The 526,811-nt window shown below is 59.4% G+C and overlaps 42 protein-coding genes across 78 annotated transcripts in view; 20 read left to right on the plus strand and 22 right to left on the minus strand.

Moving 5' to 3' along the window:
* Positions 1–13,505: 13,505 nt before the first annotated feature.
* Positions 13,506–23,023, minus strand: COL9A2 (collagen type IX alpha 2 chain). Its single transcript, XM_065744716.1, has 32 exons — positions 22,935–23,023; positions 21,181–21,255; positions 20,927–20,962; positions 20,768–20,830; positions 20,470–20,523; positions 20,358–20,393; positions 20,231–20,254; positions 20,059–20,112; positions 19,834–19,887; positions 19,677–19,724; positions 19,358–19,414; positions 19,048–19,101; positions 18,139–18,192; positions 17,552–17,605; positions 17,392–17,445; positions 17,265–17,318; positions 17,092–17,145; positions 16,874–16,927; positions 16,744–16,797; positions 16,597–16,641; positions 16,464–16,517; positions 16,184–16,237; positions 16,062–16,115; positions 15,883–15,954; positions 15,611–15,646; positions 15,274–15,318; positions 15,055–15,087; positions 14,789–14,935; positions 14,360–14,414; positions 14,063–14,251; positions 13,894–13,971; positions 13,506–13,714 (listed from the first exon to the last, which is right to left on the minus strand). The coding sequence occupies exons 1-32, from the start codon at positions 23,001–23,003 to the stop codon at positions 13,509–13,511; spliced, it is 2,070 nt and encodes a 689-aa protein (XP_065600788.1). The 5' UTR covers positions 23,004–23,023; the 3' UTR covers positions 13,506–13,508.
* A 1,045-nt stretch (positions 23,024–24,068) lies between these two features.
* SMAP2 (small ArfGAP2) lies at positions 24,069–35,529 on the plus strand. Its single transcript, XM_065744666.1, has 10 exons — positions 24,069–24,226; positions 30,757–30,890; positions 31,277–31,362; positions 31,806–31,884; positions 32,236–32,322; positions 32,734–32,815; positions 32,922–33,022; positions 33,104–33,263; positions 33,483–33,805; positions 34,439–35,529. The coding sequence occupies exons 1-10, from the start codon at positions 24,124–24,126 to the stop codon at positions 34,562–34,564; spliced, it is 1,281 nt and encodes a 426-aa protein (XP_065600738.1). The 5' UTR covers positions 24,069–24,123; the 3' UTR covers positions 34,565–35,529.
* A 3,492-nt stretch (positions 35,530–39,021) lies between these two features.
* On the minus strand, positions 39,022–47,280 carry RIMS3 (regulating synaptic membrane exocytosis 3). Of its 3 annotated transcripts, none has more exons than XM_065744691.1 (7): positions 46,982–47,280; positions 40,878–41,118; positions 40,176–40,317; positions 39,981–40,093; positions 39,633–39,734; positions 39,418–39,557; positions 39,022–39,327 (listed from the first exon to the last, which is right to left on the minus strand). In XM_065744691.1, exons 2-7 carry the CDS (start codon positions 41,107–41,109, stop codon positions 39,115–39,117), a joined length of 942 nt encoding a protein of 313 aa, XP_065600763.1. In that variant the 5' UTR covers positions 41,110–41,118; positions 46,982–47,280; the 3' UTR covers positions 39,022–39,114. The 3 variants fall into 3 exon arrangements, with proteins under 3 accessions (XP_065600763.1, XP_065600761.1, XP_065600762.1); XM_065744689.1 differs by having other exon boundaries at positions 40,878–41,139; XM_065744690.1 differs by having other exon boundaries at positions 46,965–47,280.
* Positions 47,281–49,762: 2,482 nt separating this feature from the next.
* Positions 49,763–73,892, plus strand: NFYC (nuclear transcription factor Y subunit gamma). 6 transcript variants are annotated; one of them, XM_065744682.1, is made up of 10 exons: positions 49,763–49,927; positions 60,455–60,567; positions 63,672–63,743; positions 64,929–65,042; positions 66,577–66,672; positions 69,291–69,464; positions 70,243–70,401; positions 72,310–72,417; positions 73,065–73,124; positions 73,530–73,892. In XM_065744682.1, exons 2-10 carry the CDS (start codon positions 60,463–60,465, stop codon positions 73,647–73,649), a joined length of 1,008 nt encoding a protein of 335 aa, XP_065600754.1. In that variant the 5' UTR covers positions 49,763–49,927; positions 60,455–60,462; the 3' UTR covers positions 73,650–73,892. The 6 variants fall into 6 exon arrangements, with proteins under 6 accessions (XP_065600754.1, XP_065600755.1, XP_065600751.1 ...); XM_065744683.1 differs by having other exon boundaries at positions 49,765–49,927; positions 70,264–70,401; XM_065744679.1 differs by having other exon boundaries at positions 49,844–49,927; positions 73,533–73,892.
* An 8,204-nt stretch (positions 73,893–82,096) lies between these two features.
* KCNQ4 (potassium voltage-gated channel subfamily Q member 4) lies at positions 82,097–87,697 on the plus strand. Its single transcript, XM_065744794.1, has 14 exons — positions 82,097–82,287; positions 82,410–82,542; positions 83,060–83,186; positions 83,264–83,439; positions 83,509–83,634; positions 83,718–83,828; positions 83,974–84,069; positions 84,241–84,329; positions 84,749–84,907; positions 86,372–86,589; positions 86,676–86,778; positions 87,012–87,143; positions 87,279–87,414; positions 87,482–87,697. The coding sequence occupies exons 1-14, from the start codon at positions 82,097–82,099 to the stop codon at positions 87,695–87,697; spliced, it is 2,013 nt and encodes a 670-aa protein (XP_065600866.1).
* Positions 87,698–90,923: 3,226 nt separating this feature from the next.
* Positions 90,924–96,578, plus strand: TINAGL1 (tubulointerstitial nephritis antigen like 1). The gene is made up of 11 exons (XM_065744658.1): positions 90,924–91,262; positions 91,630–91,693; positions 92,558–92,650; positions 92,732–92,846; positions 93,539–93,662; positions 93,778–93,928; positions 94,344–94,527; positions 94,754–94,799; positions 95,167–95,290; positions 95,575–95,620; positions 95,753–96,578. Exons 1-11 carry the CDS (start codon positions 90,959–90,961, stop codon positions 95,891–95,893), a joined length of 1,392 nt encoding a protein of 463 aa, XP_065600730.1. The 5' UTR covers positions 90,924–90,958; the 3' UTR covers positions 95,894–96,578.
* Positions 96,579–98,147: 1,569 nt separating this feature from the next.
* On the minus strand, positions 98,148–99,557 carry PEF1 (penta-EF-hand domain containing 1). Its single transcript, XM_065744698.1, is given in 9 exon segments — positions 98,148–98,360; positions 98,363–98,410; positions 98,413–98,436; positions 98,953–98,985; positions 98,988–99,054; positions 99,056–99,096; positions 99,223–99,377; positions 99,379–99,428; positions 99,506–99,557. Coding segments are annotated over 9 exon segments (591 nt in total). The 5' UTR covers positions 99,527–99,557; the 3' UTR covers positions 98,148–98,208.
* Positions 99,558–100,138: 581 nt separating this feature from the next.
* COL16A1 (collagen type XVI alpha 1 chain) lies at positions 100,139–117,170 on the minus strand. The gene is made up of 72 exons (XM_065744715.1): positions 117,107–117,170; positions 116,207–116,319; positions 115,000–115,062; positions 114,794–114,911; positions 113,676–113,799; positions 113,321–113,596; positions 113,160–113,240; positions 112,903–113,034; positions 112,622–112,669; positions 112,169–112,195; positions 111,870–111,905; positions 111,764–111,790; positions 111,564–111,626; positions 111,420–111,461; positions 111,303–111,347; positions 111,137–111,172; positions 110,837–110,899; positions 110,706–110,750; positions 110,535–110,630; positions 110,400–110,438; positions 110,096–110,140; positions 109,850–109,885; positions 109,629–109,745; positions 109,506–109,541; positions 109,399–109,434; positions 109,200–109,289; positions 109,065–109,112; positions 108,908–108,943; positions 108,785–108,838; positions 108,565–108,672; positions 108,451–108,486; positions 108,237–108,344; positions 108,036–108,158; positions 107,918–107,971; positions 107,808–107,849; positions 107,690–107,725; positions 107,467–107,520; positions 107,268–107,336; positions 107,129–107,182; positions 107,027–107,053; positions 106,882–106,947; positions 106,749–106,802; positions 106,610–106,663; positions 106,445–106,498; positions 106,315–106,359; positions 106,105–106,221; positions 105,864–105,899; positions 105,682–105,762; positions 105,548–105,592; positions 105,242–105,286; positions 104,054–104,107; positions 103,900–103,953; positions 103,550–103,603; positions 103,387–103,431; positions 103,267–103,320; positions 103,122–103,157; positions 102,886–102,948; positions 102,744–102,815; positions 102,605–102,658; positions 102,467–102,511; positions 102,330–102,374; positions 102,180–102,233; positions 102,042–102,095; positions 101,878–101,928; positions 101,674–101,763; positions 101,550–101,585; positions 101,432–101,476; positions 101,161–101,349; positions 101,013–101,079; positions 100,769–100,945; positions 100,568–100,645; positions 100,139–100,484 (listed from the first exon to the last, which is right to left on the minus strand). The coding sequence occupies exons 2-72, from the start codon at positions 116,280–116,282 to the stop codon at positions 100,282–100,284; spliced, it is 4,863 nt and encodes a 1,620-aa protein (XP_065600787.1). The 5' UTR covers positions 116,283–116,319; positions 117,107–117,170; the 3' UTR covers positions 100,139–100,281.
* Positions 117,171–119,720: 2,550 nt separating this feature from the next.
* On the minus strand, positions 119,721–136,346 carry ADGRB2 (adhesion G protein-coupled receptor B2). The gene is made up of 29 exons (XM_065744633.1): positions 135,533–136,346; positions 132,574–132,657; positions 131,455–131,619; positions 129,517–129,681; positions 128,675–128,839; positions 128,506–128,607; positions 128,315–128,421; positions 127,788–127,982; positions 127,630–127,698; positions 127,149–127,257; positions 126,917–127,063; positions 126,591–126,666; positions 126,407–126,509; positions 126,275–126,318; positions 125,367–125,493; positions 124,826–124,929; positions 124,426–124,528; positions 124,158–124,308; positions 123,892–123,961; positions 123,727–123,793; positions 123,560–123,645; positions 122,220–122,391; positions 122,056–122,151; positions 121,875–121,914; positions 121,100–121,719; positions 120,863–120,898; positions 120,585–120,689; positions 120,445–120,498; positions 119,721–120,302 (listed from the first exon to the last, which is right to left on the minus strand). The coding sequence occupies exons 1-29, from the start codon at positions 136,335–136,337 to the stop codon at positions 120,114–120,116; spliced, it is 4,356 nt and encodes a 1,451-aa protein (XP_065600705.1). The 5' UTR covers positions 136,338–136,346; the 3' UTR covers positions 119,721–120,113.
* Positions 136,347–140,328: 3,982 nt separating this feature from the next.
* On the minus strand, positions 140,329–261,251 carry FAM167B (family with sequence similarity 167 member B). Of its 4 annotated transcripts, none has more exons than XR_010622673.1 (3): positions 260,587–261,251; positions 259,842–260,213; positions 140,329–140,347 (listed from the first exon to the last, which is right to left on the minus strand). XR_010622673.1 is itself a non-coding variant. In XM_065744702.1 (2 exons), the coding sequence occupies exons 1-2, from the start codon at positions 260,866–260,868 to the stop codon at positions 259,950–259,952; spliced, it is 543 nt and encodes a 180-aa protein (XP_065600774.1). In that variant the 5' UTR covers positions 260,869–261,251; the 3' UTR covers positions 259,601–259,949. The 4 variants fall into 4 exon arrangements, 2 of the variants coding, with proteins under 2 accessions (XP_065600774.1, XP_065600773.1); XR_010622674.1 differs by lacking the exon at positions 140,329–140,347 and adding an exon at positions 259,056–259,071; XM_065744702.1 differs by lacking the exon at positions 140,329–140,347 and having other exon boundaries at positions 259,601–260,210.
* Positions 180,687–197,891, minus strand: PTP4A2 (protein tyrosine phosphatase 4A2). Of its 3 annotated transcripts, none has more exons than XM_065744704.1 (7): positions 197,690–197,891; positions 189,497–190,004; positions 189,325–189,407; positions 187,779–187,871; positions 183,107–183,237; positions 182,248–182,322; positions 180,687–181,115 (listed from the first exon to the last, which is right to left on the minus strand). In XM_065744704.1, exons 2-7 carry the CDS (start codon positions 189,522–189,524, stop codon positions 181,007–181,009), a joined length of 519 nt encoding a protein of 172 aa, XP_065600776.1. In that variant the 5' UTR covers positions 189,525–190,004; positions 197,690–197,891; the 3' UTR covers positions 180,687–181,006. The 3 variants fall into 3 exon arrangements, with proteins under 3 accessions (XP_065600776.1, XP_065600777.1, XP_065600778.1); XM_065744705.1 differs by having other exon boundaries at positions 197,682–197,891; XM_065744706.1 differs by having other exon boundaries at positions 189,325–190,004; positions 197,690–197,890.
* On the plus strand, positions 200,393–216,129 carry KHDRBS1 (KH RNA binding domain containing, signal transduction associated 1). 3 transcript variants are annotated; one of them, XM_065744661.1, is made up of 9 exons: positions 200,393–200,783; positions 206,938–207,065; positions 207,589–207,705; positions 208,706–208,852; positions 210,487–210,689; positions 211,464–211,683; positions 212,308–212,375; positions 212,678–212,736; positions 214,853–216,129. In XM_065744661.1, exons 1-9 carry the CDS (start codon positions 200,456–200,458, stop codon positions 214,948–214,950), a joined length of 1,368 nt encoding a protein of 455 aa, XP_065600733.1. In that variant the 5' UTR covers positions 200,393–200,455; the 3' UTR covers positions 214,951–216,129. The 3 variants fall into 3 exon arrangements, with proteins under 3 accessions (XP_065600733.1, XP_065600735.1, XP_065600736.1); XM_065744663.1 differs by having other exon boundaries at positions 210,487–210,623; XM_065744664.1 differs by lacking the exon at positions 200,393–200,783 and adding an exon at positions 204,564–204,652.
* TMEM39B (transmembrane protein 39B) lies at positions 222,744–228,108 on the plus strand. Of its 2 annotated transcripts, XM_065744654.1 has the most exons (8): positions 222,744–222,871; positions 224,452–224,671; positions 224,947–225,030; positions 225,567–225,721; positions 226,286–226,622; positions 226,932–227,119; positions 227,479–227,599; positions 227,718–228,108. In XM_065744654.1, the coding sequence occupies exons 1-8, from the start codon at positions 222,744–222,746 to the stop codon at positions 227,952–227,954; spliced, it is 1,470 nt and encodes a 489-aa protein (XP_065600726.1). In that variant the 3' UTR covers positions 227,955–228,108. The 2 variants fall into 2 exon arrangements, with proteins under 2 accessions (XP_065600726.1, XP_065600727.1); XM_065744655.1 differs by lacking the exons at positions 222,744–222,871; positions 224,452–224,671 and having other exon boundaries at positions 224,973–225,030; positions 225,646–225,721.
* On the plus strand, positions 237,108–238,333 carry MARCKSL1 (MARCKS like 1). The gene is made up of 2 exons (XM_065744696.1): positions 237,108–237,242; positions 237,627–238,333. Exons 1-2 carry the CDS (start codon positions 237,147–237,149, stop codon positions 238,170–238,172), a joined length of 642 nt encoding a protein of 213 aa, XP_065600768.1. The 5' UTR covers positions 237,108–237,146; the 3' UTR covers positions 238,173–238,333.
* Positions 240,754–252,808, minus strand: HDAC1 (histone deacetylase 1). Its single transcript, XM_065744656.1, has 14 exons — positions 252,487–252,808; positions 249,141–249,253; positions 248,573–248,690; positions 246,882–246,956; positions 245,630–245,768; positions 244,918–245,059; positions 244,176–244,268; positions 243,781–243,889; positions 243,464–243,604; positions 242,872–242,980; positions 242,640–242,770; positions 241,795–241,941; positions 241,654–241,702; positions 240,754–241,256 (listed from the first exon to the last, which is right to left on the minus strand). The coding sequence occupies exons 1-14, from the start codon at positions 252,533–252,535 to the stop codon at positions 241,229–241,231; spliced, it is 1,443 nt and encodes a 480-aa protein (XP_065600728.1). The 5' UTR covers positions 252,536–252,808; the 3' UTR covers positions 240,754–241,228.
* On the minus strand, positions 253,249–258,723 carry LCK (LCK proto-oncogene, Src family tyrosine kinase). 3 transcript variants are annotated; one of them, XM_065744650.1, is made up of 13 exons: positions 258,201–258,721; positions 256,596–256,702; positions 256,405–256,486; positions 256,239–256,329; positions 256,048–256,146; positions 255,854–255,957; positions 255,623–255,772; positions 255,325–255,477; positions 254,875–255,054; positions 254,466–254,542; positions 254,228–254,381; positions 253,834–253,965; positions 253,249–253,522 (listed from the first exon to the last, which is right to left on the minus strand). In XM_065744650.1, exons 2-13 carry the CDS (start codon positions 256,695–256,697, stop codon positions 253,320–253,322), a joined length of 1,527 nt encoding a protein of 508 aa, XP_065600722.1. In that variant the 5' UTR covers positions 256,698–256,702; positions 258,201–258,721; the 3' UTR covers positions 253,249–253,319. The 3 variants fall into 3 exon arrangements, with proteins under 3 accessions (XP_065600722.1, XP_065600720.1, XP_065600721.1); XM_065744648.1 differs by having other exon boundaries at positions 256,239–256,486; positions 258,201–258,723; XM_065744649.1 differs by lacking the exon at positions 258,201–258,721 and adding an exon at positions 256,978–257,725 and having other exon boundaries at positions 256,239–256,486.
* Positions 261,252–261,912: 661 nt separating the features above from the next.
* Positions 261,913–265,257, plus strand: LOC136053748 (myotubularin-related protein 9-like). 3 transcript variants are annotated; one of them, XM_065744640.1, is made up of 12 exons: positions 261,913–262,036; positions 262,144–262,357; positions 262,519–262,578; positions 262,808–262,916; positions 263,127–263,252; positions 263,379–263,552; positions 263,631–263,848; positions 263,944–264,105; positions 264,187–264,328; positions 264,405–264,625; positions 264,771–264,922; positions 265,030–265,257. In XM_065744640.1, exons 2-12 carry the CDS (start codon positions 262,161–262,163, stop codon positions 265,191–265,193), a joined length of 1,725 nt encoding a protein of 574 aa, XP_065600712.1. In that variant the 5' UTR covers positions 261,913–262,036; positions 262,144–262,160; the 3' UTR covers positions 265,194–265,257. The 3 variants fall into 3 exon arrangements, with proteins under 3 accessions (XP_065600712.1, XP_065600713.1, XP_065600714.1); XM_065744641.1 differs by having other exon boundaries at positions 263,184–263,252; XM_065744642.1 differs by lacking the exons at positions 264,771–264,922; positions 265,030–265,257 and having other exon boundaries at positions 264,405–264,629.
* A 921-nt stretch (positions 265,258–266,178) lies between these two features.
* EIF3I (eukaryotic translation initiation factor 3 subunit I) lies at positions 266,179–270,039 on the minus strand. The gene is made up of 11 exons (XM_065744688.1): positions 270,036–270,039; positions 269,784–269,876; positions 269,543–269,630; positions 268,918–268,983; positions 268,442–268,591; positions 268,214–268,341; positions 267,834–267,944; positions 267,355–267,444; positions 267,040–267,113; positions 266,791–266,883; positions 266,179–266,498 (listed from the first exon to the last, which is right to left on the minus strand). Exons 1-11 carry the CDS (start codon positions 270,036–270,038, stop codon positions 266,417–266,419), a joined length of 978 nt encoding a protein of 325 aa, XP_065600760.1. The 5' UTR covers position 270,039; the 3' UTR covers positions 266,179–266,416.
* An 8-nt stretch (positions 270,040–270,047) lies between these two features.
* On the plus strand, positions 270,048–272,025 carry TMEM234 (transmembrane protein 234). The gene is made up of 5 exons (XM_065744714.1): positions 270,048–270,147; positions 270,409–270,560; positions 270,944–271,010; positions 271,183–271,275; positions 271,763–272,025. Exons 1-5 carry the CDS (start codon positions 270,135–270,137, stop codon positions 271,822–271,824), a joined length of 387 nt encoding a protein of 128 aa, XP_065600786.1. The 5' UTR covers positions 270,048–270,134; the 3' UTR covers positions 271,825–272,025.
* A 334-nt stretch (positions 272,026–272,359) lies between these two features.
* DCDC2B (doublecortin domain containing 2B) lies at positions 272,360–275,793 on the minus strand. The gene is made up of 5 exons (XM_065744718.1): positions 275,512–275,793; positions 274,597–274,651; positions 274,140–274,210; positions 273,475–273,606; positions 272,360–273,234 (listed from the first exon to the last, which is right to left on the minus strand). The coding sequence occupies exons 1-5, from the start codon at positions 275,787–275,789 to the stop codon at positions 272,982–272,984; spliced, it is 789 nt and encodes a 262-aa protein (XP_065600790.1). The 5' UTR covers positions 275,790–275,793; the 3' UTR covers positions 272,360–272,981.
* Positions 275,794–275,799: 6 nt separating this feature from the next.
* Positions 275,800–279,243, minus strand: LOC136053784 (coiled-coil domain-containing protein 28B-like). Of its 2 annotated transcripts, XM_065744709.1 has the most exons (7): positions 278,839–279,240; positions 278,595–278,743; positions 278,370–278,524; positions 277,598–277,741; positions 277,055–277,376; positions 276,744–276,862; positions 275,800–276,368 (listed from the first exon to the last, which is right to left on the minus strand). In XM_065744709.1, exons 1-7 carry the CDS (start codon positions 278,976–278,978, stop codon positions 276,327–276,329), a joined length of 1,071 nt encoding a protein of 356 aa, XP_065600781.1. In that variant the 5' UTR covers positions 278,979–279,240; the 3' UTR covers positions 275,800–276,326. The 2 variants fall into 2 exon arrangements, with proteins under 2 accessions (XP_065600781.1, XP_065600779.1); XM_065744707.1 differs by lacking the exons at positions 275,800–276,368; positions 276,744–276,862; positions 277,055–277,376; positions 277,598–277,741 and adding exons at positions 278,125–278,176; positions 278,264–278,286 and having other exon boundaries at positions 278,839–279,243.
* A 2,687-nt stretch (positions 279,244–281,930) lies between these two features.
* TXLNA (taxilin alpha) lies at positions 281,931–287,487 on the minus strand. The gene is made up of 11 exons (XM_065744647.1): positions 287,398–287,487; positions 287,002–287,144; positions 285,712–286,050; positions 285,144–285,235; positions 284,621–284,791; positions 284,141–284,335; positions 283,832–283,951; positions 283,474–283,548; positions 282,883–282,975; positions 282,427–282,522; positions 281,931–282,289 (listed from the first exon to the last, which is right to left on the minus strand). The coding sequence occupies exons 2-11, from the start codon at positions 287,108–287,110 to the stop codon at positions 281,939–281,941; spliced, it is 1,641 nt and encodes a 546-aa protein (XP_065600719.1). The 5' UTR covers positions 287,111–287,144; positions 287,398–287,487; the 3' UTR covers positions 281,931–281,938.
* Positions 287,488–288,451: 964 nt separating this feature from the next.
* On the minus strand, positions 288,452–301,503 carry KPNA6 (karyopherin subunit alpha 6). 2 transcript variants are annotated; one of them, XM_065744646.1, is made up of 14 exons: positions 301,401–301,503; positions 296,946–297,079; positions 296,192–296,287; positions 295,829–295,928; positions 295,503–295,597; positions 294,684–294,815; positions 294,388–294,476; positions 293,314–293,413; positions 292,489–292,652; positions 291,889–291,967; positions 291,379–291,504; positions 290,694–290,821; positions 290,165–290,343; positions 288,452–289,175 (listed from the first exon to the last, which is right to left on the minus strand). In XM_065744646.1, the coding sequence occupies exons 1-14, from the start codon at positions 301,402–301,404 to the stop codon at positions 288,991–288,993; spliced, it is 1,611 nt and encodes a 536-aa protein (XP_065600718.1). In that variant the 5' UTR covers positions 301,405–301,503; the 3' UTR covers positions 288,452–288,990. The 2 variants fall into 2 exon arrangements, with proteins under 2 accessions (XP_065600718.1, XP_065600717.1); XM_065744645.1 differs by lacking the exon at positions 301,401–301,503 and adding an exon at positions 299,618–299,666.
* A 75-nt stretch (positions 301,504–301,578) lies between these two features.
* FAM229A (family with sequence similarity 229 member A) lies at positions 301,579–302,021 on the minus strand. Its single transcript, XM_065744778.1, is given in 3 exon segments — positions 301,579–301,602; positions 301,709–301,970; positions 301,972–302,021. Coding segments are annotated over 3 exon segments (336 nt in total).
* A 525-nt stretch (positions 302,022–302,546) lies between these two features.
* On the plus strand, positions 302,547–303,843 carry TSSK3 (testis specific serine kinase 3). The gene is given in 3 exon segments (XM_065744692.1): positions 302,547–302,797; positions 303,148–303,190; positions 303,192–303,843. Coding segments are annotated over 3 exon segments (855 nt in total). The 5' UTR covers positions 302,547–302,586; the 3' UTR covers positions 303,793–303,843.
* Positions 303,844–304,501: 658 nt separating this feature from the next.
* On the minus strand, positions 304,502–310,207 carry BSDC1 (BSD domain containing 1). The gene is made up of 11 exons (XM_065744665.1): positions 310,188–310,207; positions 310,010–310,070; positions 309,503–309,619; positions 308,813–308,980; positions 308,645–308,699; positions 307,925–308,040; positions 307,555–307,623; positions 307,324–307,405; positions 306,617–307,156; positions 306,112–306,215; positions 304,502–305,811 (listed from the first exon to the last, which is right to left on the minus strand). The coding sequence occupies exons 1-11, from the start codon at positions 310,196–310,198 to the stop codon at positions 305,779–305,781; spliced, it is 1,356 nt and encodes a 451-aa protein (XP_065600737.1). The 5' UTR covers positions 310,199–310,207; the 3' UTR covers positions 304,502–305,778.
* A 243-nt stretch (positions 310,208–310,450) lies between these two features.
* ZBTB8B (zinc finger and BTB domain containing 8B) lies at positions 310,451–313,619 on the plus strand. Its single transcript, XM_065744717.1, has 3 exons — positions 310,451–311,390; positions 312,035–312,213; positions 312,498–313,619. Exons 1-3 carry the CDS (start codon positions 310,451–310,453, stop codon positions 312,807–312,809), a joined length of 1,431 nt encoding a protein of 476 aa, XP_065600789.1. The 3' UTR covers positions 312,810–313,619.
* Positions 313,620–318,458: 4,839 nt separating this feature from the next.
* LOC136053753 (zinc finger and BTB domain-containing protein 8A-like) lies at positions 318,459–322,643 on the plus strand. 2 transcript variants are annotated; one of them, XM_065744652.1, is made up of 4 exons: positions 318,459–318,732; positions 319,844–320,804; positions 321,269–321,438; positions 321,788–322,643. In XM_065744652.1, exons 2-4 carry the CDS (start codon positions 319,868–319,870, stop codon positions 322,118–322,120), a joined length of 1,440 nt encoding a protein of 479 aa, XP_065600724.1. In that variant the 5' UTR covers positions 318,459–318,732; positions 319,844–319,867; the 3' UTR covers positions 322,121–322,643. The 2 variants fall into 2 exon arrangements, with proteins under 2 accessions (XP_065600724.1, XP_065600723.1); XM_065744651.1 differs by lacking the exon at positions 318,459–318,732 and adding an exon at positions 319,654–319,712.
* Positions 322,644–325,277: 2,634 nt separating this feature from the next.
* On the plus strand, positions 325,278–328,709 carry LOC136053765 (zinc finger and BTB domain-containing protein 8A-like). 2 transcript variants are annotated; one of them, XM_065744671.1, is made up of 4 exons: positions 325,278–325,551; positions 326,550–327,531; positions 327,773–327,945; positions 328,261–328,709. In XM_065744671.1, exons 2-4 carry the CDS (start codon positions 326,580–326,582, stop codon positions 328,588–328,590), a joined length of 1,455 nt encoding a protein of 484 aa, XP_065600743.1. In that variant the 5' UTR covers positions 325,278–325,551; positions 326,550–326,579; the 3' UTR covers positions 328,591–328,709. The 2 variants fall into 2 exon arrangements, with proteins under 2 accessions (XP_065600743.1, XP_065600744.1); XM_065744672.1 differs by having other exon boundaries at positions 327,776–327,945.
* A 710-nt stretch (positions 328,710–329,419) lies between these two features.
* On the minus strand, positions 329,420–333,678 carry ZBTB8OS (zinc finger and BTB domain containing 8 opposite strand). Of its 3 annotated transcripts, none has more exons than XM_065744711.1 (7): positions 333,654–333,678; positions 332,089–332,113; positions 331,417–331,538; positions 331,091–331,173; positions 330,665–330,717; positions 330,406–330,442; positions 329,420–330,223 (listed from the first exon to the last, which is right to left on the minus strand). In XM_065744711.1, exons 3-7 carry the CDS (start codon positions 331,487–331,489, stop codon positions 330,137–330,139), a joined length of 333 nt encoding a protein of 110 aa, XP_065600783.1. In that variant the 5' UTR covers positions 331,490–331,538; positions 332,089–332,113; positions 333,654–333,678; the 3' UTR covers positions 329,420–330,136. The 3 variants fall into 3 exon arrangements, with proteins under 3 accessions (XP_065600783.1, XP_065600782.1, XP_065600784.1); XM_065744710.1 differs by lacking the exon at positions 333,654–333,678 and adding an exon at positions 332,980–333,090; XM_065744712.1 differs by lacking the exons at positions 330,665–330,717; positions 333,654–333,678 and adding an exon at positions 332,980–333,090.
* Positions 333,679–333,968: 290 nt separating this feature from the next.
* RBBP4 (RB binding protein 4, chromatin remodeling factor) lies at positions 333,969–339,666 on the plus strand. Of its 2 annotated transcripts, none has more exons than XM_065744668.1 (12): positions 333,969–334,049; positions 334,532–334,679; positions 335,279–335,424; positions 335,724–335,897; positions 336,068–336,183; positions 336,332–336,492; positions 336,617–336,743; positions 336,852–336,929; positions 338,039–338,115; positions 338,221–338,278; positions 338,385–338,495; positions 339,177–339,666. In XM_065744668.1, exons 1-12 carry the CDS (start codon positions 334,034–334,036, stop codon positions 339,240–339,242), a joined length of 1,278 nt encoding a protein of 425 aa, XP_065600740.1. In that variant the 5' UTR covers positions 333,969–334,033; the 3' UTR covers positions 339,243–339,666. The 2 variants fall into 2 exon arrangements, with proteins under 2 accessions (XP_065600740.1, XP_065600741.1); XM_065744669.1 differs by having other exon boundaries at positions 334,535–334,679.
* A 1,249-nt stretch (positions 339,667–340,915) lies between these two features.
* Positions 340,916–345,260, minus strand: SYNC (syncoilin, intermediate filament protein). Its single transcript, XM_065744643.1, has 4 exons — positions 345,116–345,260; positions 342,705–344,142; positions 341,649–341,773; positions 340,916–341,051 (listed from the first exon to the last, which is right to left on the minus strand). Exons 1-4 carry the CDS (start codon positions 345,157–345,159, stop codon positions 340,988–340,990), a joined length of 1,671 nt encoding a protein of 556 aa, XP_065600715.1. The 5' UTR covers positions 345,160–345,260; the 3' UTR covers positions 340,916–340,987.
* Positions 345,261–349,079: 3,819 nt separating this feature from the next.
* On the plus strand, positions 349,080–367,687 carry NHSL3 (NHS like 3). Of its 3 annotated transcripts, none has more exons than XM_065744636.1 (7): positions 349,080–349,381; positions 361,319–361,474; positions 361,713–361,768; positions 362,831–362,948; positions 363,290–363,406; positions 363,524–366,403; positions 366,645–367,687. In XM_065744636.1, the coding sequence occupies exons 1-7, from the start codon at positions 349,153–349,155 to the stop codon at positions 366,665–366,667; spliced, it is 3,579 nt and encodes a 1,192-aa protein (XP_065600708.1). In that variant the 5' UTR covers positions 349,080–349,152; the 3' UTR covers positions 366,668–367,687. The 3 variants fall into 3 exon arrangements, with proteins under 3 accessions (XP_065600708.1, XP_065600709.1, XP_065600710.1); XM_065744637.1 differs by lacking the exon at positions 349,080–349,381 and adding an exon at positions 354,216–354,463; XM_065744638.1 differs by lacking the exon at positions 349,080–349,381 and adding an exon at positions 360,021–360,078.
* Positions 367,681–372,232, minus strand: YARS1 (tyrosyl-tRNA synthetase 1). Its single transcript, XM_065744687.1, has 13 exons — positions 372,170–372,232; positions 371,897–372,043; positions 371,639–371,814; positions 371,289–371,418; positions 371,067–371,147; positions 370,656–370,748; positions 370,325–370,460; positions 370,021–370,106; positions 369,750–369,885; positions 369,338–369,432; positions 368,994–369,187; positions 368,731–368,872; positions 367,681–368,490 (listed from the first exon to the last, which is right to left on the minus strand). The coding sequence occupies exons 1-13, from the start codon at positions 372,224–372,226 to the stop codon at positions 368,380–368,382; spliced, it is 1,584 nt and encodes a 527-aa protein (XP_065600759.1). The 5' UTR covers positions 372,227–372,232; the 3' UTR covers positions 367,681–368,379.
* An 8,071-nt stretch (positions 372,233–380,303) lies between these two features.
* On the minus strand, positions 380,304–390,457 carry FNDC5 (fibronectin type III domain containing 5). Its single transcript, XM_065744695.1, has 6 exons — positions 390,203–390,457; positions 385,274–385,389; positions 384,787–384,985; positions 383,430–383,522; positions 381,494–381,627; positions 380,304–381,312 (listed from the first exon to the last, which is right to left on the minus strand). The coding sequence occupies exons 1-6, from the start codon at positions 390,279–390,281 to the stop codon at positions 381,271–381,273; spliced, it is 663 nt and encodes a 220-aa protein (XP_065600767.1). The 5' UTR covers positions 390,282–390,457; the 3' UTR covers positions 380,304–381,270.
* A 4,505-nt stretch (positions 390,458–394,962) lies between these two features.
* Positions 394,963–397,536, plus strand: HPCA (hippocalcin). Its single transcript, XM_065744699.1, has 4 exons — positions 394,963–394,990; positions 396,013–396,447; positions 396,772–396,877; positions 397,126–397,536. Exons 2-4 carry the CDS (start codon positions 396,070–396,072, stop codon positions 397,221–397,223), a joined length of 582 nt encoding a protein of 193 aa, XP_065600771.1. The 5' UTR covers positions 394,963–394,990; positions 396,013–396,069; the 3' UTR covers positions 397,224–397,536.
* A 688-nt stretch (positions 397,537–398,224) lies between these two features.
* On the minus strand, positions 398,225–407,824 carry RNF19B (ring finger protein 19B). The gene is made up of 9 exons (XM_065744639.1): positions 407,133–407,824; positions 403,463–403,668; positions 401,644–401,788; positions 401,141–401,303; positions 400,691–400,805; positions 400,435–400,575; positions 399,905–400,112; positions 399,199–399,330; positions 398,225–399,009 (listed from the first exon to the last, which is right to left on the minus strand). The coding sequence occupies exons 1-9, from the start codon at positions 407,729–407,731 to the stop codon at positions 398,514–398,516; spliced, it is 2,205 nt and encodes a 734-aa protein (XP_065600711.1). The 5' UTR covers positions 407,732–407,824; the 3' UTR covers positions 398,225–398,513.
* Positions 407,460–435,234, plus strand: NDUFS5 (NADH:ubiquinone oxidoreductase subunit S5). The gene is made up of 3 exons (XM_065744713.1): positions 407,460–407,471; positions 434,469–434,687; positions 434,919–435,234. The coding sequence occupies exons 2-3, from the start codon at positions 434,472–434,474 to the stop codon at positions 435,021–435,023; spliced, it is 321 nt and encodes a 106-aa protein (XP_065600785.1). The 5' UTR covers positions 407,460–407,471; positions 434,469–434,471; the 3' UTR covers positions 435,024–435,234.
* Positions 420,982–427,431, minus strand: AK2 (adenylate kinase 2). Of its 2 annotated transcripts, XM_065744694.1 has the most exons (7): positions 427,318–427,431; positions 426,888–427,013; positions 425,184–425,294; positions 424,996–425,090; positions 424,346–424,418; positions 423,587–423,782; positions 420,982–421,793 (listed from the first exon to the last, which is right to left on the minus strand). In XM_065744694.1, exons 1-7 carry the CDS (start codon positions 427,429–427,431, stop codon positions 421,786–421,788), a joined length of 723 nt encoding a protein of 240 aa, XP_065600766.1. In that variant the 3' UTR covers positions 420,982–421,785. The 2 variants fall into 2 exon arrangements, with proteins under 2 accessions (XP_065600766.1, XP_065600765.1); XM_065744693.1 differs by lacking the exon at positions 420,982–421,793 and having other exon boundaries at positions 423,373–423,782.
* Positions 429,934–433,605, plus strand: AZIN2 (antizyme inhibitor 2). 2 transcript variants are annotated; one of them, XM_065744659.1, is made up of 9 exons: positions 429,934–430,096; positions 430,192–430,365; positions 431,108–431,280; positions 431,394–431,525; positions 431,868–432,033; positions 432,150–432,312; positions 432,381–432,493; positions 433,077–433,291; positions 433,464–433,605. In XM_065744659.1, exons 1-9 carry the CDS (start codon positions 429,998–430,000, stop codon positions 433,603–433,605), a joined length of 1,377 nt encoding a protein of 458 aa, XP_065600731.1. In that variant the 5' UTR covers positions 429,934–429,997. The 2 variants fall into 2 exon arrangements, with proteins under 2 accessions (XP_065600731.1, XP_065600732.1); XM_065744660.1 differs by lacking the exons at positions 429,934–430,096; positions 430,192–430,365 and adding an exon at positions 430,768–430,826.
* Positions 435,235–439,466: 4,232 nt separating the features above from the next.
* Positions 439,467–526,811, plus strand: part of MACF1 (microtubule actin crosslinking factor 1) — a 106,777-nt gene continuing 19,432 nt past the window's right edge. For 2 of the 7 annotated variants that reach the window (XM_065744626.1, XM_065744629.1), the window contains exons 1-69: positions 457,970–458,106; positions 461,140–461,201; positions 462,094–462,183; positions 462,930–463,034; positions 463,873–463,950; positions 464,626–464,718; positions 469,914–470,080; positions 470,349–470,461; positions 470,547–470,653; positions 470,874–470,993; positions 471,076–471,171; positions 471,421–471,548; positions 471,644–471,737; positions 472,385–472,539; positions 472,662–472,938; positions 473,235–473,363; positions 473,609–473,686; positions 473,858–474,019; positions 474,605–474,709; positions 475,018–475,113; positions 475,475–475,600; positions 476,684–476,836; positions 477,282–477,436; positions 477,539–477,665; positions 478,061–478,244; positions 478,762–478,931; positions 479,126–479,304; positions 479,480–479,618; positions 480,112–480,305; positions 480,463–480,625; positions 480,893–480,976; positions 481,166–481,273; positions 481,852–481,950; positions 482,145–482,297; positions 482,517–482,605; positions 483,008–483,143; positions 485,580–490,718; positions 491,163–491,312; positions 491,582–491,797; positions 491,913–492,062; positions 492,556–492,789; positions 494,166–494,315; positions 494,404–494,637; positions 494,969–495,181; positions 495,505–496,014; positions 496,115–496,291; positions 496,719–496,842; positions 497,036–497,244; positions 497,489–497,806; positions 498,565–498,731; positions 499,384–499,540; positions 499,941–500,058; positions 501,239–501,301; positions 501,857–502,098; positions 502,381–502,510; positions 503,194–503,393; positions 504,143–504,638; positions 505,191–506,662; positions 519,289–519,450; positions 519,533–519,703; positions 520,475–520,641; positions 521,889–522,048; positions 522,422–522,748; positions 523,350–523,434; positions 524,232–524,473; positions 524,822–525,028; positions 525,197–525,316; positions 526,336–526,443; positions 526,739–526,811. The exon at positions 526,739–526,811 is cut by the window's right edge and continues 146 nt beyond it. In XM_065744626.1, the coding sequence (XP_065600698.1) occupies positions 458,004–458,106; positions 461,140–461,201; positions 462,094–462,183; positions 462,930–463,034; positions 463,873–463,950; positions 464,626–464,718; positions 469,914–470,080; positions 470,349–470,461; positions 470,547–470,653; positions 470,874–470,993; positions 471,076–471,171; positions 471,421–471,548; positions 471,644–471,737; positions 472,385–472,539; positions 472,662–472,938; positions 473,235–473,363; positions 473,609–473,686; positions 473,858–474,019; positions 474,605–474,709; positions 475,018–475,113; positions 475,475–475,600; positions 476,684–476,836; positions 477,282–477,436; positions 477,539–477,665; positions 478,061–478,244; positions 478,762–478,931; positions 479,126–479,304; positions 479,480–479,618; positions 480,112–480,305; positions 480,463–480,625; positions 480,893–480,976; positions 481,166–481,273; positions 481,852–481,950; positions 482,145–482,297; positions 482,517–482,605; positions 483,008–483,143; positions 485,580–490,718; positions 491,163–491,312; positions 491,582–491,797; positions 491,913–492,062; positions 492,556–492,789; positions 494,166–494,315; positions 494,404–494,637; positions 494,969–495,181; positions 495,505–496,014; positions 496,115–496,291; positions 496,719–496,842; positions 497,036–497,244; positions 497,489–497,806; positions 498,565–498,731; positions 499,384–499,540; positions 499,941–500,058; positions 501,239–501,301; positions 501,857–502,098; positions 502,381–502,510; positions 503,194–503,393; positions 504,143–504,638; positions 505,191–506,662; positions 519,289–519,450; positions 519,533–519,703; positions 520,475–520,641; positions 521,889–522,048; positions 522,422–522,748; positions 523,350–523,434; positions 524,232–524,473; positions 524,822–525,028; positions 525,197–525,316; positions 526,336–526,443; positions 526,739–526,811 (17,308 nt within the window). In that variant the 5' untranslated portion in view covers positions 457,970–458,003. Of the gene's footprint in view, positions 439,687–442,214; positions 442,350–457,969; positions 458,107–461,139; positions 461,202–462,093; positions 462,184–462,929; positions 463,035–463,872; positions 463,951–464,625; positions 464,719–469,913; positions 470,081–470,348; positions 470,462–470,546; positions 470,654–470,873; positions 470,994–471,075; positions 471,172–471,420; positions 471,549–471,643; positions 471,738–472,384; positions 472,540–472,661; positions 472,939–473,234; positions 473,364–473,608; positions 473,687–473,857; positions 474,020–474,604; positions 474,710–475,017; positions 475,114–475,474; positions 475,601–476,683; positions 476,837–477,281; positions 477,437–477,538; positions 477,666–478,060; positions 478,245–478,761; positions 478,932–479,125; positions 479,305–479,479; positions 479,619–480,111; positions 480,306–480,462; positions 480,626–480,892; positions 480,977–481,165; positions 481,274–481,851; positions 481,951–482,144; positions 482,298–482,516; positions 482,606–483,007; positions 483,144–485,579; positions 490,719–491,162; positions 491,313–491,581; positions 491,798–491,912; positions 492,063–492,555; positions 492,790–494,165; positions 494,316–494,403; positions 494,638–494,968; positions 495,182–495,504; positions 496,015–496,114; positions 496,292–496,718; positions 496,843–497,035; positions 497,245–497,488; positions 497,807–498,564; positions 498,732–499,383; positions 499,541–499,940; positions 500,059–501,238; positions 501,302–501,856; positions 502,099–502,380; positions 502,511–503,193; positions 503,394–504,142; positions 504,639–505,190; positions 506,663–519,288; positions 519,451–519,532; positions 519,704–520,474; positions 520,642–521,888; positions 522,049–522,421; positions 522,749–523,349; positions 523,435–524,231; positions 524,474–524,821; positions 525,029–525,196; positions 525,317–526,335; positions 526,444–526,738 lie in introns of those variants that run through there. The other 5 variants (XM_065744628.1, XM_065744630.1, XM_065744624.1 and 2 more) reach the window with 4 other exon arrangements.
* On the plus strand, positions 466,813–468,036 carry LOC136053824 (collagen alpha-1(III) chain-like). Its single transcript, XM_065744779.1, has one exon. The coding sequence runs from the start codon at positions 466,996–466,998 to the stop codon at positions 468,034–468,036; it is 1,041 nt and encodes a 346-aa protein (XP_065600851.1). The 5' UTR covers positions 466,813–466,995.

The following is a 526,811-nucleotide window of genomic DNA, read 5'->3' on the forward strand; positions in this document are numbered from 1 at the left end:
CCCTGCCCGTCCACTCTGTCCCCCAGCATAGCCCCACGCAGGGTGTTACTTATCATTATCTTTATTTACTCCTTTTATTGGCCCTCCATCTGGGGTTGGATGCTGCTGAGCCCCTTTCCCACGCCGTGGTTGGGGTCTGAGTTTTGGGGCGTGCAGCCATGAGCGTGAGGATGAGGGACGGGAGGAAGGTTCTTCCTCCTCGTGCTGTCTGTGGTGGGGAGCAGGGGGGGGGAGGCAGCTGTCCGAGCGAATTACGGCCACACAGCGGCTGTGCTGGTTACGCTCTACAGCACTCGACAGAGCACCTGGAAATGCATTTGTCACTGGAGGAGAAAGGAAGAAAGCAAGTGAGGTGAGTAATGAGATGCTGGAATAATTAACCACGGAGGGGAGCGGGGCTGGGACGAGGTCCATGTGCAAGAGATGAGAGAGCTCAGGCCAGTTTGATCACTCCCTGGCTGTTGGAGGTTCCCTTGGCCAGGCTGGTCTGGCCGTGGCCATGGCTCTGCTGGGCACTGCTCTGTGCAGCCTTCCAGGTGCTCAGGCATTGCTCTGCATCACCATCCTGCTCCACAGGGCAGCATCCCCTTCCCACCCCACATCTCCCCCCATCTGAGCCTCAGTTCAGGATGGGGGCGATGGCATTCATCTGCTTCACCACGTGCGTGGGGCTCAACTCATTAAACGTTCCCACTGAGGAGGGGTTCCCTCTTTCTCCCAGGATCTAATGGGGCTGAAATGTGCACACACCCCCCCCGCCCCCCCATGGATGGTAGCAACTGAGCATCACAGGTGTGTGTGCTTCAGGGCTCTGCACTGCTGTGCTCAGCATCTGCTTCTCCTTTGCTGGAGGGGAACAGAGCCCAGGAGCTGAGCATACAGACACGTGCACCTCTGGGCACCCCAGCCCCGGTGGCACAACCCAGGGGCACGCCTGTGAAACACTCAGAAGAGGCTGCTGCAGGAAAACTGCAAAGAGCCTCTGAAGCCGTGGTCTGGGGGACAGGTGAAGCCCCCTGGAAAGGCACTGGGGTGAGTTGGGGGGCTGGGAAAGTGAGGAGCAGGAGGGACTGCGTGAGAGCGTGCAGAGAGCAGAGCCAGAGGTTCCTCTGCTGCATCTCCTGGAGCTTTGCTGGGGCCTTGGGGTAAACACGCCTGGATTTATCTCCTAGGGAGATGCTGAGATGATACAAATTCTCACACCCTCATCCGAGCAGATGAGTGATATAAAATCCATCACGGGGGGCTGCGAGATGAGCAGCAGCCACGGTAAATCCACGCCTCAATGAAAAACCCAAATATGACACATTCTGGTGTTATTTAACTGAGATCTTTGCATGTGGGGGGAGGAGGGGAGGGGGAGCACGCAGCAGACGGGGGTGCTTTTTCTCTTCAGAAACATTCCCAGCTATAAGGAGAATTTATAGCTCTGCGCTGGGGGGAGGGGCAGGGGGGGGAAGCATTATTCATTTTTCAGGCTACACCAGAAGTGGCATTGCATTTGCTCTCACTGTGCGACTCCCAGCCCTGCTCTGCTCGGGTGGCAATGCGTGGCACAGCAGGCAGAGCCAGCCCTGGGCCCTGAAGGGTCTGAAGCGCTGCGATTTAAGATGCTGATAAAGTGTAGAAGAAAGTGGCGTTCCCTCTGTAGACAGGTGGGATGATTAATCATGATCATCTTCCCATTAGGGTTAACGAGGCAGGGCTGCTCGTGCACCCCGTTGGGGACCTGCTGCTCTGACAACAGCTGTAGCAGTGAGAGCTCTGCAAAGCCCCGAATTTGGGGTGTCTGTGGGTCAGCCCTGCCCCACCAGTGGCATCTGCCACCCCAGGGCTGTGATCCCCACGGGCACTGCTGCCTCCCTCTCACTTCCAGGTTTATCCCCTTAGCTCAGGCAGAGTGCTGAGCTGGAGGCGTGCTTTCCTTTCCCCTCTTCACCAAGCTCTCTGTGCTTACTGCTGTATTTACACATCCTTCCCCCCACTCCAATCTAGCCTTAATTTTCAACTGTTAATCAGGGAAAGTGCCGTGGCACGCTCTTCTGTAATTAAAGAATTAAAGCCATACCTGAAGAATGCAGATGTGATGGCAAAATTAAATTATTTAAGGAAATCCAGGCCATTAATTATGCACGTCCTTCAATCTTTCATCTCCTGATAAGCTCCGGCAGCTCTTGGAAGGGGGGAAGATAAAGAAGTGAGGAAGTTGTATGAATTAAGGAGGCGTGGGAAGGGGCACGGGGAAGTGCAGCAGCTGGGAGATGGTTTTGGGGGGAGAAGATCCCTTTGTGTTCAGACCCAGAGCAGCAGCAGCTGGTGGCTGTGACAGGAGGGGTGGGGGAGGTGTGGGGTGCTGTGGTCTTGTTAAAATGAGTCCTCCCCCACGTCTGGGGGTGCCAGTGCCTGCCCACCCTTCATCCCAGCCAGCCCAGGGCTGTCCCTGTGGCCATGGTCGGTGCAGATGAAGCAGCCGCAGCCACAATGAATCTGAGCTGATGAGATAAAGCAGCAGGGGAAGCTACTGGAATTCTTGCTTACTGCATTTCGTATTAATTAGCGCTAATTATGCCCTGTTATTAAGAATGAAAAATCTGGCAAGGGAAATATTGCAGCTGAGATTACTGATATCACTATGGGAAGCTTTGGCACTCGAGAGTCAGAATGAGGCAGCACTACGGGATGGGATGGGATGGGATGGGATGGGATGGGATGGGATGGGATGGGATGGGATGGGATGGGATGGGATGGGATGGGATGGGATCCCAGCCAGGCCCATTCCCGGCATGGGGCACCATGCAGGATGATGGGATGGAATGAAGTCACTCAGACCACCAAGGCCATCTAGCCCAACCATCCACCTGTCACTCCCATGCCCATTAACCCACACCTAGCTGTCTCTTACAAACACCCAGATGCCATCTCATGCTGCCCATGGACCAGAATCGTAGTGTTGCACCAGGAGCGTCATCAGTACAACCACAGCAGTGCACTGCAGCTTCCAGGCACCGGAGCAGCAGAGTGCAGCCCTCCCTCCCTCTCTGCATCCTCGCTGATGCGCTGCCCAGCACGCTGCCAGCTCAGTGGCCTCCAATAAATACATCAATAACAATCTGAAACCACCAGGTCGTGATGGCCTTGGCTTTATTGAGTGAGATGGTTTGAAATATTTATATACGATGGCTGTGCTGGTGGGAAAAGAGCCATAGAGTGGAAGGCTATCAGTGTTTGACAAGCAGATTTACCTGGGTGTAATCAAATTGCAGCATAGGTTTGCGGGGGGGGGAGGGGAATCTACAACATTAACGAATGGCAGTGCGGGTGTGTTTTGCCATAGTCAGTCCATAACTGCATCTGGTAGCAATCCCCATTGGAAGATAACATTTATAGCTATCACATTATTGCTCACGAAATGGAGCGACGCACTCTGTTGCGCTGTGTTTGTTTTCTGTAAGGGGTGCAGTCGCTGTCCCTGCTTTGCTCAGCCGGGTGCTGTGGGTTGGCTGGAGCATGGGCTGCTCCGTGGGCTGGCACAGGCTCAGCTCTGCACTCTGCGTGTGTCAGTGCACGAGTGTGGCTGGGGAGGTGCAAAGGATGCTGAGTTCCCTACCCTCAATGTGAGCACAGGCTGATTTTTTCCACCAGCTTTCAAGAAAAGCCGTTTCTGGGAGAACCTCACAAGTTTTCTCCACGCTGAACCTCTGCCTCGTTCCCCACAGGACAATATTTCCTCCCAAAATAACGCTTCAGGTTCTGCTGAGCACTCAGGGAAGCGCTCCTTCCCCTCCCGGCACCAACACAGCTGCTGACTTTGGGGCAGGTCCTGCTCACAACCCCAGACGAGAGAATTTGGGCCAAGGAGAGGATACAATTCCATGTGAGCGTTAGAAGTGCATCTCACCGTCACCGAGCGAGCCGTGCCCGGCTGCACCCTGCCCTTCTCCATAATGGATGACAGGTGGCAATGCGGCAGAATTATTTAAGCAGTTGCTCTCTTCCCTTCCCTGCCTTGTAATATCTATCTTATTTTCTGTTTCCATGTGTTATTCATAATGCTTTTCATGTCACCTTGTTTGCCAGCTGATGGGGAAGCCTGTGGAGGCAGGCAGGTTTGTTCTGCATAAAGGGCCGTAAATAATCGGAGAGCTGCCGAGCGGTGGCACGTCTCAGGGCCTCACACTTAATGCTGGGGGGCTTCCTGCAGCATCCTCTGCTTGCAGCCTGGCAGCAAATCTGGGGTCTTTTCAGCTGATTTTCCCCTCCATTACTCCTCTCTGTAATTTAAAGGGCAGGGAAGGGGATGCTCTAACAGCGTCGGGGCATCCTTTGGTTGCCCCCCTGGGTGAAGTTTGTTTCTGATCAGAGGTTTCAGCATAAAAGGCCCTGGGAGGGGGCAAGCAGGAGCTGTGCGGGGAGCGGAGAGTTCCTTCTGCTGCCATCCAGCTGCACAGAGCCCTTCAGAACAGAAAATCGTGCGATGCTTTGATCTGCTGCTGGAGGAGTCCCGCATTTAGCTCTTGACAAGGAAATCTGACTTGTTCCTAGCACAGGAAGGCTGTTACACCCTGCAGGGGGTGGGCAGCAGGGGCGGGGAGGACCATCCGTGCTATGGGACATGGAGGGGACAGCGGAGCTGGAGTGTGAGCTGGGCATCCTCCAGCTGGAATGGAGATGGAGGGGCTGCTGTGTTTAGTACAGGGGTCTGTGGATGGGTACGGTGTGACAGAATCAGGCGCAGCCAGCAGCTCTGCCCCTCCTGCTGGGAGCAGGCTGCCACCAAGAATTAACAAATGACACCAAACTGAGGAATAGCTGCACTCGCTTGCGGTGTAGAGAGAAAGAAATGGGTGTGTTAATACACAAAATGAAAGGACAAAATAGAAGCTTCTTGCAAAGGAGAACACCTATTTCTAGTCAGGTAATTTAATGAGAATTTTACCCTTGACTTCATCCAAATTAGATGAGAATCACCACTATATTAAGTGATCACAATTTAACACGCACAATTAGGTTATGCAACTTTATATTTTAGGCCAAATCGTGTCTCTGTAGCTAACTCCTGTTAGAAGAAGTCCTGCACACACAGCCACGCTGCGAGCAGCCTTGCACAGGCACAGGCAGAGCCCTGGTCCTGCAGGAGCAGCTGTGTTGGTGTTGAAGATGAATTTCTCTGCTGTGCTGTGGGGGGGATGTTGGTCCTCCCATGGGACGTTGGCTCTGCCATGGGATGTTGGTGTTGCCCCACGATATAGGAGCAGCCACCAGGTCCCAGCAGGTTCCTGGGGACATCTCCAGCTCCCACCAGGTCCCCGAGTCCCCTGCAGGGGAGGTCACCAGTGCTGTCACAACGAATGCCAAAGCTCTGCGTGGTGAAAGAGGCAGCTGAAAGCGTTAGCCCTGCTGCTGCCTCTGTTCCTCAGTGATTTCCTTTCTTGTCTCCCACTGCCGTGTGCCATAATGCTCCTTACGTTCCCCGAGCATCCCAGAAATGCCTCAACCCATCTCTTTCACAGCAGTGTAATTAGGACACACGCCTTCTGCTTTTCTATCTGCCCAAGGACCACGTAGTCATCGTGGCTCCTTATCAGGTTCATCAGGAGCGTGGCTGCGGGGTCCTGGACTGAGGGCTGACATCCTCAATGGGTGAGAGCAGTGTGGGCACAGCTGAGCTGTGGCTGTGGGCCCCAGGAGCTGCTTAAGTGCAAAATCACCTTGCAAATCCAGATCTCCTATTCAGAGCATTAATCACTAGAGCTCATCCCCTTATCTGCAGCTCATAGGTGTGTGCGTGCATGCGTCCGTACGTGCCTTCAAAGGAGAAGTAATTATCACACAGATAAAGCTTTCATTATTTTTAATAGCATCAGGTCCACCCATTGAGTTACTACAGTAATAAAAACTAATTAGATCCCTGATGATGCGTTCCCCCCACGCACACGGCTCTGCCTCCCTCCCTGGAAATACACACAGCCACCAGTCCGACTGCTGGCAGCGAGGGGATGGACGGGTGTAAAAAAGCACACGTGTGTGTCACAGGAAGGAATTGCCCCGCTCGTGGGGCAGCTGTCCATCTGTCTGTCTGTCCATCTGTCTGTCTGTCTGTCCACCCATCTGTCTGCTCCACACTGTGAGGTCGGGCTCTGGTTTCTCACTTTGTCACTGACGGATGCTCTTTGGTTTTGCTTTCCTTTCTTTTTCTTTCCTTCCTTTTTTCCTCCGAAGCAAAGTAATGAAATTGCCTTTGAAATGAAGAAGTCTCCCTCGTCCTCCCCCTCTCTCCAAGACACCTCTGATGCTCCAGCGTTGTGCTGCTTGCCTGGACTGAAACAAGGACGAGCACTTCTGTGCAACTAGTGCCTGGAATGGAGGCATGGAAAGTCAGAAAACCTGCTTTCATGAGAAGCTGCCTCTTTCTGCTCCAGAACGCCGAGGCTTTAATTATCCCGCAGCGCTGACGAGCAGCCGGGGCGGTAATTACACCCGTTGTCTCTCTGGTGGAGGAGAACCGCAATCTTCGAGCGCAGCGCTTCTGCGCATCCTCCAAGGGAACGCAGTCGTTCAGAGATGGGAAGTTTGGCAGGATGCTGGCTCCAATACACCCACTGAGATGTCCTCTTGTCAGCAGCGGTGCAGCCACGTGTCCGTCGGGAGAATTTCCCTCTGCTAATTTTGTAGGTTGGGCATTCAGAAAATGAAAGGAACAGACGGGAGTTCCCTCTCTGCTTTGGGTTTGCACCGAGCTTTCTGCGATCGGTTTGGGGACGGGGGCTGAGGAGAGGGAGGTGCCTCTTCTGGATGCATTAATGGTTTGTGGATGAGGAGGGGAATTAAGGAGCTGCTATCTATCCCCTGGCTGCTCCATCTCCCCCTGTGCCCCTGTGCTCTGGAAGCTGGTGACCACAGGAGCCGTGTGTTTCCCAGAGCAGCACATGGAGCTGTGGTTGGGGCTCCCCACGCTTTGGGAATCCTTCCAGCAGGAACAGGGGCATTGATTTCATGCTGATTGCCCTGATTTTCTCTGGTGAGTTATCCTAATGGCATCTCTCTGCTCTGCTCAGTTCAGTTTTGCTGCTTGCAGGCTTTAATGGCCAGCAAAGCTGGGCAGAGCATCCCAAGAGGTCTCCATGCCCAGGACCCTCCTCCTGGAGGGAGCAGGGGGGCCCTGGGGTGCTGCTGCCCCATTGCTGCCTTCAGGCCCAGGCTGTACAGTGAGGGCACGAGGCAGCCCCACACCTCAGTGCATGGCATTACAGTGAGAAACCAAGCTGCCTCCAGCAGCAGCATCAGGATTCATTTATGTTTACACAAAGCCCGGCGATCCCAGGTGATAAAGCAGCAGGTGACTGCAAAGAAATGACTCAAAGACAAAAATCACCGCTCAGGTTTTGTAATCAGCACTTCCTGGTATTGCCCAGAGACTGCAGAACCCCAGAGCAGAGCAGCAGGCGACGTCTGTCGTTCCCTCCCCAAAACCAATGTTCCTGTGAACAGAAGAGCAGCCCCCCAGCCTTGCCCCCAGCCCCCCGTGCAGCTGTGGGCCCCCAGTCCCTCCCAGTGACCCCAGTCCCTCCTGGAGGTGTGGGGCACTGCTTCACATTGGGGTCATTCTTCCCCAGATGAAGCGATGGCTCCGAAACATGCATTATGCAAACTCATTAGCTAGGGAGAGGAAGACCTGCATGCGCAATTAAAAGCAAGAGAAGGGAAAAGTCATTTTGAATACGGGTTGGTTAATTGCTTATGTCTTCCCCCCCCCCCCCCTTGCAGTGTTTCCTTCAGAAAACGGGACGGAGGGCCTTGAAGATTTCTGTGCTTCCTCTTAGGTGCGATGGGATCAGTGCAGCACAGAGCTGGTGCTGTCCCCACTCGTCACCCCCTGCCCGCTCTGTGGGGACAGCCCTGCAAAGTGCTGCCGTGCTGACCCGAAGCACGACGCTGGGATGGGCTCAGGGCTCTTTTTTTTCCAGCCCTCTGTTCCCTGTTTCTATCATTTACATTTATGTCACCCGCGGTGTTCGTTGCTCTTTTACGGCTCCTGCCATGGGCTGGGAGCACTGAGCCTGGAGTGGGGCTGAGAGGAGGAGGAGGAGGAGGAAGATGGAGCTGCGTGGGCAGCACATGGCTGTGGGGAGCCTGGTGCTGAGCCCTGGGGAGGGCAGATTTCAGAGAGCATTTTATGGAGGCCACTAAAAGTAAATGTGCCATTGCCCTCCCTGGGAAAGAGAACATTAAAAACAAAACCAAAAAAGAAGAGCAGAACAGCAGGGCTTTTTTTTCCCATTTTGTTTTCCATGGGGGCAGTGGGAATGAATTATTCAAGAGGCACACAGCCACGATCCTGGCACTGTGTGAACCACAGCAGCACGGGGCTGCGGCCGTCCCACTGCTCCGTCCCCATCGCAGCCCACGTCCCACGCTGCACTCAGGGGCTCAGAGCCAGCAGCACTTCCAGTTCTCATGCTCTGCTTTGCCCACTGTCAGAAGGAGAGCATGGAAGAGCTCTGCATATCCAGTCACTCGTGGTTTGGTGTCCAGCTGCCCGGCATCAGAGCACCCACACCTCCTCTCCTTAATTTTCACACATTAACACCTCACTCAGTCCATAGCTCAGTCATCGTTAGGCCAATGCAAAACGTGTTTCCCAACCCCACTGTGCTGGGACATCTCCCCTAATGCTTTCTTGGGCACTGGGTGTTGAACAGCCCCGGGAAGGAGCGCATCACATCCCCCGCTGCCCCACGGTGGGCTCAGCCCCACTGCCATCATGAGATGGTTTCAATTGGAATTTTTGTGCTATAAATCAAACCCCCGTTAGGGAACTGCTGAATCACGGCCTGAACCACTGATGGGTCACCTGGGGCGAGCACTGAGGCAGCCATGGGAGCACAGGTGAAGGCAATGCAGCTGTGAGACCAGAAGGGGTGGAGCTCCACCTCTCCCAGCCCCCATTTAAGGGCTGACCCCCGGAGGGAATGGTTTCTTTCTAGAGATCCCTCCTTTGCAGTTTTGTACTGTGAATCCGGGATACAGGGGAGCACTTTCCTCTATTTTGGTTGTTGCTTTCCATCACGATAATCTTTCTAGCTACGCCATCTGTAAGACATCTCAGCTACCATGCTACGTCATTCATTCTGTTAACCATACACCACACAGTCCCCCGAAGCTCCTCGGGAGGCGCCCAAGAATTACCCTCAGGAAATATTGCTCTCTTTGCCCCTGTAGATGTCCATCTCAGCTCAGCACCAACCACAGTGCTGGGGCTCCTTGGAAATCCTTCACCTTTGCAGCGCTCCTTGGCCTCTCCCTCCTGAGGATGGATTTCAGCTCACGTCAGCAGGGTTATTAAATTAAGGCTGGAAATTGGAGGGGTGTGTGAGCACCTTCCCGAGGGCAGCAGGTCAGTGGGAGGGGAAGTGGCTGTGGCAGAGCTCCAAGCACTGCAGTGCTGCTGTCCTGCTGTGGGTTGGATCCTTTCCCTCTGTCTGCTGCTGAGTTGGGTGCTCTGTGTCCCAGGCTGGGGGTGCCGCAGCCCATCTGGGTGGGTCAGGGACACCCAACGCTCTCCCCATGGCCGCCCATCCCCACCTCTTGTTGCTGGAAAAGGAGCAGTGACGGCGGAGGTGTGTGATGTTTCCACCTCCTGCTGCCTCAGCCCTCAGCACGCACGGCACCGTCGTGGTCAGAAATGTAATTCAGGTGATGGATGAGCTCTGCACAGTTGCTGTAATATCCTCGTGCAGTTGTTAAGCAGCACACGTTACCCTGTGATAAACAGCTGCCTGTTTGGGGCACCCCATGCAACACAGGGGGAGGATGGGGAGGGAAATGGGGTGCTCTGCTGGGGACACAAAATGCAGTGGGAATTTCCCCATCGCAGAACCCCCAAAGCACGAGGTCGGGCACGTGCATGGTCCTGGCGTCCACTGCCCCAGCAGCAGCAGTGCTGGAGCTCACAGGAGAGCATTGCTGCCAGCGAAGCAGAGGACATCCTCGAGGCACCTCCTGGCCCCCCAGAATCCAACCCCGGAGGTTTGGAGACCCTCTGTGGGGAGCTCCTCGGGCAGATAAGCTGGGAGCAGGGTCGGAGGAGCTTTGTCCTCCGTTCGTTGGCGTCTGAAAGAGATCTCTCCCGCCGTGCGCTGGGCACCACCTGCAGGAAGGATGGAGCAGGGCGGGCAGAGCATCCCTGCATCCCGGCGGTGCTCCGGGTTCATCAGGGCCCTTCAGGACGCGCTTCGTGCTCACTCCCTCCTTCGTGAGTTTTGAAACCCCTTCGCTTTTCCTCCCCCAGAAGGGGCTCTCCTTTAAGCCTTTGCTACCACCCAAACCCCGCACCCCACTCCCTGTGGTGGCCACTGGGACCGAGGCATCATCACACCAGAGCCACCCAATCGCCAGTAATTAACACAGGGGCTTTAATGAAGGCTCAGAGCTCGGGGCCATGAGTGGAAATCCACGAGTGTGGGGAGCCGTGGGGATATGCGTGGCAGGAGCTGTGCTCAGCCCCACACCCACTGGGATTTGCCCTACGGACCCCCATCTCTCTTTGCTCTGACATCAGTGGGGAATGGGGAAGCACAGAGAGCCACGAGACCCCCCAGGAACACGCAGTGATTGATGGGTTAACTCTCACTCCGAAAACAGACGTTTATCCCCCCAAATGCAAAACATTTTAACGACGTTTCCACGAAGAAGGATCAGGGGCTCTTTGGTGGGGATTATTTTTCCAAGTTCCATTAATTCTTTGTTCGATCGATGCATATTCGAGCGGTGTAAGTGGGGCCCTCTCTGCTTCAATTAGCATCAATGCACGGTTATTTTCTCCACCCTTACTCCGCTCTCACAGGGCACGGTTTGGGGTTGTTCTTATTCATTATTTTTCAGGATTTGTATGTGAATTCGGCGTTTAAAAGTTCCTCCTTCCCCCAGACTGCTCTGCACGGTCGTAAAGCAAAATGAAGAGGGGAGAGATGTGCGGCTGAAACAGCGGAGGACAAAGGCTGTCCATCAAAGCAGGAGATAAATCCTGGCGTCTGCCACACCCGAAGATATCACCACTGCTGGGAACAGAGCACAGAGCCCAGCGCTGGGAACGGCTCAGTCCCGTGGTACCACGGCCCCATCAGCCCCGGCCCCACGCGGTGCCCCTCTCTCCCCCACACCTCCCAAAGCAGCCGGGTGTGTGCGAGCAGAGCTGGAAATGGGGCACAGTCTGCGCAGTGGCTTTGCCTGGAGGAGATGCTAAACGTCGCGGTGCCGGCAGCCGCCTCCTCCCCACGCAGTGGGGCGAGAGAGAGAGGGGGCAGCGAGCTCTCCCCATCCCCTCGTCATTAGGGACGCACAGACCTCAATTCTTGAGCATTTCTTTGCTTATTTTTTCTTTTTCTTTCCGTTTTAAAACAGCGTTTGTGTTCTTTTTCTTTCCAAAGCGCATCTTATCTCTATCGATCTTTCTCAGCGTCCCGGTCTGGGGGCAACACCGACTGCGGTCCCCGTAGGCGCGCTGCCGGCTCCTGCTGCCGGACGATTCCCTAAACCGAGCCCCGGAATAAAAGAAAAAAGAAAGAAAGGAGAAAAAAAGGGGATGCAGAAGGATGGGAATGGGGTCTGCGCATCTCCCGGGGGTCCCGCGGAGCCCCGCAGCGCTGCGACCGCGGAGCTCTGGCGCCCTCTGGCGGCGGAACGGGGAACGGCGGCGGGGAGCGGGACCCCGCAGCGGCCGGAGCCGAAGGGCGGTGCGGGGTCGTCCGCGATGGAAACTTCGAGAACTGAGGCGTGGGGAGAGAAAAGAGAGCGAACTAAGAGGTGCCCGCAAGCTGCGAGCGGTCTAAAAACGTCTTCCTCCCGTTCCCACGCGGCTCCAGGAGTTAAGGAGGTGGATTTTCCTGCAGCGGGGATGTGGTCGTGGATGCGCGTGGAAAAGCGGGGACGGAGGGGTTCCCCCAGGACCCGGAGTGGGGGGGTCACGGCGTCACAGTCGCTGGGGTTGGACGGGCTGAGGTTGCTGCAGAGGGAGCACTGCTTTTAGCGGTGCTCTCGGAGCCGCTGCTGCAGAAAGGCGCGGGGAATCAATAATGAGGGTCGTAATTACCCTCATTAAACCCATCTCTGCGGGAATGGGATTAATGGGACACAGGGAACGATCTCAGGGCTGAAAGCTTCGGGGTTTTTCCTGTAAGGAGACAGAGAGCTCCTGTGCCTCCTTCCCACCGGCGCATCCCGCACAGTGAGTGCATCCCAGCCGCTGCTCTTTGCCGATGGGAGGCTCTGGGATGAAGCTGAGGAGCCCTGTGCTCGTGTGCTCAGCTCAGCTGCCCCCCCACAGGGCAGGGGGAGGCCCTGGGAGGGGGCTGAGGGTCCCCGGGCTCTGTCCTCGTGCTCCATCCTTCCCCTCGCTTCGTGCCAGCGTGAAGTAATTAAGTTCATAAGGCATCAGACAATCAGCCAGCAGCCCACAAGACGTTGTGTTTAATCATGTACTAATGGCATGTTCTTGGCAATAATTACAAGATAACAGTGTTTGCAGGCTGTAATCAGAACAATTCCAGTAATTAAATCAGCCTTTTGTCAGCGCCTTCCTTCCCCTCCGCCGTGTGACGCTGCAGGACCCCACGCCAGAGGGCTCTGTGCCCCGTGGGATGCACTCGGTGTCCGTGGGGCTGCGGTGTCCGTGGGGCTGCGGTGTCTGCTGCCCCCGACCCCCACTGAGGTCCCACGGGCATCAGAGCCCCCCAGGAAGGGGCTGCCTTCCTCTGGAGGGAATGGGGAAAGGAGCGCAGAGATTTGAGGGTGTGAAGCTCGGGCAGGAGCAGGCGGGGAAGAAAAGAGCAAGAGATCAGGCAGCTGCTTCCTCGGTGCTGTAATTAAAACCTTAATCATCTTAACCCCCCCCAGGGCTGGCCTTGGCAGCTCGCGAGGCCACGCAGAGCCGGGTGCAGCTCTCTGCTGCCCGGTGGGACGGAGCTCATGGGGCCCACGTTCCCCCTCCCCACGCACACAGAGCCGAGCATCGTCTGCTCAGCTCCGTCCCTCCGTCCCACAGCGATGGGGCTCCCGTGGGAAGCTGAGCCCTCCCCCACGTCTGAGCATGGGAGGGGAGGGGGCTCCACGAGGACACGCGGGATCTGTTTGGAAACAATCCCTCTCGGATTTATTGTCTGTGGGTTTGTTTGTCTGCTTTGGGAGCTGGCAATTTTCGAGGTGCGGTTTTGAACAACAAATCCCATCTTACAAAGATCCACAGCTGTGCCCGGCAGCCCACAGAGCACCCGCGTGTCTCCAGCAGTCCGAACAACACTTCCTCATCAGAATACAGATAAAACAGGGGCAGGAAATCAGCGGCCCCAGAAGGACGGAGCAGCGCCGGAGGGTTGGGATCAGAGCCGCTTTATTTCTGTGGGACGGGCACGGGGAGGGGGTGGAGGTCCGTCCGTCCTTCCCCACGCCGCGGGTCCCTCCCGTGGGTCGCGGAGGTGCCGTCCCGTGGGGCTGCAGTGCTGGTGGTGGTGTGCTCAGTACAGAGGTCCTTTGACAGCTCCTGGCTCTGTCAGCCGTGCAGAGGCGTAGGCTGAAGCCCCCAGGCAGGCGGCGGGGTCGCAGAAACCCGGCAGCCCCACGGGGCCGGGGGACCCCGGGCGCCCAGCGTCCCCTGGGACACCTGGTGGGCCCCGCTCCCCGTCCTTGCCGTCCAGTGCGTGGCCGGGGATGCCGGGGAGACCTGCAGGGGATGCGGGGTGTTGTGAGCATCCGGCCCTGGGCTGATGGAGGTAATAGGGAGGGAGGGGGGGATGCGCCCGTGGGACCACAGCGGGGGGGAAGAGGGGTGCAGGGTGAGCCCGGTCGTGGTGTGGGGAAGGGGGGGATGGGTGGGAGGGCAGTGTGATGGTGAGGGCTTACCTGGGATCCCCGGCGGCCCCGGCATCCCCAGGTGCCCTCGGCCGGTGTCACCCCGCTCACCCTTCTCCCCGCGTTTCCCTGTGGGGAATGAAACGAGGGAGGGGCTCATGAGAGCCTCTGGAGGAGTCTGTTTTCAGCCCCATGAGATGGACCCCCACGCTGCCCCCACCTTTGGGTCCGATGTTGCCGATCTGCCCGGTGGCACCCAGCAGGCCGGGGACACCACGAGGTCCCATGGGTCCGTGGGGGCCCTGCTCCCCAGGTGGCCCCGGAGGTCCTGGGGGTCCGGGGGGGCCCATGGCACCGACCCCCCCCAGGGCGGCTCTCTTGGCGCTGACAGCCACCTCCGCCAGCTGCTCTGTAGGGCAGAGAGGGGGGCCGGTGTGGGACGGGATGGGGCAGCACGGCCAGCAGGGTCCCACACACTGCGTGCTCACACAGTGGGTGCTGATCACCCCCCCCTCACCTTGCAGCATCTTCAGCACCACATCAACGATGTGCTGGTCCCCTGCATCCCGGCCCTGTGGGCAATAAGAAAAGGGATCCCACCTTCCTCCCCCTGCTCTGCTCCAGTCCCAGCCCCAAGCACATCCCTGCACCCACGCCATTCCCCACCCTTCTTTTTCTCTCTTTTCTCTCTGGTCACTTCGCGACCCGCTCACCTCAGCATCTTTCTGCAGTCCTAAAATCAGGCTCACATGGAAAAATCCCATTCCCCAGCAGGTCAGGGGACCTGCTCAACCCGCAGCTCTACTTGGCAAGGAAAAGAGCTGCTCCTTTCCGCACCGGTGGGGTCCCACACCAAAACAGTGGAAGCAGTCAATAGGAAAAGCTCAGCTAAGGACCGAGGCACGAGCATCACCCCACAGATGGGTGTGGTGTTGATGGTACTCACTGCGACGCCGCGCTGCCCCGGCATCCCCGGCACACCACGCTCCCCCAGCAGCCCCCGTGGGCCGGGGGGACCTGGGTAGCCCCTCACACCGGGTGAGCCCGCATCCCCTGAGGGCCCGGGGAAGCCGAGCTCGCCCTGGATGCCTTGCTGTGGGGGAAGGAGAGAGGCATTGGGGGGGGGGTGAGCTCGTGTAGGGTTCCAGGTGGGGGTCCTGCAGAGCAGCAGTGGGGGTTGGGGGGACACGCTGCTAGCACCCCGTCACTCACCTGTCCCTTTGGTCCTGGCTCTCCTGATTCACCCTGGGGATGGAGGACATGAGAAAGGTGATGGGGAAGTAGAACAAATACAACAATGCTGGGGGGGGGGGGGGGAGCAGCTGCACTCCTTCTCAGATGGGGAGGTGCAATGCAGCAGTGTCCAGAGCGTGGGGACCCAAATCCAGCCCACCTCCCCCCCAGGAACACACCCCCACTGCAGGGCCCTACCTTCTCACCCTTCACCCCTGCGAGGCCGTAGACACCGGGGTCTCCCTAAAGGAAAGAGGATGGGAGCAGTGAGATTCCTGACCGTGTTCCAGCTGCTGCTCCTCTGCACAACTCAGGGGTGCCCACGGGGCTGGGGGTGCCCACGGGGCTGGGGGTGCCCACGGGGCGGGGAAGGAGCATCTGCCGTCCCCATCAGGTCTTCATGGTGGGAGAGGGAGTGCATGGGGACAAAGCCATCCTGCAGCTCCGACCCAGCCCAGGTGCTGCAGGGTATTGTGGGGGGCGGGGGGTGTTGGACACGGGTGGCAGCCCCCGCCCAGCACACAGGGATACTCACGATGCCGCCTTTGGGGCCGGTCTTTCCTGGGGAGCCCTGGAGAAAGGGGAGGAGGGGGTCAGCCAGCCATGGGCACAGCTGATGTGCAGCGAAACTTCTGCTCACAACTGCCCCCGGACCCCCGCCCTGACCCCCTCTGCACTCCAAAGGACACTTCTGCCCATCCACCCGAGCCCACCCCCCCACGGCAGCGGCACGGATCTCCCACTGCGTTCCCCTCGTGTCTGTGGGGATGTGCGTCTGCTCCCTCTGCTTCCCGCAGCACTTCTCACCTTGTCTCCTTTGACTCCCGGCAAGCCTTGGGGTCCTGGGATCCCTGGGGGGCCCTGTTCCCCTTTGGGCCCCTGGAAATCAAAACAGCGAATGGGAAGAGCCCATAGGAACATCCTCTGTCCCCAGCGTGGTCCCCAAAGCAAGGAGACGGGGGTCAGGGGGTCCCCCGTGCACTCACCGCTCTGCCCTGCTCACCGGGGGCTCCCACGGGGCCACGTTCCCCCCGGTCACCCTGGGGAGGAAGCGCAGTCAGGGGCAGTTCCCAGCACAGCCACAGCCCCCCCTGTGCCCCCCACTCACCTTCAGCCCGGGGACGCCCTGCGGTCCCTGCTCGCCCCGGGGGCCGGGCTCACCCTAAAGGGGGAAACATCCCGAGCAGTGTTAGCAGTGCTGGGGAGGGAGCTGCAGAGGGGAACACGGCCGGGCTGGCACCCAGGGAGGGGTGGGTGCAGGCTGCAGAGCACAGGCACGAGGGGGGGGGGGGGGGGGTCCGAGAGTGGGGGTGCTGCAGTGTGAGCTGCATCGTGGAGGTGACGGAGGGGTTTATGGTCAGGAAATGGGGATGGGGTGCTGCACTCACCGTCAGCCCCGGGGCACCGGTGATGCCTTGCTGCCCCCGAGCTCCCACCTCGCCCTGTGAAAGGAGACAGAGGCACTCAGGGTGCCCCACAGGGACTGGTATGGACAGGGGGCCGGGGGGGTCCCACACCCACCTTGTCTCCTGGGCCACCTTTGCTTCCCGGCTGTCCCGGCAAGCCCTGCAGGATCAGAGCTGGGTCAGACCCCGTGTGTGGGGCAGGAGGCAGCCCCCTGCCCGGGGGTCACATCCACAATGGGGCTCTTTGCCCCCCCATACTCACAGCCTGTCCCCGGTGTCCCGGGGGCCCCGGGCGGCCAGGCTGTCCTGCAATGCCCTGCAGGGAAAAAGGGCACATCAGGAGAACCAGCGGAGGTGTGGGAAGGATACGGCCACACGTGTCTGCTCCTCACCTTCACTCCCGGGATGCCCGGCGTGCCATCCTTGCCATCAATGCCAGGCAGACCCTGCAGGAGGGGAACAGTGGTTGGGGCGAGGGTGAGGAAGGGAGGGGAAGGAGCCCCCAGCCCCAGAGCAGCCAGGAGCTGTGCCCGCTGCTCTATGGGGGGGGCTGCTCCCCGTGCTGTGCTCGGGGTGGGACGTGGCTGTGGGCAATGAGCAGTGCACTCACATTTTCTCCTTTGGGGCCGATGTCTCCCTGGGGTCCCCTGATGCCACGGCCACCCTGCAGCAGGACGGACGGACGGGGGGGGTTTGTTTGGTGCTCCCTATGCATGGGATGGGGCACAGGGAGGGGGGCAGCGCTCAGGGAGCTGCTGGGACAAGGGGCTGCGGGTCACCTACCAGCTCTCCCTTCTCACCCGGATCCCCTGGAGGTCCCTTAGGGCCTTCCCTGCCCTGCGGGAGAGAAACGTGGTGCTGAGCGGGGGCACACAGGGACACCCACCTGGGGCAGCCCGGGGACACTCACCGGCCGCCCGGCCGCGCCGATGGACCCCACCATCCCCTTGTAGCCAGCAGGACCCTGCAGAGAGAGAGCGGGGGGTGATTCCCCCCGTCCCAGCCCCACCAGTGGGACCCCACTCGGGGCTGCCCACCCGGTGATGCTGCCACATCCCACCGGCACTTACCGTCTCTCCTTTGGGTCCCGCCATGCCCGGGTACCCCCGCTGACCCTGCGGCCCCTGGGGAAGGAAGCAAAGCCACTGAGGTCGGGTACGGACCGGGGGGGGGTGCCCACAATGAAAGCAAAGCTGCCGTTGCAGATCAGCCATGGCGAGGCTCCTAGCCCCCGAGCCCAGCAGGTCCCTTTCCAGCTGTCGGTTCAATAACAACAACGGCCCCAAACGGGCACCGCTTCCCCCACCCCTTCCTGCACCCGACGGGCTCAGCCCGGTAATTGCTCCTCATCTTCAAAGCACTCGGGGAGCTCACGCAGATTAATCCCCGCAGCCCCACTGTGAGCAGAGCCCCACGGCCCCATCCACAGCAGCGGGGGCTCAGCGGGGGCTGGGGGCTTCTCCGGGGCAGCAAGTCACCCGGCCACCACGCGGTGCCCCAGCCAGGCTGTGCTCTGTGACCCCCCCACGGTGGTGGCTCCACGGTGACGTGGAGGAGACGGAGGGGACAATGGTGCCTCCCCCCCACCCGCATTTTGTGGCCATGCACACCCCCAGCAGTTGGAGAGAAGAGCGGCAAAGAGATATAAATACGTTACTGGAGGGCCTGGGACACCTTGCTCTCCGGAGACACCAATGTCACCCTTGGGGCCCTGGGGAACAGAGAGGTGAGAGGTAGGGATGGGAATGGGGATGGGATGGGGATGGGATGGGAATGGGGATGGGATGGGGATGGGGATGGGAATGGGGATGGGATGGGGATGGGGATGGGAATGGGGATGGGAATGGGGATGGGAATGGGGATGGGAATGGGGATGGGAATGGGGATGGGAATGGGGATGGGAATGGGGATGGGAATGGGGATGGGAATGGGGATGGGAATGGGGATGGGAATGGGGATGGGAATGGGGATGGGAATGGGGATGGGAATGGGGATGGGAATGGGGATGGGAATGGGGATGGGAATGGGGATGGGAATGGGGATGGGAATGGGGATGGGAATGGGGATGGGAATGGGGATGGGAATGGGGATGGGAATGGGGATGGGGATGGGAATGGGGATGGGAATGGGGATGGGAATGGGGATGGGATGGGGATGGGATGGGGATGGGATGGGGATGGGATGGGAATGGGGATGGGATGGGAATGGGGATGGGATGGGAATGGGGATGGGATGGGAATGGGGATGGGATGGGAATGGGGATGGGAATGGGGATGGGGATGGGAATGGGGATGGGGATGGGAATGGGGATGGGAACAGGAACAGCAACAGGGATGGGAATGGTGACTGTGGCAGGAATAGCGATGGGGATGGGGCCGTGTTCCTGGGGGAGCACAGAGCTCCATCCTCCACAGGAATACCACCTCCCCACCCTTCTCCAAGCACTGATCTGCTTTCCCTCCGCTCGACCTTTTCCTTGCCCTCTCCCTCTCTCTCCCCACTGCCCCCACCCTCAGACCCAGTTCCCCAGGCCCACCCCTGTCCCAGCAGGGCTGACCCCACTCACCTGCCTGCCCTGCTGGCCAGGCTCCCCCAGGGCACCGGGCCGACCTCTGTGTCCCTAAGGGAGAGGAGGAAGAGGTGAGATCCTGCAGCACAGCATCACTGTGCCACGTCCCCCAGTGCCAGCGGTGCACAGGGGCTCAGCACCCCATAGCCAGCCCCACATATGTGCACCTCCCCCAGTGCTGGGCAGCAATCCAGAGCTGCCTGCACCTCCAGACCAGGAGAGATCCCGTCTCCCATCACCTGCAGCAACACAAGGGACAGAACCACAGAATGATGGGGGGGGGGGAGGGTGTGAATGGGAACCTCACCTTCAGTCCCTGCAGTCCCTGGGGGCCCTTGGGACCCGGTGGGCAGTTGGTTGGGCACTGGTGGGGAAGAACAAGTGCAGAATGAGCTGGGGAAGGATGCAGGCGTGCAGAAAAGCCATGCCTGCTCCATGAAGGACAAGCTCACATGTGCAGCATCCAGGCTGGGCTACGTGGGAACCTACCATCACATTTTGGGATCCTGCTCCCCCAACCCCATTTACCAAACTATAGCGCTCACTGCACTTCAGGCCAGCACAGCACTGGCTCTCCCAGCTGCCCCTAAAGCCTGAAGGGGGGGGAAGGGAACAGCCGCTCTCACCAAGAAATCTGCACTCCCCTCCACTCCTTGGATGTGTCCTGGGGGGCCCTGTGGGGAAGGAGCCCATCAGCATCCACGGCACTGATACGTACACGGGGTATAACTGCAGCACCCACACCTGCAGAGAGGCTGCAGCTCCCCCTGGGCAAATACTCACGGGTTTCCCTGGGGGGCCTGGGGGGCCCCGTGGGCCATCAGGTCCAGGATCACCCTAGGAGAGAACAACCCCGAGGGGGGTGGGATTTAGGAGCTGCTGGAGCTGGCATGGAGAGGGGCAGAGAGGCACAGGGTCACAATGGGAATGGAGGCATCCCCTGGCCATGGGATGGGAGGCAGCACAAAGGGATGCTGGGGCTGGGGGTGCTCCTTCCTGCCCCCTCACCTTGGGTCCCAGCACTCCCATCTCCCCGGGCACTCCGACCTGGCCTGGCAGCCCCTTACAGAGAGGAGAAACACTGAGTGAGGGAGAGGGGCTGAGCCCCAAGCCCCCCCATCAGGGGGGCAGAGATCCAAGCTCTGGCAGTGTGCCCCAGCCCCACGGGTACAGCACTTACGGGCGGTCCTGGCAGCGAGGGGCCCTGCAGCAAGGAGAGAGACACTGTGAGCCCCCGGGCTGCAGCCCCCCACACCTCCCAGCATCACTGCAGGGCGATGCCATGCCACCCTAAGACACATACTCACCGGGAGCCCCGGCGGCCCTGGCAGTCCGGGCTGACCCTGGGGGACAGAGGGGACAGTCAGGGGTGAAACACAGCAAGAGGGGGGGGCGGGGGGTGGCTGTCCCCACACTCACCTTCAGTCCTGCCCCCCCCAAGGGCCCCGGCTCCCCTTTGGCTCCTGTAAGGCCCTGTAAGAGGAGAGAGCGGGGGGTCAGCACATGCTGTGCCCATCTCCTCTGCCCCTGAGTGCTTCTTCAGCCACCGAATGATCACTGCTTCCATCAGGAGGGGCCGAGGAGGGGTTCCTCCTTGTGCCAGTGGCTCACCACGAAGGGCTTCACCCCCGGAGCTGAGATGTTGGGGGTGGAGCTGTGGGGTCACGGTGGGTTTGTGCTGTGACACAGTGGGACGAGGGCTCGGTGTGATACTCACGTCTAAGCCCGGCTTCCCTGGGGGCCCATCCGGACCTGGGGCTCCGGGCTCCCCCTTGGCACCCTTTAAAAGAGAAGAGCCGGTTGTGGGGGGGGGGATTAAAAGGAGCTCCTCCCGCACAGGGGGGATATGGGGGAGTGCAAAGGGGCACATACTCACCGGGGAGCCGGGGGCTCCGGGAGAGCCTTTGTCACCCTGCGGGGGAGGGAGGAAGGTTACAGGTGTTCAGTGGGTCCCCGAGCTGCGCCCACCGCTGCCACACACAGAGCTGGGGATGCTCTGCAGGGGCCGTGCCCCCCTCCCCTGAGCAGTGCAGGGCAGGAACCACGCAGCATCGCACCTCTGCCCCACACAATGTCCCCTTTGTGCTGCAGCACCCCCTCCCCGCTGCTTCCCCGCTGCCACGCACTCACATCAATGCCATCCGCTCCCGGCACTCCTGGCGGACCGGGGGGCCCTCGTGGGCCGGGCTCTCCTGGTGGCCCCCGCTATGGGGAGAGAGAGAGGGGGGGGGGGTGGGCATCAGTATGGAGCAGCCAGACCCCAGGAGATGTTGGGGGTTGGGGTACATTTCAGGGGACACAGCTCTGGAGCGCCTCAAGAGAGCACCCCCTAGTGCCCCCCAGCAAAGGTATGGATGGACAAACACGGCAAACTGGGACATCACAACCCCCCCCCAGTGCCACAACCACCCCCACCCCATTGCTGGTGCCAGGGGGAATCCAGCCCCGAGTGGGGCTCAGCAGGGTGAAGGCAGCACACGTAGGGTCCCCCAACCCCCAAATTTGGGGTGCAGTGGCACTTCCAGAAGCAGCGCAGGGATGGAGGTGCCCCATTCAGGGGTGGGCTGTGCTGGCACGCTGCCGGGCCGCGGCGTCGTGCTGCTGCTTCGCACAAAAGCCCCATTGAGGCACTGCCGGGGGAGCCCCCACTCTGCCCGCCCTCCTCCAGCTCTGAGGTTTCCACAGGAGCGACTTTGCAAAGAAATCTCTGTGGTCGGATCCGGGCACCGCGGGGAAGAGGCGCTGCCCCCGGAGCCGTTCCTGGCGGGGGGAGCAGCCCGACGTGGGGCTGCCAGCACACCCCAGCTGCCTCCGAGGATTCTTCACTTTGAAATGAGACATCCGAGCTCGGGAGCTTTGCAGGTCACCGAACAGCTCGGCTTCACCCCACGGTCCGGGATGGGACTGAGCGTGTGCCCCCCCCCGTGTGCCCCATGGATGCCCCTTTGCTCTGCCCCACAAAACGCCACCGATGAGTCCCAAATGCCCCCTTGATCCAAGGGCTCCCGCATCCCCTGCCCCCCCAGGGCAGACCCCATGGGCACCACGGGGCTCTTCTGGTGGATCTGCCCCCCCGCCCCCCCCCCCCAGGCATGGGGATATTCCCAAGTGCCACAGATCTGATGTGGGTCACTGTGGGGCAGCGAGAGCCCTTCTCCGTTCAGTCTCACCCCAAGCAGCCAAGGGACACAACCCCAGCACTTCTCTCCAATTCATGCTCCGAGTAAGTTTGCCCCCCCCAGTCCCCTGCCCCCCTCGGGCAGCCCCCTTGGGTGGGCTGAGCCCCCACAGCCCGGCTCTGCAGCACGTCCCAGCAGAGTGAAGTCATTCCCCTTTTACCCAGGTGATGGGAAGCAAAGGTCCGGAGGCTGCAGGGAGGGGGAGCGTGGAGAAGTCCCCCTCTTCTGCCCCAGTGGGAAGATGAAGAGGTGGGCTAACAAGTCCCAGAGTCAGAGATATGACCCTAAAACCTGAGCCCCGAAGTTAGATTTGTGATCCGAAAGTCAGAGGACCCAAATTGGAGCTGCAGCTCCAACGTTTGAGCCCCGGAGCCAGAGCTATAATCCCACAGTTGGAGCTCCAAAGTCAAAACCGGGATCCCGAAGTCAGAGATGTAAATTCAGAGCTGCGATCCCAATCCCAATGGTGGAGCCCCAGAATCAGAGCTGGGACTCCAAAGTCAGAACCCCACTGCCCATTTCAATCCCCATCCCATGGACCAGAGCAGCATCGGGTGCGGAGCTGGGAGTGGGGCTGGGGTTGTCGGGGGAGGGGGTCGGAGGGGGAGGAAGGGCATGGGGAGCAGACAGCTCGCAGACTGGAGCTGTCGGGGGCAAATCAGCACCAGGGGGCACCGGGACCCCCCCTCCCTCCACAGCACTCACGAGCTGGGCCAGGCAGAGGCAGGCAGCGTGCAGGAGCAGCAGGCAGAGCGCGGGGCCGCGGCGGACCATGGTCGGGAGCGGAGCTGTGCACGTCGGACTGCGGAGGGACCGGGAGGAGGAGGAGGAGGAGGTGGTGGAGGAGGCGACTGATTAATATGGAGCAGCGGGGGATGAGGGCAGGCACTGGCTGCCATCCCCCCCCCGCAGGTGAGTGTGCTGCTATTCTGGGGCCGGATGGTGGCGGGCGGTGTCACAAAGGGGCTTTGATGGGGACGGGGAGGGTGGGGGGATGGCGGACCCGCTGCTGCACTGCGAGGTCCTGCGCTGGGCTCAGCCCCCAGCAGGTCTTCAGCGTGGAAGTGGGAGGGGTGGGTGGTTCAGGACCCTGGGCCGCACCCGCCGGGTCCCAGCCCACGGCCGCCCCCCCGGACCCGCTGCCTCCCGGAGGTGCGCGGATGATTCAGCTCCGTCACATCTCCTCCTCCTCCTCCTCCTCCTCCTCCTCACGGAGCGCTCCGCTGAGAGCCGCTGGAGGCTGAATCACTGCTGAGGGGGGGAGGAGAGGGGAGGGAGGGGGGGGGGGGTTGGGATTGCTACTCTGGGACACGGAGGGGCACGTTGGAAGCGCTGAGAAACTCCGGATTACTCCACATTGACACACAGCGACCACCTGCGCTCTTCCATCCCCTCCCCCCCCGCACCCCCAGCCCCTCTGCACCCCATACACCCCCACAACCGACCACTCCTGGGCTCCTTTGCACCCCCATCAATCCCCAGACCTCCTGAACCACGCATCCCCCCCACAAACCCCCAAGCGACCACCTCCGTGTGACGGGTCCCATCACAGCCCCCCACGCGCTCCCCCTACCACCGCCCTGCCCCCATAAATCCACCAGCAAACCCCACACGCACCCACGACACCCCCACCGCACCACGTGACTGCCCATTCATTCCTCCCCCGCCTCCGCCCCGCCTCTCTCCCATTGGCTGCCGCGGGCTCTGACGCATTTCAGCGAATCAACGCCTGCGGTGCGTGTGACGTCACGAGGGGCGGCCTTAACGCTCCTCCGCCGCTTCCCATTGGCTTCTCTCCTCATCGCCCCGCCCACGGCGCCGACCGGAAGCAGGAAGTGGCGGGTGCCTGGGACGGCGGCGCCGTGACCCGCGGGCGGGCGGCGGCGGCCGCGCCATGACGGGGAAGTCGGTGCGCGACGTGGAGCGGTACCAGGCGGTGCTGGGCGGCCTGCTGAGCGAGGAGGACAACAAGTACTGCGCCGACTGCCAAGCCAAAGGTACCGCTACCGGCGGCCGCGCTGCTGCCGGGCCGCGGGGATCGGAGCGGCAGTGGTGGGGGGGGAAGTGGGGTTAAGGAAAGGAAAAAGAAAAACGCGGATAAGAGAGAGAAGGGTAAACGATCTATGGAGTAATCAGCCCCCCAGAAATGAAAGGGGGGAAGAGGAGGAGGAAAAAAAGGAGGGAAGAAGGAAAAAGGGGAAAATCCTCCCCCTCCCCCCCATGCACAGACACAGAAAGAAAACCCCGAGAGCGGAGCGTTGGGGCCCCCACAGCCGCGTTGCACGGGGGATGGGGCGGAATCCCGCCGGCTCTGTGCGGTTTGAGAGCGAGAGCTCCCCCGGGGTGGGGGGGCACTGCCCTGCTCCTCGCTGTGCGCAGTGCTGTGCTTCCGCTGGAGGTGGTGCCTGCTGGAAATCCTCCTCGGTGAGCTGCTCGGAGGGACTGGGGGGGCTGCGGGCTCCTCCTCGCAGTGAGGAGCTCGAGGTGCGTGTGTGTCAGCTCGCTGCAGTGCCCTCTAACAGCTGCAGGTCCCCGCAGGAAGGTGAGCTGCCCGCTCCAGCCTCCCTTCTGCTTCCCCCGAGGCTCTGTGGGCTGCCTAGGGGAGAAGCCCAGAGCTCTGTGCCCCCGCGGGCTGTGGTGTGGGTTGGCAGCCTTACACCTGGCTTTGCTGCACCATGACGTTTGGATGTGGGACTGCTGGCAGCGAGCAGCGTGCCCCTTGCTGTGAACCTCTTATCTCTTGGCTCCCGTGCTGCTCCAAGGACACACACTGCTGTCTTATCGCAGCTCATGAGGCATGCGACAAAGTACACCCTGTGGGAGCAGATCCTCTTATCGACCCCTGCCTGGCTTTGCTGCGGAGGTGCAGCCTGCCCTGGATGTGCACCGTGTCAGTGTACAGTTAAACGTTACCACCAAAGCTGGGAGCTGCTCGTGGGATCCGCGTGGGGGAACGGGGTCTGCTGCACTGAGGTGTTCCTGGCAAGGTCACTTCCCAGCACCCTGCTGGACCTCCTGCAGCTCGGAGCCCCTGCCCTCTGCCGCTGCTGCCTGTGGGGGTGCCCTGCTGGTTGCCCTTTGTGTAGGGAAATGAGCACCAGGTGTTTGATGCACAGTGATGAGCCCACGTGGCCCTCTCTGGCTCCAGATGGATTCCTTCAGTGCTTCCAGCACCGCCTGAGATGAAGGCTGCTCCTCTGGGCAGTGCAGCTCTGCCTGTGCTACCTGAGGTGTGAGAGCAATGGCTCTGTGCGTGTGCAGCACACAGTAACTCTGGCAAGGAGGAGTGGAGATAAACTTCTCACGTCCGAGCTGTTGTCCTTTGCTCAGTGTTGGGCTTTTTGCATCCGAGGTCGCTGAAATGAGGTCACTTGTTGAAGTGCTGGGGTTGGCTGGAGGCAGGTGAGCACTGCTGAGCTTCTGCACCTCGTGGTGATGTGCTGCCTGATCTCAGAGCTCGCATGACACACAGCAGAGCTGTTCAGATGCCACCCACACTTCCATTATGCGTGTTCCTGATGACCTCACTGCTTGCTGGGTTTCATTACTGTGCTTTTTTTCCTGTTTCTATGTACAGAACCAAATGAGGTCTCAGTACCTGCAGTGGCAGCTGCAGGAGCTGTGTGCAGCCCCACAGACCCTCTGTGTGTTGCTGTCCGAGTTTGGCTCTCGGGAGCATCGCTCTGGGTGTGAGCTGTTGGAGGTGAAATAAAGACAGAGAAAGTGGGAAATGAGCACATGGAGGTTCTGGTTCTGCAGCTGCAAACAGCGGTGCTCAGAGGCTCCTGGTTTGGAGCAGGGTGTGCTGCATGCCACTTCCTCTCTGCATTGCAAAGCTTCTGCTGGTGCTGACTGTGGGAACAGAGGGTGATCCGACCAGAAGAGGATGGGCACGTGTGCTTTCATGTGCTGCTCCTCAGGATCCCCATAGCCCTGATCAGAAGCGTGGAGTCCCAGCACAGCACAGGCAGGTGCCTGACTGAAAGCTGGAGGGGCTGAGCCACCGTCGTCCTCATAATCTGAAGGCTTTTGCTCTGCGGTGCTCGAGTAGAGCACCATACAGGAGGGCCATGCTGTCAGAGAGGGGGATCTGTTCTGTCGGTACGTTGGTGCCTTCTGAGGGCTGTTGTGCCACGTGTGTGAGATGTCAGCTGCTCTGACTGTAAGGGTGAGCATGAGGGTGACCTGGGGCCGGGCGGTGACGCGGCCGTGGACGGATGTGGTGCAATCTGGAAACTGGACGTGACCTGAGTGTCTTCTGGGAACTGCCCTGCGTTGAGTAACGCTTCAGGGAACTGGCTTCTTGTCCGTGTTTCTGACTCTGAAGAAGTGTGCTGGAGCTGTGCGACACAGAGCTGGTGCTGTTTGATTCTCACCTTCTCCCAAACCGTTCCTCTCCCCATCCCCTCACCCAGCAGGCTGCTCACACCCAGGGCAGTCTGTTCCTACACAGGGAGCACCAGCAGGGACCTGTTGCTGCCCTGCACGTCTGCTCTGCCTCCTCCCCCCCTCCGCCCTCGTGCTGTAGCAGAGCTGTGGTCCCATGTGGGATCGCCCCCTCCTCACAACTGCAGCTGATGGAAAACTCTTCGATGCTGAACACAACCTGAGCCCCGATCTGCCTGGGAGAGCAGTGGGGCTTTGCTGAGGCCCACAAGGAGGTGGTTAAATATGGAATGGGGATGGAGTCTGTGGGGAAAACAGGAAGAGCAGGATGAGGAGCTGTGCTGGATCCCAAGGGGAGCAGGGGCCTCCAGCAAAGGGCACTTAATGGCAGTGGGGTTAATCCAAGTGGGTATTTGTATAAAACAGGTTGTGAACACCAGTAGAAGCCTGCTGTGACTCAGGTCCTCCGCCAGCACAGGACTGCTGGATCCCAGATGCTCTCTTCTGATGGCTCTTACCAAGGAGCACCTCTGGATAACTGAAAAGAGCACGCGATGAAAAGGATCACCATGGAATGGGATGCTGATGAGTTCAGTTGGCTTCAGAAGCACAGATTGTCACTGGTCTGTGATTAGGAACGAGGTCCTGGAAGTTATCCTTTAAGAGAAGATGGGCAGAGCTGAGTCACACAGATAATCCTCCAAGCAGAGGGCATCCTGGCAGACTGTGTCTATTTTGATGCCGTTGTTCTCCACCAGCTGGGACTGTGGTGAGTGGCTGTATAGCAACGGGTGGAAATCGAAGGTCCAAAAATGCCATGTGATTTTTTTTTTCCCCATCATAGCTGCAACTTTAGGAGTTTGTTCCTATAGTAACTGCTGGCTGAGTTACATAAGGCAGCAGGCCTCCAGGAGCTCGTGCCTCTGCAGTTGTAGGGTAACAAGTAGGTTATCAAAACCAGCTCGAGTCGAGAATAGCTTTGCTCCCCTTCAGGTCGGTCTGGAGCAGCGATGGCTCTGCGTGCCCCAGGAAATCTGGGGCAGAGATGGAGCTGTGTGAGCTCTGCAGCTGCAGAGCTGGGTTCAGCTGTGCTGCCCCATCACACAGCTCTGCTCGAAGGTGCTTTCCATCCTTGGTTTGCTCATCACAGCTCCAGGTGCCATCACATCCTGCCTTCAGGCCCCGTTGCCATCGGTGCTGGTAACATCAGCCAGGATTCTCGAGGCTGTGGCTTTCACAGTGCATCCTGAAGGGATGAACACTGCTCCCCAGGGCTGCAGGAAGAGCCCACCCTGCAGCCCACATCACCATCCCCGCTCCCTCCTCTCTCTGCCCGCTGTGTGTCACAGCAGGAAGGCTTCAGGTGGTGTCTGCAGCACTGCTCTCAGCTGCTGCGTGCTCAGGTTGTCCATGCTGCTCGCTTGCTGGCAGGACTCACCTTGTTTTGGGCTGCAGAACAGACAGCAGCACCCCGGAGAGGAGGAAGCTGTTTTGCAACGTGGCTTTGGTCACAGCTTTCCTATGAATGCAACCTCCTCCCAGAATGAGGAAGGCCACGGGCGGAAGGAGCTGCTGGACACTCCCATGTGGAGGCACTGAGAGGTTCCCAGGTGCTGAGGAAGGCTCACGGGGAAGGATGGCACAGTGCTGAGCTCTGCCCTCAGCGAGGGGTGTTCCCACGGCCCCTGCTCAGCACACACAGTTAGCTGGGCTCTGTGGTGGGCTGCCCCACGCCGGGACCCCGTGACTCAGACCCTGCACTGAGACTTCATCAGGCTCTGAGCAGCCCTGTGCTCTCCTTCCTGCCTGTGAAAGCATCTATTTTCCCCGGCCCTCCCCGTTCTCAGCAGCTTTGCAGCCAATTTCTGTTTTATTTTTAAATGCCTTCTGGAGGGTTGTTGCTGGAGAAGCTTTGCAGGAGCAGCTCGAGCCAAGATGGGATGCCTGAGTTACGAGCGAGCTGCAGATCCAACGGAGATTCCTCAGGGTGGCTTTAACATCCCCCCTCCAGCAAGGGGATGTGTGCAGCAGGCTGACCAGGCTCGGGGTCAAGGGGACCCGGGGGCCTTTGCAGCAGGGACAGGTGGAGGAGTCGGTCCCTGCAGAGTTACTGCTCGGGGGGGTGCAGCCTGGAGCTGGTGTGGGCAGCTCACTGCACAGTGCTTGTTTGGACGTGCTGGAGATAAAGCAGGCCGTGCACCAGCTCCTGGGGGCACTGCCTGCATGGCAGAGCTGCTCGTGCATCGCTTCCCCATCTGCTCTGGCACGTGGGGTGTCCTCACGGAGGATGGGGGGACGGTCTTTCATTCAGTTCTGCCCTCTGAAATAGAGCTGTGGATGGAGGTGTGCCCGGGGGTGGTCCCACCTCACCCCGCTGCTGTGCTGCACACAGCTGCCCTGCTGGGCTCTTTTTGGGAGCCCCTTCTAACTCCACACTGCTTTCTTTAATCCTTCATTCACCTGCAGATGGTTTTCCTGCTCCAGGAAGGATTTGTGGTATTGGAGGCACTGCACAGGGCACGAGGTGATGAACCAGAGCTGGACAGGCGATGCCCAGCGCTGGTTGGTGCTGGGGACTTGCTTTGCTTCCCAGATACAATACTGAAACAAAAGGGGCTGCTGGCTGTGAGTGCAGCCAACTCAGTTTTGCATACAGAAGGTGAGTTTCATGTGGGACTTGAGCTCTGACACCATCTGGGAGCTGCGAGGATGTCCACCCGGAGGGAATTGCTTTTATAATGGTGAGTGTGTTCCTGCCAGGACCCGTTCCTCCCCGTGGTCCCGTCCAGGTGTGTGCCTTGAGCTCGGGCTGCTCTCAGCAGTGCCGTGAGTCCAGCTGCAGTGCAGCCCTGGGTTTGGTTTCTGGAGCTTTGACACCGTAGCACGTGGCTGAAGTCTCTCCTCTAAATGCTTTCACCTGCAGCCACGTTGGAAATAGGATGTGAAACTGGGGGGGGCGGCTGAACCGAGCCCTCCCCCCGCACAGCTGCTGGGCACGTCCCCATGGGCTTTCCAGGGCAGGTTCCTCTGCTGCGGCCTCACCAGGGGAAGTGGGAGACCTGCTGGCATCAGCTCAGCCTGCGCCCTGCCCGCGTGGGGAGCATGCTGAGCGTGGTGCAAAGGCTGCAGTGTGGCACCGCTGCGTGTTGGTGAGCGCGCTGCCCAGCTCCTGGGGCTGCCTGCCCTCCTGGTGGCCCCACGGCCCCAAACTTCTGGCTGTTCTGGGTCTGGCACGGGGTGCACCGTGGTGGGAGGTGCAGTGGCCTGGGCCGACCCACGTGACAGAGCTGAGCTGATTACCGCAGCCCTGGTGGGGTATCTGGCTGACTATTAATCCTTTTAGCCCTGTCCAAGCTAAATATATCTGGAGTTAAATCTAACCTCGAATCTCATGCTTAATCCTGCTGCCCATCCCTCACGTCGTGGTGTTCGGGAGCGGGGTCTGTCTGGGGGTGGGTGACACAGCTGTACCTGGTGGTGGCACTGAGCCCTATTTCCATTGATTTCTGGGCCCATACTCTGTTTTAGGTGCATTCCCTTTGTGTTTAATCGTTCCTGGAGTGGTGCAGGTGAAGCTGCTGTGCAGAGCAGTGACTTTGCTCAGCCCCATCACACCCGTGGTCCTCTGGAGCTGATGGCTGTGAAACGCAGCGCTGCTTTTTTAGGGCTTTGAAATGACACTTCCCCCTCCTCCCCCCACAGCATCGCTCCCTTCGAGGCTTGCTATTTTAACTCTGGCAAGGAAGGGTGAACTCGCCCCTCTGCAGCCACGCCTGGAGTCCCCACAGAGCATGGATGCTTTGTGCTGGTCAGTGCAGCAGCAAGGGGGCACGAGGAGCAGCTCCTGGGCACGTGGGGGGGATGGGGGGCTCTTCACCTCCTCTCACATCTGCTCTGGTTACAGCACTTGTGCTCAGTGTGTATAGAGAGCATCGTTCACCTTCTCCTTGGGGACCTTTCCCTGATCCCCATCGCTCTGAGCCTCAGGGCTCCGCTGAGCTGGAGCTGTGTGCAGTGTGTGCTCTGGGTTGCGACCCAGAGCCGTGGGGTGGGAGGGTTTTCTGTTGCTGGAGCATGGGCCCACCGTGCCACGGAGATGTAAGCAGCTCCTCAGCCATCACGGGGTGCCATCTCTTTGCAGGGCCGCGATGGGCGTCCTGGAACATCGGCATCTTCATCTGCATTCGCTGTGCTGGCATCCACAGGAACCTGGGCGTCCACATTTCCAGGGTGAAGTCTGTCAACCTCGACCAGTGGACACAGGAACAAATACAGGTGAGGCAGGCGGGAGCTGGGAGCAAGCGGTGAGGCCTCGAGAGGTCGAGGAGGAGGGAAGGGGGTCGCGTTGTCAGGCCAGGTTAGGTGGGAAGGGAGCAAACGTGGGAGAGGGAACACAAACACTGCGGGTCTGTGTGCGTCCACCAGAGGCAGGTGCTGCACGCCTTTCCTTGAGGTTTCCCGAGGACCGGTCCCGAGCTTTGGGTGCTGTGTTTATTTTGCCTTAGTGGTGCTCGGGGTGGGTGGGCTCCAGGTGGGTGACGTGCAGCCGTGTGCACAGCAGGCTCAAGGAGCTTGCACACCCGTGGTGAACGCGGGTGGATCCTCAGGGCACGGCCTGGAGCAATGCTGCAAAACGGCTCAAGGACTCTTCTGAATTGCAGTGCATGCAGGAGATGGGGAACGGGAAAGCAAACCGTCTGTACGAAGCATTCCTGCCCGAGAACTTCAGGCGGCCGCAGACGGATCAGCATCCTTTCCTTGCTGGGGGGAGGGGTGGGGGGATCCATCCCATTGTTTCCCCCCTGCGTGGGGGCTCTGCTGCTCGTGTCTGGGCGTGGGTGTGAGGAGGGTCTCCTGGATGACGTGGGTGGGATGCGCTTTCTGAGCGCTGCCTCGTGACACACGTGCTCTTAAGTGATGGTCAGATGTACATCAGAGGGAAGGAAGGGCGGTGGGGACGAAGCCCTTATGTGACGATCCCTCCTCCTGTCACGTCTGGAATAGCCCAGAGGGGCAAAAATTGAGCGTGTGAAGCAGCTGGAACTGTGACTCGATTCCTGAGCTCCTGCTGGGAGTGCTCCTCCTGCCGCGGTCAGTTTGCTTGCAGCCCGTGCCGTGCGTCCACGCGTCAGACAGTGCTGTGCTCATCCTTCCATCCCTGAGTGTTTGTCTTTAACGAGGTTCCTGCAGAGCTGTGGAGGGATTCATTCGGGACAAGTACGAGAAGAAGAAATACATGGACCGAAGCATCGACATCGGCGCGTTCAGGGTCAGTCCCTCCTCGTGTGTGTGAGGCTGAGGGCAGGTTTGTCTCTGGCGTGAGTGCTGAGTGTGTGAAAACTGCTTTCACCGTTCCCTGTGTCGGGGCTGATGGGGTTCAGTTGGTCCGTGGAGAAGAGCTGAAGTTGGGAGGGACCTCTGAAGGTCGACTGGGACTCCTTGCTGAGAGCAGGGCTGATTTCAGGTGTCAGTCCTCGGTGCTGCCCACCCGTGGCTCTGCAGGAGTTGGAGCCGTGGGTGAAAGATGGAGGCCCCGTGGGTCAGTGCCAGCCCTTAAAGCTCAGTTTTCACTGCGTGGTGCTGTGAGCTTTGACCCTCACGTCGGTGTTTTCCTTTACAGAAAGAAAAGGATGACAAATGGAAGAAGAGCAATGAGCCAGCATCAGAAAGAAAGCTGGAACCTGTCATCTTTGAGAAGGTGAAGATGGTAAGCCCGGAGGGCTGCAGCCTGCTCCGGAGCAGAGGCAATCCAGCTCCATATGGGAGCATTTTTCCAGGCCTCAGTCATAGCAGTGGATGCTTTGAGTCACACGAGTGGTGGTAGCTTGTTTTCCACTGCTCAGGCAGATACTGAACAGATGTGCTGTGCTCTGCAGCACGGGGCAGCCTGGAATCCAGCTACTCCTGCTCAGCACTCAGACTTGAGCTGTTGTTTCTCTCTGGTTTAGAGCACATCTATGGGTTTTGATGTAATGGGACAAAAAACCCCAACCTTGCAGTACTCGCTGTGCCCAGGGGGGAGGGGGGAAGGATGTTTAAGGGTTTAATCTCAACGAAGCCTATGATAAATCAGAGTAAAAAGATGATTTGAAACAAAATTCTGCCGTTCCTTCCCCAGCCTCAAAAGAAAGAAGAAACGCAGCAATCCAGGAAGAGCTCTCCCAAGTCCACGGAGCCCGTGATAGACTTGCTAGGACTCGGTGAGAGCCCCCAGCCCCGCTGTGCTCGTGGCACCGAGGCTCAGTGCCATCTCTGGCCTCCTGCAGCAGCTCACTCCCCTGTCCACCCCTGCTGTGTCTCTCCCAGACGCTCCTGTGCCGAGTGCCCTTACGAACGGCCGGCCCAGCAGCCTGGAGAAGGACCTCGACCTCTTTGCATCAGTGGGATTGAACTGCGACTCCAGGAAGGTAAGCAGGGAACGTGAGCACTCAGTGCAGGCGTCGATGCGGCAGCGGAGGGGTCGCTGTGCAGTGCTGTCTCCCTCCCAGGTCTCTATGCCTATGTCCGGAAGCGCCGGTTCTGTCCCTGAAAACCTGAACCTCTTCCCTGAGCCGGGAGGCAAAGGGGAGGAAGTGGGGAAGAAGCAGCTCTCTAAGGACTCCATCCTCTCCCTGTACGGCGCTCAGACTCCTCAGCTGCCTGCACAAGGTAACAGCTCAGAAGAGAGCAGCACGCTAGCGCTGAGTGGGTGGGCCGTCCTGACGGCTGACAGGCAGAGGTGTGGGAGCGTGGGTGGTCCTGAGTGCGAGCTGCTGAGGAGCGCGATGAGCTGCTCAGCCCAGCGGGCGCTGCAGTGGGATTTGAAGGTCAGCGTTTCCTCGTGGCAGCAGCAGTTGTTCCCTTCATGGTTCCTCCACGTGTTTCCAGGAGCGATGTTCGTGGCCCCGGCTCAGATGGCGTATCCCGCAGCGGCGTACACGGCCTTCCCCGGAGTGCCCCCCTCCAGCAGCATGGTGGGAGGCATGATGGCCCCCACGGTGGGCGTGATGGCGCAGCCTGGGGCTGCGGGGATGGTGACCCCCGTGGCCATCCCCGCTGGGTACGTGGGCAACGTGCAGGCAGCCGTCATCGGCGTCCCCAACGGGATGATGGCTGCGCAGCAGGCCGGCTACGTAGCTGGCATGGCAGCCGTGCCCCAGCCCGTGTACGGCGTGCAGCCAGCACAGCAGCTGCAGTGGAACATTGCTCAGGTGAGGTGTGGATCCTGCCGACCCGAGGGTGGAGGGAGGAGGCGTGTGGTTGAACCCTGCCTGCGCTTCTGTGGGCTGGGTGAGGCTCAGTGGGTTCGGGGTGGGGAACAGAAATCAGCTGAGATGAGAGAGAAACGTCTCAGCTGCAGAGGTGGGCAGGTGCCCAAGGGAGCTGGTGACTGCAAGGAGATATCCTCGTGCGTCCAGGGATAGGTGGGGAAGCAACACCTCAGCGGGGGGGTGTGCAGGGAGAGGTGGCACTGTCCCTGTGGCTGCTGGGGATGACGGGCTGTGGGCAGGAGGAGTCCCCTGTTAAAACTCCACGTGGGGTGGAGCTCTGTGTCCGTGCAGCAGTGTGCTCCGAGCTGGAGGAGGGGGCTGGGGGTCAGGGGCAGGTGGTGCTGCAGGGCACTGCTCAGAGTGGAGGGGAGTGGTGCTGCTGGAAGGTGGGATAACAGCATGCCACGACCGCGAGGCTCCGGGTCTGCACGGGATGAGGTGTGCGTGCTCGGGAACGGGGCAGTGGCTTCCACAGCTCTCAGTGTCGGCGGTGGAGCTGCCCTGTGTCGTGTAAGGCTCCTTACACGGCCTCGATGCAGACGGACCCCCACCTGTGTGTCCTCCCCTTTGCAGATGACCCAGCAGATGGCCGGGATGAACTTGTACGGAGCCAGCGGTGTGCTGGGCTACGGGCAGAGCTCGGGCGGAGGAGGAGCGCAGGGGAGCGGTCAGTCCGTCAGCACTCAGCTGTGGAAGTGACCCCGCACCTCGTGACCATTTTTGCCTTCCGTTCCGTTCTTCAAAACTGCTCCATGAGACATTCAGGGTTTTTCTTTGTGGCTGGCTGCCCAGCCCAGGCCTTTCCATAACTGAGACCCGCCACCTCTGCCTCGTCACTGTCACACGCGGTGCGACCTCGGTGACCAGAACATGAGCTCCCCTCTATTTAGCACAGTCAATGCACACTTTGGGGTGGACCCCCTCCTTGCACAAACCTCCACTAACGCTTCTGGGTAGCACTTAACGTCCTGGGATCTTAGCAGAGGTGTGACCGAGGGATGGGGGCACCGATCCTCCTTACTGCCCGTGATTTCGGGCCCTTTAAGAACCACTTCAGCTCCAGTATCAGTCGGGGTTTCGGTTGGCAGAGGGCGGGTGGGAACCTTGTTTGGTGCTGGGAAACTGGATCTTAGCCCAAGCCCAGGGCCAAGCGAGCCTTGCTACCTCTTCCCTCGAGTGGAGCTTGGAGCTGTGCTTGGCTCACCGACCCTCGTTGGAACCAAAGTCATTTGGAGACCCCTCTCCCTCCCCCCGTGAGCAAGCAGGATTCTCAGTGTGGGGGCGAGCTGTCAGAATGTGGAACTTGCACTTCAGAGTGGCTTTTCTGTCTGATCTGTGGTGTCGATGTATTTAACTTTTAACCAACGGAGAGTTAACTTATCCAGGGCTGAGAGCCCGCTGCGAGTTTTCTTACACTTTTAAAAAATGACTGTGACATCCTAATTTATACTTTTTTCATGGTTGTTTTTGTTCCTGTGCAACCCCATCCCAGCGAGCTTCAGCCGTTTTACTCCAGGCACAAGAGTGGGTGGATCAGATTTCTTTGTGCATCTTCGGTACAACACCACTGCTTCAGCTCAGCAGCGCGAGCCCGAGCTCTGCGGGCTGCTCCTCCTTCCTGTGTGTATGTAAACTCCCCAATAAAACATTGCGGTGAAACCTCACTGCCCACTCGGGGTCCTGAAGGAGGAGGGGGGGGGGAGGGATGCCTGTGGGCAGCGGGGGCTCTTCCAAACTGGACCGCCTCCATCTGCTGGGAGCTGCATCCCAATGTTGGGCGCTGAGAGCAGCGGGGAGGGAGCACCAGGGTGAGCTCGGGTGGGTTGACAGCTCTGTATACAACAGAAACCCGCAGCCCTGGGCTGGGTGCTGCAGCGTTCCTGCTGCGGGGGCAGCGGGTGCTGAGGGCTGGTAGCAGCGGGGCTGGAAGCTTTGGGGTCCCCCCCCATCACCCATCAAAGCTGAGCGCGACCTGAGCTGTGCCCCCACGTTGTGGCTGAGTGCTCTGTGACGCTCAACTGAAGCTCAGAGGGGTTTTCAAGCTGGCTTTAATCATCCCCGCTTGCTGCCCCGTACTGTGCATGCAGGTACAAGCCGATGGAGGCGTGGATACTTCAGTCCGTTCCTCCCTGGGGAAGAGTGGCTAGGAGTGCTTTACAAAACAGCGTGCACAGTCCTGCTGCATATAAACCACGAGAGTTGCACATTAAGAAAGACCACGCACATATAAAACATTACAGAACGTGGGTTAAAAAAAAAAAACCAAAACCAAACAAGAAACCACCGTTTGCTTTTTGTTTTTGCGTTTTAACTCTCACCGTTCTCCCGTCCTCAGTGTGGGCCCGGGGCTCCGTGTGCCACCGTTGGGAGGTGGACGTGCTGAGCTCAGCGAGGGGCAGTCCGTGCGCTGTGCCCGGGGAGCTCCGTGCCGTGGGACGCACACGGGTGGCTGTGTGCTGCGGGGGCTGGAAGCGACGCCTGCACCGACGAGCTCAGCTCATCCCCGCTGTCCTTTGCTCTCGGCTCGGTTTGCTCCGGTCCCAGAGCTGCTCTGTGCCGCTGGGAGCAGCAGTGTGGGTGCCCCTGTGCCCCCCAGGCCCACGGTGCTGACTGCTCCGCTCCTTCGGGGGGGGGGCAGAGTCTCAAAGGCATTGGCCGTGTGCGAGGAGTCCAAGGTGAAGTCCTTCGTGTGTTCACATTGGGGAGTCCAAATTCAGAGCTTTTTTTTTTGCCGAGTGAGCACTTCGTGTGCTCCTCCATCCGCGCTGGAGTGCGGCTGCTCCCGCGTGGCTCTGCGAGCAGGACAGCTCTGCTGTGCCACCTGAGGTCCGAACTGAGCTCGATGAGCCGGGCGCTCATCTGTCGGATTTGGAGGTGGGGGAAGTGCAGTGGGGGGGGGGTTAGGGGGGGGTCAGGTTTAACTGCACGGAAAGATCGAGCCCTTTTCAGAAAACAAGGCCACCAACTTCAAAGTGCGAGCAGACATTCCCGGGGTCTGGACAGCAGGAGGGGGCTGCAGAGCTCCCCACCCCGGGCAGCACTGCTCCTGCAGCTCCCAAAGCCTCAGTGGGCACTGACAGTGCCCTGAGCCGGCCCTCCTGGAGCTGAGGGCTGTGCCAGCCCCGGGTCGGGGTATGGGGCTGCCCCGTGTGCCATCATCCCTCCACTTCTCCTCTTTGGCCGACGGGGGAAGCGCACCCCCCCAAGGAATTGCTCTTCATTGAACAATTACAATGAGAAAACAACCCGAATGTGGCAGAGTGCACGAAGGTCTGGTCCCTAAAAAAGGGAGGGGGGGGGGAAACAAAAGAATGAGGTATACCCATCACCAGAGCTGCATCCTGACCCAGCTCCTGGGCACCTGCTGACACTGCCATCGCCTCGGGGGGGCTCCAGGCTTCCCTGCGGTGTAAGCAGTGCCCCCCACCCTGTGCACATCGATGAGGAGGAGGATTTCCCATTGGAGCAGCACCGCTGAGGCTGCATGGGAAGGGCCATCATTGCACCACAGGATGCGAACGCAGAGCTCCGGCTGCAGGGCAGCAGGGAGAGCTGCTCGGAGCCACCAGCAAAGCTCTGTGACGCCTGGCAGGATGGAGCCACGGAGAACGGTGCAGCCACGCGTCCTCAGGGAGCTCTGTGCTCCTCTCAATGTGGGGAGAGGCATCCGAGTCCACGGGAAGGAAAGGGAGCACACGGCCAGGCATGGAGCTCAGCGCTGAGCCCCCTCTGTTTGGTGCTGATTTCTTCTCTAGAGGAAAATATCCAGGTAGGAGAAGGGCCCGGATCTGCTTCCTGCAGGAGGGAGGAGGCAGAGACCTCACATGTCATCCTGGGTCCGAAGAGTCCTCCTCTGCTCCTCGCAGCATGCAAGGAATGCCCTTTGCAATAAGCATTCCCCAGCGGGCAGCTGCAGCGCGGGGCCGCGGCTGCGTGAGCAGTGGGATGGGTGCTGGGTGCTGCTGGGTGCTGCAGGGCTGGGTGCTGCTGGGTGCTGCAGGGCTGGGTGCTGCAGAGCTGGGTGCTGCAGGGCTGGGTGCTGCAGAGCTGGGTGCTGCAGGGCTGGGTGCTGCAGGGCTGGGTGCTGCAGAGCTGGGTGCTGCAGGGCTGGGTGCTGCAGGGATGGGTGCTGCTGGGTGCTGCAGGGCTGGGTGCTGCAGGGCTGGGTGCAGCCCCACTGCTGACAGCGCTTCTCCTCTTTTTTTCCCCGTTGGAGTTGAGTTGGTAAAGCAAATCACATTGAATTGAGGGTCTGCTCTGCCTGCACCCGCAGCTGCTGTGTGCCAGGGCCCATGGGGCAGAGCTGTGGGGCAGTGGGATCCCCCCTTTCCATTCCTCCTCTCTGGGTGTCACAGTTCGTTTGTTTTTTTTTTTTCTCTTTTTGTTTTTTTCTCTTTTTTTTTCTCTTTTTCTCTTTTTCTCTTTCTCTCTTTTTGTTTTTCCTCCTCTCTGTCGGACACTGATCCTTCGGGACCGCCCTCGCGCTCAGAGTACTCGGCGAGGAAAGCAGAGTTGCTAGTGGTGTCTCCCCTGAGTATTGTCAGCAAATTTCATTTAGGCACCTTCAAAAACAAAACAGAACAGGACAGGACAGGACAAGAAAGCTTCCGCCATTCTCGGTGTTGCTACAAGAACCGGTCCCCGTGGGGGGGGCAGGGGGGCACCGGAATGCTGCCTGAAAGACGAACAACCAAACACACACACACAGACCACGAACACCCAAATGCTCCTCGGCGTCGGGTGCCCCTCCATCTCACCCCTCCTCCAGCACAGCGGGAGCTGCTGTTGAGATGTTCCCCACGGAGGGGAGGTTGGGGGGGGGGGGGGGGAGGGTGGGAAGCGGGGTGGGGGTGGGGGGCACCGCGGTTCGCTGTGGCTTTGGCAATGTCAGTGGAAACAAAGAGGAAATGGGGCACCGGGGAAGCAGCGCTCGGCCCGGAGCCGCCCGGGTATTGCAGTGTTGTGTCGTCAGCTCGTGGCAAGCTACATAAGAGAAGATGCTACATTCCTTGGGACGAAAAATAGTGCTGAGTCGGATTCTTCTGCTGAGTGTCTTTTTGCTCCCCGTTCCTCCCGAGGAGAGAGATGGGAGGAAGGGGACGGCGTCTCCGTGCTCCCAGCGCGGGGTCGCGTCGGGAAGGAGAACTTTCAAATTCACCAAAAAAAGAAAAAATAAAATAAAAAGGCTGGGGATATTTACAGCCATCCACGCACAGTCCTGGGGGGCGGGACGGCTCTCCCCCCCCCCGCTATGGGCAGGAGGGGCTGGTGGAGCTCTCCAGTGAGGACTGGGAGAGGCGGCGTGCCAGCGGCCCGATGCTGGAGTCGGCCAGCGAGGAGGTGGGGAAGAGTTTGTACCAGCCCGCCACCGTGCTGGAGAGGTCGAGCTCCTCCAGGACGATCTGCGCCATGCCCATGAAGCACTTGTGGTCCATGCGCCCGTAGTCGCCCCACACGATCACCTGTGGGGCAGAGGTGGCATCAGCGGGGCCACCCGCACCCCCCCCCCCCCGCTCCATCCCCACCCCAGGGACTGCCGGGGGGGGGTTCACCTGCAGGACTTTGCCCTGGGGGCTCTCCTCGAAGAGCAGTGCCTGCTGGTACGAGGGGTCGCAGGTTTTCTTCACGGCTTTGGTCTTCTTCTTGGCCAGGCAGACGCCGTTCTCCAGCAGGTACACCTTCACGTAGGTGGCTGTGGGGGGAGAAGTGGTGGCTCAGGGCAGCTCGTGGCAGCGCCCAGCACGGCCCCGGCCCCTCCCCCCCCTACCTGGGATGGATTTGGAGCCCATCTTCGGGATGAGGCCCCGTGCTTGGATCACCTCCACCTCCAGCTGCCCGCTGCGGTCCGCCATGCCCACGTGGACGTCTCCTGGGCAGGGGAAGGGGTGCACTCAGCATCCTCCCAGTGCCCTCCTCCCGCTGCGAGTGAGCCGGGCTGGGATGGACCCCGGGCACCCAGAGAAACCACTTCTGGGGTTGGCAGCCTCGGTCGCAGCTCATTAAGGTCAGAAAAGACCTCTAAGATCACCAGGTGAAACCATCAGCCCCTCCCCTCCGTTCCCACTGCAGCCCTCAGAGACGTCCCCTTCCTCCAGCACGGACCCCCAGCACTCACCCATCGGGGGGGTGGCCAACGTCTGCCGCCCCACGAGCTGCCCCGGGCCCAGCCCGTCCAGGAAGTCGCTGAACTGGCTCTCGGCTCCCAGCCGCGTGGTGGGGAAGATGAACCTGGGCAGGACGGAGCAAGAGACACTAACGGGGCCCCGGGTGCCCCCACCCGGCGCGGCGGGCACACGGCAGCAGCCCTTACGTGCCGTCGGAGCTGTTGCTGTTGGTGCTGCCGTCCGTGGACTCGCGGCTGCCCTGCCTGGTCACCCTGGTCCTCAGCTCCACCGCGATGCCGGTCTCGGTGCTCCGGCGGATGTTGCTGCGCAGCTTTTTGGGACCGCCCTCTGGAAGGCAAAGGGTGGGGTGAGCCGAGGTGTGGGGTGAGGTCGGGGGTGCCGACACCTCCAGGTCCCACGGACACGCACGGACCCCACTCTGCCTTCGGCCAAGCCGTCCCAGGAGGTGCTGAGCAGTGTGTGCTCGGTGTGCTGCTGCCCCAGCGCTGCCGCGTGTCCCCAGCGGTGGCAGAAGCGCAGGGAGGAGCGTGCCCCCAGCCATCCTGGCACTGTGCAGACCCCCCCCAGCCCCCACTGGTGCCCGGTGCCACGGGCACTGTGTGTGCCTCTGCTGGAGCGGGCAGCACGCCACGATCACTGCTGTCATTGTTTGTAGGAACCTGCCAGCTCGTCGGGGTCCTTTAAGGTGAGCAGGGAAGGCTGTAGCAGCGCCGCGAGAGCCCTGAGAGCGAACCGTGCACGCTCTGCTGCAGCCACGGAGGATGAGGGACGGGCTGGGGAGGATGACCACATCCCCGTGGGATAACCACGTCCCGCCCGGGGCATCTGGGACCCGTCGCAAAGCAGGGGGCCCGAGGCACACGGCGGAGGGGTGCGGCTGTGCTCACCGCTCTGGTTGAGCTGCAGAGTGCTCCTGCTCCACTGGGACAGCCCCACGATGGCCACCATCTTGGCGCCCAGGCTGGAGCGCCGCTTCTTGCTGGCCGTGATGCTGACGGAGTCGGCGCTGCCCCGCGCGCTCTTCTCCACGCCGTACATCTCTCCGCTGATGCTGGAGCTGCGCACCACATTCCTGCCCGACGACGACGACGACGACGAGCCGGCGTCCCCGTTGAACATGGTGGGGCACTGCGGGGGGGGGGGGATCAGCTGGGGGACAGCGGGGCTGGGTCAGGGGGTGCTCAGCCAGGCAGGACCGCGGGGCCGTGCGGTGCGTGCCCTGAGGACGCACCACCCCCAGCCCCACTCCACGTGGCCCCAACGGCGCAGGGTCCAGAGGAGAGCCTGGACTCCCCAGACCCCACCGTGGCCGTGGGCCCACCCCCGTGCCCACCCCCAGCACCACGCTGGCTCCCGGCCCTCACTGCTTCCCTTCCCCATGAATATTTAAAGCGCGGCGGGATGGGAGCATCCATCTTCCAGGCAGAGGTGAATGATGAACTGCGGGCCAAGTGAAGCCACTTTAGGATAATGGATGGAGGCAGCGCCCAGAAAAATGTTTCTCTTTCAAGAGACGAAGCCACAAACGCAGAGGAGAAGTGGCAGCCACCGATGGGGCAGCGCAGGGGGACAGCACAGCACGGCCCACGCTGCACGGGGGGGGACACGGACCCCCATCTCACCAACGCCACGCAGCAGCACCCCGGCACAGCACTCGCTTTCTTTGGGACACGCCAGCCCCCCGCCCCGACGAAGGGATCCCAAACGTCTCCCCCAGCACGGCCTGTGCGCTGCTCCCAGCACTGTGCCTCAGTTTCCCCCCCAGCTGCCCCACAGCACCCACTCAGCACAGAGCTCCGCAGGGAGCAAATGAGACGACGACAGTGCAGTGGTAATAGGATCATTTCAGTGCGAAACGCAAAGGGTCCCCACCCCACAGGGAGGAGGGATTCGCTGCACCCCTCGGCGCTCCCGCCCTGGGGTCGGGCTGCCACCCCACAGCCCCGTGTGGCAAAGCACGGCGATGCCGACCCACGGCCCCACGGCCCCAGTGGGCCCGGAGCGATGCGACGCCGTGACATCCCCACACTGATCCACGATGGCCCCGACACGGGCCCCGTGCCCCCCCCCTGCAAATTGGAAGAGGTCCCTTACCTGCATTGGGCAGCACCCCCCGGCCCCCCCGCCCACTACACGGCCCCCCGGCCCCACTGCGGGAGGAGTGGGGCAGCCCGGGCACGCCGTGTGGGTTTCTGGAGAGCAGAGCTGTGCCGGCGCTGCTTCAGCATCTCCATGGTGACACGGCTGACCCAGTTCTCCTCCCAGCCCCGAGCGAGCGGGGGCACGCGGCGGTGGTCCAGCGGGGGGGGGTCTTGGGGGGAGAGGGGGCGGTGCTGAGGAGAGGGGCGGTGGGAGATGCGGTGGGGTGAGGTGGGATTCAGTGGGATGCAATGGGGTGAGCTGGGATGCAGAGGAACGCAGTGGGCGCCCCAGAACTGCCGGGGACACTGGAAAGGGGGAAACAAGGAAGGCTGGAGGATCGGGGACATCCGGGGGACCCCCGGGTGGCAACGGTGCCCCAGTGCATCCCGGTGACCCCTACACAGTGCTACCCCGGGGCTGCGAGGGAGCCCTGCCCCAAACACCCTGCACGACACAAACAGTAATTATAACAACAAGAAAAATGGGATGACGCTTTGTCGAGGGCTCTGGGGGAGGGAGGAGGAGGATGGTGCCCCCGTGCAGGTGGGGAACAGCCCCTGATGGTGGGCAGGGGGAGCAGGAGGGGGGGGGGAGGTGATAAACGAGCAGCCCATGGCAGCCGTCCCCTGGAGGGAGGGCACAGAGGGGGCTGGGGGCCCGGGCCGGGGTCCCTGTGTTCTGGGGCTGCGGGGAGGGGTACCTGCAGCAGGAGGGGGGCACTGAGGCCGTGCTTTTAGGGCAAAGCCCACCTGCTGGGGGGGCTGCTGCGAGGGCACTGCGTGTGGCTCAGCAGCACGCGCCGGGGAGAAATCAAGGCTTCATTTCCCCTAAAAGTACTTAATTGTAATTAAACGCTTCAGGTTTGATAGGTGTTTGCTCAGCCCGGCTTAACTGCCCGATGGGGGTTATCCTTCAGCGCATGCAGCCCACGCGAGGACAGCGGGAGCCTGGGGGTGACGGTCCCACGCGGGGGCACACGTCCCCCTGGTCCTACTGCACACACACCACACTTTGGCCATGGGGTTTTCTTCCCTAACGCACAGCTCACCCACAGCCTGGGTGCACCCAGCAGGGCCTGGCAGCGGTACTGGGATGGGAAACTGGGAGGGCTGGGAGGGAGCACAGCACCCCGACACACACACACACACACAGCTGGTCTGTCAGCGGGTGGGGGCACCCGCGTCTGCCCCACACTCAGCCCCCCCAGGCGCCGGCCCTCTCCCGTGTCCCTGTGTGACGTCTGCCACGCAGTTAAATCAGATCTGCGCTGAATCCCGTCGTTTCCACGGCAACGTGGAGGAATCAGAGGACCCAAAGCCGCCCGGCAGGGCTGCGGTGGGGGGCAGCGGTGCTGCATGGACCACATCGGGCAGCCCCACTGCTCCGGGCTCGGCCCCCATCCCCTCTGCCCCTCGCGGGGCCGTGCTCCCCATAGGGCCGCTGCTTATGGGGCTGCTCCGCTTACAGAGCGCTGCCCCCACGGGGTCCGCAGTGGGGTCGGTATTGGGGTGCACGGGGTGGGGGGGGGCCGTGTGCTGACGGCGTTTCCCATCCCCATCAGTTTCTGCCTTGGCGGCCCGGAGCTCTGCAATGCAGCTCACACCGCTCAGCGCCGCGCGGATCCCATCAATATTTCATGGAGCTGCTTCCTCCAGGGGAAGGGCTGAGCTCGCTCTGCTGCTGCTGCTCCCAGCAGCGCTCCTGCACTCGTGGAGAACATCCCCTTCCCTCCCCCTGGCAGCCAGCCCCCAGCCCCCCCCACACACACTCTTCCCCTTCCTTTCCCAAACCAGGAACCACGGCTGCGCCTTTTGGGGCCGCGCACCTACGTGGGCTGCGAAGACCCCTCAGGTGGGAATCGCCGATATCAGCCCTGGGATGCTCGAGTGCAATGTGTTGGGGTCACAGGGGCAGCCCCACGGCCGTGGGCTCCGGGATGGGCACCTGGACCCCCCCAGCTCCGTGAGCGTGGCAGCGTGGGGTCCCCCCCGGCTCTGCCCGGAGCCCAGCAGGTCAGGTGCAACGCTTGCAGAAAAGTTGTTGGGTATTTTTTTTTAATGCTAAGGGCTGCACAATTCCAGCACCGTTTCTTAAGGGGTCAGCAGAAAACTTGCTTGCTTTGGGAAGACTTGTGCGAGCCGGAGCGATGCCAGGAGCACAGCACTGCCCACGGCAGCACCCAGCCCCCCCCCCCCCCCCCCACCACACGAGAGCCACAGCGGGGACAGTGCGCTGGGGGGGCAGCCCCACATCCCCTCCTCACTCCGTCACCCCACAGCCAACACGAGCAAGCGACACCTCCACCTCCTGGGATCCCCCTGCCAAAGGTGGGGGGCTCTCGGTCACCCCCTGATCCCACATATCCCCATGGCACAGGGACCTGACACAGGTGGGAGCCCTGAACAGGGAAGGAGCCACAGAGCACGTCGACCCCGCACTAAATCACTGCAGGAGTGACAACGTGAGCCTGCTCCCCTGCTACCAGGGATGCTGTGACACAACATCTTTGAGCGTGTGGAAATGGATGCGAGGAGACGGTGCTGCGCTGCTCTCAGGGAGGAGAATCTGGTGCTCTGTAACCTGGAATTGTGCAGCACTGTGGTGCTCCCACACGGCTGTGGCACAGCAGGAGCGTGTTCAGCTCAGGTGGGACCAGAAGTGACAGCACAGGGATGGAGGGGGGAGGACTGTCCCCGATTTGGGACGCGGTCTCACCCCTCTCTGCGTAGTGCAGGCAGTGCTTCAAGGGATGGGCCTGAAATGGGGCCAGAGGGAGCTGAGAGTTGGGGTGTGAGCAGCAAATGGATGGCAGAGAGGGCACAGAGCATGGGGAGATGGGCGGGAGCAGCAGGAGGGCTGGTTTGAGAGGGGGGCTGGGGATGGAGGGGAGAAGCTCGGGGCAGCAGCCCGGCCTGTGCACCAAACCACAGCCACGTCCCCAGCGTGTGGGGAGCTGCAGGACCCCACGGCCACCGTGCCCTAAGGAAACACCCAGCACAGCCCCACGGCTCGTGTCCCGCTGTGCCCTTTGGATTGGGGCAGGGGGCTCCGCTCACTCTTCGTGCTCCCCCACAGCCCCGTGTGCAGCAGCACCGTGGGGATGGACACTGGCCCACCCCATAGCAATGGGTCCTGGTGTGTGGGGTGAGGAACCCAGCAGGGATGGCTGCAGAACAACACAGGCACCCACCCCACGACTCCACACCACCACAACTGGGGACTGTGCTGAGACGTGAGAGCAACCACCGCTCCTGATCAACACCGCCCGGCTCCGGTCCGTGCTGCGGGGCCGGAGTGACACCCATAGCTTCCTCCTAACACGAAGCCCCAGCGGGGCCTCTGCCCACCCTGCAGCACCGTTTCACTCCTCCTCAGCAAGCCTGTAAGGGGCTTCCCTGCACGACCACCCTCAGCACCTGGCTGTGTGTGCACGGAGAGCACTGTGGGACCAACAGACACGGCGCAGAGGGACCGACGGACAGAGCAGAGCAGCACTGACGGACACAGCACCAGCGAGAGGTGAGCTGAGCGCCGGCATTCCGCGGGGCTGGGGGCTGCGATGTGACACCCCTCTTCGGGAAGGACCCCCACCCCCCCGCCCCCCCCGGCCTCGGCCGATCGCTGCCCCCGTGTCCCCCCACGGCGGGGCCAGGCGGGCACGGGACGGGGTTGACGTCAACGGGCTTTCAGCGGGGATGATGGATGGCACAGGGACAGCGCTGCCGGTCCCGAGCCGCGCTGGGGAGCGCTGCCCCCGCCGGTTCAATGCTCCGATCCTCGATTCCGGCAGCGCCCGACCCGGAGCCCCCGGTCCGGGCAGACCCACGCTTCGGGGGTCCCTCTCTTTCCCGAGCATCCCCCAATCTCGCCGCTCTCCCCCCCCGCCCCTCTCCGGCCCCGCTGCCGCCCGCGATGCTCGGGGCAGGTGCGGCCCCGCCGGGTCCCGTTGCACCGCGCCCCGCGGGCACTCACCCACCGCCGCCGCCGCCGCCGCCTCCGCCGCCCGTGCCCGCTCCTCCCCTCGGCCCCGGCGGGTGCTGGGAGCGGCGGGCGGGGGAGCCCCGACGGAGCGGGCGGCGGCGGAGAGGGGCTGGAGGAGCCGCGAGGAGCGGGGCCGGTGGGGGCAGCCCGAGGGCGGCGGGGGATCCCGCTGTGCCCGCGGCTGTGGGTCGCCCGCGGCTGGGTGGGGCTTGTGGTCGTCGGCCAGACCCAAAGGGGGTCGGGGCAGACCCTGCAGCCCCCGCGCAGAGCCTGGGATCTGCTGTGCTGACCTTCCTTCCACCATCCGGACCTCAAGAGGTCCCAGCTGAACCTGCGCCCCAAAAAGCACCAGCCCGACCCCGTACCCAACAATTGGAGTCCCCAGGAGGTGCCAGCAGGATTCTGTACTTGGCCATAAACCCCGAGAGCCACCAGGCAGACCCCGTGCCTGCTGGCTGGACCCCCAAGCTGTCCCTCTGACCCTCCTTCCATCATCCAGACCCCTGGAACCAGCACCGAGACCTCGAGACCCCCCAGCTGCACCTCGCTCCCCATCACCCAGAGCCCCCCAGCAGGCCCCACACCCACCGAGCACCCCCACAGCCTCCGGCCGTGCCCGCAGCCGTCAGCCTGTGCTGGCTGTGGTGGATGCTGCAGGGGCAGAGGGAACACACGACCCTCTGGGATGGGGTGTCCCCAACACCATCAGCCGCCGTCCCGTGGGCAGGGACCGTTCTGGGGCTGTGGCTGGTGCCCGAGCGCAGCCCTCCCAGGGAATGGGGTACATTCTGTGCCCCAATTCCTTCTGAAGGAGGGAGACAGTTGGAGCAGAGGGGCTGCGGTGGTCCCACGCTGCCCTTGGACTCACCTTGGCTCCCCGAAGGCAAACACTAACGTCCCCCGGAGCCGCTTCTCCTTTCGCTCATGGTGCATTCCTCCAGTGCTCTCCCTGCGTTCCCTCTCCGGGCTGCGCACCCTTTGACATGGCAGCCACGTGCCACGAGGAAACCCTCCTTCACCGACTTTAACTCTGTCTCTCCCTCAAATAACAGCGGGCTGAGATCGCCCTGCACTCCCCACCCCACGGCGTGGGGGTCCCGGAGCAGGTGGGCAAAAGCGCGACGGTGTCCAGGGGGTGATCCGGGGTGTGCAGGTGGCAAAGTGCAACGGGCATTTGTGGGTGCAGAGAGGATGGGGAGGAAATCCCTTCGGGGTGCTGTACGGGAAGGGGACAGCGGGGGCACGGCAGGGACACGGCAGGGACACGGCAGGGACACGGCAGGGACATGGCAGGGACACGGCAGGTCCCGGCGCTGGGCACGGGAAGGCTGGGGAAGGAGCAGGAATAGCTGAAAGAACTAAATATGGAAACTTGGATAAAACAGAGCTGAAGTAGGGAGACGGTTTCCTAACAGAATTCAAAGCATATAAACAAAGTCGGGGAGGGAGAGAGGTTGTCTGGAGGGGGCCTTTATGAGTAATATTTAGAAGAAGTGGCTGGAAATATCTCTTCGGGAAAGGCAATTTCATCAAAGCGGATCTGCAGCTTTGTGGGGACGGCGTAGCGGTGGGAACACATTGCTTCTGGGGCAGAGGTGCTGAAAACACCTCGGTGGTGGAGTGCCGCTCCTTCCAGAGCTTGGGGCTTTTTTGGCTGCTGCGTTTCGATGATAAAGCACCGAGTTTCGTGGCAACACTTAGCTGGAATCCTTGCTGTTCTTTGGGTTGGCCCAGAGCTCCCTGAGCACCCCTCTGTCCCCTGCTCCCCGGGCAAGGCTCAGCCCCTTGCTGCCGGCCCTTCATTCACTAAGGAGCTCAGCTTTGTCGGCTTCCCACCACCTTCTCCTTTGCGTTTTGCTGTTGTGCTGGTGGAAGGAGTTGTTTAATGTGATTACTCCTAAGAAGATTAGTGGGGCTCAGCTTTACGGCGCCGCAGGGGCTGTGGGCAGCGGGCTCAGGTCCTGCACCCACGGGGAGCTCAGCTGCTCACTGCAGGGACTCTCTGCACCCAAAGGAGGCAACCTGCTGGAACAAAGAGCCCCCAGACCTGACCCGAAATGGCTTCTTCTTTTCGTCCCAGCTCTACGAGGCAGCGTGTCTGTGTCCAGGCAGATTCTTTACATCCAGATTTTTCTTTTCCACGCGTTTCTTTGCTCGGGGATGCTTGCCCCAAAGCAACAGCTGGTTTGGGATTAGCGCAGAGGACTGCTGTAACGGGAGCCAGGTGGGATGGGAGAGGGCTGACTGATGGGAGAAAGGCCAGGAGTGCAACCTCTGCTGTAGCATCCAGTTTTCCTAAGTGCTTAACAAACCCAGCCCTCCTGCAAGCCGGCTCGGGGCTGCAGTCAGTGCTGAACAGCTCCTCTGGGTCTCATTGCTGGCGCAGGAGGCCCCAGCTGAGCAGGTAGCAGATGTCAGCGAGAGCGAAATCAACAAGCCACCAAAAGAAATGACACAAGCACCAATAAACCAGAGAGTGGAAAAAAAGCTGTTGTGGTTTTTTGTTTTTGTTTTTGTTTTTCTGGTGGTTTGGTGGTTTGAGGGTTTTTTTTCATTCTTCTTGGCTCTGCCGTGTTTCGGGCGGTCTGACGCAGGCATCTTTGTGTCTGCAGATGGTTGTGATCCTTGGGGAAGCCAAACCGCCCCAGACAATGCACGCATTGCTGCCCAGAGCAGGTGGGAAGGAAATGGAGCATCACAGGCACAGGGTAACAGCACACAAAGGGATTGAGCAGGAGAAGGGGTGGGTGCTGTGCAGAATCCCCTCCTTCAGCAGGGAAACAGCTGGCTGGTTGGGCAGCTGGGCCCGGCAGCAGTCAGCAGCAGTTCTGGCTAATTGATTTATAAATGAGTCATTTCAGCAGGGGCTGGATAGCGTTGCAGATCACCGCTCCTAATCGTTGCGATGAAAGGAGACTAGCTTAGAAACAGCGAGAACTGGGAGGGCAAAATGTATTTTAAGTAAAACCGTGGCACGTCTCTTATTTCTCTTGGCTGCTATGCCTCGTGAGCATCCCAAAATCTCCAAGTCGCAAGACTTGCAATAGAACTGTGGGGATTTGCTGTGCTTTGGTGCCAGCACTCGGTCTGAAGGGCAACCTAGCCCTGAAACGCCAGCAAATGCAGCCAAGGAGACCTGTCCTATTTCCTACAGACGTCGTGCACCTGTCTGCTCGCTGCAGGCTGCACTGCTCCTCCTCCTCCCATGCAGGGTGCACAGCAGGAGCCAGAGCTGCCGCACCTCTCTAGTTGGGAACTGGACACAAACAATTTGGGCACCGGAGGGCGGCAACGACGTTATCTAGTCGGGATGCGCTTTCTGACAGCACAAACGGCGCAGCTGTGCGAGTCACTCATCCTGGGCAGCAGGGCAGGCCGCTCTGCTCCACGTGAGCAGCACGAAGGACGGATCAGGGGCCCACGGTGCATGTCAGACAGCTCAGAGCGGCCTCAGTGGGACAGAGCCGCGCACGGTGCCCGCAGCGCTGGAGATGCGTGAGCTGCGGAGGAGCGGCTGCGCGGGCCGGGCCGAGCACAAGGCCGCGCCGAGGCCAAGAGCCCGCAGGCCGCGCCGCCGAGATCTCGCGAGATCAGCCCCGGGTCATGCGCCTGCGCGGTGAAGCGGCCCAAGGGGAAGGGGCGTGGCCTCCGCCCCGCCGCCTCACGGGTCCGCCGCCATCTTGTTTCTCGTCCGCCGGGCGCGCGCTCCGCTCCAGCCGCACCCCTCCCCCTCCCGCCCGCCTCCAGCCAGCCGGGCCGAGGGCAGCGCGGCCGCCGGGCGGAGGAGGCGGAGGTCGCGGCGCCGACCGGCCCGGTGAGTGTGTGGGGGGCGAGTTGAAAGGCGGCGGGGGGGAGGCGGCGGCCTAGCGACAGCCGTGGGGCGGGGGCGGCGCGAGTGGTTCCCCCCTCTCCCCCTCTATGGCGGCGCCGCTCCGATTGGCACAGACGCGCCGCGCGCGCTGATTGGCCCATGTTGGGGGAGGCGGGCGGAAGAAGCCGCGCGCTGATTGGCTGCTGAGATGCGGACCGGGGAGAAGACGGGGAGCCCGACCGTTTCCCCGCGCAGCGTGGGGGCTGGGGGGGGGGAGGTGAGGCCTGGACGGGCCGTGCTGCGGGCAGCCCGGTCCCGCGTCCCGTTCTGTTGTTTTATTTCGGTTGAGCGCCTCAGGAGGAGTGCACGAGGGGGTGGCCGGACCGGGCCGTGAGGCGGAGCTGTTCTGTGGCGCGTACCTGAGGGCTGCGTGACTCTGTGCTCGAGGTCCTGAACGTGACCGCGGGCCCTGTGCGTGCTGCCCGTTCCTGAGAGGAGGATGGGAGCACGGCCCGGGGCGAACGGCTGCTGGCTGTGGTGGGGCTGCCCACGGTCTTTCAGAGCACTTCCAGGTGGAGGCCCCGTGTCCTGGAATCCGCCTCCTCGGGGTGCTTTGTGTGCAGGAATGGTGGGCCCCAGCTGTCTCCATTGCAGCACAGAACATACTGTAAGCGTGTGGCCCTGCACGCAGCACACACACCTGTCTCACCCGGCGCTGCTGTTGTCCTTGGCAACACTGTGCACCTTCTGATAGGCATATCCATGCTCTCCTTAAATTAGGTTCTGTTTTTGGACAGGGCTGCTGTTAGCGGGGCTGTGTTGAGCCTCATTGCATTGCTGGCCTAAAACTGCGTGCAGCTTACTGTCCTTTGTGCACTGGTGACAATCGGACACAGCCCTTTGTGACCACTGGGTTTGGTGCTGCTGTTCCAGCTCAGGGGGCAGATCCCACACCATGACCTTGAGCCTGTTCAGTTCCCTTGGATATCAGTGCATCACAAGGGTCGGCTTCAGGAGTGTAACATTAAGGAGTGATCCTGAGCAGTGCCACGAGATGTGGGCTGGGTTGTTCTGGGGGGAAGAGCAGCACGCCTTCTTCCCCCGTTCCCCCCCCCCCCCCCCCCGTTGGTTTTTAGTTAAATCACATGTGATTTGGGCAGTTCTGAAGGCCAGCTCAGCCGCACTGTGCTTCCATCTGCAACGATGGAAAGGAACCTTTCATCGCACGGCTTCCCAAGCGGAAGCTGTCGGTTCATTTTTACTGACAGCAAGAACCGTGGCGCTGCGGCAGCACTTCCAAGCAGCGCTCTGTACGCAGCGGGTGCCGCCGACCGCGGGATGCAGAGGTCAGGCGGAGCCCACGCTTTCGTTCTATTTATGTTTTCCCGGCATCGCCTCCGAGCGGTGGGCGGTGCCCCGGAGGAGCGGCCCCGCAGCGCTGCCCGCCGGTCCCGTGACGCGCCGCCGGGGGAGGGGGCGGGCGTTGCTGGGAGCGACAGCCGCGCTGGCCAATTGGCAGCGCCGCGCTACCCCTCCGCGTGCCAGCCGGCCAATCCGCGCCGCCGAGCGGGAGAGGAGGGCGCAGGGCCGCGTCGCCGTGGGGGCCGCGGGCGGGCGCCGCTCTGACCCCTGCGCTGCCTCTCAAGGTAACTTTAAAGCAGGAAGCGGACGGCCGGGGCGAGCCGCCGGCGACAGCCAATGAGCGCGCGGGGCCTCGGCTCCCCCCGGCGGCGCTCAGCCAATGGGTGCGGCGGGGCGGGCGTAGCAGGGTAGGCTGAGCGGCGGCTGTTAAAGGGGCCGGGGCCCCGGTCCGGCGGGGACGCGGAGTCCCGGCAGACAGGGGTCAGCTCAAAGACAAAGGAATGGCGGACCGGCCCGGGACGCCCGGGGGCCACCGCCCCGCGGCACCATCCCGTCCCGCCCCGCAGGCAGCCCCCGCGGCCCGGTGAGTTGGTGGTGCTGGTGGGGGCCGCGCGGGTTGGTCGGGGGGCGGCCGCGGCCCGGTGACAGCGCAGCGGTGGCACCGCCCGGCTCCGCTCGGGGCCTCTCCAACGCGCGGATGGAGGGAGCTGCGGGCGCGGCTCCGAGCCCTGGGCTGGGCCCGCGGGTTGAGGAGGAGGAGGAGGAGGAGGAGGAGGAGGGAGGATGAGCGGGCGGGCGAACGGAGGGGGCACCCCGGGCTGAACAGTGTGCGGGGCCGCGCAGCCACGGGGCCGCTAACCGGGAGCTTGGAGGAGGGGGGGGCACAAAATGGCAGCGCCTCCCCCGATGCCTGCCGAGCCGTGTGGCTGGGGGAGGATGGAGGAGGGAGGTAAAGGGGGATGCAGGAGCTGGCTCCTGGCCTCTAAGGCCCAGCGGCACCGGGGGCAGCGGGCCCCCGGGCTCCTGCCTGCTGCCCGCAGCCCTTTGTTTTCTCTCCAGTTTGCTACTGAACACTGAAGGTCACTGAGAGGCCGGGCACTGCTGGGTGCACACTGGGGCCAGAGGGCTGAGGGCAGCAGGGGCGAGCAGGCAGCACTGGGGGGAGCCAGGCCTGGGCCTGGAGCCGGTGCTGAGCTGCAGCTGAGTGCCCGAGTGAGGCCTCCCCTCATCAGCAGCAGTGACCTTGAGATGCCGCGGCTCCCGGCCTCCAGAATGAAGGACAAAGTTTGTTTACGGCACTTTAGCCAGGAAAGAACAAGAATGCGAGTTGAAAAATGAAGCTGCTCCCCTCGCCCAGGGCTCTGAGGGCATGGGGAATGGTGTGCAGCTCGGAATTAAGTGCACATTGCAGGCATTCCTCTCCCTGCGCCGCTGCGGGATGCTGGGTGCTGCTGGCACGTCCTTGCTGTGCTGGTGGGGCTGCAGGACACAGCCTGGTGCTCTGGACCCACTCTGGGGCTTTTTGTTCTCCAGCTGCAAATTGTTGGCCCCAGAACTGGAGGTAATTACATTGTGCATCCCGTGCCTGTGGGATGTCAGAGCTGGGGAGGTTCCCTGAGCCCAGCCCTCTTGGTGATGCCACCTGTAACTGAGGGACCACACTGTGGGCTCCAGCTGCAACCTGAGTGCTCTTTGAATTCTTACAGCCTCCAGGCATCCCTGAGTATTTTAATTTCCATTACGACTGGTGAGAAGCATTGCCCTTCCTCGGGCTCAGCTTTCTGTGGCTTCATGTGGTTTCGTCTGAGAAAGGGCAGAGGGAAAACCATCCCCTGTTGGGATCAGTGGCAGCTCCAGGTCATTGGCGGGGCTGAGTGGCAGCTGCTGGGCATCTGGGCGTTGCTGCCAGCGGGAAGGTCACTGCTGGCCTCTGCGTGTAGAGATGAGCCATTTTAAGCTGATTTTTCTCTGCATTTTGGATGCATTCAGTTGCTCCATGCTTTTGAGAGGTAGCCAGAGTCTTCATTACACCCAGCATTCATCGTATCTCAGAGCCTGAGCTTGCCAGAGGCTGTGGCTGTGCTGAAGTAGGTGCTGCTTGATCTTCCTGGGTAAAGAACAGCAGAAAAAGCCGTAAAGCTTCCAGCCCTGAAAAGGGATTTGTGTGCATTCTGCCAGCTCTGACCTTCTGGTGCCCATGGAGAGGGGGGAAGGTCCCCGCATCCCAGTTCTGCTGCTCCGTGGGGTTGGGGTGTGTTCTCTGTGCCTCAGAGGTCCCTGTTTCGAGCAGGCACACGGAGCAGGCCTTAGGTTTTGTGGGGGGGACTTTTCCACGGTTATTTCTTGTACTAACACAGCTGGCAGCTCAAGCAAGGGGGGCTCAGCGGGCGCAGGGCTGCTGTGGGAAGTTGGCGCCGATGGGTTGAGACGCTCAGAGCCTGGTGGATGCCTGCCTGCAGGAGGTCACCTTCAGAGCCAGCGTCGGTGTTTGTTTTGTTGGTTCCTTGAATCGGCCTGGGATCTGGTATTTATATAATGCAGCGTGACATCTGTATTCCAGTGCTGTGGGTACAGGAAGCAGCTCACCAGGCTGCCTGTGCTGGAGGTGAATCAGGTTTGTACGGTTAGCTTCAACTCTTTCTTGTTTTGCTGTCGTGCTTCAGAGTGGCCAAAGAACTGTTACAGGGACGGTGTGTGTGAGAGCAAACGTCGGGTACCTGCCGAGCTGCCCGGAGCTCTGGAAGTCCTGCTGTGTTCTGCTCAGAACACAAGAAGTCCTGCGTGCTGAGATTTCACCGTGGGGATTTTCTGCTGTTGTCTATGGTTTGCTGTCCTGTTTGGTCACTGCCTCATGAATCAGTGTGGGTCACTCTCATTACCTTCTGTATTCATTGGAGGCGACCCATGAGTGTGCAGATCTGTGTGTTTGTAGTGCAAGACTACAAAAAGAGAAAATAAAGGCCTCGTGGCAGCGTTCTGCCTGCCCATTGAGCACTATAGGCTGTGCCTCATTTAAGTGAAGTTTTCTGACCTTGGGATGCAAAAAGCTTATGCTCGTGTTATGGAAATGATTGTTTGTAACTTCTGCAGGATGCCATTTGTTAATTTAATTTATGAAATGGAGTAAAGAAGGAAATAGGAGCGTCGAGTATCCTAATCCCTATAGGAGAAAGAGGCTGCAGGGCTCTCAAAGCCATGTGTCGTTTCATTTCTCCACCAAGAGCAGCAACGTTCTCAGGAGCAGTGCTTGGAGCTGGCGCAGCCTTTCCCTCTGCTTAAAGCTCACAGTCTGTGATCAGCTCCCATCTGCCATTCATGCATCTGCTGCTGTTTAGGTGTGCTTTTAATCCTTCTTTCTGCCTTCCTCTCTTTAGGACAGTGGTGACTGAGCCTAAAACTGCAGCAGAAGAGCAAAGAAACACACGGCGCTTAAGACAGCATTAGAAGTGGAGCATAACTGCCCTAAATGCTGTGCAGTCCCACAGCTGCCCGGCTCCTGCTGGCAGCCTGCACACGCTCTGAGCCCCTCCAGAGGATCAGAGGTGCTTGCAGAACTCCATATAGAAGCTTGCAGTGTCACGCAGCATTGTTTATAAGTAACTCAAAATCCATAAGGACTGACATCTGAAAAGAAAGCGACTTTTCTGTGTCTGCTGGATGTTTGATGGAGGAGCTGGGGAGCCGTCGGGGTTCCTTGCAGACACTTGTTAGCTGTTTTTCTTCCTCTGCTTCTCGCTCCCTGTGCTCTCCTGCCTGTACTGCCCTGCAGAGAGCAGCTATTTAATAATGTTTAACTGTCGAAACACCAAAGATCAAGTCTGACCCTTGTGCTCTTTCATTCAGAGAGGAAAGGGAAGTAAAATAACCACTGCAAACAGCAATTGAGATTATTTTGTTTGCTTTACCTTTCAAAAGAAAACTGTGCTGGTGTTATTTTTCACGTGGTGGTTTAAGGTTTGCAGCCTGCTTCTTGACTCGGTGCAGCGCTGTGGGGCTGCAGCTCTCAAGCTGGATTGCAGTTCTGTGCCACGCGCTGCTGCCAGGGTCTGTGGTACAAGCCCTGTGTGTGGGGTTCAGGGTGGGCTTTTAGCAGGGCTCATGGAGCTCATGTGTTGCAGTGTCCTCAAGTTTCTGTGAGTGTCATTGCTGTTGCTCTTCAACTCCTGAAGGAGTGAAGCCAGCTGACAGCAGCCTGCCCAAGACTGCCGCGTCCCACCGCCTGTGGCAGTAATTGCCTTTCCCTGCTGGGTCACACTGACTCCTGGATGAAAGTAAGCAAAGTGCCGTGGTTCCTCTGGTCTGTGTGCAGGGCAGTGCCTGTGCTGTGGCTGTTCCTGCACGGCGTGGTGGCTCTCCTCCTGCATGGAAGGTGCCAGCTCTGCATCCAGCAGGGATCTGGGGCTCCTTAGTGCTTCTGTGTAGCTCTGTGGGACCTGGGCTGTAATTTCATATCAGGAGAAGCTCTCTGGTCAGTTTGTGCTAGGCAAAAACTGGTAGCTCTCTGGTAGGATACTCTGTTCTGCCTCCCCTCTGCAGGAGCCGCAGCAGCCACCGGCACCTCGAGTCCAGCATGCTCCTCCAGCCCCAGCCTGCCCAGAGCAGGTGGCACGGGGTTATTGCAGGACAGAAGGGGCATGTGGGCAGCGTGCCTGGTGGGCAGAGCCCAGCTTTGGTCCCTCTGGAGCTGGGGTTGAGGAGCTGGGTGCTGGTGGAGGCAGAGATCAGACCCTGTCTCCTTGGCATTGCGGTGATTTGGGCTTAAATCAAACGCTGTGCCTTGCAGGAACGAAAACAGGTGATGTGTTAGAGGTATGAGGGAGTTAATGTTCAAACAGCGCTTTGAAGATAAAATACATACTGCTAAATAGTTGAAGAAGGAAGGGCTGGAAGGCACCTGAAGAGGTCATCTTGTTTGTTTTTCTGCCCCAAGGCGAGAGCAACTGCAGCTCAGCCCTTTCTTACTTGTTTGTGCAGCCTTCCCTACAAACCTGCAGCAGGATGTGCTGTGTCCTCCGCAGGTAACGGCACGGTGTGCAGCTGCCCCGTCCTCCGTGTTCAATATTCGTCTGACTGAACAAGAGAAATCTGCGCATACACACCTTATCCAGCCCGGGGTGATCCTCCTGTGCCGACGTCACGGGGTGACAGCACGGCTGTGTGCGATGCCGCAGGAAGGAAAGGTTAAAAATAAACCAGGGGGTTGCAGGAGCTTTTATAATGGCACTCTGGAAGGAAGTGCCTGTTTTGAGCTATGGTGGTTAGGCAGAAACCTCTGGAATTTGCTCGTGAGAGGTTGAAAACTTGAGAACCTTTGTAGGTTTGTGAGCTTTGCCCACTGCCTGCAGAGTGTTATGGGACTGTTGGACAGGAGCGGGGAGGAGTTCCCACATCTTGGGATAAATGATTTTGGCCGTGACTTCATGTGTAATCTGTTGCCCTTAAAGGTGGCCTTTTGAATGCTCACACTCCTGGGATGCTGTGTGCAGAGCGGCCTGGCTGTGCCTCCTGTTATTTGTGGTTCCTGCTTTGTTTTTGTTGTGTTGTATTTGCTCAAGGCTGATCTCAATTCCAAAAACAGTTGTGTGTAAACACGCCGTGTCCTTAGGCTTGCAGTAAACGTGACCTTATTTCAGGAAAGGAGGTTCAGATAGGAATTAGAAGGTTACGTGTGTTGTCTCGAGTGGCTCTCAGGGCAGAGTTGTGTGGTGAGCTGAGGCATGGCATCTCAGTGGCAGCGCTTTCAGCCCATTGGCATGACTTCCAAAGTGCTCCTCACGGCATGGAGAGCCCCCAGCTCAGCATCAGCCATCACTAAGGCTGCTTGGGGCAGTGTGCCCCATTGCAGATGGGACTGATGCTCTGTGTGGGGGTTCTGCTGCTCCCTCGGGTGCCCTAATGGCTGTAACGAGAGCAGGGTCTTGCAGGGGGTGCTGGCACGTGGCTGTCAGACGTTGAAGACTCCTCCACTGCCATTTACAGAAGTGTGTCACCGGACTCGTGTAAACCTGTATGTGCCTCTCTTGTGAAACTAGTTCATCGTCGCTAGATTGTTCCTCCTGATTTGGGCAGGATCAGGTGTCTGGCACTTCTTGCTATGCAGAGCTCATTCTTTAGATATGCAAGTGGGCTGTGCACATCTTACTTTTTAATCAAGGGCCAGGCTCCCAAAACGGAGCGCTGCAGTGAGAGCAGCACGCCCAAAGCAGTGCTGAGTGTCAGGAGCAGCCTTTGTTCCAGGTACTCGCTTTTCAGCTCTGTGGATCAGCTCTTCCAACTTGCAGGGCTCTGCTGGGTGCCCCTCATGGTGGTGCCCCAGCCCCTGCCCCATATGGCCGCTGAGGGGCTCCAGGTACTGCTCCAGGTGGAGGTGTGAGACCAGAGCTCTCAGTTTAGTTTGCAGTTGTTCTGCAGCTCGTGTTTCCAATAGCAACTTCTTGCTCGAGTGTGCACCAGGGTGTCCAGGGGGGATGGCTTCGTTTGGCTTCTTCCCCTTCCCAGGCATTAAAGAAAGATCCTTGCTGGGGCTCTATTTAACAACAACTGCAGACAGCAGCAGTGTCTTCATGGCTGCTTTGTGCTCCTACAGAGTGAGGTCCTCAAGCATTTGTCAGCTGGCACAGGGCTTTGTAAGTTTAACGTCTGTAAAAGGTGTTCTGCTCTGGTGAGCAGAAAAGCTCTTAATTGCAAAGTGTTGCTGCCTTAGTTCTTGAAATGTGCTGGCTAATCTGCTCCGTAATCACCTCCAGGCATTTTATGCCCAGGCCTCAGCGTTTTGGCCTCCCTTCCTTTTTTCCTGAGTCTGGAAGGTGCGCAGAGGGGATGTGCGGTGTCGGGGCGGGTGCAGCCCACTCTGCTGCTGTGGACCCTTCTTACCTGGCACGTGCTTTGGGGGCCTTGGGCTCTGGGGTTTGTCTGCTTGTGTCTTGTGTGATGCGGTGAGATGGGCTTGAGCCTCTGTTCAGCAGCAGGATGGGGTGGGAGAGCCTGGAGCTGTCAGGGATCCACAGGAGGAAGACCTGGGCGCAGTGGAAGGGAGCTGTGGAAGTTCCCAGAGCAGATAGGGTGAGACACTGCTCCCGTGGGCCCGCAGGAGCTGCCTCCCCATTGGCTCCAGGGGCTCATCCCCAGCCCTGTGCTGCAGTATTTCTTTTGGTGGTGCTGCTTCTGGTAGGAGGCACTCCTCAAAATACAGGAATGCAGTTCCCTGGTGAAGGAGCTTACCCAGTGGTGCAGGAGTGGTTCTGTTGTTGGAGTTGGTGTCACGGAGCCAGTGCTGAGGGCTTGCATGAAGTTTGGGTTTTTGGTTTTGTTTCGCTCTTCGTCTGTGCTTGCAGCCGTGTTTGAAGCCTTTATGTATCTGTCCTAGTGGGAACTCATTACTAGAATAATTTCTTAGTAGTTTTAACCTGCTTAGGCTTTTATTTTAGAGTCTGTCATTATTTCCCTCTGTACGTTTTCCATAGTAACCAGTCTATGGGCAATTCCTTTGCCTGCTGTAGGCAGTTTCCTGTCAGCCACTCGCAGCAGCAGGTGCCCCTCACTGCTGGGTCACACATCAGGCACTTCTCCCTGAGCCCTGAAACCAGCCCTGGGTGTGCTGTGCAGGGGGGGACTCTGCGTTCATCAGGAGGATGCCTTAACTTCTGGGTGACTGAACTAAGCCCCTTCCAGCTCCTCCTTCCAAGTTTGGATGCACATGGCACACATCTAATGCGCGTGTTTCATTTGCCCTTGTGTGTAATGCTGCTGTGATGCCAGAGCTCTCCTCCCCTTTGCTCTGTTTATAACCTGTTGATTCCTAGAGTTTCAGTGCAGGCTGAAAGCAAGACATCTGCGTTTTTGAACCAGGCCCTGAGAGCTGATTCAGCTTGTCACCGGGATGGATGGCACCTCCAGCTGCAGCAGAGACCCTGTGCTTTTATTTGTGTGCCTAAACCATTTTGTGTCTGTATTTGACAGTGCAGATCACAGGGGGGAATCGGGTGCCAATTTTAAATCTTCATTAGAATATTTATCTCTGTATTTTCTCACAAATACTTGAAATATCTTCATTTGTAGGCGGGTGGCATTATAATGCAAATAACTGCTGAAGAGCCGTGGAGCAGCTTGTCAGTCACTGCTTTCCACCCGTGCCCTGCCTGCAGCTCTTCCTGCCTTCCATTGAGCTCTCGTGCCCTCCTCCTTGTGCTCCGTCAGAGTTCCCCACAGCTCTTCCTTCCTTCCTTCCCAGGGTCCGCCGTCCCTCCCCGATGTGCTCGGGGTTTTCATGGTGTGTGCTGGCTACTGTTGTGCTGCCCTGGGCCTGGGGAAGGGCTGAGGCTCAGCAGCACCCTGAGCTGTGCTGCTCATGTCCTGCTGCCGTTCTGCAGTAACACACAGTGCCTCTGGAGCTCTGTCCCTGTGGAAGCTGTAACACCACTGCTCCCTTCGCAGCAGCTGTATATGAGGAGAGGCTCAGAGTTGGCTTCTTCATACGTCTGTGTCATCCAGAGCTGCTTGGTGTGGCCCCAGGAGCATTTAGCATCACTAACTCGGGGCTGGTGCTCGCTCAAGAGGTGCTCAGCGACTGCGTTGGCATCCACCACAACACTTCTGTGCTGGGAACAGCAGGTCCTGTGCCCGCTGGGCATGGCTGCCCGCTGCATGGCCCTGCTGTGCTGCCACACAGCGAGTCCGCAGACACTGACACCTTCAAACAGGCACAGGAGAATCTGTTTAATTATGCTTTTTAGAAATAATACCAGGCTGCCCTTGACACTGTCTGTTCACCTTGAGGGGATGTGCTGCTGTACTCTGCACTGCTGTTGGCCGTAAGAAGCCCTAGAATAAACGACTTCACCGCGGAGCACGCTGCAGTGTGGGCTGTGACCGGCACCACTCGTGTTCTGAGTCCCTGTGAAAAGCCAGAACCCTAACAAGGGAATAAGGAGTGCTTTTGTTTTCAATTCCCTCTCTTGTTTTATATATTCTTTTACGATCTTTGTAGAAATAAATGGAACAGCAACAAAAAGCACTTTCAGAGGTTATGAGTATCTTTACGTGGCATACCTTGATGATCGCCCCAGTGATCAGCCAGGCTGACCCCTTCCTGCAGTGCTGGGATTGGAGTGCATCTCTGTGCACCCACGTCCCTCTCTCGTTGCTGATGCTCGTTCTGGTCTCTCGCAGTTACCAGCATGTCTACGGATGGCAGCTTTGGCACTGGTAGCAGCAGCGATGCCCAGCAGAGCCTGCAATCCTTCTGGCCCCGCGTCATGGAGGAGATCCGCAACCTGACAGTGGTGAGTGCCCAGTGGGTCGTGTTGCTTCTAAACCCACGGGTGGTGCCCCACTGCCTCCCTGGAATGCCATGTCGTCCTGGCACATTCAGCCTTTTCTCAGCTCAACTGGACGACCAAGTTGATTCAGCGTTTAGCAAGCGAAGTGATGAGCTTGGCTGCCTCTAGAAAGTTGCAGGGGTATCGTGGTCTGCGTGGAGCAAAGAGGAGGGGAGATGGTATTAGAATGTCCACAGGTGAAAGCATAGCTGCCTTCAGTGGTTTTAGGTAACAGAAGGTTGAGGGATTTGAGGCTGTAACTCACGCTGTACTGCTTCTCAACTTCAGTAATACAAAATGTGTGGCAAAAGTTCCTTCCGTGCGCAGGTACCCTTATCGAAGTGTGACTCTTAACCCCCCCTCCTCCCTTGGAAGTTCAGGCATCTAGCTATGGGCAGATGGTAGCAATTTTGTGAATGAATTTTTGGGTTTTAGTCTTCTGTAGGAGCAGTTATGCCCTTTCAGAACCGCCCCCTTTGACAAGCCTGAAGTCCTGAAAATCACTTCAATGCCGAGAGCATCATTATCTCACACCTTATTAATTGAAAGGCATGTCATTAAAAAGAATCACACAGAGGCTGAGAATAGGAATTGGACTAAGTAGCTTCTATTTTTCCATCCCCAGAAGAGATGTGCCTGAGAATGAGGGCATACAATAAAAACAACTTTTCAGTAGAGCTGGGAAGATGCCTGTGATGCAGCAGTCCTGCAGCACGCCGCTCTTCCAAGGCACGTGAAAACAAAAGAGCTCCGGCAGAAGATGGGCAGTTCAAAGTGAAAACCCCAATCCAGTGGTTGGAAGATAAGCTGCTTTTTTCAGCCTTCATGCAGATACTTGATTAAAGAAACAGATGTAGAATTTTGTATGCACAATTAGAATTAATTACTTTCTTCTACTGCGGTGAGCTCTTGTGTTCGAGAGCTGTAGTTTGTCTTCATCCCCATGTGAAAGAGGTTTATGTTCACCAAGTATGGGCAGCTCAGTTTTTAACTGCCATGCGAATGTACTTATTGCATGGCAAGGTAGGAAGTCACTGGAAATGAACTGGGGACACTGGAGGGGAGATAGCAAGGAAAAGGGCTAAGTGGAAAACATTTGCATGTGGCTGCTCCCAGTACAGTGAGATCCTGAAGTTTGTGTGCATCTCGTGCTCCTGTATATGTGGATGGAAGTAACCTCAGAGCTCATCTGCACGTACAGTGTCATGCAGGTGAGAGCACTGTGAGATGGAAAGCCTGCTTTGCACAGCTCTCTCTGGTTTGGGCTGCTTGCAGCGTGCCACCACTAACTGGAATGCAGGGAATTAAAAAGGGAGCTGCTCTGCAAGAGCTGGGCTCTGCTTCGTCTGTGTCCTGCAGGATGGAGGGGCTGTAGCACGCTCCCAGGGAAGCAGCAAGCAGAGTTGGGCTGAAAGGAGCATTGCAGCTCCACGGGGCTAGAAGTGGCCTGTGAAAGCAGTGAGACCTAATTTGGAAAAAAGAAAAGATGAAGAATTGGTGTCTACAGTTAGTTCTGCTGGGCAGTGGCCAGTCGTGGCCACGCTTCCCTCCACCATGGTGCTTGCATATTGATTTTGATTTATGTGACATTTGCCTGTCAGCCTTAAAGGGATAACAGCACTTCGAATTACTCCAGTTTCTCCCATCTCTGTCCTCTGAGGGCTTTCACAGCGTTGCACCCCGTGCTGTGCACTTGCAGCTGCAACTGTCTGCTTGCACTTTGCTGCTCGTGGAAGTAAAATAATTAACACCATGACGAGTTTCACAGATCAGGAGTTTAGTCGTCATCTTTCCTCGAGGCCCAGAGCTCCCGGGGTGCTTTAAAAAGGAACAAGCTTAGCTAGCAAAATAAACTCTTAGGGCTATTTTTTCATGTCCTAGCAACCTGCTGGCTTGTTTGTGTGATGGTTACTGGTGGAAGTGCCACCCCGAGCATGCTGTGTGCTCACACACAGGTCCTGCCTGGCTGCTCTCTCCCATTGCTCCCAGTCCTTCCCCAGCACTGTGCTGCCCAGAGCAGGTGCCACGTCCACATTTCTCTCCAGAGTGAGAACACAAAGATTTTGTGGGATTTTTGAATATATATATACACATACCTATCATCAGTTAATAACACCCCCCGTGCTGCAGTGCTGGCTGTACCACGTGCAGCTCCTATATATTTTTTTTCAGTAGAAAATGACGTTTTGGGTATTCTTTTCCCTTTTTGTTTCACTGATGTGTCTTGCAGAGCTCTCCTCCCAACAGAGATGAGTTTCCTCTTACTCCTTGTGGCGTTTTGGTTGAGAAGACATTTTGTAGCAGCCCTCTGTGCATGAGAGAGAAAGCCTCAGTGAGGCTCAGCAGCTTCCCTCACCCCTCGGATCTTCCCAGGGGTTTGTGTCCCCGTGCACAGAGTCTGAGTGCATCTGTGCTGCTGTGAGCTGAGCAGCTGGGCAGGGCGGGCTGACGCGCTGCAGCGACGGCCTCCTCTGCTCACTGTCTCCTAAACCATCAGTACACTGCTCTGAGTCAGCAGTTCCCTTTGCTGGAAAATTGCAAGAAATCTGTTTAAGAAGAGGAGTAGACGAGATTATCGAGCAAGGTTTTGCAGGGCTCTCATCGCTAAAACTGGTACTGGGAGCAGCAAAGTGAAAGTAAAGCAAAGATTTGGTCCTGTGGCAACGCAGCTCTGATTCGCCTTCATTTTCTCTAGCGAGTCCTTGCAAATTCCATTGCTTTCTCAGTCCTAAGACACCTAATTGAATTAGTTGCTTCAAATACATATTTCTGGATCTATTTATAACGTTAGAAACATTCTGTTCTGCAGAAGGACTTCAACTTCGAGGTGAAACTGTAAATGCAAAAGTCTGACAGAAGGCTGAAGTGCTGCTGTGCTGTCTTAGATACAGCAGGGCGTGTGGGAATACTCTGATCTGAGGAGAAGTGCCATTCCTCAAACACAGTGGGTTATTTCTATCGAGTTTTAGCCAGTTCAGTTTCAGACAACACCGATTTGTTTTCATGTTTCTTACCTCTGCTTCCAGTTAAGCATCACTAAAGAGTCTCAAATGTGAATCTCTCTGCAGAAGGACTTCAGGGTTCAAGAGCTGCCCTTGGCTCGGATTAAGAAGATAATGAAACTGGATGAAGATGTGAAGGTACTCTCATGGCTTTTGTCTCAAGTGCTCACGACCCTTTTGGTGGCAGTTGTAGCCATAGTTCCTTGCACTCCAGTACTTGTTACTGTCGTTTATCGTTACGTTTAAGGGACATGACAGAACAGTTACCAGAATGCACTGTTGGCTGCCCTGCTGTGATTAAACTGAACTGGGAAAGCAGAATCACTTGGGATCTTTGCTTAAGACTTCTTCAGTTTTGCTTTCTTCTGTTAGATACCAGTCTGCTGCATAATCCTGTGTTTCCTGGTTTCTTGGCCTTTGTTTCCCAGTGCTCAACCTTTTCTCACGTTTCCATGTTCCTTTTGACTCTTCCTTTCACAAAGCTGGAGGAGGTTCAAAGAATGCTTTTGCGCTGTCTTATTCCCAGTGTGGCACCATCCTTATCCCAGGACAACCTTTAAATGCTAAATGAGAGTGAGAAAAAGGTGTGTGCTGTCTCCCTGCACAGGAGAGCTGTTCTTTCAGCCCGCAGCCACAAGGAACCCAACCCTCCCAGGTCCCCGTTTACTGTCATAAGTGAGTGAGTGCCAGGTTTTTGATAACGAAGGGGAAGATGAGGTTTAAGGGGGAGAAGACTTTGGCATTCCTTCTGGCGTTACTTCAGGAGAAGCCTGCCCTGGGGATTCAGCACTAATGCCAAACCAGCTAATAACAAAACTGCTTAACGTGAGCAAAACTGGAGCGAGATACTTTTTAAGGGAAAGGAATTTGGTGAGGCACATGGTCTTTATCTGTGTCTCCAAACCTCCTTTGCAATTTCTGCATTCATTTCAGATTATATTAATGTCACAGCTTTAAAATGAGGGCCAGGCTCTCTTCAGCTTCTGCCCGTGTGTGCCCAGCACTGCCAGGAGGAGCTGTTGGGCGATGCCCACAGCTGCATGTTGTGGCTCACCATAACCCAGTGTGAGCAGGTAGCAGCTGATAGGTGTGTGTGAAGCAGGCTTTGAGGGCAGACTGGATGTGGTCAGTGCTTTTGGCACTGCATCTGGCGGGAGGCTCCGTGCACTGCGAGACCACGGGTCCACAGCCACAGAGCTTCCCCAAACTTCACTGTTAAGCTCAGCCGTTCAGATTTGAGTTACGTGGTGTGGTTACCTTGACTACTGCTTTGCTGCACTGGACTCTTGATAGCAGCCTCAAAAAATGTATGTTTAATTACAGATGATTAGTGCTGAGGCTCCTGTGTTGTTCGCCAAAGCAGCTCAGATATTCATAACGGAACTGACTTTGCGAGCCTGGATCCACACAGAAGACAACAAGCGCAGGACTCTGCAGGTACCGGGCAGCTCCTTCCTACCCTTCAGCAGCTTCACAAACTGCTTCCAACTCTTTGTTTTCATAACATGAGGTATGTTTCGTAAGCAGTGGCTTTTATCACTGCAAACCTGGCTGCAGAGCACATTGCCCACTACAGCTGTGCTGCTTAAATGCTTTTTGCTTAACTGCATAAACGTGCAGGGGTGAAAACAAAAATGGTCCTCCCACACACTGATCAGGGATTGCCATTGTGGCAGGCAGACAGGACTGACTGCGGCCCGACGCTGAGCCACATCTTCACTGTCTGAGGCTGCTGCAACCTCCTTAACCCAGGTTTGTGTGGGAAGGATGTATTTGATACAGACACCAAGGACAAGGAGCTTCATAAGCAGCAAGTGTTAACTCAGGCATGTCCTGCTGACTACTTTCAAGCTATTATTTCAGAACTGTGCTTGTATCCTGATCCTAATGAGTAAGACCTTTCACTGACCCAGGTTTTAATTTATGAGTGCTTTGCCTTTCCCAGCAGCTGCCATCCTAGAGCAGCTGCTCTCTGCATGGGCAGTGCAGCTGGAGGAATTGTGCTTATCAAGTATTGGGGGAAGAATTTAGAGTGGAGAGGTCTGAGTTATGGGAGTGTATTCCTGAGGAAATTGGATTGAACCCAGTCCTCAGCACAGAGAATGAAATAGGAGAGACATCCGTTCAGTGAAGTTTCCTTCCTGGTGAAGATGCAGTTGTAATGTATGCTGCCCTCAGAACAGGAGGAATGGCTCTCCTGTGCTTTCTGCGTGATCATTGTTTGGCACCGAAATGCCAACGCAGCACAGGGTTTGGAAATGTCAGCTGGGCTGAGGCGTGTGGATTGATGTGCCCTTAAAGTTACGCACGTGTCAGGCAGCGGGGGCATCACCTGTTCGTGGATCTGCTCCTGTTCGTGGATCTGCTTTACAAGAGTACCTTCAGTTAATAGCTCCCGGAGTGGGCCCTGCTCTTTAAGGTGCCTTGTTAGGATGTCACAACGATGGAGTACTCTTTTTTTCTTTTTAAGAAATTCAGGTTTTTTGTTTGTTTTAAATCTTGGGGTTGTTTGAGATCTCGAGCGAATCCGCGGCAGCGGTGACGTGTGCTGGCTGGTTGTTCAGGACGTCTTCTGGTTAAAACATGAAATAAAAGTTTATCCAGATAAGCTTTTTATTCCTGTATATATGAAAGCAGTTTTGAGAAGCTGTTTGCCTTGCCAGTGTTTCCTAGAAGCTCACTGGCTCTTGCGCGTCCTTTCTCTGACACGTTTGGCCACTTTGCTGTGTACGTGTTGTCATCTTCCTGCTTTCTTTTAAGCATCTTGCTCCTCCACGTGCTGCATCTTGTTCTCCCAGCATCTCTTGGGATTCCCCCGCCCCGAATAAGATCCTGTGATACTGTTTCTTTTTTGTAGATCCTACCTAAGGGAGGTTCTGTAATAAACACCTTTGATTAAAGAGCTCTGATTTATCTCGTGACCATACACGCTTCTAAAGCTGCAAACTGCTTTTTCCTTTCTCTGTTGTAGAGGAATGACATTGCCATGGCCATTACAAAGTTTGATCAGTTTGACTTCCTCATTGACATCGTTCCAAGGGATGAACTGAAGCCTCCAAAGCGACAGGTGAGCTGGAGCTGGTGCCCTTTCCTTGCGGAGGAGTCACTCTAATTGCTAGGGAGTTGATTAAGAAGTTTAAATCTCAGACTCTGTACACGTTTGTGCCCTTTTCATGCATGTTTATTTGCAGCAATTTTCAGATTCTTCTTTTTTTTCTGGTGGACATAGAGGGGTGCTGACAGAAGCCCAACTTGGGCACTCACTGAAGCCACAGAAATGTGCTGAGCCTGCATCCTTTGTCTGCCAGAGGGAAGAGCCAGGCAGGTGCCACCTCCCACATCCCGGGGGCAGTCATCGCTGCTGTAAACATCCTTGACTGGAAGCTGTGAGGTGTCAGCAGGAGCTTTCAGTCGGATGTTTACAGCGGCAGGCTGCTGCGGTCTCCTGGGCACTGCTCTGCCGTGGAAGCCAGCAGGCCTGTGCTGCAGAAATGGGAGGTGAGATGGTGCCCAAGCTGCGTCAGGTGGGGCTGGAGCTCGGTCCTACTGCTTCACACGCGTTGTGGAAACAAACCCAGCTCCCGTGGGCTGTGTTTGAGTGCTTTCTTCAGCTGGTCTTCAGGTTCTTGTGGACAGTTGCAGTGCCTTAGTCTTTGACAGGTCCAACGTGGTCCTTAAAATGTCTTCTCCCGAGTGCTACTGGAAGGAGTGGAGAGCTGTAAAACAGCTTTCTGGCAAGCTCTTTACTTGGAAGCTTTGCTTTGACGTGTTTCTTGTATCCCAGCATAAATCAAGCATGCAAAAAATACCTCTGTGAGCAGAGACGGTGGTCCCACTGCAGAGCTGGAGTTTAGAAGCTGCTCTTTCACTTTTTGTCTTGAAATCCTGGAATTGTTTGGGTCGGAAGGGACCTTTAAAGGCCGTCTGCCCCATCTCCCCTGCAGTGACAGGGGTCCTCTCACAGCTGTGTCAGTGCTCGGAGCCCCTCCAGCCTGACCCTGGGAGTCTCCTTATATCCAATCTGCTCTCTCCTATTTTAGTTAGAAACCATTTCCCATTCTCCAATCACAACAAACCCTACGAAGTCCACACTGTTCTGCCAAAGCAGTGGGAGCTTGTCTGATTCTGTTTGGAACAGAGATACCAAAATGTTCACTCTGAGCTCAGCTGAATGATGAGAGACACTGCTGATGGCAGGAGAAGTTTGATGGAGAAATCCAACATAGGTTAGGACTTTTCAGTGGAAAGTATTCCTCTTATTCCACGGTGCTGAAAAGTAGCTGCCCATAGGCTGTCAGCCTCTGCTTTTTGGCTGGGGGTGCAGTCTGTGCTTTACCACGGAGAGGACTGTTTGACAACTTAGTGTTGGTTACGAGGAAGAGCTGAGAGGGGAACCATGACTGTTATGTTGCTCTGGTAACTGAAGCTGTGGATGGAAATAAAGGATGTCAGACGATGGGATATAGCCTACTTTGTGCAGGTTTGTGCTTGAAGTCATTTTTGCATGTAGTAAGGAAAACTTGAACCTGGAATAGATACTGATGCCCTTAATTGAGGGTCCCTAAGGACTGGGCTTTGCAGGAACAGCCACTTCAGTGCTTGTGGTTCTGTGACTAGCTGGAGACATGTCCTGTTGAATATATACCTTAAAATTATTATGAATCCCTCCTCGGGTGGATTTGATGGAGCGAATAGGAATTAATCAGTGTTACTGTGTGTGGGAAGTACTGTGAGTGAGTGCAGTGTCCACAGTTGTGCGGGGTGGTGCTGAGGGCCAGGCTCAGGAGTCACAGCCAGCTGCCAGCAGCAGGGCCATGGGGCTGCCACCTCCTGGTGTGAGCTGTCCCTGTGAGAGCTGAGCATCCGAGGGGAAGGGCTCTCCGACCCAAACCTGACACCCGTTTTTGTTTAATGGGAGTTCTTTTCCTGCCCAGTTGGGGGCAATGAAGGTCAGCCACGAGCAAAGCTCTTCCGACACGAGGGAGCGGAGCAGGCGTGCGTGACGCGGGCCCTACCATGCTGTAGCACGTGTAAACATCCTACACTCTCAGCTGTGAACTCGAGGTGGCTGGGAGAGGATTGTTTACGCCTTCTGCCATGGAGTGACCATCTGGGCAGCTGTGTCTGCTGGGTGCAGGGCCTGGAGCTCCTCCGGGAGCTTGAGATGTGATTCTTGAGTGTTAACCACCTGCCACTTTTTGCTTTGCGTGATGTATCTGTAATCATAAGGCACTTTTCCAAAGGCATCCATCGTTGGAACAAAATGGCAGTGCTGTTCTTCTGGCAGCGAGCTGGAGCAGGGGCTGTGGCTCCTTTATGCTCGTGAGATATCCCTGCTTCCTGCAGAATGAGGCTGTCGAGCCATGACACAAGATGAAGTTATTATTGGATTGAAATAACTAAAGCAAGGCCCTGCAGTGTGCACTGAGAGCACGGCTCCTGTTCCCGGGGGTTTGACATCAGAGCTAGGCTAAGATCTGTGGTGGGCACGAGGAGAAGGCTTTGCTGACAGATGAGGCTTTGCACGTCTTCGTGGTGCGTTTGCAATGCGTTCCGTGTCACGATAACAGGTGATGATGACGTTTGCTGAGGAGGATTACACGTGAAATCCGTGATTCCATCATGCGTGGCGGGGGTGGGCAGCTGCGGTTCCCTCCCCGTTTACTGTGCTGTCCTGTGCTGCAGGAGGAGGTGCGTCAGGCTGTGACCCCGGCCGAACCCGTGCAGTATTATTTCACACTTGCTCAGCAGCCTGCTGCCGTGCAGGTGCAGGGGCAGCAGCAGGGCCAGCAGACCACGACGTCTACAACCACCATCCAGCCGGGGCAGATCATCATCGCGCAGCCGCAGCAGGGGCAGGTGAGCGGGGCAGAGCTCGGGGCTGGGCTCCCCCACGTGCCACACACTGCAGTGTCCTGTTCTCACTGCTCCACAGACAGCTTTCCCTCTGGCAGACCGTTAAAGCACTGCACTGTGCTGAGCCGCTGAGCGAAGTGGAAATATCCTTTAATTTCTGTGCTCTAGGCTGCGTTGTGTTGTGGGAGTGCAGTGTGCTGTTACTCCACAGCGAGTGACAGATTCTGTCTTTTCCACGTGTGAGTGAAGCTGTGATGAGTTTTGAGCTCTATTTCCACGCAGTCCATCGTGTTACTGTTACAGTGTGGTTTTGTTGTTGTTTTTTCTCCTCCTCCCCCTGCCTTTATGAATAGCATGTTGAGGATAGAGAACACAACAAATAGATGCTCTGAGAGGCACAGTGTTGGTAAGAAAATGGGGCCTGCTTTGTTTTTCTTCAATCCATTTTCCTTTTCTGCCCAGTACCACGGTGTGGCTCCCTTTGCTGTTCTCGATGCTGTTCTGGCAGGCAGCATGCTCCAATTCCTGGGCCACTGCTACCTCCAGAGCTCTGAAATCTCAAACGTGAGATGCACGCGTTTTCCTGATGCCATTTGGCACGTCTCTTTGGTAGCTGTGCCAAGGAGCAGCTCTCGGTAAAGCCACAAAGTGTGCTCCCTCTTCATAGCGTTGTTCTGAACTAAGCATGCAGGGTGCCTTAAGGCATCTGTTGGGTCTTTTGGGGTGCTGGAAGCAGCAGCAAGGAGCAGTGTGCTCGGTGGCAGCCCTGTGCTGAATGCAGACCATCCCTGTGACAATGCAGGTGGGAGAAGGCCAGCAAGTGCAGATCGTGCAGGCCCAGCCACAAGGACAGAGCCAGCCGGCGCAGAGCGGGACCGGGCAGACCATGCAGGTCATGCAGCAGATCATCACCAACACGGGGGAGATCCAGCAGATCCCGGTAAGCACACGCGTGACACACTGCCCAGGGGGGTTGTGGGGTCTCCTTCTCTGGAGAGAGATTCAGGACCCTCCTGGACTCCTACCTGTGCAGCCTGGTGTAGGGAGCTGCCTTGGCAGGCGGGTTGGACTCGATGATCTCTTGAGGTCCCCTCCAGCCCCTACAGTTCTGTGATTCTGAGCCACGTGGTGCCCTCCACCGCTGCTCCTGCACAGGTGAAGCAGTGTTGTTAGGAAGCAGTGCCTGTCTGTCTGGGAGATGTTTGTGCTTTGTCAGAGCATCTCGAGGAAGCTCAGGCTGTGCACGTTGCCACGTTCTCCCAGTCCACCCCTGCCCAGGTGAACCCGTGGTAGCAGCACGGCAGTGAAGGAGTTTCAGGCTCGTTTCCCTCTTGTCTCCACCAAAGTCTGTGCAGGGAGGGGACTTGGAAATCTGCAGAGGGAAAGAATTCTTTATAATGCAGCTTGTGAAGGGGCCGTAGTGTTCTGCAGAAAGTGCTGTTCACCACATAGGTGATCCTGTCTTAATTGCTGGTGTGCTTTATGAGGAGGCCACTGGAGGCTTTTTAATTAGCACCTGGTTTTGGGCAGCAGAATTCTTCCAGCCCCATCTCACCTGGCAGCCTGGAGGGGGGTGCTGGTGGCTGCTGCTCAGGCACTGCTTGTACTGCAGCTTGGGGTGGGAGCTGTGTGCCGCCCCAGTGGGCATCTGTCATCTTCAGGGGCACTTGGGTTCCTAATAAGTGTACGACCGTAAAACAGAGCCCCTTAGAAGGGGAGTTTTAATGAAGCACTCTCACTTTGGTATCCAGGAGAAGTTGTGCTTTGGCAGTAATTAATGCCATCCCTCTTAGTGGCAGCACGTTGAAGAGCCGCAGTCTGTGCTGGAGGAAGCTCCTTTCCCTTCATTGCCTCCTGCAAGTGAGGCACAGCAGAACACAGCCGCGTGGCTTTCAGTCCGTGGTCTCTTCGCTGCTCTCTTTCTGCTCCGCTTTTACTGTTTCCCCCCTCAGTTCCCTTCCTCTCTTGGTGGTGGTGGCTCTCCCCACTGTGCCGTGTTAGGGTTCAGCTCAGAATCTTCCTTAACACAAATGCAGAAGTGTGAAACTGGTGCTCGCTGAGCTGTCCTGCATGTCTTCTCCTCCTTAGAAAGGAAAAAAGCTCAGAACGTTTTTGTGCATAGCGCACCTGAAGTGAAGGCAGCGGGTGGAAATGTTCTCAAGGTCAATAGCACTACACGGGAAACTCGATGGCAGTATCAGTCATTGCTTCTCGGCTGTGTCCGAGTCCCGTTAGCTGTTCCTGTCACAAAACCCAAACTGGGAGCTGGGCTACTGTGCTGACTGCTCAGACCCCTCTCCCCAGGCTGTAGGAAACAAATAAACCTGCATTTGTGTGTCACGCAGCGCTGACACAGAAGCTGTTGGCCTTTGCCAGGTGAAGAAGAGTTGCACTTCAGGTATTATCTCGCAGTGTCCCTGGGTTTGCCATCCCTGCTGTCCTCAGTCATGTGAAGATTTGCTGTGTTTTCTCTTGCGTTTTTGGCACTGTAGGAGTGGTGGTACGTGCAGCTCCTAAGAGCTCTTCGTGTGTGAAGTGGTGGAGCCGAGCAGTAACTGCACTCTGGTGACTAAAAGGGAAAAGAAGTGCTCTTGGTGCTCTGAAACACAGCAGTTATGTGCTTTAGCTGCTCACTGGCTGCCCCCATCCCAAGCTGTCCTTCAGAGCCTGCAGGAGCTCTGTGCTCTGGCAGTGCCTGTGCCAGTTCCTCACCTCCACCGGCGATCAGCACCCCAGTGTCATCTATTACTCTGGCTTCTGTTGTGGAAACAAGAAGACAAGTTTGTGTGTTTCAGGTTACACAGTTACCTGTTTCATTTTCTCTCCCTGCCCCCCTGCTTGTCTCCAGGTTCAGCTGAATGCTGGCCAGCTGCAGTATATCCGCTTGGCCCAACCTGTGTCAGGCACCCAGGTAGTCCAGGGGCAGATCCAGACGCTTGCAACCAATGCTCAGCAGGTATGCACTGTCCAGGGCTGGCATGCACTGTCACAGCGTTGCTCCTTAGCTCCTGGAACTGCTGACTGCAGTGAATTCCCAGCTCTTGGGCTAGGGCTCCGGAGTTCTCTTTTCTTCCTGTTCCCTTCATCAGAATGAGAAAGCGAGGAGCGTGGTGTGCGTTCCCTTTGCCTGTATGTGAAAGCTGTGTGCGTGTGTGTGCCTTGCTGCGTGCAGCCCTTGCTCTCTGTGAGCTGGCTGCGGGCTCATCAGCCTCCTCTGTACTTCTTCTGGCTGGGGGAGGGAGCAGCAGCAGCACAGCTCTCAGGAAAGCTTTGCAGCGGTGACACCACGGCCAGCACTGCTGCCGGCAGGATGGCTCGTGGTCTTGGAGCTGCTCATTAAGGGATCGTGCTCTGCCTTCAGAGGACAGGAGGGCTGCTGCTTCTCCGAGGTCCTGGAGGCCGCGTCCTCCTCGTGAGATCTGGGGGATGTGCTCTGTGAGGTCTGAGCCCCGCGGGCTGCTGGCCTGGGTGGGGCACCGCACCGAGGGGCAGTGAGGTTTGGAAGAGTGGAAGAGCTCTTAAAGGCCACGGCAGAACAATGTCTGTGGGGTTGTGACCCCCTCCAAAGCTCTGTCACTGACTGTCCTTCTCTTGTCCCCGTAGATAACGCAGACAGAAGTCCAGCAAGGGCAGCAGCAGTTCAGCCAGTTCACAGACGGGCAGGTAAGAGCTCCGTGCTGCTCCCTTCAGAAGCAAAGCTGGGAGGACTGTCTTTAGGTTTGTGTGTTCTGGATCCACACCCCGGGCAGAGGCAGTGGATCTCGTGCTGCTCTTAATTCAGCAGGATTCTTCTGTGCTCTGTTTGCTCTGAAGTAATGCACCGAGTGGGTTTCAGTCCCTCAGTCCTAACCAGCTTAGGGTAGAGGTCCTCACATTCAGCTGTTGGCTGCTGCTGGGCATCCTGAAGGGGCACCATTCCTTTATGGTTTAATGACAGATGCGTGCTGGCAGTGCTTGGGGATGGATCCTGCACAGCCCCCAGAGCCGTGCTGAGCACCGGGGTTGGGGCGCAGCCCCGTGCAGTGTGTGCTCAGGACTCACCGCCCTCTCCCCATTTCTGTCTCCCAGCAGCTGTACCAGATCCAGCAGGTGACCATGCCTGCGGGCCAGGACATCGCACAGCCCATGTTCATCCAGTCCACCAACCAGAGCTCGGACGGCCCAACCACGCAGGTGACAGGGGACTGAGGGCCCTGCTCTGAGCAGCACACCCAGCTCCGTGTCCCTGTGCTCGGAGCTCAGCCTGCGCGGGCTCTGCCGGCTCTGGGATGCTGACGGGATCACGAGGTTTTTCCTTCTGGAAGTCCACATTTCGGTGTTTTCGTGCACCCGTCAGACTGAGGAGAGCTGATGGGATCTGTAGCATCTCACTGAGCAGCATAAAACCTTTGTATCTGGTGATGTTATTAAAGGGTACTGCGCCTGCTTTGGTGGAGAGCTTCATTCCCGGCTGTTTCCCCGAGTAGAGAGCTGGGCTCGGTCCTCACGGTGGTCGATGATGGGGGGGAGGGGGGGTACGTGTGTTAGGTTGCCCTCTCCCACCTCCTTTTTTGGTAAGCTGGAGCGCTGCATGTGCGCAGCCAGGGGGCAGGGAGCGGGGGAAGAGTAATTAAAGTGCAAACAAAAACGTTCCTCTGTATCACGGCTGTGTTTTCCGAAGGCAAAAACGGTTCTTTACTTTGACCCGCTCCGTTCCAGTCCACGCACATAACAAAAGCTTCCTCGGCTCAGATCGATCCCCTTTGTGAGATAACGCTGCCCTCTCATTGAGCAGAGCCCGCCCCCAGCACGCGGAGCCGGAGCGGAGCGGAGCGGAGCGGAGAGGAGGAGCGCGGAGCTCGGGATGCTGCGCTGCGGCGCCGGGCTCGGCCGAGGTGACAGCTCACGGTCTGTGTCTCGCACCGGGCGACGGACGGAGCCGGGACGGTGGGGGCTGTGCTGCCCGGGGGGGCGTGGAGGGGGGGGGAGCGGCCACGAGAGGGCGCCCACGGGCGGCTGGGCTGGGTGCTGCGAGACCCCCCCCCCCATCTCAGCCCTCCGTCTCAGCCCCCCGATCTCGGCCCCCAGCAGAGCCGCCCTCTGGTGCTGAGCGCTGTGTGCTGTGCAGAAGCAGAGCTCGTTCCCCGGAGCTGTGTGTGCTGGGGACGGCTGGAGCTGGGACTGGAGGTGGAGGAGGAGTGGGAGCCCCCGTGGGCACTGCTTCCACTCGGGGCGGCGGCGGGAGCAGTGCTCTGCTGCCCGGGAGGGGTTCTGTGTTTCCTCGTGGGGATGAGCCCCACGCAGCCGGGCACCGCCCCAATGGGGACCCACCCTCCGCAGTGGGAAAGCAGACCCCGAGGATCAGGAGTCCCACCCCCTGCCACGCGCAGGGACACCGAGCTCCCGTGGCACACCAGGCTGCCCCACGCGATCCGGCCGTGAACCCCTCCACGGACGGGGCACCCGCAGCCTCTGCAGCACCTCGCTGCTCTCATGGCGAAGGACGTCCCCCTGACATCCAACCTAAATCTCCCCTCCCTCAAAACCGTTTCCCCTCGTGCTGCTGCTCTCTGCCCCTTCCCCTCCGACTCCTCTCCTGTTTATGGGCTCCTTCAGCTTTGCCACCTCTCAGTCTGCTGAGGTCCCCGTGCACGCCATCCCTTCACCATGAAGGCTCACGTGCCCCGAGTGTGGCTGAGGCCTTTGGGATCTCCTGAGCCTGGCCCCTGGAACTGGCTTCGTGGGACTGGCACACAGCCCTGGGACCCCCCCCCCCCCCGATCCGGGGTGGCAGCCCCATGGCTTTGCTCCATCCCCATCACGGTTCCCCCGCCGCAGTCAGTGGCTCTGCGGCCGCATACCAGGGCTGCAAAACTTACTGGAAATCCTGTGGATGCAAATCCCGTCCTCCCATCCGTGCCAGGAATTGGAGCTGCAATCCCAAGAGGGCCCCCCCGCTCCTCCCCCTGCCTGGCACCGGCAGTGCTCCGTAGGGTCAGAGCTGAGGGGGCTCACGGCCAGGGATAACCCCCCCGGGGCCAGGCCAGCTCCCCACAGTGCCCCACTGCCCTATGGGCCCAGCCCTGCGCAGACCTCCATCCACTGCTCCGGCAGAGATGGAGCACAGCACAGATCCACCCCCTGTGCGTGTGGCTCAGACGCACCCACAGTGCTGTGAAGCCCCACTCAGCCCCACTCAGCCCTACTCAGCCCTACTCAGCCCCACTCAGCCCTACTCAGCCCTACTCAGCCCTGTTCATCCCCACTCAGCCCCACTCAGCCCCACTCAGCCCCACTCAGCCCTATTCAGCCCTATTCAGCCCCACTCAGCCCCGTTCATCCCCACTCAGCCCCACTCAGCCCCACTCAGCCCTACTCAGCCCTACTCAGCCCCACTCAGCCCTACTCAGCCCCACTCAGCCCTACTCAGCCCTGTTCATCCCCACTCAGCCCCATTCATCCCCACTCAGCCCTACTCAGCCCTATTCATCCCCACTCAGCCCCACTTCAGCCCCACTCAGCCCCGTTCATCCCCACTCAGCCCTACTCAGCCCTACTCAGCCCCACTCAGCCCTACTCAGCCCCACTCAGCCCCATTCATCCCCACTCAGCCCCACTCAGCCCCGCTGGGCCCAATTTGTGACAAACTATGGTGAGTGGCCGCGTGGCGGAGGGCAGCGTGGGCCACGGCGGTGCTCCCTCCCTCTAATTTATTATCAGCTCTCAGTGTCCAACAAACAGCTTTGGGGAGTGACGTCTGTGCTTAAAAAAAGAAAATCAGCGCTTCTTCTTCGCTTCCAAACTGAGCTCTCCCGATGCTCCCCCACAGAGAGCAGCTCCCCCCTCCCACCGGGACGCAGCCGTCCCCGTTCCCCAGACCCCTCTCGAGGGACCCTCCGCGGTGCTCAGAGTCCTTTGGGGTCACCTTAGCTCTGCCCCACACGGCCCCGAGGTTTCGATCTGTCCCCAGGTGAAACCCAACCCCTGCCAGCGCTGCGCGATGGAGGCAGTGAAGGTCGGAGTGCTCCCACAGCTCTGGGGGGCACGGGGTCCTCGTGGGGGGCACCGGGTGGGGGGGGGGGGGGGGGCTGCAGGGATCCGGAGAGCGCTGCTTTGGGTTCGTGCCGTTTGAGCCCCTGAGGACACAGCTCTCGGTGCTGTGCTGGGCTCTGTGCTGGACGGACGGCTCCTGGGGGTGTGTGTGTGGGGGGGGAAGGGGGGGATGTCGGCCAGGACCGTTCCCCCCCCCGTGCCCAAATGAACAGAAGTTTCTGTTTGTTGTGTGTGCGCTTCCCAAATACCGCAGTGCTCGCAGGGGCCCACGCCGCTGCCGGGATCTCCAGCCACGTGAAATAATTCACCGCCCCGCGCCGTAACCGCTCCGCCGCGCTCTGCAGGATGGGGTGCGGGGAAACGGCCTCCGTGGGGCGTGGGGTGCAGAGGGCGGGGGGCGTCCGTGGGTCCGCAGCACAGCGGGGGACGGATGGGGCAGAGCGGCTCCGCGGGGTCGGGGCGCTCCGTACCTGCTGCTGTCCGGGATGCTCCGCTCAACGCGGGGACGCGGTGCTCTCTGCGGGAGCCCCCCCCCCCCCATTCCGACCCCACGGAGCGCCGTCCCCCCGCGGGGGATCCCCCAACCCTCCGCCCCCCCATCGCGGCGGTGCCGGGGGCGGGGGCCAGGTGCTGCGGGGCGGGCCGAGGGGGAGCGGCGGGGGAGGGCCCGCAGGGGCGGCTAAAGGCAGGTGGCGGCGGGCGGCGGCCGCGGGAGGGCGGGCCGGGCCGGGCCGAGCGCTCCGCAGCGCGGGGCCATGCGGCGGGCGGCGGCGGGGCGGTGAGCGGGGCGGGCGCGCCATGGCCGGGGCGGTGCGGAGCGGCGGGGGGCGGCGGGGGACAGCGCTGACGGCGGTGCGCAGCGAGGACGGGACCCCCCCTCCCACCGCTCCTCTCAGCCGTCGGGGGGGGGGACCGACGGCTCCGCGCCCCGCGGCCGCCGCCCGCCCCGCCGGGAGCGCGCGCTGCTGCCGCCGCCGATTGCAGAACTGCCTGTACAACGTGCTGGAGCGGCCCCGCGGGTGGGCCTTCGTGTACCACGCCTTCATGTGAGTGCCGGCGGTGCGGGACCCCCCCACCCCCCAAACTTTGCTCCCGGGGACGGCGGGCGGGCGGAGGGCCCCGATGCTTTTACCGAAGTTTTCCCGGCGGGGGGGGGTCCGGGCCGTGGGCTCGGGAGGGTCCGCTGAGCCCCGGTTGCTCCTCTGAACGCGGTGCCCGTCGGTCCCCGTCCCGCTCCCTCCCCTCCCTGGTTCCCGGCGCGGGGGCAGAGCCGAAGACGATAGGAGCGGACCCCAGAGGGGTCGGGGCACGGAGTGGGGCGGGGGAAGCGCAGCGCCGGGATGGCGGCCCCGGGTACCGCCGTGGGGTGCGGTGCTCGGAGCTGTCCGTCCGGGGCTGCGCGTGGAGGATGGACGGCAGCGGGCACCGCACCGCGGAGCTGTGTACCGGCGCTCCGGCGTTGCCCCGCGCGCGGGGCCGCTCCGGGCTCACGGCCGCTGCCGTCGGGGCCGCTCCGGGTGAGCTGAGTGCGCCCCGAGGGCCGCTTTGCTCGAGGACCCCAAATGTTCCGGGCGGCTGCGGGGGGGGGGGGGGGATGACAACGGGGCGACCCTGGGGAGCGGGGAGGATGCTGCCGGGGTTCTGCCCCCCCCCGCCCGGCCGTGCCATGCGGAAGGTGCGGAGCTGCTTCGGAAAGTGGGTCTCGCCGAAGTGCTGCGGGGCGGACCGTCACCTGATCGCCGCGCACCTGAGCTCCCCGGGGAGCGGGGCCGCTCCTCACACCCCCGCCGTGCGCGTCGGAAATAATACCTCCGAAAGAGCTTTAATTAAGGACGGCAGCTGAAACCCCGTGGAAAGAGAAACGGGGGGGGGGGGGGGGGGGGGGAGTTCGGGCAGAGAGATCCTCCTCAGCGTGTGCTCCCACCCGACCCGTGTGTGCCATCCCCAGAAACAACCGCTCAGCCCCGGCTGTGGGGCGGCACCGTGGGGCTCCCGTGGGTGCACCCTCTGGAGCTGCGCGTGGCTCCGAGCACCCCTCCCCTGCCATCCCATCGCCACGACCCGTGCCCCCACGGGGCCCACGTTGGACGGAGCCCTTCTGGAGCGGTGCTCAGCTCTGCCCCGTTTCCCTCTCCCTCGGACGCGGTCCGAGGACCCCCCCCCCCGCAGCGCGGCTCTGACACCGAGATGCGCTAACGCAGAAATCCCACTGCGAAGCGCTTCCCCCCCCCGGGCGGCTCAGCAGGGCCGAGCTGGCACCGCTTATTGCAGCAGTTCAGTCTCATTGCCACCAAATTGATCCCAAATAGCTCCGTCTGAGCCGCTGCCGGTGCGCACCGGGGGGGGAAGGGGGGGGGGAGGATTGTGGCCGCTCCATCTCTGCAGCCCCCGGCGCTGTCCGGTGTGAAGCCGGCCTGGTGCTGGGCCATGGGGCCGCTGCCATCCCTCTGTCCCCTCGCTATGGGGCCGCGCCGTGCCTGGGCTCCTGGCGCAGCTCTATGGGAGCTTCTGGCCCCGGAGCTTACAGAGAAAATCTGGGAGCGTGACTGGAGCCTTAACCTAAAGCTTTACAGCCGGAGCCAAGCGCAGACTTCCTTTTTCAGCGTCCTCTTTCGCGCGTGCAGCACTGCATCGGGGGCAGCGCCCACGGGGACGGGGCGAGGAGCTGTGGGGGGCAGCAGGACCGCCCCGGCCCCTCTGGAGCGGCACTTTGGGGACGGCGGCACCGATCGCATCCCACGGCCCAGAGCCCAAACGCGGTCCCCGGAGCCGAGCGTGGCCCCGGGACAGCGCAGAGCCGAGGCCGTGGGCGCAGGCGGTGCTCCGTGCCCGGAGCCGATGGGGACGGCACCGGGACGGGCGGTTTCCCGGTGCCGTCGGGGACCGCCGCTGTGCTCAGCGCCTTTGGGCGCTCCCCCGATGTCGGTCCCGGCCGGGTCTGCTCGGTGGGGCCGCAGCCCGGGGGCCGTGCGGGGAAATCTCTTCATCCCCCCCCCCCCGGCGCTGCGTTCCGGGCTCAGATCCTCTCCCGTCGGAGCTCCGGGGTCATCCCCGACCGCGGCCGTCTCACGCGGGGCTCCGGCGGGAGGAAATCTTTCCCATCCTGGTGGCAGTGGGACGGGCGCTGGGGCCGGGGGGGTCGGGGGGGTCCGTCCCCGGGGTGCGCTCACCTTGCCCGGCCGTGAAACGGGAGCTGCCCGGGGCAGTGCCCGCACGGAGCCGCCGCCGCAGCACTTCCCGCACCCGACGGGGGCATAAAATTAAGCGACGACGGCGCAACATGAAACTCCGCATTGATTGCCGCTCGGGTTGGGGCGGGTTTGGGTTTCTTTTTTCCTCCCCGAATTTCCCCTTTCGCCGCTCCTGAAGCTGCCGTCTTCAGCGCTATTTCGGCCCCGGTGCCACTCGTGTCCCCGTGCCCCAGAGGTCGTCAGCAAAGCCCCAAACCCCCGTCCGTTCCCCCCCCGCCCCGTGCCGGGGTGCACGGCCGCTCCCAGTGGGAAAGAAGTGGGGCACAGCCACGGGGCAAAGAGCAGAGGTGCCCCCACCCCGGCGGGGGACACCGAGGGGGGTTGCGGGGCTGCGCTCGGCCACGGACCCCCACGTGCCGGGGTTGTGGGGGGGAGCGTCGGCTGCATCCCCCGTCCCACTGCGGTGCGCGGGGCACACGGGGCGGGCGGCCCTGCCATGGTTACGCTGCAAACAGCGCGGTTATTTATATCCCGGGGCCGGCAGGCCGCCTGCCCGGCTCTGCTGAAGGCTCCGGGCCGGATTTATAGGACACGCTGTTTATACAGCCCGCTCTGAGCTCACGGGGCCGTGCGGAGCGCCGACCCCATCCCCGACCCCATCCCCACCGGGCGGGCTCGCCCCACGCTGACCCCTTCCCCACAGAGTGGCATTGCTCCGTGGGTCAGCCCGTGTGGGGCCGTGTGCCCCCCCGTCCCCACGCGGAGCTGTCGGCACTGCGTGCTGTTTTCCTGCCCAGCACCGGGGGCCGCAGCGCAGCCGTTTGCCCCCTCCCTTCGCCCGTGGGTCCCTCCCCCCCCCGCCCCACACCGCCCTTTGCCAACCGGGACTGCCCCATCGCCGCTTTCCCCGACCTCAGCATCTTTCCCGGCTCACCTGCTCCATCCCCTCCCGTGCAGCCGGCAGCATATGGCCGGGCCGCTCTAATGAAGATTAATGCGAGGAGATTCTCCATCTCCAAGCAGCACTCCCCCCCCCTCCCCCCCCCGCGATGGGTTTTAATTAATATCTGGGGGCACAGAGGGAGAAGCGTTCCTGCAGGGAGTGCGAGCTGCCCGCATCCTGCCCGCTCCGCATCGCTGCGACGCCGTGCGGTGCTGCTGGGTGCACCCCCCCCCGGGGGCCGCGGGGACCCCCTTCCTTCCCGGCCCCCCCTCCTCCCGTGCCCTAAGCCGCTTAGGAGCTGCCGGGACGGGGCGGCTTTGCGAGTTAATTCCCGGCAGGTGATGCGTTCCCAGCAGGACTGGGAAACCGTGTCCTACACCACGGCTGGGGGGGGGGCTGTCCCCCCAAAACAGCGTTCCCCGGGCACTGCCGGCTGTGGGCTGTCCCCCGGCATCCCTCCCCGGGGCCGGGTTGAGTGCATCCCGAGCCCGCGTGGTCCCATTGCTGCTGGGAACGGCGCTCGGGGAGGAAGGGACCCCCGGTCCCCGTGTCCCGGGGGGGGGGGGGGAGGGGGTCTGGGGGGGGCAGCCCTCGCAGCCGGGGCGATTTCTGCATTCCCTTCTGCTCTGTGCTCCGCTGCCCGTGGAATTGCCGGCTAAATCCCGCTCGGGTGATCCTCGTTGCTGATGGGGCACGAAGGCGCTGCCCTGGGCCGCCCCTCCGGACCTCGATCCGCTCCTCGGGCGCAGCGGGGAGCGGTGCCACAATGGGGGGGGGGGGGGGCACAGCGCTGGGGGGAACCCCGGGGGGGGCAGAGCTGGAGGGGGGGGCAGAGCTGCCCTCCCATCCCCTCGGACATCTCCCCCCCCCCCCCCGCCCCCGACGTATCTCCGCTCCTCCAGCACCGCGCGGTGCCCCCCCCCCCCGCGGTGGTCACAGTGCCCGCTCGGGGGGGCTGTCACGCACAGCGGCTCTGTCCCCCTCGCCACGTGTCCCGGCGGCAGCAGCCCTCTGCTTTCCATTTTTAGAACCGCTGGATCAGGGAAAGAAAAAAAAAAAAAGAAAAATAATGTATTTTTGGAGAGTTTCGTTCGCTTCGGCTCCAGGATCTATTCCCCCCCCCTCACACACATCCCCCTCTCCTTCCCTAATTTATAAATGGCCCAAAGCCCCTTTCCCCTCCAGGCGGCTCTGGGGGCGGCTCCCCCCGCACCGCCCCACGCGGTGTCCCCGCGGTGGCCGTGGGACGTTCCCCCCCCCCCCGTCCCGCGCTGCAGCAGCAGCCATCACGGGCTCCGTGCCTGCCTTCGTTAGCGGCTGTTCTGCGGGGGGGGCTGCAGGGCTGCGGCACAGCTTGGCACTGAGCCGCGCGGCGGCTGGAGCCCGGCCTTCCTCCTCCTCCTCCTCCTCCTCCTCCTCCTCCTCTGAGTGCTGCGGGGTGGCCCGGGGACACGGCCCCGCGGCAGGGGATGGGACCCCCCCGGGCACAGCTGCCCCGTGGCACACGGAGGGGTTCGTTCCTGTGCTTCTACAGCCCCCCGGATGCGGGGGTGAAGGGGGCAGCTGTGGGTCTCAGCACGGCCTCAGTCCGCCCCATAGCAGGGCTGCTCCCACCCCCAGCGTCCCCACACCGGAGCCCAGAGCTGAAAGCAGCGCTCAGGTGGGGGCTGATGTCACCCGGGGCGGCGGGGGGGGGCGTGAGAGCTCACAATAAATCCTGAAGCGATTCCCACTCCTTTGGGTCGGGGTCAGCCCCACATAGCGCTCCCTGCCACCCCATAGGGGCAGTGCCTCCGGCCCCGACCCCGTGCTCTCTGCTTCCAGATTCCTGCTCGTCTTCAGCTGCCTGGTGCTCTCCGTCTTCTCCACCATCCAGGAGCACCAGAAGTTGGCCAACCAGTGCCTCTTCATCCTGGTAAGCGGGGGGGGGGGATGCTCAGGGCCCCCCTCCCCACGCGACACGCGCTGTCACCCCACAGCCCTTCCCCACCCCTCCGCCGTTCTCCCCCCGGTGTGTGTGTGCGTGCGTGGGGGGGGGTCAGGCCGCTGGAGGAAGCAGGGCAGAGGAGGGGGGGGGTGCTAAAAAAAGGCCGACTTTCCCCCCAAACCGTCGGAAAGGGCTGACGCCGGAGTTCTCCCGAGTGACGGAGACTAAATCGGGAAGGTCCTTGTGACTTTCCCGCAAGTAAGCAGAACGGGGCCGGCTGGGGCCGGGACAATGCTGACGGAGGAGGAACCGGACCCGGCTCTGCTCGAGGAGGAGGAGGAGGAGGAGGAGGAGGAGGAGGAGCGGCCGTGCCGGGACGTCCCGTGGGGTGGAGGGTGGGGGGGGGACGCGGTGCTCCCCATGCACCGCCGTTCAGTTCGCCCCATCCCAAAGCGCCCACCCCAGTGCCACCCCGCCCTGCCCCACCGCGTGCTTTTCCCCACAGGAGTTTGTCATGATCGTGGTGTTCGGGATGGAGTACGTGGTGCGGGTGTGGGCGGCCGGCTGCTGCTGCCGCTACCGGGGCTGGCGGGGCCGCCTGCGCTTCGCCCGGAAACCCTTCTGCGTCATAGGTATGAGCAGCGGGCTCACGGGGATGGGGGGGGAACGGGGTTTTAGCTCCCAGCTGCTCACCGGCCTTCCTCCCCAGATTTCATCGTCTTCATCGCCTCGGTGGCCGTCATCGCCGCGGGCACTCAGGGCAACATCTTCGCCACGTCGGCGCTGCGCAGCATGCGCTTCCTGCAGATCCTGCGCATGGTGCGCATGGACCGGCGCGGCGGCACCTGGAAGCTGCTGGGCTCCGTGGTGTACGCGCACAGCAAGGTGTGGGGAGCCCCCCGACCCCCCCGACCCCCGACCCCCAACCCCCCCCGCTGAGCCCGCTGCCCGCAGGAGCTGATCACCGCTTGGTACATCGGTTTCCTGGTGCTCATCTTCGCCTCCTTCCTCGTCTACCTGGCTGAGAAGGACAGCAACGGGGAGTTCGCCACCTACGCCGATTCCCTGTGGTGGGGCACGGTAAGCTCGGCGGCACGGAGGGCGGGAGGGGGCCGTGGGGGGGGAGCTCCCTGCAGGGCCCCCCGTGCTCTGTCCCCCCGCAGGTGACGCTCACCACCATCGGTTACGGGGACAAGACGCCGCAGACGTGGCTGGGCCGGATGCTGGCGGCCGCTTTTGCTCTGCTCGGCATCTCCTTCTTCGCGCTGCCCGCGGTGAGAGGGGCTGGGGGGTCCCTGCTGGGGGGGGGGGTGTCTCTGCTCTCTGTGCACCGTTGCAGGGCAGGAATTGGGGAGAAAGGGGCAAAACCGGGCCCTGCGATGGTGACCCCTGTGTGCCCCATCCCGTGCCCATCTCCAGGGTATCCTGGGCTCGGGCTTTGCGCTCAAGGTGCAGGAGCAGCACCGGCAGAAGCACTTCGAGAAGAGGAGGACCCCAGCAGCAAACCTGATCCAGGTACCCCATCCCTCCCTTCTCCTCCCGCACTGTCACCGTCCCTCCGTGACCCATGGCTGGATCCTGACCTGGGGGCTGGGGGGGGGATGGGGCGGCTCTGCCCCTCCTCCATGGGATGGGGGTCCTCGGGGGGGCTCGGGCTGACCCACGGGCTCTCCCCCCCCCCCGCAGGCAGCATGGCGGTTGTACTCAACAGACGCCAGCCGCGGGTACCTGACAGCCACGTGGTGCTACTACGACAGCCTGCTGCCCTCCTTCAGGTAGGGGTGGGGGCACGGGGGGGGGCGGGGGGCCGGGCTCATCGAGGGTCTCCGTAGGGCTGACGGGTGAGCACCGCAGCGAGCAAACACACGGGGACACAGAGCCCCCCACCCCAGCACCGCCCCCAGCGCCCATCCCACCGCCACCTCTCCCGCATCGCATGGGGCACAGCCGTGGGGCCGCACCCCCCTGCTCTCCTCCAGCGGCGGATGGACAGTTCCGTTTCAGCTTTTTGCCGTCCCGGCGGCGGGGGCAGCGCGGAGGAGCCGGATTTCGCTCCGCTTTCGCTTCTTGTTTGGCTCCGTTTGTGCTCGGTTCGGCACGGAGGACCCGGCTCTGCCCCGCCGTGGTTTTGCTCATCTCGTTTGCTTTGGGAAGTTTTAATTTCTCCGTGTTTTTATTTAACCCCCAACCTCAGAGAGCTGCTCCTAATGTTTGAGCACTTGCACCGAGCCCGCAACGGAGGATTTAGGAATTCAGAGGTGAAAAAATGGCCTGATGGAGCCCCGCCGCCGTATCAGCCCTTCTTCACCTCTGGCCAGAAAAGCCCCATCCCCGCCGCGTGTGCCGGGGACAGGTAGGGAGCAGCCGGCTCTGCCCCCGCGTGTGTGTGTCTGTGCGTGGTGCCAGCGGCAGAGCAGCCCCCCGCCCACCAGGGGACGCTGCGTGGGGGGACCGAGCGTGGTCCCCGGCTCCAGGGGCTGAGGGGCACCCGGCGTCCCCCGGTGCAGAGCTCTTTGGGTCAGGGTCCGTCGGGGCCGGCAGCTCTGCCGTGCCTCAGTTTCCCCCGCGGTGCCGGAGCTGCGGCTCCGGTGCGGCACAGGGATGTGCTGAGCTGTGGGGCTGCCCCACTGCAGGGCCGAGGGCACCCCGAGGTGAGTACGGGCCGGGGGCTCCCAGTCCCAGCCCCGGCTTCCCCGCCAGCATCACCTCTCATAACATCTCATCTTCTCTCTCCCTTCCCCTCTCCTGCTCGCCTTCCGCTCTCCATCCCCCCCCCCCACACCCTCCCTGCCCCACTCACCCCGAAGCTGGAAGGAGGAGGACGCGCAGCCCCACAAGTGCTTGAGCCTCAGGTAACGTTGGCCCCAAACGTGGCCGCGCTCCGGCACCGTGCTGCCGCCGTTTATGCAGGACCTACACAAACACGCTCACGCTTCTCACCTCCGCGCTGCGGGAGGAGGTGCTCGGGGCTCTGTGCCCCCACCCCGTGGGGCCGCTCCGCTCCGGCCCAGCTCACTGATGCTCTCTCTCTCTGTGTCCCTGCCCTGCCCCCAGCCAGGCGGGCGGTGGCAAGCGGAGGCTTTTGCGAACGTGGGCCACGTGGAGACGGAGGTACCGCGGCCCAGGAGCTGGAGGGGGGGGGGGGGGGCATGGGGCGGCTGTGGGGCAGGGGATGGGGCGCTGGGGGCTGCGCATGGCTTGGGGTGGGAGCCGGCTTGGGCGCAGCGGGCCGTGCCTCGGATTGTCCCCGTGCAGTGTGGGTGAGCCTCCTCGCATGCCCCAACGCGCGCCCGCGGTCCCCCATCACCCCACAGGCAGCAGCACCCGGAGGTGTTTTTGTGTCGGTCCTACATAAATGATGTCTGCTGTCCCCCCCCCCCCCCACCACCCCCAGCCCCCGAGCCAGCAGAGCAGTTGGCGTTGGGGGCAGTTTGCACCTGGGGCTGCAGGAGCAGAGCAGAATGGTGGTGCAGCCTGCAGGAGGATGGCAGGGCCCGGCCCCACGTGTCTGGGGCAGGAATGGGGCAGGAATGGGGCAGGAATGGGGCTGCTCCGTGCGCTGCTCTGCCGCGTGCCCCCCCCCCCCCCCCCCCCCCGCCCGTCCCTCCTTCTGTTTCCTCTTTCTGCTCTCAGGAAGAGCCGCGTTTGAGGCCGCTGTGCACGGGCATGCAGTGACGCCTGCTGCCAGCCTGAGCTCGTGCCCGGTTCCTGTGCTGGGGGCTGCCCGTCCCCTCCCCCCCTCCCCGCTCCCCCTCCCACTCCCCGGGCACCCATCGGGTGCTGATTCTGCCTCCCACCCCCCCCCCCCTCCCCGCAGCACCAAGATGGGCATCAAGGAGCGCATCCGCCTGGGCTCCCCGCAGCGCCCGGGCAGCCGTGGCCGCCTGCACCTGGGCCCCCCCCTGCACCGCTCCCCCAGCACCGAGGCCGTCCCCGAAGCCCCCAGCCCCAGCAAGGTGCACAAGAGCTGGAGCTTCAACGACCGCACGCGCTTCCGCGCATCGCTGCGGCTCAAACCACGGCTGCAACCGGAGGGTGAGCGCTGGGGGGGGGGGAGGCACTGGGTGGGGGGGGGGCTCGATGCTGGGGCTGAGAGCTGTGCTGCACGCCCACCCTTACAGCAGAGTGCCCACCGGAGGACAGCGGGGAGGAGAAGGGATCCCACTGCGACCTGACCTTTGAGGACATCATGCCGGCGGTGAAGACGCTGATCCGTGCTGTGCGGTGAGAGCATCCCCTCCCCCCACGACCCCACGCACAGGGGGGGCTGGGTCCCCCCCACGACCCCATCGTGTCTAACAGACCCCCAGCATTGGCTACAGACCATGACCCCGTAGTTTCGAACAGCCCCCCGGCGTTGTGTCCCCACCGCGACCCCACAGGGCCAAGCAGCCCCCCCAGCTGCTGCCCACCCTGCCCACCCCCCCCCTGCATCCAGCCCCCCCCCCCATCTGCAGGATCCTCAAGTTCCTGGTGGCCAAGAGGAAGTTCAAGGAGACGCTGCGGCCCTACGACGTGAAGGACGTCATCGAGCAGTACTCAGCGGGGCACCTGGACATGCTGGGCAGGATCAAGAGCCTGCAGACACGGTGAGATGGCCCCGGGGGGGGCGGGGGGGGGCTCTGGGGTCCCGCGGGTCCCCTGCGATGAGGGTGTGCCCCGCCAGGCTCCGTGGATGGGTCCCACGCATTTGGGAATGACGCCCTGCGTCCCCGTCCCCGCAGCGTGGACCAGATCGTGGGCAGGGGGGGGCCCACGGCCGACAAGAGGATCCGGGAGAGGGGGGAGAAGGCGGTGCTGGACGCGGAGCTGGTGGACGAGCTGAGCATGATGGGCCGCGTGGTCAAGGTGGAGAGGCAGGTACGGGGGGGGGGGGCACAGCCGCTGGGATGTGTCACCGTGTCGTCACCGCGTCACCGCCCCCCAGGTGCAGTCCATCGAGCACAAGCTGGACCTGCTGCTCGGCCTGTACTCGCAGTGCCTGCGCAAGGGCTCGGCCAACTCGCTGAGCCTGGCGGGCGCCGCGCTGCCCCGCGAGCCCGACATCACCTCGGACTATCACAGCCCCGCGGAGCACGACGACGTGTCGGCGTCCGCTCACACACTGAGCATCTCCACGTCGGGCAGCACCAACATGGACTGAGCGCGGAGCCCCACCCGCCGGGGGGGGGGAGGGGGTGTGGGACCCCGCCCCCCAACCCCGGCATCGCTCGGCCCCTCTGAGCCGCGTCCCTCGCTGTGTTACTTGAAGCCTTGGGGGTGATGAGGTGGAGGGGGGGAGGGAGCAGGCTGTGCTCCCTGGGGGGGGTGGGGGAGGGTGGGGGGGTCGGGAGCCCCCCGTGTCTGCCTCTCTATGGGGGACCCACACGTCCTGGGACCAGCACAGCTATGCAAGGCTCCGGCTCCGGAGCTGAGCCTGTGGGCACGACCCCGTGGGGTTTTATTGGGGTGGGGGGTTCACCCCACTGCCCTCCTGCCTGCCCCCCCACGCCCCCATCCCCCGCATGCTCCCAGGGCAGGATCTATCTATACACATAGGAGACAGATATGCAATAATGTCTTAATATGCAACACCCCCGGGAAGAGCCCCCCGGGGGGAACGTACATAGGCAATAAGCACCCCCCCCCCCCGCCAGCACACGGGGCTGCATCCTGCTCCCCGGGGGGGTCAGACCCAGGTCCCAGGGCTGTGGGGTCTGGCACGAAGTTGGGGGGGGGTGGTGGTCCACAAGGAGCATCCCTCCCATCCCCCACGGGAGGACTCCTTCCCTGCTCGGCCCTGCCCCCTGGGGGTCACTGCGGGTGGGGGCAGCGTGGAGGTGGCGGTGCCGTTTGCACGCTGCTTGCACCAGGCCTGCTTTCCAGTCCCCCCCCCTCGCAGCAGTGCCAAAATTTACGGGTACCTTCCCCCGGGAGGGGCCTCGTGGGGACCCCCTTTTTGCCTTTGGATCGTGGGGACCCCAACCCCACCGTGCTGCTGCTCCCGGGGGTGCCCCCCGCCCCTCCTTTGCCCTCCGTAGTGCATGTGAACAGCATGGGCTGTGCTCGCAGCCCCCCCCGGCTGTGCCGTGGTTGTCCAGGGGGTGATGCGTGGCCGTGCCGTGGGAACGAGGGTGCATGTGACAGCTTCACCCCCTGCCCCGTTCAGTCCTTAACCCATAGTGCCCCTCCCCGGGGCTGGCTGGGCCCCACAGCCCCCCTGCCCCCCCCCCAGCCGCCCGTAGTTACCTCACTTTATTAACTTATTAACTTATTTCTTTCATTAAACTTTGAATTAGATGCCGCCTGGTTTCTGTCCCCGCTCTCCCGGGAGGGGGCACTCCATCCCCACCGCAGCACCCAGCGCCCACCCCACCCCCCCACCCCCCGCAGCCACCGCCCCAGCTCCCGCCCCGTCTGACTGCGATACCCCCCAGGAGTGTTCCCGGAGAGATATGGGGGCGAGCCCCCACCCCGCAAAGCCGCAGCCCCCCCCGGGGGGGCGGCAAAGCCTCCTCCCCCGCCCCACTCGTCGGGACCCGTCGGGGCCGCGTCCCCCCAGCACCGCCCTTCTCCGGGAGGATGCCGGACCCCGGGCCGCGTTTCGTGGCTGCGACCCCACAGCCGCCCCACAGCGACGGGGCGGCCGCCGCAGCCCTTCTCCTGCTTCCCCCCCCCTCCGGCTGCTGGGGGGGGGCTGTGTCGGGGTCCTTGGGTCGCCCCGCTCAGCGCTCGGGGTGCAATCTCCGGGGAACCCCCATCTGCCGGCGGTGCAGCTCCGCCTGCGGTACCTCCGGGGCTGCTTTGAAGGGAGAGCCAGGCCGGGGCGAGCTGGAAACCCCGTGCCGTGCCGTGCCGTGCCGTGCCGTGCCGTGCCGTGCCGTGCCGTGCCGTGCCGTGCCGTGCCCTGCCCTGCCCGCAGCACCAATGGGTGGGGGGGGGTTGGGGGTCCGCGGTCACGCCTCGTACCCGCAGCGGGGTCTGTGCATCACCGCCGGTGAGCTGCCGCCCCTAACGCTGGGGGGCACGGGGTGGGTTTGGGGTGGGGGCAGGCGGATGCAGAGCGGAACAGAGGGTGTGGTGATGTCGCGCTGTCGCGATGTCCCCGTCGCGGTGGTTCTCGGAGGGTTTCGTGACGCCCTCGGTGTCAGACATTCGGGCTCCGGGACGGACGCAGTTCCTCTCCTTTCCTTCCTGACGCTCTCGGCGGCCCCGAGGACGCGTGCTCAGGAAAAAGCACCGGACGGAGCCGCCCGCGGGGGGGGGGCTCCCGTAGGACCCCTCCTTTGTGCGCCCGGAGAACCCCCCCGGGAGTGCCGCCGTCTCCGTCGGACACCGGGAGCAGCTTCGGGAGATCCCTCGGCTGTGCCGGGGCCGCTCCTCGGGGCCGAACCCCCCCGGGATGAACCGGAGTGCAGCGGGACCTGAGGGGGAGGGGGGGGGCATGGAGCTGCCTCAGGTGATCCCCAGCAGTGGGACAGCCGCGTCCCCCCCCCCCGGCAGATGCAGCTCTGGGCACAGAGACGCACACACGGACCCCTCCTCCCCTCCCCTCGTGCTGCAGGGTCCGGGGACCCCCACCCCGCGAAGGACGGGGCGGGGGGGGGTGCGCAGAGCTCCGAGAGGGCGCTCTCTTTGGCCCCAGTGCTCGGAAGGTCCCCCCCACCCCCGGCAGATCTCGGGACCCCTGCAGAGTAAGGGGAAGGGGGCTCCGGGGACGGCGGTACCGCACTCATTCGACGCGGGGTGGGGCGGCGCGGCCCGGTCCCCCCCCCCGAGATACCCCCGGCACCTCCCCGTGCCCCCTCCCCCCCCGGGGCGCGGCTATAAGGGAGCGGCGGGGCCGGAGGAGGCGCTCGGAGGCGGCGGGGAGCGGTGCTCGGCGGGGCGGCAGGTACGGGGGTCCGGGCGTGCTCCGGGCTGTGCCCTTTCGGTTCCGTTCGGGTCACTTTGGGCCCCCGTGGGTTCTCTTTGGGTTCCCGGGGCCGCGTCCCTTTCCCTGACGGCCGTGGGCTGAGCCCGGAGAACTCATCGCACCGCCGAACCCCTCCCGGTCCGGTTCCCTTATGGGGCACGGCGCGGGTTCGGCACGGGGGTCCCACGCGATCCCTCCGCCGTGGGCTGGGGCCGCCCCGTCCCGCGTGGGCTCTGCTTGGGGGGTGGGGGGAGGAGGGGTTGGGGCTGTCACGGCGCGGCTGAGACCTTCGCCCCGGAGCTGCGTGGGCGCTCGGTGAAAGAGTTGGGCGGGAGATGCGGAATGCGAAGGATTTGCGTCACCTGCAGCAGCGGACGTCCCGGACCCTCCGCCCACCCCGAAGCGCTCCCGCGGACACGAGACGGCCCCGGGGTCTCCACGCACAACCCCTCCCCCCCCACCACCACCACCCTCTCCGCCGTCCCACGCAGCGGCTGCGGCTCCGGGGACATGGCCGGCACCGCGTGGGCTCTGCTCTGCCTCTGTCTGCTGCCCTCCGTGGGCTCTGCCGGCCGCGTACGGACGCGCCGCGAGTTATCCCCGGGTTTGTACGAGCACGGGGTGTACGACGCCGGCGGTTCGTACTGCCAGCGCGGGGACGTGTGCTGCCGCGGCCGCGACGACGGCTGCACCGTGCCCTACCTCGACACCATCTGCTACTGCGACCTCTTCTGCAACCGCACCGTCTCCGACTGCTGCCCCGACTTCTGGGAGTACTGCCTGGGCATCCCGGCCCCCTTCCCCAAAGCGCAAGGTGAGGAGGACCCCACCCGCCCCCTCTCCCCCCCCCCCCTCCTTCCTCCCCCGACGGCGGCTGCGGGATGCGCGTGTCCGGACGGCGGCGGAGCGCGCAGCCGCAGGAACGCACGCGAACTCCGTGTGTGGGGCAGAGCGGGGTCGGCTGCCGCCCCGGTCGTGTCTGGGGCACGGGCACCCCGTCCCCGACTTCACCCCGTGGGCGGTGGGGGAGGGAGGGAGGGAACCGGCCCCCCCCCCCGTGCGACACAAGGCTCTCTCAGAAGTCCCCGCAGAGCAGAGCCAGCCCCGGGTACCCGTGCCGCTTTATCCCGTGCCAGCACTGCCGTTAACCCTCCCCGTGCCCACCTCTCTCCCCCCCCCAGGCTGCGCTCGCTCGGGTCGCACCTATCCCAGCGGGGCCACGTACCGGGACAACTGCAACCTGTGGTGAGTGCCCCCAGCCCCATAACGCGGCCACCCCGACCCCGATCCCGGAGTGGGGCAGCGCTGGGTGGCGGGTGCTGGGGCCGGCTTACTTTCCTACGGCGTATTTGGGGTTTCAGTGCCCACACTCGGCTTGCCTCAGCTTGATGGGATGCGCGTGCCCCATCCTGCTCCAGGTGGGGATCCGGCCCCACACAGCTCAGCGCTGCGGGCACATAGGAGTGGGGGGGGGAATGAATGCCCCCCCCGTACTCATCAGAGCTGTCTCCGTGCCATTAAGGCGTCCCCACACTGCGCCCCGAATCTTCCCTTTCTTCAGTGCCGAGAGCAATACGGTGGTATGGGGTGGGAGGCACGGAGGGGGTGTGGGGGGTGCAGCCCGGCTGCGCCCCATATGTGCCCCCACAGCTCAGTGCCCGCAGCCAAGGAGTTAACAGCAAGCAGCGGGGTCACGGAGCTGCAGCCAAGCAGGGCAGCGAGGGGTGAAGGGCTCGGGAAGCGTCTTACGGGGTTTTTCCATTGCCTCACAGCGCGTGGGGAGGGAGAGACAGCAGATACCGGGGGATGTGTGCTCCGAGCGGGATCCCTGCGTGGGGATGGGGGGCTGGATGCCAAGCATCGCTGGGAACGTGGGGGGAGCGCGGCTGGAGGATCCCCGTGGGGACCCCCCCCCTCTCCCACTCGGGTCCCCCGTGGGCTGTGCGGTGCTCCCTGCTCGGGGCAGTGCAGCTCTGTCCAAACCCCACTGGTGGCTGCGGCCCCGGTGTTCTTCACCTGATTTCTGTCCCACGTCCCCAGGGCCGCTGTGGGGGTCCCAGTTCCGGGGTTTCTGTGTCCCCCCCCCCAATAACTGTGTCCTCCCCACAGCACCTGCAGCCCTGGAGGGCGGTGGCAGTGTGAGGAGCACGCGTGCCTCGTGGACGGGGACCTCATCGACGCCATCAATAGGGGAAATTACGGGTAAGGGCTGTGAGCGCCCTAAGGGGTGGGGGCGGGGCAGGGGTGCTTCGCCCCCCCGTGCACCGTCCGCGCTCTGTGCAGGTGGAGAGCAGCCAACTACAGCCAGTTCTGGGGGATGACGCTGGAGGACGGGATGCGCTACCGCCTGGGCACCTTCCGCCCGCCCCCCACCGTCATGAACATGAACGAGATGCACGTGAGTGGGACCCCACGCGCCCCATAGCCCCCGAGCCCGAAGCCGCCGTGCCGGTCGGGTGCCGTGGGGCTGCCCCCGCTCTTTGGAGACAGCGACTTCAGCACATTCCCCCCCGCGATCCCTGCGCTGCCGGTGTTGTTTTTGCCCCGTCCCTCCTTGCTGGGTTCCCATCGGAAAGCCGGCCCCGGCGCTGCTGAGTCGGCAGAGCCGCGCGGGCGGGATGCCCCCGGGCTGCGGGCGGAGCCGGCCCCACGGGGCACCTCCCACCCACCCCATAGCGGTCCCTGTGGGGCGTCCGTGGTGGGACCCCGTGGCTCTGTCCCGTTGCCCGGAACTTGGGGTCCTCCAGCGCTGGGTGTCCCCTAAGGATGCTCCGTGGGGACGGGCTGAGCTGAGCTGGTGGCACACGCCCGTCGCCGTGGCCTTGACTCCCAGCGAGGTTTAATTTTAGCAGTTTCCTGCTCTCAGTGCCGTGACCTCCCCAGAAGGGCGTGAGCTGCCCCGGGAGCCGGGGACACAATGAGGGCACCGGGGCCGGATGCTCAGCACTGGAGGTGCTGCTGCTGAGCCTGGATTTGGCAGAGGTTGAGGGACAGGCAGACAGCCCCTCGGAGCAGCTCCCGCAGCCCGGGGGTGGGCTGTACTGCTGGGGTGCCCTGGAGTGGGGGTGCCATGAGGCCGTGCCCCCGCAGATGGCCATGGACTCCAACGAGGTGCTGCCCCCCCACTTCGACGCGGCCTCCAAGTGGCCCGGGATGATCCACGAGCCCCTGGACCAGGGCAACTGCGCCGGCTCCTGGGCTTTCTCCACAGCGGGTGAGACACGGTGGGATGGGGACGGGGGCTGGATCGGGGACCCGGGGGGGTGGGGTGGGGTGGGGTGGGACACCCGGGGGCTGCTGCTGTCCATGACTGCTGTGCTCGTCCCCAGCCGTCGCCTCCGACCGCATCTCCATCCATTCCATGGGGCACATGACTCCCTCCCTGTCGCCCCAAAACCTCCTGTCCTGTGACACACGCAACCAGCGGGGCTGCAGTGGGGGGCGGCTGGACGGAGCCTGGTGGTACCTGCGCAGGAGGGGGTGAGCAGGGATGGGGTGGCAGTGGCTGCGGGGTGGCAGTGGGGTTGAGATGGTGACGATGGCACTGGGAGTGGGATGGCAATGGGGATGGCATAGGACGGTGATGGCAGTCAGGTGGTGTATGGCAGCTGCTGATCCCTTTCCAACCCCTGTGATTCTGATCGGACCCCATCAGCCCTGGGAGCACAGGTGAAGGCGACCCCCCCAGTGTGAGCAGCAGGGGTGGAGCCATCCTCGACCTGCCCCAGGCCTCACTTTAGGGCTGACTGCCACGAGGAAGGGTCTCTTGTTGGAGATCCCACCGTTGTGCGGCTTTTCCTGTGAGCTTCGGTCCTCAGAGATGGGGGAGCTGGGTGCCGATGGGGGCAGGGCTGCGGCCAGGTTTCCCCTCCTCTCATCCCCATCCCTTGCTCAGGGTGGTGACAGACGAGTGCTACCCCTTCACCAGCCAGGACAGCCGGCCGTCCTCGCCGCCCTGCATGATGCACAGCCGCTCCACGGGACGGGGCAAGCGCCAAGCCACGGCTCGCTGCCCCAACCCCCACACCCACGCCAACGACATCTACCAGTCCACCCCTGCGTACCGCCTGGCCCCCAGCGTGAGCGGCCGGGGGGGTCGGGGTGGGGGGGTCGGGGGGTTCTGCCTGCAAAAGCCATGCTTGAGGGGTGGAGTGGGGGGGAAAAATAGGGGAGGGATGAAATAGGGGGGGTGGGATGTGGAGCTGCCCCTCCAGGGGGTGGGGGGGTGTCTCTGTGGGGGCAGCAGTGGGGGGGGGGGGGGGGGGGGGGCCGTGCCCATGGTACCGGATGGTTCTGTGCTTGCAGGAGAAGGAGATCATGAAGGAGCTGATGGAGAACGGCCCCGTGCAAGGTAGGGAGCTGCCAGGGACCCACGCCGTGAAACCCCGAGCTGAGAGGGGATGGGAGGGGGACAGGCGCCTCGGGACAGCTCAGGACCTGCCCCCCCCTCCCCCCCAGTGGTAGTGCTGCTTAATGCTTAACACAGCCCCAGGGAGCTGCCTGCTGGCACCTGTTGCTCATTAACTTCTCAGAGTTAATCTCTGTCTCGGCAGTTGGTTTTATTTGATTTTATTTTCTTAATCCAACCCCCCCCCCCCGTGTGGCTGAGCCTTGTCCCGTGTCCCCAGCGCAGCCCCGTGTCCTCTGTGCTCACACCCTCTGCTCTCGGGGACACGGAGCTCAGCCCCTGTCCCCAACCCCTGTCCCCAACCCTGCAGCCATTCTGGAGGTGCACGAGGATTTCTTCCTGTACAAGAGCGGGGTCTATCGGCACACGCCGGTGGCGGAGGGGAAGGGTCCGAAGCAGCAGCAGCACGGCACACACTCAGTGAAAATCACGGGGTAGGTGGGGGGAGGTGGGGGGGGGGGGGTGCAGAGCAGCACTCGGAGCTGGAGAAATGCTTCATCCAGGGGAGGAAAGGCGTCCACCTTCCTCCGGGAAGGGAGAGGAAGCGGGGAGGGAAGGAGCAGTGCGCACTGAGTGCAGTGAGTTCAGTGCTCAGCAGTGGGGCTGGGATGGGGGGGGTCCTGGCCCTTGGGGAGGTGCAGGAGCTGGGGTTGGAACGGGTGCTCTGAGCCCCCCCGTGGGGTGCCCATAGTCCCTGCTCACTGCCCTCCTCCTGCAGGTGGGGCGAGGAGCAGCTGCCCGACGGCCAGGTCCAGAAATACTGGGTGAGTAACGGTGCGATGAGCTCATCGGGGCTCAGCCTCCTGCTCGGGGGGGGGGGGGGGCTGAACCCTTGGGAGGGTACAGGTTGGGGAGTGGGGGGGGGGGAGACTTTGTGCTGAGTGTCCCTTCTCCAGACTGCAGCCAACTCGTGGGGCAGAGCGTGGGGCGAGGACGGGCACTTCCGCATCGCACGTGGAGTCAATGAGTGTGAGGTGGAGAGCTTCGTGGTGGGCGTGTGGGGCCGCGTCAGCGTGGAGGACATGCCCCACAAGTGAGCCCCACGGAGCTGTCCTTGTCCCTGCTCGGCACTGCGCTTCTCCCCTCCCCCTCCTCTCCGACCCCATCCCAGTGGGGGCACCCCGGGTCGACCCCTCACGCCGCCGGGGTGCTGACGCAGCAGCCGGGTGCAGTTGGGCCGTGTGTGGGGCCGGGGTGGGGGCACCGTGCTGCCTTTGGGATGGAGGATTTACTCACTAATCCAGCCCGGGCTCAGTCGGCTTTGTTGGCAGCCGGGGGCTCTCCAGAGGCGGTCACCCCTGCCCCGGCTGTCTGAGTTTCCCCCCCCCCCCCACACCATGTAAATAGGGCAGGAGGTGCAGTGGGACCCCCACCCCCACCCCCAGGCATGGCACAGCTCCTCCCTTGGAGCTGGAGGGGATAAAACACCACAGCACCTGGGTCGGGGGGGGGAGGGGGGGTCAGTCTGAGCCCCCAGGAATGGAGAAGCCCAGGGCTGGTTGCTGCCAGCTGGGGTGGGGTCCCTGCAGCCCCCCCCTCCTCCCCCCATCCCTATGGTGCTAAGGCCCCAGTGCAAGAAGGCAGCCCCTGCTGCCAGCCCTGGGGTCTCCAGAGCCCCCCGTGTCCCCCCCCACCCCCCCCCGTGCCGTGGGGATGCAGGAGGGACTGGAGCTGCTGCTCAGCCTCCCATGACCTGAACCCCCCCCCCCCCAAGCTGTACTTTTAAGACCTTGTTTTTGTTTTGTATTTATTTTGCTTTTTATTATTTGTAAATAAAACTCCTGGAAGTCTCCTCCTTCCCCTGCAGCATCTCCCCCCCACCCCCCTTCACACCCGGAGCGGGGTCAGCACCTGGAAGGGCTGTGCAGGGCCCGATAAGGGCTGCATTGTCTGCTTTCCTGTTTTGCTGTGACCTCGGCCCCCCACGGCATCCCCCACACCGGGAAAGGAGCGCAGGGCTGCGAGAGGGCGGCCCAGGATGGGGGGAGCAGCCCTGGGGTGGGGGGGGGGGCTGGCCCCATGTGTGCTAAGCCATACTGTGCCTGCCAGCACACTCACAGAACTGGGGGGGGGGGGGGGTGCAGCACCGACCCTTTATTTTAAAAACACATCTTATTTTTCTTATAACCGTTTGCAATGCAGAAATGCCCGAGGTGCTCCGTGCACCAATAAGCTGGAAACCAAAGCTTGCTTCCTCGTCTCTGATGGCACAGCTTCGGCCTTCTGTGTTCCCTCGGGGGGGTGGGGAGGGGGGTACCCAAACGTGCCCCCCCCCCCCCCCCCCCCCCCCCCGCAGCACAGAGGAGCAGAGCAGCCCCAGCACAGCTCTGTTTCCTCGGCTGAACTCTCTCCCGGTTTTATTTTCGGCCCTTTTGGCTCCGGGAGCTCTGGCGGTGCCCCCAACGCGGAGTGGGGCGGCACCTGGTGGCTGCAGCCCGCCCTGCACACGCACACGCACACGCACACGCACACGAGGCAGAGACGTTTGTTTCTGCAGGCAGGAGGTGCGGAGCGGACACACGCCCTGCAGCACTCGCTGCCAGCTGGCCGAGCTGCAGCCCGACCCAGCACCAAAATCAGCTCCAAAAATAGGGCAGGAAGGGCTTTACTCACCGCACTGCAACGCAAATATTCTCGGAATTGTTATTGCTGCACAGAAAGTTTCACCTGGGGCCAAAGTGGACCGAAACAGCACAGCTGTGATAAGGCTTGTGAGCTGCCCTGAAGCTCCTCGACCCACACAAAAATAACTGTCACAAGACCCGCTCCTGCGGGAGGAATGACCACACAGACGGCTGTGGGAGCACGGGGAAGAATAAAAACCAAACCTTTTTTCTTCTTTACCTTGGCCTTCACTTTTGTGGGCTGTGTCTCGGGGGCACTACAGCATTTGATTCCCTGAGCAGCACAGAGCAGCCAGGAAATGGTGCCAGGGGGCTTTTATAGAGCTACAAAATTAAGCTGTAAACTATTTCCAAGCTTGGCTTCCACGGCAGAAAGAAATCAACGCAGACATTGGCAATGAGGGAACCTAATCCTGACTGAGCAGCACGAGGCGGCCCCACGTTTTGGTACGGTGCTGTGGCTGAGAGGGGAAGACCCGCGTGCTGCCCGGAGGTATGGCACAGCCCCGGGGCACAGCACAGCCCTGGGGACGTGGCACAGCCCCCTTCCCAGTCTGCTTGTCACACGCTGTGGCACGGCACTGGGGGGCAGAGGCACCCACTGCTGTCCAGTGGGGGTGAGGAACTGGAGCAGGGCCCTGTGCCCCTGTTCCTGCAGCATGGGGCCCCGGGGGGCACAGCAAAGGGCCAGGACAGCCAGCACCCCCCCCAGCCCTCTGCCTCAGGAGTCACAGCATGCGTGTCATGACCATGGTGAGGAAGTCCTCGTAGCCGAGCCTCACGTTGCCCACCATGCCCGTGTCCTTCTCACGGAAGGCATCTGTGAGGCTCTGCAGCTGCATGCAGATGTGGATGAAGCGGTCGAGCTGGATGCTGGGGGCGGGGACCTCTGGGCGTAGCGGGACAGCAGCAGCTGGCTGAACTGGGGCTGAGGTTATAGCCCATCTGGGAGAACGCTGGGAGTGAGAAACACACAGATGAAACCCTTCTGAAAAGGGCAGCAGCGCCCTCTCCCCCCCCAGCATGATCCAGAAGGGCCTCTGCTCAGTGGCCGAATGGGGCGGGGCTGTGGAGAGGGAAGAACCAAATCCAGCAGGAATTCCAGACATTCCTCCCCTCCCGCGGGCACATGCACCCAAGGGCTCCTCCGGAATAGTCACATGGCACTGGAAGGGCAACAGGAGGGGGGTTTCCCTACGGAAGCTCACACCTGCGGTGGCTCAGTGCGATGCAGGGACACCCGGGAGCTCAGACAGCTACCAGCAAAACGGGGCTGGCCGGGGAAGTGGGGGAGTCACCACTCCTGGGGGGTGGCCACGAATGCACTGAGGGACGCGGTTTAGAGGCGTGGTGGTGACGGGCTGGCAGCTGAACGAGGACATCTCAGAGGTCTTTTTTCTACGCTGGGCTGCAAATGAGCACCAAGCAGGCGGTGCTCCCTGGGGAACTCAGCCCTGGTGCCCCTCACCCACCTTGCTGGAGCTCATCGAAGCTGATGGAGCCGACTGGTCCCTGTCGTACTGCTGGAAGAGGTTCTTCCACTGCTGGATGAAACGCAGCAGCGCTGAGAAGCCCGTGCACGTCCATGCGGCCCGACCTGCTCCTGTCAAACATGTCTGGGGGAAGGGAGAAGAGCACGCGCGTGGCAGCGAGGGGCGCAGACCCCCCCGGAGAGCTGTCCCGGTGCGCCCGCGCTCTCCGCGACCCCCGGGGGCTGCGGGGAGCGGCCCCCCCCCACTCACTGATCATCAGCAGGCAGGTCTCGTCGTTTGAACGCCGACCAGTGGAGTTGAGCAGCGCCTGCTTGAGCTCCTTCACCGAGATGTAACCGCTGCGGTCAGCGTCCACCGCCTGGAACACGACAGGGCCTCGGGGTCCACGCCGGGGAGCACCGCTCGCCGTAGGGGCCTCCGGAGTAGGGCCCGGCCTGCCCCGCGCCGGGGTAGCCCTGCGGGGGGAGCAGAGCTCCGTGACCGAGGGAATGGAGCCGCGCCCCCCCCCCCTCCCCCCCCCCCCGGACCAAACCTGCCCCGGGAACCCCGCCATGCCGCCGCCGCTTCCGGCTCCGTTTCCGCCCCGGTTCGCCCACCCCCCCCGTCTTCCGGTCGTCCCGGGCCACTCCTATTGGTCGAGCTCCGCGGATGAGACCGGAGGTCCCGCCCCCCGGGATGTGTGGGTCACGTGGTGTATGTGGGCCACGTGATGTGGAGGCTTAAAGCGGCGATGGTGGTGGGGCCCACAGAGCGGGGACGGCGGGGCGCCCCAGGACCGGGAGCGTCCGAGGACCCCCCCCCATCAGCCTATGGTCATCATCGTCATCATCAACACCGCATCAGAGTCATCACTGCTGTCACCACTACCACAGCCATCATCATCATCACCATCTTCATCACATCAGTGCCACCGCAGCCATCATCATCACCACCACCGCCACCATCCGTGTCACCGTCACCATCGCCACCCCCGGAGTTGGTCCATATGGGTCCCTTCTATTGGGATATTCTCTGATCTCCATTGTCAGCATCCCATCACTGCCATCACCACCATCATCATCCTCAGCAGCCCCTTCCTCAGGGCAGGAGCCCCATGCGCAGAGCGGGGCGTGGGCACAGGGACGGGTTCAGCTGAGACACCACACAGAGGAGGCGAGGCGTGGGGCAGCAGCACGGCTGTATTTGGGCTGGGCAGGATCCACCTGCCCTACAACAACCACCCACCCGCGGAGCCGGACAACACCCGCAGCCCCCTGGAAAACGGGGGCAAGAATAAGAGCAGCAGTGGGGAGGGGGGGGGGGGGCGGCTCAGCCGAAGGGGCCCTTGGTGTTCTTGGGCTGGAAGAGTGGCTGCTCCACGGGCAGAGCGCCCATGCACTCGGCCGGGCTGCAGTGCCCCGTTTTGCCCGGCGGCCCCGTGGCACCGGGGGGACCAGGGATGCCGGGGATGCCCTGCTGCCCCACGGGGCCTGGAGGGCCCATCTTCCCATAGCCTGGTGGCCCTTGGGGACCTGGAAGGCAAAGAGAGGGATGGAGGAAGGCGGCACCGAGCTGCTGGCATCACCAGGAACGTGGAGAGGGAATGGGAACTCACCAGGGGGTCCTGGTGGGCCACTGTCCCCCATCAGCCCCAGGCCCTTCTCCCCTTTCTCTCCTTTGGCACCCGGCTCCCCTGGAAAAGAGGGGTGAACGGTGAAACCCCATCACCGGGGATACCCCACACTTGGGGACAGCGGTGACACCACGGGTGTGAAAGACAAAACCCCACCACGGGGACATGGGGGGCAGCACCTACCCCGCATGCCCGGCACGCCCTGCCGCCCCTCCCTGCCGATCTGCCCCGGCATCCCCGGGGATCCTGGGGGTCCCGGGCGGCCGGGCAGCCCATCCTTGCCCGGGGGACCCGGTCTGCCCGGGGCTGCCACCATCTCCACTGGGAAGTGCATCCGGGAGGTGTAGTACGCCATGCGCTCTGTGGGGACAGGCGACTCAGGGGGGGCAGGGGGAGCACCAGCCCTCGCCCCTCTTCACCCCGTTACCATCAAACATCTTGCTCATCTCCTGCTGGATGAACCTTTTGATCTCATCGTAATTCACCACGTCACCCTGGAGGGGACACAGAAAACACGTGGCCCCGACTCTGTGTCTCAGAGCTGGGCTCCCGTCCCTCGGCTGTCCCCCACTCACCATCATCCCGGGGGGGCCTGGCAGCCCAGGGCTGCCCGCGGGTCCTGGGGAGCCGGGGGGACCCCTCTCTCCTGCAGGGCCCCGCAGCCCTATGGGGCCCATGGAGCCGCTCTTCCCCGGCCCCCCAGGCGTGCCGGCACGGCCCTTCTCCCCGGGGTACCCCCTCATTCCAGGGGACCCGGCTTCACCCTGCAGGAACACGGACAGGCACAGCTCCCACCACGGCACTGTGGGGCTGGGGGCACCGTGGGGGAAGTGGGGCAGCCCTCACCTTCTGGCCAGCGGGTCCTGCAGTGCCAGGCTTTCCCGGGGGGCCCTGGGGAGACAGAGAGGAGTGGGGCGGTGGGGCCGTCCCAGGGGCACTGCAGCACGCACTGCCCATCCCATACCTCTTTACCAACGGGTCCGTCTGGTCCTTGCTCCCCCTGTGGGATGAAAGTGGGGCGATATGAGGCGGGCTCGGCACGGTGCTCGCTGTCCCCTGCTCAGTGGGGACGCCCACCCGCTGCTCACCGGTGGCCCTGGGTGTCCCGGTGGTCCCGGCTGTCCCGGCATCCCCGGCAGACCTCGGTCCCCCGCCGAGCCGCGCTCACCCTTCAGCCCCTGCGGTGCAGACGCAGCGTGAGATGGGGACGGCCACCGCTCTTTGTCCCGCCCCTGTCCCCGCTCTGCCCCTGGGCTGCAGGGGGACCGTGGGGCAGCCCCACAGGTACTCACCACTCCGGCGAGGCCGGCAGGACCTGGCTGCCCCGGGCTGCCTGGAGGGCCCTGGGGGCAGATAGAGGGGTTTAATAGGGGACAGTGCCCCTCGGTTTGGGGACACAGCTGCACAGCACTCCCTGCACCGCCCCGGTGCGCCCCGAAGGAAAAGTGCCACTTACAACGAGTCCCGGGGGTCCCTGCCGGCCCTGGGGTCCCATGGGGCCGGGGTCACCCTGTAGAAGGCAGTAGGATGAAGGGGAGAGTGTGGGTCCCATCACTCAGCACAGGGCTCCTTCGCCCCCTCCCCACTCGCTCACCTCTGCCCCGGGACGTCCCGTGCTCCCCGGGGGACCGGGTTTGCCGCAGTCACCCTGCAGGGACAAAGGGACGTGGTGGGCAGTGCATGGACCCCTCATGTGGGGCTGTCACCACCGCTCTGGGGACACCGGGGACCCCCAACCTCTCACCTTTGGTCCCGGGAGCCCTGGGTGCCCGGTTTTGCCCTTGAAGCCCTGGAGGGAGAGAGGTGGGTTGGGGTCAGGACGTGCACGTGACACCGGTGCAGCCTGGGGGTACTCTGGGCACCAGGAAAGCCACCGCTCACCGGAGGACCCATCATCCCTGGGGGTCCGGGGGGGCCGGGGTCACCCTGGCGAGAAAGAGACAGACGTGGGCTGGGGACATCCAGGGGCTGTGGGGTGGTGCTGCCCCCCTCAGAGCCTGGCACACCCCAGTGCCTCACCCGCAGCCCCGGCTTGCCGTCCTTGCCATCCAGTCCTTCCAAGCCAGCGGGGCCCTGCAGTGACAAGGAGGGGACTTGGGGGGTGACAAGGCCAGAGCACAGGGACAGGAGCTCTGTGACGGGCAGGGGGAGCCCTTACCTGGATGCCTGGAGGTCCGGGGGGTCCGGGGGGTCCTGGCATCCCCGTGGGGCCCCGCATGCCCTCGCTGCCCTATGAGAGCAACACCAGGGTCAGGGTGCCCCCTGGTGCCGCCACCCACCCCCGTCCCCGTGGCACTCACCTTCTCTGCTGCAGGACCTGGGGGCCCAGCAGGGCCAACCTTCCCTGGGAAGCCGGGGGGGCCCTGAAGAGGAGAGCAATGATCCCAGGGATGAATGAGATCCCCCCGCACCTCGTGCGTCCCTTCATCCCCAAACTCATTGCAATGGGTTTGCTGCAGGGACGCTCTCCTTGCGCTGTCCCGTAGCATGTGCCCAGGGAGAGGATCCCATCCCCTGCCCCATGGGATGTACTCACAGGCGGCCCCGGGAAGCCGGGCTGGCCCTGGAAACCCTACAGGGAAACAGAGAGGAGCTGAATCCTGCCTGACCCACAGGGAGCAAGGCCAGCGGGACAGAGGTGTGGGGATGGGGTTGTAGGGGCAGGGCTGGAGGGATCTCACCTGGTCGCCCTTCTCACCAGCGCTGCCCGGGAGCCCACGCTCACCCCTCGGTCCCTGCAGACAGCCAAGAGTGAGCCCCTCCCCGGGACCGCCGCTCCCTCCCCACAGCCCCACACCTACCGCTGGCCCCGTGGCACCGGGGAGTCCATCCAAGCCGGGGGGGCCCTGGGGAAGGGGGGACAGGGCTCAAATGGGGGTGGTTGCGAGGACCCCACAACGAGGGGGCAGCTGGACGAGCCCCCAGCCCTCTGCCCCACAGTGCTGGGCACAGTGCTGGACTCACCAGTTCCCCCTTCTCTCCGGGGGGGCCCACGTAGCCTCGTTCACCTTTGATGCCCTGGAGGAGGAAGGAGATGGAGCGGGGACACGAGGAGTGGATGGGACACGGGGCACGGGTGGGACATGGGGTGTGGGCGGGTCATGAGTGCGGCACAGGGATGGATGGAGGGAGAGGATGGGGCACAGTGAACAAAGGGAATCGATAGGGCACTGGGGACATGTGGGGCAGAGGTGAGCTCAGGGCCCACTTCTCCTGGCAGTGTGGGGGCCCAAGTGAGCATCAGGAGGGGGAATGGGGACAGAGGAGATGGGGTGGGGGCCGGCACGTACTGCAGGGCTCCCCCTATTACTCACAGGAAGACCAGGGGGGCCCGTGGCACCGGGATAGCCGGGCTGTCCTGGGGGTCCCTGTGCAGGGGGAGGGCGGTGCTGAGCCATCTGCACCCCGGGCAGGTGCCCAGGGACAGTGCTGTCCCCCATTCCCCCCTTCCCCCCCCATAGCACTCACTGGTTCCCCTTTGGCTCCAGCCAGCCCAGCGGGGCCTCGCTCCCCTTGGAGACCCTTTGGAGGGGGAGAAAAAGGAGCTGTAGGGGGGGATGCACCCCCGGGGGCTGCACTCTGCCCCACAGCTTTACTGTGCACATCTCGGGTGCACAATGGGTGTAGGGACACCGCTGCCTGTGTCGCCCCCCGTGCCAGGGCAGACCCTGGGGGGCTGCAGGGAGCCCGGCCGGGGGGGGCACAATACAGGGGTGCCCGGGGCCAGGACACGTTTTGACCCACTGCTGCATGTCCTCCTGCAGCACGCGAGGCGTGGGTGACGCGGGTGACATAGGTGACAAGAGACACAGGTGACAGCCAGCAGCCCCTGGGCTCGGCAGCACTGACTGCTGGGGGGGGTTAGTGGGGGTTATGTGGTGCTGACACAGTGGAGTCTGGACGGGACACGCTGACACAGACCCACACAGACCCACACAGACCCACACAGACCCACACAGACTGTGATGTTACGGAGACGTTAGCGGGCGAGGGGACGGGAGGACGAGGGGAGGGCAGGATCCTCCCAGAGCCACTGGAGCAGGACCACCACCGACCCCACAGCCGCCTCCTGAGAGTGGGGATGGGAGGAGGATGAGGATGAAGATGAGGATGAAGATGCAGATGGATGCAGGCTGTCCCTGGAGGAGCTGGGGAGCAGGGGAGGGTGAGGATGAGCGCACTGCCTGCGTGGCAGCATCCCCCTGCCCTGGGAGGGGTGGCTGGGGGCTGCCAGCTGCACCCGGTGCACACGTGGAGCTACACTGTGATGGGACAGGCAGCAGCTGGCACATCCTCCTGGCACGGCCGGGCCCCTCCTGGCACGGCCGGGTCCCTCCTGGCACGGCCGGGCCCCTCCTGGCACAGCCGGGTCCCTCCTGGCACGGCCGGGTCCCTCCTGGCACGGCCGGGCCCCGCTGCAGTGAGGACCCACCATGGATGGCAGAAGGGAGCTGCACCCTGAGCTCAGGGCGATGCTCCCGAGCCTGAGCCCACCGAGAGCTCCCGGATGGAGATGGAAGGAATGAATGGATGGAGACGTGGGGGATGGAGAGGGGCAGAGCCGGGCTGTGTGCTCCCGGGGAGCTGGGACAGGGACACGGCCAAACCAAGCGGCAGCGACAGACGGCACAGAGCGGAGCCCTGCTGGGTCCTTACGGGCAGTCCGGGTGCTCCGGGCGTGCCAGGAAAGCCTGGGGGGCCCTGAGGGGAGAAATGGGGAGGTCACAGCCTGGAAGCGCCCACCGGGGCCTGGGCTGAGCCCTGGGGGTGCCACGCAGTGGGCGGTGTGGGGCGGCTCAGCCCCAGCCCGGCTCTGTGGGGTCCTGCTCCATCCCGGTGCTGCCGCTCCGTGCTCCCCATCACCGTGGCCTCGTGGCAGAGCACCAGGTCCCTCCTTGGGGACTCAAAGTGCTGTGACATGATGTCCACACAGCCCCCCCGCCCCCAAGCATGGCTACTTACGATGGGGCCGGGTGGCCCCGGGGGTCCCCGCTGTCCTGGTAAGCCCTGGGGGGGGGGGGGGATGGGTGCCATCAGATGGGGCCACAGCATGGGGACGCAGTGCGGGGACACAGCCCCGCTCCGGCAGCACCCACCTGCTCGCCTCTCTCACCCGGGACACCCGGGGCACCAGGGAGCCCGGGGTCACCTGCACAGTCCGTGTCCGGGCTGTCACCCTGCGGGAACAGCAGCACATCAGCACCCGGACCAGGAGCCCGAGGGCGGCGAGCAGCCCCCAAGCACCCGAGGGAGCGGGGCCGCATCCTGCACCACTCACCCGAGCCTCCTCAGCCCTCGGGAACTGAGCAAAGCACTGCAAGAAAACCCACAGTCAGCCGAGGCTGCATGGGGAGCAGAGCTCAGCACCCCCCGCTCCCACGCGGAGCAGGATCAGCCCACGTCCTCACCGGGCTGCGCGTGGAAGCGTGCCCAGCCCTGCAAGCTGCTGTGCACAACTGCTGCCCCTGCACTTGGGGCCAGGCCCAGCAGCCCCACGCAGGAGCTGTGTCAGTACTCACGCGTGCACAGCCCTCGTTGCCGGGGGCTCCTGGCATGCCCTGCTCCCCCTGTTCCCCCTCGGAGCTTCTGGGTGCTCCGAAGGCTGCCTGCAGTTGGGCACAGTCCCCGCAGATGTTCTGGGGGGGGGGGGGGGGGGAGCAGAGGGGGTCAGCGGATCCCTGAGGGGCTCAGGGGGCGGCGTGGCCCCAGGTCCCACCCCAGGCTCTCACCTTCAGCACCTCGATGTTCCTCTCGGCCATCACAGCCAACGGACCCTGAGAGATACGGGGGAGTGGTGCAGGATGTGAGGGATGCCCAGGGATGCCCACAGGGCACTGTGCCACCACTGCCACCACCTACCAGGTCTCCTGCAGGTCCGGGCAGCCCCGGCAATCCATTGTGTCCTGGGACCCCCTAAAGCCAAACAGAGACCTTTGGAGATCTACTGAGACTATTGAAACCCTTCCGCTTAATGAGGGGCAGGATCTGTCCCGCGGGGCGCTCCGTTGTTTTCCCGTTGCTCACCTGGCGGCCCGGAGCACCGGGAGGACCGGGGGGACCGGGTGCTCCAGGGGGACCCTACAACACCACCAAACAGAACGGGGAGGTGAGCGGGGAGGCGGTGTGAGCTGGAAGCTGCGCCTTACGTGGGGACAGCACCCACCTGGGGACCCGGCTGCGGCTGCCAGGATGTCCCAGTCCAGAGTCCTGGGGCTCCCTGGGGCCGAGAGAAAGGAGGGATGCTCGGTGGGATGGCACCGAGCTGTGGGGGGTGGCACGGGACCTGCGGCACTCACCGGCATCCCGGAGTGATTGGGGTCCTGGCGTGGGCTGGGGGGGCACGCGCATTCCCCAGGGTCCCCCTGCAGAAAGAGGGGGTGAGGGCAGAGGGGTGGAGGGCGGCAGAGGGGCAGCCCCATCCTCAGCGCAGCACCCGCTCACCTTCTCGCCCCGGGCGCCCTTCTCTCCCTGCAGGAAGGCACAGGTGGATGTCAGCAGGTGACCCCAGCCCCACTGTGCCCCCCCACCACGTCCCACACCTACCGGCATCCCGCTGGAGCCGGGCACCCCGGGGAGCCCCCGCTGCCCTGCGGGGCCCTGCGAGGAAGAGGAGCGTGAGGAAGCTCAGAGCCCAGCACCAAGAGGGCAGCGATGGCGATGTCCTCCCCAGGACTGCACTTACTGGTGGCCCAGTGACGCTGGTCCCCGGGGGCCCGGGGGGGCCCGTGGCACCTTTAATCCCTGGGGATCCCTGCAGAGAAAGGACAGCAGGAGCAGGGGGCACGGGTGGGCAGAGAGAGCTGGGGGGCAGCAGGGCACAGTGGCAGACCACTGCCAGAGCACGGGGACACGAGGCAGCACAGGGGGACACAGCTCCATACCTTGGCTCCTTTCTCTGCTGCCATTCCTGGGGGTCCCGGGGGTCCGGGTCGTCCCTGGGTGCAGGAGATGCTGTTAGCTCTCCCCACCCACCCCACCCGGCAGCGGTGACAGCACTGTCCCCGAGGCCACTCCAGAGCCAGGACCACACTGCCGCCATTCACACGGGAGCTGAGTGGGGGAGCTGTTGGCACCGTGGGGTGGGGAGCCCAGAACAACACTCACAGGGGTCCCGGGTGGTCCAGTGCTCCCGGGCTCTCCCTGGGAAAACAGAGAGGGAGAAAAGTGGCAGAGTTGCCTGGCACGGCACGGCACGGCACGGCACGGCACGGCGGGCACCCACCTGTGGTCCCGGCTTGCCAATGCCTGGTGGTCCCGGCTCGCCCTGCAGACACAAGGGGCAGTGAGCAGCATTGAGACCCCCCCGGTGCCCACCCCCACAGCCCCACTGACCTGCAGCCCCTTGAGCCCGGCGGGACCTCGGATCCCCGGCAGCCCCGGCTTCCCCTATAACACAGCAGGGTCAGCCCGGGCCCGGCGCGGGTGGGCTGCTGTGGGTGGGGGCACTCACGGCTCTGCCCGGCTGCCCGATGCCCGGAGCTCCCGGCTCCCCTTTGGCTCCGGGTTTTCCTGGGATGCCGATCACATCCGAGAAGTGTCCCTGCGGCGTGGGGCAGGACTCACAGGCATCTCCCTGCGGAGGAGGGGGGTGATGGGGTGGGGCGATGGGATGAGGGTCTCCTCCTGAGCCCCTCCAGCGAAGGGTCCTCACCTTCTCCCCTTTGGGGCCGGCCGGCCCCCTGACGCCCGGCTCACCCGACAGCCCTGGCAGTCCGTCCGTGCCCGGTGTGCCCGGGTCCCCGGGGCTGCCCATGTCCCCCTGGCAAAGAGAGAACAACGACTGGCACAGGGCGGGGAGCGCTGCCCGGCCCCACGGCCTGAGGGGTCCGCAGCCCCTGCTGCATCCCCACCCCACACCCTCTCACCTTCTGCCCTTTCTGGCCGGCATCACCGGGCTTGCCCTGTGGGAACGGAGGAACCGATGAGGACAGAGCAGCCCTGGGCCCCCAGTGGGTGTCCCTCACACGGGGGGCACTCACCGCTCTGCCGGGGGGACCGTCCCTGCCCGGCAGTCCAGGTACAGCCACCACTGTCGCTGCCCCTTCCAGTGCCTGTGGGGCTGGGGGACACTGCCCACACGGCTCACCCTGCAGGGGACAGGGCGCTCAGAGCCGGGGGGGGGAACTGACCCCCATTCCCAACCCAGGGCCCACCTGCATGGGGACACTCCGGGGACGTTGGGGACGCCGCAGCACTCACCTTCTCTCCTTTGAGCCCCCGCACACCCGGCTCACCCTTGCTCCCAGGGACCCCCTGCGATGGCAGAGATGAGCCCACAGAACTCATGGACCCCCACGAGCCCCCCACCTGCACCACACTCACAGGTCTGCCCGCGGGTCCCTCCTGGCCACCAGCTCCCTGCAACACAGCGGGGCCAGGGTCAGGGTCGGGTCAGGGTCAGGGTTGGGGTCAGGGTTGGGGTCAGGCAGTCACCCTGAGCCCATGGGATGGGCAGAAAGGGGGCTGTGGGGTCACCCACCTTCTCGCCCTTGATGCCAGCCAGCCCAGGGAGGATTGCTCTGTCCTGCTGAGCAGCACATGTGGTCACACACAGCCACGCCAGCGCAGGGATGGGGTCTCAGTGGGGCCGGGGGTCCCAGCCCCACGTACTCACCAGTGACCCCAGCTCGCCCTCGCGCCCCTCGGGGGGGTCCCGCAGCAGAGCAGCGAGGACACGGCTGTCACAGGACAGGCAGGAGTCCCCCTGCGAGGGGCACAGGGGGCTGTGGGGCTGCCTGTGGGGTGGGGAGAGGGCTGGCCCCACAGCAGGTCAAAGGGACGGTGGGACGGGGGGCAGCAGGATGGACACTCACCTTCTCCCCTTTGATCCCATTGATCCCGGGGTCTCCCTGGGAAGGAAAGAGATGAACTGCTGCTCAGCATCAGCACAGCCCAGCGCGCTCAGTCCTGCACCACCTACCCTGTCCCCTTTGGGTCCTGCAGGGCCGGGTCTGTCCTGGAGATGGAGAGAGGAGGAGGCAGCGTTAGAGCTGCAGACACGACCCCCCCTCATGCCGTCCCGGCAGCCCCCAGCCCAACTCACCGACACCCCGTCCTTGCCGGGTGCCCCGGGCTCCCCCCTGGGCCCGGGCTGCCCGGGGAGCCCCTCAGTGCTGAGCATCGCTGCGGGCAGAGCGGGGCACGGCTGGCACGGCTCCCCCTGCAAACAGGGACAGTGAGGCACAGCCCTGGGGTGGGGGGTCCCCAAGGGGCCTCGAGCAGCCCAGGAGAGGCACAGCCCCGTGCCCTGCACCCTGCGCCCACCTTGTCTCCTTTGGGTCCCAGGACACCACGTGGTCCCTGCGGGAGGAAGGCAGGGATGGCAATGGGGCACTGTGTTCCTGCAGCTCTGCCTGCACTCCAGGCAAGGCTGCAAGAGGGCACCATCCCGAACCCTCCTCGTGCCAGGGCTCGGATCCCAGCGTGGCTCCAGCCAAGCAGCCCCAGCCCCGCGCCAAGGAGCCCATCTGTGACCCCAGTTTGGCTCCACGTGCAGCGTTTGGTACTCACGGGCGTCCCAGGAGATCCGCCGGGTCCAGGAGCTCCCGAGCTGCCCTGGAGCCAGAGGTGGCAGAGCATGAGCCCGGCACGGTGGGAGCTGCAGCCCCTCAGCCCCATGCCCCCGACCCAGCATCCTACCCCCACCCTCTAGCTCCATAAATCAGGAGCTGGAACCCAGGTGAGGGGTTCTCACTCCCCAGAATGAGCCCGCAATGGGGCTACAGCACCACAACACAGCAGGAGAGGGTCCTGAGCCCCGCACCGACCCTCCAGGCAGGAGGAGGGGGTGGGCACCCCCATGCTCCCCACTCACCTTCTCTCCCTTTGCACCTGGGGGGCCACCAGGATCGCCCTGAAAAGCAGAGGATGGCATCAGCGACGTGGCAGCCGTGGGGCAGCATCCCCTCGCTGCCCCCCTGCAGCAGTGCCCGTGGCACGGTGTCCATACCGGTTTCCCCGGGAAGCCGATGCCCGGTGTGCCCGGTTTGCCCGGCGGCCCCGGCTCTCCCGCCAGCCCCTCGGGTCCCACGACGCCTGGGTCCCCCTGGAAGGGAAGGGGGGGTGTCCACGCTGGCATCGCTCCTGGCTGCCCCCCAGATGCCCCTGAGCCCACGTTTACCTTCTGGCCCTTGGGACCCACCACACAGATCTCCCCGGGTCGACCCTATGGGATGGGAGTGCATGGCGCAGGGTGGGCAGGTCCAGGGGTGCTGGTGCCCCACAGCCTGCCCCACAGCTGGCACTACTCACATCACGACCTGGGCGGCCTGGCTTGCCCTGGAGTCCACCGTCTCCCTTCTCACCCTTCTGGCCCTGTGGGACAGACAGACAGATGTCACCAGCGTCACCCCCCCCGGGCAGAGTTTTGTCCCCTGGGGCTCTGTCCCCACATCTGCAACGCCATTTCCTCACCTCCCCCAGCACCACCGCCCCACATCCCCCCAAGCAAAACCCTCGGGGTCCCTGCGTGCTCCCAGCCCCACAGTGGCACCCTCAGCTCCCAGCACCCATCCCCATGCCGTGCCCACCCGTCCCCGACCCCATCCTCACCTTCTGCCCATCAGCACCAGCCACTCCTGGCAGCCCCTGTGGGACACAGAGGGCAGTGTCAGCGGGACCCCCGGGCACACATCTCACAGAGGATGTGTGTGCAAATATTGACATCCCGCAGTGCAAACCCACCCGGGGCCCCGGCAGGAGCCACTGCCCCACTCACCCGCTCCCCGCGCTGCCCCTGCTCGCCCCGCGGCCCCTCTGCACACTGGGGACAGAAGGGATGAGGATGAGATGGGGTTGGAGATGGGGAAAAAGGGGTGTGTGGGGTGGGTCTCACCTGCACAGGGCCGCTGGGGTCCGTGCGCACACAGTCAGCGCCCTGCAGAGGGGAGGAGGTGGCTCAGAGCGGGACACAGCCCCTCAGCCCCATGGCAGCCCCATGGCATGGGGGGACAGTGGGGTCCCCACTGGGGACACTCACGCGGTCGCCTTTCTCCCCCTTGGTGCCGTGGGTGCCGGGCAGACCGCGCTCTCCCTTCAAACCCTGAGAGAGAGTGGGTGACGAGAGGTGACAGCGCTGCCCCGTGTGAGCCCCACATCGCTGTGTCTGGGGCACAGCCGGGGGATCCGCAGCCAAACCTGACAGGAGCTGTCCCGGGGGGGGCAAAGCTCCCAACCCACCTGGGGTCCTGGGGGACCGAGCGTCACCTACACAGAGGAGACAGAGGTGTCACAGTGCCCGGCACAGCCACCCGTGACACTGAACCCACAGCTCTGGGACACTCACGTTCGTTGGAGCCGTCTGCGGGGGACAGGGCGGGCACTGCAAGAGATGGAGAGGGCACCTGTACCCACAGCACCACGGGGACGTGTGGGGTGGGAAACGGGAAACCGAGGAAAGCACTGCAGCCCAGGGAGGGGGGGGAGGCAAGCACGTGGCCTGGCACAGGCTGTCCCCACGGCTTTGTGGCTGACCACAGCCCCTTAGAGCCGAAGCAACCACTTAAGCGCGATGCCATGGGGTGAGGAATACGTGGCTGAGGGCACCCAGGGTCCCCCCCCCGCCCCGGCGTCCCCCAGCCTCACCTCCTCGCTGGGCATCCCCTCGTAGCCCTGTGGGATGCAACACAGAGCAGAGGTGAGAAGGAGCGCCGTGCAGGCTCGGACCCCCCCGTGCCCCCCTGCCCACACCACGGGGCCCCCGTGCCCCCAGGGACGTGCAGTGGGATCCCACTGAGCCGGACAGGGCGGTGTGGGGATGGGGCACGGGCTGTGCTGGAGATGTTTCCCAGTTCTGCGGCCGCATGGAGGGAACAAAGAGGCCCTGAGCTGCGGTTGGGATCGCTCCAGCGGCCGCAGAGAGCAAATGGGGCCTCCGTTCCTGCTCGGGGGAGCAGACACGCCGCTTCCTGACAGCAGCTCTGGCAGAACCGCCCGAAGGAGGAGGAGGAGGAGGAGGAAGAGGAGCACGGGATGTGTGGGAGCGGGGCGGGGGGGCTGGGGGGGGCTGGGGGGGGCTCCCGCCCACACTCATCTCACCTTCCCCCCAAGGTCTCCCTTCAGGCTGCTCCTCTCCCTCGTTGGCTCCTGGGGAGAGAGCAGAGCACCCCGGGGTGACACCTCCACGTGCCCCTCCGGGGTACCACCCCACACACGCACCCTCCCCGCCCCACTCCGCTCAGGGTCGGCAGCCAGCAGCCCCCCCCACGCCCATCCCCCCACCCTCCCCAGCACTCCGTGCTCCCTCCCAGCTCTGCGTGCAGCGGAAAAAGTGATGCAGGGCTTTTCCAGGGCCCGGGTCCACGTGGCCGCGCGCTCACCGAGCCCGGCAGCTCCTCCACGCAGAAGCAGCGCGTGTACACGCGGCCCCGCGGCTGCGGGGACAGCTCGATGAGGTTACTGCTCTGCAGCAGCTCCGCCTGGCGCCGCGTTTTGGGCGCTTCGGGTTGGCACTGGGGGGAGAGAAGGGGACGCGGGGGGCTGTGAGCTGCCGCAGATGGGGGTCGGTGCACCGTGCTGCTGGCGGGGAGACGCTGGGGCATCCCCGACCCGGTGAGCCCCCGCGCGCAGCGCTCACCCCTCTGGCTGAGATCTCGCAGCAGCCCTCGTGCCGGGCCAGCTCTGCGTCGCAGTAGATGTGTGCCTGCTGCAGGTCAAACTGCAACACCACGGGACAGTGGGGTCGGCCACGGCGTCCCCGCCGCCAGACCCCACACCCGCAGCCCCGCGGGGACTCACCCGCACCGGGGTCCCACGCACGGCATCCAGCCCCAGGAAGGCGTTGCCCTCGGGGCTCAGCGCCCGCCGCGGTGCCAGCGGTTTGGAGGAGATGGAGCTGCAGTCCACGTGCAGGGACACGGCGCTGCTCTGCACGGCCACCGCCACTTTGTGCCACCGTCCGTCGAAGAGCGACGAGACGGAGCTCCCCGCAAAGACCGCGCTGAGCAGCGTGGCTCCCGGAGCCCTGGCCTGCAGCTCCAGGCTCTTCTCGGGGCCGTGCACGGACAGGGAGAGCTGGGACAGAGGGGGTACAGTGCTCGGGGACAGCACCTGGTGGAGCCCCGGCCCCACAGCCCACGGCCCCACACCGTACCTGGGGGTAGCCGTGGCGGTCGGTGACCTGGAAGAGGTACCACTGCTCCCCGGTGCTGTTCTTCTTCAGCAGCAAAGTGAGGATGAGGGTGAACTCGGGGGGCAGCCCGTGGGGGAACAGCTGCCTGCGGGAATGGGCATCAGTGGGGTCCGCGTGAGCTCTGTCCCCACCAGCACCGCATCCCCAGTGGCCCCCCGGGGCTGTCCCCACCGGGATGGGAGCGGCCCTGGGGGTCCCCACGCATCCTAGTGGGGCAGCACCCAGCAGCATTTATTGCTGCAGCATCTGGCTGCGTCCCTGTGCAGCCAGGAGCCCATCCCCGCCACCGAGAGCTGCGTGGGACGGACGCTCCCACGGAGGCGGTGCCCCACGCCGTCACTGCAGCTATTTGCTTTGGGCTGTGCTCAGATCCCAACCTCCACCACCACAGCAGCGATTTTCCAAACCACCGCTCTGGAGCGGGACCAGGGTGGCCGTGTGGGAGCGGGCTGTCCCCGCTGGGGGTGCGGGGCTGTCCTCGTTGGGCACCACGGAGCAGGGCCAGGGCAGGGGAGCACCCATGTGTACCCGGTGCTGGTGCCACCCCCCTGTCCTGACCATCCCCAGGAGCCATCTCCGGGCTGCAACAGACACCCAGCCAAGAGCAACACCAGCCTGCAGCCTCCAAAAGCCATCTAAGGACTCAGCAGCCCCGGCCGGGAGCTGGCTCTCCCTCACCCTAAAGCACCACTGAACCCCGAGCCCCCTCCCCACTGCCAACCTCAGGGAGCACAAAGCTCACCCCCTCCCTACGCTGCTCCCCGGGACTCCCACCCCATGGAGACGGGGCTTCTGGCCCCAGTGCCAGGGTGAGTTGGCACAGCTGGAGCCGGGATGCAGTGCAGACAGCGGGGCCGGGCTCTGCGAACCCACAGCCACCGCTCAGAGCCCGGGCAGTGCCTGCCAACTTCAGGACAGCGAACACAGAGCGTCCGCAGCGCAGCGGTTGTGTAAGGGCTGGCAGCATCCGAGCTGCCCACAGCGATGTACTTTCGAGGAGCGCGGGAGGGGCCGGGCACACTGCTGCGGGGCGTGGGGGAGCACCGTGGGGGGAGGGGAGGGGAGGGGGCCGCACTCACCGCGTGGGCTGCACCAGCGGCACCGCCCCCAGCCGCAGCAGCACCGTGCCCCGCGGGCCGCGCACTTTCTTGACGGAGGAGATCTTCAGCAGGTCGAAGCGCTTGATGAGGTTAAAGCCTGGGGAGGGGAGGTGGGGGGGGGAGGGCACCGCTGTGGGCACACAGCCCATCCCCACGGAGCCAGGCCCCCCTCACCGTGTCCTTACCCGTCACATTCTCGTACTTGTTCCCAACCAGGTCCTCGTCCCAGAGCCGTGGGCACGGTGTCCCTGCTCGGGCGCAGCAGCGTGTCAGCTCCACGCTCCCAAGGAGGGGCACCCACAGCCCCACACCCGGAGCCCCCACGGCAGCTCAGCCCCGGCTCCCCGTGGTGAGGTCACCGCGTGCGATGCCTTTCCCAGCCGCGCTTCGTCTCGCCCGTCCCCACGCCTGGAATCTCCATCAGGAGCTGGGCCCGGAGCCGCGGCCACCCAGCGTGGGGAGACGGCGTGCCGCGCGTCCCACTGCGGCCCCACAGCTGGAGGAGCGTGGGGTGGGTGCGAGGGCTGAGCAGCACCGAGGGGACGGGCAGGAAACGCCAGCGCTGAGACATCGCAGCATCACCCGCCGCCTCCGCGGGACGCATCCGGACGTCGGGAGGCACGGGATGGAGGCGGAGGGGCCATTGAAAGAGGGATTTGTTGCGTCCCCCACCTCCACCCCACAGCTTCTCCCCGACGCTGCCCACTCGCTCGCGCTGTGGGGCCGCTGCTGGTGCACGTTGTGCCGCGTGGCCCCGGCTGTGCCATGGGGTGCAGCCCCCGTGCCCCCCACCAGGACGAGCACCGCTCCACCCCCACAGGGACTGATGTACCCACGGCCTCGCTGCCAGCAGCTCCTCCCCCCATCCGCCCCACGCGCAGCGGGGGACACCACAGGGGACCCCCAGTGCTCCCCAGCACACGGGGACAGCCTCGTGCCCCCCTTCTTTCCGCACCCCGGGACCAAACCCTCTCCCACTTTGCCCCCAGAGCCGTGCAGCCCCACTCGGATGGAGCGTCCAGCTGGCAGCCAGCGCCCACAGCCTGCTCCCCCTGCGGGGTGTCCCCAGTGCTGCGGGGTGACGTGGGTGGGACGGGGTGTCCCCGGCCTGCTGGCACTGCTCTCGTTGGCCCCGGGCCCTCCTGGGATGCTGAGCAAAGCCCCACATCCCGCGCAGTCAGCACGGGGAGCACACAGCCCGCCCTGCTGCCAGCGGCACCGGCACGTGGGGGCCTGGCATGGTTCATGGTGACCCCCAGCTGCCTCTGCCCCACACTTCGTGGCTCTGGCATTGCTCTCTCATCCCCTCCTTGAGGACCCAGGGACAGCTGAGGAGGGATGGGAGCGTCCTGGGGGTGCAGACCCCATGTCCCCGCTCCCTGTGCCCCTTACCTTCCTTTGCTGGCTTCTCCGTCCCATCGCAGGCGCTGATGAGCCCCACCAGGACGAGGGCCCAGAGAACCCTCATGGTGCCCACGGCAGCAGCTCGGGGCCGACTGGGCCGCCTGCAGGTGGGAGATGGGGGGTCAGGAGGGCGGGCGTTGGGCCCTGGCTGTGCCCCACGCTGGGAAGCTGCCTGCGTGCCACCAGCACAGCCCCACACGGCCACAGCTCCCGCAGCCTTTGGGGTTGCACTGAGACCCCCATCCACTGCTGGACCCCCCCACCCAGACTTCACATTCAGGCTTGTGACCCAACCCATCAACCCCAGCATCCAGACACACCCCAAAGTCAGAGTGAGGACCCCCCCGAGCCCCACGTGCTTCCTGCTGAGGACCCCAGAGGAGCTCTCAGTTCATCCTCTGCCACTTCCCGGACCCACGTGGATCCCTGGAGCGGTCCAAAGCCCCTCGGGTCACCACGACCTGACCCCCCCGCCCGCTTCCTGCCACGAAGCAACGCAGCGAAGCAGAGCAAGTCTGCAGCCCCACTCCCCACTGCCGGGTGGGACACACACTGCCGCACACGGGACCCCCCAGACCCCACCCCCCCTTCATACCGCTTCGCTGCTGCTCCCCCCCCCGGGCTCTGCTGTAGCCGCACTCTCCCTCGTAGCCCTGCACTCCAACCTCAGCGCGACCCTCCACCGCCGCCGCACCCCGGCTCTGCCGCCCTCAGACCCCAACTCCGTAACACCACATCCCAACTTCATGACGCTGCACCCCGACCCCGGACCCCCGCACCCCGACTGCACACCCCAGCAGCCCGGTCCCGCTCCCCGTTCCCGGGACACGGGCTCTGTACGGACAGGTCCCGGTTCCCCCCCCCCCCCGCCCGCTGTCCGGAGCTCACCTGCCGGGCTCGGTGCGGCTCGGGCCGGGCGCTGAGCTCCGGGTGCTGCGCTCCGTCCGTCCGTCCGTCCCCGCCTTCCCCGCCTCCCTCCGGGGGGGCCCGAGCCACCCCCGGCCGCTGCCCGCCCTCCTCCTCCCCTGCACGGGGTGGGGGTGGGACAGAGCTGCCGCCCTCCTTCGCCTCTCTTCCTCCTCCTCTTCCTCCTCTCCTTCCCGTCCGGGCCGCCCCCACTTGGGGGTCCCGCCCTCCGTCCCCTTCCCATCCCCCCGAGGTGTCCTGGGGGAGCGAGACCCTCGCCCTGCTCCTGGGGAGCGGCTCCTCGTTCCCGCGGGGGCACAGAGGGGACACTGTGCCGTGGGAGGGCACTGGAGCACAGAGTGGGCACTGGGACAGCGGGGACGTGGGGACACTGGGGCGCAGAGGGTGACCCCGCTGCAGGCACCGGTGGCAGCTGTCACAGCCCCGCAAAGCGGCGGTGCGGGGAGCAGGGACCCTCCGGGGACGCCCCTCTCTGCTCACGGGACGGAGCACGCAGCGGCCAACCCCACGAGGCAGCCACCGCCCCACGCGGGATGGATCCCCACGGGGCAAATCAGCGCCGGGATCCCCCGCGTCCCCCCCTGCTCGACCGCCTTCCTCCCAAACGAGGATGAATCTATTTACACTGAAGCTTTACAAACTCGCGTTAGGGACGCATGCATCTCAATAAACGCGCTCTAATTAACAACTGATCTTTATTCGGCCCGCACTCAATAATCCGTCCGGGGCAGCGCTGCTGCCGGAGCCGTCCCCCCCCCCCCCGACCCCCCCGAGCTGCAGCGACAGAGCGCTGCTCCGTCCATCTGCCCACCGCAGCAATTAAGGCTAATTAAAGCGAGCGGCTGCGAAACTTTCATCATAGCGGGCGATCATTCACCCCGAGCTGCTCGCTTCGCGGAGCCGCGGCCCTTCCTCCCGTGGTGCTGACACGGCTGTGGGTCGTGGGGGTCGCAGCCGTCCCCACGCTGCTCCCACCCGTGCCTCAGTTTCCCCGCTCCGTTTGGTTGCTGAGCGCGGTGCGTTGGGAGCGTGGGCACACCGCAGGGGCAGGGGGCTGCGTCCTGCCCCCCAGCTATGGGGCGGGCTCCGGGCCGGCTTTTTGCCCCCCTCCGTGGGGCCGGCAGCCTCGAGCTCCGCCGAGAGAGCTGAATATCCCCCCCAGCTCCGGAGTGAGGATGGGGAGAGCCGGGACAGCAAACAGCGGCGGCCAAGAAAGCCGAGCCGGGATGGAGAACTTCGGCTCCGACGGAGCTCCGCGCGGCGCTGCGTCGTCCCCGCGGGGTCCCCGCCTCCACGCCCACTCGTGCCAGCGCGGAATTCCTGCGGCGCGGATCCCGGCCCCGGGAGCTGCAGCTTTGTCTCTTCTGTTGGAAACGCTTCGCCAGCGACAGAGAGAGAAAGGGGGGGGGGGGGGGGGGGGGGAAGCATCCCGTGCCGTCCGCTCGGCGTCTCAGCGCTTTCCCCATCGTTTCCGCCCCCCCAAAACCCAACGCTTTTTGGCACACATCGTTGTGGGGGCTCTCCAGCGCTGTGCCCCCCAAGCACCGCTCCCACACTGCGCGTCCATCGCGGCCGGAGACCCCCACGCCCCACCCCTACACAACCACAAACCACCAACCCATCCCCCCCCCCCCCCCCCCGCGATCCCGCTCCGTTCCCTCACCCATATGGCGTCTCCATGAGTAATCAGAGCTGCTAATTGCCACCAGCTGCCCAGGAGTGCTGCTGCGTGGGGCTGGGAAGGGAAAGACGGGACCCGGAGCTGGCCCCAAAGTTTGGGCCGGGCTGGATGTGGGGACGCGGTGACGGCAGTCAGCGATGAGCAGCGTGCCCTGGGGAGCAGCGAGCAGTGCCCCCATCCCGCGGCACTGCCCTGGGAAGCGCGGCTGCAGTCCCCGCGCGTGGTCCCCATGTGTTGCACAACTGGGGCTGGCCCCGCTCCCAGCACGCAACCTGCGGCCCCCACCCCGAACCGGTCCGCGCTGGGCCGAGCTGGGCCGTGCCGTGCTCAGTGGGACGGCCAAGGGATGGGGACAGGGCTGTGCTCCGGGGTCACATCCTGCCCGCGTGCCTCTGTCCCCATGGGGGTGCGTCTCCAGGAGCAGTGAGCTGCGTGGGGTCAAAGTGAGGGTCTGTCCGTGCCAGCTCCAGCGCAGGGTCACCCCCTCCCGTGGGCGCAGACGCTGTGAGGTCACTGAGGGGACCAATCCCTCCCCACCGTGCCATGTGGGTGGCAGCCGGCAGCACCCAAAGGGTCCATTCCTCCGGCACAGCCACGAGTGTGGGTCCCACCTCTGCTCCCCCCCCCCCAAATCCGCGCCCTGGGCACCAACTAACTCCAAAGTTACTCATTTGCTTGTGGACTAATTACCGTGCCGTTCACCCCTCCCAGCTCCTGCACTCATCAGGGCGAGCTCAGCCCCACTCAGGATCCGTGCATAGGGCACAGCCCGAGGTGTGGGGGACAGCAGTGCTGGGACAGGCACGTCCCCCCCCCGGGTGCCACCTCCGTCCCTTTGGTGGCACTCGAAGCACCACGTGGCGGCCCCACGGCACCACAGAGAGTGAACTTTTATTTCCAACAACGACAGCACCTGCCCCGTGGGGTGGGGACGGTGGGGACGGCTTGGAAGGGGGGGGGGGGGGGGGCGGCCACGGGGCGAGGGCGCCCGGCCACGGGACCACCACCCGGCGTGGGGGGGGGGGGCGTGGGGTGCCCGGGGCCGCCGCGCGCGTGCACACGGTGCACTGCGTGAAGAAACATCCCGGTAGAAAAGAACGGAGATGCCAGGGCCTGGGCGGCCGGTCCTGCCCGGGGGGGGGGGGGCAGGGAGGGTGCGCGCGTGATCGGTGGGTGAGCGTGGGGTGCGCGGTCCTCCCGCAGGGATGGCTCCGACGGATGGGACCCCCCCCCCGGGCACGGAGGAGGACGGAGTAACGCAGCGTCCGAGCTGGTGCTGCGCGGGGCTCACACCTCCGTCTGGAAGTCCCCGTCGGCCGCATCCAGACCGGCGCAGGGCCCCTCCCAGTCCGCGCAGCGCAGCTCCAGGCGGTCCCGGTGTGCGCTGGGCAGCGAGCCCAGGGTCATCGCCTTGAACGTGCTCCAGGGCTTGGGCGGTGCGGCCGGCGGCTGCGGGTCCTCGGGGCCGGCCGTGTCCTGTGGGGCGAGCGGGGCTGCAGCGCGTGGCACTGCACAGCTCCGGCCCCACGGCGGGCGCAGCCGCCCCGCTCCATGCGGCCCCGACATCCCCACGCAGCCCCGTCCCCACGCAGCCCCCCCACGCAGTCCCCGCACTTACAGCGGCCGCGCTCTTCTCCCCACCCCCTGATGAGACGCTCCATCGCTTTTCTCGCTGCACAAAGAGGCGGTGCTCAGCTCCGCAGCCCCGGGCCCCACATCCCCCACAGTGCCCCGTCCCACCGGAGCCCGGGGGCTCACCTTGACGGTGCCGGCAGCCGGCGCCCGGTACCGGTCCAGCGTGTGGAACTTCTGGTTGAGCTCGTGGTAGAGCTCGGAGTGACGCTTCCGCGTGTGCATCACCTTCTGCGGGGCAGAGCGGAGCCCTCAGCACCCCCACACCCACGGGGGGGGGCGGGGGCACAGCCACGTGGGGACAGCCGCGAGCACCGCCCCCTCCCACCCATTGCTGCGGACCCCCTGCCCCATCGGCCCCACACGGCACAGCCGAGGGTCCCCACCCCACAGCCACCGCTCACCTCGAAATCCAGGTCGGAGTACCGCAGCCTCTTCCTCTGGCGGGGGATGCGCGGAGCAGCGGGGAACAGAGGGATGAGAACAGGGGGAGGTTTTTGCAGGACAAGGCAGAGCCCTGGGGGCCACGCAGCCACCCCCCCCCAGCAGGGAGCACGGGAACAGGGCAGCACCGCAGCCCTCGGCACACACAGACAACCCTCTCCCCAGCCCCCCCGGCCCCTCCCTCGCCCCCCGCTCACCTCCAGGGACCCCACTTTCATGGCGGAGCCGGGCACGGTGCGCGGCATAGTGCGGCTGCGCTCCGACAGCTCCGACGCCAGGATCTGCCGCACCGTGGGGTGCTGCTTGAACTGCAGCCCGTACGGATGCTTCACCGCCCCGTAGGGCTGGCTCAGGTTCACGCTGACGTGCTCCACCGAGACGAAGCCGGGGTAGGAATCCCCCTCCCCCGCCCCGGTGGGACGGGGGGTCCCTTCCTCGGTGCTGGGACCCTCCTCGCGCTGGAAGGGCTGCAGGCTGCGGCGCGGCAGCACCATATAATCGCTCTCCCTCGGCGGCTCCCGCAGCCAGCCGTACTCCAGGGGCCGCAGGCTGCTCTCGGTGCACAGGTACACGGGACCCTGTGTCTCCAGCTGCGCTGGTGGCTCCCCCAGCTCCAAACCCGCCACCACGTTGGGCGTCATCTTGGGCACCTGCACCAGGATGCTGGCGGTGGGGATGTTGCCCGGCAGGCTGGAGAAGCCCAGGTTGCCCTCTGAGCTGGTGTTGAGTTTGGGGTCTTCGTCGCCGTCCAGAGAGATGCGAGACAAAGTGCCGGTGATGGTGGCGGGGTTGCAGGTGTTCACCTCTTTGAAGAGCACTGCGGGCAGGCAGAGGGTCGGAGGGGGTCCTCTCAGAGGGGGGGACAAGGAGCAAGCCCCCAGACCCCGTGCGCTGGCGTCGTGAGGGCACCACGCCCACCCCATGGCACAGCAATGTCCCCCGCCCCAGCGCACGGCACAGGGGAGCCCTCACCTGTCTGACACGCCAGGTCAACATCCTTTTCAAAATCTGTCTATAAAAACACAGAAAGAGGGGGAAAGGGAAAGGGAAAGAGAGAGGAGGGAGAGAGGTGGGGGAGTGAATGCATCTTGGGGACCCGTGGGGCACACGGGGGTCCCTGCCCGCCCCACACCGCTCACCCCTCCGCGCTCACCAGGATCTGCACCTGCCCGTTCTTGCAGGAGTCGGGTGAGTTTTCATTCTCCTCGCTCCTGCACACCCCTATCTGACACTTCACCACGTCCTGGACCTGCAGGGACACAGCCGGTGATGGGGGTCCCCTGCGGGCGGCGGGGTGCCCCCGCGCCCCCGGCCCACCTCTCGGCGCAGGAAGCCGTGCACGGTGATGATGACGAAGCCCTGGACGGAGTTGAAGACGGCGAAGAGGACCTGGAAGAGGATGGAGCGCCGGTCGGTCATGGCGAGCACGGCCGACATCCAGGTCAGCGCCAGCAGGGGAAGGACCACGCAGGAGCTCCACAGCGATGCCCTGGGGCAGGGAGAGAGGGCGGGGGGTGAGCCCACCGGTGGGGTGCACCCACGCAGCCCCGAGCCCCCCCACTGCTCCCCAGGGCTGCCCACGTGTGCAGCATCTGAGCACTCCCCCGGGGTCCCCTCCTGGCCCGTTGTCCCCAGTCCGGTGCTGGGTGAGTGCTGGTGGCATCACCCACGTGAGGGTGAGGGTCCCAGGGTTCTCCCCCAGAACAAAGGGCAGTTTTGGGTACCGCCTTTTGGGGCGGCATCCCCTGCAGCAGGGACGTCAGCTGGAGGGGAGTCCCACCAGCACCCGGGGGGGGGGCTCAGCACCAGAAAAGGGCTCCCGTGCTGCCCACCCCGATGCCCCCACCCCGAGCAGGAGGAGCAGAGCCCCTGTGCCCCGACCCCGGCGATGAGGTGACGGCAGAAGCCATGCCATGCGGGGGGATGGCTGCGGGGGGCACGCGACCCCGCGCCCGGGGCCGCCCCGAGCACACAGCCTGGTCCCACACCCCATCCCTGACCCCACGGGGGTGCCCAGTGCCCACCCCACGTACGGACCCCCCCCCCTCCTCCCACCCCGGTACAGGCTGTGCTCGGGGTGGGGGCGCAGCGGGCGCGTGGCGGGCACTAACATGGCACTGCTGGCGGTGGCGGAGGTCATGGCCGCGCTGGACACCACGCCGCACTTGGTGCATTTCAGCAGCAGGCTGCCACAGGGGGGGGGCTTCGAGCTACGTGCCCACCACCCCCCGGGCACCCCGCGGCCAGGACAGGGCCACGCGGGGCGGGCAGGCGGGGGCAGCAAGGGGGGGGGGACAGCGGGAGGGACGGACGGATGGATGGATGGACATGGGCAGAAAGCAAATGGAAGGAGAAAGAGAAAGAGAAAGAGGGTTAGTTGGGGCAGCAGAGCCATTAATGGTTTGCAGCGGTGGCCGAGCGGCAGCGGGGGGGGGTCCACAGCCCCTCTCCTTGGGGTGACAGCCCCCTCCCCATGCGCTGCCCCCCACAGCCTCCAGCGAAAGAGCTGCCCCAGCTTCTGTCCCCCTTCCCGCTGGTGTGATGAGCTCTGTCCCATGCTCAGCCCACGCCCGTGAGCCCCCACAGCCCCCACCCCACAGCGGGGCAGGGGGCTCCGCACCGGCCCCACACGGCCCCACCAGGCTCAGGGCACTCACCCAGCTCGCTGCTTTTTGGACTTATCTGAAATGCCATCGCGGGACATGAGCTTGTTGAAGACGATGATGCCCACCAGCATGTTCACCTTGGGGGGAGCGGAGCTGGGGTTAGGGCACCGCGGCCCCCACAACACGGAGGGTCTGGGGTCCGAGGGGGTCCGTCCTACCAGCACAATGACGGCTGCAGGTCCCACGAAGGCGTAGAGCAAACCGCCCTCCAGCGAGAGCCAGCAGCTGCGGGGACCGGGGGGTCAGGGGCGTGGGGAGGGGACGCCCCCCCACCCGCTCCCCATCCCCACCCCCAGCTTGGCGTGCCCCCCATCCCCACGTACTAGCTCGATGTCCCGTAGCCTTTGGTCCGTGTGAAGCCAACAGAGACAGCGACCACGAGGGCTGGCAAACCTGGGGTGGGAGGGAGGGCCGAGCTGGGGGGGGGGGGCAGCGCTGCACTCCCTGGCGCCTCCACGACAGCCCCGACGGGTGCGGACGGGGACCGGGGCCACAGCTATGGGACCGCACCCCGGGGCGGGGGCCACGCTGCTCTCCGCCAATCCCGCAGGGACCCCGGTGCCCACCCTCCGTCCCCAGCAGCCCTTACCCCATCCCAGGCACAGGAAGCGTTTCCTGACCAGGCGCGTCCGGATGCGGCCGATCACCGCCAGGTACGACTGCCAGGCCTCGGTCAGCACCCAGCAGAAGGACGAGAGGAAGAAGAAGTGGAGGAAGGCGGCCGTCATGGTGCACACCCCCTGCGGGGACACGGGGACGCTGAGGGCGGTGAACGTCCCCCAGAGCGTTTAATCCTGAGATTGAGTTCATCCCAACGCGGTGTGGGAGCCGGGGGTGGGACGCGGCGCGGTGCCCACCTTGCTCAGCATCTGGGACTGCCCCACCAGGATGAGGACGTTGGAGGCCAGGATGGAGACGCAGAAGTTGAGCAGGATGATGGAGCGCTCCGATTTGATGAACCTGGGGGGCAGAGAGGCTGGGGGGGTTGGACTGCCCCCTCCCTGCCCCCTCCCTGCCCCCTCCCTGCCCCCTCCCTGCCCCCTCCCTGCCCCATCCCATGTCCCTAAAGCACTGCTGGCGCTGCCCTGACCCCACAGGGCCCACCCTAACCCAATCTCACCACAGTCAACCCCTTCCCCGCGTGGTATCCCATTGAGCCGACCCCACAGCTCACACTGTGCCCCCTTTTCCAGCCCCACTCCCCACCCCTCTCACGCTTCGGGTGCCCCCCGCTGCCCCCACCCCCTGCACTCTCACCTCCAGAACGCAGCGTAGATCACCAGCAGGGTCAGCAGGGCCACGCAGGACACGGCGCAGCCGATCATCAGCGGCACCGACGGGCTGCCCGAGGGGTCCATGGCCTGGCGGGGAAAGGGGGCGAAGCTGAGTGCAGCCCCCCTGTGGCAGCTCCCTGCTTGGACCCCTCTGCCCCCACTGGGGACCCCCCGTGTGGGTGGGCGGTGGCAATGATGCAGCCAGGGCACCTTCCCGGGGACCCGTGCCCATCTCCATGCCAACGAGGGATGTGGGCAGAATAGCAATGGGGCGGGGGCCCTACACCAGGGGGGCTGAGACCCCTCCCCTACACAGAGCCCTGCAGCACCCTGCACCCAAGCGCATCCTCGGGGCTCCGGGACCCCAAACAGGGAGGACCCCCCCCGGCTCTGACATCCCCCAGTGCACACCCGCTCGGATCCACGGCCACAACCCCTCCCCATCCCCCCCCCCAGGACCCCCACTCCACCCCACAGCGCTCCCGTTGCCACCCGCTGCCCCCACCCCACCCGCTGCCCCCTACCAGGTCTCTGGGCAGCTGCGCGAGGATGGCGAAGGTGGCGAGCCGGCGGCACTGGCACTTGGTGTGCGCCGGGAGGGTCTCCAGGGTTTGGCAGCTCTCCGTGTCCCAGTTTCCCAAGCCAGCATCGCTGATTAATGGGACAGCGTGAGAGGGAGAGAGCAATTTGAAGCGATCAGACCTCCAGCCCCTCGCAGCTCCGCGTTAACCCTTCGCTCGGCCCCGCAGAGTGGCACCAAGTGCTGATACCCCAAAAGACGGCGGGGGGGGGCAGCCAGGCAGAGGGGTTCAGGCCTGGGGGGTGGGCATGGGCAGTCCTGGGGGTCCCCAGTGCCCTGTGCAGGAACGTGCCCTCTGCAAACCCAAATTCTGGGGGGGAAAAGCTCCCCCTCTGCGACTGCGGGGCCACCCCCTGCGAGGGGCAGTGCTGGGACGGGGAGCCCACGCTTATAGGGCACAAGGGACCGAGCCGTGGGGCTGCAGCACAGCTGGGAACACGCATCCCCACACCGAGCTGAGACCTGCCACACTCATCACAGCCACAGCCGTCACCGCAGGGCACCTCCGGGCAGCACCAGTCCCCAGCACCAGTCCCCCCAGTGGGGCTGTCCCGGCCCCAGGGACACGGAGGCGCAGAGCACCCAGGGGTGCTGTCCCTGACCCCCCGGCGCAGCCCCCCCTCGCCGTGCCCTACTTTCCCTCTGTGCTGTCACGGCAGTGAGCGCGGCGCTCACAGATTGCATCTGGCAGGCTGCGGGCATCTGTCTGCAGAAACAAACCGATACCCACACCCGCAAAATGATCCCACAGCCGAGGGGGGTGGCACCGACCCCAACCCCACGGAGCCACCACGGCCACGGGGACAGCACCTCCCCCCCCGCACCCCACCCCCACCCCCACGCCCCACTCACGTCCTCGAGTAGTCCCAGGTGACGCACTGCGGGTGGGACGTGCCCTGTGGGATGATGGATGGACGGGTGGGTCCCGGCCCCACATCGGAGCGATGGGGCAGGAGTGGGGCGGGGGGGGGGGGGGACACTCACATTGATGATGTGGGAGAGCTCCACCAGCACGAGGGGCTCCGAGGGCCTGGTGGGTGGGCGCACCGTCACCATCAGCACTTTGGAGGTGACGGCCAGCGGGGTCCTGCGGGGAGGAGGCAGCTGTGGTGGGGACACGGGGGGACACGGGGGGACACGGGGGGACACGGGGGGCAGCCCCACTCACCTGGGGGGGGGCAGGATGAGTCCCAGCGTGCGGTACAGCACGGCCCCGATGACAAAGTGGGACGACTCGTCCAGCTCTGCAGAGGGGACAGAGAGCAGTGCTGCAGCGCAGAGCCGCTGCCTGGCACACGCGTGTGCACTCCTGCACGTGTACACACACACACACACAGAGCCAGGGATGCACGTTCTCACACGTGCACACACACACATGTCCACGCACAAAGAGCCAAGTGCACGCTCACATGTGCACGCTCATACCCCCAGGCCCGCACACGGATGCGTGTGCTCACCCCCGTGCACACGCGTGCACACTCGCGTGCCCCGTACCGGCGGAGGCGAGGCTCAGCACCTCCCTGGGGATGAACAGCTTGTCCTCGGAGCTGCGTGCCCAGTCCTTCATGCCCCGGCGGCCCTTCATGGGGAAGTTGATGTCGCTGGACACGGCGGACACGGGCTCACGCTGGATGCTGATCACTGCGGGCACAGCGGGGTCACCCCGGGACCCCCACCCCCACCCCCCCCCACCCCCGCCCCCCCACCCCCGCCCCCTGCTGCTCACCCAGGTTGTCAGTGACGATCAGGGAGCTCTGGAACGCCTTCAGCGCGTCCCCCACCAGGTGGATGAAGTCCTCCACCACCTTCATGAGGTGCACGGAGCCGGGGGAGACCTGCGGGCAGCGGGCAGCTCCGGGAGCGGCCCCCCCGCGGGACAACACGGGGGCACCGTGGGGACAACGTGGGGCATTGTGGGGATATCGTCAGGACATGGTGAGGGCACCGTGGGGACACTGTGAGGACATCAGTGGGACATTGCGGGGACACCGCGGGGTCGCCATGGGGATACTGTGGGGAGATCGTGGAGACACCGCTGGGAAAATGTTGGTACATCATAGGGACACCGTGGGAACACCATGGGAATACCGCAGGGGGCACTGTGGGGACACCACTGGGACATCATGGAGACATTGTGGGGACACTGTAGGAATACCTTAGGATGCTCTATGGGGACACCGTGGGGACACCGTGGCCACGCTGCTCACCTGCTGCGCGTCCTCCCACTTGTCCCTGTTCTCCGCATCCACCATGTAGCTCACCACCTGGAAGAAGCGCTGCGGGGACGGGGCTCAGCGGCGCCGGGGACCACCACCACCACCACCACCCCCTCCCCACGGTGTCCCACGCGTCCCCGTCCCGCTACCTGCACGTCCTCGGAGGACGGGATGTACGTGGCCCTCTTGAAGGTGTCGGTGACGTTGCGCAGGATCTCGACGGAGAAGAGCAGGTCCCCGCTGTAGTAGCTCTTGCGGGCCATGAGCTCCAGCAGGCTGCGCACCACCTGCGACATGCCCTCGCCCGCCAGCACCCGCTGCCCCTTGGCCAGGTGCTCCCGCAGCTGGATCAGGGAGAGGGCGGGGACAGCGGCGTCACACCGGGCCGGAGCTAATCAGATTAATTAGGAGAGCAGCAGGAAAAGGGGGCGGGGGGGTCTTCCCCGTGCCAAGAGCCGCTTTGTGAGGACACGGCGAGCGCGGGGTCCCCTTCTGGATGCAGGATGGTGCTCTCCTTCCCCACCCGCCTCGGTTTCCCCACCCGGTTACCCACGGGGCAGTGAAATAACCGCCCTGAGCAGCGGGAAGAGCACTAACGGGACCCCCACCCCACACAGGGACAGCAGGGGACAGGGGCTGGGGACCCACGGGGGCAGGGGACGGAGCGTGCACCTACTGAGAGATGCAAGTATCGGTACTCGTGGGAGATGCAGCGGGCGAAGCTGGGCACGCCCCAGTACGCGACCCCGTGGGGGTTCAGCAGGCAGCGGCGGCTGGCGGACCCTGCGTGGAAAACGAGGGCGGGGGGCTCAACAGCAGCACCCCCAGGGATGGGGGGTGGGGGGCTGCCCACCCCGCGCCCCTCACCTGTGGCGTTGGGGGGACACCTGTTGTAGATGACGTCCCCGGCAGCGGTTTTCTTCCAGGTCATCAGCATGACGTTCTCGTCCTTGCACATCTCGTGGTACGCTGTGGGGCACGAAGGGGGTCAGCCGCAGCCCCGGCCCCGGGGTGGGCGCTGGGGGCTGCCCCATACCTGGGCACTTCTTCTCATTGCAGGTCTTCACCTCCTCGCCCGTGCCCTCGCAGGGGTAGCCCTGCACGCCGATGCCCTCGCACATGCGGAAGCGGCGCTGCCAGCCCGTGTCACACGTCTTGGAGCAGAGGCTCCAGTGGTTCCAGGGGCCCCATTTGCTGTCGGCTGTGGGGACAGGGACACCGTGGGGGCCCCGGGGTGCTGAGCACGGCAAGCGACGCAGTGCCGCGTGGGGACGGGGACGGGGATGGGGCAGGGCTGCTGTGCTGCGGATCGAGAGCTCCGTGGGGCATTTGATCCCCAGAATCCATAACTTAAATCTCTTTCCAATGAGAGAATCGTCCCCGATCTGCACAGCTGCCGTCACTGCCGGCAGCACAAGGGCGCCCTGCAGAGCTGCCCCCACCCTACAGCCCCTCCCTCCACACCTGCAGCTGGTGCAAGGGGAGATGAAGGACGGGAGGAGGGCGGGAGGGACGGGACGAGGCCTTCAGCCCCACGTCCCCATTCCTGATCCCGAGGACCCTGTGGGGCATTGGGATGGGGGCGGATCTCGGTCCCACCGTAGTGCGCTGTGCACCGGGTACCGATGGGTACCCAGCACGGTGCAAGGAGCAGCAGGGACATGAGCACGGAGACATCTCCTCCAGGAGGGAGCAACCTGTGTGAGGTGGGCAGCTGCTGCCCCCCAGCATCGCTCTCTGCTCCTGCTCCCCATGAACCCACACCCACATCAGCGGCCCCACAAGCGTGCCAGCGCATCACCAACAGCGACACCGCAGAAGCATGAAGGCAGAATCACACCCTCCCTCCCAGACCCCCCCAAACACACGGAGCCTTACTGGGACACACGGGGTTGGAGCACTCGCGGGCATCGGCGTGGGCCCCCCGGCACTCCCCCCATCCGTGGGCCGACACGCTGCACTTGCGCGTGCGCTGCTGAGTGCCATTGGCGCAGGTGACGGAGCAGCGGCTCCAGGCGCCCCATTCCAACCACTGCCCTTCCACTGCGGGGACAAAGTGACAGAGCCGGGTCAGTCCCTGCACACCAGCAGCCCCTGCTGCCCACCGCCCGCCCCGCGCCCCGCGTGCAACGGCTCCGACCTCGCCACACCGAGCTGGCATCACCGGGCTGCGCTCTGTCCGGGGTACGGCCACCGGGAACCCCAAACCCCACAGCACCGCTCCTCCAGCACAGCAGTGCCCCTGCACCACGAGCCCTGACAGACTCCTGCACTCCGGGTGACAAAAGCCACCGCGAGCAGCGGGGACGCAGCCCCGTGGGGTGAGGCTGGGTGCACACTGTGCACCCCGTGCTCCCCCTGCGTCACTGCAGCGCACGTGGAGTGTCCCCGCAGCCCACGGCCCCGACACAGTGGGGAACGCACACAGCCAGAGCGTCTGCTGCCTCCTGCACCTCCCTGCTGCCCCACGTTGTCCCCGTGCCACCCCAGGTGCCAGCACGCCCCGGGGATGGCTCCTTGTGCCCGCGGGGGCTCCGGGCCCTGCAGCGCGGCTGGCTCTCCGTGGGGACCCCTGCGTGGGTGCATCTCTGTGTCCCCACGCTGCCCCACGTCCCCGTGGCTGCCATGCCTGAACCTCACACCACTGCAGCCCCTGCACCGGGAGCACAGCCCTCACCCACAGCTCTTTTCCTGGCTGTCCCAGGGCTGGGGACACGGAGCAGGGGGAGAGGGGAGGGGTACTGACCCGGGCAGGTCGCGATACTGCAGGGCTTGGCCTGCAGCTCGGGGCCCTCGCAGGCTTTCCCTCCGCGCTGCGGGGCCACACACCGCCGCGTCCTGGTCCTGGCCCCTCGCCCGCAGGTCACCGAGCACAGACTCCACGGGGACCACTCCTCCCATGCGCCGTGAACTGCAACACAGCACAGGGCCATCACGGCACGCCCGACCCGCAGGCTGCAGCCTCCCTGCGTGCCCTCCTCCCGGCGCCGAGGGGTCCTGGCCGTCACAGACCCCTCGTGCCCGGGGGCACTGCTGGGCACGGCCCCGCGGCGTCAGCCGCACCTTCCCTGCCTCCGTGCCCTATCAGCCCGAGCAGGCAGCAGCGATGCCCCGCGGCTCCCTGCCCTGCTCCAGCCTCCCTGCTGGGATCCCGTCGGTGTGTGCACCCCGCGCCCGCTCAGCCTGGCACCGCGACTTGTGTGCAGCCCCTTCCCCACGCTAATCACACGAGCTCAGCTCATCTGGAAACAGCCCGGGACCACGCAGCTCCCCAGGCGTCCTCAGGGATGCGCTGTGAGCTGAGATGTCCCCATCAGCCCCCGCACCCACGGGAGCACCCACGTGTCACGGAGCGCACAGCCTGCGTGCTGCAGCCACGCTGCTCCCCACGGCCCCACGGGAGACACACAGTGCTCAGCAGGCATCCATCCTGCTGCTCCTGCCCACAGCCCATAGCACAGCTCGCTGCCTCCTGCCCTGCACAGATGGGGATCGGCCCCATCCCCACACCGTGGGGCACACACACACACCGTGGGGCACACACACACCGTGGGGCACACACACACACCGTGGGGCACACACACACACCGTGGGGCACACACACACACCGTGGGGCACACACACACCGTGGGGCACACACACACACCGCACTGCTCCTCCAGCACAGCGCTCCCCGGGAGCCGGTGCTGCTGGGAAGGTGAGGCGATGGGGAAGCCTCTGCACGGAGCCCCCTCCTCACTTCCCCCCATTTCCACAAACGCACAAGGCCGCTGTCCCCACCCCCCGGTGCCCCTCTGCCCCCCCCGTGCCCCATACCTGGGCAGGTGGCCGTGTTGTTGCAGGTGCGTGTCTCCCTCAGCAGCCCGCTGCACAGCGTCCCGTAGGGAGAGGAGACGCAGGAGCGCGTCCGCACCTGGGAGCCCTGCCCGCACGTCAGAGAGCACACACTCCACTGCGACCACTCCTCCGCCGCGGGGTCCCCTGGGGGCAGACGGGGAGTGAGGGATGGGGACCGCCCAGGGAGCGCCGCGTGGTCCCCTTGGGGACGGGGATAGGGGTGGGGTTGGGGATGGGGGTTGGGATGCAGGTGGGCAGCAGCCATGGGCACAGTGGGCACGAGCACGCCAAGGATGTGAGCTGGGTGAAGGAGCCCCCATCGTGGCAATGCTGCTCCAAAACCTGGAAAATAGGGTCAGGGCAAAGATGTGACCCTGTGTGGGGGTCCCAGCACTGCACGAGCTCTGGGTGCCCGGGGGGGGGGGGATGTGACACACTCTGCACCGCCCGCCCTCCCCCCACCGCTGACATTTGTGAGCACCCGGCTCTGATGAAGCTTGATGATCCATCTGAAGCTATTGGACAGGCCAGAAGAAAAGGCCATCAGTTTAAATTAAAAAGGAATACACGGGGGGAGGGCTCTGAAGGGGGCAGTTGGTCCTGCAGGCGGGCTCTGCTCCCACCGAGATGCCTGCAGCATGGGGGGATGGGGCCGCCCCCACCCCCACGGGGTCCCACTCGGGGCTGGGTGCCCCCACAGTGGGCGTTCCCGTGCCCCACGCTGTGCCCAGCAGCTCCGGGGGGGAGGAGCAGGCTGTGGGAGATCTGCATGCCAGGCACACACAGTGGTGCAGGGGCCCATCCATCTCTGCTCGCCTCCAGGCCCATCAATCAGGAGGAGCTCGGGGGGGGGGGAGCACCACGCTGCAATTACCCAGATGAATTTGCCAAATAAATACATTTGAACGAAACAATTAATAGATTTTTTTTTTCTTCCCTTTCCTTTTCTTTTTTTTTTTTTTTCCTTTTTGCTTTACAACCCTCGGAGGAAAATCGTATAAACGGAGCAAATGAAGTCGGTCCGTGGGCTGGAAGCAAAGGAAGTCACTCCGCCTGCAGCACACGCGGCCCAGCTCAGTGCTGCCCCCCCCGCCCTACCTGTCTGGGCCATGTACACCCCCGGCTCATCCGCCGACCGCGGCCACTGCGTCTTCACCTTCTGGTTCTCCTCAGCAGCATTGCCTGGAAGAGAGAAGGGCTGCGGTGAGAGGGGGCAGGGCACGGGGATGGGGTGGTGTGGGGACAGCACAACGTGGGGACAGCGTGGGGATGGGGGACAGCGTGGGGCTGGGCACCCTCATCCCACCTCACAGTGTCCCCCCAGAGTGCCACCCCTGAGCACACCTGCGGCCCCAAAACGCATCGCACTTCTGCCAGCGCTGTGTTTTGGTCGTGTGAGCGGAAATCAAGCCCTGCACCCCGGGGCATCGCTGTCCCCCGGGCACCCCGGCAGCGGCGAGCAGCAGTGCTCTCCCTTCCCCACTGAACAGATTGCTGCAGTGAGGTGGCACAAATTTATGGCTCAGCTCACCAAAAATAACAAGAGATCCATCAGGAGCATTTGGCGTGAAATTAACTGGCACGCAGAGAGGCACAGGGGCTGCCCTACCCCATCCCCCCACCCAGACCCTCCTGGGGTCCCCCGTGTCCCCCGACACCGCACCCAGGTGCCATCGGGATGGAGGTGGTGCCCCCGTCCCCTGGCAGAGTGGGCTGCAGTGGGCGCACAGATCCTGGAGCCCCGTGGCACCCCACTGCCATGCCAGCTGGGGTGGTGTGACTGCCTTGGCACGGTGACATCCCCATGGGATGGATGGGAAGCGACACGGGGACATGGAGCACAGAGCTGTGCTCCCCCTGCAGGCTCAGATGGACCTCCCCACAGCTCAGCCTGACCCTGCCCGGCCGTGGTCCTGAGCTGGGGCGCAGCCGCTCTCTGCTCGCACGGGGATGTGAGACCTCCAGGTGCTGCTCAGCATCACGCAGCCCTGCGAGCAGCACGGCACGGCCACACGCCTCCCCGGGAGAGCCCAGGGAAGCCATAAATCCAGAGGATATACGAGGGTGCTCTGCCCAGCTGTGTTCGACAGAGACACCAAATTCAATTTCCTTTGGAGAGCACTAAATCCCGGTCCTCCCCGCAGGGCTCTGCCCGCAGCAGTGCCCCAACCCTGCTGCCCCTGTAGCATCTGACCTGAGGGCTGCCAGGAGGGGGCCCTTCAGTTTGCCCCCCACCCGTGACGGCCGTGTCCCTACAGTGTGGGGGCCCACAGCCCCATCCCGGCATCACCGCTGCGGTGGTGGCAGTTGTGGGGCACTGTGGCCCCATGAGCTGAGCACGGAGGGCTGAGACAGCGCTGGCAGAGACGTGGATGGCACAGCTGTGACACACGCAGCCACCCCACGGTGCCCTGACCCTCCACCCCCCACCAGTGGGGGATTAACACCCACGTGGGGCTGCACTCCGGGCACTGCATCGCTTTGGGCACTGTGCTGGGGGTGGCACCGCCGCGGATGGGGATGAGGCCGCATCCCTTCGGCTCCCACGGTGTAAAGGGGAAAACGTCGAGGATGGGGACCCCGTGGCACCACCGTGGCTGGGAACGGGGAGGCCCCGGGAGCTGCTGGGCTGATGCCAACCCGAGCGGCTGCGGCTCTCGGCGGAGGAGAGCCGGTGAGATCAGCGCTGGGCACCCGCCAAGCTCTGCTCACAGGCGCCATTCAGCCCCAGCCCCGCTGCCGCCCTGAAAGGAGCCCATTCTCCCCCCGGGGGGCACGGGGGAGGCCAGGTGGGAGCACCCCTCGCTGCCATGAAGGATGCTCTGTGCTCCGGGAGCAGTGACGCACGTGAGCGCCCGGTGTGCACGGGGACACAGCGCGATGGGATGGCGCCTGGACCCCACGCTGAGCTCCTAATCCTGCCATATAAAAGGGGGGGGGGGGGGAGGAGAAGAAAAAAATCAGCTCAAGGAGCTCCCCTCGGGATGAGGAGGTTTATAGCCACGCAGCTGAAACGGACCGGGGATTTATTTGGGGGATCTGCCCGTAATGACATTTAGCTCCTGAAATAAATGCTAAAGCCCAATGAAATTATATATGTACACAGAACCCATCGCCACCACCAGATCTGCTGCCCTGGATAAAGAGCGCGAGGGGATAAGCTCCTCATCGCATCGCCTGGGGCTGGCACGGGGGAACATCTGGCCAGATGTGCTCCCAAAGCACCAGGGACGGCCCCACGTGCGCAGGGAGCGTTGGGATGGGCAGCCCCCCACCAGCCCGGCCCCATCGCTCGGGGCATGGGGGGGCGGGGGGTGGGGGGAGGGGCACATCTGCTTTGCTTGCAATTTGCTCCCGCAATTCCGTCCTGAGCAAATGGCTTCGCTGCGCCTGGTTAACAGCCATCCTGCCTGGAATAACAAGAGCACGGGCTGCAGCAGTCAAGGGTAATTTGCCGTGGGAAAGGGTCATTTTACCTGCAAATTGTTTTCCACGTCGGCACCGATGCAGAGTGACAGCGCTCCTGCTCCGGGCCCGCGCTCAGGAGAGCAGCAGCGTGGCCGCGCAGGAGGCGAGCGGGGCCCTGGGGCTGCGCAGCCCGTGCTCAAAGAGCCGTGCAGAGCGCGGGGGATGTGCAGGGCAGAGCGAGCTGCGGCTCGGAGAGCTCAGGGTGTTGCTCAGAGAGCTGCGGCAGAGCCGGGAGCGGGAGGGGTTTAGCCCTTCCGTGGGCTCCGTGCACGGCACACACCGTGCACACCCTCCTTCGCGGCCCCGGGGAGCGCGCACGGAAGGATTTGACCCTTGCGTGGTGCTCCTGCTCGGTGCACAGCGCCCGGATTGCACCGTCCTATCCCGAGGAGCACACACATCCTTAGGATTCGTCGTTTGCTCCGAGCACAGCACCATCTGGGACGGCAGTGTGCATGAGCGAGGCCCATCTTTTGCACGTTCCCCCTCCCCACGTTACCCAGCAGCAGATTTGCACCTCCACCCCCAGGGACCACACCACTCCCATCCCCCAACCCCATCCCACTGCCCCCCATCCCGCCCCACTCACCGTGCGGGGCCTCGGGCAGCTCCAACTCGTTGCCCGTGGCGGAGTGCAGCTCAGTTTGGGGGCAGCAGCGTGGGGTGGCAGCGGGGGGGGGGGCTGTGCGGGCAGCGGGGTGCCGCGTGCCGTTGTGCCGCGGTGCCGGGGCACTCTCTGCTTGGCAGCTGCAACCCGCGTGGCTGAGGCCGCAGCGCCGGGCGCCGGGGGCTTGCAGGCACTCCTCCAGCCAGCGGCACAGCACGCTGCAGGTGAACTGGCTGGAGTTGTTGTTGTTGATGAGCAGCACCTCCACGAAGCGGAACTCCAGCGCTTGCGGGGCCAGCAGGCGCGGGGCAGCCTCGGGTTCGGCCGCCAGGCACAGCTGCACGAAGTTCTTGTCGAAGTGAAGGAAGGTGAAGGGCCCCGCTGCTTCGCACAGCTCCAGCTCGGCTTCCTCCCCCTCCTCCTCCTCCTCCTCCTCCTCCTCTTCCTCGGGGTGTGGGGAGGGCGGGGGGCTGGCGGGCTCTGTGCGTGGCTCGCAGGTGTAGTTGGCCAGGTAGTGGTCGAGCGGCAGCACCATGGGCGAGAAGTGGGTGCACACCTGCTCCTCACGGTTGAAGCGGAGGTACAGAGAGTATTTGGTGGGGTCGGGGTTCTCCAGGGTCCAGGAGCAGCCGGAGGAGATGGTGGGGAAGAGGTCCTTGAGAGAGAAGGAGCCGTAGAGGACGCCAGAGGCCAGAGCAGAGCAGGCGCTGGGAGCCGGGTCGAAGCCCCGCGTGAGCCACAGGACAGACGATATCACAGCCAGTAAGAGGGGACCAGCAGCGGTCATCCTATGGCATTTGCCCTGTGGGAGACACGGACGGACTGAGGAGCAGAAGGACAAACGGGCAGGCACAGGGGGCAGCGCTCCCTGGGAGCTGCAGCAGGGTGCCGGGCAGGGGGTGGGCAGCACGCAGCTGTCCTGGCATCCCCACCCCCACCCTGAGACCCCAGCATGGGCCGAGCGATCACTCCAGCACCGGTTTCTTGGGAAGCACACGGGGTGTGCAGAGCATTGCTGCTGATAGCTTTGTAATAACTCATTAATAAAATAATGCACGTGGTGGCCTTATAAAGCAGGACCGGAGCGCGGCCTTACAGCGGCCAAGGGCACCGAGCACACATCAGCACTGCTCTGTGGGGGAGGGGAACAACCGGGGAGGGCCGGGGGGCAGCCCCCCGTCCTCAGGCTCTTCCACGTCCCAAATCCTGCCCTGACTGCTGGCAGCCGGGCACCCCCTGCACCGGGCAGGAGCTGAGCCGCGGCTGAGGCTGCGCTGAAGCGGTGCAGGGCACATTAGGGAGCTAAAAATAATCCAGCTCACATGCAACAGGCACAGGGGCTCAGTGCTGGCAGCACGTGCACGGGGAGGGAGGCACGGCGGGCAGCTGGGAGGCGCAGCTGGGACCCCCAGGTGTAAGATGTGGGGGGAGCACATGGAAGCACTCCTGCCCTGCTCAGTAGGGGACCCCACGAGCTGTGAGCTGCGCCGTGTCCCCACCGGAGCTCCCCAGGCATCACAGACACCATCAGGGACACGGGGCACCCCGGAGGATCCCACCGTGTGCGGCTTTGAGGAGAAGGAGGAGGAGGAGGAGGAGAAGGAGGAGGAGGAGGAGGAGGTCAGACGGGGACACGCTCCGCTCTGCAGCGAGCTGAGCAGGGGCTCCCGCAGCCTGGCAGGGACACAAGATGGTGCTTGCTTCGCTTCCCTCACCCGGCAGCAGCAGCAGGGAACGCTCCATCCCCACTGGCAGCACGGCTCCCTGCATCCCGACCGCACTGCCGAGAGGGAGCACCCCACACCCCGACCCCACAGCACCGCACGGCCGCTGCCCACGGCCTCGCTCAGCACCGGCCCCGCTCCCGCAGCGAGTGCTGCCGCTGCAGTGGAAATATTTCACTGGGCCGCACGCTGAGCCCGAGCAGATATTGAACATCCAAAGCGCCGAGCGACCCGCGGGGGACGCGGAGCTGCAGGGCTGGCAGCTGCCCTACCCCGCACCGCCGCGGGGACATCGCACCGCGCAGCACCGCCCCAAAACCGCCCCACACCTCGAGCTGGGGAGCACGCACCTCGCCATGCTGGGAGCCGTGGGGGTCCCCGCTGCTCCCCGAGCCCTGCTGCTTCCCAGCACCCCGCAGGGCTCAGGGAGACGCTGCTGGCACCGCTGGCACAATGCGCACTGCTCCAGCCCCTCTCGTCTCCCTTTGTTCCCCGCCCGGGCTGAGGGGAGGGCTGGGTTTTTAATTAAAGCTTTTTAAAGAGCCATTACAGAGCTGGGAAACGACTGCGTGGAAATGACAGCGCGGAGCCACAGCGGGAGGAGCGGCGGCTCCGTCGGGGAGTGGGCATCCGTCACCACCGGGATCCCTCCAGCCCAGCGCGATGCCTGCAGGCTCCAGCAGCAGGAGGGGGCACTGCCCCACAGCACTGCCCCACATATCGACTTCATGGGGGATCCCACCCAGCCCTGCACGTGGCCCCGCTGCTGGGAGCAAAGGTTCCTCTGTGCAGTGGCGGAGGGGAACACATCGCCCCAGCAGTGATGAGCGGGCGTCACTGAGCCCCGCCGGCATTAATAATCTGAGGAACGATTAATAGCAAAGTAAAGGAGATTTGGGGTTTAAGTGACACGCTTTTTAAGCAGGCAGTGTTGCGTTAATGAGCTGAATGAGTCGCACGGTCCGGGTGACGTCGGGAGGAGAGGGACAAAGGGAGAGAGCGGGGCTCGGGCAGCGCTGCAGCACCGGGCAGAGGAGCACCGGGCTGGAAAGCAATGTGGGGGGGGAGAGGGGGGCGGTGGGTGGCTCGGCACGGCTCGGTACAGCTCGGTACAGCTTGGCACGGCTCGGCACGGCTCGGCTCCATCCCATCCCCGCGCATCGCTGCTGCCCAGCGGTGACCACCGGCGAACAAAGCGCAGTAACGAGCTCCTCCCGCGAGGTGAGCTGCCCGCCCGCTTCCCACTCCCGGGATCTCCGCCGCCGCTTCAAAGGCCGCGGGGATCCGCAGAGCCGCCCCCCCGCGCTCACCTCCCGCTGCCGCCCCCCCCTCCGTCCCTCCTTAACGCTCTGAGCTCCTCCAGATGAAAGAGCGGAGCGGACCCGAGAGCGCAGCCCTCCTTCCCCCCACCCCCCCCAGCCCCGACCCCCGGGACCGCGGCACCCCCCTGCAAAGCACGCACGTGCACACGTGTGCACCCCGGCGTGTGCGCGCTCGTGATGCCGCGGACGCGCACGTGTGCGCTCAGAGCGGGGTCGGCTTCGCAGCGCGGCCCTCCGCCCCCAATGCCGCCCCCTCCCCCGCCCCCCCCCGGGGCACACGGGCTGACAGCGGCGCGGAGCCGTCATTGTCGGGGCCGCTTTGGCTGCCAAGCGCGGCCGCGTTATTTATTTCACTTAACTGCTGTTGGTAAAACTCCTCTCCAGAAGCAAGGCCCGGATTGGGGACTGCGCTGCGCTGAGGGGCGGCTGCGGTGCTGCTCCCTCCTGCACCCCCCCCAACACACACACACACACACCGTGCAAAGGGGCGGGGGGCTCCAGGATGTCTCCAAATTGGGGTGCCGGCCCCCTCAGGCAGCAGCAGTACGTGGATGTGTGCCCGCGGGGGGGGGTCGGTAGCCCCTGGTCTCGGCGGGATGTGTCGGCAGCCTCCGAGGTGCTGCTCCCTGGGGAGGAGAAGGGTTGGATCCATCCTGCTCTCATCAGACGTGGGAATGAACTGATGGGCTGAGAGCGGAGGGACGCGGTGGCCCCCGCGAGCACGGGGGAGCGGCGGAGCCTCGATGTTTGGCAGCAGAGCCGGTGGCTCCGGGCCAACCTCGTCCCCATTAGTGGATGGCAGCACGGTAGGAAGTGAGTTTGCAGGGCCCCGGTCCAAATTCCCTCGGAGAAGCATCGAGGCGTCAAAGCAGGCGGATCCCAAAAGGTCCGTGCGTCCGTCTGAGCGCGGGGCTGCAGCATCTCCCCCCCCCACGGGGCAGGGAAAGCACGGGAAGCCCGTGGGGACGGGGCTGTCCTGCCCCACATCCGTCACTCAGCAGCGATGGGGACAGCCCAGGTGAAGGAAAGCCCATCTCTTCCCACTGCTCGGGGCAGAGCCGGCCCCCATGCAGGCGCTGCCGGCAGCGCCCACGGCGCCGGGTCCATTTTCTCTCCGGTTCAGACCGAGGTTTGTAGCATCCCAGCTCCCGGCGAGCTCCTTGGATCAAAAGCGGAGTGTGGGAAGGAGAGGCCTCGAGGAGGAACTGCCGCCAGGCTCCGGCACACGGCCGCCTCCAGCATCCCCGGCAGTGCCAAACCCCGCTGGGAAACGGGGCACTGAGCAACCCGAGGGCGGCCCGGGGCAGCCGAGCCAGAGCCGCGGTGACAGTGACGACGACAGCCGCGCTCCTCCCCACCGCCTCCGTGCTGGGACCACACGAGCACCAACTCCTCCAGCCCGGCTCCAAACCGAGCCGCCGTGGGGCACAGATGAGCCCCCGCTGCCCCCAGAGACCCCCAGCGCCGGTCCCACACCGCGTGCCCCATCCATCAGCATCGCCCGTCCCAAAACCGCACACGCGCTCAGCACAGCACAGCTCGGCCACCCCGGGGCCGCCCCCTCGGGGCCGCGGCCCCACGGGAGCAGTGCTGCCATCCAGCGCGGCCAGCCGTGCCGTGACCTAGAAACGCGAAGGGCTGCTCGCACAGCGCGAGCCGCGGCAGCACCGCCGGACCGGGGCTGCACGGAACAGCCCGGGCTTCAACAAGTGACACGGGGACACGCGTGGCATCGCTCCATCGGCACAGCCCTGCGCCCGTGGGGAGGGGAGGGAGGGGAGGGGAGGGGAAGGGAGGGGAAGGGAGGGGAAGGGAGGGGAAGGGAGGGGAAGGGAGGGGAAGGGAGGGGAAGGGAGGGGAAGGGAAGGGAAGGGAAGGGAAGGGAAGGGAAGGGAAGGAAGGGAAGGGAAGGGAAGGGAAGGGAAGGGAAGGGAAGGGAAGGGAAGGGAAGGGAAGGGAAGGGAAGGGAAGGGAAGGGAAGGGAAGGGAAGGGAAGGGAAGGGAAGGAAGGGAAGGAAGGGAAGGGAAGGGAAGGGAAGGGAAGGGAAGGGAAGGGAAGGGAAGGAAGGGAAGGGAAGGGAAGGGAAGGGAAGGGAAGGGAAGGGAAGGGAAGGGAAGGGAAGGGAAGGGAAGGGAAGGGAAGGGAAGGGAAGGGAAGGAAGGGAAGGGAAGGGAAGCCCCCATTCTCCCCCAGATCCCTGCACATGCTGCACGTGCCCATGCCAGCACACGCTCAGTGCCCACATGTGTGCCCTCACCGCATGCCCACGCTCCCCAGGTGCCTCTCACCCCATAGCGCTGCACTGGGGGCTCTGCGTACCCCCCCGACCCAGCGAAGCCCCGCGCAGGGAGGGCCGCACGCTGCCCTGGTGCGGTGCCAGCGCCGTGCCCACGCTGCCCATTCACCGCGGTGCCGGCGTGGGGACGGGCACACGCCGCACGCCCACGGGTGCCAGGCTGGCAGCACGCGCGTGCCCACACCGAGGCTGCCGAGGACACCGCTCAGGCAACCGAGCCCCCACGGATCCGATGCCACAGTACCACGCGGTGCCCACCCACGCGTGGGCACCCTCTGTGCTGTAGGGGCAGCGCTTGGGACCCCCGCCCCGGGCATGCCCGGTGCGAACCGAGCGCCGCAGCCGCGCAACTTCCAGCAGGGCCGGGGCCGCCGCGGGGGCACCGCATCCCGGTGCCGGTGCGGGAAAGTTCCCCGGGGCCGGAGCTCCCGCAGCGCGGCGGAGCGGGGGCTGTGCCAAGCGGCAGAACGGGAACCGCAGCCCGCAGAGCTGCCGCCCCCGCCGAGCGCACCGCACCCCGCGGCCGGGCACAGCGGGACGGAGAAAACGGCTTCGGTGCACCGGGAAGGGAGGGAAAGGGGGGGGGGGGCAGCAGCGGGAGGAGGGGGGCAGCGCACCGGGGAAGGGGTTGGGGTCGGTGCAGCGGGAGGGGGACGCTCGGAGCACCGCGCGGGGATGCTCGGTGCCGCCCTTACCTGCGCTCCGTCAGCAGCGCGTGGAGCCCCGGCGCGGCGCGGCGTGGAGCGGGATGGCCATCCCCGAGCGGCGGCGGCGGCTGCCGGTGCCCGGGAGCGCCCGGGGGAGCGCGGCGGAGGAAGCGGCGGCGCGCAGGGCCGGCAGCGGGCACGCGGAGCGCCGGGCCCCGGCGGTGGCGGCGGAGGAACGCGGCGGCGCGCGCGGCTCGGGCACTTGCTGCATGCGGGGCGGCGTGACAGCAGCGGGCATGGCGGAGTGCGCGGCCCCGCCGCCGCCTTAAGGAGAACGCGGGCGGTGGGAGGAGGGGAGGGGGAGGGGGAGGGGGGGAGGAGGGGGTGTCCCCCCCTATCGGTGCTGGAAGGGAGGGGGAGGACGATGGGATGGTGCAGGGAAGTGGGGGGGGGGGGGACCGGCTGCGCGTGCACGCGGGGTGAGGGGGGAGGGGGTGCCGTGCACATGTGCAAATGGCTGTTGTGCACATCAGGAGTGTGCGTGTGCAGATGAGCAGTGTGCACGCGCGTGGATTGGGTTGGTGAACACGCCGGCGTGGGTTGTGTGCATGAGTGTGCACGGCTGGGTGCTCAGCACGCTGCTGCGTGGGTGCTGAGCGTGCACAGCGCGGCCCCGTGCAGGGTGCGTGTGCAGCAGACGCGTTGCACGTGTGTGCAGAGCTCAGCACGAGCACGATCCGCAGGGAGTGGGTCACGGGGAGACCCAGGGCACCACGTCGGGTGAGAAGTGTGCCTGGCACACGCGGGTTTGCATTCATGTGGCACGAGTGTGTGTGACACGATGATGTCCTGCAGGAGGATGGCAGGGAGCCGCAGCTGAGAGCGGCACTGTGCCCACCGAGCACTGCCCCAGCACTGCCCCACTGCTGCTGGCAGCATCCAGCCCAGCAGCGCGGGGCCGTGCCCTCGCGGTGCTCAGCTGCTCCCTCCGTCCCTCCCTCGGCCCTTCCCTGCTGGTGCCCGACCCCGCGTCCCCAGACAGACGCTCACCGCCTCTGGCTCGAGGCAGGAGGGCAGCGCAGCAGCTCGAGGGCAGCAGTGTTGGCTCAGACATCACTGGAGGATATTCCGCGCCCGTCTCTGTAAACACAGATCAGCGCAGATCAGAAGGGCGATCCTGAGCCCGCAGCTCTCCGCGCCGCACAGTGCTCCCGGGTGTGTGCTCCCGCAGCTGGCTGGGGCTGCACGCTTGGTGTGCTTCCAGAGTTGCTCGTCTCCAGCTCCAGGCGCCCTGCGAGCGCTGTGGGTCTCTGGGTGCCATCGCCGTGGCCCGGCCCAGCTCCCAGCACCCATCCTGCAGAGCCCCGTGTGCAGCGGGGGGGGGGGCCCAAGCTGCAGGAGCTGGAGGCACCCACTGTTACCAGGACAACTGGGTGCTCTCTCCGTAGCTGCTTTTTGCTGCTGCATCCCTACAAACTCCCCCTGGCACAGCACCGCCGGCTGTGCCCCCAGCAAAGCACGGGGCTGCGCAGACCCCCTGACCTCCTCGCTCCCCCCCCTCCCCAGGACCACGCGGTGCTCGGGGAAGTGCAGGAGAAGCCCACCTGGGGTTTCACAGCACGGAGCGCAGCTCTGAGCACCGGGCAGGGCCCGGCCCTCCCCCCCCCGGCTCCTGCACCGCTGTGCTTCCAGCTCCACGTGCCCCCAGCATGCCCTGCCCCCCCCGGCGCCGTGCTCCTGCCCGGGGGATGTCTGAGCTCAGCGTCATCACTGCTTTCACATCCAAGCGCTGTGTGCTAAGGTTGGAGCTGGACCAGCAGCGTGTCTGTGTCACCGGGGCAGGGCACAGGGCTGGGCACAGCACAGAGCATGTCACGGGGAAACTGGGAGAAATGGGGCAGAATGGGGGGAAACAGGGGAACCCCCACCCCTGGACTGAGCACAGCGCGGCCGTCGGAGCCACTTGGGCCCCAAACAGCACTGCACGCGAGCAACAGCTCCCGAGCAGAAAACTTCGCATCAATATTCATCTCGATTAATAAACATGAGGCTGCAGAAAGCCCGGCTTCAGCCTCCAGCACGGAGGGCAGCGCCGAGCTCAGCACCGCCACGGCCTGAACGCCGGCACGCCATGGGTCTCCACAGCAGGACAAGCCGAAGGTTGGACCCTGGGATCCTTTATCAGCAGGGCAGCATCTCCTGGGGCACAGGAGGCAGCAGGGCCACCCTGGTGCACGGCAGCCCTACCGCCCTGGGGGTGTGCGGGGGGTGCAGTGGGGTATCCCCATCCCAGACCCGGGTCTGGGGGCTGTGGGGTCAGGCAGCGCGTGGCTCCGGCACAGGGCAGCCCCGCAGGACCCTGCTCCTGTCATGGCTCCAGCAACCCGGGGCATAAACAAGCGGCTGACATTTCAGCACCGCCGCCAGGCCCCCGGATAAAAGCAGAACATAATTAGCAAATTAATCAGGAGACAATAGCCGGGGATGTCACGCTGCCGAGCTGTCACTCGCTCCGTCTGGAGCTGACCCCGCACCACTGGGCACGTCCAGGGTCAGGAGAGCTGGGAAGGTGGCTGTCCCCACGTCCCCACGTCCCCACGTCCCCACGTCCCCACATCCCCATATCTCCATGTCCCCACGTCCTCATGTCCCCACATCCCCATATCCCCGTGTCCCTATATCCCCACAACTTCATACCCCATATTTCCACGTCCCCATGTCCCACAGGGCGGGGGGTGCCACATTTCCCGCAGATGGAGCCCCCCGAGGGGCAGCCCCTCCCCCTCTCCACCCTTCCCCCCCTCCCCCTCTCCACCCTTCCCCCCCCTCCCCCCCCCCCCACGAACAACATTTAAAACCGTGAATCGGAGCGAATTTGCGCTCGGCTTATTAGACACCCTGCAAATACGGCAAACCTCGTTCAAACACATTTCGGTGATAAAACGATATTGACTCTGAGTAATTAAAAATCATTTCCATATTCAAATACGGCTGATTGAGGAGCAATGGCTGCCTTTTAATTGCCTGAAGGGGAACGATCAACTTCGGGAGCACGCAGCTCCGCTCGGTGGGCTGCGGAGGAGGAGGGGGAGGAGGTGTGGGAAGAGAAGGAAAAAAGGAGGAGGAGGTGTAGGGAGAGGAGGAGGAGGAGGAAGGGGCGGAGGAGGGCTGGCACGCCGGCAGCGCGCAGGGTGAGGCCGAGGAGCCGTGCTCTTCCTTTGCACGGTGGGGCAGCAGCAGCCGGGGCACCCCCAGCACCAAATGGGGCTCTGCTCCATTTCCTGGGGAAACCAGCCCCAGGAGCTCGGCTCTGCCAATGCACACGTGGGTGTGCACAGGGGACGTGGGTGTGCGTGCAGGGATGTGGGCACGCAGGGCCCGTGTGTGCCCCCGCTGCTAGCACAGCCCCCTCGGGCAGAGCTCCACAGCTGGGGTGTGTGGGGCAGCACGTGGGGGGCACGGCATGCACACAGCCTCACCCCGGCGAGCGCTGCAGGATTGGTCCCGATGTGCTCCAACCGTGCACGGCTGCTGGAAGCTTCCCAAAGCCCCTCCCGTTTATTCCCACCCCATCCATCCTCGGGTGCCTCGTTGCCCTCGCCCTCCCCACGCTGCCCACCCGCTGACGCTGTGCCACGGCGCTCCCACGGGGGGTGCTCAGCACAGGGCACGGCCCCCCGCGCTCCACCGCCCTCGGAGCGGATTCACACATTGGGTCCGTGCATTCTCTCCTGCCCTGGGCTGTCGCTCACAGCGAGCAAAGCCCTCCCAGTGCCACTCCACTTGGGGATCCCAAGAACCAGGCTGAGCCGGACCCATAGGTCCCCCCCAGGGGTCCCACGGGGTGTGGGGTGCGCTCCTTCTCACCCTGCCCCACCCGCTGCTCTCAAGGGGAAGATGTTGAGGCTAAAGCCGGAGGGATGAGAGCGCCGTAAGGAGAGGGAATGCTGCGGCGTGCTGGAGGCAGAGCGGGCTCGGTGCCTCCCACAGCCCACATGGATGCACGAGGGCTGCAGTCAGCGCCGGAGTGTGCGGAGAAGAGGAGAGGAAGGGAGCGAGAGCAGGACGTGTGTGAGCAGAAATTGAATTTTTATCAGTTTCTATGTAGATGGTGTTTATTCATCTGTCTCCCATCCATCTCTCCCTGCATCTCCCTATTTCTTTTGCAAAATTACTTTCCTCCTTTGGCCTAATTTTGTTTGTACAGATAGCGGCTGCTTTCTTCCATTTCAGCATAAAAAATATCATTGTCAATGAGGTGCTCTATATCCCCGGCAGAAGTTGGAGCAGCACCCGGAGCACTTCAGCCCTCCGCTCCCGCGGGGCTGCATTTCCATCACAAAGAGCCAATGCCGCCGCGTGCTCCCGTAGAAGAGGCCGATGCCATCTCTGGCAGCGTGAGGCAGCAGCAACCTAATACTAACCCTAACCTTAAACCTAACCATAACCATACCCATACCCACAACCTGAACCTGAATCTTAACCCTAAACATAACCATAACCTTAACCATGACCATACCCATAACCTGAATCTGAAACTTAACCCTAACCCTAACCCTAACCCTAACCCTAACCCTAACCCTAACCCTAACCCTATCCCTATCCCTAACCATAACCATAACCTGAACTATAACCATAACCATAACCCTATCCTTGACCACAACCATCCCCATCACCATAACCCTGACCCACGTCCCTGGATCATTGGTGTCACAGAGGAGGATGAGCTGTCCCCCGGTATGTACCCCCACACCGTGTCCCCACGCAGCCCCCAGCCCCAGCACCCATGGGTGCTGCTGCCTGCGCTCCCTCCGCTCGTGGTGGGGGGGACACACCGGTCTTTATGGAGCATCCTGGCCCTGGAGACGAATGGTGCCGTGTGGTCCTGAATGCCAATGAGGGCGTTTTTCCCTGGAGCCATCCCGACCCATCCCTGCCACCCAGCCCCCCCTGCACGGTCAGGGAGCGACGTGGGGCACCAGAACTCCTGAGCCCGAAATCCAGGAGCCCCCACACAGCGCACAGCCCACGAGCAGCAGCAGGGAGAGCACACCGAGGTGTCAGTGCTGAGCTGAGCACCGCTCCCATGCACGGCCCATGGCAGCAGGCGGTGCTGCCCAACCTCGCTGTGCACAGGGGGCTCTGCCGAGGGGTGCTCCCACGGGGGGGGGGGGGGGGGGCAGGGACACGGCTGCCGCAGCTCTGCCCCCCACCCCTCGGCGCTCCCACGTTGTGCTTTGCACGAGGGAAACTCAAACGCGGCTGTGATTGATTGTCCCCGAGGGCCCGCCATGAAAAATGCATGGAATTACTCATGCAAAGTCCCACTTACACACGGGGCTTTGGAGGGGACATTAGCACACCGGCGCTCTCAGCTGCTTGCCCACTGTTTGCAATTTGCTCCCATTTATTATCCTGAACAAACAAGAGCTGATTCTGTTTTCCAGTCCCAGAGCACCACGCTGAGCTCCCGGGCTGGCACCGTCCCGGGGACAGCGGGGATGGGGACACGGGGGTGGGGTAAGGCAGGGGACATCCAGCCCTGCTCCTGCAGCGGGGGCTGCTGGAGGGCACGGGGATGTGGGTGTATTTGTAAGCACAGCACCGAGAGGTGAAGGGATGGGAGGAATACTGTTTGCTGTATTCTTCAGGCTCGTTGCACTGGGAGGAACGGGGCTCCCATCGCATCACATTTCCCCTCTGCTCTCAGAGCATTTCCCACTCCACGCGAGCACTTCGTGGGGTCAGAAAGACAAATTCCCCAATGCATCTGAAGCTGCTGAGAGCCACAGCCCGGGCTCCCACCCACACCTCCGCCCCACGGGCAGTACGGGGTGGGGGATCCGACCACGGCCCCCAAGGGCGGCCCCAGAATGGTCACCATCAGCACTGAGAGGTTCCACCGCAGCACACAGTGACTGCACCCCGAAAAGCCATCACCACGTAAGGGGGTGACAAGCTGTTGTGTATCTGTGGGGTGAGGACGTGGGAGGAACCTGGCAGTGGGGCCGTGGGAGACCCTCATCCCGTGAGCACCCCACGGCCATGGCACTATTGTGATGATTTGGGGCAGTTCTGATCTGAAGTGGCCCCTGAACCACTTCATCCTCCACACATCGTCAGTTCCTACGGGAGAGTGAAGGAAATCCATCCCGGTGCCCCTCACCGGTGCGTGGTGAGCACGGGGCCCGGCCAGGCCCTGCACGGCACTGCACACAGACCCCATACGGAGATGAGGGAGGAGGAGGTTTCGAAATGCACCGTTTAGGGCTGGAGACATCAAAGGGAAGGGGAAAAAAAACCACAACAAAATGAAGCAAAACGCACCGCTCCCTGCAGAAACCAAAGGAGCTGCGGTGGCAGGGTGAGAGATGCTGCTTCCTCACGTCGGCTCCAAAAGGCTTTGTTCGTTTTGATTCCTGCAATCAGGGAAAATCAAAACACTTCACAGCAGCAGAAATCCCCGTGCAGGAAACACCGACTTCGCGGAGCCCCGGCACGGGGCGGTGGGCACAGACGGGCAACGCACTCACACGGCCCTCGAGTTGAGTTAAAAACTCATCGGCAGGAGGAGGGATAGCCGCTCCTCCCCCTCCGTCAGCCCTCCTTTGCACTCCGGGCTCCGGGGTTTTGGCGTGGGGAGGTCACGGTGCGGCCGCTGCGCGCTCGGGGCGATGCAGTGATGGGTTCGGGGACAAAACAATGCTGAATGCACCTCCCGCCCACTGCAGGATGAGAGGGCAGCAGCAGGACCCCGAGGGGACGGAGCACTCAGGATCCGTCCGTCGAAACGCCGCGCCGAGATGGGAACAACCTGATGGGATGCACGAGGACGCAGGCAGCCGCCTTCATGCATCAGAGCACAGCCAGGGGTGGAGGGCAACGCACCAGGGCAGAAAGGCTTTCCCACCCCCATCCCCACCCCACCCCCACCCCACCCCCACCCCCCACCCCCACCCCCATCCCACCTCAGCCCATCCCCACCGCGCCCCGTGTCCCTCCCCGCTGGCACAGACCCCCATGCCCCCCCGTGCTGGCAGCACGGGGTCAGGATGGCACGGCCAACCACGGGGCTGGCTCCGAGCCGCGTGGAGAGGCAGCACACGCAATTAGTAAATTAATTATCGAGCGGTAACGGAGATTTCATAGCTCGGAGCTGTCACATCAACAGTGTTTTGTCAACCAAGATGACGACTGGTAGAATTATTACTGCAGTGCTGGGACTGAAAACAGAGGAGAGAGAGACTTGCAGGGAAAGGGAAGGATAAAAATATAAAGGGAAGAGATAGGAAGGAACAAGATAAGTGGGTTTTGTTGCTAATGGAAGCTGGCACGGGGACAGAATCTCAACCGTTATAAGACAACACACTACATTACTAGTGGCTCTGAATGATCCACTTAATTAACAACCGGCGCAGAAGGAGCCCCTGCTCCGCCACCAGGAGCACGCGTGCGTGGGGACCCACGAGCAGCGCCGTGAGGGCGATGCCCCACAGCCGAGGGGACACGCGGGGCGGGGATCCCACGGAGGAGCATCAGACGCCGGCCCCGCCGGGGGGAGCGGCCGCAGCCAGGCGCGGAAGAGCGGCTTATGTAAATCATTAATAACAACGCTTCGCACTTCTAATAGTGCCTTTCAGCCAAGGATCCCGGAGCTTTACAAACACTAATTAATTAAGTACAGGAGACAGCTCAGGAGTAGCGAGAGCGCGAGTCCCCGGCTGCCCGCTCCTCTGGGGGGGGCAGGAAGGATGGAGCAGGACCGGCCGCTCTGCTGCCCCATGGCACCGCAGCATCCCGGTGGGGCCGCATCCATCCCCCGCCCTCCCACTGCCCCGGGCAGCGCCCACGGAGCCGCGTGACAACGCCAGGACGCGATTTCCCCTCCCCCCCCGCTCTCCTTCACTTCCCAGGGCCAGATTTAAGCGGCACATCCAATCGTATGTATAAATAACAGCCCGCCCTCCTGCCTGGGAAATGCATTCCTTTGCTTCCCACCCGGCCGGGCTTTAAATATCCCCACGTAAATGTTCGCTGCTGCGCGTGGGTGCTCCGTCGGGTGCAGCTCCTCCCAGAGACCCCACGGGGGACAGCTGGCACCAGCAGGGCTCGGTGCTCCGGGCCCACAGTGCTCAGAGCCATCCAGAGAGCTGAGAGCCGTGAGCACATTGCACTGCCAGCGATGGCACTCACTGGCCTGGGGCCAGACACTGGCATTTAGGGGGGCTGCCAGGGAGAGGTCCACCAGAGCGTATCCTCACCCCTCCGTCCTGCTCCTCGCCCCTCTATTCTGCTCCTCATCCTCATCCAGAGCAGCCCCCGGGGCGGGGACGGCAGGGACCGCATCCTTCTTGCTGAAGGTGTAAGGAGGCGGTGGGGCGGTCGCATGTGGCATTTGCATGTTGAAGTGCTTTAATGCTATTTTAACACCTCTTCGGCTATTTTTACCGCAGCAGAAACACAACGGGAGGACAAGGCCGGAGAAAGGGCGAGGGCTGAGCTCAAAATATGGGGCAGAGGCAAAAAAAGGAATTAAAATAAAACTCCAAATGGGCACAGCACCAAGAGGAGCATGAGCAGCCAAAGGGGGGTCCATGGGAAATCCTGGACCCCCCTGAGCCATCCAATGCCCACTGGACTATGGTGGCCCCTGCCACCCCATTGCAGGGCTCTCCCAGCCCCATTTTCCAGACCCCAAGAAGAAAAGACAACATCCATGCTTGGAAACCCCTCCTGAATCGTCTCTTCCAGTGCGGCTGTTGAGTTAGTGCTGAATTCCTGCGCAGCAGTGGGGGTGGGTGAGCAGCGCAGCCCTCCCCCCAAGCACGGGGTTGGGTCGGGTGAAGGTGGACCCCTACAGCCACCGGGGACAGCCCGGGGCTCGGCAGCATCCCTGCCCGTTGCCAGGACAACAGGATGTGATGGAGCCGGCTCCATGCGGGACAGCAGGTACAGGGCGAAGTGTGTCCCACCCAGCACGGCAGACATGGGGAGCGGGTGGGGGCAAATGGAGGAGACCCCCCCCCCAGCACTGCAGCACCCCTGGCAGAGCAGCTCACAGCACCCGGAGGCTCTGGAGCAGCATAAAGGTGCAGCTTCATTTCTTCGCCGTCGGTACCATGGCAACCTTTCCCACTTGGTTTAATTACGGGCGGTTGCTGCCTTGGAGGGGGGGCCGTTCCCAGAGCCACGCCGCAGGGCAGGGGCTGCAGGAGCGCTCCCGTGGGCTGATCCACCCTTGCAGACCTGCAGCCGAGCTGAGCACCCCACGCACGGGGACGGCATCCACCCAGCCCCCCGAGCCCACCCGCGGAATGGGTGTTCCCCTCCTCCCCTGGCACATCCCCAGGCGGGGGCGCGCCCTGCAGCCCCCGGCCCTGCTCACTCATACATCTCCGCTCCTCAAACACAACGTCCTCCCTCCAAAGGAGGACCAGAATAACGGGCCCAGGCTTCCTGGGCACCTCCCGCCCCACTGGGACGGCGTCTGGAGCCGGGGGCAACAGAGGGGGGGCTTCCAAGGAGCAGTGCGGATGTCTGCAGCGCTGCGGGACGCGGTGAAGGCAGCGTCGGTGCCGCCGGAGGATCCTCGTTAACAATTAGCACCAATTACCCTCCGCGGTGCTGACCTCGAGCTGCCACGCGGCCGAACAGAGCCACGCACGTGGGCAGAGGGCACCCACGAGCAGTGTGCTGGCACCGGGATGTGGGGCAGGATGGGGCCCGGGAGCAGGAAGGGCATCTCTGCGGGAACAGCACTTCGTGCAGTTAAGGAAAGGGAGGAGGGGAGGTGTAAATAACTCCCTCTGAAGGGGCAGGGAACACCTGAGCCGGTGCAGCAGCGGTGAGCACCGGGCTTCAAAGGTCACCTCTGGGCATAAATTTTAATTTCACACAGGAGTTTTGCTCATTTGTTAATTATTTTCAGATGAAAAGGGAGATATTCCTGGAACGGGCGAAGAAAGGGCTAAAGCAGCATTTGAATTTCAAAGGCAAGCTGTTTGCAAGGGAAACAGGAGATGAGCTGAGGGGTGGGGGGGAATCTCAGCGAGCAGAGAGCAGCCGGGGGGGGGAGGGGGGTCCCCGTGCTGCGGGTCAGCACGTGGAGATGGTGGGGAATGGCATCACATGGGGCACGGGGGGGGGGGGGGGATTGAGTCCTGAGGTGCGGCACAGGGATGCTCGGGATGTCCCTGCCATCCCAAGGCCTCTGCAGGGGGAATGTAAAGAGTCTGACCCTGGGGAAGGGGGAGATGAGAGTGGAAATGCGGAGCCAGAGAGGAGAGAGCGCAGCAGGGGGAAGATCAGACAGCTTTTTCCTCCTGCTTTTATTTTTTAAGGCAATCGTTTGCTTTTTATGGAGCCTGAGGCCCGCGGAGGATCGCAGTGCATTGCACATGAAGTGCGGTGAGTTATCACAGCACTGCACCCCGCATCCCAGCACCCCAATGCCCACAGCACCCCGGGAACCCATCCAGGATGGGCCCAGCAGCCCTGTGATGTCAGCATGGGGAGAAGTGAGATTGGACTGAGGGTTCGTTATGATGGCTTTGCTCCCCTTGATCCCCCACCGGAGCTCATGGGGATTTTGCTCTCAGCTCAGCACAGCGGTTCTGCCCTGCAAAGCCACGGGAAGTCCAACTCCAACAGCTCTGAGCCCGTTCTAATCTTGTAAAACCGAATGCATTCACACCTAATGCAGAATTAAACCACCCCGCAGAGAGGTAAATCCCTCCAGATGAGCTTAAACATCGCTGCAGCGCTGCGCAGAGCTGGGACAGGAGCTGGAGCCTGAGATGGAAACAAACCCTGCCCCCATAGGACACTGTGACAATCAGCAGCACCCCTGCAACACCCAACACCACCACCACGACACCCAACAGCACCCAACAGCAACCAACAGCACCCAACAACACCCAACGGCACCCAGCAACACCACTCTGACACCCAACAGCGCCATGACACCCAGCTCCATCACAACACCCAACACTCCCATCAAGACCCAGCACTACTCCAACACTCAACATCACTCCAACACCCATTGCCACCCCAGCACCCAACAGCTCCACCCCAACACCCAACAACACCACTGTGACACCCAGTGTCACCCCAACACCCAACAACACCACTGTGACACCCAGTGTCACCCCAGCACCCACCATCTCCACCCCACCCCACAGCCCCACGTCCCTGTGCCACCTGTGCCCCATCCCAACCAACATGCAGCGGCGCCCGTTATTTTGTGTGTCTACAAGAAATACCAAGTGGAGTTTGCAAAGATTAGGCACATTTAAATGCAAATTGCGTTATTTCTGTCTTGAAAAGTGTCATTAATACATTTTCTGCAATTTGGAAAAATCAGTGGCAATTATTTTTTTTTCGAAATGAACCATTAGCCAACTTTCATTTGAAGGGGGAAAGATATCAAGAAAATCATTACATGACTGACACGTTTCCTCCCAGGTCCTGGAGCTGCTGAGCGGCCTTCTCATACCAAGAATAATTAGCAGCAGAAGGGATGAAGAAACCCTTCCATGAGGTGTGCGGGCACGAGAGCCCCGAGCTGCGACCTCTGGGGAGGGCTCAAAGACCCCACGGAACCTTTGTGCGTTTTGCAGGGCTTAAAACCAAGCATGAGCCCACGTGCTGCCCGCAGTGGGGCCCTTCCTCTTTATGAGCGGAGGAAAAGCCACAAAAAGGAAAATGTTGGGGAAGGGCTGAGGCACTGCTGGCACCCGGGCGGCCGCCGCCCTCGGGATCTGTGCTGTGCTTCAGCTCCAGCACCGTGCCCCCACTGCTGTGCTCCGTGAAAGGGAAAGAGAGAAAAAAGGGAAGAGGGCAGGGAAGAGGGCAGGGCAGGGCAGAGAGAAGAGAAGAGGAGAGGAGAGGAGAGGAGAGGAGAGGAGAGGAGAGGAGAGGAGAGGAGAGGAGAGGAGAGGAGAGGAGAGGAGAGGAGAGGAGAGGAGAGGAGAGGAGAGGAGAGGAGAGGAGAGGAGAGGAGAGGAGAGGAGAGGAGAGGAGAGGAGAGGAGAGGAGAGGAGAGGAGAGGAGAGGAGAGGAGAGGAGAGGAGAGGAGAGGAGAGGAGAGGAGAGGAGAGGAGAGGAGAAGAGAAGAGAAGAGAAGAGAAGAGAAGAGAAGAGAAGAGAAGAGAAGAGAAGAGAAGAGAAGAGAAGAGAAGAGGATCTGTGCTGAGATTGAAAGGGTAAAAAGAAAAAATAAATAAATAAAATAAAGGGCACCTGATCTCCTTTGATTCATCGGAGTGAAAGAGAAGAGCAAATTTACATAACATTGGAAGCGCTCATTAACTGATGCTCGGTGACAGCCCGGCACCTCTCCCTGCTCCAAGGCCCCGGCATCCCCTTCGCTGCCCGGAGGGGCTCTGGGCTGCACCTCCCCTGCCCGGGGCGGGGGCTGAGCCCTGGCACTGTGTCTGCGGTCCCCAAGCAGGGTGGGATGGGGCTGCCACCTGCAGCTCTCTGGACACAGGGATCCTTGGGAGGGAAGGAATGCCCTAATGCGTCATCCCTGCCCCTCAGTTGCTCTCCATCCCCTTTGTAAATCCCAATTCTGGACAAGGGGAGCGCATCAGGGACAGTTTGTTGATTGCTTTCCCTCCAAACGAGAGCGGACAGGTTGGAGTCACCATGCTTCTCCCAGATGCCATGGCCACCAGCTCTAAGTGCTGCTTGTAGCAGAGCCCTGAGGTCCCTCAGTGGTGGCATCTATGGGATGCATCCCAAAATCACCCACAGGCTGCAGCACGGCAGCAGCAATGCGGGCACCGTGGGGACACAGAGACCCCTATCCCCACCCATCCCATCCCTCGGCCTCTCCTGTGTGCCCTAAACCCCACACCCCCACTGCTGAGCGCTGCAGAGCACACGGAACCAACCCATCCCCCACCAGCCAGCCCTGCTGCTGCATGATGGATGGGCGCTGTCACTCCCCCCGGCCCTTTCCTATCGACGTTCGTTTTCATACACACCACAATCCCCAGCTCAGAGACCATCACCCACAGGGACGCGGGCAGCAATGGGACGGGGACTTAAAGCCCTCGTAGCAGTGAGCAGTGCCAGGGGCCCCCACCCCACCGACAGCTCCCACCCTTGGCTGGGCCATCACCTCCCCCAGCAGATCCATCCCTGCTCTCTTTGCAGCCGCCCATGGGCAGCACAGCAGAGCCCCCTCCCCTGGAGCTGCCCACAGATCCCAGCAGCAGCTCCAGAGCTGCGCAATGTGTTCGGGATAACCCACAGAACGCTTCATCACAAGAGCATATTTCACCCGGCGGCGTGACAGATTCCCTCTCTGCTTTTAGTAGCTTTTTTCATGTCCTCTTTTGCTCTGATATGGATCCAATATCTCCCGCAGCGTCGAAGGCCATAAAGATAAAAAATGGGGTAACGGTGGCAGAAGTTTATGGGTGGGAAAATACGCGCGCGCGCAACGCGGCGCTCACAGCCATTGCTGGGGCAGATCGGGGGCGTGGAGAGACCCGTGGGCATCCGTCACAGCAGTCCCCACCCGCAGCCGCATCCAGGGCCGACGCTGCGGCTCCGGTAGCGGTGGGAGGCGGCGGAGATCATCAGAGACAGCGCCGAGTGCTGAATCCTACGGAGACCCAACGGGGAAACCGCGGCGGGGCAAGACGGCCCCAGGGGCTGCGGCGGGACCGGGCATGCCAGCAGCACCCCGTGTGCAACAGGGACCTCGTGGCACCCTGCGGGCAACCGGCACCCTGCGCGGAAAGCACTGGCAGCAGGCGGGCTGGATGCTCACTCGGTGGTGCTCCACGTCTGGAAGGAGGAGCGGCACCGCCGATGTCCCCGGTGCTGCGCCGCGGTGGTGCGAGGTCGGAGTTGGTGCATCCCATGGGAGTACAGCGATGGCAGCAAGGATGTCTCGGAGCAGCTCGCAGGGGTGGCAAAGCTTGCAACGAGGCGTGCTGTCCTACAGCTCGGAGGGTCGGGGCAGGGCACGGCGCTCCCGGGGGAGCAGCGCGTCCCCCCCACGCCGCTCTCCGCTCTGCGCATCGCTGAGGGAAGCTGCCAACGGAGCACCAGCGCCCGGATCCTCAGCACTGTGCTGATGCATGAGGCAGAGAGAGCCCCGGAGGCGGCGGGAGGGGCTGCACGCTGATTTGTACACAGCTGATTTGTTACGGCCGACCCAGCGATGGGAAATGGAGGGGAAGCCCCGAATGGGCTCTTTGGAGAGCTGCTCCTCCGCTGCGCTTTGAAGGGTGCTGAGAAAAGCGGCACGATGGATTGAGGCCTGGGAGGTGCCCCAAATCCCTCCTGCCGCTGCTGCGTGCTGGCAGAGCCTGGGGGAACCCCAACCCCAAAAAGGACCCCCACTCTCCCACTCCCATCCCAGGGATGACCCCCACGGACTCTGACTGGAAGCCGCGTGGCACGTCCCCATCCCTCCCTTGGCACCCAGCGCTGGAGCACAGCGTGGCCCTCACTTATCTTTCCTCTTTCCATTTCCAAGCACCCACCCCCCCAGTCCTGAACCCCCAGCTCAGCTCTGCTCACCCTGCTGCTGCACCCCAGCCCCAGGAGGCAGAGCCGGGGCCGGCACAGATCCCACTCCATCCCCATCCCCGTCCCCAGGAGCGCATCCCTCAGCGTGGGGCAGAGGTCCCCGCGCTGCAGCACTCAGATGACTGAGGCTTCTGAAGTTCACACATTTGCATTCTCCTCTTCTCCTGAATAAAGAAGAAATCCCACGAGCTCCTCCGCCATCCACGATTACCAACAGTTTATCAAAACCCACAGCGCGCCCGCCCCGCTCCCCACGTCACTGGGAGCACTGGGAGCACTGGGACACGGCACTGGGGTGACGCGGTGACACGGGGTGACAGGCGGCCCTGGGGACACTGCCAACCTCAGCAGGGGGAGGAAGCCGGGCTGAGGGGCCGTCCCGGGTACCCGGACCTCAGTGCAGTGAGTGAACGCATTCGCGGGGATCCCGCTGGGGCTGTAGTGCTGTTTTATTTGATGGCTTTAATTAATTGATTTCCCTGCGCACAACCACTTCCCGACCGGTGGCAAACGCTCCCTCGGCCACGTCCTTCGAAGTGGGGGCTCTGCAGCCACGGGGAGGGCTCGGTGACCTCGGTGACAGCCCCCAGCTGCACCCAGCTGCCCCCTTCCTCTGCTGCCCCCTTCCTCTGCCCCCCCCGGCCTGAGGTGTGGGGTCCAGTGATGGATGCACGCTGTGGCCGCCATCCTCCCATTCCCTCCTGGCACACGCAGTCTGCAGAGGCGGATAAATCTCTTCTTCCAAGGCAGCAGCTTGGGGAAGTGGGCAAGAAATGGGGTGCAACAGCCCCAGCCCCATATCTGCAGCCCTGTGCACACCCACCTGCCTGCATGCAGCCCCCGGCCCACCCCACAGCCCCAGCCCACGTGCAAACCCACACGGCTTGGCCTCCAAGGAGCCCCATCACCCAACCGCGCATGGAGATGCGGGCATCCCCCCAGCTGCACGCACACCCATCTGCATGCAAGTGTGCAAACGCACGTGCAAACCCACACGGGGATGCACACAGCACCCAGCACAGCTCCAGGGCCCCCTCTGCTTTGTCCCACCACGTCCCCCTCCAGCCGCAGTGCTCCCTGAACAGGAGCAGGCAGATGTTTGCACCGCGACGGTGCTGCTGGATCCCATCGTAATATCAATTACCCCGAGCACTCATCCACGGAGCTCAGCAAATCGGGACGGATGGAGCCGCCCCCCCGCCAGCAGAGGGCCAGGGGGAGCACGCAGCGGTGCCGGGCGCTGCCAGATGGGACATCACAGGGAATGGGCAGCAGAAGGGACGGGCAGAGCCGGGGGTGAGCTCCTACAGAGGCACATGGAAACGCCGCACAGCTCCCCGTCCTGGGGAGCCCCGCAGGAGGGAGCCCAGCGGGGGGGGGGTGATGCCCCCCAGGCCGGGGGTGCAGTTTTGTGCGTGTGTTATTATTTTGGCAGCGCTGGAGTCAAGTAGCTCAATTAAGCAATAACTGCCTCTGCTCGGCCGCCCACACAGCCCGCGGTAAATAATTAAATGCTGAAATAATACGGCAGATGGGAAGCAGTGCAGAGAGAGACCACGGGGCAGAGAGGAACCCAAAGGGCCCCTGGCACTGCAGCAGCTGCACGGGGCCGGGGCGGCACCGCAGAGCCACGCACCGCTCCAACGGAGGGAGGGGGGATGATCCCTACAGCCGCTGTGCATCGGGAACGGTGACTGCCAGGACTGCCATACCCCAGGGATGGAGGGATGGGGGTAAATGGGGATGGGATGGAGGTGGAGTTGATGGAGATGTCCTTCCCCAGCTGGCACTGCCACGATGCTGGTGGGAACAAGGCACGGCTCACTGGGGTCAAGGCACTGGGAGAAGGCATGGTTTGTGGAGGGTGAGGCACAGCTGCATCCATAGGACCTGCTGCAGCAGCCCCACGCTCCCTGCTCCCTGGGGCCACCTCATTCCCACCACAGAGGGACACCGTGCCCCAGAAAGGTGGGAACACACAGGACAGAATCCCTGGAGGGGGAACGCCATGAAAAACATCGGGGAAGATGTTTAGCACTGCGCTATCGATCCGGACACGAAGCACATACCAGGCAAACCTGCCACCCCACTCACAGATCATCTGTATTTATCTCCTTCAACCAGCTCCAGGAGCAGCACTGAAAGGCCTAATTACAAGCTGCTGATAGATAAATATTAATGCCAAAACTCTGGGAATAAAAATACAGCTCTGTGCTCGGAGGGCTCAGTGCTCTGTGCCGCCCCAACGCCAGGGAGTGAGGAGCGGTGGGGGCTGCAGGGGGCTGCTCTCACCCAGATCTCGGGGGCTGTGGAAGCTGAAGCATCCTCTCCATATTCACATTTCTATCACATCCTCCTCAGACATCCGCGGCTGCACCGCCGGCTCCGCTCCTCCATCTGTTTAAATGCCACCTCCAGAAGGGATGGGCTCCGGGCGTCCTCTCCCCTCGCCACTTGTGTCCCATCTCCCTTAAGCGCTCACCCATCAGAGAAGATTTGGGCTTTGCAGAGCCCGGGAATGGGGCAGAGCTCAGCTCCCAGGGCCCGGACCACCACGGGCAGGGGGTGGGCTCGGAGCCCCCGCGGGCAGCAGCACGGTCAGACCCACGGGCACAGCTGCCCCGCGTGGAGCACGGCCCTGCCCACGGCCAGCACTGCTCGTTTCTGAGTGCAAACTGAATCTCAGCGGCCAAAGGCTTTTCTGCACGATCCACCTGCCCAGCGCCTGGCAAATCAGATCTGTAAAACAGCCCCGGAGACATCTCCAGATCCTCATCTCCTTCATGATCAGCTCCTGGCACAGCCCAGAGCCACACTTACAGCCGCATCTCCTGCTCCAGCAAAGCCCTGCGGGTGGGATGCCACCGTGCGACGGGCGGGGTGCGCACACACACACACACACACACACCCTCAGCACTCGGTGTGTGCACAGCCACGTGCCCGATGCACATCTGGAGCTGCCCAGCTGCGGCCCCCAGCTGCCTGCAGGGGCGGTGGTGGCAGCGGGGACACTGTGCAGCTGTCCCCGGGGGGGGGGGGGAGGGGACGGGACGTGGCCGGGTGCTGCAGCCCAGCCCCCCCCCCCCCCCCCCCCCCGCGGTGTCGGCAGCGTTTCCCCGGAGCTGCTGAATAATTTGCATCCACTGAGACGCAGCTCCCGGGCTGTGTTTGTCAAAGTCAATCTGCAGCTCGCTGCCTCTGGAGACCGGAGCGCGATGGCGGCACGCGGGCTGCGCGGGGACCGCAGTGTGGTGCCCCCCCCCCAATGCCAGCGGTGACACCCATGGCCACGAGCTGCGGGATGGCACAGAGCCCTGGAGCTGAGCTCAGCACCCAGGCCGTGCCCTGCTCCCCGCGTTCCCAGCGCCGGGGGGGTGGGGGCCGTTCTTTTATGCACTATCTTTAGCCCCCTCTATGCCTCTATATATAAAGGATGCATCTCCAAACTGATCTCCTTGCAATCACAAAACCATTAAATTAATTAACCGAGGGGAAGGGAGGGAAGGCGGGATGGTCCCCGAAGAGCAGACGACGGTTTCACGTTTATTTATACCGAAGGAAAGGATCGCCCACCCCCAGCACTTCCCGCTGCCGACCCCCACATCCCCGGGCAGAGCAGAGCCACGAGGCCACCACCCCGGGCACGGCCACCACCCCGGGCACGGCCACCACCAGCAGCACCAGCACGATGCCCCACGGCGGCACCCACGGCTCAGTGCCCCCCAGCCCCCCCCCTCCAGCCACGCGGTGATTGATCGCCTGTCTGCCCACAATCCCTGCGTGTCACTCAGCCTCTAATCCTCAGCCCTGCTGCATTCTCCTCGCTGACAACCGGCTGACACGGTTTTCATTGCACTTAATCAGCTCTTTAAATGTAATGCCCCAATCGGCAGCATCTGCATTCCGGGCCGGTGGAGCTGGAGGTGGGAGGCAGCCGGAAGGGTGGGGGGGGGTCCATACCTGCCGTGGGGCTTCCCCCCTCCCCAGCACCCGAAATCCTGCCAGCCCCACACCCCATCCGGCAGCTCGGGCCCCCACGGCTCGCTGTGCTGCGGGGGAATCGGGACGGGAAGGACTTTTCCCTCTTCACCTTTCTTTGTACTTTTATGCTAATGGCAATAAGAAGAATTAAACATCTCCTGCGCGGCGGAACAAAGGCTTCTATTGAGAGAGATCAGTGTGACCGCTGACAGCCGCCGGCGCGGCACCCAGACAAAGAGCTCCGGCTGTGTGTTGGGGTGGGGAGCACCCCTGCCCCCCCAGCACGGCCACAGCATCACCAGGACTGGGGCTCATTGGCCACGAGAGCCACGTGTCCCCCCAGAAAACGCCTTTGGAGGAAATTTCCCGAGCTCTAATGCAGCCGAACGGAGCTGAGAGCACCGCTACCCCCGCAGCCCCCCCCAGCAGCCTGAGCCCGAGGGCAGCGCTCGCCCCACGTGCCGTGCTCCGTGCAGGATGAGAGCGGGATGGTGATCGCCTCAGATGCTCCGGGCTGCCCTACATTCCTCCTAAATATAGCCGGGCAGGTGCTGCCGCTTCACCCGGTGGGGAGAGGTGGGGGAGCATCACCAGGTCCTGCTCGCCTGCCCCATCCCATCCCATTCAATCCCATTCCTGCATCCCAATCGAGGGGAGGGAGGTGCTGGGGGTGTCAGGACCCTGAACTGCCCATCCCGCCCCCCCTCCAGGCGCTCCCCCCACGCAGCCCCACACTGATGCTCCATTTCACGGGTCCATTTCCCTCACTCGAGATTTTTCACTGCCTGGAAGCAGTTCCCCACTCTGCACAAAGCCCAAATCCCCCTCAGAGCAGCTCTGTGCTCACCCCCTCTTCCAGCTCTGCCCGGGGCCCCACATCCACGGGCAGCAGAGCTGGGGGGGGGGGCTCAGGGGCTCCTCTACACGAACCCAGTGCACAAGCACACACTCAGCACCCCGGGATGCCCATGCAGAAACACATTGGGCGCTCGTGCATGAGCCGAGCAGCGCTCCAGCATCAATTATTCAGGTGCTCACGCGTGAGCTCGCTGCGCTCCAGCACGGCCTCCCCGTGCCAGTGCAACACAGGGCACGGCAACGTGGGATGGCACGGCACAGGATGGCACGGCAATGTGGGATGGCACGGCACAGGATGGCACGGCACAGGGTGGCACGGCACAGGATGGCACGGCACAGCTCAGCATGGCACACAGCACGGCCCGGCCCTGTGCCTGCTCCCCCCGCCTCGTTTCACTCCACGTGCTCCTGCCCAAAGTTCCCCTCCCCGGGAGTTTGTGTGTGTGTGTGGGGGGGGGGGGGGTCGTGGCACGGAGCCCTGATCCCATTTAGGGCCCCCGGACGCTGCTGCCGAATAAAAGATGCTCTTTTAAAAGCTCCCCCACGCCCCAGCTCCGGCAGAAAGCTGCTGTTCACCTTGAAAAAGCCATTTGCTGAAGGCCAGAGCCGCGATCCGCACCGCACTCCAAAGCCGCTCCGGTAATGGGTTCACAGACAAAAGCACCGAGCTGGCAGCTGATGGCATCCGGGGCCGCGTCCCCACTGCACGCCCCACACCCCCACCCCACTGCGTGCCGACCCCAGAGCACGGCGCTCACGGGCACACGTGGAGGGTGAGGAGGGGTGGGGGACGCAGGATTGGGGACGAGGACGGGAAGGATGCAGGATGTGGGGTGCAGGATGGGGGATAAGGGATGGGGGAAGGGGGTGCACGTTGCATTAGCACTCAGGGAGCAGCTCGGCAGCTGCAGCACGAGGGGCTGCGCACCGCTCTGTGCCAAAAATGCACTTTCTCCCCCTCCTCCCCCGCCAGCACTGCAGGGCAGCGCTCCTGGCACCCGCCCCACTGCTCACCCCATACTTTTCCCATCGGCCCTCCGCACAGCCCCGTCCCAAAGGCTCCCAGCAGCACCCAGCCCCCGGTGTTTGGAGGCGGGGAGGAACAAAACCCTTTAAAACCGGGAAGCGACTCATAAATCCCAATACTTCAGATCGCAATTGCCTTTTTTCCCCAAACCGCCCGTCCTCATAAATATGCATTTCCCTCTTTTCGCTTTCTACAAATCTATTATTGTTTTTAACGACGACGGGAGACCGCAGTTTGCATTAGGAGCGCGTAATTTATCATTAAATTGTAATTTATAACGTATAGAGCGGAGCATAATAAAGTCCCGATGCGGTGATGGATGGCGGGGAAGCACGCGTCCGCAGGGGACGTGGACCGCCCCGCTGTGGGTCTGCGAGGAGGGGAAACGCAATTGTTGTCACTGAATTATCTCCGTGCAACGCCCCGCGGCAGCCGGGGCTCCCAGCGCGGCCCCCTCCCCTCATTAGGGCCGACGAGCAGCCGCTAATTAGCTACGCAGGAAAACGGTGGGGAAAAGACCCCGGGAGCGCTGCGGGGCCCACGGTCCCGGGAGCGGAGCGCGGCCCCGAGAGCGGAGCGCGGCCCCGTTGTTTCCGACGCGTCTGCTTCCAAATTGCCGCTAAATAACACAGTTTATCTTTGGCTGATTGAAGCGAAGAATTCCGCAATTACCGACAAATGAGGACGATCGGCGCCGCGCCTCATTTGCATTTTTAAGGGTTTTTTTTTTTCCCCCACGCGGCCGCCGCCGCTCCCCGGCCCCACGCAGCGCACCGAGCTCCGCTGCCCGCACCGTGGGGGCCCCGACGGTGCCCCCCCACATCGCTCCGCAGCCGCGTGGCTGCGGTGGGGCCGTGGGAAGGAGGGCCGGGCGCAGTCCGCAGCCCACGGGCGGTCCCCGCTGTGCCCACGCGGTGCTGTGCCGCGGCTCTCCGCCCCTTCTCCCACGGGCACGGCCCAGCCCGCTCCATTAGGGAGGGCCGCATCCTCCAGGCCCCTTTTTCTGCTCTAATTCCTCCTTTCCCCGCGCGGCCCCCCCCGCCCGCATTGACCAACTTGTCCAAACTTTGCTCTCCGCCGGGTCGGGGCTGCGAGGAAGAGGAGAGCGAGAGGTGTAATTACTCCCCGCGAGCGGTGCCGGGGGTCCCCGAGCCGCATGAATGATGCATTGCCTGGCAGGAGAAGGCCGCTAATGCACTAAGTGCTTCCCCCGCGCGATCCCTGCCCTCCGCCCGCACGGCCCCAGTGGGAGCGGGGCAACCGCGGAGCGTCACGGGTGGGCGGTGCGGGGCTGAGTGCTCCCCCGGCCCCACAGCCCCGGCCCCACAGCCCCCAGCCCCTCCCCCCGCTCCAGCTCCTGGAAGTTCACAGTCGGGCGTTTCGGCGTTGCGATGGAAGGAGGACCTAATTAAAAAGGGTCGTAAAAGATGTCCAATTACGTTCATTTCGTCGCGGTTCGCATTAAAGGGGAACTCTGCGCTGCTCAGATTTTACTCTAAAATCCGGCGCTGGCGGTACCAAAGCAGCGCTGAAATCGCGGCCTTTAGGGCACAGGGAGGGGGGATGGGAGGAATTTAATTAAACGCACACCTCGTTAACGCTCAGGGGACTGATGAGACCTTTTGATGATGTGCTGAGCGGGCACGGGGTCACGTGGCCGCGGAACTCCCCCAGCTTTACCCCCCCCGTGTCCCCCTGCCCCACCGCTCACCCCACTGCCATCAGTTGGGGCTGCAGCTGTGCTCGCGCTCCCACTCAGCGAATGGCAGCGAGGGAACAAAGCCGCCGAGACGCTCGGATCCAATTAGCCGTAATTTATTGCGCGCTCATCAGCAGCGCCCGCGGGGGGGGGGGCTTGGCGGCTTCCCTGGGACACACAGCTCCTCTGTGCCCCCGGGGCAGCGCTGGGAAACCCACCCGGATCCGCGGAACGGGCACAGCCCACGCGGAGAATGAGACCTCACCCCGTGCGTGGGTACAGCCCACTCGACAAAGGGAATGGGCGAAGTGGGGCTGAGCAGCCTCGCCCCCCCCCACACTGAACCGTCACATTTCGGTTTCACAGGGGAAAAAGACGCGTTTGTTTCTGGGACGGGCAATGGGAATCGCCCCCAATACCCCAAGTACGGCCCCAGACCCATCCCGCGGGCAGCCCTGGGGGGCGCGATGTGGGGGCGCGATGTGGGGGCACCGGGGGTGGGCGGACGGGCGCTTCCCCCCCTCCTCTCAGAGCTGCGCGGCTGAGGAGGGGAAGCAGATGTTGTTTTCTTCACAGAGGCTCTAATTTACGTCTGTGCCCACACACGAGGGGAAAGGAAGAAGAGGAAGAGGAGGAAGGAAAGGGGTTCCCCCCCCCCCAAATAACAATAACCCATAGTTATTATCTCCACGGAGCACCGCGGCTGTCACAGACGGATTCATTTCCGCGCAGCGAGGGATGAACGCTCCCCATTTTTCAGTGGAGCCCGCGCGGAGCGACCGAATGAAAAAATCACTTCAACGCGATTTAAAAAGATCCCCGTTTTATTAAAGATGAGTCCAATTGGTCTCTCCGCGCGGAACAATCCGCGCTCGGCCCCGGACCGGGGAACGCGGCACCGACGGCGGCAGAGACACCGCGCTCCGCGACGTGGGGACGGGGACCGCTGGCGGCTCCTCCTGCTCCCGTGGCCCCGCTGGGGGTCTGCAGCGTGGGAGCCACGCGGCCGCGTGCCCCCCAAGCACCAGCTGGACCCCGAACGTGGGGAAACTGAGGCACAGAGCGGGACAGAGCCGGCAGCAGCCGCGGCACGCCGCTCAGTGCCATAACCACGGCTCACGCTGCCATTAACGAGAGCGGCTGCGATAATTAGAGGCCTGATAGCGATATAGTCATTACCGAGGGCAATAAAAGCCGCCTCCGGGCTCCCTGCCGCCCGCCTCTGCCCTCGGCACCGCTCAGTGCGCTGCGGGACCGAGCCCGGAGCGGGGCAGCACCTCCGCTCCGCCTCGTGGTGTCGGTAGCGATGATTGTAGTGTAATTGCAGCTTAATCGTCTGCACAGCCGGCTCCGGAGGACAGGAGCAGGGCCCACGCGTGTGCCACGTGGGGCTCGGGCTCCCACGGCCGCTGCTCCAACTGCTCCCCGAGCTCTAAAGTCCTCGGGGGGATCTGGCAGGGACACATCCCCCCCTCCAGCCCCACAGCATCCCCTGCCCCAGTGCCACCCCGGGGCTCAGCACCAGAGGGAAACTGAGGCACGAAGCGCTCCGGACTCACCGCCGCGAGCTGCTGGTGCTGGGCGGGGGCTGAGCCCCACAGGAGGGGGAAACGTCCCCTGCAGCCAAGCGTCCCCGTCCCCACGAGCGGGACACGGGGCTGCGGGAGCCAGCGCGTCCCCGCTCACCTTCCCGGGATGTTTGATCTCTGCGAAGCTTCGCACCGCTGCTGCTCCCTCCTCCTCCTCCTCCTCCCCTCCGGCTTTTATTAGTTTAAACACATGGACGCATGAAAAATAAATGTTGCTCGGGAAAGACAGCGGCAGAGGGCTGGGAAGCAATTAGCATCCAAAGAGGCGTAATTAGTGCTCAGAATGCAAGCGGCAGAGAAGAAATAAAGTAGCATTCGGATGCAATCAGGGTCGTGCCTGAATTACAAACCGTTAACTGAATTGCTAATTAAGCGCCGTGTGTGAATCACGTCCTGGTTAAGGGCCCGCACCCAGGGCTGGGACACCGCACCACGCGGGGAGGGGACACCGCACCACGCGGGGAGGGGCTCGGGGCTCCCCGGCTGTAATTAGGAGGATTTGCTCCCTTCTGGGCAAATATTTGTCCAGAGAGCGGTGGCGATGGAGGTGGGATGGGGGCGGGCGGGAGGCCGGTGCAGCCCCGCACCCCCACGGCCGTGTCCCCCGGGTTATCCCCACCCCGCATCCGTCCACCCCCCCCCCCGTCCCCGCAGCGGATCTCCCCGCATCGCTCCACACCCACGGAAAGCCGCCGAGCTTTGCGTTCACGCAGAGCCCAATCCGCGCGGGGGGGGAGGATTAATTATTCACGTTTTATCAAATTCAGACACGTCGTTCTAGAGGTCTGACAAGCTCTCTTTGCCCGGGGGGGGCAGCTCCCCTCGCTTCCTCTTTTTTTTTCTCCCCGCCGCCGTTGTGCCATCCCGCAGCGGTCCTGCGAGCCCACGTCCCCGCGGGACCGTTCCCACGGCGCAGCCCCGCTCTGCCGGCCCCGGGACCCACCCCCCCACGCCGGGACCGGGCCGGCAGCTCCACGCGGTGCGGGGATGAAAGGCGGACGGCTCCGCTTGAAGCGTCGCAGCCGGGAAAGGTCTTCGGAGCGGCGCGGCGGATCAAAGGCGGCTCCTCATCTATTTTAATAAGGCTCCGCGCCGCTCGGTGCGGGGAGGAAGGGGCTTTGCGGAGATCAAAGCGCAGGAACGGGAGCGGAGGGCTCAGGGCTGAGGAAGAGGAGGGAGGAAGGAGGCAGCGGTCGGGCATCGCCCGGAGCTCTGCAGGGAACTCCTCCCGGCCGCCCCCCCATCCCGAGCAGCGACGCGGGGGACAGAGGGGCGGGAGGGGGTGCTCCCACGGCACAGCCGCGCCCCGTGGGGACGGCTCCCGCTCCTCAGCTCATCCCCACCCGGAGGAGCCCCGGCCACGCGACGGATTCACGCCCCGAGTGGGGAGCGCGACGGCGGCACACGGAGGCACGGCGCCAGGGATTCCTTTCGCTCCAAAGGAGGGAAACCCAGCGGAGCACACCAGCGCTGCGTGGCACACACCGGGCTCGGTGCAGCTTCCCGGCCCACGGGCCCTCCGCGAGTGGGGCGGCCCCACGGCCCCGCGCATCCCCGAAGGGAAAGGGAGGAGCGGGCGGTCCCCACGGGCACGCGGCTCTGCTGCGCGGTTCCTCCGTTTCTGGGGCCGTGGCATCGCCCCACGCGCGGAGCTCCTCCCCGCTGATGGCTCAATTATCAGCATTCAGCTCCCGCCCGCCCGCAGATCCTGTAATCAACGTCTGCGTGTGTATTCTGGCGAAATTAATCATAATTGCTGAAAGCAAGACACATCGCACTTGTAACTTTGGTCCGTTAATTAGGATTCTGTAATTGGATACAGCGCTGCCTGTAAATCCAATTACCCGGGATTAGGGCGGCGGTGGCCGGGCAGAGGGCCGGGACCCCGCACAGCCCCGCACGGCCCCGGGAGCTGCTCCCCCCCCGCTGCCATCCCGAGCTGCTCGGTTCGGCCGCTCGGAGCAGCCGGGACAGCATCACACATCTGCACCGGGGCCGATCCGGCGCGGTCCGGGCGGGGCTGAGTCCCCCAGGGATGTGCGTGGATCCCCCGCGGCAGCGCACCCGCATCCGCACTGCGAGCAGCCCTATTAACGTAATTAATTATATCAGGGGCTGCTGGATTATCTAATTATAAGTGTGCCTAGCTTTGATTTTCCTGCTAATTGATTTGTATTATTTACACACAGCAACAGCTGCCCGGGCAGGGGTCGGAGCAAACATCTCCTGACTGCACGGCCCCGGGGCGGGGGGCAACGCGGGGTGAACCCCGCAGGGCGGGGCGGGGGCACCCGGTGCGGGGTCCCACCGCATCGTGGGCAACGCCGGCCGCTTTGCGGTAAGCCTGAGGAGGATGCGGGGCAGCAAATCCCACCGCACGGCTGCAAGGGGACGTGCGCTGCCCTATTGATGCCACGGGACGCCGAGGGGCTCCAAAGGGGCGCGGCGGTGCCACGCGGCCCCCAGGGGGAGGCGGGCGGTCGGGGCTTCACTAGAGGGCAGCAAACTGCTGCCGTTCCCAGGGCCGGTGACACGGGGCACCGGGAGCGGACGGCCGCTTCTCCCCCGGGTTCCCCCCCTCCCCCCCGCCCCGTTCCCGGGGTGCAGGATCCCGGCAGCATCCCTCCATCCGCCCCACCTGCACCAGCAGCCACGCGAGGGCTCCGAGCCCAGCGCTCTGCATGGGAACACTCCTTCCCGAGCAACGGGGTGGCACTGCTGGGGTAACCCACCCAAAACGCGTGGATGCAGTCAGTGCTGCTCGAAGTGCAGCTCTGTGCTGCGGGCGGGTGGCAGCTCACACTCATCACAGCCAGCGTCTGCACTGCAGCACTGTGCCCCTCCATTCCCCGGGCACCCCCAGCCTCCAACACCCCTGCACACACCCAGAGCATCTCCTGAGTTCCTGCTTGGAAAGGCAGAGGAGCAATGCTACACGAGATATCGCTATTATTTATGTGGTGCCCTTCAGATTTACCCAAGGCCGATGCGTGCAGCACAGCACCAAGGTTGTTATTGCTATTAATCTCTATTATTTGGTTCTGACGTTTATTAAGTGGCCTTCCTGCGGGCTGGGCCACGCGCTTCGCATTGCTCAGACCTGAAACAAACAGTGGGATGCAGAACGCCCACAACCTGCACAGCCCCACCCAGGGGTCCCCATCAGAGCTCCATCCCAGGGCCGGACGCAGCTGGGAGGGCACTGAGGCTCCGGGTTTGTTCCAGGCACACCAACGTGCCCTGGGTTTGCTGTGTGCACCGCAGAACGGCAGTCACAGCCCACACCAGGTCTCACCGCCTTCATGTTCAAGGGGAGCATCATCACATGTGAGGCTCTGCCTGCTAACTGCACACAGCTCCCGCGAAAGCCACCAGCACACTCCGCACCATCACCACCCATGAGCTGCAGTGCCCTCCCCGGCGCAGCACACGGCTCCAGCTCTGCCCTGCCCTGCCCTGGGGCTCCCTTTGAAGGTTCTCCCCCTCCACCCCAACAAAGCACAGAGCTGCAGAGCTCAGCCCCACATACTGAAGGCATTTCAGAGCGTGAGCATCCAATTAAAACCTTCACCTCCCCAAACCTGCCTTCCACATCGGTGTGGGCAGCAGAGGAAAATCATCACTGCCGGAGAGGCGCGGCCGCAGCTCACCCCGACCGCTCATCGGAGGCACAGAGGCAGAGCAGTGCACAGGGAGGCTGTGAGCTCTCTGTAAGCAGGGCTGGGACCACCACCTGCTGCCCCCACCCTGGGAGCTGCGGTGGGTGAGCTCCTCCCTTCCCCAGGCTGAAGAATTGCCCCCAACGTCCCTCTGGTGCTGCTTTATCTTTTTAGGATTAAGGTCTAATCTGCTCAGAGCGAGCACGGGGCCTGAGCTACAGAACAGGACTGCTGCTCATCCACAGCCCCGGGAATTAGGGGCAGCGCAGGCACCGGTCACCTCCCCGCTGGTGGGGCAGGGTGATGTGGGGCTGGCTGAGCCCCCAAGCAGCAGAGAAGTCCCCTCCCCAACCCCCACACTGCAGCAGAGCTGCACGGAGCAGCAGCCCCGGGCTCAGAGCAGCAGCCTGTGCTGTGACAGACCTGGAGCCCGGCAGCCCCGCTGCACTCACACCAGCACGGCAGTGCTAACGAGGCCCTGCTAATTGGGAGGGACAGGAGCAGCGGGCAGAGGTCGACAGCTGCCTGAGGATGCTCCATGATTTGCTGCAGCGGAGGACCGCTGCCAGGAAGGCACTTCTGGGCCGGGGCTGCAGACCTCAGCCACAACCCGAAGTGACGGCCGCTGCTGCTCAGCACAGGGCTGGGAACGAGCAGGAGAACGGCACAGGGCATCCCTGCCCACAGCAGGCCGAGCCCGGCTAACCCACGGCCCCACGGGGACGAGGAGGAGGGTCAGCAGCAGAGGGCTGAACCGCAGTGCCGCTCCAACATCCGCACGGCGGAATCCGCCACAGCGCGGCCCCTCTGGGGATTGCCGTAAATTGCCTCCTCCTTCCCCGTGAGCATCCATCAGAGGATGGATCAGCGGAGGATGCCGGCAGCCTGCCCAAACAAAGCCGTCACACAGAAGGCAGCTCCGCGCTGCTGCCCAATTCACGGCCATTTCGCGGCCTGAAAGCTCAGCACCAAGCACCCGACGAGAGGAGAGGGCCAGGATGCTCAGAGGGAAGGGCATCGCCCGCAGCACCCCTTTGTGCCACAGCACATGGTAACGAGAAGAAAATATGGGATGGGATGTGAAGGGACAGGGCCACCCCCAGCCCTGAGCCCAAAGCCCCCGGGGTGCCCAGCCACTGCTGTGCCCCCCACGGCACTGAGCCCAAATCCCCATTAAACCAAGAGCCATTTCTCCAAGGTCAGTGCCCTGCGAAGTTCCCCTTTCAAGGTGCCTCCTCGAGCTGCTGAAATCCAGCATCCGCAGGATTTTCCCTTATAATAATAATAATCCCGAGGAGATTTACCTAATCTCCGGGTGACTCACTCTGCTGCTTGCATCCCGTCCTAATTACTGCAACACTCCTCAGCCTCTCACACATCCCAGCCCGCCTCACAGCTTCTCCAGCCCGCAAAGAGCCCCTCCCTCTGGAAACACTCCCAAACCCAACGTGTGTAGGGCACCCCCTGCCCCTGTGATACTGCCCTCCTCCAGGCAGCACCTCCTGCTGTACACAGCACCTGGGACAGATGTCCATCCATCAACCCTCTGCCTTTGGTGCAGGGGATGAGTGCTGAGCGAGCTCCACCCGCGCTCAGAGCACCACGCGCAGCGCTCGCTCACTCGACGCGAACCAAGCGTGGCCAAACTCCCAGAAGAAGCTGCTGAAGCCAAGAAATTAGCAACACTCCAAGAAGAAGCATATGCTGATATGCCTAACAGTGAATCATCTCACAATAGTTAACAGCACACAGCAAAACAAGGGGATGACACTTCACCCCCACCCCCTGCTTTGGGCAAACCCCTCCTGGGGACGGGGCTGAGATGCGGCCCACCCGGGGCAGCTTGCTGCTCCTGGGGCTCTCGGTGTGGGTTCCCAGAGATGCACAATGGACACGTCCTCCCCATCCCACCACGTGCACAGAAAACACCATCGTGGGTTAAAATGGAGGACCACGGAGATCTGTCCTCCACCGGCTCCTCGTGGTGGGACACCTTCCTCCCGGGGTGGGCAGAGCCTCGTGCTGAGCACAGCTAAGACGAAGCCTCGTTTACCCGTAGCACTGCCAGGCCTCTTCCCCGTGTCCTCTCTTCCACAGTGCCTTCCCATCCTCATTCTTTCACTGGCAAAAGCAGGTCACCATCTGCTCTCCCTCCTGACTCTGGCTGGATGACAGCGTCTGCCGCTGCAGGAGACAAAGGATCCGCTCTGCAGAGCGCTTTCCCAGCACTGCCCGACGAGGACAGCGATGCCGGCTGTCACAGGAGGCCCGCGGGCTACGAAATAATGACCGGGAAAGTCCGCCTCCATCAGCACGGCCCCAGGAGAAGGGAGAGCTGCCGCGTCCCCGCGAGGCAGCCATCCAACCTGCTCCACAGCTTTAATTTCGTGTCCCATGTCCACGCTGAGCACGCAGCATGAAGAGCTGCATCGGGTGATGGGTAAAGACAGCACCGCTGCCCTCCCGGCCCCTGGAGGAGGAACCAGGAGGTACACAAACAAGCACCCTCCTGTCCGGGGGGGGAACACAGAGACAAAACCAGCAAGCAACAGCACCAGCGGGGGCTGGCTCCGCTTTCAGCCAGGTGATGGGCAGCAGCGGGCGAGCCCACCTGCAGCACGCAGCTCAGCACTGCCCACTCCTCCCCTTCCCTGTGCAGAGCTGACCCCGGGCTGACCCAGGGGTGAACCCATCCACGTGTCCCCCTCTTACACCCCATAGTCATCCCAGGTGGCTCCGCATCCATCCCCGCATCCCAGCACGTCGGTTGCCGCGGCAACGCCGGTTCGGAAGCTGGAAGGTTTATTATCAGTTTCTCTATTGAATAAAACCTTGGATGAAATTCTGTTTTCTCCCTGCTGATGCAAAGTGTCACGGATCTGCTTCTGACCCCGCTGAAGCTCCCTCTTTATTAACAGATTATTGAGGCCGACCTCCGGAGCACACACGTCCCACTGCTACCACAGGAGTGATGCGCAGGGATACAGGGCAGCACCCGAGCCCTGGGACACAGCTCATCTGGACACCTCCCAACTGCTGAACAAACACTGCCTGCTGTTAATTAAAAGGCAATCAGCTGCCTCCAAGTGAAAATAAATAAATAAATAACAAGCCCGCCTTTCCTGCAGCGCAGGGATCGATGCTGAGGGGCACTCTGTGGGGAGCTGCCCCCATCCCTCAGCAGAGGATGGAGCTCTGTGAGTCCGCCCCAGGGGTCGGGGAGAGCCAGGTAGGAACGGCTCCACACACGGAGGTTTCCATCTCAGCAGAGCTCACCATCCAGTGCCAGGGACCCTCCCCACGTGGGCCGACGGCCCGGGCTCTGAAGCTCTCCAGAACGCGTCCCCAGCATCCCTGAAGGTGTGCACCCCCTCAGCACTGTGCTCCCCTGGAGCACAACATGAGAAGCACTGCGGGTACTGAGGAAGATGGAGGGAGAAGGAGAGCAGCACCGGGGCAGCTCTGTGCCGCCCCGCTCCCACCTGGCCCCTCCCAGCACAGCCATCCCAAAGCGACATCCCCCCAGCTCAGTGGGGGCTGCACATATCAGAGACACTACAGCAAAGATTTACAGGCCGCTGTCCTCAGCATCAGTGTTATCCTTAGAAACTCCTCATCGAGGGAATAAGAACCATTTCCTGCCTGACTTGTGCCAAGGTGTCCATCTGGAGTCCCTCCTTCGTGTCACACCTCGGTGCACTGACCTGCCCCCCCCCCCGGTGCTTTGTGGGCCCCTTCTCACTGCAGAGCAGCACTGGGTCCCATGGAGCAGGAACTCCCTCAGCCTCCAGCCCCAACCACCACTCTCATTTGCTTTCTGCCTCAGCCACACAGCAGACACGAGGGAGACTCCAGTCCACGACACAAGCTTTATGAAGCATGGAGACACGGACGGCACTCAGAGCTCAGTGCAGGGGCACTGCCCAGCTGGGAAATCCCTTCCCAGCCCCGCAGACACTCCTCCCACTTGTCGCAGGTTTAAGCCTGCCCCATTTGCAGCATGTATTGATCCACTATTGGTGTTCACTATCAGTGCTCCGGAGCAGCAGTGCTGCCATCAATTAGGAGATGCTCCGTGCTGCACTGAGCCCAGAGGACAGCAGGCAGAAGCCCTCAAAGGCCGACTCCAAGCACAATTGCTTTCTGTGGTATCGCACCTCCAATATGAGGCCCATCTCCATTTATCCTCCTTGCCAAAACTTGCAAACTGGAGGGAGGACAGCGAGGGCACTGCAGACAGCCGGGCTCCACGCGCTGAGTGGACGGGGCGGGGGGAAGGCAGCGTGGTGGAGCGGACTGCAGGCAGCAAAGCAACGCCGTGCTGCCTGGCTGAGGCATTCCCTTCATGCTGCACAACTGCTTCCTTAACCAGCTCACCGCCGAGGGCTCCAGACAACAGAACATGTTTTCTCCTCCAAACAAAGAGCTGATCGCAATTGATCCGGAGGTGGAAGCAGTCCCAAGTTATCCCCAACGAGGACAGGGAACTGCCTCGGGGCCCCTCTGTGCCCCACAGCCACAGAGCCCCAGCCAGGCTGCACCAGCTGCACTGCAGCCCAGGCCCCCCTGTGCCACACAGCCGAGCTCCTGCACAGCACAGTGCCCCTCGGGATGAAGGCTGAGGCGATGCTCAGTACGTGCTGTGCTCCGCAGAAAGCTGCTCCCATCCCAGCTCCTGTAGCTGTGCCTGCTGCGAGCGGGTGCTGCAGTGCTGGTTTGCTGGGTGCTTCTCCCAGGGTTCAGCACGGAGCGGAGCAGGGCAGCAGGAGGCTGACAGCTGTCCTGCCACGGTATGACACTGCAGCAGGGACGGGCAGGCTTTGTTTTGTTTTGTTTTTTAAACATAAAAGCACGAGGAAATTGCTTTTTAAATCTCAGGGACCGGAGCCGGTCTGGTATTTAAAGCCTGTCACAGCTCTGTCACACAGGACTGCTAATTTCTTCTTCAATTTCTCAGCAATCCCTCCAGAACGGCGCACAGCACATTTCCCTAATTCACATTATCAGCACCATTTGCCTCATGAAAGACAGAAGGACCACCCGAGACCGAAAGCAAAGCTGTTGCCCTTCAGGTCTCCCCTCTCGTGGGCTGCGCCGTGTCTCTGCATTCAGGGCCCCGTCTCAGAGCCACGCAGTTTGAAACCACTGCCCAACAAATGAGCAGCACACGCAAAACCCCCTGGAAGAGCAGAAAATCCGTTCCCTCCCCAGGCTTTTAGACGCCGTGGATAATTGATGCATGACTCCACGAGACAAAGAAGTAACCCGCTCTTCCTTCTGAAGGCCCCTCCTGCCTCTCCAAGCCGGGCAGCCTTTGACCTTGAGTTCTCACATTAATGCCTGCACACAGGCAGGCAGGATATCACACACACACTCCGCTCATCTCCTGGGGTTTCTCTTTCTTCTGGCCCTGAATAATGGCAGCTTTGTCCTCCAGTAAATGAAGGAGCAGCCCCGTTATTGCAGGCCCAGCTTGTTGGTGAAGATAAACCCGGTGAAAAATGTCACCTGCTGATGTGATCCGCCCCGCGTGCCACTTTAGCAGCTGCTCTATCCCAAACACACATTATCATCAAACAGGTGGAGTAATGGCAACGCATACAGTACATATTCATAAACACGAGAGCTGGAGGAAAGGTGGCATTTCATCTCTCGGTGCCGCAGCCCTGGAGACCAGCTTGGTTTAGCAGTGACAGCCAGGCCAAAGGAAAGCCCCTCTTTGCCCCATCGGCACCGCAGTGCCCAGGAGCAGAGCTGCTGGGGGTGGGCAGCAGGTCCCCTGCAGACAGCTGAGCTCAGGCAGGATCCTCAGCAGCAATGGGGGCAGGAGGGGTGCAGCCCAGAGCTGCAGAGCTGGCTGGGGCTTCAGCAGCTTACTGCACGGCTGCACTCGGAGGCACTGGGGCTGCCAGTTCTCACTGTGCCACAGGGCAGAAGGCAGAGAGACACAAGTGCTGCATGCAGAGCAGCTGCCCAGAAGTGCCTCCCAGCTCTCACTAGAAGTCTCAGTGCTGTGAGCATCACTGAAAGCCATTTCCAAGCGAAAAACAGTTGAACTCCGCCGCCCTTTGGCAACCTTGCTTTGATTTCTTACTGAGGTCCTGAAATAAATGCGAGGCTGGGATTCGGCAGAACACAAACACGAAAACCGTGTGACAAATTACCTTTGCAGGCACGGAGGATTCACCTGGGACAGCACTATTACCCAGTAACCAGGAAGCAACCGTGGGTAATCGGCGTCACAGCCAGCGCTGCGGGAGCGGCCTCCCCCTCTGATGAGAGCGTGTGGGGGACACCAGCTCTGTCCCTGCTCCTGGCAAGGCAGCTCTGGCAGTCGCGGCCGTGGGGCGATGCTCCCACCACGCTGGGGGCTGGCAGCTCTGAGCCCTCCTGGGGTGCTTAGATTTACTGCCATCATTAAGGACAAAGACGCACATGTGAGGCGCGAGGCATCCCGTCCTGGATTTAATGGAGGCTGGAGAGGAGTTAACTGAAACGCAGAGCATTCGTCTTGCTTCAAGTAATTATCCTTGCAGGAAGAACACTGCTACCAGACGCAAAGCTGCAGTAATTTCTGACACCTTCCCCCTGACCTCTCTCCTACTTCAAATTTCTGGGTAGCTTTACAGAAAGGAAAGCAAGGCTGGCTCATTAACGGAGGCACAAAGAACAACTACAGTAGGTTGGGATGGAGTCCACACGGTAATCAAAACAAGGCTTTGTAGTTAGCACTGAATTCCTGCTGTCTCAATTACGTTTGTGGAGCCTAGCCCGTGCTGCACGCAGCTCTGCGTGGTGAGACTTCTCTTTGTGCCTTATTGGCTGTGCGGAGTGGGACTGTGAAAGCAGTTTCCTTGACAACACTTTTTTTTAATGGAATCTTTCTCTTTTCCCCTCCCTTCCCCACTCTGTGGCTGCACGGCCTGGCCCACACTCCTTGCAAAGACACCACGAATATGAATGAGCATCACACAAAGAGCAGCGGCCCCCAGGTCGCTGTCCCAGGCAGGGCAGGCAGGCAGGGCAGCAGCTGTCAGGACAGGCTGCCATCAGCACTGTGTTCTGCAGCTCTTCCTCTGGGCTTTTCTCCCTATTAGCCTGACCACATCTCACCACCACTCACTTTGTTTTCAATGCCTGAGGAGGAGAGAAGGGAAGAAACCTGCAGCGTACACACACAGCCCAGCAGCCATCCCAACCCATCACACGCGGGGTGCCCTGCCATGCTGCATGCTCCAGCCCACCGCTCACCCCTGCAGGCAGCCCCCCACTGATCCCAGGAGCCAAGAAACTGCAGCCCAGCTCCCTGCTCCTGACAGCAGGAGCCCTACAACTGGCTCGCTGCCCCCAAGGAACACAAAAGCACGTGTCAGGACTGCTGAAATATCTTCCAGCAAAACAGATGCTCCCCTCCCTGCCAAATGCTGAAAGGATGGGATTGAAGTGTTCTGCAGGAACATATCGATCCCTGCGTCACTCTCAGGAGCACGAGGCTGCTGCTCTCCCAGCTCCTCTACCTGAGCTCACAGGCAGCAGTGAGGTCAGAAGCCCCCACGTGCTGCATGAACATCCCCCCAGCCCCGCTCAGGGCCACACTGATGGCTTCTCCTGTCCTTTTCTCTAGGAAAATGGTCTTATTTCAGTCCTAAAACTGTTTATATTTCACGCAAGAGCATCCTCTCTCCTTCTACTGCTGTAAATTGAAATTTGAAATGGCAATAAATCACAAAGTGGCACAGGACTCAGGCTGCACGGAGAACTACTGCAGCAAAAACACAGCCCGAAGCACTAAGTCTGGTCAGCAGGAACAGCCAGCTGAGCAGGACCAGGCACAGCAAGCCCATGAGACAACAGCCCCTCGGACAGCGAGGACAACACAAGGCAGAGACAAAACAGAGGCCAGGAAGGTCAGCAGCTCAGCACCCCGGCCTTGCCAAAGATAATGCAAGGGCACCAAGAACCACAGGACGATGGCCTGGGATCCGCTTTGTCCCCATTGTTGACTCACTGCTCAGCCCTGAAGGAGTCACTGCATTACTCAGTGCTTTTGGTTTCCCTCACCACGCAGACAAGAAGCAGCTCCTTACCTGTTTCTTTTCTCCCTGCAGCTCTTCTTTGTCCCCCACAGGTTTGGATCAGGGATTTTCCTCCGGTGTCGGCTCTTGGTGTCCCTCAATTGTGTCCATCTACAAAGTCAAGCCCTGTAAGAAAGGGCACAGTCACAGCCACCTCAAATTCTGGCTGCCGTGCCAGTATCACTGCAGCCACTGCCAAATAAAGCCCCTCGAGCTCCGTGTCTCACCCTCAGCCTTCTCTCAGGAGATGAGCCCCGTGCCCCCCAGCACCACCCCCAAACCAGGCCCTGCTCCGTGCTCCCAGCACAGGCAGTGCTCAGACCTGCACCGACTGCCAGGTGAGCAGCAGCTCTGCAAGACTGCTTCCTTAGTTTTGTCCCACCACCAGCTCTATCCATGCTAAGAACACGGCATGGAGAGCAATTAAGAGTTCACCTATGTCACTCCATTCATCGAGGGCTGTGATTTAAGCCCTGGTGCAGCAGGCAGACAGAAGGAAGGTCCCAGGATGTGGCTCTGTGCCTCTGTTTTGGAGTGGGGTTTTTGTTGTTTTAATACAGAACTACCAGGGAAAACACAGCTCTCAGACACCCAAAATGAAAGGCACTCCAGACACTCCTGTGAAAAGCATTACCTATGGTGCCCCTCCGGGAAAACCCACCGACAGAGCTCAGCACACACTACAGAGCACAGAGTCAAATGCCTGTGCACTCTGAGCACCTGAGCTGAAGCTGTCCTTCTGTGCTGGTTAGGGACGCCACAACACAAAGCCACGCTCTCTTGAGAGCCCTGGAATGGATTTGTGAGCACTGAGACGAAATGAAATGATTTATCATTTGTTAGTTAGAGGAATCTGCACTATAACAGAACCACCAGTCCGACAGTCCCCTGACCCCACACTCCACTTCTGCTGCTTCTTGAAGGACCACCCTCACCAATATTAACATGCACATGAGAGCTGTCCCTGGTTAAAAGGACGTGTCAGGAACCGAAGTTACCCAGATCTGAGTGCAGAGCATTACCAATAGAAATGAGTTTCCCCCATCTCACAGAAACACCTCCATTTCAAATAAGCATTTGGCACTTCTACACCGAGGAGCCTTTGGTGAAGGAAACGTTCCTTTGGTGCACAGCACCCGAAGAGGTAAAGAAGTCAACAAAGCAGAGCAGGATCCTGGTGTTACAGAATCCCAAGGGAACGGCAGCGAGACCCCGGCACGCTGTACAAAGCCATCCTCACGGGAAGGGGAGACACAGCCTGGCAGCCGCTGCTTCCAGCCCCGTGCTCAAAGCACTCTATTATCTCCTTGCCAACAGGGACCACAAATTTGTTCCAGTACACTGGTGGGAAAATCTGATAAATCCTAGGAAGGCGATACCGACCTGCTAGTAACATATTTCTTTGATGGCAGCAAAGCAAAGCTGATTGGATTGATATGTACGAAGACAGAAAATAGCACCTCCACGTCACTGCCATAAATAATGCATTGCAGCTGAGTGGCACTGCACCGAAGGGGCCCTGGATGGGACGCAGGGCTGCCACCCCGAGACAATGCCCCATCCACACTGCTGGGCAGCACGGGCTGCGGGTCTGTCCAGGGCACAACAGGAAGCTCTGCACCCAAAATCCGTCAGTTCCTCGGCACACTACCAAAGATCATTATTATTATTATGATTAACGTGACTTTAAAGAAGTAATTTGGAAGAAAGAAATCAGTTATCTTCTGCAGCACTGCTCCCTCTTCTCCAGGGCAGCACAGCATTTCCCAATAGCTACAGCCATGCAGCACTGACCGAGGACCAGGAACACACGGGGCACTGACAGCCACGTCCAAAGGCCTTTACAGACGAGACCAAAGAAGAGCATTTAACGTTAATGAGCTGCAATAAATTTAATAAGAGCCAGAGGGAAGAGACGTTTTACTGCAAGAACTTTATTGCACTACGTTCCAGTGCTGCACCAGACACCGAGCCCGCCGGACATCGGTCACAATTACATTCCCCCGTTCATCTGTGTCTACACTGTCACTATTTTTCCCTCGATTAAGGCTGCAGAGTCATAGTATATGATAATCAGTACATTATAAATCAGAGTAAAAACTAAGGGGAAGAATGCAAAGTTATACACACAGCATGTAGGATATATATAATTGCAGTGTTCCTCAGGAGGGCTCGGGTTTGTTACTAACCCAGCCCAGTGCCTTCCCCTCCAACCAAACTTCATTGCACTAACAACACCACTTTCCATTTGCAGCAGCAGTTACAGCATTAGCTTCTAGCTTGCAAGGGAAGGCAAAAGCCAGAGATACTGTCAGCACCATCTGCCTTCCACACGACTCAAACACGAGCAAATACGTTATCCCCTGCTGCAGGCACTGACATCACAAACACTTGAGTGTCTCTCACCTATTAAAGAAATCAGGACCATTGCACATCTCTAAGGGAGGAAGGAGCTGAGGACCACACAGCTGAGCAGCCACGGCCCGAGCTCTGTGGAGCACAGTCTTCAACCTCAAAGGTCTGCTGGCACACCTGTAAAAGGAGAGCCCTGACAAGGACCATTATTCTTTGTTAAATGTACAAACCCCTTTGAGGAACAGAACTGTAAGAGAACAGCACTTGCTGTCTGAGCAGTTAAGCTGCAAATTAAGAAGAGAACTCTTGAAGAGGTGCTGTGAAGGCAGGTCAGGGACGGGTACCAGCCTACATGGAAAAGAGCACAGGAGAGAACCGCCCTCAGCCTGCTCCCAAAGCCTTTGAGTGCTGAATGCTACAGACAACATCAAGGTGGAAGCACAGTGTCCCTGCCAGGGCAGGGCACCGAGGTAACGGATGTTTGGTAGAAGTAGCCTGGGTGGAACTGCTTCTCAGTCTGCAAAATGACTTGCCTTGATTAATTCAGACATCATCCATGGCCTTACAGACAACGCTGTGCCAGTACACACTCCAAAACCAGTGTGTTTGTGGTCTGCCAGTGGTAAATGCACGATGGGCATGTTGGGGTGTAACTAGAGACTCTCCCTCCAAAAGAGCCTAATAAAAATAACAAGGCAATCAGTGGTTACACTGAACTGTAGGCGAGGGCTCATCCGGGCAAACCCCCCGGGCATTTCCTCGTGGACATTTCTTTGTGCATGCTGTCTTTCCACCTCATATACAACACAGTCGAGACCCTCCCACAAGCCCTGAATCACAGCAAGGCAGAGAACCCAGACAGCAGCAAAGAGCCTTTTCCTCCTCCTTAGGACAGGTTAAGCTAACCTCATCCGAACGCCTCCTGCTCACCCACGACACTTCTGACCATTGGTCTTCAGCCACCATAGAGCTTTTACCTCTAACAACAGAAAGACAACTCACAGCTCAGCCAAACTCTTTGGAGAAGCAAGGTTTGGACAGACACACACGCACACACACAGAGCCAATATCTCCCACCAATCACAAAAGCCCTCTGGGACACTGATCACAGCACTGTGCAGGTCTCTGCTGAAGCCCACCGGGGAGCTGCTCACACCTGCAGAGCCTGAACGCCACGCAGACACCCAACACAGCCAGCACAGCATCCCTACGGTGCCCAGATGGGGCTGAGGGCCCCACCACATCTGTCTGCTGGCTGCTAAAGGAGCCAGCTCTGTTCAGAAGAGCCCTACTGGAACCAACACATCAGGCCCTAATTGTGGGGGACATTTCCTCAGATCAAGAAAATCGTGTCTGCACAAGCCAATGCTCCGCTGGTTTTCCTTAGACATAAAATTTACTTTATTTCTTTTCTTAAAAAGTTAAAAATACAGAGGGTTCAGAAACTGATTTTCTCCTTGCAGATGTTCAAACTGCAGCTTAAGGAGAAAATAATCCTTCACTGAAATGTTTCTCTTAATTTTTTATTTTATTTTTTCCAATCATCACCATCATTAGGACAGAGGTTGAGGAGCACTAACTCCACCACTAATTTGATGACGCAGTTTGATTCCAGATTCACATTTCCAGGTGCCAAGAGTCCAGAAAACAGTGCCATCTTCGTCTGAGATTTTCTATTGAACACAGCAGTGACTGTTGGCATCTTTGAAGCGTAATCGCATCTTAGGTCGGTATTTCTCAAGGTAAAGCAGCTGTTTGGAATTGAAAGCTCCCCTCCTTTTCCTAAAACAGACAGAACGAAGGCCAGTATCAATGGCAGAAGTACTGCTTCAATCACTGTTCTACACATATGGACTCAAATTCATTTATTTCAAAGCGTTTCTGTATCCACAAAGCAGCGTTTGGGCTGAGCTGTGCATCCACTGGCACTCCGAGGAAAGGAGCTGGACCAGCACAGGCAGTTCATCACCTACATGCCAATATTAAAATCAAAATCCCATTAGCAAGTTTCAGGATATTTTCTTGCATTGAGAGAGTTTATTTCCATCAGCAGTAGCAGTCACTGAGTACCACAAGGTCACCCTTTCCCTGCAGATACATGTGCTACTTCTATTAGCTAGGCAAGCTCGTGACAGCCAGATAGAAATATGTAAGAGATGCTCAGAAAAGAACTTCTCAATGTGAAGGGTACTGTATCTAGGAAGAGGAAAAAAAAGGAATTTAAGAAAGGGCAAAGTTCAGAAAAATCTGTTGACAGCAATATAGTTTACAAAGATAACCAAAGACCCTGGGAATCCATAAAGAGACAAATTGCTTTCTGGGCAAAGCTCATTCAACATCATCATACCCGCTGGGCTTCATTTCAAGATCCGATGTTATCAGCCAGCCAGCAGAGCTCTGTGGGCTCGTCCTTTACCAGGTTTGCTATTTTCCAGATAAGGTGGCTGCTGACATTTCCTGAGTGGATATTGCACTCATACACAACACCTGCAGGAGTGCCAGCACTCACCCGCCCGCTGGGAAAACCCTACAGCTCTGGGGCCCAAACCCAGCCCCATTTTTTGAGCAAGGAGCACTCAGTCCACGTCCAGCTCCAACCACGGTGCTTAAAATCCCAGCCCAGGCTTCCCCACAGCTTCATGAGCTTTGGAGTCTTAGTACAACGACTTAATGTATAAGCCAAGATTCAAAATAAAGAAAAAATAATAAAACAAAGGTGGGGGGATATCAATTCTAAACCTCATCCTCCAACAGACAGAAAGCCTCAGCAATCACATCAGTGCCATGTCTGTCACTGTTAGTTTATAGCAACAAGAAAACGAGTCAGGAATCAAACAAACTTTGTTGAAGATGCATATGGTTTGAGTACGACATACACTGAGCGTTTTGTTTGAGAAAAGCAAGTTTAACTTACTGCCTTATAAACTGAACTGCATCTTCGTACTTCATCCCACATTCTAGGAGAGCAAGTGCAACCAGGACAGGAGCCCTGCAGGAGAGATGGGTGCGTGAGGAATAACTGGAGAAACAACACGTGGGGCCCCACCAAACACACCACGTTTATCCATAAACACATAGCTTACACGTCTTCTCTTTGAATGTTATCTACAGAAAGACATTTGCCTGCTGAGCAGCTAACGTGGGACTTCTGTTAGCAGACAGCTCTGTTTGCAGTGTGCACACAAATCCACAGCTGCTCACGCGTTTGGGGCATGAAACAGTAATTCTAGGTTTTATGGTCTCCCATTTCACTATGACCTCATTTTCTCTTTGAAAGAGGAGCCTGCAGTATCTCTCGGATGCACTTTGCTCCTTACGACACTGCAGGTTTAGCTGTGCATGAGACAGATGCACGAAGCACTCAGCAGATGACTCCCAGAGATAAATCCTCAATATATGCTGCACACGTAGCTGGGTGTGCCAGCAGAAATAAAGTAAAGCTTCCTGCTTTGGGATCCTCATTTTGGGTGTCAGTTAAGAGCAAAGAGCCAGCTTCTCAAACACAGCGACTCACTCCTGGGTGGATTTCCCTGTGCTGAGCACATGCAGTTGCAGCAGGCACCCCGAAGGGAGAGAAGGATTAAGCAGCTGTTAGCAATGGGACAACTTGTACTCACAGCTAAACAACAAAGCAGCCCAGGAGAACACTCACTATCGCTGCCACCTCGTGCACACACAGATAGTGACCTGCTCTGCGAGGGGAACAACCTGAAGTCTCTGAAGTCACCTTAAAAACACAGACTGTCAACTTCCCACTGCTGCTGGGTACCGACCTTCCCAACCCTGCCACACAGTGAACAGCGACGCAGCACCCGCTCTCCTCGCGGAATTTGATTTTCAGCAGGTTCAGCCAGTCGTCCACTATCTCACTGGGGGGCGGCGCTCCATCGTCGAACGGCCAGTCCTGCAAGGAGACGAGACAGCAGTCACACACAGCACGAGCCCAGCAGCAAGGCCACGGGGACTCCGTGCCACAGCAGCGGCTCTGGGGGTATTCTCCTAGTTGGAAGTTTGCCACTCGAGATCGTTAACGTGCTGCTAATTGGACTTCTCCATAAAATTCCAATCAATCCCTACTTTAACATCCTCGGGGCGGAGAAGTTTTAGAAGAATAGCTGCCTTTGAAACCTCACCGTATTATCAGTGTGTGAAAATCAATAGGCATTTCAAATAAATATCTGAAAGATGAGAACTCTGAAGACTTCTGCCAGTGGTTGCATCAACCTTTTGTAGCACTATTTGTAGTACAGACTCTGTACAGAGGAGAAGGTCCCCCACAACCCCCCCCCCCAGCACCCACCAGCCAGGCTTACAGCTGCCCAGCCACTATCAAAGCAAAAAAACCCACCCAAACATTTCACAAGTAGAAAAAAAAAGAAGTGCTTAGAGAACGGCAGAGGCAACAGCTCAGCAGCACCTAAAATTTCAGCTCTGTCCTTCAAAGGAGCTGCCAACGCTGAGAGCACCTAGGCCGTGTTTAATGTCAACACAGCTGTGCTAAGCAGAGCTGTTCACGTGCTGCATCTCAAGACAAGCAGGACACCACGTGCCAGCATCTTCTCAGACACAGGAGGTGCTGTAAGAACAGCACTCCTAGGCACAGGGGGAAAGTAAGGCTTCAGAGTTGTTCAGCACTTTCAGGAGCAGACTGCAAGGCAATCTTACAGGAGAGGCTCATAACAGAGCTTCATAATACTCAAAGAACTCTTCAGATGGAACGGAAATGGCTCTGAAAGGAGCTCTCTTCTTCCTCATTGTCCAGAACCAAGCTTTTCATGTAGATCCTCAAGAACAGGTTAACACTGAGGCACGTTCTGAAGCCTGCGGGAACACGGAGAAACTGAACACGCACGAGGGAAGGTTTAAAAACGTGATGTTTTCCAGCTTGAAATGCACTTATTGCTACACTAATACCTCCTGAGGAGCAGACACAGCTGTGCAGTACCGAGCATCTCAGCCCAGGAGTACTGCACAGCAGCAATGAGGAGCTGCCAGGAGCAGCTCTGCCTCTTCGAGCTACAAAAACAGAAGCTTCAAGTTACTGAATTAACTTCATATGCAATTAATTCTGAAAGATACAGAGTCTGAGGAGCACTGCAAACTCCTTTATGAAGGAAGCGAGGAAATAAAAAAAAAAGCTGGGACATCACAGCAAAGCAAAAGGTCACAGAAACAAGAGAAGTAAATCTTGTTTGTCCCTATAAAAGGCTCTTAGGACAAGTTCCACTCCATCACACTGAGAGCAGTGTTATTTCATGCCTGGTGTCACCCACTGCCCCAGGAAGAGGTGTCCATGCAGCCACGGGATGGGGCACTGCCCACTGTGAGGTGCTTCCTTTTGAAACTGACTGCAGAGAACAGGGTTACATGTCACTAGTTCTGGGCTGAACTGAAACCCCTTCCTGCAGACCACATACAGGATGTGATCATTTTGCTTTTGTTTACGTGTTAATCCTCACACCCCCACACGTCTTGTGCTGCTCTGAATTAATGACAGCCCTGGTTTCTTCTCAGAGCATCGCCTCTGCAGTAGTAGCACAGCACCAACATCAAATTAGTGCTGAAGAGACGCTGCCCAGAATGAGAAACATGAATAATTCTGGGACCAGAGGAGTAACAGCAACCAAGTTTTGCAAGTTTTTCTCTGCTAATTATGAGTTCTGCCAGCAATCCTTTGAATTCCCGTCAGCCAGCACAGAAAACAAATTGCTAGGCTCCACGACCAAAACAATCATTAGTAACCAGGATGATGCACCAGGTTTGCACAAACAGAAAACCCAGCTCGTCTGTGCCACCGTGCAGCAGCTGGGAAGGGGGAGAGGCAGGAACGGGGTGCCTTCATCCACCCTCTGTCTGGAGCACCCTGCTCCTGGGTCTGCCAGCCCACAGTGACTGCCAGTATAGAATGGAGATCCCCGAGGGGCTGCAGCAGATTTAAGTGACAAAGATCCCTTTCCTCAAATGCTCCTAGAACAGGACGTGACCATGACACCAGTGGGAACCTTCCCAGCTCCAACAGCAGCCCCACAGCTGCTGGACAGGAGCCCCATCCCCGGAGCCCTCTGCGGGGGCAGTGCTGGGGTGCAGGAGCTGTGCTCCACGTGCAGACAGGCAGTGAAGGACTGGCAGGAGCACAACGAGACGTGCTCTAGATCCTGAAGATGAGCAGAACTATGGCAGCTAATGGTTGCTGCTCAGTAAGAACACTTCCAGGGGAAAAAAACAACCAAACTCCACCACCAAGCTTTTCTTGACATACCATTTCCACACTACCAAGGCCCTACACACAAACATATCCACACAGAAACCCCCAGGAACCAAACCCACCCCCACCTCCTGCCCCGTGGATGTAATCTGTCAACAAACACGTGTGTGACAGTACTACACCAAACACAGAGCCTCTGTCCTCTGGTTCCTCACTATGCCATCTGCCAGAGCATCTATCTGCTGCACCCCTGCTGCCAGCACACAGCACGACCAGGCTCCAGCACAGGCTTTGCTGCCATGCTCTCAGTTTCAGGGGTTCCACTGTGCTTCTGACCTCAATGGTTTTAAAGCAGGCTCTAAGCTCCCCCAGGCTGTGTTTCTAATCTCTTATTTTTATTTCATAGCTGCATTAGCTCTAAGCAGTGACGTGTTATTTTTTCAGCTGGTTGGTAATTCAGCGCTGTCTCTGAGCAGTGACAGCGCTCAGTTTTGGAGAAGCAGGCATTAATAGGAAGGAAAAGCAGGAGGTGGCTGTGTCCACAGCCAGCTAAACTCATCCCACACCGCAGAACACCACTGCAGGACAGTGAATTACTAACACAGCATCGTGACTGGGACCATCAGCACGACACGCAGCACACCTTCCCATCACCTCCTGCTGCACACAACACACGCCTGCTGGATTTACACTCTCCCTTTTCGCCTTCTGCAGCAGTGAAACACTCTGAAGAGCTGCGATGCACTGAGCGTGGGAAGGCAGACACGTGCAGGCACATGACAACGTGTGTGCTACTCCAAGAGAAAGGCTCTTCAAGAGAACTGTGCTCAGCAGAACTGGTGGAAACACCACTTCCAGTTTTTGAAAAGCTTCCTCAAAAAAAAAAAAACCCACAAAAATCAGCTTTCGGTTCAAAGCCAGCCAACAAGTTGGGTTTTGTCTTGTTTATCTCTCGAGAGCCACAACGCCCCGCTCGTTTCAGCACAGGCTCCAGAGCTGCCCAGGCACACAGCAAGGTGGGATTCACACTGGCTGAGCAGCCAAGGGCAGCAGGACGCCGGGGAACGGCCCTCGGGAGGAACACAGATCTCTGCTCTCCCGCAGGAACACAGACACTTAAGCCCCAGCTTAGGGCAGGGCTCTGCTGGCTTACACACCACACACTTAATCCTTCCATTCTCGGGCAACCCCAGGAGAATCACAGCTGGAGTGCCTGAACACACAGTGCTGCTGAAGCCCAGGGCAGCTCTGAAGTGAGCAGGAATGCTATTCCAGAGTACACCCACTGCAGCCTGATTTTTCCAACAACACAGGCACACGTGGCTGCCTGGAACTGGACTAAATGCACACTAGGACCTGGAGCCAAGAAACTTGACTGACCTGTATGTGGAGCTTCCAGCTTCTGCAGCTGTGCCAGGGTACACGTTTTTCTCCTAATGGAAAACCCTGAAAGTTTTCCTCCAATTGAGCCATCAAAAACAAAAAAAAGCAAAACATCAGGACACCCAACCAATAGGAGTACCTGCAGGTTACTGCAAGAAGGTTCGGTGCTTTTCTGTCCTCACAACAGCGTCACTCCAATAAAATAAATTGATTATATCCAACACCCTGTAACAATTCAGAAGTATTGCCTAAAAATACCACCTGTAAGCACAAAAAACCCTGCCCTGTACACTCAGCAGCAGCAGACAGCACAGTCACAGCACTGCACAACGCTCCCTGCGAGAGCAGCAGCTCAGGGCTGCGCGTGGAGGTGAGCAGGGAAGCACTCCCATCAGCACCCTGCTCCAGCTCCACAAACAGCAGCCTCTCAGTGTGCCAGCTGTGGTCTCACAGGGCAGCAGTCCAAATGTGTGACAGCAGGGAGTTTTACCTCCACCCCAAGAAGGCCAACAGTAAAGCCAAGTGCTGTATCAGGGGAAAAGAACTGAGCTGAACAGCGTGAAACACAAGGCTGAACACACCACAAGCTCTGTGAGCTCACATTGGATTAGTATCAACCCAGTCACTAAAATGCAACCCAAAATATCTCAGCAAACCCAGGAATAGACACTTTTATTCCAAATGAAGCTGTAGGAATGAATCAGCACGTACATTTCAGAGAGGCACAACAAGTACCTCAAAGCCAGCTCAGTGTGGTGCAGGGGATCATACAGCTTTTGGCCAACCCGAGACAGTCAGTTCTTCCCCACCCCTCACCTACAAGAGATTTTCAACCTTAGTTTTAAAAGGCAACTCACTAGAAATTGGATTCCTTCTTTCTCGATTGGAGCTTTATTATAAGTGGCATCACAGACTCGCACCAGAGTTGTTACTCCGTACTTCTTCAGCTCCTTTAAGAGGAAGGAAAAACAAATGAGAAACAGAAGAACAGCTACAAAACCAAACATTTTTGACCTACTCAGCAGTGCTACACACATGGATCCGAGGTGATGGCACAGCAAAGGAGTGAGGGCCACCTCGGACAGGAACAGCTGTGGCCTGCTGAAGGACAAGGGCTACAAGTGACGGGAAGAAGTGTGAAACACCTCAGAATATTCCTCTCCAGGGAAAAGTCAGGGTGAAAACAAAGAACACACGTAAGAACAAAATTAAAATAGCTGCTCATCCCTTCCACACAGCTCCTTTTCCTCTTTAAATGGAAGCCTGGGACTGCTGGCTTCAGCCAGCACTGACATTTTCAGGCAGGGAGGAGCTGAACACACACCACCACAACCCAGCTTCCTTGAAACATTCTGCAAGCTGCACACTGTGCCAGAAAAACAATCAGAACATAAAACAATAGCTGTTCCAGTTCACTCTGAAGGTCTGTACAGCAAGCAGAATTTCCTCTCGTGTTTGGACCGAGCCCCTGTAACTTTGAACAATCAGCAATAATCTCTGCTCCAGACACAAACCTCCTCGTGGAGGATGGCAACACAACAATACGACCACAACCACGTGGTATTCAGGCAAAGTTACCCACCAATACCTGCGTGCCTCATGCTGAGGAGCACGCCGCTGCAGTCAGACATCAGCACCCGATGGCAGCATCTCTTTGGAATGAAAGTGACCTACACATGCAAGGTAGAAGTCCTCCAGCTACAAAGGGCACAAAGATATGGCAGATTTGGAGCAACCCAGACTGTAGAAATATTCTGCTCCATTATTTTTCCCATGATAGCACCTCTTAATTTTCCAGACAGCTGAGTATTACATTTTGTATTATTATTGACTTTTGTGTCAGTAACGGTGTGATGTCCATCAAGAACTGCTGTCCCCACATTCAGCCCAGGCAGATGTCACCTTCCAGGGTGAAATTCTGGTACCTGAAGTATCTGACAACTCTGGGATTGGAAGGGATTGGAGAGAACACCCTATGAAACAAAACATCCGTGCAAGTGCTGCGTTGAATCCTATTTCAGGGACAAGAAAGATCATAAATCACTTATAATTCCATCAACTACTCCTTTACAAGCCAGAAGATCAGCAATACATTAGAGGCAATGTATTATTTAATGAAAAATAACGTTTAGAGTCACAGAACACACAGTCCTTTCCAAGCCTGGACAACAGCAATGGCAGAGCTGCAGGTTTGAGTTCCAAAAATGGAAGCAACTCCGATCTCTCCATTACTGATCCTTTTTTTTCCCCCAGATCCTGCATTCGTGTGAATTCACGTGGATACAAACTCTATACTAAGGAAGAAATGCCTGCAGGTAACGTAGAGCACAGCTTTGTGAGCACGAGGTGTGGATGCAGTGCTCCTGTGCTGGGAGGGAGGACGACGTGGGCTGAACACCTTACCTCAATGAACCTGCTGAGGGTCGCGTTGGTCGGGTTGTGAGTGATGAGGAAACGCATACCATCGTAGCTGATCTCCACGGGGGCTGGACGGTTCATAATGGCAAACAAAATGCGTGAGGGGCCAAAAAATTTGAAGAAAAAAAAAGAAAATTAAAAAAAAAAAATCAATAACCTCGGAAACGTTTCACAGCAGAAAACATTAAAAGACCACTAAGATGGCTGGGATCGATCAGAGCTTGTGTCAACGAGCTTGCTCCTTTAAGATCCTGCTTCTAGGAAAGCAGGTTTGCTTCAGAATCCGCTTGAATTCAACTTGGGCCTCGATTACTGCAGGTGGTATCCTTCAGACTCCACAACTCTGACTATGTGCAAGACTAGGCAGCCTGTTCTACATTTAGGCACTGGTGAGGCAAAAAAGTAAGGGCAGGTTTTCTCTCCACTTTGTCTTCTTGACGCTTAGTTTTGCTAGAGTCAGTAAAAGGAATACGTTTCCAATGTGCAGGAGATATCCCATATATTTGAGTGCGTTCACTGTGTCCGGAGTCCTCAAGGCAAAGTCAGTATGGCACACGAAGGCCCTGCGCTCACTTGGCAGCCAGGGCACTGTGCTGGGCCTGGCAGAAGTCTGCCCTGACGCTCAGAATCGCCATAAATGTGCGACGTATATTCCACCAGAACACCTGGGGAGAAGAAGAAGAGCACATGAGAGCACTGCCACAGCACCCAGCACTGCCACAGCACCCAGCACTGCCACAGCACCCAGCACTGCCACAGCACCCAGCACTGCCACAGCACCCAGCACTGCCACAGCTTCGGGTGGGGAGGAGCGGTGTAACGTCACCATTCCTTTGAGCACGGCACAGAGCAGCCATCCTTCCCCTTTGGAGGGTTCTGATCAAATGCAATTTCAGCCTTTGATCAAACGTTGCCCAAAGAGCCCCAAAAGTAAACAGTTCAGGAGGAGCCTCTGTGCATATGATGCTCATAAACATTTCATAAGAGAAAACAGCAGACCAACCCTAAACAAACAAACTGTACCTTTGAATCAAGCTTGCATCATTTGTAACTATTTATGAAAGCAAATATGACTAAAACTGCCCAGAAAAAAAACCCAAAAATATGTTGCCAGTGACTGCCTCCTTTAGCAAGCACGGTAATAATGAGCAGAAAGCAAACAGGAACAAACACTGTAAGCCATTACATTCAGAGCACTGGGAATGATAGGAAACAAAAACTGAGGATGTCCCAGGGCACGTGGCAAAGCAGAGCAGCAGAGATGCAGCCACGGAGGCAGAAGCAGCAGCTGCTGCCACTGATGGTCCCCAATCACTTCTATCACTGATGTGGTGACAGCTGCAGGTTGCTCCTTCCCAGCCCTCCGCTCCGTAGTGTTAGCACAGCATGTGCCAGGAAACACGCTGCAGCTTCGTTTTTGGAATGAGGAAAGGAAGGAGAGTGTGACTGCCACGTGTTTGAGCTGCTGCTGGCACAGCAGCTCCAACCTCGTACCGCCAGCCTGCCTGCAGCAGTGGATACACCCTCAGAATCTGTCATCCGAAAAGCAACCGAGGGCTCATTTAACACCAACAACTTTCAGATATTCTCAGTCCTACCCGTGTTCACAGCCCGGGGCGTTCAGGCAGCAGCTCCCAGTGTGAACGCAGAGGACTCAGAGCACAGCTGGTTTAACACCAGCGAGAAGAGCCACAACAGCACAGCTCTACCACAGCCTTTGGGGGAATGGAAACGGAGCGAACCGACACTGACCCTACCCGAGCCAGGGCTGCTGCAGCACAGCACGCTCTGCTGCATGGGTGAGCAAAAGCTCAGCTGTTTCAGAGCACTGAATGCAGCACAGCTCAGGAGGCACTGGCAGGAGCTCCGACTGCGACATCCCAGCAGGTTGAAGTTTAACTTCGGGCAGCAATGCTCCACGTCTCACTTCCTGCCTTTCGCAAGACGTCCCCTCCTGGATCTGGTGACGCTCTCTAGCAAACTGAAGTAGGTCAGTAATGTGTCACATCCACAGTCAGAACAAAGGAGCTGCATCACCTCCCGGGGGCACCACGCGTTTGTACTCAGAGAAAGAAAACAGCTTTGCAGTTTGTGCAGGAAAACTTTACCAAATGGCATCAGCTATTTCGGAACACCAAAACTCAAAGAAATAAACGGTGCAGTGATTCTTTGGCTTTACACTTCTCCTACAGACAGAAGCAACAGCTGAATGCACAGAGCTGCGCCCAGAAGTCACAGTGTGACTCGAGCAGAGGTCAGCGTGGCACACAGCAATGAGTGCAATTAGGAACGTGCCTGCAAGTTCCCACCCCGAACCTCCGGAGCACTCCGTGTTTTAATGAGACCCTCATTCCACAGCAGTCAAATTAAGGACAACAAAATTACCTTTTTCGCTGACACCAAGTCAAAAATCACCCGAAGAACAGCAATTATTTCCTTAAAGAACAGCTTTCAATGCCAAAAAAAAAAATGCATTAATTAGACTGCCAGAGGCAAGAACAAAGACTTATTGAATAACCTCCCCCAATCTCAAAGCAGTTCTTCTCCGAGTGACTCAAACACAAATTTCAGAGAGGAACCCTGGCATGGTTAAGCAGCACAGTGGCTGCAGGGTTAGGTCTCACCCCAGCTGGAAGAGTCCCTCTGAACATGTTTAACATCTGAGTCCCTACACCTGCACCTTCATCACACCTTTCTCACGGGTACCACCAAACCCCAGACCTCCTGAAGCTCAGCACTCAGCCACAGCCGTGGCACACCGGGAGCAGCCACGTGTGCCCATGCACTGCAGAGCACCATGCAAGAAAGTCTTTTTGATAGATACTGCAGTGCATCCCCCATCCAAATACACCCCCACGTCACCTGACGCATCCTGGGCAGCAGCCTGAAGCCTTACATTAAGGGAACAGTTCCAAAGCCAACTCCAGCAGGGTCACTTAAAGCACCATCAGCCGTCAGCAGACCGTGGCATGGGAGATGGGCACCTGCACCGGAGGACCAGAGGCTTACAGCGTTACAAAGCACACTGTCTCGAGGTGAAGAGCTATTGTACCGTGTTCAAATGAATCCTTTGGATGTTTTTCTCTGCAGCACCGATCGTTTTGGCAGAAGAGCCTCACCCAGCACTACCAGAGCTGTGCAGCGCAGATCAGCTGGCTGCAGTTACACTTCTCCTCCCTTGAGCAAATCAACAAGGGAATTTCAACACAATTACTTGAAAGGTGTTTTAGAAATGCTATTTGCCAAGCGATGGAGGACAGCCCTGTACCCTCAGCACACACGGGATGCCAGCAGCCCCAGCACACACTGCCCTGACCCCAGCGAGCAGCCGGACCCACCTGCCCAGCAGTGCCAGCACCACACCTTCCCCAGAGGCACACTATGAGAGTGTTTAATTAGCTAACAGCTCAGGAGTGATTAACAACGTAAAGCACTGTATTTAAGTCTTAAAAATGACTTCCAGAAGGATGAGTAGTTTATGCAGCACCCAATGCTATTTTTAAAACACATCCCTGCCTCCAGTGCCTTCCAACTGCAAACCACTCCACTGAAGTTCAGTAAGAAAGGTTGGGCTTCTAATTAGGAAATCCATGAAAACCCTGTGTCTAAACCTTCTGAACTCTCCGGGTAAATGCTGTCAGGTTTCTCCCTCCTCGTGTCAGCAATCTGCACTTCAAAGAGTACCATCGAAGTGATGACAATAAATAGCAACAAAGACCACCTACAACACAAAAAACAAGAACAGGTTTGCAGCCAATTAACCTTCAGCTTGTCATACCTGGAAAGTGAGACAGAACAGGGATGGAAACCAAAGAATGATGACGTGGCTGCTCCGACAGGGAGCAGGAGCACTGAGAATGGGGTCCAACAGCCCCAGCACGACCTGGGGAGGATGAGCACAGGCAGCAGCAGTTTGTGCATGTGAAAGGCAGCAGGGCTGGCAGTTAGTTCCTGGTGTCCTTCAACTTAATTACCAGCGAGTAACAATCCATCAAGATGCCTACGTGCACAGCCGGGTGGAGTGAGCTCTCACAGCCTCTGCACTTACACGTATGGGCAATGTGAGTTACAACCCAGGCACCGTGAGCTCCCACCACTCACGCTCAGCTCCACACACTGACAAAGCTTCAGAAAACCGAACGAGGCCAAATTGAGAGGGACATCCTTCAAAATACTACAAACACAAACAAATGTGATTAAAATGTAAGCAAGGGCCAGGCCCACTCACCACCTCTGCTTGTTTATTTACCCTAGTTAACTAATTGAGAAAGAACACTTAAATGGATTCCTGACTTGAAAGGCCTTGCATTCGAGATTGCCTTAAGTAAAAGCCAAGGCACCTATAACATCAGCCCCAGCAGCTGCCCTGCCCAGCAGCACAGCCACTCCTGGACCAGCAAGCAGCCTGCTCCTCTGTACTGCACACCGAGTGCAGGGAGACAGAGCTAACGAAAACCAAGGGACAGCACCAGGAATTCCTCACTCCTAAGGACGCAGTTGGAAGTGCTTCCTCCTCTGCACAGACAGCTCAACAGCTTGCAACAGCTGCAGCTCCCAGCCATGGCAAAACACAGGCATCTCCCAAAAGGTCACTGGGATCACCTTTCAAAATAACATGGAGCACAGGATGCAGCACGGAGCTGCTGCTTCATCGCTCCGCATCACAGCAACACCTGGCATGCTGAGGACCTGCACTCTGAAGCCGCCCTGTCCCTGCAAGTGGGGACTCACATTAGTGTTATGAGTAGGTAACTGCTGCTGAATTTCTTTCCCCTCTGCCAAACCTCCTTCTAGTGCTTACACATGTGAAATCAGCACCCAGAGTGCTGCCAGCACAGAGCTCAACCCCATGACATGTCCATTCTGAGCCCCACTCAGCCATCCCTCCCATCCTGCTTGGCACACTGCACTTCCTCCCCCCACACCGCCCCTCTGAGCAGCCCCCATCCCACCCGGACACTCTGAAGATTGGTTTCTTGACAGCACAACGTGCTTTCAATGCGAGACTCCACCGAGACCCCCACATTCACCGGCCTTCACACAGCAGAAGGGCACATTAGTGAGGCAGCACAGCTCCTCTCCTCACACACAGAGAGCTCCAGCAGCAGCACTCTTGGAGGAGGTCCCGGTGCTGGAGGAGCTGGCTCGGGCGGACACGTGCCCGCGGGTGAGGGCCGACGTGTGGCTGTGCCCTGCCCACCCACAGCTCCATCCCGGCCCCACTCTGCAGTGACTCATGCGTTTCCTCTGCTGCAGCACAGGCACAGCAGCAGCAGGCAGCAATCTGCCCCAGCAAGACTTCAAAAAACCAAAAAAAACCCCACTCAGTGTAGAAGTGACGCACCAGGAAACAGCAAGAACTGTCAAACACACCACGTCTACATGGACCTCAGCAGAAGGACTTCTCAAAGCAGAGCCCCAGGCTGCAGGACACCCCTTCCACGGCTTAAACAGCAGCTCTGACACTTGGGATTTTTTGGGCACCTCCCCCACCCACTACCTAGCCTAAAAAAAAAAAAATCTCCTAAGACATTTGAATATTATTTGCATAATGTATCCAGAAAGATTGTTCCTGAACGAGAAGTGAAAACCAGAAGTGCCCGCCCCATAAAAAGGAATTCAAGCTGATTGCTTTAACCTTCAAGTCATACAATCCCATTTAACCTGAAATACACAATCCAAAGTAACCTCAGACAGCACCCCACGATTACATGACACTACGCTCATCCCTAAAATTCAGCACGGTGAGCTCAGGTGCACCACCATGGGGGTCTGAAAGCAGGTCCCACCACAACAACGGCAGCAGAGGAAATATCCTCACGCTTTGGGATGAACAATCTTCAAAAGAAAAGAAAAAATAGCATTACCACGTCGAGCAGGACTTGAAAGAACTTCAAACCTCACAGCAGGAGGGGTGCGATCCTGCGAAGCTACAGAGCTGAGCTACGTGCACCTGAGTGCACTCCTGCGAGCTGGCCGTGCACCTCTGCAGGCAGTGACAGCAGAGCGGGCTGTGCTCCCGCAGCAGTTACGTTCAACTCACAGCTGAAACTTAAGCGGATGAGTTTCGCCGCTGTACACAAAGTTGCAATTGTTAAAAGCCAGGGCCCATTATTTCAAACTGCGCCGGACTACGAGAAGGAACTGTGTAGCACAGAAAGGAGGGGCAACAAAACAAAGGCACAGCTAAAAGTGACCTGAATACAGACGGCAGCTCGGCATCTCAAGTGTTAGCACAGAAAAGGGATCACGAGATCCAAGACTCCTTTCAGCCTTCACCATTTGCAAAGGACCTCGGGACATGCAGGAGTCACACAGCCGCCAGATCTGCCCTCTGTGGGCCCCACGCAGCTCTGACACTGCAGCCCAGCTGGGCCACGAGGGGCCAGCCCACACCTCAGCCCTGGGGTCTGTTTCTCAGCACTCAGAGCCACCCTACATCTCCAGGTCTTTCTTTAACAGGCAAACACGCTGCCTCGCTAACCCCAGCACCGCAGACGCTGCCGGCTCAGCGCGGCTGTACTGCTGACAAGTTTTCTCCAAAGACATTATCAGAGTTCACAATCTGTCCTGCTCACAACAGCTCCCCACTTGCTCTGAAGTGTCCCAGGAGCCAGCTTCAGCTGTGCATTGTCTCCCTGGAGCCAAGGGCAGGCAGGGCTCAGCCGGCTCCGGGCCAAGGCCGCCCAGCACCACGTTCCTCACGGGGCAAAGTGCGGTGTCACAGCTGCACCCACAGCTCAGCCCCACAGCGGTCACTGCACGCAGAGCCAGGTGTGTGTGTGCAGGTATCTGAGCCTGAGATCTGAGCTGAACCTACAAGTGTCACAATCAGAGCTACGCTCCCGTGCACACGCAGACACCGCCTCCTACTTGAACTCAGAGTAAGGCTGATCTTTTCTTTCCAATAATTGAGATCACTAAACCTAAGTACTTCTATACGTTGAGTCATAAGAAGATAGAGCTCTCAGGCTGCTGCCAGAGGCGGTTTTATCATTTTTTTTTCTCCTTTAAATACTAACTGCAGTTCTGAGTCAGAACCTGACTGGCTCATTTGGGGAGTTTCAAAGCCGGTTTCCATTTATACAGCAGCCTTTAAAAGCCAACTTTCTGCCTCCTCATGCTGCAAGCAATGAGCAGCACGCAGCTGCCCCAGGAGGACACAGCTCATGGACAACCACGCCAAGGAGCCATGGCCACCGCCCAGCAGGGGCCACCCCGTGCTGTCCCCTCTTGGTGACTCCCCCACACTGGCCATCTCCACCCTCCATGAGCATGTTTCCTCATCCCAGAGTGTGCCCCAAGCAGCAGACCCCCCAGGACAGCACTCCCTGCTTCAGAGCACCCCACGGTCGCCCTCACCACTCTCTGCAGCCCCTGCCCTATCCCCCCACCCGGCTCCCCGGGCCTCGCAGGGCTCTCCTTCTATTACACAAAAGGTCCTGCCCCCTGCCGAGCCCCAGGAAAGCCAGCACATCCCGGACACCCTTCCTTTCCAGCTCCACCCCCGGCCAGAAGAGAGCCCCCCCAGCACCGCTCCCACCTTTCCCCTCTCCCCCTCTTCCAACCCGGATCCCGGAAAATCTCCTCATCCTTTACACCCCACCTCCACACCAAGCACAGGGCAGCCCCTTCCGCCACAGTCCAGGGGCCTCCCACCACTCCCAAACAAATCCTCGTCCATCCGTGCATAAACACAACAATACACACAGACCCCCACACCCCCAAACACCCCTATCCCGTGCCAAGACCTTATTCACTAACCCTCCTCCCATCTTCCTGCTAACTGCTGTCCCACAGGCAGCGAGCACCCCTCCCAGCCCAGGTCGGGATACCCTCACCCAGACCCTACAAGTGAAGCAGGACCCCCCAGCACTCCCACAACAAGCGATATCCCCCCCGGCCCTACAGCCCTCGCAGAGCGGGGCACCGGGAGGGGACGCTGCAGAGGGCCGACCCTCCCCAGCCGGGACGCACATCTCACAGCCCGGCCCACCCCGCGGGCCCCACGCACCTCACGCGGTGGGGAGCCCCGGAAGCACCGCGAGGAGCGGCCGCACGGGGCGGTGGGACGGCCTGGGCCGGGCCGGGCCGGGCCGGGCCGCGCAACTCCGCGTGCACAGGAGGACCTCGGAACGACGAACTCCCCCCCCCAGGCCGGGCGGGGTCCCACAGCGCACAAAGGACGCTCCACGCGGCGCCCCGGGAGCCCCCCCCTCGGCCGAGGGCGCCCTGCACCCCCCGGCCCGGCCCGGCCCGGCCCGGCCCGGGGCAGGTCTCGGACCGCGCGCAGTCTTCCCCCTCCCCGGAGCCCCCCGGCCCCTCCCCGCCGCGGCCCTCACCCCCTCACCCCGGGCATTGAGCGCGGCGCCGTTCTTCCGAGCGGGCCCGGCGCCTCCCACACCGCGGGCCGGGGAACGCGAGGGGGCAGGAAGGGGCGGCCCGGAGCGGCGGGGCCCGTGACGGGGATGGACTGAGGCGCGATCCGCTCCGGTCCGACCGGCGGAGACAGCCGAGAGCCCGCGCGCCGCCACACGGCTCCCCGCGCACAGGCCGCTCCCCCCCCGCCCGCGCCCTGTGGTACGGCCCGCCCGGCGCTGATTGGCACGGCTCGCCGCACACCCACGGCCGACATTGGTACGGTCGGCCCCCTCTCCTCCCTCTCCCCCCCACCCTGGGCTCGGGAGCCGGGAGCGCTCACTCAGTGCCGCCGCGGGGGCGTCCCGAGCCCGATGGTGCTGTGAGAGAAGCGCCGCCGCGGGGCCGCTCTCCGCCGCCGCGGATCCACGGGCGGGGGGAGAGCGCTGGGCCCCTTCTCCGCGCCGTACGGAACCGCTGCCTCCATCCGAACGCTCCGCGCCCTCCCCGCGCGGCAGCCGGCGTTGGTACGGCCACCTCTCCCCATGGGGCGTCGGGACGGCCCCTCCAGGGCGGCCGAGCCGCGCGGGGCCGCCTTTGCGACGCCCCCCCCCGCCGCACTTGGTCCGGTCCTCCTGCCCCACGTGCTGCGCGGCGGTCCACGCCAGCGCACCCCCCCGCGCGCAGAGGCGGTGGAACGGCGCTCCTCCCCCCGCCCCGCGCGGTGGTTCGGTCCGCACGGCGGTTCCGCTGCTGCTGCGCCCGGTAACGGCAACGTTAACAGCTAAAAGGACTGGGAGCGTGTCAGCCTCGTGTAGCAGCGCGACCCGGCAGCGTGGGCCTCGTGTCGGCAGGCGGGACAGAAGCCACGCCGCGAGCCCCGTGATCGGCCTCGGCCGGGATGTGGTCCGCAGCCGCGTGCCCCGTTGGGATGGCTGTGACCGCCCTGCGCTGACGGCGGAGGTGCTCAAGGCCACGGATGGGGCTCTGGGTGAGGCAGCCAGTCCACAGCAGGGGTTGGTGAAAATCACAGGCTCGTAAAGATCCCTCGGAATAGCGGAGTGAGCGTGTCAGAGGTTAGCACTTAGTAATGCCCTGTAGCAAGTACCTTCACTTGGAGCCACAGGCTGACAGCCCACTCCCTGCCAGCTGGGATGAAGTTACTGGAGCAGAGGACAGGGGCAGAGTGGCCACACGGAAGCAGCACAGAACTGGAACAAGAGTGCCTCTGTGCTCCTGCCCGCAGGAAGCTCCAGCAGGGCCCCTCACTGCCCTGCTGCCGCTGCACGGCCGCTTGCACAGCACACAGCGTTCAGCTCTCCATCCGACCAGGCCATTTCTGCAGCTAAACAAAAGCATTTTATCAGAGAGCTCGCTGATAAACACTCCACTGTCTTAGTAGCAGAGAGCAACTGGGGAAGTTCTCCAGTTGTGCCCTACACAAGCTGCTCCTGTAAGAGGAGCAAACACTGGAAACGGGGACGGCAGCACGCCCAGCCCCAAAGCAGTCCAGCTCCTATTTTCAGCCAGTAAAAAGCCTATATCTCCTCTGCTTGTCACCCAGCACTACCTAGAAGGGCACCACATCCATTTTAACACCCAGGGTTATGAGGCAGGCAGGCAGCAGGTCAGCAATGGGGTAATGACAGTGCTGCCAGGAGCAGAGGTCACACTGCTCAGCTCCAGGATAGTGCCACACATTTTCTGCTGATATGGCTGTGACAAAGGACAGGAAAAACCTCCAGGAAAATTCTGTAATTACAAAATTCTGAGACAGCATAAGAATGAGGAACTGACAGTGAAGGGACAGACGAGGCGCACCCATCAGAGAACCACACAGCTCTGGAGCTGGCAGTAACAGGAGCCCTCTCACAAAGGCCAGGCTTTATGTGCACTAACACTCATCATGCAGGCTGACAGGTTTGCACAGGTTCAGTGAAGGGGCTCAGAGATGGAAACGGGTCAGGTTGGGACGCAGAAAACAGACCCAACGAGACCCACACGCTTCCTTAGCGGGAAGGAGTGTGGGTGAGACTTCATAATGACAAAAGCCGCCACCTTCCCAGGTTCTTGCGCTGCGAATGCAAAATCAACAATAAAGGCCACGCCAGTGAAGGAGCCGCAGTGCTGACACGTACCCTGTGTGCTGCTTAGACAGCTGAGGCCTCAACCAGCACGAAGGCATCGGGACGGCGACCAAGACCCGCTTCCACAGCGCAGGGCCACGCACAGACGCGGATCAGGCCGAGCTGACCCCACGCACCGCATCGCACCGCGCACACCGAGGCGGGGCCAGGCCGAGCTGACCCCACGCACCGCATCGCACCGCGCACACCGAGGCGGGGCCAGGCCGCGCTTCACACTGCCGCTCCCCTCGACGCACGCGCACAACCGCCGAAGCGCGGCGCCGCAGCTCTGAGCGCGGGCAGTCACGACGGAGGGCGGAAGCCCCTCCCACACACGTGCCCGTCTCCCTATCGCAGGCCCAGCGCTGCGCATGCACTCAAGCGGATCGTTCTCTCTCAGCCCGCCCACGGCGCTCCGCGCATGCGTACCGCGGGACGAAGGGGAGGCGTGCGGCGAAGAGCGGGGCGGCGTGTCGGCGCAGGCGCAGAAGCGCGTGGAGTGGTCGCGCGGGAACCGCTGTGGGGGGCGCTGTGAGGGAGGGGGCGGTCCTTCCGGACCCTCACTTCCGGCGGTAGCGCCGCGGCGGTCGGTGTGGCAGCGCCGCTCGGGCCCGCTCCGCCCCGCTCCCCGCATGCAGCGCCGCGACGACCCCTCCGCCCGCATGGGCCGGGGGCCGGGGGGTCCTGGAGGCGCCCGCCAAGGGGCTCCCAATCCGCGGCGGTCTCCCCGAGGCGGGGGGGGCCGTGGGGCCGGGGCCCAGCCGCCGCCGCCGCTGCTGACCGGTGGGGCGGCCGCCGGCTCCTCGGGCGCGCAGGGCCCCGCCGCCGCCACCCCCGCCCCGCTGCTGCCCGGGGGCGCCGTTAAGATGGAGCCCGAGAACAAGTACCTGCCCGAGCTGATGGCCGAGAAGGACAGCCTGGACCCGTCCTTCACGCACGCCATGCAGCTCCTCAGCGCAGGTACCGCGCGGCCCGCGGGGCGGGGCGGCTCCGGGGGGGAACGGGAGCGGCCCCCGCCCGACTGCGGGGTGCCGAGGGCTGGGGATGGCTCTCATTCCAGCGGCGGCTCAGTGCGAGGCCCAGGGTTCATTGTAAAGCGGGGTGTGGTAAGGTTGGCCCCTGTCATCCCCGGGGAGAGGGGGGAGCGGAGGGGGCGGTCCGAGCTGAGGTTTCCATGTAGCGGCCGCTCGAGTCCCCGTGAGGTACTGTGTCGGGGTTTGCGATCTCTGATTTTTCACTCTGGTAATCTGTGGAGAGTTTGTTTCGTGCTGCTGGTGAACCTCAATAGGGAATGGAAATGGCAGTCTTTGTTCTGTGCCCGGAGCAGCCTTCTCCTTCCCCGTCGCCGCTGTCCAATCGCCGGGCGGCTCTGATTCCTCCCCATCTCCCTGTGCAGCTGCTGCTCCGCACTCTGTGTGGTGGGCTCAGCTGCCTCCGGTACCTGGCAATAAAATCTGAGCCTTCAGCAATTAATTCAGACTTTAGCAAACTGACCTTCTATCTGGGAAGGGTGTTTTTCTCAGATAAGCAGCACAGCTGAAGCCTAAAAGCAGAGTCTGAATATTCCTTGAGCTGAGGAGAGATACACTGTGCCCTTCTGAGGCTGAGAGTATAGGCAGTGTAATAAGGTTGATGTACTAATTAGGAAAGCGGTCAACAGCCGTGTTTTTTGTTAAAAAAAAAAAGTCTTGATGGGATATGGGATATGGGACCTGGGCTGTGTCACACTCAAGCTCTTGCCATGATAGCATCTCGCAGCAGAACCCCACGGCCACCACAGCCCCCCCTTGTGAGAGTGTCATGTTAACAGCACATGTATAACGTAAGTACAGCGATTCTGGGAATAGATGGTCTCTTTGTGGCAAGAATAGTTACACACCTAAAATACATAAATTGGGTGCTTTAGCTGCTGGATGTGCAGGCTGGAGGTGCTGTCCTCCTTGTGCCCAGCACTGCCCTGAAGCAGTGTCAGCTTTCTGACCTGTCACTGGGGCTGGTGAGTTTCATTCCCAACTTTCGGTGACACCTGCACGCCCGCAGTCAGCTTTAAACAGGAAGAACTTAAAATACCAGCTGCCACTTCGAGCTGAACACGTGTGCAGTGCTGAGCAGGTGGTACAGCACAGGGATAGCAGCAGTCTGATCCGGCACAGCTCCGGCGTTTGTCATTCTGCTTAGAAATGATTTCTGTAAGGACTTTATACTGCTGAGTATTGCCACAGTTGTCGCAGTGCTTGAGGCTGTTTTAGTTCCTCCTTTAATGCGGGAAATAATTCTTAAGAATTGCTGTCTCCTGTTATGCAAATAGCTGAGGTACACCGTCATGGGTAACTTGGCATCACTTGTGGACGTCTCGATCTAAATAAATCACTTTTATAATCCGATTTGCCATCAATTTAATGTTTTTCATTAATAAAACCATTTAGCCAGCTGATGCTCACAGCTCTGCGATAATGCCTTCCAGTGACACGAAACCAGAGGAGTTTGCTAATTCCCAAAGAAAGAGCAGCATCTCACCCCACGTAGCACAGCTTTGTTTGCAGAGCAATGGAGGATTTATGAGTTTTTCCATTAATTTAAAATTTGCTGCAGCTTTGAGGGATATCAGGTTGGAAGAATGCCAGATGCTTCCTGCTCTGCTTTGGGTATTTTGAAATTTGGGGTTTCGGGGGAGCAAATTCACTGCAAGCAGAGCAGGAAGCCAATGGAGGAGTATCTGAAATGAAGCACCTGAAAGCACGGCGTTGCACAGATGGCCGACTGTTCCCAGCTCATCTGGATCGCTCAGAATTCCCCATTGCCATGGCAGCCCCTGGGGTGTCACACTGGAGGAGCTGCTCTAGGGCTGGCTTGGGAATTTGGGTCCGGGCCAAAGGCTGCAGTGCATCCACACAGCACACCTTAAGCAAAGTGGTTTTTCAGATTAAAAAAGAAAAAAAGAAGTGGTGATTGAATGTCAGCCAGATTCCTCCTCCTCTTTTCAGGAGTGCAGGTTGCCCCTCCTGACTCCTCACAACAGGGAGGGTTTTTGCATTGTAACTGACACTGCTGGTTTAAAATAGTGCCTAAAAGTGGCCTTAAAGTACCTTTGTGAACCTCGAGCTCCTTAGTGTTTCTGAAGAATAATCTGTGTTGTTTGGGACTGAGATGAAAGGCCACACAGTGACGTAATGCTGATGCTCAAACAGCATGCTGTGTGATAAATGGCACTGAAGTGGGTAGATGGGTTACGTTACGCAGCACCCCGAGCAGAGACAGAGAACTGGGATTTCTGCACCTTGGAATACGAGGTTCGCCGCTCCCATGGTTAGGATCTGCATGACTTTCCTTTTCCTTTTCCTGGCTTTGATTGAAGCTCTGTTGCTGTGGGTGCAGGGGTGGAGGTGCTGATGACCCATGAGGCTTAGTCCTCTGCCTCCATGCACTGGGAAGTCAGGAGGCATCCACTACCCTGTCAGTTAGGTGGAGGTGTTTTCTAAGTTCTTGCATTAATCGTAGCTGTCAGAGCTGGCATTTAATCTCTGAGCTTCCTGTTCTACTTAAGTGAGCCACCTCTCTGCTCTGCTTACACAATATCTATGGCATCTAGAAGGTCCTTTATGTTCCCAGGACTGTGGCACGGTGAGGAGGAGTGAGTTGGGCAGTGAGGAGATCGGAGCCATGGATCTGGGAGCAGAGGGGGAGCGCTGGATGGAATGAAAACGTGCAAGGCAGGAGCCTTGTCCAGGAGTCAGCTAGTGGGGCTAGAGGTGGGCTGGACTCACGGGGGGATGGGAAACTGTGTGGAGCCCGAAGCACTATGTCCATAAGCTCTCTTAGCACAGAGGAGGTAGGGCTGTCCTGAAGTGGAGAAGGTACCAAAAGTTCTGCGTTTCCAGGTGTATGTCCTAGTCTGCAGAGGTGCTGTGTTGCCTTAAACCTGTGCTCAGCACAAACTGAGTGATGTGCTAATCCTGATGTGTTTTTATATGTGTATATCGCTGAGCCATGCCAGCCTCACTAGATGCTGATGTCACTGCCTGTCGCTGCCTCTTGCCCTGCAGTCCCCAGTCTCTGTCCCCTGTGCCATTTCTCAGTGCTCATCTCCAGCCTTCCTTCTCCTGTCTCATGCTCCTGCAATTTCTTCTCTTCCCCATCCCTTTCTGCTGTGCCACTGTCAGCCCTGTCCCCACCCAGCAGAAGCTGAGCTGCCTGCATATGAATCCAGCAGATGGGCTGGAGGGGGACAGGGGAGAGCTGTGCTGGGGTGAACCAGGCCGGTTCTGCAGCTGCTTGCTGCTGCCTGGGTCCATCCAGGAGCAGGACCCTGAAACCAGTCTGGTTGGGGAGCAGCATCCTAGGAGATGGAGCTTTGTTCCCTTTCAGAGATTCCCATCCCTATGTACCTTTTGGTTTTATTTATTTTCTTTAAGTCACGGGGTCAGCATTGCCATACTGTTAGAGGACGCTGTCGCTGTTATGAATGAGCAGAATGAATCTGCTCCCAGAGCACAGGTGTGCTGCAGGACCGTGTTCAGTATGGTTTTGCAAGGGAAGAGCTTGGGCTTAGATCAGGAGTGGCACTGTGGCTGCAGAGCCTCCTTCTTGTGACACAGCAGCATTACCAACCCCCCCCTTTACCTGCCCCATAGGATTTCTTCTGAGACAAAGCAATCACTGCCCCACATGAAGTCCGGGAAGCCTCTGCCATGCATGCCGCCAGCCTGCTGACATTCCCCGTGGCAAGAAGGTAACCTTCTGCTGCACCTCTGACACGGCCTTAAAAAATCAGCACTGAAATGAGGCATGCTTAATCCCTCGAGGTATACGTATGCTTCTCCTGCGTATCAGTAAGTGGTCTGACAAACTGCTACCGCTCATCGGCTCGTTCAGTACTGCTTCGTGTTGCATAGCTAATGGGACAGGATGCACCCAGAGCAGAGGGACACGTCCTGGGTGGCGTGGGTCTGGGCCTTCCTCACGCCTGCTGGAGCCCGGGGTTCCTTCTGTGCTGGGAGGACCGTGAGGCCACCTGCACTGACCCAGAAAATGAAAGCTGGGGAGCTGTGCGGGTCGCTCTCTGGGTCAGAGCTTCTTTTCCCTCTGGGCTTGGGTTTCACTTGCAGAATTAGAGGTGCTGGACCTGAGGCTTTTCTCAGCAAGGCTTTAACCGTTTGTTGCTCCCCCAGCCTCGTTCTGAAGTGTTGCTGCTGGTGCATCAGGCACAGCAGGTGTTGCTGTGTGCTTGCTGTGAAGTGTGGTTCACTGCATTTCAGAGGCTTACGTCTGTCCTCGTTGTTCTGGCATGGCAGTCAGAGGGTGCTTTATTTTTGTGTGTGTGTGTAGAAGGTCTTTTTTGTTTATACACAGAATGCTTTTACAAATATTCTTACTGGTTTTGGAGAACCAAAGTATTGGCAAGATAATCCCACTGTACCGTAGTGTTTAAAGCTGCACTCAACCAGAGCTGAGCCCTCCAGTGCAGTGCTCTCTTTAGGTCCCACGTCCTGATTCTCTGATGTGTTCTTATAGCTAAAGCTAAGTGTGTATGTAAAGCTGACTGAGGCGTCCTCTTGGGCTGTTTTATAGATTTGACAGTGCCTGCACTGCATTTGCATGCTGTCCTCAGATCATTTCTTTGCAAAGCAAAAATCAACCCATCTTCCTCAAAGCCAACTGTATCCAGTAATCCTCAGTTTTTTAAGTGAGGAGCCATGGCAACGCTCCTCTCAGTGATCCAAAGCTGTTGCAAGTAGAAATGTGAAAAATCAGGCTTTATTTGGAATGATGCAACATAATGTCCAAGTTATGTGGTTAAGTCTCTAAACTAAGGGTATATATATTTAATTCTGTACATTTAGTGCAAAGCATGGGCAGAGATGGCAGGGAACGTGGGATAGGCGCATGCTGGGAGTCACGGCCACGCTAGGCAGGCTGTCCCGCAGCTCTAATCCAGTTATGCGTGTGATCTTGTGAAAGTGTCTCTCTCTCCCCCCTGAGATGTGAGAAGTTGTATCTGGAGCACTTTGGACTCGGAAGAGATATTTATAGCCCCCGGGTTTGCTGGTGAAATGGCACAGTTAAGGAAGGGTCCTCGCTCAGCATCTGCAGACAATGACTGGGGGTGGCAGAGCTCGGTGTGAGCATCGGGGGCAGGGCTGAGCAAGGAGTGCCCGGTGCTCCGGCAGTACGTGGGCTTAACGTTGGTGCACCGCCTCTCAGTGTGGGGACGCTGGAGATCTAGTTGTTGGCCATTAAATACCACTGGGACGTGACCAGACAGCTCGGAAGAGAAAAAGCTCCGCTGCGGAGTGGCGGCTTTTGCAAAACACGGAGGGTTTTCCTCCCTCGAGAGCAGGTGTGCTGCAGCAGGGATGGCCGTGGGAGCCCTGCAAGGAGCACTGCCTTCAGGGGTCCTGGGGGGCCGCCTCCTCCTGTCTCTCGATGCAAGTTTGATTTCCAGCCAGATCAGAAAAGGTGTTGCTTGCTGCCTCCTAATTACTGTCCCTTAGTGACCCACTTCCAGAAGGTGATGAGGCCTTTCCCCAGACCCCCCAGGCTGCCCTGTGCCTCCAGCCCTGTGCTTTTCCCTTTCTGAGCCCCACAACTCCTATTGCACAATTAAATCTCAGAATCTTACTTTGACAGCCAACATCTGTGGTTACGTTGGCTGAATGAAGTCAGGGGCGTCTCTAGGGCTCATGTGCCTGAGGCTCACAGCTCGAGGCCATGAGCTGTTGGTGAGATATGGGCCTGATCCTGGGGGGAGGGAGGGAGGGCTGCCAGAGCTGCAGAACCCCTAAGTGGGACTTCTGCTCATTAAGAGTGTTGTCAACACAACTGGAATTCACAGTGTTGGTATGTGCTGATGCCACCAGATACGTGAAAGGCTCAGACTCAGATTCAGACTCAGTGCATCAGCTTCAGAAGTCTGTGAAATATTTGCCTGCTTTGCTGAAGAGGCAAGCTGGGCTAGCACCGAGGGTGTCCTTTCTGTCCAGATCCCACTCCTGCAAATCAACCCAACAAATGTTCATATGTTGACAGAACGAGGGTGGTACGTCCTGTTACGATTCCAATGCTAAGATGATGCTTGTCTGAGGAATATAAGCAGCCCTATTTTTATCTTGTTTAGAAATTGAAAAAATTCAGAAGGGTGAGACAACAAAGAAGGATGAGGAAGAGAACTACCTGGATTTATTTTCTCACAAGAATATGAAACTGAAAGAACGAGTTCTGATACCTGTCAAACAGTACCCCAAGGTGAGGGCCAGAACATAGCTTCCTGCATCTCTGTCGTTTGCTTGTGTGCTGTGGATGCTGAATGTTAGAGATCGTGGCTGCCAGCGTGTCAGCAGGAGTTATGCCAGTGTGCTGCTATCACTGTGGAACTTTTCCTGTGCAAGCCTGCAGGATCTTGTTTCTAATGTGTTACATACGTTACGTTGAGGGATAAAGCTAAATGGTGATGTGTAGTTGTGATGCTTCGTTATGCAGGTAGACTTCCACGTGCAGAGCTCTGCTTTACAGTTAAGACCACATTTAACTCTTAAGACTGACTATAAACCTGCCAGAGAGGAGAAGTTAGAATTAAGCTCGTTTTCCCTGAGTTAATTTAGCTTGATTTTCTGGTGGAGCATCTTGATTTGGAATTTAAGTTTTCCTGTGCATTTTTCTGGTCTGGTTCTTTTTGATGGGACTAAATTTGTAATCCAGCTTAATGTTAAGAGAAGTTTTCGTGAAGGTTGCTGAGTTTTGGAGCTGAATAATTCTTTTCTATTTACAGTTCAACTTTGTTGGAAAGATTTTGGGGCCTCAAGGCAACACCATCAAGAGGCTTCAGGAAGAAACTGGTGCTAAGATCTCTGTGCTTGGGAAAGGTTCGATGCGAGATAAAGCAAAGGTAATGCCCCCCCTTGGAAGCTGTACACGTTGTGCTTTTCACTCTGATGTGAAAAACAGATGTTCTCAAAGCTTCTTATAAATCAGAATTGAAAAGCGAAGGCAGTAGGAAGTCTGTGCTTGTTGGGAGCATTGTCGACTGGGCGAGGAGTGTGATGGATGTGTTCTCCATCAGCGATACTTGCGGAAACCCGTCGTCTTTTGATGTACTGTACCTCAGGTGTAGAGAGCTGATGTGAGAGGTGATATACAAGGTCCTTAAAGTAAGAACCAATTCTAGCTACTTGTTGAGAAGTCATTTGCTGGAGTAATACGTTTCCCCTTCAGAAGAAACCCAAACATTTCACATTTCCTGCAGTCCCCTCTGAAGTCTGTGAATTGTTAAGGCTTATGGAAGACGTTGGAGCGATGCGTTGCTGGTAATCTTCAGTGCATCACAAAGAGCCAGAAAGCTTTCTGAGCAGAGAAAAATGGAAATTTTTATTTCCTTGCTCCTGAAACTGAGCTCACCATCAGTCAGTGGAGCTGTAACTTCGCTCTGCTTTTACTTCAGCAGCCTGAGAAGTTTTTACACTCTAGTGTGTTTATAGCTTCTTAAAGCCAGCTGAATAATGCAGGTATCTGAGAGCAGAGTCAGAGCATGAGTGTTTGAGGTATCAGACTTTACTTCCACTGTGAAGAGCACCTCAGGCAGTAGGAGGGGTGTAGGGCAGGCAGAATGTCGCTTCCATGTGCTGAGTGGAAGAAGTTGCTGGCATCATTGCATTTACCACTGATGTCACCGTCACCTGCAGAGGCAGCTGTGAAAAGCTGGAGGGTATAGGCTTGCAGGTTATGCTTGTGGCTTTTTGTAAAACTGTGAGCTCATGCATGGGGTGTTAACATGATCTGTGATCAGACACAGCTAAAATGCTTTTGAAGCCTGTTAAGGCTTAGGAATCAGGAAAAGAAAAGCAGTTTTGCTGTTCTTGTTTTAGGACTCTCTGTATGCCTTTTTTCAGGAGGAAGAGCTGCGTAAAGGGGGAGATCCTAAATATGCTCATCTAAATATGGACTTGCATGTCTTCATTGAAGTGTTCGGACCCCCTTGTGAAGCATATGCTCTGATGGCTCACGCCATGGAAGAAGTCAAGAAGTTCCTTGTCCCAGTATGTATACTGATGCTCTTTCCTTATTTAAGGAGGTAGATGTGCAGTGTTAATCTCAAAGCAGTACACTTCCAAGGCAGTAGCACTGCAAATTCGGAGGAGGTATTTCTTCCCAGTATTAGCTGTGGATAGCAGGGGAATAATTGTGTGTGTGGCTGGCATCCAGTTGGTCGGATGAGAAACTGTACACAGAGGGTGAGGAGCTGTCTGCCAGGAGCGTGGCAGTGCACTACCTTGTATTGTGGGTAGTTCCTGAGACACATCTGTTAAACCAATATTTCTGTGGCTTTAAACTGGTAAGATGAGAAGGGATCTCTTTTTGCTACTGAAGCGTTTATACAACTGATATTTGTTGTCTTTTGGGGGATTTCTTCTGTTGGTGAAGTTTCTGAGACCTTTGTGTTCAGCTTGATGTTTGTCTTACCTTATGTAATGTAACAACGCTAGAGTGTCGCCCCTAAGAGATGCAGAACCTGGGGGAGTCCCTCCTGCTTTACTGAAATGGTGGTACTGCTCACCAAACTGGGAAGAAAACAAAATGGAGATGAAGCACACAGTGCCCTAGCAGGCAGGGAGCTGAGTGCAGCCCGGTGCCGTGCTGTGCTGAGCTTGGCTGAGATGGGAGAGCTCAGATGTGCTGTCTGGAACAGAAAGGGCGGGTGGAATCCAGGAGCTGTAGGTAATGGGGAAGTGTGGCAGAGCTTCTGGTGTTTGGGTGGTTTCTGTGAGTCTGACACAGAGAGATGACTGTGTGAAGAGCCTTTGAAGGAAAGAGGTCATCTTCAAGGAGACCTTTGGATGTACAGATCTCTGGCTCACTAAGGCAAGCGTGCAGCCTTGCTATTTAAAGTGTCTTATCTATCAGTGCCTTCAAACAATGTGTTAAACTTGTGAAAACTGACAGAGCAGTCACTATGGAAGCCAGCAGTGCTGTGAAGACGCAGCTGGTAGGAGACTCCTTGCTTTGTGGAGTTGCCATGGCAGCACAGAGATCCCCTGTGTGCTCAGGGAGGGGTGGGCTGCAAGGACCTCTGATGGCTCACCGGGGACTCATGCTAATTCGTGAAGCTGGATCCCCTGGGGTGATAAAAACGCACAGAGCAGGAGCACAGTGCGTTCGTGAGACTGCAAGGAGACAGCCTGCATTTGCAAATTGGTATTTACTCTTCGTCAGGCTGCATCCTCTCCTGTTCTCAGTGTGTCAGGAGCACAGCAGTATGCTGTTACATTATGTGGGCTCGTTGCCACCTGCCTGCCTTTAAATGGGAGTGTAAGGTGCTTGAGGGGCAATATATCTTGCCTGACTTAACCTCTGAACTCTCCAACGTTTGCAAATAAATCTTGCCAGTGCCCCCGGGGTGCTGAATATCGGATGCCTCCAGAGCTCCCATGAACAGATCCTCTTTTCAGGGCCCAGCTGCAGCACACACACAGAGTGCTGCACCCTCCTCAGCCTTTGGAGCAAGCTGGCATTTGTGTGCTGCTGCGTGCTGAGAGGATCCCAGGGCAACTAACCAGTGGGTTTTCATTTAGGACTGTTAGGTCATTTGTATTATAGCATGGGGGCTTACGGTACCCTGGAGCAGAGACTCTCTAGTTAGCTGCTCTTTGGAAATGACTCTCTCCCTCTTTAGGATATGATGGATGATATCTGTCAGGAGCAGTTCTTGGAGCTCTCCTATCTGAACGGTGTACCAGAGCCAAGTCGTGGCCGAGGAGGCCCTGTGCGGGGAAGGGGAGCAGCTCCACCGCCGCCTCCACCTGTTCCAAGGTACCTGTCCCAAAAGCATGGACCTGGAAATGCTGCATCTTGCTCAGAGTGGTGCTGCGAGATCAGGTTAAGCTGCTTATTCTTGTACATCAGCTGTTGACTTTGACCTTGGCTTTTGGCCAAAGCTTTCTGGCCTTGTTTTGCAGGCTTGCTTTAGCAAGCTGACGTCAAATATTCTGTATGTTTTGAGTTATAATAGCTTAAAATCTAGCTCAATGATGTCTTCTTTATTACTTTTGCTGCCTGAAATCATTAGCATCAAGAAATAACGGTTAAAAATTTGAAGGAATAGCTAGAAATTTGTTTTTTAAAATGAAAGTTGGCCTGCAAAATGATGTGCAGATGTGTCGTCTTTGCTTCTACAACCTCCTGCAGAATACACATTTTCAGCTTAAACTGACCTTCCTTTGAAAGTCACAGGGTAGCGTTGTTCTGTCGCTGCTGTCGAGGCCCCGAGATAAATCGGTGCTAACGCTCCGTTGCTGTAGCTGCTCCAGCCCAGATTTCACGGGGGTGGAGTCCTTACTTCTGTGTGAAGTCTCCCAGAAGTGTCCCCGCTCATCCCAGCGAGGGTCTTCAGTGACGGAGCTCTGAGGAATGCCTCAGCTGTTCTGTGTGGGCTCTACCCCTGCGCAGCGTGTAACGCAGCAGTGTTCCCATCCCGGAAGAGGTTTTTTTTGTGTTAAGTGATGCAATACAACGTTAACAATTAATTCTTGACAGATAATCCATAACTTAATGAGCGGTAACCAAACGTATCTGTCCGTTGATGGCGTTGTAGTGTTGCTGTAAGCAGCTGCACAGCGTCAGCTGCTCACGGCCGTTCTCCTCTCCTTCCAGGGGCCGTGGGGTCGGTCCTCCCCCTCCGCCGCCCCCTCCCCGGGGAGCCCTGGTGCGAGGAGCCCCGGTGCGGGGTGCCATTGCCAGGGGAGCTGCTGTATCCCGCGGGGTGCCTCCCCCCCCAGCAGTGAGGGGTGCTCCTGCACCCAGAGCTCGCGCAGCCGGCATCCAGCGGATACCGCTCCCTCCTCCTCCCGCGCCTGAAACCTACGAGGAATACGTAAGGAGCCGTGTACCTGCGGGTTTGGGGGTTTTGTCCCAGCCAGCTGCTCGTGTGTCCGACACCGAGCACCGTGGCAGCGAAGGCTGCAGCCACGAGTACTGCTCTGAAGAAGTGGGCAGCAGTGCACGGTGCTGGGAGGCCGGCTCTGCCTGCTTCAAAGAAAGCAGCTGCCGTTGTATAGAGCACAAAGCTGAAGTGTGCCTGAGTGTTTGATGCGCAGCAGCGTTCTGGGGAGCCATCGCAAGTAAGGCAACCTTAAAAATCCTGTTCTTCACCCCAGCAAAACTTCTGGTGCTGAGACTATTTTTGTCTATCTGTAAATCTGTGTATGGATATCATAGTTATGGACTTCTGAACGCATGGATTTGGGCTGTAGGCAGGCTGTAGCCTTCCACGTGTACGTGACTTTCTGGTCTGTTCATTTTAAGATCAGCGTGGGTTGTTCCTTGCCAGCCACAGCACAGCTTTTAGCTGCCCACTCGTGTTTTCTGCTCAGTCCTCTTCCCTGTGGCAGGCAAGGATTCGCTTCTCCAAAACCTGTAACCCGAATTCACTTCTGCTGCTACCTTTGGTCAGTCGTTAGCCTTCCACCTTTCCATTAACAGCACTTATCCGTTTCAGGGCTATGATGATGCATATGCAGACCAGAGCTATGAGGGCTATGAAGGCTACTACAGCCAGGGCCAGGGGTAAGTCTCCCACCCCTTACTGGGAAAACTGTGCATGATCTTTTTTCTTTTAAGAGAATAGAAACAAGAATTTCTGAGTGTGAGCTGTAGGGAAAGTGCCCTCTTCTGCTGTAATCCTGGAGTCCCAGGAAATAACTTCTGGGAGTGTCCCAGTGTTGCTGATGGATCTGTCAGAGCAGTGAACGCACACCACAGCCACGAAGAGCAAAGGTGCCATGTATTGCTGAGATATTTGTGCAGGTTGTGTCAGCCCAGGAGTACCATTTCAGCACTGTATGTAACCAGCATAATTACTCTTCCAGGGACACAGAATACTATGATTATGGACACGGGGAGGCACAGGAAACCTATGAAGCTTATGGTATGTCTGGGAGTGGTGTTCTTTTTGGAGGGAAGGGGCTGCACGTGGCTGGGAGTTGCCTGCACATAGCAGCTGTACATAGCTGGGAATTGCTCGTAGTCACTCAGCTGTTCTTCAGTGCTGCTCCACACTCTGAGCAGAAACTTCTGACACTGAGGAGGACCTCAAATAGTTTTCATGATAGAATATTTTTACTCTACAGATTACCCAGCTCAGAGCAACTGAAGGCGTTATGTGGTTTTCTAGATCCTTATCTAGCTCGATTGTCTCAAAGGTGATGAAAAATTCCATTTTTAACCATGGAAATATCTTTCGATTTCCTTGTTGCTTTGGAGTATTTTAAGAGCTGTGGATTTCCACCCACAGCACTACTTCTGCTGCAGTCTGGTTTCATGAATTATGTTTTGTTGAGCTGCATGAATGCACGGCTCCATCTGCTTCCTTATCCTCAAAACCCTTCCAGCTGACACTGACTGCATTACACAGTTGCTTTAAAAATGCTTTTAAATGTCATATTAAGGCCTCTCCCTTAACTAGGTGGAAAGATGTTGTTCAGTATGACTTGCAGGTAGCCTCTGAAGTTTGGCTAATGTGCATTACCTAAGGCCATCAACTTAGGCTAGACTGTGGAGTGTGGGAGGCCAATTTAAGCACAGCTATGTAAATCACAGACTGTTGAAAGCCATAGGCCTCCATTGGAGGTGTTGGCCACAAAGGATTAGGTGACTGCGTTGTTGTTTTTTAAGCTAGTTGAGATATCTGAGCGTGTGAGTGGCATCTGCACATGGCAATAAGAAAGGGAAAGGAAAATGAGTCTGCAAGCAGTGAAAGGCTCACAGCGAGCTGCTTAGTGGTGTGGAAATACACTGCATTGAAGGCAGTGCCTGCAGCAGAGCTTCTGTCAGTCGCCTGAGGGTGTGAGCAAACTGAGCTGGCTATGGTATGACCAGCACAGAGAGGCTTCTGGTACTCTCAGAGACAGGGAATCCCTCTGCCCTGCTGCTGCTGGGAGCTGTGAGCAGAGCCAGACCTGCCTCTGGGTGTGCCCTGGGCGTGAGCTGTGAGAAGGGCAAATTCGGGTCCTTATCAGGGCTGCCTTTCCAGTCTGAGATGGGTGTGCATAGACAGCTGCTGTCAGCAGTGCTGGGTGTCTCCGTGCCTCTGCAGCATGGCTCTGGGATGGCTTGGGTTGCTGTCTGTGTCAGTCACGCAGCACAAAGAGGCTTCTGTGCCTCCTGCTTGGTAGGAGAGCAGTGTTGTGTGAGGTATGAAGGCCAAGTGCTCGTCGTGCACTTGGCATGAAGTTGCCACAGTTAATCTGTTTATCCACAGTGATTTCCTTTGGTCTCTGCTTTCATGAAAACAAAATCAGAAGAATAAATTGTTGAGCCAGGCTGGAGACTTTGGGAGAATCAGAGCACGTTCCAGGGCAGCAGGAACAGCGGCCTCGGGGTCCGGGAGCCTGCATCTGAGGAGTGGGGACTGCAGAGAGCAGCAGGTGCAGCAGTGTGAATACTGCAGGAGCTGAACTGAAAGCTGAGCTCAGCTGCTTGGAGCTGGGGCAGCTCGGGAGCAGAGGGGTGCGGACTCTGGTTGCTCCAGCGGGAGTTGTGCGTGGCAGAGGTTTGTGGCTGTCCTGCCCAGCACGTTGTGCCAGCAGTGCTGGCTCAGGACAGCAGATTGCAGCCGAGCAGATGCTGCACTCCCCGTGGCTGCAGATGGTCTCTTTGGGGCACGTTTTGGCACGGGAGCAGCCCGGCCTGGAGCTGTGGGAGGAGCAGCACTACCTGCAGCCATGTGGGGCGTGGAGGTGCTGAGAGGCTGTGACTGCCGGGCCTGCGTGGGGCTGGCTGCCAGGGCTGCCCTGAGAGCTGGCTGCAGCCCTGCTGAAATTAATTACTCCTAAAAGGCACTGGCTTCGTCCAAGCCTAGGCTGAGCGGGGAATCCTGGCCCAGCAGCTTTTCCCAAAAAGACGTTCTGCAAAAGGGATTTCTGTAGGGCTGGGGGCAGCAAGGGGTACATCACATCTGCAGGTCCCTGTCAGGAGGAGCCTGCTCAGCCACGCCGAGCCCTGAGCTCACTGCTGCTGTTGATTTATCACTCTCTTTTCTGCAGGCCAAGATGACTGGAATGGTAGCAGGCCCTCCCTGAAGGCCCCGCCAGCCCGGCCAGTGAAGGGCGCCTACAGAGAGCACCCATACGGACGTTACTAAAAACAAAATGAGGGGAAAATAGCAGTTATGAGCAAACAGTTGTTACTGATTCTTGTATCTCCCAGGATTCCTGTTGCTTTGCCCACACCAGACAAGTAATTGTCTAACTGTTTTTCTTTGTGGCCCTTTTTCTCCCACTCCATCCTCACCCTGCATTCTGGCTTCTGTACGTAGTATTTTAAAATGAGTTAAATAGACGTAGAGCACCAATTTTAATTTTTTTTTTGAGTGTGTAGATTGCTTTTCTTTCTTTGTTGTTTAGATAAATAAAACTGTACCTTTTTCATAAAAAAAAAAAAGTTTAAAATGTTAGTTTCAAAAGTGACATGCTTGCTTAGCAGATATGAAAGTAAGGTTTTGTTAACCTTTAAGTTCGGTTTTAAGGAACCCATAAAAGTTGTAGTTGCAGAATCCCAAAGTAGGCTACATTTCAAAATTCAGGGCTGTTTTTAACAATTAAAATCACAACGTAACGGTAGTGCTTGCCACCGTTTAGAAGTAACCTCAGATGTCAAACTTTCCTTAAAAGCAGATTGCTGGTGAATCTTCAGTTTAAATTTAAACGTGAAGGATCCTCAAGCAAATTAAATAGCATTGTTTTAAAAGGTGATTGACCTAAAAGAAAAAGAAAAACAAAAATTAGGTTTGTAACGTTGACTGTCATTCTGTGGGTTTTGAAATCTAGCCCCAAACATGCGGTGTTGAGAGATGCTTGGGAAGTGGATGTTCCACTGTGAAGGGGTTTGTAGTTCGGTCCTGGATGGAGAACTTACAAGAGGGAATCAAATTAAAGCATGGCTCTAATTGCCCGATGTCTGATATTAGAAAAGTGAGTAGGTCTGGATTCTATAAAATTGCAGTCTCGTTTTCATAGCATTGGGGGCATATAATACAGTGCAAGCTTAAAACTGACAAAACGAGCAGTACTAGCAATCCCATTGACTTGTTCAAGTGCATCTCAACACTAGCTCTGCATAAAAAGGGACGCTGCAGCTGGAAACATGAGCAAAACTTTGTACATAGGTTAAAGTCCTAATGGGATTTGTACACGGTCCTCCCACTTTGTTCTTGAAGATTAAATGCTACATGTGTAAGTCTGCCTAAATAGGTAGCTAAAACTTGTCAACATGTCTGCCGCAGTTTGTCAATAAAGTTTAGTCCTTTTTTAATCAAAGTAAATGTGATGAATTGTCATTTTTTTTTGTTGAGCAGTAAAATAGCTGTTCTTTTTTTTTCAAATCATTTTAAATTAATGCTAAAGCTAATTGTCTTTTTAAAATATGGAGACATTCTAAAAGTGGTGGGGTTTTTTTTGCAATTCATACCAAAAGTTTATCGAGTTTATTGAACAAGCTTAATTTTAAGGGGAAAAAAAAAAAAAGGGAAAGAAATCTTGTTTTTCACCCCCTGGAAGTTCTTGAAAGCAGTTTGATCATGGACTGTGGCAGCAAGCTGATTTCTGTCTGCTGGAAAGTGCTCGTGGTGCTCCACTGAGTTACTGATCCAGATTGCAGGCGGCCTCAGAGCGAGGCAGGCTGCAGGCTCCAGGCTGAGTCTGAAATGGCTGCTTTAAAAATAACGAGACAAAGCGAATGCTGAGAGATCCGAGGAGGAGGGAGCCTGCTTTCCGTGCATGTAAACTCCCCTGACCCACTCGGCTGAGGTGGTGCCCTCCCTCCTCGAAGGCGGCCTTTACTCGGGCAGCCACCAAACGTGTCCCTGTTTGAGGAGGGCACAGCCTCACATCCCTCCGAAGGGTGTGTGTGTATTTCTGTATATGAACATCTAAACCTTCCCAGAGAGACGTGACAAACTGTTCGTGTTTCCCAGTGCAAAGCGATCTGGCATCCTAAGGGGAGAGAATAAAACTGCTCGGGGGTGAAAAATAGAGCGCCAGGGAGCAGGCTGCGCGTAGCAGTGCATGACTGAGGGGAGTACTTCAACACAACAGTTGTATTTGTAGATTGTTATGAAAGTGCAAATAACTGAATTTTCAACAATGGTTTGGAGTCAGCTTTCAGGGCATAATGTCTTGCTTGATGAAAAGATCACCCTATGCCCCCTTTTAAAGGAAAATTATCGCAGGAGAATCAGGATGTGTAAAGCTAACATGCATCGCAAAACCCAAAAGGTAACCTAAATGTCTGATTTTAATAGCACATTTCTCTTTTACATAAACCGTGACGGCAACTTGCATAAACTTTATTGAATCAGTTCTTCAAGTGTTAATTTAATGTAAAAATATGCAAAAAAAAAATTTGTTTAAAATAAACATTAAAAAAAACCAACCAACCAACCGACCAATCACTGCTGCTGCATAATTAGTGATAACTTTAATACTGTGCCCTTTGGAAATGCACCGTAATGTAATGTGGGCAAAAAGGAATCGGCAAGCTTAAAGACCAACAGACGTAAAATGCCAGCGAACGTAGCGAGTCCTGCTGCTGCCAAAACCTCCAGACCCCAGTACCGATACCCACTGTGCAATGCTCAAAGCTCAGCTTAAGTTGCATGCTTTCCTCCCTGTGTAATTGCATGCAGCAGTCTGCTGTGTGGGCTGTGTGTTGAGGACACTGATGGCTGTGTTGGTTTGCAGGGCGCGGAGCGGCGGATGCCGGGCTGAGCACGGGAGGGCAGCGCACACCGGGTGAGTCCAGACGTTTCTTTTTGCCTCTCTGGGTGAGCTGTGAACACGTTTGTGTGGGCAGAGAGGGCGGCACCATCTGAGCTGTTAAATTGGAGTTGTTCTTTATGCACCCGGACTGCTGGGGAAGGGCAGTGACGCTGCTGCAGGGGTGATGGTTCGGAGGAGGCTTGGCTGTGCTTACAGCCCTCCCACCGGGGTCCCGTGGAGAAGGAGCTTGAGTGGGTGTGAAAGGGGACTGGGATAAGATCTGTTTCTTGGAGCTGGTTGCTGGCTGAGATGCTGCTTTTGTGTGAGCGCTCGCAGCTGTGTTAGCACCGAAGTGTTGTGTACCCTGAGCTCTAGAAACAGCAGCCCAAGGAGGAATCCATAGAAATCCAATACTGTCGTAGAATCACGGAGTGGTTGGCTTGGGAAGGGACCTCACAGCCCATGCAGTCCCAGCCCTTGCAGTGGGCTGGCTGCCCCCCAGCTCAGGCTGCCCAGGGCCCCTCCAGGGATGGGGCTCCACAGCTTTGGGCACTGCCAGGGTCTCACTGCCCTCCTCCTCGCATCACCTAAACCTCCCCTTCTTAAAGCCTTTCCTCCTTCTCCTGTTGATATCAGACCATGCAGAAAGCTCTCCCTCCAGTTTATAAGCTCCCCAGGTACCGGGGATGGGGCGGTGGGGTCCAGCAGGACCTCAGTTCCTTGGGACTGCAGTGCACGAGGGTCGGTGCTGCAGGTAGCCCGGGCAGACCTTGCTCCTTCCACACCGGTCCTCGGTACGGCTTTTTGTCCCACGAGCTGTCACACTGCTCAGCCGCTGCTCCCGGGTGGGGACAAGCCCTGCTCGGAGCCCTGGGGGTGAGGAGCACCGGCACCCGTGGGTCGCCGCGGGGGGCTCCGCACCGGTGGTGGTGGGGCTCCCTCTCGTGGCTGCTGTGGCCGCAGTGATCTGTCCTGCCTCCGTGAGCGCAGCACGTGCTTGCAAACCGTGCAGCGCTGCGGTTGGGGATGCTGATGCTCCAGCATCACGCGGCGGTGACCTGTTCACGCAGCAAGGACGCATCTCCCCTCCGGGCCCCAGAGGCAGCAGCCCTGAGCACGTCCTCTGGGGACGGCTAATTGGTTTCTCTCACATCTTGAGATCACTGAAAGCCTGAGCTCCAGAAACCAAAGAACAAAGAAATAAACCTTTGTGCTGCTGGAGGAGTATAATGGCTTCAAAAGACTGCGGTGCAAAGCCCCGCGAGCAGGACGTCGAAGGACATAAGACTGATTTTATATGGAAATGCAAAGCTACCCAATGAGCTCTTAAGAGCATTAGGAACAAGAAAATGGTTATATGTGGAAAGGGTGCAGCAGAATGAGATTAGCCTCAATTCTTTGCCTTTAACCTGAGAATTGGAGCCATAATTTTGTTAGGGAAAGACCACATCTGGAATTCAGTGGCCTGTTTGTGTAATGCATCTCCATTTACAACTTAACCGAAACATCAGTTTATGGGGCGGTGTTCCAGTCTTTCCCTTTTCTTCCTTAATAAGCACAACTTTGATATCAAGTGGGAAAGATTTGATAGACATCATCTATTATGATGCAGTTTTTTACCGGTGGAAGTGGATCTTGTGGCACTGCCTTTGGAGTTGTACAGCTTGCTTGTGTATCACATTTATTGCATGCTTATGTGAAAGTGTTGAACGTTATGGGGGAATGTAAATCTTCATATATTGAAAATAACTGTGAATGCTAAAAATATTTCAAAAACATGTTCCACGTCAGATATCTTCCACCCTCTCTAAGCATCGCTTCGTGCAGCTCTTAGCCTGGAGTCTGCAGAAGCTAATTGCAGATCCCAAAATAGCCATCAGCATCAGATGTGTCTGTGAGATGCTGTAATGAGCCAGTGCTGTGGGTGATGCAGGGCTCACCAAAGTGCGAGGGCAGAGGTTCCTGGGAGTGCAAGGACTGAGTCACCAATAACCTTTCCTTCTGTGCTGACACTCAGCCTCTGGAGGTGGTACTTATTCTGCTGCCTGTTAGCAAACAAGTGCAGGTGACGTTTCACCTCCGGACTTGCCCACATCGCATCATTTTAGGGTGGTGGTAAAGCCCGGACACAAGCTGGAAGCCCCCTCCCCCGTGGTGCTGCACAGCGTGATGTACAGCAGCAGTCACGTGTCCCCTGCAGAAGCACTTCCCAGCAGCACTGCTCTCAGGAGTGGCTTCAGGAGCAGCTTCTGCTACAGAGCCCTCCCTGCTCAGCAGCCCATCCTCTCTGGCTCCTGCTCTGAGGGGCTGCTGCTGCTTCAGCCTCCTGTCCAGCATTTGGCACTGCTGCTCAGGCTGCCTCGTGTGGAGCTGCTACACAGCTGGACTTTGTGCTCCTGCAGGGGGTGTCACCACAGTGCAGTGGTTCCCAGCTGGGATTGCAGAGCTGTCCCAGCAGTTTTTCCTGAAAGGGAACTACTGTACTGTGTGTATTCTTTACCCCTGGTTTCACGTTGCTGTTTTGATTATTAGATAAAGCAAATGACTGCAAGCTTTACTTTATGACTTATTGATGATAATTTTAACTTAGTATGGCCCTCTAAAACCCTGTGTTTGGCAACGAGGCTCCAGCTGCAGTTTAGGAGCATAGCTGGGTTTCCTGCTCAGCTCTTAGAGCAGATGATTCCTTTTGTACGGAATGAGTGTCAAATTTGTATGAGAGCATCTGTCATGGACAGAGCCAAGAAAAACAGTTGAGATGTGCAGCTCTTCCTTCCTTGCCCCACGCTGCTGCTCCTGGAGAGCCTGGGCGGGCAGGGGCAGCTGGCACAGACCCCGGAGCAGCCCCAGGGGGAGGGCAGCAGCTGTGCCCATCTGCTGGGAGCTGAGCAGAGCAGGAGGTGCTGCCAGCGCAGCCCTTCCATGGCTGCGAGTGCAGATGGTGCTTCTGGGGCGTAAGGCACAGCTCAGGGAAATCCCACCTTAATTGAGAAACCTTCAGCATCTCGGGTGAGGTGTTGGACACGAGCCCCGTCGGTAAGCGATGAGGGGGAGGAATCTGTGCAGACAGACAGGGCCCGTGGGGAACCACCGTCTCCACTGTGGATATTATTCCTTTTCTCTGCCACTCAGGAAGCTCAGTTCCCAAGAGCTCAGAGCACAGCCCTTCGCTGTCGCTGCTCATCTGAGCCTTCCATTGCTGCCATATGTTCAATAGAAATGTTTGTTTCCACGCTCACTTTGCTCCTTTTGCGACGCAGGATGGAGCTTGGATGCGTTGCTTTAGAGACCATGAAGGAACACGGTCCAGGAGCCCTTTGCTTTACTGCGAGTGGGAATGTGAACAGCAGAGCTCCTTCAGCTGCCCCAGAGCTGGAGAGAGGCAGCGCCGGAGCACAGCCTTCCCCGGGGAGCTGCCATGCTGGCTCTGCAGCCAAGCACGAGCAGAGGTGTGAGTGCAGCCTTACTCCACACCTGCTCCTGTGGAGGACGAGGTGGTGCCGGTGCCGGGATGCTGCTGGGCTTCGCTGGCTCTGCACCAGTTCCAAAACCGATATGGGATGGAAGATGGTTAATTTCAGCAGGGGCTTTGCCTGCAGCCTGGGCAGGGGTTGCAGGTAGGATTGCATCCTGCTCCATCTGAGCCGCAGCGTGGCTGGTAATGGCGGCAGGGCGCGGAGTTGCATGATTTGTATGGGAAACTGGCACACCCCGCACAGCTGGTGGTCAGCAGATGTTGGAAATGATTTGTCATTCCTTAATAAAGATTGAACACGGATCTTTTGGCTTCCCTACATGTGAGGCGCTGTTGTTTCTTTTCCCATTGCGGGGTTGCTGCTTGTGCGGGATGTTTTCTGGGGCAGAAGGGAGGACACACACCGAGGGGTGGGGGGAAGAGGTGGGGGGCTCAGGGCAGCACTGAGGTTGGGTGCGGGTTTCACAGCGCCCTGACCGCGCAGTGCCACTGAGGGCGGCTGAGGAGCGGCCCCGCCCCGAACGAACGCAGAGCGGCGCTAGAGGGGGCGGGGCCAGAACGAATGGGGCGGGGTTAGAATAAATGGGGGCGTGGCCAGAACGGAGGGGGGCGGGGTAGAACAAAGGGGGCGGAGCGTGCGGCGGTATTGTCCTTTGACGGCCGCCGTCCGCCTCCGGCCCCGCCCGCCATATTGTGGCCCGGTGCAGGCTGAGCGGCGGCCGGAGATGGGTGAGGGCGGCGGGACGGGGCGGGACGGGGCAGGGCGGCGGAGACCGGGGCCGGGACCGGGACCGGGACCGGGACCGGAGGCCGAGCGGGAGCGGGAGCGGCGGCCGAGCTGGGAGCGAGGAAGGGACGGAGGGCGAGCGGGACCCGTGAGGCGCTGCTGTCTCCGCCCCCACGCGCCGAGGGGCGGCTCCGCGCCGGGCCTGGGCCGCTCCGCGCTCCGCTGCGGCTCTGCGGCCCTTCGGCCTCTGCCCGGCACAGCCCCGAGCTCCGCGTCCCCGCCGCCTCTGCCGCCCGCGGAGCCCCCGGCCCCGCTCCGTCGGGGCGATGGGCGCCGTGCCCCTCCCGGGTGAGCACCGTCCGGAGCTGTAACCGCGCCCCGGGGCGGTTCGCGGAGCCCCAGCGCTGCCCCACGCAGCGTGCTGCGGCTGTTTCCTTTAACACCTTAAAAAAGGAGAAAACGATTTCGGCGTTATTGCGGTACCGCTTTAGAGAGGTGGAAGTGTCCCACGCGAGCGCTGCTCCGGGAGAATGGGGACCGGTGCCCCCGTGCCCCGAAACCTTTGGGCGCTGCGTTTAACAGCGCAGTGCTGTGCCGGGGGAGTGGGGGTAGCGCCGCAGCAGTGCGGGCTGTGTTCCTCGGGCTGAGCCGTGCGTTGGGGAGCAGGGAGCTGCTCCTGCTGCTCACGTTGAGCTCACGCAGCATTCACAGCAGGGGAGCGTGGCCCCAGGACCGTCGCAGCTGTCTGGGCTGCATCTATAGCCAGAGATGAGCTGGGCAGTGAAAAGGGCTGAGCAGAGCTGTTTCCCTGCTCCGTGCTGCAGGCTGGCAGTGCGAGCTGCTCCGCGGGGCACGGTGAGCGGGTGAGCCGTGCTCATAAACTTTCTCTTTCCAGTTTTAAGGACTGAAGGCGTAACCGTGCAGTGAGCAGCCAAGAAGCCGCCCCAAAGGCGCAGCCCTCTCTGCACCGTGTTGTTATGGCAGGGGGAAGGCGGGGCCCCAACCGCACGTCCTACTGCCGAAATCCTCTCTGTGAACCCGGGGCTGCTGGCGGCTCCGGGCACTCCACGAGTTCCTCCGTCACGGGTGTGCGCTCCCGCACCAGGTACAGCCAGGTCTGCACAGCCATGCCCTCTGCCAGGCAGACATGAGGCTGCCTGTGTCCCTGTCCCAAGCACTGCTGGCTTCCCTGGAGCTCGGGGCTTTGTTAACTCCTGCGTGTGTCTGTGCTGCGTGCTCTGTTGGGTGGGCTCTGATTCCCACCATTCCTGAAGTTTGCCAGGTGAGGTATTTCTAGGGTAGAGATCAGCTCGGTCAGATGCTGTGTAGGCTGCATTTCAGGTTCAAGCCTGACTGGTTTGTTGCCTTTCTGCTTCTGAGGTACAGAGTTGGAAAGAGAAGTTCTGTGCCAACCGAAATACATAAGCAGGAGATACCTTATGAACTGTCTGCTTAGCAAATGGTAGACCCGTTGTGACACACTCCCTGCTTATGACCTGAGGCCAAGGAATGCATGTGGATACAGTTATTCAAACAAGTTATTGCAAGGTGGAGCGATGGCCGTGTACCTACACTGCTGCGAGAGCGTGCAGAGGTCCTTATCACTGCGTGGGCAGTGCAGTACAGAGCCACAGCCCAACTGGTTGCTCTGTGCAGGTTATGCTCTGCCTGTGAGAGCTGCTCTGTATGTGTGCGGTGCTGCTGCTCTCATAGAATCAGCCCTGAATTTTGTGCAGCTGTCCCATGTGGAAAAGGCCTCGTGTCTGCAGTCAGAGAGGAATCAGAACAGGAGCACTTGCTCTGAGTTTGGCAGCAGAGGTTATTGGCAGATTCCTCAGTCCTGAGGAGCTGAGTCAGCATTGTTGAGCTGGGAATCCAGGGCTCTCAGAGACACCACTTGGGTTCCTGAGGTTATCCTCGCACTGTTTCTGTGCTGTCAGCCTTCTGTCTCAAACAGCATGGGCTGGTAACCGTGTTCACCCTGGGCTGGAAATCGTTCTGCAGTCACACTGAGACTACCAGGGTTTCCTCCTGGGGCTTTCAGTAGGAGATGGGCACCGTGTGCTCTGCGGTTGCTTTGAAACCCACGCGCAGATTCCTCTGACTGTGGTTATTTAGAGATAGCAAATCAGGATAGTGTACATTAATTCCCTTCCCTTTGATTGCAAGGGTTGGTGTCTGGAGCTGTGTGCGTGCTCACACAGGAGTAAGCACTTCTGACTGAACTTGTTTTTCTTCCATAGTTAGTTGATAGGAGTTGAAGAATGAGAAAGGGCTCGTGTTTAATTGCTCTGTATTTCGTGTTCAAGCACTCTCAGAATTGTAAATAGCAACTCAGAGTCTAAACACTTGTAATTAATTAAGATGGTCACTGCTTGCCCCTTGAACAGCACAGCCACGGCTTTTCAACCTGACTCTCAGCAAGGGGTTTCATACTGGATGAGCTGGGGCTGTAGGCTGGCCTGGCTCCCAATATTGCTTCCCCTGGGGAAATTGCTGCTCTCCCCAGGCTGCAAGGGTCTAGAAATCCTCGGGGTGCTGACACCTCTGTTTTGTGGCAGCTGTTGACTCTGCCAGTCCGCTCAGCTTCCTCTGTCAGCGTTAGACCCAGCTGCTCCTGCAGCGTGGCTGTGGGGTGGGAGGGCAGTGCTGTGTGGGTCCTGACTTTCTGCTTTCCCTCGGTAGGAGTGGTTCAGGTACGGGGCTTTCCAGCCCTCCTCTGGCAACTCAGGCGGTCGTTCCCCTCCGGCACTGTAAGATCCCAGAGCTGCCTGTGGAGAGGAGCGTGCTGTTCGAGCTGCAGCTCTTCTTCTGTCACCTGGTTGCTCTGTTTGTCCACTACATCAACATCTACAAAACCGTGTGGTGGTACCCCCCGTCCCACCCGCCGTCACACACGTCTCTGGTAAGCACGAGGGGCAGCTGCTGTCTGCTGATGGCTGCGGGTCCCTGGGGTTGTGAGACAGGAGTTTTTCTGCCTCTGCTGTGTGACTCTGCAGCCCTGGAGGTTTGGCTCACGTGGCTTTCGTCTGGCACATTTTGGGCTGTCTGCTTGGCACCTTCTTCCTGATCTTGGAAGACAGAGCCCAAGGAGAAAAGAGTACCGTGGAAGCTTCTCTTTTTAAAGCAGGTTTCTGCTGCCTGGTGGGAAGTGAAACCATTTTCTTCTTGTTGCTGCAGAACTTCCATCTCATTGACTTCAACGTGCTGACGGTGACAGCGATCGTCCTGGCGCGCCGCCTGATCGTCGCTATTGTGAAGGAGGTAAAGTGCACGCAGACCTCAGGGCCATTTTCCCTCCTGGGTGAAGAACGAGGCTCTGTGTCCCTTTGGCAGCTCTGCACTCTTTCCTCCTTTTCCAAAGAGCTTCAGGCTGTGTCTAAGCCAGGAACTTAGGCATGTTTTCTAAGCGGGAGAACAGAAGTGAGCATCTCACGTCGCTGCTCGTGGCTCTCACTGCCCTTCTGTGCTCGTTTCTGAGTTGCTCTCTCAACCAGGCTGCTCAGCTGCTTTATTCCTTGCAGACAACAGGCTCTGGCTCTTTTCCTGCTCTCTTAATTACTTTGCTTTCTGCAAGGAGCAGCCGGTGCAGTTTGGTTTCTGCTGACTGCAGATGTGTTCTGTGCTGAGTGGGACAGCGGTGCAGATGAGGACTTCCTGGTGGCACTCTCCTGCTGCCGTTCCCTTCGCTCTCCCTTCGTGCACGTGATGCTGACTCCACAGAGCTGCCCGTTTCCGTGTGCTTCTGGAGGAGGGGTGGATGCCTTCCTGCTGCCCTGCTCTCTCTGCTCTCCCTGCAGGCTTCCCAGAGCAGCAAAGTCTCCCTGCCACGCTCTGTTTTCTTGGTGGTCACTCGGTTTGCTGTTCTCACTGGCACAGGCTGGAGTTTGTGTCGATCAATCATTCACCTCTTCAGAACGTACTCTTTCCTCAATCTCCTGTTCCTGTGTTACCCGTAAGTATCTCTTCTGACATCTGTGTGTGGTGTGCAGTGTTGCTTCAGTGCAGTGGGTGTTGCTCAGGTGACATGGAGCCTGAGTGCAAGTCAGCCCTTGATGACACGATAACAGAACTTGAAGTGCCCTTTTCCCTCTTGCTGTGTCGCAGTTCTGCTTGGTTCCAGGGCTTGTCTTTCCCACTCAGGCTTATTTCAGCTTTAATGCAAGCATTAATTACAGTTCTTAGATTGCTTGTGTCACACTCCTTCAGTTTACCTCAGTCCTTAGGTGCTGTGCCAGGTGTGGGGGTCAGGCATCCTCCCTGCTTCATGTTAGCCAACAGAAGGAAGCCAGTTGCGTTACCTTGCAGTTGTGAAATTGCTGCCTCCCCTCTGGCAGATGCTAGAGGATTTCATGCAGCTCTGTGGTTTGCTGTCCCTCCTGGTACAGCTGCTTGGGGTCATAGTGGGGAAGCTCCCTTCTGCAGTGTGTGGTTTGGGCTGGGGGTTGTGGTGCTGCTGGCTGTGTGTAGCACACAGGAGCTGCTGGGAAATAACCGCCCCTCTGCTTTGCTGCCGCAGGTTTGGCATGTACATTCCCTTCCTCCAGCTGAACTGTGACCTCCGGAAGACAAACCTCTTCTCCCAGGTGGCCAACATCGGCCCCAGAGAGACCAGCGAGGTGAACTTCAGGGGCAGGGACTACTTGACTGTCCTGAAGGAGACCTGGAAGCAGCACACTCGCCAGATGTACGGCATGGAGGCGATGCCCACTCACGCCTGCTGCCTCTCCCCAGATCTCATCCGAAATGAGGTGGAATACCTGAAAATGGACTTTAACTGGCGCATGAAAGAGGTGCTGGTGAGCTCCATGCTCAGTGCCTACTACGTGGCCTTCGTGCCAGTGTGGTTTGTGAAGGTGAGCCGGGGCCTCAGCCCACCCCTCACAGCGTGGGAGCAGCTGGGGGGGGCACGGGGTTAGGGAGGAGGATGTGTGGCTCATTGTGGTGGGGTCGTGGGAAGGTTGGAGGGCTGATCTGTGTGTGCTGAGCATCAATCCCCATCTCTGGGCACTGGTGCTGTGATGTGTGCAGGAGCTGCCCAGCAGCCACGTGGTGTGGATGCCTCTTTTAGAAGCAGAGCTCATGGCAGCGTGAGGAGCACTCCGTGTTTGGATGGCTGTGTGAGCTGAGCCCAAACACACACACGGTCACTCCTCCCCCCGCAGAACACGCAGTACTACGACAAGCGTTGGTCCTGTGAGCTCTTCCTCCTGGTTTCCATCAGCACATCTGTGATTCTGATGCAGTACCTCTTACCTGCACGCTACTGCGACCTGCTGCACAAAGCTGCAGCACACCTGGGCTGCTGGCAGAAGGTGGACCCCGCGCTCTGCTCCAACGTGCTGCAGCATCAGTAAGGAGCTCTCCTGGGCCTCGTTTCTCCCCTCCTGTCCAGGGGCTGGGTGGGGAGCTCAGCATTCTGGTCACGTTTTTTCTCCTTTTTGGCTTAAAAAGAATTGAGAGAAATGAAAGCCGGGGTTGTGGCTGGCGCGCTGTCTGTGCTTCTGCTTTTGGCAAGGTGTTGGCTGCTCCTGCTCGCAGGCAGCTGCATTGCTCACTGCCATTCGTTCCCTGCCCTGGAGGACCAAGCTGTGCCCGCACAGATGGCTGCAGCTCAAATGCTGCCCCTGCTGAAGTGGGAGGGCAGCAGATCCCCCTCGGCCGCGTCCTCCTCTGGCAGCCGATGTGAGATCCCTCTGCTGTGCTCTGCAGGTGGACGGAGGAGTGCATGTGGCCGCAGGGAGTGCTGGTGAAGCACAGCAAGAATGTGTACAAGGCCGTGGGTCACTACAACGTGGCCGTGCCCTCGGACGTCTCACACTTCCGCTTCCACGTAAGGCCACGTTCCCTTTGGGAGCGGGGGGGCAGCACACGCACCTCACACGTCCCACCCCGAGCGCGGAGCCGGGGGGGCTGCGCTGCTCCGTGCCTCACTGCAGCCTCTCCTGCAGTTCTTTTTCAGCAAACCACTGCGGATCCTCAACATCCTGATCCTGCTGGAAGGAGCTGTCATCTTCTACCAGCTGTACTCGCTGATCTCTTCAGAAAAGTGGCACCAGACCATCTCGCTGGCTCTGATCCTCTTCAGCAATTACTACGCCTTCTTCAAGCTGCTGCGTGACCGCCTGGTGCTGGGCAAAGCCTACGCGTACTCCGCCAGCAGGGACTCAGAGCAGAAGTTAAATTAAGACAATTGCACTGATGCCAACGTGTTACACAACAAACAGAACGAGGAACCCTCAGAGCTTTGTATTTTTGTTACCACTGCTTTTGTTTTGTTTTGTTTTTCTTTGATAACTGATGTAATTAAAAGGAAAAAAAAAGATATTTTTTTACTCCCAACAGTCGTCCGTGTGTTCGTTGTCGCGCGTGGCCGCAGGGGAAGGGCTCCTCCTGCCCGGGTGGGGGGAGCTGCAGCCGCTCTGAGTGGTGGGGACGGGGACGGGGACGGGGACGGGGATGGGGAGGAAGGAGCGGTGCCGGACGGGGCTGCCCGTCCCGGAGTTGTTCCGCGGAGCCGCCGCCAGAGGGCGCCCGCAGAGTGCGGGACTCCGGCGGTGCGTGCGGGGCGGAGGAGCGGCGGGAGGAGGAGGAGGAGGAGGAGGAGGGAGGGACGAGGAAAGGAAGGCGTGGGGTTGGGCCCGGCTCGGCGCAGCTCTCCGCGCCCGCCCGCAGCCCCCTCCCCACGGCCCGGGAGGAAGCGACCGCGCTCAGCCTTTCCCGAGGATGAGGATTTCCTTCCTCCCATTGAGCGGGGCCCTGGGGTTAGCACGCAGCCGTGGGGCTCTCGGCGTGCAGGACGCGGCCCCACCCGGACCCCCCCCGTCCCCGTGCCCCGCCACGACCCCCGGAGCCGCCCTGCGGGTGGGGGACGAGGACACGGTCCGGGACGGGGACGGCCGCTGCCCTCTGCTCGGCCGGAGTGCACTCAGCCCGGGGGATGCTCAGAGCTCCGCTGTGCCGCACCCTCCAAAGCCGATTTGGGATCGCGACCTCCGCACCCCGACCCCCACGGGCAGTTACGCTGCGTCCCGGCCCCGTTCCCCTACGGGAGCGGTGCGGCCGAATGCGTCCCCAGCGCTGTCCACGGAGCCGGGAACGGGGAGCGTGGGGAGCACTTCTCCTTTATTCTGAATCGCTGAGGGCAGTGGGGTTTTCCCTACGACGTCCCCGGGGAGATCCCGGGTGGGAATTCCCCTGGGAGAAGCCAGAGTGCTCCTCCCGAGGAGATACTGCCTGCCCAGAGCGGGGACTTTGTCCCCTCTGTCCCAGTGACCCCGGGGTCCAGGCCCCATCTGCCGCCCCCTAATCCCGGGATTAGGGCCAGCTGCCCGGAGCAGGTTTGCTGCAGGTAACGAGGATCCCTTGGGAAGAAGCTGTGGCAATTAGGGCTAATCTTGCACCTGTACCTAACGAACTCAGGAACTGGGGAGCCCACAGGCACTGCAGATCTGTTCTGGGGTAGCCCAGGGGTGGAACCCTGGCACTGCTTTGGTCATGGGGACAACAGCCGTTATGGGATCACAGAGCTGCCCCTCATACAGACCAGGATGTGGCACACATGCAGTGACAGATCACTGCCCACCAGGAACCCCTCCTCGCCACAGCCACATTCCCACAGAGCCCACCCAACGTGGGGGGAACAGCTGCTGCCCCCATCCCATCCCATCCCATCCCATTCCCAGGCCCCGTCCTGCCCTTCCCTGCTCAGGGTTCCCAGGAGCAGCTCTGACACAGAGATAACATCAGTGCCTGGGAGTGCTGCAGGGATGCACGGAGGTGGGGTATGGGGGCTGCGGGGGTCCCAGGCACCCAGCGGTGCTGAGCGGTGCTGGGCTGTGCCGACCACCGCTGCCCTCACACCCGACCTTACCCAGGGCTCAACCCGGCCAAAACCGGGGCAGGACACGGCCCACGAGGCCCCGTCCTGGGCCAGCGGGACCTGCCTTAATTGGCAGCCCTGAATTAGCGTGTGGGTCCTCGTTAGCAATTATGCACACGCGCACATACGCCCTCATTTTCAGATCTGAACGAGTTCACTGCCGGCAGCGGTGAGCGTGGGGAGGAGCAGGGACGGATGCTGTGCCCCCCGAGCCCGGCAGCACCGCCCCATCGCTGCACGGTGGGATGGGGCCGAGCGCGGTGCGGGGCCGCCCCGGGAGCAGATGGTGATTCGCAGCGCTGCGAGGACAGATGGGCATCAGGGAGAGCAGTGACGCGACCCCCCCTTCCCTCCCCACCCCGTTACGCTGCCATTTTACCCAAGCACCTATAAATATTTAACAGCTCCCTCCTCTGCGCTGCTGCTGAGCCCACAGCCGGGTGGGTGACATCTCCTTCACCCCCAGATCCCACTCCACTCCTGGGGACATCCCATTCAGCCTTCTCTGCAGCCACGTTCCCCATTGCGGGCTGTCCCCGATGTGCTGGTGCCCTCCATCCTCTGTCCTGAGGAGCTGTGGGCTCCTGGACCTTGTGCCACTGTCAGCCCCGTGGTGGCATCCCCACACCCCTCCACGGACGGGGGGAGAAGCAGAGAGGTTCGTGGATGGGCTGAAGAATGAATGGAAGGAAGGTTGGAGCGATGGATGAGTTCATGGAAGCATGGATGTGTACAGACAGAGGAGTAGAGAGAGACGGATGTGGTGGTGGAAGGTCGGAGGGGTCGAGGGGTGAGGGTGGATGAAATGGAGGTTGGATGGACACGGGGATGGTCGGTCCCCGCCCGGACCACAGGAGCACACAGCCCAGCTCAGCTCGGCCGGGCGGTGCTGGGTCCCCACAGCAGTGATCCACTGCTTCCCTCCAGATCAGCGATAAACACATCGACCTCGCACCCCCCCGGGGCGCGGGGCAGCTCCTGACTGCAATCACTTCTGGGGATCTCCTGCCGACCCAGCTGTTAATCCACCGAGCAGGGATGGATGCAGGGAGCTGTGAGTGGGGGGGGGGCACCAGCACGGCCCCACCCATCCCCCGATCCCGACAGCCCCGCGTAGCACCGCCGCCCCACGAGGCCGTTCCCATAAAGCGGTCGGACGCAGTGCTGTGATTCAGCCGTCGGGAAGCGGTGTGGGGGGGCCGGGGGGGCCGGGGTACTGCTCTGCGGTGCAGGATGGGACCTGCCCGGGGCCCCATTTCCCGGGCAGCCAAAACCCGGAGCGAGGAGGGAAGCGCAGGACTTCCTTTTCCTTCCCTGCAGAGCCGGGGGGGGGGGGGGTCAGCGCGGCACAGACCCCCCCCGCACCAGCTCTGCTCGGGGCACCGCTCCTTATCGCGCTGTGCTGACGCAGGCTGTGCTCCCCGGGGCCGCCCATCGCAGTGCAGGTGACGTTGGCAGTGTCACTGGCGGTGTCATTTGCGGCTCCCATTGCGGCTCAGCCCCCCCAGGGGTCGCAGCGCTGAGCTCCCGGGAGGGGTGCAGTGCTCCATCAGCCCACGGCCCGTGAGTGGGTCACCCTTACGCCAATCCAAAGCACAACCCCACCTGAGAACAGCCAGGGATAAAGGGAACCGTGCTGAGCTGTTACTGCCGCCCCGGTGAGGGCTGTGGGATGGGGCTGCAGAGCTTTGAGGGATGGGGGGGGATGCCCAGCGCAGGGTGCAGCCTGCACCCACCCCCACGGCAGCGAGGGCTCGGCTGCTCCCAGCGCCGCAGCAGTGCAGGCTCTAATGAGCTGGGATGGTTAATTAGTCAGTGTCAATTTATGTTAATTAGCTGGAGGAGTCGAGAGACTGATTCCTCTGCCACCTGGCTGGCACTGGAGCACTGCGCTGCTGCAAAACAAAATCAGGGCTAAGGAGGAGGATGCAGCACTGCTCCCGGGGCCGAGGAGAGGCCGTGCTGGAAATGCAGACGTCTCACTCCCACCCACCCGCGCACGCACAGCTGCAGTAACGCCGTGAGCCTTTGGGGGGGGAGGAGGTGAGAGGGGTGACCAGGACGGGGGCACGGTGCGGGGCAGCCACGCTGGACTGCAGCCACGAGGTTTCCTGCGGATGATTCACGCTCTTCCTCCACTTTGCTGCCCCACAACTGCTGCACCGCACAGGAAGCCGCAGGGATTTCCAAAAGGGCTCAGAAGCGCTCTGGCCCCACCGCTGCTTCCTCTCCCCGTCCCCGCACCCAACGGGACCCTCTCCGGCCCCCCCGGCGCCGCAGGATCCGGCCGCAGCCCCCCCCACGCCGCCTCTCCGCACCTCAGCCGCGTTCCCACGGCCCCACCCGGCCCCACCACATCAGCAAACGCACCAAAATCAAACCGGCCGAGCGAAGCACGAACCCGCACACCCCCTGCGCTGCCCCCCACCCCCCGGATCCCGCACGCTGGGGCCCGCAGCCATCTGTCTGCGATGCGTTAACGCAGCGGAGAAGAAACGAGGTCACGGCCGCGCGGTGGGAGCGGCGCTCCGTGATCCGCACTGCTCCGCTCCGGGCACCGCTGCACCGCTGCTGGGAACGGCAGCGTGAGATTCGGGTACCGCTCCCAGATTGGGGGGGGGGGGCTCAGGGCAGCGAAGGGACGGCGAGCGGAGCCCCCCCGGGCACCCGGAGTGCGGAGCTCAGCGATGCTGCGATGCCGCGAACGCGCCCCAGCGCACGTGAGCGCGTGCGCGCGTCCCCGGAGGCAGCAGGCCGCGCTTCATGCATTTTTCAGGAGAACAGGGTTAGTGGGTCACTCCAGCGCTGGAGGCTTTCCTGCAGCCGAGCGGGGAGCAGCGCGAGGGGCCGACCCCGCAACGTCCCCTCCGTCCCAGCGGCTCCGGGAACGCGCTGCGGCTGAAGGCGGCGGAGTGCGGGCAGACCCACCCCACCCCCACCCGTGCACCGCCCCACGCGCGGCCCCGAGCTGCGGGGTGCGGCTGCGGGAGGGCCGGCGCGGTTAAAGGTTAACGCGGGGACAAAGGCGGGCGGGGACGGCTGCGGGACCGCGGTCGGTCCGGGCTGATAAAGGGGGGAGTGGGGCCGCTCCCCGCCGCGCCGATGGGGCGCGCAGCTGCACGGCTGTGCCACGGGACGCGCACACGCGTGGTTTGCGCTGAGACGCGTGTCCGCAGCGCGGCCGGGATGGGGCGAACCCACGCGTAGGGCGAATCCAACCGCGGGGAGAGTTCAGCCGTGGGGGGAACTACGCCGTGTAAATCGCAGCGGCTCTGACCCCCCGCTCCCGTCCCGGCGGTGCCCCCCAGGACCGCCCGCCCCGCAGCAGCGGACGCGTCTCAGCACCACAACCCCGTCCCCATTTCCCCCCCTACCCCCCCCCGTCCCCGCTCAGCCCTCCGCCCCCAGCCCCGTTGGGATGCCGCCGTCGAGCAGCGGTTGCCATGGTTACGGCCATGCAAGTCTGGGCGAAATGCATCTGCGGTGCAGCGCGCGGGTGGGGGCGGGGAGGGCCCCGCAGCCCCCGGCACCGCCGCGGCCCCCGCCCATCACCCGACCCCCGACCCGCGGCTGCCGACCCCATCCCGGCAGCATTGTCCGGAGCCACGGCAGCGATGGGGGGAGCGGATGGGCTCCGAGCCCCCCCCCCCCCCGGCCCCAGCCCGGGGTCTCCGGGCTCCGCGGGCGCGCAGGCAGAGCCCGATCCGCGGCCCCGGGAACGCTCTCGGTTCTGCTCTGCGGCGGAGGGGAATTCTGCTCCCGGCAGTGAAGCAATCCAGGCGGGGACAGCGGGGGATCGGGGAAGGAGGGGATTTCTGATGGAAAGTTGAGGACAATCCCAGCGCTGCCCGTGTGATTTCCCACCGCAGCTGCTCCCGTCCGACCCCGCCGCGCTGCGAATTGCGCCCTGGGCTGCGCCGAGAAATGCGCCGAGAAATGCGCCGAGAAATGCGCCGAGCTGCATGGCAGCACTGCTGCCCATCCCTCTCTTCAAGCCGCCCCTCAGCCCCGCAGCTCTCAGCCCATCCCCCACGCCTCGCTGGCCTCACTCTGCCCGGCCGTCAGATGTTGCTGAAAGGGAACAATGCGACTTATTGTCTGTCCCTGCTCGCAGGCATCAAAACCCAGCAGCGCAACAAAAAGACACATTGACTGCCCGGGAGAAAGGGGCCCATACATCGGCAGCGCTGGGGGCAGGGACCGCAGCATCCCAGCGCCGCTTTCCTGTCCCCGGTCCGCTCACCACCGCCCATCTCCGGGGGTGCAGCAGTCACCCACCGGGGTGGGGACCGAGGGTCGTCCTCGGGGTCCGCACTGGCGGCGGCCGGATGGGCTGTGGGGCTGCGTTAGTGTGGGATGCTCAGGGCTCGTGCTGCCGCGCCTGTGCTGGGTCGATGGTGGCACTGTGGGCATCGCGACGCCTCTCCACGGTCCCTTTGGGCACAGGTGGCTCCGGGATGGGGGGAGCTCAGCACAGCCCCTCTCTGGTCCCCATTGGGGTCGGATCCGGAGCACCGTCATGCTTCCTCGCCGTGCCGCCGGCTGTGGGCACGCTCCCCTGGCACCTCCGGAGGAAACGGGATGGGGAAAGCTGCGTTTGGACGGAGAGATGCTTTTGTTTCCATTCTAAACTTCCCTTCCAGTGAGGATGGAGCTCCGAAGAGCTCTCTCTGCACCCAGACCCCCTCCGGAGGGACGTGGGCCCTTCCCCTCCGCACAAACACACGGCCCAAATGGGCACACGTAGCTCAGGGTCAGGCGGCCCTGAATCGGCCCTAAATGTCTGAGGACCGGGGGGGGGGGGGAAGGACGACAGCACAGGGGATGTGCATCACGATGGGCACATCTGTGCTGCCCGTCCTGCGGCCCCGGGACATGGGGGAGTGGGAAATGGGATGTGGGAAATGGGGTATGGGCAGCACGGGGGGATGTGAGGAGGATGTTAGCAAAGTGAAAAGCAGCCCCAGAAATAGAAGACGCAGTTACACAAGGCACCGGTTGCCATGGGATCTTCACAACCAAAAATGACGGGCCTCTGGCAAATACAAGAACGGGCCCTTTTATGTGTTTCTATGGGAAGTCAGCACCTCGCTGCAGCCTCCCGGGCTGGAGCCTTTCCCAGGGCAGGACAGATTCGGAACCAGCTCTGGGCGAGGAGCAGGGACCCCACAGCAGTGCCCCAGCACAGAACAAGGGGACAGGGTAACCCAGGGAGGGACGAGAGCAATGGGAAGGCCCTAAGCAGACCCCCACTGGGGCCCAGGACCCCTCTTCCCAGTGCAGGCAGCAGGGGGGGCTCGGCAGTGACCCAGCAGTGGGTTTGGAGGTGGCAGACATCAGCTCTCACCAGGGATGGGAAAAGCCCTCCATCACCACCTCCCCCCCTCCTATGCCCGCTGCCCTCTTCCTCCTAAGTCCCCTGGTATGACACCACGCAGCTTTTTCCTCCTGTATGTGGATATACAGCCCTCTGGGCACAGCTCTGTGTGCCAGGCAGTCTGAGCTGGGGAGTACACAGACACGATGGCATGCGGTGGCACACGGTGACACGGTGCAGCAGCCCCCAGCCCACCCCATGGATTCCTCCCAGCCATGGGATGCACAGCTCTGCCAGCAGCCATCCCTCCGTGCTCTCCCTGCTGGAATCCTCTCCCCAGAAGAGCTCTAATTAGCTAATTCCTTCACTATTTATAAATCAATATGGAAATCCCTCTGCTTGATTCCCAGCACCTTTGGCTGTCCCTGCTGGGGGGGTCCCACTAAGAACCTGCAGTGGGTGAGCAGGGGCTGCTGAGTGCTCCCTGATCCCATCAGTCCGTGGCAGTTGGGGGTGAGTGGAGTGGGGGCACCCCGTGGGGTGGGGGTACCCCCTCCTGCCCCACTCCAGCGCAGCCGTGTCCTGTGGGCTGCCAGTGCCTGGCACCTAATAAATTAATAATCAGCAAGAGGTTTAAGTAGGTCTGGAAAGTGGAAAATAACATCAGCGAAGATCTCTCCTCCCCGAGGCCCTCCGGGTCGGAGCAGACAGATTTGGCCTCCTGTCCATCTGCTGGGGAGCAAACAGCCCCATAATCCGCAAATCCCCACTGCTTCCCGGAGCCTGCGAGGCAGCACGGGGCCCTCGGGGGCTCCGGGCTGAGGTTGGTGCCACAGCTTTGCAGGAGAAGGAGGATTTCAAGGGGAGATGGGGCTGAGATGTGCTGCTGAGATGTGCTGCTGAGATGAAAGCACACGTGGGATTTTCTGCGTTGCTTCTGATGCCGAAGGAGCACTGCACTGCGACCTGCACTCACACTGATGGTCACCTCCCGCCCCTCCAGCGCTGCGCTCTGACTGCAGAGGAGCATTTCCCCCCCCACCAAAACACAGCAGGGACATCCAGCAGTCCCCACCCCACGGCCCCATCCCTGTAACCCCCAGAACGGCCCCACCCCAGCCCAGCTCTGAGGGCAGCGTCAGTGGTGGGAGCAGATGGGCCAGGACCGGGGTGCTGCATTTGAGCGACTGAGCACCCACGTGCCCCTTCACACCCCCCCTGCATCCCCCGCAGCCCCGGGATGGCTCCAGCAGCAGCTGCCCCCCCATGAGCGGCCGAGGGCTTCATCAACTGGCACCCAAAAGTCAATCAGGAAGATGCGGCCTGCTTTAATGAACAGAGAAATTTTGCTCCAGCGGGGGTGAGATGATGTGCGCGGGGGGAGGAGGGAGGCTGGAGACAAAACATGACCTTGTTGGCGGAGCACACAGAGCGGGGCATTGTTTTTATTCCCCCCCCTGGAGATGGTGGCCTTGATGCCTCGGGATGCAGCTGGGGCTGGGGGGGCTCCCCACTCTCTGTCTCTCGGGACCCAGCGGTGTCTCCAACCAGCACTCCCTGGGGACCCTTTGTCAGAACCGTGGTACCTGGGAGCCAAGCGAGCCCAACACCCCGGGGTGCACTGCCCAAGGCCACCGCGGTCCCCACTCTGCGATGGCGCTCCTCGCACTGACCCTCAGTGCTGACATCACTATTAAAACCCTTCTCCTAAATTCCCCCTTTCTGGGAAACTGGAGAAGAGAAAGAAAGCAAAAATAAAACCACCGGGCGGCTCAGGGGGAGCGGGGCTGTAACTCACGGTGCCGTCCCCGAGGGAACTTCCGGGGGCAGATGGGGCCGGGGGGGAGCGGCGACCCGGGGCGGTGGGGCCGCCAGAAGAGGGTGATGGGGCCGTCCTGGGGGGCGACGGAGCTGGGACAAGAAGGGACGCTCCCGGAGCCCCCCCCACCGCTCCCCTTCCCCACCGCCTCCCCGCCGTCGGGGGCGGCTGGCGGCCGTCACACATCCCCGACCCCAGCGGGGCGTTGGCTCAGCCCCGTCCCCCGCCCCCGGGGCGGTCTCGGCACAGCGTCCCGCCCCCTCCCCGCTCCTTATTACGGTGGCGGCGGGGGGCTCTGCCCACTGCCTCTCGGCGCCGCTCGCACCGCCGCGGCGGGGGGTGGGGGGGGTCCGCGCCGCACCATGGGCAGCCAGGGCTCCAAGGCGGCCAAGACGGAGGGCAGCGACCCGCCGGGGGGGCACGCAGCCGTCGCTGAGCCCTCCAAAGCCAACGGGCAGGTAGGGAGCGGCGGGGGCCCCGTGGGGGAGGGCGGGCGGGCGGACAAAGACGGCGGTGGGGAGTGGGGGAGGGAGAAGATGGAGAGAAGAGGAGGGGGCGGCTGTGGGCCTGGGGGGCGGTGGGGGGCAATGAGCGATGCGGCACCGCCCGCCGCCCCCGGACCGCGCCCCGGTACCGCGCGGGGCCCCGTCCACGGCCGCGCCCCGGGGGTGGGATGGAGCGATGGAGCGCGGACGGAGCGCGGGCGCCGCCCGGTGGTAGCACGGGGACCCCGTCCCGGTGGGACCCCCCCCATCCCCCGCGCGTCGGTTCGGAGCTCCCGAGGCTGTGGGACGCGGACGGGGGGCGTCTCGGCCGTGGGTAACGCCGCGCTGCTCCCGCAGGAGAACGGCCACGTGCGGCTCAACGGGGACATGACGCCCAAAGCGGGGGGTGACGCCGCGCCCCTCAACGGCACCGGCACTGCCGAACCCCCCCGGGAAGACGGCACGGGCGGGGCGGGCGGTGAGGACACCATCGAGTCGGCCCCCCCCGCCGACGGTGGGGAGGCGAAGCCCGAAGGCGCCGCGGCCCCCAAAGACACCCCCAAAAAGAAGAAGAAGTTCTCGTTCAAGAAATCCTTCAAGCTGAGCGGGATCTCCTTTCGGAAGAACAAGAGAGACAACGGGGACTCCGCCGCGTCCTCACCCACGGAGGAGCAGAGCAAAGCGGAGCCCAAAGCGGAGGAGGACCCCGCGAGTGGGACCGCCCCCCAGGAGGAGCGGAGCAGCGAGGGGCAGAGCGGGGCCGAGCCCAAAGGGGCCGACGGAGGGCACAGTGCGGAGGAGGAGAAACCGCCCGCGGAGAGTCAGGGGGAGGCGGCCGCTGCCCCACAGCCCCCCAAGGCCACGGGGGCTGAGCCCGCGGCGGCGGAGCAGGAGGAGGAGTAGAGCCCCATGTGCTGCGCTCACCTGAGACTCGTCCCTGAGACCCCTCCCCCCACACACGGACTCTGCTGTTCCCATACACTGCCCCATCCGACGCAGAACTGACGGTGCTCCCCGAGCCCACCCCCACCTTTAGGACTCCCTTCCCCCCCACGCTCTGCTCTGGGTCCCCACGTCACCACTGCTCGGAGCTGCTGCACTCCGACCCCAACTCCAGCCCACGTCACCACCACCACCCACAGCCAGAACTGGAATTTACAGTTTGTGGGACCCCGGAGCCCCACACCACGGACTGCTCGGATCCTTTCTCTGCGTTTACATCCCCGGTTCTGACTTCATTTAAAGTATTCTGCGCTTTTTATATAGAAACCGAATGGTTTAAGAGCTAATCTGGTTAGGTTTGGTTTTGTTTTTGTTTTTTTTTTTTAATAGGGTCTTTTCTTTTGGCTTAAAAACCGTAATGCTTGTAAGTCCGCTGTGTTTAATTCTGCTTCTCTGGGGGAACTGTGGGGTCGGGGTGGAGGGGGGGTCCTGCTGCCTGTATAATGTGAAGCGACGCCGATTCCTCTGTAAATAATTTTTTTAATGGCCCAAACACTCCATTTGCAATTTTCTAACTCCTAAAGGAAGGAAAAAAAAAAAGAAAAAAATAATAATGCTGTATGGGTTCTACTGTAACGTGGGAAAGGAATAAATGGTGTCCCCTTCACGGGTGGGCTCGAGTCCTTCTTGGCGTGGCCGTGGAGGGCGGCAGATCCTTCGGAGCACAGCAGCTGCTGCACTGATTGCCCCGAGCATCGCGCTAATTGAGCCTCAGCGGATGCGGAGCTGCGGCCACAAAGGGCGCCCGAAACCCCCGACGGGGTGGGCTGCGCTGGGGGGGGGGGCATCTCCTCGGGGCCCCTTCACACATCGAGGTGAACTCATCGCAGCCCGAGGGGCCGTGGGTGCCGCTGTGGGGTCGCAGCTCCTCGTGCTCAGCATCCCACGGCCGCTCCTGCGCCCACTGCTGCGTGGGGTGCGGGGGAGGCCGTGCTCGGATCCGGCGGAGATGTTGGGGCAAAACGCGCAGAAACCGCGTGCAGGAGGGACCCGTCCCCGCGGACGGACGGACACCCACAGCACCTCCGTCCGTGCGCCATCTTAAGGCGGCGGGCGGGGGAGGGGGCCGCGGGGGCGCGCAGCGCGGGGGCGCGCACGGAGGCGGCTCCCGGAGCTCCGTGCGGTGCGGGCGCGGCCCCGCGCAGCGCTGCGGTGGTGGATCCCGGCGCTGTCCCCGCGCTCCTCGCAGCCGATGCGGTTCGTGAGCCCCGTGCGAAACAAAGCCGCTCGTTTCATTATTGCTTCTAATTAACCGAGCACCGGAGCGAAGGAGAAAGCCCCCAGTGAGCGCTTGGGCTCCTGGAAGGAGAAAGAGCAGCGACTCCTTCCCGTTATTCCCTGTCCAGGTTGATGTCACCTTCAGAGCAGCACACGACCCTGAGGGGGGTGTGGGGGGGGGACTGAAGGCTGCCCTACCCCCCCATTGCTGCCCATTCCTGCCCCCCACTGTGACCCCCCCCAATATTGCAGAGGAATGGACCCCCCCACCCGCGTGCTTCCTCACAGCAGAAAGCAGGGCAGGCTCAGACCAGCTGTAGAAATGTACGTTTTATTACAAAGGTTCTCCAAATTTAAAATAAAAGCATCTTTAAAAAACCACAATATATTCCCCCCCCCTCCCCCAGACACAAAGATAACACCGATCTCTCTCGCTTCACATACAAACACTGAAGAGCAGGAGTGAGACGTCACTCGGGTTCCAAGACTAAAAAACCAACGGTGGAAAAAGGGAAAAGAAGCACTTAAAAAAATAAAACATTTAAAAAATAACCTGCGTTAAGTTAGCAGCATCATTGGAGTTGGAACCACCAGCAGCACTCCGAGGAGGAGCAGATCCTCCGATGGACAGAGAGGAGAGGGAGTGCTCAGCTCATGCTCAGCTGTGCAAAACAAGGTGTGAGAGGAAGGCCAGCTCTGATCACAAAGAGCTTCGGGTGTGAGATAACGTGTGGGAGGAGGAAGAGGAGGAGGTACAAAAACACAGAGCCCCATCTGCTGTTCCCTTGTACAGATAACAGCTCAGAGCGCTGATAGAAAGGTTCTCTGTGTTCACTGGCCTTGAGAGCAAAGAGAGGAAAGGTTCCACTCGAAAACGTGTGTAGTTCAGAGAAAGAGAAGCTATTTCTGCACGTGGAGCTGAGGGCAGAAGCACAGGAGGGAACAGGCGGGCAGGAGCAGGCTGCCCCCTGCACAGAGGGGCTCAGGTGGAGAAAACAAGCATATAAAAATCCCACCCCTTCTCCTACTCACGATGCAGTGCTGCCACACTGACCACAACACCTCAGAAAATGTCCACACCACATCGGGGGATTTCCTGGGCAGATTCACTCAAGCAATTTTCTGATGGGTCTGTAAGCTGCTCCATCTCTTTCCACGAGTTTGCTGCAGGGAGAGGTAGCCAACTCTGTTCAAGAACTGCACTATTTGACCCTGAGAAGTGGCACCAGCTTGCAGTTACTCGCTGTGGTGGAACCAGACTGAACACTCAGTCTCTCACAGGCTTCGTTTGGGAATTCATATCTCCCATTAAAAAAAAAATAGAAGAGAAAGGAAAAGAATAAAAACCAAAATGTTTCATGGCCATCTTTCCACCTAACCTGAAATGCACATACTACTTCTACTTAAGTTATTCATTTTCAAGGGTGGTTACTTCAGAGGAGAGCAAAGAAAGGAAGTGATTCGTTTTCAGAGACACACTAAGGAGTGGAAGGCAAGAGTGAAACTCCCCAGTCAGCAATGCTGGGCAGTGTGGGTCTCTCTACTCTGCAGAGTCCTCCCTGTCTGCTCCCAGCAGAGTGCAGCAAGGAATAATTTACAGTTCTCAAGTCATTTATATATTTATATAGAAATATATACAGAGACATATATAAAATATAAATCCTGTGGAATGGGAGGCAACCAGGGAAGCTAACCTACAATAACTACGCACTGACAGGTGCTGTGCAGCTGCAGCCATCTTAGGTGGATTTTGTCTCTTCCTTCACCCTGTGGAAGGAAGCAGTGAGAATGTGGTTGAAACAAGAAACTCAGGCTGCACCCAGGCTCCAGTAACAAGCTACAGCTGCAGCCATAAGAATGCCACTGGCACACTCCACCCTAAAAGCATTTATCGTGCTCTGATGTCGGTCTCCCTTCAGAACCAGTGACACGCTGCAGAATACACAGTATTTTTTGGCCCTTTAAGGGCTCTCGGAGCTTTATCAGGTGTGCTGTTCCACCCATGCTAACGTCTCCTGTTAAGAGCCTGTGACAGAGCCATCCAAACCACTGCATCTCTACTCCAACCCCAGAAGCTGAGCAGCATCCCACCAGGGGCACGGATAAAAGCACAGGGAAATGCAAACTCAGGCAGTTAACTGGCAACCCAAGAGTCAGGGCTCACCCTTTGGGTTCTGCTTTCTCCTCTTTTGCTTTTTCCTCTTCTTTCTCATCTAAGAAAAGGAAAAAAAAAAAGACATGGAAGGGCAATAGGAAAACATCCATCAGGCAAGTTCTACAGGGCTGGGAGAGCTCTTGCACTTACCCTTCTTCTCCTCCTCCTCCTTTTCCTCTTCTGTTTTCACACGCTTGGCCTTCTTAAAGTTGGCAACATTTTTGCGCCCTCCTTCCCCTTCATCTTCAGAGTCAGAGAATTCTTCATCACAGGATATTCTCTTATCAGAATTGCGGACTGAGAGTGAAGGGGAGAGGAGGTTGTGTCAGCATATAAGGCACACTAATAATGCTCAGAGATGTACCTCCCTATGTACAAATACACACACAGGAAAGAACTAATAACCCCACATAACTCACACTGAGGCCCTAATAAACACTTCACCTACCTGCTGTGCCTTTTAGCTGACTGCTCGTGCTTCATGTAAGACCACGTGTGGGACGTGGATTAGACACAGTCCATACAGGTGTAGACCTGACAGTGTAGGCAGGTTAACCAACCTCACACAGGGAAAATCTGACCGCCAGATCTAAAGGCCCTCGGCCAATCTGGATAAAAATTTCACTGAGGGACACAACTTCTGGGACAACGTGGCAGCCCCAGAAGTAATCCATCACAGCACCTGTTTAAATTCTCACACGAATGCCTCGTGTTCCTCCCTTGTGGAAACTGTCTGGCAAAAGTGCTGTGGGGGAGAAGAGCTCTACCAGTCCTGCAGCTCAGCATCACTGCTTTACCCCACATCGACGGGCATAGACTCAAACTGAAGGACCCCTCAGTGAGGTCAACCTAAATCACACATCCTCCTCTCTTTAATAAGGTAATCAGTTTAGTGCCCTCATGCTTCTCCAGCACTGTGCTCCCGTGCAGCTCTGGCACCCTCAGGCTCTGAGCAGCTTCCCAGCGTGACAGTGCAGCCACAGGAAAGAGCGTACTTGAAATGCGCTTCTCGGGGTCTTCTTCCTCTTCATCTCCACTGTCTTCCTGAACAGCATCCTCAGGAATTGGCTGCATCTGGACACCAGGGGCATGAGGCAGCATGCGCAGATTCTCAAAGAGACGTTGCCTAGAGCCAGCCAGGACAGGAATATGTTTGTCAGCAGGAAGCCACACAGCACAGAGCCCCCAGAAAAGGTGTCAGCCTTGTGAAGGACAGCAAACACTTACTTGATCTTCTCGAGATACTCATTGGTATTCTGGTTAGTCATGTTTGAGGGACTGATGTGAAGCTTAAAGTCTGGTCCAAAGTACTCAAAATAGTCATTATATGGGAGTTCTGCAGTTTGAACAGAATAGAAATCAAATCACCTCTGTAACAACCAGTAACAAATAGCTCATACACTGCAGATTTCAGTGCTAAGTAAGAGCTCAACTGCATTTTCCTTGGGGTAGGAGCGGACCATTTCATAGCCCAAACTCAGATCAAAACAGACGACTTAGCAACAGGGCAGCCTAAGCTTACTTGGCAGCTAAACGCTATCAGTGTGCACAGAATTTTGCAGCAGAAGGTCATCTCGTTTCAGCACAACAGCAAGACTGCAGGGTATCTCCTGATGGAGGGGAAAGCTACAGGGCTGTACCACAAACAGAGCAGCTACTGCAAATCACGGACTCAGAAAGCTCTTCCCCAGTAACAATCAGGAGCTCATGAAACATTTTAGGGTTCCTGACTCTCTGCACAACCCTTTCTCCCTAAGCTCTGTCTCTAGGTAGTCACCGTCCCTTAGTTCTTGCCTCAAAGGTTCCCAGGGAGAATTACCATTTGGGATCTCAGTGTCCAAAGCCACAGCAGTCTCATAAGTCCAGCACCTAGCCACGTTGCGGATCGTGTAGCCACCTCCTCCCAGCATCAGCATAGGCAAGTTAAAACTTTTGACAAACTCCACACACTTGGCATGACCTGCAGCAAAGGCAGTGGGGAAAAAGGTCACAGCCCCATGGCGCAAGGACAAATCCCTCAGTGAAAGTAAGGAGATTATTTATGCCAATTTAACACAGGCACTGTGCTGTACAGTTCTGGATTCTCAGCACCGTGGACCCAGCCTTGCTATTTGGATGGGAACACTGTACTCTTACCTTTGATGGTCAGATTAAAACAACCCAGCCTGTCCCCGGACAGAGAATCCGAGCCACACTGCAGGACAACTGCACTAGGCTGGAACGTCTCCATCACTTTAGATATCACCTAAACAAGAAAGCCATTGTTACACTTTCTCCACAAGACCGTGTCGCAGCAACACAGCAATGCCCATGTCAGTGACACGAAGACATCCCTAGTGTTCCCACAGCTGCTGACTCCCACATACTGGTAACACTGGGGCTCTCACCAAGAAACCCTTACTGACAACAGGCCACAATTGTTAAGAGGAACACAGAAACTGAGGAATCTCACAACTGCAGTCTGAATCTCCCTAAAGAATGGCTCCATGGGCTCATGGATACACAAAGAGTCACTCAGCAAGGACACCTACCGGCTTGAATATTGCCTCATAGGACTCATCATCAATTCCATCCCGGAGGGGATAGTTGACAGCATAGTACTTGCCTTTGCCTGCACCAATGTCCTGTCAGAGGGGAAAACAGGACAGAGCACAAGGTCAGCACAACACACAAACTGCACTGCAAACTGTGAATGGAAGTCTGCGAGTCTATCAGTGCAATCTGAACGTAAGCATAAGCTCTCATGGTTGGATACTGTCCTGGTGTGAGAAGGCAAGAGCCAGCTGAGTCCAACAGCAATGCACCTGGCAGAAGTGGAAGCATCTGGCTTTCTGCTCAGGGAAGAAGGACTCACTGCCATCACTGTGATGCTGTGCTGAGGACACATCAACAAGATGCACCACACACACAAAAGCAATCCCTGGTAACTTTCATCAGAAAGCCTGCGTACACTGACGTAGGTGAAGTGCCCGAGGTGCCATCAGAAGGCTGCTCAATGACTGATGTCAAAGCCTTGATTTTATTACTACACATCTATTATGTTTTATTGCTGCACAGGTCAAGATCACAGGAACAAAGTACCCTCTCTAAGAGCCAAGCCAGCTGCCACATTATATATATACTTACACCCTCGCTAAAAGGATGCTACATTTGGGGCATACATTTAAAGCAGGAAAACCTAGGAGAGAGTGGTTTTAGCTAAACTGGTATGACTGTGAATAGCAAAAGGTGACCACACTTTAGAGGGATTTTCTGCTAAGCCTTCATTCTCACCCGGAGGTCCCCTGTTCCTGGGAAGTACTCTCCGTACTTATGAAAGGACACGGTCATCACACGGTCTGTGGTATAGAAGGCTTCCTCCACACCATCTCCATGGTGAATATCAATGTCAATATACAGGACTCTCTGGTGATACCTAGGATCAGAAAGGAGTCAGAATGCTGCATTTTTCCAGAGCAGAAACTGCCTTCAGCCACAAATGGGAAGAGGGCACAGATCCGTGCACTGCTCCCAGGCTGCACAGCTCCCAGCTGGACGTCTTTCTGGAGTCTACATGCAAAAGAAGTGTAGACATGTGCTTTGCTCAGCAGTGGAACAGAATCACTGAGCCACAGAGCAGCTTTTACTGCTGCAGCTGATCTCTGAAGGTAGACCTGACTCAGTTTATTCAGATCCAGCCAATGGATTTTATGCCCAAGCCTCCCACTGAGGTCTGCCACGAGCCAATCATCAGCAGGGTGGAAGCAGCAGACAGACACATCTTACAGCCGTGCATCCTCACTTGAGGGAGAAGAGCCTAAGAGCAACTACACAATGCTCCAAGCCTCTGTTTCCTGCACAGTGTCACAGTTAGAGATGCCCCATCTGCACAGAGGGTACCACAACCCAAAAATACATCTGATCAAGACCTCCCAAGAAAACACAGCTAAAAACAGCAACAAAACCAGCAGACTGAAGTGGTCAAGACTCAGAGGACTGCACCTACTTTAAGAGCTCCAAGATAGCCAGGACAATGTCGTTGACATAACAGAAGCCAGAAGCCTCTGACTTTTTAGCATGGTGAAGGCCTCCTGCCCAGTTCACAGCAATATCTGTCTGCTGCTTGTTCAGCTTCACAGCACTGGCTGTTGGGAGAAGAATTACAAAATGTTAGCACAAGGGCAAAGGGTCAATGGCAGAGCCTCAGGGGTGAAGCACAGGTCTCTTGCCATCACATCATTGTTTGTGTGTGCTTTTGGGCACGAGCCCAAGTCCAAGGGTTTGAACACTGGATGTCTCAAAAAAAAAACAAAGGAAAGGGAAGAGAAACATAGCCTCTATTTCGCATGCACACACTTCTGATGCTTCCCACACTCACGCCTCAGAGCATGAAATCTGCACAAACAAGTGCACAGCTTTCTGGCCTGGGTCACACCTGAAGGCAGCCGACAATTCCCAGTGTGCCAACAGACATTAAGGAAAGGTTTAACCCAAGGTATATTTAGGTCAGTCACTGAATATGCTTTTAGACAAAGAACATTCCCTTCCCCAACTCCTTCATAAACTTTCTGCAATTCTGCAAGTCTCCAAGGATTGAAACAAGTGATACATTCTGTGGATGTACAATCTCGGGACTGCAGAGCACAGCTTCTCCAAGAAACAAAACGAGAACTCTGCAGTCAGCACTCAGAGGTACTGCTGAACTCTCAAACAGGAAACAAAGATTTCTGCATGTCACTGTGGGAGCAGTAGCCACAGAGCTCTAAGGACTGTGCACAGTACCATGTCTTCCTGCAACTAAGTACTTCGAATGTTCCAGCTTTCAGGGAACATAACACCTTCCCAAACCTCTTTTGCCTCAGGGCCAGAGATGGTGGCTTTCTGTGAAAAACCTTTTAGTGACCTTTTTTTGCTTTTTAGTTTGCACCTGCACAAAGCTCCACTTTTTGCACCTTTTTTTCTGTGCAGCTCGCATCATTTCTTTAATTATTAGTGGTAAAACCCCGCTGCTGCTGGGAGTTTATCACCTTCATAGAGTCACTGAAGCAGCTCAGAGCAGGGAAGATGTGCTTAACAAACACAGAGGGATCTGTCAATGTGCAAAGCTGGAGTTCCAGCACGGGGAGAAATCACGATCAGTGGAAGTCAGAAATAGGTCCACAGGTCCCCCCACCCCCACCTACAACAAATCACTTTCTCAGACAGAATGTATTTCTATGCAGCTGCTCGGGAGAAGGCTGTACGACGGGTGAGCTTACCAACTGAGCCTCCAGCAGAGAGCTGACAGAACTCAAACAGCCCATCGAACACAGGGCAGTCCTCCCCGACGTTAACTTGAAGAGAATACACAAGAATGAGTAAGACAAGTCACAAAGAAACGGTGCATGCCTGTTTAAAAAAAGAATAAACAAAACCGAACCAGGTAAGCATTTTAATGAATGCAAACGACAGGATATGACAGGTCACACTGAGACTGCCCACACAGCACAAAGGTTGCTGCTACGGGAAGGATGCTCCCGTGCTCCCCGGGCAGGAAGCAGCACAGCAGCTGCCAGGAGCAGCAGGACAGGCACGCCACCTACTGACATGGCTCAGGGGGATGTGGGAACCGGTCAGTCATCTTGAGAAAGGAGCACAGGGAGAGATGCTGCCCGTGAGAGCTGCACAGAGCCAGCCCAGGCCCTTAGCTTGGTGCATTTACGGTTGCTTGGCTCCATTCCAGCAGCTGGTGCTGCTCTGCACCGCTGACCTCCCTGCTCTGAACCTCTCGTGCTAGTTTTTCAGTTCTTTGTAAGAAAACATAGGCAGAGGCTCATTTTCCCTGCTGAATAAAAGATCTGCCCTCTGCGTGTTTGAGATTAATTTTCATATTTTGCCTCCTTCAGTTATAAATAGTTCTGTGGAAATACAGTAGAGAAAACGTTGGCTACCAGAGAGCAGAGTGGGTGTTCATGAGCCATAGCAGCTTCAGGGGTAAACAGTTCAGCTTGTGTAAATATATACTTTGGTATATTAAGTCAAATTATTTACCGTAGGAGGTCTTTCAATGCACACTACTTGTGAACCATACTATTCATTCCTGTTACGTGCTTGTGCCTAAACATGTGTCCCTTTCAGCTAATACCAGGTTTTCAAGTGCCCTTACTTCAGGCTCAAGACTCGTATTTCTTTTAATCTGGAAATTACCCTTGACAGAAATGAATCCTGTGGGATTTCTCTTTTTTTTCCCGCTCTCAAGGAATGTGTACACAATCAAAATAATGTCGGAAAGAACCTTGAGCCTTCCTCCTCTATTTGCCTTTATGACCTGACAAAGAACATCACCTCAGAGTTTCAGACAGACAAAAAAAAAATAAAGGTTTCTGTATCATTAAAGCTGCCAAGAGATCCTCAGCACTTTCATGGACTGCAGAGGTCACAGGAAGAGATTACCTCACAAAAAAAAAAAAGAAGAAAACATTCTAACACAAAGCAGACAGGCATCACCACGCACCCCAAACCTCCCCCACTCCCAAGCCACTGTATCTCTGAAAATCCTTCAGAGTTCCTGAAGATCCTGACGGGCCCTTTTTTAAAAAGTAAATTTAAAAACATACGATCTTTTCCCACCCTGAGACCTTTGGTTAAAAGATAAGGAATTACAGCAAATACGAGCAGCTCACAGAAGGAGCAGTTCAATCATCTCTGAGCCAGGAAGATCATTGTGGAGAACTTCCTCTGAAGCACAAGATCAAAGGAGAGCGTTGGGTTCTCCTCAGCTCTTCTGGCACGCTGGCTCGAGAGGGACTCGTGTTTAAAATCCTTGATTCACCAGGTAAATAAAACACAAAGTCAGGAGAAAGAGAGGTCCAGAGGACTTCTGCTCTTTTCATCCTAAACTCCTAAAGCTGGCCTAGGATCCCCGGGAGCACAACACTCAGCTCTGACAGGAACCACACACACTGCTTACATCTCTGCATCTGCTTGCTGTACTCAGACATGTTGTCTGGGCGGATGGATCTCAGGAATTTGATGTAGTCATCGCTGTGGTACTTGGTCATCTCCTCGGCGTTGGCCTTGTGAGGGCGCTGCGAGGACAGAGGGAGCAGGGTTTGGTTGGGAACACTGCCCTCCCCAGCTCCCACTGCCAGTCTCAGATTTTCTCCCAGCAACAGCAAAAATAATAATAATAATAAAATAATAATAGCAATCCAAGTAGCAGCATCAGACAAGGGAAACTTATTTTCAAAGGCAAAAAAGCCATTACCATGGACTGGAACATATAACCTATCTAGCCAAGGATCATATTTAAGCTACAGAGAGAAAACCAATTTCCCAGACTCCAAAGCTTATCTGAAGCAAAGAACATCTCACTGCAAGAAATCAGAACGCAGCAGAAATATCTCAACACAACCATTTAATCCTTCTTTACTTTCCCCTTTGGCTTGTCAGCACAGAACTTACACGCTTGAAGCATCAAAATTAAACTGACAAGTACACTGCGGTCTTTCATACCTACTGCTCTTCATCACACTTACATATATCTCCATCTTCCTGTAAAGGCCATAGTTCAGCAGTAGGTTGTGGGTCATCCGGATCCTGTGGGGCTTCATGGGATGTCCCTGGCCATAATAATAGTTTCCAACATCACCTGGGAACAGAAAGGCCTTTGTTATAGCAGGACAAAACATGAGTTGCTTCAAACAGAAGCGCAGTCAAAGCACATCTGTCACTCCATGTGCCCACCAGCAGCCCATCTGCTCTCAGGGGAAGGGTCTCCTGGCTCTCCTTTATCCCAGACCCAAACAGGATGGACTTATGGACAACAGGGTATGGCCAAGCACGGAGGATTTCAATGGCAGTTCTGGGGAAGGCAACCCAGCTAAACACTGAGCAATGCTGTCAAGTTGGAGGAGCTCCAGCCTTCCTGGCAGGAGGAGTTTGGGCACCACGTCTGCAAAGCCTCACTCAAGAGCTCTCCAACGTCCTCCCCCAGGGTTCAGCTCCACGATGGGACCTCCCATACACAGAGCTTCTGGGCTTCCCTGAGAAATTCAGAGCTCTCTGAGCAGAAACCTGCACACCAACAGGCACACGGGTTTAATCCCAGCTCAGGCAGTGCACACGTAGCCACTTCGCCTCCCTTTACTACTGTTTACCCAGCAGACCCGAGATACAAAGCTGCTAATTCTGTCCATAAGCAAACCACAGCACAGCTGTAGCTTTACAGCTCCCATTATTCCCATCCCCTCACTCTGCCTGAAGCCCTTTGGAAATCCTTCACCCTATGGGCACCAGGTTAATTTTCAGGAAGTTAGTACCTCGCAAACACGTCCCACAGCTCAGCTCCCCATGCAGGTATTCTTCCACCTGGGAAAAGCTGCTCCTGCTGCTCCCTCCCACTGTTTTTTCCCTCCTCTCCCAGGGTACAAATTTCCGCGGCATTTTCCACAGGATTTAACTTTCAGATTTGTGTCCCCTGCCTGCCTGGGTGATGAGACATGCTGCCAAAACGAGGACTGCACAGAGCCACACACAGCAGTGCCACACCAGCCTCATTCTGTTGAGAAATCTAACCAAGTCAGCCACGTAGTTTTACAGCTCCCCATCAGTTTAGGAAGCAAGAGACCCAACCCGGTCTGGCCGGTGACTCAGCTGGGAGTATTAATATTTCATCACCAATCTTAACATACAAGAGAAACTGCTACTTCCTCACGGCACACAGCTGTAATGCCTCCTCCAGTGGGCATGACCCTACCTCCATTCAGAGGAGATGCAAACCCCACACCCAAACTCTGCTGCTGCAGTTTACCTGCGTGATGCCACAGTGAAAGTAGGTGGGTTACGCCTGTGCCAAAACACATCCTACAGCAAAACCAGGTCATGTTAAGCTTCGGGGAACTATAAAAGATGCTCAAAACTCCAGCTAGGAAATACAAACACAAAACTACACAAAGGTTGGAAAAATTATCGCCTCTGTTCTCCACCTCGGGCTGCCAGAAAGACCCCAAACGTGTCTCACCACAAGTCCTGCTGCACAGCAGCGAGCCCAGGCGTGCTAATGGCTGCATGTTAAGTGTGAGAATTCAACTGAGACCTCTTCCTGTCTGCTGGGGTTAAGCACAGCCCCACAATGGAGTAAAGGCCCCATTCTTGCAGTTCAAACCCTCGCACACAACCCCAGCACGTCCACAAAGGACCCCGGCCATACCCGATTTCTTTTTCCCAATCTCCCCACCCTTTTCAGACCCCTCCCTGAAGCTCAGGCAATGACTTCCACTGCAGTTTCCTTCTGAAATTTATGCCAAGGACCTCCCTTCAGGAACTTCTGCACCAGACTGCTCCACTCTCACCTCTCTAAGTGACAAAGACCCTAACAAACCACCCTCCCACAACTGCACATTATTCCTTCTCTGACAAATAAAGCACACTTTCCCCCCTGTGAATGTTTGCCAGCCCCTCGTAAAAGAGCAATGGAAACAAAGCACTAAAACCTCACCACAGAGTAAATGGGTGAGGGCAGCTACAGACAAGGGGGAATAACACCAGCTTCATTTTGTTACCATGCAATAAAGACCATGAGGATATCATTCTGCTTAGCATTCACAGCAAGATGATTACTTATTTTGTGATTCAGACATCATCTCGTGCCTTGAAGGACATTAGCTTGTTCACAGACTGGGAAGTTTCCTTGTGAACACGTTAGATTTGTGGGAGAGGGAGAAGTTTGGACAGTGAGTTCTTTCCACACCCGGGTTGCTTGTGCGTATACAGCACCCTGCCACTTCCTGCAAGCACTGTGTGTGTTTAAACTCAGCCTGACCGAGCCCAGGGCTCCAGCACCCCCTGCACTTCAAGATGATGAGTGTTCCAGAGGCTGTGTGCTGAATGCAGGCAGCTCTGCTGCTCTGATCCCCTCTTCCTCGCCCTGTCTGCATGAAGACACAGGGCCATCACCACAGGATGCAATCCAAAGCTCACGTTTGCTTCTCAGAAGAAACGAGAGCCCTCACTCCCTGCCCAACACAGAAGGAAGTCTAGAAGAGCTCACTATTGCTTGAGCATGGAGCACATCCACTTACCAGGAAGAAAAAAAAAAAAAGAAACAGCAATAAAGTTTTTATTTGACTTCATAGACTGAAAACCACGATGGAACAGAGAACCGCATATACCTTTCGCACAGAGCAATCCCAGAGCCTAACAAAAACCCACCCACCACTGAGGTCACCCTCCAAAGGAGAGGGAGCCGTGAAGGTGCCCAGAGGGATGAGCTGTGCTTTCTGCCACCGTGCCAGCAGGGAAAGTGCCCAAGGCAGCTGGCTGGGGTGGGAAGATTAAAGAGCAGAAAGCAGCGCTCCCAGCCTCCTGAGGGGCAGAGAACAGCACAGCAGCCCCCAGCCCAGCACCAGGACCACACAATGCCCCACACCACCGCTCTGCCCCCACTGCCCCCATTCTGTCCCGCTCTCCATTTGGACACCACCGACCCCAACCAGATTTCCAGAACAGCCTCTTCCCCCCCTCTCAGCCCCCAACCCCCCCGCACCTCAGAGCCACCCCTACTCCCTTCCCAGCCCCAAAGCCCCCAGATCTCTCCCCTGCCCACTCCCCGCCCCCAGCATCCCTCATCCCAATGCCCCCCTCACCCCGCAAACCCCCCAGGCTCCGCCCCCTCCCCCCACCCCCCATCGCTGTCCCGACCCACCCATCCTCCCACTCCCACGGCCCAGCACAGCCCCCAGACCTCCACGTCCCCCAGCCCCCTCTGCCCCCATACAGCCCCCCTCCCCCAGCCCCCATCTCTCACAAACCATTACCTCGAGCTCCTCCCCCTCCCCCCCGCGGTCCCGCCGCTCCCCCATCCCGCTCCCCCCCGCCCCGCACCGTCGTAGTAGTAGCAGACTTTCCGCTTGGTCCCCTGCGTCAGCGCCATTTTCCTGCCTCCCCACGGCCACAGACCCCACCGCCGCGCAGCGCAACGCAACCCGCCCCACCGGCCGGGGCCCCACGGCCCCGCCCCACCACGACCCGACGGCCAATCGAAGAGCAGCTCCCCGCCCCTTCCAGCCCGTTGACCAATGAGGAGTCGAGGCGGCGGCGCGGAGGAGCCAGCAGGCTAGGCGGAGCGGCGGGCTGCACCACCGCCGGGCGCGCGGCCAGGTGGGCGGGGCGGAACCATTCTGCGGGGATGGGGGGGGAGAACAGGTGGGGCCGAACCATTCCCAAAGGGACGGGGGTGAGGCGCGGGGCTCCCTGGGTCAGCAGGGCCTGGCGTGGCGGAGTGCGGCCCCACGCGTGGCAGCAGCGGGGCCTGGTCCCCATGGGGCTGGGAGGCCCTGACTGGTAGCAAGTAGAGCCGGGGCTGCTTGGCAGCGACCCCGACCCCGGCTCCGACCCCGGCCCCGTGGGCCTCAGGCCTTGGCCTCCTCCCGAGTGCACCACGTGCTCTGCCCGTAGGGGTCCATGGTCTCTGCTGCAGCCCGTGAGGGGCTGCCCCACGCTGGGAGCTCCGCGCTGTGTGGGGCTGTGGGGCGAGGTGATGTGACATCACGGGCACAGCGGTGCGTGGCACATCCCCACTGTGCGGCACTTCCATCACAACGTGGCTGTTCAGGGGCAGCGCTCCTCGGGGAGCACAGAGTGTTCACTGCCGGGCGGTGCTCGTGGGATGCTCGTGGTCCGTGGGGGCCCAGCGTGGCCCCGGTGCCGTGTGGGGCTCACGGCTGCTGCTGGTATTGCCCCTCGGTGGCGGTGAAGAAGTCCTCCAGCACACTCTTCATGTACTCGAAGGTGGGCCGCTCCTCGGGCTGCTCCTTCCAGCACTGCATCATCAGTTCGTAGAGCTCCCGCGGGCAGTTGTCTGGCTGCGGCATGCGGTAGCCGCGCTCCAGGTTCTGGATCACCTCGGGGTTGGTCATCCCTGCGAGGGGACCACACGAGCGGCACTGAATTTGCATCAGCCCACCTTGCAGGGAGCACCGTACCGTTGTGAAGCCCAGAGGAAACCTTCCCCCACCCCCCCCGGCCTCAGCCTCTGGAACCCCCCCACCCGCCGTGGGTTTTGGGCCCGGCTGGCCACGTGCAATGAGAGGAGGTCAGAAGCATCGCGGGCTGGCAGGCAGCGGGGCCAGGCGGAGCGTGTGTGCGTGCAGGAGTGCATGCACGCACGGGTGGGTGTGCGCCTGCGTGTGTGCGAGCCGTGCTGCCGTGCAGCTGCTGGGAAATCCTGACCTGGATACGGGATCCGGCCGTAGGTGACGATCTCGGTGAGCAGGATGCCGAAGGACCAGACGTCGGACTTGATGGTGAACGTGCCGTAATTAATAGCCTCCGGTGCCGTCCACTTGATGGGGAATTTAGCCCCTGAAAAACAGCAGCAGGGGCGGAATGAGCGTTACGGGCCATCGCTGCGTTGGACCTGATGTGACAGCGCAGCGAGCCTTTGTCCTTGCAGCACCGTGCGAAGGAGCCGGGTCCGGCTCAGCGCGCCTGTTCCTGCCGCAGCCACCAGGTAGGGCTGTGACCCCACCAGCAGCAGCACCGGGTGGGCTCCGGCAGCCCCCCCGCGGCTGGGGCAGTGTTAGGGGCGGCTGGGGCACGCGGGCTGCCGGCAGGATGGACGCACCTTCACGTGCTGTGTACTCATTGTCCTCAATGAGGCGCGCCAGCCCAAAGTCGGCGATTTTGCAGCACAGAGACTCGGAGACGAGGATGTTGGCAGCACGCAGGTCACGGTGGATGTAGTTCTTGGCTTCAATGAAGGCCATGCCTTCGGCAATCTGCAGATCAAAATAATCGTAGTGATCGCAATAGGTGGAGCAGGAAAGCCCCAGCAGCCCCCACCCTGGCCCTGCGGCCCTCACCTGTGCAGCCATGTCCAGCAGTTTGTTGATGCTGAGCTTGATGCCCTCTGAGGTCTTGAGGAAGTCCACCAGGCTGCCTGCAGTGAAGGGAGCAGGTTTCAGTGAGCCCCAGGGTTACCCCGGCATGGGGCTGGGGGCTCATGGACCCTGGTGGGCATGAGATCATGCTGCCTGCCGGGTCCCTGCCCCACTAGGGATGGCCCCGGGGTCTCAGTGCCATGGTGCAGGCATTGGCACGCGTCAATGGAAGCGGTGGGGTCACCATCCCCGGAGGTGCTCAAGAACCATGGAGATGAGGCAGCAATGGACGTGGTAGTGGGCATGATGGGGATGGGTTGGGGTTGGACTTGGTGATCTTAGAGGTCTTCTCTAGCCTGAATGGTTCAACGATCTACCCGGGTGCCCTCACCCTTCTCCATGTACTCGGTGATGATGTAAATGGGCTCCTTGGTCACCACGGCGTAGAGCCGCACCAGCCGTGGGTGCTGCAGGTTCTTCATCAGGTTGGCCTCTGCCAGGAAGGCGCTGGGGGACATGCTGCCCTGCTTCAGGTTCTTGATGGCTACCTTGGTGTGGCCGTTGTAGAAACCTGCGGGGAGATGGGGCAGTGCATAATGGAGGAGTGGGACTTATGGGGCAGGTGGCAGTAACGCGGTGGGGTGGCAGAGGAGGAGGGGAAGGGCGCTGCATCTGTCTGCCTCGAGCATCCCAACCTAAAGCTGCACAAGGAAGATCCTTGCAAAAAGCTGGATGTGCGTGGGGCTCGTGCTGGCCTGGCTGCTCTTTGCTGCGTGGGCTGACGCTGTACACAGCGGTGCCCTCATCCGGGAGGAAGCACCCTGCTTTCACCCTGACTCACCCATCCACACTTCTCCAAACTGCCCGGCTCCCAGCTTCTCCACCAGCTTCAGCGACTCTCGTGGCACCTCCCACTCGTCCTGCCACCACGGCTTCTGCGGCTTCTGCGTGCGGCAGGGCTTGCCGAGGCGGGTGCACAGCCCGTCCGAGCTGCCTGCAGCACGGGGAGGCAGAGCCAGCGTCAGTGTGCACGGGGAGCCCGGCATGAACAGGAGCAGGGTGTCCTCCTCCGGCCCCACCCCATCCCACCCCATCCCCGCGCCCATCCTGCAGGCAGGACCGGCTGCTGAGGTGCGTACGCGTGTAATACTCCACCAGCTCGTGCAGGCTGCTGAAGGTGACCCGGGGGGAGATGTAGTACCCCCCGTTGTCCATGTTGCGAATCTTGTAGTGCTTCACGGTCTCGCCCTGGTTCTGGTCGAAGTCCCTCACTGACAGTGAGTAGGAGCCTGGGGGAGGGGCGTGGGGTTGGTGGGGCCCCCGTGCACACTTCGCAGTGCAGGAGCAGCCATTGGGGCTGGTGGTGGTACCTTTGGAGGTCTCACTCTCCCGGATGAGGAAGGAGCCGTGCGTGTTTCCTGATGCCAGCAGCTGCCGCTCCGCGTCCTTGCGGCTGAGGTTCTTGAAGAACCACCTGAGGACGAGGGGCAGGGTGAGGGCTGGGGGCTCTCACACCTCCCTGCTGCTCTGGCACGGCTCCGTGCAGCCCCGCGGCCCTACTCACGGCTCTGGCTCCAGGCTGTTCACCATGGCCACGAAGTTGTAGGGGATCAAACCCTCCTGGCCCGTGGTGAGCGACTGCGCCTTCCACCACTCCCCGCTCCTGTAAGGACACGGCCCTGTGAGCCCCCTCCGAGCTGGGCCCCCTCCCTGGGGGGACATGGGGACATGGGGACACTGTCAGCGCTCACTCACTCTTCCAGGACGCGCAGCTTCTCGCCCTTCTGAAGCCCCAGGTCCCCGTCATGAGTGGGTTCATAGTCATACAGGGCCACCACGAGCTTGTCTGGGGGGAGCGCAGGGTCGGGGTGGAGGTGGCCATGGAGCAGCCCCAGGTGCCCCCCCCGTGGCTGTGCTGTACCTTGCAGTGGGGAGCACGGCGGAGACGTGGCCTCGTAGGACACCAGGGGATCCCGCACCTCAGAGCCATTGCGGATCAGCGGCTGTGAGGGAGCAGGGGGGTCCCATCAGGGCAGTCCCCATGCCCCCTCATGCCACCGAGGGCTTGGCCACCCCATACCACCCCCGGCTGTCCTGTGGCTGCCCCCTCACCTGGCGCTTGCTGTCGGGGTCGATGGGGTAATTGCAGTGCTCACAGATGTCGATGTTCTCAATCCAGTCCTCATCATAGTCTGAGCTGCAGCAGCAGCCCATGGTGGCTATGGAGGGCAGTGAGAGAAGCCTTCATCCCCCCGGCCCCATCATCCCCATCCCCACATCCGTCCATTCTATCCCATCTCTGCAGCCAGCCAGCCATCCATCCATCCAGCCATCCATCCCATGCATCCATCTCTCTTACTTCCCCCATCACACAGCTCTTCCTGCACGCCCTGAAGGGCATCCCCTGACTCCACCATCAGCCTTATTTCCTCCTGGCTCTGTCCGGGCTGCGCTGATGAAAAGCACGGAAGGTGAGGAGTGCCATGTCACCCACCTCAAGCACCAGCCCCAGTGCCATAAGTGGGCAGAAGGAGCCTTCTTCCCATTGCGTGGCTCTCACCTTCTCACAAAAGCTGATGGAGCCCCGGTGATGTGACACACGCAAACAGTGGCCCACAGCCCTGGAAAATGCTTTTCTGCAGAATCCCCACACCCACGCCACCAGGATCCGTCTCCACGCAGCCGTGGCCACAATCTGCATCCCCAGGCTGAGCTCAGTGTGCCCCACACAGTGACTGCCTCACTGGCAGTGATTATCCCCTCTGTCACCTTCGTCTCCGAGGAGAGTGGTGCCCCTGGGTGCCATCAGATCCTTCAGCCACTGAGCACAGACCCAGCCCTGCGGACCCAGTGCTCCCAGCATGCCTGTGGCACTTCAAATGCACATCCACCACAGCAGAGGGACCAGGAGGTGTTTTTTCCTCTCTGCAAGAAGCCGGGGTGCGGAGGGAGGTGCTGCTATTGTGTTTTTTTTTCTGATGTACTCAAGCCACAGCGTAATTTCCACTGAGCAACCGTTCCACCTGCTCGGTGCGAGGGCCGCGCTGCGTCGGGGCGTTTGAAGTCAGTTTTTGTGACTGCATCTGTACAAACGAATTTCTGCACCAAGGCTGCGTGCGACGTGCACACACATCACGGTGTCCCAGCACGGGGCTGCATTGCACGCTTGGCATGCTTACTCTGCTGTCCTGCCCGTGCTTTGCCCTTCCACATCAGCGCCTCGGGCCCATGGTTGGTCAGTGTGTGAGTGGGGCTGAGGTCGGGCTGTCCCCATCCCTGTCCCATGTGGCACCGTGCAGAGGCAGCGGGGCAGAGCCGCCCGCGCCCATCACAGCACGGAGATGTTTGCACCAAAACAGCTCCGAAACCGGACGCATCTCGGTGCTTGAAACCATCTGTGCTGGGATGCCAATGGACCAGCGCTGAATGCTGCTCTCACCCACAGATGGCTGAGGGCCTGGCACAAATCTCCCACTCTGCCCTGCAAACAGGAGCAGGCTGCCCTCCCACCACAGCAGCTGCTATCCCCCAAGCATGAGCTTGGAGGGATGGAGCTCCATGGAGTTCCCATCCGTGCCTCTCAGCAGCCCAAGCACCATCACTCCCAGCCCCGCTGCAGTGAGCCCCCACTCCCACTCATCTGTAGGGCACCATCAGCGAGCGCAACGTGCACCTGGCAGCAGTGCTGGCTGCAGAGCTCCATCCCGACCCCATTACCTGTGGGCAGCGCAACGAGGACCGCCGCTCTCAGACTCCCATGGCCGCTCAGCAGTGGTGGTCCCACTCACGTCCTCCCCATGGCTGCACGCTGACCCCCGCGGTGCAGCCCAGTCCCCCGCACACAGGCGCGCTCCCCACCGCCGCCGCTCGCTCTCGCTCGCTGCCTGCCCCGGTTTCCTGCCTCCTGAGCAAACTCTAGAGGAGCTGGTTCGCAGCTCGAGCACAACCGCAAGCGCTGGTGACAAACCCCGAGGCTTCCTGCCATCCCCAGCTGGGCTGCGCGTCGGGGTCCTGCTCCAGGTGCCCCCTGGGATCGGGTGGGTTTGGGGGCACTGATCCCCTTGGTTGGGGTGGAGCGGGGGCATGCAAGTGGGCCGTGTGCTGCACGGGGGCAGCGATGGGTGCGATGCTGTCAGAGATCCCACAGCACTGAGCTTTGGGAAGGGGCTGCAAGGGGAATGGGGGGCTTTGCATCCCCCGTCCCAGAGCTCAGTGCTGTGATCGCAGTGGCAGCTCTGGCAGTGCCGTATCCTGCTGGGGGTCTGCTGGGTTGTGTGACACCTCCTGCACCCACAGCCCCACTTTGGTCATCACCACCACACCCTCAGGCCTCAGTCCCCTGAGAGCTGCAGTGATGACCAAAATGGGGACAGACCAGAGGGGATGCTCTGTGCCCAGGCCGTGCCATGCCACCAGCCCTGGGTTTTTGGAGACAGCCCTGAGCAGAGCAACCACAGCACTATTGTCTTGGCTTTCATGATCAAAGGCAAAGCCGCAGGTTCCCACCAGCTGCTCTGCAGCAGCGCGGGCAGGACGCCCAGCTGTGCTGGGGGGCACTGAGCGCTGCACCCACTCCATGGGGACGTTTCTCAGCCCCACACTCACTGCGTTCCCCAGCACTGCGGGTACCCCTGGGCAAGGGCTCTCTGCCAGCCCCTGCCATGTGCCGCAGCCTCGGGGGCTTGTGCAGCATTCCCCACTCCTTCCTGGTACCCCAGAAACCAAAATGGTCCCTTGAGCCATCCCACAGCTTCCTGGGTCACCCCATATCTCCCTGGGCAGTGCTTGCAAAATGTGCTCTGTCATGTGCTAAGAGTGGCAGCTCCTTTGGCAAAGGGTTTGGTGCAAATGAAGGAAGGGGAGAAGAAGAAAAAGCAAAGCCCTCCAGCAAGGACTGCCACAGGTTGAGCCCCCAGCCCTCCTGCACCAGGGGTGGGAGTGGGGCAGAGCGGGGGCTGCCGAGCACAGCCCCCAGCACCTCCAGGCCCCACGACCCACGCAGCCGTTGGCAGTGAGCACTTCCTGCAGCAGCGCAGCCCGGCACCCAGCGTGGCAGGGTGCGTGGGGAGGGGCTGCAGCGGGGTCCTCAAAGCAGAGGGAGACCCTTTTTCCCCAAAGCAGAAAACGGTGAGAAAACCAGCCCATGGGACAGAACAGGGAGCAGGTCCCCTCCGGGCACCCCAAGGGGTTGGGACCACCGCTGGAGGCGCGGGTGGGCACCTGGGTGTGCACAGCAGGAAGAGCCCCTTCTCACCATCGCCTGCTTTTATTCCTCCTCCGGGTGCTGCTCCCCACATCCTCCCCTGTGGCCGACCCCCACCGCGCGCAGGTGCTCCATGGGGATGGTAGCTTAAACACGAGGGAGCTCAGCCCTGAGCCCGATGCCCACGCAGCACTTTGGGGGCACCCTTGAGCCCCTCCCGACCCCTGGGAGCACCCTTGGGTGCCCACGGGGCCCCGCCGCACTCAGCAGAGGGAGAAGCGCCGGGAGTTGATGTTCATGCGGGTGACGCCGATGTGCTTGAGCGGCATGGAGAGCAGGAAGGCGGCCTTGGGGGGGATGGTGCACAGCAGGTCCGAGTCCTCCTCGCAGCCCTCGAGGCCGAAGGTGGCATCGTCCAACATCTCCTTGTGCTGATGGCAGGCCTGCTCCACCTTCAGCCGGTGCAGCTGTGCCCGCAGGCGCATCAGCTGCTGTGCCAGGCGCTGGTCTGCAGCCTGCAGCTCCTGCTGCGGGGAACGGGATGTCAGCAGCTGGAGGGGCTCAGCACCAGCAGGGGGACAAACCTCAGCGAATCGGGAATCCACGGTGCTGGGGCAGCACGGAGCCCACGCGCGCGGCCCCAGGCCGGCACAGGGACTGTGCACACACGTGGGATCTGCTCAGGTAGGTCTGCACCCACGAGGCTGCTGCTGCCTGCGCAGAGCAGCAGGAAGGGGTGACAAGTGCAGAGCCACAACCCGCAGCACTGGGCAGGGCAGAAGGGCAGAGCTGCAGCACTGGGCAAAACCCCACAACCAGCAGCAGTGGGAGCAGCCCCAGTGGGTCCCTGTGGGGTCAGACACCATCCCTCCGTGCCCCTCGCTCCTCAGCATTACTCACCAGCTCTGTCTTGAGCCACTCCAGAGCCTCCTCCATACTGGGGAACCCACAGATGCTGCCGTCCTGCTCAGCCCTGGGGTGCCCCGAGGTCCCCTCCACTGCCGTGGGGGTCCTCCTGCCCCAGGGCTGCCCCCGCACCCGCGCCTCCCACTCCAGGTAGGAAGGGCGCCGGGTCTGCAGCTTCAGTTTGGCCGTCAGCGCCTTGACCCCGGCCAGGCTCTCCTCGCCCGCAGCCGGCTCCTCTGCCCCCAGCTCAGCAAACTTCAGCTGGTCCAGGGGCATGGCCAGATCCCAAACCCCCGACCTCAGACCCCAAATCTCTAATTTCAGGTCCCAGGTCGCAGACCTCGGATCCCAAGCCCCAAATCTCAGTCTCCAGACCTCGAACCCCAGATCTCATGTCCCAGCTCCCGGACCCCACACCTCACGTCCCAAATCCCAGCACACCCAGCAGGATGAGGAACACCCACCGCGGCTGCGCCGCGTGCCGCCTATTTATCTCCCCCAGAACAATAAAGGTTGGGGATAATTATAACGGGCAGGAACTTGGCTTATCCAGAGCAGTGCAAAGAAGTTGTCTGTTGTTTGTTTTGGGTTTTTTTTTTTGTCTCTTTCCTTTCCTTTCCGAGCACTGCTGCCTCCGGTTGGGAGGCGGCCCCGCGTGGTCCCGGAGGAAGCGCGGCGAGGTCGCGGTGCTGTAGGGTCGGGCAGCGCTCTCCCGCTCCGCTATCGGCCCTGCGTGACACCGACTTCCCGTCCGGGCCCGGGCTGCTAAAAGAAGGGCGGAGGAGGGGAAGCGAAGCGCTCTGCGTGCCGGCGGGCGGAGTGCGGGGCCGCGCGGGGCCGGTGGGCGCCCGACAGCTGCGGGACAGCTGTGAGCTGCGGGGCCTTAAGGTGGAACCCGGGGGTGCGGCCCCACGGGCAGGTACGGCCCGGACCCCCCCCCGCTGCCGCCTCCTGACCCCCACGGCCCCGCGTGCTTCCCCAGTGTGACTCCTCCCTGTGTCCCCTTGCTCTCCCCCCCCTTCTCTGCATCCGCTGACGGAGCCACCTTAACCCGCCCCCTTCCCCCCCCCCCCGTTCCTGCTCAGCCCCGATCCCCGCGTGCCCCCGTTTGCACCCCGCTGGTCACCCCCCAGAGCCGCGGATCCAGTGGGGAGGGGGACAGTACGAGCCGCTCACCGCCCCCTCCTCCTCCCTGCTTCCTCCTCCTCCTCTTTCTCCCCTCTTCCTCCTCCTCCTCCCGCCTCGCAGAGTGGAGCCGTTGCGAGGCGGCAGCCTCCCCAGACCCCCCCCCCCGTTGCCCCCAGGCCACCCCGGGCCCGGCGTCCCGGCACCCACAGCCCCCCGAGCCCCGCGGGTCTCTGCCTCAGTTTCCCCAGTGCGGTGACAGCAGTGCCGGGGAGGAAACCAGCACAGCTCTGCACGGAGGAAGCGGCGTATGCTTTAGGTGACGACGCAAACGGGACGGGGGAGGCTGCACGGTGGGGAGGGACGGGGGGGCGGGGGGTTCCCAGCCGGGCTGCGCCGCTCAGGATTTCCCCTTTCTCCGTCCAGCCCGGCCCAGCACCGCCATGGAGTTCTCCGAGCTGATCAAAACGGCGACGGTGGAGAGCGTGCTGCTGTCGTGCGCGGGGCAGCCGGCGGTGAAGGGCACTCTGTGCATCACCAGCCACCACCTGCTGCTCTCCTCCTGCCCCGGCGGTGACGGGCAGCCCAGCGCCGTGGAGCTCTGGCTGCTCATCCGCAACGTGGACGCCGTGGAGAAGAGGTGGGTCCCTCCCCACCGCCCTATGCCCCCTCTTCGTCCTGTCCTCGATGGGGGGGGGGGGGATTCCCCTCTGTTCTCCCACCGCTGCAAAGCCTCTCCCCTCCTCTTCCCCGTGGCCCGTGGCAGTGGGCATTGACCTCCTCTTCTCCTCCGTGCCCCAGAGTGCAGAATGTAGGCTGGTACCAGCCCCCCCGGAGCAGCGGCTCCCCACGGGACACCAGGTTTGGCTTTAGGTGCTCTCAGCTCCTCCAGCTTGCCCGGCAGTGCCCGACCTCACGCAGCTCTGTGGGGCGAGGACGGGCAGCTGGTGGCAGTCACAGCTTCAGGCACACCGAGAGCCACCGGGAGCCCCGCGCAGCACTGTGCCCTGCTCACCCCCCAGGACAGAGGGCAGCTCCGTGCTGTCTGCATGCACGGCCCCTCCTGCCCTGACCCCGCTGCCCTCCCCAGGCTGGCCGGCTCCTCCGGCACCATCACGTTGCGCTGCAAGGACCTGAAGGTGCTGCAGCTGGAGATCCCGGGCATGGAGGAGTGCCTGAACATCGCCAGCTCCATCGAGGTGAGCTGTGCCAGGCTGCAAAGGGTTAGCAGGAGCAGGTGCTGCCCAGGTGTTTGCTCTGGGTCTGCCATTGACGTGGGTAAACACTCAGCTGCTGGGCTGTGTTTGCATGGGGCACCGGCGCTGCCGAGTCTTGGATGAAGGAGCAGGGATGGGGTTTGCAGAGGGGACGTTCCCAGCCTTCCCCAGCTCTGCTTTGCTCTGCTGCAGGCCCTCTCCTCAGTGGACTCTGTGATGATGATGTACCCCTTCTTCCACCGTCCGCAGAGCCTGCGGCTGGAGGAGGGGTGGCCACTAACCCCCCTGGAGCAGTACTTCCAGCAGATCGCCACGCAGGTGGGCCTGGAGGGGGGGCCCGGTGTCACATCCCACCCGTGAGCAGAGGGAAGGGGTGACCGGATTGGTCCTTTACACCTGGGAGGGGGAGCCAGCTCCCTCCTCCCACCCTCACATCTCCCCCAGACCACCCAGTGGCGGCTGAGTGATGTGAACCAGGACTTCACCACCTGCCCCACGTACCCCCCGGCTGTCATCGTGCCGGCGGCCGTGAGCGAAGAGACCCTGCGGAGGGCAGCCCGGTTCCGGCAGGGCGGGCGCTTCCCCGTCCTCAGCTACTACCACGCCAAGAACGGCACCGTGAGTCCGCACCCCGTCCCATCCCCGTGCTCCCACCCCGAATCCTCGCAGGCGATGCCCGCAGCCCTCTCCCCGCAGGTGATGCTCCGCAGCGGGCAGCCGCTGACCGGCCCCAACCGCAAGCGCTGCCCCGAGGACGAGATGCTGCTGGGGTCAGTGCTGGACGAGGGCGAGCGGGGCTTCATCATCGACACGCGCTCAGCACAGGCAGCCAAGCAGGCACGGATGATGGGAGGGGGCACGGAGCCCAAATCCTCGTACCCGCAGTGGAAAAGGCTGCACCGGCCGCTGGAGCGGTGAGGGCTGTGCTGAAGTTCTCAGCTCCGGTCCTCAAAATCAGACCCGCAGTTCCTCACCCACCCGTCCTTCCCTTCTCCCCCTCCCTCCCCAGCGGCCGCCCGCTGCAGGAGAGCTTCATCAAGCTGGTGGAGGCCTGCAACGACGCCTCGCTGGGCATGGACCGCTGGCTGGGCCGGCTGGAGAGCTGCCGCTGGCTGAGCCACGTCAAGGCGGCCCTCAGCACGGCCTGCCTGGCTGCGCAGTGCCTGGACAGGTAGGGGGCTGCCACCCCACATCCCTCCCCCCGGGACCTATGCACATGGCACAGCTGGCAGTGCCTTGACTTTGCCCGCAGGGAGGAGAGCAGTGTGCTGGTGCACGGAGCAGAGGGCACAGACACCACGCTGCTGGTGACAGCGCTGGCACAGGTGATCCTGGAGCCGAGCTGCCGCACGCTGAAAGGCTTCCAGGGACTGCTGGAGAGGGAGTGGATCCAGGTGAGGGCAGAAGGAGCTGAGGTGGGGGTCCTCTGGTCCCCTCCAGCCCGATTACCACCACCATGGGGTCCTGCAGGCTGGCCACCCCTTCCACCTGCGCTGTGCCCGCTCTGCATACTCACACGCACGGCTGAAGCAGGAGGCACCACTCTTCCTCCTCTTCCTCGACTGCGTGTGGCAGCTGAGCCGGCAGTTCCCCTTCTCACTGGAGTTCAGTGAGGGGCTGCTCCTCACCCTCTTTGACAACGCCTATGCCTCTGACTACGGCACTTTCCTCTGCAACAATGAGAAGGAGAGGTAAGCAGCAGGGACATGGGGACAGCACTGCCCCATCAGCAATGCCACTGTGCCCCAGAGCAGACCCTCAGTCCCAGGTGCAGACCCCTGGGTCACCACCCCAGCTGAGTCCCAGGGACCGAAGCACATCTCTGCTCTCCTGTAGGTGTCTGTGCAAAGTGAAGGAGAGCACACACTCCCTCTGGGCCTGGCTGGACCAGCCCGAGGAGAGGAAGAAGTACCTGAACCCCCTCTACTCGTACAACCCACTGGTCATCTGGCCCTCGGTGGAGCCCCAGAGCATCCAGCTGTGGCAGGGTAAGGAGGGGTGGGTTTTCCCAGCTCATCTGGGTTGCACGCAGCAGCTCTGCTCGTCCCTCCTGCAGCAGGACACAGCTGAAGTGACACAGCCCCTCGTCCCCTAGGCTTGTTCTTTCGCTGGATCCGCTCATCCCAGTACCTGGATGAGGCGTGGGCAGAGATATGGCAGTTGGTGGAGGGCAGCAACACACCTGTCAAGGAAGGCACAGAGAACAGACTGAGCCACTCGCTCTCCGACCCCGCTGCCCAGACAGAGAATGAAAGATGAGCAGCAGCACGAGCACCTCATCCCCCAGCACCAGGGACTGATGCACTGAGGCAATGCTGCAGCTGTGCAGAGCCCAGAGGAGCCTGCACGTACCAGAACTGGAGGGACATCCCTGGGAGAGGGGGACAGACTCCACTGAGCAGCCTGTCAGCCACGCAGCCTGAGCACGTCGCAGTAAAGTGGTCTCTCTGCTCCTGCTTTCTGTGTGTGTTCTCTGGCCAGAGCTGAGCAGTGCTGGGCTGTTCCTGCTCTGCTGCCCAGCAGGATTTCAGCAGCTCTCGATACCTGGATCTGGCAGCAGTTTTCCCACGTGTCCAGCAGCTCCTGCTGCAGTGTATCTGGCTCGTGAGCCCTGCCCTGTGACCAAGGCATGGTTGACACTGCAAAATCTAAGCAGCAGAACACGCTAAGCTCACAGCAGCCTCTCCACAAAGGGCACACTGACTGCAGGCTGTGTTACATTAGTCACTCCAAACTGAAAGCCAGCCTGGGACATCTGCCCTTGAACCTAGTTTCAAGGAAGGAAAGAGATAGAATCCCTCCAGCCAACAAGACAGAGGGACGGGGGCTGGAAGGATGAGGATTTGCAACACAGCCCTCCTAGTGCAGGAAATAACTGTTCCATGAGCAAAGTTGGCTTGGGGTCAACCCAGCAAATAAACAAAGCACTTGAACTGGGTCCGTGTTATCTGGAAAACAATGACTGGCAACTGCATTTCCAGGCTGTCTGCAGACCCAGCACTGCGAGGTGTGGACTTCCAAGAGCTGCAGCTCATCACTGGGAAAGCGTTAACCTGTGCCTGGGTGAGGACAGAGGCACAGGGAGCAGCTCTGCTGCTGGGCAGAGAGCAAGACACTGCCAACAGAGCAGGGAAAGCAAAGCAGACACGTTCACTTCATCCCAGACCAAAAAAACAAAGGCACTCTTCCTTGCGTTCAGAAAAGATTTCTATTTATTTCCTGGTGGTTTTTTTTCCCTTCCCGCAGGTCAGGAAGTCACCATCCTCAGGGGCAGGCAGGCAGCTCAGCTCCTTTCTGGCCATTCATGCCATTCTGAGCTGGCTGTGTTTCCAAATTCCCACCTTCATACCGCCCCTGAGTTTGGTGCTGCCTCCTGCTGCCTCCCGTGGAGCAGATTAACTTCAGGCCTTACAACAGTGCTGCACTGGAGCCAATGGGCTGAGCAACGGGTTGGAAGAGGAAAGAAGAGAATTCATCCTCCTTTAAGCTTCAAACTCAAACTCGAAGTACTGGGGATCAAAGTAATGGATGCGAACGTAGCCATCTTCACCACCACTGCTGTAACTGTAAGGGAGAAGAGAAAAAAAGTCACTGATCCTGTGAGGAGCTCACCGTGAACAGGTTTAAATCAGCAAGAGATGGAATCCAAAAGCTAATGAAAATATTAGCCAAAATGTGCAGCCAGGCACCACTGACCCACGCAGGCAGTGTGATGGGAGGCAAACGGGGTGGAATGGCACAATAAGGGAAGGTGCTGGCTCCATTCCCACTGCACTGTGTGTGAATGCAGCCACATCCTAACCAAACACAGGCCACACCTTATGGGGCATGCTGGAAGACCCACAAAGATCCTCACCTCTTCCCATCGGGGTGAAAAGCAACACTATTTATTGGACCAAAGTGACCCTTCACTCTGCCAAACTCTTCTTCAAAAGCCAAGTGGAAGAACCTTGGAGAAGAAAGAAGGGGGGAGCCTGGTTAGGGACACGGTCAGAGATTCCTCAGAGAAGCTCTGCAATTTTAATAACTCTCCAAACACTGCCAAGAGTAAGATGCTCTGCAAACAGCAGAGTGCAACTCAGCCCTGCCAGAGGATTGCACCAACCTTGCCTCAAATTTGCCAATCCTGGTGGAGGTCGTGGTCACATCCATGGCCTCCTGCCCACCACCAAGCACGACCTGGAATGAAGAAAAGCCACAACACTGCAGTGCTGCTTACACCAAACATGGAACAACAGCCAGGGAAGGAGGGAGCCCAGCCCTGAGGAAGCCTCCCACTAACCCAGCAGAGCCTGTGACAGCACTGATGTCCCCTAGGCCCCATCCCAGTCACTGTTTAGCACAGGCTGAACTGGTGACACTGTGCCTTCTAACACAGGAGCTGCAGTAAGACTGCTAGAACAAGTGGGCTCATTCTTACGTGATCAAAAATGGGGGAGAGTGCAGCAGAGTTCACTGGTCGCTCTGTCCGGAATGTCTTCAGGTGTTCTAGTGTTGTGCAGTCAAATAGCTAAAATGCAAAAGGAAGAGAGTAGCAGTCCAAGTAACTCAAGCAGATCCCAGCCCTTGACTTCCAGTCCTCACAGGAGCAGATGTTGGCTCTAAAGTCATTCCTGGGCATCCAAATTACAAAGAAATTTCTCCGGAATCCCAAAATATAAACCCAAGGTAATCCTCACCTCTAGCACCTTCTGGAGGTGCTAATATGAAGCTTTTGTTTTTGCAATATGCTAATTTAACATGGTGATGCTTCCCCATTCCCTATGAACCCTCCCACTAAGCTTTGGCTTTACACCTGCTCACATTCCCAAAGAGCAAACCTCTGAGGCAGACACGTCTGAGCACAGGTCCTGTAAGCAGATGTCAGCAATGCACTGTGCTCCCAACAGGAGCCCTCACCTTGGCGGTGTTATCCTTGGAGGCAGTGATGAACATGGTCATGTCCCTGGAGGTCTGAATGTCGTTAATTTGCTTGGTGTGCTCCTTGATGTTTGAAAGCTGCTCCCCTGACTGAAGGGTAAACAAGGAAGTTTCGTGAGCTGGCAAGCCAAGTGAGCATATATACAACTTCTCCACTAAAAACGATTTTAGATGTTGCTGTCAGCAGAAAGATGGGCATCGGGATGTTTAGTTAGCTGAAGAGAGACTTCACCTTCCACGAGGCCACTGGTTTGAGCCAAAAAAAACCACATTCTACCCCATGATCACATCAGAAACACTGCAACATCCTCTCCCAAGTGCTTCTGCCTGAGGGTGATGCTGCTCCGTATCACACTGACCTTGGCACTGAACTGGTTCAGCTCTCCATTCTCGTGTCCTGCAATGATGAATTCTCCCAAAGGGCCCCACACAGCACTAGTGATTTTAGAGTCACTGCAGGGGATTTTCATGTAAGGCTCGTTGTTCTCTGCAGGAAGGAAAGATGGAGACAGACAGAATGGCACCAGCTCTTGGCAGCCAACACTTCCCCTTGTTCCTGGTTGCAGGCACAGGCCCAGACTCCTCACCAATCTGGCTGGAGTCACGCAGGTCGTAGAAGCTCACAAAACACTGATAGCCCATCTGCTTGTCTGTGGAAAACATGATGATGTTTCCTCCAAAATCAAAGCCACACGTCCTGACTGCTGAGCTGGTCTTCACCAGAGCAAGCTGCTTTCCTGGACACAGAGCAGAATCCATCACTTCACCTGGTCTTGCATTGCAAAATTAATGAAAGCGATCAAATAAAAGTCCAGTCACAGCAAAGACAGGAGATTCAGACAGAGCTGACAAACAGGTTGGGTGACTGGAAGGCACTAAATGTGTGCCTGGGCTACCTGAGCAGAGAGGTGAGTGAACTGACTGAGAGCCAGGCAAATACACAAACACCCAAGTAAGGACTCAGACCTCTTTTGGGGGGCAAACAGGCACACACTGTACACAGACTCCAGAACAGGACAGAGCCATGAGTCAGGCACAGCCATGTGGAAGGGGAGAGCCATACCTGTTTCACAGTCCCAGAGCCGACAGCTGTTATCTGCAGAGCCAGTGAGCACATGTCGTGTGTCCCCTTGGTCAGCAGTTAGGGAATATCAGCACATTTGCAGCCCCAAAAGCCAATTATCTCGTATTTATACACAGGATGAAAAAGCTGAAAAACTGTAGGGCTTGGGCAACTTCCATTACAGGAGTGGCAATAATCCTGTACAGGCAGTGAGTTCAAGTGCTCCCATTACAAAACCCACAACCTTCCTTTTGGGATGACAGAGAAGAAGACTACTGCTCTTTCCTTGGCACAACTTTGCATACTTTCATATCTACTACCCCCTGTCCATGTTGGAAAGGGAAAACCTTGTGCTACTCAGCCACCTTTTTTGTGCTCCCAGGGCCACCTTTGGCCAAAGCAATGAGGCACAAACGACAGCAGGTGGATGTGCAGCACACACTGCTCCAAACAACACCCCAGGAAGAAAGAAGAGCACAAATACCCAAGGGATGGCATAAGGGAACATTAAATGCACCGTGGCTGCTGTGTGCTCACCACACTACAGCAGCTGAGAGAAACCACCTGTGCTGAATCACCCCCATGAACGAGAGAGGACAAACTGGTTTCACTGTTCAAAGGATACAGTCTGCATCCACGCACCACACAGCTCCTGTGTGGCCATTGTAGGTGCCCAACCTCTCTCCATTTACCGAATACCAAACGTTGACGATCTAAGAGAAGATACAACAGCTCAAGCACCCCTCTCACGGCGCTGACCAATTAATTTGGCTCGTTAATTAACCACACTCCTCTATCTCTCCACCCTCTCCCCCCACCCCACGCATAGGGGGGGTGGTTTCCACCACAGGCTCGGCCATACTCACGGGATCCTTGGCCACAGTGAAGAGCAGATCTCCCTCGCGGTTGTATTTGATCTGCGTGATGGAACGCTCGTGGCCCTGCAGCAGGATCGGCTTCTGCACGGGGAGCGAGGGAAGACGCCATTTAACGCTCAGACCAAGCAAGGCCTCGGCCCCGCCCGGGGCTCTCGGGGAGCTGTGGGGGCGGCACGCTGCCGGCAGCCATCAGCCCAGGACCCCCGAGCGGGGCCCCGCATCGCCCAACCTCCCCCTCACCATGGCGGCGCCGCCGACGGAACCGATGCGCGAGGAGAGGCGCCCGGAACCGCTTCCGGGTCAGAGGGTGCGGGAAGGCGGAAGTCCGTCGCTGTCGCTATGGCGACCGCGGGTGAGCTTCCTGCTTCGGGGCGGGCGCGCGGCCCTGAGCGGGGACCTTCCCCAAGGGTGGGGGCTCTGTCCTGAGCATTGCGGCCACGCAGGCCCCGGGGGGAGCATGGGGGGTGGGAGGGGCTGCTTAAAGGGGGGACGTGGCCGTGGTTTTGTGCTGCTGTGGGAAAACTTGGGCACAGCTCGGGCCTTCCTGGCATGGGGCCCTTCGTGATGGGACACCCAGTGTGTGCCGAAGGACTGAGCTGAGGTTGTGCCGCAGGAGAGGCAGCGGCGCTGGTGCTGGTGGCTGTGCTGTGGGGCAGCACCGGGCCATTCCTGCGGACGGGTGCAGCCGGGCTGGAGGATGTGCAGCGCCGGGGCCACTTACAGCAGCTGCTGGCAGAGATCAGCTTCCTGGGCCTCAACTACAAGGTGCGACCCCGGCTGGGTTCCTGGGCAGGGAGGTGTCACGGGACCCTTCCTTTCCACTTGATACTTTCCATCTATCAGGAAATGTATTTATGCTCTGTAGTGTTTCATTTACTCACCTGTAGCACTGCTCTTCCTATGCAGAACTTAGACTATTTTGTAGAAAGGAGGTCATTCGCCCTCAAATTTTACATGAAGACCTGTCTGCCTTCTGCAGACTGGGGATCCAAGGCATGAAGAGGTCACGAATAGCAGCTGAATCACCAGTGAGCTGCATTTCTGCTACCAAACACAGCACTGAGCATGGATCAGGGCTCCTTTGGTGCCTGCTTGCTAGAGGCAGTGTGATGGTTTTCCATGCAAACAGACCTGTCTTTTTCCTGCAGTACATGGTACCGTTTCTGCTCAACCAGTGTGGATCGCTCCTCTTCTACCTCACCTTGGCATCTGCAGGTTAGCTTTCATTGCTTTGTGGACTGGGTTGATCAGGATTTTGGGAGGAGCTGTACTACTGATTAGCTTGGTGTTCTGGCTAACCATCAAATAAATGTCTTATAATAACACATATCTTACAGTTTTTACAAGATCATCCATTTCAAACTGTATTACAATTGTTCAATTTCAGAACTGTCCCTGGCAGTGCCACTCTGTAACTCTCTGGCTCTGATAGTCACACTGATAACTGGAAGGATTCTGGGAGAGGATATCGGTGGTAAAAGTGAGTTACACTTGAAACATTTTGCCACACTGTCTTCTGCATCTTTTTGCTATCTTAATGTTGTGTGCTTCCTTCTGGTGTCCCAAAGAACAGTGAATGCTGATACAAGCACTGTAACTAGTTAGACAGTTTTTGGAAACTGAAAAGGAAGTGGAACTGACTTGTAAGGGAGGATGGATAGTGAAGTTAAATTGGCTGGAACTTGCTCTTGTAAGCTAGCAGAACTTACAGACCTAAGCCTTCACTTAATGATGTATTTAGCCATAACAGCATAAAACCATGACAAACAGAAATGTCCCATAAGCCCCAGAATGTCACCACCCATCCTTCTTTGTGCCCCTTACTCCATACACTAACATCATCCTTGAAATAAACTTGAACACTGAAGAACACCAGGCATAGAGCATTAGCAATAAGTACCAGTTTGGCTCACGTCCACTTAGACTATCTGTGTATGTTCCCAACATAGGATTCTGTATTTCTGCAGGGGCTGTGGCAGGGATGCTGCTCACCCTCCTGGGAGTCACACTCTGTGTAGCTGGTTCTTGATCAAGGCACGGTGAGCAGAGGAAACCTGTTCAGAGGTAATCCATGGCTGAAGAGGGGAGCATCTGGCTCAGCAGCAGCACATGTGGCTCAGCTGCCCCAAGGAAGCTCTCTGAAAGCATGGGTCATATTCTCTGAGTACTAGAGTGGAACAAGGCATGTTGCAAGGATTTTTTTTTCTGTGGGTGTTCAAGACAGGGTTTGTTCAGTGCTGGAAGGGTAATAATGGGTTAATAAATCAATGAAATTGACCTTATAAGAACATCTGATCTTTTACAGAAGAAATCTATGTAGGAACCTTCCCTTTCATGGCCAAGCATATGAAAGTTCCTGACTACTGTCAGCTGCAGTGTGCCAGCCCTTTACACCAGGGTGTACTACACAGCTTTTGTCCACAGGGATCTTGTAAAGTGCCTCTCACTTGTGGAATAACAACAGTGCAGTTTGTTGCTAAGGAGATCTTTTTCTTTTCAGTGAAATAATCAATCCAAAATACCAAATAGATCACAGGAAGAAAAAATCTGTTACACTTGTAATTATTCAGCAACAGTGGGGAGGGAAATAGAGAGAACCTTGTGCTTACGCATTTCACAGAACCGTTAAGTGGGATAAATACTGTGGTGCATCATTTTGGCTTTTGGTATAAGATGTTCTGCAGTCTCTGCAACTCTCTGGAAATGGAATAAGGATAGAAGTGAGAACCCCTCCAGAAAAAAAAAATACCAGGGAAGTCTTACATGTTTACTGTGGTGGGGAGCTGTTATTCTCACAGTCCAGAAGAAGGGAAGTGTTCATGACCCAGAAAACAACCTCTTGACTTTCTAAAATGCAGAGCTCTGCAGTTACACCCTGTCCTTTGGTTTCTCAAGTTCCCCCTGGTGGTTACTTTCATCTTTACACACTCTAGGGGGAAGCACAGAGATTTCTAAACTGTGAGAAAGCTAAAAGACTTCCCCAAGCAATTGCTATAAACTATTGTTTGATGTGTTCTGTAGTCCCTGTAGCAGTGAGAGACTGAGCAGGGCAGAAAATTATATCTCACAGCAGATCAATGGGTGCCTCTACCTTTGTGTTTATCTGCTTTTACCTCCCAGGCACTTATACTGAAAGCTTTGAAGCCACATTCTCTCTTCCTAAACTGCCATCTCATTGAACAGAATTCAACCCTTGATGCAGACAGCATTGAATGGGAAGGCTATGGGAAAGATGGCTTCAGCTGAAAGCCACTGAGGTGATTCTTTAAACCTCTCAGCCATACCCACGTACCAGAGTGTCCTCCACACAGAGTCCTGGGGCACCAGCAGCTCCAAGTAAGGCAGCTTTCTGTACTCCTCAGTTCCCACTGCCACATAGTAGTTGCCATTCACCAGTTCCTCCCCACTGGACACCTGCACACCATCCAGCGTGCACAGCCTCACAAAAGAGACAGCAAAAGGTTCAGAGCAATACCAGGGGAAGTCACAAGACAGAGAACAAAACCTCAGAGTGGAAGCAAGTAAGTGCAAAGTGATAAATGGGACCGAGATGAGGGCTAAGGACACTGGTGTTATCCTTGATTTAAAGATGGGAAAGCTGAAAAGCAAATGAAATTTGCCAAAGCATGCTGGAAGCATCTCAACTCACGACCCAGTAATGCCATGCTCAGAGACCCACCTGTTAACAGCTCCACTGCACAGATCAACTTTCTCTGTCAGCATGGCCAGGAGTGCATCCCACTGCAATAGAGTGCTCTTGGAGATCTTCAGTTGGAAAGGAGGGCTCAGCAAATCCCCATTCCGAAAAACACTACAGCAGAAACAATCCAGAGCATGCCATGAGACAGCGAGAGCAGAAATGCAGTAGTAACAGTTATGAAGACATAACTCTCTGATCCTGGCAGCTTTTCAGTGTCACTAGACACCTTGAGATCCGTAACTGAGCCATAGGTGTTTCTGTTCAATTTCCCCAGTTGAGGTGGTGTGTGTTCACAGTGTTTACAACAAAGAGCTCTGGCAGAAGGAGGGATCTGTCCCTGTGGGGCAGCATTAAAGTTGGACATTAGGGAAAACTTCACCGAGAGAGTGGTCAGGCACTGGAACGGGCTGCACACAGAGGTGGCTGAGTCACTGTCCCTGAAGTGTTCATGGATCGTGCAGATGTGGCACTAAGCTTAGCAGGGAAATACTGGTGGTGGGTGCACAGTTGGACTGGATGTTCTTAGGAGTCCTTTCCAACCTTAATGATTCTATGATTCTCAGGATCTCACACAGAAATTCCCTACTTCAGCCTCCAGAAGTGTTCCCAGATACCTCCCCAGGAGGGCACACTGAGGCACTTACTGCACTGTGAGCTGGGTGGGCTTCCGCCGCTGCGCTGCAGGGTTTGGCTTCCAGGAAGCTGTGGTGCAGGCCTAGAGACAAGTTCAGTGCACAAAAACAGACAGCTCTGGCACGAACCTTCCTGGGGCTCTCCATTTTCTCCACCAGGAGGTGCCTGTGCTGCCTTCACACTTGCTGCTGCTAGGTGGGGTTTGTTGTCAGCAACGTGAAGGCCTGGGGAGCTTCTTCACATCCTTGAGTGCATTCCAGAACCCCTGAGCAGATCTTTCTTCCCTTCACCGTTAAGCAGCCCCTGCATCGTCTCACATCATCCTACGGACTCCTGTGTCATTTTCACAGGCTCTCTGCTGGACACACTGAAGCCTTAAATCTCAACTTTTGTTAGAGCAGTGGCAGCTCCCAGCCAGACCTCCTCGCTCGGTCTGCTCCTGCCTGTCCACGCTCAGCTCAGACTCACCTGCACACCACTGCTGTTTGTCCCACGGAGCTCCTTCCTTCCAGGATTTAAATAGCTGTGAGAACAAGAGACGATGCTGCCCTGTACCAACCAGGCAGTGACTAACGAGCAGTGAGAAAACGACCAACTGTTTTGTCTTGATTCATTGCCAGTTTGTGTGTTTATTATTTGGGTCACGTTTGGAAAAAAATCCTTCCGTACTTCATCTCATGAGCTTCCACAATTTCAGATTAAGTTCTATTTAAGAAACTCCCAGTCAAACACAAACCATTTCAAATATGCATAGTAAAGACATCCAGAACATTTTATTCCTTTGAGCTAAGCTCTGATGAAGGCCCCAGGAACTGAATGCTGCTAAATCCAGCCTGGATCACCTCCTCAACAGAATGCAATATGTAGTCATGGAGCCAAAGTCACCCAGCACACACATATCTCACACATCCCCTCAAGAGTGCAGTAATGCCATGAATCTCTCAGCCCTCTGTATTTCGGGATGAACCAGAACAGCTCTGCTTCACACAGGATTAGAAAACAAAAGAAACCTCCACTAAACCAAAACAACAGTACTTATCAGAGCGGAAACTGTGGCTGGCAACTCTGCTAGAACCTCCCACACCCCACAAAACAAGGTGCACGTGAGGCAAAGCAGCACCAATCACACACAGCCAGCTGGAGGCTGCACATCTCCCCCAGCATTTTTTCTTCTGAGGGTCGCCGACCTTATCAGGAATACATGCATTTTCCAAGCAACTTGAAATACACCCAGTAAATTCCACGAGGGAAAGAAACTCATCTCTTTATACATTTTTCTTTGGGTTTGCACCCCTTCTACCTATTCCCCCCTCCCCCCATTTACATCTCAAAGTATCTAGAGCTGCTTACCAAACCCAGACACCAAAGGCACCATCTACTCACTCAAGCCTTTGGAACTTTTCAAAGCCTGCAGCCACATACTGGCATCCATCCTGCAGGTCAGCCAGCTCAGCAACACGATGGCCGTGCTTGGGTGTGTAGAGATTCCTCACAGCCAAAGGTGCACAAATGCTTTTGGTCACCTCATTCAGAAACGCCTCAAAGGTCAGGAACTGCCGCTGGCTCACTACAAACTTCCTCCCATGGAAGAAGGGGTCACCATTGCGATACACCACCACGTTTTTGGCTGGATGAGCCACAGCTAAGCCACGGGAGCTCATTCCTCACGGGTCAGGCAAGCCTCACTGAGGAGAGAGGCAGACAGACCAACAGAGGAGAGCTCCTACAGGTTCTCCCACTGAGTCCACGCCCTTCTGACCAGCTGCCTTTGTGTCCCTCCTCAGCAGTCCCCTGAGCAACTGTCCGTCACCACGGCTGCCCCAGGAGGAAGTTGTGGGCCAGGCTGGAAGCCATATCAAATAACCTGCAAACACTTTGCCCTCTAAGAACCAGGAACTACATGGCTCTTTAAACCTCACCCAACGCTAACTATTGTGGCCAAGAGGCTCAAACGAAGTTCAGAAGTGCAGTGCCAGTACCTTTGGAGGCAGCTCACATCTCATCCCGAGTACCAATAACCAATATTCACATTTAAAATAAATAAAAGCCTTTTGCCACATGAATCGGATGAGTAGGACATCAGCTCACAGGGTTGGAGCTCCCTCAGGGTGTTGCTGTCTGCGAAATCATGTTGTGACTTTGGTGCTGCAGCTCCTCCACAACACTACAAAATGTCCCACATGCTCAGGAATGCCTTCCTAGCTGTCAGGAGACTGCAGCCTCTGTTTCAGCTTCAGGTACTACAAGAGAAAGAAAATCAATTGTTAACAAACCCAGAAGCAGGAAAGTACCTGCAGATTAGCCAAAGTGAACACACAGCCAGAAGATTCACAGGAACGTCACAGAATCACAGAATTGTAGGGGCTGGAAGGGACCTCCAGAGATCACAGAGTCCAACCCCTCCTGCCAAAGCAGCTCCCTGCACCGGGTCGCACAGGTAGGAGTCCAGGAGGGTCCTGAATATCTCCAGAGAAGGAGACCCCACAACCCCCCTGGGCAGTGTGTCACGTGTGCGTCACACGATCCAACCCTGAGGAAACCGGACTATCACCACCCAACCTGACACCCCACAGTGGACTGCACCCCTTGACAAAGAGGCAGAGATGAGCTCCTACATTTTTCCGGCTGTTAATAGCTTGTTGCAACCACAGCAGCTCCATGATCAAGTGATTCCTGAAGGACTGGAGGCCAGACCGAGTTCGGGGAAGGTCCTTAACATCCACAAGTGGAATTTCTGCAAAGAATTGGGAGAAACAGCTATTGCAAGAATATTTAATTGCATCTCTCTCTTCTGCAGTGAGCTATTCTGTCCTCTCCAGTACATTCTCAAGGGTTTGATTCTCCAAAGATGCACTCTGCAGCCTGCACCTGGTTATTCAAACCTCGTGGCAGAATACCATGCCATGCAGGGACTGCTGTCTCTTACCCAGGCAGGCTTTGAGGGACCCTGGTTCCAGGTCAGCGCTGTCCCATACAGATGAAATGCTGCTGGTGTTCTGCCACTCCTTGCTCTGTGCTGGGGCACTGCACCTTTTCTCAGAGCTTTTGCCTGCAATAGGCCTTAGATCTGGGGAGCTGGATACATTGCATTCTTTCTTGTTTTGCAGTTGGGCTGTAGGTTTCATGCTACTGCTGCAGCCCCAGTCCTTTTCTGGCTTGGAAACATCCAGCTCCTGCTGCGTTTTCTCTGTGCTATCCTTGTCACTTGATACAGCTCCTTGCAGAGCTGAGCACTTCCCATTCGTTGGCTTCTAGGAGGCAAGATGTGAAAATCTGAACGAACAGACATAAAAAGCCATGGACAGATCTGAAAGGTGGCTGTGCTGCGGGGCAGTGCTTTGTCCCAGCCAGAGATCTGCCACTTCCAGCAGCAATCCTCCACTTCACTTCCACGGAACCCAGCATCCCCCCACAGAGCTGCACCCCCAGCCCACCCCACGGCCCCGGGGGGAGCAGTGCCAGCACGAACCTTGGGGACGAAGACGGGCATGGGCAGATAGAGGCCCCTCCACCGCAGCTCACTCAGGTCCCCTTCAATCTCCCTCACCACGTCCTCGTACTCCGCTCGCGCACTCCGCAGCCGCCTCCGCAGCAGGAAGCCCCGCACGCAGGCCTGCGGGCAGAGCAGCGGGCGGACCCTCAGCCCCGGCCCCGCGCGGCCCCACGCCCCCGCGAGAATGAAGAAACACGGCCACGTGCGGGGCGAGTTGCGGCTTTAATAACGCGCGGCGCGGCCCCACCTGCAGCCGCGTCACAGCGCGGAGCGACCGCCGCCGCCGCTCCGCCTCCTCCCGCGGGGCCGCCGCCATCGCCTCCGCGGCAACGGGGCGCCAAGCGATGACGTCACGGCGCCAAGCGATGACGTCACGGTCCCCACTGCGAGCGGCCCGCCAAAATGGCGGCGGGAGGGGGGGGCCGGTGACCCCCGCCCGGTGATCGCCGTGTCACCGCCATCGGTCCCGCGGGGCCGTCTCCCGCAGCGCGGCCGGCAGTGCGTCAGGCCGCGGCCTCCTCAGGGCTGGGGCTCTCCGCCAGGTGCAGCTTCTGACTGCGCTGGTGTCAAGGCAAAGCTCGGCGGGACCCCGTGTGCACCACCACCACCACCGCCACCACCACACCGCCCCGCGCAGGATACATGGAGCTGCTGAGCTCCTCCAGCTGTGGGAGGCAAAGGCAGAGGTTGAGGCGCTGCTGGGGAGGCTGAGGAGCGGGGCCGGGCACGTCGAGGAGCTGCCACTCACGTGCGCCAGCAGCTGGTCCAGGTTCCTGTCAGCCACCGCCTTCTTCTGCTCCTCGGGGAGCTCCTCCACGCACACGTCCAGGCCGAAGTGCAGCCGTGCCAGCTTCTCCTGCATCTCCCGCACGTGCTCCAGCTGCTCGAAGGAGCACTCCTTCCCTGCGCCCGCACGTGGAGCTGTCACCACCCACCAGCGTGGCCCCCCCACCCCCGGCTCCCGGCCCCTCACCAAAGGCCTGCAGCTTGCCCGAGTGGAAGTCGCTGAGCAGCCCGAGCAGTCCTCCCTCCATCTCACAGACGTCGGACACCTCGGTGAGGAAGCTGTGCTGCAGTGGGGCTCCCCGTGCTGCCCCTGCCCTCACCCTCTCCTTGCTTGCCCTGCACGGAGGACACGGACAATGTGACACCACCGCACCACCCCCCAGCACCGGAGGGGCCACAAGGGATGGTCTCTCCCCCCCTTCAGCACTGACCGCCGGGGCCTGGCGTGCTGTGAGGGCAGGGTGGGCAGTGGCAGTGCAAAGGATGTGCTCTTGCTGGTGGGCAGAAGCTGTGATGCCCTGCCGGGTGCTGGCTGACCCCTGGGGCTCCGCTTCTTCCTCCGCTCCTCCATCCCAGAAAGAATCCCAGAGCTGCAGGGGATGCACCTGAACGGGACAGGATGGACACAGAGCTCTCGGCAGGCCCAGGCTGCGTTATCCCGGTCTGCACGGGGACATCATGGCACGGAGCAGAGCCTGGGATCTGAAAAACACCCGGGAAACTCCCAGCTGGGGATTACTCCTCAGCGTCTTCTCCCAGAGCTGCAGAAAAGAGGATTTCAACCCCCGTAGGGCAGGGAAGAACTCCAGATGCTGTAACCCAGAGCCAGAGCAGAGACCCAACACCTCTGAACCCTCCCCAGCGTATTTCAGCCCCCACCGAGCTCCTTTGCCCCCCCCCCCGACCCTTGGCGGTGGCAGGATGGGGCTACGTAGTGGGTGCACAGCAGCATAGAGACACTGACCTGCGCCTGATCCTGCTCGGCCTTCGGTGCCAGCCCGCTGCGTCCCCGGGACCGCCGGGCTGAGTGTTCCCGGAGTCCTGGGGCTGTGATTTGCATTTAAAGGGAAAGGGAACTTCCTCTGTCCTCAGCGCAGCCCCGAGCCCTGCAGCGTGGACACTGCTGGATGCTGCCCACTGGAGTGACCGCAGCACCAGCATCACGTGGGGGAGGCAGGATCCGACCCTCCGTTCTGCACAGCTGGGGCAGATGCAGCAGCTGTGTGCACAGTGAGGGTTTGGGGTCGGCAGTGGGGTCTGCACTCAGACACCTTCCCTGTGAGCATGTGGTAGAAATGGGGGGGATGTCGCTGCCTGCCACCTCCTTAAGCCATCCAGGGTTTATCTTAAGTCTCCCCAGTATCACCAGATATGTGACCATAGGATTTGCCCTTGCAAGAACAAGGCTCCAGTCCTCTGGCACGTAGGACCACAGGGCTGGGGTCAGCGTGGGCCCTTGATGGGGCCCCCAGATCACAGGGTGGGAAGAGCAACAAACTGCCAGTGCTGGGTGTCCTGGGCACAGACCCCCGCTGTCCGTAGGCGCAAATGTGCCATCACCCTTGCAACTGGTTCCCCCCAGTGCCCCAGTTTCACTCCCAGACATGATCCTTAATGAATGAGAAACAACACAGACAGCAGCAGTGAGTTTTAGGGCGTTTCTATTGGATACGAAGATACACACACCAGCCCCCCGCAGCAGTTACCTGTACCATAACAGAAAAAAAGAAAAACGTGAGGGTGTTGATGACTTCCTAAGAGATTTTTCTTTGACTGAAAGGGTAGGAAAGAGAAATCCAGAGCCAGGCTGCAGCCCTCTCCCCCACATTTGTTGCTCCAAAAGGCTCCTGCCCAAGTCAGGTGCAGCCCGTGCAGGAGGAGGCAACGCTGGCGGTGCAGGGCCAGAAGCAGCCCAGAAAGCCCCAAGGAGTGCACCCCAGTGGATGTTCGGGACTGTGGCTTCAGTGGAGGTGTATTAGACTCCGTTTCCAGCCCCTTCCATTACTCTCCGGGATCCCCACGGAACGGGGGGGATGCAGAAGCGCCTCCTGCAGGCGCCCGTGGCAGGTGGGCACTGTACAGTTGCAGAGATGCAGGAGCAGCCGTCGCCAGAAAAGAAACCGAAACTGTTCCACCGGATGCATTCACTGAGAGGAACAGCTCAGGGCGGCTCAATTCAGCTTCAAGCAAAAGGAAGGCAATGCTGAAAACAGTCTGTTGTAAAGAGGAGCTGCAGCAAGAGGTTTCAAGCAAGTAGATGTCTCCCAAAAAGAGCAGTGAAAAAAGGAAGTCTTGAGAAACTAAGGAGAAATCCCGAGCCCTGTGCCAGATTGCCTCATGTGCCCATCAACACCCTCCCAGACACAGCAGCAGCAGCTCAGACTCGGTGGCTGCCAGCACCTGGGAGATGCTGTTCTGAAAAAGCAGAGAGGGAAAGGAGAGCTGGGCAGCACCAGCACAGCCTGTCTGCGGGGTCTGACGCTGCAGAAGGATCCAGCCCACAGCACCAACCTCGCTCTGGTCCCAGAGATTCAGCTTCAGCAGCAGGTCAGGAGCAGCCACGAGTTTGATCCACGAATGCCTTCGAGACCACCCCACTCACCAGCAAGGGATGGTCTGAGGCAGGGCAGAGGGGTTCAGTTAGGACGTCCCTATCCCCCTGCACAACTAATCACACGTGCTTGTGCAAAACACTTCGGAATTAGACCTTTGGATTAACTGTTTAATATACTTGTGCACATGTGCGTATAGCAAAGAGGCAACTGTGAATCATAAGGCTATTGAAACATTGGCAGGTTGTAGGAAGAGCAAAGGCCCTGCAGGAGGCCTGGCAAACCAGGAGTCCCCAGGTCCTCTGCTTTTCTGTCCCCGTTCAATACATAAAACCCATACAAGAGGGGAACCGGATTGTTTTGCTCAGGAGAGCTGCCAGCCAGAGCATGAGAAAGCAACAGCAAGCCCAGGAGCTACCTCCTGCCTGATGCAGAGCAGGGAGGGAGAATCAGCACCAGGAAATGCTTCTGTTCTCCCTTGCTCAGCTCTTTGTCTCACTCGGTGTGAGTGCATCGCTGTGAAGGTGGAGGAAGCGATGTCCCTCTGTCCCAGTGCCAGGACCCAATCCATGCCCTTGCTTTCCTGTGCTGCACTACATCTTAGGGGAGTTGCAGCCTGCCAATGACAAGGTCTTTCAGTGACAGGGACAATCAGTTGAGTCTCCATATATTAGTTATTCACGCACACGCAGGGAGGTGGGTCATTCTAGGTTTCATATATATTCATATATAAAGTGTATGTTGCCCTGCACATATTTTATATATCATATATATATATACACACACACACACACATACACATCACCTATGTGTGTGTATATATATATATATAATTAAAAAAACCCTCCCAAAACCTAAGCTAGGAAATTTCATAGCCCAAGGAGGGCTGTCCTCTTGCACCCGTCCAAGGACCAGGAGAGGGGCTTCAGATCGAGCCTGGAAACATTCATGCTCCCCTCCCTCGCCCTACGTCGCAGGCTCAGTCAGCGCCCTGAGTGCCCTCCTCAGTCCCACTCTGCCCCAGGGCTCCTATGCTCAGTTCTCCAAGGCTTTCTGCAGGATCTGTGCTGTGTGTTGGCTTTCCCGAGTGAAGGCAATCCTCAGCCAGACGCCGCTGTGCCGGGGCAGCTCCGGCTGCTGCCTCGGAGCCCTCCCGGGATGGGTCCTTCAGAGGCTCTGCCAGGTCCACGTCTGCCCGGGGTGTGTGGGCACACAGGTCCTGCACCTTCTTGTTGAGGTCATTGCGCTCGGTTTGCAGGGCTCGGCACAGCTTCTCCAAGCGCTGGATCTTCACCTGGAGCCCCTCCAGCTCTTTATCCCGGAGGGTTTTCTGCAAATAGAGAAGCAGTTGAGATCCATCACGCTGAGGACAAAGGCAGAAAGGAAGAGAGATGAAACTGCAGAGGGAAGCTCAAGTGGAAAGACTCGGTTGCTTGCCCCAGCACAGAACTGCCAGAGCCTCCTCACCTCTTCAGCCATTTCCAGGAGAGCTTTGTTGCTGCTCTCCCAGCGAGAACGGTACATTGTGGTCTCCTTCTCCAGCTTCTTAATTTTCTTTGTCATCTAGAAAACAGTGACAAAAAGGCAACAGATAAGCCAGAATAATGCAATCAGGCACATCTCGTGTATACTCAAATGGACACACACTTTCCCAGGGGAGACAGCAAGATCCTGTTGTCCTGAGAAATGTCTCCTTGCCCTACTGCAGCCAGCTACACTGGTGGGCAACACCAACAATAAACCAGGAGATAACCACAGCACTGCTTTTTCTGATCCAGGAGGGGTACAGCCACCACCCCCCAAGTCCAGCATCCACCTTCTATCAGCAATCAGTTTGTGGCTGATGTTAATGCCAAGCAAACAATGCAGCTACTGCTTATCCAGCTCAGAATAAACGAGGAAGGCAGTGACAGCAGTACCTACCTTCTCCATCTCCTGCTTGAATGTTGTGAACACTTCACTGCTTTTGGAAAGGGTGTTCTGGAATTCTTCAAACTTCTCTGTGTAGAGAGCCAGCTGCAGGGAGAGACAGGGTTACAGCTCCTCACCGTGGCACCTCCTGATGGCCTTTCCCAGGAGCAGGGAGATGTCAGCCAGGAAGTGAGCTAGTCATCTTGTGACTGGACTTCGTGACTAACAAACTCTGCCAGCATTAGGTACTGGAGAACGTGGAACAACATTTCTTCTTTCTTAGGGAAACACCCTTAGAAAGTAATGTGTTCTCCAAACATCTCCTGGCCTTGGCAGAAAGCAATTGCTGGGTCTGTTTCAGCAAAGTGTGATCACAACTGCTCTCAGCACTAGGAAACACACTGGTAAATCCAGGGCTCCTTTCTCTCACAAGGATGAAAAGCTGAAGAAGGTTTCACCTCACACTGTGCTTCATGCAGGCACACAAGTGTCATACTCAAGAGCCTCTGTGTTTCTCACATGAAGGAAACTCATGTTCTTTCTTGCTGAAGGAGGAAGGGAAAAATATGATGAGGCTGAGCACATGCAGACCAGGTAACTCACCTGCTGCTTGAGATGAGTCTCCTGCTGCTTCATCAGCTCACACATCCTCTGTGATTCCACAGCTTCCTTCAGCAGCTAGAGAAGAGCAAAAGCAGTTACCTCTCTTCCACTAGAGAAAGCTCTCAATATTCCATACACTGCTGGTGCTTGGCCTGGAGACAGCAGAGGGCTGGGAGAAACACCACTAACAGCACAGGGCTCCAGCCTTGCTTCTGAGGCAGCTGGGGGAACAGTCACTGCTGCATACACAGCTGGGATGGGCTGATCCAAGGAGGGCTCTGCACTCAGAAGCCCCTCCACAAAGAAACAAGGCAAACAGCTAAGTGCTCGCACCCAGTAGGCAATCACTAAGACTTACAAAGTCCTTTTCCCGTTGATGTCTCTCCTCTGCTTCCTTCAGCATTTCCTGTGCCTGCTGGAGCTTGGCATCCACGAGCTGCTGCTGCAGGTCCTTGTGTTTGAACACCTTATCAATGTGCTGCCAAGGGAAACACCCCCAGTCACTGACATGCTAGCCAGGGCCCCGTACCCACGTGGCAGAGATCCCAAGGAATGACCTCCAAGCCCAGGGGTTCTGTCTCCCCTCCAGCAGCAGTTTCTGCCCTGGAAACACGTTCCATAGGGCAGACTGGGTGCACTGCAGCAGGCTGTGCCAGGCCTGACCCACCTCTTCCCGCAGCTCGTACTGCTCAATGAGCTTCTTGAGCCGCTCTGCCAGCTCCATGTTCTCCTGGCGCAGCTTGGAGTTCCTCTCGTTGTGCTGTTCCATCTGGAGCTGGATGTCATTCAGTGTCACCTGGAAGTGGGATGTCACCTCCTTCCGTTTCTCCTCTTCCTCCCGTGCTCGCTGGACACCCTCCTCCTGCGTCAGGAGGGCAGACAGCAAAGCCACATCAGCCTCTGTGCTGGGCAGGCAGGAGAGCAAACCTCCCTGGGTTGAGATGTTCTGAACCCACCCAACTTCCCACTGCTCCAGGAATCCATCAGGAAGGCACAGCGAGCCACTGCTTGGCAGCTCCTTCACCCCAAGAGATGAGCAAGCCCACAAAACACCGCTTCCCTCAAAGTAAGACCACATGGGTCAGTCCTCCCCCTGAGAGCAGGCGACCCAAATGCTCGGGACGGAGCAGTGCCAGCAGACACTTGCCTTGAGGGTGCGGTTGTGTCTCTGGAGCTCACGACACAGGCTCTCCAGCTTGCTGCGGGCCAGGATGGCCTTGCTGTGCTCACTCTGCAGGTGGTCCTTCTCTTGCACCAGCTGTGTCTGCTTCTTCTGCAAAATCTTCATCTGTTTCTGGGAGTTACGGTGCTCCTCCAGCTAGGGCAGGAGAGAAGAGGGCACAGATGCAGGAGAACAGACCAGGGCAATGCTGTGCCCATATAAGGGCACACAGGGAACAAATAGGTGTCCTGAGCACTCTGAGAGGAGGACAAGAGCTTTATAATAAAAAAGCACAGTAGATCCAATACAGAACCCAAGGTTTCCCTGCACACGGCCTTTCTCCTTTCTGAAATAGCACCCTACTGGAATCTGTTAGAAGTGCACATTCCTTCAGGACCTCCACTGCTTAAACAGAGCAGAGCTGTGAGCACGTGGCCAGCTGTCCCAGTGCTCACTGCAGCAGTGTCCTCCCACTGCCCCAGTCTGGAATGAAGAAGCAAGGACTCACCAGCTCAGCGTATTTCTTGCACAGCGCTGCCAGTTTCTCCTCTGGCGTGCTCAGAGTGTTCAGCGTCTGCATCAGCAAAGTGATTTCTTTGCCTGGAGACAGACATAGAATTAAACAGAAAGATAACATCACTTTCACAGAGTCTGGCTTATAAAGGTAAGGACAGGAGAGACAAACCAGGTCTCACATCTATGAGTGCTCTGGCCCAGAGCTCCCATCTCCAGTGCCTATTTGGAGGTCTGCCCCCCAGATTTCAGGGCATACAGCGGGTGAACAATTGAAGCAGCTGAAGAGAGACCTGGTTCTCAGAGTAGGGAACCACCAATGGAGTAACCAGACAAACCAGAGGGGAAATCTGCACAGTTCAGAGGCTGTGGCAGCACCCAGGGCTGGTCAGTCATTGCAACACTCCATGTATCCTTCCATGCCACAAGAATAAGAAGCTGTGCTGTTTCCAAACACGTATCTAAGGCATCTGTTTCTCTAACAGCACTTAGTGCAGTATAAAATCCTCATCTGCACCAAAGTTCTCAGGCTGGCAGCACAACCACAGCAGGACACCTCTTACCTAGGCCCTTGGCTTTCTTTTTTTCCTGAACCTTCTTCTGATCCCGGTCCCCACACTCCTCTCCAGGCCGAAACTCCTCAGTCCCCTTCGTGCCTTCCTTCTCCCCATTCATCTCGGGGCTGCCCAACTCCTGATCGCCGTTCCTCGGGGACTCACTGCGACACTTCTCCACTTCCTCCGGCTCCACGGGCTCACTCTGCCCGCCGTCCTCGCCCGGACCCTCCTGGCTGGCATCCACACAGTACGTGTTCAAGATGTCCTCAAGCTGCCTGCTCAGCTCTTCAGAGACATCACGCACGGCAGGCCGGGAGGACTTTGCGTCCTCCTGTGCGAGAGGAGCTGTGGGAGATACAAGCACAGAAGAGTGATACTTCCCCACACTGTCTATTCTCTGCTCTCAGCAAACACGCAACAAAGGGGAGGTATCCCCGAGCACCTCACGGCGCCAGGGCAGGCTAAACCCCCAGCACACAAGCTGCTTTGTTTCAGGCTGTGCCTCCAGCCAGCTGCCCTGACAATGGAGGTGCATTCCTAACAACCTCTTTTGATCAGGAGCATGACCAAGCCCCTGACATCTGTCAAGAGCAAGAACAGCCCCCTCCCCACCGTCCTCTATGGAAAGCAGGTTGCGTGTGAGCTTTCCCTCGCAGGAGCAGCCTGCTAATATCCCTAGAGCCATGCCTGTTTGCACAATAATAGATTTTACAATCTGAGTTAGCCCCTCTCCTCACGTATAAGAGCAGCTGTGCTGGCTCAGACCAAGCACGTCTCACCCCAGCAGCAGACATTGGGGCAAGAGTCGGGCACACATCCTTCAGCACTTCTCTGCATCCATTGTTCCCCCCCAGCGGAGCTGTACAGCACTCAGTTACTGAACTGCTAACTCCACTTGCTGTGAGTTTTCTACATTCCACGTTGACTAGAACACAAGGTTAACTCCACTGATTACCCATTCCTTGTCTCACAGAGAATTAAGCTCACAAAGCACCGACGGCAGAACCCGCCGCTGAGGGCTGCGCCAGGGACAGCTTTCTAGGAGGGACAGAAGGCCGAAGCGACGCCAAACCCATCACTTCCACGCCGGAACCAAGCCCGCGTTGGGGAAAGAAGCGGTAACGACTTTAGAAGCGCACGTGTGGAATCAGTAAGAAACCACGGCCTTCTGCTCCTGGAATCACACACACGGCTCAAACAGCTGCAGCGAACAGAGCACCCCGGTTCAGGAGCAGCGCGGGCCTGGCTGCCCCATTCCCCCTGCCCCACTGCCGGGCCGTGCCCCGCCGCCCCCACCTTCCAGCGGCGCGGTGCGCTCGGCCGGGTCTCCCTCCTCCAGCCCGCCCGTTTTGGAGGAGGCTGCGGGCCGCGGGGCCGCCTTGGTCTCGCCGCTCTGGTTCTTCATCGCCGCGGCCCTTCCCGCTCAGCCCGAGCGAGCTCTGCCGAGAGAGAAACCGCAGCTGGAGCCGGGGCGGCAGCCGCGCCCCGCAGGGCCGCCCCGGGCGCGGGCAAAGCGCGGAGCTGGGGGAGCCGTACCCGCCGCGCCCCGCGGCTCTGCCCCGCGGACGGCATCGCTGAGCCGCCCCTCCCCCGGAGCCCCCGGGCCGCTCCGACACCGCCACGTGACCCCCCCCGTGACGTCAGCAGCGCCTCCCTTCCTCCCGCGGCACCGCGATGACGTCACGCGCGTACCCCCGTGGCGTCAGCGGCGGCGCTCTGACGTGGGCGCGCGGCTCTGCTCCACCAATGAGCGCGGGGCGCCGCGGTGCAGCGGTGTGGGGGGGGGGGGACGGCAGAGCTCCGCGCCCCGCACCGCCCCGCGCCCAACGAAGCGGCTCCGGCCCGGGCCTCGCAGCGGGAGCGCATCGCGCAGGCGCCGCCCCGCGCCGCCAACCAATCAGCGACGAGGAACCGCGGGGGCCGCCGGGAAACCGCGGCGGGAAGCGGCCCACGCCGCGGGACTGCAGCTCCCGGCGCGCCCCGCGCGGGAACGCCCTCCCCTCCCCCACCCCCGCCCCCACCCCCCGCAGCCCACAGACGGCTCCGGCACGCTGCGCTCATCTGCACAGAAGTAGTTTTTATTCGTTCAACAGTCACGGAGTCGGCAAACCCAACGCGGGGCGGGGGCACGCAGGCCCGGCCCCCATCCCGCGGCGCCCAGCAGAGCAGTTTAAGACAGACCTACGTTATACAGTACGTGAGTAAACGGGAGAAGCAGCGGGACAGCGAGCGAGCTCGGGGCCGCCGTTCCCAGGTACGCCTGCCTCACAGTGCTCTATTTACATAAATTACAGAAATTTAATATATACTTTTCTCTGGAGCCAATTAGACAAATAGCTACCTATATATAATATAAAAAATACAGAGCTTTGATTCTTTTCTCGAAGGAAAATGTACATGTTCTGACTGTGAGCAGAGGTAAACCTGGAAACGCCGGCGCTGCTGAGCCAACACCGCACACAGCCGCGCTGCGCCCCGCCCCCCTCCTGGAAAGGCTTCAAGTAAAGGTGAAGATGGGTTTCACCACTTCAGCAGTCCCGCAGCCTCCATCAGTAGCAATGCAAAGCTGTGCTTCCTGCTCCAGAGCCACCCCAGCATCCCGCCCTCGGCGGCGTGCACAGCTCTGGGCTCCTGGTGCTTTTTTTCCTTGTAAATACCACTAGCAGTTCTTCAGGAAAAAAAAATAAATCTAGACATGGGGAAGGGCCATCACTTCCTTGTCCACTTACAGTGTGCTGTGGGGAGCTCAGCCCTGCTCTGACAGGACTGTCTGCTGAAAGAGGAGCGCAGAAAGGCCAGGGCTCAACTTTGCTCTTGGCAAATTAGAGTCTTTAATAAGAGTAACATGTGCAAAAAAATTAAATAGATCAACCCAGGTTTCCAGAATTATTCTTGTCAGAATACTCAACTTTCTCTATTTCTGTTCTTACCCAACCCATTGCTGAAATCTCAATTAAGTACCCGAGGTAAGAAGTGACATTTGGGAGAGATCACCACAAAGAAAAAAAACAAACAAACCCAAGAGGTGCAGTGTTACCTCAGTGTCCTTCCTCCACCCAGATGCCTGCTTTAAAGACACGTATGCAGCAGCAAAAAGAAAAAACGTGCAAGACATCCCATTTTCTTCACGAGGATAAAGCACTCTTCCTAGTTGTTGGAAGGAAGAACTGTTTCCCAACCGGTGGAGTGGGTGTGCAGCCTTCCACTTGCAAGGAGGAATGGGACAGTCAGCTGCTCCCAGTTGCTTTCTGGCAAGTTTGTGGTGGTCTTTTTGCCTGGGGCACATTATAGCTGGAAGCCTTCCATAGGGGCTTCAGGTTGCTGGAAGATGAATTGCTGCTGGTTCTCATCCACCTGGGGAGCTAAAGCAGAGTCATCCTCCACTCCAAAGTAGTGCTCGATCAGGTCGAAGGCTTTCTGGTAGATCTCTTGGTTCTCGTGGCTCTGCAGGAACTCTATCTTATCCAAGCCTTAGAAAAGACAAAAGCAGAACGTGAAGAAACAGGAGATCCTGACATTCAAGCCGTCCCAAATCCACCCTCCACCCTTCCCCCATTCATTGCTTGATGTGTTACATGAGCACTCTGTGAGCAGCACTGACAGCTACAGCTAACTATTCCCGTTTCTCCAGAGTTGCTTGTGGATTTAGTCACTATCAGCAACCATTAATTTTTCCAATTGTAGGTTCAGCTGATGCAGCTAAGCAGGAAGTCTCCAGCAAAGAACTGTGAGCACAGAACTGATCAGAGAAATCCGTATCATGAGCTGTGAGCAGCTGGGCAGCTGCAGGGGAAGGAAGCAGGGCCTGTCCCAGCAGCCTCCAGCAGAAGGGCAGCAACAGCTTTAGCTGTCCTAATTAAATCCACTGCCCAACAGGAAGAATCCAAGCACTGCATACTCAGGAATTTCAAGAATTATTCTTACTGGGAGAACCAGGACACACAGTGTAACAGTGAGAGGGGGAAAAAAAAGACACTAACAGTATACAGGGCATTTCAGACCAAAATAGGAACTGTTCCTCAAAGCATCGGGAACAGGACAAAGCCTCCAAATTAGGTCTCCTCAGGGAAAGCTAAGTCTCCCTGGATTTCCATCATGTGTTTGCAGTGTACAGCTGGGGACAATGAGACCAATCAAAGACCCAAGAAGTGGGTCTGCCTTAGCTCAGCTTACATTGATTAATATTCCCAACTGTGTGAGCCACAATTACCAGGTTGGCCTCCAGGTCTAGGAAACCTGGATCACAAGTACAATAGTATTTGCTTCCTGACATTATCCTATGCTGTATCATCACATTCTAAAAAGACAGTGTGATCTATTATTGGAGCAAATACCACCTCATTTGGAGCATACCCAACCCTTTAACTCACCAGAAAAGCAAACAAAACCAGTAGACACTTTCCAAAATACTCTACTGTTTTCCCAGTGGGCAGCACTGAGGACACCAGCCACAACCTACCGTAGGCCTCCTCTATCATGCTGCAGTACGGGTTGATGCCCGTCCCACTCTGGTTGGCCTCCTGCTCTCCAAGCCTCAGAATGTTCTCCAGCCCATTCAACGCCACCTGAACGATCTTGGAGTCCATGACAGTGAGGAGGTCACACAGGGGCTTGATGCAACCCAGGTTTACCAGGTATCTAAAAGAGATGACCAAGAGCATGCATTCGCCTTGCAGGAGAGGCAGCACCACCTTTGCTCAGTTACAAAGAACAGCACAAGTGATTCAAGCTAGAACACATTTCTTTAAGCTAATTTTTATAGTTTGCTGTTTTGCAAGGTTGTTTCTGTCTACTTTGTAGCACACACACTTCCCAACCCATTTTTTTCCACTCATTTCCAAATAGCTCTTTCTGGTACCCAGGTGGCAGTGCAATCATGGCAGTGAGGATCTGGCTTGGCACGTGTCTTAGGGCTTTCCCAGATCAGTTCCTTTGAAGGAAAGGGAAACGTCTGAATGCGTGGTAGCTTTCAGAGCCTCCAGCAGTACCTGATCTGTTCTGGAGTTCCTCCTGACGTCGCGTTTGTGATAGCCCACGCTGCCTCCTTCCTCGTACGGAACTCTGCTTTCTGCAAGATTTCTATCAGCACGGGGAAGATGTTTGCATCTATGACTGCCTGAGGAGAGAGAACAGCAGCGAGTCTGAATGGGCAACGTGGTTTTAAAAAGGCCATCAAGCACCTGAAGGAAACCTCTACTTCCATCTTCCAATTCAGAAAGCACTTCCCGAGCTATTACCTTCAGCATTTCATCCCTCAGCCAAATCCCATTAATGATAATCACGTCCGTAACCAGCACAGAAGATGATCCCTATTACTGCATCAATACTGTAGGAATGCTTTCATCATTTATCTGCCTTTGTACATCGGTCATTAAAAGGATCATTAAAACTCAACGAGCTGAAGCCTTTCAAAGGGATATTTCCAATTGAGGATGGAGAAATTGGGGCTCTCGTTACTCCAATGATCCAACCCAGGCCTTGCAGGTACAATCTGCTTTTTTTGGCAGATGGATAGAAGCAGCAAGTCTGCAATAACTTCAGAGTAAGGAATGCTTAGGAAACCGCCACAAAGCATCAGATAAGGGAAAGAGTAACTGAAAAGATCAGATTATTAATGCAGAGCTTGGAAGCTAGGACTGTTATAGGTGAGCTAGAGAAGACTCAACACTGTACCTGTATTTGTGCTCTGTTTCCTGCTGTGATGTTAGATATGGTCCAGCAGGCTTCTTTCCTGATTGACTCCTTGGGACTACTTAATAAATGAAGGAGGCAAGGCAGGGCTGAACAGTTCAGAATCACCTTTTCAGAAGGAAAACGGGAGTTAGGTCACCAGGATCAGGTAGAGAGCTGAATACTTTGCTTTCTCACAGCGGATATGCTGTATGGGCACTGCGTTTCCCTCCCTGACCTTTTAGGGAAGAGGGAAGGAAAGGCACATTGTGCAATGCAGACATTTATTCTGCTCCATCTCCTGTACTATCTCAAAACCACACTTTTCTTTGCACCACAATGGTACTGTTTAGAGTAGCAAAGAACCAAGATGAGTGAGTGTTCTGGAAATCCTCGGTTTTAAGAAAAAATTGTTGCAGATCTGTAAGAGGGACACACTGCCCCACTCCCACAAAATCATTATCAGGAGCTGTACCCCCCTGAGCTGCATCTGTAGGACCGTCCTCCCCTCACCTGGGTCTGGATGTCATCTCCTGTCACGATGTTGCCGACCGCTCGCAGCGCTGGGGAGGCCACTTTGTAGTCATTGTGCCTGCAGGAAAGATGGCATAAGAACAAGTACATCAGATCACACGCACCTGGATGCTCACAAGGTCTGTTCTCCAGGCTCCTATCTACATTATTTACTTTAGATTCCACCTAGCTTAAAACTAAGTTACAACACACAGGCAGCATAGTCTTTTACATCCCAACTTATCTTCAGCATAATTACAGATCTCAGTGTTTACATTCCACTCCTGAACAAAGATTGTGCTAATTGGCACAGTGCTCAGTCCTCCCTCTTCTTACAGTCTAATCCAGGTGTCATCCTGAGCCTCAGTTTGGTACTTTCTTCCTAGAGAAGATAGATCTGCGTGCTCAGGTCAACGACCACAGCTCTCAACCCACTTCAGACCCTCTTAGGTAACTGCTCCAGCAGTCAGTTAAGGCTTCCAGGACCTGGATCTCACACCCACGAGGCAGGGAATGCTCTGATGAGTTCTGATATGAACTCAGGCTCAGTCACCTGCTGCCCAGTCCCACTGGGCTGAGGCAGTAAGACATGATACTTACATTAACAGCTCAACCAGTCGCCGACACACCCCCGAGTCAATAACTGCTTGGATTTTCTCATTGGGGCCATCAGATAAATAGGAAAGAGCCCAGCACGCATCTGCCAGCAAGTCAGAGTCACTGTTGAATAACAGCCGGGACAACACTGGCAGGCAGGGAGATACCTGCAACAGTCACCAGCACAGGTTAGCCACACTGTACACGACCACCACATTTACACACAAACACCACATGGCAGTGCTGACTGGCAACGTAACAACACTGAATGCCCACACTTTCCTTCCCTTAATTCAGCAGCTTTGCTGGTAACCTGCCACCTTGCTGAACAAAAATTACATCCCATCCTCTCAAACTGAGCCTAGACTCCTGATGAAGTGCTACTACATGTGCAGCAGTTCACAAGCTCCTCTGAACAGCCAACAATGCTGTGTTAGTGCCACTGGCACACCATGAAGGGGAAGGCTGCTACACAGGTCCTGTCCTGTAGCATCTAGATGTCTCAGAATTGAGTTTTCAGTCACCGTTTGGGCAGAGCTGCAAGTTTCCAGAGTTCTCACAGTATGTGCTACCTGCATGGAAGTCTGATTCTGCCCCTCACCTGGGATAAGCTGATGGGCTGCCAGCAGAGCCATGCATGGAGGCTGGCAGAATATTAAACAGGCACTCAAACATCTGCTGAACAGCGAGATCAACCTCAGCAGGAAGAACCTCACCCCACTCCCTCCCAGAATGTCTTACAGAAGTCCAACGGCCAAAACTAATTTAGACAAACATCTTGACTGGGTGTCTCCCCACCACATCAGCCAACAAGGCATTTACTCTCACCTTGTCAAATTCAGGTGGTGGACTCTTTCCTCTGCACAAGTTTGACAAGGCCCAAACAGCATTTCGTGTCATTGTCAACCTGGTGGACTTCGTAAGGAGCCTGAAGAGACAATTACCATGGATTATATCCTCAGTGCAGAGCATAAGTTGCTGGAAATCAGCAAAGGAAACCAAACAGGAGAAAAAACACTAACAACTGTAAGGAAGTCAAACCACTACTCCATTGCCACACTGTACGTCACCTGAGGTTCTCAATATGCACAAAGAGAAGCGAAATGCAACTGCTCCTAAGAAAATAGCTCACTTCCTAGCACTCAGTGACACGGAACAGGAAGGCCAACCTCGTTAGATAAATTGCAGAAGGAAATGCAAGACAATCAAGTGCAGTTCCACACTCAAATTCAGCCCAGACACTCTCACCCCGATCTGAGGTCAGATGGTTCTCTGTGACCAACTGACACAGACCACTGTCCCTCTGCTCTGCAATGAAGACAGCACATCCTGTGGGCTGAGAAAGGCTCAGGCAATTATTGCCAAAAAGGGATGGATGGAAGTACAAGGCAGCAAACCAAATCATTTGTGACAAAGCATCAGTTTGCCAAGGATGAGATAAAATAAGCAATTATTTCCAGAGCAGTGAGAGCGTGCTGTTAGCAGCCATACCTTCTGACCGTGGTGAGGATGTACCACACCTGAGAGCTCAGTGATGTGCAGAGACCTGCTCCCTTTCCTCAGTCCTAGAGAAGCCCACTCAGACCAGCACGTGAAATCCACAGCACAAGCACAAAGAGCAGGCAGTTTGAGGCACACAGGGAGGCAAGCCCCGTGACTTGAGAGAGAAAAGCACACTGCAACAGCACCCACTTCAGATTCAGAGCAGTGTAAAGGTTTGTGAGAAGGCATGTTATCTACCAAGTCCCACTATTAATCAGATACTTGTCTGAGCTGCCAGTTTATCATCTGGTACCAATAGTTTGATTCCCATCATCACATTGCTAGGGAATCTTAGCCCAGCTCTGCTGCAATACAACGGGACTTCAAGAACTGTATTGGCAAGTATTCATGGCTACTCACATTAACAAGGGAGGAAGAATAGCGCAGTTAAGGACATAATCTCTACACACAGAGCTGTCTCCAGCAATGTTCCCCAATGCCCAGACAGCCTGAAAGGAAATAGCAACAGTTTTAGCATTCACACAGTTCCTGAACAGAGGAAGAAAAAGGTAGTATGCTAAGAAAGCACTTCCCTGTAACTCCAAGAAACATGCTCTTCAGTTTGTGGTCTGCAGCTGTCTGATCACTCATGTTAAACAGTGCCTTTCACTCACGTGAGGTTCCTCCCCAGCCCCAAAGTAAGAAGTGAACCTTACCTGTTCCTGAACATCCTCAAAGTCAGAGTTTAACAGCTCTATAAAGATAGGAACTGCCCCGGCCTCGATTACTATTTTTGTCTGCTGGGAAGTTCCTGATGCAATGTTCGTCAGTGCCCATGCAGCTTCAAACTGAAAGAAGCAGAAATGAGAGGAGATGAAGTAACCCAGACATAGCAGGATATCTGCCATTAAATTTCAACATGATTTCTTTCATCTCCTATTAAAAAGCTTGAGAATGAAAGCATTCCCCAAATAAAATACCTCAGTACTTAAAAATCTTCTTGAACAATAAGGAAACAAGCATCTCTGCCTGATGCCTTCTTAGATACAACAGTTTCTCAAAGGATTAAAAGCAAAGCTACCACTTGTTAAATATCACTCACACCACTCTATTTCATTCATATGACCATTTTCTAGTATGAAGAGTGAAGTTGTACAGCTCAGAAATGCACAGAGTAGAAGTTTTATCTTCTCAGTGCAACCAGCTCCAGCACACCCTCATCCTGCTACCAGCAGAAAGATGCCTTGAGAGCAGCTCCTGCACATTTACTCCATGGCTCCACTGCCTCCCATAAGAAACATCAGACACAGAAAAGCTGCATTTCCCTGTGCTACAGCTGGAATTTAACTTCTCATTATTTTTGCCAGGATTCTTCCAAGAGCTGAATTTAGGCTAAATTGTAACTCCTTTTTTGCCCACTTCCAAGCATTCAGCACAGCTTTACCATACATCTTCTGGGTTCCACACATCACCAGTCCCCTCAGCACCCCCACGTTCACACTGCCTAGCTGTCATTGTTTAACAGTCTCCTTTACCTGTAGTGTGCAATTCTCACTTCTCTTCAGGAACTCAACAAATCTGTCCACCACTCCTTGAGTGTTGATCACTTCATCTATTGGAGGATTTGGCTCTGAAATAGCAACGCAGCGTCAGAACAGCATACAGCCTCACAGAGGTGAGCAGCAAGCACGAGCTGCTCTCGACCTGAGAGGTCCCAGCTGTACTCATCCAAACTTCAAAGATGATCAAGTTCCCAGGTTACAGCCTTCCTCAAACACATCGCTTCTGTACAACACCACAAGCACACGAACACTCAGATAAAAGGCCACGTCAGACCCCATGGGGGGGCTGTTATCTTTACCTTTGGAAAGTAACTTCCTGAATTTCTGTGTGGTTGCTAGCTGTAGGTCCGGGTCATCTGAGAAAAGCATCTCTACCATCTCTCTCGTGATCACTCCCTCCTGAAAGGATGGAAGGGAAACAAGTGAAGCTTATTTCAGGTATCACAACCAGCACAGCTGAGCACAGTTTTGTTCTTAGCCAGTAACCAAGGGTTCATATATTAGATTAACACACACTATTTGGTTCCTGGCACATTTCTCCAATTTGCTGTAGTAACATTTGCATCATATTCAACAGCAGGGAAAACAGACAGGTGGAGGTTTGTCAGTCCTACGCAGCCCTCAGCATGAAGTCAGGATCACAAGAGGGAAAGGCACCTTACCCCACACGTCGTGGAGCTGACGTAGGAATCCATGAGGAGGCTATCAAACATGGAGGCATCTTCATTGATTAATTCCACGTTTCTTCTTTTAAAGAGCTGGCAGAGAACACAGCACAAGAGTTATTAGAAAGCAGCGTTTATCAGTCTTCATAACTAGCCATTCTTGCTCCTCAAACACGGCCCTGTCAGCTACAGACTAAGTGCAACCAAATTAAAAAAGTACTCATTAAGAACAGCTCTGCACTCTGAAGACCAGCTTGGCACACACACCCCAACAATAAAACATGCTAAGTCTTGCCCTCAGATATGCAAATGCCCAATGCAAGTGCAGAATTTGGCCTAACAAGTTGGGGAAAGCAGGGAGAAGGCAGCTTGTAGGTAACACCATCTGAGCCACGTGTGTCACCTGGGGATCACTTCTCACTTTCACAGACTTCCAAGCAAAGAAAACAAACAAAAAACAGCTGAGTCCAGAAACACATGCAGTCCATACTTCCACTTACTTGTCTTGCTTCTTGGAGCAAGAACCCCTGTGAACAAAAACCTTTACTACCCCAAAGACACAGTGCTCAGAGAGCTCCCGACGCGAGCTACGCTCTGTGCTATGTACAGAGGAAGAGAGATCTCAGGACAGACAAAAACAAAAAGGATCCCCAACAAACCTTCGTGCACAGGTCCCTGCAGACCCCCATTGGGCAGCAGCACAGCTCTGATGGTGTTGAGGCAGTGCACAACTACTCGAGGTGACAGTTACCTGTTGCTCTCGTTTCTGTTTGCGCAGTTGAATCCCTTCCTCTTCTCTCCTCCGACGCATCTCCTCAGGATTCAGGGCTTTGTTCTTGTAGCACTTCATTCGATAGTTGTCCTTCGCAGGACTCGCCATGCTGTCTGTGGAGAGGAAAAAGAGGCCTCAGGTTTTGGTCCCTCCACTCCTCCACTCACGTGTCCTCTTCAAGCAGAGGAGCTGGCACAGCCAGGGGAAGCAGTCCCTGAGTGTAGGAATCACTGCTCAAGTACAGAGCTCCACACTGGAGTGGGATCCTGACATCAGCTCACGTGATGTGCTGTTATGACAAAAATGCTGTGGAGTTTACAGGAAGCAGATTCGCTGTTCTGAAAGGAATCTGGATCCAACTTCACAACGCTGAAGCACATTACCAAGATGAAAAGCTCCTACTCAAACGGCTTTGCTGTCCCCAGGAGGCACACAGCCAAGTTCCAGTTCAGTTTGCAGCAGAACTCATTTCCCTCATACCCTCACATGTAACCCACACCCTGACATCTCTTCCCCACACTCAGACCCCACCATGGGCTGTTCTGAACACAGCTGGATTGCCACTTGGTAACTGCATTAGCTGCAGTGTTTTAGAGCAGGCTGGGAGCACCAAATACGTACGCAGGAATCCAACAGAGTGCACAGTACACAGAGGTCTTCGTCTTAAAAACCACTGCAGGGAGATGAGCAGTTCACATCCCAGCCCATGTTTGTCCTGCCAGACCACTGCAAGTGCTCAGCACCCGACCTGCCCCAGCACAGCACCCACTGCTCAGCTGTGTGCTGTTCTGAGCACACCTCCTCCCCAGCACTCCCTTCCTCCCATCCACGAGAAAGGCAGTTTGACTTCGGTTCCACGCCCTTCCCAGGACAGCAGTGATAAGGAAGCAATGACAACCCACACCAAACTGCCAATTAACGCGGAGACCAAATTACTCCTCTCTGACAGTCAGCTGGACTCCAGTATCTTTATTTTCTTCCACCTGCCCTCAGCTGCTGCAAGGAGTATTCTGTGAAAGTTCGTGCTGCTATCTCATTATTATCTCCCCCTTCAAGTTTTAAGCACCCGAGCCACATTGCTTACAGAAAGTCCAAGTCTGACTTATCAGCTGCCTCCAGCCAGGCTGGAACCCTCCCAAGATCAGCTAGGGATGCTGTGGGCCTTACTGCCCTCCTATGGGAGCACCCACAGCCAAGCCGGGGAAAGGCACGAGCCAGGTACAAACATCCAACTGGCACTGCTGGGGGAGAAGAAACAACTGGAGGAATTCCTCTGTTAACACGAGAGGAAACATTTCAGGAGGATTTCAAGAACCACAGACACTGAACATCAAGGAAAAGAGGCTCCTTCTCGTTGCATGAGCTTTCTTAGGAGCACTCCCTTCCCTAGCTAAAACACCAAGGATGCTCCTGTGAAAAACAAACACCACAAACCAAGTTCCTCTGATCACTTACACTGCAGCAAACGCACGTAACAGTGGGCAGCTGGACTTGGAAAGACTCCAACATAAAATCCCTTCAGAAGGCAAGGTCTCCAATTAAAAGGTAGTTTTTAAGAAAGGCAGGAGGAAGAAGCGATTAAGTGGCTTAGCACCACGCACACGGTCACAGCCAGTCGTATAAATAGCCAGCTGCCACACGGGACTTGCACAGCATGCACAGCACACCAGGGCAGCTGAGGCCACGGGGCTCAGAGCACACTGTGCTGCACAGTGCAGCTCAGGCTCTGCATTTCAGGAGCACTGAAAGCCACCTTCCCCTGCACAGGACCCCGAAGCACTCTGCCAGCTGCTCACTGCTCACACTGCTCTACAGCCACACACGGACACGCAGCACTCTCAAAACTCCAGCCATGTCAGAACACCAGTTTGCTGCGCTACAGTCCATTTCTATGGCAACTGGTGAATATCAAAGATACAAGATTGTGATTCTGCTGTGAGCTCAGCACTTGCTGAAGGCACCAGACAGCGTAGCAAGTGCAAACACATGGAGCAAAACAAACCAGAATGAAAGAAAGGAGAAAGCAGGATGCAGGTTGGACTCGGGCTCACCAGGGAGCTCCAACTCTGCAGGCATCAGTGTGGGAGCCAACACAGCACAGCATTCAGCCATGAAGGTGATCCCGGGGTCATTGCTGCCCCACCAAGATTGTAACGGCTCCTCAGTGTTACTGAATCAGAAACCCAAGCTCCCTTCCCAGCAGATGACGTTCCTCCCACTCCTCTGCATTACAGAAAGCATTTGCTTCAAAGAGTTTTTCAGCTGCTGATTAAAGCTCCCAGCTGAGTCACTGCAGGAACTCGCATGCCTAAATCAGGACTGGTGCTGCTGAGTCAGACTGAAGGGCAGAGCAGAAACAGTTACACTGAGATCTGACACGGCTTTTCTTTTAAAGCCAGAACACCCTTCACGAAGGGGATCTTCCTGAGGTACCCATGACTGCTGCTGGGCACAGGGCAGGGCTGAGGGAAGCCCGGGGGCCGTGTGCTGGGAGCTGAAAGCAGCAGCACAACGACACAAGGGCAAAGTGACACATGCACAGAGACAATCAGCACTCCATGCACCCCAGCACCAGCAAACCGAGCAAGCAGTGCGGCACGAGACGGCCAACGGCCCCTTCCACAGCAGAACTTCCCTGCAACAGCACAAACCTGCCAAGTCCAGCAGCTCTTTAATGGTAATTGAGCAACAGCAGAGCATGATCAGGACGGGGCTGCGATTCACGAGCCTTGCTGCACCCTTCACATCTTTCTGTCCAAGACGGAGCTCGTGTTTCTCATGCTCACCTGCTGCACTTCCTCAATTTGAGAAGCAATAGAGGAAAGTTCTTCTGGGCCTCCAAAATAATGCACTTTACACCACGTCCCCCTTTAGTTACTTCTTCAATCAGTGTTTAAGCAGCTGCTTCACAGCACGGCACGAAGGCTCCGCAGGGCAGCGGCCACAGGCTGGGAACTCCTCCTGGGGATTCCCTTCGGAGCTCTGTGCCCACGGTTCCTCAGTGACTTCAGCTGACACTGCAGAAAGTGTGGCCTAAATGACCTGAGCTCCTCAGATACAAATTAAATGAAGTTCGCAGTAGCAAATAGACACAATCAGTTGAACTGCCTGCACACACGCTGCATGAGGAGTCACCCAAGCAGTGCAGGACTGCCCCCCCAGCACGCTGCTCCGTCCTGCTGCGTCCTCCCAGCACTGTTACAGTCAGAGCACAGTGGTGGCAGTCGTTCACAGCAGTCTTCCACACCGCGTGCAGCCGTGGCCGTGTGCTCTGTGCACAGCACGGGCTGTGCCAGCAGAATGCTCATCCACACAGCTCATCCCGTCCACTTTGGCCATGGGGAAACAGCGGTGTAACAGCACAGGGGGAGGGAGCAGGGCGGGCAGCAGCAGGGGGAGCCCAGCAGCAGTCCCACAGCTCTGCACACAGCTGAGACCCACCCTGCTCCAAACACTTCCTTCATCCCCACCTCCGTCCACCCCTGCAGCTCCAGAGCACGGGGTCAGTGGCCCTTCTTCGCACTTCCCAAGACCTCCAGCTCTACTACGATGGTGTGAGAGGGATAACAGCCCCATCTAAGATCAGACAGCCCTCTGTGAGGCTTCTCACAATGAGGATTCACTCTTTGACCATCACCTTGAAGCAGAGGATCGAGAGTTACACCCGAAGCAGCCAAAGACAACAACACTCCAGCGAGCTCGTCCCTCCCAGCCCACGCTGCACTACAGCAGTGGCACCGGGCCCCGCTGAGCTCTGCTGAGCTGCTGCTCCGGACCTCACGGGTACCACACATCGGCGGTGCAGTGCCGAAGGAACCGGTCCTTCCCTATGACATCGGCCACCACGAGCAGCCCGGCATCCCTTCACAAAGTTCATGTTTGCTCACCTGAACTCGAGCAAACAAAGCCGAACAGCCGAGAGCCGTCAGCAGCGGCGGTCCCGCTCAGCGCCGCACTCCGCACAGCCCAGCACCGCCCCGCAGCGCGAGCGCGGCTCCTCCGGACGGCCGGTAAAGTTACGCCAGAAAAGTTCAACGGCGTTACTGCGGGACGGGGCGGGGCGGGACGCGGCGGAGGTCCCGAGCGCCGCCACAGCGTCCGGAGCGCGCCCGCCCCAACGGGGCAGCACCGCATCGGGAAAGGCGGCAGAGCGGACCTCCGCGGGACGGACACCGCGCGCACCGCCGCGAACGGCTCCGGAGCCGCGACCGACGGCCCCGTGAGGAACGGCGACCGCCGCCACCGCGGAGCGCCGCGCGCGGCCCCGAGTGCGGAGCGCCGCTCCCGCCCCCCCGGCCCCGCCGCTCCGGGGATGACTCAGTGCGCGGCCCCGCGGCGGAGAAGCGCGCGGCGCGGACCACACGCGGAGAGAGCCCCGCCCCGGCGGAACGGCCCCGCGGAGCCCCGCGCGAGGCCCGGCCCCGCCGCCCTCACCCATCGCGGATCCGCGGGCGGACGCTCCTCCGGCGGCGGCTCCCGAGCGGCGGCGGCCACAATATGGCGGCGGGAGCGGGAGGGCGGGGAGCGGGCGGCCGACGGCGGCCGAGAAGGACCGCGCGGCGCCGCGCGCGAAGGCCGCGCCCCTTCGGGGGGAGGGGGCGGGGCCTCTGCCTCAGCGCTGTGCCGGGAGCGCGCACTGGGAGGGGGGGGGTTGGCGGAGGGGGGTACTCGGCCGCACGGCCGCGCGCGGTGCCCCGGGCAGGACGGCGGCGCGGGAGCTGTGTGGGATGTCCTTTCTTTACAAAGCGCATAAAGATGCGCGTCCGTCGCTGCGCGGCGCGATGGCATCGGGTGCTGCGCGGCCGGCAGTTCCCTCCCATGGCAACGAAGACGTCAATGGGGGCGTGGGGCAGCGTCAGGCGGTGGTTCGCGGGCATCGCCGCAGCTGTCTGCGGGGAGAGGCGGGGAGCGCGGGGCCGCAGCGCACGGGGCCCTCACCTGCCCACGGTCCGCGCGGGACCATCCCTCTCCTGCGGCTCCGGAGCTGCGGCCGTGCTGCGGCATTCCCGCTTCAATAGGGAACCTCTGGGAGCGCGTCGATCCCTGGGAGCTCATGTCCCGGTCCCGGACGTCTCTGAGAGGGGAGAAGAGATGAGAGCGAGGCGAGCCCGTGCTCCCAGCTGCAGCTCCGAGGCCGTGCGCTGCCTTCCCGAGGCGAAGGAGCTCGGCCTGGTGGGGCTGCAGCCGCCGAACAGTCAGCTCAGACACGGAGGGCAAGAGCACGGCCTGGCACTGTGCTCATGGACGCGGCCCCGGGGTCCCCTCACTGCGGCAGCGTTCTCTGCCCGCCCGCTCTGAAAGCCCTTCTGCCGCGTCCCTGGGGAGAACAGGAGGGGAGCACACGGGGCCCTGGCAGCCCCACCCCCCACGCACCCCCTCCCCGTGATCCCCCTCTCGTGGTGCCCACCGAGCAGCTGTTCAGCTCAGCCCTATCCTCCCTGCTCGGCGCAGCGCTCGCCCGCCTTGATTCATGGTTTGGGATTCACGCAGCTTCGGCAACAGCACAAGAGCATGCCCGGGCTACACGAGGCGCCTCAATGTCCCGTCCCACCGGGCACGAGTGGGGCCTCGTGGCACTGCGCATGGCAGCAGAGGGCACGGGGATCCCCTGGGCACTGCAATGCCCCCCCTTGTTGAGCTGTTGGGGGAAGACCTGAGATTGCCTGGCCCCGGACTGGGAGAGGGCACGGAGGAGTTTTTGCTCGCCAGCGGATACCAGCTCGGCAAAACCATCGGGGAGGGAAATTACTCCAAAGTGAAGGAGGCCTTTTCCTGTAAACACCAGAAGAAAGTAGCAGTTAAAATAATCGATAAGAGAGCAAGTGCAAAAGGTAAGAAGGGGCCGCAGTCAGCCTCCAGGCTGAGGCATCACCCCCTCCTTGCAGCTTTTCATTCCCACCAGAAAATGAGTTTCCCAAACTTTCCACCTAAGAGCAGACAGGGAAGGACAGTGTCGAGGGCGCTGCAGAGCAGCCACGGGGCTGTGACCCAATGGGTGTTTAGCCACCTCCTCCGGCTGCAGCAATGGCTAAAAGCTGCACAGCCCAGATCCCATCCAGACCAGCATCCCCACAGCAACACCTTCCCTCCTCCTTCCCCCACCCCGTGGCTGCAGCCAGGCGAGGTGCTGGGGCTCAGTGGCTCAGGAACTGAAAGCAAATTTTCCTCCTCCTCCTGCCAGAGTTCATTCAGAAATTCCTGCCCTGGGAGCTTCAGATCATCAAACCACAAGAACATCATCCATGTGTACGAAGTGCTGGAGTCTGCAGAGGGGAAGATCTACCTCGTGATGGAGCTGGCCGAGGACATCTTTGACTACGTGGCACACGAGGGTCCCCTGCCCGAGCACCACGCCAGGGTGCTCTTCCGCCAGCTGGTCGAGGCCATCGGGTACTGCCACGGCTGTGGGGTGGCTCACTGCGACCTCAAGTGCGAGAACACGCTGCTGCAGGGCCACACCGTGAAGCTGACGGACTTCAGCTTCTCCAAGCAGCTCCCTGCAGGCAGCCAGGAGCTGAGCCACACCTTCTGCGGCAGCATGGCCTACGCAGCGCCCGAGGTGCTGCAGGGAGCGCCCCACGACAGCTGCAAGGCTGACATCTGGAGCTTGGGCATCATCCTCTATGTCCTGCTGCGTGCCCACCTGCCCTTCAACGACACCAACATCCCACTGATGCTGTACCAGCAGCAGAAAGGTGTCTCCCTGCCCGGGCACCTGGAGGTCTCCAGGATGTGCCAGGACCTGAAAAGGCTCCTGGAACCACACGTGGTCCTGCGGCCCTCGGTGGAGTGGGTCAGCAGGCACCCCTGGCTGAGCAGCCCCTGAGAAGCGCTCACCCTGCTCCCTCCCCTGCCAGGGATTGCTTCTAGAGTGCCAATAAATCCAAAAGGACTGCCAGTCCTTGTGCTATCAGAGACAAAGTCTGTTTCACACTCAGCCATTTTTACCCACTCCCTCACAGCCCAGAGCAGATTCACCCACACCCTCATCCCCAGCCCCCAGCATCCTCCCCGACGAGAAATCTGCCCTTGAGGTGTGGGGGAGGAAAGCCAAAAGAAACTCAAAGCAGTTGATCCTGGCCCACAACAGGCCAAGGAAATGAGGACACAGGAGGTGACTGTTGAATTCCTTTTAATTGCTGTTAACTGCGAGTCTGTAAAAGGTTTGGAGAAAGTCATTGTTACAAAACTAGCAGCTGTTAGAAGTGTGCCTGGTTCCTCATCCCAGCTAGAAAAGGCTCAGGGAGATGTGGAATAGTTCCAAATAGAGAATATTGCACAGACAACCAAATGGTTAATTAGACTAAAGAAAAAAAAGACACGAGAGCAGTGCAGCCCCAGAGCTCCGCATCAGCCATGACTCAGACCCGAGGGAGCACAGCCCTGAGCTCCCCGTCCCAGCAGCAGCCCCAGCAGGAACCGCCCCACGGCGTCCAGCACTCACCCACAACAGGTTTTACTGCTACAGCCACACACAGCCCACGACAGGGTGAGGCTGCACAGGCTCTGCTGCACAGCTGACACCCAATGGAGTGAGCTGCAGCTCCGTCCCTGGACCTCATGGGCTCTGCAGCTCTCGTGTAAGGGCCCCAAGTCAGCACTGCCACCAACCCACATGCGTAGGCAGCTGCATGTGAATGTCCCCAAATCGGGGGGGGGGGGGAAATCAAGTTTTCCAAGAGCACCTACACTAATGCAATTCAGAAATGAAGAAACCCACAGCTCAAATGAAGCAGCCTCGGAAGGGGCAGAAGAACAAAAGCAGCACATATAAAACCACCCCTGAAAGGCCAAACACAGCTCTGCCCCTTTAGGGGAACCTTCTGCTCATGACATTAGGAGTGAAGTGCTCGGAAAGGGGCAGTGGGTCTGAAGGAAGCATCACAGGGGCTCCAGTGAAGGAAACCAAGTGAGCAGAGGGCAGCTCGTTACCCCAGAGCCTGGGGTGGCCACTGCAGCAGAGTGCTGCTCCCAGGCTGACCCACATCACTGCCCACCCCAGAAGAGCTCAGGGAAGAGCACACCACAAGCACTCAGCTTGGAGAATTTAACTAGAAGTACACAAAATGCAGTAAAGAAAGGCAGTGCAGCTGTTGTGGCTGCAAAGGGGACAACATCAAGCCTTGGCTGTCAGGAGCTGTTGCTCTTGCTGCAGGAGACGGGAGTTTCCATAAGAAGAAGCTTCCAAGACAAAAAGCCAGGCAGAAGCTAAGGGTTTGGCAGGGAGTTTAGCTCCTTCCAGCATGGCCCAGCTTTGGGCCAAAGCCACAAGCCAACTGCCTTCCTTTGCAGCAACAAGTGTGACAGCAGAAGGGACCTCTGCTGCAGCACCTCCAGCCCCAGGCACTCCCCACATTTTGGGCTGTGGGTCAGCAGCACAGAGCAGCGAGGAGCAGCAGCACCTGCAGCCTCTGAGCTGCTGTGCTGCAGATGACACACACCACCACCCAACAGAGGCAGTCCAGCAGCACCAAGCAGTGCTGCCAGCTGCCCAAGTGCCCACTCACCCCTCACTGCATTGCATCTGCCTCCACCTGACGTTTCTGGGGCTGTCAAGTTTTGGCCTCGCCACTCTCGGACCTACTGAGAAGATGAGCTCCCTAGTAGCTACGTGTGTACGAGCAAATTCCTGCTTCTTCCCCCCTCCTCCGAAGGGGTCGTTTGAGTTGCCCACAGGATTCAGCAGGAGTGAAACTCCTCCAGCCAGGAGCTGCAGTCCCCAGCACAGTTACACACAAAGGAATAGCCGGTCCGTGATTTAATTCACATTCGATGGTGGAAATGAGCCTGTGATACACTGGAAGCCGTTGCTTTATTCCCAGTCTTCCCACTCTTCATCTTCCAGCTGCAAACAAGAATAACATCCCTTGATTTTCCTGAAACCCAGCAGCCATCTGCTGAGAAGTCCCCCTGCCCAGGGCACCCGAGTCTCACACAACCACCAACTCCACATCTACACAACAGGGATTTGTTTGCTGTGCTCTCCCTGAGGAACCTACACGCTCCTCCCTCACTGAACACATCCAGAAGTCACTCTGCTCCAGATAATCCCCACCACTCCCACATCCCCTCCGAGCTGATGAAATGCTGGTGCTCTATGGGAGCAGAGTTCTCACCCAGCTGAGTGATCCCCTCCCCAACTCACCTCCCCAGACACTTCCACCTTCGACAGTGCCAGCTGCACCTCCTCTTCAGTCATATCCAAATCAAAGTCCTTTTCCCAGTCCTCGCTGATATCAGTGCTGGAACCTGGAATCACAAACACCTCAGCTGAGCCACTGGGGCTCTCCAGGAGCTCTGAACAAAGCAAAAGCTGCTCTGCTCAGCAGACACTTTTGATTCCCTTTCTCCTCCCTCCATTATCACAAAGGCAAAGAATCTGGACTTGGCTTTTGATACGTTCCAGACATCACTTCAGAAAACCATGGGCCAGGACAGGTCTGTACTGCAGAAAATCCCTCCATAGGTCAGTGAGGACAGTGAGCTATCCTCAGTGTTTTGTCAGAAATGCTGAACTGACCCCATTATCTGCAGGACAGCATCAGAGCTCCCAGTCCAAGAGCCCCCACCCAGCTTTCCATTCTGACTCCGAGCATTTTCCTCAAAAGCTGCCACACAGGTTTCCAGGCCTGCTGCTGGTCCACACACACCTTTCTTGCCATTGTTGGAGGGGGTGGACTTCCCACTGTCAGAATTCAGCTCAAAGATCCGCAGATCTGTTGGTCCTTCCTCCTTCAGAGTCTCTGTCCTGCCTTGGCCTTTGCTCTCCACCTCTTTGGGCCCCGTAGCAGCTGGCTGCTCTGAGCATGCTGCTGGCTCCTGGGCAGGAGCAGAGGGACACCCAGGTTCGTGGGGCTTTGGCAGTGGGCTCTGCTCCTCCGAGGTGGCTTCCAGCAGCCTCTCCGAGACATCTCTGTCCCCAGATGGCTGCGCTCCAGTCTGTAGCTGCACAGCAGGCACAGAGGCAGGGTTTGCAATCTGAGTCACAAGGGAGACGCTCTCACTGCTCTCAGAGGGGCTCCCCTCTGCTGGGGCCAGCTCAGGAGGGAGGGTGGCCCAGCTTCCCTCCGAGGGTCCCTTGTGAACAGAGGGGTGGCTTCCCTCCAGGGCTGCAGGAGAAGGTGTTTTCTCTGCTGCTTGTGGAAATTTCACGTTTGCACAAGGCAGGGGTGACATCCCCAAGAACTCCTCTGTAAGAAGGCAGAAGAGAAGCAAAAGATGTTTCAGCAAGTGCAGCAGCAATTGACAGCACAGCAGTTTTGGCTAAAGGTGAGCCAGGAGCTGAACTGGTGGGAGCAAGGAGGAGCTGCATCCACACAAGGCTGCCCACAGAACCCTCTCCACCATCTAAACCCACCTTCATCCTCTTCCCAGCCCGGCTCCTCTTGGTGAATGCTCTGCTCTGCACGCTGCTTCAGAGCCTCCCTCCGGACTTCATCCTGCAGGGAACTCTGCATCAACCAACACAGAAGGCAGCCCAGAGCCCTGCCCTTCCAGGAAAGGAACCTTCTCCCCCTTCAGTCTGCCTTAGTGGGCGCCCTGGCTGGAGTGCCCACACATTGGGAGAAACCCCCACCTCCCAACCTACCTGCTCCAGGCGATGCACCTTATAGAAGTAACGCTGCCAGAACTCTGAGTGGGAGACAGCTGCAGGGACCTGGGAACAGCACAGGAAGAGCAAGGTCACGAGCCTTACAGAACTGCTGTAACCCACACAAGGCACCAGCTTTTCCAGGCACGCAGACCAGGGACTAAGCACGAGCTTCACACCAACAGATGCTCAGACACACCTCAGACAGCCACAGAGGAACTTCTGTTCCAGGATCATGAAAAACAAGTGGGGACAGAGTACAGTGCTGCCTTTCAGCCGTACTGCCTTCTGCCACCAGCTCCTAAGGGCTCAGGTGGGAATTATATCCCCAGTCAGACCTTGCCTGCCTCAGTAATGAGGGCCATACCATTTTAGTGTAGAGAGCCCGGATGGAAGGGCTGGTTGCCAGCAGCTCCGCGATCTCCCCTTTCTTCTCTTCCAAGCTAAACTGGGAGAGCCAGGCTTCAAGAAACTCAGCAGGGCCTGCACAGGTCAAGAACAGAGATAACAATCTTTGCATAAACAAGGCACAGAGTTTCAGGAAGTTTCATTGGAAAGATGCTCCAGATGAGATGAGGTGAGCTGAGCTGAGTAAGGGTCAGGCAAGGAAAGGCAGGAGTACAAGACATGCAGCCCTGAGATGAGCACAACTCCTTTGTGCAGCCTCAAACCCCACACAACAGGTGGGAGGGAACTCACGAGCAGCGTGCAGCCAAAGCTGAGAAACTAGAGAAGGCCTAGAGGGGTGCACACACTTCCAGCCCTTCGCCATACACTCCCTGTTCCCAGAGGGAAGGAGCAGTGCGGGCTACATGACAGGCACCATTTTCAGGGGAGTCTGAGAGGGAGACTGATCTCTGAGCCCACCTCGAAGGATTGCACCAACTGCAGAAGCTGACTAAACCAATCCAGAAAACACAATCTAAGCTAGTCCTCAAGGCAACAGATAGGCCTGCTTCCTCCCACAGGTGACCTTGCCTACAGTCAGCCAGCGGGCCCGCTGCTGAAAGGCTCTGCACAGTTTGGGATGGCCCACAGACCCCACACCAGGCCAGCTTGTCTGAGCAGAGCTGCCAGGGCTCCGTACCGTCAGGTTCATTGCAGTAGGTGGCTGGGTCTGACTGGAGGCTGTAGAGGCGAGCCTGGAGGAGAGCACATATGTGGAAGAGCCATCAGTGGAGGAGTAGCAGCAGGATGGGGGAGGACAGGCTCGGGGATCAGTGTCAGGGGGGAAGCTGAGAGCTGGGACACTCACCTTTGCACTGTCATAGGGCTCTGTGGTACCTGTGGGCGTTGCCATCAATGTTATGACATCGCAGTCGATAGTCTTGTCTGGGGAGGGAGCAAAAGTGTCCGAGATGACACCCAGGAAGTCAGAGATCCCCTTCCTCACCTTCTCAGTTGCACCAGATGCTTCCGTCCTCTAGAACAGTGACACAGTGTAAGGAGCAGTGCCTGAAGCAGCTGCGCCAGTTTCAGCCTTTTCCAGTAAGGTTCTCCCTCCAAAAATGTGCTGAGATGACCTGTGGACAGGGCTGAGCAAAGGGCGCGGTGGCAGTCACTAGATGTGGGTGTCCTTTGCAATGAGCTGCTTGGAAACAGAGCCTGGGCTTTGAGGAGAAAGGGAGCCAAACTTTGAGGGGACTGACACAGAAACAGCCATGCAGGGCTGACAGCTTGTGCAAAGGTCTGATGTCACACCACAGTGACACTACCAGGAACCAGCCTGCAACGCACACAGGCAGCAAGAAAACACTGGTAACCTTCCCTCACTAACCCTCAAAGCTTCTTCATCACTACACTGAGAAATCCCACCCAGCACTAAATCTACAAGGGGAGCGTTGTGTCCTCAGAGGCAGGAGGGACATGTTAGTTGCAGGCATATCTTATTCACACCATTCTGCTTTCTGCAGCGGGAACCCAGCACTCCTGCTCCTGTACTCACTGCCAGTTTGTCCTTGACCACGCTGGCCGTAGCAGCGATCGTGCAGGCTGTGTCATGCTGCACAACTTGGGTGAACTCAGCCAGGTCCCGCTTCATGAACTCCAAAGCCTCTGTGGACTGCAGGAGGACAACACACAAACTGCCTCATCTTTCGATCTCGGCAAAGCTCTGGGAACACCTCACACACACACAAAGGAAACGCAGGAGCCTTTATCTCAAGGGGAAACACCGCAGTAACCAGAATAACGACGGGAAACAGCCACGCACAAACTGTACGAGAATATTTTCTAAGTTAAAAGCCAGGGGAAAAAAAAAAAAAAGGGACAAAAACCAACAGGTGTGGAAGAGCCTTACGCTGCACCTCGTGTAATTAACACCGGCAGCGCTGTCACGCGCAGGAAGTTACACATCAGAACGCGACGCTGTGGGCACAAACCCACCCGGCTCTGCTGAGCCCGGCCGCCCCGCCAGCACCCCGCGATCCGCGACGCCTCGGGGCCGCTTTACCTTCTCCTTGACGGCCTGGTAGCTCTGCTGCAGCCAGCTCCGCCACCAGCCCGCGTCCTCCCTGCCAAGGGACACACGCATCAGCCCCGCTCCCCCCGGCCCAGCCAGCCGGGGCCGGCCCGCCCGTTCCCCGCCGCCCAGGCCCGGAGCAGCCGCTCCCCGGCAGCGCCGCACTCACCCCTCCGCCATCTCGGCGGTGTGACGTCATCAGTATTTACCGACCCCTCACCCCGTGAGTCCCGCCTACCGCGGAGGGGCGGAGTTCCGGGAGAGCGTCTTCTTCCGGGAGAGACGCTTCCTACTTCCGGGAGGGCCCGGCGGCGCGGGGAGGTGAGCGGGGCCGGACCGGAGCGGTGCTGGCAGGGTTCCGTGCCGGGAGGGTTGCGCTCTGCGGTTTTGCATTCCGTTCTCTCTGATGTTCCCTCCGCAGCAGCCGCGGCCATGGAGATGCAGTCGTACTACACCAAGCTCCTGGGAGAGCTCAACGAGCAGCGCAAGAGGGACTTCTTCTGCGACTGCAGCATCATCGTGGAGGGGAGGATCTTCAAGGCGCACAAAAACATTCTGTTCGCCAACAGCGGCTACTTCAGGGCCTTGCTGATCCATTACATACAGGACAGTGGGCGGCACAGCACGGCCTCCCTGGACATTGTCACATCGGAGGCCTTCTCCATCATCCTGGATTTCCTTTACTCCGGGAAGCTGGATCTCTGTGGGGAGAACGTCATCGAGGTCATGTCTGCGGCTAGCTACTTGCAAATGACGGACGTGGTCAACTTCTGCAAAACCTACATAAGGTCCTCGCTGGATATCTGCAGGAAAATAGAGAGGGAAGCCGCTTTCTACCAGGCTGACAGTGGGAGTGGAGGCTCTGCGAGAGAGGGCCCCTCACATGGCACCAAGGGCCAGGGCTCTGCCTCAGCCCTGCGGGAAAAGGAGAGGATGGTGCACTGCCAGAGCGACCCTCCCTGCGGCGAGTGTGCCCGCTGCCATCCCCTGGAGCTGGTGGTGAGGGACCCCGGGGGCAGCGACTCCCCGGATGATGCTAACTCTTCCGTGCCCAAGGGGGTGGAACCCAAGGTCGAGTTTGATGCAGATGAGGTAGAGGTGGAAGTGGGTGGGCGGCTGCAGCAGTACCCAACTCCATTGTCTCTGGAGCAGATGGAAGAGGGGCTGCACGGAGGGCAGGCGATGGACCTGGCTTGCAATAACTATCACATGAAGCAGTTCCTAGAGGCCTTGTTGCGCAACAGCTCGGCTCAGAGGAAGGATGACGTAGTTCATCACTTTGTTCGGGGCTTTGAGGGTAGGCCAGAGGATGCAGGGGTAGCCATGAGCTCCATGATGGACATTCACAGCGACTGGTATGGTGAGGACACAGGTGAGAGGACTCGAGGGTCAGTTGGTGATTGGTGAGGAAACTGCTTAGTCGTGCGACCTCTGTTACTCTTTCTTGTACAGGAATACGTTGCTGAATATTATGCCCTAGTGAAATAAACTGTTGTTCTGGACTTCAAATGAAAGCTGTACTTGTTTATTCGGTGCAGCATTTGGAAGGTAAGTATTTGTAATAGGTTCCATGGTCTCTTTATTTTCAGAGGAGTTCCCTACATCTAAATTTGTGCACGTTGTACAAGTATACGCAAAGCATATTTAGTTTATAATACAGTTTAGTTGCTAATGCTATTTCATGGTAGTAGTAACCTATGAAAAAAACCAGAGTTTTTACGGCAGTGACCACGCTGCACTGACAGCAGCTCCTGAGCACCAAACTGAATGGCTTCTTAAAGATAAAGTTAACTTGCTGTGAACCAGCTCGCTCAGGCACACAGCAAACTAATTTCCAAGGGACTTGGCCGTCCTCAAAGGGTTTTGAAATCTCACAGCACAGAAATTCCAGGTAAGCCAAGCACAAAAAGAGTGCAACGTGCGGTCAGCCTGACTCAGACTGGCAGTGAGGCCCAGAAGCCAAGCAGCGAGCGCTGCGGGGCCGCCTGAGCTAACGCGCTGCTTTCCTTCCCAAAGGTGATGTGTTAGTTGTGCCAATCAAGCTTCACAAATGCCCGTTCTGTCCCTACACGGCCAAACAGAAGGGGATCCTGAAGCGGCACATCCGCTCGCACACCGGCGAGAGGCCCTACCCCTGCGAGACGTGCGGGAAGCGCTTCACGCGCCAGGAGCACCTTCGGAGCCACGCTTTAAGCGTAAGTGGCAGCTCCCTGGAGCAGACTGTGTCGTTTCCTGTGCACGGTTCCCAAAACATCCCGGGCTAGGATTGTTGCCAACGCGAGATAAGCTTTGCTAGTGATAAGTTTAAGCTGCTGATGCTGGATGTGTTCGTACTCGCGTAGCCCCAGAAACGTGGTGGAGTTGCTGCCCCGTAGCTTCACTGGAGGTGTTTGTTTTAGGAACATCCAAGCCAGCGCCCTTGAAACAGCCAAAGCTGCAAGTGGCCTTCTTTACAGTAACCTTTTCTTTTTAACTTCAGGTGCATCGATCAAATAAGCCGATTATCTGTAAAGGTTGCAGGAGGACATTCACGAGCAGCCTGTCTCAAGGATTACGACGCTTTGGTTTGTGTGACAGCTGCACTTGTGTGACCACTACTCACGAGGACTCGATGCCCATCAACCTCAGTCTGATGGAGCCATCATCAGAGGGCCAGGAGAAGGGTGATACGGATAACGACTGGCCCATATACGTGGAGTCTGGGGAGGAGAACGATCCTGCCGATGATGATGATGCTGAGGACAAGCAGGAAATCCACAGGAGCTTATCAGACCGAGAAACACTTACGTAGCAGTGGGAGAAGGTGGGGAGGACTGAAAGTCCCTCTCTGACAGCGGTTGATGTGCAACAGAAAACTTTGTATTTATCCACTGAGTGAGACTGAGTCGGTTTCTTTTTTATTATTCAGTTTTTTAATAGAAGAATGCGAAGAATTAGAATTCTTAATTTAAGTTTTCAGTGCTGTGCACCAGAATCCTGTGAGGAATCTTCTGCTGGGGCTTCACAGAGGTTTTCTCTGGGCCATCCCCAGCTGTGTCTCTGCCTCCTGGCTTCGAGGAAGAGTCGCATCCTGTACGCAGAACTCCCGTTGTGTTGATAACAGGTTGCTTCAGATAACTTTGTCATGTTCCTTAATCCCTGGTCTGAAAGGGACACCGTCGTCTCTATGAAGATTAGATCAGAAGAAATGTGATTTTCGTCCTTGGACTTTTCTGAACTGTGATCTTTCTGTACTAGGACAGTATTATCTAAAGTTAAACCTTGTGTCTTTTCATAGACTTGCTGTGACCCGGAAACCAGGGCAGGCGTGTCAGGATAACAAAAATATGCTGCTGATGAAAGCATAGAAAATAAGAATAAATACATTTCACAGATCCTTAACTACAAATATGTAGAGAAGAAGTTTCTCTTTCTGAGTTCTTTTTACCACACCTTCGTCTTTCAAGAGCTCAGACTACAGATCTTCAGGTGTGCCCTATACATCACTTAGACACCAGCAGTTTTGGCTTAAAGACTAAGCACACGCAGTGGTGTCTGTTGCCTCGGCCTCTCAGCTTTGAGTGAACTGCCCAGTCTCTACGTTTCACAGTAGAAGTTAGGAGCTCTCCATTGCTCAGAAATCCCAGTTCCAGTAGAGGAGCTCATCGGATCGCAGCTGCTGGAGCTGAGGAGCAGTGAGATGCACGTCGGTGAGCTCTGCATGTAGAACAGCACAGTGGAGCTTTTTAGAAGCACTCGGCTGAGAAATCTCAGAAGTTTTTACTGTCTTCTTTGTATGCAAATCCTTTTCCTCTGCTTTCTTTCAATCTTTGGCAATCTTTTGCACAGCTTGTATTGCTGTATAAACTCATACAGGTATTGGGGTTTTTAAACTTGGTTGTGGATCTCCTGTTTCATTGCTGGGCTAGTAGATGAAGGTTGGCTTTCAAACGAGGTGAGATTTTTACCTTTCCAGGTAAAACTGAGTTGACGTGAGCTATGAGCAGCCAGCCTGGGAAGCTTCAGAAGGAAGCACCGCCAACAGAAATTCTGTTTGCGTGGTAACTGCTGTTCCCAAAAGAAACAGAACTGAAAGATGCTCTTAAGAAGACGTAATGCTTCTTTGCTGTTCTGCTCAGAAGTGTTAAATGAAAAGGCAAATTGTGCACGAGTCTTTCTGGCTGAAGTGCCAGATTGGCAGATGTCCCCAGGCACAGCTGATGAAGGACGAGCAGTTCCTCCCACCTTTACATGAAGATACTGGCATCTCTTGCTACGTTTATTTTCTCTAACTTCAGCTGAGTGAGTTTTTAGTAGTTCCTATTCAAGATCATCTGTAAGTTTAGTTTGTAATAGCTGAACGGTATCACAGTGGCACACAGAAAAATCTCAGTGGGATAGGAGAAAAAGAGTCCAGGGCTCTGTAGCCCCGTTATTACTCATCTAACTTGAGACAGTCTTGTGCAGGTGCCAGGTTTGGAGCTGAGCTCCTCTGACAATTTGGCTGTAGTTCTGAAATCGGAACAGAACGTTGCCTTGCAAGGAGTGCCAGCATGCTCGGAATGCCACCTGCAGCGAGCACCAACCTTCTGAGCTGCTGCTCGGTGTTTGTTGAGTATGTACCACTTCAGACGGTGGTTGTTTTTTTTGGTGTCTGATTACCTGATAATGGAAGGACTTCTGTGAGTAACAACACCCAAAACTTCATGTTATCTGTGTTTGCCAGGAGATGAGCTCACTAATGAAAGTGAGATAAGAATGTAAATAGGGATCCACAGTGGTATTTAGTGATATTTAGGCATCCCGAGGCAGCAGGACTGGTCATTCTAGCATAAAGACACCAGGTCATTGTAAATATTGGTAGAGGCAGCTAGAGTGGAACCTCTGAGCGTGGTTGTGCTGCTGTCAGGAGCTTCTCCTGCCACGTGGCTGGGGAGCAGGGCAGCGAACTCAAAGGCGTCCGGAGTGGGGGAAGTGGAGCTCTTGTGAAAATGTGTGATAAAAGCTGCAGGAATGACTGCAGAGACCTTCAGCAATTTTACTTCAATCTGCTTTCTTCGGTCTTAGAGGTTGTTCTTGTGTGTCTTGTGCATAGGGAATGGAGCTGTGTTATGGTTTGTGTGACTGAGTAGGGCTGGGGTGTGCTGTTCACGTTCCGGATTGGAAGGGACCACCAAAATTGGTGTTTGCTGTTATCTGTCATATTGTGAGCTTTGTTTTCAATGGAGTCCTTCAGCTTTTGTATTCAGTAGCAGAGGATGGAGTTTATCCACGTTCTTGTGACCAAATGTTCGTGTCAGTGTTTGCTGTGCTCTCCATGAGTTTTTGATGTTTTCCTGAAATCCTCCCCTGTGATTGCAGCCTCCACAAGCTTTGAGAAAATGATGCAGCTGTTATAAAGTATTCATATGGTGCTTAAGGAAAAAAAAAAAGGTTTTTATGAAACTCATTTCTAACAAAATCTCTTTCTCAAAGTTTTTAAAGGCCACACAGACTGCGCATTTCAAAGTCCCAGCTCCACGTGACTGACTCTGTTCAGGAGCAAGGTTTCAGCATACTTTGCACAGGACTGCACTGTATTTCACTGAAGGAACACATGCTGCACTGCTCTTTGTAGGGCACTGAACCTACTGGTGCCAGACCTTGTAAACCTTCCATTGTGGTCATTTAATTTAGTGATGTTTTGTGAGGCAGTTTCATAACTGGAGTCCTTTCGTCTCGTTTCAGTGCTGAGTTCCCATAACCTAACCTTACCTGTAGAAGTGACTGAACTCTATCTGTGGATCTTGGAGCGTTCTCGACCTTTCTGACTGTCAAGAAAATAAAACTGAGAGTGTTCTGAGAGGGCTCCTTTGGGTTTATTCTGTTATTTTTTGTATCTGTTGGAAAGTTATCATAGCCAGTCGGTGTCTGGGTGGAGACTCACCTTTCCATTTCTTGGTGTTGACACTATTTTGCAATGGCATTGGGTGTTTCACATATGGGCCTTTTCAAAACCTGTCTTTGAAGTCTGTGCTTGAAGTCTGTATTTCTCTGTTGCTTTAGAATACTGTGAGTTGGGAGCAGTGCAGTAACCCTTGCTTTTCCCCCACCTTTTTACAGTGAAATATGATCACTTTTATTTTATTGGGTTCTTTACTTTCATACATTATCTTTCAGACAAGCCCGGAAATTCCGCACGTTTCCAAACCCATTGGAATGCCATTTCTTTCTTTTTTGAATCCTTAAAATGTTTTATCACCATTTTTTTTGGCCCTTCTGCCTACGGGGATCTGTGTGACTCTGATTTCCCAGATGCCATCGGAAGGAGCTCAGCCTGGGACAGCCCTGCTGCTGTCTCCAGTGGGTCGCACCCACGCGGGTTTGGAGCTGGAGCTGTGATGTCTCACTTGTGGGACAGTGCTCTTTGTAACACGGGATCCCCAGGGCAGCAGTGTACAGCCCCACCTCAGAGGCAATTTACCCTTTTTAAGGGGTGGGAATAAAATATTTAAGTGCTTCCTCTAACTTTTTTTTCCTTCCGTGGTGGATTACTGAATTTTCTTTGTTGTGTGTTAAATATATGCACTGCATGTTGTTGTGTGTAGTCCAGTTCTTTTATAGGTAAAGAACATAAAGTGTTCAATGTTCATCTCACAGTAAGTGTACTTAATTTTTTCCTTTTTCCCCACTGAAAGGGAGGACAGCAGTTACTTACAGGACTTGGTGTAAACCCGTGAGGTCCTTTAAACTGGAAGTGTAACGTGGAGTAGATCCGGCAGGGATACTGCGGAGAAGAGCCGCACTCAGGAGGAACATGCAGACAATGACTGCAAATGCTGTGAACGTAGAAATGATGTAATTATGAAGTGGTGAGGTGTGGTGAAAGGTCATGTGCTCACCGAGTAACTGATGGATGTCAGTGCTCAGAGCAGCTCTGTCAGCTCGCGGGCGCTGGGCACGCAGTGGGCACTGTGCAGGAGCCGCTCCCTCGCTCAGCGCCGGCGTTCTGCAGCAGTCAGCAGTCCAACCTCTGTTCTTTAAAGTCACTTTCCAGTCTTTCTCTAAAAAGCGGAGTCAGCCGTGCACTGGAACACCTCCAGCTGCTGTGAGGAGCACCTCCCCCGCAGGGCTGCTCAGTTCAGGTCCGTGGGACCAGCTCTCCCGGCAGTGTCTCAGCTTCAAGTGGGACTTTCTTGGCCACAGACAGTAACTGTAAAATGCAGAAATGCAGAGCACGGGATCGAGCAAGCAGCTGCACTGCTGGGGTCAGTGTGACGTTTGTGATGTGCACTGTGCAAAGCAGGATGAGTCCTGGTGCAGGAGAGCACCACAGCTGTGCTCCGTGGCTGCTCCTACGCAGTGGGAGCACTCTCGGGGTGTTTCCTGCAGCACCTTTCATTTACTTTAGATATCACTGCGTTTCTTTCTACTTTTAGAATTCTGTTCTGTTCCTACGCTCCGTTAGCGCTGGTGCAAAGTGGTGAGCTCTGTGTGCTCTGGTGTGCTGGAAGCAGCTGGCCAGGCACAACAAACACCCACAAACGGAACGACTTTTTCAGCCCAAGAACGATTTGGGATACGGAATATTAAAGCACTGTTCATTGATGTAAGAGACCGGTGCTGTTACTGTGAAGGTGATGGTGAGGATGAAGTGAGATGTGACACAGATGCAGCAGCAGTGTCCGTCTGCGGGGAGGAGCTGCGTGGTCGTGGGTGCAGCGCATGCAGACATCTCTGGGTGATAACACCGCTGTCCTGAACGGTGAAGAAATCCATGTGAAATGCTGCACGCACCCGCGGCACTTCCTCACTCAGCACTGATTCACTGAAGCTGCTCAGGCACAGAGCGGGGCCGTGCACACCGAAATGGGAAAGGAGACGGAATCAAGAGAAACGCAGAGATTGAATAAAAAGGGGAATTAAAGTGGTGAAAAATGCTGACACGGCATCCACAGATGTAAACGGAGTGTGAGATGACAGAATGGGAGAGTGCTCCTCAGCACCAGGGAAAAAAGGCGTCGAAATCCTCCTGCTTCACTGCGGTGGGGAAAGGCATGGAAATTGTTTCAAGATGGGATGTCTGAAGTTTATGCGAGGGAAGGCTAACAGGACACCAAGGACACAGCTCAGGCAGAACAGCTCCCACGGGAAAACAAACACGTTTAACAAATAACCGCGGTGTCAGGACAGGAAGCTCTGGTGGCATGAAGGGGATGGAGAAAGATAGCAAACTTCAGCTGACAGAAGTGCAGATGTTGAGGTTGGCACGATTTGAGACACGGTGCTTGATGGATTTTTGCCAAAGACAGCTGAGACGTGAAAAAAAGATATTTCATTTCCACTCGGGGTGGCTGCAAACAAGTTAAGGAAGGATTTGGGTCATCGAGGCCCGTGTTATACATAAAGGTGCGAGAAGGAAGCACCCGGGGCATCACGTCCCCTCCCGGACGGCATGTGGGTGCGGGAGAGGAGGGCGGCGAGGGCTGCAGGGCGGTCCGGCGGAGGAAGCTGCTGGGCTGCGCCTGCAATCGGTGCGTTGCCCCTTTAATTGTGTCCCCAGCCCTCGGGCGTCTCTGTCCAACGCCCACGTCAGCAAATACCTTTTGTTTCTCCCCCGGTCGGGCTCGCAGGGCTCGGGGCCGCGGGAGCAGGGCGCTGAGCGTGGCCCGACAGCAGCCGGGGATCCCGCATCCTCCGCCCGGCCCTCGGAGCACCGCGGCCGAGCGAGCGGCACCGCCCGCGGAACCCCGGCGGTGAGTGGCGGCCGCGCGGAGCGGCGGCGGCTCGGAGCGGGCGGCGGGGCGGCCGGAGCCCGGGCGCGGGCTGCAGCCGGGACCGCGCTCGGGGCCGCGGGGCCGCGGGGCGGCCGTCCCCGCTCGACGGCGCCGGGAGCCGGGCGGGCTGCGGAGCGCCGGGAGCGCCGAGCGGGCGCCATTTGCGGCCCCGGGCGCGGCCGCGAGAAGCCGGGCGCGGCAACAAAGGGCTGCGCGGGAGCGGGCGGCGGGTGCGCGGCGAGCGGGGCCGAAACGGGGGGAGGAGGCGGGGGGGGCGGGCGGCGGGGCGAGGGCGGCGGGGCCGGGGGCGGCTCGGGCCACGCCGGGCGCCCGGCTGCGGGCGGCGGGAGCGGGGATGAGCGGAGCCGGGGCTCCGGGACGGCGGGCGGAGCGGGCGGAGCGCCCAACGCCGAGCGGAGCCGAGGGCGGCGCGCGGCCCGGGACGGCGGGCGGAACTCCGCGGTGCCCGGGAGCGGCGGCGGAGGCGGCCCCGGGGCGGCAGCGCGCCGTGCCAGGCGGCGGATCCGCGCTCGGGCGTCCCGGGCTGCCGGCGGCCGAGCGGCCAATGCGGGCGGGGCGCGGGTGAGTGGCGGCGGCGGCGGCCAATGCCGGGGGAGCCCGGGCCGGGCGGGATGCGGCCGGGGCCGATCGGTCGCCGAGTTCCCGGTTCTGGTCCCTCGGGCGGCGAAGGATTCGAGCCCGGCTGCGGGAGGCGATGCGGCACCGGCAGCCCGAGCACGGGCGGGGGCTGCAGCTGCGGCTGCTGGAGGGCTCCGGTTCTGATGGTGAACGTGTGAGCGCTGTACGGCTGCCGGAGGGTTTCCCGTCTCCTACGTCCTTAGGATGCAGTTGCTCCCAGTTGCAGCCCTGACATCGCTGCCAAATAGCAGGGACGGGCTCAGCCGGTCTCGTTCCATCCTTTCCGAACATTAATGCATGGCCGAGGATATATGGATATTGTAATTTTAATATGTTTCTGTGTTTAAATGAGGTTGTTTTCGAGGTATCCCTCACCTTGGGTCTGACATCCTTGGTGAGCTGCTCAACGTGGAAGTCGGGACTATTTTTCTTCTCGTTTTTGGTTTTCTAGAGGGACACCACATCTTTTTTTGGGATGGAGATTTCTTCCCACCAGTTTCATCTCCTGCAGCAACTCAATGAGCAGCGCAGGCAAGACTTATTCTGCGACTGCAGCATCCTGGTGGAGGGGAAGGTCTTCAAGGCACACCGCAATGTGCTGTTTGCCAGCAGCGGGTACTTCAAAATGCTCCTTTCCCAGAGCTCGAAGGAAATGACTCAGCCCACCACAGCCACTTTCCAGGCATTTTCTCCGGACACTTTTACAGTTATTCTAGATTTCGTGTATTCAGGCAAGCTGTCTCTCACCGGTCAGAACGTCATCGAAGTCATGTCAGCTGCCAGCTATCTCCAGATGACCGACGTTATCAGCGTGTGCAAAACGTTCATCAAGTCATCACTGGACATCAGTGAGAAGGAGAAGGATCGCTACTTCAGCCTGTCAGACAAAGAGGTGAATTCCAACGGCGGGGAGCAGCCGTGCCTGTACAGCGCTGGCTGGAGAGCAGAAAGCAGCCCCCCACACTCACACTTAAATCCAGATCAAGGGACATGTGTGAGGGGGAACGCTTGGAGCAGCTTCAACTACTATCCGGCTTCTCAGAGAAACACACAGCAGCAGCTGAATAAACATGACCAGCGGCAGGACTCCGTAAAGAAATCCCGGCACCTGGGACTGCAGCAACCTTCTGACATTCCTCACTATAAATCGAGCAAGCTCGAGGACAGGGCTGCCGAGCCTGCCGGCCACGGTTCTCAGTCCGAGGACCAGGTTCAGATTGAGACAGAAGTGGGATCTCCCCACGTGGGGTACCAGTACAGCCAAGGCTCAGATGTGATCTCGAGGAGCTTGGCTGTACCGCAGCAGGAGCATGATTCGCCCCGTTCTTCTGGCAAATCCAAGTCTCCAAAAGCAGATGAGCAGTATCCAAGCATGCCCTCGATTGTAGGCGTGATGGGCGGCTGGGCTGAAGGTAGGAGGGCTGGAGGTAGGAGGGCTGCAGGTGGGAGGGCTGCAGGTAGGAGGGCTGCAGGTGGGAGGGCTGCAGGCACACAGCTGCTTGTGTCGGTGAGCAAATACACACTGCATTTGCCAGAAGTGCACTGTGTTTTAATGTGAGCTCGGAGAGCTAAGATCTCGTTTTTGAGAGTGTGAGCAGATAAGTTTAGCTTCTCAGAGTGCATATTCTTTAGTGTCTTTACAGCTGTAGGGTCACCATCTTTTTTTAAGCTCACTTTAATATGGCTATAGTCTGCTCCTTTTCCCCTGTTGTACGCTTGTGTAATTTACACAGGAGCTGCATCTGAAAAGATCTACAGTATATTTTAAAAATAGAAGTGATTTTCTATTCTGTTTCTGTTCCTTTCTGTAACTAGAACGACTAGAATGAGTGGATGCGTTACAGCTTCTTTTTAAAACCCACTTCTTTCCGAACAGATGATCTACCCAGGATGAGGTTCAAGTGCCCATTCTGCACTCACATGGTGAAAAGGAAAGCAGACCTAAAGCGTCACCTTCGGTGCCACACGGGAGAGCGGCCGTACCCGTGCGAGGCGTGCGGGAAGAGGTTCAGCAGGCTGGATCACCTGAGCAGCCATTTCCGGACGGTGCGTGTCTGTAGGGACTGCGTGATCTGCCCCAGCATGAGTAAACACAGTGCCAGTCTGTCTGCTTGACAGATCAACCCCCGTGTAGAAGAGGGACTAGAGAATTCATTCGCTTTTGCTTTAGTCTGCTTGAAGCGTTAACTCCTCCAGGAGATGAATTTCTGGCAGTCCATGGCTCACACTGAGTTCTGTAAGAGGGATTAAGAGCACAGCTGGAGCTCCCGTGCTTGTTTCACGTTTAATGTGTGACTGCCTCTCAGAATCTGACACCACTCTAGCTTTACTTCCTGTCGTCTTAAAACGCCTTCTCTCTCATACCGTCTAAACGTATTCATTTCAATTTTCCCAGATTCATCAGGCTTGTAAGCTTATCTGCAGAAAGTGCAAGCGGCACGTGACTGAGCTCACGGGACAGGTGGTCCAGGAGGGCACGAGGCGTTACCGGCTCTGCAATGAGTGCCTGGCTGAGGCGGGCATTGACAGCATCCGCATTGACTTGGAGGCCGAAGCGCCCCTTGAGTTTCCAGCAGATGGGGATAAGGATTCCAGGTGGCACTACGGGGAAGACAACAAATCTGACGTGGAGATTGTGGAGGATGGGTCGTCCGATTTGGTCATCCAGCAAGTTGATGACAGTGAGGATGAAGCAGATGAAAAGGAAGTAAAACCAAATATTCGGTAGTTGCGACACAAACACTAGTGCATGGAATTCCTTTTACGTGGGAATCCCGTCTCGACCACGAGCCCTCCGCCAGCCTGTCGTCTACAAAGACCTGTGGGTCTCTCTTGGAAAGGGAGCAGGTCCAAACTTGCATGTGTTTATGGACGTATCATTGAGTCCATCCTGAGTTTTGCTATTGAAATACCCATACTTTGCTTCATTAGAAATAATCCACCCCTAATTGGAGTAAGGGATGAACACGGAAGCTGAAGTATTACATGGATGAGGTTTCAGAGTAGGCAGCGAGTCTCTCCTCAAAACCTCTTTCAAAGAGGTGAGGTCTGAATAATTAAAAAAAAAAGTTGCACACCATTGTAAATTACTCTTCAGCATTCAGAAATAAAGATAATTTTCCATGAAATTTCATTAAGTCTTCATATTATATCATATTATGATTAGAAAAGCTAGGTGAAGAATTAAGAAAAAGCATATAAACATTTTTAGCACAGAACTGGAAAAGCATTTCATTGTAAAATTTATTCATTCCAAATTGGGGACTCAGACTGAGATGTGTTCTTATAGCCCTCTGTAGAATACTCTTTTTTTAATATCAGCATCTGTGGGTGCAACCTACCAGCACTTCAGCAAAGGCTCTGACTCCGTGCCCCGCAGCGCTGTGGGGGTGGGCAGCCTGTGGTGGGGATACGTGCACCCCACGCTGGGTCAGCGCAGGGAGTGGTGGTGTGTTTTGGCTACAGGAACGCTGCCTGTCGCGACGGGTGTGGGGCAGAGCAGCTGGAAAGCTGAGAGAGGAACCACGTCTGGGGCTGGGGTGGGTCAAGGGAGGGGAAAACAGCATCACTCCAGTGCTGAAACCTGAACTGCCAGCAGCAAAGAGGACCCTATTCCGAATTTTTGTATCCAGGGAGACTTCAGAAGCAAAGGGATTTCTGGATCGATATTCAATGTAATTAGGTATTGTGAATCTAAGAGTGGGGGGGACTGGATGCTTCAGGTGAGATGCAAAGTGTCTCAGTGGGCAAACAGAAGCATCTGCCCAGGGGAAGACATTAAGGACAGGGAAATGAATTCCTCTGGTGGACAGAGCTGCTTTTCTGCATCGTTGTTGTTCTCAGTACCACACGTAAATGTTCGCAGTCATTTTTAAGCATCTTATTAAGCTTGGAGTCAGAGCTCTCCGCTGCACTTCCCACGGGTCAGTTATGTTTTGTATTTAAACACCATTTTACATCTACTGCTTTAATTTCAGTTGTTGTTTCCTTATTTTTGTATTACAAGACAAATGTTAAGTGCCTTATATTTTCTGTTCTTCGTTTTACATATCCAATCATATATTTTGTTTTCCTCTAAATTAAAATAATGCCACTTTATTTTCTTTTAATCTCCTTGCATTGCATCTTGTGATTGCCTTCTTTGTGCTCCTCATGGGATCATACGCCATTCGTTAGCAGAAATGACATCTTCTTTTTCCGAAGACCGGAAAGGACTGTAACCAAGAGCTGTCAGGAGCTGACTTTGCTTTTAGAACTTGTCAAGTCACACAGAAGACAATTCCTTCTGTCCTCAGATTGCAGCATGGAGCTGTTCTGACTTCTGCTAATACCAATACATTCCACTTCTGTTTCTACATGGCCACTGCACATCCCAGTCAGTCTGGAAGGTTCTGAGTGCCCTGGTGCAGGGAGCAGCCCCATAACTCTGTCCTGGAAGGTGTTTTAGGCTGATCAGATCTGACCACGGTGCTTTCTTCCTCGTGGGAGAGGTGGGACTGGAGACATGCACATTTCCACCAGCAGCTTCCTCTGTGGTTTTTGCTGTTTTCATTTTTCCAGTTTCTGACTGCTTTGAATGCCCTTAACTGCTACTTCTTACTGCGTATTTTGACTCATTGCTGGTTTTTAATCCACCACTCTTTGTCTTCTGCTTTTCTGTCTGTCCTGATGAACGCAGGGATGTCATCTTAAGACACATTCCTCTTCTGCACCTCTACTTTCTGTGCCCTCTGCTGCCTTTGTGTCTTCTCCATCTGCACGTCATCAAACCTACTCCTTATGTGACACTTGGCGTGCTTTTTTCCTTCAATTGTTGCACATATATGCCCCCATTTTTATTTTTTTTCTGTTCAATTACCTGAAGATGGCATTTATCTTAAAGGTTCAGGAAGACAGGCTTTCAGCTCTTCGCACAGAGAATTCAAGGCAAGGCTGGACGTGGCTCTGGGCAGCCTGGCCTGGTGCCTGGCAACCCAGCCCACGGCACAGGGGTTGAAATGAGCTGACCTTGAGGTCCTTTTCAGCCCAGGCCATTCTGTGATTAATAATAACAACAAAACCCCCACAAAAGCTCCAAGGAATGATGCTTTCAAATTGCTTTGTATGTATCGCACTCCAGTTTGAGATAGACACTGCTCCAGATATGAGGGGAAAAAGGCAAAACCATTCCCTTATTGTGGGCTATGAAAACGGTTATGAGTACTGCAGCTCTCGAGCAGTGGAATGGATCAGATGCTGATGCTGTTACACCTGGGGTCCTTCCTTTACTCCTGGCTATTAGATATTTCATCCTCCAAGATTTTGGCATCCTTCCTTCTTTTCCTTCAATAAAAGGTTGTAAGAAACCCATCTGTGTTAGGTGTAAAACTGTTATGAAATATACTACTACATTGCCTCCCTGGAGCACCTGGTCACGGACAATGACTGCTCCTGTCCTCGCCATGCCAGTATCTTCATTTCTTGCATTTTGGTTTGGTAGTCTGCAAAATTCCTTGGCTCTGAACTGCAGATATTCCAAGCAGGGCTATCGGTACCATAACTTCAGCTCCGTTCACAGTTTAATTTGACCTTAACGAAGCTCAAAGCCGCCTGACCTGCCATGTGGCTGCAGCTGAATCTCGGACCGTGCCCGGGTCCCAGGATCCCTTTGAGTTTCATCTCCTCGCATACAGCGCACGCCCGGTTGCAGTCCTTTGGTTTCGGACGTCCTCCGTCGTTTGAATACAACGCTTTCCTGTTACAAAAGCGTTATATCGAATACTGCAGTATATCCTACACCACAGAACTGCAAATATTTCCCACTCCTTCCACGCACGAGAGCCGTGCAGCACAAGAACGGCGTCGGGCTCCCGGACGGCATGTGGGTGCGGGAGAGGAGGGCGGCGAGGGCTGCAGGGCGGTCCGGCGGAGGAAGCTGCTGGGCTGCGCCTGCAATCGGTGCGTTGCCCCTTTAATTGTGTCCCCAGCCCTCGGGCGTCTCTGTCCAACGCCCACGTCAGCAAATACCTTTTGTTTCTCCCCCGGTCGGGCTCGCAGGGCTCGGGGCCGCGGGAGCAGGGCGCTGAGCGTGGCCCGACAGCAGCCGGGGATCCCGCATCCTCCGCCCGGCCCTCGGAGCACCGCGGCCGAGCGAGCGGCACCGCCCGCGGAACCCCGGCGGTGAGTGGCGGCCGCGCGGAGCGGCGGCGGCTCGGAGCGGGCGGCGGGGCGGCCGGAGCCCGGGCGCGGGCTGCAGCCGGGACCGCGCTCGGGGCCGCGGGGCCGCGGGGCGGCCGTCCCCGCTCGACGGCGCCGGGAGCCGGGCGGGCTGCGGAGCGCCGGGAGCGCCGAGCGGGCGCCATTTGCGGCCCCGGGCGCGGCCGCGAGAAGCCGGGCGCGGCAACAAAGGGCTGCGCGGGAGCGGGCGGCGGGTGCGCGGCGAGCGGGGCCGAAACGGGGGGAGGAGGCGGGGGGGGCGGGCGGCGGGGCGGGGGGGGGCGAGGGCGGCGGGGCCGGGGGCGGCTCGGGCCACGCCGGGCGCCCGGCTGCGGGCGGCGGGAGCGGGGATGAGCGGAGCCGGGGCTCCGGGACGGCGGGCGGAGCGGGCGGAGCGCCCAACGCCGAGCGGAGCCGAGGGCGGCGCGCGGCCCGGGACGGCGGGCGGAACTCCGCGGTGCCCGGGAGCGGCGGCGGAGGCGGCTCCGGGGCGGCAGCGCGCCGTGCCAGGCGGCGGATCCGCGCTCGGGCGTCCCGGGCTGCCGGCGGCCGAGCGGCCAATGCGGGCGGGGCGCGGGTGAGTGGCGGCGGCGGCGGCCAATGCCGGGGGAGCCCGGGCCGGGCGGGATGCGGCCGCTCCGCTTTTCCGCGCGGTTCGCGTTCCGAGGGCACGGGCGCGCTCCCCGAGGGCCCCGTTCTTTTTCGTGGGCTCTGAACCGCGTACGCGTTCGTGGACGCGCTGCGATGCGCCGTGCGGAGCTCTCGCTCAGATACCTTTTCACCTCAGAGCTGTTTCACATCCTCTGGTCTGTGGTTGCGTGGTGCGGAGATGGAGCTGTGTTGCGTTTGTGATCATGTGCAGAGCTTTAATATTTAAATATAGGGCTCATCTCTTAAAGGAGGACTCAGCCCCGTTCATTTAGTTTTACATCGCCGTGATTACGTTCTTTTTTTTGCTTTAGAGCCAGACCTTCTGTTGCTCCCTCACTGGGATGGAGATTTCTTCCCATCAGTTTCACCTCCTGGAGCAGCTGAACGAGCAGCGGAAGCAGGACTTGTTCTGCGACTGCAGCATCCTGGTGGAGGGGAAGGTCTTCAAGGCACACCGCAATGTGCTGTTTGCCAGCAGCGGGTACTTCAAAATGCTCCTTTCCCAGAGCTCGAAGGATGCCAGTCAGCCAACTGTCGCTACTTTCGAGGTCTTCTCTCCGGAGACATTTATGGTTATCCTGGACTTTGTGTACTCGGGAGTATTGCCTTTAACGGGACAAAATGTGATTGAAGTGATGTCGGCAGCTAGCTACCTGCAGATGACAGACATTCTTAACGTCTGTAAGACATTCATTAAGTCCTCTCTGGATATTAATGAAAAGGAGAAGGATCACTACCTCAGCCTTTCAGCCAAAAGTGCCAGCGGTGAACCCGCTCACGCGTCGCTTTATCGTTCCAGGAGGAAAGCGAAGAGCAACCCGAGGCGCTCCTACTGCATCCCGGAGGAAAAGGCCAACGTGGTGAATGAGAACGCGTGGAGCAGCTACAGCTCTTACCTGTCCTCACAGGTGATCCTTCAGCGGGCAGAAACACAGCTGTCAAAGCGGGGCAGGAAGCAGAGCTCGGCGAGGAAGCGCCGAAAGCACTTGGGACTGACGCAGACGCGTGACTTTGTGCAGTGTAAATCCACCAGGGCTGAGCGGGACCAGGGCTGCAGCGCATCGGACTGCTGCCACAACTCCCGTGCTAAAGATGAAGCTGAATGCGATGCTGAGAATGATGTCGGTCACGATGAGGACGGATATAATCCCGAATCAGAAGTGACACCGAAGAGGTGGGCTGTGGCTCAGCTGGAGGAACTTTCCCAAACTTCTGAGCTCATGGAATTAAAAGCGGAAGAGCTGTACAACTCAGTGCCCACAGTTTTAGGTGTCATGAGTAGTTGGAATGAAGGTAAAAAGTACATTTGATTGGGCAAAGTTTGCTGTTATTTAGAGTCAGGTGAGGAAGAATACATCGAATACCAAATAGTCGATGAGTAATCAGTAGTTTTTTGGGGGGTTATGTTTTCAGATTTCTTCTGTGCAGTGACAGATGAAGGGAAAATTGAGCTGCTGCTTATGTAAGCTTAAAAATACCAAAACTGGCATAAAAAGGAGCGGGAGTTTGGCTCACGCCCCGTCTCTCTCCCCAGCAGATGATCTCCCTCGCATGCGCTTCAAGTGCCCGTTCTGCACACACACAGTGAAGCGCCGCGCGGATCTGAAGCGTCACCTTCGCTGCCACACCGGGGAGCGGCCGTACCCGTGCGAGGCGTGCGGGAAACGCTTCACGCGGCTGGAGCACCTCCGGAACCACTTCCAAACGGTACGGTACACCACGCCAGGCCACACCACACCACACCAGGCCACACCACACCAGGCCACGCCACGCCAGGCCACGCCAGGCCACACCACACCACGCCAGGCCACACCACGCCAGGCCACGCCATGCCACGCCACATGGAGGTGGCCCAGGAGAAGAGCACAGTGTTTCGTTGCTCCCAGCTGCTCGGCCGTGTCCGTCTCTCCCAACACAACAGCTTCAGTTATTCATTATTTAGATTGTCAGGGTTTTTACCTTTATTTTTTAGGATGCCTCAGTGGTTTCTTTCTTTCACAGTGGTTTTCACGTTCTCTTTAGATACATCAAGCTGGCAAGCTGATCTGCAGGAAGTGCAAGCGCCAGGTGACGGAGCAGAGCGGCTGCGTCGTGCAGCAGGGAACGCGGCGCTACCGACTGTGCCACAAGTGTGTGACAGAAAGCAACCCGGGGAGCACCCCTGAGGATGCGGATGCTGAGCGCTCCCCCGTCAGCTCCGTGGGAAACAAACACGCCAAGTGGGCTCTGGAGGAGGAGCAGAAGTCGGATGATGAGACAGTGGAGGAGGAGCCGTATAATTTGGTTGTCCGACGTGTTGGTGATGGTGCTCCGGAGGAGACAGATGAGAAGGTGAAACCAAATCTTAGGTAGATATATCTGTATATTTGTTACTGCTGTATTCCAGATTAAACTGCTTGTGTTCTACCAACTAATATTGGTTTATTAGCTTCATTCAAATTAAATGCTGTTAAAATTCTGCTCTAAGAAGTAAAATATGGACTCCAAACTTGTTGGTTTGCACTTATAGACATCCGACAGTGTCACTACTTCTAAATACCATCCAGAAATGACTTGCTGTCTGGAAACTATTAAGAAGAATTGCTTTATATTTTGATGGGAGTTCTAATCAGAGCTTCTGTTCATAATGAACATTTAAACAGTTCTGCAAGGTAGATTCTACAGCATACAGATTAAAAGTAAAAACACCAGCTAAGAACAGACAGCTATTGGTAATCTGCTTTGGGAAAGGCTCACAAAAGGAAGCTCCTGTGCATACACTCAGCCCATCGCTCCCAGGGCTGTGGGAAACAAATGGGGGTATTTCCCACAGCTGCAGTGAGTGGGCAGTGCTCTGTGTTGCAGCCCTGCACTGCAGAGCCCCGGGGCTCATCCTGAGTGAAGAATCCTACTCGTGGGCACATGGCAAATGAAAGATCTCCAACCTTATTTACAGAAGGGTTTGCTCACTGTATTGGTGAGCAAAGCACGGATGTAACTGACTAAACTCAAATGCCATCAGCAGAAATCACTCACACAGAAGTTTTGCAGTCAGTGCTTTATTTCAACACAGAAATTTTATACACTAAAAAAAAAATCTCACTAAAACCTGATTTAAAATGACCACAGAATAAAGCACCCATCATGCAGGCAGTGTTCCTTTCTCTGTCCATTCTGAGAGAAGAAATGGGAGCTGACCCACACTGTCCTTCAGAGTGAAGCTGCTCTCACATGGCACAGAGCACAGTGGCCCTGTGCAGAATTCAGCCCCATCTCTCACACAGCAGCAACAAATGCCATCTCTGCTTTTCCAGCACTAATAGATGCCACCAGGACTCCGTGTGCCTTAAGATTGCATCTGGGGATTTATGTACAGCAAGGCAGCACCACCTGCTGGCACGACAAAGTCCTCTGAAGGATGATAGGTTTTTTGGGTTTACTTCCTCAGGTGTCCTTCAAACAGAAACTTTCCTACGTTAAACCTCTGGTTGGACTGCATGATCTCGAGGGGTCCCTTCCAAGCCCTACAGTTCTGTGATTCTGTATTTCAGACCCTTTAGATTCTCTGAAGAGGGACATCAGCTCAATTGTACTTAGATTTTCAAATGAAATCACATAGAGCAGGGCTTTTCTGCCACCCAACAAGGTGGTGCTTTAGCTAGGAGCTAACTACCAGTGTTCCTGAGGGGCTTCCACCCCTAAATCTCTCTTCCCAAATCCCCCCAGAGCCAAGCAGTCCCGTCCTGGCAGGCTGGTACTGGTCTGGCTCACCACCTTCACATCAGAGTACAGGTTAACACTCCCCACAACTCCCTTTGATTTATACTTTGAATTGGCTAACTCCTTAATCACCTTCCCAGGGACAGTTCTGATGGGACTTTGCCAGCCACGGACAAATATCCACTCAGTTGAACACGCTTTAAATATCAATGATGACAAAGACTTCTGGCTTTTCTTCTTCACAGATCTGCATTGCTGAGTAAGTTATGGCTTTGACTTCTGTGCCCTAGAGCGGAGAGACACAAAGACATGAATTTTCTACATGACACCATGTAGCAGCTCATTATTACACAGTATTTACCACTTTCTACAAATGCTAAGCAGTTTTTCTCTCCCAAAAGTTAAGTGCATTTGTTCCACACATACTGTTAGGCCAAGCTAAATACGAATTACAAAATTCCTGCATACCTGAGGGTGTTTTGGTAAAGAGAACTCTTCTCCCCACCTTTACAGGCAAAAAGAAAAGAGATTGCATTGTTAATGTTTAATCAAATGTAGCAGCTAGTTTCACTGATGGGCAGTTAGACTTAAATTAAAACATCAGAGGAAGGGTAAGAATTCCTTTTTATCTGTGACCTCCAGTACACCACAGCATTTCACAGCAGTGACTCGGAGGGCAGTATTTGTCATCAGTAGGATATATTAATTACTCAATCATTTATCTCACCCAATGGATCTGATTTTGAATTGCATTCGGTCAATGTAGAGCACTTTTACCTCCTGCAGAAAAACAAGTGGAAAAGCATGTCACCAAGGTCTTCTATCTTCAGGCACAACATCTCATTAACAAGGAGAACATTCCAGTTTAAATGAAATCTAAAATCAGAAAATCGTATGCTCAAAGATATATGCTACCACTAGGAAGTGCAGGCAGCAGAGCTGCCACTCTGCCCAAAGCCCTGATGACCCACTGCAGAAACAAAGCTAAGTGTTTGCCTCTCAGGTCTTTGTGCTTTTGTGTTGTATTCTCTGGGTACAGCTCAGCCATCCCCTGAGTCCCTCTTTCTTCCTAAAAGGACACTACATTCTGAAGTGGCTTATCAGAGAGAAGGTTTGTCCTACAAAAGGAAACAGAACAAAACACAGCACTTACCCTGGGTATAAAGAACTCATTAGCACTGAATTTATACAACCACTCATCCAAGAAGTGGAAGAGGAGGGACAGCATGTCATGTCCTGCATGGTTGAAGCAGAGAAGGCAGTCAGCTGACTGCCCCAGCAAGAACACCCAAACATTTCACATATTTTAGAGTATAGCAGACATACAGCTTCTGCATTACTACAAGATCCAGATCACTGATCCTTAATTGAATGCTAATTAAGTACTACAGAACTACATCCAAAGACTCAGAAGATTTCAGTATGCTGTACCAGCACAGTTCCTGCTGTCCCAACATAAAAAGTCAGTGCAGTTTTTACCTTCTGCTTCTACTTCAACTGTATCCAGAGGTTCCACGGTCTCTGTGTCAGTCATGTAGCCAAACATGGCCATGACACACTGCTCAAATGCTTCTTCCAGAGTGTCTCCCCACGCGTGCAGCCTGAAAAGACGGGGTCATTCACTGCAGTGCAACCACAAAATCCCAACGCAGTGTGCAGGTGAGAAATATGAATGTAAGAATGAACACAAAGGAGCTTACCCCGCAGGAATACTCATCTGAACCTACATATCTGGGCATGTCACATCCATTTTTCTTCTCATAGCATGTGAGAAGAATTCCTTGGGAGGAAAATTCCTATTTTACCAGACACCAGAAATGTCCCTTGTAATGTAATACACTGAAATCTATGGAAATGTTCTGCTGAGATGAACTGTGATGTAAGGGAAGGAGCTTAAAAGATTTCAAAAGACACCTCTGGATAGCAGAGGCTTAAGCAGAAGCACCACAAGAATACTGCACTAGAAAATAAACTCCGTGTTCTACGCTCCCCCAGGGGTGGAAACAACAGAGATGATACAAAACACTCAGTGCTGATATTTCACAGCTCCATAAGGTACACATCTGCCACATTTCAGCAGCTGCCCCAGAGCTGTCCCAGTGAGAAGGCACCACTTTGTCATACAGATAAACCCCAGCTGCCCACACTTACTGCACATCTGCCGTGTGATCCAAATCTGAGGAGGAATGAAAAAAAACAAAGGCATGACATCAACAAATATAATTCTAAAAGAGGATTAAGAAATTCTGGGTGTTGTTAAAACAATAACTCATTGGGTTCATCTCGAGACATAAAACTGATTGCCTATTTTCTATTGTCACAATAAGAAGTCTTGGGTTATTTGTGCTCAACAGGAGAAAAATAGTGTTTAACACAAGTTATGTCAGCTCCCCACACATCCAGCACTGTGTGTATGGCTGCTGACACGCAGCAAGCTCCTACAAGTTCACTGCAATAAAAACCTCTACCAGGAAAGCAGAGCTTCTGCTGAAGTCTGCAGGACTGAAAATTATCACACATAGGATGAGATCTGCGAACTTTTACAGCTCAGTGAAGAATGTACCCGTCCACACCCAAGCACATATCAAGTTCTACACGAACACCATTGACACTCCTTTAGAGGAACCAGAAAAACGCAAAATAAAGTCAGACTGGGGGAAGCAGCTATCTCAGGACATCAAACACGGGCCACCCTGCAGCCATCCCAACTGCAGGATCACTCCGAGGCTGTTCAGAGCACTCACACTGACTGTCACTAAAGCAAACAAATTCCAGTGAATATAAAAGAAAACCTTTTCCAATTACGGAAACAACGTTAACTACTGCAACGTGTCATGGTATTCCTGCACTGCTATCAAACAGAGATCTAAACATCATCTGGGAGAGTCACCTGCACTGCCCCTCCCAACAGACACCACGCTGTGCTGCCATCCCCTGGCCTGACACCCCAAACAAAACCCCACAAGCACCTGAGAAGCTCATCCCATTTCCGTCCCCTCCCACACTGACACACCGTCCCAGGGTGCTGTTACGATCACTCACACTCGTACTTCTTCGTGAGTGGGGGGTACTTGGCCTTGACAGCCCTCTGCTCCTCCGTCAGGTTGTAGTCCCGCTCGTCGCCCGCCATCGCTGTGCTCACATCCAGCTCGGGCTCTCGCAGGCAGCGGGGGGCAGCAGCTGTACACAAGCTGGTCCATAAAACACGATCTGAAACACGTTCTGTTGGTCGCTATCCTATCACTGCAGAGTGCTCCTCCGGGCACAGAGCAGCACTGTACGCTTCAGTCCCCCCAGGGAGGATCCCTGTCCCTTCTGTCTGATCCACCCTCCAACAATAAAACCCTGAGATAACGAGAAAGTAACTCAACCAGCTCTACAGGAGTTACCGGGGTCACTTCGGCTTCTGAGTTTCACAACAGACGGTGCTCAGCCCACCGTGCAGCACAGCCCTGCAGCCCCCGCTGGGGGGGACCGGACGGGCAGCCCGGAACCCGAAGGAGAAAAAAGAGCCCCACTGAGAGCCCCCAGAGCTGTACCACTGTCCTGACTCAGAACACACGGCTGAGTTTGAAACCTGCTGCAAACCAGGCAACGGCGAGTGACCCATCAGCAGCCGACAACCGGGAAACACAGGGTGGGCAGCCACCCCGCTCAGCGGGCGCTCACCCCACCGCACCCCACACCTCCCCCCACCCACCGGAGCCCCCACTCACCGCGGGGCGCTGCCCCTTTAAGGGCCACGCGAGGGGCGCGCGCCGCCCTCCCCTCCCCTCTGGAAAATGGCGGCTCCCACGGGAGCTTCGGCCGCGCCCGCCCCGCCCCCGCCTCCCCGGCCTCCCTCCCACGTGACCGCCGAGCGCGCTCGCCTGCCCGTCGTCCCCGCCCCTTGCTGCTCTCCGATTGGCGGAAGCGTCCCGGCGCCGGGCGGCGATTGGCCAGCGTTGGCGCGCGAAGGGGTGCGCGGCGCCGGAGCGGCACGCAGCGGGGGCAGGAAACAATAGAGCCGCGGCCGGAGAGGAGCGGAGCAGCGGAGCAGCGGTGCCCGCCTCGCGCAGCCCAGCCCGGTTCCGCCGCCCCGTTCCCCCTCCCCGCCATGGCGGACAAGGAAGGTAGGCCTCGCGGCGCGGGCCCGGCGGCGCGGCGTTCTCTCAGCGCACCGAGACGCGCTAGGCCTCGCTCCCCCCCCCCCATCCATCGTGAGGAGAGCTCGCGGGGGCGGCTCCGGCAGGGGGCGCTGTGCGGGCCGCGCTGCGGGCGGGGGGTAACGGGCGTCACGTGGGGCCCGCGGGACCGGGCCCTGCGCATGCGGCCTGGGGCTGAGCGCGGGGGGTGGGGGGGGGGCGCGGGGGGTGGGGAGGGGGCGCGGGTTACCGGGCCCGGCTGCCATGGGCGGCTCCGCTGACGCTGCGCGGGGCGGCTGCCAGTGGAGCAGAGCCGGGGCTGCGCGTGCCGTGGGGTCGGTGCTGTGCGGTGACGGACTGCTGCGTGCGGCGGTCCCCCGTCATTCGGCGCCCACCCGCAGCTCCGTGCGGGTGTTGTGAGCGTGTTGGGAGGGCTCACGTCCCGCATTTGTTTCAAAAAAACACTTCAGCAGCCTTCGATGACGCAGTGGAAGAACGCGTGATCAACGAGGAGTATAAAATATGGAAAAAGAACACTCCCTTCTTGTATGACTTGGTAATGACCCACGCTCTGGAGTGGCCCAGCCTGACTGCTCAGTGGCTTCCTGATGTGACAAGGTGAGGCTGTCCCTTCCTTTAGAGCAGGGTACGTGCTAAATCTGCTCTTTGCTGTTGTAGAATTAAGGCACTGTGTGATTCCTTCTCACCTCAGTTGCTTTTTTTTATTCTTGCCTTGCTATCAGCAAGCTGGGTCTACCCTGTTCATTTGGGAAAAGTGCTGTCATCACCAGAAAACGTCTCACATATTTGATTTTGACACTTTCCTTACAGTTTTGTTCTCCTTTTTGAAATGCACAGCCCTTCTTCCCCCCAAAAAAGTCATCTAAATATCACTTCAGTTTAAGCACTCCTTTGTCCTAAGCTTCCTCAACATTCTGCTTCCAAAGAATGTTCACATGTCTCAAACCACGTTCTGGTGAGGCCATGGAGACATGGGGACTGGTGGCATTATTCAGAGGAAGGTGCTGTTATGCTGCAAGAATTTTAATCTCAGATCTTGAGTTGGGAGGAGTGATTCCTCTGGAGGAAGAAAATACTGTGCCAGAGCAGGAGAGCAATGGTCACTTCTAAGGATATTATTGGTGTTGGAAGCTGTCATCAAAAGATATTGTATTTAGCTCAGTATTTGTTTCTCATCTAAATTTCCTCTCCTGCAGACCCGAGGGCAAGGATTTCAGCATTCACCGGTTGGTCCTGGGCACTCATACTTCAGATGAACAAAATCATCTCGTGATAGCAAGTGTGCAGCTGCCTAATGATGATGCTCAGTTTGATGCCTCACACTATGACAGTGAGAAAGGAGGTAAGGAACCAAAGATGTCACTCAGGTGGAACTTGAACAGTGTTTTTCCTCCACTTCTTAATGGTTGAATCAATCTTTCTATGTGGTACAAGTTCTTGACTGTCTAATCTTAGCTTTTCTTCTTGCCAGAAGCCTGGATTATGCAATTTGAATTTTGATCTTTGTGCTTCTTAGAGTTATTATTAGGTTTTTTTTGTTTGTTTTTTTTTTAACCAGTAATTGACTCTGTGTCTTTCTGTCTTGATATGAAAATGGCTGTAATTATTTACAACTATTAAATTATTATTTTTCTTTTCCAGAGTTTGGAGGCTTTGGGTCTGTTAGTGGAAAAATTGAAATAGAAATCAAGATAAATCATGAGGGGGAAGTGAACAGAGCACGTTACATGCCACAGAACCCATGCATCATTGCTACAAAGACTCCATCCAGTGATGTCCTTGTCTTTGATTACACCAAACATCCTTCTAAACCAGGTATCTGGAGCTTTGTTGTTTTTATGCTTCAGAGGTATTGAAGTATCCGTGACAGCCTTTTCTTAAGACTGAAGTAGGAAGCTTTTGGGGGTTACATACCATGTCACTTTAATCCATGATGCTCTGGAAGTGATACTGGGCACTGGAGTTCTTACAGTGCTGTTTTACAGACCCTTCTGGAGAGTGTAACCCTGATCTGCGTCTCCGTGGGCACCAGAAAGAAGGCTATGGGCTGTCATGGAACCCAAACCTGAGTGGGCATTTGCTTAGTGCTTCTGATGATCATGTGAGTGCTTTTAAATATAGCTGGGGTGCCATCTGCACTTCGTGTCCCTCGAGAAAAGGTCAGAAATGAAAAACATCCCCTCTGTTTGAGAGGATGGAGGTGGGGAATTTCTGTCTAAAGATACAATTTTTGTTTATTTTTTTTAAAGACCATTTGCTTGTGGGATATAAGTGCTGTTCCAAAAGAAGGTAAAGTGGTGGATGCAAAGACCATCTTCACGGGGCACACAGCCGTAGTGGAAGATGTCTCCTGGCACCTGCTGCACGAGTCTCTTTTTGGATCTGTTGCTGATGATCAGAAGCTCATGATGTATGTGGGGTGCTTTCTTTAGGGGCTGAACACCTCAGGTCATTTTGCCTTCCCAGCTCCCCCCTAGGCTGGCAGTAAGGTGGGATGTGAGCCTTTATTCCAGGTGTGTTCCTTCTCCTTCCAGCTGGGATACTCGGTCAAACAACACCTCCAAGCCCAGCCATTCTGTGGATGCTCACACAGCTGAAGTCAACTGCCTCTCTTTCAACCCCTATAGCGAGTTTATCCTGGCTACAGGATCAGCTGATAAGGTTTGGTTTTGTTGAATTTGGAGTGTTTTTGTTTAGCTTCTGATGTGTGTAGCAGTGGATGTGTTACATTGGTTACCTCAGAAGAAAATGTTTTTCTTTCCTTGACAGACTGTTGCGTTATGGGACTTGAGGAACCTAAAGCTGAAGTTGCACTCCTTTGAATCACATAAAGATGAAATATTTCAGGTATAACAACATGTCTGCATCTTCTCTGCACTTAAGCTTAGTTCTGCTTAGCTAGCTGGGAAAATGAAGAGTAGTCATTTCCACTGTGTTTTCATGAAGTGTACTTGTGCTTAAAACCTCATTCCTCTCTCTCATCTGCTTATAATTTTCTGGTGTATTGTTGCAGAGCTTTCTAGGGGAATTCCAGTGCAGATAAGAGTGTCCAGAAAGCCAGGGGCAGAATGTAATAAGGAAATGGTTGAGAGCTTTACCCACAGTGGGTAAAATGAGTGAAATACAAGCAGTACACAGTACATGTGAATTATTCATGGCAGCAGATTTGAAGCAGCAAGGCACGGCGAAATGGCTGCAGTGTTTTTTCATCTTCTCAGCTTGGTCCTGCAGGAGGGCTTGAGATGGCAGCCACTAAAGGGGACCATCCTGTGACAAAATGATTGCTAATTTTGCTGGTGTAAATATAGAAAGTTCACATCATTGGTAGCATGTGCTTAGCAGATACAACATTTCCATCTCCAGCTCAGGCACTAGTCAGAACAAAAATATGTGGAAGGGTTTTTATGTTGAAGGATTGCTTCTTAAAGACTAGGCACCTCTAAACACAATTATGCTCACAGTCTTGAAATGTCAGGCTAGAGTGAAGAATTGCCTTGTTTTCTAATCCTGTGGTCCTATTAAGGGGGATGTTTTGGGGAGATTTCTCTCCAGCAGTCACAGAAAATGAGAGCTTTTGGGCAGTTAAGCTTTAGTTACAGTGATTTCTTTTCGTGTGAAAGCCATACCTCCCATTTCAGGCATCCAGGGTTTATATTCGTGCAGCTCTCTTCAGGAGCAGCTAATAGTCCTCAGGGTTGTTTATACTCTGTAATGTGTGGTCTCTGTTAGGGAGGTTACACGTGGGACCTTCTGATGCTCAGATATTGTTAGCACATACACAGAACTCCTTGCTACCTTAGGATGTTGTTGGTGGGAGTATTTTCATTTCAAGGTGATAGTGATGTGAGTTGTCATGAAGCTTTTCTAATATAAAACACAGGCTGAATGTTGGGAAGGTCTGCCACGTGATGTGTTCTTCAAACTAACTTCATTTCCAAATGCTTTTTTGTCTGTAGGTTCAGTGGTCCCCCCACAATGAAACTATATTGGCCTCCAGTGGCACCGACCGCCGGCTAAACGTCTGGGACCTGAGGTAAATCCCAAACCACTCAGGTTGTCCTCGTGAAGCAATACTGATGAACTGTGTCATCAACAGCAGCAACAAAACCCACCATTGTTCATTATTTTTTTTTTAAAGTAAAATTGGAGAAGAGCAGTCCCCCGAGGACGCTGAGGATGGGCCCCCAGAGCTCTTGGTAAGAATTCTGATCCCCATTGATTGTTTGGTCCTATTACTCATCTCTGCAGCATAGATTTGGAAATGTTACCTCCTTTCCCCCCCTCTTTTTCTTTCACTACTAGTTTATTCATGGTGGTCACACTGCAAAGATATCTGACTTCTCCTGGAATCCCAATGAACCCTGGGTTATCTGTTCTGTATCAGAAGACAATATCATGCAAGTCTGGCAAATGGTAAGTTGTTTGGGAGAGTGCAGGAAGTGGTTGATAAGAGAGAGTGTTGAATTGCCTGAATCACAGCATTCCTGCTTTATTTACAGGTCTCAGAATGACTGGCTTTTAGTGCTGCCTAAATCTCAAATGGACAGTGGGATGTGTTTTAGATTTGGTAGAAACAAGGGCTCACAGACACTTAGGAGCTGTTTTGTATTTCTCTGAGTTTAATAGTGAGAAAGAAAGTGAGTACTGCTGTATGGAGTAGAAGTGACATTTTCCCATCTATGTTTGAAAGAAAATAGGTAAAAAAACCAAGAGAAAACTGTCCAACCTGAGGGCAGTGCACCCACCTGCAGAGGGGCAGCGTGGTGGTGGACAGGAGGGAAGTGCTGCTTCAGTTACCAGTGGTGCTGCAAAGTGAAGGAGCTATTAAATGTATGCACAGTAGTCTTCATTACAAGAAGCCCTGCTGTGGTCTCTGCTCTAAGTCAGATGCCCATGAGCTGCAGTAGCAGTACTTCTGAAATGTTCAGAACAAAGGATAGTCTGCATTGCAGCTTTCGTGATAAAAAGCTTCAGGGGACAGGGGACACATCTCAGATGAGAATCTGCCAGGACTTTTTGAAATGCTCTGGCACACGGTGTCGTGCTGAATGCGATGCTCAGTGCTTCTTCAGCTCCTCTGCTTCTGATTTGCAGGCAGAGAACATCTACAACGATGAAGACCCGGAAGGCAGCGTGGATCCGGAGGGCCAGGGATCTTAGATGACAACCCTTCCAGTTTCTAGTCCTTTCCTTCTCCTCCCTCTCAGCCCTGATACTGACTTAACACTGGTTTTGAGACACACGTAGACTTTGTGTTCAGCCATCTTCCCGTAGAAACCATCAGCAGTGCTTTTTATCCCAGGCAGTGCTCCCTAAGGGCTGTTAGTCCAGCTCAGCTGGTGCTGTGCTGCAGCCCCTCACTCAGATTTCCTGCAGCAGCCTCTTGTGTCTGTCCCATTTTCGCTGCCTCCCTCACGCAGGGCGAACTTTTTGGTTGTTGTTCTTCTGTCTTTAGCTTGCTACAGCTGCGGGCTTTTGCCTAATTTAAACAAGAGTTAGATCTGCAGAGCTGCCAGAGGCTGCTTGAGCCAGCAGAGATGATACAAGTGTTAATCCAGTGGCAGTTCAGAAATGTGGAAGGTCTTGTCCTCCAGTACAGCTCAGAAATGTTGGGATTGCTTTAGTAAATCCGTACCTGCATGGCTTTTCTGCCTCTGCAGATACAGAAGGAGACTTGCTGATTCTGAAGTCACGTTTCTTTCTATTCTTCCCTTTGTGTTTCCTGGTAGTTCTGGGTTTTCAGTTCTTCCTTCTGTCCTTCCCCTGTCCTCCCATCCACCAGAGATGGTGGTTTGGATGCATCAGCTGTTCCTGCCTTCCATGCATCTTGTTCTATTGTGTGTTTCTTGAGCTGTGTTTTCACATCTTTCTTTCCTTTCTGTGAAATGGTTTTTAAATCTTGGGGCCACAAAGTTGTCGAGGTGTCTGTTTTTACCAGCAGATGGGATGCCCGGTGAGCTACAGCAGCATTGGCAGCTGGTGCAGAGGAGGCAGAGGGCGTGTGGGAGCTGGCAGCACGCATCCCTGCCCGTCCTCCACCAGCACTGCTCCTCCCCGTGTTCCTCACGACACCACGTGTAAGTGCTTCGGATGGAATAAATTTTTTCTACGTATGCGCTGCGTGGCTGTGAGATTTTGTGCTGATGTTTTCATTCCGTGTTCACTGTTTTCATGAGGGTGAGCTGCATCTCTTGAGGAGGCAGAGAAAGTGAGCAGGAAGAGGAGCCTGCCTGGGTGTGTGTGCTGGGAGGGAGCAGTGCTGCTGTGCACAGTGGCTTTGCCGTGTGTGCCTCTCCAGGGCTGCCTCCTCTCGTCTTGCTTCTTGCTCTGTGTGCCTCAGAGCTCAGGGCTGCCCTGTGCCTTCCTCCTGCACTGTGCTGCTCTCTGAACTGTGGCTCTGCCTGCAGCCCTCACACAGCACCACGTGGGTGGGTTTGGGGTGTAGTCCACATTTTGTTCAGTGGGGGCCTCGAGGCCCCTTGCTTTGACACACAGCTTTGAGAAATAAAAAGATCCTTAAACTCCAACCTTTATTTTCAGTGTGAGACTATATAAAGTGGAAACTTTTATCCACAGACTTGGGTTTCTGTGGCCCTCAGTGGAGCGCATGGCAGTACAGCAGACACCACTGGAACTACAAAAGGAAAACCTGTGTGCAAACCTCAGCACCCGCCCCGTAACGCTGGCTTCCCAGCACTCCTCGTGCTGTGTCAGGACAGGAGCTGTCCCAGCACAGCAATCACACACGTGTAATTCCTCAGCCGTGTCCGCTGTTCGCGCGAGCACCGTCAGCTCCGCTCGTGTGGAAAAGCAGTTGAGTGGGAGATCCACTTCAGGCAGCACAGAGCAGCGAGGAGCCGTCCCCGTGGGTTCCCCCCCAGCTCTGGGGTGGGGAGGTCTCAGCTCTAACATTCCTGGTCTGGTTTCTCTTCTGATTTGCAGAGGTGGCCGTAGATTTCTAAGCAGCCCCTGCGTGGGTAGAAAGTGAATGAGGATACAGAATACATGAAACACAAACTGATGAAAAGAATAGAATCTTTTCCCAGTGTGAAGGAAAAGCCATCAGGTAATGCTAAAAGTGCAGAGTGCACAGAGCACGGCTGCTTCCACGGCAGGGAACGTGGCTGCTGCTGCTGTGAGCCCTGCGAGGTCACGGCCGTGATTGCTCTGCCACGGGAGGGGGCAGCTCTGCCAGCACCTCGCCAGGCTCCCACCTCCCCAGAGGACCCGAGGAGTTTCACTCGTGGACGTGCTCTGGGGCTCTAAATTACGGTAGAGGAGCCCTGAGTGAAAGCAGCAGTGCGGGTTTAGAAGCAGAAGGTTGATCCCTCTGCTAAAGGCCATCTGCAGCAGTGCTTCTCAAACTGAGATCCCAGCTCCCTGCCCCTGTTCCTAAGGAAATAGTGGATATTTGTGCAAGTTGCTGTGCCTGTCCCTTGGAAGGCAGCCCCTGCTCCGTGCAGAAATTTCCATGACACGGCTGCATGGCAAAGGCTCTGCAGTTTCCACAGCACTACCACTGCAGCCCGTGCCTGGACAGGACAGCAGTGTGGAACTGACACTGACTTGTAGATGGACAGCTCGTGGTGCAGGCTGCTCCGCAGCTCCTCCAGCTCCTGGTTCTTGCGCTGCTGGAGCTGGACGCTGTTCTTCAGCTCCTTCAGCCTGTCCTCCAGCTCCTCCACCTGCTCCTGGGGTGAAGACAGAACCTGGTTATCTGGGGCACAGCCCTGCTCCATGGTGGTGGTCTTAAGAAACCCCTGCAGAAAACCTGCTCCCCTACCAAGTCAGGAGCCAGGGGCTGCCGTGCAGTTGTGCTTCACCTTCCCCCTGGTGGGGTTTGTCCCTCACACTGCTGGGTGTGCGTCTGAAAAGCTGTCAGCACTGTATGAATCTAAAATACTTAAGAAGATATACAAGGGAATGGGGAAAAGGGGATGGGGAGGCACAGCGGGGGTCTGAGCGAGGTGGGGCCCTGAGCAGCCGTGCAGCAGCCAGGGAGGGTCCTGCTCACAGTGCTGCAGCACAGCAGTGCCTGCAGGATGCTGGCTGTGGGCAGAGCAGTGCCCGTGGGGACGATGTTGGCCGTGGGCAGTGGCGATGACGGCTGGGAATGCTGGAGATGGATGGTGGGGCTGCCCTGCCAAATGGGCTCTTGTGGATATTGAATTGCACTTTCTCCCTGCGTGAGGTGCCGTGGGGGAGGCCTGGCGGGGCCCCACGGCTCTGTTCCAGCACCTGAGCTCAGCTTCATCCAACGTGCAGCAGTGAGGACGGTGCAGCACTGCACCTCCTCTCTGTCCCCGGGGCTCCTCAGCACCTCTGCACGTTGCTGGCTGGAGGCAGAGCCTGCTGAGCTCACGTAGAGCCCTTCCCAAAGCTCATTCTGCACAGTGGGCTGCACACTGAGCATCCCAGCAGGGCACAGCACTGCTGAGTCACTGAGCTTCAGCTGGGGCTCCTCCAGAGGCACAGATCAAATCCTCAGAGAGAAACGCACCTCCAACAGAACCCGCAGAGAAATGCCACCTCCCCACTCTCCCTGCTCCCCCGGGCCCTACGAACCCAACCTCTGCCATCCACGTTGGCAGTCCCCGCAGAATGGGACCCCCTCGCACGTACCCTGTACTGCCCGACCTCTTCGTTGCGCTTCTGCTTCACCAGCACGATCTGCTCCTCCAGGCTCCGGTTCTGCAGCCGCAGCCGGCTCACCTCCCCCTGCAGGGGCCGCAGGGCATCCTTCATGCCCTGCACCTCTCCCTGCAGCTCCTGCAGCGCCCGTGTCCCCGCCTCGCGCCTCTCCAGCAGCCGCAGCAGCTGCGGTTCGTAGTGCTCCTCCAGCCCGCGGCGGCTCCGCATCACCAAGCTCTCAAACTCTGCCGACAGCCGCCGGCTCTCCTGCAGGTACTGCTGGTCCTGGCGGCACGGCGGGGCCTCCAGGCGCTGCCTCAGGGCCTCCTTCTCCTTCTCGCAGCTCTCCCGCAGGCGGCTCAGCTCCCCCGACAGCCGCCCAGCCTGGTTCTCCAGCTCGTCCCGGTACGCCGCGTGCTGCGAGAGGTCGTGGCGGCGGCTCTCCAGCTGGTACTGGCAGGCCACGCACTCCTTGGTCACCTTGAAGAGCTTCTGCTTGATCTGACGGATCTCGTCCCTCAGGTTGTCCCGCTCCAGCTCCACCTTGGCCAGCAGCCGGCAGGCGGCCTGGATCTCCTGGTGGGCATGGCGGATGTCCTGCAGCGCCGGCTCGCGGAGCTGTGTCAGCTCCTCGATCAGCGCGTCGCGCTCCTTCTCCAGCTGCTCCACCGCCTCGATGCACTCCTGGAAGTACTCCCCCAGCTCCTCCAGGCTGAGGCACGGCCGCTCCGCGCCCTCCGCAGCCTGCGGGGTGCCCGCCCCCTCCGCGTCCACGTCCTGCGGGACCCCCGTCCCCGCTGCGCCTGGCGGGACCCCTCCCCCGTCGGTGTCCATGGCCGATGGGATTCCTGCCCCGGCTGCGTCCAGCGGGATCTCCGCCCCATCCACATGCAGTGGGATTCCTGCCCCATCCATATCCAGCAGGAGTCCTGCCACAGCGGCGTCCATATCCAGCAGGATCCCTAATCCTTCTGCTTCCACATCCAGCGGGAGTCCTGCTCCGTCAGCATCCAGAAGTGTCCCCGTTCCACCAGCATCCACATTCAGAGGGATCCCTTCTTCATCTTCCACTTCCAATGGGATTCCTGCCCCATCCACATCCAGTGGGATCCCTGTCCCACCAGCATCCACGTCCAGAAGGATCTGTCCATCTGTTTCTGCATCCAGTGGGGTTTCTGCCCCATCCAGCCGCAGTGGGGCCCCTGTCCCGGCCGTCTCCTCCCCCGGCAGTGCCCCCGTCATGGTGAGGTTCAAGGCCGTGTCCCCAACACCTTCCTGCAGCTCCCCGCGGGTGCCTGGAGCAGGAGCAGCCCCCAGCCCCGGCCCTGGGTCTGTTGGGCTGCACGGAGCCCCGGGGTGTTGGGCTGGGGCTGCTCCTGCTTCATCCGGCAGCGGTTCTGGAGGGGACTCTGGCTCTGCCATCAGGTCCCTGTGGAGGAGAAGGGACACATCAGCAGGCAATGGGACAGGACTCAGCCCTCGCTGCCTGCCCCGAGCACAGCTTGGGCCCAAGCTTTTGGTGTCATCATGGGCCAGAACAAAGGAGCAAAGCCATTCTAAAGTGACAGTGACAGAGAGCACCGAAACCCAGCAGCAGTTCCCACGTCCCTGTAATGCTGCACGGATCGCAGCTGCGATGGGAGCGTGGCACCGCGGAGCGCGGTGAGACATCCCCAGCTCCGTGCCCCCGCTTCGCAGCTCTGTGCCATAACCTCACGGCACCGGAATGCGCTGCCGGGCGCAGCGGGCTCGGCACTGCCTGGGGACGGAGCGCAGCACCGCGGCCGCTCCCTTTGCCGTGTCATCCGAGCCCGCTGTTACTCCTGGCTGAGCACCGGGCACCGCCACGACAAAGCGCTCCCATCTCACGTTCCCCACGCGCAGTTTGGGGGCAGCGCACGGCGCTGGGGCTGGGGGGCTTTGTCCCGCAGCGGGGGCGGTGGGGGATGCTCTCGCCTCCCTGAGCTCACGTCTCGTCATCCCCGAAGGAATGAGTGCAGGCTGGCACCCAGCGGCCCCCGGCTCGCCCCAACGGCTTTACGGAAAGCACTGATTTTCACCGGTCCTTTCTCTCCTAATAAGGCAGTTTTCTGCAGCGCTGACACATCGCGGCCGCGGACCCAACCGCCGGAGCTGGGGAGTGCGGGCAAAGGTGGGGAGGGATTGTGCGGGGAAAGCAGCCTTCCCCCCCCCCCCCCCCCCTTTTGCTGCCGGCAGTGATTTATCAAACTTAGCGACTGCTCTGCGCCCACGGGCTGTGCCCCCCCCGCCCCTTCTGCCCCTCTCTGTGTGCCCGCGATGCTCCCCGGGAGCTGAACCTCCCCCCCTCGCCCCTTTGGAGGGCCCGACCCCACACCTCCCGGCCCCTCTCCCCCCACTCCTCCCCAAGGGCCGGCTCGTACCTTGCTCTCCCGGAGCCCGGTGCCCCCTGCACTGCGCTGCACATGGGCTTAGCATGGGGCGCGTGGGGGTTATTAATACACGGCGCTGGAAATCAGACTCCCCCGGCAGCCGCTTCACCCACTGCAGCGCCAGCTGCGGGTGCTGCCGCCCTCCGCCCCGGGAGGAGGAGGAGGAGGAGGAGGAGGAGGAGAAGGAGGAGGAGGGCGGGGAGGGCCATGCCTGCATCCCTGGCAGTGAAACCTTCAGGCTGACTGCAGCCCTGCAGCATCGCCAGAGCCCCCATCGCACCGAGGGTCTTCCCATGCAGGATTGATTTGCTGAGGGTGCCCCTTTTTGCAGCCTCCAGCCCAATCCTGCTGTGTGCTGCGCAGGGCACGGGCTGTGATGGGGACACCGGCGTCCCTGGGTGGGGGTGTGCACCCTGCGGTGGTGGCAGGAAGGGGCACGGTGAGGACACAGAACATGGCTGGGATTTGGTGTGGCCTCATCCTGTGCATGGAGCACATGGATTCCAGCGCCCTGGGGGGGCCATATGTGCCCAAGGCAGTCCCTGCAGACGCCCTGGTACCCGCAGAGCACAGCCCCCACTTTGCTCTCTGTGTCCATACCTCCTTTCTGCTCTCCCTTTGGGGATGGAATGGTGGCATTGCAGCACCTGGCACTGACAGGGGCTGGGGGCTTCCACCCTCTGCCCACCGCCCCGGTCCCCCAGCCCGCAGCATCCTAACCCCTCCCTTTGGGGCAATGCTATCAGCATCTATTTACATCCGCTGTGTATTTGACACACATTGCAGCTCAGGGGTGCGGTGTGGCTGCTGGGATCTGGCCCTGGCAGCCCCCAGCTCAGGGCTGGAGGAGTAGAAGGGCAGAAGCAACTGATAAAAGCAAAGTTTAAGCAAAATTCCCCCTACCTCCGCCCTGGCCGTGCCCGCTCAGGAAGTCAGTGCTCACAGCTCAGGAAGTCGCCAGCTTACGTGCCCCGAAACCGCCCAGCAATGCGCAGCACCGCTTGCAACATCCCCAAATGCCACCCATCTCTGTCCCCATCCCCATCCCCGTCCCCGTCCCCGTCCCCATCCCCATCCCCATCCCCATCCCCATCCCCACATCACCGCCGCCGTCACCTTGCTCGCTGCCTGCTTTGAAACAACTGCTCGTGCCTCCTCCTGGCCTGCCTGCACGCGCTGGTGGGGGAGCAGAGCTTTAAAAGGAAAGGGAGGATTTGGGTGTTTGCTTTTTTTTTTCTGACCCTGTTGCTTTTTTCAGCTCAATGCACCTTTTTTTTTTCCACGGAGCGCCTCTCTTTGTGCTGAGGCTTTTGAGTCACCGCGAGAGGAATGCTGTCCATTCGGCAAAGTTGTGCGGATAAATATACATCTCCATCTCATCTGCCAAGCGCAGGGAGCTGCGGGTCAGGCGTGCACGAACCCTGCTGCGGTACCCGGGGGGTGGGGGCTGTGCTCAGCTGTTCCCGGTAAGAGGATCGGCGCGGCTGTTTTGTGGATATAACCAGGCAACGCACGGCTCGGGTGTCAGACCCGGCACGGCTCTGTCCGTGCACGAGCTGTCCTGGACTTTGCTCCAGCAAACAGGGCAAAGAGAGGGCAGGAACATATCCGCAGGGAAATATTCCAGCTGCTGGAACTCGGTGAGGTGCAGCGCCTGCTGCGGTGTCCCGGCGGTGGCTGGAGGGCACCTGCCCTGCTCCTGCCTCAGTTTCCCCAGCTGGGAGCTGAGACACCACCACAGGGACGCTGCAGTGGGAGCCAGCATGGGATGAGGGCCGTGGCCACGTCGCAGTGCTGGGGCTCACCCCGTTCCCGCTGCTGAAATGCTGCAGCTGCCTCAGACCTCAGAAGTCCCAGATAAGGATGCTCAGGGTCTGTGCAAGGTCACTGGCGGGACAGAGGAGGAGGAGGAGGAGGGCAGCGTGGGCACAGACACAGCTGGGGCTGGGGCAGAGATGAAAGCTGCAGCCCAAAGGCGCCGTCCTCGCAGCTCTGTGGGGACCTTGGCAGCTCACGGCAGCGGGGCCGGGCCCTGCCCTGGGCTGCAGGCACCAGCAGCTCCTGCTTATCTGGTGCCAGGACAGCCCAGGAGTGCATTGGGGTGGGGGATGGCACTGCTGGGGCACAGTGGGGCTGGAGGCAGTGCCAGGACCTTTTCTCCACTGCCCACAGGCACTGCAGGATCAGTGAGTCACGAGGCTGTGCCCGTGGAGCCAGAGGGTGCCTGGCTCTGGGCATGGATCTGTCCCACCACCTCCAGATGATCTGGGCAGCAAAAAGGCCGAGAGAACCAAACCCATGAGCTCTGGTGGCTGCCGAGGGGCTGCAGGTGGTGGGGACAGGCAGTGCTCTGAGCTGCTGCCCCATTGCATCTCTCTGTCTCACTGCCCAGGAGCTGAGCTCCAGCCCGGTGAGCTGCCCGCTGTCCTGTTTGTCCTGGGCACATGAGCAGAGGACACGTCGCCAGCTGGGGCCTCTGTGTCTGCATTCCCCCCATCCAGGACCAGGTGCTGGGGGGCTGCAGGTGACCTCCCCCATCCCCAGCCACTCTACTCCCCTCTGTCATAGCTCTCTCTGGAGCACGACTGATCCTCACTGTGTTATTTGCACAGTGCTCCATAACCGTGTGCAAAAAATATTTTAAAAACTGGTTCTACCGACATCCGAGGAGGGGAGAGATGTGAGAAACAGGATCTTTTGGGGAGGCTCATGACTCAGAACTTGGAGCTGGTGGCAGAAAGTCAACGCAAACGCCCTGATCAGGGATTAGCTTTGCCCCAGAGGAGCGCACGCTGTTGGGGTCACCAAAAGCCCGAGGGCAGCACCACTCCAGAGCCCCGGGAAGGAGCTGTCCCAGGACTGGGTGCAGGTGCCAGGAAACAGCTGCCCAAGCACTGGAGCGTTCGCTGGGGTTGAGTCAGGGGTCAGAGTGGTGGCAGAAGGAAATGACAAGCCGAGACAGGAGAGCTCTGCCAGCCCCCCCACTCCTGCAGGGGCCACCAGGGCTCAGTGCCATGTCGTGTTAACGCTGAACACGTGGGGATCTGAGGGACTGCGGAAGCATGGCACCCACCCCTGGACCCCACCACCCATGTGGGACGGCAGCGTGCTGGGAAGCCTGCAGGAGGGACAGCCTCGTTGTTTTGTCAGTTCTTCTAGTCATTTCCAGACACTGGCAGACTCCCCCGGGCACGCAGCCAGGCGGTGCGTGAGCCTCCGGGAAGAGGATGTGTTTTAAAAGCAATGTTGCAGCTTTTCCCATTAAGCAGAGCATCCTCATGGGGAACTAAACCCAGCGGTGCCGTGAGCTTGCAGAAACCTCCGGCCTTCCTGCAGGGATGCCAGCACCGGGCCGGGGCTCCAGTGCACCCCACTGTCCTCCAGCAGCATGACCCCCTGCCTGTGCTGGTGTGGAAGCAGAGATTGCTTCTTACATCCACTGATCGTGCTGGGGACACCCTTCCATCCATCGATGCTCCTGGGAAGGTCCTTAGGTCCTCTGACGGTCACTCTTGGGGACTCCCTTAGATCCCGTGATGCTCCTGGGGAGCCCCCTACGCCCACTGGTGGCCCTGGGAGCCCCTTACACGCACTGACGGTCCCTGATGCTCTCGGGGAGACCCTCACATCTCCTGGGGGTCGCTCCTGGGGAGACCTTCGGTCGCACCGCCGCTCCCGTGGAAACGCCCGGAGCGCTCCGAGCCGCATCCACCGGCCGAACATCCGCAGCCCCCCCCGCTCCTCCTCGGGGTCTCCGCCGTCACCGCCCCCTCCCCGCCCCCGGAGGGGTTCCCCGGATGCACCCGGAGCTCCGCCCGCCCGCGGACGGCCCCGGGGCCGCGGTCCCCACCTGCGCGCGGGCGGAGCGGAGGGGCGGGGCGGAGGGGCGGGGCGGGGCCGTCCCGCAGCCCGGCGGGGCCGCAGACTCCGCCCCGGCTCCGGCTCCGGAGAAACTTTCCGTCGGCGCCGTACGCTCGGCGGGAGCCCGGAGCCGGGGCCGCAGCCGCAGCCGGGGCGGGCACGGCCCTATGGGCAGCGGGCGGCGCGGGGCTCTGCCCGCCGCCGTCATGTCCGCCCCGCGTGCACCTGCGGAGGGCGGCGAGGCCGAGCCCGGCCCCGCCGAGGTGTCCCCGCGGAAGAAGAAGGGCGGCGGCAAAGCGGGCGGGCTGCGGAGGGCCTTCAGCTGGCTGCGGGGCCGGAGGAGGAAGAGGAGGGCGGGGAGCCCCGCGGCCGCGAGCCCCGAGCTGCGCGGAACAGGTGAGGGGGGGCGGGGGGCACGCGGCGGTCGTCGGGCGGGCGGTCCTGGAGGGGTCCGGCGGTGGTGGCCCCGAGGTGGCCCCGGAGGGGTCTGGGGGAGCGGGCAGGAAGGGGTCGGGGTGACGGCTGCGGCGGCCCTGGTGGTGGCCGTGGCCGAGGCAAGGTCACGGTGGTGGCCAAGGAGGGGTGAAGGTGACGGCCGCGGTGGCTCTGGGGGTGTCTGGGGAGGGGACGAAGTGGTGACCGAGGAGGGCTGGCGGTGGTGGCCACGGAGAGGGTCAGAGGGGGCTCCTAGCGGTGGCTGAGGGGCTGCGGTGGCGGTGGTCGCAGCAGCCCGGACCCACTGGGACCCGGCGCTCTCACTGCTGCCCCGAGGGCTGGTGCCGGTTCGCTGGGTCGGCTGTGGCTCTGCGCTGACTCAGAAGGTCGCTGGGGCTGAAGGAAACCTGGAGGTGCGCCAGCCTCCTCCTCCTCCTCCTCCTCCTCCTCCTGCTCCTGGGCCCGGTGTTTGCCCTGCTCCAGGTGTGGCCCTTCCTGTCCTCGATATGGCCCCCGCCCCATCCCCGTGCGGTGCTGTCCTCTGTCACCCATCCCCGTCCGGAGCTGCCCGTGCAGTGCCGTGGGTCGTGACACGCTGTGGCAGCGGTCACAGGAGGGATGGATGCACGGCTGTGTGCGGTCCCTGAGCTGCGAGGGGTCCCGGCTGTGTCACAGCAGCGTCACCTCCTCAGTCACTTTGGTGGCACCTGGCTGCCGTCCCCTGGAGTTTTCCTCCTGTCTGCCCTGGGGAGTTATTTCCCAGGACTGTGGCTTTGAGAAACCCTTAGAAATCCGTGATAAGGAAGGAGGGGTTATGGAAAGGCGGGGGGGGTCTCTGGGGCTGGGCTGCGCGGGGGGTCCGCGAGATGCTGCACACTGAGCGTGCACGCCGCTGTGAGCCTGAAACCTGAGCAGAAAAAGCGAGCTGTGCCAAAGCATGTGATGTTCCTCTCTGCAGGAACGCCCGCTCCAGCTCTGTCAACCTTTCCTTTTTTAATTTTTTTTTTATCATTAATTCTTTTTCCTGAAGTTTTACCGCTCAGCCCCGGTCAGCAGTCCCGGCTCCAGCCCACTCCTCATGCTGTGTCAGCCCACGTGTTCAGCATCTGCTCAGCACCCAGGGCGCGGTGCTGCGCGGTGTCCCCACGCGGGTGGCAGTGCTGTGGGTTTCTGTGCCCCGTGGGCTGCGGGACCCCCGGCTGACAGCTCCCCTGCGTTTCCCACGGAGCCGCTCAGAGGTGCGGACGTGCAGCGATGGCAGTGTGTGCTGGATGGGAGCACCCGGCTGGCTCCGGCTCTCGGCAGCCCCACCCTGGTTAACCGCCTCCGGCCCGGCCGTGCTCGTCCCCGGGGCAGTGCCGTGGCCTCGCTGCCCCCTGACCTCGTGTGGGCGCTGTGTGCTGTCCTTCCCGGTGTAACGGGGCCGCAGTGCTCCCCGAGCAGCTGGGAAGATGGCTTTGGTGCACGTTGTGCAGTGTGGGTGCGGAGCTCGGCTGTGCTGGGTGCTGTGTGATGCTGCGGGCTCAGCCCAACCTGGCAGTGTTTCCAGACGTGGAGCTGGGGGCTGTGGGATGGGGAAGGGGAGTGTTTCAGTGGGTCACTGCGGTCTGGGGCTGTGCTCCTCTGTGTGTGCGTGGTGCTGAGCTCTCCGTCGCCCTCTGTTTGCGTGGCTGTGGGTGCTGGGTGTGGGGTGCAGCTGTGGGTCGGGGCTGATTGGTGCTCCAACCTCAGCATCAGCCGGGTCCGGATAGCTCAGCAATGAGAAACGCAGGATGAAAGTGATCCCGTTTTGGATCAGCCCGTGCTCCATCTGATCACAAATCCCAGCTCACAGTGCTGGGCTGGGGACAGCAGCGCTGCCATCATCCCCACGGCAAATCTCGGCATGGGAACGGCCCCCGGGCAGGAGCAGCCCCCGGGAGGATGGAGCCGTCTCCCGCGCAGCCTGGACACAGCGTCCATGAGCACTTGGGTGACGGCCACAGGCGCTTCCACCGCCACATCCCACTCCAACCCGCGCTGGCGGCTGGAAGATGGAAAAAGAGCGATGTGTGAGCTGGAGGAGAGCAGCCAAGCCTGCAGCAGCCCTGGCTCAGGTCGTTCTGCCCTCCTGCAGCCGCTGAGCGCTGCACTTCTGCTCCCAGGGCACACACTTCCCCGATGCCGTGGTGGCTCTGGAGGCTGAGGGTGTTGTGAGCCCTCGGGACGTTGGGTTGAACCCTCAGCTCCTGCGGCCTGCCCTGCGCTTCTCGCTGTCTGCAGGAGGTGTTCGGTTGGGCCCAAGGGAGCTGGAAGCTCTCTCTTCCTGTGTGAGCAGTGCTTGCAGACCCACGGGGCCTGGCAGCCCTCGCCCCCGCAGCACCGCGTGCCCCGAGCTGCAGCACGGTGCTGTGAGCAGGCTGCTGCTGTGCCGTGCCGTGCTGGGGCTGTTAGCCTGGATTTTGGCTATGACTTTATATGGGCCTCACAGCGTCGCTCGAGATTCCCCAGCAAAGTAAAGGGATCGATGTTCTAGAAGCACGAAACGAGCGCTGGCTTCTCGTGTTTGATGCCAGCCTGGTGCAGCAGCAGCAGCAGGCTTCCTGAGTGTGGGGTTAAGAGCACAGCTTGGAAGGCGCGCAGCCGCTGCTCAGCGGGGCTCAGTGCTGTGTGCTGCTCCCACAGCAGCTCCGTCCCCACGTCCCCATCTCCACTGCAGCACCATTTGGTGTAAGCGTGTTACGGTCCCGAGCTGCTGAGCTCTGCTGCCCGGATGGAGGCCGTGGGGGGGTGCTGCTGTTGTGTGCTGCCCACGTCTCCCACCGCCCGCGCGGTCACGAATTCGTTAAATCTGCAGAAGGCAGAGAGTGACACTTCAGAAAATGTGAACAACAGGAATCCGCCGTCCGGAGCCGAACAAAGAGAGGTGTGTCCTCAACCACAGCTATTCCACCTGGAGACAGCGGCAGGAATTGCTGTGGCAAATAACGTTCCGTAAGAGCCGATAAAACTCTTTTGCCGGAGTCGTGTTTCCTTTTAGAAGGAAGGTTTTATTTCATAAGACAATATCATCATTGACTTCGTCTCCAGCGCCGGGGGGGATGTGGGGTGGCGGAAGGCGAGGAGCTGGGCAGGGATGAAGTGAAAAACCCTTCACCCACGGGAGGAGCAGTGCCCGTGGCCCTGTGCTGGGAGCAGTGCTGCCCTCGCTGCTGAGTGCTGTGGCAGAGGGCTGAGCTGTGCGGTGCTGCAGCAGGAACTAATGGAAACCCTCCTGGTTATGTATTGCTGTTAATGATTGGGGATCTCGAGCGGGGGTTTTGTGTCACCTTTGCCTCTCTGAGCTTTGCTTCCCCATTACGGGAACAAGGGCTGAATTCCTTTCTCGTTCAGGCAGCACGGCTCCTGCTCTGTTTGCTCGGGGATGGGGTCAGCACTGGGACTGATCCTTCCCTGTGGGGCGCAGAGGGGTTCCTGCCCCACAGGACATGGGCTGTCTGCCTGGTGTGACCGCACCAGGGTCGGATGTGCTCGGAGCAGTTGTGCAGCGATGCTGAGATCTGTATGTCCTTATCCAGCTCCCTGGTGGAGCTGGCTCTGACCTCGGCTCCTGCTCCCTGCTGAGCCCCGGAGCAGCGTGGTGGATCAGTGGGAGTTGGGTGCTGGAGCAGCAGGGAAGTGTCTGCCTGTAACTGGGGCAGCGCTGCGGGCTCCAGCCCCCTCTTTTTGCCGGGAGAGAAGTGAAAATGCTTCGCTTCAAGAAGCGTTTGCTGGAGCTGTGTCATAGCAGAGAGAGGAAGGGCACAGTGCGGGGGGCTTTGAAGCAGCAGTGGCAGGATGCGGGGTGCAGGATGCAGCCCCTGCACTGCTGAGCAGGGAGCTCTGACTGCTGCTCACGTGCCCGTGTCCTGATTTAGTGTCGGGGTGCAGTGCTGGGGGGTCTGGCACGCGGTGCCCTCTGCCCCACCCAGCGCCGGTGGGAACCCGAGCAGCGTTAATTCCACTGCGGCGAAGGAGACCGAAGTCCAAAGGTGAACTCGTTGTGGGTCACCTCGGGAGCTCAGCATACAGCATCCGGCTGATGATTTTTTTTACATCACCTCCTCAGTTGTAGTGCAGCGCCTACACCACAAAACCACCCGTCCTATTCAGCCGAGCCTCCGCTGAATCACCGAAGGAACATAAGCAGCGCGGCTGGGAGCTGCCCACCCTGTGACCGGCCGACCCCTCCCTGCCCCCGGAGCGCTTCGTTTTCTCCTTAAAGCAGAAGGGAGAGCTGCCGCTCGCTCGGGCTTGCTGCTGGCCGTGCCCACGCGTGTTGCAGCGCCCGGCTCCGGGCTTGGCCGTGCGCAATCCCCGCGGCTGCAGCAGTGCCGCTCGGAGCTGCCCCACGCGGCCCCGTGTCCGTGGCAGCCGCTCGCGGCCGTGGGGTTGGGATCGCCCCGGGTGGGTGCGGAGCAGATCGCAGTCCTCGTGTGGTGGTGCGCGCTCCGGGCCCGGCTTAGGGCAGCGGATGCGCGAACCCTCGTCGCTTTGCGGCCCCTGGGGGAGGTCGGGATGGGGGTGTACCTTTGGGGCTCCACGGGCCCCCCCACCACCACGGGGTGTATCTCCCACCGCGCCGGAGCTGAGCTCGAGACGCGCAGAGTTTGTGGTGGGCTCAACTCGGCGTTGCCCACTCGCGATTCCACGCCGACAGCGGAACCCGGAGAGCGGAGCGGGGCCGGGGGGGCCGTACCCCCGTGCGGTGCTCCCACCCGCAGCGCCCACCTCGGCCCGGGGCTGGGAGGGAGATCCCGGGAAGCCACTCCTCTCCGCCTGTGCCATTGGTTCCGGCAGAGCCGGCTGCGAGCTGGGCTCCCGCAGCGATGGGAGCGGGCGGCCGGGAGCCCCGTGCTGCTGCGGGCCCCCCCGGCAGCCCCCCCGGCACCGCCATGTAGGGCCGCGGCATCCTCCGCCCGGAGGCGGTGGAGGGTGAGATCGGAGCCATGGGCAACGCGTACCGAAAGAGGAGTCCCGCGGGCTCGCCCTGGCCGTGGGGTCGGGCTGGGAAGCCGAGGGCAGGTAGGAGCTGGGGGGACGCGGATCCGTGCCCCCGGGGCCGTACGGGGCCGTGTGCTGTCTGCTCGCTCGTGGGGTGCTGCGTGCTGCCCAGCTCGCAGCTTTCCTGCGCTTATCGGGACGGCGATCGCCCACTCCGTCGGTGAGCGATTTGTTTTTCTCGGCAGCATCCCGGCGGGTGGAGCGGGGCCCGGGGCTGCCGGCATCGCGTGCTCCTGCCCTGCCCCGGTTACCCCGCTGTGCCCTGGGAGTGACAGAGCCGGGGCAGCTGTCTGCATCCCGAGGGGATGGGGATGGGGGGGTGAGGTGGTACTCAGGGGGCACCGACTGCAACGCAGCTTTGTGCTCTGGGGGTGCAGTTCAGAAGATGAGGAGGCAGAGGGAGGCTCAGCTCAGCTCTTTGATCCAAGGAAGGGTCCCAGGTGAGCTGTACACGGATATGGGGCTGTCAGACCCTCGGGGTCCCTGCCAGCCCCCTTCTTGGTTCTGTCAGAGCAGGACGGTGCGAGCAGGCAGGCTGCTGACCTGTCCTGCTGCTGTTAAGCTGTTCCCCTGTGCGCTGCATGTGGTGGGGAGGGAACGTGACTGTGCTCCTGCCTTGGTACAATGGGGTTGGTGGGGCTGAGGTGACATTAAGGGTCCGTTTGGTGGCTTGGCTGTGCTCCCTGCATGCCGAGTCCCCTTCCTGTGGTGTGTGCCAGGTCTGGTGTCCTTTGGTGCATGTCCCCAGCACTGCCACATCCTGCTCTGCTGCCAACACTGCCAGCATCCCAGTGTCCCTCTTGTCCCAAGGCAAACATGCCACAGCCTGGACTGACTGGGCTCAGGGAGCAAGAAAGCCATGTGAAACTGCAAGATGTGGTTCAGAGATGTCCCACAGAGCATGGCAACCAGAAGGCTCAGCCCTGCAGGAGCTCTGCAGGTCCCTGGAGCACAGGGACAGGTTGGGATTTGGGCTCTGGGAGCACTCATGGTGCCATTCCGAGTTCTCAGCCTCATAACTGAGGGGTAAAAGGTGTGTAACGTCAGTAACAAAGCCTCGATTTATCCACACCATCAATTACCTGTTGAAATCGAATGGGTATTAAGCAAAGCAAACAAGTCCCAAGGAGTCAGCTGGGAAATCCCTTTCCCTAAGACTCTGTGGGTGAGACGAGCACCTCCCACCCTGCAGGCTTCCCCCAACCCCTCTCCCTGCAGTTTCCTGTCCATCAAACCATTGGGGTTGGTCCCGGTGGGGACTGGTCCCCTGCTCTGTGCCAGCTCTGTGGTGCCCCTGGCACAGCCCACTGGTCCCATCCCGTATCCATCCCCTGGGCTGATGCTTTTCTCTCCCAGGAGGAAGCTTCCTGCCAGCCTGGCTGCTTTCCCAGCGCCGTGCCTTGCTCCAGAGGTCGCACCCAATGTCCCCCCACAGGCCTGGGGACACAGGTTGGCTGCACCACGATGGCATGGGCAGATCGGCCCAAAATGTGCACAGTGGGTGCAGCACCGCCGTGCAGATGCTGGGATGGGTGAGGAGGGCTGAAGGGCACGGGGTGGAAGGCACTGAGAAAACATGGGGCAAGTTCTGTTTGTTCTCTGCCACTGCTCCATGGCAACGGTGCGGTGGCCACAAAGCCAAAGAATTTGCATTGTGTCGCCTCAGCGTTTCGGAGAGCACAGCTGGGAGCACGGGCTGGGGGCAGGGTGCCGGCCCCGCTCTCTGCCGTGGGGCTGCCCACTCCTCCTCCCTGACCAGGCCCCGGGGTTCCCAGATTTCAGATCTGGGGATCATTGTGCATCACTGGTGATGGGGCCAGCAGCATCCCGTGGTCCCCATCTCCGGCTGCTCGGCCCCACTGCAGCCCCCAGGTTCTCTTGGGGTGGGCTGGTGTGGCTGGGGCTGGGCATGCCTCCTGCTGCTGCCCGGCTCTGCAGGAGTTTTGCTTGGCCAGCCACATGCTTTCTGAGAATATTTGCAGGCGCTCCTCCCTGGACCCGCTGACCGCTGCCGTGTAACCTCCCTCTCCTGGGGTTTGTTGTGTTTCTCCCCTCCCGTGCGGTTCAGTCTCTCCCAGCCCCTCCAGACCCGGTGCCCTGGGTGCAGGCAGGCAGCGCCCGGCGCCATGTGACTGCCCGATGCCTTTTGATCTCGAAGGGCAGGAGCCGTGGGACGGGGCTGGCAGGAGGCTGAGCTGCCCACGACCTGCTGCCTGAATCGGTGCTCGGGGCACTGCGTCCTCACCTGAGCGGCCCAGTCCTGCTTCTCCGAGGTCCCTCTCTCCCAGGTCCCCCTCCCCATGCCAGAGCAGGGGATGGATGCATCACTGGGTGCATCCCCTCCGCTCCTCCCTGGGCTCTGTGGCAGGAGCTGTGTGGGGAAGGTCCCTGGCAGTCCTTGAGCACCATGGAGACTGAAGCCTCTTATCTGCTCCTTATCAGGACAGCCCCGCCAGGCCCTGCTGAGTCAGGGTGCAGGAACGTGGCTCTGGGCCAGGCTGCGCCCAGCAGGAGCTGAGCAGCCAGCTGGGCCCATGGGGCTGCAGGTCCCTGCTGCTGGGAGCCCTCGGTGCTGCTGTGCATGGAGAAACCTGCAGGGTCTTGTCTCTAATCCATTCCTGGATCTGCTCCCGTGCGGAGCACAGGACCTGCTGTGACAGGCTCGCCTGACATTTGCTGAGCGCCTTCGGTCCCTGCGAGCACTGGGCATGAAGGCACGTGTCGTGGGGATGGACACGGGCAGTACTGGGAAGGGTGCATGGCAGGAGGAGGAGAGGAGCTCAGTGGAGGCAGAGCAGCACTGACAGAGCTCTGGACTTTGGCACAGCTCAGCATGGCTCGCTGGGGAGGGAGGGGGATCGTGGTGTGTGTGCAGCTGGGGGCTGCCACGTGTGGGCCTCACCCCCAGCCCTCCCCTCGCCCTCTGTCTGTGCCCTTGCTCTCTGTCTGGGCCATTCCTGCCTGGATCCGGCTCCCAGCTCAGGCTGTATTTACCTTCAAACCTGTTTGGTGGCTTCTCAGGAGGGGCCGAGCGCGGGTGGGGACGCAGCAGGAGGCCCCGTGCAATGAGCTGGGAGCGGGCACCGTGCTGCCTGTGTGCTGTATGGGAAGGAGCAGCACAGGAGGGACCCCGGCTCCCAGTATGCTGTGACCAGAGTACAGGCTCTGTGCTTTTGTGGCTCGTTTTGTCCCCATTCTGCTGCTGTGCTCCTGCCCTACAGCAGCCGTGGAGCACGGCCCTCCCACAGGTGGGGTTTCCCCCCCATCGCATCCCCACCTGCCCGTTCACTTGCCCAGGGCACTCGTGGTAGTTTTCTGTGCCGTAACTGAAAGGAAGAAACAGACCCACATTTGTTTTCCCATTCAAAATTAATTTTATTTCTGTCTCTGCATGGGATTGTCTTTGAGAACAGAGCCAGCAGCGCCGTTCGGGTCGTGTTTATTTACTTTGTGAGATGTTTTCCTGGCTGGAACATCAGCCCCGGAGCGCGGGGCAGGATGGGCTGCGACCCCGCAGATAGAGCTGCGTGACAGCCAGGGGCTGCGTGGCCAAAGCCACCAGCAATATTATTGTGCTCTTGTCCTGCCTTGAGACAGCTCAGTCCCAGCATGCAGACCCCACGCAGAGAGCTGGGGCAGCAGCAAGGCCGGGGAGCTCCTGCAGCTCTCTGGGCACGGAGGGACGGTGCTGTCCCTGAGCAGAGGCTGCATTTGCACACCTGGGCATCACCATTTGGTGCCTACGAGCACCGTGTGGTGCCCCGTGGTGCACAAGTTCCCTAGTGCCACGCAGAAGGGATGGCAGCATCTCCTCCCGTTGCTGCTGTGGGACCTCGCAGCCCCCGTGCCAGCTCCCCTGCTCCTCCTCCCCATTTTTCCCCAGTGAGTCAGTGGTGCCGTGCAGGCGCTGCCTGTTCCCCGCCGCAGGACCCGAAGGCAAGTCGGGGCAGTGCTGTGCAGGCTGCGATGGATGTGCACACCTGGGGATGGTGGCCCAGCCCGCTGCTCGCGGGAGGTGCAGGCACAGCGTGGAGCACGGAGCCAGCACTCGCCCTGAGCCTGGCCACGGAGGGCTTCTTCCTCTGGCTCACCCCCAGAGCAGAGCCCCATGGCTCATTGTGTCCCTGCAGTGGAGCCAGCACCATCTCCTTGCAGCGTCCTCAGCTGTGTGGATCCATCTGTGCTCCTTTGGGGTCTCAGCCCTGGTCTGCCCCTCCAGACCGTCCCTGCCGTCAGCGGTGCCTCGCCTGTTGGACTCCAGGTCCTGCGCAGGGAAATGGTCCTTGGGATCGTCCCGCCTGTCCTGGGCAGGAACCAGTCCTGCTGCAGGATCCGACTGCCACGTGCAGATGAGGCACGTGTGTGCCAGGTCGGAGCAGGAGGGCCTGGAGGGGACGGGTCGATCCGGCACATCGCAAGGAATGCGCGGGAGCTCAGCGGGCGTGTTGCTGCTGGCGTGGGCCACGGCTGTGTGCTGTGCTGCAGCTCCATCCTGCTCCATCCTTTGCTGCCGTGGATGCTGAGCCCTTCCTGCAGCCCTTCCAGCCGTGCTTGCAGTGCAGCGTGTGCCGCCTGCTTTGTGCACCCTCAGCCCTTTCATTATGGCCCTTTTCCATTTGTGCTGTGAAAAGAGCTGGGAGCCTCTGCCTGCGGCCGCCGGCACCTCCTGGGTGAGCGCGTGGGCAGCGGGGCCGATCCTGCCGTGCTGTGGGACGGTGCTGTGTGCGGGGTGAGGTGTGCAGAGCTGCAGGAGCTGTGCAGAGGAATCCTGGAGCATCTGCACGGCGGTGCAGCCCGACAGCGGGTGCTGGGGGGCACGGCGTGGTGTGGGTGCTCCCTTCCTCCGCCTGTGGTTCTATCCCCTCGTGCGTGGGCACTGCAGCTGCCAACCCCCCTGCCTGCCCCAGCAACTGGAGCTACTGGTTAGACTGGTCTGAGGCCCGGTTATGCCCCAGTGCCACGGGCTCCAGTGGCTGTGCCACTGCTGTGCTGGGGGACGCGGTGGGGACGTGGGGGCACCGGCCCCATCTGCCACACTGCAGCACATCCCAGGGGTTGATGCTCGGGGACAAAAAGCCTCCCAGCTCCCCCCAGTCGGCCGCACTGCTGTGGAAGCCAGCGTGCCGGCTTGCAGGATGCTGTGCCCAGCGGGGGCCAGGCACGGATGATGTGGATGATGCGGGCGGGTTCCCTCCGGGCACGGGAATTTTGGGGGAATTCTGTGCACGCGGCCCCGCAGCAGGCAGGGTGCGTCCCCGCAGGATGGGGGGAGGGCTGGGGGCGAGCGGGAGGCCGGAGGAGGGGCCGCGTTCTCCTCCTCCCAGCACCGGGAGCGCGGTGGGAGCAGCCGGGGCCGTCCCCTCCTGCCGCCGCGCATCCCCCCCCCCCGGCTCCGGCCTCTCCCCGCGCAGCCGCTCCGCCGGGCGAGCATCCTCCCGCCGGGCATCCTGCAGCCGGCTGCTGCGGCACGAACGAGCGTGGGGAGAAGCAGCGGGGGTCTCGGCATCCGGCCCCCCCGGTGCGATAGGCGGCGGCGGAGCCCCCCTCCCGCGGGGGGCAGACCCTTTTCCTGACCACCATGGTGGTTTTCATGGGCAGGAACCTCTCGTCGCTTCTGGCTTTCTTCAAGAAGAAGGGTGAGTGGAGATGCAGAGGAGGGAGGGAGACGCGCTTGGCTTGTCCTTACACAACCCCGGCGTGCCCCGACCCCCGCGTGCCCCGGGGGTGTCCCCGCAGCTGCTGCCGCCCCGCGGAGGGCAGTGAAGGTCACCGGTCCCACTCTCAGCGCGGGGACGTACAGAGCACAGCTCAGCACACCCCACTCTCCGCTGAGCCCACGAGGGTGGGGGTCAGGCGAGGGGCTGCCGGCCGTGGGGAGGGCAGTTCTTAGGGGAAGGGCAATGCGATGGGGTCGTGGTCGCCTTGTGTCCCTGCATGAGCATGTAGGGGTCCCCAAAGACCCTCCACATGCGCCCTGCAGCCAGCCGAGCCCCTGGGTGCTGGGGGTGCTGGTGGAGGCAGCTGGCTTGGCTCGGCGTGCAGCAGGGTGGGCCGGCTCCATTGTTCGGGGCCTGCTCTTTGTGTGCTGGAGCCGGAGCGTGGCCGGGGCCGTGTGAGCTGCGCGAGGGCCGGGGCCTGGGCTGCCCCAGCTGGCGATGCCGAGCAGTGGGTGCCTCCATCCCCGCAGAGCTCCCCTCCAGCACCGCCGTCTCCTGTTGTCTCCCTGCCCCTCCTTTCCCCTCCCTGCCTGAAGTTGTTTTTTTCCAGGCAGGAAGAGCTGGAGGCTCTGCAGGCGGCTGAGGGTGGGCAGAGCGAGCTGGGCTGTGCCCGTGTCCCTGTGTCACCCTGCCCCAGTGCCCCCACGTGCAGCCCCCAGTGGGGACCGATGCTGCGGGTGGGGGCACCGCTGGGTGCTGGGAGGGATGGGGCTGAGATGGGTGTGCACAGTCCTGTGCTGTGGCACGTGGGGCTCTGCCACCTGGTGCAGCCGTGGAGGGGGCACAGCAGCCATGGGGTCCCCTGGGGGCTGTGTCATGGTTTACCAGCATGGGGGTGAGTCCCCTCTCACTGGGGTTCTTTGCGAGGCCTTGAGATGATGCAGTCCTACAGAAGGAAAGATCTCTCTGTCCCTCTGTCCATATTTGCCCCTTTGAGCAGCTGCTTTTTTGGCCCTCGGGTGAAGGTGCTGGGCTGGGGAGGAAACCCCGCATCCCCCGCAGCGCAGACAGCCTGACTCCTGCTGATCGATCAGGCAGAGCTGCAGGGAGAGGCTGCTCCGTGCTCTGAGCTCATGGCAGTCTGCATCCTGCCTGGCCGCGGGGCGGGGGGCTGCTCACGTGCAGGGGGGGCTGGTGGGTCACCCTTCTGCTTTTGCAGGTGCTGCCAAGACCGAGAACGACAAGCGGCTGAGCGTGCAGTACAAGCCGGGTGATGAATGCCCCGACAACGTCTTCTTCCCCAGCACGCGGCCCCCGCACCTGGAGGAGCTGCACAACCAGGCCCGCGAGGGGCTCAAGTCCCTGCAGCACCAAGGTCGGTGCCCCCGGCCCCGAGGGCCCCCGCTGTGGGGCGATGTCCCCAGGGCAGTGGGATGATGTCCCCGGTGCCCCGGGCAGCTGGCTGGCCTGCCCGTGTGGGCGGTGCTGCGGACAGTGACCAGAGTCCAGCACTGGGGGTGGCACTAGTTGCTTCTGCCCCACTGCCCTGAGGGGCACGGGCTGTGCTGCTGGGCTCAGCAGCTGCAGGCTGACCCTTTTATTTCCTCTCGCAGAGAAGCAGAAGCAGACCAAAAGTGCCTGGGACCACGGGGACAGCAGCAGCCTCCAGGTGAGTGTGGGAGCTCCATCCAGCCATGCCTGGAGCTCTGTAGAGGAAGGAGGTGAGCAGGATGGCCCTGCTGCACAGGGCAGAGAGCAGCACTGGGGCCCAGAGGTGGCAGGGATGTGGCTGAAGCTGGGGCTGCAGGACCAGGCCGGGTGTTGCAGGGCAGGAGTGGGCTGTGTCCCCTTCGGCGTTGTCCCGTTCGTCCCATGATGAGGTTCTGTCCCTGTCCTTAGTGCATCATGCCCTGCCTCGTGTGGCTCTGCCTATGGCCTCCCACCGTGCCCATGTTCCTCTGCCCCCCCCGTCCACCTCACTGGTGTCCTCTGGCAGTGCTGAGCGAGGCAGGGAGGTTGGATGGTGTGATGGGGACTGCCGGCTGCATCCAGCCCCGTGGTGGGGCCTCTCCCTGGCTGCCGACGGGCGAGAAACTCCCACTCTCTTGGCTGAGCTGGAGTTTGCTGCTTCCTTGGGCTCTGACCCCACTCCCAGCGCCTCACCCACGTGTATTTGCTTAAACTGCTGCCTCCCTTTGGCTCTTGGCCACCTTAACCCCTTAGAAGCAGGCGGTGAGGGCCTAGGGAGGAGATTCACAGGGCTATGTCTTATTCTGACCTCTGGAAGATGCTTTGAAGGGATGAAGGGGGCACAGGGAGCCATGCCCATTGTGAGGCTGTGAAGCCAGAATGGCACGTGTGTGCTGTATTTCCCCTGGCACGGCCACCCCATAGCGTGCCCCAGCCCTGGGGCAGTTTGGGCTTAGTGGTGGTGGGGTTGATGCTTCCCTCTGGAGTGGGGGCAGGGCAGTGCTGGCCCCATCCCTGCCGGACATGGCTCACCTACTCTCTGGGGTCCACGGGACTGCGTGGGGTCCCTGGGGCTGCTCCCAGCCCCACTCCTAGTGGGAGGACTCTGGCTGCTGGTGTGGCTGACTCAGCCTTTGGCCCTCGGAGTAGCTTTTGTCTGGGCTGTGAAGTCAGTTCGCGGCAGAGAAGCAGCCTGGAGGGGACAGGGCCGCTCCTTCCCCACAGCCCGGGGTCCTCCTGAGCCCACTGTGTGTCCCCACAGAGCTGTGCATTGTCAGAGGATGACACCGTGTCCTTACAGAGCAGGGCGGCTTCCTGCGTCACCGACAGCGCCTCTGAGGACGCCCTCTCCATCCGCTCTGAGATGATCCAGCGGAAAGGTACCGGGCTGTGGGGCTGGGGGCCACGAGCCAAGCAGGGGCACGGAGCTGCGGAGCCTGGTGGGAAACCCTGGGGGCTTTGAGGCTCAGCACTTGCATGGCCACGAGGCAGTGCAGGGATCTGGGGGCCTTTGGAGGGAAGAGAGCGGCTCTGGCTGAGTCAGAGGTGCTGGGATGGAGCTGGGTGAGGGGACAGGCAGTGCCTCCTCCCTGCTTGGCTGCCAGTGCCCCCTGGGCTGTGCTGGGTGTGTGAGCAGCAGTTGGTACCGGGCTGTGCACACTGGGGACATGTGGCCCGGGGCTCATGTCACATCAGCTGGACTCACTCACCCCTTCCACAGGTTCCACCTTCCGACCACACGACTCCTTCTCCAAATCTTCGGAGAAGGGCGGCAGGAAGAGGAAGGAGAGGAGGACAACGGTGCTGGGCATCCCCCAGCACGTCCAGAAGGAGCTGGGTAAGTGCATGAGCAATGAGTTGTAGGGTCCAGTCCCCCCCCCGCCGGGGCTCTGTTTGCCTCAGCTGGGTGCATCTGCCTTGAGGTCACACCTGCCTCACTTCTCCCTGCTCCCAGGTCTCAGGAATAGCCGGGACACCAGGGGACGTCTCACAGATGGGCCCGTGGGCGGCCGGGCACCGCAGCCCCTGCTGAACGGCGGCCAGGTCCCCGGCGACGCCATCCGCATCCCCACCATCGATGGGAACCTGCCACCACTGGACGTCCCCGGGGGTGCCCGTGTGCGCCTGGGAGCCTTGGAGGAGACGGACACGGCCCTGCAGAAGCACATTGACCGCGTTTACTACGACGACACATTGCTGGGGAGGAAGACGTCGGCCAAGCTGTCGCCCATGGCGAGGCCAAAGTCGCTGGCCGTGCCAGGCATGACCACCAGCGCCAACCCCCCGGAGCTGCTGAGCCCCGTCATGTCCATCTCGCCCCAGGGCACCTACATGTCCAAGATCATCCCCAACGCCATCCTGCCACCCATGGTGGACGTGGTGGCCCTGACGCGGAGCAGTGTGCGGACGCTGAGCCGCTGCAGCCTGGTGTCGTCCAGCCCGGCCTCGGTGCGCTCTCTCACCCGCTTCTCAGAACACAGCGCCCGCAGCCGTGAGCCCTCCTCCTCCAGCGACAACTGGAGCCACTCGCAGTCCACCGAGACCATCGTGTCCAATAGCTCCACCATCTCCTCGCAGGGCGGCTCCGACCGCCGGCAGGCTGAGGTGGGGCTGTGCAGCGAAGCCGACACCGCACGGCGCTCCGACACCGATCAGATGAGCGTGTACAGCTCCGCCAGCTTTGCCAGCGCCTGCTCCAAGCCTGCTGCAGTGCACACTGCACACGGGCTGCTGGCCGTGGGGCCCCGCAGCATGGGCGGCAGCAGCGGCCGCACGTCCCCCGCCTTCAGCACCAGCAGCCAGGCAGAGGGCTCGGACACGGGCAGCCTGGCGAGTGAGCGCTCCTCGGCACGCAGTGTCTCACTCAGGAAGATGAAGAAGCCCCCGGCACCCCCTCGCAGGACCTTCTCGCTGCACCAAAAGGCGGAGGGGGAGCACAAGGTGCTGGGGCTGCCCCCCAAGCCCGACCGGCGGCCGCAGCAGACGAGCGATGTGCCGTGGTCCCCATGCCCTGAGCCCTTCAGCCCGATGGTTGAGGATGAGGTCTTCTCCTCGTCGCTGAGCGAGACCAGCAGCATCCGTTCTGAGAGCCTGGCCGGGACCAACTCCCCCAAGACGCTGCGGGGCAGCCCTGGTGAGCGGGGAATCACGGTGGTGCTGAGGGAACCCTCAGCTCAGCCCAAGTGGAGCTGCCCGGATGGCTCTGACCGCACCATGTCACCTTCCAGCGGGTACTCCAGCCAGAGTGGGACACCCACACTGCCCACCAAGGGGTTGGGACCCCCAGCCGCATCCCCAGGCAAGGCCCAGCCCCAGAAGCCAGACCGGGTCTGCTCCTTACAGTCCCCTGCGCTGTCCGTCTCCTCCTCCCTCACTTCGATCTCCTCCTCGGCCTCAGACCCCGTGCCCTCTGAGGCACCGCACTGCGTGCAGAGCCGCTCGGATAGGTTTGTCATCCCGCCACATCCCAAGGTGCCTGCTCCCTTCTCCCCGCCGCCCACCAAGCCCCAGACACCTGCTGCCCCCACCGGTCCCCTCTCCCCTTCGCCGGACCCATCGGTTCCCAGCGCTGCTGGGCAGGAGACCTCCACCAAACCCAGCACCAAGTCACCGCCGCCATCGCCACCGCCCGCCTACCACCCGCCTCCTCCGCCGGCCAAGAAGGCAGAGGTGAGCCCTGAGACTGCCTGTGAGGCCCCCACGGAGGCTACCTGGCCCCCACCACCCCCTCCGGCCCCCGAGGAGCACGACCTGTCCATGGCAGACTTCCCCCCTCCAGATGAAGCCTGTTTCTCCAGCCTGCCCCCTCCTGATGCCGTGCTGACCCCAGCAGGCGGGAGGAACCACGCACCAAACATGGTGGCCACATCTCCCTCCTCCTCCACCACCATCTCCTCGCTTGTCCAGCAGCCGAGCTCACCACCATCACCCACCGCGCCACTTCCTGGGGCCACCACCGCGTCACCGCCTGAGGCCGTCGTGCCCCCACCGCCACCGCTCCCCCCACCGTCAGCTCCCGCTTTACCGCCCCAAATCTGCCTTAAGAAGGCGGCGAACGGCTCCCGGGCAGACACCAAGAAGGAGCCGGCATCGCGCAGCAAGAGCGGCCCGGTGCCCAAGGAGGACGCCAGCCTGCCCATCGTCACGCCGTCGCTGCTGCAGATGGTGCGGCTGCGCTCGGTCAGCATGGAGCCCGCCGCGCCCGAGGAGCGCGCGGTGCCGCAGAAGCCGCTCCGCAGGGCCCTGTCCACGCGGCAGCACAACTCTGCCAAAGATGCGGTGCCTTCAGACGCCGCTGTGCACCTCACGGCCTCCGCTGCGCCCTGCGGTGAGGCCTCCGGGCTGCCCTGCAAAGCCCTGGGCGGCAGAGCGGCTCCTCCTGGCCTGGAGGTGCCTGCGGGCGATGGGCAGCTGTCCCCCAGGCGCAGATCCCCCACCTCCACCGCCAGCTTCATCTTTGCCAAAAGCGCCAAGAGGTTGGTGATCGAGACGCCCTCATCCCCCGAGGCGCAGGCCGACCTGAAGAAGAACTTGGTCACCGAGCTGATGAATTTCTCCGGGCAGCGCTCGGCAGCCCCGGCTGCTGCCCAGCAGGGCCCAGGCAAGGCACAAGCGCTCCGAAAGCCCGGCAAGGTGCCCCCTCCCGTCGCCAAGAAGCCTTCGCTCGGCCCGGGGCCGTCCCCATCCCCCCTGAGCCCAAAGGCACCGGAGGTGCTGGGATCCCCTGCGCCAGATGGGAAGGCCAAGGCAGCGGTGGAGGAGAGCAGGACGGGCAGCGAGCCAGCAGGGACGGCCGAGGGCAGGAGCACCGCGCATGTGGAGCCGCCAGCACAAGGTATGCGGAGCAGGAGGGCTGGGGATGTTGGCTGAGCCCTCTGCGTGAGCTGGGGGCCCCGCGGCCAAAAGCTGTGGCAGTGCTGGGGGTGGTGCCCGGGTCACGGGGCAGAGGGACCCAGCACGGTGCAGAATGCGCTGGGGCTGCTGTGGACACCAGGTCAGCAAGGCGAGGGACGGTCCTGCGGGAGGCTGGGGCACCAGAGCGGGTCCCTGATGGGCTCTTCCCTCTTGCCTTGCAGACAGACAGGGAGAGACGGCCTGAAGGATGGCATTGCAGGACTGGTGCCCCCGCGGACAGGAATCCAAATCTCTCAGGGACCTGGGCAGGTCAACGGATGAGTGTGGAACTGGCAACTAACTTAACACAGGAAGCAAACAGCCTTAGCCTCCATGGCCTTGATGATATTTATGCAAAAATGGTGTTGGTTTCACTTTCCTAAGTACTACAGCTTTATTTTGCATTATTTTTTTTTACTGGACTCGAGGCCTGTACCCAGAGCCAGCGCTCCTCCCTGCCGGGCTGCCGCGTGGTTTGCGCGTGTGGAGCAGAGCAGCTGAGCAGAGAGGAGAGCGAGGGGCCACAGCCACGCAGGGGGGGACACGGAGGAGGACAGCCCTGCCTGGGCACGGAGCTGGAGCTGCCCTGCTCCCAGCCAGCTGCGCCCATGAGGAATCAAAGCACTTTGGACAAAAGAACTGGAAGGCTTCGGCCACGGCTGCCCCTGGAGGACTTGGGCAGAGGAAGCAGTGTGAGACAGAGCCCTGGATGGAGTGATGGGGCCGCAGCCCTGAGGAGAAGCAGGAGGGGGCTCTTGGCTGGCACTGCTCCCTGCCTGCAGCTCGGCCCGCCGCCGGGCACAGCCAGCCGGGAGCCCTGCGAGCTGGCGTTCAGGCCCTGGGCTCTGGAGTAGAGCCTTGATTTCTGTTTCTGTAAACTTTGGTCGCATTTTGATTTCTTTGATTGTAAGAAAAAAAAAGAAAAAAACAAACAAAAAAACCCAAAACCAAACAAACAACCCTGTGCCGCCAAGTAGCCCCAGAGCTCTGTACCTGGCTGGTAAAGATGATGACCGAAGCTCATTGCCTCCTGTGCTTCCTGCCTTAGGGCCTGGCTGCTGCCAGCCACAGCCTCAGTGCAGCTCTGGGGTACACACGGACCCAGAGGGGCCGGCTCCTGGCCAGTTGGGCTCCATGTTTGGCTTCTCCTGGCAGCACTAGAACAGGAGCAGCCATAGCCATCCCCCCTTGGACAGACGGGTGCACCCGTTGCTGTGAGTTTGACATTTTATTTGGGTTTATGACAGACAGATGGTTCCCGAGTCAATGTTTAAAGGCCAACTGCCCCATCCCACCCCAGCCTGCCATGGGCTCAGGTCAGACCTGGTGTGGCAGGGGGTGCCTGGGCTCCCGGCCCATGAGCAGCAGCCCCACCCCCAGCCTTGGGTGGGCTGCATATGGAGCAGAGCAGAGCAGGGGACAGGAGCTACCTGCCAGCCAGGCAGCTGTCCTCCACCCTGGTAGCAGCAACACAGGTTTGATCAAGCAGCTTTCCCTTTCAACCCTCATGGCAGTGCCTGCACATGTTGTCCCAGAGATACAACCAGTGAGCAGGTTTCTAGTCCATGGCACAACAGGGAGCAAACCAGCGACCTTAGCAATGAGCCAGAGGACATGGGCACAAGAAACACAGGTCCCTTAGATGCAGTGCCACTGCCAGGCCCCAGCTCCAGCCCACAGCAGATGCAGGCTGAGCAGTCCCAAGGCAGAGATGATGGGGGCAGCTCTCCTGCAGCCTCTCACTGTTAAGGTGTGTGGGAGACTGCAAATTCAGGTCCAGAGCTGCCAGGTCCCGAAGGACTAAGCCCCCTGCTTGAGGTGCTGGGGAAGGAGATGGGAGAGGAGACTGGGGAGGAGAGCCTGGATGGAGGGGTGGAGGGGGCAGGCAGGAGGCGTGAGCCGTGGCTCTGGTGCTTGTTAGCTGATGCTCCCTCCCTTCAGGCTTTTGCATGAGATGTTCCCCAGCTTGGTCAGGAAGTTTCTCTCCTTCCATTGAGCAATGCAGTCCTCAGAGATGCGGAAATCAGCCTGGAGAGCGGAGCGGGGAACAGGGGTGAGGCCTGGGCCACCCTGTCTGGGACTGCCCTGGATGCTGCCTGAAGGTTCACTGACCTTGACACATGCAGCAAGCAGACAAACAGAAGTCACCCAGTGATGGGAACAGTGGCATCCACACGTCCCTCAGCATTGCCCTTCTCAGTGCCCGGAGCCCCATCCCTCACCTCGACTGCTCTGTGCCATGGCCCAACCCTAAGCACAGCCCCTCACCTGCAGCTTCTCAAACACCTTCTTCTTTGGCTTGAGCTCATCGTCAGGCTCCCCATCCTCGTAGCCCTCCACGTAGACACGCTCCCCAGCGCAGCACTCAGCAGGTGGGTCCAGGGGCTCCACTTGTCGTGGCTCCCCCACACTGCGGAGGGGTACACGGGAAGCAGTCACCCCCAGGCAGTGCCCACCTGCCCCTTGGCACTGCTGGGCTCTGAGGATCAAGACTGCACCCCTGGAGGGGATGGCCCTGATTCCCCCCTCACCTGGAAGCACACAGCACCATGCCCTGTGACTCCACGCCCCTCATCTTCTGGGGTTTGAGGTTACAGAGCAGCACCACGAGCCTGTCCTGCAGCTGCTCCTTAGGGACAAATTGCACCAGGCCACTGACCACAGTGCGGGGCTCGGGATCGCCCACATCGATCTTCTCCACATACAGGCTGTCAGCATCTGGGTGCTGGCAAGTAAAAGCAAGGTAAGGAGCAGAGAAGGGGACTGGGGTGACAGAGAAGAAAGGGGCAGGCTCCTCCTCTTTGCCTTTCCCCATACACAAGTGCCCTTGTCACCTTGTAGGAAGGCTCCTCCCCTCTTCCCATTGTGCCCGTACCTTCTCCACACTGATCACTTTGCCAACACGGATGTCCAGCCGAGATGGGACAATATTCTCTGGTTCTGAGTTCTTGGTGCCTTTCTCTGCAGTCTCTACAGCGCAAAGGGAACAGTTGCACCATTCACCTTAAACCCTGGGAGTTGGCCAAGCCCCAGGGAGCACACAATGACCCCCACTTGCTGAACTTGGAGCTCCTGAATTCCTTGTTTGTCTGCACACAGAAGAGAGGTCCCTCTTCTATTTTCTGCCTCTCAGAGATGCCTTCTGCCATCTCCCACTGGAGCAGGCAAGCAGTGCTGGCACTGTTCTTTCCTCATTCTGCAAATGCTCTCCAGGAGTGGCCCTGGAGAGACTCTCTCCTACCCAGCCCCATATGGCCAGAGCCCCACTTCCCCCAGCAGCTCCTTACTTGCTTTGGATGGGTTGGGATATGCTGCATTGGTCAGCTTCTTCAGCTCTGGACTGTTGAATTTCTCTCTGATGGGGTCAAGAAGTTTATTCAGGGCCACTTCCACAGAGTTCTTCAGGTCTCCGGGGTGCACAACCTGTATTGTGATAAGCAGACAGGTCCATGGATTGTTCCCCCAGTGTGGATTTCCATCTCCCAGTGCTGCCCTGAGCCCTCCCAAAGAGCTTGTGGGAGCTTCAGGGACAAGGAATGCATTCAGTCCCTCACCCACCTGCTCAGCAAAGTCCTTCTCCAGAGCTTCATAGGCTGTGTATGTTTTGTTTCCTCCCCATTTTTCTTCTCGCAGAATCACAAACTCTGTGAGACACAGATTAAGGCTCAAATTAACCCCAGGAGAGGCTCCCCCTGCTCAGCCAGATAAACCTCCCCACTCTGGCCAAGAGCTAAGGGACCTGCAGCAGAGCTGGTAAGAGGGTGTGCAGGGTGCAGCCTGCGTTAGGGATTGTGTATTCCTGCCCCCTCCTCTTGCCCATAGGAAAAATGACCCCAAAGCCCATTAGTGGGGAGCCCCTCACCCGACTTGAGGGGAAAGAGGACGTGCTTAATGAAGGAGAGGACACCATTGTTCTCCACATTCCCTGGCTCACAGAAAGCCTTCTTCAGTTTCTTCTTCACATCTTCTTTGCGGTCCAGCAGATCAATTTTTGAGTCCTGGAGAAAGAAATTTCCGTAGCTTTTTTCCTAATTTCTTCCCCAAAGAAAGAACTCATGCAGACGTAGCTGCACCTTTTCCTTAGACCTCAGCGTGAGCAAAGTGAGAAATTCCCATCTCTCAGGGTGCAGCCTCTCCTCCCCACCCATGAGCCCATGCCCCTTCAGAGCTCCAGTCACGACTCAGGGACCAACCTCTTCTGATGAGCTCATTTTGCTGCCTGTCAAACCAGGAACCATTGGATTCATCAAGTGGACGCGCTTGGCATAGCCCAGAGAAGGAAGGTACTGGGAAAAAGCAAGGAAGCAAGTCACGGATAGAGCTCTCCTGCAGATAGCTTTCACCCATACTCCCTGTTTGCACTGGCTCCAGATAACCTTGAGTGTGGCAATAAGACCCATGGGTTCACATGGTCCTGATGGCCACTGCCAGGAACACGTGGCAGCCCTGACTGGCACACCAGAGCCCCACGGACCACAGGAGCAGGAGCTGCTCAGAGCCCCGTGACACTAACTGAAATCACAGTGATGCTTCTCCCAGTGGATCAGTGAGAGTCTGAGTCCTGTGCCAGGATCACAAGGGACTCAAACACCCCCATTCCTAACCTTCTCTGCAAAGGTGAATATCTTCCTCTGATCAACTCCTCCAAACTGCGCATCGACCTTTAGGTATTCCTCGTCCAGGGCCTGAGGAAAGACACAGCCTTGAGCTTGGCCCCAGGACTCCATGCTCCAGCTCACTCAGCCTTCAGAGGCCCTGCCTGTGCTCCAGGATCTGCCCAGGCACCCCCCAGCATATGTACTCTGCCAGGCAGCCTCACCACGCACCTGCAGGCCTGGGTAGAGCAAGCCACTCAGCAAAGGGTGCTCCACCTGCTTCACCACCTCAGCTCCTGCCTTCTTCGCGTCGTGCTGTGTCACCACAGATGACAGACGGTACACATCCAGTGTGTACTCCCTGTGGGAAGGAAAAGCACGGTCAGCACCAGGCAGAGGGACAGCTGCAAAAGCTGCTTCACAGAAACATTGGTGCTGGCCACTGAGAGTGGCCTGAGGCACCTTCACTTTGTTCCCTGAATGACAGTGCCGGGGAGCAGGCTTGGGAACAGCAGCTGAGCCCCAGGCCAGCTTCTCCTCTGCACAGAGGATCAGAATTCGGATGAGAACTCAGAACTCACTTGCTGAGCTGGTAGTCCGTGCCTCGGACAAACTTCAGCTTTTCCAGGGGCACTCCAATGCTCTCCAGCATGGCTTTGATCACATTCTCATAATAGCGAGTGCGCAGCTCCAGCAGCTCCCAGGGGGCCTTCATGTTGTCTAGGTAAGCGTGGAGGTCAGCAAAGAGGATTGTCACCTGGCAGAGAGGGGGCAGAGTCGGCACCGTGCTGGTCAGGAGATCCACAGCGCAGGGGAGCGCTGCCGGCCCGGCCCCGCACCTCGCACCCAGCCTTCAGGAAGTCGGCGATCTTGGACATGGGCACGAAGTAGGCCACGTGCGGCTTGCCCGTGGTGGCAGTGCCCCAGTAGATCTTCACCTCCCGCTCCTTCAGGATGGCCATCAGCTTATCCTCACCCAGCACCTCCTGCAGAGAAACCCGAGAGCAGCCGGGCTGGGGCTGGCACCGACCCCGAAACGAGGCCCAGCGGCGGGGCGCGGCCCTCCCTACCGCCGTGCCCAGGGCCCAGGCCCGGCCCGCTGCCCCCGGTACCTGCAGATTGCGGGTGATGAGCTGGTACTTCTCCTGCGGGCCGGGCGCGGTCTCCATGGCGGCGGCTGCGGGAACAGCCGCGGCGATCTCCACGCAGATCACGCGCCGATCCCCGCGCAGATCTCCGCGCAGATCACGCACCGCGCCCGCGTTGCATCAGCCACGCGCGGCGCTCCCCGGCGTCGCTCTGACGTCACTTCCGCCCTCGGGGAGCCGAGCTGCCGATGGGCCGCGCTCCGCCAATCCGGGGAGGGCGGGGCCGCGCTCCGCCAATCAGGAGGAGGCGGGGGCGGGGCCGGCAACACGTGCCGCCGACGCGCGGGTGACGCTCCGCTCGGGGCGTGGAGCGGTCCCGGGGGTTTTATTCACGCGTGGTGCTGTCTATGTGCGCTTCCAGCGCTGCTCGGGATGTGTCCGTCCTTTGGTCGGGGTCAGCAGAGGAAGCAGTGAAACCGCTGGGTTTTATTCCTGGAGCGGGCGGCTTCCTGTTCTGAGAACAACAAATAACAAAGCAGCGGGACGGCAAAAGGCGCTCCCCTCCATCCGAGGGTCGGGGAGGACGGGAAATGCCCTCCCCGGGCCCGGCTCCTCCCGCTGCTGAGAGTCATAGCAGCGCTGGGCTCCCAGGTGCGGAGGTTTATGTTCCCTTGTGTCCTCTTGAAGAGGACAGCGGGTTTTGTTTGTGGTTATTTTTAAGCTATTGAATTTCACAGGAAGGTTTTTATCTTCTGATCTTTCATTATATTCCTCGTTTTGCATGAGTGCTCCGAGTGACTCATGTGCTGCTGAATGTCCCCTTCGTTCCGTGGTGGAGCTGCTCTTGCAGTGCTGCTGTTTTTCCTAGGCTGGAGAAGGCTTTGCCCTCTTAAGAGAGTGGAGGTGAGGGCTGAGAAACAGACAGGGCCTATGAGGTGGGAACACTTAAGGAGGGCTGGGTGCTTTAAATGAAAGCTGGTGAGGGTGTAATTAGTAAATATTGGCTTCAAGTGTGAGCACAGCTGATTTAAAGCAGCTTTGCAGGGGGTGGTACAGGCTGTCGTGGCTGGGGCTGGAGTTAGTCCTGCTGGCTGATGCTGCAGGGTGTGTGAGTGAGTGCTTGCAGCACGAGAACGGGCTGTTAGTGTGTGCTGTTAAGACCCAAACCACTCAAGAGCAGAGGTAATGGGGATCAAGTAGTTACAGCAGTGAATCATTGACTTAGGAAACAGGTAAGTGTTTGTTGGTTAATTCTTGTATGAGAACAGCTTCTGTTTGTTTAGGTGGGCAGGTACTTAAATACTAAACTCAGTTCTCAGACTCATGAAACTGCTGTGGCTGTTCCACTAGCAGACATCTGCTGGTGCCTTTGGGGTACTGAATGAGTGAATGTAGGGGCAGACTGGTGCCAGTGATGCTAACACACAGCCAGCAATCCTGTAGGCTGTTGTATTACTGTGCATCTCACCGAGCCAAGAGAATGGCTTTTTCTCCTTGGGTCTCACCTAGTAATAGTTCCTCCCCAGTACCACTGCATCAGAAGTCTGCTGGATTCCTCAGAGTGGATTCAGATCTAAGAGCCAGTGAAGAAAGCTGTACTGAATCACTGCTGTACCACTCCAACAGATAAACTGCTGCTCTGCTCCCCAGGTCATACCTGCTTTCAAAATATCCAGCTGATTCTGGCTATTATGACTTAATTGTCAGTGCTGTCAGAAAATGCAATGTTGTGTCCCTCCTCTGGCTTCAGCCAGGTGTGCTGGTGCTGGTGAGCCGAGCAGCTCCTTGTTGGATCTGTCAGACACTGAATGAGGGCATTCTCCTTTCAATTACACTGAGGAAGAGATCCAGGAACTCTTGGCGGATGATAGCTTGGAATCTGAGCAGTGCGGAGCTAGAAAAAGCACTCTGAGCCAGAACATACGTGGTGTCAGTGAAGAGGGTGTGAGCAGCAGCTGCCCAGGAGTGTCAGTCATCAGCAGAGCTGCAAAGGCAGCATCAGAGATCAGAGGAACACAGTGACCTCTGCCGGTCCCAGTCACTGCTGTGGTGCTTGGTCCCGGACAGCCTCTGGAGGATGACTTTCTGGAGAAAGCAGAGGTCACAAATGAGTGCACAGCGCGTGGTCACGCTGACAGTGGTAGCCCAGCAGCGCAGAGCCGCACTCTCCCGCTTTCTTCTGCATCCAGACCCCAGGAGCTTTCCACAGCAATAAAGCGCTGCGAGAGGGCGGAGTGCTAGGCTGGTCCGAAGGAGGAGGAAGAGGCTGCGAGTGCTGGGCAGGGCCGAGCGGGCGATGCTGGGGCTCCCGGCAGATGGCAGCAGCGGAGCAGCGCCGGGTTCCTGTGCCCGCTGCAGCCCCGCGGAGCGCTGCCGATCCCTCCGTGGCATTGGGCATCACAAAAGCATCCGATCCTCTGGAAGGCTCTGCCTGTTTCTGGCGTGGTAATGGCGGCTGTGACTCGCTGGTTCCTTTGGCTGACTCCTTCTCCTCTGCTCTCCACGTCATCTTTGCAGCTCTATTTCAAGGACTGCTGTTATTTTTGTCATTGTAAAATGATGCAGTGGAAAATGAATGAATGAACTCTGTGGGGCGTTTTGTGACCTTATTCTGCAACCTGGTTTGACAGATATGCCCCCATCTGTTATTCTCAACTACAGAAGCTAAAGAAGCATCCCCAGTGGGTGCACGGAGGGATCTGTAGGTGCTGCAGAGCTTAAGTGCTGAGATTGTGCTCTACTATTGACACCCTCTACACTTCACCACTCTCAGAGCTGTCAGCAGCAGAGGCTGAAAGGAAGGTGCCTGGGAAGGGCAGGGTGGATATGAGCTGGGGAGCAGCATCAGGATGGCTGAGCAGTTGAACTGAGGTATTCTGGAGGGCAAAGAGTGTTCTGGAAGCTTCCAGAGACAGACACCCACTGTGTTTATTTCAGCTGTTTATGAGTGTAATTGTTGTTTCCTGAGAGTTACAGGGAGCTGACAATTCTGTGGTTGATTGCATGGAGGCTGCACTTCTTTGGGCAGCGTGAGCAGCTGCGTTGCCACGGGGCTGCTTTCCAGTGTATGGATACAGCATCAGCAATGCAGGGGGGACTGTGTGAGGAGAGCTGAAATGGCCTGTTTTCCTTTCAAATTAAAAATGCAAGATGTATGTTCCGAGTCACAGAAAATCAGGCAGAAACTCCAAATGAACAAAGCTGGTGAGTGAAACGGAGAACTGTTTTGCTGGGGGAGAGCACCGCGTGCGATGCACACAACGTGCTTTCCTTATTAGTGCCAAGCTCTCGTGTTCTGAGTGGCTGCAGGCCTGGGTTTCATCCTGACACAGGGTGGGCGTCCCCAGGTGTCACAGAACAGCCTTCTCAGTGGGCTGACCTGGTCCTGTGTGGTCCTTCTGCAGCCATTTCATGTGCATCATTTGCATGGCAGATGCAGAGCGACCCCGATAAGTTGTGCTAACCCACGGTTGTGGTGGTTCTCCCTCTCATTGTAGTTCCTAGAGGATATTAAATCTGAATGGATACATTTACTTGCAGCTCTCCATAGGAATCCAAATGCTGCTGAGGCTGTGTTGTAGCAGATGTAGAAATGAGATGTGATTTGAGCATCTGTTTGGAAATGGCTGGCTGAAACTGATAATTGACCACAAAAGATGCCAGCTGACCATTTGTTAGCATTCACACTTCATTAGGGCCCTTCATTCAATACTAAATAGAATCATATCCTTCTTGATGAGATCCTCCTCAGCAGTTCTGCTTGGTTCTGTATTGATCTGCAGAAGCACTGAGGCTCCTCTCATAACTGTGATTCCTGCACTGGATGTGAGCACTGCTGCTCATCCTCAGCAGTCTATGGGCTGGATGGACCTATTCTTAACAGGGCAGGGGAAGGACAAGCTAACGGAGACAGCATCCCTCTCCCTGAATGTAGACCGTTCCCATTTCCCACCCAAACATCTGTGCTTTGGGAGAACTGCTTTCACAGCCGTTCCCATTGCAGTTGTGCATGTGTGATGGAGCTGCACGAACTGCTGCTCTGGGGTTCCGCCCTTCAGAGCTGCATAGCTCGATGGGGACAAGCAGCAAGCTGTGCTGGCTCCAGGATCCCTCTGCTCCTGGGAGGTCTTGGGCAGCACTGATCCGACAAGCTTTATGTGCGACCTTTCATTGTCCCTGTGCTTTGTAAGGAGCAGAGCAATGTGATTTGTCCTTCCCCTGCTGCCCTCCGGTGCTGGCACCCGTTGGCTGTGCCCGATGGCAGCACTCAGCCCCCCTGGGTCTGTGCCCTCTGTGTGGGATGGATAAGGGTCTGTAAAGAGCCACATTTCTTCTGATCTCACACTGTGGGACATCAGGTGCTATGTGACAGTGAGTTTGCCTTCTGATAGCTGTCTCAGTGGCCTCAGTTCTTCCTAAACAAAGCATCCAGGAAAGGTGGATTTTCAAGAACACATCAGAAATTTTCTCTAGAAGTTTTTGTTCCCTTGAGCAAATAAAAGCTGATAGCAGAGCTTACGAAGGAGACGTGGATTTGCTCTCAGAACACTCTGTTCCCTGGGCAGGAAGGTGAGTTGCGTGGCCCTGTGGCTCTCATCCATCACATGACTGCAGTGCAGCGTGGAGAGACCTTTGAGTTTCGATGGGCCAAGGACACGCCACGTTCTGTATGGAGAGCACCTTGAACAACTTCAGCAAGGGCAGCGCTCTGAGGTTGCTTCTCACGGAGCTGTGGGACCTGTTCTGAGTGAGCAGGAGAGCAAACACCGCAGCGAGGCTGGAGAGATGGCAGGTTCCTACTTTGTGGCACAATTTGAGGATCTGTACATTCTCTTGAACGGTCTCTCTGCAGGGACTTGCTGTGTGAGGCCTTCAGAGCTGCTCTCTGGAAGGGAGGGCTGTTCTGAGTGCTCACATCAGTGCTCCTGGTGATGGTGCCTCAGAACCTTGAGTCACGCACACGGTCACAGCAGAGGGGCACTCAGTGGGGCTGTGCTGCAGCTGCTGAGCTATGGGTGCTGTGGGGTCCAAGTGATGTTATGGAGGGGCTGGGGCTCCTGCAGGTGGGCACCCAGGGGCTCTGCGCTTTTTGGTTTGATTTTTAGGTATCTCTTTGTGGCTCTTAGGAGACCATGCACAGCAGCCAATGCTGTTGATGTGAGCCTTCTGTTAAAGCTCCAACAGCAGCTGGAGAACTCTGCAGAAGAGGCCTGGGTGGTGTAAATAAACCACGTTCAGCAGTTGATGGCACTAAATGTGTTTTTTCTACCGGTTTAAAAGGGCAGCGATGTGCTGGGAAGTTCAAATGGCACCGTGGGGCTGTGCTGCTATGGCCACCCACTGACTCCGTGCCCAAAACTGCATGTTGGAAGCAGAGATGCAGTTCCCTGGCTGCCAGCTTTGCTGGCTCCATCTGGGATCTCAGATCCACGCTGTGTCTTTCCTGACTCTGCTGCTAATAATACAGGCTCTTCATTTGGAGTGAACCTACACAAAATTGGTGCTGATGCATGAGCTGGAAGAGAACCCAGCTCGATTTCCCCGAGACGTGTGGGCTGGGAGTGCTGACGAGTGGGATCAGCACTGCTTTAATCTGTAAGGTCATCAGATGACTGAATCCGTGCAGATTTGTGGAGGAAACAGAAGATATTGTGGTGTAACAAGCAAGCAGATCACACTGCTGCTTAACAAATGCTGGGAAGTGACGGCATTTGGTCAGTCAGGCTGTGCCAGGCTTTGCTCTGTGTGGTTAGGAGGTTTTTCTGCAAATCTGGGGTAATGACATTTGGTGTAACATGGCATAATCTCCTCTCCTTGCTGGAAGTGCTGTCTGGCTGCTCCATGAATTGCTGTGTTTTTATCAGCACAGTGTGTGTGATGTGGCATGCACTTCTGTGGGATGTAACCTTTGGCAGATACTGGCGTTAGCAGTCCGTTCCTCTCTGCTTACATCTCCTCCACGAAGTCATTAGCAGCTGAGATTACACTGCGTGGCAGAGGTGTTTCCTTCTTTGGTGCTGCTGAAGTGCCAGTGAACAAGATGCTAATGCGCTCGTTAGACGGGAGCAGAGCCTGCATTGTTCCTGCTGTGCTGGGAGGTGTGAGCGGTGCTGAGGTTCAGGAGATGCTCTGAGCAGTGTTTGCTCCACACCGCGGCTCTGTGCTCCCAAACTCACGGGGGAGGACTGTGTGGGCTGAGCTGTGCTTGTGGGCATGATACTGCGGTGCTTGGATGGATGTGGGCAAGTGGTGCTCAGCTTCAAGCGGGCACTGTGTGTGTTGGCAAAGCACTCTCATTTCAGCTGCTCGTTCCTCCCTGCGCCCGTGGGCTCTGCTCGCGTGGTTCCTGGGATGAGCACCCTGCAGCAGGGCTGGTTCAATGAGAAATCCTTGCAGGGATCCCTGGGATCTCCCTGCACCAGCCCACTCCCACTCCTGCTTGTGAGCATTCAGTGCTCGCTGCCTGAATCTGCAGTCAGGGAGATGTGTAGGGAAGCGTGGGTTGCCATTGGGGTGAGTGCTTCTGCAGCCCAAAGCGATTTTCCTCACAGCTGTGATTTCTCTGCTCCTTGATCCCTTCCCTTTCTTGGCTGTAAAGTGCCCCTGGGTCACACGGGGATTATTTTTGGGCACTGCTGATGAGAATGAGGTGTCTTTTCCTAATGAGAAGTCACACAGCCCAGAGACTTCACGGTGTCTGACCCACGTTAGTTACTGTGGGAAACAGCAGTGAGGACTTTCACATTCGTGAATCTCAGAAAATAGGATCTTCTTTTCCTCACTGTGGCTTAACGTGGACTTCCTCCACCACTTCAATTCATGGCTGTTGAAAATATTTCCTCTATGAGAATCATTAGGAGGTAATAGTGCGGAGTCCCTCTCTGATGAGCTGAGCTGCTGCCAGCCTGCTTCTGTCTCTTCTCATTAATAGCATTATTACTTTGCCTTTAAAGCCCACGGTTATGAAACATCATGATAACCCTTTTGCCTCCTGCCACAGCACGTGGTGAATTCTTAATTCTGTGTGAACAGTTACGCTTTAAATTTTAATTCCCTATTTCCACCAAACGAAGAGTGAGTGCATCCCTGTTAGAAAAGATGTGGCTCCGACCTGGATCTGGGGAACGGCAGCGAAGAATGGGACATGGGCTGAATTACCAGGGACAGCCGTCGTTATAAACAACACATGATCCTCCCTCCCCCGAAGCTGCCAAATTAGCAGGCTGATTTCCATGTGAGCGGCCCTTTGAGGGCTGTCTGCTCCAGGATTACGAGGGAGCATCTCCCTTATCGTTTTGCACATGCTGCACCATCTGTGCTAAATCTCCCTTTATGGGGTTATGGATTCCAAGTGGCGTTTCTTTCTTGGGAGATAACAGGCACGTCTGAAGGGTCTCACTAGGTGTGGCTGCAGTGCTATATATGCCATCAGTCCTGCTATTTTTTCCCCTTCATTCCACAGCCACAGAGAACTGTGAGCCCTTCTGGTTTCCTACACCCAGAAAACCCACAGTCACTGGGAAATGTCAAACCCTGTGTGTGTTCTGCTTGAAGTGGGCAAATAGGAGATATTACTGCTTCAAACGAGACACACCTTTGATCTTTTGTTGTACGTTATAAAATGTTTATTGCTCTGTCTGTTTTAGAGGTGTTGACCTCTCCCTCTTGGTGATGGAGGAGTATATTCTGGCAAAGGATCCGTGGAAGAGACCAGAGGGGTTGGCCTGGGGCTGGTGCAGGGGAAGCCCTTCCTGCCCACAGAGCGTGGGCAGACCTCCCGCTGCCTTCCTCCCACTGGGCTGTGCTGGAGGGACTGGTCCTGCAGAGCTGGGACCAGTAAAGAGATTGAAGCCCTCCTCGGGCCAACCTGTCTGGTGGAACAAATAGGATCTTGCCTCATCCCCTAGTGCATGTGGAGTGGTTTTGTGGAGTAGGTAAATACAGATACCCCATGGCACGCTACAAGAGATTATCTGTTCCAAGCGATGCTCTCGGAGCACCGGCGATCCCGACAGCTCCCACACATCCAGTGCTCAGCAGCAGAGAGGAGTCCGACCCTTCCAGGACCCCTGCGCGTGGAGGGCAGCCTCCAGCAGGCAGACACCCGACGTCATCACGGAGCGGCTGGGACACCGGGAGAGCCACGCTGTCCCCCTGCACCCCCCGAGGAGAAGCCTTTAAGAACTGAAGCCCTCAGAAAAAGGTCCCTTAGGCAAAAGCCTTCTGCACCACTGGCAGTTGCCACCGAGACCTTGCATAGCGACTGCTATCATCAGTTTTTTTCTTTTTTTTTTTTTTTTGCTGACTGGCTACATCTTGATGGAGCGTTTCTCACACTGCAGCTGGCTGAAAATACCACGAAGATGATGGTTTGGTTCATCCTGGAAGCTGAACAGGGGCTTCTGGTGCCCCCCCTCCCCCCCCCCCCCCATCTCAGTCTGTGCCCCAGTTAACTGAGATGAAGATGAGCACTGTGAGATGGGAGGCAGCAATGCTGGAACCCGGCTGGGGAGCAGCCCAGGGAGCTCCCGCAGTGGGACTGGAACCTGGGGTACATCTCCTCCCTCTGTTTCTTACCAACCCCACCCGTGAGGCATGTAACACAACACGTGCCAATGGAACAAAGCAAGCCTGGCAGCCCACGTGTGGTTGTGCCCGCGGCGAGCTGCCTGCCCTCCATCCTCCCTTCCCTGCGGCTCAGGGAGCAGTGCTGGCGAGCGATGCCGGAGCTCACGGCGAGATGGGGGTGACAGTGAGACAGCACGACAACAAAACACTGTAAGTTCCCAAAGATGGGAAAATCGTTCCAGGAGGAGGAGTGTGAGGGTGGGGAGCAGTGTGAGAGGCTGTTCCCATGCTCTGATCCGTCCGTCCCTCTCAGGGCCGCCGCCAGCAGCTCAGCAGCTCTCACTGGTACTGTTCTGTCTTGGTTGGTTGAGTTTGCGTTGTATTTTGTTTATTTGTTGCAGCTTTTTCCCTTCTGCTCAGATGTTCACGGGCCACAGGTGAGGGAGGAGCTGTGTGCCATTGAGTGGTGGTCCCCAGGTCTCCTTCCCAGTCGCTGTTTCTCCTCCCCAGGCGTCGCTGCTCAGAGGCGGAGCGTGAGGAGCGGAGCCCATGGGCTGTCACGCCTCGATGATGTTCACAGAGGGTTTGTTTTTTGGGAACTGGGGGAGAAGAGACAAAGGAAGAGAAGATGTATAGAAATAAATGGGGAGGAAAACGTACCCACATCAGATCTGTGTGATGAGTGTGGATTCTTGTTACGTAAAAGCTCTCACTCCCATCCTTGTGAGTTGTGAAAGTGGGCCAGTGAAACAGTGCTGGGCTGCACCCCCCAGCACTCACCTTGCTGCGGAGCAGCCCCCCACCCTGGTGCTCAGGGGTGCTGTTCTCTGAGGCGCTCTTGGCTTTCTCCTTGCTGTTGTTCGGTTCGTTGTCTTTGATGATGTCGTACTGCCTGCAGAACAGGGCGATCACCCCTGATGGGGAGAAAGCATTAGTGAGCACACAAAGGAGCTCAGCCTGCAGAGCTGCGTGCTTGCGAGCAGCTCCGTGCCTTCTGGGGGAGATCTCAGCATCATCCACACTTGCTCCTTTCTAACAGAGCTCCTCAGTCCTCTGCTTCCTACACGAGTCCCATGCTAAACCTGTTAGACAGAAGGAGGGAAGCTTAAGGCTAAATGGGACGAGTGCTTTAAGCCCTGTGTTTGGGTAGCAATAGCACTACCTGTGTGGTTAGATGGGATCTGCTTTACAAGCACAGGAGCTCCTGGAATTTCTGGTTGGTGGAAATGTGCCTTATGGTCTTTCCCTCTGGGCTGAGCAGGAGGAGCTGGAGCTGGAGGATGAGAGGTGGGTGCCCAGGGTCAGCCTGGGCCTGCTGAGCAGCAGCACAACACCTGCAGATACGTAACAGCGACGGCAGCAGAAACTGCCAGTGGAAATTTCCTCCCACACACATAAAAAGCACAGGAAGAGGAAAGCGGGGGCAGCTGTGACAAGCAATGAGAAGGGAAAGGTCCCTCCCAAGCTTTTACATGATATCTTAAGCAAATGACTTCTCTGCCTGTTCTATATGGGGAGGTAAAGTTAATTAATTAATTTGGTGATCATCTCCAGCAGTTACTGCCTTCCATTCTCTGGAATTGTGAACAGCAATGCATGATCAACCTGGGACTTTTCCAGAAGTTGTCTCCTATGGATCACAGGTTTGCCCTAGTGCTCATTTCCCAGCCTGGCAGTTTCCTTGGGTCACCTGAGCTGTCCCCCTGGGTGCTGTGCTCCGTGACGTGGGAGCCAGCACTGCTTCATGAATGTTTGACACTGCGGCCGAGCGGCAGCTGACTGCTGTAGCCCAGGGAGGCTGTGGCTCAAAATAGAAAACAAATATGCAAACTGTTTTTTTTTTTCCCATTAACTCATGCATGTGATTTCCAGATTGAATGAGCTCGGGGCTGGCTGACGGGCCAAGCTGATGGGACAGGACTCGGGGCGTTTTCCTCTCCCTTTTTACTGCCTTAGAACAGAGGAGTGATGTCTGTCCTGAGCACAGTTTGGTATGAGATCTATTGAAATATGGACTCAAACTTCTGCTGAAAAGCTGTTTTCTCTGGAAGTGCAGTAACTTTGTTCTCGCTACGAAAAGCCACAGTGAGATCCTCGTATTGAAGGGGATCTTCTGTGTGGTGCTCTGCTTCAGAGCATCATTTGGGCGCTGCGTTCATCTGATGCTGAGCGCCCTCCTCCTCCCACCATCCCAAGCTGATATTCCTGCCCTTCCTCTTAAATGCTGCTCTGTGTGTTTTAGTACAGGAATTAGAGAGGGTCTGGGTTTATTGGTGTTTGCATGTTGGGAGCCGTTTGTTCTTTTAATGCTTCCATCGCTTTAATTGCTTTTGCAGTCAGTTTTAGTGTAGATAGAGCAGTTGGCACTGGGAGCAGAGCTCCTGATGTGTCTGAACTTTGGCAGAACTCGTCAGGGAATTCCTGTTTTGCACGAGAGCTGAAGTCATAATAAGGCAGATAATTGCTGTGACCCGTGCTGTCTGAAGGGCTTGAGGCGTCCTGGTGGAGGACTGATGGCATTAACATCAGTGCTTCCTGGAAAAATGGAGCTTACAGGATTAGCCATGCTGAATTAAACAATTGGTTCATCAAGGCCATTATCTGCATGGTGCCGTGCCAGCTCAGAGCAGTGATTCACCTGATTTCAGCACTGCCCAGCTCCTGGTGTGCAGGGCCCTGGGGATGCCATGTGCTTGGACAGAGAGATGGGACTGACCTGCCCACATGAACAGCACCACCACAATGATGAGTATTTCCCCTGCACGCAGCTGTTGGTTTTTCTTCGCCATCTCCTTCATTGTCACCTCATCTGCACAGAGGGAAAGAGAGATGATGAAACCCAAGTGCTGGCTCAGCCCTGGCCACGGCTCAGCACTGTGCTCAGCTCACACCAGGAATTGCAGCCACTGCCCCGTGCTCAGCCCCGCAGGCAGGAGATGGGGAGAGGGAGGAGAAGCGAATGGGGACGGCTGACCCTGGCTGCCTGGCTCTGTGGCAGCTCACTCTGCTCTCTGTTGGAGCCGTCTGTGCCTGTCACAATGCCTTGCATGCTTCAGCAGTTCTCTCCCAGCTCAGCGTGAGGAGCTGGGCACGGTCCTTCTCAGCGGAGCTGTGGCGTTCAGGATGTGCTGAGACTTTTTGCAGGGCGTAATGCACCTCCTCGCCTTCAAAGCACTAAGAGGATTACAGCTTAGGCCTCCGGGGAGGGAAGCAGTGCTCCTCTTAGTGCTTTCAGTTGAACAGTAATTCTGTGTTTACAGACACCAATGCGTTTTGACACGAAGAGCCAAGAGCTCACAGCATCCCAGAAACCATGGCCAGGAGCCCTGCAGCAGGCTGAGCCCTGGGTCAGAGGTAGCCCCTGTAGTCCCACTCCCTGCACTCCCCAGCTCTGCCTGCAGCAGAGATTCTTCCTGAGAGCGAACCTTCCCCATCCAGTTTGGCTTAAGAGGAACGAGGGAAGGAGCTGCCAGGCAGAAAGTGCCCGATCTCATCCCTGGAGGTACTCAAAACCCAATTGGTCCTGGACCTCCAGCTCTGAGGACCCTCTTTGAGCAGAGGTTGGGCCAGATGGTCTCAGATAGTCACAACCAACGTCAGCAGTTCTGTGATTTGGTATAAACTTTTGAAATGTAAGGAAAGTGGTGTTCCTGTGTGTAAGGATGCAGGGCATCTTGTTCCAAGGCTGGAAACCTTCTCCTCACTTTGTCCATTAAATCTGGAGTGGGAGGAGTGGACAGCAAGCCTTTGGGGGCAGTGGCTGCTGACCTCTTGCTGCTATTTTGCTGGAGCAAAGGAACCTCATCTTCATCTTAGATATATGCGGTCGCTTTCAGTGCTGGGGTGTAACTGTGTCAGAATGCTCAGACAGAAATACAATCACGCTGGGCTCAGCCCTGACAGCAGCACAATCTCAGCATCTCACTGACTGCTGGGAATGCTCAGAGCATCACATGAGGGCCCTCAGCGCTGTGTGCACCTAACCCAGCTCTCCTCCTTTCATGGGGTCCTTCTTTCCTCCCTGCAGAGCCCTGCACTCACTGGGGGCCACATAGGAACTCACCCACACTTGCCTTTATTTTTAGAAGCCAGTTTCTCTGCTTCCCTGGGGGTCTTGAAGAGGACTGGCTCACTGGCAGGGCTCTGCCCTTGGATGCTGATGGCCTGGACATGCACAATGTACTCAGTGTCCTCCTCTAGGTCCCAGAGGGCACAGGAGCGGGTGGTGGTGTTCACCTCCTGGATGAAGCGCAGCATCCGCACGTCCTTCTTCTGGAAGCCGAGAGAGGAGAGCACAGAGTGGGGGAGGGACCTCCTGTGTGTGCTGCTGGTGTCTAAAGCCACTGCTTCCTGCCCTGTCCACCATGGGCACGGAGACCTCTGCAGCGAGTGCCACACCGGGTGCTGCTGCACGCAGAGGATGGGAAGCGAGTTCCCCCCACAGACCATGGGACAGGACGAGAAGGAGTGGCCTTACACTGCAGCGAGAGTTTGGAAACCGAGGGGACCCGATGGGGTGAAGATGAACATGACTGAAACTGGGGAAGCGTGGGATCATACCTGCTGGGAAATCGCAAATCCAATGACAACTTCATCCTCCAGAACATCCCAAGTCACTACGGCTGAGTTGGCTTTCAGGTGTTTGACTGTGACATTGACTGGAGCCGATGGGCTGTCTGCAGGGAGGGACACAAAGTCACGGCTGTGCAGATGCACGGGTGCTGCTCTCCTCATAGCAGAGCCGCGATGATGTGCTGCTGCCTGCTCTCTGCAGACAGCACCCGATGCTCCCGGTCTGCAGTGAGGCCCCATGGATCGCCCCAACGCCGCTCCCCTCCCCGGGCAGCTCCTCACCATCCCCGTCCCCACGTGCTGACCCGAGCACCGTCTAATTTTAGCAAGGGGCGGTCAGCAGACGGAATGCGTGCAGGAAGGTCTGTGAGTCACAGCTGATGAATGTGCTCGGACACGAGGAGGATGCGGTGGGGCTGGGAGGTGGCAGGCAGAGCAGCTCGCCCCGCTCCCAGCGCAGCTGTGCCGCTAAATCCCAGCACGGACGCCTTGTCGGGGTATTTTTAGGAGGAGCTGCCCAGCGTGGGCTGTGGAGGGCTTTGAAAGGAGAAGAATGAACCTCGCAGGGAGCAGAAAAAGCTTCATGCAGGGAACAGGGAACGCGATGCACCTCTGTGTCCCCACTGAGATGTGTGACCTTGGGGGGGGACACAGCACAAAAAATGTCAAAGTTTCTGCCCTGCTCATATAGACAGTGGGGGGAGGTGGGAGCGGGCAGCCCTGGGGAGGGGGAAAGCACCTGGCAGAGCTGCAGCTGGAGCCTGCAGAGTAGGATGGGGTGGGGGCAGGAGAGAAACAGCCTCTGTATGGGGAGAGACAGCAGCTAAAGTCGGGAGATAACGCATTAATATCCAGATCTGAACATCACTCTTTCACTACTACAGAGCAGGAGCAGCTACGCATAAATCAGCGATGTCAAACCAGTACAGCAGTGACATGAGAACGTAGCACAGCATCTGACAGAAGTACAAAGCCAGGAAAGTGAGTTCCCCGCTCCCAGAGCGGAGTGGATAATTGGTGACCAAAATTTCAGTCCGTGAGGAAGCTCTTCTCACCGCACCCAGGAGATGTGAGGTGAGACCACTACGTCCCAAACTCTGAGCACTGCTCTGAGGGACTCCATCCGCTGCAGCTCCACCCGTGCCCGTGGAGCTGAGCACAGGGATTTCTGCTTCCCCCTGGATGCAGTGGGTCAGTGCTGCCTGCAGGGTCTGGATCTGAAGCGCTGGTTCCTCTTTGCTCTGCTGTAACACCTGGAAATCGCTGCTGTGCTGGGGAGCGGGGTGTGCGGCCCCAAGGGCGATTCCTTTCCTGCTGGATCGGTGCACACTGTGCATCAAACCCTCCTCCCCTGTGTGTGCTGAATGCCTCTCCCCTGCCAGGTCCGTACGGAGCCCATATGGTGCAAGATTTCTGGTTTAGCAGTTCCTCTTCACCCCGGCTCGGGGGCTGCAGCGCCTTCTGGAGCAAATCACACATTGTGAACGGGCAGAGCTCGGCCCATTTGGAGCTGGAGCTGTGCTCAGCTGAGGAGATGCTTTCACTTCTCTGTCAGCATCCTCCTGTTGTGAAGGGGCCCTGACTAATTGAGATGAGAATGCGGTGGTTTTTAGCAAGGAATGGCTGCTTCACAGCCAACTGTGCTTCCACTGTGCCTTGTTTCCCTTCCACAAGGACCCTCCACGGGGCCCTTCTGGCAGGAGAGGGTCGGGACTGCCTCCGTGCACTGAGGAGCTGCGAGCTGCGAAGATTACCCTTAATCCCTTCTTAGTGCTGGGTACTCCTTCTGGCCTCTCATTAAACGCTCTGCTGATTGTTAATGGTCTTTTATTTGGGAGAGAGGAAAAAAAACCCCACAAAACAAAACAACACAACTACTTCAGAGCTTTGGGTTGATTCCTTCCTGGCTTTTCACTGCTGGCGCAGCAAAAGGGACAGAAAGTCACCCACCTGTGCAAGGAGCTCCTGCTCTCGTGTGACTGCTGCAGAGCTGCAGCGTGGGCCACGTCTGTCCCCATCCCACAGCTGCTGCTTCCGAGCTTGGGGCACTTGGAAGTGCCTGGAGTCAGAAGCTTCCTCCGTGGGCAGGGCTGAGGTGATGGGCACCGTGTGTCCATCTGCTGAGCCCCCTTCCCCACGCAGCTCCTTTGCTGTTGTGCAGAGGGAACTGCATCAGCCTCGGCCATCGGAGCATCCCCCCCCAGCAGCTCTGTGCTGCTGCACCGCGACCCCTCCTGCAGACACGGGGACGGAGGGCTGCAACCTGCGAGGGGAAGGAGCATCGCTACGGTCTGATGTGATGCTCTGCAAAGCACCACTGCCTGCGTGCTGAATGCGAGCACCAAGCCCTGCTTTTCTGCTTTCAGAGCCTTTCTCTGCTCTCCCAGCATGGCTCCCTTCACTGGATGTAATTGCTTGTCAGCTTTATGGGGTATGCAGGCAGGCTGGCGCGCCGTTCAGCTTCCCTGAGTGCTTTAATGAGGAGAGCCCGCGGGGCAGTGGGAGGGAGCGGGGCACGGCACAGCCCTGTGCCCGATGAGCGGGGCTGCGTGGGAGCACCGCAGCCTCGGAGAACACAAAGAGCAGCCCCTGGTGCCTCCCTCTGGGACAAAGGGGATTATTTCCTGCTGCTCGCCCACTCCTCGTGCCGACAGCACGTTAGCAGGCAGCCCCGGCCCTACGCCTGCTTCCCCGGGCGTGGTGATGCTCGCTGTGCCCAGCCCTGGGCATTGCTCTGGGTGGGAGCAGGGGGGCACATCGGCCTCGTGGCCATCCCTACCCTGGGGAATGTCGGTGCTCTGCATCTGTCTGCATCCCAGCTCAGGGCCCGATCACTGTGGTGTGTTTGATGCAGGAACCGAACATCCCAGCAGTGCTGGAGCTGCGCTGTGTGGCTCTGTGCAGCTGTGACATGGAGCAGTGCTGGCAGTGCGGTGGCTGAGCACCCCGAGCTTCGTACCTGGAGCTCTGGCTGCTCCCATGCCCAACCCTTGGGTTTTTATTGCACACATAAAGATCTGCTTGCTTTGGTGCTCCACGTATTTCTGCTTATAGCTGAATTGTGTTTGAGTCAGACCTTAATTTGGCCTTGGGGTACTTTATAGAACAGGAGGGGTTTATTTAACAAGAAATGCCAAATGGATGAGGCCACACTCAGCACAGGGGCACAGCTCCATGGGGGCCGCTCCTGAGTCGTTCCACGGTGCTGTGTGCAGTGTGAGTGCGAGCAGAGCACTCTGCAGGAGCACTCTGTCCTCTCCACACACGATCCTGGCTGGAGACAGCTCTCAGAACACGACACACAGCACTGTCCCTGCTGGGGTCTGACAGCGGGGTCAGAAACCTCAGCGCTGCAATGGGCTGCCCTGGGGCTGAAGCCTCTCCCGCTCTGTTTGGTTTCCTCCACCCCACAGAGATCACTCTGACCTGAGCTGCTCTGCAGGGACGCTGTTTGCCCTGTGGAGCTGCTGGGCTGAGGGCTATTTTGAGTCCTCTCCCCACTGCTGTGCAGCATTCCCCCGCTGTTCCTGCAGCAGCAGCCCCACACCTCCCATTTCCACGGCCCCACTGCCTCGAGCTCCGAGCTCTGCACTTCACAGCCCTGCGGTGCCAGAAGGGGAATTTGCACTGTTCCCCCGGGGTCGTTGCAGGGATGGCAGCTTTAAGCCTTAACGGTGCACTCTTTGACAGCTGACTGCCGAGGAGGGCTGAGCCCCACTGGGGCTGACCCCCTCCACGACTCCCCCCACCCCCTCCCGGCTCACTCACCTCGATGGCCTCGTGGCCACGTGCTCAGGTGGTGCCACGGAGCCGATGGGGACACTGCCACCACCTCTGTGTGACCTTGGGACAACCACACTGTACCCACTCCCTCCTTTTCCCTCCTTCTGCCCCAGCTCACGGCCCCTGCAGAGCCGGGGGGGGGGGGCAGCCCCAATGTCACACAGATTCACGCACCTGGAACCATTGGGGGCCGCATCCCCCCCGCACTGTGCAGCCACCAGTGGGGCTGCGGTGCCCGAAACCTCGCGGGGACACAACGGCCGCGGCCGCTGCGAGGGGCAGGGACACAGCTCCGTGTTTACTCCCCGTCTGTGGCTGAGGTGATTCAAGGATAAGGAAGAGCAGGGGACGTGTCCCAGTTTGCAGGAGATCGGGAAGGCTGCTCCGATTGCAGATGCGCTCTTTTCCCCATCATTCTCTCCTTTCAGGAACGTTTTGTTAACCTCCCCGTGCCACGGACGTGTGTGTCAAACCCGACGGCGTCGCGGGGGGGGATCCCGCAGCCCCAGCGCGGGTGGGACGTGGGTGTCTGTAGCCCCACACCTGACAGAGCCGCGGAGCGCAGGAATTCCCACTCCCCGGAGCCGTGCGTCGCTGAGTGCCACCCACAGCCCCCGGGATGTGCGCTGTCCGGAGCTCTGCGAACCGAAGCAGCCGCTCCGCCAGAGCCCGCAGCGCCGGGCACACCGAGCTGGGAGGGCCGGGGGTGGGGACGGGGCGCTGAGGGCTCGTGGGCACCCCCCAGCAGCGCTGCCGGGATGTGGCACCTGCGTGGGCACTCGGGAGAAGGCACAGCTCGGCTGGAGCGGGGACCCGAGTGTTTCCTGCCTGTGTCAGAAATAGGACAAACCCCCGGGGGACCCTCATCCTCCCCACACGTCCCCCTCGGAGGACTCAGCCGCTCGGAGGCGTCACGCAGACGGAACGCTCCGTGCCCCACGGGACAGCTCGGAGGGGCTCTCTGCTGCCGACACGCGTGGGCACGGCGCCGCCGCTCTGCCCCCCGCTCCGCTCCGGCCCCTCGCCGTGAGCCGCAGGGCCGCTCCGCACCCGGTGACCGGCGGTGTCCCGGTGCCAAACTCCCCCCGCGACCGCGCAGCCCCCGCCGCTCCCCGGTGTCCCGGCGGCCCTTACCCGCCTCCACCGGCCGCAGACCGGCGTAGCTGAAGCAGAGCAGGAGCGCGGCGCCGGTGCAGCCCAGGAAGGGCTCCATCCCCCGCGGCCGCCGCGCCGCGCCGGGCCGAGCCGCTCCGGGCCGGCGTCCCGCGGGCGCGGCGGCGCCGTTCAGCACCGCGGAGAGCTCCGGGCCCGGTGCCGGCGGGGCCGCCCGGTTCGGCCGGGGGCGGCTGCGGGCTCGGCGGCCCTCGGCAGCGCGGCTCGGTTCGGCTCGGCTCGGCCGGGAGGCGGCCCCGCCGAGCCCCGGCTCCGCCCGCTGCAGCGCTGGGCAGCCCCGCTCCGGTCCCTCCCCCGGCCCGGGGGCGGCTCGGCCCCCGCCCCGCCCGGCACCGCCGTCTGCCTCGGTTTCCCCCCGGCCCGGACCGCCCCGGGACCGCTCCCCAGCGCTGGAGGAGCAGACGGGGCCCGTCCCGGTGGGTCAGGGACCCCGCGCTGCGGGTCGTCTCAGCGGTGACATCTCCCCACCAGTGCTTCGCGCAGCCCCTGCGCGGCACCGCGCTCTGAATTCGGAGGTAATGAGCGTTAGATGAGCTGTTCCAATTAGCTGTGCCTTTGGGTTAATGAAGCCGTCAGCGCTCTGATTTATGGTAATCTGCCGGAGGGATCGGCTCAGCCACCGAGTGGCACTGCGTGGGGACCGCTTGGGCCTCACTGAGCCCCGTGTGGCTCTCAGCTGCCGCCGTGGCCGTGTGTCGGACAGCATCCCTCGGGCTCTGCCTGGCACAGACATCCCTCCTGCACCGCTGTGAGCTCAGCGTGGCCGGTGGGCTCCCAGCAGCGTGGTCCTCGTGGTTAGGCCAAGCACAGTCCCTGTGGGATTGAAACAGAGCAGCACTATCTCCCTGCTCTGCACACGGTCAGCGCTGCTTTCCCCTCCTCATCCCCCTGGTGCGGGACTGGGCCCCTCCTGCCCCCCGCAGCCGCCTGCTCCCCTCAGCAGTGCCTCCATTGCCCCATCCCCGGGCACGAGGCCGAGCAGGAGCAGCACCACGTGCAGCTGGGTGATCGCAGCTCCCAGCACGGGCATTTCCCGGCCTCTGTGCACGGGGTCCCGCACTCCCAGCAGCCGCGTGGTGGGGGGATGTTGCCCACATCTCCCAGCAGAGGCTGAGCCGCACAGAACCGCTGCGGGGGGAGCAGAGAGGTGCGGCAGTGGGGGAAGGGATCTCCTGAGAGAGACCAGGGACATTGGGGACCGGTGCCAGTCCTGTTTCACACATCCAGTTGAACTCAAACACTCTGCCTGTAACTCGGCCAAGGGACCCCTGCAGCCCCCAGAGGAAGGAGCCACCGGGGCCGGAGCCGTCCCACACTGGCAATGAGCCCCAGCTGTTCCCCCGCAGCAGACAGGCTCCTGCAGGAGGGCTGTGAAATGCTCTGGTATTTTTCCAGAAGCTGGAGATCGTGGTTCCCTGTTTTTATCCTCCCTCCCTTTCCAAATTTAGGAACAACATTTGCTCTTTCAAAAATCTGCCACCGTTGGTGGGTTCCTGGGACATCGCCACCGCAGTGCTGCTCCGGTCCCTTTGTGCCCTCTCCTCTCCCACCACCGGGGAGGAATTTGGGCCCCACAGCCCCCAGCTCTGTTTCCACGGAACCTCCTCACCCCCCCAGTCCCAGTGCTGCAATATTCAAATCACACAACACTCATCATGTCTTCAGTGCAGCAATTAAGTCTCAGCTCTAATTAAGCATTTAGGCACACAACGCACTCGTCTTCCTTCTCCATCCCCAGACGGACACCAGGGAGGACGCAGCTGTCCCCGCTCTGCTCCAGTGCGGGGCCGCAGGAGCTGCAGAGCAGAGCATCCGTACAGTGGGAGCTGCACATCGGGGGGTGCACATAGGGGGGTGCACATCGGGGGGTGCACAGCTGGAGGTGATGCACAGCTGGAGGTGATGCACAGCTGGAGGTGGTGCATACCGGAGGACGCTGGGCGTGGGGCAGCCCTCGTCTCCCGGTGATGCCGAGCGGCGAAGGGCCCCGCACAACGCGGAGGAACGGAGCGTGGCCCCCGGGCCACGCCGGGCGCTGCCACGGGCCGCTGCTGCCACCTGCCGGCACCCGGTACCGGACCCGCCCCGCGCCGGGACGTGACCGCCCTTTCCTACCCACGGGGGAACGCGGGGACCGCCGGCTCCGAGCCGCGGAGCTCCCGTCCCCCCCGAACCATGCGGGACCCGGAGCTCCCGAACCGCCCCAGCGCGGGGTGAGGAGCCGCGAGAGGGAGCCCGAGGCACGGCCGGGACTGGTGGCACTGCACTGGAGGTGCTGGTGCCGCTGGTGGCGGTGTTGAACACCAGAGGGGGCAGAGTGGGGCTGGGAGCTCCTGTGGCACTGGGGCAGCCCGGCCCCACAGCAGAAAGCCCTCAGTGCTGTGCTCCTGCAGCCCCTGTGCCAAGCACCCACAGCGCGTGTTCCTCCCCTCCAGCCACCGCCACTGGGACCTGGGGGGCTGCGTGTGCCCCAAAACACATCCCGGCCCCGTGTCCCAGTGCACCTGAACTCATGTCCCACTGCCATCACACACGTGCCCCATGAGGACTGGCACACAGCCCTGGGAGCCCCAACCTCAGCCCCCCAGGCAAGGTGAGCACTACGCGCTGCGGGGGAGCACCGGGACATGGCACATGGGGACGTGGGGACGTGGGGACATGGGGACATGGGGACATGGGGACATGGGGACGTGGGGACGTGGGGACGTGGGATGAAGCTGCTCTGTTACAAAACGTCCCTGCATCCCTCCAGCTCTAAGTCAAGATTTAGTAAGCAAGCAGCTCCTGATCCAGATGAGATCGGGCACCACAAAGCGCTTTGTATTCCAGGAAGCCTATTAGAGATTTAAATTATACAAATGGGCTTTTTACCAAAGATCCTCATTATCTGGGCATTTGCGTTTAATCCTCGGCCATCCCTGCAGCCCCTGCCCCGTGCTCTGCTCACCTTCACCGCGTCCTCCGGGGCGGAGTGGGGTGTGGGGATGCAGACCAGCTGCGGGGTCCGTGTGAGCCGAGGGGAAGGGGCTGTGGGGAACGGGACAAGGCAGGAAAATCCCACAGGAATGAACCGTGCTGAGCAGGAGCAGGAGGAGCAGGAGGAAGGGGGATCCCATAACGTCTCTCCCCAAAGCAGTGTCGGCACCGCAGCAGAGCCCGCAGTTGTCTCTGCCCCCTTTTCCTCTCAGCATCCCACAGCGTGTAGGACGCAAGGTGGGGACTGCTGAGGATGGAGGGATGGGGTACAGAGGGGCAGGGATGGGGCCATTCACCCCCAGCCCCGGGACCTTGTACACCACAGAGGGTTTGATGGTACAGCGTGGTCCTGCCCGCGCCCCACATTATCCTCTCCCTCCTGTGATCCATTTCAGTGTGGGGGATTAGGTGGTTTTAGGGCCGGGTTTGAGTCAGAAATGGGATGCTTTCAAATCATCCTGCGTCAGTTGTGCCCTCTGTCACTCATGCAGAGGGGGATTAAAATAGATATGAAGATTATTGGAGGGGAAGGGACGCCCCCACCTGCAGGGAGCTGCCGGCAGCACCCAGCACCCAGGGCTCTCCAACCCCTTCACCCCCCACAGCACTATCTCCCCCTCTTTCCCACATTTCTGCACATGCCAAAGCCCAATTTCCAGTCCTATCCTTTAGCCCTTTCCTTTCACCTTTCCTGCACGTCCTGCTGCTTTCATCACCATTTCCTTGTTCCCACCCCAAAGCAAAAGGGGAGAAAACCTCTAAGAAGCCAATATCGCTTTTATTGACAGTGAATGCTTCTCCCCCATGGTCCCTGTGGTGGTGGATGTGCCCTCAGCCATGGGCTGGGCTGCGCTCCCCTCACTGATCCAGGGAAGTGGAGCCCCAACTCCCCACCTGTCCCCTTCCCCATATCCCAGAACAAAGTGAGGGCTGTGGGTTTAATCACTTTATGCATATTTATCTGTGTAATTCAGAGAAGAGTGCCTCTTCCTCCCATCTGCCCTTGCCATCTGCTCCCCGCGGTGTTTCGGAACAATCCCAGGCTGTGCCAGTGGGTGGAGCGGTGCAGGAGGGCAGGAAAGCCCGCAGGGATGTCACCCGCTCTGGGCAGCAGCTGGCTCTGCGGGTGCCTTTTCCTGGGGTAGGGACGGCTGCTGGAGGCCGCTTTGCTCCATCCCCTGAGCGGTGATGCCTGAGATGTGCCCACCACCGGGATCCCACCCCAAAACGTCCCCTTTCCACCCCAGAGCACCGGGCTGGGCACCTCCTGGGTGGATGATGGAGAAGCCCACGCCCGAGAGCTGGGGATGCACAATATTTGCTGCCCGTGGCCCCAAGTTCCTCCATCCCTGTGGGGTTCTGCGGCTGAAGCTCCTTCCGAGGGGTTGGATGGGGGCTGGCAGATGTGCTGGGAGGGGCGGTGGAGGGAGCAGTACCCCAGGAGAAAGCCATGCCCGGGGTGGGGGGGGCGCAGCCGAGTGATATTTGCAACCCGCGATACAAACGGGCTCCCAGCGCTCCCATTACCGGTCCGGTACTGCCCCCAGCCCTTACAAGCGCATCCCAAAGCTGTGTGGGGAGGGGGGGGCCGTGGGGCCTCGCGGCGGGTGGGGCAGCCCGGGGCGGGCGGGGGCTGCAGCAGCCGATGCCCATCGTGCCCCCCCCGCCCCCCCGGTGCCGGTGCCGCCCCGTAGCCCCGCGCTGCGGCGGGCACAGCCGAAGGACGCTCCCGTTGGCGCACAGCGGCGGCGTTGGAGGCTCTTCCCCGGGCAGGTAGGGGGCAGCGGGACCGGGGGATACCGGGGGGAGATGGGGGGAGCGGGAACAGCCCCAGCTCTGCGGGCGCGTCCCTCTTTGCCGGCGGCTGCGGAGCTCTCGTCCCTGGGGGGGGGGGGGGGCTCTCTGTCCGCCCGTACCCCGCAGCACCTTCCTGGGGGTGTCCCCTTGTTGCTTCCCACCCCCGGGGCACCATCTCTCGGAGGGGTGTCAGTGCAGCCCCCTTCTTCGGGGGTACTTCCCTGTGGATCCCTCCTGCTCCAGATGCATTTTCCCCTGGGGGTCCCCGCCATACCTCCCCCCCCACACACACACACCCTCCCGAGCTGTGCCCATTTTCGGGGTCTCTCTGCACAAAGCCCTGACTCTGAGCTGCACTGCTCCACGATGGGGGAGATGGAGAGGTTGGGGGTCCCATAGTCCCTGGAGGGAGTCTCTATAGGGTACTCTGTCACAGGGAATCCTATGTGCCTTTATCTCAAAGGAAGGGGGAGTTGAGGCTGGGGGGGTTGGGGCAATGGTACTCCGGGCACTGCAGACACCCCCCAACCCCTCCCAGCTCCTACTGGGGTCCCCACTGGGCACACAGGTGCAGGGAGGGGCTCGTGTCTTTAAGGGGACACCGTGCCCCCAGCTCTCCCTGGAGTTTCAGAGCTATCCAGAGGCATCAAACACAAACAGAGACAACGGAGGCACCAAAAATAACCCCCCCCCCGAGGGAGCTGACCCAGATCCATCCAGATCTGCACCCAGAGCCCTCAGCCAGGGCCAAATCCCCTCATCTGCGCTGCTCTGCCCCCCTGGTGCCAGCTATATATTGCCCAAAATATTATGCAAATGACCCATAAGGGCTTATTACTGAAAGGGCGGGGGGCTGTGCAGCACTGCGTTGTCCCTGGGGCTGCCACTGGTGGCTCAGAGGGGACAGTGGGATGGAGGGGTCAGCATCAGTGCCCACCTCTGTGTGGGTGCCCAGGGGCTGCCACGGAGGGCTGCCCCATCCCTCTTCCCTCCTGTAGCACGCAGGGACCCGAGCAGGGCCAGGCTCGTCCCTTGGGGTCGGCGTGCCCAGCAGCATGGGGAAGCAGAACAGCAAGCTGCGCCCCGAGATGCTCCAGGACCTGCGGGAAAACACCGAGTTCTCCGACCTGGAGCTGCAGGGCTGGTACAAGGGCTTCCTGAAGGACTGTCCCTCGGGCATCCTCAACGTGGAGGAGTTCAAGAAGATCTACGCCAACTTCTTCCCCTACGGCGACGCCTCCAAGTTCGCCGAGCACGTCTTCCGCACCTTCGACACCAACGGTGACGGCACCATCGACTTCCGAGAGTTCATCATTGCGCTGAGCGTCACCTCCCGCGGGAAGCTGGAGCAGAAGCTCATGTGGGCCTTCAGCATGTACGACCTGGATGGCAACGGCTACATCAGCCGGGAGGAGATGCTGGAGATCGTGCAGGTACGTGCAGCCCCGCGGTGCTCCCGGCGTGGCTGCCCCCATGGGCTGCCCGTGCCCAGAGCCCGTCCCGGTGGCAGCAGTGTCAGAGGGTGAGTGCTGAGGACGTTTTGGTGGCATTTTGCTGGGCACATCCTGCAGGAGCAGCTCCCATCCGCCTCCTGCATGCCAGCTCAGCCCCCATCTGCCCCAGCTGTTCTGGGAGCTGAACCCTGCACTGTCCAGGACCCGGTCCCGGTGTAGGGAGCCCTCTGTTTCCACTCTCGGGTCAGTGGCAGTGGGCTCTGCCCTCAGTGTCATTGTCCCCATCCCCCATTCCTTCCCCAGGCCATCTACAAAATGGTCTCCTCTGTCATGAATATGCCCGAAGATGAATCGACTCCAGAGAAAAGAACGGAAAAAATCTTCCGACAGATGGATACTAATAACGATGGTAAATGAGAGGGGATTAAGGGAAAGGTCTCATGGCTAAATCCGGGGGTCTTAGAGGGAGCTGTGTGCTCACTGATTAAACGCTGCATGGTCGGGGGGAGCCCCGGCAATGAGGGGCTCGGGGTGCACACACTGCTCTGCTGGTCCCGCGTGGGGGGCTCCCCAGGGTGGGTGGGGTCTCCGATCCCCTGTGCCCCCATGTGCCTGGGTGTGGTGGTGGCCACCACGCTGAGCTGTGTCTCCCTGCAGGAAAGCTGTCCCTGGAGGAGTTCATCAAAGGTGCCAAGAGCGATCCATCCATCGTGCGCCTGCTGCAGTGCGACCCCAGCGGTGCCGGGCAGCTCTGAGCCCCCACAGTTCCCACGGCCCCCACCACCCCCTCTTGCCACCACCACTCGCCCCACTGCCCCCACCTCCGTGTCCCCATGGGGAGAGCACCAGGGGTGCGGAGCGGCGTGGCAGAGCCTCTGCTGCTCCTCTGATGGGCACAGGGATGCGGCCCAGGGGATGAACCACGGCTGCTCGCAGCACCCCCAGCCCCCTCCAGCATGCAGACACTGCCACACCAGCCCCCTCTCCACGGCCAGAGCATACGTGGGGCCATGGGGAAGGGCTGCGCTTTCGGTCTTTTAATACCTGCAAAATAAAGTGTGTGTCAGTGCAGTCAGTGGTGGGGAAAGGCTCTCCCATAGGGTCAGACTCCCACCTTCCTTGCAGCAGCACCGGGTTCATGTCCACGCCAGTGGTGAGCAGCACCCATGGCTGTGCTGTGCTGTGGGGTGGGGGTCCTGTGCCCTGCTCAGTGCTGGGTGCGTTTCCACGCTGTTTGGGATCAGCGAGCTCAGCGCTGGTGGGAGAGGGCTGCGAGGAGAGCTGGGGATGGAGAGCTTGGTGGGCAAACCCTGCCCCGAGCCCCATGCCCTGCAGGGGGACATGGAGTGGGATGGTCACTGCGACTCATAGAGATGGAGGTGGGAGTGGAGGAGCACTGTGGGGTGAGGGCAGCACACTGCAGGGAGCAGACCACGGGGCCGTGGAGGAGAGCTCTGGTGATGAAGATGAGGAGCCCAATGGTGAGAAAAATGAAGAATATTTGGGCACTTCTGGGATCACAGTCGTCTCAGCAGAGGGGCTGAGCACCACAGCTGTGTGATGTGAGGATGTGCCACGCTGGAGGGGACAGAGCAGTGCGGGCGCAGCCCCCGCATGCCAACCCCGGCCCCTCTTCCTTGAGGAGATGATAGAGGCTGAGATGTGCCCCTTCTCCCCAGTCTGCAGCAGTGGTTACAGAGCACAAAGGCAGCACTGGGAGGACTGGGCCGTGCATCTGCACGAAGGAGGGGCTGGATGTGAGGCGAAGGACAACCAGAGTCTTTATTCAAACTGTCCTCGGGACGGTTGCAGACGTACAGACACACGTACATATTTACACTCGTACACACCTCACAGAGCCCGAACCAATAAATTAAAACAAAAAGAGGGCGGGGTGGGGGGGGGCATTTTTTCCTTTTCATTTTTCATCACGTATGAAACAGCAGCTCCCCGAGGCGAGGTGGGGGCTGCAAGGAGAAGCCACAGACACAGCCCTGCGCCCGCAGACGCAGCGACAGCAGCGTGCTTTTCAGCAGGAGGACACCTCACACCCGGGCTTCGATGCACTCCAGCGTGACCATCTCGTCCAGCCTGCGGCCCTCGGCGTGGGCACAGTGGCTCAGGTGGGCACTTGGGCTCTCAGCACCTCTGGCACTGGGGGTCTGCGGGCAGGCAGCCGCGGTCTGGGAGCGGGGGGAGCCGCACTCGTCCGAGGTGAGGTCGGGCACGTCGTCTGACTGGCTGTCCGAGCTCTCCAGGTCGCTCCGTATGCTCTCGGGCTGCGCCAGGGTGATGTCCCAGGTTTTGCTGGCAACGCAGTCCTTTTGCTCACAGCTTTGGTGTTTGCAAGTCTGCTCCTGTTCACCGTCCTCTTCTTCTTCCTCTTCCTCCTCTCCCTCCTCCTCCTCCTCCTCCTCCTCCTCATTCTCTGCCATTTGGGTGTGGACGTGCAGCGAGTCCTCCGTGCTGCTGCCGCTGGCCAGCTGGTAGTGACTCGGTTTGGCCTCGATGTCCACCTGGATCTCCATGTTATTGCACTCCCTGCAGAAACAAGCACCTCCGCATGACTTCGGCTGCAGCCCAGGGCACCCACGGGCGCTGCATCCCAGCACAGGAGGTTCACGCTTCCATTCCTGTGCCAGCCCAGCACCAATGCCCCCAGCAGCCGCCAGGGAGCACCCCCCCACCCTCTGCAGCACAGACATCTCCAGGGCGCCCACCAGCACACACCTGTCCTGGGGGTTGTAGGAGCTGATGATGGAACCGGCCATGGCCCGCGTGCTGGCGTTGTCGCTGATGGCCCCCAGGCTGACAGAGTCCTTGGGGAAAATCTCCTTCTGGACATCAGCCTGCACCTCCAGCCTGCAGGAAGGGACAGGGCTGCTCAGAAATGCCTCAGGTGGTCCCCAGAGGGCACCAAACAGTCCCTGCATGCCATGGGGTGGAGGATGTGGGTGCCCCATCCCGGGAGGTGTTCAAGGCCAGGTGGGATGGAGCCCTGTCCAGCCTGAGCAGGTGAGGGACACCCAGCCCATGGGAGGGGTTGGAGCTTTAGGGTCCCCTCCAACCTAAACCATTCTGTGACAGGACAGGGAGGGGCTCTGTGCTGGCCCAGCTTGGCATAGTGGTGTTCAGAACCATTGGTTTCCCTCAGTCTCCTTTTTGGCTCCATTCAGGTAAACCCATTTTGTTTTCCATGACAAAGTTGAAGCAGCGTTTGTGTCCATGACTCATGCAATTCCTGCGAAGAACAGCTTTCCACAGAAGTTGCAGAGCCGTGGGGCTCTATCTTGGCTGCCATCTCAACACGTGTCTCCAATTATCCAGCAGTCAAGCTGAGAAGGAAACCGTGGTCGAACCTCCTGACTTGGAAAGCAGAGCCCCACACAGACTGCGCAGCCCTGGGAGCCCCATGCCTTTCCCCTGCCCCATTTACCTGCTGTATTTCCCCTTGCCCCCTGAGAGCACGCCACCGCTCAGCGTGCCGCCCGACAGCGCTGCGAAGCTGGCTGTCTCACTGTAGTTGCTCTGCATCACACTCAGCCCATCCGTGGGGCTCCCGCTGGTGCTCAGCACGCTGGTCAGCCCCTCGATGCTGCTTTCACCGATGCTGGGGTTCTTCAGGGCTCGCCAGGCGTCAGCCACTGTGGGGAGGGACAGAGGGGAGTCGGGGAAATTCTTCACTCAGAGGGCGGTGAGGGATTGGCAGCGCTGCTCAGAGCTGTGGGTGCCCCATCCCTGGAGGTGCCCAAGGCCACGGATGGGCCCTGGGCAGCCGGGCTGGGGGGAGCAGCCAGCCCACGGTGGGGGTTGGGACCCAAGCCATGCTATGACCTATAATTCTGTCTCCTTCTAGCTGAACTCAAGGAGGCTGACGTTCAGATTTGGGATTTATCCAGACCCCATCACCTCAGCACAGTGAGAGGGTCCTCCTTCGCCCCCTCCCCTCCCCTCTTGTCACACTACCTGTGATGGGTCCATCGTCCTCATCGAACTCGATCTTCACGCCCTTCCCGTTGGCGGTGCTGACCCCGCAGCCCCCGCCGCGGCACAGCGAGATGGGCACCACGCCGTAGACATAGGCCAGCATGATGGGAACCCCAATACCTGCAGGGTGAGTGAGAGCTGAGGGCGGAGCTCTGCTGGGCAGATTCTCGGGGTTGGGATTTCCAGCCATGCTCACGTGTTTGTGCTGGAAGGGAGCCGTGCCGTGCCCACTTACCAACACTGACAGCAGCGATGACCGGAGAGGCAATGACAGACAAGGTGACCCCCCCAGTAATGGCCAAATTCCTCTTGTGCTTGGAGGTTTTCTTCCCCTCATATCTGCTGTGGATCTGAGGGAGGGACAGGCACCAGGTGAGAACGCAGACACCAGGAGACATTATGAGCCCCTGCCATGGGCTCAAAGGGTTTCTCCTCCTGGCTCAGGGTGAGGGCACAGTGTGACATCTGTGGGGTTCAGCCATCAGCCACTGCCTTCCTCTCCCCATAAACAGCCCAGGAGATAAGGTGGCTTAGGAAACATAACTGACTTTGGGTTCTATGAAGAGATCCACTTTCCCCATGAGCCCTTACTGCTGCTCAGATGCCTTGAGCACAGAGAACACTGCCAGCTCAGATCCTCCTGCTCAGACCCCTCCGCTCCCACCGCATGCTGTGCCACCTTTACCTTTCTCCCCACATAGACAGGGATGCCAATGACCATAGCAGGAATGGCAATGCCAGCAATGAGGGAGATGCCCACGGGAGCGCCGATCAGCGTGCCCAGCTGCCAGAGAATCTTCTTCTTGCGACTCCATGGCTTTTTGCCCCAGAATGTGCAGCCAGAGGGGCTTAACAGAAGGAAGAAATGACATGAAAACTTGAGCAATCCCTGAGAAACCCTAAGCCAACTCCCATACGAACAAACCCAAAGCTTAAGAAGTGGGTGGATAACACAAAAAAGGTTTCTCCCCCATAAAGATGAATCTGGTGATTATCACACCACCAGGACCGTGTTCAGCCCTTCAGGTCCCTTCCACCCTAAGCCGTGTTCAATAACCCCGCACACTACAGCCCCCAAACGCCACCGGATCAGGAGGTGAGGTCTGCAGGGTGGGAACGAAGTCCAAATCTCTGGGTCAGCTTTGCTGAAGGACTCGTGGAGAGGAGCGGGGACGGAAGGCAAAGCACCTGAGGTAATGCAGGTCGGAGATCTCCTTCATGCACAGCCAGCAGAACTCGCAGCCGCACACCGCGCACGTCATGTGGTTGCAGCTCCCGTCGTTCATCTTGATGATGTAAGCGCTGCAGCGCGGGCACGGCTTGATGTCATCCGCTGCGGGGGAAGAGGGGCTCGGGGTTGGAGGTGCTGTGAGCACGGGGGGTCTCCGTGGTCCTCACAGAACCTTCGCTTTTGGGTGCCCTTTGCTGGCACAGAGGGTGGGGATGGTACAACCCGTTGGTTGTGGCCTCGGTTTCTCTTTACAGTGAGAAAGCAATAGCGATGAGACAGAGCCCACCGAAGCGATTTTCCTGGACAGAAACGTCTGAGAGCAACAGCTCCTGTAAAAGCCCTCTCTGGCCTTGCATGGGATGTGTTTCAGAGCACGCTTCAGTGCTGGGAACAAGTCATACCTGCTCTGTGCTAGCCAGGACAACAGGGTAGGTCAGAGCCATTATTAAATTGCTCCACAAAGGTGACTCATGGACCAAGAGCAGAGAGCAACTGGGGCAGAAGACATGGAGGCCCCTGCCCCGACCTTTGGGAGCAGCCAGAGGGGCTGGGGCTGCAGAGCAGGGCAGGGGTCCTCCACCTCCTCCTTCGTTCAGGCACTGTCTGGTCAGGTCACGCAGCGGCTGTCTGTGCTGTGGTGCAGGTTGGCAGCCTCTAACTCTCAGCAACACGAGATCCAACTGCTGAGAGCACGGCTCACACCTCATTAATCACTGCACCGAATCCAGCAGGAATGGGGTGGGAAGAACCACTGCCTCAAAGAATCTCGCGTTCAGTGGCTCAGCTCCTCCTGGCAGGGATCTCCTCTCCTGAAGCCCAGGAACTGCTCTGTGCTCACTGCTTCGTACCCCAGCACCCACGCTGCCCCTCCGGGCTGAGCCACCTCTGGGCAGCCCTGCTCTGAGCGCAGGAACCAACAGGACATGCACTGCAGTGTGCTGTGCCTGGCAGTAGGGAGGGATGGGGAGAAACGGCCTCGCTGCCCACTCCCACAGTCACCACAGCTATTTTTAACGAGCTCTGTGGACACAGCAGCCCCCACCAGGCAGTGCTGCAGGCTGTGGGTTGGCATGTTTTCTGTGCTTGACATTATGAACGCCTCACAGTAAAGCTCCCCAGACACAGCCGGGCATTAACGCCACATTTTACTGCAAATTGGAAGTTGCAGCTGTAAGAAGCATCTATTTGTTCAACATCTAGCTCAGCAAGAAGCATCCAAGATCAAAGCAGCCACAAGCATCGCTGGGGCGGATGAGGGGAGCTGAGGAGGAAGGACCTGAGCACGTCACCTCTCCTGTCCCATTTTGCATCCCGATTTCTATAGCAGCACACCAGATTTGCCCAGAGGAACACCTCCCAGCTGCACAGCTGGAGACCCTCAGCTGTGGCCCTGTAGTGGAAATGCTCAGTCACGGCCTGAAGCAGTGATGCAGCTCCTGGTGGGAAGCAGGGCCAGCCCAGAGCAGTGTACCTGTGTGACAAGAAGGGCTGGAGCCAGGATCCACCCCTGCCCAGACCTCGTTTAAGGGTTGGCAGTGGAGACAAGGGGATCTTGCTGGAGATCCCTGCATACCTGAGGTCTTGGGAAGGTTAGCAGCCTCTTTCCTTTATTTCTGTGCCCATGGATGGTGCATTTGAGCAAATCCTCACCTGCTGCAGCCCGAGGCTTTGCTGCTCTGCTGTCACCGCTGCATTTTCCATCACATCACTGCCACATAGCAGCCCTCTACCCCCACCTCAGAGCACAGAGTGACCCCCAAACATACGAACCCATACCTGGCCCCGACTCCTGCCCGTAGCTGAGCCCCGACGTGTGCTTGGTGCGCACCCGCAGTGTCTGGGCGCGCTGCTGCCGGGCCATGTCGCACGTCTGGTTGGGGTGCCATATCTGCTTGCAGTGGTAGCAGAACTCCGTCTGGCAGCCGTCCCGCTCGCAGGTCAGCTTGGGGCAGCTGGCACAGCCGTAGGCAATAACCGCATAGCTGGGGAGGAGCACACACGGGGAGTCAGAGAGCGACGGCACTGCCCAGCACGGCCCCGTGCTGCCCGGGTACTGCGGGGCTCTCTCTGCAGGATGCCGCTCCGAGCCCTGCTCCTCACACCGCAAGGCCTGAGATTAAGAGCTGCTAATGGAGTTACTTGGGGCGGCTTCCTTTATACAGACAGCGTGCGGTATTGAGTTCTCTCCTCAATAAGCACTGGCTGCTCTCACTGTCGATTCCCCTGATTGATGCTCACCCTGCCTGCCCTCTCTGCTGATCCAGGCTCTGGCTCCAATGCTCCTTTCTGCAGCTCAGCAGCTGTAGGACTGCTGGGTGTGAGGGTGGGTGCGTGGCCCGGAGGGGTTAGGAGGGCTGAAGCTGTTCTGGGCACAGTTTTATGACCATACAGACAATAATGGTCCTAAACAAGTGGAACAACCCAGAAACAAAGGCCCCACTGACCTGCAAGGCTCCCTCCAGAGGAAAGTCGTTCTGTTTCTGGATTAAGCCCAAATGAGAAGGAGCATCATCCCCTTCTGACAGCACCACAGTGCTCCTCCAAGGAAGGATACACGCAGGAGCACCGCACCGCACTGACCTCCACCCCATGGGACTAGGGCTTCCAGCACAGCACGGGGTGCCGACCACCCCCTACATTCTGGTCAGCAGTCAGAGAACAGCTCCCATTTAGGATTTTATATTTAGAGCTCGTACAGCTCAAGTTGTGTTGCCTCTTCTCAGAGGCTGCAGCGTGAGAACCGCCAAATGTGTCATACCACAATGATTCACATCCCGTGGGAGTTGGAGCAACTTCATCGTGCTGGGGTACGATATAATCGCCAAAGGATCAGTGCTGTTGGGCAGCGTGTGGGGCTGGAGGCACAGCCGTGGGCTCCATCAGCACATCCTGGGGGGGGATGAGGGCAGCGTGGGGTGATGGCCCTGGCCCCTCCTGTCTGGTTTTGGGGAGAATCCCACTGAGCATCCTCACCCTGCTACTGCCATGCAGCCGCTGAGCTGTACACGACACAGGGAGCAACTCCTAATCCATGCAGCAACTTCGTGCTCTGGGCTGACCCCTCATAGGGGATTTAGGGTTTTTTGAGACACTCCTACGAGAAACCAAAATCCTCCGTGTTTACATTTCACTCCTGGAACTGAAATAACAAACAGCAAGAACAAGGCCACGAGCCTGAAACCTACACGGCTTTCTGTATGAGAGAAAGAACAGCTCCAAAGTCAAGGTCAACGAGAAAGGAGCTCTCACACGGGACGCAGTGACTGACACGTCCAGCCCCACCTGCCTCCCTTTCTTAAATGGACACTTTGTGCCTCAGCCCAACAGAAGCAAAAGGGGAAAATGACACTGAGTGCTCTCCTGAGCCCCCGACAGCCCGGGTTGCCTGGACAGACACAGCCATCCCCTGCTCGTGGGGAGCCTGAGCCCCGCAGCATCCTCAGTCCCCTTCACGCTGCTCAGCCCACGCAGCTCGTGGGCTTCACGGCTCCGTTGTTCTCCTGATTGTAGCAGGGGGGGGGGGGGGGGAAACGCTGCACATATAGAAAATGATGTGTACTGCGACCGATGGTGCATCCATTGCCCAGCGTCCCCATGGCAACAGCTCCGGTGCTGTGTCGGCACTCCACCTCCCCCCGCACAGCACAGCCGGGCTCTTCCGTTTACGAAAGACTGCAGTAGGTGTGCGGGCACAGGATGCTGCGGGCGGGCACGGGGCCGTCGGCTGCCCACGTTCCGTGCTACGGGCACGCTGCACGCTGCCACCGCTACGGTGGGAAAGCCCACGGTAAATAATTCATAGCCCGACTCTACAGAAGCACGATGCAAGGGCCCGGGCTGGGAAGAATGAACCGAGTGATTAATTCCTCCTGCTGCCCGAGGGCAGATTCCAGCGGCCTTTGTTTGAGTGCTACTGACACAGCAGCAGCCCGCAGCGTCCGAGGGCACAGCTGGGCAGCAGGCAGGAGGATGCCCAGCACTGCTCCCCTCGCTAGCAGGCTCGTGGGTCCAGCTGTGTGACACCCACCCGCCCCAACCCGCAGCACCTGGGCCGCATCCTTCCCGGCACAGCGCAGACAAATGTTACAGCGTCAAAGAGCTGAGCGTGGGAGCTGGGTTTGCTCCAGCGCTGAGAGAGGGGGCATCCCCTGTGCTCAGCCTGCACAGCCCGCCCTGCCCCAGCACCTCCAGGCACCCAGGGTCTGGGTTTCCTGCACACACCAGCACAGTTGCTGTTCGCTGCTCTCTGAAGAAACAAAGTGGTGTTGCCATGGGCAGCCTGGGATGGGTTGACCAGTTTGTATGGGACGGTGATGACAGTGCTCTGATTACATCCTCACAGTGCTCCCACCACACTTTCCTTCCCCGCTGCCGGGTCAGACCTTCCTTTCATGTTCATGCCACCCAGAGCTGCACCTCTCACCGTGTTCTGGCTGAACTTTGCAGTGCTTCTCTGAGTTCCCTGCACAAAGGCCCTTTCCAGGGAGCTTTGCCTTAAAGCATAAATTGAAACTCAAGAGAGCTCGTTCAAAGGAAAAGAGAAAATGAAAGCAGCGCACCGATAAGTGCAGTCACCCAGCCTGGGCAGGCTGACTTCTGGACAGACAGATATTTCCTCACTTGGGCAACGGATAATGAGTCAACATTGCTGCTCAGTGCCATGCAGTCACCCTCGCTGGGAAATAGGGACTGGTTACAGCTCCCTCCTCCCCATGAAGTGCAGAGTGCCCCATGCATGTGCTGCTGTGACACACGTGGCTGGGAAACTCCGTGCTTCCCATTTGTGCAGGAAAAAAACAGCTTTCTTTTAAATTAGGGAAATGGTAGCTCAGCTAGAGCCCCCTACAAATCCCACTATGAAGCTCCTGCTGCTCTGCACTTCCACAGTCCCCAAGGTCAAATCCCGATGTCAGAGCAGTGCGTGTCATCTTGGTACCCCAGGCCCATCAGCTCCCCTGCACAGCCTGCTGACTGCCACACCAAGAGCACCTGCAAAGAGGGCTTTCCACAGCATGAACAAAGCGTGCCTTAGCGGCAGCACAGCACAGGGTCTGAGCTGCCTGGGGAGCTGGTGGGGCAGCGTCTAATCCGGGCAGCAGGTCCCATTGCTGCAGGCTGTGCTGGGGCCTTGGGATGGGAAGGCAGCACTCGTTGGGACAAGGGGCACCACCCTGAGCTGTCCCAGCAGCAGTCCCTATAGGCACAGGAGACTGTCCCTGCAGAACCCCCCGTGGAGATACGTACCCCCTCCCAACTGTTCTGGCAGAGGGATCTTCCTATGGGGTCAGGAGGGCCATCCCTGAGCAGTCCTAAATAAAGGACAACATCCTCCTGCGGAGATGGGGGACCCCGGGCCGTTCCAGCAGCAGCCCCTATAGGAGCAGGAGAACCCAAGCCATCCCAGCAGCAGCCCCCCACGGGGGCCGGGCCCCCTCCCCGCGCTTACCCGCAGTCGGGCGCCGGGCACCAGCGGCAGTCGGGGTCCGCAGCGAGGCAGCGGCGCAGCATGAACTCCTCGTACTTGGCCACGAGGTGCGGGGAGTCGCGGAGCAGCCGGCGGATGTCGGCGGGGTTGAGGCGCTCGCTGCACTCGGGGCAGCAGATGTTGACGCGGGACTCGGTGATCTCGATCCGCAGGTACTGCCGCAGGCAGGCCCCGCACGAGCGGTGCGGGCACGACAGCAGGCGCGGCGCGTTCTCGGCCGGCTGCCGCACCAGGCACAGCGGGCACTCCAGCTCCTCTTCGCCGCTCCCCTCCGCCGCCGCCGCCGGAGCCGGAGCCGGAACCGGAGCGTCCTCGGGGGGCGGCGGCGGAGGGGGCGGCGGAGGGGGCGGCGGGGCCGGGGGAGCGGCGGGGGGCGGCGGCGGGGCGGCGGGCGGCGGATCGGCTTTAGAGCGGCGGCGGCCGCCCGCGGCGGAGGCGGCGGCGGCGGAGAAGACGCTCTGGAAGGAGAGGCGGCGGCGGCGGCCGGGCTTCGGGCACTTGGCGGCGGCCGAGTGGATGGAGGAGGAGCGCGGCGATTCGGAGTCCCGCTCGGAGCCCATGGCCGCGGGGCGGCGGTTGTCAGGCGACGGTATCAACGAGCGGCGGCCGATCCGGGAGCGGCGAGCACCGGACACCGCGTCCCAACGGGCGCTGCAACGACAGCGGCACCGGAGCCGTGAGAGCGCCCCGCCCCGCGCGTGCCACGCCCCTCCGCCGAGCCACGCCCCCTCGTGACTTCGCCCCGCCCCTTTATCACTTCGCCCCGCCCCCACACCTGCTCCGCCAATCGCGGTGCGAAGCCGCCGCCGCCATTTTAGTTGCGGGCAGCGCTGAGGAGGCGCGCGTGCGCGGGCTTCGGGTGCGGGGCGGCGGTTCCCGCGCCGTTCCCGCAGTGCTTCGCCCCACAGCAGCGCGGGGTACCGCGCCGTGCCCCTGCTCGGCTGCCGGCTCGCGTTAACTCCTCGTGGGGATGCTGCCGCTCTTCTGCTGCAGGGCCCTGGTGGGAGGGCTGCTCTCCCCTTCACGGGACGGGCAGGAAGACGAGGGGTGGTGTTAGGTGGGTGTCAATGCAGATGGTGCTGAAATCAGCTGTTCCTGGCGGAGATGGGTTGGGTCTGAGACGCTTTGAAATGGCTGTCACTGCCCATCTGCAGCCGAGGCCGTCTCCGTGTGGTGATTTCACTTAAAAATCACGCTGCTGACCGAAATAGAGAAACCTGGGACCTGCGTGGGGGATGGGACGCACGGCTCAGCCCGCGGCCGTTGCAGCACGAGGGCAGACTGCGGCTGGTCGTGGGAAGGTTTCGTCTCGGGCTCATGGGAGGCCTGAATTACCAGTAACAGCCCCAGAGAGCAGAACCATCTGCAGTCCCTGGGAAAGGCATCGGCTCACAGTGTGCTGACGGGGCAGAAACGATTCCTCGTTCCCTTTGGTGCAGGCGGGACTGGGGGGCGGAGGAGGGGATCAGAGGGGATCAGAGGGGCTCACGCTGACTTCAGCGTCACCTTCTGCCTCCCCTGCTCCTGTGCTGTGCCGATGCTCCTCCAGCCCTTACTGCTGAGAGGGTGCAGTGTGCTGGCGCATATGGGCATGAACTGCCGCGGTCTGCGTGCAGCATCTGCTTGAAAACAAGTCCTGTGTCAGCGTGGAGTTTCCACAGCCCCGGCCAGGAGCACGTTCCTCGGGAGGGAGCAGTTTGAAATCCGTGGTTTGTTTTGATTCAAATTCACGGGGGAAAAAAACAACAACAAAAAAACCCAAGGCGGAGGGCAGGGCTGGGACAGAGAGCACACGGAAACGCTGCTGGGAGGGGGGAAGGCGCTGGTGGGAACGGGTCCGGGCCGGGAGGTGGATCGGGTGAGCTGGGGCTGCGGGGCAGCTGGCATCAGCCTGAGTGTTGAACCCAGGGACGTTTTCAAATATAAACAACAGGAAAAAGAAAAAAAAGGGAGAGAATTCAAACGCTTCAGCAAACGAATCTCAGCTCTGATAGGCAAATTTGTTCTTGCTTACGCTGGCAGAAACTTCCAACCCTGCCGCTTCAGCCAGAGCGGGATTTGTCACGGGCAGCTTTCAGAGCTGCCTGAACCGCCGTCTCCCAGGGAGGCTTCCAGCAGCCGTGCAGGGGATGCTCAGGGCCGCAGCCATCGCGTGCTGCCGCTGCCCGGCTGGGACCAAACCCACCCGAGGGGCACCGGGAACTGCCGCGGCCGCCCACCCCCTGAAAGCCCCCACTGAGAAGAGTGGCTGCTCTGACACGGGCTTCAGGGAGGAAGAACCCTGGTGATGCAATGAAAACTCCCGTCTGTAATGCAGAGAGTGAAAGCAGAGGCTGCCGAGAAGGGCTTGTGAAAGTGCCCTCAGACTGAGAGGATGTGCATGGGGGGACGGGCTGTGCTGCGGCTGGGAACGCTGCTGCCGTGGGGCCCTGCAGGCGAGCACCGGCTTGGCTGGGCTGCTGATGAAACAGAAACTCCAGCTCCTACCGTGCCCCCTTTGCCTGCCCCCTCCCCTTCCTGCTCACCCAGATATCTGGGGAGCAACTGCCTGCTGCTCGTGTCACTGATCGGCAGGACACACAGAGGTTCAATCTGCCCCAAACCTGCAGGGCGTTTTGGCACTGATGTGCGAGTCCCTCCCTGGAGCAGACGTCTCTGGGAGTACACAGGTCTTCTCAGGGTTTCCCCCTCTTTACCCAGATGAACATGCAGTTCATGGGTCACTGGCTGTGTTTCGGAGCAGATGGAGTTTAGAGGAAATCCAGCTCGTGTTGCTACTTTCAAAAATAGCCACATCTGGGATGAAATGGGAGTGGCTTCACACCAGGAGCTCAAAGCGAGGAGTTCTTCCTTGTTAGTGAGCAGGAGCACTCTGGAATGACTCAGCTTTGGTTTCTGGGCAGGATGAGACCTTTGGCCCTCGGGCTCCTGAAGGGATCTAGATGCACGGAGGTTCACCACTGCAAACGAACCTGAGAGGCTGCCATAGTCTCAGCGTCGGGATGAGGGTGTGAGGGACCACGCAATGCAAAGACCTCAGCGGTGACCTCACCCTGGCTCCTTGCCCCATTGCTCCAGGAGCGTGTGGTCCCAGCTGTGTGCACAGGGCTGGCACTGGTGGGTGATGAGGGGTGCTCACGCTGAGAGCTTTGAGATCTGCCATGAGGGATGCTTTGCATACACGGGGTAGCAGCTGCGTATCCAAGAGCTGAAGCTCGCTGGGGTCATGGTCTGTGCGGCCCTGGGGAACTGCTGGTTTGTAATGACAGCGCACTCTGATCGTTTCTCAGATGGAGATGCCATTAGCAGATGTTTATTTCTCTCCAGGGAAGATAACAGTGGCTGGAGAGGGCTCTCCCCACTGTGCAACTGCACACACTCTGGACTGATCTCGTTAGTTCATGTTCTGTTTGCCTCCTGTGGTCCCATGAGACGTGTTCAGGGAACAAAGAGATGGTTCTGTGCGATTCCCTTTTTCTCTGTAGGACTGACACGCACTGACATTCTTTTAAATGAAGAGCAAAAGGCAGAAGAGGGGAGCCTTGGGCTCGGGAATTCAAGGCTCTTTCAGTAGGATTCTGGTTTGCTCAGTGGTTACACCCCCTCTCCCCTCCATCTCCTCATCCTACTCTGCGCTCTCGTAACACCCACACTTACTGCACGGCAATCTCCACTCCCTGCTGTGACTTTCCATGGAAGATGCTGTCATGTGAAATCCCAGGAGGGAGTTGCCACATGGAGCCCTGGGAAAGCATGGCACGTCTCTTGCAGAGCAGGAGGAATGCTGTGCTCCCCCTCCTCGAAATCCTGAGCAGTGTTATGAGTAGGGGTGGGGGGAGTGGGGAATCATCTTGTAAGCTTGGGAGCCACCTACGCACATGGCAGATCTTGTCAGCAGCTGATAAAAGAGGTGGGAGGTGGGGAGATGTGCTTGGAGGCTCAGTGCCCGGGTGGCTCACCGTCCTGCCTCCCCCACGTCTCAGCCAGAAGGTCTGGCCCTGCTGTGGACACACACCGAAAGGAGAACCCGAGCAAGGACGTGGGGATAAATGCAGTCTATTTCAGTAGTGACGTAAAGGTGGTGAGCGTTGAGCAACTGCTTATAATAGTCATCTGATACGCTCTTCACCTCTACAAAAGCATTTCCTTTTGTTGTAAAAGCACACGCTGTTCTGATTTGCTTACTTGCCTGCTGTCCTGCACGCTCTCTGTGCAGCTTTGGCGATAAAAGTGACAATGATCACTGCTCCCAATTCAATCTTCCTGGTGACCTGCTGTCCCTAATGATACCGGATTTATAACTGAGAAGGCTTAGCCAGCAGGGTGCTGCCATCGGGAGAGTGCTGCTCTGATCCCTGCGATACAAGGAAGCAGCCAGACTCCCTCCTCACCCGAGCTGTTAAACAGACAATTATGTGTCTGGTGTTGGCATAAACACATGCAAATTAGTCACTGGAGAAAACCCCAGCGCCTGTGACAGCTGGTTGTGGTTAAGAGAAGGTGGGGGTGACAAACACCTCTGGCAGCGGGTGGCAGCCACCTGTCTGTGACACTCGGGGAGAGCACGAGACACATCTCCGTGATGACAGCCGTGTTTTGGGGAGCTCAGCATCTCGCAGGACTCGAGCAAACCTGGCCACGGCGGAGATAGCAAAGATCAAGGTGAAACCTTCAGGAGGACCTTTTTTGGCGTCTCAGGGAGGGTCTGTACTGCTCTCAGACAGCAGATGTGACAACGCTGGCACAGTGCTTGCCTTCTGCAGTGAGTGCAGTGAGGCACTGGCCTGATTTCCAGGAAAGGAGAACAGTGTGTCACATAGAAAGCACTGAAAAGACCTAAGACTTCTGCCTCAGTTTTCTGCCTCCTGCAGACGTGTGGGTGCCCGGGAGCTCAGAAAGCTGAACTGGAGAGCGTCCCCCAGCAGCGCAGGGCAGGAAGCTGAGGGCTCCTCTCCTGCAGAGCTGGTGTTGCTGTGCAGGCTGCAGGTGGTGTCCCTGCCTCTGCTGGGGATGCCTGCATGGCTCAGCATCTTTCTCTCTACAGTGCTGACCTTTGCGATAGTAGTGTGGGAACAGGAACTGCAGCTGGACAGAAGAGCTTGGTTCAAGGCCCTAGCTTTAGTGCCCAGACCCCAGAAGAGATTGCAATGCTGGTAAATCCCTCCTGCATCTTAAAACCTCACAGCATCTCTGACATCCTTTCCAGTTTGAGCACATTACAAACAGGTAGGGTTGGGCATTCTGTGTTTCCTCCAACCAACCCACCCATTTCCTATCTTCTGCACGTATGACAACTAGTGAGTTAATCCTGCAGGCCATAAACTAAGCTGTATTAGCAGACACCATCTGTCCTTTTTCATTTGCTGATGCACGACCTATTTTGCTGTGTAGTGGAGCAGGCGCTGCAGTTTCAGGGCTTGCATATTACACTGTCCATGCTGCCTGGGTATAATCCAGAGCTTTCAGTGACCTGCTAATGGGAGAAGACCCCAGTGAACCGAGTGCCAGGGATCTGCTGTCATGGGCAAGTAGGGGCTGGGGTTTGTCTCTGGGGCTGCTTGGCTTTGAAGGAGTTTTAGCCCCAGTGCCACAAAGCACCAGTTTGACATCTGCAAAGAGAAAAGCTTTAGGGGAACTTCCAAGGGCAAGAACATAACTCCCATCAGCGGGGCCAGTCCTTATCTGCAGCCCCTTCAGCAGTGCCACATCTCGCAGGTAATGCTCCCAAAGCATTTACCACCTCCAGAAGTGCTGCACTGTAGAGCTCATTCTCAAACTGAAGTCGGATTCATGGGAACAGCCCCCGTGGAGAAAGACAGGAAGAGAATTCTTCCCTGGTTTATGTAAGGGGATCTTTTCACATCTTGAAGCATTCTGGTGACCCTTGTCTGGGTACAGAAGTACAGATGTTGTTAAAGGTTATAAAACCATCAGGATATTTCCAAGCCATTTATCATACTTAACTCGAAATTTCTCAAAGCAGTTCCAAAGGTTACTTAATGAAGCAGCATTTCCTCCTGAATTTACCAACTTTTCATTTAAGTCAACACCAGTGGCAGAAATTTTCCCTGAGATGTGAAATGAAGAGTGAGGAAATTCTGTCTCTGTGTTGATAGGAGTCAGGAAAGGAACTGAGCACAGTGGGGATTGGTGCTGAGATGTACGTGGTACCCAGAAACAGGATGGTTCCTGCTCGTTGACACGTACTGGGGTCCCAAAAGCAGGCTGGGAGTTTTCAGCTTCCTGCCTCACCCAGCAGACGTGGAAGACAGAGTGGAAGGAGTTAGTCAGCCTGACCTTGGCACTAGCCAGACTCTCTCTTTCTGAATTAGCTCAGTTGCACCATTTGGGATTTCCGAGGAGCACTGAGCCTGCTGGGTAGGGCGGCCCTCTGAATCTCACTAAGCTTTGGCTATCCACAGCTCCTGCTGTGTCCTTCCTGTCTTCACTGAGCTCTGTCCAATATTCCCTCTCCACACTGTAGGCTCGAGCTCTGTGTCTGATGTGACAATAATGACTTTCCTGTGAGATGCCACGGCAGCATCCCCTCTGCTCTTCTGCTAGGTGTGACCTTCCTTGTGTGCTGCTGGGATGGAACATGGTGTCAGGAGCAAGGTTTCCTTGCAGAGTAAATCCCTCCAGCAAGACAGATCCCAGGATCTCTTATTTCTTTCCCAGTACTTTGGGAAGATAATTGGCTCAAGACTTTTCTAGATCTGAGGCAAAAGAATAAACCTTCCCCCTTCGTGTCCAGGTCCAAGGGCCTCTCCTGCGCACCGTGTGAGGAAAGGGAGCCTAGAAGGGGAGTGCTGCACCAGGACTAGGATGAACCCAGTCCTGTGACAGCTGGAGGAGGGAAGAGGAGGAAACAGCCCATGCGGTCAGCCCTGGAAAGGGCAGCTCCTGCCGAGAACTGGCTGAGGAATGTTCACATTTTCATAACCAGCAACAGCTGTGAAAAGGGGAAAGGAGCGATTCTGGTCCTTCCAGCAGCCGGGATGGGGCTGGCCCCGCAGCAAGGAAAATGCGTATCATTTTCCAGAGGGCTGAGCCAATGCTAACCAGGTGGGAAATGTATGAGCTCCTCACTGAAAATTGGCTCAGAGTTCCCTTGTCTCAGATGTGATCTTTCCTCAGCCTGGTGCTTGGCTGCCAAGCCCCTGCCCTTAGCCTGGCTCAGCCTGGAGCCGCTGTCCTCTGCTGCAGCCCTGCAGGTAAGGCATGGTTTGGAGCAGTGACTGAGCACCTGGAGGGAAGCAGGGCCAGCCCAGGGGAGCTCAGGTGCATGCAGTGCCCTGAGTGACTGGAAGGGGTGGAGCCAGGATCCCAGCCCCCGTTTATGGGCTGGCAGTGGAGGTAAGGGGGTCTTGCTGGAGATCCCTGTTTACTTGAGTACTTCTACAGATAAACAAGCTTTTGTTTGCTTGTTTGTGTGCCCACAGCTGTTGCATTTGAGCAAGTTGTTGTTTGCTGCAGGCTGGGGCTTTGCTACTCTGTTGTCACTGCTGTTACAAGCAGGAACGAGGAGTGAGCATCCTTTGCTCCTGGGCTGGCGTGGAAAAGTGGACAGGGTTCATTCTGTTGGGGTTTACTACTGAGCCACCTCTTCCTTCTCCTGGTCTGATGCCACAGCCACAAGCCCATTCTCTCCAACTTCTCTTCAGGCAGAACCCACGTGTACCACTGCCATGAAATTGCTCTTCTCCCTCTCTGCTCCCAGCTCTATCCCTCTGCCACCACAAGAAGTCCTCTTCCCCCTGCAGGGCTGATCTCATCTGTGGGTTACTATAGCTAGTGTTTAAGCAAACTAGCCCACGTTCTGTTTGAAGAGGCTGGGCTGTGCACAGCAGAAAACTGAGCAGGAGGTTTATGGGTGATTGAATGAAGACCTCAGATGCTCCACAGAAGCTAGGCCCTGCTGTTGCTCCATAGCATCCCTCTAGCAGGGAGGCAGCAGCTCTGACCGTGCCTCGTCTGTCCATGCCTGACCTCTCTAATCCAGGCTGCCATCCCGGTGCCCTGAGTGCTGGGAAAGGCTGAGTGACAGCCATTGGAAAAGGAGAAGCTGCCAAGTGCTTCCCAGCTGCCTGTGAGATACAGGGTCCCTCTCCAGCTATGCCCTGAAGTCTCTTGGGGGCAACTATTGGCAATAACAGCCCTATTTACACGAGCCAGAGACATTCTGGCTCTACACAGCCTCCCTTTGCCTTTCCCTGCCCCCTGCAGTCATGCACATTTGGGGGAATGCCTCTCAGGGTAGCTCTGACTCCTGTGCTTCCTGCTGGGACGTGCAGCTCAGCTGCAGCAGCGTGCTGGGGCTCACAAAGCTGTTTTCTGACCCAGCTGTTCTGACCTGCTCCCCCTGGATTCACAGCCCAGCACCCAGGGGTGCTGCCTGGTCCCAACGTGTAGGAGCAGTTCTCTCAGCGTGCAATGAACACCAAAACTGCAGCTGGAGAACCTGGCAGTGGACAAGGAGCAGAACCCTGTCTCTGGGCTGCGGACCAAGAATGCCTCTTTCCCATCTGAGAAGCCAAGGCTTTGAGCCCTGCCAAACCCCAGTGTTTGTTCCTGCACTTGGCGTGCAAGAGATGGCAACAGAGGCACACATGAGGCAGAAAGAGGAGTTCCAGTGAAGAGGGGAAGTGGGTTTCTCTTGGGTCTCTTTGTGACCTTGTTTGGTTTGGAAACAGTGGAAGCACGCAGAGATGCAGCAGTACACAACAAGCGTTTCTGTTGTCCCAGTGACAGAACAAACTCTGTGGTCTCCTTCAGTCAGAGGAAACTGGAGCCCAGAACCACTGTCCAGCCATCTGCCAGCTGGGATGGACAGTGGAAATCCAGCCCAGGAAGCTGATGTGTTTGCAAGGAAGCTTTATCCACAGCCATGGAGCCTTGCTATGGGCACCTTGTCTTGCGGCCCTGGTCTTGCCTTGCACTGGGCCTGCTGTATGATGGGAAGCTTTTCTTTTCTTGGCAGCAGCTAAGCCAAGGAACCCGTGGACTGGGATTTAAATCAGCAATGTGCTTGGCCATGTGAATCCCATTGACTCTGTCCTCATCTCCTTCCTTGGAGAAGAAAGCAGAGAGATCTTGGAGCAGAGCCAGGAGAGGGGCTGAGACTGATGAGAGTCAGATGACTTCAGCAGTTTCTCTGTGTGCTTCCAGCCCTTCCCAGGTAGTTTCAAGAGGTGCTGGCAGTGGCTAAAAAAGGAGTGAAGCCCTGTGCAAGTTGGGAGAGAGAGCACCTAGATTTTCCCCCAGTGATGAGAGTTAAGGGCAGGTTTATGAAATGTTGGAAACACTAATATAGCCAAGGGGATAATATTTCCATTAAGAAACAGGGAACTATTGATTACCTCAGCTATTAAAGAAATGTCAGCCTCAGCAGGGAGAAATTCCACCCTAGGTTTGGGGAGATGACAGAGGGGACCCCAGGGCAGCACTGGGAACGCACTCCTGGGTGCACCAACTGCTGGCCCTACGAGCACCAGAAAGGGTGAAGGTGGATGTAGAGCCTGTGTGTTTCTCTGCCAAAGGAACTGGAAAACATTCTCTGCAGTGGAGTCATGGCCAGGAGAGAGTGGAACAGGAAGGATTAGAATGTCTGACAGGACCTGGCTCAGCTCCCAGGGCCTTTGCTGGACCCTGGCACAAGAGCAGCTCCTCCTGGTGCCCCAGCCCTCTGCAGAGGCTTGCAGTCCACAGCCCTATTTTTTCAGAGGGGTGTTTCTTGCAGGCTGGGTACCAACAGCCAGCAGAGCACAAGCTCCCAGCGCATCCATCTATTGCATTCTGGGGAGGTGGAAATATTTGCCCTTCTGTCTCCCTTGCAAAGGGCAAAAGAAGTGCCACAAGTAGGTCCTGTGCCTAGCAGTGATAGCCCATGGTAGGGTACAAACACTGATGTAGAGCAGCACAGCTGTGGGAGAGAGCACATGAAGGCACTCAGAGTGTGATGGAGACGCTCAGCTGCTTCAGCTGATGTGCACATGCTGGGCTGTGTAATATCCACATGATCATCCCCTTTGCAGTGTAGGCAAGTTATAGGGTGAGCAGAAGGAGCTGGGGGGAAGGTCAAGGACTGTTCTTGCTTGGAGGTGGCTCTGGTGCCATTCCCCCCTGCATTTTGAGTACCCTTGAAAAGCCAAGATGAAACATGAAATAGAAGCAGCTCTAGCTGTGTTTGCAGTTCTGCATGGCCAGCAGCTACCTCAGGGACTGGAAATGCAGAAAAGCAGAGTTAACCCTTCCCAAGCTGCAGCCAGGACAGGCGAAGTCTCATCTGGGAGTGCCTGGGGTCACCTGGAGCTGTCTCCCCCCACTCCAGTTGCCCCATGCAGCACTGGAAGTTGGCAGGAGCTGCTGCCAGAGCCTATGCTCAAGCACTCCTGACTGCATTTCTCCGTGGCCCCACTGCTCTCCCCTGCCCTGTGGATGACTTGTCTTGTCGTGATCCCACAAACGCTGGGAACATGAAACTATTTTCAACAACATGGGCTCCTCACCGTTCTTTGGTGTAAAAAACAATGTTTCTTCAGCTCCACTTCAAGTTCTGCTCTGTTCCTTCTCTATCTCCATCCCACTTCTGGTTGGTGACTCCCACTGGGGTTGCCAGCTTTTAGCCCTGGAAGTTCTTTGCTTAGTCAGATACACCCTGAGGTCCTGATGGGCAAAGGTGTGCCAGTCCATCCTCCTTGTTGGTGTGGGCACCTCTGCCATGGAATCAGAACTGGAACACCTCCAGTGTTTCCAAGCATTAATGAACAAGTCAATCTCTTGGATTAATAAGAGATGAAATTCCCCCCGGACCCTGGGCCAGTCAAGTACCCGGGTACCACTAGGATGCTGCAGGGCACAAGGTGACCGTCACCCCTTGTTCCCTCTGCTCACAGATTGGATCCCCTTATGCAACTGTTACGCTAAAAGACAACATGACATGCAAAACATTTCAAGGGCTTTGTTTTCTGCCTCCAAGGTCTGCAGATTCCCAGGATCCACACTGGAGCTCTCCCAGCAATAAACGTGTACCAGGCTGCCTTCCTCAGAACGACTGCTTTCTGCACAGGCTGGGTAAGTCTTGAGATTGCTGGAGACATGTAGCTTAGGATACCCATCCCATATTCACAGTGCTGGGCTCAGCTCCAGTGCACAAGCTCTGCTTACAGCCTCCTGTTAGTTTGATGCAGCTCAGGGAGACCGGGTCTCCAAACTTCTGATTCATTTCTTCAAAGGTTTGTACTCCATTCCAAAGAGGGAACTCCGGTCCCCTTCTCCAGAGGGAGCAGGGCTGCTGCACAGTCTTTCCAGCACTGAGTAAAACACACTGATATCCTGGGAGGGGGGGATGCCTTTATAGCTTTGCTTCGGGCAGCCAGGCTCCGACCGGGTTTCTAGGAGCCTAGCCCTGCTGTGCCAGGTTGTCAGAGCATTGTATAATGCTCCTGCTGCCCAGGAACCCCCCCCCCCACGTCAGCATGCTATCCAGAAGGATGCCAAGGCAGGTCCTGAGCCCGCAGCCACCCGTAGGACCCACCCTGCCCTGCTCCCCTAGGGTCTCTTACCTTGCCCGGAGCCGTGGGATGCAGCCCTGCTCCCTCCGCAGCCTCCCTCCTCTCCCGTCCCTCTCCTCCTCCCCGCGTGATGTCAGCACGGCTCTGCCCCCGCAGCCCGCACACCCCCAGCACTCCCTGCCAGCCCCGCTCTCGCTGCTTCCCATCCGACGGTTTCCACAGCAACGAGAAGGGAATCCCATCCTCTGGTCCTCCACCTCTCAGGGCCTCGCTTGGTATCACCCACTGCAGCTCTTGCTACGAAGACCGCAGGAAGGACAGAAGACATCGGGGAAGAGCAGCAGGCAGAGGCCAGAAGCACCAGCACAGCCCCGGGGAGGGAGGGAAGGCCGAGCAGAGCTGCAGCCGGGGCTCAGATGAAGCACGGCAGTCACCGTGCATGCCTCCACGCAGCCCTGCAGGGCTCCACACTGTGCTCTTCCCACCTTCCCCGTCCATCGTCCTTTGTTCCTCAGTCTCACGTGCTCTTTCTGTACCAGGGCTGTACAGATGTGTATGTCACACTCACCCTCACACAAGCTGTACCCGAGCCGCGGTTTTGTGCCGCTTGTCCATAGTGTGCACTCCTTGCCTTTGCTCCCAGGTCAAGGTTGGAGAGCAGATATCGATCAGAAACTTAAGACCGACTCCGGGCCAGACCATCAGGAGCCATCAGACTCATTATTACCAACCACAAATCCACAGTGAAAGGGTTTTCTGCAGTGTCATTCACAGATGGTTTCATCAGGAAGGGAGAAGGCCAGATAGTACATTTTTAGGTCTGCAGCACATCTTTAATGGGAAGAGATGGCCCACGGCTTTGTCAGCCCTTCCCCCCATCCGAAATGCTGCTTCTTTTCAGCAGAAATATTGCTGCATTAGAGAACAGGTCACTTCCCCTATCAGTGAGAATTCAGTGTCCTATTTGATGCTGGTTCTTGTGCTATAAATAGGAATTTTCCCCTTTTATAGCTGCTGAATAATTTTCTAAATGAAATATGAACGCTGTTTTCAAAAGAGTGCCTGATAAGCAGCTTGCTGGAGTGAAATCGTGAACAGAAGGAATTCACAGCACCTGCAGAGCATCACATGCTAAGGAAAACACTCAAGGTCACTGTGACAGAGACAGGTCACAGAACAGATCCAACTACAGAGGACAGAGGCTTGTTTGAGCTCAACAACCCCACCACAGCACCCCAGCAATTCATTCTGTGCTCTGCATTTGGGTAAGCTGGTGATCAACTGGAAGAAGCCCAGCTCAGAGAGCCAAGAGCTGCCATCCCACACACTGGAAAGCCAGGAGGAGCAGGCAGAACAGGTTCTGAAAACAGCAGTAGGCAAGCAGCAAAAGGACAGACTCACAAACAATCAGGAAGAACATAATTTAACATCCACCATCAAAAGAAATGAGGGAAGAACACCACGAATGCAGAAGAAACATAAGCTTACCTTCAAAAGATGGAAAATGCTGATCAGAGGTACAGAAAGGTAATAAAACCATCAGAGCACAGAGACTGCATGGCTGAAGAGCAAGGGCACCCAGTTATGCTGAAGAAACCAGTCCTTTCTGGAGGAAGAAGGCATTGGCAGCCTGACCCTCTGATGTCTGCCACAGGGCCTGAATCAAAGCCCCAGATGTGAGCAGGGCTGCTACCACATGGTGCCAAGGGCGCTGGAAAAAACAACTTCTCATCAGCACAACCTCTGGGATTCCTCTCAGAACCCATGAGGGTTCTGGGGCAGGAGACCAGGAAATATCTTCAGACCCTTCACTGCAGCAGATTTTGTCCTGTGCAGTTTGGCAGTGGAGGTGTATGGTATGAGAGGAGAACAAGCAGAAACAAGACAGCGTTTGGCTTGCAGTTACTGCAAGAGAGGAAATAACAGCGGCTCCTCCACACACCAGCAGTCAGAAAGGAAGAGGGAGGAAAGGCTGGGAATGACATCAGATGCAAAAATACCTGAAAGGAGTTCTGACCACAAAGGGTCAGGTACACAGGGGCTGTGCTTTCAGCACCACGAAGAAACGAAACGAGAGACACAAAGTTAGCAAGAGACAGCATTGCTATGGTGATATAAAGCACTGAAGCACACTCGGCAGAGAACATAAAAGGAATTACAAGCCACATTTTTAGCTGCACAGAAACGTCCTTGAGATAGGATCAGGCCGGAGGACCCACCCCACTCAACTGTTAGGACGTCATCTGCTTCCCTTCTTCCACGCTGTCCGCAGGGCAAAAAGGACACAGCAACAGATACAAAATGTAAAGGGGTTATTTTATTATTGATTCAGAGGTTAGACAAGGCACCATTTGATCTAGAAAGAAATGCAAAAAAAGACCAATGAAGTGTTATTTGTGCAGTCAATTAAGAAGGGTTCTTTTGCATTTCTTCAGCATTATGTGAATTCCAGCTTGGTGGAGATCACAGAGAAGCCACCTGATTGCCAAGTGAGGCAGGCTTGGACTAGCACTGCAGCCCCTCGGTTCAGCAGCAGCAGTGTTGAGAAGTGTGTGCTGGGGTGGAGGAATGCAGCAGAACGAGAAAAACAAAGCTTCCAGGAAAACACCACAGCATTTTTTTTTTCTTCCCCTCCTCCTTTTCTACTTCAGAAAAGAGTCATTTGTTCGTTTTGGTCCTTGCTGACAGGAAGCGGCTTTAGAAATCACAGCACACCTTCAATAGCCTCCAGCATCTAAGAGCCAGTAAGATGAGTCCTGAAAGTCCTGGAGAAGCTTGGAATTGTACCTATCCCCACCCCTGCTCCGTGTCAGTGACCTGGGTCTGGTCACTGCCAGAGATGCTTCTGTTCAATAGTTTTGCCTTCCTAAACATTGATTTCTAAGGAGAAGGCCACCTCCCCTCCGGAATGATTCTGCTGAATAAGAAATACAAACAAAAAACACCCAAGCCAACCCCTAGCCCCCTTGTTTACCACCTCCTTCTTCCTTCCCATCAGTCGTACCCCCCCTCCCAGCTGCCCTCCCCTGCACCAGGGGAAGGCTGCAATGGCTGATGTAGCAGTGTGCAGCATTTGGTGGTGTCTCATCTGGTTCACGGAGTCACTCAGCTGGAATAAATGGGAACAAAGAAAAAATAAATTTAGGGGAAAAAACAAATGGTTTATGGCATAAAAGGCTGTTGAGCTGGATGCAAAGAAGCACGAGGGGGAAAAAGAAATGGAGAGTGGAAGAACATTGTTCTTGCTGGGGGGTAAAACCTCAACCAGACAGGAATGCCAACTGGCCAGGAACCCTGCAATATGACAGCATATAGGGTGCTGTGGCTCTTTCTTTGATTCTCTCAGGATACGAAGATAAAAGCTGCTCCCACTCAGTTTCAGAATGGTGAGACCACACACCTGAGCTGTCCCTTCACGGGAAAACACTGCAGGTGATGAGGTAACAGCCATCTGGGAACCTTGGGCTGCTGATGAAACCAGCACCCTTGGTTACTTTCAAATCCCCTCTCCCCACTCACATGCTTTCAAGAATAAGAAGTGAACTGCTTTCAGCTTCTAGCATTATTTCCAGTCTGCTGAAAAGGAAGAGGGCCACTTTCCTGGAAAGGATGTATGAGGACAGAGTCATTTTTAGACAAAAGAGTAACCAAGAAGAAATGCAAGGGATTGCAGAGAACCAAGTGCCTGTTCTGGACACACAGCTCAGCACACTGAGGGAGACACGCCGTCTCCTTCAAAGAGGAGAGGACTCAGGAACACCGAATCAGTGAACACAGACCATGTAAGGCCAAAGGACAAAGTTTTATCTGGGCCAATCTGCATTTTCACTGAGGTCTTGTAGGCAGGGCTGGAATCACACATGGGCAAAGGTTGTCACCAGCCTTGTGAGGCTCTGTGGGGCTGTAACAGCACGGAGATGTCCAAGCACGAACCACAAATGGACAGCAAGGCCGAAGTGTTCGACTTGCTCAAGAAACGAGTACATTTCCATGAGCTCATAAAAAAAGCCCTTGGCTAAAGGCACGTGAGGCCAGTGGTTAATAACTCTGTCCCCCAGGCCTTGAAAAAGTCATTTGTTTTGCAGTAAGTGTTTATTTAGACTTTGGGATCAGGGGAAGATCAACACACCTTCCCTTGGCCGAAGCCAAAGGAAGGGTGCAGGGACAGAACTGACACCCAAATCCTTTTCTTGTCCTCCAGAGATCAAATTGCTGCAGTGACTGCAGCCTGCCTGGAGCCTTCACGCTGTTCATTTTTAAAAAGCCTCTCACTATTATTTGCTATTTTGGAGTTCACACCTCGCCACACCTGAGCTGGAAATAGAATCCACAAATGAAAAACTGAAAACCCCCATTGTCACTCGCACTATTTTTGCCCCACAAACAGCATCAGAACGGAGACAGAACCGTGCTCTTGGGGAACCTGCAGTCCCACAGGGTAACGCGCATTCAATGGAAACAAGTCCTCACCCAGCCCTGAGCAGCAGCAGGCTGCACACAGCCGAGCTCTGCCTCCCACTGCTGCTCATCCTCTGGGGAGCCAGGAATAGCTGGAAGTACAGCCGCTCCTCCTGCGGAGCTCCAGCACTCCAGGGAATCCCAGACCCACAGGGGTGCAGAGCTCAGCTCCGGCGGCCGCACCGCGCCCTCTATGGGCCGAGGCGCCCACATCTGCAGACTGACGTTCACATACACTGAGATGGAAACCGTGAACAGCTTGTTTAATGGAGAAGTAGCAAAGCCCTGCCTCGGGCTGCACCATCCCCTCCTCTTCTACTCTACTTAGCTCTTCACTCTCCGTGGCCCCAAAGAGACAGAGAGAGAGACAGAGACGCAGAGAGACAGACAACGGCGAGCTCCACCCAGGGACGGAGCCCTAAATGAACATAACCAGGTCTTTACATGTTGCTCTCGAGAAGGCTGCCAGGATGCTAGCAAACACCACATCGGGAGACTGGGAGGCATCCACTGCAGTATGGATCCCTCGCCTGCTGTAGTAGGAGACCAGGGGGGAGGTCTGAGTGTGGTAGGCCTTCAGGCGGGTTTTCAAGGCTGTTTCGTTATCATCTGATCGGCGGATCAGGGGCTCTCCAGTGACCTGGGAGAAGCAAGGGGACAGTCTCTAGCTGCAGCCTGGTGCACTCCCCCCTTCTCTGCGCAGCTACAACCCCTGCTTCCCCTCCTCCAAGGCGTGCCACAATGCAGAGCTGCAGAGGCAAGTCCCAGGTGAGCACAGGAGAGCGGCGTGAACCCAGAGCAGCCAAAGCAAGTCCCAGAGCCATCCCTGAAGAAAAGGATTCAGCACGATGGTCTTTCCCTCACACACCATTCTGCTTGCTAAGAGGAGCCCCAAACCAGCTACGGTGGCTCCCCAAGAGAGAAAGCAGTAGTGACTGCAACTTCAGCTACGGACAGAGTCCACCAAGTAGTGACGTGGCAGAGCCCCCGCTCTGCAGAACAGCTGTACCCTTCACTCACCCCTCTAGGCTTTGCTCCCTGCAGTACTGATGGCCTTGGCTGCCCAGGCAGTTCCCCACACTCCCCAGAAAGGCAGGACAGAAGGTGGGAGAGAAGGAAACAAGTTTTTTTTTTTTCCAGGGATGCTGCAAAGCACCAGCTAAACCCAAAGCAATGTAAGCTGCAGCCTCGGAGCTCACATACATCATCCTTCATGTGCTCTTTCGGGGGTCTGAACTCCTCGTGATAAGAGCGTCCACTCGCTGGGTGAATCAGCCTAAGACAGAAAGCAAGTGTCAGCAAAGAGGCCCTGTGCCAGAAGGGTGAGGTCCCCTGAACCTGCCAGTCATCAGCACAAAGACACCTGCAGTAGCAACATAATTAACCTCTCTCTATTAGGAGAACATTTTCTTGCTGTTTTGGTACCAACAATCTCTTCAAGTGCTTGGAATAAAGAAGAGTTGCACTGGGAAATGGAGGAGCACAAAGCTGAGAGTGCCTCAGCAAACAGCAGGAGACATCTGCATCTCTGCACAGCCACGGCTGATCCTGAGCAGGAGGTTTTCAGCAGTGCCCAAACAGAGTGCATAAGGGAGAAGTAATGGCAGCAGACATTAGCTGCCAGACAGCAGGCTTAAGGGCTGAGCTGGGTCACCAGGGTGGTTGATCCATATCAGCAACAGGCTGTGTTCAGATTGGCCCAGGCACAGAAGGCTCAAACAGAGCAGAAATCCAATACAGGGCACGCTACAGGGCTGGTCTAAGCACTGTGAGAACGACCAAAATGACAAGAACACTCCCATGAACGAGGAAACCCCACCCTGTGTGCAGAGCTTTTGGGAGACAGGAGTTACCGTCCGGTGATTCTCCGTATGAGCAACGAGTCAGGGATGCTGAACTCGATGACAGAGTCCAGCTTCTCTCTCCTCTTCTCCAGGAGCTCATCCAGCTGCAAAAGCAAACACCCAGCTCAGAGAGGCAGATACGAGCCAGGGGCTCCCTGCCTCCCAGAAGAAAGGAGCTGCCCGTGCAGCTCACGTACCATTTCAGCCTGCTTCACCGTGCGTGGGAAGCCGTCCAGCAGGAAGCCGTTCTTGCAGGGAGGGGTGTCAAGGTTGTTCTCAATCAGCTCCACCACCATCTCATCGCTCACCTGCAAAGAGGAGCGGTGGGTGCGTGGTCAGGGCAGGCACCAGGGCTTTACACACAGCTGTGCACAGAGCAGCTCTACTTGTGCCAGCACCCAGCCTGCACCAGTGCCTCGTTACAGCTGGTCCCAGCCCCAAAGGCAGAAGCATGGGTCAGTGGTGCAGGGTGAAAGCTGCACGCTCTGACATGCCCACATCCAGGGTGTGCTCCCTGGCTAATGAGCTAATGAGGCAGTTCACAGCAGGGACACCCCGGCCTGCACAGGGATGTAGAGCAGTGAAGTTACAGCACTGGTGCAAAGGTTGTTGTTCAAAAGGGAAAATTAATCTTAAGAGAAATTCCCTGCCTTTTTTTTTTTTTTAAAGCCAATTCTCAATACAACCACTGATACCAACATAACCTTTACTTCCTGTTACTTTGTACCTTCACACACACACCTCTGAGTAAGCAGGCCCAGCCAGGAAGGACAAAGCACGTGAGCTGCTCACTGAATCTTGTAAGCCATGTGTGAAGGTAAAAACCCAGATAGCAGCTGACAAGCTCTGGCCGTGCTGGGCTGCTCTTCCCCCATCACAACCTCAGTACACCTCAGGAATCAGTGCCTTCTCCACGCTGCAGCATTCCAGGAGTTCTGCCAGGTGCTGCAGCCCCAAGAACGGGTGTTTGTTCCACTAGCAGCTCCTTATCACCAGCAGGTGCTCACAGCTGAGACCCAGCAGGATTTGGGAACACTGTCACTGCACAGAAACTGGACCAGGAAGCATACGGGCAGGGAGCAGCATGGGTAGAGCAACAGCTCCTTGGGGAAGGGATTAATGCATAATTCAGCATAAAAAAAACAAACATCCTGACTCCAAGTGCTGCTGTGCTCCCATCTGAGTTATCACAGTCAGAACACACCGCCAGGATGCACAGCACAGCACCCCCAGCCTTGGACATGTGGCAGATAGCAGCACTCTCACCAGATAAGGTCCCTATCTTTCACAACCAGACTCAGTGTTGCAATGCACGCTTTAAGCTAAAGCTGGACTCGTGCCACCTCGTTCCTGAGCCTGCAGTCTCCTTGGGGCATTCGGAGCCAGTGAAAGCTAGCAGCAATGCCCCAAATCTGCACACACTGCTTAGCTGTGGGGCAAGTCACCATGGTTTGTGGCCCCCCAGGTTTGTAACGCAGAGCATTACAGCACTACGCTGTAACTCCCACAGCAATATTCCTAAGCCATTACAGCTACAGGCAAGCAGAACAGCTGGGATGCAGAAGAAAGGTGGAAGTCTTCAACCCCACAGTGGCCCAGACACCACACGAAGAGACACCAGAGCTGCAGAGAAGGGTTTCACACCCTGCAGCTCCAAGGACAAACCTTCACACGCCACGGCCCAGCCTGAATCCCTGCAGTGTAAAAGCTCCGTGGCAGAAAGGAGCGACTCAGGGCACAGAGGCTGCTGGCAAGCAAGGAGGAGCCTGACGAGGGAGGATGCTTTTATAGGATGCTCCTCTTGCAGGGTAATAAGGAGCACCTCCACCCTACGACCTGCCCTTCCTGCAGGTGAATTTTGGCTGCTGTCAGCCTGCACCCAGCACGCTGCAGTTACCCACCAGCTTCCCCGAGTCCATCGTCTCTTTGAGCCGCTTGCCCAGCTCGGACCCCGAGGCCACCATGGCCCGCAGCATGTCCCCCGTGGCCAGGTGGCAGACGCAGTACGACTCGGCCAGCTTCGGAGCCTGCAGGAAAGGACAGAAGGTGAGAACCCAGCGCGGCGACCGCAGGGGCAGCACCGCGGGGTCGGGTCGGGGTCTGGGCAGGGACGGGACGCGGCCGCTCCGAGTTCGCCCCCTCCTGGGAGCGGTACCCCCCGGGTTCAGCGTCACAGCGGCGGGACGGGCCGGGCCGGGCCGGAGACACGTGGCTCCACGAAACCCTACAGGGGCCGGGACAAAGGCCCGCACGCCGGGCGCCCTCGCGGGGCTGCCACGCGCGGGCCCGAGGAAGGCGCGCCCCGCGTGGGCGCAGCTCGCTGCCCCTCACCTGGGTGCCCTTCCCGGCGCCGGGCGGCCCCAGCAGCACCGCGCGGATCCCCCGGCGGAGCCCCGCGCCCGGAGCCGGCCCGCGCCCGGAGCCCGACTGCGCGCCCGGAGCCATGGCCGCCACCGACTGAGCCTGGCGGGGTCACGCACGGGTGGGCGGGGCCACGCACGGGTGGGCGGGCGGGGTCAAGGGAAGGGGGCGGGGTTACGAGCAGAGGGGGCGGGGCTACGCGGGCAGTGCTGCGTGTGACAGCCGCGGGTGTTCCCGCGTGCTCGGGGCTGTCCGTGGGCGGTGGTTGGGAGCTCACGGTGTGACACTCCGTGCAGCGCTGCCGGGCCGCATCCTGAGAGCTGTGCGTGGCTCGCAGCTCGCTAGCCCGTGTGCTTTGCGCTGAGTCCACGTGGATCTGCTCCTGCGCTGCCTGCGTTGCTGCGTGGGCACAAAAGGCCTTCGGTACTCGGAGGGACCCTGTGCCCCACTTTAGGGAGCGTCTCTGTACAGCACTTACATGGCTGCAGCTCCTCCTGGTACCACGGTGCTGCTGGAACAGGGCGGATTTCACTGAAGAAGAAAGCCTCTCTGCCCGTGGCTGCCAGGAGAGCCCGTGGCAAAGCCAGCACTGAATACAAGGACACAGGCTCCGGGTCCCTTTCATCTCCTGCGCGGGGGCAGTTGCTCCTCCATGCTCTGAACGTTGTCTTCTCAGCAACCAGAGAGAAAGAATTGCAAATTAACAATAAGAAAAAAACGCACTCAGCCCGTGGTGTGAGGGGGAGGGAGCAGTGGAGCCGTTTCCAAGCACACAGATGCAGCCAAAGCCGGGACACGGCATCTGCGTGTTTGGCAGAGCTGGGTCTGCTGCCGGGAAACACTGGCAGCAGCACGAGGAAGGGCAGAGTCAGTCCCTGCCATCTCCCTGCCCGCCTCCCCTAGCCAACATCCCAACCCCCGAGGCGCTGCTCAGCTTTTATCTGCACAGAGCCTGGTTTCCCTGGAAGCGGTGCTTCAGAGGTATTTTTGGCACTCTTCCCCCCAAGGATCCCCGCGCACGCGATGCACGCGCAGCCACAAGCATCGTCAGAGCAGAGCCGGGCTGCAGGCAGGCTCACAGCTCTGTGCCAGCCGGCGGGGGATGAGCTACCAGCGCACCGGGGACGCGGTGAGAACCCAGCGTGTCTGCAAGGGGCAGCCCCCGCCGTGGGAGTGGGCGTGGGGGGGGGAATGGTGCCCGCTCTGCTCCGGGAAAGGGATGAAGGATGCTCGGAGGCGGCTCAGCCAATGGGGTGCCCGGGCTCGGTTGCCACGGCCACAGCTGTGAGGCAGAGCAGGAGAGGGTGCTGAGATTTGAAGGGTGCGGAGCTCCCCCGTCTGCAGGCTTGGCTGGTTTGGGGTCTAGGGGCAGGCAGGAACTGGGGAAGGATGAACTGCAGCTGAGGGCAGTTTGTTCTTGTGGGAGACACGGGCATAGTCTGCTGAAATGTTCCTAAGGGGGGGGAGCTGCGGGGGCTGCTGGCTTGCCTGGTGCAGGGAGGAGGGGAAGAGAGAGCAGTGCCCGGAGGCACTGGGTTTGGGAATGGTCAGAAATGCCTCTGGGGAGTGAAGTGTAAGACAGAGGAGTTGCTCTCATTTTCTGAGTATAAAGGTCTTGGAGCCTTCCAGCCCTTTCCCCATCGCTGGGCTTTGCTGCTGGTGCTTGCTCAATGTGTTTCAACACGCTGCTGCTCTGGGGTCACTGTGGTCTTTCTCCCAGTGCCTATCTGAAATGTTGTAAGTAGGTCCCTGCAGAGGAGGAGGTGCTCTGAGGAATGAAACCTCTGTCTCCTGCTCAGCTGTGATCAGAGGGACACTTTCCCTGTAAAGCCCTGTGGCTAGAGCTGGCTCATCGGGGTGGAAATGTTCCCTGTGAGCTTGTGTTAGGTCTGCAGCTCTCTAGGTTGTGGGATGTGCTGGATTCAAGGAAAGAGGCTGCTAAAGCTGCTCCATGAAGCATGTGAGCCAGGAAACACAACTGTGCTGCCTCGCTTGTCCTTTTGTTCCACACACTGTGTCATGGGGGAGAAGTGAAACTGGAACCACAGTGTGGATCCAGACCACGTCTGGGTTGGTTGGTGTGGGCGAGTGGTCTGTGCTGTGATCTTTAAAAATGCCTTCCTTTTCTTGAGGCTTGTGTGTCCAGAAGTGGGTCTGAGACATTGGCAGTTTGAAAACCACAAGGAAACTTCTCCCCCTGAAACATATGGCAGGTCTAACTACATCCCAGAGCACAAAGATAGGAGTTCTGGGATATATAAATCACTGGCTTTACAGTGAAGTTGGCTTTGTTGTTCATGGCATTGGTGCTGGAACTGCTGCTGAAAAAGACAGCTGCTGTGAACAAAAACACAGAGCTCTGCACTGCAGAGAAATGTGCCTCCTCCCCCCGGAGAGCATGCTTTAACCCTAGCAGTGCTCGGAGGTGCTGGGCTGGAGGAGAGCAGCGGAGGGCTCTCCTCAGGGCAGTGCTACCCCATCCAGCCCTGTGCAGGGCCAGGAGGCACTCTGGGGGCAGACAGGGACACGCACACGGCCGGAGTCTCCGGAGCCCTGCCTCTAACATCTCCTTTTTATTCCAGTGAGTTGCATCCTTGGAAGCCATACTCCACTCGAGGAGGCTTTACACTAGTGTTCTCACACCCTGACCATGAACGGGTACTTGAATGAATCCAACTTCATGCTGGTGGAGGAGGGCTTCACCAGCAGGGACCTCCTGGAGAGCACCCTGGCGGAGCTGTGCCAGTCGGTAAGGGCGGGCGGCCCCGCTGCTCCCTGTGCCCTCCCCCCTTTGCAGAGGTGGTCGCAGAGTGATGACTGCTGCTCACCCCGGCTTTGTCACAGAGCGACCAGCAAGCCTTCTTCGTGGCAGACCTTGGGGACATTGTGAAGAAACACCTGCATTTCCTGAAGGCTCTGCCCCGTGTGAAACCCTACTTCCCTGTGAAGTGCAACAGCAGCGGGGGGGTGATGCGGCTGCTGGCCGAGCTGGGGGCAGGCTTCGCCTGTGCCAACAAGGTATGGCTGCGGGGGATCAGCTTGGGATGTGCATTCTTTGGGCGTCTGTGGGGGAGTGGCAGAGGTCACCCTCATTTTCCACGTTTCCACTCGCTCACCAGCATCTACATCAGCATCTACATCAGCAAGTCTCCCCCTGCTGTCAGAACCCTGCCTACACAGCCCAGAAATCCCCGTCCTGTTTGTCTGCTGGTTCGGGCTTGCTCCCTTTGACCGACATTTCCTACTGTCCCGTCTGGCAGGCACGGCGGTGTCAGGATGCATCCCTGCCGCAGCCGTTCCCTCTCGGTCGTTTTAGGACTGAGAATAAAGCTCCCTGGTCCATCCTGCACACCGTTACGTGATGCCCAGATTCCCAGGGAGAACCAAGTTAAGCCACTTACTGGCACACAATTAAACAGGAGGAGAAAGTGCAGGGATTCATTGCTGCTCAGATCAGCCGTAACTCTGCAGCTCGCTGGGTAGATGTGTGCCAAACCTGCACCTCCTCAGTTGTTCCACTTGTTTTCTCTCCTCTTGGTCTTGTGCTGCATGTAAACACCTTACCTCAACCTACCCATGCCAGGACAAAGCCCACTGCGATTCCCTTGAGCTCTCTGTAGATCTTCCCTGCAGAGCTCAGACTGCAGTGCTGGTGCTTTGCCCTTTGCAGTGCTACAAGCTGCCTGGGGCCCACAGCCACTCATGGCCAAGCACAGCAGTGCTGGTCCCGGAGTGCCTCACGTGTGCTGTTTCCCTGCAGACAGAGATTGCAGAGGTTCAAAGCATTGGGGTCCCAGCTGACAAGATCTTCTACAGCAGCCCTTGCAAGCAGGTTGCCCACATCAAATATGCAGCCAGCCATGGTGTGCAGCTGATGGCCTTCGACAATGAGGTGGAGCTGGGCAAGGTGGCCCGGAACCACCCACAAGCCAGGTAGGTGTTAATGCAGAATTTGAAGGTGCCATTGGACAGTGGGAGTTGGAGAGGTGGTTGTGGGGTGGTGGAGGACCCCAAGACTCCTCAGCAGCGTTTTTTTTGCTGTGCAGGATGCTATTGGGTATTGCTGCTGACTCCAGCCCCTCTGCCCATCCAAACATGATGTTTGGGGCCACACTCAAGTCCTGCCGACGTCTGCTAGAATCAGCAAAGGAGCAGGATGTGGAGGTTGTTGGCATCAGGTAATGCATGTTGCTTTTGTCCCTTCGGGGTGCTGAGGCTGTTGGGCAGCCCTGCAGGGAGCTCTGCCCTGCTAGAACAATTCAGGAGTCCACATAGCACTGCAGGGCTGCAAGGTCTGGCAGCGTGGTGGGGGCTGGCACCTAGGGAAGATGACCCTTGTTGGCACCAACTGGGGGCACATGCGGTCAGCAGAGGGGGGCTCAGTGGAGTGGGCCAGGCAGACTCTCCCAGGAAGGTATGTGGGAAGCACTGAGCTGCTCTGGTGGGGATCCCTCAGCACCGTGTCCCCTTTCTGCCCCCATGGAACGGGCAGCCCTTCTGAACAGGGACTGTGCCCTCAGCTTTCACCTCGGGAGCCACAGCCTAGAGCCCCAGGTTTTTGCCCAGGCTGTCGCAGAGGCACAGCTGGCGTTTGACGTGGGCGCAGAGCTGGGCTATCAAATGCACCTTCTGGACATCGGAGGGGGATTTCCTGGCACCGAGGACACCAGAGCCCAGTTCGAGGAGGTATGTGGCTCCCAGTGCTGACTCTGAGCAGGTAGAGAATGAGGCTGGAGCTGGTTCCCTGCCCTGTACTGAGCAGCATGACTGAGTTCGCCCCTTCACATCTTCTTCCCATCCAGATTGCTGCTGTGATAAACTCTGCCTTGGACATGTATTTCCCGGAAGGCTGTGGGGTGGAGATTGTTGCAACACCGGGGCGGTATTATGTCACCTCAGCATTCACTTTTGCAGCCAGCATCACCAGCAAGGAAGAGGTTCCCATGGAACAGCCGGGCTCTGATGGTAAGAGGGACCATGGGACAGATCTGCCCCTGTGCCTGTGTCCCCCTGAGCCTCTTCCAACTCCCCAGGGGAAGAGTCCGGCAGCAAGAGGAGCCTTGTCTATCACCTCAGTGATGGCATCTACGGCACCTTCAGCTGTGTCCTGTTTGACAGTCCCTGCCCCAAGCCTCTGCTACGCAAGGTGAGGACCTGGCCTGGCTATGGCAGAGCCCTGCAGAGCAGCACGGTGCATCCTGTTGTCCTGTGCTGCTGAGTGCTCTTCCCATGCTGTGAGATCTGCTTTGATCTGTGCAGTCCCTGAGGAGCAGTTTTGGGTCTGATCACTGGTCCCTGTCTTCTTAGGGCAGGCGGGGAGTTGTCATACATCAAGCATTTGTGTCTGCCTCTGGGCTCGGGATGCCAGCACGGGGCTGTAGGTTAGGCTGTACAGGTTCTGTGTGTCCACTTACGAAGCAAAGACCCTTTGAGAAAGGTGAAATCCACCCTTTTAGGCTGGCCTTAAACATGGTGAAAGAGCAGCAGTACTGACCTATCACCAGAGCTTCATCTCCTGCTTCTCAGGGGCCACTTAGGATGGTGCCTGGGGTGGTGAGACACGGGAGGGCCCTTCACTGCCATTGTCAGTTCTGAAGCCAGTCTGTCGCCTACTGGGTTAAATTTAAGAGCACGTCCTGTTCTGGGGCCAGGTTCTCATGTGTAAAACTGCTTGGTGCCGTGGTGCACATGCCCTCGTCTCATATGGCCACACGATCTGTCCCCTGCAGAAGCCCTGCCCAGAGCACCCCTTGTGCAGCAGCAGCCTCAGAGGTCCGCTGGGGCATGGAGAAGACCAGATCACCGATGATGTGGAGCTGCCCGAGCTACAGGATGGAGAGTGGCTAATTTTCCAGGACATGGGTGCCTACACCATCACGACTTCAGCCCTGTGCAGTGGGTGTCCCCGACCACATGTCACCTATGCCATGTCCCGCCTGGCCTGGTAAGAGTGAGTCCTGTGTGAGCAGGCCGAGGGCAGGACTGCCTATGGGGGACACTGAGCTGCCCTTGGTCTGGGCTCCCTGCCTGAGGGAGGGCGGCAGATCTGGATTAACCACCCCGTGGCATTTTGTGGGTGGGTGCCCCCTGCTCCCTCCGGGTAACTCTGCCTGCAGGAAAGCCCTCCAGCTCCTCCAGGGGAAGCCGCCGCCTGCAGAAGACGACCACGAGAGCGCCTGCACGCCGCTGTCGTGCGGATGGGAGATGGTGGAGTCCCTCTGCGTCCCCCCCGTCTTCACCCCAGCCAGCATCATCTGAGCAGGGGAGGCCCACGCCAGCACCCTGCAGCCACGGGGCTGCGGTCAGAGCTCAGCGTGGCACAGTCCTGCTCCTCCTGCTTGTGCGGTGCTGCATGTGCTCAGCGGGTTTGGGTGCTTTTGTAGGAGTTATGGTAATAAATGGGTGTTGAGCCTGGCTCGGGTTTTGCCATGAGGACCCCCCCTGGCCATCCCTCCCCTCCCTGTGCCTCGGGTGGCGGAAGATCCGGCTTCGGTGAGCAGCTGGCTGCGTAATGAGGCTGTGCTCATTAGGGATGCCAAAGCTGTCGTCCCCAGCCTCAGAGGTGCCCCGGGGCATGGGGGGGATGTGAGGACAGCAGGTGGCTTCTGGGACGTGGGTGCTGCTAGGAGGAGGCCGATCCTCATTGGGAGTATTAATTAACCCTCCTGCCTTAATGAGCACTCCTGCCCATGGTACCCCGTGGTCACAGCACTGCAGTGGGCGGCCACAAAAGACAAAGGATGCGGGCACTGCGAGAGCCTGGAAGCTGGGGGGACACGGGCGGCACTGGAAGACACGGGGGGACAATGGGGACACGAGGAGCGCTGGAGGCAGCGGGGGACAATGGGGACACGGGGTCCGGCTGCGCGGGGACCCGCGGGGGGCGCGGCGGCGGTTTCCCCTCCGTGCCGGCAGGGGGCGCTGCAGGGCGGAGTGCCGTCCGCACCGCCCGTCTCTCTGGTTTTGCCGTCAAGCGCGGCGCGGGTGTCGCGGTTGTGGCCGCGCTTGACGGCGGGCAGCGTCGCGAAAGGGCCGTGAAGGACGGCGGCGGGGCCGGGTCGTTGCCCGCGGCGGTGTCGCGGTAGAGTCAACGTCGGGAGCAGAGCGAGCGTCGCGGCAGCGCCATGCCGTTCTGGGACCTGCAGCGGCAGCTGGGCATCGACGTGGACCGCTGGCTGCTGCGGCAGAGCACGACGCAGCCGTACGGGGCGGCCGGGGCGTGCCACGCCTTCGAGCGGGAGTGGGTGGAGTGCGGGCACGGCCTGGGCCAGACCCGCGCCCGGCGCGAGTGCCAGCCCGAGTACGAGGACTTCATGGAGTGCATGCACCGCACCAAGCTGGTGAGCCGCGCCGTGCCCCGGTACCGGGCCGGGGAGGGTTAGGGTTATGGTTAGGGGGCCCAGCGCTGCCGTGGGGCCCCGGGACCCCCGGAGCTGAGGGTGCCCTGAACGCGGAGGTGCCCGAGGCCGTGGCCCTGGGGCAGTCCACCCAGCTCCATTCCCACCCATCCATTCTGTGCTCCTCTGATTCCGTGTCTCTGTGTCTCTGTCAACTTTTGTGTGCCTCGGCAGGCCCAGCGGCTGAAGAAGATCCTGGAGCAGAGGGACAAGATGATCAAGGAAGGGAAGTACACCCCCCCCGAGTACCACAGGGGTGAGAATGACACCCGGCCCTGAGCTGCAGGGACCGCCGAGGGACCCAGCACTGCTCATCTGCAGCATTGGAGCTGAACTGCCTGAAGGAGAGCGCCGGACACGATGCGGTTCTGCTGCAGCTGTCCCACATGTGGCAGTGCTGGGGAGGGCTCTGCCAACAGCACAGAGCAGAGGGGAACAGAGCAAGTGTTGGGCATCACTGCTTTGGCTAGTAAATGTTTGCTTGGGAGCAGCGTTCTGCTCTGTTTTGTCTTTCTTTCTGAATCGAGATAACTTCTGAGTCCCCCTGAAATGCTGCCCTGATGCTGAGGGCGAGTGGGAGCTGCTGCTGCTGCTGTGCCCCTGTGATGGGAACCATTGTGGGCTCCTCTGTGCTCACAGCTGCAGGGAGGGCGGTCACCCCTGAGATGGGGAAGCAAAAGGAGTAAAAATCTCGTCCAAATGTGTCCTGGAAAACTTCTTTAAAGAAAAGCCCGGTGTGGTTTTGCAGGCAGGATGTGTTCAGTGTGTGCTGGGCTGCCCCAGGCTGCTGTCCACTCAGTGGTATTGGCCTGAGAGGTGAAAACCTGGCTGCAGCAGCTCGCTTTGACGGGGATATGGGCAGCAGTGCTGGACTCTGTTTCTCTCCCACCCCTTCGATCCGTGTGAGGTTCCCCCAGCAGTGGCTGGGAGGCTTTGCTCTGAATGCCATGCGTCAGCTCGATCCATTGAGCACTGAGTGCAGCTGCCCCGGGGCTCTGGTGGCTGGGACTGCCCACACCAGTGCTTTTCCTGCTAAAAGGAAGATTTTTCCCCAATCCCTCCAAATTCAGCACAGTTTTGTAACAGCATTAAAGCAGTGGAGTACCTGGAAGTTGAGAGGGGAAATAACTGTGCTTTAATCCAGGGTTTTAATACCAGTGATTGTGGGTTTAATGCTTAATCTTTGGTCCAGGTGGAGCATGTGAGGTTCCCGATCCTCACAAATCCCCACGCCGTGGTGACACATGACAGCAGAGTGGTGTCAGCTGCAGTGGGCAGGACCAGGCTGCCGAGGGGCACCGAGTTTGGCCCTTGCAGCACTCATGCTGCCCACCAGCCCGTGGGGGCTGCTCCCTTTTCCTGCCCCGGATGGGCCTCTTGCTGCAGCCCTGGTGGGTGGATGTGTGGGGGTTGGGGCTGCCAGCCCAGTGAGGGCTGCTGGGAGCTCAGGGCTGTGCCCTCCGTGCCCCTGCCTGGTGCACACTGCTGCGTCTGAGTTCTCTCTCTTCTGGGTTATGCCAAAAAAAAGCCTTTATTGTCACTTCCAATATTTTGTTCCTGCTTCTGCCCGTGGCTGTGCTGCTGAGCCTGGGTGGATCCAGGTGTGGTTCTGGGGTGGGGACTCCTGGCACCATCTGTGTGAGCTCTGAATTGATCCGGTGGTGCCCGTGAGCTGTGGGGCGACTTCTGTGACAGCCCCAGAGCCCTCTGAGACCTTCTTTGGCCCTTTCAGATATGAGAAGTGTTCACTGGTGATTAATTCCAATAGAGGAAACGGAACCTAACGTCGCTGATGTTCCGCTGGGTGAAGGAGTTCCAGATGTAAAAGGTGAGGGGAGCGTTGAGAGATGAAAGAGTGTGAAGAAATGGGCAGAAATAGGAACGATTTTGGGGCCAGTGGCACTGCTTTGTGAGGAAGTGCAGGGATGGATGGCCCCAAACTGGGAGAGCTACATTTCCAGGGAGAGAAAGAAGTGTTCAGCAGCAGCGTGCTGAGTGCTGAGAGCCGGCAGTGACTCATCTAATCGAGTTGTGCAGGTGTTGGAGGAAATAGATCCAAGCACCTCTCCCTCCCAGGCGGCTCTTTAGGCCGATCCCAAATCCAATTGTTCTGCAATAGATGCGAACGTGGCCGAGGGCGGCAGCGGGCACGGAGCGGCTGAGACTCATCGCTCTTAAACTCCAGATTTAATTTGGGCTGATGAGGAATGTGATCAATGAGACGATGGCAAACGCAGACTTCACAGAGAGACAAACGCATCTCTGGGCCGAGGCCGCAGCCCCAGGAGCCTCCCTGTGTGTGTGCTGCTCCCCGCTGCGTTCCCACTGCTCCTCCACGGGGTCCTCCTCCCCTCTTCCCCTCTGACCCTGTTGGGGTCTGGGGAGGATGGAGTGCAGGGCACCTCCAGCTCTGCGCCGGGGAGAGAAACAAACAGCTCTCGGGATGTGAATAATTTATACAGTCAGGTGAAGGCAGAGTGAGCTGAGGCTCTGATGAAGGAGAGGTGGACCGATCCTGGGAGCCGCTCTACACCCCAACACTGTCACCCACAGCAGTGGGGTGTCCGTCCACGGACCCATTCTGCAGTGCAGAAATGGGATGAAGTGCTCAGGGGGACGCGTGCACTCAGTGCTGCAGCCCCCCTCCCCCCCCCCCCCGGAATAACAACGCCCCGTGCAGCAAAACAACGCGTGGCCTTAACCCAGATTCCCAGCACAAATAATCCAGATCAGCAGCGCTGTGCTGCGAGGAATCTCGGAGTATTCTGGGTGTGAAAGCAGCAGCACTTCCCCCCTCCCCTCATTTATTTGGGGTTCCGTGTGGTGCAGTTTTGCCCGATGGCTCTGAGGTCTCCGCGGGGAGCGGGGCCGGACCCCGGTGGGCGGCACCGAGCGGAGGTGATGGAGGGGCAGCAGTGGGAGCGTGCAGACCCCACTGAGCGCTGCGTGTTCCTCCCCCTGGCACAGCTCCTGCTGCCGTTGGGCTCAGCGTCCCCGGCCATCCGACCCCGGTGTGTTTTGGCCGAGCGCGTTCCCCTGCGCTCCCCTCCGCCGAGCAGCGCTGCGGGGAAACGCGGCTCTCACGGCTGCATCCTCAGCATCCTTCCCCTGCGGGCGCTCAGCGTCGCCTGCCCCTCACCCCGGGTGCTTCGGAGATAACCGTGGGACGGGTTCGGATCAGATACGAGAACACGCTGGAGAGAAACGCCGCGAGCGGATGGGGCACGGGGGGGGCAGGCTGTCTGCAGCACCCCGGGAGCAGCTGTGCACGGAGCTGCCGTCCCCTCATGGCACCGCCGCGGTTGATCGATGGGCGCTGTAATTATCCCGGGGATGGGGGGGAAGGCCGTGCGGGATGGGGGCGGGGGAGCCGTTGGACGCCCTGGGGAGGCCCTGAGCACGGGGGTGGGTGTGGGAGAGGGGGGGCACTGGGAATGGGGGCACTCTGGAGAAGCCGCTGTGCTGGGGGGACCTGAAAGATACCCGCCGCGGGGTAGTCCGATGTAGAGGTGCCCAGTGGGGCTGGCGCATGGGCGGGCACCAGGACCCCCCCCCACCCCCCCCCGCCGCTCCGTTGCCGCCCCGGTGGGCAGGGCCGGGCCGGGCCGGGGGAGGCGCCGAGCGGCGGAGCGGGGAGAGCGCGGCGGGGCCGAACCGGGAGCGCGCGGCGGGGCCGGGAACGGCCGCATCGGGAGCGGAGCGGGAGCGCCGCGCTCTGCCCGCACCGATCCGCGCCGCACAGCACCGCACCGCACGGAGCCGGGGGTGAGCGGGGCCGGGGATGCGGAGGGAGCGGCTGCGGGTGGGGACGGAGCGGCGCCGGGAGGCGGCGGAGAGCGGCGACGGAGCGCGGAAAGGCGGCGTTGGGGACGCGCTGTCCCCGCACCTGCCGCCCCCCGCAGACCGCTCCCGGCCCCGCACCGCCCCGCGCTGGGGCTGCCCGCATCCGGGGCGCGTTACCGCAGCTTTTCGGTGGGGGTGAATGAGTCATGGAAGCCATTCTCCCTTTCTTTCCATCTTTTTTTTTTTTTTTTTTTTTTTGGGGGGGGGTCTCTTTGTTCGCGTTTTGGTGATGAAATGATGGGGATAAGGAAAGGCTCTGCACGATGGAGGGCTGTGGCACAGCGGCTGTGGGAGCCCCACTCATTTTGCATGCATTTCCCTGCTCGAGCCAGGGGATACAATGGGAATTATTTTAAATACGCCTCATGCAAGGTGCTCATTTGCCCAGCGTGCGTGTGCCACACCGCTCTCCCCCTGCTCGCTGCAGGGAGCCCTACCATTTTCTCCTGACACAATTAATGGGATTTTTAAGGCTGCTCCCACTCAGAGGGAAAAAACCCAGGTACAAAGGGCAGCGCGGGTCTGATGGCTTCTGCTCGTGCCGAGCACAAAGAAATGGAGCCCAGAAGCTGCGCTGCGCTTTGTGGCACCGAGCCGGTGCCGGGGATGCCACTGTGGGTTTTGGGCGGAGGGGTGGCTGTGCTGGTGGCCCCATTCCCGGGGCAATGGTTCCCCGGCAATGGGGAAACTGAGGCAGAGCTCAGGAGCGGCGGGAGGGCCTATTTCCCGGTGCGGGAGGACGCGCGGACGTCGGCACGAGGGGGACGCGGCCGTGGTGGGACGGTCCTTCCCCGTCCCCCCGCGGTGGGAGGGGGCGGCCGTCGTCCCGGTGTCACGCGGTGCTCGCTCCTCCCGCAGGCTGCTGCCCGCGCCGGGGCCATGTCGTCCTCCGACGAGGAGACCCTCAGCGAGCGGTCGTGCCGGAGCGAGCGGTCGTGCCGGAGCGAGCGGTCGTACCGCAGTGAGCGCTCGGGCAGCCTCTCCCCGTGCCCCCCCGGGGACACCCTGCCCTGGAACCTGCCCCTGCACGAGCAGAAGAAGCGGAAGAGCCAGGACTCGGTGCTGGACCCGGCTGAGAGGGCGGTCGTCAGGGTCGCAGGTAACACGGTGCCCGGGGCGGGGGTCTCCCAGCGGCGGTGCCGTCCCTGACCCCATAGCGCCGCAGCACAGGATGCCGCGTCCGGAGTGGGGAGAGCGTGGTCAGGGTGACCCTGGCGTGGCGGCCATCGGCTGCCGTTGGGTACTGGTTGGCATGGGTTGGGGTGGATGGAAGGCTCTTGATGGGTGTGTTTGTGCCCAGAGGTTGGGAATGGTGCTCACAAGTGAGCTGGGGGGGCAGGGGGACGTGGCCTTCGGGGCCAGTGAGGTTTGGCTCCGTGGTGGCTTTCAGCATGGCTGCGGCTCGGGTCCTGCTCTCAGCTGATGATGGGACACCTCCAGGGCTCATCGGGTGACGTTAGGAGGCCTCATTATGTTCTGAGTGGCTCCTCGCTGGAGCAATGCCCCTGGTCAGAGTCGGGCAGGAATTCGCCCTGGGAGCTCTGGGGTTTCCTCCCGGCTTTGGCAGTGTGCTGGGGCTGCTCCTTTGCCCCAGTGGCTTTTGGGGACCAAAGTGCCACACTGAGCCCTGACTGCGGCTGATGGCACAGCAGCTCCGGGACCCCCCGAGGGCTCTTGGGGTGCAGCCCGTCCCGCAGGGAGGAGGAGGAGGAGGACGCTGGCTGCTGTACTGGCATGTTGGCACCTCCAGACCCCTCCAGGGCACCCCAGGAAAACCCCAGGCCCTGACTTGGGTCTGCCCATGGCAAAGCCTGAGACGGACCGAGCCCCCAGCGCCCACCAGCCCCCACCTCCCCAGCACCCGTCCCCAGCACCGGCACACGGGGCTGTGTGCGCTCTCACGTGCTCTGGGCAGGAAGAACCAGTTGATTCAAATGAAGGCTCTGCAAGCGCCGTCTGGGACCGAGGGGAGGCAAATGCATAGGGAGCGGCCCGGCCCTGCCCCACCGCCGGCGCCGCGGGCAGCGAACAGCCCGCCCCGTCCTGCCCCAGCCCCGTCCCACCGGCCCGGCCCCTCCGCGGGCACCGGGACCGCGACGCCGAGCAGCCGTCGTCGCGCTGGGTCGATCCGACCCATGATTAAAGGCGAAGGGATGTCACCAAATCCGGACTCATGCAGATTTCCCATTAAAAATAACTCGCGCGGTGCAACTCGACAGCTCCGAGCCGGGAAGAAAGAGTTGGAGACAGTTTGGTGTCAGCGGTTTGCAAAGGAGCTGCAGTGTTGATTCGGAGCTTTGCATTACACAACGCTCTCCCACAGCCGGGGGGGGAATCGGCCCCTTTGGGTCCGGGCGGGGGACAGCGGCTGCCCCGGCTCTGGGATCTGCGGGCGGTGCGGGGACACTGAGGGCACGGCGTTGGGGTCGTGCACTGCTCTTACCCCACCCCACCCCCCCGCGCTCTCTGTGCCCCGGGGCAGTGCGGTGGCACCGCCGGGACGGAGCGCGGGGACGGGTGGTCACGGTGCCCTCCATGGTCACTGGAGCGAGAAATGGGGACGTGGCGGTGTCCCGGTCCGGGCAGAGCGGCACTGGGGCCGCGTGTCCCCCTGGGGGCGACAGCTGCGGTGGGGGGGACTGCTCTTCAAAGACCCCAAACACGTGTACGGGTGGGACTGGAGCAGTGCTGGGCGACGCCGGGTGATGCCGGCGGGTGGTGCTGGGTGGTGATGGCGGGCAGCGCTGGGTGCGGCAGCCCCCGGCGGCAGTGGCCGCGTTTTCCGCTCCGGACGCGGTTGCGGGGACTGCTCGGGGTCCTTTGTCCCTCGGGAGCGGAGCGGCCGCGCACAGCGCATTATGTGCGGGGGGGGGCGGCGCTGCGGGGGGGGCCGAAGGGGATCCCGGGGAGGGGTCGCGGTCCCCGCTGAGCTCCGTGCGCGGGCACGGGGAGATGGGGCGGCGGACACGAGCGGTGCCGCGCCGGGTGCGGGGCCGTCCCCGGGGGATGCGGGGCCGCCGGGCGTTGGGTGCGGGGCGGCGGCGGTGCCAAAGCGGCGCGGAAAGGGGCTTTGTGCGTCGCCATGGTTACCGCTCTCTCGGCGCCGGTTGCCATGGGAACGGCGCGGCCGAGGCCAAAAAGCCGCGTCCTGCGGCGGCCCCAAACGCCGGGAATCGCCCCATCGGGAATGGGAGGGTGGGAGGGGGCGGAGCCGGGGGGAGGGGGACGAGCACAGCATCCCCGGTGCACCGCGGGCAGCGAGGAACACCGGGACTCCGCGCTGGGGATGCACGGGGGACGGGGGGATGCGCTGCGTGTGGGGCTCCGGGTGTGCGGGGTTCACTGGGCCGTACCGGGCCGTACTGCGGCGCGCTCTGCCCCGGGCGGTGCCGCTCCCGTTCTACCGCCAGAGGTCGCGGCACTCCCGGTGCCGCGGTCGGTGGGGCGGGGCCAGAGTCGGGCAGAGCCAATCATGGGGCGTATTCTGCAGGAGGCGCGGCCTCGGGGGGGCGTGGGGGCGTGGCTCGATCTGTGGGCGTGGCCTCGGCGCGTGTGGGCGTGGCCGTGGGCGGCGCGGGGCGGCGGCGCGGGGCGGAAGCGGGGCCGCGCAGATCGGCACAGTGCGCCGCGCCGGGCGCTGCTCCGAGGCCGCCGGCACAAAGGCCGCCATGGCCGGGTACGTGCCGGGGCTGCTCCCGGCCAACCGCAACCAGGAGAAGGAGTTCGTGCAGGCCTACGAGGATGTGCTGGAGCGCTATAAAGGTACGGGCGGTCCGCCGGGCCCGGCGCTGCCCCGGCGTGTCCCCGGCTCCCGGTCGCGGTGCTCCGGTTTTGTGCGTGGGGCGGGCGGACGGCTCCGCGCCCCGCGTGGGCTCCTCGCGGCTCCGCTGCCCCCGCGCGGCGGTGCGGTGCGGTGCGCGGTCCCGGTGCGCTCGCGCCGTGTGTCGGTGCGGGGCCGCGCGGGGCCGGCGGTGATTGTGCACTTCTGCCGGCGGCGGTCGGTCCCCGGGGCCGCGCGTTTCCCGCGGTGTGACCGTTTTTCTCTGCCCGGGTCCCTCCTGTGAACCCCCCCGGGCCGGGGGTGGGGAGGGCGGAGTGACCCCGCGGTGCCCAACGGGCGCTCCGACGGTCGCGGCCCCGGAGGAGGTGGTGCTCAGCGCCGGGGCCGCGTGGCACGGCCGTGCTCCGCTCCTCCGCTCCGGACCGGGCCGTGGTGCGCTGGGTCGGCTGGGAATACCCGGCCGGGGCTGGCGGAGCGCCGGTCACGGGTTCCCTTCGGCGTAGGGGAAATGAGTGTTTATCGATGGCTGAGCTTTTCCTGTGCCTTCTTTTCCTTCCCAGCTCCCCGCCTTTCCCAGGACGTCTCACTGTTGCTGTGAGCGCAGTGTGGAAGCGATCCGTGGGGTTTTGGGGCTGCTGGGTGCTGCCTCATCCCCGCTGCGGGGCTCACCTCGCCCTGCTGGGGTACAGGTGTATCCCTGGCTCATCCCTCCGTCCCCTCATCCTTTAGGAGTGGCCCCAGGCCCTCAGCACGGGGCAGGTGGGCTCCCTGAGGTGGGGAGCAGCTTTCTGCCCGGAGCTGTGCGATACAAAATAGCCTCAATGGTTAAAATGAGGAGTGGGGCCTCTGCGTGGAGTGGGCCGTCGTGTCCCGCTGCGGCGCGTGCTGGTTTCCCGGCTGTGGATCTGAGCAGGGTTAAGCAGATGGCACATCGCTGTGATTTCTTTATCAGCCTCCCCGTGTAGGCAGCCGAGATGCGGAGCGTGGCTGGGGTGGCAGGTAGGTGTTGTGCAGCACTGCTGCCGGACTGCGCCGTTCAGAGCCGTGGGCGCCGCGTGGGGTCGGCAGCGGCTGCTGCGTGGGGCTGAGCCGTCCCGGGTGGGAGTGGGAGGTGGGGGTGGGAGCGGGGGATGTGTGGGCTGCAATGCTGCGAAGTGGCTCCCGGTGCCCTTGGGGTGCGTGCACTGATTGTGTGGGTCACCTTCAGCCTCCGCTGGGAGCACGGGGACCTCCGTGGCCCTGGCACTCCGTGTGTGAGCGTCCCGCAGAGCGGTGCCGCACCCAGGGGCTCGGTGCCGGCCCCGTTGCCTCATTGCCGGGCGGTGATGCCGCACACATGCCGGGACGTGCAGCCACGTGCTGCTGGGAGCAGTGGTGCAGCCTCTGGGGATGGCCCTGTGCTGTGGGGGGCTCTGAATGGGGGAGGAAGGAGTGCACCTATGGGTACCTGGCACCGGGCTGAGCCCTGTGGGGAATCATGTGCAGGAGTGCAGTCCTGCTGAGTGCCCAGGTGTGCACAGTGCTGCATTTCTGTGCTTGGAGTGCTCAAACATGGACTCATCAATGCTGGTGAAATCCTCCCTTAAGATATTTAGTGTTTCAGGGGGTCATGAGTCGCACTTCAGAGCTCTAGCATCAGCATGCCCATCTCCCAGTCATTTCCCAGTCCTTTTCCTATCCCTCCCTGCTTTCCCTTCTCCGTGGTGCTGTGCGTTGGGGTTGGGGCAGCAGGGGATGGGTGTCACCGTATCTGCCTGACCCGTTGCTGGGGAGGGAACGGTGTCACTGGGCTGGATGAGTCCTTGAGCGGTGCGGAGGGGCAGAACCATGGCACAGATCCACTGGGGGTCTGTGGGGCCTTCCTCTTGTGACAGGGGCTCTTCCCACTGATTCTCTGTGGTGGAGGGCAGCTGGACACTGTGCCCAGGTCTCACCTGCCCTCTCCAGGCTGGCAGGCAGCCCCCAAGGCGCGGGGATGGCAGCTGTGTCTGTTGAGCTGCCGTTACCATTCCATCCTGCACAGATAAACATCATTCCTCGGCGGTGATGAGCACACTGCACGAGGGCTGCGGGGCCGGGCAGCGTTGCAGTGACTGCACCGTGGAAGGAAATGCTTCTTCCTCACAGGAGCTGCCCCCTGCACAGGGCTTGGCACGGTGGAAATGGAGCGGATGCCTCCTGATGGCTCTGCTTTTAGGAGGCAGAGGGAGGTGCTGGCAGCCCTGGTACAGGTGGGCATGGGGGTTGGGAATGGGGCACGGTGTGTGGAGCGCTGCTGGCACAGATGGGGCCGTGGAGCCGCGGTGTTCCCGTGGCAGGACGCACCCTGCCCCGCCTGCACGGCGCTCTGCTGCCTCCGTGGTGCCGTCATCGTCTCCGTGGGACGCGGTGGGGCCTCCGGAGCTGCTCCACCCGCACAGGGCTGTGGCTCTGGGTGCTGTGCTGAGCCCATGTGGGGCAGTGGGTGCTCCATTTTCCAGGAGAATGCTGAATCACTTTGGAGAGCAAAGTGCTGGTGGTCACTGCTGGCACAGACACAGTGCTGTACCTGGAGCAGGAGAGCTTTGATCTCATGTCAGCAGTGGATTGGGGCGGCCGAGAGCCACTGGTGGGACCTCCTCAGTCCTTCCTTCCACAGTGCAGTGTGGGTCTGCACTGGGGCCCTCTCCATCCCTCCTGGTGGGGACATGGAGCTGCTGTGGCTGCTGGGTGCCCGCCAGCCCCGTCCCAGCACTCTCCTTTGTGTCCCTGAGTTCAGTGCAGCGCTCCAACCTCCTGGAGAGAAACATATAAAAGGGATCTTTTTTTTCTCACTGATTCCTGGAAGTGTTCTGATAGCATTGTTTGAATGCTACGGGTGATGAGTCCCTTTATAAGCACCTAAAACAAACCCCAAAGCACCGGGGACTCTGGTTCACAGTTCCTTCTGTCTCTGCAGGAGCGCTCCTGTGGGCTCTGCTCAGGTCTGGGTGCAGTCTGTGGCCACTGACACTGAATCAGCTCTGGTTCCATGGGGATGAACCGACGCTGTCAGCTCAAATCCATCACATCTCCATGAAGGAGCTGCGTGCACCGCCCGCTGCTCAGCGGGGAGTGCTGGGCAGAGCGGGGTGACGCTGGGGCTCACCCCACCTCGCTGAGCTCCATGCTGGGGCTGCATCCCGGCTGTGTTTTCCAGGGAGGATGAGGCAAGCAGCGCTGCAGGGCGAGGAGGGACAGTGGGTGCGATGACAGCGCGGTGACGGCACGCCCGGCACGGGGAGCGGTGCAGCCGTAATTATAGGGCTGAGTGGCTGTCACCTGCACTGCACGTCCCCATCCGGCACGGCTGTACCCCCGTGCCCTGCGGGCTCTGGATGGGGCACAGTCCCACCAGGCTGCCAGCCCGGTTGCACTGGACACTGAGGAGTGATGCTGGGTGCTGCTGGGTGAGCGGCCGGGAGCTGCCCGTGCCCTGGAGCTGCTCAGGGCACTGCTCCCTGCTGTCCCCGCGGGCACCCCGTCCTTTGCCCAGTGCTGCACTGTGTGTCCTTGTCCCATGGCCCCAGCAGGCAGCCTCGCAGCATCCCTGCTTGCAGCATCCCTGCTGGGTGCTGGCCTCCAGCTCCTCCCTCCCTTCCTTCCTTCCTCGCTGGAAGCCCAGAACTGATGTCTCAGCTCTGCCCTCGCCTGTCTGGGGTCCGGGCACGCAGCCAGGGCCCGGGGACGTGCAGGCGGCTCCGGGTCAGGGGAACCCTGTGGAGCAGTGCTCGCTCCCGAAGGCGCAGAGGAAGTTTGTGTTACTGAGCTGGGGAGCGTCGTTCCAAGCTGGGTTGAGGGGTTTTGTGCATGCAGATGGATCCCCTGCGGTGTGGGGCATCTGAGGCTGAGACCCTCTGCTGTCAGGGAGGAGTCAGATGGGAACCGGCCAGGGTGACACATGGGTGTGTGGGACTGGGAGCTGTGTGCCGTGGGACATGGAGCCCACGTGTGCTGCAGCTCCAGGAATTGCATCTGCCCCATCGTTTCTGCTGTTTATTAGCAAAGTGGACCAGTAGGATGTGTGGCTCTGAACGCAGTGCCTTCGTGTTGTTTCCCCCTGGATGAAGCCCGGCTGCCTCTTTCCATTTCTCATTTCCTGTTTGCTGCTCTGTGCTGAGCTCAGCACCGCCTGCCTGGGGCTGCACTGCGCGCTCTGCCCGTGGGGACGGCCCCGCTGATGTCCCTGGGTGCACCTCCTCCTCCCCATGCTGTGTTTTTCCTCTCCAGCAGTTCAGGTGTGGAGAATGATGGAGCACTTCCCATCAGCGCTGGCACAGCTCTGCAGCCTCCCCATGGTTATCCTCTGCTCCGCTTTCCCGGGGCAAGGACCCCGGTCCTGTTTGTCTGCGGGGGCAGGAGGGCAAACTCCCGGCTCTGCAGCTCCAGGTCGGCCGAGGGGGCAACTTCTGTTGTGGGGTTTTGTTTTTTTCCCACTAAAACTGGTGGGAGGTCCCCAGCAGGAAACTGCAGCTCCAGGAGCGCTCTGGCAGCGGGACCTCTCCCCGCAGGAGGCCAAGATGTGGCTGCCGTGCAGGGCTGACCTTGGGCAGCTTTGCTGCAGGAGCCCTCCGCAGGAGCAGCTCCCGTTTGGCCGAGCAGCGATGCCAACACCCGGGGGCACTGCTGTGGGAGACGCGGCCGTCCCGCACCGCTCTCCTTGCAGGCGGCTCCGGGCGCTGCACGTGCAGACATCCCAGCCCCGGCTGCTCGGGATGCCTGCGATTCCTGCTGCACAGCAGTTGTTGTGCTGGGGAGGCTGGGATTCCTCGGGCTGGGGCTGTGAGCTCGCTCCCTGCCCCGTCCCCATGGCTGCACAGCTCCGGGCCAGCTGAGTGCTCTGCAGGCCGGGCATTCCCAGCGTTCCCCAGGGGAGAGGAGCCGGGATGCTGGGGAGCGGGCCCGGCGTCAGACCCACGCTGCCTTAACCCCATCGGGGTGGAGGAGAGGGGCTGTGTTCCTCCCCAAACCACCACCACCCCGTGGGGTGAGGGCGCAGGCAGTGGGGTTGGCCGTGTCTGTGGCACCTCCTGCCTTTACTGCCCCGAGGGACAACGCGACGAAGCGAAGGTGACAGCTCCTCAGGCACTGGGGGGACCCGCAGCGGTTGGATGCAGCCGCTGCATCCTGTCCTGTGCCCGGGGTTTGCTGGAGCAGCAGCACTGTGCTGTGTTGGGTGCCCCGGTGCCGTCCCAGCTCTCCCCTTTCCCAGGAAGGGAGAGAAGTGAATGCCCTCGGATGCTCCGCAGCCGCTCTGGTCCCGGTTCCCAGCTTCGTTCCCACTGCAGCACGAGGCCGGTGCTGGGGGACGGCAGCTCGGCGTCCCCACACCGGGAGCGGGGCCCTAGGGTGGCTGTGCTGCTTTCTGTCCCCACATTCCCTCTGTCAGCAAGAAATGGATTTTTAGGATTTTTGGGTTGTTTTTTTTTTTTCCTTCTGTGTTTTTCCAGAGGAAAATTCCACGGTGCTATTTATAGTGGTGACAGCTCGGCCTCCTGCAGCAGCCTCGCTCTGCTCCCTGTGCTGCCCGATGGCAGCCGGGGGTCCCGGGGTCCGGGGCTGTGCTGCAGTGCTGGTGCAGCTCCCGCTGTCTGTGGGCTGTTCTGTGCGGCTGCTCTGCACTGCTCAGCTCTGCTTCTCCTCGGCAGAAGGGACAAATGGGATGGATGGGCTGTGTCCCTCTGGGCTGCAGCTGCCCCCAAAGCGGTGTCACCGTGCCCCGGTTGTAGGGGGAGCGGTGTCACCCAGGCCCTCCGTGTGCCCGGCCGTGCTTCCCGGGGCACACTCAGGAGCAGCGTTGGCTGTCGGGTCGGTGGACCAGCAGCTGTGAGGAGCAGAAGCACTGTTGGGGTTCACTGGGTTCGAGAAGGAAGGGGATGACACAGTGTGCATCGCCTGCAGTGCGGAGTGGGGCTGGTCCAGGCTGGGCCGACCGGTTCTGGCTGTGTGTGGGCAGTGCAGATCTGCATAGGGCCGCTCGCTGTGGGGCCGCACTGGGGTTCTGTGTGGGGCTGGGACCGTGGGGTCTCCACGCAGCGCTGCGCAGTGGGTGTTGCTCAGCTCCCTGTGCAGGCGGCACAGGGGGAACGCGATGTGTGTGCAGTGATGCTGTGCCCCCCCCCCCCGGTGCGGCCCTGAACGCGATCCCCTTTCCCGTCGATTCGCTCGTGGCCTGTGGGGGCTTTTGCCCCCCCCCCATTCCCAGCCTGAAATACCTCCGGGACACCCGATCCCCGGACCCCCGCCGGGGCAGGTGCTGGGGGCCGGGCGTGCGGCTCATTTGCAAGGAGGAGGGGTGGCCTCATCCAGGGTAGGATCAGGAAGCGCAGGGCAGGGCTGCGGTGGCCAAAGGGCAGCGGCGGTGGGGCGAGGGAGCACCGCCAGCCCCACGCGTCCCGCTGAGCCGCGGGGCTCCGGGCAGCGCCATGGACTCGGAGAAGTACCGGAGGTTCCTGGGCGGCATCAGCACCCTGAGAGGTACGGCCGCCCCGGGGGTGAGGGGCTGAGCTGGGACCCCCTCCTGACCCGGGGGAGCTGCCCACGGGGCGGGATCCGGAGGGAAGCCGTTCCCCCCCCCGGGATGCGCGGGGATGGCTGCGGGAGGGGCCGCGGCTCCGCTCCGCTTCCCGGGTTTGTCTTTGCTTTGGGCACTGGGGCCGTTTCTGGGCACAAAGCGGCGGCCCCGGGTAACGCAGCCCTGCAGGGAGCAGAGGAAGCACAGGCTTGCGAATAACAATGAGAAGTGGCTGTGCCGTGGGGCGGTGGCACACAGCGGCTTTGCTCTCACTGCTGCTCCTCCGCCCTGAGCGCTGCGTTCTGTGCTGGGCCGCGGCCCTTCCCTCTGAGATCTGCCCGGGGCAGCTCTGGGGGCTCTGGGGACGGGGACGTGCCCCGCTTTTTTTCTTTCCTTTCTTTCCCTTTTTCCCTTTTCCGTTCCTGCTTTTTTGCTCGGGGACCCCCAGCCCCTCCCGCAGCCGCACGCAGGTACTGCGATCCGCCGTGCCGCGCTGGGGAAGGAGGCAAGCATCCGGGACGCCGTCGTCCCGTGGCCCCGCAGTGTCTCCCCCCCTGCAGCCCTCCCCGGTACGGCCGGGCTGCGCCAGCTGATCCCGCTGCACGCCGAGGTGAATCAGTCCCATGTTTAATGTAGCAGGGAGTTGTCCTCGGCCGCGGGGGTTAACCCCGTGCCCGACAGCTGCCCGCGCTGTGGCGGCCGGGAGTGCGGCCGCTCGCTGTGGTGCGGCGCCCATCGTTAAGGGCTCCTGCGCTGCGGATCAGCGCTCGAGGAGCGCGACGTCGCAGTGCGTGTGCCCCCACGCGGGGAGTGGGGGGGACCCGTTTGTGCACTGTGCCGCGGGACGTGGCCGCGTCGCTCCTATCGCGGCGGTGCTTCGATTCCCGGAGCTCTGTGCTCGGCGCCGGGCGGGGATCCCCGGAGCGGAGCAGCGGGGCTGCACGGAGCCGCCGGGAGGAAAGGGTTCATTGCCGGCTTGGTCTCTTTTCTCATCTCCCCCCATCCCTATTCATCTCCACCGGGAGGTGGAGGCAGCGGCGGATATTGGAGCTGGGGCCGTTTCGTATGTAAATGGATGAGCGGAGCACCGGCCCCTGACCCCCGGCGCGGTGCCAGCGGCGGTGCCAGGTCCCAGCGGGCCCCCCCATCCCCCCCGGCCCCTGTCCCTCCGCCCGCGTGGTGCTGCCGGCTCCCAGCCCGGCGCTGCGGACAAAGGATGCTGCCCCCCCACCCCACCCCGGCCGTGGGGCGCCGCCCCCAGCCCTATATCCGCCGGTTTGGGGTGCTGGGTGGGATGGGAACGGGCCCCTCCCCTGCTGCTGTGGGGCTGTCGGTCGTTTTGGGGAGCGGAGGAGGTAATGTAGGTCGGCCAGCCCTGCCTGGATGCTTCCTGTCTCGGGTTTCCCGGGGCAGCCGACTGTCACGGCCCCGAGGTGACGAGAGCCCCGGGCTCGGCTCAGGATCCCATTTGATTACAAATTTATTGCCGGGTTAATTTTATCCGCGGTGCCGTGACGACGGCCGGTTTCACTTTCTCCGAAGTTCGCTCTTTGCTGGGAAGCCGAATAAAAGCCGGCATCTTTTTGTCCTCCTCGGGGCGCCCGGGCTGCTCCCCCCGCTCCGTCTGACCTTGTCACTGCCACGTGCTTTCCCCGAGGGAGCCGGGCTCAGATTTTCCCCGTGTCAAAGCATCCTCGCGTGGCCCTCTGCTCGGCCCCGCAGCCGCTGGGCGCGTGCGGAGCTCTGTGTGCAGGGCTGCTCCTGCCTGAGCCGTGCTCGGTGCTCTCAGCTGTCTGCGAGGGAGCAGGAGTGCTCCTGCATCCCTCATGCTCTGCTGCTGGAGCTCCTGCTCGTGCCTGACCCCACAGGCGCTGCGGGCTCTGGGGATGAGGGCTGCGTGGTCCCACAGCGTAGCGGTGCTGAACTGCAGGCGTCATTGCTGCCCTTGTGCGGGTGATGCTCTGGGCTGTGTGGTGTCACTCACTGCTGTGGCTGCACACTGGCTCTGATGAGCTCTGTGCTGCCCAGATGTGCTCAGACCCAGAAGTTGAAGGGCAGGTGGGCATTGGGTGTGGGAAGGAGCTTCGGGCAGCAGCTGTACCCCTCCATCCCTGAGTGTGCAACACCGGGCAGTGCTGTGAACGCTGAGGCCGACCCGGTGGGTTTCTGCTGAGGAAATGGGATGCAGCACGGTGTCCCAGGAGAGGTGTGGGGGACGGAGCCGAGCCCTGCCTGCAGCTCGTGGCCCCCACACCCCCCCGCCAGCGATCGCTTTCGTCCCATCATGTGATGGCTTCCCCCGGCTCAAGGTGGCCGGGTGCGATAAGGGATCCGGGGCCACCATCTGCCCTGGGGGCGGGGGCCGGGCGGGCTGGGGCTGCTGTGGGGTGCTGAGGGCGGTCTGTGGGGTTACGGCGGTGCCACCACCACCTCGGGCGGCTGTGTGCTGTGGGCAGGGCCTGCACAGCCCTCCAAAGAGCATCACAGGGCATCTGCTGGGCCGGCGGGACTCTGCAGCTGTCACTTTAACAGAGCTGCCTGAGAAACGTTAGCAACCGCATTATTTCATGCGTTTTTTAATGGGGATTAAATTTCTCCGTGGGAGAGCAGGTCTCCAGGGAACAGAGGTGTCGGCCCCCGCCTCCCCTGCTCCTCTAATCCCGAATTCCTGCGTGCTGCAGTGAGGAGCTGGAGCAGCAGCTGCCAGCGGGTGATCCTGTGCTCCCCATTGGGAGCTCCACGCAGCGAATGTACCCCGAGTGCGTCCCCATCGCTCCTGGAGCAGTGATGGTTGTGTGCCTTCCCCTGCAGAGCAGATCCCACAGCGTCCACGGGCAGCAGGGCTCCGCCGTGGGGCAGCGTGCTGGCGGTGGGGTGGGAGCTCTGCTGTGCTGGTCCCCAACCACACTGCCCTGGGTGCTGGCATCGCCGTGTGCCCACCCACCCCCTCGGTGCTAATCAGGTTTCACGCTGCTTAGTTGGGAGATCTAATGAGATCAGGGCTTGAGGTTGTCTGCCTGCCCTCTATTTATAGGGGAAAGCGAGAGAATCCGCCGCTGCGCTCCCGTTGACCTCAATTTTCAGATGGAGCTCCGCACATCTCATGCCCAGGGTTGCAGGTCCCAGTGTGGGTCAAACCCTGTGCCCGGGGCAGCGTTGTGCTTTGGGGTGACGTGGTGGCCCGGTGCTCCCACCTGAGGTTCCCTGCTTCTCTGTGCTGTGACACACGGCTGTCATGGGGAGTGATGTGGGGCCGTGTGTGGGCTGTGCCCTATGTAAACGCAGTGCCGGCCCCGCACGCTCAGGACAAAGCGTGGACAGATCCCACTCACCCAACGTTTTCCTATTTCCCCTGCTGCCAAGAGGCCTCCGGCTCCAGTTAGAATAACAAGCCTGTTTGCAGAGACACCAGGCCTTTTGTTAGCCGGCAGAAAAAGGGTTTTGATTCAGGCCTCTCCCCCCGCCAGCTTTCCTGCTTCCTAAGCTGCTGTGGGAAGTGCAGAGCTTGGCCTTGAGCGGCCACGCGGGCTCCGCCGCGCTGTCTGCATTGGGTTCGTCCGTCTGTCCGTGCCGGGCACGGCTCCAGCCCTGCCGTGGGTCGGGGTGCAGGATGCCACGCAGTGCCATGCTGGTCCAGGGCTGTGCTGTGTGGTCCTTCTCACGTCGCTCCCTGCCGAGGTGACAGCGGGGCGTGCTGGGAATGAAGGAGCTGCTGTTTACCCGACGGTGGCTCGGCTCCGCGGAGGTGTGCTGTCCCCATGGCCGCAGGGCGAAGGGAGGGACCCGGAGATGGCATCGGCTTCCTCGTCCTCCCCCGTGCTGGGAACGCTGCCACCTCGCCGTGTCGGCACAAGCCCCTGGGAAGGCGGGCGAACACGTGTGTGCTGTGGGCGTGCGGCCGGGCCGGCCGTGGGGGCCGCCTCTCCCCTGCACACAGCCCGTCCCCGTCCTCACGCCTCACCCAGCTCCTGTCCCATCTCCTGGATGGGGGCCGCGCGCTGCCCGCCCGCTTTGGAGTTCCCCCGGGGTTTGGAGCTGTGCCGTGAGCTGCCAGCGCCCGGTGACACAGCGGGGAAAGACTGCTCAGAAGTGGGAAGCGATGAAATAATGCCTGAAGCTCTGCGTCAGCAGAAAGCCGACGGCCGCAGCCGTCAGCCCGGGGTGCTGGCAGGGGAGCACGGCGCAGGTTAACACGAAGGAAGGAGTGATGGGACTGACCGAACCCAGCGCTGCGTGCTTGGGTTCGTGCTGTGGGGAGCTGAGGTGGAGGGGTTCTGGAGGAGATCCCACCCCAGCTGCTTCATGGAGTGCTGCATCGTGTGCATCCACACCGCCCGTGACCTCCCTGCAGGGCTCTGTCACCCTGGCTGCAGGAGGGGGTTTCCCACATCATTTCGGGGTCCCCCGGACCTGTGGAGATGTGGTGCTGATGGCTTGTCACCCCCTGTAGGAAGCTGCTGGACCTAGAACATCAGGATCTGCCCACAAAGGAGAGGCTGAGCTCCGTGTGGTGCTGGCTGCTCCTGTTCCTGCTCCGGTTCAGGGGAAGCTCACCACAGATGCAGAGGAAAATGTTCTCCTCCTGAGTTATTTCAGCTCTGTGGGGCCCTGGGCCTGAGGCCCCAACCCAAGGGTTAACAGTGAGCCTCTCTCCTGGGGAATGATTAAGCCGTGAGCAGGTGGCAGTGCAGTGCTGCTGTTTGCTTTGCAGAGTGAACGCCAGCAGGAGCCACGTTTGCTTCAGCCGTCCCTCCATCGCTGCCCCACGGTGCCACGGCCGTTCCCATGCTGCTCCCAGCCCTGCGCTGCTGTCCTGGCAGGTCTGTGCTGGGGAGGGAAGTCTTTTTTTAAGCCATGATTATGATTTTGGTGCCCAGACGTCTGCTGGAAAAGGGAACATCTCCGCTCTTATCGTCAGCACTTCCTTTTCCGAGTTCCTCGCAGCTCAGATTTTGCTGCTGATGGTGGGGCCGGACGCTTCCCCCCTTATCTCTGCCGCTGCCGTGCTGCGTCCTGCCGACCTTTGGTGGAACGGGGCCCCTGTGCTGTGCTGCTGTGGTTAAACATTGACTCGTGGTGCTCTGTCCCCATGGCCGTGGGTTGGAGGACACATCATGGCCTGGTGCTGGGCAGCCCTAGGCTGAGGAAGGCCTTCCCTTAGCTGCACACCCAGCCTGCGGGGCCACATCACAGGATGGCTGGTTGGAAGCGACCTTAGGGATCAGCCTGTTCCCACCCAGGAGCTGCCCCACAGCGTGGGCCGCCCAGGGCCCCCCCGCAGCCACGGGCAGCTGCAGGGAGGGGCACCCCAGCTCTGGGCAGCGGTGGCAGCGCCTCACTGCCCTCCGGGGAAAGATTTCCCCCCCACATCTCCCTTAAATCTCTCCTCTTTAAGTTTCAAGCCACTCCCCCATCCTACGGAGCCCTTGCAGTGTGGGACGCCCACCAGAGCTCGTGGGGCCACTGACTGTGGGGAGTGGTGCTCCCGGGGAGCTCTCCCACTGTCCCCCCCGGACCTCGCTCAGCCCCGTCCCCTCGCGGGAGCGGATGGGAGCAAGGAGGAAACGCTCCACGCGAGGAATGCTCGCGCTGCAGCGTGGCACGGAGCGCAGCGTGGCACGGAGCGCGGCGTTGCCCGCACAGGCAGCGGTGATTCACCTGTAGCGGTGCAGCGTTCAAAGCGGAGGCAGCGCCGGGCGGAGCCGCGTTCTGCCCCGGCCCACCTTGTTTTGAGCAGCTCAGATCTGAAGGAGCGTCATCTTTGTTCTCGCTTCCCTCTCCCGTGGCTCCGGCGCCGTGGGCAGGGTGGAGCGAGCCCCGCGCCCGCCGGGCTGTGCCCGTGCTTGCAGCCGGGCCGGCGCCTGTCTGCGGCCACGTCTACCTCTGTGCCCGAGGACGGCGGTGCTGCTGGGGGTGGAGGGGTGCAGTCATGCGGAGCAGAGCAGATTATGTCACGGAGCGCGTCGTGTGCGTGTGGAGATGTGATGTGGGGCTCCGGGTCACAGCGCGGGCACGGCGGCTGCTCCGTCCTTCGCTTCACCCCGTGGAGCTGCCACCACGCGCTCCTCATTGCTGCAATGAGCAGGACCCGTCCCCGGGGCTTGGCTGCTCCGTGCACAAATCCTTCTCTCCCTGGGAGTGCTGAGCCGCTGCCGTAATTGACCGAGATTTGCCCTCAGAAGTCCCAGAGAGGCGGTAAAAAAACATCAGAAAGGGAAAAGTGAGCACGGCAGGAAACGCTGCGCTGGCACTGTGCTCACACGTCTGTGCACACGCAGCTCTGCGTGCAGGTGGGCCCTCGGTGCTGGGCATGCCACGAGGGGACCCCGTGTGAGGGACAGCATTCCCTCTGCTGCCCTGGCAGGCACGTGGAGCTCCTGCCGCTCCCGTGGCCGCTGTCCCATGCAATGCTTCCTGCTGCAAGAGATGGAGGGGATTCCTATGGGCTCTGCCAGGTGGGTGCAGAAACCCCTGGGGCTGCAGGAGGGGCTGGCTGGGCCCCTGCCCCATGGGTGCTGCCCATGTGCCCGTGGTTCCCATACCCGCTGTGCTCCCTCTGCCCCCCCAGCAGCGCCCGGCTCTGAGTGCTTCAGTGTTTCCACAGTGCCACCTGGCTGCCACCTCCTCCTGCCTGTGCTGTGCTGCCAGTCGGGAGCCCTGGCTGAAGGCGGTGTGGCTTCGGGTGCCTCTCGGGGTCTGCAGCACCCAGGGGTGGGGGACCATCCCCGCGGCATCGCCCGCCCCAGCGTGGGGGGTACGGCCCTGAGCGGTGCTGGAGAGCTGCAGGATGCGGAGGTGCCGTGCCAGCAGCTTCCTCAGTCATATAAGGAGATGCCGGCAGTGCTGCGCGCCGTGCAGCATTACTCACCGGGAAGGCGCACAGCACGGGGGGGCTCAGCCCCGAGCATACGCACAGCCCCCACCGTGACTCAGCTCCGCTGCGGGGACCGGGCCGTGGCTTTGTGCCCTCTCTGCTCAGCATCAGGTCCTTCCCTACAAGGGGACCCTCTGGAAGACGTTTTTCCCTTCGAGTGGGGTGGGCTGTGGGGGGGTCGCCTTCTTTTTAGCCTTTTGACAACGCTTTGCAGATGTGTCCGGGACGGGAGCTCGGGAGCGGAGCCAGCAGCTGTGGGATGCGGTCGTGGGGCTGCAGGCTGCCACACGGGGCACCCCAGGCACGGAGCGGGGCCGCCCCCCCCCCCCGCCCCGGATTCCTGCTGAGCCGGGAGATGCGCGCTCCCCCCACACCCATTTCCTTTTCGGGCCGAGGCGACAGTCAGAGCTGCAGAAGCCGCCTTGCAAGGAACTAAAATTAGCTGCTGGTGTTTGTGTGCGGGGCGGTTTCCATGGCGGGGGGTGGCCTCGTGCCGGGGCCCCTGACCGCGTGGGGCTGAGCCCGGGGGGGCCCCGCAGCCCCCGGAGCATCGCAGGAGCCCCAAAGCCCACAGCGGCCGCCCACTCCCACTCCTGTGACCGAGTGAGTGACAGCCGCTGTCGTCTTCCTGCGGCAGCAAGGAACGGCTTCGAGGAACAGCTTGTGCCATCCAAAGTTTTCAAAGCAGAGGGGGAAGTGGCGTTAAATTGAGCAGAAAGAAGCGCACGGCGCAGAGCTGCGGTGACCCCTGTGGTGCTGCCCACCCCGGGTGCAGCTGATGGGCAGTGCCGGGTGGCAGTGCCCGCTGCTCCGCGTCCTCCACCGGTGGTTGCTGTCACAGTGCTCCCTGCGCGCCCTTATCTGGCAGTGATGTGATGCTGTCACCGCACAGCTCCGTTTCCTGGACACGCAGGGCTCATCCAGCTGCACCGCATCCCCTCCTGGGGGCACACGGCAGCCGGGAGTGCTCAGTGTGTTTTGCCGGGTGTGGGATGGGGCGAGCAGGGAGGGGAGGCCTGGCTCCTGCTCCAGCTGTGTGGGGTGCGGTGCCCCTTTGCTATTTATGGTGGCCAGGCGAGTGCTGCAGGACAGTCATTACTCCTGCTGCACTTCCCCTGCCTTAACAGAAAGCAGACCGCTCGGGATGGGAGCTGCGCTGGGATATTTTTAAGTTGGGCTGGGCCACAGTCGGCCAAAGCCGTTCCCGCAGCTCCCGGCCCCGGCTCACGCTCGTCCTGCTGCCCCACGGTGCGGCCACGGCCGAGATTTCCCGGCGGCACTGAGGGCTGCCGTGCTGTCCGCAGTGCCGTGCCGGTGGTGGCCGTTGGCTGTGGTTTTGCAGCTTTCCGCTCTCATCTCAGCACTTCTTGGAAACCGCCGTGAGGGCGAACCCCGCTCAGGTTCAGAATCGCTTTCCGTTGGCCCAACGAGCGGAGCGTTGGGGCGGGGGTGGGTTCCCGGGGGCTGCGGGGCATTGACTCAGCCCGGGGTTTGGGGCTCTGCAGCCCCAGTGAGAAACACAACCGCAGCACAGCGTCCGTGCGCTGCGGGGCGGAGATGCACCCGTGGGGCCGCACAGCAGCACCCACCGCGAGGGTCCCGGGGAGCATCGCCTGCCTGGGCTGAGCTGCGGCATCAGGAGGTGTGCAGGGAAACCCTCGTCTTGTTGGGGTGCCTCCTGTGAGCATTTCCCTCGTGTACGTTCACATGGAGCCCTGCCTTCCCACATCCCATCTGCCGCCTCTGCACTGAGCGGTGGCCCCGGGAGTGCAGGGAGAGGCCGACCGGCTTTTGTTGCTGCTGCAGTAAAGCAGAGGAGGAATGCACGAAGCCTCAATCCGGCTCTGCTCGCCGTCCCGTGGCGAAGGGAGGGGGGTCTGGGGGGGTCCTGCTCCCGGCTGCCCCGAGCTGCCTTTGCCCATCAGCTCGGCGCCGAGCCCCGTGCCCCGGCCCCACGCTCACAGCCGCCGCCGCTCCCGGGCCGTCCGGAGCGGCTGGGAATGGAAATCCGGGAGATGACGTTTCCCTTTTGGAAGGAGGGGGGGGGGGGGGGTGTGAGGGGGGTGGCCAAAGTTTGACCGCGCGGGGATGTTCGCGTCGGCCCCGCGCTCCGCTTCTCCTCCGCCGCCGTTCTGAGCCGGACCACGTTCCGCCGCTCCGCCCCTCCCGGCCCCGCGCTGCGGGCGATGCCGGACTCGCACCGGAGCGGAAGGACGGCGGAGCCGCGCGATGCCGCTGCCGGAGGGTTCCTATCTGCCGCCCGCCGCCTTCGTGCTGAGCCACGTCCTGGGCATCGCCGGCGTGCTGTACTGGCGGAGCCGCAGCGGGGCAGGTGGGGACGGCGCGGGGCCGGGGGTGCGGGGCCGGGGGTGCGGGGCCGCTGGGGGGCGGTGGGGGGGGGGGGAGGTTGGGGGGGGGGCGGGGCCGCGCGGTTCCTCCCCCGCTCGGCCCTTTCCTGGGTCGGTGGGGCGGGGGATCCCGGCGCCGCTTTTTGTGTCGGAGCGGTCCCCGCGCACGTGGAGTGCGTTGTGCCGACGTCACCGCTGCGCTCAGTGCCACATCGCGGCTGCTCAGAGGGCGGTGCGGAGCTGCCATGGTGATCCACGCGGGGCCGGGTGGGCTCTGAGGTCCCGACCCACCCGGAGCGCGGGGCTCCTCCTGCCGCCCCTTTGTGCCCGTTTGCTCCCGGCTGTCCCCGCGTGGGGCTCGGTTCAGCCCCTCAGTTCTGCGCCGTTTGCTGCGTGTCCCCCATCCTGAGAGCCCCGCGTTGAAGGGACTCCTTATGAAGTGCGTCCCCTTCATGTTCGAACTTGGAGGAGTTGGAAGTGAAAGCGTTTCGCTCCAGGTTTGTTCCCAGATGCACCCGAGGAACAAAACCCCCTTCACTGCGCGCGGCCACGTGCACAGAGCTGCTTCCACCGCGCAGCACGGGGACGTCCCCGCTGTGCCCGTGGCAGCAGATGGCCGAGCAGACGGGGGGGGCCCACGTGGGACCCCGCTGCCCCTCGGCCCTCCGAGCCAGCAGGGGCTGTGCTGCAGGACGGCCGTGCTGTCGGGTGGGTTTTTCACCCCCATGTAACTGACGCCTGGCGATGAAGGATTTCGGGCGTTGCTGAATCCCGGTGGCAGTGGGATCTGCTCGCTGGCAGCTGGTGCTGCTCGTTGTGCAGGGGGGGATGGTCTGAGGGCACCGTCCCCACTGTCACCGCTGTGCTGCGGCCGTGGGGCTGGGGGGGCTGCGGTGGGCAGGGACAGACGGGGGGAAACGCGGGGGGGGGGGCCGCAACAGGTTGGATCAGGGTGAGTCTGGCAAAGATTATCCAGCGGGGATAAGCTCGTGAAGCCTTAATATCGTTACCAGGCGGCAGCCGGGCATTATAATTAGCTGGGCCGATGGGGTGCGAGCGGCCCGCTTAGAGCCCAGCAGTGCTCTGGGGGCGGTGAAACGGGGCCAAAAAGGGCAGAACAGCACTTCTGTGCGGGATGGGCACACGGAGCACAGCCGGGGGACCCCGGCCCGTCCCACCCTCACTGCGCCGACCTCGGTGACGCGTCCCTCCCCCTCGTGGCCCTGCCATGCTCAGGGACACTGCTGCCTTTCCCCGGGGCCGGGACCTGGAGGCCTGCAGCAGGATTATATTTAGAAGAAAAGGAAGAGAGGAAGCGATAAAGGAGGCCCCCGTTATCTCCCCGCATGCCGGGCAGGACGGCAGCCCGCAGCCGGGACCCAGCACCGGCACTTCGGACCCGGGACACTGCTGGTGAGGAGAGCGCTGGCGGGGAGGTGCGAGCAGGGAAAGAAGCGCAGCATTGTCCGTCCGGGCCCCATCCCCACGGGCGGTGCAATTAAGTGGAAAACGAAACGGGGAGAAAGGAGCGCAGCGCCTGCGGGGCCGTGCAGTGCCGCCCGGCGCCGCGGACACTTGTGCTCCCTCCCTGGGTGAGGAGCAGCCGCTGTGCCCCACTGCTCTGGGGCTGAGAGCTGCAGGGCTCTGCTGGGACCGTGGGACCTGAGGACGACGGAGGTGCAGCGCTGCGGTTCCTGGAGGAGCGGCCGTCCGCTGTGGGGCACAGCAGCGCAGGGAGCGCGGGGCAGTGCCGGCGTTGGGCGATGCCCCAAAGGAGGAACCGCCGGGCACCGAGCTGGGGGCGGCAGGGGTAGGAAGTGCTGCGGTGGGAGGAGCTGCGGCCGAGCGTCACCCACCCACACCGTCACCCACCGGGGCTGGAGGTGCCGCCCGGAGCCCCTTCCCCACCCGGCCCCGCAGCGGAGGGAGCGGCCGCCCCACGGGACGCATCCCACGGGATGGAGACGCAGAATCCGTGCATGGAGGAGCGGCGGCTGAGCGTGCGCGTGCTGTGCCGGATGTGCTGCATGGGTCAGTGCCACCCAGCGCGGAGCAGCGCTGCCGCGGTCCCCTGGTGCGGGCGGTGGCGGTGGCGGTGGGGCTCGGCCTCGTGCTGCGGGACGCCGAGCCCTGTGAGGAGCCTGGTGTGCGGGGCGGGGGCTGCGGGGTGGATGGGGTCGCCCGGAGCTGTGCTGTGGGCGCGGGATGAGGCGTGGAGGGCTGTGATGTGCGGTGTGCCACGTGTTTTCCTGGGTGGGGGAAGCACGTTGCCCGTGGGAGCGCCATTCTGGGGGGGGCTCAGATCTGTGCTTTGGGTGCTGGGCAGTGTCTCACAGCCCCTCTGCACCACTCGGGTGCTGTCTCTCTTCTGAGATTACGCCGTTAAACCGGGCAATCCCCTTTGGTCAGGTCTGGCTGCAGGATTACGCTGAGCACCCCTGGGTGGGGGGGGGGGGGCTGCCAGGTGTCCCCTCCAGCAGCACTGTGCTGTTCAGAGCCCTTTTTCCCCCTTGGCTTTGTTTCTCGTGTTGTCTTCTCACCCAGCACAGTGGGACTAAGCTCCCCGGTGCTGTGTGGTGTCAGCACAGAGCTCCCATCCTGTCCCATTCTGTCCTATCCCATCCTGTCCCATCCCATCCCTACCCCAGGAGGAGTGCTGCTGCCTGGATGTGGGGCTTGGGGCACTGGCACAGCACCGTGCATCCCCTGTCTGGTTGGGGCTGAGCTGTGCAATGGAAATAACCCCTAAGTCCCGGCAATCCAATGAACCAAAAATACATGGAGGAATAAGCTGCCCATAAGCTGCCCCTGCCCTGCTCCGTGTCTGTGCCGGACCGGGCTGTGGTTCCCAGCACAGCCCCACCCCACGGACCCGTGGATAAGCGGCCTCTGTTCCCACAGCGCAGCAGGATCCGGCCGGCAGCGCTGGCACCAGCAGACTCCTCTGTCTCTTCCCCTCATTTGAGTTTGTGCATGAAAAACACTGACCCAGAGCTGCCTTTGTGTTCTTTTCACAGATGAACGGGACAGAGTCCAAAAGAAAACCTTCACTAAATGGGTCAATAAGCACTTGATGAAGGTAAGAGCTGCGCGCTCCATTTCCAGGCGGGTTAAGTGTCCGTCCGCGTGTCTGTCCAGCTCAGCACAGGCAGATAAATGCCTGCTTCACAACCTGGGAACCTCTGCGTTGGTGCTGAGGTTTAAAAAATGTGTTCATCCTCTGAACAGAAACGGTTCAGCTGGAATCATGTCGGTGCCTTTGGAGGGCACTGTGACATCGCAGTGCAGCCCTGTGGGTAACTTCCACCTCCTCTGTACCCGGTCCGTGCCAGCACTCGTGGTGTGTGTGCAGCATGCAGCACCCCAGTATGCAGCACCCCACTGCACTGCAGTGCTGCCAGCCCACAGCTCTTGGTCACGTTTCGTGTCCAAGCTTTCCTGTGTAGGTGCAGCCGTAGTGGGATGAACGCTGCACCACGAGGTGCTTTTCTTGTGTAACTGACAAGTCATTTTTAAATTAATTCTTCTGCAAAAAGAAAAAAGGTGGTCTGGGCATCAGGAGCACCATGGTTGTGCTTTACGAGCAGCTTTGCAAACGTGTGTCAACCTTTCATCTCCCTGCTGCATCTCTCAGAGGAAGAAAAGTGGGCCCAGCTGGTTTGGGCAGCGGGGAGACAGCTGCGGTTGTGTAGGGCAGCAGGGCAGGGTTTGTGGGGTCAGGTTTAGGGGGAGAGTTGGTGTGTGCAGGAGGGAACCCCTCTGCCTGTCAGCTCAGCTGCTGCTGCAGCACTGAGCTCCGTGTGCTGCATTATGGGATGGAGCAGGGATGGGTTAATGGGGACCTGGTGCTGCACTGAGGTCGGCAGCATCATCTGGGCCATTTCTGGAGCTGGAGGCTGCTTTCCATAGCGATCCTGTTGGGATAACTGAGGTGCGCTCACTGGGGCGGTGTCCCCTTGGCTGCCCTGCAGGTGCGCAAGCACATCAACGATCTGTACGAGGACCTGCGGGACGGCCACAACCTCGTGTCACTGCTGGAGGTGCTGTCGGGTGTGAAGCTGGTGAGTGCTGCTGCCCCCCCCCTCCAGCTCCTTCACAGCCATTCCTTTTTCCATGGTTTTGTTTCCAGATGTGCTTTAGTTTCTTTTGTTGTTGTTTTGTTGATTTTCGTTCAACCCCACGCTCCCGACGCTGCTTTCCCGGATCCCGCTGCTTTGGGGCGCCCAGGGCAGAGCCCTCTCCCTGTGGGGCACTTCTGCCCTCCTTTTCCAGACTTTGCTGTGTCCTGAAGTTGCTGCACAGCAGTGGCTTTGACGGGAGCTATTCCTGAGCCGTGTGCTGAGTTTGGCCCAGCGCTGGGCACAGCTGGCGTGCAGCGCTCCCTTCTCACATCTCATGCATCGCAGAACCCCCTCTGTCCTCCTCCTCCTTTGCAGACTGTCACACTGCTGAGACGTAGTGGTACAACTGCGTAGCACAGCAGGAACTACTGCAGCGTTCCCTAAAATAGGATCCGGGCAGGGATCCCATAGCTCGCTCCATCGCTCTCCCGAGACGCAGTGAGCTGCTGTGGGGCTGCAGAGCAGCATGGAGCTCAGGGACCCAGACAGCCTTCCTCTTCCCTTTGGCTTCAGAGCCGTGGGAGGTTGCCCTGTGCCTTACACCCTGGGGCCGGCGGTGTCCGGGCGAGGCAGCGAGGGCCCCGTGGGGTGCACCTTTCTGTCGGGTTTTCCTTTCGCTGGGTGTCGCATTTTGGTTTCCATTCTGTCTCCGTGTGTGTGTGTCCCCCTCCGTCGGTGCCCATTAGCAAATAGAGCCGCCAGCTCAGAGGAGCCTCCGCCTGGTGAAAGCGCCGGCCTGGTGCCGTGCCAGCAGCGAGGAGCGGGAGGAGGAGGAAGATGATGATGAAGAAGTAGGTCGAGTCCGCCCAGAGCCGGCGCCGCGGTGCCAGCAGATATCCCAGCACGACGCACCGCGCTGACCTTCCCCTCCGTGGGGCATCGCTGGGGGCTGCACATCCCGGTGCTGGCAGCGGAGGAGCGGAGCGCTGGCTGGGCTGTCTGCGTGCACGCGGGGCTGGGGATGGGGTCTGCACGCTCCCACGGACCCCACCCGGGTCCCTGCTCAGCCTGGAGTGCTGTCTGCTAACCCCACTGCATGGCACGCGCCGGCACGGGCACCGGGTGCCAGTGGGGCCGGATGGCCCCGTGCATGCCAATGGGATGAGAGTGAAACCTAACGGGGCCCAACCACATCTGCAGTGCACAGACAGAACCCCCTTGGAAGAGAAGATGGATGTGACTGTCACATCCCACAGAGTCCGTGGGAGCCCGAGGTGTCCCTCCCGTGGCGGTGGCTCTGCAGCTCTGTCCTCGGGCAGCACTCAGCTGCTGGGGCACTCACTGCTCCGGGGGTCCGAGCACAGTGCTGTAGCTCCTGCAGGGGGGATCCGGGCCCAGGCTGTGCTGTGGACTCTGCTCTGCTGTGAGCGGAGCCTCAGTGCAGGGATTGCTGCGGTGCGGAGTGGCCCTGCATCGCTCAGGGCCTTCCAGCTCCGTGAGCCGTGGGGGTTTTCCCCCTTTCAGAGGGATTTCACGTGGCCATGGCTTTATTCACCTCCAGAACGAGGGCAGAGTGTGGAGTGCATTGTGTGTACGGGGGCACGCGGGTGGCAGGCAGCATGCGGTGCGGTGCGGTGCGGTGCAGTGTGGCCCCACGAGCCAGCCCTGCAGCCCCCCCTTGTTTTGCAGCCCCGTGAGAAGGGCCGGATGCGATTCCACCGACTGCAGAACGTGCAGATCGCGCTGGATTTCCTGAAGCAGCGGCAGGTGAGGCTGCACGGGGCGTGGGGGTCCGGGGGTTCAGCGCTGGCAGCAGCAGCACTGTGCACGTCCTGGGGCACTGCTCCGTCACAGAGCTGTCTGTAGTGGCAAATGGTTTCAGAATGAGGAGCCCCAGCAGCAGCTCCCTGCTCTGCCTGTCCTTGCAGCCCCGTGCTGCACCGGCTCATATGGAGCAGAGGTTTTCCTCTTTGCAGCTTCAGGGCATGGAATAAATCAGCACGGCGTGCCCGGCGGCTGCAGGCAGTTTCTGCCCGGGAAGAGCAGCTTTTTCCTGCAGGCAGTGGGGGTTTGCTGGGGCCCAGCAGCAAAGTGCCCCGAGGGAGCAGCTCCGGGCTGCTCTGCCGGCACGGACCCGGTGGGTGCAGGGTTTTCTGCCTTTGTCAGGGAGGACAGATGAGCACAGCTCGGTTCTGAACCCACCGGGGAGTTAATGAAGCTCGGCCTGCGCTTTTAGCTGTGCTCTGTGGTCTGTAGCTGTTAAATTATGCAGCAGTGCTCGGGGCTTTGGGGACGGGGCACTTCTCCCCGCAGACTGAAGTGGAGCAGCTCAGTGCTGGGGAAGCAGTTGGGCTGCAGCCCCAGCAGTGTGGGCACGCCGGGTTTGGGTCGGGTTTGGGTCCGGTGGCAGCGGGGGGTTCTGATCGATTCCTTCTCTGCCAGGTGAAACTGGTGAACATTCGCAACGATGACATTACGGACGGGAACCCCAAGCTCACCCTGGGGCTCATCTGGACGATCATCCTTCACTTCCAGGTAGGCACAGAGCCCTCCTTCCCTGCGGGGTGAGCGGTGTCCCCAGCGCTCCGCTGTCGGTCTGTGCACCCACAAGTGGGGTGGGGGCTTCACGTGCGTGGCAGTGCCATGGAGACCGCTGCTGGAGAATAACAACTCCCTTGTCTCATCATTTACATAATTAAATCATTAATGATGGGCTGCGTGCTGCGGCCTCGGCTCGGCACCGCGGTGGTTGGCAGTGACTGTTTGCTCAGAAGGATCCTCTGGATGGGAGCAGGCGTGGGGTGTGTGGTGGGGACGGGACGCAGCGCGCTCGTTAGGATGGCACACATCGGCTGCGTGGCAGTGGGGTGGGGTGGGACACGGGCTGACCCGGGCATGGGTGCGCTCGGGGTCACCTCCAGCAGCTGTGCTATGGATGCAAAGCAGACTCTTGGGTCTTTGATCGCCTCAGGTGATGCAGAGGCAGCTTTGGTACCTTCGGGGCGGTGACGTGTGGCCCCAGTGACATTCTGGGCCTGGAAGGGTTAAACCCGGCGCTCAGGGGTGGGCACAGTGTGTGGCACCGGCCCTGGGGTCCCATTGTGTGCATGGTGCCCACGGAGCAGGGCTGGGCTGGAGGTGGTGGCAGCCGTGAGCTGGTGGCTGTCACCCAAAGACCGTCCCCGGTTCCCTGACGTGTCCCCAGTGGCATTTTGCGGGCGAGACAAGCACTGGTTCGAGGCCTCTTAAGGAAGCTTTTCATTTCCAGAGGCTGAGCTGCAGCCCCCGGGGAGCTGCTGCCTTCAGTGCCGCTGGGTCCTTCCAAAAACGCAGCGGCTTTGGGGGTGAAGGCATTTCTGGCTGTGGCACAGGGCCAGGGCTGCCGCGTTCCCAGGACACGGCTGCTGCCCGGCGCCCTTTCCGATGGCATTTCTGGGTGATGACAGCATCCCTGCTAATGGGGAGGAATGGGGACAATGCGAGGACGTCCCCGGCTGCTCCTGGTTGTCTGCAGCCCCGTGCCCTGTGCCGGAGCGGCCACGTGGCCCTGGCTGTGCCCTGTGTTACTGGGGAGGGTCATTCTGGGGTGGGCACAAATAGGGTGTGAGCCCCCGACAGAGTGCTCCAGTGCAGTGACCCTGGGGTTGAGTGGGGCTGTGCACTGATGAGACCCGGTCCCATCTGCTGGGGGGGCCGGGAGCTGCCCAGCCCCCCCAGCCCTCCGCAGACAGGCAGCCCTGAGCCTGCGCACGTCCCCCCTGCACCAGAGGGATTTTTTGTAGGCTGTGGCTCCATTGTGAGCCTCTTAATCTCCTGTATCCTGGTGCTGCAGCCAGCAGCCCCGGCAGCGAGCAGAGCGGTGTGGGCGCTGCCTTCTGGGTCGGTGCTGCCCCGTTTCTGGGGCTGGTGGTGTCCGTGGGCCCCCTGTCACAGAGGGGTGACACAGGAGGTGGCTGTGGTTGGGTTTGGTCCCTCCATCTTGATCTTCTGCTTATTTGCTGTCTCATCCCTGCTGCTGGCACGTGGTCCCCTGTGCAGTGGGTGCCGTGTGCTCCCGGAGCCGTGCCCGACGCAGGACGTGGGGCTGAGCCCAGCGGGGGCTGCAGTGCCCTTTGGGGCGGGGGCTGCAGTGCCCTTTGGGGCGGGGGCTGCTGTCGTTCCTTGCTGCTGCCAAGGACTGCTGTGTCCATGGGGCTGCCCCAGCGCTGTCCGTCTGGCCGGGGGGTGGGCATGTGATGTGGGGTTCTTGGGGTTGTGGGGATTTAGGTGGGAGTGGCCCTCCTGGAGTGCCCGTGGGAGCTGGCAGCATTCTGCATCCCCGTGCCCATCCCCATCCGCGTGCGTGCGGGGCGGCTCTGACTCCTCCCTGCTTTTTTCCCATCTCTTTCCCACCCCTTCCTTTATGTACCTTTCCCAACCTTCCCATTTTCTTGTGTCTTTTCTTTCCCTCCCCACCCCTCCCAGCCTCCCTCCCCTCTCCCTGCTTTCCGTCTGGTTCCTGCTCTCTGTTTGTGTTGGCTGAGGGCAGTGCTCCAATTACCTCATATTTGGAGAGAGGAAGCCGCAGCCAATCCGCTCTCCGTCTGCTTTTAGGTCAAGTGATTTCTGAACTGCAGTGAGATGCTTTGAATGTGTCTCTGCAGCTCGGGCTGTAAGATGGCTGGCGGCCGCGGGCGGGCGGGCGGGGATGCCGGGGGCCGTCCGCAGCGCTGCGCGGGGCGAAACGTGCGCTGAGCCCATGAAGCTGACACCGGGATCGGTTTGGGAGCCGGCGGTCGTGGCGGCGTTCCCGGTGCTTTCGGCGCTGAGGAGATGGGGAATTCTCTGGGCTGCGTTAAAGAGCAGAAAGAAAAAGCTGCCGGGATGGCCCCGCTGCCCCCCAAAAAAAGGGTTCGCTTCAAACGGAGGAGGAGGGGGAAGAAGAGAGCGGTGCCGGCGGTGGCCCCGCGGGAGGAGGCGGCGGTGCGCGGGGAGGATGAGGATCCGAAGTTGGCGGCGGCACCGCAGCACGAGGAGCCCGACGGGAGCCGGCACCCTGCGGGGGACCCCGGCCCCGGGCGCATCGTGCAGGTGAAGGAGAGGTTCCAGGGGGAGCTGCAGAAAGCGCGGCTGGTGCTGGAGCCCGGGGGCGCGGGGACGGCGGGGGATTCCCGCGAGGAGGGCACGACCGTCATCGCCCGCCTGCTGGAGAACCCTGCGGAGCGCGGCTGCGAGCGCTCCGTGGGCCGCCTGGTCCGGCTGCAGCGCGGCGGTCCCGGCAGCACCAGGGCTGTGCTGCTGCCGCTGCCGCACGGCCCCGATGGGATCGGGAAGCACTGCAGCGAGGGGTCCGCAGCCCTCCCTGCGCACGGAGAGCAGCCGGCGCGGAGCTGGGGGCCGGCAGCCAGCAGCTCACGGGGGGCTGGGGGCAGCGGGGAGCCGAGCTCCAGCGCTGCGTGGACCTCCGCTGCGGAGCCGGGCACCGTTTCGGAACTGTCTACGCCGTCCCCCATGGTGGAGCAGATGGAAAATCCCGGTGTTGGGAAGCCCCCGGGGCTGCCGGCGTCCCGCAGCGCGTCGTCCTCCGGCGGCACCGCCCGCTGCTCCTCGGGGTACGGCAGTGAGCGGGCCGGGAGCGCCGGAGCTGCTGGGGCTGAGCCTTGTCCTGCTGAAGGTGCGCACACTGCTCAGCACCGGGCTCTGCTGGGCAGCTCGAGGCCGTCGGGAGGAACGGTCAGTGCCTGCGTGTGCCATCGTCTCTTGTTCAGAGTGGGGTGGGGGGACCCGGTCCAGCGGACCCCCGGTGGTGGTGGCTGCCGGGGACGATCACCTCTGCGGGCGGTGCTGAGCTGTGCACCACGAGGTGCAGCCTGAGGCGGGGTGGGGTGCAGAGCCTCTTCCCCTCGAGCAGCTCTGTCTTGGTCGCATGGAGCCCGGGCAGAGGCAGTGGGTGCACCCGGGGACCACCCCGTCGTGGTGGGGTGCGGCTCTCAGTGAGCTCAGTGTGACTGCATTTGCTGTGGGGGATGTGCTCGTGGGAGGTGGGCTGCCCCCTGCCCAGCCCTTCCTGCTGCTGGGTGCCAGGGCTGGGTGTGGTGGTCTAAGGGCTCAAAACGCATCTCCTGTGTTTGTCCTTGTGCCGTGCTCTGATGGAGGGAAGCTGCAACCCGGTGTGGGGCTGAGGGCGGGGTGAGCTCTGCGGGCATCATACCCACCTGAGACCACCGCTGTGCTGGCTGGGACGGGATGGGGTGCTGGGGAGACCCCATGAGTCCGTGCAGGGTTTGGGGCTGCTCAGAGGGGTGGTTAGAGGCAGAGGTGGCAGATGGCAGAGCATCGCTAGGAGAGAGCATGGGCTATTTGCCCGTTCTGAGAAAGGTCTCCAGGAGGAGGAGGCGGTGCTGTGCTTGGCTTCGGAGCTGTTGCTGTTGCAGGTGGCTCACGGAGTGAGTTCGTGCTCGGGTTTGACCGAGCTGCTCACAGCCATGGGATGAGCAGTGCTGGGAGGGCTGTGCTGTGCACCCCGTGCCTGTGCCGTGTCAGGACCGGTGCCACTGCTGTGGCCACCAGTTGCACGGTGGAAACTGATGCTGGAAAGGCCCGGGAGGAGCTGCCCGGTGTTACCGCCTGCCTATGGCCTCCCTAAATCTTGGTTCTGACACTGATGGAGGAAGAAAGGAGGGTGGAGCCGGTGCCTCTCCCTGTGCCTCTCCAGGCACCGCCAGGAGGGTCTCCTGCACGACGCACCCATGGGGAGACCCGGCAGGAGATGGCCGTGCTGGGAGCGGTGGAAGGACGGGTCCGTTAGGGCTGGCTGCAGCAGGGAGCATCCCTGCCAGGCACCAAGGCGGGACAGCCCCGTGCACGGGGGTTCTGTGTGTTTGCTGAGGGTTTGCTCTGTGCTGCATGGCTGCCCCAGTGCATGGCCCACCCCCGGCCCCACAGCCACGGCCGTTGGGTCTGGAAGAGTTAACGGCTGCGGCCGCGCTGACAAAGAGCGGTTCTGTGACAGCGGATCAGGCTGGAGGGAGGTGAGCTGCAGCATACCAATGGCGTGGGCAGGAGGGGCCCTGCGATGCCTCCTGCCCAGGGATCGGGGGATGCAGCGCTGGGGAGCGGTGGGGGCAGCAGTGGGAGCTTCGGGGATGAACTGGGCTCAGGGGCAGCAGGAGGGGTTGGTGCTCCTGGCATTGGCAGGAGGAGGAACGCTCAGCGAGCAGCCGCGTTGTGTTCTGTCAGCACCCAGAAAGTATGCACAGCTCACACCCTCCCCTTTGTCTGCCCCGTCATTAAGGCGAGGTAATTGTGCTAATTGGGGAGCTGGGAGGATGGGTGGGGAGCACGCCGTGTCAATCAGAAATAGTCTGGCAGGAGACACGTGCGTGCTGTCACGTGCAAACCGGGGATCCGCGGCGGTGCTGAGCTCTTACTGAAAGGCATCAGTGTGGTCGGTCCCTGCTGCAGGGCCACGGTGGCACTGCCACCTCAGGCATGGCAAGGGGGAGCTGGGACGTGGCATCCCCACCCTGCCCTCTGCCACCACAGCCGGCTGCTGCCACTGCTCCTGGAGCCCCGCTCTGCCCAAACTGTGCAGCACCAGCGCTGCCCCCGAGCTCAGTGCCCGCATGTCCCCTCTCCCTCGCAGCCACCAGAGATTCATCCTGCTCTGCCGGGGCTGCCAGCCCTGCTGCGGGATGGGGGGTCCTGGTGGAGCCTCCCCTGCATCACCCACTGTGTGCTCCTGCTTGCAGATCTCTGACATCTACATCAGTGGGGAGTCAGGGGACATGTCAGCCAAGGAGAAGCTGCTGCTGTGGACGCAGAAAGTGACAGCGGGTTACATCGGGGTGAAGTGCACCAACTTCTCTTCGTGCTGGAGCGATGGGAAGATGTTCAACGCGCTCATCCACAGATACAGGTGAGGGAGAGGCGTGGGTGGGTGGGGGAAGGCTGGGGCTTCCCGGGAGCCCCTGCCCACCGCTGTGTTTGGTGGTGGTCTGCGGTTGTTTGGGATGTGGATGGGGTTTTTGGGGTCCCCTGTGCCTCAGAACCATCTCCTGTGCTGAGGAGCCAAGGGCGGGTGCTCAGAAAAAGTGGCAGAGGTGTCAGGGCTGTGCGTTGGGGTGAGCTTCAGCGAGGTTGGGATGCTGTGCCCCGGTGTCAGGACTCTGGCACGCGTCTTGCAGGCCAGATCTGGTGGACATGGAGCGGGTGCAGATCCAGAGTAACAGGGAGAACCTGGAGCAGGCCTTCGAGATCGCGGAGCGGCTCGGGGTGACGCGGCTGCTGGATGCTGAAGGTGAGCGGCTGCCGAGCACAGTGTGGGGCACAGCTGAGCACAGTGCCCACTCTGCTCCCTCACTGCTTCTGCTCCCCCTCTGCAGATGTGGACGTTCCATCTCCGGATGAGAAGTCGGTGATTACTTACGTGTCTTCAATCTACGATGCCTTTCCCAAAGTCCCCGAGGGAGGAGAAGGGATCAGTGCGATCGTAAGCGATTCAGCTCGGCCCCCGGGCTGCAGGGGGGGACTGGGAGCTCTCCCTTCAGCCCTTAGAGGCTGGGAGCAGTTTGTGGGAGGAAGGAGCTTCCCCAGCAGCACGGGCTGCTCTGTGTGCTGCTGTGAGCTCCTGTTGCTGCGCTGGGGATGCGTTGTTCCAGAGGGATGCAGGGACGTGGCAGTGTGTGACCACAGTGCATTCTGCCCCACAGGAGGTGGACTCGAGGTGGCTGGAGTACCAGACCCGTGTGGAGTCCCTCATCTCCTGGATCAAGCAGCACACGATACTCATGTCGGATAAATCCTTCCCCCAGAACCCAGTAGAGCTAAAGGTGGGTCCTGGTGAGGGCCCTGCACCCAGGCCCACGCAGTGCCATTCCCCGGGGGGTTCTGATTCAGCCTTTCTCATCGCAGGCACTTTATAACCAATACATACACTTCAAAGAGACTGAAATCCCGGCGAGAGAGGAGGAGAAGGGAAGGATAGAGGAGCTCTACAAGCTCTTAGAGGTGAGGTTGTTCGCCGTGGTCACCCAGAGGCTTGCAGGTGGGAGCGCTGAGCTTTCAGCAAGTCTACAGTGTGCTCAGTGCAGGTTTATTTTGGAATGGAGAAGTGGAAATAACCCTCAGGGCAAATTATTGGGCACAGAGCACTCCCGGAGTGGAGGCAGAGACGTTGCCTCACAGCCCCACCTTCCCTGCTGCAGTTTGGCCAGCTCGGGGAGGTGTGGGTTGCCATTCTGTTGGTGTTTTCTGCAGGTGTGGATTGAGTTTGGACGCATCAAGTTGCCCCAGGGGTACCACCCCAACGATGTGGAGGAGGAGTGGGGCAAGCTCATCATCGAGATGCTGGAGCGTGAGAAGCTCCTGCGGCCGGCGGTGGAGAGGTGGGTGCCCCCCTGTGCCTGCAGGGACACCCCTGTGCCCTCAGGACCGTCCCAGTGCCTTCCTCTCACTTTCTGCCCTCCATCTCCACCTCCAGGTTGGAACTGCTGCTACAAATTGCCAACAAAATCCAGAACGGCGCTCTGAGCTGCGAAGAAAAGCTGACGCTCGCCAAGAACACACTGCAGGCTGTGAGTTGGGGCCCAGCTCAGTATTCTCCCTTCTTTTTGCTGCCTCTTCTGCCGTGCCCTTCTCTGCCCCTCCCATTTATTGTGGGGTGATGAGTTCCCCTGGATAACGTTTTCTATAGGGTGTGGAGCCCATCCCAGCAGGGCTGGGCACCGGCTGATGCTGCAGGGAAGGCTGCACCCTGCAGGGCTGCTGGCGTGGGGGGCAACTGCAGTTCTGGGAGAGCTTGTGGCATCACAAGGCTAAAAAAAACCCACCAAAGTCTGCTGGGTTTGTCTGAAAGAGTGGCAAAAGGACTCGGCTGCAGTCTGTGGCTACCTGCTAATTATGGAGTAGCTGAGGAAGTGCTTTGTTCTGGAAGGAGGTGCAGAGAGGTGCAGGGCTGGAAGCTGGCTGGTTAAACCCAGCAAGAACAGAGGTGCCCATGCAAGGGGCGGTCACTGTGTGGGCATCTGTCAGTTCACAGTTAGTCTGCAGGAGCTTTTCTAAAGGCAACATCCTGGATGAGGTGTGAGTCCTAACAGATGTGACCATAACTGAGCTTTAGGGTGAAAAGGTCCTTTCGGTGCTGTGGTCAGTGCTGGGTTTCTGTTCTCTCTGCCCACGTGCTGGGGGGGGAGCAGCCCTCAGTCCCTCCTTCTGCCTGCAGGATGCTGCACACCTGGAGGCCGGACAGCCGGTGCAGTACGAGGCCGACGTGGTGGTGTACCTGCAGGAGTGCGAGGTGCTGATCCGCCAGCTGCAGGTGGACCTGCAGATCCTCCGGGACGAGAACTACTACCAGCTGGAGGAGCTGGCGTTCAGGTGAGCGGGGCTGTGTGGGGAGGTGGGCTCCAGGAGGGCTGCACGTTGTCCCTGCTCCTCGTGCGTGCCGGGAGGCAGCGCAGCGTCGGCCCCATCTGCTCACGCCTCGGTTGCTCCTCCAGGATCATGCGGCTGCAGGACGAGCTGGTGACACTGAGGCTCGAGTGCACCAACCTGTACAGAAAGGGCCACTTCTCCACGCTGGAGCTGGCACCTGCGCCCACGCTGAGCACCACGCAGCTGAAGGGGGACTCCCTGACCAAAGGGCTGCACACCTCGTCCGCCTCCTGGTTCAGGAAGCCCATGACCAGGACGGAGCTGGTGGCCATCTCCTCCTCCGAGGACGAAGGCAGCCTGCGCTTCGTGTACGAGCTGCTGGCCTGGGTGGAGGAGATGCAGGTGAGCACGGCCGTCCTGCACTCCGATGAGGGAAGGCACGGGGTTTTGTCTGCAGATGGTGATCTTTTGGTGGCTCAGAGTTTCTGGAGAACTTTTGTCTTGAGTTTTCTCTCATGTGACCCCCATTTTCATTGCATATTGGAGGATGTTTTCGATGCTGCATTCATATCAGCAGTGACCAGTCAGTCCTGTGGGCTCAGGGCCCCTGCCATGGCTGCTGTGCTGTTTGTCACCCTTCCCCTTTGAGACGAGCCCCCAACCCAGGAGGGCTGACCCGGACTCCTGTCCTGTTTCAGATGAGGCTGGAGAGGGCAGAGTGGGGCAGCGACCTGCCCAGCGTGGAGACCCAGCTGGAGACACAGCGGCACATCCACAGCAGCGTGGAGGAGCTGGGCTGCAGCGTCAAGGAGGCACGGCTGTACGAGGTATGGCAGCGCCTGGCACTGCAGGTATGGGAGGTGACAGCGTCAGGATGTCACCTCCTGTGGGAAGAGGTGATGGGGCAGATGGGTTTTTAAGGACAGAGTTTCTGAACGGTGCTGGGCTGCTGCTGCTCGGAGCATCCTTTCTGCCTCCTCTTGCTCATGCGGGGTGGGGGAGATGGATTTGGAGCTGGGGTTTTGAAGGATGCTGTCCCACATCAGATAATGGGAATGCTTTCATCCCTCAGGGTAAAATGTCTCAGAATTTCCGCGCTAGCTACACGGAGACGCTCGGCAAGCTGGAGACACAGTACTGCAAGCTGATGGTGAGTGAGCTCTGCCTGCACCTCGGGGTGCTGCAGGGAGCCCTGGGCACACGGGCTGAGCATCCTGGTTCTACTGCAAGGGCTGCGGGGCAGAGGGGGAGCGGCGACTCGTTGGGCTCAGCCGTGGCTCTCCGAGCTCTCACGCGGGATGGGTCACTTTGTTGTGTCCAGGAAACCTCGAGCTTCCGACTGAGGCACCTCCAGAGCTTGCACGGCTTTGTGTCTCGGGCCACTGCTGAGCTGATATGGCTGAACGAGAAGGAGGAGGAGGAGCTGGCCTATGACTGGAGTGACAACAACCCCAACATCGCAGCCAAGAGGAACTACTTCTCGGTGAGCGCCCGGGCCGGGCTGCAGGGAGCACTCCTGGTTGCACTGTGCTGCTCTCGAGCACTGTGCAGAAGTCCCAGGGGTGTGTGGTGCATGGTGTGTGCTCCCTCCGAGTCACAGCTCGTAGCTCACGAGTGCAGCTGATGAAAGAGCTCTCCCTAGGGCTGAAGGCACAAAAAAGTGTCTGCTCAGTTCAGTGTCAATTGAAAAGGCATCAAAAGACGTCTTTTAGCACCGCTTGAAACTGAAGACATCCTTACACAGAAAATAAAAAGAAGTCTGGGCTAAAGAGGAAAACCGATTCCTCTTTAGAGCAGTATAAATAAATTGCTGTCTTTCCACAATTGTGGTGTTTGAAAGTGAGGAGGGCCCGGGCAGACTTCCAGCTCCGGTGTTAGGTCTGCCCTGTGTGCATGGGGCAGCCTGATGGTGCTCGGACAAGCCTTGCTGGTTTCCTATCAGCAGCTGAGATCTGCTGCTGTTTACTGCAGTGCTCTGATACTGCTTGTTCCATTATCCGGACACGTGCTGTGAGTGCAGGCTGCTGCTGATAGCTGAGATTTGAACTGTGCTGTGTCCTTCACGCAGGAGCTGACGATGGAGCTGGAGGAGAAGCAGGACGTCTTCCGCTCGCTGCAGGACACGGCCGAGCTGCTGGCCCTGGAGAACCACCCTGCCAAGCAAACCGTGGAGGTGAGCAGGCAGCTGGGGCAGCAGATCTGCCGTGCTGTGGGAGGTGTGCAGAGCTGCTGCCCTCAGCTCCAGAGCTCACAGCAGCACATGGGGCTGAGGGCTCTGTCCTGCTGTGGGGCAGCAGGTGGGAGGGAAGCTGTGTCTGCAGCAGCCCTTGCGTGCTGCTTCCTGCCCTGCTTTCCTGTGCTGAGGGCAGGCAGAGCGTTGCCCATTTATGTGCATCCCAGCGGCGGTGGCTGTGTCCTTCCTGTGACCCCCTGTGCTGGTGAGTGCTCGTTGCTCACTGCAGTTTGCTGTGTGTTCCCCAGGCCTACAGTGCTGCTGTGCAGAGCCAGTGGCAGTGGATCAAGCAGCTCTGCCTGTGCGTGGAGCAGCACGTGAAGGAGAACGCCGCCTATTTCCAGGTACACAGCACAGGGAGCCCAAAATCCCCAGGTCTGAGTGGGAGAGCAAACTCTGCTGCATGTGTGGGTTGCAGCAGAGCATCCACTACATCCAGGTGCATGAGGTTCGTGGGCTGCATCCCAGTGCATGCGGTTCATGGGCTGCTTTCTCTCTGTGGCAGAGGGCAGTGGGGGCTTGCACCACTCACTGTGGTGCTGTTTCTGACCTGCCTGCCTCTTTCTAGCTGCTCCTTGGGAATTTCTCACGGGGTCAGGCAGCAGGACGCTGCTGGTTGGGACCTGGGCTGCTGCCCTGCAGTGCTGTGCTGCTGCCAGCTGTGCTGAGCTGTGCAGGTTTCTGTGATGCCCTTTGGCTTTGCAGTTCTTCAGCGACGCCCGCGAGTCGGAGACGTACCTGCGCAACCTGCAGGACTCCATCAGGAGGAAGTATTCCTGCGACCACAGCACGAGCCTGACACGGCTGGAGGACCTGCTGCAGGACTCCATGGTGGGTCCTGGAGGTCCCTGGCAGCTGCGTGGGGTGCGAGGACGTGGGCAGGGAGGACCTGGGCTGTGGGCTGGCCTCAGCCTGGATGGAAGGGCAGAAGGGCTCAGTCTGTGTGTGTGGAGGCTGGCAGCGTCTTTGTCACTCTTTCTTACCTAACGAGTTAAAGTTGTATTTCTTCCAATCATGCTCCCGGGGACAGGCACAGGTAGTTTACTTAATCATTTCTTCTTTTTTTTTTTTTTTTCCTTTTGCCATTAAATTATCCTGCACTGTTCATAGCACACTAACCAACCCCGAGAGTACAAAGCATGAGGGAGAGCGCTGTTCTGGGATCCTCTTTAAACCTCTGTGGCCAGGCTAGCTGGGACCAATCCCCCGAGCCACCCACGAGCACACACGTCCCTGTCCTGTCTGTGGGAGCCTTGCCCCAACCCCTGGGTCTCCCCGTCACACGGGGAATCGGATACAGCAGTTCTTCCCACTGCCAGATTTCTGCCCAAGTCCAGAGACCTGTGCCACCACCCTGCTGGCTGCATCTCCTGGGATGCAGTACCCACATCCGTTGTGCCCCATTTCAGCCACTGGTTTAAACACGCCTCCATTTGTTGCTTTAGAAAGGGGAGCATGCTTCCGCGGTGTCTCTTCCAGGCAACCAAGCACCCCTGGCTTTGGGCTGGGGTTTGTCCTGATCTTTGCCACTTAAAACCTCCTGGGACTTTAATTTTGGTGGATGCTGTGTTCACATTTTTCCCTTTTGAAAGGCACTGCTCTCTTGTCCTGACAGCCAGAGCCAGAGGTGTGCATGGGGTGCAGTGGGAGGAGTAGTGGAGAGGTCCCCCCCCTGGTCCAAAGGCTTCTCCCCTCCATCTTTCCTCCCATCCATCTCTCCCGGCCCCTTCTCCCCACCCTGGGCCGGCAGCAGCTCTGGCGTCCCGATGTCTGTCCAGTGCCTGCAATCCCAGCATAGCTCTGGAAGGGGTGGGGGTGCTATGGTGTCTTAAGAAACCTTTTCTCTTCCTCCTCTTCCTCTTCCTTCTCCTCCTGCTCGCTGAGTAACCTGTGCTTGGTCCTTCTCTCTGCCAGGACGAGAAGGAGCAGCTCATCCAGTCGAAGAGCTCCGTCGCCAGCCTGGTGGGACGGTCCAAAAACATCGTTCAGCTCCGGCCCAGGAACCCAGAGCACCTGGTGAAGAGCACCATCCCCATCAAGGCTGTGTGTGACTATCGGCAGATCGAGGTGAGGGCTGCGAGGGGAGGGCTCCGCGTGGGCCTGAGCCTGGCTTTGAGCGGGAGGGCACAGCGCGGCACGGGAGAAGCGCCCGGAGCTTTTAGAACTAGTTTGTGGTGTCTGTCGATGAAAGTTAGGAATGCAGTGGGAAGAGAGGAGGACAGAAGGAGGTGGCTGTTCTTCCTGGAGACTTCCACGTCTCAGGTTTATTCTGGGAAGGAGTTAAAGTCCTTTTCCCCAGGGAGGATGGGCTTCATCAGCCTCAGCCAAACCAGCATGTGGTGGCAGCCCGCTCTGCTTCCTGGCCCCTTCCTCTCCAGACATGAGTGTGCTGCTCCCCCCGGCAGTGTCCTGTGCTTCTGCTTGATCAGCTGCAGAGATTGATGGGGGTGTGAGCAGCAGGTGGGTGCAGCCCCACTTATGGGCTGTGTGTTTGTTGGTGTTGCCACTGCAGATCACCATCTGCCGGAATGATGAGTGCGTGCTGGAGGACAACTCGCAGAGAACCAAGTGGAAGGTGATCAGCCCCACGGGGAACGAGGCCATGGTGCCCTCTGTGTGCTTCCTGATCCCTCCTCCCAACAAAGAAGCCATTGAGATGGCCAACAGGTAACCTGCTGCTGCAGGGGGGTCCCAGGGGTGCAGAGACCCCTTGTGCAGTGGGTGGGGCTGATGTGCTGGGGCCGATACACCTGCTCCTTCCCATTGCAGAGTGGAACAGTTGTACCAGAAAGTGATGGCTCTCTGGCACCAGCTCCATATGAACACGAAGAGCCTCATCTCCTGGAACTACCTGCGCAAGGACATAGCCTTGGTGCAGAGCTTCAGCATGGAAAAGGTGCAGTAAAATCCTCTGTGCCTGCGCTGCTGTGCTGTCCAGGCTCACTCACACAGTGCTGGGGGGGAAGGGAGTGTGAAAGGGAAGAGCAGAGGCTGTGGGGAGCGGGCAGCCACGTGGGGCAATGGCAAAACCTGGGCTCGGGGGCTCAGCTCAAAACGATTGCAGTTTTTCCCAGTGAAAAGAACATCTGCAGTTTGCACTGAGCTGTAATAGGGATAAGGGATTGTGGACTTAGTGTTTCATTAGGGACGAGCAGTGACGGAGGGGGCTGGCGGGGGGAGCTCGCCTGTTCTCCCCTGAAGAGCAGCGCGGGGTGATGGAGCTGGGGAGGTGGGATTCGGTGACCTGCAGGGTGTGATCCCGTGATGGATGTGCTGCCTGTGCCGTTGCAGCTCCGGTCCCTGGCGCAGGGGGAGTGCCAGCAGGCGCTGAGGAACCTCCAGGTGCACTACGAGGACTTCCTGCAGGACAGCCGCGACTCGGAGCTCTTCTCGGTGTCGGACCGCCTGCGCCTGGAGGAGGAAGTGGAGTCTTCCAAGGAGCACATCCAGCAGCTGCTGGAGTCCATGGAGAACGGTGAGCTCCGCGGGGCTGATGGATTAACCAGGAGCTGTGCTGACTAATAAACAAAGGATTTATGGGACAGCTTCATTTTCTCATCTATCTGGAGCTAGCTGGATGGTTTTGTGAACAGCTGCTCTACTTCTTCCTCCGTCCGTTCAAATATTGGGCCTTTGTCCAGCAGTGTTCCCGCAGCACAGACTTGGCTTTGCAGCTCCAGGTTAATGCAGAGCCCTCTTCCCCTAACGCTGCCCGAGTCAGGTTAGTTGTTAGCTGGGATGTGTCCTTCCTGAGTTCAGATGTTTAACAAAATGGATGTGGCAGCCACAGTCCCACTGCTCAGAGCTGAGTCCCGCTGGGGGTCACGGAGGGGTGCCCTGAGTCTGGACCTGTTCTCAGCTCCATTTCAAAGAGAAGATCTGATTTTTGTTTTCCACCTGAGCAAAGACCCCAGCACTGCATTGCCACGTGGTGGGCGCCGAGCAGGTACCGAGCGGGGCTGTGAGCTCTCTGGTTTGTCCCCAATTTGCAGAAGACAAGGACGAGACCGTTGCCAGGACGTATCTCTCTGAACTGCAGAACATCCGCCTGCGCCTGGAGGAGTGTGAGCAGAGACTCGTGAGCCGCCTGCAGTGCCCCGGCAGCACCCGAGCGGATGGTGACAGCATCCAGGAGAGCACCGTCCGCATCGCAGAGCAGGAGGTGGGTCGGGCTGGAGGCGGTGGCTGCTGCCCGCAGTGCCTGCGATGGCTGTAAGCTCTCGTGGGTGCGGGGGGGATTTCGTGCCTAGAAAAAGCCGGGTGGGTTTCCTGCCCCGTCTCATCCCGTCCCCTTCACCGCCAGCTTTTCTCTGCCTGCTGGGGCGCTCCTTTCACCTTGGCTCCTTCCTCCCGCAGCGGATGCAGGAGGACCTGCAGTGCCTCAGGTCTGAGCTGCGCTGCGTTTCCGAGCGCTGCTGCAGCTTCCTCAGCAAGGCGCCCGCGGGGCCCAGCACGCCGCGCCTGCGGTCTGAGCTCGACCTGGTGCTCAGCAGGATGGACCACACGCACGGGCTGTCCTCTGTCTACCTGGACAAGTGAGTGGGGCCTGCCCTGCTCCTGGGCACCTTCCTGTGTGTGGTTCTGCTCCCACTGCTCCTGGTCCTCTAACACAACCCGTTGTGCTGTGACACGGGGCACAGACCGCCTCACGGCCACGGGGATCTCTGCCAAACGTGGACGTCATTGTGCCTCTCCTCTCTGACTGTCCAGGCTGAAGACGGTTGATGTCATCATTCGTAACACGCAAGGAGCAGAGTCTCAGGTGAAGGGATACGAAGTGAAGCTGAGCCAGGAGGAGGCTGTCCCGGCCGACCTGACGGCAATTCAGGCACACAGAAGTGCCCTGCAGGTTGGTGCTGCTCACTTCAAAGAGCACACAGAGAAAGCGGGCAATGCTTTGGTGTCTGGAGCAGCATCCTTCCCTTTCTGTGCTGAATTTACATTGTGTGCTGTTTTTCCTGTCCAAAATAGCTAATAGGAGGGTTTTGTCCCCCTCATTTCTTTGTAAAGATAAAGGAGCAGCCGTGGCCTTGTGCTTCCACTTGTAGGGCACATGCTGATGAATGCCAGCATCTTAGCAGCTGCATGTCCTGCTGCACTAGGACAGGGGCTGCTGGGCCAATCAGACTCGTTCCAGGCTGGGAATGTGCTCCCTCCTGTTGGCATCTCCCAGGTCTGCAGTCGTCCTGCAGACACCGCAGGCAGTGCAGCCAGGGAGGATGAGCACCTTTGCTGGCTTTGCAGCTGGAGGATGGAGGGGCTCTGTGATTTGATGGCCGCCTTAGGTCTGTGCTCTGCTTGCTGTGACGTTAAACCTGAGCTGCCTCGTGTTGTTTTTGAAGCAATGGCTCAGGGAGGTGAAGGACAAGAACTCGGTGTTCTCCGTGCTAGAGGAGGAGATGGCGAAGGCGAAGGCAGTGGGAGAGCAGCTGTACCAGCTGAGACAGGAGCGCAGCATCGACCTCGAGCGCTACCAGGAGAAGGGGAGCCAGCTGTGGGACCGCTGGCAGAGAGCGTGCACGCAGATCGAGACCCGGTGAGAAACCTCCCACCTCCATTCCCAGATCTGCTTTCACGCTTCAGCTGAGAGCTGGGGCCGGGCTCCTTCCTCCCATGGGAGTCCCCGGGGTGACTGGGGTACCCCTCCGACCTGTGGTGGGATTTCACCCCTCTGGTCTCCACTCTTCTTTCAGCCACGCAGAGCTGGAGAGCATCCAGGAGGTGCTGAGCGATTACCGCCAGTGCCACGGGGCCCTCATCCGATGGATCGAGGAGATCACGACCCAGCAGGAGCTGATGAAGCCCGGGCAGGCGGAGGACAGCCGGGTGCTGTCAGAGCAGCTGAGCCAGCAAACGGTGAGACGGGAGCGTGGGGCGTCCCGGCAGCGTGCTCACCGCCCTGGCCACGTCTTCTTTTGCTAACATCCCTTCTTGGAGCTTGAGAGCATGAATGCTGTAAGGCTGGCAGGGAAGCAGGGGAACTCCTTACCTCGAGGCTGAAATGGGCTGTGCGTGGGTCTCCAAGGCCTCACCGAAGAGGGCAAAGATCGAAGCTGCACTATGGGGCATTTCACCTGCAGAAGCTGTCCTGACAATCATTTTTTGCTCTGGTTTTTTTTGAAGGCTCTGGCTGCAGAAATCGAGAAAAACCAAGCCAAACTGGACCAGTGCCAGAAGTTCTCACAGCAGTACTCAGCTGCTGTCAAGGTACGGGCCCTTCCTAAACACAGAGCGCAGCTGGTGGGGCACAAACAGCTCCAGGGCAGTTTGCACTTCTCCTGCTCTGAACCTCCCGCTCAGCAGAGAGCTGACTGTGCATGCAAGGCAGGAGCTGGAGACCCGAGGGTATGCGAGAGGTGACTGAGCACCCTTCCCCCCACCTGGCTGTGTTTGCAGGACTATGAGCTGCAGCTCATGACGTACCGTGCGTTCGTGGAGTCGCAGCAGAAGTCCCCCATGAAGCGCCGGCGGATGCTGTCCTCCTCGGATGCCATCACACAGGAGGTAGGGACACGTCTGTGCCCCACGGGAGGGAGCAGTGTGGGGCTGGGGGGGCTCTTCCACTCCATCCAACCGCCCAGCAGCCTCTGACATGAGCTCCTTTCTGCTGAACTCGATGGATAAATAGTTTCCACCCTCGCTGTTTTTTCCAGTAGCCACAGGGATGGCTTAGTGTCTGAGCACCAGGTATGAAATACCTGCACTGCTGGGAACCCCTGGGCCAAATGCTGTGGGGTCAGCTCAGCCCTTCAGCCCAGTGAGGTAGCCATGCAGCATTACTGCATGCATCCTTGGGATGAGACCTTTAGAGGCCCTGTCTGCTCCGTGTGGATATTAGAGATCCCAGCAGCCCTCTTTGTAAGAGCTGAGCAACCACCCGTGTCCGTGACCAGAGTCTGCCCTTGGCTGCAGTGCTGTGCAGCACGCAGTGCGTGGCCGCGTCCCTCCCCTGCAGTGCTGCTGCCAGTGGGGCCGTACTGGGGATCTCTCCAGGGAGGAGGTGCTGCATCCATGTCCTGTGCTGTGAAGTGCTCTGCTGGCTGTGACTGATGTGCTCCAGCTCTCCTCCTCTCCCTTTGCAGTTCATGGATTTGCGGACTCGGTACACAGCTCTGGTGACTCTGACCACGCAGCACGTCAAGTACATCAGCGATGCCCTGCGGCGGCTGGAGGAGGAGGAGGTGAGGGCCTTGTGTGGGGCTGAGCTGCATTCACAGCACCCATGCTCACTTCCTAGCAGCCCAGGGGGGCTGCTCTGCTTCTCTAACATCTGCCCTCAGCTTTCAGTTCCACGTTCAGGTTGTGTCTCAGGTGCTGCTCCTGAGAAATCTGGGACCTCTTGGGCACAACTGTCTTCTTTCTCCTCGATTTGCAGAAAGTGGTGGAAGAGGAGAGGCAGGAGCACGTGGACAAGGTGAAGGAGCTCCTGGGTTGGGCTGTGGGCCTGAAGCAGAGCGTGCAAGGCAGAGCAGCTGCTGCCCAGAGCAGGGAGCTGGGCGACATCGAGAAGTCCATCTCAGAGCAGCAGGTAAGCAGGGACCTCCTGGACCCACCTCCAACCCACACATGTTACGTGTCTCCAGTCCTCTTGGTGTCACTCTGCTTCCAGGAGAGCAATCCTCCCTCTCATGGCCACAAACCCCGAGGCTTTCTATGAAATGAAGGGTGGGGGGAACCACACGGCTCTTTGTTTAACTTCTGCTGTTTTTCCATGGCTGAATTAAGCTTCCTTCTGCTTTTTCAACAGGCCCTCAATGAGGAGCTGGCTGCAAAGAAGGAACAGGTCTCTGAGGCCATCAAAACATCACAAATCTTCCTGGCAAAGCACAACCACAAGTGAGTGCAGCCCGAGGACAGGGCAGGCGGGGGAGCTGAGTTACCTTGGGGTGGGCGCTGGTGGCCTGGCATCCACGGAGTCCAGTGCCCAATTTCCATTGGAAACAATGACAGCTACACAGCAAAGGGCCATTTTTCTCATCTGCAGCAACAGCTACAAAATATGAGACATGTTTATACTGTTGGGACAATATTAATACACTTCAGTGGTGATCCAACCCCATACAGTTTGGGGTTTGGTCGTCACAGTGCCCGTCGGCCTTGGCCAAGCACAGATACTGTCCCTGCAAGGAGTGGGGCAGTGGGAAGAGGGGACCTGTGGTGGATTTGGCCTTTCCCCATTCTCTGGAGCTGGGAGATGCTTTGTGGAGCTCCCCTGAGAGATTTGCTGTTCCCTTGCAGACTTTCCCATCAGGAGAAGGATCAGATTTCTGCTCAGATCGCTGCATTGAAGGACACATACCAGGCACTCTGCAGTGACTCCACGGAGCAGCTCCAGCAGCTGCAGAGCCAGCTGGCTCAGGAGACAGAGCACAAGGTACTGAAAAAGAGGCTGAAAAAGGTTTTGCTTGGTTGTGTCACATGGCTACCAACCCACTGGCACGTGGTTGCCCTGTTCTGTCCAGACCTCACCCTGGGGCTGGGCTGGTGGCTGGCGGCCCAGCAGGAGCCCTGGCCCAGCTCAATGGAGGTTGTCCTTTGCAATACTTTCAGTCAGAGCTTGAAAAAGGTTGGCTTGCTCACGTGGTGGGCAAAGAGGTCAAGTCCCCTGGCAGTCTGCCTCCTCCACGTGATGCCCTTCTGACCAGGAGGGCTGGAGCTCTCGTGCAGGAGGCACAAGGAGGATTCCTGCAGAGCACTGCGCAGCCTCATGGCGTGCTGAGGGCTCTGCTGGGGTCATGGCTGAAGGAAGACCCCCCCAAGTGGAGGGGCTGTGCTGTCCCACCGGCCCCGCAGGGCTGCAGCCTGCTTGGGGCCCCAGTGCTCCGGGCACATCCTTTCTTGCCTCTGTGCCAGCTGTCTGCAGTCATTCAGATGTACATGTATGTGTTCTATAAGTGTGTATACATGTGTCAGTGGATATATTTGTGTGTTTGCTTGCTGGCTCCCTGTACCCTGAAGCAGTGACCCGCTCGGATCTGGTTTTGGTGCTGGGTCAGTGAGTGAAGCCCTGTTCTAGCAGGCCACGAACTCAGCTGAGATCCTTACCTCCAGCTGTCCCCTAACAATACAGCATCTCCCTTCGACTCGGCCTCCCCAGCACTTGGGCTGCCTCCACACGAGGCCGTGGGGGCTGGAAGGAGCTGCCAGCAGGAAGGGCACTTGCTCCTTTCCCTCTTTCCCTTTTCCTCCCTCGTGGGCAGGAAAACGGCTGTGCTGTGCACCCTGCGTGTGCTCCCTTGCAGTGGGGCTCAGCTCAGAACAGCTTTCACTCACACTCTCAAAGCCCAGGAAATGAAACGAGGGTGGCACTGGGGCTGTGCTGCAGATCCTCAGAGCTCGAGGCTGCAGTGTGACAGCCCTGGGTGCATTGCTTCACTGCACAGGGAGCACGAAGGACTCTTAACATTTGCTTGCTGGAAACATCCCACTGTCAGACAGACGTTATAAAGTTAAAAAGAAAAAAGAAAAGCCAAGCAGAGCGCGCTGAATTGAGCATGATGTGTCCCTGTACAGTTTGTGTTTCATGTCAACTGTTTTTAAGATTAACTGACATCCTTGCTTACAAGTTTAACTAACCCTCCGGGACTTAAACAAAACACACAGAGTGAAAGAGGACGACCTGTGTGGGGGGTTCTTTTTGCAAACAAAACGGTCGCATGCTGGACGCTAACACCAAGCTTTACACTGTGTGTGACACGGCTGAACTGCTCCATAAGGCTCTGTCTTTAACTGCTCCAGGCACACCCTGCAGCTCTGGTAAGTAAAAGCTTTTTACTCCCCTCCTCCCACCTCCTCTTTTACCATTCTCTTTCACCTCTTCTCTGTCTTTCCATGGTTTGTTCGTTTCTGAAGGAGTGTGTCCGAGTCTGGCAGTGCTGGTTGGTGTTCCCAGCACACCCACCCCGCTCCGTGCTGGGAGCACTGGGCTGCTCGTAGGGCCAGGGCTGCATCATCTGGACCTGGGGCTCTGCGGTGCAGAATTGCTCCTCCCCACCCCGACAGAAATAATGCAGTGCTTGAGTCAGCTCTACACTGGCTGGGGGAAACCCGCAGGTCCCGAGTGCTGTTACTCTGTGCCATTAGTTCTTACCCTCCCTGTGGGGGTACCAGACAAAAAAGCCCCTCTGGAAATACCGACGTCCCCAGCTGTCACTGACCCCGAGCTGGGACCTACTACTTGTATTTTTTCCCTTGCCCCCAGGGAGCACAGCGGGATGCTGGCACAGGGGCATGCCCGGGGAGCTGCAGTGCACGCCGGGGCAGTGCCCGTGGCACAGGGCTGAGCACGAGCTCTGCAGGGTTCCCTGGGAGCCTGGCACTGCAGGGCAGGATTTAAGCATGGCAGGAGTCAGGGTGGAAACTGCACTGGAAGAGGTTCCCCCTCCCCTGAGGGGACACCTGGGGTTATTCTCCTCCGGTAGTGTGAAATGGGATTCGTGTTGTCTTTTTTTTAAGCTGGTGTTGTGGAGCAGCTTTGGTGTCTGTGTCAGTTTCCTTCCCTGTGGCTCCATGGAGCATTAGGAACTCTTCTGGGTGTTGCTGCTCGCTGCTTTGCTGCATTACTGGTGGTGGATGTTGGAAGTATTTTGGTGCTGCCCTTGGTGATGGATTTAGCTGAGCATCAGAACTTGCTGGCGGTCTGAAAGCTGCTGAGTGCAGCAGTGTGTGTGCTGGGATGCCTTGGAGCTGCACTTCAAACACTTGGGCACGAGCTTCAGGGCCTGTGTGGGGGTTTCGGTCCATGCCCTGGGCCTCATGCGGTCTGAGTGCTGATCTTGGTTTGATTTTTGTCCTTCTCTTTCTGTTCTAGGGCAGTGAAGCTGTGGCGGGAGTGATCGATCTTGGCACAGTGGAAATATTCCCTGTCTTTGGTGCCATGCAGAGAGGTCTTATAGATCAGGAGACCGGGCTCGCCCTCTTAGAGGCTCAGGTGATCACATCTGACTTAGTTGTTCCAGAGACCAATGAAGAACTCTCCTTGGAGGAAGGTCTGGCAAGAGGCATCATCGACCTCAGGACGTTCCAGGTGCTGCAGGAGCTGAAGGATGCTGTCCAGCAGCTGCACAAAGTCAGTGAAGGGAGGCAGCTCCTGCCTGCTGCTGCTGCCATGGAAGAGGGGAGGATTAGTGAGAGCACTGGGATAAAGATTCTCGAGGTCGAACTTGTCACCGGTGGCTTTAAAACCCATCAGGGCAGGATCAGCATGGAGAGGGCTGTGCAAGAGGGGCTCCTTCCTCCCCAGCTTTACTCCAGGCTGCTCTCCCACCTGGAGAGCAACAAGGATTTGATTGACCCCAACACTGCTGAGAAAATCAACCTATGTGAGCTCGTGCAGCGATGCATCCTCCACCAGGACACGGGACTGAGGTTGCTCCCGGTCAAGCAGTTGGTGGGTGGGATGGTGAGCCTGAAGTCAGGCAGAAAGGTCAGCATCTTCCGTGCTGTCCAGGAAGGGCTGATAGACAGACAGGTGACAGTGAGGCTGCTGGAAGCCCAGCTCTTTGCTGGTGGCATTGTTGACCCCAGGACAGGGCACAGGCTGGCTGTGGATGAGGCTGTGAGACATCATTTAATTGACCAGGACTTGGCATGCACACTTCTAATCCGGCAGCTCCAGACAGGTGGCATCGTTGATACGGTCACAGGAGAGAGGCTGACAGTTGATGAAGCTGTAAGGAAAGAGTTGGTAGCACCACAGGTTGCTTTGGTGATCCTGGAGTCCCTCCAGTCCTTCAAGGGGCTCCTGTGGCCAGAGACTGGGGAGGTTGTCCCAGCTGCAGATGCTTTAGAGCAAGGGATCCTGTCTGCAGAGCTGGCTGACAAGATCCTCAGCAAGAGGCAGCTCATTAAGGCTGTCTTTGTACCAGAAACCACTGAGGTGTTGTCCTGGAAGAAAGCAGTGGAACATGGCATCCTAGAAAGAGGTGTGGCAAAGAAGCTGAAGTCGATGGTGATGCCTGATGTGATGGGCAGCGTGCAGCTGGCCCGTGCTGCGAGCAGGAGCTCCTCCGGAGGGACCCCCGTGGGGCACCAGGGGCAGAGGGACCCTGTGCTGAGTGACAATGAGAGGCTGATGTTCCACTTGATGACTCACAGCTACATCAACATCCACGATGGGCAGAAGCTGCTCTTCGTGGATGGAGAGTTGAGCAACCTCACGAAAGACCTCATCCGAACCCAAGAAAATGGATCCCGTGCACTCCCACTGGAAGGGAGTGAGGGCTTCGAGGAGACAAAGGAAACTGCAGCTCTTGAAAGACAGCCTTGCAATGGCGTGGCTGTGCAGCAGCTTGAGCTGCAGCTTGCTCCTCCAAAGGAAGGAATCGGAGAGGCCCTGCCGCCCAGAACCACTTTGGAGAACGGGGAGGTGGTGATGGGGCCGGGAAGGCTCCTGCTGGACGATGCTGGAGTCCTGAGTGTGGAGGAGAGAGGGCAGGTTTGTACTGAACAGGCTACCACCCGAAGTGGGACTGATGCTGAATCTGGGAGAGAGCAAATAGCTGCCGCAAGCACGGAGAAGCACCAGGTAACATTACCCATGGCAGGACGTCCCAGCGACTCCGGCAGTGGATTCAGAGAAACAGAGGAAATGATCGTTGAAGCAGAAGAGTCCAAACCCACTGTGACAGATGGAGTGGAAGGCATCACAGATCAGAAGAGGGCGTTGGAAATCGGGGCAGGTGTGAAAAGCGAAAGCCGTTTGGTGGTGCACATTTGTGAAAGCAGAGAGAGTCTGGAAGTTGTGGCAGGGAGACCTCGGGATGCAGAGGAACCTGAACTTGGGGGAGAAGGTGTTAGAGGGATTCACTTGCTGAACCAGGAGACGCTCCAGAACGGCGCGCTGGGAGGAGGGCACGCTGTGCTCACCGGGACTGCAGGGGCCGAGCAAGTGGAGACCTGCACTGAAAATACTGAGGGCATATTGCACGTGGAAGAGGGAGAGGGGGAAGAAGTGCTGGGTGATGAGAGCGTCGGTGGTGCGGCCGTGCCTCAGCCCCCGGGGCAGGATGAGGAGGACCATCTGGAAGTGCTGCACACGCAGCTCCGGAGCGGTGGCATCGTCTGTGAGCACGTGGGCAGCACTCTGCTCCTGAATGACGCCGTGGGCTGCGGCGCGCTGCCCGGACACACGGCCGTCAAACTGATGGAGAAAATGAAGATGTTCAGTGGCTTCTTTGACTCTCACACACGTGAACCTTTGACCACCAAGGACGTCATTGAAGAAGGTCTGATGGATGAGAAGCTTCTCCAGAAGGTACTCAATTCGGACAAAGCCATCAGTGGTGTTCTGGACCCGGGCAATAACTTCGTCTACTCCATCAAGGACGCTGCTGCCATTGGCCTTCTGGACAAGGAGACAGCGCTGAGGCTGCTGGAGGGGCAGGTGGTCACTGGAGGGATCGTTGACTTGAAGCGTGGCAAAAAGGTGTCGGTCACTTTGGCTTCAAACCTCGGCCTCATCGAGCCAGCGAGTCAGAAGGAGCTGGTCAAGCTGGAGAAGGCTTCCAAAGGGAAGAGCACGGATGCAGCCACCAGGCAGAAGCTCCTTCGCTTGCAGGCTGAGACCAGCGGGATTGTGGATCCCAAAAGCAAGCAGCCATTGACTGTTGCACAGTCTGTGGAAAGAGGGCTCCTCGAGAGGGAGGAGGCGTTTGAGCTGCTGGCCAGGCAGATCGCTGCCGGAGGGATTCTGCACCACCAGTCGGGCATGCGGCTCTCGGTCAGCGACGCAATGAAACACCATCTGATCGATGGAGATCTGTGCAACGAACTCACGAAGGCTGAAGGAGTGTGCCTGCAGGAGTGCACTCACCCAGAGACAAAGGAGAAGCTGCCCTTGTCCCAGGCGGTGGCCGCAGGAGTTGTGAGTCTGGAATTCCAGAGGAAAGTGCAGGAAATCCAGGCTGGGGCTGGGAGCGTTATCGATCCCACTTCTGGGCAGAGAATGGCGCTCAGCCGGGCAGCGCAGGAGGGGCTGCTGCCCCGGGACGTGGTGGAGGAAGCCCTGTCCTCCCCGGAGCTGAAACACGGCATCGTGGACCCCGAGAGCTGCGTGGTCGTGCCCTACGCCGAGCTGGTGAAGAAGTGCAGGATTGACGTTGAGTCCGGGCAGAGGTACCTGGAGGTGCATCCCTTCAGGGCCATGCGGGACGAGGCGTCGGGGAGGGGGCTGACGTGTGCCGAGGCGCTGCGGCTGGGGAGGGCCGACCCCCTGCCCACACTGCGGCTGCTGCAGGGCCAGGCCGACAGCGGGGGCTTCGTGGAGGGGGCTGTCAGCAGCAGGCTGTCCCTGCAGGCCGCTCTGCAGCGGGGGCTGCTGGACGAGGGGATGGCCACGGTCATCGGCAGCAGGCAGCTGAGGGCCGGGGGAATTGTGGATGCTAGCAGTGGGAAGAGATTGGCGTTGGAGGAAGCTGTTGAAAAGGGACTGATTGGCCAAAGGTTGGCTGCTGCTCTTCAGGAGGCGCAGATGTCAGAAGAGAGCTATGGCTCTGAGGTCCTCACAGTAGGTAAACCCCACTTTTCCCAGGAAAAGATGGAAAAAGTATCTCCGAAAGAGGAAGGTGTGGTCCTGCAAAGCAGTGCTACTACATCCAATGGCACGGAGCACAGAACCAGGTCCAAAGCTGTGAGCTCCCCAGCAAGAGGAGGGAGACCAAAGCTGATCCCTCCAGAGGCTTCGGAGGAGGGTGTGAGAGAGCAGCAAGAAATGGGTGAAACGATTCCAGGATTCCCCTCAGCACTGCGTGCAGCATCTCTGTCTGTGGAGGTGGTGATGAAGGCGATGGGGACTGCAGAAAGCAGCTCCCATGCAGCAGCAGTGCGGGGGAAGGGGGCAGGAGGGGAGGCAGCATTGCTGGGGACAGGGAAAGGAGTGCGACGTGAGGAAGAGCTTCACAGCACTGAGGGCAGCAAGGAGAGGAGGAAAGGGTTTGTAAGTGTGGATGGAGCTCTGGCAGAAGGTGCAGCGGTGGCTTCTGAGCGAGGGGAGAGGGTGGGCAGCTGGGAGCAGGGTGCACAGGTAACCCCCAGGGAATGTGTGGATCTGGGAAAGGAGGAGTTGGGTCCTACAATGCCCAGAGAAACCCCCGAGGCCGATGTCCCTCTGAAGCCTGCAAGAGACAAGCCTGTGGGTAGGAGAGCTGTGGGAGAAACCCCCACACTGGAGGGAGAAGGTCTGCGTGTTCAGGAAAGAACAAGCGAAGCTGAGCTCAAACCTGCCCAGAAACAAAAAAGCAAGAAGAGGAGAACAAAGCAGACTGGTGTCTCAGGAGACAGCACTCAGCTGGAGAAACCTTCTGTAGAAAAGCAGTCCCTTCCCATTCCAATATCCAAAGAGACTCCGGGGAAAGAGGAGGACTTCGTCTCAAGTGCTCCAGAACCAAAGCCTGAGGCCGCCACCAAGGGGGTCACTGCTGAGCGGGCAGAAGATGCGGCCGAGCAGAAGCAGATGGAGAGCAGCAGGGATGGAAAAGCAAAGCCAGTGCCTGGGAGACACACGGCAAAGCTCACGGAGGTCCATGTGCTCCCCACCCCTCCAGGACCAAGGGAAGCAGCAGCAGTGCTGAGAGCTGTGGTCGGAGAGGGTTCCCATTCCTCTGCGGAGCTGAAGCTGGAGGGGACCCTGAGCCAGGAGGGGGCTGAAATGGAAACCACCAGTGATGCATTTGCAGCCATCAGTGAAAAGTCAGATGAGTTAATCATCAGAGAGGAACCCACAGAAGTTCAGGGCTCCTGTACAGCCCCCCCGGAGCTGGGAGCTGACGTCCTGCAGCAGAGGGCAGCAGCTGTGAGCACGGGCCGAGCTGCTGTGCCTGCTGCACCCCGGGGAGAAGCAGAGCAGGAGAGGCCTCGTCAGCCGGGTCCTGGCGATCGGGGGCTGCTCCTGCCAGTCATCGTGGAGGGAGAGCTGCTGGAGACCTCGAGTGACACTGCCAGACCTGCCCAGGTACAGTACTGTGTGCTGTTTCAGTGCTGGTTCTGTATGATTTGTGTATGGTTTGCTCCTGGTGCTCAGCACGGAGGGAGGACGGCTGTGGCTTGATCGTACAGCATCAGCTGCAGTGGGTTTGGCAAACGAAGCAGTGATGTATGGCTCAAATATCTTCATCGTGGCTTCTTTTTGCTGGAGCATTACTAACAAATGATTAATAAGTAGGACCTTTTTTGGCACTTCTACTGTAACACAATGGATCTCTTGCCATTTCTGAGCTTGTGTTGGAAAAAGAGCCACGTTTTCTTTTTCCTGTAGTCAGTCTTGGAGATAAGGCCAGCGAGTGGAAAGTCCCTGAAATGGAAATCTGTCGAGGGATTTCTTTTAAAAGCCACATTTAAGCATCCTTGTTCTCTTCTCTCTAAATCTGAGCTTTTGTTTCACCGCCGGGCTCTGCAGATCAAGTTCAGCAAGAAGATGTGCCTGGAGCACGACGAGAAGCTCATCTCCTATCTCTCCATGCTGCGAGACATTGAGATGAGAATTGAGCGGGTGCAGCCGGCGGAGCAGAACCTGGATGCACTGCAGACTCTGCTGCAGCAGGCAGAGGTGAGCACGGCCCCAGCATCTGTGTGCAGACCCCATTCCTCCACGCTCTGACGCTCCCTGAGCGTGGCTGGAATGGATTTCCCACCTTGGAGAGGCCGTGCAGTGCTGGCAGCCGCACGGGGCTGCACGAAGGGGCTGCAATGAATCCTTCCAGCAGACGCGTGCAGAGTTTGGAGTTGGTCCTCCAAAACCTCTGCAGTGCTGTCAGTTTTGGCAGTGGGAGGATGAAGTCAGTGTATGGGGGCTGTAAGAGTGCTGTCTTGCCCCAGGCCCTGGGCGCCGAGCTGCGGGAGCTCAGCTTCCCCGTCAATCAGGAGTTGGACGCCGTGAAGCGGATCGTGGCCAACCCGCCTGAGGAAGTCCCCGAGCAACTGCTGAGGGCTTTGGAGAAGGATGCCAAAAACCTCCAGAAGTCTCTGAGCTCCGCGAACGATATCCTGCAGTCCCGGCTGCAGAACCTTCGTGGTGCAGCAGAGACCCAAAAGGTGGAGCCACGGCCGTCCCTGCCGCCTCCTGCCCCACCGCCCTGCCCGGCCGGGGGGGTCTGCCCTCCCCCGGGGTTCCTGCTCCCTGTGTAAGTGGGGCACTTGTGTGTTTCAGGCTGAAATCACAGCACACCACGAGACGCTGCAGGGGAGGCTGCAGGAGCTGCTGCGCTGGGTGTGGGGCACGGCGCAGGCGCTGGACAGCAGTGATTTCCAGCACACAGCGGACAGGGGCAGCCTGAGTCGCTGCCTCCAACGCTATCAGGTAACCATGGCAATGCCCCCAGTCCTCCCCATGGAGGAGGTTGCTGTTCCCTGTGCGAAGGAGAAGCTGTCAATCCTGCTTCCCTCCTGCAGCCTCTGTGGGTTTGCCATTATCCTTTGTCACGGAAGGAGCAGAGATGCTGTGTTTGCTCCAAAGTGTTTTGTTTCCACAAAGCGTGAACCATCTGCTTTGGCCGTTTGGGGGATGATTGCAAATGCATGCCGTGGAAGCTGAGAGGTCCGTGGGATTCCCATGAGGCTGAGAGCTGCTGCCTGGGGGGGCCTGGGACCCCTCCTGTCTCCCCTCCCTCACACCTCCCTGCTCCCACCAGTGCTGTGAGGAGCCCGGGCCCCATCCACGAGCATTCATCCGGCAGCGATAGCTCTCCAGTTTTGGTCAGCTCGGCATCCCCTGCACGCTGGTGGCTGAAACCACGGGGCTGAAGGCTGCGTGGTCGGTGGGGCTGCCTGACAGAGCCTTCCCTTCCCTGCAGGAGCTGAGGGAGCCCCTCGCTGATACCAAGTCTCAGCTCGACGCCACCGCCTTCGACATTCAGTTCCTGATCTCGGAGCACGCCCAGGACCTGAGCCCCCAGCAGAGCAGGCAGCTGCTGCGGCTGCTCCACGAGCTGCAGAAAGCCTTCCAGGAGCTGGCGGGGCGCGTGACGGCGCAGGTGGAGGTGCTGCAGGTCTGTGTCCAGCAAGCAGAGCAGACGGATCAGGTGAAGGTTGTGGGACGGCCGCGTCCTGGCTGCGGTTTGCTCGCTGAAGCGCTTTCCGTGCGCTGAGCCCCTCCACGTTTGGGATGTCACGTGCATGCCACTCACGGTTTATGACCTCCCACTGCACATCGTGAGCTTCCTCTGCAGTCTGTCTTCTTCCTGCTGCGTAGCTCCCAGGTGGAAAGTTGCTTTCATGCAGAGGGCCGAGCCCTGCCTGAGGTGTGGGCAGCACGGTCCTCTGCTGCCGTCGTATATTGGGCCGGGTGGGACAAGCCCTGGTCTCTGAGAGTCCGCCAGGAACCCCCCATGTGTAGCTGACACTGCAGCTGTGTCCTCGTGTCCTTTGTCCATGCACAAGAGAGGTTTTGCTGACCAAGAGAAACAGCTGCTGATGCAGCGAGGCAGCCAGCAGCTGCAAAAGAAAGTCCTCATGCCCTGCTGCCATCCAGCAGCGCCCATCACTGCATGGATCCTCTAGTTCAAGGCAGTATTAAGTGATTTTATTAACGGTTGCTCTCTGTAACTCTTGCCTGTCCCATCTGGAGTGTGTGTGTATATTAACCAGTTTGCTTTGCTTTTTCAGATTGAGTGTGCGCCCATCCTAACCCAGGAAGAACTCGCTTTGCAGCAGAAGAGCTCTTAAGAAGGCTCTTTCAATTTGCTTCTGTTGTTTATCTTTTGACTGTGAGACACAAGCACAGTGTTTTGCACACGTTTGTACATCACCTTGCTGACGTGCCCAGTGAAACACAAACCTTCGCCTCCCCTGGGGAAGGGGAGAGGTGCAGGGACTCTCAGGCCACATCATGCTCAATTGCTCAGACAGGCGCTTCTGTTGTTCTCTGGCAGCAGAATGTGGGAGCTGGGACAGCTGCAGAAATGCTTCCTCTCTCCTGGGCTCCCTCTCCAACCCCACGTCCAGAAGCCAGCCCTGACCCTGGGTCGGCTGGGGCTCTGCAGTGGTGCTGCCCACTGCCAGGCCGTTACCTCTCCCTGCCCGAGTTTCTGGTGCAGTTTTCCTGTTCAGAACATTGAATGGAAAAGGCACAGAAACAGTGCTCTCGCAGGAGAGGGCTGCGTGAACTGGAGCTGGACGGGGTTCTTACAAAGCGAAACGTGAGACAAAACCTGTGTGAATGGTGGCAGATGTGCACTGCAGTCCCCCAGCACTGTGCTGGGCTTCAGACCTCAGCCCCATTCCTGCGGTGTGTGAATGTGAGAGGGGGAGAGAGCCCAGGGAGAGCTGCAGAAGCCCATTTCTGTGCTGCATCCCCTCCAGGAAGGTGCTCCAGCTGTAACCTCCTGCCTTGCTTTTCAGCCATGTGCGCAGCGAGGCGCAGCCCCGGTACTAATGCCCCTCTCCCCCTCTGCTCTGACCGCAGACGCTGCAGGAGCAGCAGGCAGCCCGTGCACAGAACCTGGCTGAGCTCAGCTCCTGGCTGGCAGCGGCTGAGGACACGCTGGAGGAGCAGCAGCGAGCAGCCAGCCAAGGAGACCTGCCCGCCCTGCAGCAGAGACAAAGCGATGTGAAGGTCGGTGCTTTGAAACAGGAGGCTGGGAAGGTTGGTGCTGCCTTGGGAGTGCATGGAGCCTGATGGGATCCTGCTGTTGTCTGCCCAGGAGCTGCAGAGGAGCATGCACAGCCGAGCCGCCTCCTTCGCCAGCGTCCTGAAAAGCACAGAGGAGTTTTTGGAGGAGAACAAGGCAAAGATGGAGCCTGGGGAGCTGGTGGTACTGCAGGAGAAGCTTCAGCGTGCAAAGGAGCAGTATCAGTCCCTGCAGGAGAGGACAGAGATGGCCCAGAAGGAGCTGGAAAGTGCTGTGACTGCTGCAGTGCAGCAGGAGACCGAAAAGGTAAAGTGTGAGGAGCTGCAGCCCTGTGCCTGGCAGAGGGCGGTGCGGGCTGCTCGGGGAAGCAGTCTCATTCGAGGCCCTGAATGAGTCAAGTCCTGCACTGCTCTCACTGCCCTCGCACTGTCCCAGCTGTAGTGGAAGTGGGATCACAAAGCACCCTCGGTTGAGCCTTACTGTGGGTGCTGGGCACCTCTGTGTGCCGGTGGGATGTGTCCACAGCCCTCTGGGTGGGGGCTGCCTGCGGCCCCACGTTACATCGGGGTGAGCAGCAGCACTTTGCTGAACGTGGATTAAAGGGATCGTTCTTAACCCAGAACCTTCGTGATTTCAGGTGAAAGCTGCCGAAGAGCTGCAGGAGAACAGCAGTAAGATCGATGCTCTCCTGAGCTGGGTGGCATCGCTGGAGCAGAAGGGGGAGCTCCCGCAGTACAGACCACACCCTGCCGAGCGAGCTGGGAAGGACACAGGGGATGTCCCTGATGGGCACCTGGGGGGAGCAGCCAGCACTGCCAGGAGCCTGGATGAGCAGTACGAGGGGCTGAAGGTCAGGGCTGATGCCTCATCCCCCCAAAGCTTCCCACCTGCCGTGCTTCTGGGTTGGGTGACGGATGGGTCTGGCCTCCAGAGCACTCCCTGGGGTGGTTTTCTCTATGGAGAACTTCTGGGAAGCCTGACCTGAAGGTGGGAGTTAGTGGGGCTGTGAGAATGGGTTACATCTGTGCCAGCACAGGGGTGCCCCACCTCATTCACACCGCAGCAGCGTGCAGGGCTCGGCCCTACACCACCCATCCACGTGTGCTCAGGGGGTTCGGGTGCAGTGCCCTCGGTCACCGCAGTCACCGCCGTGCTTTGGTCGCTGTGTTCCAGGCCCGGCACCAGGAGCTGCTGTCCCAGCAGCAGGACGTCATCCTGGCGACGCAGGCAGCGCAGGCGTTCCTGGACAGGCAGGGCTGCAGCCTCCCCGGGGGGGAGCGGGCCGGGCTGCAGGGTGGGCTGGCGGAGCTGAAGGAGCGCTACGCGGCGGCGCTGGCGCGTTCCGAGGAGCGGCTGAAGCACGTGCAGCTGCTGCGGGATGAGCTGCACAAGTTCTTGCGGGACCACGGGGAGTTCGAGGCGTGGCTGCAGCAGGCAGAGCACGACCTGGAGGGGATGTGCAAAGGGGACGGCGACCCCGCGTCCCTCCGGCAGCTGCTGCTGCGGCAGGGCAGCTTCTCCGAAGATGTCATCTCCCACAAAGGCGACCTGCGCTTCGTCACCATGTCGGGTCAGAAGGTGCTGGATGCTGAGGGAGCTGCTGGCGACGCGGGGTCATCCGGGAGCGTGGTGAGGAGCAGGCTGGAGGACGCCAGCCAGCGCTACGCCGCGCTGCACTCCAAGGTACGCGGGGGGCTTTGCAGACCCCGGGATCCCTGGGCATTCTCAGCTTGCTCTCATCTGGAGTGCATCCTCCCGTTGCGTCTCCTTGCTCCCTTCGCAGTGCACCAAGCTCGGCTCCCACCTGAGCACCCTGCTGGACCACTACCAGCAGTTCCAGGAGGTGGCAGAGTCTCTCCGGACGTGGCTGGAGGACAGCGAAGCTGCCGTGGGGAAGCTGCTCTCAGAGAGCATTTCTTCAGATCCCAGAGCTCTGCAGGAGCAGCTCGCCAGCGCTGGGGTGCGTGGGGCTCAGGTCATCTCCTGGGGGAGTGCTGGAGTGTGTCCAGAGCCACTGCTCTGCAGCCTCAGTGCTGGAGCTCCAGTGCTCTCGTGTTGCTGTTTGCGTGCAGCGCTGTCCCCGTGGGCTCAGCAGTCACTCCACGTTGGAGCTGCGCTGTTCTGGGAGGAGCTGAGCACGAGGGGCTGCAGGGGATGTCCCGGTGGGATGTAGGGGGGGAATTTCCCCTTTGTGAGTGCCCCCCAAGCAGCCTCACCCAGCGCTGGGGTCAGCCCTGCCTGCAGCCTCCAGACCTACGTGATTGAGTTGTAGGGTTTTTGATTCCCCTAACAGGGATCCTCAGGGTTTGAATGGAGCATCACGCTCCCCCGTGGGTGAGGGTCTCTTACGTGTGGCTGACTGCCAACTTTGTCTTGTGCCAAAGCAGCAGCTGCAGGGAAACCTCGCTGAGCATCAGGTGCCAGTGGAGAAGCTCCAGAAAGCAGCTCGGTATCTGCTGGAGGTGCAAGGAGAGCCAGCCCCCGACCACGGGCACATTCAGGAAACAACAGGTACAGCAGGAGGGAGCAGCTGCTGGTGTGGCAGGGATGGACGGGGACAGAAAACCAATGAGGGGGGATGATCCATGACGCCTGGGGGACACGGGGCGAAGGTGGAGGCACAGTGATGGGGCTGTGAGGTCAGCAGGAGCCCGGTGCTGGGAAGCTCTGTGCCATTTACTCCTCTTCCTGCTGATCTCTGCAGATGCCATCGTGAGCCGCTTCCAGAGCCTCTCCCAACAGATGGCCGAGCGCTCAGACCTGCTGCAGAAATCCATCGCTCAGTCCCAGAGCGTCCAGGAGAGCCTGGAGAGCCTCCTGCTCTCAGTAGCTGATATCGAGAGGAGCCTGAGCGCAGAGCAGCCGAGCACGCTCTCCTCCGCCGCCGTCCAGGACTCTCTGGCCACCAGCGCGGTAAGGCTGCCTCAAATCACAGAGCACAGCATGGTTGGGTTGGAGAGGACCTGGAAGCCCTTCCAGTCCCAACCCGTGCTGCGTGCTGGTTGCCCCCAGGCTGCCCCTCCGTGGCCTCAAACACCTCCAGGGATGGGGCACCCAGGGGCGCGTGCTGCCGTTCCACGGGGCAGCGCAGCCTCTCTGTGCCTGCTCGGTTTTCTGCTTCCTAACGTGGCACCCTCTGTGTGTGTGCTCCCCCCAGAAGCTGAAGCAGGACATCGCCCGGCAGAGGAGCTGCCTGGAGGCCACCCGAGAGATGGTGACGCGCTTCGCAGAGACGGCGGACGGCGGCACAGCCGCTGCCCTGCAGGGAAAGCTGGCGGAGGCGGCCGAGCGCTTCGGGAGGCTGTGCCAGCAGCAGCAGGAGAAAGAGGAGGTGCTGAAGGGTCTCCTGCCCAAGGTGGAGCAGTACGAGCAGCTCTCGGAGAAGCTGCAGCAGTTCACGGAGAGCAGAGCGCGGGTGCTGGCATCGGGGAACCAGCCGGAGCGGGACATCGCCCGCTTCTCCCAGCACCTCCAGGTGAGCTGTGCCTTCCCTGCCTGGCAGAGGAGCGGGTCCTGCCCCGCAGGGCTCCGGGTGCTGCCGTTCTGTGGGGTCACATCCTGCACACGCTGCTCCCGGGCCACAGGAACCTGGTGCTTGCTCGAGGGAGGGAGCGAGGCTGGAGCTGCTGAGGCTGTTTGCAGCAGTGAGAGATGGGAATGGCATTTCCCTGGAGCCAGCCCAATCTTCTGACGGGATCTGTCTCTCAGGGGCCGATCCAAATATAGTGAGGCTTTACCAATTAAAGCCTCCATAGGTTAATAAGCAAAACACCCAAGTGTTGGCAGCAAGTGCAGCACAGGATGTGACAGAGCAGTGAGGCCTGGTGGACAGCAGTGCCCGTGTGGATTCTTCACTCAGGTTCCCTACAAGTGCTGTCCTATGGGGCACAGCTTGCCCACAGCCCAAGAAAAGTTCCTATTGATATAAAACCAGATGCTCGTGCTGTGCTGGGTCGGGGTTGGCCCAGTCTGAGTTTCCCCATCACATTCACTGGGTGACCTTAAATCAGCACCAGAGAAAGGGCAAGGATTTGCTCCTGCAGCTGGTTGAGGGTTGTTCTGAGCCAGAGCTTCAGGAGCAATGTCGTGAGCCCTGCCTGCGTCTGGCACTGCTGCAGTGCATGGTGCTGCCTGCAGAGGGTCAGCAGCTCACCGGGGCATAGGGCCGTCCTCTTCGTCCCCCTGCCCTAATCCACTGCGGGCATGGCCAGCATTGTCCTTTGCTCTTGGCAGGAGCTGAACGTGGAGATGGGGCAGCACCAGGAGGACCTGGCTGCCCTGGAGCAGCTGGCCGTGGAGCTGGGTGCCTGCGGCTTCATGCCCGGCACCGCTGCGCAGCAGGAGAAGCTGCAGAGCCTGAAGGAGGAGTTCCTGCAGCTGCAGAAGGTGGCGAAGGAGAGGTGAGCCCATCTGACCCCCGGAGCCTTCACAGCCCCCCGTCAGCTCTCCTTTTCGAGGGGGGGCACAAGCAAAGCCTTCCTGCCTCCCCATCCCATGCCGGCAGCGCAGCTCTGTGCAGCTGACACGTTATAAAAAGCCGTGGATGGGGGCGGTGGAACATTCCCGGCGCTGCAGAGCCGCGTTCGCGCATTTCCGAGCGCGTGGGCTGCCCCAGCCCCGACCGTGGGGGCATCGCGGGTGACGGAGCGGGGCAGGGTGGTCCCTGGCATTGGGCTGGAGGTGCTTTGGCAGCATGATGAGCTTGAATCCGCCCTGGCAGCACGAGTAGGGTTGGAGCAGCAGCTCGCCTGCTTCCCTGGGGGGGTTGCAAGCTACATCGCCCAACCCCCTAATTGCGAGAGAGGTAATGGGGCAAAAGCAGCAGGATTCCATATGAACCCCCTGAAGGTCAGCACTGTGCTCCCAGCCCCGGGCAGTGGGAGCCCCCAGGCTGCCCCGAGTTGGCCCACACTGCGTGCGCTGTTTCTAAGCAACATCTGCTGCTCATAATAAAAAGATGGGTTCTTGGAGACACAACTGTGCTGCATTCAAGCGGCGGTAATTGCGAGGCGAAGCACGAGCTCTGACTCTCCGAAACCTTTTCACTCGCAGAGAAAGGGACGCCTCGTCCTGCCAGGAGCAGCTGGACGAGTTTCGGAGGTTGGTGGCCGCCCTGCGGCGGTGGCTGAAGGACAGTGAGGGCAAAGTGCCGCCTGCAGACACCTCGCTGGGCACCCAGGAGCTGCAGCGGCGCGGGCAGCAGGTCCAGGTGGGCAGAGGGAGCTGGAGACACTGGTGTGAAAACGCTGGAGTGGGGAATGAATCCCAGGGGTCGGTGCCCCAGGGGTGCTCTGTGCGCTCGGTGCCGGACTGCAGCCCCCCGTGTGTGGGCAGGGAAGGGAGCAGAGCAGTGATCGTCCTGCATACAGCCCACTCCCCTTCCCTCCTCCTCGACAGCTGTGTCAGGGATTTGGGCTTTGCTGCTGTTCACTAGACATAAAAGGTGGCCTTAAAACAAGACGTGTCCTGGGCACCCACGCAGTTCCGGGGCCGCAGTGGGGGACCTGCAGCATCCCAGTGGGCTCAGAGCTGTGGGCATGAGGGCTCTGTGCGATGGGCACGGAGTGCTGCAGGAGCTGCCTGTGACCGCAGCCTTTGCCTCCATGCAGGAGCTGCTGGAGGAGTGGTCGGGGAAGGGCCCACAGGTGGAGGAGCTCAGCCACAGGGGGACCCTCCTGGAGAACCTGATCGTGGAGATCACGGCCCCCGACAGCCAGGCCAAAGCAGGTGAGTGGCAGCCCTGCTCGTGGGGAAGGCTCCTTCCTTCATGGAGCTCCATCGAGCCAGAAATGAGGTTACTTCCCCTTTTTACCAAACTTTAGATGTCTTTAGAGGCAGGCCAGACCAGCAAGCGGTCGGGCTGTTGTGTTTGCACGTCAGCAGTGTGGTCTGAGCCCGCCAGCACCAGGCACAGCAGCTCGGTGCCCGCAGCTGCCCTGCAGTGAGCACTGTGCTGGTGCTCAGCACGGGGAGGTCTGGGCCCCATACCCAGGCGTGGGCTCCATATCCACATGGGATGGGAGCTGTGGTGCTCAGGCATCATTTGCTGATCTCCTTTCTGGCTTTGAGTCTGTGAAACAATGAGATTATGTCTGGTCTGTTTGGAAACCAGCTACAAGTTGTCTTCCAGCTCGTGAAAACAAGTCCCTGGACTCTCCCCTCTGATGGGCCTTTATGGGGATGTACAGTCTGTGCTTGTTGGTTGGAGTTAATTTGATGAGCAGTTCAATAGAGAACTTCCAGGAGCAGCCCGCGGGGTGTGCAGGACCAGGAGCTGGCATGCAGTGCCAGCCAAAGCTCAGCTTCTCTCTCTCAGTGTGCTGTCAAATATCTAAGAGAGGGGATGTTTAGGTCAGGTGTTAGGGGTTCACGGGGCTCTCTGTCATCCCCTGCCCGCGAGGCTCAGGGCGTGGTGTCAGCAGCACAGGGGACCCCCTCCCCAGTTCAAAGCTGGGGCGGTGCTGGAAGCTGCAGTCCCTTATCTGTGAGGGGCAGAAGGGGAGCAGCTCACTGCTGGCGTTTCTGAAGAATCCCCTTTTGATTCTGAGTGTAACTGCAATGGCTGCAGCGCTTCCCCAAGAGGGACATGTGCGTGGTGCCTCCCAGCAGGGCACCAGGGCCGGTGTGATCAGTTTCATTCCATAAGGAAAGGAGAATAAGGGGGAATTAATCTCCTGCGGGGAGCTAATCCTCTGGTGAAGGCACTGCAGAGCCTCAGCTCACAAAGTCACTCCCAGGGCAGCAGCTTTGAGCACAGCAGAGCCACATTCCGGGAGCAGCCCGGTGCCATCAGTGCGCTCAGTGCCACGGGGCCGTGTTGTCACACTGTGTTCCTGTCTGCTTGCTGTGCATGTCCTAACACGTCTGTCTTGTCCCCCCCCCGTCTGTCCCTGTCCCCCCCGCTCAGGTTCTGTGCTGCCCGCAGTGGGAGGGCCTCTGGGCAGCGTGAACGGATTCCACACTTGCAAAGGTGAGAGTGCTCCGCTGGCCGCGTCCCCATCCGCTTTGTCTGTGCATTTCCACCCGTGACACGTCAGCCCCGGTGTGACACCGTCAGCTCCTGTGCTGGTGAAGTGAGCCTGCCGCCGGGCTGTGGGTCGGGCTGTAGGATGGTGCCAGGGCTGAGAGACGGAGATCATCGCAGGGCCCGCAGTTAAATCTGTTGCTCTGTGGGGATTACGGTGCCCTCCCACCCTTCTGACTGAAGCGCAGTTTTAATTGCTGCCCGTCGTGTGCCGTTAGTTCATCAGAGCAGTGAGGGCAGGTGCACAGGATGTCCTTGTGTTTGGGTGTCACTGCTCCGCACCGTCAGCGGTGACACTGCAGCAGTGGGGCTCAGCTTGCATCAGTCTCACGAACATGAAGGCGTTGTCTGTCTGCAAACTGTCAGCACACGGTGGTGGTGGCAGAGGGAGCGCTGGGGGGGCGGGCGATGGCAGTGGCTCTGCGGCTCAGCCGGGGCCGTGCCGGGGCCCGATGCAGTGCAGCCACGGTCCTCACCCTGCGCTGCTGTTTTTGGCGATAGATCTGACCGAGATCCAGTGCGATGTGTCGGACGTCAGCCGGCAGTACGAGGGCCTCGGCGCAGTGCTGCGTGAGCGCCGGCAGCAGCTCTCGGCCGTGCTGCAGAGGGTGCAGGCCGTGCAGGAGGAGGCGGGCGCCGTGCTGCAGTGGCTGGAGTCGAAGGAGCGGGCGCTGTCGGAGCTGGAAGCCTCCACCTCACCCACCAGGACGGAGACGATGCGGGCTCAGGCCGAGCACAACAAGGTAACTTCAGAGCAGAGCTGGCGCCGGGCGGCCCCAGCAGCAGTGGGGTTATTGCGGCCAGGTCGCAGTGCCACATCTGCCCCGCGGTGTTCCGTGGGGTCGGGGCTGTGCTCCCGCCCTGTGCTCAGAGCCAGGCTGGCTCGTGGCACTGCTGCTGCGCGGTGAAGCGGTTCCGTTGAAGTGCAAAGAGCAGAAGTGGTTCTGCCGCTGCCGCTTCGTTCCTCCTCGGTGCTTCCCTTCCTCCGCGCTGTATCTAACGAAGTCCACACGGTCCTTTTCCAGGCGTTCCTGGCTGAACTGGAGCAGAACTCTGGGAGGATCCAGAAGGTGAAGGAAGCACTTTCCGGGCTGCTGGAGAAATATCCAGACTCTCCGGAGGCAGCAAACTGGACGAAGATGCAGGAGGAGCTGAGTGAGTGCCTGAAGCGCTGCCATGCGGCTCTGTCTTGAAACATCACATTAGAAGTGATGGTGGAGCACGGGACGACCCCAAAGTCACAGCAGAGCAGAGTCACTTCTAATTAACATGCAGTGAACAGTGAACTTCCCTGCGAGCTGTCTGGTGCACAAGGTGTTCCAGTGCTCCGCTCTGATTAATGAAATCTCCATGATGGATGCATATTTTGAAGACTTGTCTTCTTAAATTACTTCTTTTAAAAAGGAAGGAAAAAAAAAAAGCATCAGCAGCATGACTTGATTACTTTGATTAAAAGCTGCATTGCTAGATATGAAATTCCAGTTGTTAGCGAGGGCACAGTGGGTAATTGAATGTTGACTAAACAAGGCAGCGTGTCTAAAAAGAAGCCCAGAGAGTCTCTCTGTTGCAATAGCAGAACACGTTCACGGAGTTCTCTGTCCAGGAGATCTGAACGTGGTGTTTGAGGGCTGGCACACATGGGAGCACCCAGAAGGTCAAGACCTTGCTGCTTGCGAGGTTTATTCTGGGAGCTTCAGACCACGTCACCATTAGAGATGGGTAATGGCTTCCTAGATGGAGGCGATCAGAGCTGGTTGTGAGAAGCCTGAGGGTGAACCATGGGGAGGGTGTGGAGCCTCTCGGCCCAGGGGAGCGCGGCCAACACCTCCTGTGTGCAGATTGCAGGTGGGAACGAGCCAGCCAGGCGACGGCCGAGCGGCAGCAGAAGCTGGAGGAGTCGGCCAACCAGCTGGCCAGCTTCCAGGCGGCCGAGGCGCAGCTGCGGCCCTGGCTGATGGAGAAGGAGCTGATGATGAGCGTGCTGGGACCCCTCTCCATCGACCCCAACATGCTGAACGCACAGAAGCAGCAGGTCCAGGTGAGCTGGGTTAGGGGGAAGGTGTTGCTCACAGTCCCCAGGGTGGAAGATGGCACTCCTCTGTGGGATCGCATGATGATGATCTAAGGTCATGATGTCCAACCCTGTGCCCACTGACTGCGTCACTCGGGGCCACGTCTCCGTGCTTCTGGAGCACCTCCAGGGACAGTGATCTCAGTGTTCTTCTGCTGAGTCCCCAAACCCCACTGAGTGCAAACTGCTGTGAATAACTTGGTTCGGGTGCAGTGCTCGGTTCCCTGCTCTGGATTGACTCATCAGTGAATCACTTGGCTCCTGTTGGAGGGTGGAATTGCTTTCAGCAGGACCTGTGCTGATGCTCTGCAGGACTTGCTGATGCTGCCCCTGGTGGGGCTGCCAGCCCCTGCCGACTGCTTCCAAACACTGCCGTGTCCGTAACCGGACGCGTCACCAAATGAAAGGCCCTGCTTAACATGATTGGATTCTCTTCTCATCTAACTGGTTTATGTTACATTACACAGCAGTAGGACAAATCAGAGAGAAAAGAAAGCAAAGTGCTCTACCAGTGGAGTCACAGGCTCCCATCATTTTAAGTCGTAAGGTCACCATGAACTGCACTTCCCAATTGCTGTCCCATCCCAGGAGCGTCTTGCTTTGCTCCTAGGGGTTCTGTGGGCTGGCTGAAGCCCTTGGAGGTCTGGTTTGTTTTGACTGTGTGTACTCGGAGCTGTCAGTTTCATGCAAACATTTTTATGTTATTTCTGTTCCAGTTTATGCTGAAGGAATTTGAAGCTCGCAGACAACAGCATGAGCAGCTCAACCAGGCAGCTCAGAGCATCCTCACCGGCCCCGGAGATGTTTCCCCATCCACCAACCAAGTGCGGGAGGAGCTCCAAGGGGTCAACCAGAAATGGTCCGAGCTGACAGAACGCCTCAACTCCCGCTCCAGCCAAATTGACCAAGCCATAGTGAAGAGCACCCAGTACCAGGAGCTCCTCCAGGGCCTCTCCGAGAAGGTGAAGGCGGTTGGGCAGCGCCTGAGCAGCCAGTCTGCCATCAGCACGCAGCCTGATGCCGTGAAGCAGCAGCTGGAGGAGACCAGCGAGATCCGCTCAGACCTGGAGCAGCTGGAGGAGGAGATTGCAGAGGCTCAGACGCTCTGTGACGACCTGTCCATCCTGATTGGGGAGCAGTATCTCAAAGACGAGCTACGGAAACGGCTCGAAACGGTGGCTCTTCCTCTCAAAGGGCTGGAGGACCTGGCAGGTGAGACAGCATGGAGATGTGAGAAGGGAGAGATGCTGAGAGGTCCGACCCCACCCCTTGCTTTTTGCCAAAGGCTTCGCCCATCCCCCTGTTGCTACGAGTCAGAGAAAGGACTATTTACCATTTTTACTGAGGTGCTTTGTGGGTGTTGTCAGTGGCTGTGAGCATAGATTTCTCACTGCAGACACACCTGGGCCTGGAGGGTTCAGCCCCACTGGTGCCACATACTGCACCCGGAACAAAACAGCTGCTCCCCAGCTTCAGAACGGGAGGCAGAGAAGACCTCATGGCCACACTCTCAGGGTGGGTTTCCTCTTCTGTGTTCTCAGGGATTGCATTTAGAGACCGGCCAGGGCACAGAGACCGCTGCATTACCATTGCCAATTGCTTAAGACACTCATGAACCAGTGAGCGATGCTATAGTGATGCAACGGAAAACTCCTTCCTGTTAATCAAAACACAGTTGGTGCATCTGAGATGATTTTAAATAATTGCCCTTTGCTTATTCGATTCCAGCTTAATTGTTGTGTTCTAATCTTATTTCCACTGCAGCCGACCGGATGAACCGACTGCAGACAGCGCTTGCGAGTTCCCAGCAGTTCCAGCATATGTTTGATGAACTCAGGACCTGGCTCGATGACAAACTGTGCCAGCAAGCTCGGAGCCAACCAATTTCTGCTAGACTGGAGAGGCTCCAGAGCCAAATCCAGGAGCAAGAGGAGTTCCAGAAGAGCCTCAACCAACACAGCGGCTCCTACGAGATGATTGTGGCTGAGGGGGAATCGTTGCTGCTTTCTATCCAACCCGGGGAGGAGAAGACCACTCTGCAAAACCAACTGGTCAGCCTCAAAACGCACTGGGAAGAGCTGAGCAAGCAGGCAGCCGACAGGCACTCCAGGCTGAAGGACTGCTTGCAGAAAGCCCACAAGTACCAGCGGCACGCCGAGGACCTCCTGCCTTGGGTGGAGGACTGCAAGGCCAAGATGTCGGAGCTGGAGGTCACGCTGGACCCGGTGCAGCTGGAGGCCGCGCTGCTGCGCTCCAGGGCTCTGCTGAGCGACGTGGAGAAGCGGCGCTTGTTGCTGGAGATGCTCAACAGTGCTGCTGACATCCTGATCGACGCCTCGCAGGCCGACGAGGACGACGTCCGCGACGAGAAGGCCGCGATCAACCAGAGGATGGACGCCATCACCGAGGAGCTGCAGGCCAAGACGGGCTCCATCGACGAGATGTCGCAGAGGCTCAGGGAGTTTCAGGAGAGCTTCAAGAACGTTGAGAAGAAGCTGGAAGGGGCGAAGCACCAGCTGGAGATCTTCGAGGCGCTGGGGCCGCAGGCGTGCAGCAACAAGAACCTGGAGAAGCTGAGGGTGCAGCAGGAGGTGCTGCAGGCGCTGGAGCCGCAGGTGCATTACCTGAAGCACTTCACACGAGGTCTGGTGGAGGACGCCCCCGCTGGGTCGGACTGCTCCCAGCTCCTGGGCCAAGCGGAGGTGGCTCAGGAGGAGTTCGAAGCGGTGAGGCAGAAAGTGAACGAGTGCTGCGTGGTGATGGAAAACAAGCTGGAAGGGATCGGCCAGTTCACGGGTCGGGTGAGGGAGATGTTCTCACAGCTGGCAGACCTCGACGATGAACTGGACGGCATGGGACCCACTGGGAGGGACGCCGACAGCCTTCAGTCCCAAGCAGAGGACGTTCGCACGTTCCTGGGCAAACTGCAGGGGCTGAAGGCGGACATTGAGGCGTCTGAGAGTGAATGCAAGAAGATGCTCGAGGATGAGGGGAGCCCTGATTTATTGGGACTGAAACGAGAACTGGAGACGCTGAATAAGCAGTGCGGCAAGCTGACCGAGAGGGGCAGGAGCCGACAGGAGCAGGTGGAGACAACGCTGGCACGCGTTGAGGACTTCTACAGCAGATTGAAGGAGCTGACCCACATGACGACGGCGGCGGAGGAGAGTGAGGCTCTGCAGTGGGTGGTGGGCACGGAGGTTGAGACCATCAGCCAGCAGCTGGCCGACTTCAAGGTAGGTCTTTGTGCTGTGGCATTTCTTACGTGGCTCCTGGTGTTTGAAGGACTGTTCGGTGCTGTGCTCTTTTGGGTAGGACCAGTGTTGGGTATGACCACTGTCTTTTGGGTATGACCAAGCTGTTGTGGCCTCACTGTTCTCTGGATGCAGTAAAATACTGTTGCTCTGGAGGGCACCAGATCAGCCGATGGCATTGATAGTCTGCATTGAGAAGATGCAGTAAGATTTTGGGACCGGGAGGAAAGAGGTCTTTTCCCTCCTCTCCCTGTGGTGTGTAATGGTGTGCTGGTGCCTCCTGGGCCTTTGGAGGCGGTTGGTTTTTAAGTTTGGAGCAGGAGGGAATGTGTTTGAGCCCCTTTGAGCTGTTGGCACAATCTGAGCGGGTCGTTCTGCCTGGTGCACCATTCCCACGTGTTGTTCACTTCTGTGAACACATGTACCTCCATTCCTTCTTTCCTTGGGCACAAATAAAACCACAGACAAAGTGTTGCAGATGGAGGACGTGCAGGGAGAGGCACCAGGGCAGAGTTCACATTTGTAGTGTGGTTTTCGTGTTTCCAAGAGAGCTTCATCATCAAGACTTGCGTGAGACGCTGAGAAAAGAGTTGGAGTGTGTTTGATTATTGTGATTTCTTAAGCAGTTACGGTGTTGGGTCACGCTGTTATTCTACTTTTGTTTCATTAATGCTTCTTAGGAGCTTTCCTGCTGTGAAACTTGTGCTGGTGATGTGCTGGTGAGGGGCTGGTTTACATCTGGCTGCGTTTCCTGGCAGTAATGGGAAATGGGGTGGGGAGGAGTTTTTACAGCCATTGACTTTTCATCTCATGGCTAATTGATCCCGTTCCATCGCTCAGCGGCCGTGAATCCTGCACTAGGCTGAAGTGCTTCAGCTCTGGGGGCTGCCCATCCCAAACAGCTCTGAAGCATTACAGACTCGAGCTCACGTATCGTGTTGCTGTTATCTCCTGTGTTGGGCTGCATTAAAGTTGTATTGTTAGGGAGGGATTTAATTTCATCACTGAGCACCGTGCAGTTGCTTGCACTGAGTGTATCTGAAGAGGAGTTTCCAGCCTGCATGGCTGGTGGGGCAGTGGCCATGGGGATGACCCTTCACCCCACGCTGTGTCCTCATCAGGAGGCACTCGGTGGCCACGCTGTGCAATTGGGGTCTTTGTTTGTGGGATGCTCAGTGGGGAGAACGAAAGCCACAGCAGTGAGTGTGGGGTTTTGCTGCTTCATGCCTGAGAATGAAGTGGGGGAGAAGTGGTGGATGGAGCAATCACTGTTACGAAGCAGCATTCCTCCCAGGCACGGTTCATCCGGACAGCGAGGAGCATGCGTGGTGCAGAGCAGATCTTTGCAAAGCCCCCTCGTAGGGCGCTCCCCACGGAGGCTGTGACCCATGGAGCTGGGGTGGCTGTGTGGGGTGTACTTCTGGGGCTCTGCCAGCAGACAGCGTGTCCTAGGGCATCAATTTTAATGAACAGCTGTGTAAATGAGATGCAAATTAGGTGTGGCCCCAGGGCTCCCAGCACCTCGCCAACACAGCCCTGACAAAGGTGGGCACTTCTGGACTCATTGTGTCCCTGTTTTAATCAAAACAGATCTATTGAGGGCTGTCTGGGGCTGCAGCAGCTGATGTGTGGAGCAGCTGAGCTCACTGCTCCCTGTGTATTTTCCTTCTCCTGCCTGCAGACAGCCCTGGCACTCACACCCCCCCCCCGGCCCTCAGCCCATGGGTGGGATGGGGAAGGAGCGGCCCCACAGCGGCGCTGGGAGGTGATGGGAGCCCCACGTTGCTCAATGTGCTGTGCTTGGGCAAGGCTGTTCTGTGCCAGTAAAGCTTCTGTGCTTAAGGATGGAGGGAGGGAGAATCCCCGCACAGCAGTGACTTTTGGCACACTCCACTTTAGCAGAGCGGCTCAGGTTGGCCGTGGCCCGCAGACCCTGCAGCACCGCTCTGCGTGCTCAGACAGGAGCAGTGAAGCAGTGAAGCAGTGAGCAGGGCTGGGAGCAGCCTTAGTCAGCTCCCCATTCAGATGCTGCTCTAATTCTGCTCCAGCTTCTCCCCACTTAACCCTAATTAGCCCTGATCGGGGAGCGGCTGCTGCTCCTGGCGATCCCTGAGTGGTGCGGGGTCCTCCCCGGGGGAAACAGTGGTCCCATGTGGGGTCCTCCCCAGGAGGGGTCCGTGGGCCCATGCCTCACAGCCCCAGTGGTATTTTTAACCCTTCTGTGCCCCCGGAGGAATGCAGTGTGGCTCCGGGCAGCTGGGTGGGTCGGGGCAGGAGTGGGGCGCGCGGCGGTGCCTCCTCGTTGAACGCCTTCCAAACCTTCTTAAAGTATCTGTGGGCATTATTTTGAGCATCGACCACGCACGCAGAAATGCCTCCTCTCTGACAGCTGCTGAGCTGCCTTAAAGGCACCATCTCCTTGTTGGAAAAGCGATGATAAATGTGGGGGCAGGCTCAGGCAGCTGTCCCCACCCGCGCAGGGCTGCGCTCGCAGTGCTGTCCCCAATGGGGTTATGACCAACGGAGCTGCCCAGGTCCCAGCCCCAGCACCTCGGTGTGCTTTGGGTTACTGTCCTGCTCTGTACACCCAAAGCAGACGTGTTTGCAGCACTCCTCCTTTTTGTTCTTTTTCAAATGAGTTTGTCTCAAATAAGAGAAGAGCAGACGTGCCCTCGGGGCTCGTCCTGCCCAGCAGCACTGCTCCTCCTCGTCCAGCACTGACCTCACACCACCAATGGGACCTGAGCAGAGGAAGCCTGAACTGCTGAGGCCAACCCGTAACAAAGGTGTGTGTTTTCAGCCCAGCACTCAGTTCTGTTGTGATCCGATGGAGCCCTTCAGGAGTCGGTTTGGGTCACTGTTCCGAACCCACCCGCGTGCTCAGGCCTCAGTCACTCTGCTGGGGGAGATGCTCGTAGGGATGTCCTCCATTCATCAGCTGGTGCTTCCAGGAGATGCTAGGAGTACTGTGCTGAGACCCAGCATGCGAGGAGGAGGAGGAGGCAGAGGAGTGAGGATGGGACGTGGCACCAGGGGCTGCGGTGGACTGAGCCCTGTGGCCTGAGCTGCCCGGCACCCACCGTCCCCAGTGGGGCTGGGGGCGGCTGAGCGCAGTGGAGGCTGCGTGGGGAGCAGCTCGGGCTGCATTAGTCACTGCTGCGCTCACCGAACAATTGCCAATTCTCCTGCTGGAGGAGTGAGTTAAAATGTCTCCCATCCAGAGCATTCTTGGGATGATAACACGGTTATCTCACTTCCGACAGAGCCCTCCGTCTACCGCCCCATCCCTCAGCCCTCCCCGCTGACCCCCACCCCACGGGGCTCAGTCCATGTGGGGCAGAATGGCCGCAGGGCCAAGTGTGGGTCCAGCCCCAGGGATGGGGGTTTGGCATCCCAGGTGAGGCACATCTCTGCCTCCCACCTTGGGCCGGGCACCACGGGATGCTGTGTTATAGGGCAGTGCCTGAATGCAGCTCCAGGCTCCATCCTGAGTCCATTACTGAGACCTCACAGCGAGGGCGTGACGCTGGAGCTCTTACACCTCGGTTAAAAAGAAGTCGGATCTGCATCTGCACATCCAAAATGCTGAACATTGCTCCGGGACTCCGTTCCTCAATATTTTCCCCTGGAGGTGCAGACCCTGCAGCTGGGCTGCCTCCCCCAGCCCTGCAAAGCCACCGCTGGATGGATGCGTGGGGGTCGAGACCCAAACTCGGTTTGAAGGCAGCACTGAGCCGGGCAGATGGGATTATCCTGCAGCCCACGCAGCGCTCAGAAACACCGAATCCGGAGATTTGGCAAAAAAAGAGAGTTCGGGGGGAGGAGGAGAGCAACAGCACTGAAAGGGAGATAAAGAAACCCCTCCGAAATTATGACAAATGCAGCAAAAGCCTTAAAGCACCACTCACCACCTCCCCAGCACAAACCCAGCGAAACCCAAACAGCTGCTCCCGTTTGGCACTGGCTGCACTTTGCACTGTCATTGTGCCCAACGGAGTCCAAACCCACAGCAGGTGAGGATGAGGAGCCCTGAGGCTGAAGAAGACGCTCGGTGGGCTCACGGCGACGTGTCCATCAGGGGCTTCGTGCTGTCTGCGTGCTCTCGTGATCGTCGCACAAGGCAGCTCCCTCATTTCCAGCTGCTGAGATGCATTATAAGAAAGCTAAAAATACATTGGTTTCCAACGCCTGCTTTCCTGTGTAAGCAAGGGCTGCAGCAGGATGTAGTGCAGTCATAAACAGGGTGACATCACCCCGTGACGGGGCAGGCACGCGCCCCATGCTCCGGAGACGGTGTCCATATGAGGAAGGCTGGAAACCTGCAGCTGGGGATGCTCCTCCTGCAGCCACATGAGTCTGGGAGAGCCCCTGAGGGGAGAGTTGGAAGTTCTTCATCCTGAGGATGTGGCACTGGGGGAAGCTCAGGGTGGCTCTGGGGTGACCCGTCCCCGTTTGGTGGGCAGCAGCTGTGTGGCCAAGCCCCAAACCCCAAGTTACATTTGGCTCAATGAGGCTCAAAGAGGGAGATGCTGATGAAGCCAAAGCCATGTCCTGGCAACCCCTCAGCCTCTGCCTGTGTGCTACCAGCTGGGGCTGCAGGTCTGGAAGCTCTATCGGCCGTTATTTCAGTAACAGATCACTGCTGGCAGGGCTCCACATACCAGAGCCGAGCAGACAGCAAGAGGACAAATTCAGAGTGGAGCTCGTGTCCTGCCCTGTCCCCCCATCACACCAAGTGAGGTGTGAGCGAAGCCCTCAGCAGCCCTTGGCCCCACAGCTCATCCCCTTCAGTGCTGCAGCAGTGGCCCTTGGTGACCCCGTGCCTTGTCCCCGTGGCTGCTGGTGGCCCTTGGTGGCTTGTTGCTGGCTCGTGGCTTGGGGAACCTGCAGGAGCTCCAGCTCTGCTCCTGGGCGAGGTGCAGCAGGTTTCTCATGGGCTTTAGTGCTTGCTGAATATCTCCCCAACAGCGTTAGCAATGGGGGAGATGTGTCGGGAGATTTGGCTCGCTGTCGGCACGTGACTTAGTGAGGAAATGGGAAAAGAATTTCTGGCTGTGAAGCCGTCAGCTCCACGTCCAGAGCACTCGAAAGGAGTGGAACAAAACCCCCCGCACCCGGCCGGGATGCCTGGGATTCCTGCAGCCCTAACGGCCCGCACCGCTCTGCTGATGGGCAGCTGTGCTGGCACGGCACGGCACGGCACGGCACGGCACGGCACGGCACGGCACGGAGCAGCTGCCGCTGCCTGGGCTCACGATCTGCCCCAAAGAACGGAGCTGTGGGTGCTGAGCTGAGCCCCACTGCTCAGAGGAGGGCCCGGGATGCGGAGGGGACAGCCGGGGGCAGCAGGGGGTGTCGGGTCCGGTGCTGCTGGGTGAGGGCAGGACGGGGACCTGCTCACACACCGCTCGCAGCCCAGCACGTCCAGCCCGTTCCCTTGGCCACACTTAATCGTGGAAATAAGAAAAGGGGTTTGCAAAGATTTCACACTGTGCGAGGGAGCTATTAAACGGGTGTTTCACGGCGCTGGGACCATCCTCATTTCCACCTTTGGGGATGGAGGGCGGGCACCGGGGCTGCGGCGTCGGAGGGGTTTGGCCGCGGTTCCAGCTGCTGCTGCTCCGCAGATCGGGTGCACCGCAGCTGCGGCGTTGTCCTTGGTTCCTTGGTTGAGTCCCAGACGTTTGGAGGCAGCGGCACCCGCAGTGCACGCGGAGCGGCTGCAATTTCTCAGCTCCGTGGAGTCCCAGCGGCGCTCCGTTGGGTGCGGGCTCACACCATCCCCTTCTGTGAGCGCAGCACCTGCCGCGCCGTGCCGTGCCGTGCCGTGCCGTGCCGCGCCGTGCCGTGCCGCGCCTCGTGCAGCCGGGGGGGGCTGTTGCCTGGAGATGCGCTGGGGCTGCTCCAAGCTCTCCTGTTTTCTCTCCAAGTCTGTGACTTCGCTCAGCATCACTCCGGAGCGGTGATTCACGCTGCTCTTCCCCACCCCCCCCCCCGCCCCTTCTCGGCTGTGCGGGAGCGCTCGCACGCGGTCCAGGCTCTGAGAGCCATACAGGGGGGGCACGGGGCGATGGGTGGGGGCAGCGCCGGCGCCCGTCCTGGCGGGGGGTGGGAGCGGAGTGCCGGTGCCCCGCACGGCCTCGGCCAACGTCCGCTCTTTGTTGGCCGGGATGGCGGAGAGCCGGGGATGGGGGCAGCCCCTCGCTCAACCCGACGGGAGCTCCGGAATCCGGACCCCTCCGCGGACAAAAGCGGTTGGGCCTGGGAGGGGTGGGGGGGGGCGGCCGCCGAGCTGGGCGTTGCTGCTCTTTGTCGGGGGATTTGCGCGCTGCCGCCTCCCCCCGGAGGAGGAGCTCCGCCGGGGCGGGGAAGGGCCGCTCCGGAGACCCCCTCCCCCCCCCTTCCTTCCGGGTCTGGGCAGGGGGTGCCGGAGCGGAGCCGTGGGGAGGGGGTGACGCGTTGGGAGGGGGGAGAAGGCTGCAGAGCCCTGGGAAGGAGGGATGGAAGAAGGGAGAGAAGGAGGGAAAAAGGGGACGGAGGGAGGGGGCAGCCCGCCCGCCCCGCCCGCGTCGCCGCCCCCCGCCCGCCCCCCCGGCCCTCCTCCCCCCGCCCGCCCTCCGCCGGAGTTGGCAGCGCCGCGGGAGCCCGGCGCTCGCAGCGGCAGAGAGGAGCGGGGCCGCGGCGTGCGGAGCGCGGCGGCCTTTTGTTCCGGCACCGCCAAGTTCGGGCTCGGCGTCGGGAGGAGCAGCGGAGCCGCGCCATGCCGCCCGCAGCGCCGGCCCCGGGCTGCCCGCGGGGACGGCCGCACGCCCGGCCCGGCCGCTGAGCACAAAAGGCGGAGGAGAGAGAGAGGGGGGGGGGTTCGGGGGGGGGGAGCGCGGCCCCGGCTGCAGCCCCAGCGCTGGACCCGCCGCCCCCGCGCCGCCCCGCGCCCGCCCCGCAGCGCCCCCGCCACGGCCGGGCCGCCCCGCGGGATGGAGCGACGCGAAAGTTAGCGCGAGCCGGGCCCGGAGCCGCCGCACCGCCCGCCCCGACCGCCCCGACCCCCGCGGCGGCTGCGGAGAACTTGTGGGAACTGGCGGCCATCCGTCCCCGCGCCATTTTTGGACGCGTTTCGGAGCCGATGGTTTTTGTTTTTTTTTCTTGGGGAGGAAAAAGAAAAGGAAAAGAGCGGCGGTGCTGCCGCGGGACGGGGCCGCCGTGCCCGCCCGGCGCTGGGGCAGGAAGCCTCCGAGAGTGCCCCGAGTGAAGAACTTCCTGTGTTTAAACTCGCACGAATATCCGCCGACGAGCGCGGTTCAAATGAAAACACGGGAGTCGGGGGGAGCGGCTGATCCGGAGCGGCTGCAGCGCGGGCGAGGACGCGAGGAGCTGCGGTACGTGCCCGGCCCGGACCTTCGTGCCTAAAGGAGGGATCCGTCGGCAGCTCCGTCGCCTCTCGCGATCGGGGACATTCGCCGCCGCTGCCGTTCTCGTGCGGGTTTCGCCGGCAGAGGGCTGCCCGGGGATGAGAGGCACTGCCCCGCGGCCCCCGACCCCGCGGCTCCGCCTCGCCGGGCTCCGCCGCGCTGTGATGGTCCCTGCGGTGCCGGGCGCGACGCGGACGGGCGGCTCCTGGCATCCCTGAGGGCGGGAGCATGGGCAAACCACTGAGCAGGCCGGACTGTCTACGGCAGAACCGCACCTGCCTGGGGAAGGGCGAGGAGGAGGACGGCTACATAGAGGACTGCTACGTGCCCCAGCGCTCGATATACGACACGATGAGAATCAACGAGCAGATCGATCAGGGCTCGAAGCTCAACCAGCTTTCCAAGAGCACCCTCGGCAAGGGGGACGGCAGCACCATCTCCAGCAATGGGACGCTGGGAGCCGCCAACGTCTTCGAGTCGAGGGCGCCGGAGGCGAAGAAGCTGGACGAGCGGGTCATCTTCGACGCGCTGAAGCTCAGCAGCGACGTCTCCAAACCGGCGCCGCCGCCGCCGCGCCGGCGGCCGAACCCCGAGAGGAAGGAGAACGTGAACCGGCGCTCGTGGAAGTCCTTCATGCCGCCCAACTTCACCGAGTTCGCCGAGAGGATGGGGGCCTCACTCAGCGAGGTGTCGGAAGCGGGAGCCTCCAACCCTTCGCTGCGGGATAAGAGGGACTCCAGCGCGCTGCTGGCTGAGCACGCCGGGCAGCCCGACCGCAGCGAGCCCGTGTCCGAGTCGCTCACTTTGGAGCACGTCTCCAAGGCGTCCGGCGCGGCCGAGGCCGTGCAGTTTGCTGCTGACTCCTATGGCAGCGCTACAGATGAGCGCCAGCCCCTGCTGCCCGCCGGCAGCGGCCACGCTGCGGCCTCGGGGCCGGGCAGGGCTCGCCTGCTGCCCAGTGCCACGTGGCCACGCACCAGGAGGACCTTCCCCAGGGCCAACCTTGGAGATGGGCGGCAGGAGACCCTGGAGGCCTCCGAGTCCGACTGCACGGTGGAGAACGTCAACCTGTCCCCGTGCCTGAGCGAGGAGCTGCTGGATGCGGGGCTGAGCATCCTCATCACCGCCAATCTCAGAGAAAAAACGGAGTCTGAGCTGAGATTTGAGGAGGACGAGCGCTGGGTGATGATGGAGGAGTGGGAGGAGGCGACGCTGTCAGAGAGAGGAAAGGCTGTGCTGGTGGCAGAGGAGAAGAAGAGCTGTTGCTTGGCAGATATTTCTGAAGAAAGGGAACACTTCTCCGCTCCCGGGGACGGCTCTGCCCCCACCCCGTGCTCTGTGCAGCCCCACGGCCCCCCAGGCAGAGCCAGCAGCCCCACTGCCAGCAGCACGTGCTGCACTGAGGACGTGGTGGTGCAGTGCGAGGCCAAGGACTTTGCTGCGGGTTTGGAGTGCCCGGCCAGCCCTGCCATCCCCGAGCTGTCCGATACAGACTCAGTGCAGATGTTCCTGGAGCTGGAGGAGCAGTGCCTGAATGAGGATGAGGGTGATGGGGCCATCCCTGTCCTCGATGCTCGGTTCTCCCCGTGGGACTCGGAGGGGCTGGGCCCAGATTCGGACAAGCTCACGGGGGCGGCAGTTGAAGTGTGTGAGCGTACGGCCCTGCTGGAAGTCAGTGCTTCGGACTCCGCTGTTGTGTCGGATCTGGAGGACTTTGATGTCACCTGCAGCTCACAGGTGCTGAGCACGATGGAGCCGGTGACAGAGCCCTTCTCTGAAAGGGACACCTTGGCCATCACCCCGACGGACTCAGACGGAGGGACCTCTCCCAGCCCCGTGGCCACGGTGGGGCCGGACTCCAACCAGCAGCGCTCGCTGGCTCTGGCAGAGGATGCGCCCGACACACTGACGGACGTGGGGCCCACGGGCTGTGTGGGGGCAGTGCTGGTGGCCGCTGCTGTGGCATCTCCTGAGGTGGCTGTATGTCCAGTCTTGTGCCTGGAGGGAGCTGCACACCCCGGTGCCCCTGTGGGGTGGGAAGGAGACCACCAAGACTTGTTCATCCCCTCTGGTGAAGTACTGCAGGACCCCGAGGAGTCCTCTCCCGGCCTGGTGTCCCCCTGCCAGCCCTCAGCTCCTGGCACGGTGGGAGAGGGGCTGGGGTCCCCCCTGCAGTACCACGAGGTCACTGTTGAGGGGACAGACCCATCACACGTTTGTCACCTTCTGCCTGGAAGGACCGAGCTCGCTAGCTACGATGTCCCAGAGCTGCTTTCCAAGGACGAAGCCACAGATCTGGGAAAAGGGAGTGATGGATCTGAGGGCCAAACTTGTCCAGAAGACAAGTATTGTCGTGGCAGCCCTCTGCCGCCGTTCCTCACTGGCTCTGCATCAGAGCCAGGCTCCGAGGATGCAGTGCTGCCCTCAGCACCTGCCGAGGAGCACCTGTGGGACACAGTGTCCTCGGGGGAGGTCCTGGTGCTGGGAGGGGCTCCCTGCACCCAGGGGTCCCCGATGGAGGCAGCCGTCCTGCAGCCAGGAGACCTGGCCCTGCTGTTCACCTGCAGCTGGGAGGAGCTGCCGTGCCGAGCTGTGAGGAGCGGTGCTGCCACCCCAGAAGGGCTCAGCATCTCACGCACTGCTCTCAGTGCTGATCTGTGGGGCCTGGGGGGGCTTCCAGCTCTCACTGACCCAGCGGTGCTGGGAGACACCGTGGTGCCGGAGCCCTGGGCTCAGGAGGCGGTGCTGGGCACTGGGGGTTTTATTGGGGATGCTGAGGAACTGCACGCCGAGCACCTGCCCCTGGAGGCCACTGCTGCTGTGCCTCTGGTGGTGGAGGAGCTTCTGGAGGCCCCACCGCCATTTGCTGATGCCCCCACTCCCTCTGTGCCACCACCGCCAGAGGATGACCCACTGCTCCCCGGTGTTGGGGACTTCGGTGGTGGCCCTGTGCCTCTGCTCACGTCCTGGGACAGTGTGGGTGGCTCTGCCCACGTGGAGCAGCTGCCCAGAAGAGCACTGACTTCGGAGGATGAGCCCATTGCCGAGGGGGCTGCTCTGGAAGGGGTCTCCACGCTTCCGGGGGCTGAGGGCTGCACCCCAGGCCCTGTGGGGCCGGAGCTGGTGCCCGTGGGCTGCCCAGGACTCCCCGCCTCCATCCCCCGTGCAGAAGGGCCTCCTGCTCCGGCAGATGGATCCGTTCCAGATAATGAGGTATTTGTTGCTCAGGCTCTCACAGACGGTGTTTCAGGCACAAAAATCGCTCTGTGCTGCGGTGGAGGGGTGGGTGTGAAGTCGTGGTGTGCCGGGCTGCTCGCTGATGCGGTCTGTGGGGTGCAGCGGTTGTCTGCTCCGCTCTCGGGGTCTGGGAGCTGCCCCCCCTGGGGTGGGGTTCGCTTTACCCCGCTTTGCTGCAGCTTTACTGCTGGGGAACTGATAGAAGTTACTCAGCACCCGGAGCAGCAGCAGCAGTCATCTCCTGCACTCTATCACCTGAAGAGTGCGGGTGGGATGGGGACACTGTGCTGGGAGCAGTGGGCCGCACCCCCAGGGGCTCCCACTGCCTCAGGTCACCACTGTCCTGTACCCCTTTGTCCCCTGCCCTGAGCCCCTGGGGCTGTTGGCAGCTCTGTGTCCAGCACTGCCCATCCGTGCCCACCCCAGAGTGGTGGGGATGGAGCTGGGATGGTCGGCCCAGAGGTTGGAAGAGCAGGAGGGAAGGGATGCTGCAGGAGGTGCTCTGCAAGTGAGGAGGAGGAGGAGCAGAGCAGAAGTGTCTGCTCCCTGAGATGTCCGTCCGTGCGTCTCTTGGGATTTTCTGCATGCAGAGGGTGCTCGGTAAATTGCTGCGTAGCTGAGTCACGCTGGGGTTAATGAACTGAGCTGCTGGAATCCTTCACGAGGAAAGAAAACCAGGCATGTTCAACGTGCTGTGATTGCCCCAACCATCCCAGGGTTGCAGCTGCAGTCCGTGCTGGTGTGCGTGGCCGGGGCTCGCGCCGTGCTGCACTCCAGCAGTTGTGTGCCTCACTTATCAGCCCTGTCCCCGTGGGTTCGGCTGCTGTGACAGCCAGCTCCATCTATCAGCAGTACGGGAGAGGCGGCCGGGAGACGAGAGTCCGTGTCACCGTTCACTGCTTCCAGCCGGAGGGCAGCTCGGGACGTGGTCTCCCGGCACAGCAGAGTCGGTCCCTCCGGTGGGAGGAGGTGTCCGTGGTGAAAACGGGACAGAAATGGGGGCAGCCCCCGTCCCCCCGGCAGAGCTGCGCTCGGTGTTGTGCGCTTTGTGCCCGTGTTCCTCCCGAGATGAAGCGGTTACGTTGGCAGAGCTGCGCTGCCCGGCTCCGCCGCTCTGCTGGGAGGAGTTGTGCATTTTAGGCTCTGTTTCCAGGGGCACTTTTAGCTGCTGGCAACGGCGGTGTATTCTTGGGTGCGTGAGGAGGAGGCAGTGGGGTGGGCAGGCGTGTGCCCGTGGCCCCGTGGAGAAGGCAGTGCGGCGGGGCCGGGCGCTGCTGCTGCGGGCGACCGCTCCGTGTGCTCCGCCGTCCAAGGTCCCAGAATAAACAAGGAGCGGCTGCGCTCCCTTTTTTGGGATGGTGCTGCAGCGGTCGTGGAGCTGCAGTGAAGCATTTCTGTGCCCCGCGGGTCGGGGCTTTCCCCGCTGCGCCGGAGCACTTCGTCCCTGTGAAATCTTTCTGTTCTTCAGAGCTTTTCCCCCCCGGGGTTCCCAGGAAAGGCCACGCCAGATAAGTGGTGCGCTCAGTGAGTGCCGCGTTAATTGCCCATGGCCCTCATCTTTCCCAAGGCAGCAGCTTCTCTGGGTCTGTGATTTCGGGGTTACAGACCTGCATGGTGCCGGCTCTCTGTTCTCTGCAGCGTCCCTGCAAGAGCTGCTTCCCCAGGAGTGCTGTCTGTGAAAGGGACAGCTGAGCAGAGCTGCTCTCATCTCGTCCTGATTTGCTCTCTCCCCCTCGCTCGGGTGCTTTGAGAAAGGGCATTTCCTATTGAGGGCAGGGGCGGGTGTGAGCAGAGCCGTGCTGTGCCCGGGCGTGCAGGCAGAGCTGCACAACTGACAAATTCAGTGCAACTCCTGCCTCCTTCCAGAGGAGAGGGCCCTTTGCATCCCTGGGATGGCAGCGGGGTGGGAGAGCAGCGTGTGTGTAATAAACAGCTTTTCTCTCCCCCCCTTCCCTTGCCCAGCTGTTCCAGAAGGAGCAAGTAGATCCTCTCCAGCTAAAGCTGCAGCAAGTGAATGGAGTTGGCCAAGGACTCATCCAAAGCGCCGGGAAGAACTGTGATGTCCAAGGGCTGGAACATGACATGGAAGAGATCAACACCCGCTGGAACACCCTCAACAAGAAGGTGAGGGCTCGGGGAGGGGCTGGGAGCAGAGGGGGCTGCGGGACCCCTGCCCCACGTCCCCAGTGGTGCTGGTGCTGTGCAGGTGGCCCAGAGGATCGCCCAGCTGCAGGAGGCCCTGCTGCGCTGCGGGAAGTTCCAGGACGCCCTGGAGCCCTTGCTGAGCTGGCTGGCTGACACCGAGGAGCTCATCTCCAACCAGAAGCCCCCCTCTGCCGAGTACAAGGTGGTGAAAGCGCAGATCCAGGAGCAGAAGGTGAGCGGGCACTGGGGGCTGGTCGGGCTGTCTTGAAGGCGATGTTTTGGGGTCCAGCTGTTGCAGCATAGGTGTAGTGGGGACGTACTCAGCTCTACTCCTTTCTGAGCAGCTCTGCTGCTGCTCCCCACACCCCCGTGGTACACATGCAGTCCGTTTGCCCACACGTGCCGTCTCCGTGGTCTCAGCCAGCGGTGTGGCTGGGAGCTGGCTGCTGCCTCCGCTGCTTGGCTGTGTTTTCCCAGCCCAGATTTGGTTGTGTTTGTGCTGAGGGTTCTGCTGTGCCAGGAGCAAGCTGGTGGTGTAGCTACTGGTGTGGGGATTTGGACAAAAGGAATGCACAAACTGTGAGAGCTGAGCCAGGATACCAGGCTGGGCCTCAGCCTGCCCTTGTGAACGCGGGCATAAAAGTTCAAGTGCAGTCACGGTAAAATATTTCAGAAGTGCATTCCTGTCGAGGCTTGGACTGAATGCTGAGACTTTGAAGAGGGAATTTGGAGTGAAGGTTCAAAACTTGAACTCAGTACATTTGGGGGAAGGATGGGGAAAGCTCTGAGACATTCTCTGGCCCAGAAGTGCTTTGGGTTTCTTTTGAACTGGTTTTGGTGGCGGAGGCAGAGCGCAGTGGCTGCCCTCCTTGGTCGGCCTCGGGCTCAGCCCAGCGCTTATCAGCAGTTCCCAGGGACAAGTGGAGATTTGGTCTCTCTGAGGGACACAACCACTGATCCAGCCCTGTAACTTCTGTCCCCGTTCCTCCCTCTATCACTGCAGCTGCTCCAGCGACTCCTGGATGACCGCAAAGCCACCGTGGAGATGATCCAGGCGGAGGGCGGGCGCATCGCGCAGTCAGCCGAGCCCGCAGACCGGGAGAAGATCACCGGGCAGCTGCAGAGCCTGGAGAGCCGCTGGGCAGCACTGCTGCGCCGGGCAGCGGGCAGGTGAGGCAGGCTGCTGCTGCTGCTGTGCTCTGTGGGGCTGCACACCACGATCTCCTGTGCCTCGTGCTGGGGACACAGGCGTGTTCGTGCTGTGCTGCACTGGGACGTGCCCGGCTCTGCCGCCGTTCTGCATTCCTGGCTTCGTTCCTCCTGGGCAGCGTGATAGCCCGGGGAGCAGAGCTCTGTTTGCTGCTCAGCCCTCAGAGTGTCTCTGCTGCCCGTCGGAAGCACAGCACGTGGTGTTTGCCATTCGGTCCCCTGCAGCGTTGTGGGGTTCAGCCGCTCGCAGGGCTGTGGCAGTGGCACTGCTCTGGTGGCTCAGTCCTGGCAGCAGCGTGGGCTCCTGGCTGGGGCTGGAGCTCCTGTTCCCCTCACCCCCCACAGCTGCAGGTGTTGGTTCCCTGCTCAGCCCCACGGCCGCCCCAGCACAGACAGCAACACGTGGCGAGCTGGCAGGGATCTCTGCGCTGATACATCCTGGAAACCACAGCTGGAAAACATGAGAAATCAAAGCCAGTTTGGGAGCCGAATTAGATAGCAGTGGTTTACAATGGCAGGGAAGAGCTCAGATTAAACAAATTCCCTGCAGGGGATGGATGTTATTTTTATTCCTTTAAGCGTTAACGTGCAGCTTTAACAGCAGCATCCTGTTGACACCTTTCTGCTGCCTGAATCTGATCTGCTGGCTGCTGCATGAGCTGATATGCCAGGTTGCACAGCCAGTAACACAGCCAGCACACCTCCCCAGGTGTGAAATGGCCGCAGATGGGGATGGGCTCACCCAGCCCCAGTGCCACTGCTGCCTGTCCTCAGTGGCAGTGCAGGAACGCTGGGGGCTCAGCCACGAGCTGTCCGTGTTGAAGGATCTCAGAGGTTGGGATGCTGTCAGAAATGGGATAAGGGGAACCTTTCTGCCCTCTTTGCTGGAGTACAAGCTGTGTGCTGAAGGAACAGCTGCAGGAAAAAGTTGAGTTAGCAGTTTCTCTGCACTGCTTTTTGTGTTTGTTTAGCAGCTTCCCAGATAAGGGGTCTCACCCCACGCTGCTCAGATCTGCTCCTGTTCCCTCCTCCTCTTGCAGTGCTTTCTGAAGTGTTTCCACTTTGGATCCTGATTCACTTGAACCCGTTACCTCCTCGTGGTGCAGCGCTCCGTTGGCGGTGGGGCAGTGCCGTCTCCTGGAGCTGCCTTCTGTTCCCTGCTCCTCAGGGAAGCCGCTCCTCAGCGCTTTGTTGCGTCCCAATTCCAGGCAGAAGCAGCTGGAGGACATCCTGGTGCTGGCGAAGCAGTTCCACGAGACCACGGAGCCCGTCTCAGATTGGCTGTCGGTGACGGAGAAGAAGTTGGCCAACTCGGAGCCCATTGGCACGCAGACCGCCAAGATCCAGCAGCAGATCGGCAGGCACAAGGTGGGGCCGCGGGCTCTGCGGGTGTGGGTGCCGTGGTGAGGGGGGGTCAGCGTGAGCCAGGCGTGGAGGTGGAGCTCTGCAGGCTGCAGTCCCCAGCGCTCCGTGTGGGCAGCGCTGAGTTGATGTCTTTGCACCCTGCATCGTCTGCTGCAGGAGAGAGGGACCGTTGTCATTTTCATCTTTGTTTTTAATCCTCGGCTCCGTTTTCCAGACAGGTTTTGCATCTCATTCGTTCCTTCATTTGCGTTTCCCATTATTTCCGTTTCGCTTTGGTTGAACCCTTCTTTTAATTTATTCTCGTTGTTTTTTTTCAGTCTCATCTTTTCCGCTCATCTTTGTTTTCTGTTGTCCATTTTGTCGTCCCGGCTCTCAGGCTCTAGAGGAGGAGATAGAGGGGCACGCGGCCGGCGTGGCGCAGGCGGTGCGCGTGGGGCAGGGGCTGTCGGCCCTGAGCTGCGCGGCCGAGCAGCGGCTGCTGGCAGAGAAGCTGGACTCTCTGCGCGGCCGCTACGGAGAGGTCCGCGAGCGGTGCTGCCGGAAGGCGGCTCTGCTGGAGCAGGCCCTGAGTAACGCCAGGCTCTTTGGGGAGGAGGAGGTGGAAGTGCTCAACTGGCTGGCTGAGGTCGAGGACAAGCTCGGCTCGGTATCCGTAAAGGATTACAAACGGGACGTCCTGCAGAAGCAGCACGCCGACCAGCTGGTATTTTCCATTTTCCTTCCATCTTTGTGTTATTTATTTTGTTGCGTTAATCCATTTTGTTTTGTTTTCTTTCATTTGTTCCTGGTCTGACTTTGATTTTAACCAGCAGCAGAACGGGCGTTGCGATTTCTAGGCTTGGAGAGGTGTAAAGGGATGGCGTGTTAAAAAACAGTGATCGAAGCCCCAAAGAGGGGCTTCCCAGGGGGAGCTGCAAAAGCTTCAGTTGCTTTGTGAGCAATGTCTGAGCACGCTGGGCCACCCTGCACCTTTAGAAGGCTGCATGCTGCTTCCAGGGATGTGAATGTGGACAGCCCAGTGGGTTGCCAGGCCAGGCCAGGCACCGAGGAAGCCGTCTGCTTCCGCTCCACGGGGCCGTGCAAAGCTCTGTTTAAGAGTTCAGTTGTTCAGCTGTACACACCCGAAGGTTTGAGGTGGTTTTAGCACTGTGTTTTGAGCCTTTGGTCCCAGAAATCTCAGTAAATCACTGAGCAGGAGAAATAGGGTCAGAGCAGTTCTGCCCTCCCTGTGCCAGGTGAGGGCTGTGCCCATGGCTGCTGGCACAGCCTGCGGAGGGATAAGTCCCACTTGGCTTTCTGTGCAGGCTCTGAACGAGGAAATCGTGAACAGGAAGAAGAACGTGGACCAAGCCATCAGAAATGGGCAGGCTCTCCTGAAGCAAACCACAGGTAACTGCTGTGTGCTGTGCTGTGCAGGGGAGGCTGCTCTCCCTCGGATCATTTCCTCCCTGTCTTCCCACAGTGGGCGTCGTGCATCCAGGCCTGGGTGCTGAGCCCCATGTGCTCCAGCTGAGCAAATCCCAGACAACACCCCCAGCTCTGAGAGCGGCGATTCCCACCCCTGCACTCCGCGCTGAGCAGCCCTGTCACACCAGGGAGGGTTTTCTCATTGCATCCAGCTGCTCAGTCGCATAGAAAGAGGTTAAAAATACACCAAGCCCTTTCCTAATATTGCTTTCCCATACCGAGCAGTTGTTGCTGTTGCCACGTGGGTGTGAGTTTGTGTTTATGAGTGGGAAGAGGGGTCGGGGCAATGCATTTCCTTCAGATGTGGTCTGCTCCGAGCAGATGTGCAGCCCTCTGTCCTTGTGGGAGCCCTGGAGCAGGAAGAGGAATTACAAAGAATTTGGCTTGCAATTTCATGTCCCTTCGGAAATAGCAGTAGAGTGAATTGGACCTTTTTTCTGGGAACTGTGACATATTAGTCAAGGACTGAGACCCAGTGGCTTTGGGGCTTGTGGCAAAGCGAGGCTTCTCAGCACATTTCCTTCCTATTCTAGGAAGGGGGTGGCTGTTACCATAGCTGGCAGAAAATGTCAGCTCCGAGAGCAGCTTCCTGGCTGTGAAAATAGGCTGTTAAGTTGCACAGACGTGCAGAAAAGTGAGACTGAGAGCACCTATTTAAAATGAAGGGCCACCGTGGGCCCTCCATCCATTGTCACCTGTCCCCTGTTGCCGTCCCGCAGGGGAGGAGGTGTTGCTCATCCAGGAGAAGCTGGACGGGATTAAGACCCGCTACTCGGACATCACTGCCGCCAGCTCCAAGGCGCTGCGCACGCTGGAGCAGGCTCGCCAGCTGGCCACCAAGTTCCAGTCCACGCACGAGGAGCTCAGCACCTGGATGAGCAAAGTGGAGGATGAGCTGGCGTCCAGCGGAGGGCAGTCCCCGGCCAGCGAGCAGATACCGCAGTTCCAGCAGAGGCAGAAGGTGGGGTGCAGCAGAGCCACGTGGGAGGAGAGCCAGCGGGGTCTGCTCACTGCCTGGGGAGGGAGTGTGGGAGACGTGGCCTGCCAGCGTGTGATGTGGGAATGGAAGTGGGGACACTGCTCACCCGTCCGGTAGAATCATGGCATCACAGAACGGTTGGGTTGGAAGGGACCTGCCAGCCCCTGCCGTGGGCTGGTTGCCCCCCACCAGCTCAGGCTGCCCCGCACTCCTCGGGCACCTCCAGGGCTGGGGAGGATCCCAGTCCCCAGAGCTCTGGGAGCCTCTGTTGGGGTGTGCCCGGCAGCTGGCACCGCCGCCCTGAAGGATGTGTCCGTGTGTGCCCCCCAGGAGCTGAAGAAGGAGGTGATGGAGCAGCGGCTCGTTCTGGACACGGTGAACGAGGTGAGCCGGGCGCTGCTGGAGCTCGTGCCGTGGAGAGCCCGCGAGGGGCTGGACAAGCTCGTCTCCGACACCAACGAGCGCTACAAGATGGTCAGCGACACCGTCAGGCAGCGCGTGGAGGAGATAGATGCTGCCATTCAGAGGTCCCAGCAGGTGAGCTGAGGAGCGCCGCGGGCTCGGCAGCGTTTCTGGGCCTTGTCTGTCCTTCCCCGTGCCCGTGATGGAAAGGGGCAGTGCACCCCCGCCCCACTCTGCTCAGCCCGGGGGCAGCTGTGCTGTGCCCCGCTCTGTGCATGGCTGCAGCTCTCCTCTCCCCCCCAGTACGAGCAGGCAGCTGATGCGGAGCTGGCCTGGGTGGCTGAGACCAAGCGGAAGCTGACGGCGCTCGGAGCCATCCGTCTGGAGCAGGATCAGACCACGGCGCAGCTGCAGGTGCAGAAGGTGCGGTGCAGTGAGCCGGGCTGGGGGGCTCAGGGTGGGGTGGCCGTGGAGAGGCTCTGTGCACCAAGAGAAGTGCAGTGTTTGTCCTCCGTGAGTAACAGGAGAAATGGAGGGTATGGACTTAGACAAATGAAGTGTTGGGTTTCTGAAGGAGAGATCCTTGAGGTGCTCCAGGTGCCGTTAAAACCGCAGCGATCCGGGGATGCGCAGGTGCCAGGTGATGCTGTGCCCCCCCACGGCCATCAGGCAAGCTCTGCTTGCCCCTGCTTACTGAAACGGCCCTACTGATTTACCAGGGTCCTTTCACGTTGCCTCTGTGCTCGTTGTTCCTTGCAGTGGGGGTCTCCTTGTTTCCCTCGCGGCAGCCAGACGTGGAACAAAGAGAAGCTCTTTTTTTAATATCTTGGAGATGAGCTCATGCCTGAAGGAACGTGCACTTTAAATAAATGGCCCTTTTCTTCCCTCGCCATCCCCGGCAGTCAGAGCAGCGTACGCTTATTGGATTTTGTGCATTTAAAGTAGAAAAGCAGAACACGATGCATTGTTGTAATGGAGGGGGCTCTGCTGGGCTCAGCCTCCCTGCTGCTCAGCCTGCAGACCTGGGAGAGTTGGTGGTGGATGGCATCGCTCTGGGCAGTGCTGTGGGCTGTGCTGGTGGCACAGGGGTGGCAGAGCCCTTCCTCTGCCCCGTGCTGCCCGGGCTGCTGCCCCACGCTTCTGTCCGTGTCCGTGTGTGGGGTGGTGACCCAGGGGTGGAAGCTGCTTGGTGTCTGACCCTGTGCTGAGTTCTCAGTGCCGTTTTCAGGCCTTTTTGAAAGAAAGAACTTGGAGTAGGTGAGTAATGAGGAAGAAACGTGGGAATCTGTGTTTTCAGCAGGAATTTCAGTGTGCCTGGGACGCTCACACCGAGCTTGGTGCAGAGTGCAGTGCTGGCTCTGGGCAGTCTGGCAGGGGCTCCTGGGGGGAGATGGGACCCAGTTCTCGTCCATTCCCTCCCTTTAGAGGTTTCCTTTCTGCAGGCTTTTTCCATCGACATTATCCGGCACAAAGACTCCATGGATGAGCTGTTCAGCCAACGCAATGAGATCTTTGGGACGTGTGGGGAGGAGCAGAGAGCGGTGCTGCAGGTGAGCCTGGGGCGGAGCGGGGGCAGCTGAGCACAGTCTGAATTACTCCATCGTCAGGAATTCCCACCGGTGACGCTCAGTAAAGATCTCTTTATATTTATTACTCTCTTTTACTGCAGTGTTTTTGTTGCAGTGTCTGGGGAGAGGGGATGGTGGGATCTCTTTAATTGGAATTACAGCTTGTGCACGTGGGACGCGGTGCCGAGCGCTCCTCCGCTCACCCAGGCTCAGTGTGGGGCTGGCAGTGCCCCCCTGCCCTTCCACAGCCATCCCCAACTCCTTCCATTCCTTTCAGGAGAAAACAGAGTCCCTGGTGCAGCAGTACGAGGCCGTGAGCCAGCTCAACTCGGAGCGCTACGCCCGCCTGG

This window comes from Cyrtonyx montezumae, unplaced genomic scaffold (genome assembly GCF_038088225.1).
Source record: "Cyrtonyx montezumae isolate F1298 unplaced genomic scaffold, pur_monq_1.0 scaffold_31, whole genome shotgun sequence".
Lineage (NCBI taxonomy): Eukaryota > Metazoa > Chordata > Aves > Galliformes > Odontophoridae > Cyrtonyx > Cyrtonyx montezumae.

What these genes read in the sequence shown, in the direction of transcription:
- COL9A2 (XM_065744716.1), bottom strand. Translation starts at nt 23,003, where the DNA reads ATGGTCCGCCGCGGCCCCGCGCTCTGCCTGCTGCTCCTGCACGCTGCC. An exon ending in AAGGTGGCCCAGGAGACAAG is followed by an intron (nt 16,518 to 16,596) that starts GTGGGTGTGGGA and finishes CTCCTTTCACAG; the next exon opens with GGCGAGGTGGGAGCTCGGGG. An exon ending in GGGGCCGCCGGGGATCCCAG is followed by an intron (nt 13,715 to 13,893) that starts GTAAGCCCTCAC and finishes CATCCCCTGCAG; the next exon opens with GTCTCCCCGGCATCCCCGGC.
- SMAP2 (XM_065744666.1), top strand. Translation starts at nt 24,124, where the DNA reads ATGACGGGGAAGTCGGTGCGCGACGTGGAGCGGTACCAGGCGGTGCTG. An exon ending in GGACACAGGAACAAATACAG is followed by an intron (nt 30,891 to 31,276) that starts GTGAGGCAGGCG and finishes TCTGAATTGCAG; the next exon opens with TGCATGCAGGAGATGGGGAA. An exon ending in GATAGACTTGCTAGGACTCG is followed by an intron (nt 32,816 to 32,921) that starts GTGAGAGCCCCC and finishes TGTCTCTCCCAG; the next exon opens with ACGCTCCTGTGCCGAGTGCC.
- RIMS3 (XM_065744691.1), bottom strand. Translation starts at nt 41,109, where the DNA reads ATGTTCAACGGGGACGCCGGCTCGTCGTCGTCGTCGTCGTCGGGCAGG. An exon ending in GTTGGCCACCCCCCCGATGG is followed by an intron (nt 39,735 to 39,980) that starts GTGAGTGCTGGG and finishes TCCCCTGCCCAG; the next exon opens with GAGACGTCCACGTGGGCATG. An exon ending in GGGCTCCAAATCCATCCCAG is followed by an intron (nt 39,558 to 39,632) that starts GTAGGGGGGGGA and finishes CTCCCCCCACAG; the next exon opens with CCACCTACGTGAAGGTGTAC.
- NFYC (XM_065744682.1), top strand. Translation starts at nt 60,463, where the DNA reads ATGTCTACGGATGGCAGCTTTGGCACTGGTAGCAGCAGCGATGCCCAG. An exon ending in AACTGGATGAAGATGTGAAG is followed by an intron (nt 63,744 to 64,928) that starts GTACTCTCATGG and finishes GTTTAATTACAG; the next exon opens with ATGATTAGTGCTGAGGCTCC. An exon ending in GGGAGATCCAGCAGATCCCG is followed by an intron (nt 70,402 to 72,309) that starts GTAAGCACACGC and finishes GCTTGTCTCCAG; the next exon opens with GTTCAGCTGAATGCTGGCCA.
- KCNQ4 (XM_065744794.1), top strand. Translation starts at nt 82,097, where the DNA reads ATGGGACCCCCCCGGGCACAGCTGCCCCGTGGCACACGGAGGGGTTCG. An exon ending in TGGTGTACGCGCACAGCAAG is followed by an intron (nt 83,440 to 83,508) that starts GTGTGGGGAGCC and finishes CGCTGCCCGCAG; the next exon opens with GAGCTGATCACCGCTTGGTA. An exon ending in ATCAAGAGCCTGCAGACACG is followed by an intron (nt 87,144 to 87,278) that starts GTGAGATGGCCC and finishes CCGTCCCCGCAG; the next exon opens with CGTGGACCAGATCGTGGGCA.
- TINAGL1 (XM_065744658.1), top strand. Translation starts at nt 90,959, where the DNA reads ATGGCCGGCACCGCGTGGGCTCTGCTCTGCCTCTGTCTGCTGCCCTCC. An exon ending in TGAACATGAACGAGATGCAC is followed by an intron (nt 92,847 to 93,538) that starts GTGAGTGGGACC and finishes GTGCCCCCGCAG; the next exon opens with ATGGCCATGGACTCCAACGA. An exon ending in GGAGAACGGCCCCGTGCAAG is followed by an intron (nt 94,800 to 95,166) that starts GTAGGGAGCTGC and finishes CCAACCCTGCAG; the next exon opens with CCATTCTGGAGGTGCACGAG.
- COL16A1 (XM_065744715.1), bottom strand. Translation starts at nt 116,282, where the DNA reads ATGAGGGTTCTCTGGGCCCTCGTCCTGGTGGGGCTCATCAGCGCCTGC. An exon ending in AGGGGGAGAAAGGCGACCGC is followed by an intron (nt 111,462 to 111,563) that starts GTGAGTGTCCCC and finishes TCCCCTCTGCAG; the next exon opens with GGCGCTGACTGTGTGCGCAC. An exon ending in AGGGACCCCCGGGACTCGTT is followed by an intron (nt 101,929 to 102,041) that starts GTAAGTGGCACT and finishes ATCTGCCCCCAG; the next exon opens with GGCCCTCCAGGCAGCCCGGG.
- ADGRB2 (XM_065744633.1), bottom strand. Translation starts at nt 136,337, where the DNA reads ATGACCGCTGCTGGTCCCCTCTTACTGGCTGTGATATCGTCTGTCCTG. An exon ending in GTGTCCCCCCAACGCCACAG is followed by an intron (nt 128,422 to 128,505) that starts GTGAGGGGCGCG and finishes TTTTCCACGCAG; the next exon opens with GGTCCGCCAGCCGCCGCTGC. An exon ending in GGCTACGGGACATCGAGCTA is followed by an intron (nt 123,794 to 123,891) that starts GTACGTGGGGAT and finishes CGGTCCCCGCAG; the next exon opens with CTGCTGGCTCTCGCTGGAGG.
- PTP4A2 (XM_065744704.1), bottom strand. Translation starts at nt 189,524, where the DNA reads ATGTTTTCTGCTGTGAAACGTTTCCGAG. An exon ending in TGTGTGGCAGGGTTGGGAAG is followed by an intron (nt 182,323 to 183,106) that starts GTCGGTACCCAG and finishes TCTCTCCTGCAG; the next exon opens with GGCTCCTGTCCTGGTTGCAC. An exon ending in GCAGTTCAGTTTATAAGGCA is followed by an intron (nt 181,116 to 182,247) that starts GTAAGTTAAACT and finishes TGTCTGTTTTAG; the next exon opens with GAAAAGGAGGGGAGCTTTCA.
- KHDRBS1 (XM_065744661.1), top strand. Translation starts at nt 200,456, where the DNA reads ATGCAGCGCCGCGACGACCCCTCCGCCCGCATGGGCCGGGGGCCGGGG. An exon ending in GAGTGGTGCTGCGAGATCAG is followed by an intron (nt 210,690 to 211,463) that starts GTTAAGCTGCTT and finishes CTCTCCTTCCAG; the next exon opens with GGGCCGTGGGGTCGGTCCTC. An exon ending in GGAAACCTATGAAGCTTATG is followed by an intron (nt 212,737 to 214,852) that starts GTATGTCTGGGA and finishes TCTTTTCTGCAG; the next exon opens with GCCAAGATGACTGGAATGGT.
- TMEM39B (XM_065744654.1), top strand. Translation starts at nt 222,744, where the DNA reads ATGGCAGGGGGAAGGCGGGGCCCCAACCGCACGTCCTACTGCCGAAAT. An exon ending in GGTGTGCGCTCCCGCACCAG is followed by an intron (nt 222,872 to 224,451) that starts GTACAGCCAGGT and finishes TTCCCTCGGTAG; the next exon opens with GAGTGGTTCAGGTACGGGGC. An exon ending in CTCCTGTTCCTGTGTTACCC is followed by an intron (nt 225,722 to 226,285) that starts GTAAGTATCTCT and finishes TTGCTGCCGCAG; the next exon opens with GTTTGGCATGTACATTCCCT.
- MARCKSL1 (XM_065744696.1), top strand. Translation starts at nt 237,147, where the DNA reads ATGGGCAGCCAGGGCTCCAAGGCGGCCAAGACGGAGGGCAGCGACCCG. An exon ending in CCTCCAAAGCCAACGGGCAG is followed by an intron (nt 237,243 to 237,626) that starts GTAGGGAGCGGC and finishes CTGCTCCCGCAG; the next exon opens with GAGAACGGCCACGTGCGGCT.
- HDAC1 (XM_065744656.1), bottom strand. Translation starts at nt 252,535, where the DNA reads ATGGCGCTGACGCAGGGGACCAAGCGGAAAGTCTGCTACTACTACGAC. An exon ending in CAGCAAGCAGATGCAGAGAT is followed by an intron (nt 246,957 to 248,572) that starts GTAAGCAGTGTG and finishes ATTCTCTTCAAG; the next exon opens with TTAACGTCGGGGAGGACTGC. An exon ending in GAGAAAGCAGAACCCAAAGG is followed by an intron (nt 241,257 to 241,653) that starts GTGAGCCCTGAC and finishes TTCCTTCCACAG; the next exon opens with GGTGAAGGAAGAGACAAAAT.
- LCK (XM_065744648.1), bottom strand. Translation starts at nt 256,697, where the DNA reads ATGGGCTGCTGCTGCAGCTCAGACTATGATGAGGACTGGATTGAGAAC. An exon ending in CACCGAGTACATGGAGAAGG is followed by an intron (nt 254,543 to 254,874) that starts GTGAGGGCACCC and finishes CCTTCACTGCAG; the next exon opens with GCAGCCTGGTGGACTTCCTC. An exon ending in TGAGTACACAGCACGTGAAG is followed by an intron (nt 253,966 to 254,227) that starts GTGCGTCCATCC and finishes GCTGTTTTTCAG; the next exon opens with GGGCTAAATTCCCCATCAAG.
- FAM167B (XM_065744701.1), bottom strand. Translation starts at nt 260,868, where the DNA reads ATGCCCCTGGACCAGCTGAAGTTTGCTGAGCTGGGGGCAGAGGAGCCG. An exon ending in AGTGGCTCAAGACAGAGCTG is followed by an intron (nt 260,214 to 260,586) that starts GTGAGTAATGCT and finishes CGTTCCCCGCAG; the next exon opens with CAGGAGCTGCAGGCTGCAGA.
- LOC136053748 (XM_065744640.1), top strand. Translation starts at nt 262,161, where the DNA reads ATGGAGTTCTCCGAGCTGATCAAAACGGCGACGGTGGAGAGCGTGCTG. An exon ending in ACCACGCCAAGAACGGCACC is followed by an intron (nt 263,553 to 263,630) that starts GTGAGTCCGCAC and finishes CTCTCCCCGCAG; the next exon opens with GTGATGCTCCGCAGCGGGCA. An exon ending in GAGCATCCAGCTGTGGCAGG is followed by an intron (nt 264,923 to 265,029) that starts GTAAGGAGGGGT and finishes CTCGTCCCCTAG; the next exon opens with GCTTGTTCTTTCGCTGGATC.
- EIF3I (XM_065744688.1), bottom strand. An exon ending in ATTGGCAAATTTGAGGCAAG is followed by an intron (nt 266,884 to 267,039) that starts GTTGGTGCAATC and finishes TTCTTCTCCAAG; the next exon opens with GTTCTTCCACTTGGCTTTTG. An exon ending in TTTCACCCCGATGGGAAGAG is followed by an intron (nt 266,499 to 266,790) that starts GTGAGGATCTTT and finishes TCTCCCTTACAG; the next exon opens with TTACAGCAGTGGTGGTGAAG.
- TMEM234 (XM_065744714.1), top strand. An exon ending in TCCTGGGCCTCAACTACAAG is followed by an intron (nt 270,561 to 270,943) that starts GTGCGACCCCGG and finishes TTTTTCCTGCAG; the next exon opens with TACATGGTACCGTTTCTGCT. An exon ending in AGAGGATATCGGTGGTAAAA is followed by an intron (nt 271,276 to 271,762) that starts GTGAGTTACACT and finishes GTATTTCTGCAG; the next exon opens with GGGCTGTGGCAGGGATGCTG.
- DCDC2B (XM_065744718.1), bottom strand. Translation starts at nt 275,789, where the DNA reads ATGAGCTCCCGTGGCTTAGCTGTGGCTCATCCAGCCAAAAACGTGGTG. An exon ending in CAAACAGCAGTGGTGTGCAG is followed by an intron (nt 274,211 to 274,596) that starts GTGAGTCTGAGC and finishes ACTTGTCTCTAG; the next exon opens with GCCTGCACCACAGCTTCCTG. An exon ending in CCCACCCAGCTCACAGTGCA is followed by an intron (nt 273,607 to 274,139) that starts GTAAGTGCCTCA and finishes TTTCTGCTGTAG; the next exon opens with TGTTTTTCGGAATGGGGATT.
- LOC136053784 (XM_065744709.1), bottom strand. Translation starts at nt 278,978, where the DNA reads ATGGAGGAGCGGAGGAAGAAGCGGAGCCCCAGGGGTCAGCCAGCACCC. An exon ending in TGGACCAGCTGCTGGCGCAC is followed by an intron (nt 277,742 to 278,369) that starts GTGAGTGGCAGC and finishes CTCTGCCCGCAG; the next exon opens with GCCTGCGTGCGGGGCTTCCT. An exon ending in TGCCCGTCTTCGTCCCCAAG is followed by an intron (nt 277,377 to 277,597) that starts GTTCGTGCTGGC and finishes GCCTCCTAGAAG; the next exon opens with CCAACGAATGGGAAGTGCTC.
- TXLNA (XM_065744647.1), bottom strand. Translation starts at nt 287,110, where the DNA reads ATGAAGAACCAGAGCGGCGAGACCAAGGCGGCCCCGCGGCCCGCAGCC. An exon ending in GACACAACCGCACCCTCAAG is followed by an intron (nt 284,336 to 284,620) that starts GCAAGTGTCTGC and finishes CTCCTGACGCAG; the next exon opens with GAGGAGGGTGTCCAGCGAGC. An exon ending in AGTACGAGCTGCGGGAAGAG is followed by an intron (nt 283,952 to 284,140) that starts GTGGGTCAGGCC and finishes TTCCCTTGGCAG; the next exon opens with CACATTGATAAGGTGTTCAA.
- KPNA6 (XM_065744645.1), bottom strand. Translation starts at nt 299,666, where the DNA reads ATGCTCTGCTGTTGCTCAATTACCATTAAAGAGCTGCTGGACTTGGCA. An exon ending in TCAGCTCCACGACGTGTGGG is followed by an intron (nt 295,929 to 296,191) that starts GTAAGGTGCCTT and finishes CCATCCTTTCAG; the next exon opens with GAGGGAGTGATCACGAGAGA. An exon ending in CGACTGGTTGAGCTGTTAAT is followed by an intron (nt 291,968 to 292,488) that starts GTAAGTATCATG and finishes TCTTTCCTGCAG; the next exon opens with GCACAATGACTACAAAGTGG.
- BSDC1 (XM_065744665.1), bottom strand. An exon ending in TGGTCAAGGACAAACTGGCA is followed by an intron (nt 308,981 to 309,502) that starts GTGAGTACAGGA and finishes TCACTGTTCTAG; the next exon opens with AGGACGGAAGCATCTGGTGC. An exon ending in GGGCTCTCTACACTAAAATG is followed by an intron (nt 307,624 to 307,924) that starts GTATGGCCCTCA and finishes TGCTGTTCCCAG; the next exon opens with GTCCCTGCAGCTGTCTCCCA.
- ZBTB8B (XM_065744717.1), top strand. Translation starts at nt 310,451, where the DNA reads ATGGAGATGCAGTCGTACTACACCAAGCTCCTGGGAGAGCTCAACGAG. An exon ending in CTGGTATGGTGAGGACACAG is followed by an intron (nt 311,391 to 312,034) that starts GTGAGAGGACTC and finishes TCCTTCCCAAAG; the next exon opens with GTGATGTGTTAGTTGTGCCA. An exon ending in TTCGGAGCCACGCTTTAAGC is followed by an intron (nt 312,214 to 312,497) that starts GTAAGTGGCAGC and finishes TTTTAACTTCAG; the next exon opens with GTGCATCGATCAAATAAGCC.
- LOC136053753 (XM_065744651.1), top strand. Translation starts at nt 319,686, where the DNA reads ATGCATGGCCGAGGATATATGGATATT. An exon ending in GCCGAGGATATATGGATATT is followed by an intron (nt 319,713 to 319,843) that starts GTAATTTTAATA and finishes TTGGTTTTCTAG; the next exon opens with AGGGACACCACATCTTTTTT. An exon ending in TGAGCAGCCATTTCCGGACG is followed by an intron (nt 321,439 to 321,787) that starts GTGCGTGTCTGT and finishes CAATTTTCCCAG; the next exon opens with ATTCATCAGGCTTGTAAGCT.
- LOC136053765 (XM_065744671.1), top strand. Translation starts at nt 326,580, where the DNA reads ATGGAGATTTCTTCCCATCAGTTTCACCTCCTGGAGCAGCTGAACGAG. An exon ending in CATGAGTAGTTGGAATGAAG is followed by an intron (nt 327,532 to 327,772) that starts GTAAAAAGTACA and finishes CTCTCTCCCCAG; the next exon opens with CAGATGATCTCCCTCGCATG. An exon ending in TCCGGAACCACTTCCAAACG is followed by an intron (nt 327,946 to 328,260) that starts GTACGGTACACC and finishes CGTTCTCTTTAG; the next exon opens with ATACATCAAGCTGGCAAGCT.
- ZBTB8OS (XM_065744710.1), bottom strand. Translation starts at nt 333,067, where the DNA reads ATGGCGGGCGACGAGCGGGACTACAACCTGACGGAGGAGCAGAGGGCT. An exon ending in ACTCACGAAGAAGTACGAGT is followed by an intron (nt 332,114 to 332,979) that starts GTGAGTGATCGT and finishes ATTCCTCCTCAG; the next exon opens with ATTTGGATCACACGGCAGAT. An exon ending in CTTTACCAAAACACCCTCAG is followed by an intron (nt 330,224 to 330,405) that starts GTATGCAGGAAT and finishes TCTCCGCTCTAG; the next exon opens with GGCACAGAAGTCAAAGCCAT.
- RBBP4 (XM_065744668.1), top strand. An exon ending in TTAGTGCTTCTGATGATCAT is followed by an intron (nt 336,184 to 336,331) that starts GTGAGTGCTTTT and finishes TTTTTTTTAAAG; the next exon opens with ACCATTTGCTTGTGGGATAT. An exon ending in TCATGCAAGTCTGGCAAATG is followed by an intron (nt 338,496 to 339,176) that starts GTAAGTTGTTTG and finishes TCTGATTTGCAG; the next exon opens with GCAGAGAACATCTACAACGA.
- SYNC (XM_065744643.1), bottom strand. Translation starts at nt 345,159, where the DNA reads ATGTGCAGCGCAGTGCAGGGGGCACCGGGCTCCGGGAGAGCAAG. An exon ending in CCGGGCTCCGGGAGAGCAAG is followed by an intron (nt 344,143 to 345,115) that starts GTACGAGCCGGC and finishes TCTCCTCCACAG; the next exon opens with GGACCTGATGGCAGAGCCAG. An exon ending in CACGAGCTGTCCATCTACAA is followed by an intron (nt 341,052 to 341,648) that starts GTCAGTGTCAGT and finishes CTACCCACGCAG; the next exon opens with GGGCTGCTTAGAAATCTACG.
- NHSL3 (XM_065744636.1), top strand. Translation starts at nt 349,153, where the DNA reads ATGGGCAGCGGGCGGCGCGGGGCTCTGCCCGCCGCCGTCATGTCCGCC. An exon ending in CCCCGAGCTGCGCGGAACAG is followed by an intron (nt 349,382 to 361,318) that starts GTGAGGGGGGGC and finishes CTGCTTTTGCAG; the next exon opens with GTGCTGCCAAGACCGAGAAC. An exon ending in CAAGTCCCTGCAGCACCAAG is followed by an intron (nt 361,475 to 361,712) that starts GTCGGTGCCCCC and finishes TTCCTCTCGCAG; the next exon opens with AGAAGCAGAAGCAGACCAAA.
- YARS1 (XM_065744687.1), bottom strand. Translation starts at nt 372,226, where the DNA reads ATGGAGACCGCGCCCGGCCCGCAGGAGAAGTACCAGCTCATCACCCGC. An exon ending in AGAAGGACTTTGCTGAGCAG is followed by an intron (nt 369,886 to 370,020) that starts GTGGGTGAGGGA and finishes ATCACAATACAG; the next exon opens with GTTGTGCACCCCGGAGACCT. An exon ending in AAGTGATCAGTGTGGAGAAG is followed by an intron (nt 369,188 to 369,337) that starts GTACGGGCACAA and finishes TTTACTTGCCAG; the next exon opens with CACCCAGATGCTGACAGCCT.
- FNDC5 (XM_065744695.1), bottom strand. Translation starts at nt 390,281, where the DNA reads ATGGAGCCCTTCCTGGGCTGCACCGGCGCCGCGCTCCTGCTCTGCTTC. An exon ending in TCTGCGGCCGGTGGAGGCGG is followed by an intron (nt 385,390 to 390,202) that starts GTAAGGGCCGCC and finishes CCCTCCCTGCAG; the next exon opens with ACAGCCCATCGGCTCCAGTC. An exon ending in ACTGGCTTCTAAAAATAAAG is followed by an intron (nt 383,523 to 384,786) that starts GCAAGTGTGGGT and finishes CCCTCTGTGCAG; the next exon opens with ATGAGGTGACAATGAAGGAG.
- HPCA (XM_065744699.1), top strand. Translation starts at nt 396,070, where the DNA reads ATGGGGAAGCAGAACAGCAAGCTGCGCCCCGAGATGCTCCAGGACCTG. An exon ending in AGATGCTGGAGATCGTGCAG is followed by an intron (nt 396,448 to 396,771) that starts GTACGTGCAGCC and finishes TTCCTTCCCCAG; the next exon opens with GCCATCTACAAAATGGTCTC. An exon ending in GATGGATACTAATAACGATG is followed by an intron (nt 396,878 to 397,125) that starts GTAAATGAGAGG and finishes GTCTCCCTGCAG; the next exon opens with GAAAGCTGTCCCTGGAGGAG.
- RNF19B (XM_065744639.1), bottom strand. Translation starts at nt 407,731, where the DNA reads ATGGGCTCCGAGCGGGACTCCGAATCGCCGCGCTCCTCCTCCATCCAC. An exon ending in CGGGCAGGAGTCGGGGCCAG is followed by an intron (nt 401,789 to 403,462) that starts GTATGGGTTCGT and finishes CTTCCCCCGCAG; the next exon opens with CGGATGACATCAAGCCGTGC. An exon ending in TCCTACAACCCCCAGGACAG is followed by an intron (nt 399,010 to 399,198) that starts GTGTGTGCTGGT and finishes TTGTTTCTGCAG; the next exon opens with GGAGTGCAATAACATGGAGA.
- AK2 (XM_065744693.1), bottom strand. Translation starts at nt 427,431, where the DNA reads ATGGCTCCGGGCGCGCAGTCGGGCTCCGGGCGCGGGCCGGCTCCGGGC. An exon ending in GCGCCGGGAAGGGCACCCAG is followed by an intron (nt 427,014 to 427,317) that starts GTGAGGGGCAGC and finishes CCTTTCCTGCAG; the next exon opens with GCTCCGAAGCTGGCCGAGTC. An exon ending in AAGAGCACATGAAGGATGAT is followed by an intron (nt 423,783 to 424,345) that starts GTATGTGAGCTC and finishes TGCTTCTCCCAG; the next exon opens with GTCACTGGAGAGCCCCTGAT.
- AZIN2 (XM_065744659.1), top strand. Translation starts at nt 429,998, where the DNA reads ATGAACGGGTACTTGAATGAATCCAACTTCATGCTGGTGGAGGAGGGC. An exon ending in GTGGAGGTTGTTGGCATCAG is followed by an intron (nt 431,526 to 431,867) that starts GTAATGCATGTT and finishes CTGTGCCCTCAG; the next exon opens with CTTTCACCTCGGGAGCCACA. An exon ending in GGAACAGCCGGGCTCTGATG is followed by an intron (nt 432,313 to 432,380) that starts GTAAGAGGGACC and finishes CCAACTCCCCAG; the next exon opens with GGGAAGAGTCCGGCAGCAAG.
- NDUFS5 (XM_065744713.1), top strand. Translation starts at nt 434,472, where the DNA reads ATGCCGTTCTGGGACCTGCAGCGGCAGCTGGGCATCGACGTGGACCGC. An exon ending in GCATGCACCGCACCAAGCTG is followed by an intron (nt 434,688 to 434,918) that starts GTGAGCCGCGCC and finishes GTGCCTCGGCAG; the next exon opens with GCCCAGCGGCTGAAGAAGAT.
- LOC136053824 (XM_065744779.1), top strand. Translation starts at nt 466,996, where the DNA reads ATGGGGAATTCTCTGGGCTGCGTTAAAGAGCAGAAAGAAAAAGCTGCC.